The 576,716-nt window shown below is 43.1% G+C and overlaps 9 protein-coding genes, 1 long non-coding RNA gene and 37 other non-coding genes across 53 annotated transcripts; 7 read left to right on the top strand and 40 right to left on the bottom strand.

The window, feature by feature from the left end:
* Positions 1-17: 17 nt before the first annotated feature.
* trnae-uuc (transfer RNA glutamic acid (anticodon UUC)) lies at positions 18-89 on the bottom strand. Its single transcript has one exon. It is a non-coding gene; the product is annotated as a tRNA-Glu (tRNA).
* Positions 90-300: 211 nt separating this feature from the next.
* Positions 301-373, bottom strand: trnar-acg (transfer RNA arginine (anticodon ACG)). The gene has a single exon. It is a non-coding gene; the product is annotated as a tRNA-Arg (tRNA).
* A 947-nt stretch (positions 374-1,320) lies between these two features.
* trnae-uuc (transfer RNA glutamic acid (anticodon UUC)) lies at positions 1,321-1,392 on the bottom strand. Its single transcript has one exon. It is a non-coding gene; the product is annotated as a tRNA-Glu (tRNA).
* A 588-nt stretch (positions 1,393-1,980) lies between these two features.
* Positions 1,981-2,052, bottom strand: trnae-uuc (transfer RNA glutamic acid (anticodon UUC)). The gene has a single exon. It is a non-coding gene; the product is annotated as a tRNA-Glu (tRNA).
* A 210-nt stretch (positions 2,053-2,262) lies between these two features.
* On the bottom strand, positions 2,263-2,335 carry trnar-acg (transfer RNA arginine (anticodon ACG)). Its single transcript has one exon. It is a non-coding gene; the product is annotated as a tRNA-Arg (tRNA).
* Positions 2,336-2,909: 574 nt separating this feature from the next.
* On the bottom strand, positions 2,910-2,982 carry trnar-acg (transfer RNA arginine (anticodon ACG)). The gene has a single exon. It is a non-coding gene; the product is annotated as a tRNA-Arg (tRNA).
* A 303-nt stretch (positions 2,983-3,285) lies between these two features.
* On the bottom strand, positions 3,286-3,359 carry trnae-uuc (transfer RNA glutamic acid (anticodon UUC)). Its single transcript has one exon. It is a non-coding gene; the product is annotated as a tRNA-Glu (tRNA).
* A 210-nt stretch (positions 3,360-3,569) lies between these two features.
* Positions 3,570-3,642, bottom strand: trnar-acg (transfer RNA arginine (anticodon ACG)). The gene has a single exon. It is a non-coding gene; the product is annotated as a tRNA-Arg (tRNA).
* A 297-nt stretch (positions 3,643-3,939) lies between these two features.
* Positions 3,940-4,011, bottom strand: trnae-uuc (transfer RNA glutamic acid (anticodon UUC)). The gene has a single exon. It is a non-coding gene; the product is annotated as a tRNA-Glu (tRNA).
* A 211-nt stretch (positions 4,012-4,222) lies between these two features.
* trnar-acg (transfer RNA arginine (anticodon ACG)) lies at positions 4,223-4,295 on the bottom strand. The gene has a single exon. It is a non-coding gene; the product is annotated as a tRNA-Arg (tRNA).
* A 300-nt stretch (positions 4,296-4,595) lies between these two features.
* Positions 4,596-4,667, bottom strand: trnae-uuc (transfer RNA glutamic acid (anticodon UUC)). Its single transcript has one exon. It is a non-coding gene; the product is annotated as a tRNA-Glu (tRNA).
* Positions 4,668-5,253: 586 nt separating this feature from the next.
* On the bottom strand, positions 5,254-5,325 carry trnae-uuc (transfer RNA glutamic acid (anticodon UUC)). The gene has a single exon. It is a non-coding gene; the product is annotated as a tRNA-Glu (tRNA).
* A 210-nt stretch (positions 5,326-5,535) lies between these two features.
* On the bottom strand, positions 5,536-5,608 carry trnar-acg (transfer RNA arginine (anticodon ACG)). Its single transcript has one exon. It is a non-coding gene; the product is annotated as a tRNA-Arg (tRNA).
* Positions 5,609-5,905: 297 nt separating this feature from the next.
* Positions 5,906-5,977, bottom strand: trnae-uuc (transfer RNA glutamic acid (anticodon UUC)). The gene has a single exon. It is a non-coding gene; the product is annotated as a tRNA-Glu (tRNA).
* Positions 5,978-6,188: 211 nt separating this feature from the next.
* On the bottom strand, positions 6,189-6,261 carry trnar-acg (transfer RNA arginine (anticodon ACG)). The gene has a single exon. It is a non-coding gene; the product is annotated as a tRNA-Arg (tRNA).
* A 575-nt stretch (positions 6,262-6,836) lies between these two features.
* On the bottom strand, positions 6,837-6,909 carry trnar-acg (transfer RNA arginine (anticodon ACG)). Its single transcript has one exon. It is a non-coding gene; the product is annotated as a tRNA-Arg (tRNA).
* A 303-nt stretch (positions 6,910-7,212) lies between these two features.
* Positions 7,213-7,284, bottom strand: trnae-uuc (transfer RNA glutamic acid (anticodon UUC)). Its single transcript has one exon. It is a non-coding gene; the product is annotated as a tRNA-Glu (tRNA).
* A 210-nt stretch (positions 7,285-7,494) lies between these two features.
* Positions 7,495-7,567, bottom strand: trnar-acg (transfer RNA arginine (anticodon ACG)). Its single transcript has one exon. It is a non-coding gene; the product is annotated as a tRNA-Arg (tRNA).
* A 303-nt stretch (positions 7,568-7,870) lies between these two features.
* On the bottom strand, positions 7,871-7,942 carry trnae-uuc (transfer RNA glutamic acid (anticodon UUC)). Its single transcript has one exon. It is a non-coding gene; the product is annotated as a tRNA-Glu (tRNA).
* Positions 7,943-8,152: 210 nt separating this feature from the next.
* On the bottom strand, positions 8,153-8,225 carry trnar-acg (transfer RNA arginine (anticodon ACG)). The gene has a single exon. It is a non-coding gene; the product is annotated as a tRNA-Arg (tRNA).
* Positions 8,226-8,522: 297 nt separating this feature from the next.
* Positions 8,523-8,594, bottom strand: trnae-uuc (transfer RNA glutamic acid (anticodon UUC)). The gene has a single exon. It is a non-coding gene; the product is annotated as a tRNA-Glu (tRNA).
* A 211-nt stretch (positions 8,595-8,805) lies between these two features.
* On the bottom strand, positions 8,806-8,878 carry trnar-acg (transfer RNA arginine (anticodon ACG)). The gene has a single exon. It is a non-coding gene; the product is annotated as a tRNA-Arg (tRNA).
* Positions 8,879-9,175: 297 nt separating this feature from the next.
* On the bottom strand, positions 9,176-9,247 carry trnae-uuc (transfer RNA glutamic acid (anticodon UUC)). The gene has a single exon. It is a non-coding gene; the product is annotated as a tRNA-Glu (tRNA).
* A 211-nt stretch (positions 9,248-9,458) lies between these two features.
* On the bottom strand, positions 9,459-9,531 carry trnar-acg (transfer RNA arginine (anticodon ACG)). The gene has a single exon. It is a non-coding gene; the product is annotated as a tRNA-Arg (tRNA).
* A 297-nt stretch (positions 9,532-9,828) lies between these two features.
* On the bottom strand, positions 9,829-9,900 carry trnae-uuc (transfer RNA glutamic acid (anticodon UUC)). The gene has a single exon. It is a non-coding gene; the product is annotated as a tRNA-Glu (tRNA).
* Positions 9,901-10,110: 210 nt separating this feature from the next.
* On the bottom strand, positions 10,111-10,183 carry trnar-acg (transfer RNA arginine (anticodon ACG)). Its single transcript has one exon. It is a non-coding gene; the product is annotated as a tRNA-Arg (tRNA).
* A 292-nt stretch (positions 10,184-10,475) lies between these two features.
* On the bottom strand, positions 10,476-10,547 carry trnae-uuc (transfer RNA glutamic acid (anticodon UUC)). The gene has a single exon. It is a non-coding gene; the product is annotated as a tRNA-Glu (tRNA).
* Positions 10,548-11,402: 855 nt separating this feature from the next.
* Positions 11,403-11,475, bottom strand: trnar-acg (transfer RNA arginine (anticodon ACG)). Its single transcript has one exon. It is a non-coding gene; the product is annotated as a tRNA-Arg (tRNA).
* A 303-nt stretch (positions 11,476-11,778) lies between these two features.
* Positions 11,779-11,850, bottom strand: trnae-uuc (transfer RNA glutamic acid (anticodon UUC)). The gene has a single exon. It is a non-coding gene; the product is annotated as a tRNA-Glu (tRNA).
* A 211-nt stretch (positions 11,851-12,061) lies between these two features.
* Positions 12,062-12,134, bottom strand: trnar-acg (transfer RNA arginine (anticodon ACG)). Its single transcript has one exon. It is a non-coding gene; the product is annotated as a tRNA-Arg (tRNA).
* Positions 12,135-12,710: 576 nt separating this feature from the next.
* trnar-acg (transfer RNA arginine (anticodon ACG)) lies at positions 12,711-12,783 on the bottom strand. The gene has a single exon. It is a non-coding gene; the product is annotated as a tRNA-Arg (tRNA).
* A 948-nt stretch (positions 12,784-13,731) lies between these two features.
* Positions 13,732-13,803, bottom strand: trnae-uuc (transfer RNA glutamic acid (anticodon UUC)). The gene has a single exon. It is a non-coding gene; the product is annotated as a tRNA-Glu (tRNA).
* Positions 13,804-14,005: 202 nt separating this feature from the next.
* Positions 14,006-14,078, bottom strand: trnar-acg (transfer RNA arginine (anticodon ACG)). The gene has a single exon. It is a non-coding gene; the product is annotated as a tRNA-Arg (tRNA).
* Positions 14,079-14,375: 297 nt separating this feature from the next.
* Positions 14,376-14,447, bottom strand: trnae-uuc (transfer RNA glutamic acid (anticodon UUC)). Its single transcript has one exon. It is a non-coding gene; the product is annotated as a tRNA-Glu (tRNA).
* Positions 14,448-15,316: 869 nt separating this feature from the next.
* On the bottom strand, positions 15,317-15,389 carry trnac-aca (transfer RNA cysteine (anticodon ACA)). Its single transcript has one exon. It is a non-coding gene; the product is annotated as a tRNA-Cys (tRNA).
* Positions 15,390-15,692: 303 nt separating this feature from the next.
* Positions 15,693-15,764, bottom strand: trnae-uuc (transfer RNA glutamic acid (anticodon UUC)). The gene has a single exon. It is a non-coding gene; the product is annotated as a tRNA-Glu (tRNA).
* Positions 15,765-16,349: 585 nt separating this feature from the next.
* Positions 16,350-16,421, bottom strand: trnae-uuc (transfer RNA glutamic acid (anticodon UUC)). The gene has a single exon. It is a non-coding gene; the product is annotated as a tRNA-Glu (tRNA).
* A 19,388-nt stretch (positions 16,422-35,809) lies between these two features.
* On the top strand, positions 35,810-48,690 carry LOC115143512 (zinc finger protein 836-like). Its single transcript, XM_029684011.2, has 2 exons — positions 35,810-36,046; positions 46,599-48,690. The coding sequence occupies exons 1-2, from the start codon at positions 35,854-35,856 to the stop codon at positions 47,774-47,776; spliced, it is 1,371 nt and encodes a 456-aa protein (XP_029539871.2). The 5' UTR covers positions 35,810-35,853; the 3' UTR covers positions 47,777-48,690.
* A 2,833-nt stretch (positions 48,691-51,523) lies between these two features.
* LOC115143508 (zinc finger protein 37-like) lies at positions 51,524-62,549 on the top strand. The gene is made up of 4 exons (XM_065000731.1): positions 51,524-51,571; positions 58,646-58,792; positions 58,876-59,029; positions 59,389-62,549. Exons 1-4 carry the CDS (start codon positions 51,524-51,526, stop codon positions 61,344-61,346), a joined length of 2,307 nt encoding a protein of 768 aa, XP_064856803.1. The 3' UTR covers positions 61,347-62,549.
* A 1,302-nt stretch (positions 62,550-63,851) lies between these two features.
* LOC115143519 (zinc finger protein 454-like) lies at positions 63,852-65,534 on the top strand. The gene is made up of 2 exons (XM_029684021.2): positions 63,852-64,143; positions 64,574-65,534. The coding sequence occupies exons 1-2, from the start codon at positions 63,951-63,953 to the stop codon at positions 65,383-65,385; spliced, it is 1,005 nt and encodes a 334-aa protein (XP_029539881.1). The 5' UTR covers positions 63,852-63,950; the 3' UTR covers positions 65,386-65,534.
* Positions 65,535-65,552: 18 nt separating this feature from the next.
* Positions 65,553-74,839, bottom strand: LOC115143530 (uncharacterized). Its single transcript, XR_003865647.2, has 4 exons — positions 74,656-74,839; positions 68,334-68,432; positions 67,360-67,470; positions 65,553-67,050 (listed from the first exon to the last, which is right to left on the bottom strand). It is a non-coding gene; the product is annotated as an uncharacterized LOC115143530 (long non-coding RNA).
* LOC115143520 (protein ILRUN-like) lies at positions 73,695-82,915 on the top strand. The gene is made up of 5 exons (XM_029684022.2): positions 73,695-74,002; positions 74,690-74,844; positions 74,998-75,195; positions 77,355-77,662; positions 81,083-82,915. The coding sequence occupies exons 1-5, from the start codon at positions 73,845-73,847 to the stop codon at positions 81,116-81,118; spliced, it is 855 nt and encodes a 284-aa protein (XP_029539882.2). The 5' UTR covers positions 73,695-73,844; the 3' UTR covers positions 81,119-82,915.
* A 17,357-nt stretch (positions 82,916-100,272) lies between these two features.
* On the top strand, positions 100,273-122,444 carry LOC115143518 (SAM pointed domain-containing Ets transcription factor-like). Of its 2 annotated transcripts, none has more exons than XM_029684019.2 (6): positions 100,273-100,691; positions 111,647-112,112; positions 115,535-115,732; positions 117,218-117,265; positions 117,466-117,600; positions 117,798-122,444. In XM_029684019.2, exons 2-6 carry the CDS (start codon positions 111,659-111,661, stop codon positions 117,974-117,976), a joined length of 1,014 nt encoding a protein of 337 aa, XP_029539879.2. In that variant the 5' UTR covers positions 100,273-100,691; positions 111,647-111,658; the 3' UTR covers positions 117,977-122,444. The 2 variants fall into 2 exon arrangements, with proteins under 2 accessions (XP_029539879.2, XP_029539880.2); XM_029684020.2 differs by lacking the exon at positions 100,273-100,691 and adding an exon at positions 110,517-111,097.
* Positions 122,445-149,276: 26,832 nt separating this feature from the next.
* LOC115143504 (protein kinase C and casein kinase substrate in neurons protein 1-like) lies at positions 149,277-203,899 on the bottom strand. Of its 5 annotated transcripts, XM_029683996.2 has the most exons (12): positions 203,783-203,899; positions 200,455-200,528; positions 164,691-164,820; positions 163,101-163,257; positions 159,379-159,614; positions 159,054-159,209; positions 156,166-156,341; positions 155,944-156,064; positions 155,598-155,782; positions 153,895-154,124; positions 153,467-153,526; positions 152,839-152,926 (listed from the first exon to the last, which is right to left on the bottom strand). In XM_029683996.2, the coding sequence occupies exons 3-11, from the start codon at positions 164,748-164,750 to the stop codon at positions 153,513-153,515; spliced, it is 1,335 nt and encodes a 444-aa protein (XP_029539856.1). In that variant the 5' UTR covers positions 164,751-164,820; positions 200,455-200,528; positions 203,783-203,899; the 3' UTR covers positions 152,839-152,926; positions 153,467-153,512. The 5 variants fall into 5 exon arrangements, with proteins under 5 accessions (XP_029539852.1, XP_064858089.1, XP_029539853.1 ...); XM_029683992.2 differs by lacking the exons at positions 152,839-152,926; positions 153,467-153,526 and adding an exon at positions 149,277-149,862; XM_029683995.2 differs by lacking the exon at positions 153,467-153,526 and having other exon boundaries at positions 149,770-152,926.
* Positions 203,900-205,072: 1,173 nt separating this feature from the next.
* On the top strand, positions 205,073-208,519 carry LOC115143503 (small ribosomal subunit protein eS10-like). The gene is made up of 6 exons (XM_029683991.2): positions 205,073-205,177; positions 205,914-206,063; positions 206,460-206,634; positions 207,108-207,194; positions 207,765-207,820; positions 208,433-208,519. The coding sequence occupies exons 2-6, from the start codon at positions 205,914-205,916 to the stop codon at positions 208,478-208,480; spliced, it is 516 nt and encodes a 171-aa protein (XP_029539851.1). The 5' UTR covers positions 205,073-205,177; the 3' UTR covers positions 208,481-208,519.
* Positions 208,520-208,749: 230 nt separating this feature from the next.
* LOC115143502 (diphosphoinositol polyphosphate phosphohydrolase 1-like) lies at positions 208,750-226,698 on the bottom strand. Of its 2 annotated transcripts, none has more exons than XM_029683988.2 (5): positions 226,283-226,698; positions 224,853-224,963; positions 213,205-213,249; positions 213,016-213,100; positions 208,750-212,895 (listed from the first exon to the last, which is right to left on the bottom strand). In XM_029683988.2, the coding sequence occupies exons 1-5, from the start codon at positions 226,406-226,408 to the stop codon at positions 212,699-212,701; spliced, it is 564 nt and encodes a 187-aa protein (XP_029539848.1). In that variant the 5' UTR covers positions 226,409-226,698; the 3' UTR covers positions 208,750-212,698. The 2 variants fall into 2 exon arrangements, with proteins under 2 accessions (XP_029539848.1, XP_029539849.1); XM_029683989.2 differs by having other exon boundaries at positions 226,310-226,688.
* Positions 226,699-240,514: 13,816 nt separating this feature from the next.
* LOC115143500 (metabotropic glutamate receptor 4-like) lies at positions 240,515-545,518 on the top strand. Its single transcript, XM_029683987.2, has 11 exons — positions 240,515-241,071; positions 310,582-311,625; positions 427,404-427,620; positions 464,557-464,692; positions 465,434-465,588; positions 466,793-466,933; positions 475,353-475,553; positions 499,787-499,923; positions 500,838-501,773; positions 539,516-539,762; positions 542,660-545,518. The coding sequence occupies exons 2-11, from the start codon at positions 311,080-311,082 to the stop codon at positions 542,707-542,709; spliced, it is 2,766 nt and encodes a 921-aa protein (XP_029539847.1). The 5' UTR covers positions 240,515-241,071; positions 310,582-311,079; the 3' UTR covers positions 542,710-545,518.
* The last annotated feature ends 31,198 nt before the right edge of the window (positions 545,519-576,716 follow it).

The raw sequence follows: 576,716 nt of genomic DNA, 5'->3' as shown, positions 1-576,716 counted from the left end.
TAACGACAAGATATTCTTTCCCATACCGGGAGTTGAACCCGGGCCAGCTGGATGAAAACCAGGAATCCTAACCGCTAGACCATATGGGAAGACACATACTTAAAATACACATCACAGACAAATCTTTAAATGTTGACATTATGCCTGTTGGATTTAAAAGCTACATCTTTTTTTCTCAGAGATGTTGGGGAATGTCCAGATGAAATCCGTCTAAAATGTGTTTGAAGTGAGAACAGCCAGAAGCACTGAAAGGTATACAGTATCATTCCCAGCTTGATTTCAGTCAATTAAATAAAGTATTGAGCCAGCCAGGAGTCGAACCTAGAATCTTCTGATCCGTAGTCAGACACGTTATCCATTGCGCCACTGGCCCACGTCTAAGCTGAAGTCAGGTCACAGCTAGACCAGTGTACACAGTCATAGCGTCTGTCAACAACAAGGTTCCTTGGTTTTCTGTTTCAGATGCATATCTTAATTTGATCCTCCTGTTGTTGCATGAATTTTACTGCAGAGCAAGAAATGCAGCCATGAAGTGTATTCAACGTTTAAAAAGCCTTGTATAATTTGAATCTACATAACATGTCACATTTCCTGTGGGAATATTGTTGTGTTGTGTGAAACTGCTGCATCTGTTGTTACACAAGTGCGTACCTAACGACAAGATATTCTTTCCCATACCGGGAGTTGAACCTGGGTGAAAACCAGGAATCCTAACCGCTAGATCATATGGGAAGACACATACTTAAAATACACATCACAGACAAATCTTTAAATGTTGACATTATGCCTGTTGGATTTAAAAGCTACATCTTTTTTCTCAGAGATGTTGGGGAATGTCCAGATGAAATCGGTCTAAAATGTGTTTGAAGTGAGAACAGCCAGAACACAATGAAAGGTATACAGTATCATTCCCAGCTTGATTTCAGTCAATTAAATAATAGTTTTGAGCCAGCCAGGAGTCAACCTAGAATCTTCTGACCTGTTAGTCAGACACGTTATCCATTGCGCCACTGGCCCCACAGCTAAGCTGAAGTCAGGTCACAGCTAGACCAGTATACACAGTCATAGTGTCTGTCAGCAACAAGGTTCCTTGGTTTTCTGTTTCAGATGCATATCTTAATTTGATCCTCCTGTTGTTGCATGAATTTTACTGCAGAGCAAGAAATGCAGCCATGAAGTGTATTCAACGTTTAAAAAGCCTTGTATAATTTGAATCTACATAACATGTCACATTTCCTGTTGCTGAGGGAATATTGTTGTGTTGTGTGAAACTGCTGCATCTGTTGTTACACAAGTGCGTACCTAACGACAAGATATTCTTTCCCATACCGGGAGTTGAACCCGGGCCACCTGGGTGAAAACCAGGAATCCTAACCGCTAGACCATATGGGAAGACACATACTTAAAATACACATCACAGACAAATCTTTAAATGTTGACATTATGCCTGTTGGATTTAAAAGCTACATCTTTTTTCTCAGAGATGTTGGGGAATGTCCAGATGAAATCCGTCTAAAATGTGTTTGAAGTTGAGAACAGCCAGAAGCACTGAAAGGTATACAGTATCATTCCCAGCTTGATTTCAGTCAATTAAATAATGTATTGAGCCAGCCAGGAGTCGAACCTAGAATCTTCTGATCCGTAGTCAGACACGTTATCCATTGCAACCACTGGCCTCACGTCTAAGCTGAAGTCAGGTCACAGCTAGACCAGTGTACACAGTCATAGCGTCTGTCAACAACAAGGTTCCTTGGTTTTCTGTTTCAGATGCATATCTTAATTTGATCCTCCTGTTGTTGCATGAATTTTACTGCAGAGCAAGAAATGCAGCCATGAAGTGTATTCAACGTTTAAAAAGCTTTGTATAATTTGAATCTACATAACATGTCACATTTCCTGTTGCTGAGGGAATATTGTTGTGTTGTGTAAAACTTCTGCATCTGTTGTTACACAAGTGCGTACCTAACGACAAGATATTCTTTCCCATACCGGGAGTTGAACCCGGGCCACCTGGGTGAAAACCAGGAATCCTAACCGCTAGACCATATGGGAAGACACATACTTAAAATACACATCACAGACAAATCTTTAAATGTTGACATTATGCCTGTTGGATTTAAAAGCTACATCTTTTTTCTCAGAGATGTTGGGGAATGTCCAGATGAAATCCGTCTAAAATGTGTTTGAAGTGAGAACAGCCAGAAGCACTGAAAGGTATACAGTATCATTCCCAGCTTGATTTCAGTCAATTAAATAATGTATTGAGCCAGCCAGGAGTCGAACCTAGAATCTTCTGATCCGTAGTCAGACACGTTATCCATTGCGCCACTGGCCCCACGTCTAAGCTGAAGTCAGGTCACAGCTAGACCAGTGTACACAGTCATAGCGTCTGTCAACAACAAGGTTCCTTGGTTTTCTGTTTCAGATGCATATCTTAATTTGATCCTCCTGTTGTTGCATGAATTTTACTGCAGAGCAAGAAATGCAGCCATGAAGTGTATTCAACGTTTAAAAAGCCTTGTATAATGTGAATCTACATCACATGTCACATTTCCTGTTGCATAGGGAATATTGTTGTGTGAAAGCGCTGCATGTGTTGTTACACAAGTGCGTACCTAACGACAAGATATTCTTTCACATACCGGGAGTTTGCCACCTGGGTGAAAACCAGGAATCCTAACCGCTAGACCATATGGGAAGACACATACTTAAAATACACATCACAGACAAATCTTTAAATGTTGACATTATGCCTGTTGGATTTAAAAGCTACATCTTTTTTTCTCAGAGATGTTGGGGAATGTCCAGATGAAATCCGTCTAAAATGTGTTTGAAGTGAGAACAGCCAGAAGCACTGAAAGGTATACAGTATCATTCCCAGCTTGATTTCAGTCAATTAAATAATGTATTGAGCCAGCCAGGAGTCGAACCTAGAATCTTCTGATCCGTAGTCAGACACGTTATCCATTGCGCCACTGGCCCCACGTCTAAGCTGAAGTCAGGTCACAGCTAGACCAGTGTACACAGTCATAGCGTCTGTCAAGAACAAGGTTCCTTGGTTTTCTGTTTCAGATGCATATCTTAATTTGATCCTCCTGTTGTTGCATGAATTTTACTGCAGAGCAAGAAATGCAGCCATGAAGTGTATTCAACGTTTAAAAAGCTTTGTATAATTTGAATCTACATAACATGTCACATTTCCTGTTGCTGAGGGAATATTGTTGTGTTGTGTAAAACTGCTGCATCATCTGTTACACAAGTGCGTACCTAACGACAAGATATTCTTTCCCATACCGGGAGTTGAACCCATGGGCCACCTGGGTGAAAACCAGGAATCCTAACCGCTAGACCATATGGGAAGACACATACTTAAAATACACATCACAGACAAATCTTTAAATGTTGACATTATGCCTGTTGGATTTAAAAGCTACATCTTTTTTCTCAGAGATGTTGGGGAATGTCCAGATGAAATCCGTCTAAAATGTGTTTGAAGTGAGAACAGCCAGAAGCACTGAAAGGTATACAGTATCATTCCCAGCTTGATTTCAGTCAATTAAATAATGTATTGAGCCAGCCAGGAGTCGAACCTAGAATCTTCTGATCCGTAGTCAGACACGTTATCCATTGCGCCACTGGCCCCACATCTAAGCTGAAGTCAGGTCACAGCTAGACCAGTGTACACAGTCATAGCGTCTGTCAAAACAAGGTTCCTTGGTTTTCTGTTTCAGATGCATATCTTAATTTGATCCTCCTGTTGTTGCATGAATTTTACTGCAGAGCAAGAAATGCAGCCATGAAGTGTATTCAACGTTAAAAAGCTTTGTATAATTTGAATCTACATAACATGTCACATTTCCTGTTGCTGAGGGAATATTGTTGTGTTGTGTAAAACTCTGCATCTGTTACACAAGTGCGTACCTAACGACAAGATATTCTTTCCCATACCGGGAGTTGAACGCGGGCCACCTGGGTGAAAACCAGGAATCCTAACCGCTAGACCATATGGGAAGACACATACTTAAAATACACATCACAGACAAATTTTTAAATGTTGACATTATGCCTGTTGGATTTAAAAGCTACATCTTTTTTTCTCAGAGATGTTGGGGAATGTCCAGATGAAATCCGTCTAAAATGTGTTTGAAGTGAGAACAGCCAGAAGCACTGAAAGGTATACAGTATCATTCCCAGCTTGATTTCAGTCAATTAAATAATGTATTGAGCCAGCCAGGAGTCGAACCTAGAATCTTCTGATCCGTAGTCAGACACGTTATCCATTGCGCCACTGGCCCCACGTCTAAGCTGAAGTCAGGTCACAGCTAGACCAGTGTACACAGTCATAGCGTCTGTCAACAACAAGGTTCCTTGGTTTTCTGTTTCAGATGCATATCTTAATTTGATCCTCCTGTTGTTGCATGAATTTTACTGCAGAGCAAGAAATGCAGCCATGAAGTGTATTCAACGTTTAAAAAGCTTTGTATAATTTGAATCTACATAACATGTCACATTTCCTGTTGCTGAGGGAATATTGTTGTGTTGTGTAAAACTGCTGCATCTGTTACACAAGTGCGTACCTAACGACAAGATATTCTTTCCCATACCGGGAGTTGAACCCATGCCACCTGGGTGAAAACCAGGAATCCTAACCGCTAGACCATATGGGAAGACACATACTTAAAATACACATCACAGACAAATTTTAAATGTTGACATTATGCCTGTTGGATTTAAAAGATACATCTTTTTTCTCAGAGATGTTGGGGAATGTCCAGATGAAATCGGTCTAAAATGTGTTTGAAGTGAGAACAGCCAGAAGCACTGAAAGGTATACAGTATCATTCCCAGCTTGATTTCAGTCAATTAAATAATGTATTGAGCCAGCCAGGAGTCGAACCTAGAATCTTCTGCTCCGTAGTCAGACACGTTATCCATTGCGCCACTGGCCCCACGTCTAAGCTGAAGTCAGGTCACAGCTAGACCAGTGTACACAGTCATAGCGTCTGTCAACAACAAGGTTCCTTGGTTTTCTGTTTCAGATGCATATCTTAATTTGATCCTCCTGTTGTTGCATGAATTTTACTGCAGAGCAAGAAATGCAGCCATGAAGTGTATTCAACGTTTAAAAAGCCTTTGTATAATTTGAATCTACATAACATGTCACATTTCCTGTTGCTGAGGGAATATTGTTGTGTTGTGTGAAACTGCTGCATCTGTTGTTACACAAGTGCGTACCTAACGACAAGATATTCTTTCCCATACCGGGAGTTGAACCCGGGCCACCTGGGTGAAAACCAGGAATCCTAACCGCTAGACCATATGGGAAGACACATACTTAAAATACACATCACAGACAAATCTTTAAATGTTGACATTATGCCTGTTGGATTTAAAAGCTACATCTTTTTTCTCAGAGATGTTGGGGAATGTCCAGATGAAATCCGTCTAAAATGTGTTTGAAGTGAGAACAGCCAGAAGCACTGAAAGGTATACAGTATCATTCCCAGCTTGATTTCAGTCAATTAAATAATGTATTGAGCCAGCCAGGAGTCGAACCTAGAATCTTCTGATCCGTAGTCAGACACGTTATCCATTGCGCCACTGGCCCCACATCTAAGCTGAAGTCAGGTCACAGCTAGACCAGTGTACACAGTCATAGCGTCTGTCAAGAACAAGGTTCCTTGGTTTTCTGTTTCAGATGCATATCTTAATTTGATCCTCCTGTTGTTGCATGAATTTTACTGCAGAGCAAGAAATGCAGCCATGAAGTGTATTCAACGTTTAAAAAGCTTTGTATAATTTGAATCTACATAACATGTCACATTTCCTGTTGCTGAGGGAATATTGTTGTGTTGTGTAAAACTTCTGCTGTTACACAAGTGCGTACCTAACGACAAGATATTCTTTCCCATACCGGGAGTTGAACCCATGCCACCTGGGTGAAAACCAGGAATCCTAACCGCTAGACCATATGGGAAGACACATACTTAAAATACACATCACAGACAAATTTTTAAATGTTGACATTATGCCTGTTGGATTTAAAAGCTACATCTTTTTTTCTCAGAGATGTTGGGGAATGTCCAGATGAAATCGGTCTAAAATGTGTTTGAAGTGAGAACAGCCAGAAGCACTGAAAGGTATACAGTATCATTCCCAGCTTGATTTCAGTCAATTAAATAATGTATTGAGCCAGCCAGGAGTCGAACCTAGAATCTTCTGATCCGTAGTCAGACACGTTATCCATTGCGCCACTGGCCCCACGTCTAAGCTGAAGTCAGGTCACAGCTAGACCAGTGTACACAGTCATAGCGTCTGTCAACAACAAGGTTCCTTGGTTTTCTGTTTCAGATGCATATCTTAATTTGATCCTCCTGTTGTTGCATGAATTTTACTGCAGAGCAAGAAATGCAGCCATGAAGTGTATTCAACGTTTAAAAAGCCTTGTATAATTTGATCTACATAACATGTCACATTTCCTGTTGCTGAGGGAATATTGTTGTGTTGTGTGAAACTGCTGCATCTGTTGTTACACAAGTGCGTACCTAACGACAAGATATTCTTTCCCATACCGGGAGTTGAACCCGGGCGAAAACCAGGAATCCTAACCGCTAGACCATATGGGAAGACACATACTTAAAATACACATCACAGACAAATCTTTAAATGTTGACATTATGCCTGTTGGATTTAAAAGCTACATCTTTTTTCTCAGAGATGTTGGGGAATGTCCAGATGAAATCCGTCTAAAATGTGTTTGAAGTGAGAACAGCCAGAAGCACTGAAAGGTATACAGTATCATTCCCAGCTTGATTTCAGTCAATTAAATAATGTATTGAGCCAGCCAGGAGTCGAACCTAGAATCTTCTGATCCGTAGTCAGACACGTTATCCATTGCGCCACTGGCCCCACATCTAAGCTGAAGTCAGGTCACAGCTAGACCGGTGTACACAGTCATAGCGTCTGTCAAGAACAAGGTTCCTTGGTTTTCTGTTTCAGATGCATATCTTAATTTGATCCTCCTGTTGTTGCATGAATTTTACTGCAGAGCAAGAAATGCAGCCATGAAGTGTATTCAACGTTTAAAAAGCTTTGTATAATTTGAATCTACATAACATGTCACATTTCCTGTTGCTGAGGGAATATTGTTGTGTTGTGTAAAACTGCTGCATCTGTTGTTACACAAGTGCGTACCTAACGACAAGATATTCTTTCCCATACCGGGAGTTGAACCCGGGCCACCTGGGTGAAAACCAGGAATCCTAACCGCTAGACCATATGGGAAGACACATACTTAAAATACACATCACAGACAAATTTTTAAATGTTGACATTATGCCTGTTGGATTTAAAAGCTACATCTTTTTTCTCAGAGATGTTGGGGAATGTCCAGATGAAATCGGTCTAAAATGTGTTTGAAGTGAGAACAGCCAGAAGCACTGAAAGGTATACAGTATCATTCCCAGCTTGATTTCAGTCAATTAAATAATGTATTGAGCCAGCCAGGAGTCGAACCTAGAATCTTCTGATCCGTAGTCAGACACGTTATCCATTGCGCCACTGGCCCCACGTCTAAGCTGAAGTCAGGTCACAGCTAGACCAGTGTACACAGTCATAGCGTCTGTCAACAACAAGGTTCCTTGGTTTTCTGTTTCAGATGCATATCTTAATTTGATCCTCCTGTTGTTGCATGAATTTTACTGCAGAGCAAGAAATGCAGCCATGAAGTGTATTCAACGTTTAAAAAGCTTTGTATAATTTGAATCTACATAACATGTCACATTTCCTGTTGCTGAGGGAATATTGTTGTGTTGTGTGAAACTGCTGCATCTGTTGTTACACAAGTGCGTACCTAACGACAAGATATTCTTTCCCATACCGGGAGTTGAACCCGGGCCACCTGGGTGAAAACCAGGAATCCTAACCGCTAGACCATATGGGAAGACACATACTTAAAATACACATCACAGACAAATCTTTAAATGTTGACATTATGCCTGTTGGATTTAAAAGCTACATCTTTTTTCTCAGAGATGTTGGGGAATGTCCAGATGAAATCCGTCTAAAATGTGTTTGAAGTGAGAACAGCCAGAAGCACTGAAAGGTATACAGTATCATTCCCAGCTTGATTTCAGTCAATTAAATAATGTATTGAGCCAGCCAGGAGTCGAACCTAGAATCTTCTGATCCGTAGTCAGACACGTTATCCATTGCGCCACTGGCCCCACATCTAAGCTGAAGTCAGGTCACAGCTAGACCAGTGTACACAGTCATAGCGTCTGTCAAGAACAAGGTTCCTTGGTTTTCTGTTTCAGATGCATATCTTAATTTGATCCTCCTGTTGTTGCATGAATTTTACTGCAGAGCAAGAAATGCAGCCATGAAGTGTATTCAACGTTTAAAAAGCTTTGTATAATTTGAATCTACATAACATGTCACATTTCCTGTTGCTGAGGGAATATTGTTGTGTTGTGTAAAACTTCTGCTGTTACACAAGTGCGTACCTAACGACAAGATATTCTTTCCCATACCGGGAGTTGAACCCATGCCACCTGGGTGAAAACCAGGAATCCTAACCGCTAGACCATATGGGAAGACACATACTTAAAATACACATCACAGACAAATTTTTAAATGTTGACATTATGCCTGTTGGATTTAAAAGCCACATCTTTTTTTCTCAGAGATGTTGGGGAATGTCCAGATGAAATCGGTCTAAAATGTGTTTGAAGTGAGAACAGCCAGAAGCACTGAAAGGTATACAGTATCATTCCCAGCTTGATTTCAGTCAATTAAATAATGTATTGAGCCAGCCAGGAGTCGAACCTAGAATCTTCTGATCCGTAGTCAGACACGTTATCCATTGCGCCACTGGCCCCACATCTAAGCTGAAGTCAGGTCACAGCTAGACCGGTGTACACAGTCATAGCGTCTGTCAAGAACAAGGTTCCTTGGTTTTCTGTTTCAGATGCATATCTTAATTTGATCCTCCTGTTGTTGCATGAATTTTACTGCAGAGCAAGAAATGCAGCCATGAAGTGTATTCAACGTTTAAAAAGCTTTGTATAATTTGGATCTACATAACATGTCACATTTCCTGTTGCTGAGGGAATATTGTTGTGTTGTGTAAAACTTCTGCTGTTACACAAGTGCGTACCTAACGACAAGATATTCTTTCCCATACCGGGAGTTGAACCCATGCCACCTGGGTGAAAACCAGGAATCCTAACCGCTAGACCATATGGGAAGACACATACTTAAAATACACATCACAGACAAATTTTTAAATGTTGACATTATGCCTGTTGGATTTAAAAGCCACATCTTTTTTTCTCAGAGATGTTGGGGAATGTCCAGATGAAATCGGTCTAAAATGTGTTTGAAGTGAGAACAGCCAGAAGCACTGAAAGGTATACAGTATCATTCCCAGCTTGATTTCAGTCAATTAAATAATGTATTGAGCCAGCCAGGAGTCGAACCTAGAATCTTCTGATCCGTAGTCAGACACGTTATCCATTGCGCCACTGGCCCCACATCTAAGCTGAAGTCAGGTCACAGCTAGACCGGTGTACACAGTCATAGCGTCTGTCAAGAACAAGGTTCCTTGGTTTTCTGTTTCAGATGCATATCTTAATTTGATCCTCCTGTTGTTGCATGAATTTTACTGCAGAGCAAGAAATGCAGCCATGAAGTGTATTCAACGTTTAAAAAGCTTTGTATAATTTGAATCTACATAACATGTCACATTTCCTGTTGCTGAGGGAATATTGTTGTGTTGTGTAAAACTTCTGTTGTTACACAAGTGCGTACCTAACGACAAGATATTCTTTCCCATACCGGGAGTTGAACCCATGCCACCTGGGTGAAAACCAGGAATCCTAACCGCTAGACCATATGGGAAGACACATACTTAAAATACACATCACAGACAAATTTTTAAATGTTGACATTATGCCTGTTGGATTTAAAAGATACATCTTTTTTCTCAGAGATGTTGGGGAATGTCCAGATGAAATCGGTCTAAAATGTGTTTGAAGTGAGAACAGCCAGAAGCACTGAAAGGTATACAGTATCATTCCCAGCTTGATTTCAGTCAATTAAATAATGTATTGAGCCAGCCAGGAGTCGAACCTAGAATCTTCTGATCCGTAGTCAGACACGTTATCCATTGCGCCACTGGCCCCACATCTAAGCTGAAGTCAGGTCACAGCTAGACCGGTGTACACAGTCATAGCGTCTGTCAAGAACAAGGTTCCTTGGTTTTCTGTTTCAGATGCATATCTTAATTTGATCCTCCTGTTGTTGCATGAATTTTACTGCAGAGCAAGAAATGCAGCCATGAAGTGTATTCAACGTTTAAAAAGCTTTGTATAATTTGAATCTACATAACATGTCACATTTCCTGTTGCTGAGGGAATATTGTTGTGTAAAACTTCTGCTGTTACACAAGTGCGTACCTAACGACAAGATATTCTTTCCCATACCGGGAGTTGAACCCATGCCACCTGGGTGAAAACCAGGAATCCTAACCGCTAGACCATATGGGAAGACACATACTTAAAATACACATCACAGACAAATTTTTAAATGTTGACATTATGCCTGTTGGATTTAAAAGCTACATCTTTTTTTCTCAGAGATGTTGGGGAATGTCCAGATGAAATCGGTCTAAAATGTGTTTGAAGTGAGAACAGCCAGAAGCACTGAAAGGTATACAGTATCATTCCCAGCTTGATTTCAGTCAATTAAATAATGTATTGAGCCAGCCAGGAGTCGAACCTAGAATCTTCTGCTCCGTAGTCAGACACGTTATCCATTGCGCCACTGGCCCCACGTCTAAGCTGAAGTCAGGTCACAGCTAGACCAGTGTACACAGTCATAGCGTCTGTCAACAACAAGGTTCCTTGGTTTTCTGTTTCAGATGCATATCTTAATTTGATCCTCCTGTTGTTGCATGAATTTTACTGCAGAGCAAGAAATGCAGCCATGAAGTGTATTCAACGTTTAAAAAGCCTTGTATAATTTGAATCTACATAACATGTCACATTTCCTGTGGGAATATTGTTGTGTTGTGTGAAACTGCTGCATCTGTTGTTACACAAGTGCGTACCTAACGACAAGATATTCTTTCCCATACCGGGAGTTGAACCCGGGCGAAAACCAGGAATCCTAACCGCTAGACCATATGGGAAGACACATACTTAAAATACACATCACAGACAAATCTTTAAATGTTGACATTATGCCTGTTGGATTTACAAAGCTACATCTTTTTTTCTCAGAGATGTTGGGGAATGTCCAGATGAAATCCGTCTAAAATTGTTTGAAGTGAGAACAGCCAGAAGCACTGAAAGGTATACAGTATCATTCCCAGCTTGATTTCAGTCAATTAAATAATGTATTGAGCCAGCCAGGAGTCGAACCTAGAATCTTCTGATCCGTAGTCAGACACGTTATCCATTGCGCCACTGGCCCCATACCTAAGCTAAAGTCAGGTCACAGCTAGACCAGTGTACACAGTCATAGCGTCTGTCAACAACAAGGTTCCTTGGTTTTCTGTTTCAGATGCATATCTTAATTTGATCCTCCTGTTGTTGCATGAATTTTACTGCAGAGCAAGAAATGCAGCCATGAAGTGTATTCAACGTTTAAAAACCTTGGTATAATTTGAATCTACATAACATGTCACATTTCCTGTTGCTGAGGGAATATTGTTGTGTTGTGTGAAACTGCTGCATCTGTTGTTACACAAGTGCGTACCTAACGACAAGATATTCTTTCCCATACCGGGAGTTGAACCCGGGCCACCTGGGTGAAAACCAGGAATCCTAACCGCTAGACCATATGGGAAGACACATACTTAAAATACACATCACAGACAAATCTTTAAATGTTGACATTATGCCTGTTGGATTTAAAAGCTACATCTTTTTTTCTCAGAGATGTTGGGGAATGTCCAGATGAAATCCGTCTAAAATGTGTTTGAAGTGAGAACAGCCAGAAGCACTGAAAGGTATACAGTATCATTCCCAGCTTGATTTCAGTCAATTAAATAATGTATTGAGCCAGCCAGGAGTCGAACCTAGAATCTTCTGATCCGTAGTCAGACACGTTATCCATTGCGCCACTGGCCCCACATCTAAGCTGAAGTCAGGTCACAGCTAGACCAGTGTACACAGTCATAGCGTCTGTCAAGAACAAGGTTCCTTGGTTTTCTGTTTCAGATGCATATCTTAATTTGATCCTCCTGTTGTTGCATGAATTTTACTGCAGAGCAAGAAATGCAGCCATGAAGTGTATTCAACGTTTAAAAAGCCTTGTATAATTTGAATCTACATAACATGTCACATTTCCTGTTGCTGAGGGAATATTGTTGTGTTGTGTGAAACTGCTGCATCTGTTGTTACACAAGTGCGTACCTAACGACAAGATATTCTTTCCCATACCGGGAGTTGAACCCGGGCGAAAACCAGGAATCCTAACCGCTAGACCATATGGGAAGACACATACTTAAAATACACATCACAGACAAATCTTTAAATGTTGACATTATGCCTGTTGGATTTAAAAGCTACATCTTTTTTTCTCAGAGATGTTGGGGAATGTCCAGATGAAATCCGTCTAAAATTGTTTGAAGTGAGAACAGCCAGAAGCACTGAAAGGTATACAGTATCATTCCCAGCTTGATTTCAGTCAATTAAATAAAGTATTGAGCCAGCCAGGAGTCGAACCTAGAATCTTCTGATCCGTAGTCAGACATGTTATCCATTGCGCCACTGGCCCCACGTCTAAGCTGAAGTCAGGTCACAGCTAGACCAGTGTACACAGTCATAGCGTCTGTCAAGAACAAGGTTCCTTGGTTTTCTGTTTCAGATGCATATCTTAATTTGATCCTCCTGTTGTTGCATGAATTTTACTGCAGAGCAAGAAATGCAGCCATGAAGTGTATTCAACGTTTAAAAAGCTTTGTATAATTTGAATCTACATAACATGTCACATTTCCTGTTGCTGAGGGAATATTGTTGCGTTGTGAGAAACTGCTGCATCTGTTGTTACACAAGTGCGTTCCTAACGACAAGATATTCATTCCCATACCGGGAGTTGAACCATGGCCAACAGGGTGAAAACCAGGAATCCTAACCGCTAGACCATATGGGAAGAAAAATACTCTAAATACACATCACAGACAAATCTTTAAATGTTGACATTATGCCTGTTGGATTTTATAAGCTACATTTTTTTCTCAGAGATCTTGGGGAATGTCCAGATGAAATCCGTCTAAAATGTGTTTGAAGTGAGAACAGCCTGAAAGGTATACAGTATCATTCCCAGCTTGATTTCAGTCAATTAAATAAAGTATTGAGCAAGCCAGGAGTCGAACCTAGAATCTTCTGATCCGTAGTCAGACACGTTATCCATTGCGGCACTGGCCCTACGTCTAAGCTGAAGTCAGGTCACAGCTAGACCAGTGTACACAGTCATAGCGTCTGTCAACAACAAGGTTCCTTGGTTTTCTGTTTTGAGATGCATATCTTAATTTGATCCTCCTGTTCTTGCATGAATTTTACTGCAGAGCAAGAAATGTAGCCATGAAGTGTATTCAACGTTTAAAAAGCCTTGTATAATTTGAATCTAAATAACATGTCACATTTCCTGAGGGAATATAGTTGTGTTGTGTGAAACTGCTGCATCTGTTGTTACACAAGTACGTTCCTAACGACAAGATATTCATTCCCATACCGGGAGTTGAACCCTGGCCACCTGGGTGAAAACCAGGAATCCTAACCGCTAGACCATATGGGAAGACACATATTCAAAATACACATCACAGACAAATCTTTAAATGTTGACATTATGCCTGTTGGATTTAAAAGCTACATTTTTTTTCTCAGAGATCTTGGGGAATGTCCAGATAAAATCCGTCTAAAATGTGTTTGAAGTGAGAACAGCCTGAAAGGTATACAGTATGATTCCCAGCTTGATTTCAGTCAATTAAATAAATTATTGAGCCAGCCAGGAGTCGAACCTAGAATCTTCTGATCCGTAGTCAGACACGTTATCCATTGCGCCACTGGCCCCACGTCTAAGCTGAAGTCAGGTCACAGCTAGACCAGTGTACACAGTCATAGCGTCTGTCAAAAACAAGGTTCCTTGGTTTTCTGTTTCAGATGCATATCTTAATTTGATCCTCCTGTTGTTGCATGAATTTTACTGCAGAGCAAGAAATGCAGCCATGAAGTGTATTCAACGTTTAAAAAGCCTTGTATAATTTGAATCTACATAACATGTCACATTTCCTGTTGCTGAGGGAATATTGTTGTGTTGTGTAAAACTTCTGCTGTTACACAAGTGCGTACCTAACGACAAGATATTCTTTCCCATACCGGGAGTTGAACCCGGGCCACCTGGGTGAAAACCAGGAATCCTAACCGCTAGACCATATGGGAAGACACATACTTAAAATACACATCACAGACACATTTTTAAATGTTGACATTATGCCTGTTGGATTTAAAAGCTACATCTTTTTTTCTCAGAGATGTTGGGGAATGTCCAGATGAAATCGGTCTAAAATGTGTTTGAAGTGAGAACAGCCAGAAGCACTGAAAGGTATACAGTATCATTCCCAGCTTGATTTCAGTCAATTAAATAAAGTATTGAGACAGCCAGGAGTCGAAACTAGAATTTTCTGATCCGTAGTCAGACACGTTATCCATTGCGCCACTGGCCCCACGTCTAAGCTGAAGTCAGGTCACAGCTAGACCAGTGTACACAGTCATAGCGTCTGTCAACAACAAGGTTCCTTGGTTTTCTGTTTCAGATGCATATCTTAATTTGATCCTCCTGTTGTTGCATGAATTTTACTGCAGAGCAAGAAATGCAGCCATGAAGTGTATTCAACGTTTAAAAAGCTTTGTATAATTTGAATCTACATAACATGTCACATTTCCTGTTGCTGAGGGAATATTGTTGTGTTGTGTGAAACTGCTGCATCTGTTGTTACACAAGTGCGTACCTAACGACAAGATATTCTTTCCCATACAGGGAGTTGAACCCGGGCCACCTGGGTGAAAACCAGGAAACCTAACCGCTAGACCATATGGGAAGATACATGCTAAAAATACACATCACAGACAAATCTTTAAATGTTGACATTATGCCTGTTGGATTTAAAAGCTACATCTTTTTTTCTCAGAGATGTTGGGGAATGTCCAGATGAAATCCGTCTAAAATTGTTTGAAGTGAGAACAGCCAGAAGCACTGAAAGGTATACAGTATCATTCCCAGCTTGATTTCAGTCAATTAAATAAAGTATTGAGCCAGCCAGGAGTCGAACCTAGAATTTTCTGATCTGTAGTCAGACACGTTATCCATTGCGCCACTGGCCCCACGTCTAAGCTGAAGTCAGGTCACAGCTAGACCAGTGTACACAGTCATAGCGTCTGTCAACAACAAGGTTCCTTGGTTTTCTGTTTCAGATGCATATCTTAATTTGATCCTCCTGTTGTTGCATGAATATTACTGCAGAGCAAGAAATGCAGCCATGAAGTGTATTCAACGTTTAAAAAGCATTGTATAATTTGAATCTACATAACATGTCACATTTCCTGTTGCTGAGGGAATATTGTTGTGTTGTGTGAAACTGCTGCATCTGTTGTTACACAAGTGCGTACCTAACGACAAGATATTCTTTCCCATACCGGGAGTTGAACACGGGCCACCTGGGTGAAACCCAGGAATCCTAACCGCTAGACCATATGGGAAGACACATACTTAAAATACACATCACAGACACATCTTTAAATGTTGACATTATGCCTGTTGGATTTAAAAGCTACATCTTTTTTCTCAGAGATGTTGGGGAATGTCAAGGTGAAATCCGTCTAAAATGTGTTTGAAGTGAGAACAGCCAGAAGCACTGAAAGGGATACAGTATCATTCCCAGCTTGATTTCAGTCAATTAAAAATGTATTGAGCCAGCCAGGAGTTGAACATAGAATCTACTGATCTGTAGTCAGACATGTTATCCATTGCACCACTGGCCCCACGTCTAAGCTGAAGTCAGGTCACAGCTAGACCAGTGTACACAGTCATAGCGTCTGTCAACAACAAGGTTCCTTGGTTTTCTGTTTCAGATGCATATCTTAATTTGATCCTCCTGTTGTTGCATGAATTTTACTGCAGAGCAAGAAATGCAGCCATGAAGTGTATTCAACGTTTAAAAAGCTTTGTATAATTTGAATCTACATAACATGTCACATTTCCTGTTGCTGAGGGAATATTGTTGTGTTGTGTGAAACTGCTGCATCTGTTGTTACACAAGTGCGTACCCAACGACAAGATACTTTTTCCCATACCGGGAGTTGAACCCGGGCCACCTGGGTGAAAACCAGGAATCCTAACCGCTAGACCATATGGGAAGACACATACTTAAAATACACATCACAGACAAATCTTTAAATGTTGACCTTATGCCTGTTGGATTTAATAGCTACATCTTTTTTCTCAGAGATGTTGGGGAATGTCCAGATGAAATCCGTCTAAAATTGTTTGAAGTGAGAACAGCCAGAAGCACTGAAAGGTATACAGTATCATTCCCTGCTTGATTTCAGTCAATTAAATAAAGTATCGAGCCAGCCAGGAGTTGAACCGGAGAATCTTCTGATCCGTAGTCAGACACGTTATCCATTGCGCCACTGGCCCAACGTCTAAGCTGAAGTCAGGTCACAGCTAGACCAGTGACGTCAAGAAAAAGGTTCCTTGGTTTTCTGTTTCAGATGCATATCTTAATTTGATCCTCCTGTTGTTGCATGAATTTTACTGCAGAGCAAGAAATGCAGCCATGAAGTGTATTCAAAGTTTAAAAACGCTTGTATAATTTGAATCTACATAACATGTCACATTTCCTGTTGCTGATGGAATATTGTTGTGTTGTGTGAAACTGCTGCCAGTTAAAATATGTTGTTACACAAGTGCATGCCAAATTACAAGATGTTCTTTCCCATACCACGTGTTGAAGTCAGGCTTCCTGGGGGAAAACCTGTAATTCTAACCGCTACACCATATGGGAAGACACTCTCAATCAAAAAATTTTACTGACAAATCTATTAAGGACAATAAAAATCTGGTTGAAATTATGCCTGTAGTTTTTAAAAGCTCAATCTTTTTCTCAGAGAGGTTGGGGAAAAGTCCCATATAAAATCTTTGACGCATGCTCTCTCCGACAAGGTGGTGACCTCATGAATCTCTGAGAACCAGAGAGTAACAGTTTGGAAATGTTGTATTAGACTTATGGCTCAGCTGTTTAGGGAGCTTGTATATGAAAAACTCATTTCCAGGGTAGGTATGCCTGAGTATTAGTAAGAGCTGTGGACACTACAAGACACAAGAAACCTTAAGATAAACCACAGAAGACTGTAAAGAAGGAAGAAAGAAAACGTGGATTTGTTAAGTGATACTGATAAGCCCGTGACGACCTTAACCTCGGAAGCAAGACAACGCCTAAAACATAGATAAAGGTGTGAGTATAAATCAGCAATACATCAGGTGCCTAAAAAGTGTTTTCTAAATGTGTATAGAACACAACTGTACTGCAAGATCCAGGGTTGATGTCTAATGAACAATTATGGGGGTATATGTTTGATTACCCATCCTGTAGAGTGAAACTCTATACATTTTTTAAAATTTTACCTTTATTTAACTAGGCAAGTTAAGAACAAATAGGAGTTTGTTCTAGGAGTTAGGAGTGGACTACAGGATTGAAGACTGGCACATGTTTCGCAAGGTGGTGTGTCCTGAACTGAGAGTTAGCTCAAAGGGTTAAAAGGTTTCCTTTTCTGGATTGTGTTAGAATCCTAGCAGCGTCTGCACTCATAACTGTTGTCACAATGACATACCTGTTACTTGGGAAACGTCCTCCTAAATAGAGTGGAAAGTGTTCCTTTTTTGGACAAGAAATATACAGGCAGAGGGTTCAAGAAAATTCACTGCTCCTGGTGAGGCTTCTCATAACCTCGGCATATCGCTGTATATGTACCGTGTGCTAACCGATTGCGCCACAGGCTCCATAGAAAACAGAATGCTGATCACCAATGATTGCACAAAGATGGTTGTACGATATTTGGTCCAACGCCAGCTTGTGATTGAGCATCCTGGTTAGCTTGGTCAGTGGAGCATGAGACTTCTAATCTCAGAGGTGTGGGTTCGAGGGCAATTTTGGGCAAACTTTTTATTCGGCGAAGCATCACCTCACTTTGCAAACTGCCATCCACTTCCTCTAAAGAGTAGGCTTGCCAACCTGCATTGCAGATGTGTCAGGCTCAGCTGGTGCAACATGAGCGCCTGGTATTGAATCCTAGCAGTGCCTGCACTCATAACTGTTATCACAATGACCTACCTATTACTCAAGATCTACTGTTTAGTCGTGTGGTCAGGTGCCACAAAAAGGGACTTTGGAAAATTACTATAGCCCTTATGCACATTCCATGACCGAACATTCGAAGCACACTTCCTACCGTTGTGGTAATTTCCGGTGGCGCAAACTATATAACAAAAGTCTAGTTGTTATCGACAATATAACATTACTACCACTATGTCACAGTTTTTTACTAGGTGCCTTCAGGACTTGCCTCAAATTAATATTAATTATGTACATCGAATTGCTAAATCAGCCTCCGAGACTCTAGCTAGCAAGAACGAAAAGTGGTTCAAGATGTATATAGGAAGCTACATAGACAACTATGAAGGTGAGTCAGTGACAGATATAGCTAGCTACAATCATATTAGCTAGCTAGCTAATTTAACCAGTAACTGTAGTTAGCTAGTTACTTCGTAAAATGATGTAACGTTGACAGAATCTACCTGAGAATGTATGTATTTTCATTAGCTTGCTTAAAAATTATGCTTGCTAGCTTTATTTGCTCGCTGTTATTAATGTCTTCCATTGTACACAGTAACTTTCGCGAAGCGGATCCTGTGTTCTGCCTTTCAACCAGGACAACGGAATGGATCCCAGCCGGTGACCCAAAAAAACGACTCCGTAAAAGAGGGAAACGAGGCGGTCTTCTGGTCAGACTCCGGAGACGGGCACATCGTGCACCACTCCCTAGCATTCTTCTCGCCAATGTCCAGTCTCTTGACAACAAGGTTGATGAAATCCGAGCAAGGGTAGCATTCCAGAGGGACATCAGAGACTGTAACGTTCTTTGCTTCACGGAAACATGGCTCACTGGAGAGACGCTATCGGAGGCGGTGCAGCCAGCGGGTTTCTCCACGCATCGCGCCGACAGAAACAAACATCTTTCTGGTAAGAAGAGGGGCGGGGGCGTATGCCTTATGGCTAACGAGACGTGGTGTGATCACAGAAACATACAGGAACTCAAATCCTTCTGTTCACCTGATTTAGAATTCCTCACAATCAAATGTCGACCACATTATCTACCAAGAGAATTCTCTTCGATTATAATCACAGCCGTATATATTCCCCCCCAAACAGACACATTGATGGCTCTGAACAAACTTTATTTGACTCTTTGCAAACTGGAATCCATACATCCTGAGGCTGCATTCATTGAAGCTGGGGATTTTAACAAGGCTAATCTGAAAACAAGACTCCCTAAATTGTATCAGCATATCGATTGCGCAACCAGGGCCGGAAAAACCTTGGATCATTGTTATTCTAACTTCCACGACGCATATAAGGCCCTGCCCCGCCCTCCTTTTGGAAAATCTGACCACGACTCCATTTTGCTGATCCCTGCCTACAGACAGAAACTAAAACAAGAAGCTCCCACGCTGAGGTCTGTCCAACGCTGGTCCGACCAAGCTGATTCCACACTCCAAGACTGCTTCCATCACGTGGACTGGGATATGTTTCGTATTGCGTCAGATAACAACATTGACGAATACGCTGATTTGGTGTGCGAGTTCATTAGAACCTGCGTTGAAGATGTCGTTCCCATAGCAACGATTAAAACATTCCCTAACCAGAAACCGTGGATTGATGGCAGCATTCGTGTGAAACTGAAAGCGCGAACCACTGCTTTTAACCTCTTGCTTCTACTCGGGACGCTTGCGTCCCAACTAGAGCTCTGGAAATGCAAATGCGCTACGCTAAATGCTAATAGTATTAGTTAAAACTCAAAAGTTCATTAAAATACACATGCAGGGTATCGAATTAAAGCTACACTCGTTGTGAATCCAGGCAACAAGTCAGATTTTTAAAATGCTTTTCGGCGAAAGCATGAGAAGCTATTATCTGATAGCATGTAACACCCCAAAAGACCCGCAGGGGACGTAAACAAAATAATTAGCATTTCGGCGTTACACAAACCGCACAATAAAATAGAAAACATTCATTACCTTTCACCATCTTCTTTGTTGGCACTCCTAGATGTCCCATAAACACTATTTGGGTCTTTATTTCGATTAAATCGGTCCATATAAAGCCTAGATATCGTTATATGTAGACTGTGTGATAAACGAAAAAAACATTGTTTCAAAACGTAACGTCATTTTTTAAAATTCAAAAAGTCGACGATAAACTTTCACAAAACACTTCGAAATAAGTTTGTAATGCAACTTTTGGTATTAGTAAACGTTAATAAGCGATAAAATTCATCAGGAGGCGATGTAAAGATCATTAGCTGTCCGTCTGGAAAAATGTCCGGCTAGAAACTCCACGAAAATATCCGGTCCTAGACCTGAGGAGATACGGTGCCCTGCATGTGTTTGACCAAGAAAAAACTCGAAGGGAAATGACAAGACTCTAGACACCGTGTGGAAGCTGTAGGTACTGCAACCTCAGTCAATTAATTGTGGTTCACCTTTATCAATGGGTTCAAGTAGCGCATGGATATATTTTCCCATTTTCAGTGATCAGTTTTTCCTGTGCTTTTCGATGTAAATGCCGTTCTGGTAAAGCCACAGCAGTGATTTAACCAGTTTTATAAACATCTGAGTGTTTTCTATCCACACAGACTAAGCAAATGCATATACTATATTCCTGGCATGAGTAGCAGGGCACTGAAATGTTGCGCGATTTTTAACAGAATGTTCAAAAAAGTAGAGGGTCGACTTAAGAGGTTAATCAGGGCAAGGTGACTGGTAACATGACCGAATACAAACAGTGCAGCTATTCCCTCCGCAAGGCTATCAAACAAGCTAAGCGTCAGTATAGAGACAAAGTAGAATCTCAATTCAACGGCTCAGACACAAGAGGTATGTGGCAGGGTCTACAGTCAATCACGGACTACAAGAAGAAAACCAGCCCAGTCACGGACCAGGATGTCTTGCTCCCAGGCAGACTAAATAACTTTTTTGCCCGCTTTGAGGACAATACAGTGCCACTGACACGGCCTGCAACGAAAACATGCGGACTCTCCTTCACTGCAGCCGAGGTGAGTAAAACATTTAAACGTGTTAACCCTCGCAAGGCTGCAGGCCCAGACGGCATCCCCAGCCGCGCCCTCAGACAATGCGCAGACCAGCTGGCCGGTGTGTTTACGGACATATTCAATCAATCCCTAAACCAGTCTGCTGTTCCCACATGCTTCAAGAGGGCCACCATTGTTCCTGTTCCCAAGAAAGCTAAGGTAACTGAGCTAAACGACTACCGCCCCATAGCACTCACTTCCGTCATCATGAAGTGCTTTGAGAGACTAGTCAAGAACCATATCACCTCCACCCTACCTGACACCCTAGACCCACTCTAATTTGCTTACCGCCCAAATAGGTCCACAGACGATGCAATCTCAACCACACTGCACACTGCCCTAACCCATCTGGACAAGAGGAATACCTATGTGAGAATGCTGTTCATCGACTACAGCTCGGCATTCAACACCATAGTACCCTCCAAGCTCGTCATCAAGCTTGAGACCCTGGGTCTCGACCCCGCCCTGTGCAACTGGGTACTGGACTTCCTGACGGGCCACCCCCAGGTGGTGAGGGTAGGCAACAACATCTCCACCCCGCTGATCCTCAACACTGGGGCCCCACAAGGGTGCGTTCTGAGCCCTCTCCTGTACTCCCTGTTCACCCACGACTGCGTGGCCACGCACGCCTCCAACTCAATCATCAAGTTTGCGGACGACACAACAGTGGTAGGCTTGATTACCAACAACGACGAGACGGCCTACAGGGAGGAGGTGAGGGCCCTCGGAGTGTGGTGTCAGGAAAATAACCTCACACTCAACGTCAACAAAACTAAGGAGATGATTGTGGACTTCAGGAAACAGCAGAGGGAACAACCCCCTATCCACATCGATGGAACAGTAGTGGAGAGGGTAGTAAGTTTTATGTTCCTCGGCATACACATCACAGACAAACTGAATTGGTCCACTCACACAGACAGCATTGTGAAGAAGGCACAGCAGCGCCTCTTCAACCTCAGGAGGCTGAAGAAATTCGGCTTGTCACCAAAAGCACTCACAAACTTCTACAGATGCACAATCGAGAGCATCCTGGCGGGCTGTATCACCGCCTGGTACGGCAACTGCTCCGCCCACAACCGTAAGGCTCTCCAGAGGGTAGTGAGGTCTGCACAACGCATCACCGGGGGCAAACTACCTGCCCTCCAGGACACCTACACCACCCAATGTTACAGGAAGGCCATAAAGATCATCAAGGACAACAACCACTCGAGCCACTGCCTGTTCACCCCGTTATCATCCAGAAGGCGAGGTCAGTACAGGTGCATCAAAGCTGGGACCGAGAGACTGAAAAACAGCTTCTATCTCAAGGCCATCAGACTGTTAAACAGCCACCACTAACATTGAGTGGCTGCTGCCAACACACTGACTCAACTCCAGCCACTTTAATAATGGGAATTGGTGGGAAATGATGTAAAATATATCACTAGCCACTTTGAACAATGCTACCTAATATAATGTTTACATACCCTACATTATTCATCTCTTATGTATACGTATATACTGTACTCTATATCATCTACTGCATCCTTATGTAATACATGTATCACTAGCCACTTTAACTATGCCACTTTGTTTACATACTCATCTCATATGTATATACTGTACTCGATACCATCTACTGTATCTTGCCTATGCTGCTCTGTACCGTCACTCATTCATATATCTTTATGTACATATTCTTTATCCCCTTACACTGTGTATAAGACAGTAGTTTTGGAATTGTTAGTTAGATTACTTGTTGGTTATTACTGCATTGTCGGAACTAGAAGCACAAGCATTTCGCTACACTCACATTAACATCTGCTAACCATGTGTATGTGACAAATAAAATTTGATTTGATAACTAACAAAGATATATTGACAGGGGAGATCACTGTGAGGGCTGCCTGTCACAGGTCCATGAGGAAGAGGGAAAGGTTATAGATAGCTACTAGCAAACCTTAGAACATCTCCTGTGAGATACTGTCACCATGGTGTGTTGGAGACAGTGTCAACGTTTAATCTTAACAATAGATAGATATTAATGATGGGTCCCAATCCCAATTTAGAATTGCCCACTTAACAGGTCATTTGGTAAAGATCTGTTGATGCAGTGTTTGGTAGTTTTGTTACTGAAACACAATGTATTCCTGTATAGTTAAATGAGCTCCTATGTTTATTGTTATTTATGGGCCGCATCATTCTTGTTTCTCACTCCAGTCTTTCATAACACTTATCTTCACTTCACAGATGGTGTTAAAGCTCTCCGTACCAGTGACGGTGGTCCAAAGCCACTGCTCCTGTGTTGCAGGAAGTGCTATGTGCATTCATCTGGTGTCCCTTCTTTACCAGACAACGCACTACTCTCAACTAAACATTCCTGCTGCACCACCAGTTCACAGCTGCACAGACACAGAACAGTGTTGGCACAAGCCATGAACACTTGTGAGTCTATCAATATCCGTAAAAAATGCACCTGAAAAGTATTCTGCCTATGTAATAGTAAATCCTTGTTAATTAGGGTGTGAAGCCAGGTCCGGTTGATGGGATAGAGTTCTGTAAACCTACTAACTCGTGTGCTGATGGAATAAGGTAAATTGGAGGTTCCTAGAATGGAACAATTTTAGAAAACATTTTCTTGTGATTTTTTGTTTCCAGATGATAAGCCTAAACAGTGGCGTCTTTACGAAGTAATGAAAAATGTATAGGACAAAGACTGGGGGGAAATATATAATAATCTATAAATCTGTATATTTTAATCCATTTTATTTTAACTTTCAGGTTTGTGCTGTTTCTGGACAAGTTACATGAGTCTTTGTCATAATAATCTCTCCAACCTGATTTTAAGGTTTTAAAATGGGTTGGCGCCCTCCCTTGGGTTGTGCCTTGGCGGAGATCTTTGTGGGCTATACTCAGCCTTGTCTCGGGATGGTAAGTTGGTGGTTGAAGATATCCCTCTAGTGGTGTGGGGGCTGTGCTTTGGCAAAGTGGGTGGGGTTATATCCTTCCTGTTTGGCCCTGTCCGGGGCTATCATCAGCCTCCAGTATTTATGCTGCAGTAGTTTATGTGTCGGGGGGCTAGGGTCAGTTTAGTATACCTGGAGTACTTCTCCTCTAATTCTCTCTTTCTCTCTTTCTTTCTCTCTCTCTCTGAGGACCTGAGCCCTAGGACCATGTCTCAGGACTACCTGGCATGATGACTCCTTGCTGTCCCCAGTCCACCTGGCCGTGCTGCTGCTCCAGTTTCAACTGTTCTGCCTGCGGCTACGGAACCCTGACCTGTTCACCGGACGTGCTACCTGTCCCAGACCTGCTGTTTTCAAGTCTCTAGAGACACCAGGAGCGGTAGAGATACTCTTAATGATCGGCTATGAAAAGCCAACTGACATTTACTCCTGAGGTGCTGACTTGCTGCACCCTTGGCAACTACTGTGATTATTATTATTTGACCATGCTGGTCATTTATGAACTCTTGGTCATGTTCTGTTATAATCTCCACCCGGCACAGCCAGAAGAGGACTGGCCACCCCTCATAGCCTGGTTCCTCTCTAGGTTTCTTGTTAGGTTTTGGCCTTTCTAGGGAGTTTTTCCTATCCACCGTGCTTCTACACCTGCATTGCTTGCTGTTTGCGGTTTTGGGCTGGGTTTCTGTACAGCACTTTGAGATATCAGCTGATGTAAGAAGGGCTATATAAATACATTTGATTTGATTTGAAAATGTTTTACAGAAGTTCTCTCTACAAAGCACTCAATGGATACATGCCTGGTATGCAGACCAAGAGATAAAGAGGGGGCTAGCGGATGTACAGGAGTACTGCACACTGAAGAATGTTAACTTCTTTCCGTGTGGCTTCGTAGTGCAGCCAGATTCCCCGTGGTTAGGATCCTCTCCAGATGGCATCACATTTGATCCCAGTGTGCGACCTCACTTTGGACTCTCAGAGGTCAAGTACCCAAATGTACCAAGTTATGTTGACTGCCCTCACCTGAAGATACAGAATGGAGAGCTGAAGTCTTTACCTAAAGATACAGAATGGATAGCTGAAGTCCTTACCTGAAGATACAGAAAGGAGAGCTGATGTCCTTTTCTGAGGATACAGAATGGAGAGCTGATGTCCTTATCTGAGGATACAGAATGGAGAGCTGATGTCCTTACCTGAAGATACAGAATGGAGAGCTGAAGTCCTTACCTGAAGATACAGAATGGAGAGCTGAAGTCCTTACCTGAAGATACAGAATGGAGAGCTGAAGTCTTTACCTGAAGATACAGAATGGAGAGCTGAAGTCCTTACCTGAAGATACAGAATGGAGATGTTGAAGAGATCTCATGCTTACTACTGGCAGGTACAAGGTCAAATCCTTCTCACAGGTATGGGAGAAATTATGTACATATATGGAAGATCATAAATAATGTAACACAAAAGAAAGATACACTTATAGAGTACATTTACCATTCTGGTAAAAGGCATTGTCTATTGTATAGGACAGGAAGCCAGAGTAAGGCCATGAGAGTATGGGACAGCTGGAACACATAGTCTGCTGATCCAAGATAAAGAATGCATTAAGCTAAATGCAGGGACAAAGCAAGCCTAGAAAATAGAGGAATGTATAGTATTTTTAGTATAGCTGAGCACGCTAAAAACAGAGGAGACACATAGTCTGCTGACCTTAGATAACACACATACAGAAGAACGCATTGAGCTGAGTGCAGGGGCAAAGCAAGGGTCTTGTCATCATTATAATCTGAAGGAAAGCAGATATGGGCGTTATTGGGCTGAACAAGCAGGACGCACGGATTGGGATGTAACTTCATTTGCATGTAGGATGAACTCATATGTTGTGTGTGTGTATAAAATCAGAGCGAGTGCTCTGAAAAAGTGTGTGTTCCGCGGACCACTCCGGCTTGCGATACTGTTGTATTAAAAGTCTATTTGATTTTCACAAAGTTCTTGATTGCGTCATATTTGAACCGATTTTCCACCACACAGGTTGTAGCTGGTGTGACTTTATCATCTGTGCACAGGAGCACATCCTAGTTGAAAGGATATATCAAGATCTACAGGTTTCAAAAACTATAAGAGAGAAGGTTGACCACTTATTTTTACCATTACTTGCAGAAGTGTTTATCTCGCACCTGAATGGATCCCCTGCATGGGTGTCAAGTTTAGTGGTGTCGTGAAAAATAAGTATTGATGTTCTTGTGAAGAAAACTACAGTGGAATAGATTTGTTTAAAACAAATATTTCAGCAAATGTTCAACAGTTCAGTTAATCAATTACACATCTCTAACATTGTATTCAATCTTGCATTCTGGATATTCTGTGTTTACTTGATATCTTTCCCTCCCCCAACTCCTTGCCTAATTACAGCCAATACAAGCTCCACACACATTATTGATACATGTCATATATAAACAAATTCTTATTTTTCTGCTAGTAAATAAACACATGTACATTTACACTGGCTTGGCCCATGCACTGACCAAAGGTCCGTTTTGATTGTTGACCAACAAGCATGCCACCACAAATAATTGGTTGATGCTGCCTGAGATTGTTAGGGGGATGACTGTGTCAAACAGCTTGTGTTCCTTTACTCAGCGGATCATTCTTTCAACAAGCACTCTCAGCCTGGCAATGGATTGGGTCTCCCTAACCTCATGCACTGGCATCTGTGTGCGTCTTGACAGAAAGGCTGGCCGGTAGACCTTGCACGGAACAATGTCATCTACGAGAAAGCCCTCATCCACCACAATGGCCATGTCAGTTGAGTAAGGAAATAATTCCAGACTGCTTGAAGATCTCACAGATCCAGCATACAATGATGACACGAGACGATTGGTGGATGCTGAACCGATGGGCCAAACCCTTCGGCTTCAGACCCAGCGACAGATGAGTCAAAAACAAGAAGAAATTGTTGATTGATGGCCGTGTCTGAACATAAAGAAAACCGTTTTAGTACAATATATTGTCCATAACACAAAAAGTAAATAATGTTTAACAATTACAGTAAGATCAAATAATATTCTATAAGTACTGTATTTAATGAAGTTGTCCCTTACTGGTTTTCTTCGAGTAACACTTGTTTCAGATGGATTGGTGCTTGTGACTCTTATAAACCTGGTCTCTGCTGCCCGCTCAATCAAGTGCCAGAAGGACATCAGGTGGGTGTAGCTTGCAAAACCTAAAGACAGACCCAGACTATATGAATACCAAAAAAGCTCATTACTATTATTGCCCATCTTCTCTAAGCATCAAGTAGCACTAGACATGATTTAGCTGCTATTGTAGCTGTTGTCACGACGTACTGCCACCAACCACCTTTTTCTGAGCTCTACATCGACCGGGAAACTACGGAAGCTCACAATACCATTACCTTTTGAAGAAGCTGAACACAGAGGCACTGAACAATGTTCATTAGCACCTCCTTCGCAGTCCACTCAGGCGGGACGCCCGCTGAAGGTCCATTATGCTAACCAGCTAGGCCTGCTAGCTACCTAGAGCTACTTGGAACCCTACTAATTCCACGACTGGTCTATCGACGTCACCGCACGAAGAGGCAAAAACAGACCTACCCCCATCGTGACGTCCCCGAAAGGCTAACTTTCTAGCCCCTGCTATCTGCCTGCTTGCTAACCCGGTCTGCTAACTGCTAACTTGCCGGGCCCAGTCTGCTAACTGCTTGCTTGCTAACCCGGTCTGCTAACTGCTAGCCCCTGGTAACTGCTTGCTAACCCGGCCTGCTAACTGCTAGCTTGCCCCGGTCTACTAACTGCTAGCTGCCGGCCCCGGCCTGCTAACTGCTAGCTTACCTGCCCGGTCTGTAACTGCTAGCCCATGCTAACTGCTTGCTTGCTTGCTTGCTAACCCAGCCTGCTAACTGCTAGCTTGCCCCGGTCTACTAGCTGCTAGCTTGTTAGCATCAGCCTGCTAACTGTCTGAATCGCTGTGTCCCCAGCCAGCCCAACCACTCACTGGACCCATATGTTCACTTGGCTACGCATGCCTCTCTAATATCAATATGCCTTGCCCATTACTGTCCTGGTTAGTGATTACTGTCTTATTTCACTGTAGAGCCTCTAGCCCTGCTCAATATGCCTTAGTCAACCATGTTGTTCCACCTCCTACATATGCGATGACATCACCTGGTTTAAACATCTCTAGAGTCTATATCTCTCTCTTCATTACTCAATGCCTAGGTTTACCTCCAATGTACTCACATCCTACCTTACCTTTGTCTGTACACTATGCCTTGAATCTATGCTATCGTGCCCAGAAACCTGCTCCTTTTACTCTCTGTTCTGAAAGTGCTAGACGGCCAGTTCATATAGTCTTTAGCCTTAACCTTATCCTACTTCTCCTCTGTTCCTCTGGTGATGTGGAGGTTAATCCAGGTCCTGCAGTGCCAAGCTCCACTCCCACCCCCCCAGGTGCTCTCATTTGTTGACTTCTGTTAACGTAAAAGCCTTGGTTTCATGCATGATAACATTAGAAGCCTACTCCCTAAGTTTGTTTTACTCACTGCTTTAGCACACTCTGCCAACCCAGATGTCTTAGCCGTGTCTGAATCCTGGCTTAGGAAAACCACCAAAAACCCTGAAATCTCCATTGCTAACTATAACGTTATCCGCCAAGATAGAACTGCCAAAGGGGGCGGTGTTGCAATCTACTGCAAAGATAGTAATACAGAACTCTGCAAGCTATCTAAGTCTGTACCCAAACAATTTGAGCTTCTAGTTCTAAAAATTCACCTTTCCAGAAACAAGTCTCTCACTGTTGCCGCTTGCTATAGACCTCCCTCTGCCCCTAGCTGTGCCCTCGATACCATATGTGTATTGATTGCCCCCCATCTATCTTCTGAGCTCGTGCTACAAGGTGACCTAAACTGGGACATGCTTAACACCCCGGCCATCCTACAAACTAAGCTTGATGCCCTCAATCTCACACAAATGATCAATGAACCTACCAGGTACAACCCCAAATCAGTAAACACGGGCACCCTCATAGATGTCATCCTAACTAATTCGCCCTCTAAATACACCTCTGCTGTTTTCAATCAAGATCTCGGCGATCACTGCCATCATTGCCTGCATCCGTAATGGGTCTGCGACCAAACGACCACCCCTCAACACTGTCAAACGCTCCCTGAAACACTTCTGCGAGCAGGCCTTTCTAATCGACCTGGCCGGGGTATCCTGGAATGACATTGACCTCATACCGTCAGTAGAGGATGCCTGGCTATTCTTTAAAAATGCCTTCATCACCATCTTAAATAAGCATGCCCCTCTCAAAAAATGTAGTACTAGGAATAGATATCGTGCTTGGTTCACTCCAGACCTGTCTGCCCTTGACCAGCACAAAAACATCCTGTGACATTCTGCATTAGCATCAAATAGCCCCCTTGATATGCAACTTTTCAGGGAAGTTAGGAACAAATATACACAGGCAGTTAGAAAAGCTAAGGCAAGCTTTTTCAAACAGAAATGTGCATCCTGTAGTACTAACTCAAAAAAGTTCTGGGACAGTTCTGTAAATTCCATGGAGAATAAGAGCACCTCCTCCAAGCTGCCCACTGCTCTGAGGCTAGGAAACACTGTCACCACTGATAAATCCACTATAATTGAGAATTTCAATAAGCATTTCTCTACAGCTGGCCATGCTTTCCACATGGCTACCCCTACCCCGGTCAACTGCCCGGCACCCTCCACAGCAACCCGCCAAAGCCCCCACCATTTCTCCTTTACCCAAATCCAGATAGCTGATGTTCTGAAAGAGCTGCAAAATCTGGACCCCTACAAATCAGCTGGGCTAGACAATCTGGACCCTCTCTTTCTAAAATGATCTGCCGAAAGTGTTGCAACCCCTATTACTAGCCTGTTCAATCTCTCTTTCGTTTCGTCTGAGATTCCCAAAGATTGGAAAGCTGCCGCGGTCATCCCCCTCTTCAAAGGGGGTGACACTCTAGACCCAAACTGCTACAGACCTATATCTATCCTACCCTGTCTTTCTAAGGTCTTCGAAAGCCAAGTTAACGAACAGATTACTGACCATTTTGTATCCCACCATATCTTCTCCACTATGCAATCTGGTTTCAGAGCTGGTCATGGGTGCACCTCAGCCACGCTCAAGGTTCTAAACGACATCATAACCGCCATCAATAAGAGACATTACTGTGCAGCCGTATTCATTGACCTGGCCAAGGCTTTCGACTCTGTCAATCACAACATTCTTATTGGCAGACTCGACAGCCTTGGTTTCTCAAATGATTGCCTCGCCTGGTTTACCAACTTCTTCTCTGATAGAGTTCAGTGTGTCAAATCGGAGGGCCTGTTGTCCGGACCTCTGACAGTCTCTATGGGTGTGCCACAGGGTTCAATTCTCGGGCCGACGGGGCTTTACCTAGCAGAGACTAGAAGTAATATTAATGATATGCATATCTCTCATGGCTCAAAGTGGAGGCGAGATTGACTTCATCACTACTTGTTTTTGTAAGAAGTGTTGATATGCTGAATTCACCAAAGTGTCTGTTTAAACTATAAGCACACAGATCGGACACCCATGCATACCACACAAGACATGCCACCAGGTCTATTCACAATCCCCAAGTCCAGAACAGACTATGAGAGGCGCACAGTACTACATAGAGCCATAACTACATGGAACTCTATTCCACATCAGGTAACTGATGCACGCAGTAGAATCAGGTAAAAAAAACATATACAAATACACCTTATGGAACAGCAGATACTGTGACGAGACACACACAAAGGTACAGACACAAACACCAGCAAATGCACTCTACACACACGTACATTGTAATATTGTTGTATGGTGGTATACATTTTGTATTGTAGATATGTAGTGGTGTAATAATGTTATATGATGAACTGTTTTATATTTTGTTTTATGTGTGATGGAAGTGCCTTTCAACAATTAGAGTATATTTGTCATTCGCACGTCTTCCTCCAATTCTGTTACTTCAATTACTTCCTTGATTTACAATCAAAACAACATAGCTAACATTACGTTTTCGATGTGAACTTTATGTTACATGTATAGAATAAGCCATTTCTATTATTTCAGATAAACAAGATTTAACTTCTGTGGTGTTTAGGCTTAACACATTTACCCTTCTACAAGTTCAAATCCTGACAAGGGTGAGCGGTTTGACAAAAGGATACTGGTTTTCATATTAAAAAAGTTATGGATGATAGATTTATAGGGTGAGAGGAACAAGGATTATCACAATAAGATAACTTTATTTGTCAATTGTATACAAGGTACAAATGAAATATGACTTCTGCTTTTAACCCAACCGCTCCTAAAGACACACATACAGGTTTTTGGAGAGGTGCAGAGGACTGTCACACTGAGCAGCTGTTGTTGTGGGGGGTTAAGTGCCTTGTTCAAGGGCACAACAGCAGGTAATCTAGGATTTGACACCAGCAACCCTTTGGTTGCCAGCTCACTTCCCACAAGATTTTTCATGTCAGAGAAAACTCTCCAGTTGCTGGCTCAACTCTGTAACCGCTAGGCTACCTGCCAGGTGAGCAATTGGACAAAAAGAGGCGGGTTTTCATATTAAAAAGTTATGCATACTGATGACAGATTTACGAGGTGAGAGGAATGAGGATTGTCGGAAGAAGCCTGATGCTTTTCTACTCTCCGGTTGTCAATGTAAGGAAAATACAGGATAAAAAAAACAACGATTCAACGATTCGGGGTTGTACAAATGTTGCTGTCTGTGACTCGATATTTGCAACATAGTTTCAATATTGAAATTCGATCTCCAGTGTCCTATTTAGAAAATGAACATGTCAGGACGAGACTGACATCTTTTCCCAGCCAGTCGAAATCATGAATCATCGACACTTGTCTTGGCTGTTCAAATTACTAAGAACTTAAAATGGTCTACACACACAGTCGTGAAGAAGGCATGACAGTGCCTTTTCCCCCTCAGGAGGTTGGAAAAGTTTGGCTTGGGCCCTCCTGCATCACTGCTTGGTATGCAATAGCACTGCCTTCAATCGCATGGCTCCACAAAGGGTTAGGCGGACAGCACGGTACAATACTGGGGCTGAGCTCCCTGCCATCCAGGACCTCTATATTAGGCGGAGTGAAAAGAAGGGCCGGAAAATCATTAAAGACCCCAACCACCCAAGCCATGAACTATTTTCTTTGCTGACGCATGGCAAGAGGTATCGGTGCATCAAGTTTACACTTTGTTGTCCATTTTGACAGTAGAATAAATGTTCCTGATTCATATTTTTTTTTTTGGGGGGGGGGGGTAGTTTAAAGTTTCGACCAGGGAAGCTCAACTGTAAAGATACATTCAAGTGTCCACATAACAGCGCAACACAACTCCTAACATGACAGATAATAAGCTACATAGCCCCTAGACCAGGGATGGGCAACTCGAGTCCTCTGAGGCTGAAGTGGTGTCACACTTTTTCCCCCATCCCTAGCAGACCCATCTGATTAAACTAATTGCATTCTAAGATCATGATTATATTGCCTTCAGAAATGATTTACACCCCTTGACCTATTCCACATTTTGTTGTGTTACCGCCTGAACTCAAAATTCATTAAATATATATATTTTCTCACCCATCTACAAACAATACCCCATATTGTAAAAAATAAGTGAAAACATGTTTTTAGAAAATGTAGCAAAGTTATTGAGAATGAAATACATAAATATCTAATTTACATAAGTATTCACACCCCTGTGTTACAATCACCTTTGGCAGAAATAACAGCTGTGTGTCACGCCCTGACCTTAGAGAGCCGTTTTATTTCTCTATTTGGTTAGGTCAGGGTGTGATGTGGGGTGGGCATTCTATTTTTGTTTTCTAGGGTAGTCTCTGTCAGGCAGCTACCTGGTGGATAACGATACACCGCAGGGGAGCGTGATTAGTCCTCTGTTGTTCTCAATCATGATCAATGATGTTTACTCTCAGGCATGGACGGATATTGGAAGGTTGTTATTTGCAGATGATGGGGCCTTATGGAAGAGGGGAAGAAAAGTGCCATAATTAGGAAGGTACAGGAAGCAATTTGAGGTAAAGCACTAGGCAAACCTCTCTGGGATGTCCCGCTGGAGGGCGCGTAACTCAAACATCATTAAAATCATTACAATTATGGATATTAAACATTTTGGCACATACAAATCAAATCAAATTCGATTTGAATGTATTACAATTATGGATAAATTACAATTATGGATATCCCACAAAGTCAGTTTAGTTGGCGCCATCAACTTGAGTAATCCAATCGTTCAACATGCAGACAAAGGAATCCAAAAAGCTACCACTAAACTTTGTTAAAACAAGTCAAATTACATTTCTATTTCATCCTCAGGTATGCTAGAATGTAATTAAACTATAATATTTAATACGGAAAGAAGTATGTTCAATAGAAAAGTACAATTATCAGACGTGCGTCCTCTTCATCTCACGCGCACAGACTAATTTCCAGCTATGACTCCCAGTGCCAAAACTCATCCTCGTTTGGGAAGAAACAAGCCTGAAACCTTGAACAAAGACTGTTGACATCTAGAGGAAGCCATAGGAATTGCAATCTGGGAGCCGGATTTAACATTGACCCTATACGTTCTAAGGTAAGAGCATGGGATCTCAACAACAACAAAAAATACAGTTGGGTTTTCTTTGGATTTTCTCCTAGCATATCAGTTGTGTTATAGTCTCATGCATTTCTACAAACTTCAAACAAAAAGTGTTTTCTATCCAATGCTACCAATTATATGCATATCCTGGCTTCTGGGCCTGAGTAACAGGCAGTTTACTTTGGGCAAGTCAGTCAGACAGGAAGTGGGGAAAATAGGAGCCTGAAGTGTGGGGATTCAGGTTCTCTATAGAGAACTCAGACAGTGTTCTTTCTTTACCAGGAGGAAGATGGGAGATGAGGTATGCTTGAGGTTATATGGGAGAAACTTGGAGAGGGTAGGGGGCTTCAGGTTCCTTGGGATATACTTTGACACTAGACTGACCTGAGCAGAACACATTGAGAGTGTGGTGGTAATGTGTAAGAAGGTGCTAAATGTGATGCGCTGTCTGATGGGGAAGGAGTGGGGGTGCTGGGCATTCGTCATTGATGACCATGTATGTTGCATTTTTCTGATCTGTAATAGACTATGGCAGTATAGGGTATGGCTCAGCAGATCAGACTTCATTAGAAAGGCTACAGGGGCAAGAACTCAGAATATGTAGTGGGGTGTTTCGGGCCTCCCCAGTGGCTGCACTATAGGTGGAGATGGGGGATATGCCATTGCAGATTAGGAGACAGCAGCTGACAAAAAAATATTGGGTCAACCTACAGGAACATAGGGTGTCTCATCCTGCGAAAGGGATTTTACAGGCATGCTGGGAACATGAGGAAAGACAGAAGCTTTGGGTGGGTGGGTAATACCCAGGCGAAGGAGATGGCACTGTATGGAAGGAAGTTTAGTCCAATGGTAGCTATTCCTGTAAATCCACCACGGCTACTCCCGCCTCCAGTAGTTGATCTAGAAGTGTTGGAGAGACTAGCTGGCCATACTGTTGGCCTTGCAGTGGGTGTAGTAAGTCGTTAGTAGTAGCTATTTGCTCTGATTCATGTGCAGTGTTGATGAGTCTCCAGTCCTTTAGCTCACGTAGCAGACAAGACCTGCTTTATGAGGTGTTACAAACCCATGGCAGGATTAGACAGATGGGTATACAGATTTACTTGGGTCCCAGCCAATGTGGGGGAGGAGGAGAACAAAACAGTTGATGTACTGGTTAAACAAGCACTTAGTAGTGGGGATGTTGATGTTGTAGTTTCAATGAGCAAGGCAGAGGCAAAAAGCCTGATATGGACAGTGATGGCAGGAGCATTGGAATAGAGATACTAAGGGCAGACATTTATTTCAAGTACAAAGGAAAGTCAGGGAGGGGAGGATGGCAGGACGGGACCTAAGAGAGGAGGCTATGTTTTACAAGATTAAGGGTGGGACACAGCCGGTTGAATAAGAACTTAAATGTGAAAGGAACGCATCCAACAGGAAAGTGTGATTATTGCCAGGAAACAGAGACCATGGAGCATGTATTGCCACAGTGGGCAGTATCAGAGAGAAAGAGGTTGGTCTAGCATGAAGGGGATATAGGAAATTTTAAAGAGTATATTGAGGAGAATATCATTAGATGTGAAGTGCAACGGGCTGGTAGGTAAGATTTCGTTTCTCCCCGTCTCTGGCCCACACAGTACAGTAGGTGGCGGTAATGCACCATAACTTTGGATGCCAACCGCCGATAAACCTCACCGAAGAAGAATGGAGCCTTTCCGACTTTTATGTGAGGAGGCTTTTATTTAGAAAATGTGCGAAATTCCGTGACCCGGAAGTATTTTTTTTGTTGCTAACGAGACACTTATCTGAGGTCGTCTGCTGGTCTTTCACGCTACTGAAAATGTCCAAACTACAGGTGTTGAATGCGTTTCTTACTCAGAAATTAACAGCGGTGGCTGTGGAGATATTTGGGGCAGTGGAGAAAATGATAACAGTGTACGAGGAAGAAATGTCCCGCTCAAATGAGGAGAGCAAACGACTACAAAGACTACTGGATTCGGTTTACAAACCAGAGATAAGATTACATGAAACAGGTTTGTAGCTAACAGGCTGATTGACTGGGGAGGGTCAAGTATTTTTTTTAAAAATCTAGTCCAGGCGAGGCGTCAAGTCATTTGCAATAATGAAGTGTCGATATTTATAAGTGTTTTAGAATTATTTGCTTTATTAGCCTATACACCGAGTGTACAAAACATTAAGGGTAGTCTTTAATGTATTTCCGTGACATAGACTGACCAGGTGAAAGCTCTGATAACTTATTGATGTCATTTGTTAAATCCACTTCAGTCAGTGTAGATGAAGGGGATGAGACCGGTTAAATAAGGATGTTTAAACCTTGAGGCAATTGGTGAATGGTCAAGACAAAATATTTAAGTGAAAAAAGAAATGCAACAATGAACGAGTATGGTAGTAACTGCCAGGCGTACTGGTTTGTGTCAAGAACTGTAACGCTGCTGGGTTTTTCACGCTCGACAGTTTCCAGTGTATCAAGAATGGTCCACCACCCAAAGGACATCCAGCCAACTAGCTAGCATCCCTGTGGAACTTTTTTGACACCTTGTAGAGTCCATGCTCCGACGAATTGAGACTGTTATGATGGCTAAAGGGGAGGTGAAACCCAATATTAGGAAGGTGCCCTTAATGTTTTGTACATCGATGCTGCCCCTCGTGATTCTCTGCTGGAGCGCCAACTCAAGTGCGCCTCCAAGCTATTTAGCGTGGTTTCAATCAAATGATCTATAGGCTACAAAGTGCATGCACGGATAAGCGCAGAGTTATGGCGTCATGTAAATAAAACTAGGCTGCATGGCTAGTCCAACCCTGAGCCCCAGCCTGCTCAGCTAATCAAAAACGTGTTTGTGTGCTGCTTAACCATTGACTGTGTTGCTGCTTAACCATTGACTGTGCTGCGTAGGTGGCATATAAGGAGGCGGGCGAGTCAAAGGTTTCTAATGTAAATATATATTTTATTTTCTTGCTCGTGGACTAGACTATAGCCTATATTCTGTTCAGTTTGAGAAGGAGAGCGTGAAGATGAGGAGGAACAGAGGTCAACTTTGATAGCTTGCTACTACTATAATATATTTAATTAAAAACAATGTTTCTTACCCATGATGTATTTAGTTATTGACTTCACAATAGGCCAGATGCTAGTAATTTAAAGCAGCAGCTGCGGAAATAGACAGCTCCTGGTGCTGAAAGTAGGCATAATTCATTTCAACAGTCTTCATTTGAATTAGACTGAACAAGAGGGCTTTGTTGGAGCCTATTTATTCCAATTTAAGAAATGAGGTAGGCCTACCTTTTTGACAGATGAAATTGGGCTACAGGCTGCTATATCCATTGATTTGTCAGTCAATTTTTCCACCCACCATGCACACTTTAAATAGCCTACCTCCATGTCAGTGAAGGGCTGTTAAAGCCAAGACTCTAATTGAGGGGTATGAGAGGGTATGCCACAGGCCTACCTTTTTATTAAAGAAAATGTCCCCAAAATCACAGGCCTACCCTTTGTTAGCTTAACATTTTGAATAAAATAAAATGGATCCGATTATATAAAGTAATCTATAACAGCGCTTTGATGCGCAATGCTTTTATGCTAGAACCAAGCTGTAAAATACCCTGGAAAGACGTGACTCCGATGCATATGGGGATATCATTGTTTTGTTTCTTTGACATTCAAAGGCTGATTTTGCTTGACAAGTAAAGTAATTCTGTCATTATCAATTCATTAAGATGTTTACTTTCTGTACAATAGATGTTTAAACCCAGACAGCTTTTAGGGAAGACCTTCTCTCATTGGGTTGAGCCATGGAAGAAGTGTAGCAGGCAGTTAATCTTAAATTTGTCTGCATCAGTAGGCCTACTCTGTCTGGGGTGGAAGGGTAGGCCTACCATGCACAGATTCCTATTATTTGCAAACAGGGATAGTTTCGTTGCAAACAAGACACACTGATTTGGTATTGGAGAAGTATGATAAGTTAAACACAGGCCTATGTCTCTGTCCATTCTTAGCCTCTAATTTTGGTAATTTTTATAGTATTAAAATAAGATTCAGCTAAAGTGAAATTATTTAATGCTCTGTTCTGTCCAAGAAGGGAAGGTAAACAGTAGACATGTTCTCTCCTATCCACTTTTTAAAATTTGGGGTAAAGGGTAGGGTACATTTTTTCAAGTGTTCAGGCCATGAAGGTTTTAGGTAAAATATTTAAATAAAAAAAATAAAAAAATGCAACAGTTAAAGATTTTACTGAGTTCCAGTTCATATTAGGAGTTCTGTCAATTAAAATAAATGTATGCCCTAATCTACGCATTTCACATGAGTAGGAATACAGATGTGCATCTGTTGGTCACAGATACTTATTTTTTTTAAGGTAGGGGAGTGGATCAGAAAACCAGTCAATATCTGGTGTGACCACCATTTGCCTCATTCAGCGTGGCATCTCCTTTGCGTAGAGTTGATCAGGCTGTAGATTTTTTATTTTTTTATTTTACCTTTATTTAACCAGGCAAGTCAGTTAAGAACACATTCTTATTTTCAATGACGGCCTGGGAACAGTGGGTTAACTGCCTGTTCAGGGGCAGAACGACAGATTTGTACCTTGTCAGCTCGGGGGTTTGAACTCGCAACCTTCCGGTTACTAGTCCAATGCTCTAACCACTAGGCTACGCTGCCACCCCGATTGTGGCCTATAGAATGGTATCCCACTCCACTTTGATTGCTCAGCAAAATGGCGCCGGAAGAAATGGCAGCAGTTTTACGGGCGCCCAACCAATTGTGCTATTGTGTTTTTTTCGCGTTATTTGTAACTTATTTTGTACATAATGTTTCTGCAACCATATCTTACGGCAAAAAAAAGAGTTTCTGGATATCAGGACAGCGATCACTCACCTCGGATTAGACAAAGATGTTTTCTTCAACAAGCAGGAAGCACAGGACATTATCCAAACACCCGACAGGGCCAACATCCCCACTATTTGCAAGAGGAGGAGATGCAGGTATAGAGGACACAGAGCAGGATGCCTCATGAGGACCCACAGGAGCCGAGTGGGAAAGCTGCCATTACCATCAATATTACCCGCCAACGTGCAATCACTGGACAATAAATTAGACGAGGTACGATCACAAATATCCTACCAACGGGACATCAAAAACTGTAATATCCTATGTTTTACGGGATCGTGGCTGAATGACAACCTGGATATTCAGCTAGCGGGATATACGCTGCACCGGCAAGATAGAACACGAGGGGGGGTGGTCTGTGCATATTTGTAAACAACAGCTGGTGCACTAAGTCTAAGGAAGTCTCTAGATTTTGCTCGCCTGAAGTAGAGTATATTGTGATAAATTGCAGGCCACACTACTTGCCTAGAGTTTTCAGCTATACTTTGTGGCTGTTTATTTACTACCACAGACAGATGCTGGCACTAAGACCGCACTCAGTCAGCTGTATAAGGAAATAAGCAAACGGGGAACCACTCAACCAGTGGCGGCGCTCCTAGTTGCCAGAGACCTTAATGCAGGGAAACTTAAATAATTTCTACCAAATTTCTATCAACATGTTAAATGTGCAAACCAGAGGGGGAAAAAATTCTAGATCACCTGTACTACACACACAAAGACGCATACAACGCTCTCCCTCGCCCTCCATTTGGTAAATCCGACCACTACTTTATCCTCCTGATTCCTGCTTACAAGCAAAAATTAAAGCAGGAAGCACCAGTGACTCAGTATATAAAAAAGTAGTCAGATGAAGCAGATGCTAAACTACAGGACTGTTTTGCTATCACAGACTGGAACATGTTCTGGGATTCTTCTGATGGCATTGGAGTACACCACATCAGTCACTGGCTTTATCAATAAGTGCATCGAGGACGTTGTCTCCACTGTGACTGTACGTACATACCCCAACCAGAAGCCATGGATTACAGGCAACATTCACACTAAACTAAAGGGTAGAGCTGCCTCTTTCAAGGTGCGGGACTCATAACCTGGAAGCTTACAAGAAATCCTGCTATGCCCTGTGACGAACCATCAAACAGGCAAAGCGTCAATGCAGGTGTAAGATTGAATCATACTACACCGGCTTTGAAGCTCATCTTATGTGGCAGGGCTTGCAAACTATTAGACTACAAAGGGAAGCACAGTCGCAAGCTGCCCAGTGACACGAGCCTACCAGATGAGCTAAATCATTTATATTCTTTCTTAGAGGAAAGCTGCACTGAGGCATGCATGAGCGCATCAGCTGTTCCGGACGACTGTGATCACGCTCTCCGTAGCCGACGTGAGTAAGACCTTTAGACAGGTCAACATACAAATGGCTGCGGGACCCGGCTGATTACCAGGACGTGTGCTCCGTGCATGTGCTGACCAACTGGCAGGTGTCTTCACTGACATTTTCAATATGTCCTTGATTGAGTAATACCAACATGTTTCAAGCAGACCACCATAGTCCCTGTGTCCAAGAACACAAAGGCAACCTCCCTAAATTACTACAGACCCGTAGCACTCACGTCTGTAGCCATGAAGTGCTTTGAAAGGCTGGTAATGGCTCACATCAACACCATTATCCTAGAAACCTTAGACCCACTCCAATTTGCATACCGCCCAAACAGATCGACAGATGATGCAATCTCTATTGCACTCCACACTGCCCTTTCCTACCTGGACAAAAGGAACACTTATGTGAGAATGCAATTCATTGACTACAGATTAGTGTTCAACACCATATTACCCTCAAAGCTCATCACTAAGCCAAGGATCCTGGGACTAAACACCTCCCTCTGCAACTGGATCCTGGACTTCCTGATGGGCTCCCCCCAAGTGGTGAGGGTAGGTAACAACAACTGCGCAAAACTGAAAGCACGAAACACTGCTTTTAACCAGGGCAAGGTGACGGGAAACATGACCGAATACAAACAGTGTAGCTATTGCCTCCACGGCAATCAAACAAGCTAATCGTCAGTATAGAGACAAAGTAGAGTCGCAATTCAATGGCTCAGACACGAGGTATGTGGCAGGGTCTACAATCAATCACGGATTACAAAAAGAGAACCAGCCCTGTCGCAGACCAGGATGTCTTGCTCCCAGACAGATGAAACCACTTCTTTGCTTGCTTTGAGGACAATACAGTGCCACTGACACGGCCCGCTACCAAAACGAGCCGACTCTCCTTCACTGCAGCCGACGTGAGTAAAACATTTAAACGTGTTAACCCTCGCAGGCCCAGACGGCATCCCCAGCCGTGTCCTCAGAGCATGCACAGACCAGCTGGCTGGTGTGTTTACGGACATATTCAATCAATTCTTATCCCAGTCTGCTGTTCCCACATGCTTCAAGAGGGCCACCATTGTTCCTGTTCCTAATAAAGCTAAGGTAACTGAGCTAAACTACTACCGCCCCGTAGCACTCACTTCTGTCACCATGAAGTGCTTTGAGAGACTAGTCAAGGACCATATCACCTCCACCCTACCTGACACCCTAGACCCACTCCAATTTGCTTACCGCCCCAATACGTCCACAGACGACGCAACCACACTGAACATTGCCCTAACCCATCTAGACAAGAGGAATACCTATGTGAGAATGCTGTTCGACTACAGCTCATCATTTAACACCATAGTACCCTCCAAACTCGTCTTCAAGCTCGAGACCCTGGGACTCGACCCCGCCCTGTGCAACTGGGTACTGGACTTCCTGACTGGCCGCCCCCAGGTGGTGAGGGTAGGTAACATCTCCACCCCGCTGATCCTCAACACTGGGGCCCCACAAGGGTGCGTTCTCAGCCCTCTCCTGTACTCCCTGTTCACCCACGACTGCGTGGCCATGCACGCCTCCAACTCAATCATCAAGTTTGCAGACGACACTACAGTGGTAGGCTTGATTATCAACAACGACAAGACTGTCTACAGGGAGGAGGTGAGGGCCCTCGGATTGTGGTGTCAGGAAAATAACCCCCCTATCCACATCGACGAGACAGTAGTGGAGAGGGTAGTAAGTTTTAAGTTCCGCGGCGTACACATCACGGACAAACTGAATTGGTAAACAATGCCACTTAATATAATGTTTACATACCCTACATTACTCATCTCATATGTATATACTGTACTCAATACCATCTACTGCATCTTGCCTATGCCGTTCTGTACCATCACTCATTCATATATCTTTATGTACATGTTCTTCATCCCTTTACACTTGTGTGTGTGTATAAGGTAGTTGTTGTGAAATTGTTAAGTTAGATTACTCTTACTCGTTGGTTATTACTGCATTGTCAGAACTAGAAGCACAAGCATTTCGCTACAATCGCATTAACATCTGCTAACCATGTGTATGTGACAAATAAAATTTGATTTGACAAGAACATTCCTCCCGGCCAAACCCTCCCCTAACCCGGACAGTGCTGGGCCAATTGTGCGCCGCCCCGTAGGCCTCCCGGTTGCGGCAGATCCTGGACTCACATCAGGATCTCTAGTGGTACAGCTAGCATTGCGATGCAGTGCCTTAGACCACTGTGTCACTTGGGAGGTGACAGCAACCAAATTGAGTTGGTTGGGATGAGTCAGACCGCAGAGTGAAGAAAAAGCAGCCAACAAGTGCTCAGCATATGTGGGAACTCCTTCAATACTGTTGGAAAAGCATTCCAAGTGAAGCTGGTTGAGAGAATGCCAATTGTGTGCAAAGCTGTCAAGGCAAAGGGTGGCTATTTGAAGAATCTCATATAAAATATTTTGGTTTGTGTAACACTTATTTTGGTTACTCCATGATTCCATATGTGTAATTGCATAGTTTAGATGTCTTCACTATTATTCTACAATGTAGAATAATAATTTAAATCTACAATGTAGAAATAGTAAAAATAAACTCTTGAATGAGTAGGTGTTCTAAAACTTTTGACTGATAGTGTTCACGTTTAAAAATTTCAACCAATCGCTTGGTCGAAAGAACAGATTACTTTCGGTAAACCAATATTTTTGGGGGGGCGGGGTCAACCCTAATTCAGAGTTTGAGAAGCTCCCCACAGAACTGTCAACCACTCTTAACTTGGCGATACATTTTTTATTTTATTTTTTTAACGGGAACCAAGATAGTATCTTCTAAAATGTCTGTGTCCAATTGCGTTTGAATTTAGAAAATGCTCCATTATTAAAATAAATATTGTTTTGCTCCATTAGGAGCGATGTGTATATATACGCCGCAATCTTGTATATTTCAAATGTTTTACTCATTGATCGAGACAGTTGAGTGTCATCATGACGTGGTACTTTGGGGTGGACCTAGCTCTCAAACTCTAGGAGGCATTCTGCCTTCTCTCTGCAGTTCTCAGAGACATTTGCTTCTCCCACGACTGCCTCGTGAACTTAAAGCCCAACGATGTTTTAACGCTTCGAAACGTCAATCATCGCTTTTGAAACACATGGCCCTTTCATCAGCGAGAAAGAATCCTTCAAATAAGAAAGGTTGACTTACTGTAGCAGTTAAAGATCCATACAGCTATGGGGGCCTGCACTTCCCGAGTTACGCTTACACATAGTTGTTCAGCGCATGCTAGATAGCTCATTTACACCGGTGGTTCGCCTCTTGTCTTCTGTCTGTTTTCCGTAAACGAGCTCTGTAACATGGAGATATGGCCATGTGGGAAGACTAACACTATCAAGGTGTATCAATTTAACCCTTTTGTTTTTTTTCAATGATTTCTCGCTGATATGATAGATAAAATCCTTCTACTTCCAATACCTTACGCAAGTGACGTGTGTTTAAAGTTCAGATTGAGCGTTGTGGAGCATAACAAAACTCCCCCCTATAGAAGACACCTTCTTCCAATGACTCTAGTGTCATGTATTGGAAATTATTCATGATCAAGGGCTAGGGTGGCCAACCTGTCTCAATCCATGAGAAGATTTTAAATAGACCAGATTTAGACCAATGACTCAACATATGACTTTATAACTGCAATGGCACTGTAGCACTTTGTATGGTTTACAAAGTACAAATTGATTTTTGAGAATGATATGCTCATGATGGTGTATTAATGTCTGTTTTTATGGGGTGAAGCCAAAGACAAATTTCCACATTGCGTCGAAAATAACGTTTTTCTAAAGCAGAAATTATTAATTGAAGGTGGACTAGGCTTTTTGTGACATTTTGGACTTACCCAGGCCTCCTTTAAGACTCTTTCATTTGTAGGTGATACAGAGTAAACATACGTGTCATATGTAACTTTACCGCTTGCTCTGTATAATATGAGTAGTATTTACATTTCTAACGATTTGCTTAAATTTATGAGTACTGACAAATATAAACATGAATATTGAAAATGTTTTATATGGCAAAAGTTTCAATATATTGTTGAACATAAAAGAATAGATAATACGACTCATATTACAGAGCAAGCATTACATTACATTACATTTAAGTCATTTAGCAGACGCTCTTATCCAGAGCGACTTACAAATTGGTGCGTTCACCTTAAGACATCCAGTGGAACAGCCACTTTACAATAGTGCATCTAAATCTTTTAAGGGGGGAGAAGGATTACTTTATCCTATCCTAGGTATTCCTGAAAGAGGTGGGGTTTCAGGTGTCTCCGGAAGGTGGTGATTGACTCCGCTGTCCTGGCGTCGTGAGGGAGTTTGTTCCACCATTGGGGGGCCAGAGCAGCGAACAGTTTTGACTGGGCTGCGCGGGAACTGTACTTCCTCAGTGGTAGGGAGGCGAGCAGGCCAGAGGTGGATGAACGCAGTGCCCTTGTTTGGGTATAGGGCCTGATCAGAGCCTGGAGGTACTGAGGTGCCGTTCCCCTCACAGCTCCGTAGGCAAGCACCATGGTCTTGTAGCGGATGCGAGCTTCAACTGGAAGCCAGTGGAGAGAGCGGAGGAGCGGGGTGACGTGAGAGAACTTGGGAAGGTTGAACACCAGACGGGCTGCGGCGTTCTGGATGAGTTGTAGGGGTTTAATGGCACAGGCAGGGAGCCCAGCCAACAGCGAGTTGCAGTAATCCAGACGGGAGATGACAAGTGCCTGGATTAGGACCTGCGCTGCTTCCTGTGTGAGGCAGGGTCGTACTCTGCGGATGTTGTAGAGCATGAACCTACAAGAACGGGCCACCGCCTTGATGTTAGTTGAGAACGACAGGGTGTTGTCCAGGATCACGCCAAGGTTCTTAGCGCTCTGGGAGGAGGACACAATGGAGTTGTCAACCGTGATGGCGAGATCATGGAATGGGCAGTCCTTCCCCGGGAGGAAGAGCAGCTCCGTCTTGCCGAGGTTCAGCTTGAGGTGGTGATCCGTCATCCACACTGATATGTCTGCCAGACATGCAGAGATGCGTTTCGCCACCTGGTCATCAGAAGGGGGAAAGGAGAAGATTAATTGTGTGTCGTCTGCATAGCAATGATAGGAGAGACCATGTGAGGTTATGACAGAGCCAAGTGACTTGGTGTATAGCGAGAATAGGAGAGGGCCTAGAACAGAGCCCTGGGGGACGCCAGTGGTGAGAGCGTGGTGAGGAGACAGATTCTCGCCACGCCACCTGGTAGGAGCGACCTGTCAGGTAGGACGCAATCCAAGCGTGGGCCGCGCCGGAGATGCCCAACTCGGAGAGGGTGGAGAGGAGGATCTGATGGTTCACAGTATCGAAGGCAGCCGATAGGTCTAGAAGGATGAGAGCAGAGGAGAGAGAGTTAGCTTTAGCAGTGCGGAGGGCCTCCGTGATACAGAGAAGAGCAGTCTCAGTTGAATGACTAGTCTTGAAACCTGACTGATTTGGATCAAGAAGGTCATTCTGAGAGAGATAGCGGGAGAGCTGGCCAAGGACGGCACGTTCAAGAGTTTTGGAGAGAAAAGAAAGAAGGGATACTGGTCTGTAGTTGTTGACATCGGAGGGATCGAGTGTAGGTTTTTTCAGAAGGGGTGCAACTCTCGCTCTCTTGAAGACAGAAGGGACGTAGCCAGCGGTCAGGGATGAGTTGATGAGCGAGGTGAGGTAAGGGAGAAGGTCTCCGGAAATGGTCTGGAGAAGAGAGGAGGGAATAGGGTCAAGCGGGCAGGTTGTTGGGCGGCCGGCCGTCACAAGACGCGAGATTTCATCTGGAGAGAGAGGGGAGAAAGAGGTCAGAGCACAGGGTAGGGCAGTGTGAGCAGAACCAGCGGTGTCGTTTGACTTAGCAAACGAGGATCGGATGTCGTCGACCTTCTTTTCAAAATGGTTGACGAAGTCATCTGCAGAGAGGGAGGAGGGGGAGGAGGATTCAGGAGGAGCAAGCAAGCGATAAAGCTTCAAATGATACTTTTGCTTTGTAGCACCTACAGATGAACCATGTCATAAGAGGCCTGGGTAGGGACAAATTGTCACAATATTCCAACTTCAAATCATTATTTCTTAATTATGCTTTAAGATATTTCAAGAATCCTTCTTCCTTCTATGGATTACATTTTGTGAAAATCTCCAAAATCATGGTTTTGTTCTAGTTTCGTGAGGAATCACCCGTAAGTCTTAGTATCAGACTATAAGATTAACAGTATCAAAGTATTGCACATTTTATGTTGGCCTATTTCCCTTATGTTACCTTCTCCATCACTCCAGAACCCCAGCAGCTCACTGTCCCAGTCCCTGAGGAGGTTCCCTCTGAGCAGCAGCACTGTGAGCAGGAGTGCAGCCCAGGTCTGGAGCAGGAGGACTCAGACCCTACACAGATTAAAGAGGAACAGGAGGACCCAGATCACACACAGATTAAAGAGGAACAGGAGGAGATCAGAACCAGACAGGAGGAAGAGCAGCTTCAGGGGCTGGAGTCTGATATCAAAGAGTTCATATTCACTCCTTCCTGTGTGAAAAATGACTGTGATCAGGACCCCCCTCAGCCCTCACATATTTCCCAAACCCTAACAATGCAGACCAGAGAGAGGGACTTAGTATGCATCAGCACAACTACAGAGATGGAAACTGAACCTGATGGCGAGGTTTACAGAGGAACAGAATCAAACAGTTACTCTCCACCCGTCCCTGTAGTAAATGGAGCTCAATGTGAAGTCAGTGAAAATGTTAACGGGGGGGTGCCAGTGTTAAAGCTACTACCAGTGTTAAAGCTACTCAAATCAAAGAGAATGTGGACAAATGAGAGACAAAATTCCAGTACCTCTGCAGAGGGCTGGAAAACCGATGCGATGACCAATCAGAAATCATCCAGTCATGGCAATGCTGCTCCTTGTTGCAAAGTGTGTGGGAAGTCTTTTAAATTTCTGGTGGCTTTAATTAATCATGCGCAAACAGTACATGCAAATGATGCAAAACATATGTGTGGTGTGTGTGGAAAAAACATGAACTCTTCTCAATGTATGATAGAACACCAACAATCTCACATTGCAGAAAAACCTTTTTGTCATATTTGTGGCAAATGTTTCCATTGTAATGCTAAACTGAGAACGCATATGCGTGTCCACACAGGAGAGAGACCATATTGGTGCCAAAAATGTGGCAAAGGCTTCAGGCAGCAGCAAAACCTGAAAGAGCATATGAGGACTCATACAGCGGAGAAACCGTATCGGTGCGAAGAATGTGGCAAATGCTTCAAACACTCGAGCAGCCTGACCGTGCATATGAGGAACCACACGGGGGAGAGACCATATAAGTGCCATTTTTGTGAGAAATCCTTTGTCTCAGCAAGTAAACGAAGTCTCCACCAACGGATTACATTGGAAAGAACTGGAAACTGTTTCAGTGCAGCCAGTGCAGCAGAAGCTTTAGTCATGTGGGGACCCTGAGAAAGCACATGAAGAACATGTACAAACAGTGCCCCCAATTCCAAACCAACACCGCACCCCAAGCGACTCACGTTGCGTTCCTTCCAATGTCACATGTTGCTGAACTTAGAGGGTCACTTTCAGAATGGAGATTGTAATTAGCCCCTAACCCCTCAAGAATTTTCACTGATTCATCTTTGGGAGAACAATAATCTCCTGCAGTGATCATTCAGTGACAGAAGACATGTAATGTACACAGAACCATGTAGTGTGATACATTTAAATCTTATCCAGAGTGACTTACATTTATTGTGTTCATCTTAAGGCAAGGTTTCCCAAAGTAGGTCCTAGGCCTCCCCGAGTGCACACTTGTTTTTTTGCTTAGCACTACACAACTGATTTCAAATCATCAAAGTTTTATGAGGTGTTGGTTATTTGAATCAGCTATGTAGTGCTAGGGGGAAGAAAATAAAAAAATGTTCACCCAGGAGAAACCCTTTGAGAAACCCTGTCTTAAGGGAACTAGGTGAGACAAGACTATATATCACAGTCGTATAGTAAAAGAAAAATATATATGTTTAAATAAATAAATGCATATAGTGACCACTGAATTGCTGTTACTGTAGGATAGACAGTCCTACACCCTTCCACATTCTGTGATAATTTATTTTTGAATTCATTGTTTGTCCATATATTCTCAGCTTGGTAGACAAAAAACAATCTGTGCTGTCATGTAGGATGTTTAGGATGTTCATGTAACGGTGTTGTTATTGAGGCATAGTTTTACTTTGTCTGTAATATCTCTGCTGTGAGAAAATTGAAAATAAGTTTAAAAAAATAAGTGCTCTCCTTTGTCTTTTGCCGCCATGCAGCTTAGCAAATGTTAAAATAAAATAGATATTGAATTGAAATAATAAAAAATATATATGTTTTGGCTTTAGTGTGTATGCTTAGGCTACTTAAGGCATTTAAATCTAGTACACGATTAACTGAATTGAGAACAGAGACTGAATGCAATATGACATTTTATTAAATAGTTTGGGAAATGGCCTTCTCTTGAGGGAAGATCCTCGGATCCAGGTGATGTGATTACAATTAAGAGAATTTGGGTAAGTTTGACACATAAATACATTGCAAGAGTTACTCCCATTGGTTGAGAGAGAGGTTGTAATTGTAAGAGTAAGCAGATATGTTAAACAGCGAGTGTGAGAAATGTACATTTTTGTGCCATGCTCATACTGTAGGCTATAAGGTAAGTAGGTGTATGACATTTCCCACGGCTAACAGAAAAGAGATATGATGATAACATGTGTAACCGCTAACATCCATTCCCACTAAGCACATAGAATAGGAAACTGAATTATGTATTGCATAATGTATTAAGTTAGTGAGTATTCAGAACAGCTGAATGATTGAAATTTTGCAAATTACATTGAGTATGAGGATCAGGATGTGTTATAAAGTCCTCAATATCCGAATTCAACCTCTGGGCTATTTCACATCATGATAAACAACTTAATCTGCAGTCTAATGGAAGTGAGACAGCCATATTTGAGCACTGACAAAATCCCAAACAGAAGCTTTTACAGCCCACTTTACCCCAAGACACACCCCTAAACTTAAAACCTAAACAACCCACTTGGCCAAGATGGTCAAACCCCATTAAAATGTGGTGTTAAATCTTGGTCTTTTTGCCAACCCTAACTCTTTTCCTAACCTTAACCTAATTATCATAGCCTGTTACAAAAAGTCCATTCTGACAGACTATACCCCTTCAAGACATAACCAGACAGCATTGTCCTTCAGTGTTGTAAATAGTCCCTAACCACGTTGCCATCCAGTTATGAGTAAAGTCATACTGTATTTAAAAAATGACAGCTGTGATGGAAACCGGAAGTTTCGGTACGATTTAATAAATGCCGACAGATAATTTGTTTGTTTTACATGGTGATAGATTTTTGTGTCGGTAAAATTATTAATGGCGCTGCGAATGCTTTTATGTGCAAATATTGATATAATAACCATATCGAAATAAACTTGAAGTCACGCGATGACATGTTGTGTGGTCCTCCCATTACGACTCGTCTGGAAAGGTGCACATGCGTGTGGGATACCACATTCACCATATGAATGATGTAATGAATATTTTTCCACCTTTTTTAATGGGGTGATTGGTGGCTAATTGGGTGATTATGCAGTTTATTGACAAGGCTACAGATTAAATCAGTTATGATGAATATCACAGGGTGGTGAAAGTGCAAGGTGATTAGTTTGATGTTCCTTTCCAATAAATATTGAGGGTATTTTCCAGGTGGCATGATGATCAATGCTTGACAAATAATCCCACTTCTAACACCAATGTAATTGTAATATTTGTGTTGTGGAGAAATGACCAGGCAGGAGACGGGAGTACAGTTAGTTTTCGTTTAGTCAAAAACCCCTCGTGCCCCACAGTTCCCGGCACCCCAGTGCGCATGTGCATTTCCTATTAGGTGTAGTAACGTAACACTGCCGTAATGCATTACTGCTTAGTAACAGCACAGTAACTAATATAAACAGATGTAGATCCCAGATACTACACTCCTCCCCCATAGTGTTTAACTCCCAGAGAACAAGGTAAATATGTTAGGTAACTACTAATGCAATATCTGAACAATGCATTCTTAAACATTTTTCAACTACTGGGTTGAAGAAGACTTTTCAGAGCCCAGCACAAATCCAGGGGATTATTCTGCCCCGAAGATGGAGTTTGTGTCCTAATAACTAACCCAGGTAATGTCCTTTTTCTTTCCTTTTATCTATGACATATTAAAGTGTTTGTTTTACTGTCAGTTACCTCCTTAACCAGCTCAACTCACAGGTCAAGCCTTTGAGGTGCCCTTCGCTGTCGAATAGGATATCTCCGCTCCTCCTGGGCTTCCTGTGGTGGGCCAGGTTCGGGTGGAAGGTCAGGCTCTGTTTCTCCCGTACGTCCACAGTCAGGAGAATAGTCCTGGGGGTCGTTATTGTTCTTGTTCTCTCGGCATGTCTCTGCTGGGGCGTGGGACCGTAGCAGATGATCCACATGAACGTTGACCTGGCGATGACCAATTTGGACTTGGTAAGTCAAAGGTCCTCTGCGTTGCAAGATCACACCTGAGTTCCACGGGCGCTTGGGGTGTCTGAAATCACGTACCATCACCCTCTCTTCCTCTTTGAATTCTCTGACAGTCTTTGAGTGTCTGTCATGAGCTTTCTTCTGCTGTAGCTGGTGCTTTGCCACAGTGCTTGACAAGTCTGGTTTCAACAATGTCAGGCGGGTATGTGGTTGGCGTTTCAGAAACAGTTCAGCTGGTGTACATTCCGTTACTGTGTGTGGGGTGTTACGGTAAGTAAACAGGAACCGGGGAAGCCTTTGGTGGGTGGGCACAGACTGAACCTCGAGTCTAGTCCAGGCCTTCTTAAAGGTTTGCACGGCTCTCTCCGCTGCTCCGTTTGATGCCCGATGGTAAGGTGGTGACAGGATGTGCCTTACCCCATTGTTCTTGAGAAACATTTCAAAATCGTTTGACGTGAACGGAGGGCCATTGTCCGATACGAGCTCCTTGACTAGTCGAAAGGATGCAAACAGGTGTCTGAGAAGATTGATGCTCTTCTCAGCTGTGGTCAGTTGAGTAGGGAACACTTCCATCCACTTGGAATGGACATCGACGACAACAAGGAAATGTTGCTTGTCAATTTCGGCGTAATCCACATGGATGCGTTCCCAAGGTGTAGCAGCCCAGGACCATGGATGAAGAGGTGCAGCAGCAGGCTTGTTGCGAACAGCTTCACAAGGTGAGCAGTGGCCTACATGCTGTTGAATGTCCTGATCCAGTCCAGGCCACCACAGATAACTGCGAGCGAGTGCTTTCATTCGAGTGATCCCTGGATGTCCCTCATGCAGGTCAGATAGCAGTCTCCTCTGGAATTTGTGAGGTACCACCACCCTTGATCCCCACAGAACACACCCTTGATCAGTGGACAACTGGTCTTTCTTGTCGATGAATGGACGAAGGTTATCGTCATTTACGAAGGTTGGCCAACCGCCTAATGTTAAGTCCAAGACTTTGGAAAGCACTGGGTCTTTCCTTGTTTCCTCTGCCATGTCTGAAGCAGATATGGGCAGTTCGTCAATGAGTGAGATCTGGAAGACTGCTCTATCATCTTCACTGTCGGAGTCACTATTGCACGGTAGTCTCGATAGTGCATCGGCATTTGCATGATCACTGGATCGTCTTATTCAATCTCGTAGTCGTAGGCTAACAATATCAGAGCCCAACGTTGCATTCGAAGTGCAGCAAGGGTTGGTATAGCTGATTTTGGTCCAAGGGTGGCCAACAGAGGCTTGTGATCTGTCAGCAGTTGGAACTTCCTTCCGTAGAGGTATTTGTGAAACTTCTTCACTCCGAATATTATGCTCAGGGCTTCCTTCTCAATTTGAGCATAATTTTTCTCACTTGGTGACAGAGTCCGTGATGCAAATGCAATAGGGTGTTCTTCACCTGACGGTAGAACATGTGAGATGACGGCTCCTACTCCGTATGGAGATGCATCACACACGAGTCTCAGCTTCATCTCTGTGTTATAGTGGGCAAGCCACTTGCTCTTTAGCAGACGCTGTTTGCAAGTCTTGAATGCTTCTTCGCATTGTGGGGACCAATTCCACTTTGTATCGGCCTGCAGCAGTTGGTGAAGCGGATGCAACAATGTGGACAAGTTTGCCACAAACTTTCCGTAATAGTTCAGGAGCCCCAAAAATGACCTCAGCTCTGAGATATTTGTGGGTGCTGGTGCGTTTACGATTGCTTCCACCTTGCTGTTGGTTGGGTGCAGGCCTTGTGCATAAATCTTGTATCCGAGATACTCCACTGAGTCCTGGAGGAACTCACACTTGCTGCGTTTCATTCTCACTCCGTATTTCTCCAGTCTTGACATCACTTTGTCCAGCACTACAAGGTGCTCTCCAATGGTTGGTGCTGACACGAGGATGTCGTCCATGAAGCACACAACATGGTATATACCGTCCAAGATCTGATCCATTGTTTGTTGGAATATCGCTGGAGCTGTCGAGATTCCATAGGCCAAGCGATTGAATCTGAATAGCCCCTTGTGTGTATTGATGGTCAGATACTGTTCTGACTCCGGATCCAGCTTCAGTTGCTGATAAGCGAATGCCAGGTCCAGCTTACTGAAAACCTTCCCACCAGCTAGAGTGGCAAACAGATCTTCAGCGTTTGGTAGTGGATATTCCTCTGGTAGTATGCAGCGATTTACTGTGACCTTGTAGTCTCCGCACATTCTGACGGTCTTGTCTTTCTTTGGGACTACAACAATCGGAGCGGCCCAGTCGCTCCTCGCTACTTTCGTTATTATGTTATTCTTCTGTAGGCGGTCCAGTTCCTTCTCTACTGCTTCCTTAAGAGCATAGGGAACTGGACGTGGTTTGTGAAAGATAGGCTTGGTTCCTTCTTGCACTCTGACTTTTGCTGTGAAGTCTTGTATTTCACCGTAGCCATCTTTGAAAAGTTCTTTGTGCTTCTCCAGCATGTTAGTGAGTGTAGCCTGACTCACTGGTTTGTCATTTCTCAGACTGAAGATTTCTCCCCAGTTCAACTTGATCTTTTGTAGCCAGTTTCTGCCTAGGAAGGCAGATTTTTCTCCTTTAACAATGACAAGCGGTAGCGTCCACTCCTTCCCCTCATACCGGACTGGTACCTGGATCTGCCCTAACACAGGAATAGTGTCACCAGTGTATGATGAAAGGCGGATGGACGCGGGCTGAAGAGGGCACTCTCAGTTTTTCTTTGTAGAGTCTCTCTGGAACCAGAGATACAGACGCTCCGGTGTCCAGCTGCATTTTTACTGGTTTTCCCGCTAACTCCATGTTGAGATAGATTCCATCTTTTAGTTGTTGAGCCGTGTACACTGTGAACAGTTCCAATAATGTTTCAGTTGTACCTTCCTCGTCTTGTGCTGCGTCTGACACTTGGTGCGCTCTTGCCGTGCGTTTCGAGGCTTTACACACTCTCTGTAAATGTCCAACCTTTCCACAATTGTGGCACTTTTCCTTTTGGAATCGACATTCACTGTGCTGATGATTATCTCCCCCACATATGTAGCAACTTGGCTTAGACCTTTGAGATGTGGGCTGCTTTGTTCTTGTGTAACCTTGAGGACGGGACTGAAAAAAGTGTGACTTTTGTGAGCTTTTTTCACCACGTGCATCACTGACCTTGTGAACACCTTTCTGACGTTCTGCATGTCCCGATAGCTCAATAGTATCCCTGTGGGCAAGCTCGAGTCCAAGTGCTATATCACAGGCTTTCTTAAAGGTCAGGTCCTTCTCTGACAGGAGCCTTCTGTGATATGCTTCACCTGTGAGACCACATACAAACTTGTCTCGGAGAGCATCATCAAGAAATCGTGCAAACTCACATGTACTTGCCAGCCTTTTCAAAGCAAGGATGTAGTCAGCCACGGTTTCCCCTTGACTCTGGTGACGTTGGTAAAATCTGAAACGTTCTGCAATGAGAATTGGCTTAGGCTTGAAATACCTTGAAAGAGTTTCAGTCAGTTCTGCATAGTTCAACTCCACTGAGACCTTTCAGCAATCCATACTCAGTTGGACCCACAACACTGAGAAATACGTCTGCTTTCTTTCCATCTTTGATTTCATTTGCAGCCAGCCAACGCTCAAAACGCTCCAAATAGGAATCAAAATCCTCTTTTGTAGCCTCAAACTCTGGTACTCGACCAATGGTTGCCATTTTCACAGTTAATTGTTCAGTTTCCTTATATTCCTTAATTTTCTGAATATTCATCTACTTCTTCACTTCAGAAGTTTCTGCAATTACTTCATTCACAGCACTCATTTGTATTAATGTACACACCGTGTTACGTCCCTTCTTTCTTTTTTTTTTTCCTTGACAATATTTCTCCACTGAGATCGCCTAATTTCAATGGGTTCAATGACAGTTTCTTTTATTTAACCACCAGAGGGCAGTGTCGCTATTCTGGACTCCAATAGTCTTGCTACTTGGCAGCTCCTGAATACTGTACTAGCAGTACTAGCAGTGCTAGCAGTGCTTAGCCTACTCTACTGGCGAAAGAAAATAAAAAATAACTGACGAATTACGTTAAAAAAAATTGAGTTTCATTACTCACGCAACATTCTTCCCTTCAAGCAATGTCCGTTTATGTAGTTTAATCACCTCGTCGCCACTGTAATATTTGTGTTGTGGAGAAATGACCAGGCAGGAGACGGGAGTACAGTTAGTTTTCGTTTAGTCAAAAACCCCTCGTGCCCCACAGTTCCCGGCATTCCAGTGCACATGTGCATTTCCTATTAGGTGTAGTAACGTAACACTGCCGCAATGCATTACTGCTTAGTAACAGCACAGTAACTAATATAAACAGATGTAGATCCCAGATACTACAGTAATGAAACAGGGAGCAGGTCTCGAACCCTCGACCTTCTAGCCCGAGGTCCGGCGCGCTATCGACTTTGCCGCAAAAGCATGCTCGTGCCGCAGAGTCGATTTCCGGTCGTTACATTATTCTCGGTTTTATCCATCATAATCTCCTGTAAATTTCACATCATATGTATTGAATTCAAAATCAAATAATTTGTGAACATGAAAAATAAGTTTGAGAATGTCAACTTATTTTCGAGGACGGGTGAAATAATGGATGTTGAAATCAAAAACCAAACAATTTTAAAGCAAAATGTATAGAATTGTTAACAAAAATAAGACATCAAAGCAAAACTCCAAAACTTGTAAGAAAATCATTTTAAAGCGAGGGCAAAACTGACAAATTATGAAAAATATATATTTGAAAACGTATGCAAAAAACGTTTTCAGTTAAACTATCTCAGCAACCAATCTTATTGAATACATTTTGTCTAGGCTCTTGCCTGCATGTCTGTTTCTTTGCTTTCACTGCCAGTCTTTTCGATTGCGAGTTTTGGCGTATTTCTTTTCTGCGAAAGGCTGGTTTAGAGGGAAGCGTAGACAATGAGTCCGCTAGTTTTGTAGTGACGATTCGTCTTAACCCAATCAATGAACATGATAGGCATGCTTAAAAAAATATAAAAAATCATAATACAAAAATCTACTTACATTGCTACATCAAACATGTCTAACAAACCAAACACAGGTATTAACAATACTCAAACATACAAAAAAATATCAATAAAATAATACAAAAAAAGTCTGTGCAAATATATTCACTCTGAAAAGATCTTATAATGATTCATGAAGATGTTATTCTTGTTGTTATTCACTAGGGTTAATGTTTTAATAAGATAATTCAATCAGAAAGATGTGTAATTTTGGAATTTTTGTTTGTGTATAAAGTATTTGGCAAAAAGAATAAATAAAAAAACGAACAATCATTTCAGTGGTTTTGTTATCATCGCAATAGTAACATATGACATGTCAAAAATATAGGCAGTGTTCATAATAGTAAAAAAGTACTTTGCAAGGTTTTCCCAAAATTCTGACACAAATTTACATTCAAAGAACAAGTGAGACAGATCTCACCTTTTTCACAGAAAAGGCAGATATCATCAATAGCCATACATTTGGAAATCATAGAATTACATGGATATATCTTATGCAAAATGTTGAAGTGCACTTCCTTAACTTTGTTTGGTATACAGTATTTGTAAGGTCTTAACCATGCATTTTTCCAGACAATGTCAGGAATAAGCATGTTCCAGAAAAACTTTCCTCTCAGTGTAAGTTGGTTTTGTGAATGAAGAATTTGTCTTATATATTTATCACAACAAGATCTCTCAAGTAAGCCCACGCCTTCCAATCCAGAGTTCTGGATAAACACCGTAATCATTCCCAAAATTAAGATGAGTTTTCATAAGTGTAGTTAGACCACTGGGAATGGCTTTGATCACAGAAATAAACTCTCTGAAAGGTATCGGAAACTCTTTCAATGTTATAAATTGTTCATATGTGAGAATATTACCCTTGTTGTCGAAAATATCATGAACAAAGTCAATATTCCTCTCATGCCAGCTGGGGTAGAACAATGACTTATTCCTTATAGTTATGTCTGAATTATTCCACAAAATAGCTTTATGAGGGGAAAACTTGTGCAGGAAACATATTTTCCAGGCCATTAAAGCTTGTTGGTGAAACCTAGCCAATTTAGCAGGTAATCTTTCAGGAATATAATTTCATTTCAGTAAAAATTGAAAACCTCCCAATTTATTAAACACATTATTTGGAATGAAATACCATATTGAATCAGTATCGATCATTTTATTTTAAGTGTTATTTATGTCAACAAAATCCAACACTTCTAGCCTGCCTTCAACACTTGCCAAAGAAAAGGAAGTAAATAGAGTTGTTATTCTGTTAACCGCCGCTAGTTCTGCCGAGCGTAGTTTTCCGTCGGAGTAATCCTCTCAAGGTTCACTGTTTGTTTTATTGTTCACATTAATACTTATCTTATTTGTGTTCTTTCTTTTTTAATGCAGGAGTTCGTTTTCAATTCACTCAATATCATTAGTCTGAATGCTAGGGGTTTGAGAAAGCTTTATTTTTATGCTGTAAACGCAGTAATGCAGATTTTGTCCTTCAGGAACCTCATTCGGGTGAAAGTGATTTGATATTTTGGAAAGCACAATGGGGAGATATGGGCTATTTCAGTCATGGATCAAATCATTCTGCTGGTATTTTGACACTTATTCACAAGTTTAAAGGTGACATTCTAGAATCCACATCTTCACAAGACGGCAGATGGGTCATAGTAACTGTTAAACTTGACAATGCTATTTTCATCATCTGTAATGTATATGGACATAACTCACATGCTCCTAATAGACCCTTTTTACCCAATTTACCAGGAAAGTACAGGATTTAAGCAACAAACACTCAATAGGCTTTTCTAATTATTTCAGGGCATTTTAATGAAACACCTGATACATCTGCTGATCGTTTTCTGCCTAGAACAAGTCAAAACCCTCAAAATAGTAACATCATTACATTATGCAAGGATCTCTTTGTTGAGGATGCCTGGCGTTATTTCAATACAGATGCTAAGGGTTGGACAACCCAAACTATGTCACGTAAATCTAGAATAGATTTATTCCTAATTTAACCTTTTTTGTTGCTTTTTTCTTTTGCCTACTTAAGTAGACGATCTGACGTCACTACTACGCGCCAATTCTTTCCCCCATGTGTCCGAATGTTCTGAACATGCGGACATGGAGGAAGATTTGGCGCATAGTGGTGACGTCAGATCGTCCACTTAACTAGGTAAAAGAAAAAAACCATGTCCATCATGTTCAAATATATTTTTTAATTAATTTGTCACAGTTTTGCTCTCGCTTTAAATTTTGTTGATTACAAGTTTTGCTTTTGATGTCTTATTTTTGTTTACAATTCTATACATTTTGCTTTCAATTGTTTTGGTTTTTGATTTCAATATCCATTAAAATACCCGTACTCGAAAATATGTTTACATTTTTCATGTCCACGATTTATTTTATTTTGAATTCAATACATATACTCTATCTGTTGGCTACATCGCAAGTTCTAAAACCAGAGTAGGCACATGTGATGGAAACACATGACCTTTAGATTTGTACTTGGTACATGAAAAGTTAAGCGAGAGAGAGTTCACAAAAAAAGCATCAATGTCATCACGCACGGATTTTTTTCCGCACTAAATCCGTTTGGTGGAAACACCACTTGTGGGAAAACCTGTCGCTAGTTGGATGGAAACCTAGATACAGTGTCGTGACATTTTGTTACTTCGAATGAGGGCCCGTGTCTATAAATGTTTTGTTTTCTGTGAAAAAATGACCAACATTCATCTGCTCTTGCGATTAAAGCCCTCTGTTGGTAGGGTTTCGGTACAGCAAGATCGTCACTCTTTGTATACCACGTGACTAAATGCAGAGTAGGTCGTCCACAGAGTTTCAATCTTTGGTTCGTCACTCTGGCCGCCCTTGTGGTTTCACTTCCGCCATCTTTGTTTGAGCAGGTCTACGGAGTGAGCAGAAAAGCATAAACGTATTCACTTTAATTTCCCTCAAAATGTCCAAACTACAGTTGTTGAATGTGTTTCTCTCACAGCGCTTGACGGAGGCAACTGTTGAGATATTTGGAGCAGTGGAAAAAACAATAACCGAGTTCCAGGAAGAAATTGCCAGTTCAAAGGAGGAGATCGAACGTCTACAGAGGCTTCTGGATTTGGCTTTGAAACCCGACTTAAAGTTACATAAATCAGGTTAGTAGTGGCCACTGCTAACTAGACTATAAAAAATAGGAGGTTGATGTGCACATCCTAAACTAGATTAACGTTGCTGGGCTAAACAATTATATAGATAAATAATTGAAAGTCCCGCACCCGGTAGTAGCTCCCCAATGTTTTTGGGTGCGGTAACGCACTGGGGAGCGACTAGCTAGCTAGCTATATTACGTGTACGGCCTTTTCATTTCTTTATCACTAACGTTACTAGATCAATGGCATGGCTAGAGTTGTTGCAAATACAATTGTTGCAGCCAACAACTGTAAACAAATGTAATGAAATACATAAACATTTATTTCTGCCACAAACTGAATGTTCATATAATTTATCCCCCCAGATGCCAAGCAGCTTACTCTCCCTGTCCCAGAGGAGGTTCCCCCTGAGAAGCGGCACTGTGAGCATGAGTGGAGCCCCAGTCTAGCCCAGGAGGAGCCAGAGCCCACACACATTGAAGGGGAAGAGGAGGTCAGGACCAGTCAGGAGGAGCAGCAGTATCAAGGACTAGAGCCCGACATAGAGTTCATATTTACTCCTCCCTGTGTGGAAAGTGACTATGATCAGGACCCACCCCAGCCTTCACCGACCACCAACACAACTGAAGATATGGACGCCGAACCGGAGGGAGAGAGAAATGGGGCATCATTAACAACCAGTGACTTCCAGTCCCTCTCTGTTGAAGATCCAGAATCCCCTGCAGCTCAGAACAACACCAGTGGAAGTGTTGATGTAGTGGCGAGTGGAGGACTACTGTCAGCATTGGGGTTAATACGGACAACCAGTATGCAAGCAAGTGTTGGAGGCCGTAGAACCAAAAAATTACCCCACAAGAAAGTACAAAGCTCCCATTCCAGTACAGTAAGCAGGAAAACTACCAAGTTACCCCTTAAGATAGTGCAAAGCCCAGATACCAGTGATGGAGGCAAGAAGACAACCAAGTTGCCCCTGAAGACAGTGCAAAGCCCAGATACCAGTGTAGTAGGCAGGAAGACGACCAAGTTACCCCTCAAGACAGTGCAAAGCCCTGATACCAGTGCAGTAGGCAGGAAGACTACCAAGTTACCCCTAAAGACAGTGCAAAGCCCTGATACCAGTGCAGTAGGCAGGAAGACTACCAAGTTACCCCTCAAGACAGTGCAAAGCCCTGATACCAGTGCAGTAGGCAGGAAGACTACCAAGTTACCCCTCAAGACAGTGCAAAGCCCCAATACCAGTGATGGAGGCAGGAAGACTACCAAGTCACCCCTCAAGACAGTGCAAAGCCCCAATACCAGTGCAGTAGGCAGGAGAACTTCAAAGTCACCACGTATAAGAGGAGAGGAGACTGGAGGACTACGGTCAGCACTGGGGTTAGTTCGGACATTGAGAGCACGGGTCAAGAAAGAACAAAGCTCTCCTGCCAGTGCTGAAGCGAGGAAAACTAAAAAGTTAACCCACAAGAAAAGACAAAGTTATCTTACCAGTGGTGGAGTCAGGAAAATCTCCAAGTTACCCAAGGTAACATCAGCCAATAAAAACCATACGGCTCCTCATTGTTGCAAGATGTGTGGGAAGTCTTTTGTTTTCATGACTTATCTTGTTAGTCATGTGCAAAAAATTCATTTAAAGGATAAATACCATCTTTGTGGGGTTTGTGGGAAAGATTTTAGGTCCACAGATAGTATGGTGAAGCATCTGCAAACCCACATGGGAGTGAAGCATTTCTGCCACGCCTGTGCTAAAGTCTTCACTTGTAGTTCCAATCTGAAAGTGCATATGAGGATCCATACAGGGGAGAAGCCATTTCAGTGCAAACACTGTGGGAAAGGCTTCACTGTGAGAAAATCCCTGGAAGACCATGAGAAGACTCACACAGGGGAGAGGCCATTTAAGTGCACTTCATGTGGAAAATGTTTCTCATCGACGACTCATCTAAGTCGCCACCAGGAAATTCACACAGGAGAGAAACCCTATCAGTGCAACGATTGCGGGAAAAGCTTCAGTCGAAAGGAAAAACTGGCAGAACATATGAGGACCCATACAGGGGAGAAACCATATCCCTGCCCTGAATGTGGCAAATGCTTTGGTCTGAAGGGAAATCTGACCACCCATATGATAAGACACACAGGGGAGAAACCATGCAGGTGCGAAGAATGTGGCAAATGTTTCTCTTTGAATGCAGACCTGAAAATTCATATGAGGACACACACGGGGGAGAAAAGATATAAGTGCAATGTTTGTGACAAATCCTTCACTCAGAAGGCGTACTTGGCTAGCCACATTATGAAACACACGGCAGAGAAACAACCGGTTCAGTGACTGTGGTAAATTATTCAATCAAATGGGAGTCGTGAGAGAATGAGAAGAGCACTTAGAGTAAAAACTCCTCTGTTCATTGTGAATTTATTTTTGTCGTTTTCTGGTGTGAGAAATTGACAATACACCACCACAGTTCAAAAAGTTGAAAGAGACCTGTGTGGGGAAAATGTGAGGTTAGAACCTAGTTTGAGAGCACATTGTACTCTATATACCATTAGGAACCTTAGAGGACGACTGGGTAGAATAAACTTAGGGTATGCATGAATAAACATGCAGATCATTGTTGACAAGTTTGTAGTTTGAGTGGATTTTAAGGCAGAAGCAACAGTCCCAGCTAATTTATCAAATGTCACAACAATTTAGTCATTATCTTCTATTAGCAAAACTTATTTTGTTTGATTAAAGGGTTAGTTCAACCAAATTACATTGGTTTCCTTACCCTGTAAGTAGTCTATGGACAAGGTATAATGGCAATCCATGTTTTGGTTTAGTTTCCTTGGCACTGTTTTCACATGCTAACGTTTTAGCATTTGTGGCACAAATCCCATTAGTCATGGGACCGATTTATTTGTGACTGAGGATCACAATCCATTTCAGATACTTTCGGATGATTTGGACATGATGCGTGAAAAATGCTAATATCGGTAGCATGACTTGAATGGGATTTGCGCCACAAACACTAAAACGTTAGCATGTGGAAAAGGTCATACGTTGTCCATAGACTGCTTACAGGGTAAGGAAACCAATTTGGGTGAACTATCCCTTTAAGGCTAATGCGTTTGATATTAATGCTTCTATATCACAGGAGGTTGATGGCACCTTAATTGGGGAAGACGGGCTTATGGTAATGGCTGTAGCAGAATCGGTGGAATGGTATCAAATATAGGGTTTCCACGTGCTTGACGCCATTCCAGTCGCTCCGTTCCAGCCATTATTTTGAGCTGTCCTCCCCTCAGTGCTGATCTATGTAATACTATATCATCGGTATCGGCTTGATTTCATCTTATGAAAGTATTTGTTGCAGCAATAACAAAGAATTGTGTACATGTTTTGTCATTTATTGTAATGGACTTCCTTAGCTTGACACCCACATTAAAAGTGTAGCTTTTTGTTTGACTTAACATCATCATTTTGTGTGAAACCTATGAGTATTTGTCCATTACGTTTACCATGAATTAAAAATGTAAATTTTTGTTCTTGAAATAGCCTACTCCTTGAGTTTGCAACCTTTGCGCACACACAACATCCATAGATATCATCGATCAGAATCACCTTTATTCCCCAAATACATTTGCATTTTAAAGGAATTTGACTTGGTGAAATAGTGCTGCCACAGTAAACAGACGTTGATGAACAGACAGCATAATAGAAGCAGAGTTTACACAAATCCACATGTGATATGCACTCCAATTGAACAACTACAGGCTACATTAAACACTAATTTTACAAAACATTAGGAACACCTTAATAATGTTGCACCCCCTTTTTCCCTAAGAACAGCCTCAATTTGTTGGAGCATGGACTCTACGAGGTGTCGAAAGCATTCCACAAGGATGCTGGCCCATGTTGACTCCAATGCTTCTCACAGTTGTGTCAAGTTGGATGACTGTCCTTTGGGTGGTGGGCCATTCTTGATACATACCAGAAACGGTTGAGTTTGAAAAAACCCAGCAGCGTTGCAGTTCTTGACACACCCTGTGCAAAAGCACCGAAAGGGGTTGCGTTAAATGCGGAAGGCATATTTCAGTTGTTCAACTGACTTGACATCCCCCTTTCCTCAATAGTTTGTCTTGCCCATTCACCCTCTGAATGGCCCACACACAATCCATGTCTCAAGGCTTAAAAATCCTTTAACCGGTCTCCCATCATTTATAGTGATTGAGGTAGATTTAACGGGTGACATCAATAAGGGATCATAGTTTTCACCTGGTCAGTCTGTCATGGAAAGAGGATGTGTTCCTAATGTTTTGTACACTCAGTGTACACTATGTATGTAAAGATGTATGAATAAAAAAAAAACTTACAGGATGATGTGCGGTGGGGATGTTTCTGAAAAAGAGTGGTGCATATGATGCGCAATGTGCATTTCTAGGATGATAGTACAGGGTGCGTTGGCAAATCATTTCAAATAGGAAATGTGTGTTTAATAAGATATTCTCCGTGCTCCGGCGGGTTTGCACAGCAAACCATCTGATAATTACTGTCACTGCAGAGGCTATAGTGGAGACATACATTTTTTGACTTCAGTATTATGAGAGACCATGGAGGAGACATACCACTTCAATCATCTAGGTTTGTTTCTTATTAACTTCATTTTATGCATAATGAACTTGGCTATTATGATATCCTGTGGCTCACATAGCCTACTGTTGGAGTTTAATGTGTCAAATGTTCTGGTCAAAAAGATGAAATAATGATTCACTCTAAATCAGTCATACTGCACAGCAGGTGGCGGTAATGTAGCGAGCTGGTCTTCACAGCCAATAACTTCCCAGGGCAAGAGCTATAGAGGCTGCGCATGTGTATCCGTTTATTTGCATTTGAGAGAAGAAATGCAATAAATATTGTTGATTCTGTGGATTAAGAGCATTAATCTATCTGAAAATGTCCAAACTGCAGCTGTTGAATACGTTTCTCACCGAGCGATTAACTGCAGCGGCTGTTGAGATATTTGGGGCAGTGGAAAAAACGATAACGGAGTACCAGGAAGAAATCTCCCGTTCAAAGGAGGAGATCGATCGTCTACGAAGGCAACTGCACATCGTTACCCAACCGAAGATAAAGTTACATAAAGCAGGTTTGTGGCCACCTACCTACCATGACAGATAGGCCTAGTTATTAATTATGCTACACAATTCAATAAATTACACATTGATTGCGTTCCAGATAGACTGTATTGGTGTCGCGCTGTGCACGATTATCTGATATCACCTTGCGGGAAGGAAGCACATGCTAGTGTAATATCTCAGGAAGCAAATATACTACTACTACTTTTCTGAGACGCACAGATCGACTGCAATAATGTTACCATGGCATGCGAATACTGTTGACTGATTAAATAATCTGTGCAAGCCTCTATAGAGTTTTTACAACACCCATTCATTTATAATCAAAGTGAATATTTTAACATATTAGTGCCTAATACTTGGACAGATTACATCTCGTCTTGTCACCACTATGAATATGGAGATCTAGACAACTCTTTCATCCTCTGTCCTTTCTGCCAGATACCCAGCAGCTCATTCTCACTGTCCCTGAGGAGGTTCCCCTTGAGCAGCAGCACTGTGAGCTGGAGTGGACCCCTGGTCTGGGGCAGGAGGACTCAGACCCCACACAGATTAAAGAAGAACAGGAAGAACTCAGGACCAATCAGGAGGAAGAGCAGCTTCAGGGGCTGGAGTCTGATACCAACATTCTAACATGTTCTCCTCCCTTTGTGAAAAGTGACTGTGATCAGGATGACCCACATAAGTCCTCCCAACTTTACCACATACAAACTGTAGAGAACAGAGAGAGGGACTCACTGCCTACCAGCACAATTGAAGAGATCAAAATAGAACCCGATGAAGAGGATTACAGAGTATCAGAACCAACCAGTGACTCTCAAACCCTCTCTGTAGTAACCCCTTACAGCTCTGTGAGCACATTAAATATGAATCAGCTAATTGGCAATGCAGAATCAGACAAACCATTTCAGTGCAATGTGTGTGGCAAATTCCTCAAGAGGGAAAAAAGTCTTATCGTGCACATGATGGGTCATGCAGGAGAGAAACCATTTACATGTCCTTTATGTAACAAAGGCTTTGTTGCGGTAGGCACTTTAAAGACACACCTGAAACTTCACACAGGGGAAAGGCCACACCGGTGCCATGTTTGCGGAAGATGCTTTAAACTGAAAGGAGCCCTGACGGAGCACATGAGGATACACACTGGGGAGAAACCATTTAGCTGTCATGATTGTGGCAAGTGCTTCAGTCGTACAAATGCCCTTACGAATCACATGCTGCACATTCACAAGAAGAAAAGAACGTACAAGTGACCTGCGGAGAAAGAGTCTGTCTGAAAAGTAGCCTTCTATCTATATGGCACACTTAAGTAATGCCCTTTTAATTTAATAAAGTATGGGTTAATATTTGAAGGAATAAATGCGTTGACCATTTACTAAACAACAAGTGTTCTCATTTTATGAAGCTATAGATAGTTAGGAGCCTCTGTCATCCATCTATTATTCAAACAAAATGATTGAAGACCAACATAAATGTTCAAGTCTACTAATGTTATTTATTGAAAAAAATACAAGTCTGTGGGTCTAAAAAAAAGCCCATTTTACATTGGAATAACAAAACCCAAGGGATAAGAGGTGTTTGCATGTGCCAACCTTGAATAGATGTCACTAATCCACTGCAAGAGGATGTTTTTCCTCGCTGCGGAGGTAGGAATGTCATACAGCCTTCTGTGACGCGCAGAAGTAACATGCTTACTAGGGAGAACTAACAGCAAAGAAATTGAGTTTCATTCTAGGTCGACCCATGGAATTTCTTGAAGTACCTTTAGACCAGTGCCTTTGTAATTTGGAACACGGCCATAGGAAATGTGTAAGGGTGCATGTATCAGTTTTACATTTAAGATACTGAGGAGAGGAGAAAGGGTTAGAAGTATGTCTGCGATTTGGAGATATATGCAATGTGTGTAATATTCATAATTGGATTGCTCTAATGCGATTACAGATAGACATTGTTTTTGCATATCTCCAAATGTCCTCCCACATCTCCTCAACAATAGTAACAGACAGTTCATTCTCCCACACTCGCTTGACCCCCTGTGTGTCTACAGTAGAAAAGGACCTTAAAGTGTCATAAAATAAACTTACAGACATGTTGCGTTGTGAAGAAAACAAGCATTCTGTCAATGACATACATCAGGGTTGTCAACCAAGTTGGTTGAAAACGTGTCTGACTTGTAGAAAGCGGGAAAAGTCCTGCTTTGGGAGCCGATATTTCTCAACCATCTGCTCAAATGACATATGCCCTTATTAATCCAAAGGTTAAAGCCAACATCCACCAATTTTGGTACAAAATCTGTGCTTATATATATATATATTTTTTTTTTTTTTTTTTTTTGTTAAAGAGAGTACTTAAAAAAAAAAATATGGGATTATGGCTCCCTCTAATGTTCCACTTACATAAACACAGTCTGTTATCTGTCATTGCACCAATTAATATAGTCCAAGTGAGATGCAGTGCCTTAGGCCGCTGCACCACTCGGGAGCCCTACAGGGGTAGTGGTTTTGGTCGAGTTCTTAGTAGTTCTGCCGGGCATGTTGTCAGAAACTTTTGACACATCCATCAAGACTCATTGTAGAGTAACTTGTTTTGCAAATTGTACTACCTTTTCTAGCTAAGAAATTAATATAAAGAGAAAAATTAACTAATGCCACGGGAGCTCGCTGAAACACAGTGTTCACTCGAACCAAAAGGGTTTAGAGTCGAGACAATAGGTGGCCATTTCAAAAACCCAAACAATGCATTTTGGGCAGCAGTGACCTCCAAAGAGCATGTATTGCAGTGCAGAACCACTTGATTTTGGGTCTCATCTGTCTGGCTGGATCATACCCGGTCTGATTAGCATCATTGGCCGATGGGGGCACATCTAATGTGGGCCAGGCTTCATCTGCATGTGGCCCATTGGTGTTCGCATACCTGGCCTACAGGACAGCAAACATCACAGATATCTTAACTGGTTTCACTTGTTATTCACATTAGATCCTAATCATGGTCGAGTATACATGTCCCTTATGAATCCATTCTATCAAATCTTGGTGAAAAATACATCTCAAAGTTATGACCTTGACCATGCATGAACTACTGTATTTTGTTCAATGAAGATATTGGTGATCAGCAGTAGATACATTTTGTAAATGCAGGTGAGAACTTGTATATCTTTAATCCAATGCCTATCAAAAATATATTTACATCAACAATATATAATTTAAGTGTTGGGGCAACAATCTCACCTCCAGGCATCATTCCATGTGGTGAGGGGCCCCTCATTTGCATCATAGGAGGACCATGACCATTCATATGGGGCCCGGGCACTGGTAGCATGCCTGGGTGTGGAGGGCCACCTGGGGTTCACAAATCAAAGGTTTATTGCTGCGTTCATAACCAAGTGGGAAGGGGGTAATTACCAGTTGTGAAGTCATAAAAAACTGTTGAATGCTTTCACAGTGAAATGGTTGAGAAACACAAATTGGCTAATGGCAAACAAGCTTTGTCAACCATAAACTAAAACAACAGCTATCATGCTTGTAAACAAATTATAGTGTTCAAAAACAATATCAATAGATTTCCTTTTATAAATAATGTTTTGTTGTGGCATTTAACTGCTGAAATTGTTATCAAGGGTAATTTATTTAGTAGTGATCAGAGTTCAGCATGTAAGAGAAGTCAGAGCTCAGGGATCCCACTAGTAATTATGAGCTGGAGGGGCGTTTCCCAGTCTCATGCTCATTTTTACAATAGTAGGAGATGTTATGAACGCTGCAAAAGCTCAGTCCCCAGTATAGGGCCGACATTATGGGCAGGCCTTAGGGGGCCTGGCCCTCCGTACCTCCTTGCCCATCCAAATAAAACATTTAAATATTGATCATTTCTTTGACCGAGACGCAAGCCGAAATAATGACGCATCAATCCTAGATTTAAGCATCTGAACGAGAAAAACAGTGCCCCTCTGTCTCAGTATGTGTAGCCCATTAATCTGATGCTGTCTGGCCAAAAAGAGTAAGGCATGTCATACACTTTTTTTGCCAGACAGCATCAGATACATGGGCCACACATAGTAAGACAGAGGGATGCTGTTTCGCCCGCTTGAATGCTTTCTCCAGTGAAATTGTTTCAGCCACTTACAAATTCAAGGAAAGTTGGCGGGTGCACAGTGCACTGTTCGGATGCTGGAATTATTTTGGATGAACATGCAAAGTTAACCTACTTTTTGAAGATATTTTTTTGACAAGCCGATAAAAACATGATGAACTAGGGAACCAGTGAACGGACTCGGCGGGATCTTCCCCCGATTGGAAGGCATCCGCTGAGGAGGAAAACACAAGGCAACATGTTAACTTATTGTAGCGACCCAACACCTAAACAAACAACACCTAGGGCTAAGGTGTTGGGTTGACAGTGGCTGGAACCTGATTTAAGTCCCGGTCGGGGCTACCCCTCAATTCACTACATTGGTGTGAAACGTGGGATGGTGCCAGTGAGGCCATCGGAGAGGCGTTTGTTAAAGTGAAGGTCTTGGCTTAAAGGAGCGTGAGGACTCAAAGGAAGGGGGTAGTGTCGCGAGCTTAAAAGAGGTTGGGATCTCTTCGTGTAAAAGAGGTTGGGATCTCTGCCCTTGATGATTAGTGTGTAAGGGCTAAGGTGTTGGGCTGACAGTTGCTGGACTGGAGTTCAAATCCTGGTCAGGGCTACCCCTGAATTCTCTACATTATTCACACTATATGATTATTGTGGGGCTTGTGAATGTTTTGTATCTGCACAAGCTGTTGCTTATAAACAAAACTGCATGGAATCTGCTGAATGTTTAGCTATCCCCCTTCATATGTGCTTACTTGTTTTCAGGGTTGGGGAGTAACAGATTACATATAATCTGTTACATGTAAGGGATTACAAAAAAAGGGTAATTGTAATTCATTAAATTACCAGCAAAAATATTGTAATCAGATTACAGATACTTTTGAAAAACTAGATGATTATTTAGAGGATTACTATTAAATTCAGAAAGTATGTTTGCGAAAAACAATCTTTGACACTTCTCTGTTTTCTGACATTCAAATGAGCATTGACAAATGACACAAATTTAAGTTTGTTCCACCTGAGCAAGTCTGACCACAAGTCAAAGACCACTATGATGACACACCAAATGTGTTTGATGAATCGCGGGAAAAGAGCAGAGCTGTGTTTGAATACTCATACTAACCGCACTAACCACACTATTTGTGACGTGAATTGAGTATATAGTATGCTTATTGGTCATAGTATGGATATAGTTGGTATGCCAAAAGTTCCGGGGTGTCGTACTAAATTCGCCAAAATATGAAGTATACACGCAGAGGACACTATTGTGCCACTGGCCTGAGACGATTGAAATTCAATATGTAACCTGGATGTAGCCTAGTAGGGTCACACAAACTAGCTAGCTAACTTAGCTGATTCATTGTTGCCAATGCGAGGATGTCAGGCTAGCAAGTATTTTAGCTAGGTAGCCTAAGAAAACTAAAACTAAAAGCGTACAGAGCCATAGACCGTTTTGCCAACATGAAGGAGAGTAGGATGGCATTGGTGTTCAACTAGTCTACATCTAGGGTGAGTCCAAAAAATGCACAAACATATACACACATACACACAGACAGAAATCAGTACCATGGACAGCCACATGATATTCAGCAACATTGATTGGAATAAATTGTTTTTGGTTTCTTTACATTTGTTTTCAATGTATTAAACTAAGCATATATAGCCTTGTGATTTGATGATGTTTAAATGTTTAAGTAGAACAGGTGCTGGAATAGTCCTCCTGTTGTCTTTGTGCTGACTTGCAGTAACTCTGTGGTTCTAAATCATTAGTTGTTTAGTAAACTGTCAAACATTAACTTGCTTGACCATGCTGCAAGTCATATACTGTTTGTTACATGCAATATTTGCTTTGTGGACAGATGTTGCTCTCCGGTTTTGTGATGAAACAAACATACACTATGTGTAGTTGAATTATTCCGCCACTGTGTGACTGTTGTCTTTTTGTTGTCACGGCTTTATTAACCTTTATTTATTGTCATTGAAAATAGTTTGTAGTAGTTGATTGTTGAGTTAGATTACATACTGTATCTACCTCAATCATTATTTTAAATAATATTGGTGAGTTCACAGCAATGGCTAGCTAAAATCCCCCTATATGCAGCCACGTCTCATAGTCACGTCATGAAATTTGTAAATGAAAGAGGAATATAATAATACGAATTGAATGCAGTTTCCCCATCTCCCCATTTAGTTTCTGTCACTGCACAGAAATGCCTTACCCAGATGGTGTGACAAAGGCATTTCCTAACAGACCTAACTTTCTTTGGTGTTACTTTTAAGGTTGGAGCCAACATGCTATACCTCCAGCAGGCAGAAAGGCAAGAACCATTCACCTGTCAGGTCAGGGTCAAGCTACACTATTCACAGCCATGTGTAATGTTCAATGTAATTACATTGCTGGATTGTTTTGAAACTTCATGTATTTGTATTGTTTTAAAAATGTAAAAATAAAAGGAAATGTATGGTTTAAACATGTCTTTAATATGTATTTGGTTTAGCTGTTAATGATAATTCCCTAATTGTTAATACATTTGTGTTTTCATCATTAGGCCTTTATGTACGTGTTAGGAACTACCAAAGGTGTTTGACTTTATAGTGAGTACAGCATCATATGATATGTGACTCGTTTCAGGAAACTAGGCGTATGTCGAAGCGTCACTTCTTCACAGGAGAGCCATTTGAAATTAAACTTTTTTTTAAATCAAAATGTGTTTTTGGCAGAAATGCCTTCTGGAATATGTGAATTGTCATGTGCCTTAATAACAAAATTGTATGCCATCTGTAAATACGAATACAATTGTTAAATTACGAGCCTAGTTGGTTTAGTCACAGAAAAAGTGAGCAACCTTCCCGCGAGTCATGATTGGCTGAGATAATGAGTGGGCTGGACATGTCGAGAGATGAGTTCAGATTGGTCTGCCATGTAGCATGCTTCTGTCTATTTGAGCTGGTCAGTATGTGTAGGTAATCCTGTCTGATGCGGCTTTAAAAAAATGAATTGCGTAGTAGAATGGCAGAAGTGTTGCTCTCCACTTTCTGGAGGACCGAGTTTTGAAATCAGTGGAAATAGAGTATGATAGCTAAGGAGATGGAGAAAACACCTGTCTCCGGATTACGTCTTCAAACTAAGAGCAACCATGACATCCGTAACAGAGAGGGAGAAGCGTTCATCCACGTATATGGGTAAGATGTTCTAGCTAGCTACATTTTCAGATATTAGACGTTTCTAATTTTGTCAGAAAGTCATTTTCATTTCAAGTTAAAGTGTACTGTTAGCTAGCTAGCTAATGTTAGCTGGCTGACTCACTAATTAACGTTACATGTATGATCTGTGTAGTAATATTATTCGTATCTCAGAGCCATTTGCTTTGTTAGTTATAGGCTAATGTTATCTAGCTAACATTGAACCTGGTTGGTTCTCTTCATGCAGAGTAATAACGTTGTGAGTTGGGATTATGGTTAATTGTTTAGCTAGCTAGCTACACGTCTTAACAAAAGACTCCACAATGCAAGTATCCATTTCAATAGAATGTTCATGATGTCATTGCGACAGCTGTTGATAGACGAAGTTGGTAAATTCTCTCTGGCTATCTACCTAGATTTCAGAGCAATCTTGCCCGAGCACAGTGTGCCCGTGCACAGAATCATTTACGAGCGCTCAACACCCGTTGAATATGGCCGGTGTCAGTTAACGTTGGCAAAAAAATAATAAATTGTTGCCAGCAGCACAGTTGCAGTCACCAATGCTCTGGATAACATAAAAACAGCCTAACCAGATCTGTTAGGGCGAATAAAATGGTCAGAGTGAGCTGTTCTCTCATTTGTGTCTGGAGGTAGCTAGCATGTTAGCTTGAGTGCTTGGCTGCTGTTGTTAGGACAGAACGCTTGGATCAATCCTTAAAGAGATGGGTGGGGCTAAAGCTTAAGAGTGTGTGAACGATGCTGAATGTGTGTAGACAAAGATGAGCTCTCCAGTAGGTACCAAAACATTCAAAGGCCATTTTCTCAAAAGTGAGGTTACCAGTTTATCAACTTTCAAAGCAGAATTACTTTCTCATTGTTCCTCAACTGTAGTGTATGATATACTATTTTATAGCTTTAAGTCTCTATTTTTATCCAATGTAAAAAACACAATTTCAAATGTTGCTACTTAAAATGTAATCGATCCGGTCAGTCACATACAAGGCATTTATGTCTGTGTTATGAATGACCAAAGGTGTCTGACTTCATACTTAATACAGCGTCATATGATACAAGGCATTTATGTCTGTGTTATGAATGACCAAAGGTGTCTGACTTCATAGTTAATACAGCGTCATATGATACAAGGCATTTATGTCTGTGTTATGAATGACCAAAGGTGTCTGACTTCATAGTTAATACAGCGTCATATGATACAAGGCATTTATGTCTGTGTTATGAATGACCAAAGGTGTCTGACTTCATAGTTAATACAGCGTCATATGATACAAGGCATTTATGTCTGTGTTATGAATGACCAAAGGTGTCTGACTTCATAGTTAATACAGCGTCATATGATACAAGGCATTTATGTCTGTGTTATGAATGACCAAAGGTGTCTGACTTCATAGTTAATACAGCGTCATATGATACAAGGCATTTATGTCTGTGTTATGAATGACCAAAGGGGAATAACTTTAAATGAAATACAGAGTCATGCGATATGGACTAAGTATTACAGGATACTACATAAAGTGTGAATAAATAGGTTATTAACGTTCTGCGGATTTATGAAGGTTCTCTCATGACCTACAGGTTACTGTAGGGTGTGAGGTATTTAAATAGGTTGATGGACCTGCAAAGTTTATGTGTGTGTGTGTCAAAACCTGAAAATGAACGGCTGGCGAGTCATGTGTAAGGTACGTATCACCCGTAAGGTAAGTAGCTTGCATAGCTTTTTTTGTATCTGTGGGATACAAAAAAGCAGGTTAACCAAGTTACTGAAATCCAAATATATAGCTGTGCCATGGACCAGAGCTAACAATACTGAACAATATATATAAACGCAACATGTAAAGTGTTTCATGAGCTGAAATAAAAGATCCCAGAGGAGGAGTATTTATGTCTGAAATAAATCAATTTTGTGGTGAAAAACTGACTGGGTTTGGCTCCCAAGTGGCTGGGGCTAAGCCCTCCCATGGCTGTGCCACTGCCCAGTCATGTGAAATCCATAAATTATGGCCTAATGAATTTATTTAAATTGACTGATTTCATTCTATGAACTGTAACTCAGTCAAATCTTTGAAATTGTTGCATGTTGCGTTTATATTTTGTTTAGTATAGTAACTACAAAAAGATGGATGAATAGCATTAATTGAATGACCTAATCTGTTTTATCATTAACGAAAGAAAAGCCAATGAAAATAATAATTCGAATAGCAACAGATGACGTAAACAAAAGTCCACACATAGAGATCCTATTAAATTAATTATTTTAATTTCTAATTCTAGTCCATACACCGTGACGAAAGGTGACGTTCGATTGCACCGACGTCCAACGTTGTCCCTCCCGCAGCCATGCGTATTACGCTTGTTGTTGTTGAACTGGTTGTTATGACTGGACAAGGCCTCGGACTAAATTAGGAGAGAACCCCTCGTCGCTGCAACGGGAGACCTGCCAATGGAGGGCATGGACATAGACCTGGACCCGGAGTTCGTTCAGAAATTCAACTGCATGGGCACCACTGACAAGGACGTCCTCATCTCAGAGTTCCAAAGACTGCTGGGGTTCCAGGTCAACCCGGCAGGATGCGCTTTCTTCCTTGACATGAGCAACTGGTGAGTTCGGGGATGTGGGGCCTAGCTTGTATAGTAGCTAGCTAGGTACATTTTGAGTAGTCGCCGAGGCTCTCTTTTTCTCTTGCATGTATAGTTTATTGTGTCGATATTTTGCACGGACTGCCATTGCTGCTAGGACATAGCTATGTGAAACTGTAGCTAACGCCAGATAGTTAGTCACTGCTCATCTGTTACAAATTAAGTCTAGCTACCTTTTTCTAAAAACAAAAGGACGTATTGCAACATAAATATTCACCATAACTAACCTGACCAGATTTGTTAATTGTGTAACGTTAGCTAGCTAACATTAGTTGTAAGCGTTTGAACTAGTTGTGGTCTAGATATACCGCTAATGTTAAAGCTTGCGCCAAGAGGCTCTAGGCGTACATTTTATATCACCTAACAAGTGTTTGTGATATGATGACGTAATTTAATCGGTAGTGAGCTAATCTAGGCTAGTGATCAAGACTTTATCAGTGAACATAATAAAACAATCCTGATAAATGACCTCGACTCATTCTTGCAAGGGAAAATCATTATCAGCAAGATATACTTTTACATTTTTCCCTTCTTTTAAATGTTCTTGTTGTGAAGTAGTTTCAGGAACTGGATCAGGTTTGAATACTTGCTAATTAAACATGGCATTGACTCACCCACTCTTCTAAATGCCTTTTGCCATTAAAATAGGAATCTACAGGCAGCCATCGGTGCCTATTATGATGTTGAGGGTCCCAGCATCAACACACCATCCATGTCCTTTGTGGAGGATGTGACGATTGGTGAGGGAGAGTCTGTTCCCCCCGACACACCATTCACAAAGACCTGGAGGATACAGAACACAGGTGGGGTTACCTTTCAGACATCTACATCATATTGCCATACCTATGATTCATCAATGTAATGTCACACAAGAAGAAAAAGCTTCACTGCAATGTAAGACCCGGAAACCACTGGCCTGTAAACGTGTGAAATTTCTTTGTCTGTCTCTTTCACAGGTGCAGATTCCTGGCCACCTGGGGTATGTCTGAAGTACATTGGAGGGGACCAGTTTGGCCACGTCAACATTGTGATGGTGCGCTGTCTGGAACCCCAGGAGATCGCAGACGTCAGTGTGCAGATGCGTAGCCCCGCAGCGCCCGGCATGTACCAGGGCCAATGGAGGATGTGCACACCCACAGGGCTGTTTTATGGAGGTAGGTCCAAACGTTGCAGACACACTGTTTTGTGGACAACATGTTTTATAAGTGTGTAATTATCCACACATGTTAACCTTTGCATGTTTGTGGCAGGTTAGCGTTTATCGACATGGATCTTGTTCTGGAGGCAGCTCTGCTGAGTGGTCAGTAGCTGGCACTGCCACAAGGTCATACAATCTGATTTTATCCCTAACCTTAACCACACTGCTAAACATAATGCCTAACCTTTTAATTAAGACCAAAAAGCTAAGGTTTGTTTTCATGAATTTTTACAATATAGCCAATTTTGACTTTGCTGCTGGCCCATCTAGCAGAAACCGCTCAGTTCTGCCTAAAGGGCAAGACTCATGACATTAAATGTCAACCTGCATGTTTGTGTGCTGACTACAGGTCTTCACGGTTTCAACAGACCTGAAATTCTGAGATCCGACACGGGACCGTAGCGGGTCTGGGTCCTAAATTCGGACTTTTGTCTCAGATATTGGTCAGGTCTGATATAATTGCCACGTGTCTCGGGTATGTGCAATTAAAATGCATTTGGACCCAATTGGACCTGTCCTAATTTTGTGTGATGAGAACTGCGAGCTTGTTATCTGTGTCAGCTAATTGCAACTCAATAATACGTACAGCTTTTGTCCAGCTGAAACTGGTTCCGGCTGCTTCCCTCACATGCTGAGAGAGAGTGTGAGTGTGAGTGAGTGAGTGAGTGAGTGAGTGAGTGAGAGAGAGAGAGAGAGAGAGAGAGAGAGAGAGAGAGAGAGCGAGAGAGAGAGAAAATAAATAAATAAATAACAGCCTAGGCTACAGTTGATTGCTAAGATTAAGTCCTTCTTCATTGACGTAAAAGGAAAGAGTAGAGTGAAAAGAAGCCGACAAGGGGAATGTCCCCGGGGACAAGTTTTAATATTGTAGTGGACAAAGATAAGAAAGCTGGCGTGGCCAAATGGACTGTGTGCATCTCGCTATTTAGGTTTGATGCATTTTGTATTTATCAATTGTTTAGTCATTATTGTTATTGTAGGCCTATTTAATCAGTTCTTTAAATAACCTATGCAAAAAGTGTTTTGTTTCATTTTGTTGATACATTTTTGTTGGCTAAATTAAATTCTAACCGTCTTCAATTTTGTCCTCCCTATTTAGTACAAGGTTTAAAGTAGGCCTGTTGTAAAATAAATAGCATCAGCGTGTTGATGTCATTCGCTGGATTGTCCTACGGTAGGCAATCGACTTTTGTTGGTCATTAATTTCATCCGTCTATATAATAACCTGTTCGTATTTCCCCTATAAACAATGACTTGACTTACTTTTGATATTACCCTAATAAAGTTAAGCAACTTTTGTGAAGGTTTGGTGGCGTATGGCTATTATTAGGCTTACTGCAGGCATATGAAGGCAGTGCGCTCCGGCACTCCAACTGACTTCGACAGTTGAATTTGAGGTGAGGAAGAAGGTTTTAGGCCAACCAGACTTACTCCTTTAATCTAACAATATAATTCTTAAATGTCTCCTTTTTAATATAAAAATGTAATTAATATCATACAATATAATTTAGGCCTATATGCATGCAATGCCCTGATGCATTTATCGCTCAAATCTCCAAAAGCTGAACTGTGACATAGACAAATATTTTTTTTATGAAAGTAAAAACTAATAAAGCAATGAATAGATTCTAATGTTTTGAATATGCTGCACATCGAAACACAACAAAATATTTTTTTAAGGATGTGCCTGTGGATCATTTGGCCAATATTGGAGGTTTCTTTCTCTCTCTTTCTACTCTCGGATCTGAACCAGCACGGGTCTGTTTTCCACTGTCCTTTTCGGAACGGGTCTGACTGTCCTCTGGTCTATTCGGAACGTGTCTCAGTGAGGAAAAATAATAATATCTATATATATATATTGGGTCGGGTGGGAAAGCCACGGATCCATTTCGGACCCATGAAACGTTTTTAGTGTGAAGTACTTTTTCAAAACATTGAGTAGTCAATCAATGTCTTGAAATTGGTCAACTTGACCAAAATGTAAAGTAAACTTTTTTCTAATTGACTACTGAGCATTTTGGATGTTTAACTCCTATCACTACCACCAGTGCTGTCTCCTGGACAGAACAAGTCACCCTTAATGCCTGGTGTGTGTCACTCTCTCTGTCCACACAGACGTCATCTGGGTGATCCTCAGCGTGGAGGTGGGTGGCCTTTTGGGCGTGACACAGCAGCTTTCCTGCTTCGAGACGGAGTTCAACACCCAGCCGCACCGCAATGTAGAGGGAGACTTCAACCCTTTTGCCTCGCCACAGAAGAGCAAACACGACGCCGGAGACGACAACAACTTCAAAGAGCCTGGAGGAGCCTGGGAGGGCAGGCAGGACGCCATCCAGCAAGATGAAAACGGACTGTCTCACAATGCTGTAAATAGAGCATCGAATGGGCTACAAAACAATCTGTCAGTAGTGACTTACAGTCAGGTATGTATGAATGAATGAATGAACCAAGGTTAGCTTGCCTCGAAACAAGCTGATGTCCACTCCTCACTGTTTTTTGCTTAACATTGAGGGAGCACAAGTTCAATTTCTGTGCCACATTTGGATGTGTGTAAAAAGTGCTCTATTCATGGCTGGTTTTGAAACGTCCAATTCAAAATAAAAAAAATTGTTGTCACAAAAGAGTACAGTGTTCAGTTCACAACCATATACTGGTGCAATAGCCCTCAGGTTTTCCAGATGATGCCACTACTGTACCTTTACAGTATGTGTGGAAAAATCACAATAGATCTCGGCTCTGAATTGTGGCACAGATAAATTGTTTTCCATCAGTATTGTTAATCAGTAATCTATGAAAAGCATTGTTGTGATTTCGACACGTTATACATTTTTCCAGTGTTTACTGCACCCTCACCTGGCTCAAAAGTAAGCCTATCTGTCACCTTAGTGACCAGACACAACAGACAGACCTTCTAAAAATTCCACCATTCTTCTATGCAAAACAATAGTAGTAGAGGAAAATGTAACATGTCAACCATCGTGCTCCATCGTACCACATTATGCAGTTGAACAGATGTAGAAAACACACGTGAGCTCTTTGGTATTCTATGCATCTGTGCAGTTCCTCTAAGGCAGGCGTTCCCAAACTTTTTCACTCAGGCCCCACCCTTCCAGCATTGGGGAATATCCCTGTGAGGTCTGGAGGGCTGCTCTTAAAATTGGTTATATTTCCCCCACCATAAAAATGACTCTCCAACGCTTTTGGAATTTTTTGTGCTCCCTGACTGTTAACGAGCTGGACAGAGTGAAGAGACTGTAAATGTAGCGCCGTTATCATTTCTACTCAGTTTCATCTATATATTTTTTTGTGCTTTTACCCATTTTTCTTCCCAATTGGTAGTTAGTCTTGTCCCATCACTGCATCTCCCCTACGGACTCGGGAGAGGCAAAGGTCAAGAGTCCTCCGAAACAGGACCCTGCCAAGCCACACTGCTTCTTGACACTCTACTTGCTTAACCCGGAAGCCAGCCTCACCAATTTGTCAGAGGAAATACCGTCCAGCTGGTGACTGAAGTCAGTTGCAGGCTAGAGCGCGGTGGGACAAGGAAATCCCGGCCGACCAAACCCTCCCCTAACCCAGACGACGCTGGGCCAATTTTACGCCGCCCGGTCACGGGCTGCTGACACAGCCTGGGTTCGAACCTGGGTCTGTAGTGAAACCTCAAGTGCCTCAGTGCTGCGCCACTCGGGAGGCCTAGTTTTAGTAATTTCAGTGTTGATTGAGATTGTGTGTGTGTCCCCCCGGCCAACAGGGCCGTATGTTTGACACCCCTGCTCTAAAGGTCAACTCTACGGGTTTCCCAGACCCATATTAAGCCTAATCCTGGACTAAAAAGCATTCTCAACTGATATTCGCCATTGAAAGCACCTTGTAGTCCTAATCTGTTTCTGGGAAACTGGTCCTACGTGTCAGTTGGTGGTTTTCACTGAGCAATAACATCCACCGTCTGCCCAGTTTATTCCCCTTTTATTAATTTACCTGTTTATGCGATAATAACCCTTTGTCAGTTCACAACCATATACTGGTGCAATTAGCCATCAGAGCTGTGTGTGCCTGCTCTAAATCACCTCCTACTTCTGTCAGAGCAATCCATTTTATTCCAGCATTGTTAACTTACTGCCACTCTTGGCTGGGTAAACTAGTCTGTTCAGAAACACTTGCTTCTGTTGCTCATTCACAGATTTTATTGAGCCAGTAATAGACTGAGGTACTTCCTTACATACGGCTGAGCTTATCTTTCTGAAAAATACAGCTGTGCTGTATGTAGGGGCCTGCCCTGTTCAGAATGGCCCAGCATCGTCCGGGTTAGGGGAGGGTTTGGCCGGCTGGATTGTCCTTGTCCCATCTCGCTCTAGCGACTCCTTGTGGCTGGCCGGGTGCATGCAAGCTGACCTCGGTCGCCAGCTGTACAGTGTTTCCTCCGACAAATTGGTGCGACTGGCTTCAGGGTTAAGCGGGCAGTGTGTCAAGAAGAAGTGTGGCTTGGCGGGGTCGTGTTTCGGGGGGCGCATGGCTCTCGACCTTCGCCTCTGCCGAGTCCGTACAGGTGTTGCAGCGATGGGACAAGACTGTAACTACAAGTTGGATATCACGAAATTGGGGAGAAAAGGGATGATCAATGGAAACAGGATGTACCTGAGCTCAATTTCAAGTCTCATAGCAAAGGGTCTGAATACTTATGTAAATAAGTATTTTTTATAAATGGGGGGAAAGTGAAGGACTCTGAATACTTTGCGAATGCACTGTATATAGTCTAGTGAGTGTGCGTAGGGTCAGTGAAGATATTTTGGGCACCCTTAATGGACTATTTAGCTGTCTTATGGCTTGGGGGTAGAAGCGTGCTCGGAGCCTGTTGGCCATGTCTCCGATATTGCTTGCCGGACGGTAGCAGAGTGAACAGCCTTGCTTGGGTGGGCGGAGTCTTTTGGCATTTTTTCGGGCCTTCCTCTGACACTGCCTGATATAGAGGTCCTGGATGGCAGGGAGCTCGGCCCCCAGTGAAGTACTGTGCTGTCCGCACCACCCTCAAGCGCTTTGCGGTCAAGGGTCGTGCATTTACCATATCAAGCTGTGATGCAGCCAGTCAAGGTGCTCTCGATGGTGCAGCTGTCAAACTTTTGGAGGATCCGAGGGCCCATACCAAATATTTTCTGCATCTTTAGGGGGAATAGGCGCTACCGTGCCCTCTTCACAACTGTGCAGGTGTGTGTGGACCATGTTAGGTCCTTAGTGATGTGGACACCAAGGAACTTGAAGCTCCTGACCTGCTCCACAACAGCCCTGTGGATGGGGATGTGCTTTCCCGTCTTTTAACTATAGTCCACAAAGCTCCTTGGTCTTACTGGCGTTGAGGGAGAGGTTGTTGTCCTGGCACCACACTGAGTCGCTGACTCCTCTCCATCAGTCCCAGGGTCCCTAGCTTGGTGATGAGCCTGGAGGGGACTATGGTGTTAAACGCTGACCTGAAGTCTGAGTTATTTCCCCTCTTATACAGGTGGGAGAGGGCAATGTGAAGTACAATTGAGATAACGTCATCTGTGGATCTGTTGAAGCAGTATGCGAATTGGAGTGGATCTATGGTGTCTGAGATGATGGTGTTGATGTCTGTCATGACCAGCCTTTCAAAGTACTTCATTCACAGATGTGAATGCTACAGGGCGATCACTGAACTTCTATCATGCAAATAAAAAAATAAAAAAAATATATATATTTGCCACATGCTTCGTAAACAACAAGTATAGACTAACAGTGAAATACTTCCCAACAATGCTGAGAGAAAAATAACAGAAAGATTATAACTCGTAGAATACATTGTGTTGACTGTGTTCTGTCTCTCCTCTCAGGGTGTTCATGGACCCTATCCGTTAGGCCAGAGTTAGACAGATGGAGACCCAGGCCAGGTGGTGCTGAACAGACCTGGGCATGCTGATGCTGACCTGCGGCAGGGGCACTGGAGAGGGGAGGGACACATATTTCATACAGACTCTAGACAACTCTCTCCCTTGAGCCCTACCCCTTTCCACCAAAACACAAGCTACAGTGAGAACAAGGAGGCACCTATCCCAGTGAACACCCTACCAGCATCATCAGCACCCTCCCAAGATCAGCATGAGTGAATGCTACATAAAGAGTGCTATAAATCTACTACATACATGTTTTGTTATTATTTGTAGCTGTCAACACACCTCATTAGTGTAGGGTAAGGCACTGCTGTAGAGGCACTGCTGGTTGAGCTTAGCAAAAGGATGGATGTGTGTGAGCTTGAGCAAATGAAATGTGTGAGAAAAAGCCATCAAAAACTATTTTGCCTGTTGAGCTATTATTGTAGGATTTGAATCCTTGTCTGTGTTTTCTGAATTGTGCATGTGTGCACGTGTATAGTTTCCTTTTGGATTTGACTGAACACAGTGGTGGATACAACTTTGGTAAAGAAGTTGTGGTGACCTATGTATGTAGGCCAGGTAGGTTATGTAGGTGATGTATCTAAATAGATTAAACAAAATAATACTAATAAAAAAATTATAATTCTCCACAGGTGTTTTCAGAAAATTAGGATACAGGCCTGTGAATGAGTTGCCCCGTAAACAAGCCTTTGCTGTACTGTACTTACGACACATATGGATCATTCAGTGATAACACTTGTTCTTTAGAGCCAGCAGATGGTGCTATTAACTAAACAACCAAACCAAATGGTCTCTGAAACATCACGACAGACCTTGACAAATAGACTTCCCTTTCCCATCATAGGGAGAGGTATTTCAATTCTGGGTTTGTGACTGCTCAAGCCATTGATAATATCAGCACCGTTTGTTTTGTTTCTGCAGTTTGCACGATGTCACTTCAGATGTTTACAAGTGGTGATTTGATTTAGTTTCTGTATGCTGTCTGGATCTAGATATTATTGTCTGTTGTAATAGTATATATTCTCCGTGTTTTAGTTTTCCTCCACACTTAACAACGTTGAGTCCCGTTTTGATTGTCAAATTAAGTAGAGTGGGTACATACGCTCAAAAGGACAGGTTCAACCCTGGAATTCATTCATTCCTCTGTGTCAAAGTGGAATGCTCTATTACGACATGTAGTCATATTAATTATTGTTTACAATTACATGGTATCAACCAAGTTAACATCATGTTATGCAATTTGTTTCCCATTTGGAATGTTATTTTAATGTATTTTATTTACCTTCACGTTCTTCAAGCAATCAAGATTTCTCTCCTTCAATGTTTCACAATTTCCACAAGGTTATGAGTAAATGAAAAACAAGGAAATTGATGACAATTGTTATTCATAGACTAAAGATCTTGTAGATGCTCATTCATACAAGAGTCTTATCTTATGGTTTCTTCTGATGAAAAGTCCCTGTTTTCTTGTGGCTGTTGTGCTTTCACACCAGCCTTTCATATTTATGTATTTGTCAAGGGCATTATGTTAGTCCTCTGTGTTCACTGTTCTGCATTTTACTCTGAAACCAGAGAGTGTTTAATTCTTAGCTTTATTCCGTTTTTTTATTTTGGTGGGAGGGTGCAGTTTTAAGCAAGATGGCATGGAGTGTGGCGCGTTTGCATAGTCTTATGATAGAACATTCATGAGAAGAGAAAATGTCAAATTAAAAGCCTTTTTCCTATATGTATAAATGAACATTTGTACAATTAAATTAACACTGAAACAGAAAATGTGGCACCAGGTTTATTTTTTGACTCAGTTTTGACTTTATGTAACACACTGTTTGAAACATTGGTTAGCAGGTGACGGTAATGATTCCTTGGAATCGGCCCCGTTTGGCAGGGAGACAACAGCACAGTTATATGTTCTCTTTTGCCAGGATTTTTTATATATTTTTTTTACTAGTTAAGAACAAATTCTTATTTTCAATGATGGCCTAGGAACAGGGGCAGAACGACAGATTTTTTTACTTTGTCAGCTCAGGGATATTGATCTTGCAACCTTTCGGTTACTAGTCCAACACTCTAACCACTAGGATGAGGCTGCAGTTCCCAAATGACAGAACAATTAGATATTGGGTCCCAGAGAAAAACATTACTGTGGCAATACAAACAACTGCAAGTCTATTGGTGAGAAGTAAGCAGTAGTGGTGAAAGAGGGGTTGCTTCCCACATTTATGGTGTGGCCGTTGGTTTATGGGACAGGTATGATGTTTACTCACAGTGGGCTCTTCTATCCAGGGTTCAGTGTAGGCCATCTCACTTCTTCATCTTACTGTACACTGACTTAAGTGGTGTTATCACAATGACTAAAGTTCGAATGGAAAAACTCCCACAGCATCCCCCAAATGAACACGTTTACCTTTCGTGAACCTTCACTTGCCCTTTTGTACTACTCGCACTGACTTTGCTGATAGCTGCACCTTAAATCACATTGTATGTCATGAAGAGCGGAAAATAAACGGTATACAGTGCATACACATGTAAAATAAACTATATACAGTGCATACACATGTAAAATAAACTATATACAGTGCATACACATGTAAAATAAACTATATACAGTGCATACACATGTAAAATAAACTATATACAGTGCATACACATGTAAAATAAACGATATACAGTGCATACACATGTAAAATAAACTATATACAGTGCATACACATGTAAAATAAACGATATACAGTGCATACACATGTCAAATAAACGATATACAGTGCATACACATGTAAAATAAACTCTATACAGTGCATACACATGTAAAATAAACTATATACAGTGCATACACATGTAAAATAAACGATATACAGTGCATACACGTAAAATAAACGATATACAGCGCATACACATGTAAAATAAACTATATACAGGGCATACACATGTAAAATAAACTATATACAGTGCATACACATGTAAAATAAACTATATACAGTGCATACACATGTAAAATAAACTATATACAGTTGGACAATGGTAGAAAAATTGACATTCATTAAACAACCCATAACTTTTGTTGCAGATTGAAAATCAAATCAAATCAAAATCAAATTATATTTGTCACATACACATGGTTAGCAGATGTTAATGCGAGTAATATGAACATATTAATGTTAAATGTAAATGTATAGTGCCTGAAAAGGAGAAACAACTTATTTATTATGAAACAACACCACTTAATGTTGGAGAATAGAATACATTGGATTGTTTAGGGACTAAAGTCTGTAACCTGAAAGGACCAGCCTTGAGTGTGTAGGGGGGAGGGGCTACTGGAAAGGGGAGAAATCAATGTCCTCATTGAGATAGGTGGTGCGTTTGAGCGTATGGATTCAGTATGTCAGTGCTGTAAAGTACTTAAGTAAAAATACTTACAACTTAAGTAGTTTTTTGGGAGTATCTGTAATTTACTATTTAAATTTTGGACAATGTTTACCACACTGCATTCCAAAAGAAAAGTATGTACTTTTTACTCCATACATTATTCCTGACACCCATAAGTACTTGTTGCATTTTTAATGCTCATCAAGTAAAAGTCACCCAGTAAATTACACCCAGTCTGAAAGTATTTGGTTATAAATATATCAATATATCAAAAGTAAATGTTATCATTTTAAATTCCTTATATTAAGTAAAACAGGTGGCACCATTTTATTTTATTTTTACAGAGAGCCAGGGGCACACCTCTAACATTCATACATTGTTTAGAAACTAAGCATGTGTGTTTAGTGAGTACAAAACAATTGTGTCATGCAAAGAGTCACTGAGTTTGAAGGTAGGCCTTGAAATACATCCACAGGTACACCTCCAATTGACTGTTTAGCATTGGGATAATTACCTGTGCGTGTGGCATAGCTGTGTTTTTCTTTATGCTCAATAGCAAGTTCCCAAAATAGTTCTTACAAAAGTTATTGAGACAGTTAATGTTGTTATGGTGATAGGTAACGTCTTCTTTGGAATTCTGATGCACACGGATTCACCCACCTAAAAGGCTAGTTTTGACCAAGACAGATTGAGGTTGAAAAAAATTAAAGAAGAAGAAACTATATTACTAAACTGCATGTGTAACAGCTAGTTTAATAAACTAAACTGTAAAACTACAGTGGCAAGAAAAAGTATGTGAACCCTTTGGAAATTGGTCATAACATTTGATCTGAATCTTTGATTCATCTAGGTCACAACAATAGACAAACACAGTCTGCTTAAACCAATAACACAAACAATTATACGTTTTCATGTCTTTATTGAACACACTGTGTAAATATTCACAGTGCAGGGGTGGAAAAATTATGTGAACCCTTGGATTTAATAACTGGTTGACCCTCCTTTGGCAGTAATAACCTCGACCAAACATTTTCTGTAGTTGGGGATCAGACCTGCACTGCGGTCAGGAGGAATTTTGGATCACTCCTCTTTACAAAACTGTTTCGGTTCAGCAATATTTTTAGGATGCTTGGTGTGAACTGCTCTCTTGAGGTAATGCCACAGCATCTCAATCGGGTTGATGTCAGGACTCTGACTGGGCCACTCCAGAAGGCATATTTTCTTCTGTTGAAGCCATTCTGTTATTAATTTACTTCTGTGTTTTGGGTTGTTATCCTGTTGCATCACCCAACTTCTTTTGAGCTTCAGTTGTCGGACAGATAGCCTAACATTCTCCTGCAAAATGTCTTGATAAACTTGGGAATTCATTTTTACATCGATGATAGCAAAGCAGCACCAAGCCATGATGCTTCCTCCACCATACTTTACAGTTGGGATAAGGTTTTGATGGTGTGCTGTGCCTTTTTTTTTCTCCACACATAGTGTTGTGTGTTCCTTCCAAACAACTCAACTGTAGTTTCATCTGTCCACAGAATATTTTGCCAGTAGCACTGTGGAACATCCAGGTGCACTTTAGTAAACTTTTTTTGGACAGAAGTGGCTTCTCCCGTGTTCTCCTCCCATGAACACCATTCTTGTTTAGTGTTTTACGTATCGTAGACTTGTCAATAAAGATGTTAGAATGTTCCAGAGATTTATGTAAATCTTTAGCTGACACTCTAGGATTCTTCTTAACCGCATTGAGCATTCTGCACTATGCTGTGCTCTTACAATCATCTTTGCAGGACAGCCACTCCTTCTTTGTTTATTAACTAGGCAAGTCAGTACATAACAAATTCTTATTTACAATGACAGCCTAGGAACAATGGGTTAACTGCCTTGTTCAGGGGCAGAACAACAGATTTTTTTACTTGTGAGCTCAGGGATTCAATCTAGCAACATTTCAGTTACTGGTCCAACGCTTTAACTGCTAGGCTACCTGCCACCCCTCTCCTAGGGAGAGTAGCAACAGTGCTGAACTTTCTCCATTTATAGACAATTTGTCTTACCATGGACTGATGAACGTCAAGGCTTTTAGAGATACTTTTGTAGCTGACTCCTGACTCCAATTAGCTTTTGGAGAAGTCCTTAGCCTAGGGGTTCACATGCTTTTTCCAACCTACACTGTGAATGTTTAAAATATCAAATGTTTTAGAACACCTACTCATTCAAGGGTTTTTCTTTATTTTTACTATTTTCTACCTTGTACATAGATAACACATATGGAATCTTGTAGTAACCAAAAAAGTGTTAAACAAATGAAAATATATTTTATATTTGAGATTCTTCAAATAGCAAACCTTTGCCTTGATGACAGCTTTGCACACTCTTGGCATTCTCTAAACCAGCTTCACCTGGAATGCTTTTCCAACAGTCTTGAAGGAGTTCCCCCATATGCTGAGCACTTATTGGCTGATTTTCCTTCACTCTGTGGTCCGACTCATCCCAAACCATCTCAATTTGTTTGAGGCCGGGGGATTGTGGAAGCCAAGTCATCTGATGCATTACTCCATCACTCTCCATCTTGGTAAAATAGCCCTTACACAGCCTGGAGGTGTGTTGGGTCATTGTCCTGTTGAAAAACAAATGATAGTCCCACTAAGCCCAAACCAGATATGATAGTGTATCACTGCAGAATGCTTCGGTAGCCATGCTGGTTAAGTGTGCTTTGAATTCTAAATAAATCACAGACAGTGTCACCAGCAAAGCACCCCCACACCATAACACCTCCTCCTCCATGCTTTACAGTGGGAAATACACATGCAGAGATCATATATGAACACTTTCTGAGGGCACTTAACATAACACAAACCTTACTGTATACAAAAACATTGGAATGGTCTCTGACTATATGATGGACAGGTACCGTGATGGTTTTTGAATAAAATAATATGTGTGTATGGTGATTATTTGAGTGGGACTGTGCAGACATGGTGTCAACAGAACAAACGAGGACAAATATTGGCTTTGACTCTCTGCAGTACATTGGCAACTTGAATAAGGAAGACATGGCAAACCGCTGCTTATCATATCTGGGATCTGCAAGTGCATTTAAATCAACCCAATTGTTATATATGAAGGAAAACACATTGCCTGGTTATGACGGAATGGACAAATGGCCACCATGGCTGCCAGAGGGCGTTTTTACGATGGCTCCATCTCTTTATTTCACGACAATATTTTTTTAAATGAGGTGAAAGTTTGGATCCATCTCTGAAAATGTTCATTGCCCCAAACTTTATAAATGTTTTATTCTTTTATGAAAAAGTTAACATTATTTTCACCTATCTTGCTTGATTTTCTTGACTTAAAGGACCGATTCACCCATTTTGAATATTATATTGTTTTCATGCATCTCTGAGCGATGTTCTACCAATTCCCAGGGGTAATTTAATGTTTTATGTGTATCTGAGCTGTAGTCCGGCACAGTGTTTGCATCATAATACCCATAAAACCTAGCGGTACATTTTAAATGTACATTTTAGTCAATTAGCAGATGCTCTTATTCAGAGTGACTTACACGAGCCATTGGGGTTAAGTGCCTTACTCAAGTGCACATCAGATTCTTCACATAGTTGGCCTGGGGATTCAAACTAGTGACCTTTCGGTTACTGGACCGATGCTCTAAATCCCAGTAATGGTTCCAATAGTTTTTTCATCATTAACTATTGTGTCTGGGATTTTAGAACTACTTCATGTAAGGTCTGTATTTTGTGTAGGCTTACCCTGGCATTACGTTTTGATAACTGCGTAATTCTCTCTTGGACAAGGTGAGTTTTATCAATTTACTCCCCCAAAATGTAAATGCTAATTAGCAACAGAGAAGACCTCGGCAAGACTACAAATTCGGTCAGGGAGCTCCTGCACGTAATTTCTGGCCGACACTTTCAGCTACCTTTCACCAGCTTGATCAGAGACCTTCTGTGCCCAATCCAGGAACTTCTTATGTCCCCTTTCTCAGTCTTAGCTAGCTACTTACCACACTTTACCTAGCTAGTTAGCAGAGCAGTAGATCAAAAATAGTGACATTTATAATTGTTTGTACTGCATGTTGACTTGTGTCCATTTTAGATCTTATGGCATTTTCTTATGGCATTTTTCAAGTATGAGCACTAAAAGGGGAGAAGACCACTAGAAGTCTGGCCATGTGGAGAAGTGCAGCTATAGTGAGGGGCAATTTACCGGTTTGGTCAGGGACAGCATGAAGGATGAAGTTTATCCTGTCTACGTGAATGTAGCTATTAAATTAAGTTTGAAAATCTTAGCAATACAACATGTTCTATACTGCCACCAACATTCTACAAGAAAAGAGCCATTTAATCATTAACCAGATTACCCCGATCACGTTTTAAGGTATGACCCAGGTGCAGACAGTGTTGAAGGAACGAAAGTGTATTCATTAAACAGGGGCAGGCAAACAACGGGTCAAGGCAGGCAGGGGTCGGTAATCCAGAGAGGGTGTAAGGCACCGGAACAGCAGGCGGACTCAGGTCAGGCAGGGGTCGGTAATCCAGAGAGGGTGTAAGGCAGCGGAACAGCAGGCGGACTCAGGTCAGGCAGGGGTCGGTAATCCAGAGAGGGTGTAAGGCACCGGAACAGCAGGCGGACTCAGGTCAGGCAGGGGTCGGTAATCCAGAGAGGGTGTAAGGCACCGGAACAGCAGGCGGACTCAGGTCAGGCAGGGGTCGGTAATCCAGAGAGGGTGTAAGGCAGCGGAACAGCAGGCGGACTCAGGTCAGGCAGGGGTCGGTAATCCAGAGAGGGTGTAAAGCACCGGAACAGCAGGCGGACTCAGGTCAGGCAGGGGTCGGTAATCCAGAGAGGGTGTAAGGCACCGGAACAGCAGGCGGACTCAGGTCAGGCAGGGGTCGGTAATCCAGAGAGGGTGTAAGGCACCGGAACAGCAGGCGGACTCAGGTCAGGCAGGGGTCGGTAATCCAGAGAGGGTGTAAGGCAGCGGAACAGCAGGCGGACTCAGGTCAGGCAGAGGTCGGTAATCTAGTGTAGAGGCAAAAGTACAGGACGGCAGGCAGGCTCAGGGCAGGTAGGAAAGGTCCAAACCAGGAAACTAGAAAACAGGGACTATGGCAAGGACAGGATCAAGGGAAACCACTGGTAGGTTTGAACGAACAAAACAAATTCGCACAGGCAGAAAACACAGGTATAAGTACCCATGGGATAATGGGAAGATGGTCGACACCTGGAGGGGGGTGGAGACAAGCACAAGGACAGGTGAAACAGATCAGGGAGTGACATCCCCGGATACCAGACTTCAATGAGTGATAACTCAGTTCAAGAATGTTGATGAGAATAAATTAAAAAATATATTGACATTCAGAACTTACTTTGTTTTGACATCTAGCCTGTATTGTAGTTTCATGACCAGAGACAAATCTTCAAAGGCACAGTATTTATTTTTTCAGAGTGTTACATGCATTCACAGTTTTGATTTATAGGATTCTTCCCACTATATGATTGATATGTAAAGTGACAAAATCTCCAATTATCAATTACAGGTTTATGGAAAAACTGCACTTTGTCCTCATGTGAAAATCACAGTTTATTAAATATTCTACAGTTGTAATATCATCAATCAAATATAAATATATTTATATAGCACATTTCTTACAACGAATGCATTTCAAGGTGTTCACAGTCATGCATTGAAAGACATGGGCAATTGTCAAAGACCCCAGCCACCCCAGTCATAGACTGCTCTCTCTACTACCTCACGGCAAGCGATACCGGAGTCCCAGGTCTAGGACCAAAAGGCTTCTCAACAGCTTTTACCCCCAAGCCACAAGACTCCTGAACAGGTAATCAAATGGCTACCTGGACTATTTGCATTGTGGCTCCCCCAACCCCTCTTTTTACGCTGCTGCTACTCTCTGTTTATCATATATGCATAGTCACTTTAACTATACGTTCATGTACATATGTACATACTACCTCAATTAGCCCGACTAATCGGTGTCCTCACATTGGCTACCCAGACTATCTTTATTGTGTCCCACCACCCCTCTTTTACACTCCTGCTACTCTCTGTTTATCATATTTCCATAGTCACTTCAACCATACCTACATGTACATACTACCTCAATTAGCCCGACTAACCGGTGCCTGTATATAGCCTCACTACTGTTATAGCCTCACTACTATAAATAGCCTCGCTACTGTCACTTTTCACCGTCTTTTTACTGTTGTTTCTTATTTCTTTCTTATCTATTGTTCACCTAATACCTATTTTTTACTTAAAAATTGCACCGTTGGTTAGGGCCTGTAAGTAAGCATTTCACTGTAAACTTTGATTTGATTTAACCTCCTTCCTCTTGGCAGATCACTATAGGTGACCAGGGGATTCTCTCTACCACATGTGAATGCCTCCGTGGAGCTAGCCATGCATGCAGCCATGCAGCCTATTTTGGCGGATCATAATATCGTCCGTACTGATGTGGAATGCGAGTGGAGGAAGCCAGCCGTGGCCCAACCAGTTGCAGTCAGTGGGGGATCTGTACCTGGCCGAAGACTTGAACCCTCTGTCCCAAGAGCCCACAGAGGACGATCTTCAGTGGCTAAGGTACCGTCTCCGGGGCAGGTTCAGTGGAATGGCATAGCTCCTTGAACCTGAGCCAGAACAACCGCTACCCTCCCTGTCATTCCAGTCTGTACCAGATATTGTTAAAAAAAATAGGGGCACCTGGGGCATGCAGGCATCCTGGCTGGCATGGGGCTGTCGGTGGTGGAGCAGGGGGCTATATGGCAGGCAACAGTTGAACAGCACACCAACCCTGACTGGCACACCATGGGGAGAGGGAGGTTGACAGCCAGCAATTTTGGAGCAATGAATAGGAACAATAGGACAGTTACTCTGTCGCTGCGAATAGTCGCTGGATGGGGTGTTGTCTGTAAAGTGGGGGACAGATGATGAAGAAGATGGCATCAAGGCATTCACATGGCTACAGGGATGGATGTGCAGGAGTCAGGGCTTTTGGTCACAAGGTTCTGGTTAACAATCCACTCAACAACAGTGCAGAGTTAAGAGCCCAACAAACAAGGGTTGGGTCTTAGCCTTTATAGGAAAATACAACCTCTGTATACGTGGCAGTTTAGCAGGTGTGTGAGATCATGGTGGGAACATTGCACACAAACAATTGATAATGCCAGTTTTGTCATTGTTTCTCATCATTCACCATTATTCCTTTAATTTTCTTGTCTGCCCTTCTCTGCTTCTCTTTCCCACTTCCTAAAATCATCCCAGTCTATTCTACTTGCCTTTCTTGGTTTATCTCTCAAAGTCCTGTAACCTCTTTGTACATTCTGCTAACAAAACTTCGCTTAATGTGCCTTTCAAGAGAAAGTCTGGTACCTGTTCAGGAATGTCCCTACCCCACTTATCCACCATTACCTTACCAGTCCAGTCAGCAGATTGGGCATACAGGGTTCTCCCCTTCTGCTCTTGGCTCCCATTGCAAAACACCATCTATACACACACACACACACACACACACACACACACACACACACACACACACACACACACACACACACACACACACACACACAGATAAACAAAAACAAAACAAACAGTATTTAGTTAGGGACGTCTTCCTTTCTTAAAATGAATTATGGGTTAATGCAAAAATAAATTGATAATGTGTTAATTCAAAAGGGGGCATTGCTTTTCCATCAACATATGTTTTAATTTCATTATGTAGTTTAGAATTCTGTACCCATACAGTATTTCCACCTATACAAAATGTTGTATGTGTTTTATGTATGTAATCAATTATTTCCCAAGTATATCCAATTCTCCTATGGCTCCGTTGGTCAAATGGCCTTCTAAAATAATGTGTTAACCTGCAGGAATATTTCCTTACTTCTATCTCAGGACCCTGACCTGGAATCACATAGCTCATGCATTTACATTTACATTTTACATTTGACGATCGCAAACCATGGAAACCATGGCAAGTCAATTGATATTAATTGAGTACTTTGCCAAATAACGCACATTTACCCGGGAATACGTCTGTTATAAAACAGAGTTCTCTCCACACACAGCAGAGACCTCCTTGTCAAAAAGACAAGGTCTTCTTCACACACACACACACACAGTGAATTCTTCTCTACACACAGTCTTCTGTCACTAAGACAAGATCTTTATTTTAATGTGCGCTTTTGTCCCTAAAGAAAGTCAGTCTCACCCTTAATTGTATTTTTCGGAATAGCGTATCCGTTAACTGAAACTCCCTGGAGGGTCCGAGGTGGGTCCCTTCTGCTCCACTTAGGCGGAGTGTGCGCTCCCCGAGCCATGTCTAATGCAGCCCCTGCACACAGTCAACCTTGGTGTCCTTGGGAACAATCAGCAAACGGAGTTAGCCATCCCATCCTCATCGCCAAGAATTGTCATGGAGGGCCTCCCCAAGTGATGCAGCGGTCTAAGGCACTGCATCGCAGTGCTAGCTGTGCCACTAGAGATTCTGAATTCCAGTCCAGCCAGCCGGCCGCGACCGGGAGACCCATGGGGCCCTGCACAATTGGCCCAGCGTCGTCCGGGTTAGGGGAGGCTTTGGCCTGCAGGGATGTCCTTGTCCCATCGTGCACAGCGACTCCTGTGGCGGGCGCAGTGCACACTGACACGTTCGCCAGCTGTACGGTATTTCCTCCGACACATTGGTGCAGCTGGCTTCCGGGTTAAGTGGGAAATGTGTCAAAAAGCAGTATTGCTTGGTTGGGATGTGTTTCGGAGGACGCACGGCTCTCAACCGTTGCCTCTCCCGAGTCCATACGGGAGTTGCAGTGATGAGACAAGATTGTAACTACTAATTGGATACCATGAAAATGGGCAAAAACATTAATTTTTTTTACAAAAAAAATAATTGTGGAAATTCTAATCAAAGGGAAGAGAAACTGCAGATTCTTCAGAATAAGATTTGCAAATTTGGAGTTAATAACCTTTTAAGGATCCAACTTTCACCTAAAATTACACACCCAAATCTAACTGCCTGTAGCTCAAGACCTGAAGCAAGGATATGCATATTCTTGATACCATTTGAAAGGAAACACAGAAGTTTGTGGAAATGTTAAATTAATGTAGGAGAATATAACACATTAGATCTGGTAAAAGATAATACATAGAAAAACGTGTTTTTTAATATATTTTTTGTACCATCATCTATGAAATGCAAGAGAAATGCCATTATGTATTATGCCAGCACAGGCGCAATTTAGATTTTGGCCACTAGAAGGCAGCAGTATATTTGCTAAATTTTAGACTGGTCCAATGAATCATTTAATTTCTGTTAAAACTTTCATATCAAGACTGCCCAAATGTGCCTAATTGGTTTATTAATACATTTTCAGGTTCTCCTTAACACAATATTCTTTCACTGTAATAGCTCATGTAAATTGGACAGTGCAGTTAGATTGACAATAATTTAAGCTTTCTGCCAATATAAGATATGTCTATGTCCTGGGAAATGTTCTCGATACTTACAACCTCATGCTAATCACATTAACCTACGTTTGCTCAACCGTCCCGCGGGGGACCCACCGATTCTGGCCAGGCAGCCGGTAGAAAGAGCATTGCGAGTTTAGTAGTCGACTTGAACTGCAACAGGTTTCCATAACGATTTGACGTTGCTACCAACCTTATTATAATTAAACATTTGTTCACATAAAAACACAAGATAAAAACTGCTGATGCACAACCACATTTCTAAATTGCACCTATTTTACTATTCTAACTTGCAACAGTAAGTTGAGACCCCAAATGAGTTCCTAAATTATGTATTTATAGATTGTTTATTTGATCTGAGGGCCTTCAAAAGGAAGTCCGCCAGTTGCCTTTTGGTAATTTCATTTTGCTTCCTCTCTGTACAGAAACCTGAAAACAAGATTTCATAAGAACATATTTTGTTGGAGTGTTTTGCACCATTATGCCTAGTTGACAACCACATAAATTAAATATTGATTACCTTGATTATTTGGTAGGGTTTTATGTTTGTGATTATACCCTGATGAAGACAGCTTAGCTGTCGAAACGTTGGTATTCAATTTTTGCATCTGAGCTCCAAGAGTGTGCGGCTTTCTTTTATTTTCAAGTTTCTACTCCGCTAGCCAGCACCTCGTCTTAATAGGTGTGCGTTTCTTTTTCTTCTAGAGGGTTTTATCCCTAGCATAGATTGTTGAAATGTAATTAACCCCAACAATGTATTTACCATGAAGATTCCCCAAATTACGTTTTCATTATTGTCAACACAGTTTAATTTGCAAATGTGTCCCATCACATTTAGTCAAAGTAATTTGAGGACATAATCCCCATTCATTGCTACTCTATCTACTGATCTGTATATTAATTTGATCAGGCAGTTAAAGATTGTCACTGCCTACGAACGTAAAATAAGTCAAGAACCCAGAACAGTCAATCAACCCATAACTGAACATATCATTCATGCCAGAAACACCTGCTCCAACCCTGAAAGTCACTGAGGAAGGTTGCAGTGGGGTTAATAACACCAAGGTACACAATTGACAGTTGCCTGGCCCAAACGCCTGCTCAAGATCACGTCTATTACAATAGCTGCAATTGTTTAGATTTGAACTGTGACATGATTATTTAACTCTCTCAAATCCTATCTCAACCATGTGAATGTTATTCTAAAGCAATGTTTTCTAAAGGTTAAAAGAGCGAAGTATTTCTTCCCACATCTCAAGTAACTGCCATGCAAATTTCTTCAGACAGATGGGATGTTGGCAAAGGCAAAAACAAACAGAAGAGAGTGAGAAGAAGGAGCTCTGTGCCGTTGAGCTCAACTGAGATTATTCATTTTTACACCATTTGACTCATTGTGGTAATGCTGAATGAATGCGGATATAATTATTTTCCAATTAAAAGTGTCGCTCCATTGCAAGATATGTCTTCAATTTTGCAGACAAGTTCAGTCTGGATATATAGTATTACAATACCAGCCTTTCACACAATATGAAATGCTTCATAATGCAGTAGGCTACAAAAAAACGTTCCCAACACACACACACACACACACACACACACACACACACACACACACACACACACACACACACACACACACACACACACACACACACACACACACACACACACACACACACACACACACACACACACTCTCTCAATCTTGGATCCATTATAACAGTCCGTCTGTCATGGTTCATGTGATTATTGCAGGTGTAAAAGAGCAGGGCTAGTGTGGGTGTGTCTGTTTAACAGTACAAACACACACCAGGCTGTCTCTCTAAAGGCCCCATGCTAGCAGCACTCCCTCTCCCTATCTCACAATTACTCTATTCACACACTGCATGTGTAATGATATCTAACTTACGCTCTTGGTAATGGAAAAATAAAATAGAAGAATGGCACTCTTAGGGATTAAAAGACACAGTTGATTAGAGGTAATTCATTAGATGTGTTCTATTGAGCCACTGATCACCTGTGTTGGTGTACAGAAAGAGAATGGATACAAGCTTCAAACTCCTGTCTCACAAGTACTTTCACACATGAAACCTAATAATGTTATTTTATCCTATTGTCATTTATACTCAACTCCTCAATAGCTAAGAGAGCAGCATCGAGGTCCGGTCATCCTGATAGCAATTAAATAATGTTTTACAGTGCAAGTACAAAGTAATTAATGGGGGAAATAAATAAACTACTGTCATTTAGGGGGAGCATGCATCTTTCATTGCTAAAAAGCGAGCACTTCTACATTACGTTCTTTAGATTCTAATTGACGGGACATTAGGGCCACATGCTTTTTTCTTATCAGGTCGTAAAGCTTCTTGGAGTAGGAGTGCGGATCTAGGAGCAATGTGTGTGTCCTTGTAATCTTGATCCTTATGATCTAAAAGACGAAACTGATCCTAGATCAGCAACAGCCCTAATCAGCACTCCTACTCTGAGAAGCTTTATGAATATGGCTCCAGGTCCCATGAAAGGAAAAAAATCATATTTGGTACCGTTACACACTAGTGTGTAATGTGCCCTCTGTAGTGTCTGTTCACCCACAACTGCATGGCCAAGCACGATTCCCAACACCATCATTCAGTTTGCCAACAAAGCAACAGTGGTAGGTCTTATCACCGACAACGATGAGACATCACCGACAACGATGAGACATCACCGATAACGATGAGACATCTCCGACAACGATGAGACAGCCATTAGAAAGGATTAGAAAGCAAATTACGGACTCCTCTTTAAATCTGCGTATTCCTCCAAAGCTCAGGTGTCCTGAGTCTGCACAACTCTGCCAGGACCTAGGATTAAGGGAGACACTCAAGTGTTTTAGTACTATAACTCTTGACACAATGATGAAAATAATCATGGCCTCTAAACCTTCAAGCTGCATACTGGACCCTATTCCATCTAAACTATTGAAAGAGCTGCTTCCTGTGCTTGGCCCTCCTATGTTGAACATAATAAACGGCTCTCTATCCACCGGATGTGTACCAAACTCACTAAAAGTGGCAGTAATAAAGCATCTCTTGAAAAAGCCAAACCTTGACCGAGAAAATATTTTTTAAATATCAGCCTATATCGAATCTCCCATTCCTCTCAATTTTATTTGAAAAAGCTGTTGCGCCTTCCTGAAGACAAACAATGTATACGAAATGCTTCAATCTGGTTTTAGACCCCATCATAGCACTGAGACTGCACTTGTGAAGGTGGTAAGGACCTTTTAATGGCGTCAGACAGAGGCTCTGCATCTGTCCTCATGCTCCTAGACCTTAGTGCTTCTTTTGATACCATCAATCACCACATTATTTTGGAGAGATTGGAAACCCAAATTGGTCTACACGGACAAGTTCTGGCCTGGTTTAGATCTTATTTGTCGGAAAGTTATCAGTTTGTCTCTGTGGATGGTTTGTCCTGACAAATCAACTGTAAATTTTGGTGTTCCTCAAAGTTCCGTTTTAGGACCACTATTGGTTTCACTATATACAGTGGGGAGAACAAGTATTTGATACACTGCCGATTTTGCAGGTTTTCCTACTTACAAAGCATGTAGAGGTCTGTATTTTTTATCATAGGTACACTTGAACTGTGAGAGACGGAATCTAAAACAAAAATCCAAGTAATTAATTTGCATTTTATTGCATCAAATACTTGTTCTCCCCACTGTATTTTACCTCTTGGTGATGTCATTCGGAAACATAATGTTAACTTTCACTGCTATGCGGATGACACACAGCTGTACATGTCGATGAAACATGGTGAAGCCCCAAAATTGCCCTCGCTGGAAGCCTGTGTTTCAGACATAAGGAAGTGGATGGCTGCAAATGTTCTACTTTTAAACTCAGACAAAACAGAGATGCTTGTTCTAGGTCCCAAGAAACATAGAGATCTTCTGTTGAATCTGACAACTAATCTTGATGGTTGTACAGTCATCTCAAATAAAACTGTGAAGGACCTCGGCGTTACTCTGGACCCTGATCTCTCTTTTGACAAACGTATCAGGACTGTTTCAAGGACAGCTTTCTTCCATCTACGTAACATTGCAAAAATCAGAAACTTTCTGTCCAAAAATGATGCAGAAAAATTAATGCATGCTTTTGTTACTTCTAGGTTAGACTACTGCTATGCTCTACTCTCCGGCTACCCGGGTAAAACACAAAATACACTTCAGTTAGTGCTAAACACGGCAGCTAGAATCTTGACTAGAACTAAAAAATGTGATCATATTCCTCCAGTGCTTGCCTCTCTACACTGGTTTCCTGTTAAAGAATTACATGGGCTTGCTCCTACCTATCTTTCCGATTTGGTCCTGCCGTACATACCTACACGTACGCTACGGTCACAAGATGCAGGCCTCCTAACTGTCCCTAGAATGCTGGAGGCAGGGCTTTCTCCTATAGAGCTCCATTTTTATGGAATGGTCTGCCTAACCATGTGAGAGACGCAGATTTGGTCTCAACCTATAAGTCTTTATTGAAGACACATCTCTTCAGTATGATCGAATGTAGTCTGGCCCAGGAGTGTGAAGGTGAATGGAAAGGCACTGGAGCAATGAACCGCCCTTGCTGTCTCTGCCTGGCCGGTTCCCATCTCTCTCCACTGGGATTCTCTGTCTCTAACCCTATTACAGGGGCTGAGTCACTGGCTTACTGGTGCTCTTCCATGCCATCCATAGGGTACGTCACTTGAGTGGGTTGAGTCACTGACGTGATTTTCCTGTCTGGGTTGGCGCCCCCCCTTGGGTTGTGCCGTGGCGGCGATCTTTGTGGGCTAAACTCGGCCTTGTCTCAGGATGGTAAGTTGGTGGTTGAAAATATCCCTCTAGTGGTGTGGGGGCTGTGCCCTCCTACCCCTCCTGTCTCAGCATCCAGTATTTATGCTGCAGTAGTTTATGTGTCAGGGGGCTGGGGTCAGTTTGTTATATTTGTAAGTCGCTCTGGATAAGAGCGTCTGCTAAATGACTTAAATGTAATGTAAATGTATATCTGGAGGATTTCTCCTGTCTTATCCGGTGTCCTGTGTGAATTTAAGTATGCTCTCTCTAATTCTTTCTTTCTCTCTCTCAGAGGACCTGAGCCCTAGGACCATGCCTCAGGACTACCTGGCATAATGACTCCTTGCTGTCCCCAGTCTACCTGGCCGTGCTGCTGCTCCAGTTTCAACTGTTCTGCCTGCGGCTATGGAACCCTGACCTGTTCACCGGACGTGCTACCTGTCCCAGACCTGCTGTTTTCAACTCTCTAGAGACAGCAGGAGCGGTAGAGATACTCTGAATGATCTGACATTTACTCCTGAGGTGCTGACCTGTTGCACCCTCGACAACCACTGTGATTATTATTATTTGACCATGCTGGTCATCTATGAACATTTAAACATCTTGGCCATGTTCTGTTATAATCTCCACCCGGCACAGCCAGAAGAGGACTGGCCACCCCTCATAGCCTGGTTCCTCTCTTGGTTTCTTCCTAGGTTCTGGCCTTTCTAGGGAGTTTTTACTAGCCACCGTGCTTCTACACCTGCTTTGCTTGCTGTTTGTGGTTTTAGGCTGGGTTTCTCTACAGCACTTTGCGATATTAGCTGATGTAAGTAGGGCTTTATAAATACATTTGATTTTATAAAACTACTAAACGGTACCACTCTCCCCTGTATATAGCCTTGTTATTGTTATTTTACTGTGGTACTTTTTTTAGCAAATATGTTCTTACTTTAAAAATAATTCTGCATTGTTGGTTTAATGGCTTGTTGGTAAGGTCTACAGCTGTAGTATTCAGCACATGTGACAAATAAAATGTTTTTTGATTTAACAGTTGTTAAGGTGCTGCCTAACTACATTCAAGTAAAGAAAACAACTAGATTTTTTAAATGTCAAAATAACTGTCTTTTCAAGTACAATTTACAAAGCAACCTACTGTCTATTTCCCAATGATTTTTCAGTTTATCTTTGCAGAATCTACCAGATTAAATGAGAAGTTGTCATGGACACTCAGACCCCCATTTACTTTGAACTAAGATCAGACGCTGTTGTACTAACAGAGTTCTGAAGGGGCTTAGGCATTATTTTGGGAGGAGTGGGCTGGGGTGGCAACAAGGCCCTCTGACAAGGGTCAGCTCACACACACACACACACACACACACACACACACACACACACACTGTGTGCATAGGTAACAAGGCTGCCCTAGTATAAATATGACCTGCAGCCAATGGAACTGAAATTCCTTCACACGCTCTTGCTCTCCCTCTGTCACACCCACAGTAGGTATAGTGTCACCAATAGCGTAAGTTAGCCTTGGTGTGCTTTTAGGCTGCACCTTTCAAGTCTTTTCAGTGATCTAGCAGAGTCTAGGAGACAGCCTCAGCCCTCAGGTCCCAATGCAGACGATTCTTCATCAGTCTTCTGGGTGACATAGAGGCCTGCCTGCCTGCCCTACCTGGTACCTGCTTGCCTTCCTGCCTGGTGCCTCTCCTGGCCCATCAGAAAACACCAGACACCTGCAGGCTAACAGAAGAGGAGGCTGGGCTAACTGGACCAGACATCATCATCACCACTAGTCTACATTACATCTGTTGCTGTCCTGTCCTGTCTACACTCAGCAATAGTCTCATCCTTGCCAGAGACCACCCAGAGACCAGCACACCTTGGCCCAGGTAAGGAGTTGGACAGGAAGTCGGCATTCACTTTCTGTGGGGTCTGTGTGTAAGAAAAAGAAAGAAACAGAACTGGCTCCAGGGTGTGTTCTTATGGCTGATTTATCAGGTGCTGTTCACTCTGTGTTGGTCTTATTGTATGTTTTCAGAAAGAAAATGACTTTGCAGTTGCCATGCCTTCAGAAAGTATTCACACTCCTTTACTTTTTTCCACATTTGTTGTGTTACAGCCTGAATTTAAAATGGATAAGAAAATACTTTTATTTTGTCACTGGTGTAAATACAATACCCCCATAATGTCAAAGTGGATTCATGTAAAAAAAAAAAGTTTAAAAAAATGAAAAGCTGTAATGTCTTGAGTCAACAAGACTTCAACCCATTTGTTATGGCAAGCCTAAATAAGTTCAGTAGTAAACATTTTCTGAACAAGTCACATAATAAGATACATGGACTCACTCTGTGTGAAATACTAGTGTTTAACATGATTTTGAATGACTACCTCATCTCTGTACCCCACACATACGATTGTCTGTAAGTGAAATCAAACACAGATTCAACCACAAAAACCAGGGAGGTTTTTGAATTTCCTGCACCTATTGGTTATTGGGTCAAATAAAATAAAGCAGACATTAAATATCCCTTTGAGCATGGTGAAGTTATTAATTGCACTTTTGATGGTGTATCAATACACCCAGTCACTACAAAGATACAGGCATACTTCACATTTTCTTTGTCACATGTGCCGTATACAACAGGTATACCTTACCGTGAAATACTTATAAGCCCTTAACCAACAATGGAGTTTTAAGAAAACTAAATGTAAAAAAAAATATTTACTAAATAAACTAAAGTAATAAATAAAAGAGCAACAGGAAAATAATAACGAGGCTATGTACAAGGAGTACCGGTACCGAGTCAATGTGCGGGTGTACAGGTTAGTCGAGGTAATATGTACATGTAGGTAAAGGTAAATCAGGTAAAGGTAATCAGTAGCAGCGTAAAAAAAAATGCAAATAGTCCGGGTAGCCATTTGATTAGCTGTTCAGCAGCCTCATGGCTTGGGGGTAGAAGCTGTTAAGAAGCCTTTTGGACCTAGAGTTGGAGCTCCGGTACTGCTTGCCATGCAGTAGCAGAGAGAACAGTCTATGACTAGGGTGCCTGGAGTCTTTGGCAATTTTTAGGGCCTTCCTCTGACACCGCCTGGTAAAGAGGTCCTGGATGGCAGGAAGCTTTGCCCTAGTGATGTACGCATTACCCTCTGTAGTGCCTTGGGGTCGGTGGCTGAACAGTTGCCATACCAGGCTGTGATGCAACCAGTCAGGATGCTCTCAATGGTGCAGCTGTAAAACATTTTGAGGATCTGAGGACCCAGGCCAAATCTTTTCAGTCTCCTGAGGGGGAATAGGCGTTGTTGTGCCCTCTTCACAACTTTATTGGTGTGTTTTTGCACCATGATAGTTTGTTGGTGATGTGGACACCAAGGAACTTGAAACTCTCAACCTGCTCCACTCTAGCCCCGTCGATGAGAATGGGGCCATGCTCGGCCCTCCTTTTCCTGTAGTACACGATCATCTCCTTTATCTTGATCACGTTGAGGGAGAGGTTGTTGTCCTGGCACCACACTTCAAGGTGACTGTCCTATAGGCTGTCCCGCTGTTGTTGGTGAACAGGCCTACAACCGTTGTGTCGTAGGCAAACATAATGATGGTGTTGGAGTCGTGCTTGACCACGCAGTCTTGGGTGAACGGGGAGTACAGGAGGGGACTAAGCACGCACGCCAAAGGGGCCCCCGAGTTGAGGATTAGTGTAGCAGATGTGTTGTTGTCTACCCTTACCACTTGGGGACGGCCCCTCAGGAAGTCCAGGATCCAGTTGTAGAGGGAGGTGTATAGTCCCAGGGTCCTTAGCTTAGTGATGAGCTTTGAGGGCACTATGGTGTTGAATGCTGAGCTGTAGTCAATGAACAGCATTCTCACATAGGTGTTTATTTTGCCCAGGTGGGAAAGTGCAGTGTTGCGTGCAATAGAGATTGCGTGATCTGTGGATCTGTTGGGGCGGTATGCAAATTGGAGTGGGTCTAGGGTTTCTGGGATGATGGTGTTGTTGTGAGCCATGACCAGACTGTGATAGGACAAAACTGAGGATGGATTAACAACATTTTAGTTACTCCACAATACTAACCTAACTGACAGAGTGAAAAGAAGGAAGCCTGTACAGAAAAAAAACTATTCTGTAATACTGCAAAAAATGTTGCGAAGCAATTAACATTTTATCCTGAATACAAAGTGTTATGTTTGGGCCAAATCCAATGCAACACATTACTGAGTACCACTCCATATTTTCAAGCATTTTCGAGGAATTCTTGGTTCTGGCTGCTTTCCAACAGACACTGGGAGATGAATTCCCCTTTCAGCAGGACAATAACCTAAAACACAAGGCCAAAAACACTGGAGTTGCTTACCAAGATGACATTGAATGTCCCTGAGTGGCCAGGTTTGACTTAAATCTACTTTAAAATCTATGGCAAGACCTGAAAATGGTTGTCTAGCAATGGTCAACAACCAATTTGACAGAGCTTTAAGAATTTTGAGAAGAATAATGGGCAAATTTCACCCTTTGAAAGCTCTTATACACTTACCCAGAAAAACTCACAGCTGTAATCACTGCCAAAGGTGCTCCTAAAACTTTTTTTAAAAATCCTCTTAAATCATGTTTTCACTTTGTTATTAGGGGGTATTGTGTGTAGAATTTATTTTGAAGTCAGGCTGTAGCACAAGAAAATGTGGAATAAGTCAAGGGGTATGAACACTTTATGAAGGCACTGTGTCTTATGGGGTAAAGGTCTATGGGGTTATGTTTTATGAAGAGAGATCAAGCATCAGGGAAGCTACTCCAAAAATATAGTTTGCCATGCTACCAATTACTTCACACTGGAAGAAGTTAAGCTACACTAAAACTACCCTTAACAAAAATATAGTTGACTAAAGTAACTTTGAAAAAGAAAACTGACCAAAAATATAAACTCAACATGTAAAGTGTCGGTCCCATGTTTCATGAGCTGAAATAGAAGATCCCAGAAATGTTGTGAACAAATGTGTTCATATCGCTGATGTCAACGTTGTGAACAGAGTGCACCATGGTGGCGGGGAGTTATGGTATGGGCAGGCATAAGCTAGGGACAACAAACACAATTGCATTTTATCGATGTCCATTTGAATGAACAGAGATTCCGTGACGAGATCCTGAGGCCCATTGTCGTGCCATTCATCCGCCGCCATCACCTCATGTTTCAGCATGATAATGCACGGCCACATGTCGCAAGGATCTTTACACAATTCCTGGAAGCTGAAAATAGCCCAGTTCTTCCATGGCCTGCAGACTCACCAGACATGTCACCCACTGAGCACGTTTGGGATCCTTTGGATTGACGTGTACGACAGTTTGTTTCAGTTTCCGCCAATATCCAGCATCTTTGCACAGCCATTGAAGAGGAGTGGGACAACATTCCACAGGCCACAATCAACAGCCTGATCAACTCTATGAGAAGGAGATGTGTCGCTCTGCATGAGGCAAATGGTGGTCACACCAGATACTAACTGGTTTTCAATTCCATGTCCCTACTTAAAAAATAAAATTGCTATCTGTGACCAACAGATGCTTATCTGGGGCCTAATGAATTTATTTCAGTTGACTGATTTCTTTATATGAACTGTAACTCAGTAAAATCTTTGAAATTATTGAAATTATTGCATGTTGCAGTGTAGGTCACTACATCCAAAATACTTAATAAATACTTATTATATGTCAATCTGAATTGCAAGAATACTACAGAATCTGTGCTATTGCATCCATCTGTGTATTTTGGATGTTTGTCAATCAATATAGTAATCACCATTCAATCACAAATGTGGCCACAAACCAATTTTTCTGTCATAATATACAAAGTATCTTTCCAATAAGAGATACTGGAGGATCCCAACAGTAATAAAAATGAGGCCAGAAAAGTACAGGCACCTGATGGTTTTAGGTTGTACAGAAAAGTACAGGCACCTGATGGTTTTAGGTTGTACAGAAAAGTACAGGCACCTGATGGTTTTAGGTTGTACAGAAAAGTACAGGCACCTGATGGTTTTAGGTTGTACAGAAAAGTACAGGCACCTGATGGTTTTAGGTTGTACAGAAAAGTACAGGCACCTGATGGTTTTAGGTTGTACAGAAAAGTACAGGCACCTGATGGTTTTAGGTTGTACAGAAAAGTACAGGCACCTGATGGTTTTAGGTTGTACAGAAAAGTATAGGCACCTGATGGTTTTAGGTTGTACAGAAAAGTACAGGCACCTGATGGTTTTAGGTTGTACAGAAAAGTACAGGCACCTGATGGTTTTAGGTTGTACAGAAAAGTATAGGCACCTGATGGTTTTAGGTTGTACAGAAAAGTACAGGCACCTGATGGTTTTAGGTTGTACAGAAAAGTAGCTGGTTTTGTTTGGCTGCTACCCAACCCATAACACCATAGCACATGAATATGTCTCCAAATAAATAACAAAGTGCATTTCGCCCACATCATTTCAGAGATAGAAAAGATAAAGGGGTGCGGGTGCTCAAGAGCTCTCCACACTCAAAACATCAAATTCAGATTAATCAATCAGCAATGAAATATTTAGAAAATATAAAAAAGGTAACTGTAGACACCCCTCTCTGAAGATCCTGGCCTGGTGCCATTGCAGGGGGAAATGGTCCTGTCACAAGAATAGCAAAATAGCGTGACAGAAAGAAACCATTCACTCTAGTTCATACAAATCCCTTCTAAGCAAGGAAATAAAAACCAACATCCCTCATTCAAATCCAGTCATGTAGATTCAACCACTATTGTTCATTGATTGATTTATACCAGAGGGCATTGTTACCCTGGAAAGGGTAAGGGGATACTGGGCTTCCATAACATGTAGGGGTACGTAGGGATATGTCACAATGAATATATTACAGATACTTTACATGGTGATGAAATGCTTCTTGATTCTTGCTTACCTTTCTGGGGTCATTCCAGGTGTCCATAAAGACAGAGGGGAATAACTCAAGAGACTTCATTGGAAAGTAGTCAATATGAAATATGTCCAGAAGTGTGTCCCAGGGACATGCTTTCTCATGCTTCACATGCAAATATACAGTATATGTGAATGCTCCTGGGTGATACAGTCGTCATGGTTGATTCATATTAATTCGACAGTTAGTCAAGACGTTATGAAGCAGATCTTTTTTCAGCTTTTGCTGTTTTCTGCAATTACAGTATGTTTCTGTGTTATTGGTCATCCCCAAAATATTTATGTCCACAAAAAAATGTCTAGACTAATTATTATTATTTTTATTTTTTATTATTTTTCACCCTTATTTAACCAGGTCAGCTAGTTGAGAACAAGTTCTTATTTACAACTGCGACCTGGCCAAGATAAAGAAAATCAGTTTGACACATACATCAACACAGAGTTACACATGGAAAAAACAAACATACAGTCAATAATACAGTAGAGTCTATATAAAGTATATATACAGTGTGTGCAGGTAATCAAATGGCTACCCGGACTATTTGCATTGTGTGCCCCCCCCAACCCCTCTTTTCAGGCTGCTACTCTCTGTTTATCATATATGCCTTGTCACTTTAACTATACATTCATGTACATACTACTGCAATTGGGCCGACCAACCAGTGCTTCCGCACATTGGCTAACCGGGCTATCTGCATTGTGTACCACCCACCACCAGCCAACCCCTCTTTTACGCGACCACTACTCTCTGTTCATCAAATATTCATAGTCACATTAACCATATCTACATGTACATACTACCTCAGTCAGCCTGACTAACCGGTGTCTGTATGTAACCTCGCTACTTTTATAGCCTCGCTACTGAATATAGCCTGTCTTTTTACTGTTGTTTTGTTTCTTTACCTACCTATTGTTCACCTAATATTTTTTTTTGTACTATTGGCTAGAGCCTGTAAGTAAGCATTTCACTGTAAGGTCTACACCTGTTGTATTCGGTGGACGTGGCAAATAAACTTTGATTTGATTTGATTTGCAAATGAGGTAGGATAAGGGAGGTAAAGGCAATAAATAGGCCATGGTGGCGAAATAATTACAATATAGCAATTAAACACTGGAATGGTTGATGTGCAGAAGATGAATGTGCAAGTAGAGATACTGTGGTGCAAAGGAGCAAAATAAATAAATACAGTATGGGGATGAGGTAGTTGGATGGGCAATTTACAGATGAGCTATGTACAGGTGCAGTGTGAGCTGATCTGTGAGCTGCTCTGACAGCTGGTGCTTAAGGCTAGTGAGGGAGATATGAGTCTCCAGCTTCAGTGATTTTTGCAGTTCATTCCAGTCATTGGCAGCAGAGAACTGGAAGGAAAGGCGGCCAAAGGAAGATTTGGCTTTGGGGGTGACCTGCTGGAGCATGTGCTATGGGTGGGTGCTGCTATGGTGACCAGTGAGCTGAGATAAGGCGGGGCTTTACCTAGCAGAGACTTGTAGATGACCTGGAGCCAGTGGGTTTGGCGGTGAGTATGAAGCGAGGGCCAGCCAATGAGAGGGTACAGGTCGCAGTGGTGGGTAGTATATGGGGCTTTGGTGACAAAACGGATGGCACTGTGATAGACTGCATCCAATTTGTTGAGTACAGTGTTGGAGGCTATTTTGTAAATTACATCGCCAAAGTCAAGGATCGGTAGGATTGTCAGTTTTACGAGGGTATGTTTGGCAGCATGAGTGAAGAATGCTTTGTTTGCGAAATAGGAAGCCAATTCTAGATTTAATTTTGGATTGGAGATGCTTAATGTGTGTCTGGAAGGATAGTTTACAGTCTAACCAGACCCCTAGGTATTTGTAGTTGTCCACATATTCTAAGTCAGAATCATTCAGAGTAGTGATGCTGGACTGGCGGGCAGGTGCGGGCAGCGATCGGTTGAATAGCATGCATTTTTACTTGCATGTAAGAGCAGTTGGAGGCCACAGAAGGAGAGTTGTATGGCATTGAAGCCCGTCTGGAGGTTAGTTAACACAATGTGCAAAGAAGGGCCAGAGGTATACAGATATTTTACTCATTCCAAGACTTCCCCATTTGAAGTTTAATAGTGTGAGGTATATGCCCTCAGATGGGAAGAGAGCTAGGGGACAGAACATGTTTGTGTCATTATTATAAAGATTTCAATTGTTACTGAATGACTGATCTTAATAATGACACATTGATCTATTATGAACTCTCACCAGGAATATTTAAAATGAGTCACATTCATTGTACTTTTCTCTGCACATATATATATATTTTTAATGTGTTTTCAATATCTCTTCATTATTGACACAAGCTTCTTGGGTCTTTACTTTTTGAACAGACCTCATATAAAACACCTGGTTATCAGTGTGTTAAAGATTTCCTCTGACCTCAATTGGAGTTCCTGGTTAAATAAGGGTTAAATAAAGCATTATGACATGGTGTAAGGAGAGTCAAATGGCTGTATTAGGTTATATTTCTCTCAGCAAAGACTATTTCCTGGGAACAGCAGACTTTGCTGGGTATATGTAGCTTCCCAGCATTCTCTTGTTGCGGTAGAAGCCTGCCGTAGAGCGCAATCATTATCTTTTCTTTTCTTTCGTCTCGGAACTGTTCTTTCATTCGTCGGTTCCAAGTTTCCCGTGAGAAACAATGACAACGAATCCCTGTGGCTCCAGATTTCTCTTTAAACCGTACACATTTACACACACAGCAAACATGCCTGACTATATATACTTCTTTAACCCCAAAATCAAACAGGGGAGCCCTTTGGAGGAGCACAGGGAGAGGAGTTTAACAAGGGAAATGTGGTGACTGTTGTATTTCCCTATATCTAGTACTTATGCCAACTTTTGTCTCAAAGAGTCATTTTAAACCAGATACAACAGTCTTGTAAAAGACCAAGCAGTCAGGGTATTTGACTCCTGTTCCTGAGAAAGTCACTAGTCACTAGCATCCTAATATTGAAATGGAAAAACCTTTGGATATACCGTACTTAATGTTAAACACATTATTTATATTAAAGAAAGTTTTGCCTTCATGAGCTTCTCATAGGGATAGGACCCAAAACAATAAGTGTTACTTAACCTGACCACCCATCCTACATACTACATGTCTCCATAGAGGACCTGTCATAGTAAAGCTGGTTAGGAACCACAGAGACTCTAGCTGAACATCAAGCTGAGATGCAGAGTAAACCAAGAAAGAAAAGAAAGAGGAATGAATTTAGTTACCAGGGAGGATGGCTGCCTTCACGGCTATAGTCCCTCCGACTGTGTGTCTAAGGCCTGCCCTGGATGGTTACCAGGGATGATGGCTGCCTTCAAGGATATAGTCCCTCTGACTGTGTGTCTAAGGCCTGCCCTGAATGGTTACCAGGGATGATGGCTGCCTTCACGGATATAGTCCCTCTGACTGTGTGTCTAAGGCCTGCCCTGAATGGTTACCAGGGATGATGGCTGCCTTCACTGATATAGTCCCTCTGACTGTGTGTCTAAGGCCTGCCCTGAATGGTTACCAGGGATGATGGCTGCCTTCACGGATATAGTCCCTCTGACTGTGTGTCTAAGGCCTTCCCTGGATGGTTACCAGGGATGATGGCTGCCTTCACATCTATAGTCCCTCTGACTGTGTGTCTGACCTGTCCAGCAAATGGTGCAGATCCTAATTCTCCTGAAATGAATATCACCGTCTTGACCAAACTCATTTAGAGATCAGGCAGGCCCTTAATCCCTCCCCTGGGGAGCATGTTTGCGCCTCTTTCTCCCGTCCCCTCTCCTTTTGGAAAAAGCTAACATGGCTACATTTGCCAGGCTAATGGGCTTAGCACAAGCTGTTACAGAGGAGAGTGGACACACAGCAGGCTAGCAGGGACACTGCCTGGTGCTTTTTTTAATCTGACCCCTGATGAAGGGAAAACTCAGTGGGTTATCCCTAGACCCCTAGCGGGACATTGGGAGATAAAAGGAGGAATGGGGGAGGGGGTAGACTGGGGGTTGGAGACACAGAGAATAGAGAAATAGAGAGAGAAAGAGGAGAGAGTTGAACTATTTTGGGGAGGATAACTTCATTTCCTTTAGGGTGGGTTACAGCTCTGGGACTGATACAGAGTTGTTGTAGGTCTGTCAAGTGTGTTCCTGCAAGGATTATTGGGTAATGCTAAACAAGCCTTTTTCCCACCCCAGGGAATATTCTATGACAAGTTTCTTCATTTCTTTGATAAAACAACAATATAACAAGTGGAAAAATGGATCAACTTAAATCTATTGTCCTTATTGATGGCTTCGGTGGCTGTTGCTGGGTGTGGCACGGTAGTGTTATAACTGTTTTATTAATACCTTGGCTCACAGTCTCTTTGGACAAACAAAGCATGTCACTCTTTGAGCATGTGCTATGTGAGAGCAGGCATCTTTTAACATAGCACAACTACTGATAACCCTGTCTGTATGACACCTATGCTCCTTCCCTTCTACAACCTGTGGCAGCAGGTAGCCAGGTACACTTAACCATAGTGAGGTCATCCTGTGATTACACTGGCATCCTCTTGATGTTGACTTAGGATGGACATTTAAAGCCAGTAGAAATGCACCTGTGAAGAAAATGTTCTCAAGGTTTTTCCTGTTCAGGTCACGTGTTGAGAAATACCTCTGGGACATTTTACACGAGGCAGGGAAAACTACTGAAACCAACATGTAGGTAAACAGAGTGAATTGACACAAGGGTGCTCTGGAGTCACACCCGGCACCGCAGTCCATCTGGAGGACTCACACCCACAATCCCCTGAAGGACTCACACCTACAATCCCCTGGAGGACTCACACCTACAATCCCCTGGAGGACTCACACCTACAATCCCCTGGAGGACTCACACCTACAATCCCCTGGAGGACTCACACCTACAATCCCCTGGAGGACTCACACCTACAATCCCCTGGAGGACTCACACCTACAATCCCCTGGAGGACTCACACCTACAATCCCCTGGAGGACTCACACCTACAATCCCCTGGAGGACACACACCCACAATCCCCTGGAGGACTCACACCCACAATCCCCTGGAGGACTCACACCCACAATCCCCTGGAGGACTCACACCCACAATCCCCTGGAGGACTCACACCCACAATCCCCTGGAGGACTCACGCCCACAATCCCCTGGAGGACTCACACCCACAATCCCCTGGAGGACTCACACCCACAATCCCCTGGAGGGCTAACACCCACAATCCCCTGGAGGGCTAACACCCACAATCCCCTGGAGGACTCACAGCCACAGTCCCTCTGATGGACTTTCTTACAGTTTTGTAACTGTTGCATGTTTAGCAGCCGGAGCTTTGGGCACGGATAGTTTCTCGAAGGTACTGTGATTTTGAGTTACTGCAGGAGTAACACCTACTGCATAAAATGATATGTTCATAATACCTTGTTTTGGAATTTCAATCATTTAAATAATTCCAAAATTTTATTAAAATTTGGCTATCAGGAAGCTCGTTTAGGTCACTGGCAAAATCTTCTTTACATAGTTTTCAGTGAAAGAGACTTTTACGTTTTCCTGTCCGACATTGAACTGATTTGAATATGAAATAAGAGAGCTAGTGCGTGCTATTGCTCATTCCCACTTAAATAAAGAAACACTTGTTTACTTTGGGTCAACAAGTAGGCTATGTGAAAGTGTGGAGAATTATCCGCATAGCACTCAGCTGAAATGGTGTTACAGGATCAAACACCATTTGATGACAAACCGTTGTTATTCATTATTTCGTCATCTAAACTTTATGAATGTGGCCAATGCACTGTATCTTCACACCTACAGTATATAAAGATATCAAATATAAAATACTGATGTACTACTTTGACCTTTGACCTGTAAATATTCATGACTATTGTAAACTATATTTCCATTCCAGGAGGCAGCAGCCATGTCGAGTCCGGGGGAGAGTCTATCATCAGAGGGCAGCAGCTCATTGTTACCGCCCTGCCTAGGTCTGCCCGAGAGAAACATGGGACACAGGGCCGGGGCTGCCTGGGAGATGGAGGACACCAAGCCCTGCATGGAGGCTCTGGAGCATTGTGGGTTTCCAGGCCTCTACCTGTCCTGCTTCGACATGCTCTTTACGGAGGACTCCGCCTGGCTGGTGAAGGTGTCCGAGGCCTCCCCGGGTCTGGCCTGCGCCATGCCTGTCCCTGTACCCAGGACGGCGCAAGGAGAGGAGCCAGAGCAGTGCCCCGTCATCGACAGCCAGGCCCTGGGGCTCTCCCCGGGGCTAGAGGGCCCGGAGGAGGAGCGATCCCTGGAGCAGGTCCAGAGCATGGTGGTCGGAGAGGTTCTGAAGGACATCGAGACGGCCTGCAAGCTGCTCAACATCACCCCAGGTAGGTACTGGTACTGTAGTAAGCTGGCACTCTCATTCTAGAAATATTATTATTAGAGTTTATGGATATTTCTGTTTGAAGCTATGTTCTGTGGTGGATACTCATTCCATGTCCAATGTACAATTAAATTATGGTTGTTACTAGAGGTCGACCGATTAATCGGAATGGCTGATTAATTAGGGCCGATTTCAAGTTTTCATAACAATCAGATATCGGTCATTTTGGATGCCGATTTTACCATTTTTTTTATTTATGTATTATTATTATTTATTTTTTACACCTTTATTTAATCTTTATTTAACTCGGCAAGTCAGTTAAGAACACATTCTTATTTTCAATGACGGCCTAGGAACGGTGGGTTAACTGCCTTGTTCAGGGGCAGAACGACAGATGTTTACCTTGTCAGCTCAGGGATTCAATCTTGCAACCTTACGGTTAACTAGTCCAACGCTCCAACCACCTGCCTCACGAGGAGCCCGTCTGTTACGGGAATGCAGTAAGAAGCCAAGGTAAGTTGCTAGCTAACATTAAACATAATCAATCATAATCACTAGTTATAACTACACATGGGTGATGATATTACTAGTTTGTCTAGAGTGTCCTGCGTTGCATTCGTGAAAAAGGACTGTCGTTGCTCCAAAGTGTACCTAACCATAAACAACAATGCCTTTCTTAAAATTAATACACAGAAGTATATATTTTTAAACCTGCATATTTAGCTAAAATAAATCCAGGTTAGCAGGCAATATAACCAGGTGAAATTGTGTGACTTCTCTTGCGTTCATTGCATGCAGAGTCAGGATATATGCAACAGTTTGGGCCGCCTGGCTCATTGCGAACTAATTTGCTAGAATTTTACGTAATTATGACATAACATTGAAGGTTGTGCAATGTAACAGGAATATTTAGACTGATGGATGCCACCCATTAGATAAAATACGGAACGGTTCCGTATTTCACTGAAAGAATAAACGTCTTGTTTTCGAGATGATAGTTTCCGGGTTTGACCATATTAATGACCTAAGGCTCGTATTTCTGTGTGTTATTATATTATAATTAAGTCTATGATTTGATAGAGCAGTCTGACTGAGAGATGGTAGGCACCAGCAGGCTCGTAAGCATTCATTCAAACAGCACTTTGGTGCATTTTGCTAGCAGCTCTGCTGTTTATGACTTCAAGCCTATCAACTCCCAAGATTAGGCTGGTGTAACAATGTGATGTGAAATGGCTAGCTAGTTAGCGGGGTGCGCGCTAATAGCGTTTCAAATGTCACTTGCTCTGAGACTTGGAGTAGTTGTTCCCCTTGCTCTGCATGGGTAAAGCTGCTTCGAGGGTGGCTGTTGTCTTTGTGTTCCTGGTTCGAGCCCAGGTAGGAGCGAGGAGAGGTACGGAAGCTATACTGTTACACTGGCAATACTAAAGTGCCTATAAGAACATCCAAAGGTATATGAGATACAAATGGTATAGAGAGACATAGTCCTATAATCCCTTAATAACTACAACCTAAAACTTCTTACCTGGGAATATTGAAGACTCATGTTAAAAGGAACCACCAGCTTTCATATGTTCTAAGCAAGGAACTTAAATGTTAGCTTTCTTACATGGCACATATTGCACTTTTACTTTCTTCTCCAACACTTTGTTTTTGCATTATTTAAACAAAATTGAACATGTTTCATTATTTATTTGAGGCTAAATTGATTTTATTGATGTATTATATTAAGTTCAAATAAGTGTTCATTCAGTATTGTTGTAATTCTCATTATTACAAATACATTTAAAAAATCGTTTTTTTTTTGGTCCTCCAATAATCGGTATCGGTATCGGCTTTGAAAAATCATAATCGGTCGACCTCTAGTTGCTACATCAGCATTCTGTGCATTTCATATTTGATGTGGGCTACAAACCATAGTCCATGCACTTTCTCCTAATTGTTATTCTATGGCTGCCATCGCTGCATGATCCTTTCTCCTTTTCAAGAGCATTAAAAGAAGGTTGACTGACTGAAAGCTCAGCCATAATTAAAGAAATCAAATGACAAATTGAATCAAATTTTATTTGTCACATGCTCCAAATACAACAGGTGAAATGCTTACTTACTACAAGCCCTTAACGAACAATGCAGTTCAAGAAATAGAGTTAAGAAAATATTTACTAAATAAACTAAATAAAAGTAAAAAAATGTATTAAATGAAAAGTTACACAAGAAAATAACAATAACGATGCATAAGAGACCGTAGCAGCAACATTATGTACAAAATAAGTTACAAACAATGCGACAAAACTAACAAAATAGCATATAATGTGCATCTGACTTGAAGTGTGCAGACTTTTTCCGGTTTCTCCAGTTTTGCCTTTTGCCTCCAGCACCTTCACTAATCAGCTGTGGGTGTACGGTAGATTCTTCTTATTATCTAATAGCATTAAGAACACCATGGCCGATCATTCTAGCGTATTCATGCATTACTGTCCAGGTATTGACAGAGGTATTGATGTATTGATTCAGAGCAGACAAGTCTCCCTGAGACAAAAGATACTCCTGCTGCTATATGATAATGGCTGGATGACAGCTCGATGAAGAATGATATCTCTCTGACGCAAGTCATGTTTGTCTGCTCCAGGATCTGTATAATCCCAACCTTTGCATGCATTTAACACATACCCAACAGGACTTTATGGGAATGACGTTGTTGCTCGCATGCCAGCCGTGTACACAGTACTTGGGTGAGGTCTGTTCAACTGGCAAAGCAAACAGCAGGTTGAAGGAATACAGTACTGTATGTGTACTGTAAGATGACTTCAGTCAGTCACACCCTGACATTTCAGAGCCCCTCATCCTGCTGCTGCTGCTGTTGTATCGAAATTGTGGTGTCGTGGTGTGTTTCAACTGATGAAAACGATTGTAGAATAAACAACAGAACAGTACCGTACCTTATGCAAACCACCATTCTCCCAAGCTCATGCCTGTGATTAGAGTTTACCCAGAGTGAACCTCACAGAGAAAATACTAGTCAAATAAACAGCTTGAGATGAAGACAGTGATAGGCCTCTGACTGACAGCATTTGTGTTTGTATATGTCTGCATACATACATATGCATAGATACATATAGGGAGGGATCTATTCAGGGTAGTTAAAGAGGGTTACCAAAACAACAATGAACACAGTAGAGATGCTAGATGTGTGTGTGGTCCCTATACCACAGTGTCACTTGATCTTTGATCTCACACACACACACACACACCTTTTTTTTTAACCCTGAAAAGATCCTTCCCTATTGAAGGTCAACAGACATGCAGTTGACAGTTATCGTAAATGTTACTGCTAGTTAATAGTACTGCTAGCTAATAGTTTCTATAGATGTATAGGGGACTAACCCCCCCAAAAGTGATATTTGTATTGTTTTTATCTGTTATCCCCAGACCCCATGGAGTGGAGCTCGGGGAACGTTCAGAAGTGGTTGCTGTGGACAGAGCATCTGTACAGACTGCCTCAGGCTGGAAAGACCTTCCAGGAGCAGACTGGGAAAGACCTGTGTGCCATGAGTGAAGAGGACTTCAGGCAGAGGGTCCCTCAGTGTGGAGACACTCTGCACGCCCACCTGGACATCTGGAAGTCAGGTGTGTTATAATAACTGTATGACTGGTGTGTGTATGATATAATACACGCAACATGTAAAGTGTTGGTCCCATATTTCATGAGGGAAAGCTTACCTGCGTACTCGTCGTCCTCACCAGGGTGACTGCAGTTCATGGAGCAACCGAATTGAATGGGAAAATGCTCACCTTCGATGGCCGCTTGCACGCTGGAGAAGTGTGTACCAGGCAGATTGCAGACATTGTGTATGGCGTTGTGTGGGCGAGCAGTTTGCTGTCAACATTGCAAATAGAGTGCCCCATGGTGGTGGTGGGGTTATGGTATGGCATATGGCTGCCCATTATATTAATGCTAATTTGAATGCACAGAGATACTGATCCTGAGGCCATTTTCATCCACCCCCATCACCTCATGTTTCAACATGATAATGCACAGCCCCATATCGCAAGGATCTGTACGCAATTCCTGGAAGCTAAAAATGTTCCAGTTCTTCCACGGCCTGCAGACTCACCAGACATGTCACACATTTAGCACGTTTGGATGCTCTGAATCGACGTGTACGACAGCGTGTTCTAATTTACGCCAATATCCAGCCACTTCGCACAGCCATTGAAGAGGACTGGGACAACATTCCACAGGCCACAATCAACAGCCTTATCAACTCTATGCGAAGGAAATGTGTAGTACTGTATAACGCAAATGGTGTGGTGTTCTGATCCACACCCCTATTTTTTAAAGGGTATCTGTGACCAACAGATGCACATCTGTATTCCCAGTCCATAGAATAGGGCCTAATGAATTAATTTTGATTTACCTATTTCCTTACACGAACTGGAACTCAGTAAAATCTTTGACATTGTTCCATGTTGCGTTTATATTTTTTCTCAGTGTAGCTGTATGACTGTCATAGACATTCAGCTGTGTTATAATACTGTGGCTGGATGACTAGCACAGACAGTCAGCTGTGTTATAATACTGTGGCTGGATGACTAGCACAGACAGTCAGCTGTGTTATAATACTGTGGCTGTATGACTAGCACAGACAGTCAGCTGTGTTATAATACTGTGGCTGGATGACTAGCACAGACAGTCAGCTGTGTTATAATACTGTGGCTGGATGACTAGCACAGACAGTCAGCTGTGTTATAATACTGTGGCTGGATGACTAGCACAGACAGTCAGCTGTGTTATAATACTGTGGCTGGATGACTAGCACAGACAGTCAGCTGTGTTATAATACTGTGGCTGGATGACTAGCACAGACAGTCAGCTGTGTTATAATACTGTGGCTGTATGACTGGCGTAGACAGTCAGCTGTGTTATAATACTGTAGCTGTATGGCTGGCGTAGATAGTCAGCTGTGTTATAATACTGTAGCTGTATGTCTAGCATAGACAGTCTGCACATACTGTGCTACTGTTTTCTATAGTGAAGCTTGTATTATTCTGTTCAAACAATACAACAATTAATCTCTCTCTTTTTGTATCCCCTTCTTTCTCTCCCCACAGCTGCCTGGATGAAAGAGAGGTGTTCAGTTGGAGACAGCAAAATCACAGGTAGGTTTAGCCTAGTAGCTTTGTTAGGACAGAAAGTGACATGAATCTCGTTTCTCCAGGACCAGAGTGTTGTTGGCCCTTGGGAAGGAGTAGTGACAGTTGTGTTCATAGCTCCTAGGTAGAAGAGCAGAGGGTCATGTATAGTGCAGTCTTGTTGGCAAATATGTGTGTGTGTGCTCATCCCTCCCCCCTCTGTGCAGGCGGAGAAGAGCTGTGGTTGGAGGCAGACTCGTCGTGCTCAGGCCAGCCCATCCACCTGTGGCAGTTCCTCAGAGAGCTGCTCCTCAAGCCCCACAACTACGGACGCTGCATCCGCTGGCTCAACAAGGAGAAAGGTGAGCCAGGCAGGCTGTGTGACCGCCAAGAACTGGGATGGGATAAGTTCAGAAGTATTTTCAACTCTGCAATAATCCATCCTCTTCTCTCTTCTAATGTGTATTATAATTTTCTAATTTCATCAAAAAGATGGAAAATGACAATTGAATGGAGTGACAATGTATTCCATATCTAATCCCACTCTGCTGTCTGCCAGGTATTTTCAAAATCGAGGACTCTGCTCATGTGGCAAGACTCTGGGGACGGAGGAAGAACCGACCAGCGATGAACTATGACAAGCTGAGCCGCTCCATACGGCAGTATTACAAGAAGGGCATCATCCGCAAGCCTGATGTCTCCCAGAGACTGGTCTACCAGTTTGTCCACCCAGTATAAGGGGAAGGAGGAGGACAAAGGCCTACAAAGAAAGGGCCACACGATCACACCTTGGTCTTGAACATTACACAACTAAGCTGAAAAGGGGTAAAACACATGCACTGGCCAATCCCTGTCAGTACACATACCCTTTGCCAGTACGGAAGTGTCAGCTGCCAAAGCTGGCAAATGAAGATTTTATTTTTTTAACGCAGAGAATGTTAAGTGATCTTTCTGGACTGCCCCCCCCCCCGACATTTGAACTGCCTTTTTAATCTGCATGATCTGCCTGTCCTTGTTTTCCTATTGTGTAATTTAACCAATGATCCGTATCTTAAAACTACACTGTAGAATGAATAACAGTTTGTTGTTTGTTAATTGATCAGATCTGGTCCCCGTCCTTCGTCTGGGAATGTATTTAGAAGTTTTGCTTCAGTAGCATTCAGTTCTGGCTGTTATCCAGAGGAACAAACAGCTCCCTCTTTTTTTACTCATCACATGGCACACTTCGGAATTCTCCCGAAAGGCATTTACAATAGAAAATTAGAGCAGTTCACTGAACCTGAATGGGAGTGCATCAACAACTCCTTGGCAGCAAACTCATACAGCCACCACAGTCATCCGACCCTCTCCTATATGCATGCTCCATTAACTTACAGTGGCAAGACAAAGTATGTGAACCCTTTGGAATTACCTGGATTTCTGAATAAATTGGTCATAAAAGTAGACAAACACAGTCTGCTTAAACTAATAACACACAAACAATTATACGTTTTCATGTCTTTATTGAACACAACATGTACACATTCACAGCGTAGGGTGTAATAAGGATGTGAACCCTTGCATTTAATAACTGGTTGACCCTCCTTTGGCAGCAATAAACTCAACCAAACATTTTCTGTAGTTGCAGATCAGACCTGAGCAACGGTCAGGAGATATTGTGGACCACTCCTCTTTACAAAACTGTTTCAGTTCAACAATATTCTTAAGATGTCTGTTGTGAACCGTTTTCGAGGTCATGCCACAGCATTTTAAATCGGGATGAGGTCAGGACTCTGACTGGGCCACTCCAGAAGACGTATTTTCTTCTGTTGAAGCCATTCTGTTGTTGATTTACTTCTGTGTTTTGGGTCGTTGTCCTGTTGCATCACCCAACTTCTGTTGAGCTTCAATTGTCGGACAGATAGCCTTACATTCCCCTGCAAAATGTCTTGATAAACTTGGGAATTCATTTTTCCATCGATGATAGCAAGCTGTCCAGGCCCTGAGCCCCAAACCATGATGCTCCCTCCACCATACTTTTCAGTTGGGATGAGACTTTGATGTTGGTGTGCTGTGCCTTTTTTTCTCCACACATAGTGTTGTGTGTTCCTTCCTTCCAAACAACTCAACTTTAGTTTAATCTGTCCACAGAATATTTTGCCAGTAGCGCTGTGGAACATCCAGGTGCTCTTTTGCAAACTTCAGACGTGCAGCACTGTTTTTTTTGGACAGAAGTGACTTATTCCATGGTGTCTTCCCATGAACACCATTATTGCTTCGTGTTTAACGTATGGTAAACTCGTCAACAGAGATGTTAGCATGTTCCAGAGATTTCTGTAAGTCTTTAGCTGACACTCTAGGATTCTTCTTAACCTCATTGAGCATTCTGCACTGTGCTCTTGCAGTCATCTTTGCAGGACGGCCACTGCTAGGGAGAGTAGCAACAGTGCTGAACTTTCTACATTTATAGACAATTTGTCTTACTGTGGACGGATGAACATCAAGGCTTTTAGAGATACTTGTGTAACCCTTTCCAGCTTAATGCAAATCAACAATTCTTAATCTTAGGTCTTCTGAGATCTCTTTTGTTCGAGGAATGGTTCACATCAGGCAATGCTTGTGAGTGTTTTTTTATAGGGCAAGGCAGCTCTAACCAACATCTCCAATCTTGTCTCATTGATTGGACTCCAATTAGCTTTTGGAAAAGTCATTAGCCTAGGGGTTCACATACTTATTCCAACCTACACTGGGAATGTTTTAATGATGTATTCAATATAGACAAGAAAAATACAATAATGTGTGTGTTATTAGTTTAAGCACACTGTGTTTGTCTATTGTTGTTGTGACTAAGATGAAGATCAGATCAAAAAATCCTACAATGTGATTTTCTGGATTTTTTTCTCCTTTTGTCTGTCATAGTTGAAGTGTACCTATGATGAAAATTACAGGCCTCTCTCATCTTTTTAAGTGGGAGAACTTGCACAATTGGTGGCTGACTAAATACTTTTTTGCCCCACTGTATATACATACATTCACATATATAAACTCAGCAAAAATAGAAATGTCCTCTCACTGTCAACTGCGTTTATTTATGTGTAAATAATTGTATGAACAAGATTCAACAACTGAGACATAAACTGAACAAGTTCCACAGACATGTGACTAACAGAAATGGATTAATGTGTCCCTGAACAAAGGGGGGTCAAAATCAAAAGTAACAGTCAGTATCTGGTGTGGCCACCAGCTGCATTAAGTACTGCAGTGCATCTCCTCATGGACTGGACCCGATTTGCCCGTTCTTGCTCTGAGATGTTACCCCACTCTTCCACCAAGGCACCTGCAAGTTCCTGGACATTTCTGGAGGGAATGGCCGTAGTCCTCACCCTCTGATCCAACCAGATGTGTTCAATAGGATTGAGATCCTGGCTCTTCGCTGGCCATGGCAGAACACTGGCATTCCTGTCTTGCAGGAAATCACGCACAGAACGAGCAGTATGGCTGGTGGCATTGTCATGCTGGAGGGTCATGTCAGGATGAGCCTGCAAGAATGGTACCACATTAGGGAGGATGATGTCTTCCCTGTAACACACAGCGTTGAGATTGCCTGCAATGACAACAAGCTCAGTCCAATGATGCTGTGACACACCGCCCCAGACCCTCCACCTCCAAATCGATCCCGCTCCAGAGTTCAGGCCTCGGTGTAACGCTCATTCCTTTGACGATAAACGTGAATCTGACCATCACCCCTGGTGAGACAAAACCGCGACTTGTCAGTGAATAGCACTTTTTGCCAGTCCTGTCTGGTCCAGTCCTGTCTGGGTTTGTGCCTGTAGGCAACGTTGTTGCCGGTGATGTCTAGTGAGGACCTGCCTTACAACAGGCCTACAAGCCATCAGTCCAGCGTCTCTCAGCCTATTGCGGACTTTCTGAGCACTGATAGAGGGATTGTGCGTTCCTGGTGTAACTCAGGCAGTTGTTGTTGCTATCCTGTACCTGTCGCTCAGGTGTGATATTCAGATGTACCTATCCTGTGCAGGTGTTGTTACACATGGTCTGCCACTGCGAGGATGATCAGCTGTCCATCCTGTCTTATGCAGCTCACAGTACGGACATTTAAATGTATTGCCCTGGCCACATCTGCAGTCCTCATGCCTCCTTGCTGCATGCCTAAGATACGTTCACACAGATGAATAGGGACCCTGGGCATCTTTCTTTTGGTGTTTTTCAGAGTCCGTAGAAAGGCCTCTTTAGTGTCCTAAGTTTTCATAACGGTGGCCTTAATTGCATACCGTCTGTAACCTGTTAGTGTCTTAAAAACCGCTCCACAGGTGCATTTTCATTCATTATTGATGGTCATTGAACAAGCATGGGAAGCAGTGTTTTAACCCTTTACAATGAAAATCTGTGAAGTTATTTGGATTTTTACAAATTATCTTTGAAAGACAGGGTCCTGAAAAAGGGACGTTTCTTTTTTTGCTGAGTTTATATACATACACACATACTTTTTTTAGAATATACCTTTATTATTCCCCGCTAACCATACCACCCCTCCCCCAATTGGAGTAAACTAATAAACAATAATATTTAGGCTTCTACCTTCAGTTTATACATATTATACACATTTTACAGGCACAATCTATTTTACAATAGTTATATTTTGTTTGTTTTTAGTCCTTCCTCTTCTGATTTCTATTTGTAACTGTACTATTTCACAACATTTCTGAACCTACAGTATATACATTTTACAGGCCCAGTATATTTTACATTGGTTATCTTGTTGTTATTAGTCCCACCCTTCAGCTCCATTCAACACCTCCCATCTATTTCTTAACACCATCCATTTTGGATTTCTCTTTGCCATATATTTTTTAACTGTGCTGTGATACTTCACAAAAGTACTGAACATTTCTATTGTCATAGCTTGTCAATTAAAGATAAAAAATGTTGCTCAAATAATTATTATATTATTGATTGATTGACTATGACTTTTCAAATCGCCCAGTGTTGCTATCTGCTGCGTTTGTTCTAGGTAAACGTTGCAATTCTTCAGCCATTCCTGTACCTGTGACCCAAAACGAGCTACATATGGACAGTACCAAAATAAGTTATCTAATGACTCTGCCTCCTCACAGCAAAATCTGCAGAGATGGGAAGATTGTGTCCCCCCCCCCATATATATATATATATATAACATTTTATTGGTTGCAAGAATTTAAAATAAAAAAAATTGAAGTTTTGAATCCGCCGTTGTTTTACTTGACAGTTCATAAACCATGTGCCATGGAATAGGTACATCGAAAATCTCTTCACAACTATTTTGCAATTTATATGGCACAGCTGTCAATTTAAATGAAATTGGTATATGTTTTTATTGATCACAATTTTCTTTAACCATTTATGGTCTTTATTAATGCAGCACCAAAATTCAAAAGGCACTTGTACATCTAAACAATCTTTTTGAAGGTGCATTTTAACAGTTGAACAAGATGAAGGAAAAAGGAAACCGCACGCTGCTCTGGATAGTATCACTGCTCTGGATAGTATCACTGCTCTGGATAGTATCACTGATCTGGATAGTATCACTGCTCTGGATAGTATCACTGCTCTGGATAGTATCACTGCTCTGGATAGTATCACTGCTCTGGATAGTATCACTGCTCTGGATAGTATCACTGATCTGGATAGTATTGTAGCGGTATTTATTAGAGAGGGGTAAAGAAAGATTTTGTTCGGGCGCCAGGCAGGTATTAACCATGCCGAAAGGAAAAGAGTAGAATAGAGAGAGTACCACTACCAGACCCACACACATTAGCAGAAGAGACTGCCTAGAGTGTAGCCTGTTTACCAGATAGCCAGTGGAGATAAAAGGGAATACACACCATATAAAACCCACATCACAGCACAGGGGTAACCCAAACAAGAATACCTCATACAATAATACTAATAATGGCAGAGCAATTCAACAGCAACTTCATACAAGAACGAACCCAGTCATCAACATAGGATTTGCAATAATCTGTATTATTTTCTAGTGGATGAGTGCAGAGGGTATGAATGTGGGGGGTGTTCATCGACACAACAAAGGCCTTAAAAATGTCCACAGTCTTCTCGGCCACATGTCATTAGTACACCCCACCTCAATACAGTTCACATAATATACAACTTGCAAGCAACCTACTAAAATGTCCATCCAAATACTTCTGGCAGGGAAATAATAGTCCAGCTCTAATGAACTTCAATGGGAAGTGCATTTAAAAAATAGAGAGTCTGTTTCAGGGTAAAGCACTGGAATGAGAGGGAAGAGAAAGAGAGAGAAAAATATAAATCTTAGCTGTGGTCTTCAGGCCTGCCGGTGTCTGACTGTCCGATGGTTTGTTGGTTTGTTTGTTAAAGCTTCGCAACAATGTTGCTACTAATCCATGCGATTCATAACGGGCGCGGTCCCAAACAAAAACAACCACAATCTAAAGCGATCACACCGATGATTGAGTTAAATACTTTATAAACTACAAACGCTGAAAACAAACAAAACTTCTGCAGCACAGCACACACAATCAAACTGTCGCGCCACCCAAGAGCTCCTCCCCAAAGAGCTGAACAAGCTCTCTTTATTTCCTCCTTCCTTACTGCTTATGCGCTCTTAAAGTGGCAGCGCGCGGTGAAGGCTCCGAGCAGATTTCACCACAGTATCACTAATCTTTAATAAGCTTACGTATCTGCCTCACAGCCTTCGTCAGAGCTTTTGGGATTAAAAAAAATGTGCACCCTTATGTAGACTTAGCCCCACCCACATCCGTTCCACTCATCGAAAGGGGTTGAGGCGAAGGAAAAACAAATAAGTGCTACCAAATATAACAATATACATTTCAAAAATATTGCCAATATTACAGAATGTTATGAAGAGTGATCAGATGAATTGCAAAAAATATGTCCACTGCATTTCAGCCCTGCCACAAAAGGACCAGCTGACATCATGTCAGTGATTCTCTCGTTAATACAGGTATGAGTGTTGACGAGGACAAGGCTGGAGATCACTCTGTCATGCTGATTGAGTTTGAATAACAGACTGGAAGCTTCAAAAGGAGGGTGTGACTTTTAATCATTGTTCTTCCTCTTGTCAGCCATGGTTACCTGCAAGGAAACACGTGCCATCATCATTGCTTTGCACAAAAAGGGCTTCACAGGCAAGGATATGCTGCCAGTAAGATTGCACCTAAATCAACCATCTATCGGATCATCGAGAACTTCAAGGAGAGCGGTTCAATTGTTGTGAAGAAGGCTTCAGGGTGCCCAAGAAAGTCCAGCATGCGCCAGGAGAGTCTCTTAAAGTTGATTCAGCTGCGGGATCGGGGCACCACCAGTACAGAGCTTGCTCAGGAATGGCAGCAGGCAGGTGTGAGTGCATCTGAAGACTTTTGGAGGATAGCCTGGTGTCAAGAAGGGCAGCATAGAAGCCACTTATCTCCAGGAAAACCATCAGGGACAGACTGATATTCTGCAAAAGGTACAGGGATTGGACTGCTGAGGACTGGGGTAAAGTCATTTTCTCTGATGAATCCCCTTTCCGATTGTTTGGAGGATCCGGAAAAAAGCTTGTCCGGAGAAGACAAGGTGAGCGCTACCATCAGTCCTGTGTCATGCCAACAGTAAAGCATCCTGAGACCATTCATGTGTGGGGTTGCTTCTCCGCCAAGGGAGTGGGCTCACTCACAATTTTGCCTAAGAACACAGCCATGGTACCAACACATCCTCCGAGAGCAACTGATAACTAAATGGCACAGGGAACAAAACATTAATATTTTGGGTCCATGGCCAGGAAACTCCCCAGACCTTAATGCGTTTTTCTGGATTTTGTTGTTGTTATTCTGTCTCTCACTGTTCAAATAAACCTACCATTAAAATTATAGACTGATCATTTCTTTGTCAGTGGGCAAACGTACAAAATCAGCAGGGGATCAAATACTTTCCCCCCTCACTGTATATGATTATATATATTTACCCCCAAAATATATGTGGGATTGGAAATGATGCCTACAATTACATTGATTGAAGCAACATTCTATCTGCAATATTAACGCTGACCCACTCCTTAAATAAAACAATATTTAAAAAAATGTTTTTTAAAGACACAGCGGTTAGAACCAAAAATCTTCAATTTGGACTCCAGACCAAAGGACAAATTTCCACCAGTCGAATGTCCATTGCTCGTGTTTCTTGGCCCAAGCAAGTCTCTTCTTATTATTGGTGTCCTTTAGTTGTGGTTTCTTTGCAGAAATTCTACCATGAAGGCCTGATTCACACAGTCTCCTCTGAACAGTTGATGTTGAGATGTGTCTGTTACTTGAACTCTGTGAAGCATTTATTTGGGCTGCAATTGCTGGTAACTCTAATGAACTTCACCTCTGTGGCGAGGTGACTCTGGGTCGTCTTTTCCTGTGGCGGTCCTCATGAGAGCCAGTTTCATCATAGCGCTTGATGGTTTTTGCGACTGCGCTTGAAGAAACCTTCAAGTTCTTGAAATCTTCCAGATTGACTGATCTTAATGTCTTAAAGTGATGATGGACTGTAATTTTTCTTTGCTTATTTGAGCTGTTCTTGCCATAATATGGACTTGATCTTCTTCTATTTGCTGTATACCACCTCTACCTTGCCACAACACAACTGATTGGCTCAAACACATTTAGAAGGAAAGAAGTTTCACAAATTAACAAGGCACACCTGTTAATTTAAATGCATTCCAGGTGAAAACCTCATGAAGCTGGTTAAGAGAATGCCAGGTGTATGCAACACTGTCATCAAGGCAAAGGGTGGTTATTTGAAGAATCTCAAATATAAAATATATTTTGATTTGTTTAACACTTTTTTGGTTACTACATGATTCCATTTGTGTTATTTTATAGTTTTGATGTCTTCACTATTGTTCTACAATGTAGAAAATAGTTAAATAAATAAAAACCCTTGAATGAGCAGGTGTTCTATAACTTTTGACCAGAAGTGTAAGTATTCCAATCCTTTACTCAGCCGGAGCAGGGACACAGGGTGGTAGGATATGTTAAAATTGAACCAAGTGAATAACAGAGCCCAATGAGTCTGCCTTGGGTTGAGGTGTTTGGCGGTGCAAAGATATTCTAGATTCTTATGGTCAGTCCACACTAAGAATGGGTGGTCTGCCCCTTCAAGCCAGTGCCTCCATTCCTCCAGGGACATCTTGACCACGAGAAGTTCCCGATTACCAACGTCATAGTTCCTCTCAGCGGGATTAAGGCAATGGGACAGGAAAGTGCAAGGAAGCAAATTTTGTTCCTGGGCAGAACGGGACAGAATGGACCCCACTTCAACGTCCGAAGGGGTTGACCTCCACCACCAACTGACGGGGCGGCCCGGATGAATTAGGATGTGGGCAGTGGTGAAACGATGCTTAAGATCCAAAAGCACCTGGGGACCACGTGAACAGAACCTTGGGAGAGGTGAGTGCAGAGAGAGGGGAACCCAGGGTGCTGTAGCCCCGAATGAAGCGGCGGTATAAATGTGCAAATACCAGGAAACGTTGCAGCTGCACTCTCAATGTGGGTTGGGGCCAATCCACCACCACTCTCACCTTGTCAGGATCCATCAGAACGTTCCCTGCAGCAATGACGTATCCCAAAAAGGAGATAGTGGAGCGATGGAATTAATATTTTTCCACTTTAACAAACAGATGGTTCTCCAGGAGATGCTGGAGGACTTGTCGGGCATGAAGGACATCCTCTTGAGCCAAACGGGAAAAGACAAGGATGTTGACCTGGGCCTGGAACACTGCAGGAGTGTTGGTCAGTCCGAACGACAAAACCAGGTACTCGTAGTGTCCGCTAGCCGTGTTGAAAGCTTTCTTCCACTCGTCTTCTTCCCGTATCCGACCTAGGTGGTAGGCGTTCCGAAGGTCCAACTTCGAAAAGATGATCGCCCCCTGGAGAGGCTTGGATGCCGAGCAGAGGAGCTGTCACGTCTGCTCCTGCTCCTCCCCTCCAGCGTACGATGTCACCAGAGTACTAACCACTGGTCCTGGGATTCAAACATTACACACACCTGGCACTCATCATTAAACGCACCTGTGAATCATTATGATTCATTATGATTCACACCTGGACTCCATTACCTTCATCATTTCCTCTTCTGGGGCCAAGCTTCCTGCCATCCAGGACTACCAGGCGGTGTCAGAGTAAGGCCCTAAAAATTGTCATAGACTCCAGCCACCCTAGTCGTAGACTGTTCTCTTTGCTACCGCACCGCAAGCGGTACTGGAGCGCCAAGTTTAGGTCCACGAGGCTTTTAAACTATTTCTACCCCAAGCCATAAGACTCCTGAACATCTAATCAAATGGCTACCCAGGCTATTTGCATTACCCCCCCTCACTCCCTCTTTTACGCTGCTTCTACTCTCTGTTCATTATATATGCATAGTCACTTTAATAACTCTACCTACAGAGATGGCCGCCTCGCTTCGCGTTCCTAGGAAACTATGCAGTTTTTTGTTTTTTTACTTGTTATTTCTTACATTAGTACCCCAGGTCATCTTAGGGTTCATTACATACAGTCGAGAAGAACTACTGAATATAAGATCAGCGTCAACTCACCATCAGTACGACCAGGAATATGTTTTCCGCAACGCGGATCCTGTGTTCTGCCTTACAAACAGGACAACGGAATGGATCGCATGCAGCGACCCAAGAAAACGACTCCGAAAAAGAGGGAAACGAGGCGGTCTTCTGGTCAGACTCCGAAAAAGGGCACATCGCGCACCACTCCCCAGCATTCTTCTTTCCAATGTCCAGTCTCTTGACAACAAGGTTGACGAAATCCGAGCAAGGGTGGCATTCCAGAGGGACATCAGAGACTGCAACGTTCTCTGCTTCACGGAAACATGGCTCACTGGAGAGACGCTATCCGATGCGGTGCAGCCAACGGGTTTCTCCACGCATCGCGCCGACAGAAACAAACATATTTCTGGTAAGAAGAGTGGCGGGGGCGTATGCCTCATGACTAACGAGACATGGTGTGATTAAGGAAACATACAGGAACTCAAATCCTTCTGTTCACCTGATTTAGAATTCCTCACAATCAAATGTAGACCGCATTATCTTCCAAGAGAATTCTCTTCGATTATAATCACAGCCGTATATATCCCCCCCAAGCAGACACATCGATGGCTCTGAACGAACTTTATTTAACTCTTTGCAAACTGGAAACCATTTATCCGGAGGCTGCATTCATTGTAGCTGGGGATTTTAACAAAGCTAATCTGAAAACAAGACTCCCTAAATTTTATCAGCATATCGATTGCGCAACCAGGGGTGGTAAAACCTTGGATCATTGTTACTCTAACTTCCGCAACGCATATAAGGCCCTGCCCCGCCCCCCTTTCGGAAAAGCTGACCACGACTCCATTTTGCTGATCCCTGCCTACAGGCAGAAACTAAAACAAGAGGCTCCCACGCTGAGGTCTGTCCAACGCTGGTCAGACCAAGCTGACTCCACACTCCAAGACTGCTTCCATCACGTGGACTGGGACATGTTTCGTATTGCGTCAGATAAAAATATTGACGAATACGCTGATTCGGTGTGCGAGTTCATTAGAACGTGCGTCGAAGATGTCGTTCCCATAGCAACGATAAAAACATTCCCTAACCAGAAACCGTGGATTGATGGCAGCATTCGCGTGAAACTGAAAGCGCGAACCACTGCTTTTAATCAGGGCAAGGTGACCGGAAACATGACAGAATATAAACAATGCAGCTATTCCCTCCGCAAGGCTATTAAACAAGCTAAGCGTCAGTAGAGAGACAAAGTGGAATCTCAATTCAATGGCTCAGACACAAGAGGCATGTGGCAGGGTCTACAGTCAATCACGGACTACAAGAAAAAAACCAGCCCAGTCACGGACCAGGATGTCTTGCTCCCAGGCAGACTAAATAACTTTTTTGCCCGCTTTGAGGACAATACAGTGCCACTGACACGGCCTGCAACGAAAACATGCGGTCTCTCCTTCACTGCAGCCGAGGTGAGTAAGACATTTAAACGTGTTAACCCTCGCAAGGCTGCAGGCCCAGACGGCATCCCCAGCCGCGCCCTCAGAGCATGCGCAGACCAGCTGGCCGGTGTGTTTACGGACATATTCAATCAATCCCGATACCAGTCTGCTGTTCCCACATGCTTCAAGAGGGCCACCATTGTTCCTGTTCCCAAGAAAGCTAAGGTAACTGAGCTAAACGACTACCGCCCCGTAGCACTCACTTCCCTCATCATGAAGTGCTTTGAGAGACTAGTCAAGGACCATATCACCTCCACCCTACCTGACACCCTAGACCCACTCCAATTTGCTTACCGCCCAAATAGGTCCACAGACGATGCAATCTCAACCACACTGCACACTGCCCTAACCCACCTGGACAAGAGGAATACCTATGTGAGAATGCTGTTCATCGACTACAGCTCGGCATTCAACACCATAGTACCCTCCAAGCTCGTCATCAAGCTCGAGACCCTGGGTCTCGACCCCGCCCTGTGCAACTGGGTACTGGACTTCCTGACGGGCCGCCCCCAGGTGGTGAGGGTAGGCAACAACATCTCCTCCCCGCTGATCCTCAACACGGGGCCCCACAAGGGTGCGTTCTGAGCCCTCTCCTGTACTCCCTGTTCACCCACGACTGCGTGGCCACGCACGCCTCCAACTCAATCATCAAGTTTGCGGACGACACAACAGTGGTAGGCTTGATTACCAACAACGACGAGACGGCCTACAGGGAGGAGGTGAGGGCCCTCGGAGTGTGGTGTCAGGAAAATAACCTCACACTCAACGTCAACAAAACTAAGGAGATGATTGTGGACTTCAGGAAACAGCAGAGGGAACACCCCCTATCCACATCGATGGAACAGTAGTGGAGAGGGTAGCAAGTTTTAAGTTCCTCGGCATACACATCACAGACAAACTGAATTTGTCCACTCACACTGACAGCGTCGTGAAGAAGGCGCAGCAGCGCCTCTTCAACCTCAGGAGGCTGAAGAAATTCGGCTTGTCACCAAAAGCACTCACAAACTTCTACAGATGCACAATCGAGAGCATCCTGGCGGGCTGTATCACCGCCTGGTACGGCAACTGCTCCGCCCTCAACCGTAAGGCTCTCCAGAGGGTAGTGAGGTCTGCACAACGCATCACCGGGGGCAAACTACCTGCCCTCCAGGACACCTACACCACCCGATGTTACAGGAAGGCCATAAAGATCATCAAGGACATCAACCACCCGAACCACTGCCTGTTCACCCCGCTATCATCCAGAAGGCGAGGTCAGTACAGGTGCATCAAAGCTGGGACCGAGAGACTGAAAAACAGCTTCTATCTCAAGGCCATCAGACTGTTAAACAGCCACCACTAACATTGAGTGGCTGCTGCCAACACACTGTCATTGACACTGACCCAACTCCAGCCACTTTAATAATGGGAATTGATGGGAAATGATGTAAATATATCACTAGCCACTTTAAACAATGCTACCTTATATAATGTTACTTACCCTACATTATTCATCTCATATGCATACGTATATACTGTACTCTACATCATCGACTGCATCCTTATGTAATACATGTATCACTAGCCACTTTAACTATGCCACTTTGTTTACTTTGTCTACATACTCATCTCATATGTATATACTGTACTCGATACCATCTACTGTATGCTGCTCTGTACCATCACTCATTCATATATCCTTATGTACATATTCTTTATCCCCTTACACTGTGTATAAGACAGTAGTTTTGGAATTGTTAGTTAGATTACTTGTTGGTTATCACTGCATTGTCGGAACTAGAAGCACAAGCATTTCGCTACACTCGCATTAACATCTGCTAACCATGTGTATGTGACAAATAAAATTTGATTTGATTTGATTTGACCTACATGTATATATTACCTCAATTACCTTAACTAACTGGTACCCCTGCACATTTACTCTTTATTTCACTGCTGCTCTTTAATTATTTGTTACTTTTATTTATTTTATTTTTAAAATGGCATTGTTGGTTAAAAGGACTTGTAAGTAAGCATTTCACTATACCTGTTGTATTCTCCCCACGCAGACACACTGTTGGCTTTTGTTGTGGCAACTTGGGGCTTCTATGCATTCATTTGTTTTGGCACCTCTCAACAGCCCTCAATATCACCATCTATGCACGCATCCACTTACACAACTGACTACTGAATACACACACCATTGTTATTTGGATATAGTTTATTTTGTTTTTATAAATATATTTTTGCTCTGTCTTTATCTCCTCGTCTCGCTCTTTTTTACGAGCCGGTTCGTAACAATTGGGGGCTCGTCCGGGATGTAAGGTTGGTTCCTAGACATTTTGGCGTATAGTATTTTGTTGCATTATGATAGGTTGATGCTAATTGGGATGTGCTTTGGTTGGTATTCACTGCATAATCTTATAAGTGTTCGGTATAGTGCCTTAGAGACTTATCAGTGATTTTTGTTCTCCGGTGATGTCATCAAGGCTGGAAAGGTATGCCAGTAGGCCTAATACTAGTGTTGTTAAGCTAGCTGGTATGATTATTTTGTTTGTGAGAAAATGTGGAGTTAGTGTTTTGATCAACTCTGTAGGTGCTTTGTTTGCATCTTTTGTTACAGCTTTTTTGAGTTGCGCTGTTTGGTAGCAACAGGGTTGGTGGCCTTTGTTTATTTTTGTTTGGTAGTCCCAGGGTTGGTGGCCTTTGTTTATGTTTGTTTGGTAGGCCCAGGGTTGGTGGCCTTTGTTTATGTTTGTTTGGTAGGCCCAGGGTTGGTGGCCTTTGTTTATGTTTGTTTGGTAGGCCCAGGGTTGGTTGACTTTGTTTATGTTTGTTTGGTAGGCCCAGGGTTGGTTGTCTTTGTTTATGTTTGTTTGGTAGTCCCAGGGTTGGTGGCCTTTGTTTATGTTTGTTTGGTAGGCCCAGGGTTGGTGGCCTTGTTTTATGTGCTGTTTGGAAGGGCCAGGGTTGGTGGCCTTTGTTTATGTTAGTTTGGTAGGCCCAGGGTTTTTTGTTTTTCTTTGTTTGTTTGGTAGGCCCAGAGTTTGTTGTCTTTGTTTGTTTGTTTGGTAGGCCCATGGTTGGTTGTCTTTGTTTATGTTTGTTTGGTAGGCCCAGGGTTGGTTGTCTTTGTTTATGGTTGTTTGGTGAACTTGCCACTGCGGTGGATTGTGTGCTGCGTTGGAGAGAGGAACATTGGTTCGTTTTCAGCCCCCTGCCCAGGCTGGAAACTCCTGCTCTACTTTCTGTTGGGACATTGGTCCGAGGAGGTGAGTACAATCTGCTGTGTAACACAGTGGGAAATGTGGGTAGGGTAGTGCCATTTGCTACCTGGAGCTATAGCCTTTCTTTTCCCCTGTTAGGCTTAGCGACATGTTCCCTTTGGAATATGTTGGGCATGGTTATTTTGTTTGTTATTTTTGTGTGCTGTCCGTGGGGGGAGCAGTTGTCTCGGGGGCACATCCGTGGCTCGGAGGGAATCCGCCAGCGTGCTGGGGGGGTTTTCCGTGCCAGCTGGCTACAGCTCATAATTACCCACTGTGAATTCACACAAAGACTAGTGTTGAGCTATGGTAGGATTTGGGAAAGCTTTTTATATATCTAATCTCTCTCCTGTGGTGCCCAGTGTGATTGGCGTTTCTCTTGTTGTGATCCGGTCTGGTGTGCTCAGCAGAGGTGAAGAGATTTTTTCTTAGCAGTTACTTGTGACTATGACGTCTAATGTAGATGAGTTCATTCGCGTTCCATCAGAGGAACTGTTAGAATGATGTACTAAAAACAGATGTTGAAGATCGCTGAACAATACCAGTTTGAAATTAGTGTTAACCTGTTAGGGAAGTTGCGAATTTTCGCAGCTTTTTGTTAAAAATCGCGCAACATTTTAGCGCCCTGCTATTCATGCCAGGAATATAGTATATGCATATGATTAGTATGTGTGGATAGAAAACACTCAGACGTTTCTAAAACTGGTTAAATCATGGCTGTGACTATAACAGAACGTGCGTTTCATCGAAAAGTGCAGGAAAATCTGATCACTGAAAATGGAAATAAATATCCATGCGCGACTTCAAGGAATTGTTCAAAGTGAACCAGATTAAATGAGGCCGAGGTTGCAGTGCCTACAGCTTCCACACGATGTCTAGAGTCTTGTCATTTGATTCGGCTTTGATTCTTGGTCAAACCGACACAAGGGAACCGATTCCCTCTGGTCTCCGACCGGATGTTTTGGTTGAGATTTCTCCTGACAATATTTTCCGACGGAGACCTATAGAATTTACATCGCCTCCTGATGAATTTGATCACTTATTAACGTGTACTAATACCTAAAGTTGCATTACAAAAGTATTTCGAAGTGTTTTGTGAAAGTTTATCGTCGACTTTTTTAATTTAAAAAAATGACGTTACGTTAGAAAAAGCAATTTTTTTCCGTTGTTCACACAGTATTCTTAGATCGATATCTAGGCTATATATGGACCGATTTAATCTAAAAAAGACCCTAAATGATGTTTATGGGACATCTAGGAGTGCCAAGAAAGAAGCTCGTCAAAGGTAATGAATGTTTTATATTTTATTTCTGCGTTTTGGTTTGCGCCGGGTACCGCAAAATCTGTCGTGTTAGGTGACGTTGCAGTATTTTGAGGGTGCATGCTATCAGTGTCATGTATTGTCATGTTATGTCTTGTTCCTGTTCTTTCTCTTCACTTCGTTTCCCCCTGCTGGTCGTATTAGGTTACCTTCTCTCCCTTTCCTTCCCCCAGCTGTTCCTCATCTCCTCTAACTACCTCGTTTACTCTCTCCCACCTGTTCCCTTTTTTCCCTCTGATTAGGTCTCTATTTCTCTCTCTGTTTCTGCTTCTGTCTTTGTCAGATTCTCGTTTGCTTCACCCTTGTCCCGTCCTGTCGTAATCTGCCTCTTCATCAGATGCTACGTGTGATCAGGTACCTCTGTCCTCTACAACCCGCGCCTACCCGGAGAGACCAGCAGTCTGTTGCCGCTAACCCTGCTATTCTCCTCTGCTGCTAGAAGGGGACTCTCCTGTAAAGATCAGAGGACTTTATGATTTATTTGTCGCCCTCTCTGCGGGTTGTCTATTTTGTCAACCGATACATCTGACGAGGATTTATGTCTTCCCTGTGTTTGGACATTAAAAGACTCTGTTTCTGTTAAACCGCTTTTGGGTCCTCACTCACCTGCATAACAGAAGAATCTGACCAAGAATGGACCCAGCGACTTCGGATCCTCTCCACTCAGCCGTCGAGATCCAGGGAGCGATGCTAGGCAGACACGAGCAGGAATTGTCTGCTGCTCGACATGCCGTTGAGACCTTGGCCGCCCAAGTCTCCGACCTCTCGAAACATATTCACCATCTCCGCCTCGATCCACCGGCTACTTCCAGGGCTTCCGAGTCTCCGGAGCCCAGAATTAATAACCCGCCGTGTTACTCTGGGGAGCCCACTGAATGCCGCTCGTTCCTCACCCAGTGTGATATTGTGTTTTCTCTCCAGCCCAACACGTACTCCAGGGGCACAGCTCGTATCGCCTACGTCATATCTCTCCTTACTGGACGGGCTCGTGAGTGGGGCACGGCAATCTGGGAGGCGAGGGCTGAGTGTACTAACCAGTATCAGAACTTTAAGGAGGAGATGATACGGGTTTTTGATCGTTCTGTTTTTGGGGAAGAAGCTTCCAGGGCCCTGTCTTCCCTATGTCAAGGTAATCGATCCATAACTGATTACTCTATAGAGTTTCGCACTCTTGCCGCCTCCAGTGACTGGAACGAGCCGGCTTTGCTCGCTCGTTTTCTGGAGGGTCTCCGCGCGGAGGTAAAGGATGAGATTCTCTCCCGGGAGGTTCCTTCCAGCGTGGATTCCTTGATTGAACTCGCTATTCGCATAGAACGACGGGGTGATCTTCGTCACCGAGCTCGTGGAAGGGAGCTCGCGTTATCCGTTGCCCCCCTCTCCGCATCACTACCATCTTCCTCCACTGGCTCAGGTGCTGAGCCTATGCAGCTGGGGGGTATTCGCATCTCGACTAAGGAGAGGGAACGGAGAATCACCAACCGCCTCTGTCTCTATTGCGGTTCCGCTGGTCATTTTGTCATTTCATGTCCAATAAAAAGCCAGAGCTCATCAGTAAGCGGAGGGCTACTGGTGAGCGCTACTACTCAGGTCTCTCCTTCAAGATCCTGTACTACCTTGTCGGTCCATCTACGCTGGACCGGTTCGGCAGCTTCCTGCAGTGCCTTGATAGACTCTGGGGCGGAGGGCTGTTTTATGGACGAAGCCTGGGCTCGGGAAAATGACATTCCTCTCAGACAGTTAGGGGAGCCCACGGCCTTGTTCGCCTTGGATGGTAGTCCTCTCCCCAGGATTCAGCGTGAAACGCTACCTTTAACCCTCACTGTCTCTGGTAATCATAGCGAAACCATTTCTTTTTAAATTTTTCGTTCACCTTTTACACCTGTTGTTTTGGGCCATCCCTGGCTAGTGTGTCATAATCCTTCTATTAATTGGTCTAGTAATTCTATCCTCTCCTGGAACGTCTCTTGTCATGTGAAGTGTTTAATGTCTGCTATCCCTCCTGTTTCCTCTGTCTCTTCTTCACAAGAGGAGCCTGGTGATTTGACAGGGGTGCCGGAGGAATATCACGATCTGCGCACGGTGTTCAGTCGGTCCAGGGCCACCTCCCTTCCTCCGCACCGGTCGTATGATTGTAGTATTGATCTCCTTCCGGGAACCACTCCCCCCCGGGGTAGACTATACTCTCTGTCGGCTCCCGAACGTAAGGCTCTCGAAGATTATTTGTCTGTAGCTCTCGACGCCGGTACCGTAGTCCCTTCCTCCTCTCCCGCCGGAGCGGGGTTTTTTTTTGTTAAGAAAAAGGACGGGACCCTGCGCCCCTGCGTGGATTATCGAGGGCTGAATGACATAACGGTTAAGAATCGTTATCCGCTTCCCCTTATGTCTTCAGCCTTCGAGATCCTGCAGGGAGCCAGGTTTTTCACTAAGTTGGACCTTCGTAACGCTTACCATCTCGTGTGCATCAGGGAGGGGGACGAGTGGAAAACGGCGTTTAACACTCCGTTAGGGCACTTTGAATACCGGGTTCTGCCGTTCGGCCTCGCTAACGCTCCAGCTGTCTTTCAGGCATTAGTGAATGATGTCCTGAGAGACATGCTGAACATCTTTGTTTTCGTTTACCTTGACGATATCCTGATTTTTTTCACCGTCACTCCAGATTCATGTTCAGCACGTTCGACGTGTCCTCCAGCGCCTTTTAGAGAATTGTCTTTATGTGAAGGCTGAGAAGTGCTCTTTTCATGCCTCCTCCGTCACATTTCTCGGTTCTGTTATTTCCGCTGAAGGCATTAAGATGGATCCCGCTAAGGTCCAAGCTGTCAGCGATTGGCCCGTCCCTAAGTCACGTGTCGAGCTGCAGCGCTTTCTCGGCTTCGCGAATTTCTATCGTCGTTTCATCCGTAATTTCGGTCAGGTGGCAGCTCCTCTCACAGCCCTTACTTCTGTCAAGACGTGCTTTAAGTGGTCCGTTTCTGCCCAGGGAGCTTTTGATCTCCTCAAGAAGCGTTTTACATCCGCACCTATCCTTGTTACACCTGACGTCTCTAGACAGTTCATTGTCGAGGTTGACGCGTCAGAGGTGGGCGTGGGAGCCATTCTTTCCCAGCGCTCCCATTCTGACGACAAGGTCCACCCTTGCACGTATTTTTCTCATCGCCTGTCGCCGTCGGAACGTAACTATGATGTGGGAAACCGCGAACTGCTCGCCATCCGCTTAGCCCTAGGCGAATGGCGACAGTGGTTGGAGGGGGCGACCGTTCCTTTTGTCGTTTGGACTGACCATAGGAACCTTGAGTACATCCGTTCTGCCAAACGACTTAATGCGCGTCAGGCTCGTTGGGCGCTGTTTTTCGCTCGTTTCGAGTTCGTTATTTCTTATCGTCCGGGCTCTAAGAACACCAAGCCTGATGCTTTATCCCGTCTCTTCAGTTCTTCAGTAGCCTCCACCGACCCCGAGGGGATTCTCCCTGAGGGGCGTGTTGTCGGGTTGACTGTCTGGGGAATTGAGAGGCAGGTAAAGCAAGCACTCACTCACACTCCGTCGCGCGCGCTTGTCCTAGGAACCTTCTTTTCGTTCCCGTTCCTACTCGTCTGGCCGTTCTTCAGTGGGCTCACTCTGCCAAGTTAGCCGGCCACCCCGGCGTTCGGGGTACGCTTGCTTCTATTCGCCAGCGTTTTTGGTGGCCCACTCAGGAGCGTGACACGCGTCGTTTCGTGGCTGCTTGTTCGGACTGCGCGCAGACTAAGTCCGGTAACTCCCCTCCTGCCGGCCGTCTCAGACCGCTTTCCATTCCCTCTTGACCGTGGTCTCACATCGCCTTAGACTTTATTACCGGACTGCCTTCGTCAGCGGGGAAGACTGTTATTCTAACGGTTGTCGATAGGTTCTCTAAGGCGGCTCATTTTATTCCCCTCGCTAAGCTTCCTTCTGCTAAAGAGACGGCACAAATCATCATTGAGAATGTTTTCAGAATTCATGGCCTTCCGTCAGACGCCGTTTCGGACAGGGGTCCGCAATTCACGTCTCAATTTTGGAGGGAGTTTTGCCGTTTGATTGGGGCTTCCGTCAGTCTCTCTTCCGGTTTTCACCCCCAGTCTAACGGTCAAGCAGAACGGGCCAATCAGACTATTGGTCGCATCTTACGCAGTCTTTCTTTTCGTAACCCTGCGTCTTGGGCAGAACAGCTCCCCTGGGCAGAATACGCTCACAACTCGCTTCCTTCGTCTGCGACCGGGCTATCTCCTTTTCAGAGTAGCCTCGGGTACCAGCCTCCTCTGTTCTCGTCCCAGCTCGCCGAGTCCAGCGTCCCCTCCGCTCAGGCTTTTGTCCAACGTTGTGAGCGCACCTGGAAGAGGGTCAGGTCTGCACTTTGCCGTTATAGGGCGCAGACTGTGAGAGCCGCTAATAAGCGTAGGACTAAGAGTCCTAGATATTGTCGCGGTCAGAGAGTATGGCTCTCCACTCAAAACCTTCCCCTTAAGACAGCTTCTCGCAAGTTGACCCCGCGGTTCATTGGTCCGTTCCGTATTTCTCAGGTCATTAATCCTGTCGCAGTGCGACTTCTTCTTCCGCGACATCTTCATCGCGTCCACCCGGTCTTCCATGTCTCCTGTGTTAAGCCCTTTCTTCGCGCCCCGTTCGTCTCTCCCCCCATCCTTGTCGAGGGCGCACCTATCTACAGGGTCCGTAAGATTTTGGACATGCGTCCTCGGGGCCGTGGTCATCAGTACCTAGTGGATTGGGAGGGGTACGGTCCTGAGGAAAGGAGTTGGGTTCCATCTCGGGACGTGCTGGACCGTTCGCTGATCGATGATTTCCTCCGTTGCCGCCAGGTTTCCTCCTCGAGTGCGCCAGGAGGTACTCGGTGAGTGGGGGGGTACTGTCATGTATTGTCATGTTATGTCTTGTTCCTGTTCTTTCTTTTCACTTCGTTTCCCCCTGCTGGTCGTATTAGGTTACCTTCTCTCCCTTTCCTTCCCCCAGCTGTTCCTCATCTCCTCTAACTACCTCGTTTACTCTCTCCCACCTGTTCCCTTTTTTCCCTCTGATTAGGTCTCTATTTCTCTCTCTGTTTCTGCTTCTGTCTTTGTCAGATTCTCGTTTGCTTCACCCTTGTCCCGTCCTGTCGTAATCTGCCTCTTCATCAGATGCTACGTGTGATCAGGTACCTCTGTCCTCTACAACCCGCGCCTACCCGGAGAGACCAGCAGTCTGTTGCCGCTAACCCTGCTATTCTCCTCTGCTGCTAGAAGGGGACTCTCCTGTAAAGATCAGAGGACTTTATGATTTATTTGTCGCCCTCTCTGCGGGTTGTCTATTTTGTCAACCGATACATCTGACGAGGATTTATGTCTTCCCTGTGTTTGGACATTAAAAGACTCTGTTTCTGTTAAACCGCTTTTGGGTCCTCACTCACCTGCATAACAATCAGATAATAGCTTCTCATGCTTTCGCCGAAAAGCATTTTACAAATCTGACTTGGTGGATAGATTCACAACGAGTGTAGCTTTAATTCAGTACATTGTATGTCCATTTTAATGAAAGTTTGAGTTTTATCAACCTCTATAGGTGGCGCTCTTGAACATTTCCGCTGATTGATGTTCCCACCACGGGACCACGGCCCTAACAAGTTTAAGAATGATGGAGGCTGCTGTGTTCTTGGGGACCTTCAATGCTTCCGATTTCTTTTGCACCTGAGCTCAATTTTGAGTCTCATAGCAAAGGGTCTGAATAGTTACGTAAGTAAGGTATTTCTGTTTTTATTTTTTATTAATGAGCTAATTTCAACAACAAAAAATGTGCCTTGTCATTATGGGGTATTGTGTGTAGATTGATGTGGATTTTTATTTATTTAATACATTTCGAATATGGCTGTAAGTAACAAAACGTGGAAAAAGTCAAGGAGTCTGAATACTTTCCCTAATGTAGTGTAAACACTCTAAATAGGTCAGGAGCCAGACAGGGGGCGATGAAGGAACGGAAATGAATTATTTAGGCTATATTATTTCAAGGGTATAGCCTGCATTTTGAAGTATTTGCAAGTGCGACACGATAGGCTGGTATTAAATCATTGTACTCCATAAATTGTGCATATAGGCTGTAACTTACTTAGAATTAAATACAAAGTAAATGAAAATAAGTGCATTTGAATGAATTTATAGAAACAGTTTGGCCAGTCTGTGGCTCATGCGATGGTGCCTGGAGAGCAGGTCAGCAGCGGAGATTGTTCCCTAAATAAACACTTGCAGAGCCACTGGGGATGCTAAACACCTTTTTGGACACTCTTGCCAAGCTGGGTAAAGATGCAGAGTTAAACAATATTCATCTATAGGTAAGCCTAAAGGTTTTTAGGCAAAATAACCAAATCAAAATGGAAAGCTCCTTGAATGTGGGAATAAGCCAGGCCTTTTGGGCCAAAATCAATCATGGCCTGTTGTATAGATAATATATCGAAAATGAATGAAACATTTAAGGTAAAATACTTTTTTGTTTATAAATACTTTGCTACAAAGAAACACTTAGTTATCTACCCCCCTCGTTCCTTTCTTTTAGCATGTGCACGGGGTACGTACACCATCGCCATCTGTTCAGATTCCACAATGATACTTTAGCTGTGGATGTTTCATGTAACAAAGTTAAAAACCAGTTATGCATTAGGGGGCGCTATTGACATTTTTGGATGAAAAACGTTCCCGTTTTAAACAAGATATTTTGTCACGAAAAGATGCTCGACTATGCATATAATTGACAGCTTTGGAAAGAAAACAATGACGTTTCCAAAACTGCAAAGATATTGTCTGTGAGTGCCACAGAACTGATGTTACAGGCGAAACCCAGATAAAAATCCAACCAGGAAGTGCCGCATTTTTTGAAACCGCCTCATGCCAATGACTGGCTGTGAATGAGCTACAAATGAGCTTACGTTTTCCACGTATTCCCCAAGGTGTCTACAGCATTGTGACGTCTTTTTACGCATTTCCATTGAAGAATAGTTGTAAGGGACCATATATAGCAAGTGGTCACATGGTGTCTCCCGCAGAAAATCTTGCGTAAAATACTGAGGTAGCCATTTTTACAATCGCTTGTTTTGAGAAACCAATTGCCTCGACGGATATATTATCGAATATATATGTTAAAAACACCTTGAGGATGGATCCTAAACAACATTTGCCGTGTTTCTGTCGATATTATGGAGTTAATTTAGAAAAAAGTTTGGCATTGTAGTGGTAGCATTTTCCGGGCGATTTCTCAGCCAAGCATGATGAACAAACGGCTACAAAAATAATCTTTTTGGAAAAAAGGAACATTTGCTATCTAACTGGGAGTCTCCTGAGTGAAAGCATCCAAAGTTCTTCACAGGTAAATTATTTAATTTGGTTGCTTTTCTTATTTTCGTGAAAATGTTGCCTGCTGCCAGCAGAGCCTAGCTTGGCATTTTGCCATGATAAACTTACACAAATGCTTGACTAGCGTTGGCTGTAACGCATATTTTGAAAATCTGAGATGACAGTGTTGTTAACAAAAGGCTAAGCTTGTGTTTGAATATATTTATTTCATTTCATTTGCGATTTTCATGAATAGGAAAAGTTTCTAGGGGTATTTATGTCCGCTGCGTTATGCTAATTCGTTTGAGGCTATGATTACGATCCCGGAACCGGGATTGCTCATCGCAAGTTAACTTCTTGCGTCGAGCCAACCCGGATCCGGGATCATGACTACAGCCTCAAGTCCATTACCATAACGCAACGTTAACTATTCATGAAAATCGCAAATGAAATGAAATCAATATGCTAGCTCTCATGCTTATCCTTTTGTTAACAACACTGTCATCTCAGATTTTCAAAAATATGCTTCTCTACCATAGCAAAACTAGCATTTAGCATTTAGTGTTAGCATTTAGCATTAGCATTTAGCGTTAGCATCACCAGGCAACATTTTCACAAAAACCAGCAAAAACATTCAATAAATAATTTACCTTTGAAGAACTTCGGATGTTTTCAATGAGGAGACTCTCAGTTAGATAGCAAATGTTCAGTTTTCCTGAAAGATTATTTGTGCAGGAGAAATCGGTCCGTTTTCTGCGTCATGTTTGGCTACCAAAAAAAAACGAAAATTAAGTTTTTTTTCCATAATAACTCCATAATATCGACTGAAACATGGCAAACGTTGTTTAGAATCAATCCTCAAGGTATTTTTCTACATATCTCTTCAATGTGGTATCGTTCCTGGAAGTGTGCTTCTCTGTCTGTATCCCATGGCAAAATGAGTTTTACTGACAATTGCGCACCAATTTAGACAAAGGCCACCGGACGGCCCCCTGGCAAATGTAGTCTCTTATGGCCAATCTTCCAATGATATGCCTACAAATACGCCACAATGCTGCAGACATCTTGGATGAACGGCAGAGCGCATAAGCTCGTTCACAGCATATTCACAGCCATATAAGGAGACGTTAGTAAAACACAGCGTCAAAAATCCTGTTCATTTCCTGTTTGAAGTTTCATCTTGGTTTCGCCTGTAAGATCAGTTCTGGGGTACTCACAGATAATATCTTTGCAGTTTTGAAAACGTCAGAGTGTTTTCTTTCCAACGCTGGCAATTATATGCATAGTCGAGCATCTTTTCGTGACAAAATATTGCACTTAAAACGGGCACGTTTTTTATCCAATGACATAGCGCCCCCATAGGTTGAAGAGGTTAAGGAAGTGCACTTCAAAATTTTACATAAGATATATCCATGTAATTCTATGATTTCCAAATTTGTGGCTATTGATGATATCAGCGTTTTCTGTGAAAAAGAAGGTGAGAATCTGTCTCACTTGTTCTTTGAATGTACATTTGTGTCAGAATTTTTGGAAAACCTTGCAAAATACTTATTTACCATTATGAACACTGCCTATATTTTTGACATGACATATGTTACTATTGCAATGATAACAAAACCACTGAAATGGTTGTTAATTTTTTAAATTCTTGTTGCCAAATACTTTATACACAAACAAAAATTCCAAAATTCTATAACAAAATTACACATTTTTCTGATTGAATTTAATTATCTTATTAAAACATTAACCCTAGTAAATAACTACAAGAATAACATCTTCATGAATCATTATAATAATATATTTTCAGAGTGAATATAATTGCAATTAAATTGTTTATTTTTTGTGTTATTTTATTGATATTTTTTGTATGTTTGAGTATTGTTAAAATACCTGTGCTTGGTTTGTTAGACATGTTTGATGTAGCAATGTAAGTTGATTTTTGTATTATGAATGATTATTAAAAAAAAATTTAAAAAATAAAAACACAACAGTGGCCACTACATCACCGCACTCCCTCTCTTGCTCTTGGTCCTCATCTTTGTAAGTCACCTTGATTTGGCACCTGTGCGTTTTATCCGTAAAAACATTTTTTTTAAAAACATTTAGCCAATTCCATGACAGTAGCTAAAGCAAGGGACTATTAGCAGCACACTAGTAGACTACAAATGCATGCTGGAGCGGCATGCCCTGAGCTCGTGGAGTGAGTGCTACTGGAGCAAAATTGTAGCTGGTGAGAAGGCTGACGCTCCAGCCTTTGGGAATCTTGCTCCAAGTTCCAATCAAATTGGACAAGCTCCGGTTCCAGGTCCGCACGACTCACATACTCAGGTAGGAGCTGAAGTTTACTGATGACCTCTAGTGGCGAGTTGGGGAACACTTAATTTTTATTTTATTTTAAAAAATATATATATATTTCACCTTTATTTAACCAGGTAGGCTAGTTGAGAACAAGTTCTCATTTGCAACTGCGACCTGGCCAAGATAAAGCATAGCAGTGTGAACAGACAACACAGAGTTACACATGGAGTAAACAATTAACAAGTCAATAACACAGTAGAAAAAAAGGGGGAGTCTATATACAATGTGTGCAAAAGGCATGAGGTAGGCGAATAATTACAATTTTGCAGATTAACACTGGAGTGATAAATGATCAGATGGTCATGTACAGGTAGAGATATTGGTGTGCAAAAGAGCAGAAAAGTAAATAAATAAAAACAGTATGGGGATGAGGTAGGTGAAAATGGGTGGGCTATTTACCAATAGACTATGTACAGCTGCAGCGATCGGTTAGCTGCTCAGATAGCTGATGTTTGAAGTTGGTGAGGGAGATAAAAGTCTCCAACTTCAGCTATTTTTGCAATTCGTTCCAGTCACAGGCAGCAGAGTACTGGAACGAAAGGCGGCCAAATTAGGTGTTGGCTTTAGGGATGATCAATGAGATACACCTGCTGGAGCGCGTGCTACGGATGGGTGTTGCCATCGTGACCAGTGAACTGAGATAAGGCGGAGCTTTACCTAGCATGGACTTGTAGATGACCTGGAGCCAGTGGGTCTGGCGACGAATATGTAGCGAGGGCCAGCCGACTAGAGCATACAAGTCGCAGTGGTGGGTGGTATAAGGTGCTTTAGTGACAAAACAGATGGCACTGTGATAGACTGCATCCAGTTTGCTGAGTAGAGTGTTGGAAGCCATTTTGTAGATGACATCACCGAAGTCGAGGATCGGTAGGATAGTCAGTTTTACAAGGGTAAGCTTGGCGGCGTGAGTGAAGGAGGCTTTGTTGTGGAATAGAAAGCCGACTCTTGATTTGATTTTCGATTGGAGATGTTTGATATGAGTCTGGAAGGAGAGTTTGCAGTCTAGCCAGACACCTAGGTACTTATAGATGTCCACATATTCAAGGTCGGAACCATCCAGGGTGGTGATGCTAGTCGGGCATGCGGGTGCAGGCAGCGATCGGTTGAAAAGCATGCATTTGGTTTTACTAGCGTTTAAGAGCAGTTGGAGGCCACGGAAGGAGTGTTGTATGACATTGAAGCTCGTTTGGAGGTTAGATAGCACAGTGTCCAATGACGGGCCGAAAGTATATAGAATGGTGTCGTCTGCGTAGAGGTGGATCAGGGAATCGCCCGCAGCAAGAGCAACATCATTGATATATACAGAGAAAAGAGTTGGCCCGAGAATTGAACCCTGTGGCACCCCCATAGAGACTGCCAGAGGACCGGACAGCATGCCCTCCGATTTGACACACTGAACTCTGTCTGCAAAGTAATTGGTGAACCAGGCAAGGCAGTCATCCGAAAAACCGAGGCTACTGAGTCTGCCGATAAGAATATGGTGATTGACAGAGTCGAAGGCCTTGGCAAGGTCGATGAAGACGGCTGCACAGTACTGTCTTTTATCGATGGCGGTTATGACATCGTTTAGCACCTTGAGTGTGGCTGAGGTGCACCCGTGACCGGCTCGGAATCCAGATTGCACAGCGGAGAAGGTACGGTGGGATTCGAGATGGTCAGTGACCTGTTTGTTGACTTGGCTTTCGAAGACCTTAGATAGGCAGGGCAGGATGGATATAGGTCTGTAACAGTTTGGGTTCAGGGTGTCTCCCCCTTTGAAGAGGGGGATGACTGCGGCAGCTTTCCAATCCTTGGGGATCTCGGACGATATGAAAGAGAGGTTGAACAGGCTGGTAATAGGGGTTGCGACAATGGCGGCGGATAGTTTCAGAAAGAGAGGGTCCAGATTGTCAAGCCCAGCTGATTTGTACGGGTCCAGGTTTTGGAGCTCTTTCAGAACATCTGCTATCTGGATTTGGGTAAAGGAGAACCTGGAAAGGCTTGGGTGAGGAGCTGCGGGGGGGGCGGAGCTGTTGGCCGAGGTTGGAGTAGCCATGCGGAAGGCATGGCCAGCCGTTGAGAAATGCTTATTGAAGTTTTCGATAATCATGGATTTATCGGTGGTGACCGTGTTACCTAGCCTCAGTGCAGTGGGCAGCTGGGAGGAGGTGCTCTTGTTCTCCATGGACATCACAGTGTCCCAGAACTTTTTGGAGTTGGAGCTACAGGATGCAAACTTCTGCCTGAAGAAGCTGGCCTTAGCTTTCCTGACTGACTGCGTGTATTGGTTCCTGACTTCCCTGAACAGTTGCATATCACGGGGACTATTCGATGCTATTGCAGTCCGCCACAGGATGTTTTTGTGCTGGTCGAGGGCAGTCAGGTCTGGAGTGAACCAAGGGCTGTATCTGTTCTTAGTTCTGCATTTTTTTGAACGGAGCATGCTTATCTAAAATGGAGAGGAAGTTACTTTTAAAGAATGACCAGGCATCCTCAACTGACGGGATGAGGTCAATGTCCTTCCAGGATACCCGGGCCAGGTCGATTAGGAAGGCCTGCTCACAGAAGTGTTTTAGGGAGCGTTTGACAGTGATGAGGGGTGGTCGTTTGACTGCGGCTCCGTAGCGGATACAGGCAATGAGGCAGTGATCGCTGAGATCCTGGTTGAAGACAGCGGATGTGTATTTGGAGGGCCAGTTGGTCAGGATGACGTCTATGAGGGTGTCCTTGTTTACAGAGTTAGGGTTGTACCTGGTGGGTTCCTTGATGATTTGTGTGAGATTGAGGGCATCTAGCTTAGATTGTAGGACTGCTGGGGTGTTAGCATATCCCAGTTTAGGTCACCTAACAGAACCAACTCTGAAGCTAGATGGGGGGCGATCAATTCACAAATGGTGTCCAGGGCACAGCTGGGAGCTGAGGGGGGTCGGTAGCAGGCGGCCACAGTGAGAGACTTATTTCTGGAGAGAGTCATTTTCAAAAACTGTTTGGGTATGGACCTGGAAAGTATGACATTACTTTGCAGGCTATCTCTGCAGTAGACTGCAACTCCTCCCCCTTTGGCAGTTCTATCTTGACGGAAGATGTTATAGTTAGGTATGGAAATCTCTGAATTTTTGGTGGCCTTCCTGAGCCAGGATTCAGACACAGCAAGGACATCAGGGTTAGCAGAGTGTGCTAAAGCAGTGAGTAAAACAAACTTAGGGAGGAGGCTTCTGATGTTGACATGCATGAAACCAAGGCTTTTTCGATCACAGAAGTCAACAAATGAGGGTGCCTGGGGACATGTAGGGCCTGGGTTTACCTCCACATCACCCGCGGAACAGAGAAGGAGTAGTATGAGGGTGCGGCTAAAGGCTATCAAAACTGGTCGCCTAGAGTGTTGGGGACAGAGAATAAGAGGAGCAGGTTTCTGGGCATGGTAGAATATATTCAGGGCATAATGTGCAGACAGGGGTATGGTGGGGTGCGGGTACAGCGGAGGTAAGCCCAGGCCCTGGGTGATGATGAAATAGGTTGTATCTCTGGACATGCTGGTTGTAATGGGTGAGGTCACCGCATGTGTGGGAGGTGGGACAAAGGAGTTATCAGGGGTATGAAGAGTGGACCTAGGGGCTCCATTGTGAACGAAAACAATGATAACTAACCTGAACAACAGTATACAAGGCATATTGACATTTGAGAGAGACATACAGCGAGGCATACAGTAATCACAGGTGTTGAATTGGGAAAGCTAGCTAAAACAGTAGGTGAGACAACAACAGCTAATCAGCTAGCACGACAACAGCAGGTAAAATGGCGTTGACTAGGCAACGGGGCCAACAGATAAAACAAACAAGCAGAATGGAGTACCGTGATTAATGGACAGTCCAGCGTGCATCAGCTATGTGGCCAAGAGATCAGTGTCCAGGGGGCAGCGGTGGATGGGGGAGGGAAGCTGGACTGGCGAGTGTTATCCAGGTTTTTAAAAAACTAACAATGACTAAATAGCTTGTAGCTAGTTAGCTTCTGGAGGTTCTTGAGTGTGTTCTAAAAAATTAAAAATAATAGCGATTCCGTATCACATTGGGTGAGGCAGGTTTTCCGGAAGGTATAAACAAATTAAAAATCAAAAAGAGATAGAAAGTAAATATGGGTGTTTGGGACGCGGCGATTCAGACGGTTATCAGGCCTGTGCTAGCAAGCTAACAGTTCGTAGATAGCTAGATAGCTAGTTGTGAAGATCCAGCTGAAAAATGTTCCGTTTGCGGTGGGAATCTGGGGATGAATCTGGGGATGAAAAATAAATAGGTCCGTTATGCTCTGGTTAGAGTCGCGTTGTTCGAACTGGCAAGAGCTTTCCGGGCTGAAGGTTAGCTGATGACCGGTTAGCTGAAGACCGCTAGCATGGCTGGTGGTTAGCTGGCTAGCTTCAGTTGAGGGGTTCCGGTTCCGAAGTAAATATAAATACTTTAGGAAAAATAGCTACATTGGGTGAGGCGGGTTGCAGGAGAGTATTTGGAAGCTTAGATTTAGCAAAAAGTTTTTAAAGAGATATGCGAAGAAAAATATGTAAAAAACGAAAAAGAAACGATATATACAGGGGACACGACACGACAGGACGACTTACTGCTACGCCATCTTGGAACATTTACTTACAGCCTGCAGGTATAGCAATGATTAGACTTGTCATAAGACGTTATAAAGGCTCATATATGCTAATGATAAGCTGTAGAGTGCTATATCTCCAGGCTTTATGTAAAGTGATTTAACGTCGGTTCCATATTAAATGGGGTCCTCCACATAGTCTAGAGCCCTCAAATTCAACTCTGGACCTTGAAGCCAGTTGCACTGCATTTTTTTCATTGCCCCCCTAGGGACTGATTTAGACCTGGGATACCAGGTGTGTGCATTTAATTATCAGGTAGAACAGAAAACCAGCAGGCTCCGGACCTAGTGGGGTAGGCGTTGAATACCCAGGGTCTGGAATATACATAAATGGACACTACACTCTTAGAAAATAAATTGCTATCTAGAACAAAAAAACGGTTCTTCGACTGTCCCATAGGATAACCCTTTGAAGAAACTTTTGGTTCCAGGTAGAATATTTTGGGTTTCCATGTAGAATCCTTTCCAAAACAGTTCTAACCGGAACCCAAAAGGGTTCTACATGGAACCAAAAAGGGTTCACCTATGGGGACAACCGCATAACCCTTTTTTCTAAGAGTGTACGTTTACATGTCCACAGAGTGCATATTTTTGGAGCATCATACCAGGGTGCAGATTTACTTTTTTGTTTTTACGTTATCCTCTTGGATCCAGCACCGGGGAAACGATGTATACCACCCCTCTATCCACAGAATGCATGTACCTATCATCATCACAATAGTCATATCAATGTTTTTTATATGGATGTATACCACCCCTCTATCCACAGAATGCATGTACCTATCATCATCACAATAGTCATATCAATGTTTTTTATATGGATGTATACCACCCCTCTATCCACAGAATGCATGTACCTATCATCATCACAATAGTCATATCAATCATATCAATTTTTTATATGGATGTATACCACCCCTCTATCCACAGAATGCATGTACCTATCATCATCACAATAGTCATATCAATGTTTTTTATATGGATGTATACCACCCCTCTATCCACAGAATGCATGTACCTATCATCATCACAATAGTCATATCAATGTTTTTTATATGGATGTATACCACCCCTCTATCCACAGAATGCATGTACCTATCATCATCACAATAGTCATATCAATGTTTTGATGAAGAATTTTATTTTGTTGTATGCAGATGAACAGGCACTACAGTTTGTAGAGTAAATAGCTATTATTCTAAACAGACAGACTTCTAGACCACTAGGGATTTCCCACATGTCCGACCACTGGTTCCCCTACATACAGTACGCAAAACGAGGTAAAATGCAAGGTAAATGCATCGTTAAATATGCATGCTCTCTTTCTCTCCCTGTTAGTGTGTGTTGTGAGTATGAGTGGTGGCTCAAGTAAAGCATTTACGGAGTTAGCTAGGCTTGTGTTTCAGAGCTTGCGCTGCCACAACACTCATTTTGAGAGCTGATGGTTAAAGTGTTTTATCCCACAATCGGATGTGTACAGTCCCAAAATGTCCCCCCACAGCCATATATCCCAGATCTCCAGAATAAACTTCTTGCAGCAGAAAATTCAGTTTCCTCATCAATATTTCAGTGGAGGCTCCGCTTTCTGCCTTTTTCTTCAGTGCACTTTGTACTGTAGCTTTTTGTCCCCATGTCAGTAAGAGTACACACCTCTTGTGTTGAGAGAGCAATCAGGGTATTATAGCCTTCACTACCTCCCAGGGTTGCTAAGGAAACGAACACAACAGCTGTGTCATATAACAGTCACACATATTACAAGTATAATCTCTGCTGGATTCACTAGCTCAAAATACAAGGATTGAGATTTAACAGGATTTTGTGCTGCATAGATTCAAATTCTCCCAATTATTTGGAGATGTTAAAAAACATTGAATATACTGATTTGTCTAAATTTTGCCAGTTAAGAGACCAAAATCATTGGCATCAGTTTTCATAAGATTATGTTTAGGATTCAACAGACAGGATAAAAACATAAACAAAGTTAGGTCAATTTGTACAGTAAGCTCACAGTAGAATTCAATGCTTATTTATGGTAATCGAGCATGCAATGACTGTTAGATCAGAGATAGCAAGGTGGAGACTGAGCCGGGACACAGTAAAGGTGACAGGACATAGAAGTTGTATAATAAACTGAAGCCATGGCAACAAAAACAGTTATGGTTACAGTGTTGAGCGAGAGGAGACAGGATCTAGTATCTCCCATGGGGAAGTGGGGCTCTCGTTGGGTTGTTACTGTAAATGTGATCATCCATACAGCAAATTCCCAGAATTAGCTCATATTCCCACATTTCTTTGGCTCCTTTAATTTGGTCAGGGACAGTCCATTTCTGATGACAAGCCTATTTCTGCCCTTGAACAGGCAGTTAACCCACTGTTCCTAGGCCGTCATTGAAAATAAGAATTAGTTCTTAATTGACTTTCCTAGTTAAATAAAGGTAAAATAAAAAATAAAATAAAATTTAAATTCACGTTTCACCATTGATGGAGTAGGGTGGTGTTGGATCAATTTTGTATTTGTGCTGAACCTTTGTGGAGGCCCACGTAGGCTAATTAATGTTTGAACCCTGACCCTTCGAAAAAGCCACTGCTGTAAACATGTAACCAGAAAAAAGGAAGGGGGTGTTGTTCACATGCTCTCACACCTAAACCCAACACATGGTCAGAGGTACTAGAAGTGATGAGTCCAGAAAGCAGTGGGGTCAAGAAATTACAGGCACATGAGGGACATGGTCAGAGGTACTACAACTCAATGCTGCCTTGGGGAAGGTATGTAATTCTATACCAGTGTTTCTCAGGATCCATGGTCCGATGGGAACCGGTCCCTGGGACATTGCTGAGTGGTCCATCAGGTGGTTATCTGACTGACACTGTCACGACTCCTACCGAAGGTGGCTCCTGTTCCTGTTCGGGCAGAGCTCGGCGGTCGTCGTCACCCTTTTCCCTTTTCTGTTGGTTTTGTCTTATTGGTTTCACCTGTTTCTTGTTTAGGTTTTTAGTTGGGCTATTTAAGCCGGTAAGGCCCGCCTGCTCTTTGTGCGGACTTATTTTTCCACTGTGTTTATGTGTGGTAGTGTGTTTCGTTTTGGGTTTTTCTCCAGACTAGTTAGGTCCTGTTTTTTGGCCAATCGTGGATGTGCGCCCGGTATTTGGCGCGTACGACTTTCACTGCCCCCTGCGCCTGACTCTACACCCACTACGCCTGAGTGCGTCACAGACACTGATTTCATCTGATCTTGAGAGCAGGTTTTCAACATAAACAGGCATCCAAGCTTACCAGTCCCTGGGACAACGGTGTGTAGAGAAACACTGTTGTATACCGTTACACTGAACAAGGCTCAACAGTGTAGTACTGCTCTGCTCCGCTCGACAGTGTAGTACTGCTCTGCTCCGCTCGACAGTGTAGTACTGCTCTGCTCCGCTCGACAGTGTAGTACTGCTCTGCTCCGCTCGACAGTGTAGTACTGCTCTGCTCTGCTCCGCTCGACAGTGTAGTACTGCTCTGCTCTGCTCCGCTCGACAGTGTAGTACTGCTCTGCTCTGCTCCGCTCGACAGTGTAGTACTGCTCTGCTCTGCTCCGCTCGACAGTGTAGTACTGCTCTGCTCCGCTCCGCTCGACAGTGTAGTACTGCTCTGCTCCGCTCCGCTCGACAGTGTAGTACTGCTCTGCTCCGCTCGACAGTGTAGTACTGCTCTGCTCCGCAGTGTAGTACTGCTCTGCTCGACAGTGTAGTACTGCTCTGCTCCGCTCGGCAGTGTAGTACTGCTCTGCTCCGCTCCGCTCGACAGTGTAGTACTGCTCTGCTCCGCTCGACAGTGTAGTACTGCTCTGCTCCGCTCGACAGTGTAGTACTGCTCTGCTCCGCTCGACAGTGTAGTACTTGCTCTGCTCCGCTCAACAGTGATTTGTCAAGGATCAGCTAAATGTCATTATTGTGATCCAGTAGGACATGCTGCTGCTGTTGCTCAGGGGGAAAACACCAAACACTGCATAACACTCAACACAGGAGCAATTCACATAGAAAAGATAGAAAAAGAGTGAGAATCTGTTGTACTGTACAGCATATTTAAAACCTTACATGGAATGACAGATGCAAAAAAAAAAAACAGGACTGTACAGTTTCGCATAGCATCCAGGTTGCAAAAAGAATCTGCTAATATTTACAATGCACAGTGCATAGCTTATTCTGGCTATGCAGGCACCATTGACTATACCATATCACTAGGGTTACGAGGGAACATACTTCCATACTGCCAGGTAAATTTCATCACAACCACAGCACAACATTGGAATAGAACACGGCAGAATGTTTTTCCTGCTCGTAGGAGTTGTGGTGTTGTTGGTACACACATACTGCCATGGTTTGACTGTGGTAACAATCCCAGTGTTGTAGCTGATATGTGTTGGTTATGTTGGTGCTGTGTTTGTCTGATGTGGGTCCTAGAGGAGTGTTTAAATAAAGACTGCTCAGTCAGTGTGTTGGTTGGTTGGTCAGGCAGAGAGGGGGAACAGGGAAGCGTTGCTTTGAAGTCTCTGGCAATGTGCAGTATGATTGGACGGTTCAGTCTGGGTGACCCAAGCAACTAGATGGGCTCTACGTAATTAGCAGGATATAAGCCCAACAAAATGGGCTCTACGTAATCAGCAGGATATAAACCCAACTAGATGGGCTCTACATAATTAGCAGGATATAAACCCAACTTGCCACTGTCCAACAGGCCTTTACACCAGCCCTGCTCATCCTCGTCTTCTAGTTTAGTTAGCTCGTCTCCTGTGAGAAAGGACGGAGCGAGAGATGGAGAGGGAGAGATGGAGCAAGAGAGAGAGGGAGAGCAAGATGGAGAAAGGGAGAGCGAGGTGGAGAGAGAGAGCGAGGGAGAGTTGGAGAGCGAGGGAGAGAGCGAGAGAGTGAGAGAGAGCGAGAGCGAGAGATGGAGAGAGGGAGAGCGAGAGATGGAGAGAGGGAGAGCGAGAGATGGAGAGAGGGAGAGCGAGAGATGGAGAGAGGGAGAGCGAGAGATGGAGAGAGGGAGAGTTGGAGAGAGCGAGGGAGAGAGAGGGAGAGATAGAGAGGAAGGGAAGGAGAGAGGGAGACGGAGAGAGATGGAGAGAGAGCGAGAGAGAGGAAGGGAAGGAGAGAGGGAGACATCAGATTGACATACAATTTTGATTGATTTTTGATTATCAACAAACATGAATTCCATTTGAATTCAATTTGAAATCAACCAAACCTTGAAACTCTGTTGTAGATTTTTTGGTTGAAATCTAGGTTATATTTGAGGTGTGTGTGTTAACTTCTTGCAAACTGTACCTCAAACTGATGCCAGTTCATATGCATGCCAGGGCCGTGGATGTTGCTATTGTTTGTTTTCTTTTTGGGATGAAAAAGGTAATGAGACAAAAAAACTGATTTTTATGTTTGGAAACCTTTTATCCTACTGCGGGTTAGTTAGATGATTGGTTTTAAATCATATATATCAAAACAAATATAATTGAAAAGTCCAGTGCACAATTTAGTGTCTTTCTTGTGGTACCCAATAAACAGATTTGGTTTCTAAAAGGTTCACAAGTAGTAGTAGTAGTTGTAGTCGTAGTAGCAGCAGTAGTAGCAGCAGTATTAGTAACGTTATTGTCCCAAATGGGAAATAGATTTTTTGACATAACATTTTCAAAAGATACATGACAAACAGAATCACAACCAAATAGAGTTAGTTAGTTAGTTCTTGTTGGGATGCTCACCTGCTTTAAAGGTGAGTTCATCCTGTTCCTGCCCGTCATAGTCGTACAGCGCCCTCACCCGTACGCCCTTCGCTGACTCATCCTCAAAGGGGTTGGCTCCACCCCCATTGGTGTCTGAGCCTGAGTTTGGCGCGGCCTGCTCATCGTCTGACCACTCTGCCGACTGGTCCTGGGAGGAGTAGGCCTGGTCCTGGGAAGAGTAGGCCTGGTTCTTATCAGAGCTGCTCACACTGTGGAGGAGGAGACGTTTCAACATCCTAGACCATCATCATCATTGTTCGGTTGCAGAAAAGTTTCAACACAAGCTTCCTCCAGTAACTAGGATCACTATTCATCAACATGGTCATCATGTGACCAGCACAGAGGAGAAAGGGCTGAGTGAATTGGAGACCCAAACTGGATGTTTCACTTTTATGAGCTGATCTCTTTATTCATGTCAACCCAGCACGAGAAAACATGCCCCGCCCCCACTTCTCTGTTCTGCTATAATCACATAATAATACTAAAACAACTGGGTGACATCATCTTCTGGCCACTAAACAGCCCTTGTGGAGATATTCCCAAACACAACTGTGACATTTCACAACAGGTTATTGGAAAGGGAAAGGGGATAGCTGGTTAGTTGAACAACTGAATGCACTCAACCGAAATATTGGTCATTTAACCCCATCAGAGAGGTGCGGGGGGCTGCCCTAATCCACATCCTATTGATACTGTAGTTTGCAATAACATCGCATGCTTTGTATTTACGAACGGATAATTAACTTTATATCAACATTAATCATTGCTGCCACCTCCTGGACATTAGATTAGATACATGTTCTAGCCCCCAATACAAGAGGAAATAGTCTTGAGCAAACAACTGATATCATCTGTATGAAAACAGATATAACATCTCATACGCATAATTCATATATTGCCTATTGCACCTATGGGCTGTTCTGGCTCGGACAAGGCATATTTACAATTGAACCCCTTACACATCGGACAAGGCTTACTTACTTACTATTGCACAATGCCTATTACACCCCTGACATCGTAAAATTAGATACATTCTGCTGTTAGTATTGATAAAACATGAAAATGGTCTCTGTGATGACACTCACAGTGACTCTACATGTTAGAAAGGCATGTTTGTTCTACTACAGAAGGTGGAGAGACCAACCTGCCCCTGTCTGAGAGACCAACCTGCCCCGGTCTGAGAGACCAACCTGCCCCGGTCTGAGAGACCAACCTGCCCCGGTCTGAGAGACCAACCTGCCCCGGTCTGAGAGACCAACCTGCCCCGGTCTGAGAGACCAACCTGCCCCGGTCTGAGAGACCAACCTGCCCCTGTCAGAGAGACCAACCTGTCAGAGAGACCCCTGGTCTGAGAGACCAACCTGCCCCCGTCTGAGAGACCAACCTGCCCCGTCTGAGAGACCAACCTGCCCCCGTCTGAGAGACCAACCTGCCCCCCGTCTGAGAGACCAACCTGCCCCCGTCTGAGAGACCAACCTGCCCCCGTCTGAGAGACCAACCTGCCCCGTCTGAGAGACCAACCTGCCCCCGTCTGAGAGACCAACCTGCCCCCGTCTGAGAGACCAACCTGCCCCCGTCTGAGAGACCAACCTGCCCCCGTCTGAGAGACCAACCTGCCCCCGTCTGAGAGACCAACCTGCCCCCGTCTGAGAGACCAACCTGCCCCTGTCTGAGAGACCAACCTGCCCCTGTCTCCAGCCGGTGCTGCCACATGGTTCGGTGCTGCCACATGGTTCGGTGCTGCCACATGGTTCGGTGCTGCCACATGGTTGGGTGCTGCTGTCACGCTAGTCAGCATTATACCGTCTGCCCCTTTCTTCGACTTCTCTCGTTTGCTGATCATGTGAGTGAGCTCTGGATTGTACTCCTGGAAGGAAGGAAGGTGGGGAGCAAGCCAGTTACAAGTCAATTCCTAGTTTTTCCCCTTCAGTCAATGGAGGAAGTGAATTGAAATGAATTCCATGAGTTGAAAACGATCAATTAAAACACACGCATTGTTAGGCTAACTGGGAAGAAGTGGTTGTGTACCTCAAACTGGGGCCAGTTCATATGCATACCAGGGCCGTGGTTGTTGCTGAACCACTTCAGGTCATCTTGTGCACTGGCAGAGGTGATGTTGTGTTCCAGGTCTCTGTACACTGTGGCGTAACTGAAGACCGATAGAGAGAAGTTACAGCTCTATTCTGACACATTCATCTTGACTCAGTGTATCATAATGGTGGTGCCCAGGTGCTGTGAGTATGGACCTACCTTTGGTTCTCGGTGAGGTTGAGGTGTCGTTTGATGTCCAGCAGCACCTCCCTGAGGAAGCTCAGTCTCTTCTCCTCAAACTGCTGACACGTGTCAAACACTGTCTCCATGTTCTCCATGTACTGGGGCGTACACTTCCTCAGCTCATCCAGAGTCTTCTCATACTTCTCCTTAGCCTGCATGGTGAAGATCAGACAGAGAGTATGTTAATAACATGTAAGGGATAAACAACCACACAGGCTGTACAGTTGAGAGCTGAGGGTCCGTTGACCCCCACAAAGCGGGTTATGTGTTTTAATGTTTCAGAGCCCTTTCAGAATGTGTTTTAATGTTTCAGAGCCCTTTCAGAATGTTTATTTTAATGTTTCAGAGCCTTTTCAGAATGTGTTTTAGTGTTTCAGAGCCCTTTCAGAATGTGTTTTAATGTTTCAGAGCCCTTTCAGAATGTTTATTTTAATGTCAACATTTTACACCTTAAAACCTTTTGCGACTCTAGAGGCAGTATTTTCATTTTTGGGAAAAAAACGTTCCCGTTTTAAACGGGATATTTTGTCAGGACAAGATGCTAGAGTATGCATATAATTGACAGCTTAGGATAGAAAACACTAATGTTTCCAAAACTGTAAAGATATTGTCTGTGAGTATAACAGAACTGATGTTGCAGGCGAAAGCCTGAGAAAAATCCAATCCGGAAGTGCCCCATATTTTGAAAGCGCTGCGTTCCAATGAGTCCCTATTGAGCTGTGAATGTGCTATCAACCAGCTTACACTTTCTACGTATTCCCCAAGGTGTCTACCGCATTGTGACGTAGTTTTACGCATTTATGTTGAAGAATAGCCGTAGGCGGCTACATTGCGTAAGTGGTCACCTGATGGCTCCCAGGGTGACTCTCGCGTAAAATACAGAGGTAGCCATTACTCCAATCGGTCCTACTGAAAAACTAATTGTTCCGACGGATATATTATCGAATATATATTTAAAAAACACCTTGAGGATTGATTATAAACAACATTTGCCATGTTTCTGTCGATATTATGAAGCTAATTTGGAATATTTTTCTCTGTTTTCGTGACTGCAATTTCCGGGCGATTTCTCAGCCAAATGTGAAGAACAAACGGAGCTATTTCGCCTACAAAAATAATATTTTTGGGAAAAAGGAACATTGGCTAGCTAACTGGGAGTCTCGTCAGTGAAAACATCCGAAGCTCATCAAAGGTAAACGATTTAATTTGATTGATTTTCTGATTTCCGTGACCAAGTTACCTGCTGCTAGCTGGACAAAATGCTATGCTAGGCTATCGATAAACTTACACAAATGCTTGTCTAGCTTTGGCTGTAAAGCATATTTTGAAAATCTGAGATGACAAGGTGATTAACAAAAGGCTAAGCTGTGTCTCAATATATTTCATTTGTGATTTTCATGAATAGGAATATTTTCTAGGGATATTTAGGTTAACAGTGACTTTTATTTTTCTTCCTTCTTACATGTTTTAGCTTCTGCATAGCAAGGTCTTTACGAGCTTGAGGTTACTGAGAAGTGGTGATGATTGATGTTGACCAAGGATGAATGATAATTAGTTATCCTCTCAGTAGTTGTAAGACAGTATTATATAACTTGTGCAATGGTTTGAATGGGTCAAGGGGAAGCAAGGCTGTGATATCATTCCAGTGGGCTCAGCAGAGTAAAGTCCACTTTACCAGTGGTTCCCAAACTGTGGGGCGTTCCCCCTGCGTCGGCATGGAGGGGCGCCCCCCCCCCCCCACACACACTTATGTCAGTCATCAGTCATTGCATACCTTCGAGAGCTATTTACAACTTGTCAGAAATGTCCAGCTCAATTAGCCCATGTCAGCTAACGTTTTTTAGCTAGGTTTTTTTGCCCATCGATTTTGTTGTAACGTTTGAGTCACTCAAATATCACATGAATACACATGAGACATGGCCAAATGTTTCGTTTTGCAGGAAATAAGCCAACAAGAGGGCTGTGAACAGTTTGTGCCATGAATAGTGCTTGTGCCCATAGAAATAGGTGTGGCGTGCTCGCACAGGTGGCGGAGAGGGATGTTCCCCAATGCTGGAAGGGGGGCCTGAGTGTAAGAGTTTGGGAATCCCTTCACTATACTAGTGAATAGATAATCACTGGGCCAAGATCTTTAACTGGTCAGGACACATGGTCAAAAAAACTCCTGGAACTAGTAATGGCAATAGGATGAGAGGCCTCCCTATCATGAAGAGACGGAGGAAGAGGAGGGTGAGCAGTGGAGGGTCTGGGCGGTAGGGGCCTGGGGAGTAGGGGCCTGGACAGTAGGGACCTGGGGAGTACGGGCCTGGGGAGTAGGGGCCTGGGCAGTAGGGGCCTGGGCAGTAGGGGTCTGGGGAGTAGGGGTCTGGGGAGTAGGGGTCAGGGGAGTAGGGGTCAGGGGAGTAGGGGTCAGGGGAGTAGGGGTCAGGGGAGTAGGGGTCTGGGGAGTAGGGGTCTGGGCAGTAGGGGTCTGGGGAGTAGGGGCCTGGGGAGTAGGGGCCTGGGGAGTAGGGGCCTGGGGAGTAGGGGCCTGGGCAGTAGGGGCCTGGGCAGTAGGGGCCTGGGCAGTAGGGGCCTGGGCAGTAGGGGCCTGGGCAGTAGGGGCCTGGGCAGTAGGGGCCTGGGCAGTAGGGGCCTGGGCAGTAGGGGCCTGGGCGTAGGGGCCTGGGCGTAGGGGCCTGGGCAGTAGGGGCCTGGGCAGTAGGGGCCTGGGCAGTAGGGGCCTGGGCAGTAGGGGCCTGGGCAGTAGGGGCCTGGGCAGTAGGGGCCTGGACAGTAGGGGCCTGGACAGTAGGGGCCTGGACAGTAGGGGCCTGGACAGTAGGGGCCTGGACAGTAGGGGCCTGGGGGTCTGGGGAGCTCACCTTCTGAGAGTCCTGCTTGCACTTGTCCACCTTGTCCAGGAGCTTCTTCTGCTGGTCGGCTGTGACTGAGGTGTCTGCCTTGCTGTTGGCCTCTCTGCTGGACGCCACCTTCTCCTCCTTACACGCCAGGTGGTACGTCTTCTTGGCAGTCTCAAGCTGAGGAGAGAAGATATGGTATATTTTTGAAGGATATTTACACTTTTGGAGGTATCATTTCAATGCAAACTACTTCAAGGTTACAGCAGAGCGTGGTGCATGTTCTGATTTGGTCCAGATCTCTACAGCAATGCTCAAGTGTACAGTTGTTCAGGTGGTTGCCCCTCACCTCCTTGAGCTTCTTGGCCCATGGTTTCTGGGCCTTCTTGAACCCCTCCTCTGCCTCTTTGGTTTCCTTGAAGCCTCCCATCATCTGTTTGTGGTAGGAGTCCTTCTGCCAGTTCTTCACCTTCTCAAAGTCATTGTTGAGCAGTCCGTTCTTCACATCCTGGTGCAGCTCACTCACCTTCTCAGCCTCGGTCATCATTGCCACCCAGGCCCTCTCCACACTGCCGTACTGGGGCCCTGAGGGAGAGGGATAAGAGGTAGGGTTAGAAGAAGGAGAAGAGGGGCATGGTTAGAGGGAGAAGGAGAAGAGGGTCAGGGTTAGAGGGAGAAGGAGAAGAGGGTCAGGGTTAGAGGGAGAAGGAGAAGAGGTAGGGTTAGAGGGAGAAGGAGAAGAGAGGGTTAGAGGGAGAAGGAGAAAGGTAGGGTTAGAGGGAGGTAGGGTTAGAGGGAGAAGGAGAAGAGGGCCAGGGTTAGAGGGAGAAGGAGAAGAGGGCCAGGGTTCGAGGGAGAAGGAGAAGAGGTAGGGTTCGAGGGAGAAGGAGAAGAGGTAGGGTTCGAGGGAGAAGGAGAAGAGGGTCAGGGTTAGAGGGAGAAGGAGAAGAGTGCCATGGTTAGAGGGAGAAGGAGAAGAGTGCCATGGTTAGAGGGAGAAGGAGAAGAGTGCCATGGTTAGAGGGAGAAGGAGAAGAGGGCCATGGTTAGAGGGAGAAGGAGAAGAGGGCCATGGTTAGAGGGAGAAGGAGAAGAGGGCCAGGGTTAGAGGGAGAAGGAGAAGAGGGCCAGGGTTAGAGAGGGAGAAGGAGAAGAGGGCCAGGGTTAGAGGGAGAAGGAGAAGAGGGTCAGGGTTAGAGAGGAGAAGGAGAAGAGGGTCAGGGTTAGAGGGAGAAGGAGAAGAGGGTCAGGGTTAGAGGGAGAAGGAGAAGAGGGTCAGGGTTAGAGGGAGAAGGGTTAGAGGGAGAAGGAGAAGAGGTCAGGGTTAGAGGGAGAAGGAGAAGAGGTAGGGTTAGAGGGAGAAGGAGAAGAGGGCCAGGGTTAGAGGGAGAAGGAGAGGGAGAGAGGGCCAGGGTTAGAGGGAGAAGGAGAAGAGGGCCAGGGTTAGAGGGAGAAGGGGAGAAGAGGTAGGGTTCGAGGGAGAAGGAGAAGAGGTAGGGTTCGAGGGAGAAGGAGAAGAGGGTCAGGGTTAGAGGGAGAAGGAGAAGAGGGTCAGGGTTAGAGGGAGAAGGAGAAGAGGGCCAGGGTTAGAGGGAGAAGGAGAAGAGGGTCATGGTTAGAGGGAGAAGGAGAAGAGGGCCAGGGTTAGAGGGAGAAGGAGAAGAGGGTCAGGGTTAGAGGGAGAAGGAGAAGAGGGCCAGGGTTAGAGGGAGAAGGAGAAGAGGGCCAGGGTTAGAGGGAGAAGGAGAAGAGGGCCAGGGTTAGAGGGAGAAGGAGAAGAGGGTCAGGGTTAGAGGGAGAAGGAGAAGAGGGCCAGGGTTAGAGGGAGAAGGAGAAGAGGGCCAGGGTTAGGGAGGGGAGGAGAGAGGGAGAAGAGGGGCAGGGTTAGAGGGAGAGGGAGAAGAGGTAGGGTTAGAGGGAGAGGGAGAAGAGGGCCAGGGTTAGAGGGAGAGGGAGAAGAGGGTCAGGGTTAGAGGGAGAAGGAGAAGAGGGCCAGGGTTAGAGGGAGAGGGAGAAGAGGGCCAGGGTTAGAGGGAGAAGGAGAAGAGGGCCAGGGTTAGAGGGAGAAGGAGAAGAGGGCCAGGGTTAGAGGGAGAAGGAGAAGAGGTAGGGTTAGAGGGAGAAGGAGAAGAGGGTCAGGGTTAGAGGGAGAAGGAGAAGAGGGCATGGTTAGAGGGAGAAGGAGAAGGGGGTCAGGGTTAGAGGGAGAAGGAGAAGAGGGTCAGGGTTAGAGGGAGAAGGAGAAGAGGGTCAGGGTTAGAGGGAGGGAAGGAGAGAGAGGTAGGGTTAGAGGGAGAGGAGAAGAGGTAGGGTTAGAGGGAGAAGGAGAAGAGGGTCAGGGTTAGAGGGAGAAGGAGAAGAGGGCCAGGGTTAGAGGGAGAGGGAGAAGAGGTAGGGTTCGAGGGAGAAGGAGAAGAGGGTCAGGGTTAGAGGGAGAAGGAGAAGAGGGTCAGGTTTAGAGGGAGAAGGAGAAGAGGGTCAGGTTTAGAGGGAGAAGGAGAAGAGGGTCAGGGTTAGAAGGAGAAGGAGAAGAGGGCCAGGGTTAGAGGGAGAGGGAGAAGAGGGTCAGGGTTAGAGGGAGAAGGAGAAGAGGGCCAGGGTTAGAGGGAGAGGGAGAAGAGGTAGGGTTAGAGGGAGAGGGAGAAGAGGGCCAGGGTTAGAGGGAGAAGGAGAAGAGGGCCAGGGTTAGAGGGAGAAGGAGAAGAGGTAGGGTTAGAGGGAGAAGGAGAAGAGGTAGGGTTAGAGGGGAGAAGGAGAAGAGGGTCAGGGTTAGAGGGAGAAGGAGAAGAGGGGCATGGTTAGAGGGAGAAGGAGAAGGGGGTCAGGGTTAGAGGGAGAAGGAGAAGAGGGTCAGGGTTAGAGGGAGAAGGAGAAGAGGGTCAGGGTTAGAGGGAGAGGGAGAAGAGGTAGGGTTAGAGGGAGAGGGAGAAGAGCGCCAGGGTTAGAGGGAGAAGGAGAAGAGGGCCAGGGTTAGAGGGAGAAGGAGAAGAGGTAGGGTTAGAGGGAGAAGGAGAAGAGGTAGGGTTAGAGGGAGAAGGAGAAGAGGGTCAGGGTTAGAGGGAGAAGGAGAAGAGGGGCATGGTTAGAGGGAGAAGGAGAAGGGGGTCAGGGTTAGAGGGAGAAGGAGAAGAGGGTCAGGGTTAGAGGGAGAAGGAGAAGAGGGTCAGGGTTAGAGGGAGAAGGAGAAGAGGTAGGGTTAGAGGGAGAGGGAGAAGAGGTAGGGTTAGAGGGAGAAGGAGAAGAGGGTCAGGGTTAGAGGGAGAAGGAGAAGAGGGCCAGGGTTCGAGGGAGAAGGAGAAGAGGGTCAGGGTTAGAGGGAGAAGGAGAAGAGGGTCAGGTTTAGAGGGAGAAGGAGAAGAGGGTCAGGTTTAGAGGGAGAAGGAGAAGAGGGCCAGGGTTAGAAGGAGAAGGAGAAGAGGGCCAGGGTTAGAGGGAGAAGGAGAAGAGGGCCAGGGTTAGAGGGAGAAGGAGAAGAGGGTCAGGGTTAGAGGGAGAAGGAGAAGAGGTAGGGTTAGAGGGAGAAGGAGAAGAGGGCCAGGGTTAGAGGGAGAAGGAGAAGAGGGTCAGGGTTAGAGGGAGAAGGAGAAGAGGGTCAGGGTTAGAGGGAGAAGGAGAAGAGGTAGGGTTAGAGGGAGAGGGAGAAGAGGTAGGGTTAGAGGGAGAAGGAGAAGAGGGTCAGGGTTAGAGGGAGAAGGAGAAGAGGGTCAGGGTTAGAGGGAGAAGGAGAAGAGGGTCAGGGTTAGAGGGAGAAGGAGAAGAGGGGCATGGTTAGAGGGAGAAGGAGAAGAGGGTCAGGGTTAGAGGGAGAAGGAGAAGAGGGTCAGGGTTAGAGGGAGAAGGAGAAGAGGTAGGGTTAGAGGGAGAGGGAGAAGAGGGAGGTCCATTTGTATTTTGAGAAACAGATGGTATTACTCTGACTCAATGAATATCCTGCACATTGCATTCACTGTACTCCCATGACAAAACTAGAAGGAGTTTATAATTTTTTTAAAGCATGCTCCTACAGATGGCAATATAACTATTCCAATCCACTGTGAGCTGCTGGGTGTGTCTCCCCTTCTCCCCTCGTACCTTTATCCACCAGCTGTCTCCATCTCTTAGACCAGTCGGTCAGCTGCTGGCTGTAGGCCTTCTCGATTTTGGCTCGCTCTTGTATACAGTTCATCAGGTCATTGCAGAGCCGGTGGCCATCATCAATCCGCTTCACAGCACGCTTATAGTTTCCCACCTTTCATAGGTACCAGAATGAGAGGCATTTCAATTACATTCAAAACATTCCACCTTAAGAATGTGGCGTTCCACGAACAGTGGTGTCAGTGTCTCCCTACTGAGTGATCATTGTCATGCCACCTTAAGAACGGTATTGTCAGTGTCTCCCTACTGAGTGATCATTGTCATGCCACCTTAAGAACGGTGTTGTCAGTGTCTCCCTACTGAGTGATCATTGTCGTGCCACCTTAAGAACGGTATTGTCAGTGTCTCCCTACTGAGTGATCATTGTCGTGCCACCTTAAGAACGGAGTTGTCAGTGTCTCCCTACTGAGTGATCATTGTCGTGCCACCTTAAGAACGGTATTGTCAGTGTCTCCCTACTGAGTGATCATTGTCGTGCCACCTTAAGAACGGTATTGTCAGTGTCTCCCTACTGAGTGATCATTGTCATGCCACCTTAAGAACGGTATTGTCAGTGTCTCCCTACTGAGTGATCATTGTCGTGCCACCTTAAGAACGGTGTTGTCAGTGTCTCCCTACTGAGTGATCATTGTCGTGACCCCTTAAGAACGGTGTTGTCAGTGTCTACCTACTGAGTGATCATTGTCATGCCACCTTAAGAACGATGTTGTCAGTGTCTCCCTACTGAGTGATCATTGTCATGCCACCTTAAGAACGGTATTGTCAGTGTCTCCCTACTGAGTGATCATTGTCGTGCCACCTTAAGAACGGTGTTGTCCGTGTCTCCCTACTGAGTGATCATTGTCGTGCCACCTTAAGAACGGTGTTGTCCGTGTCTCCCTACTGAGTGATCATTGTCGTGCCACCTTAAGAACGGTATTGTCAGTGTCTCCCTACTGAGTGATCATTGTCGTGCCACCTTAAGAACGGTGTTGTCAGTGTCTCCCTGAGTGATACAGTGAGGAGCAATAAAATAAATGAAAACAAGAGACAGACAGAAAAGGACACAGCTAGACATGGACACTGACACAAAGGACACAGCTAGACATGGACACTGACACAAAGGACACAGCTAGACATGGACACTGACACAAAGGACACAGCTAGACATGGACACTGACACAAAGGACACAGCTAGACATGGACACTGACACAAAGGACACAGCTAGACATGGACACTGACACAAAGGACACAGCTGACAAGGGGAAAGGACAACGAGGAACACAGCTACTCTATATCTAACAGAAAGCCTTCCTAAAGGGTTTAGGCCATTTTTAAAGGAGCCCAGAGTCTGAGGTTCCTTCATCAGTAGCCCTAGTCAGCGGCCTGTCACGCTGCCAGCTCTGCTGCATAGCCAAAAGAGGGTGACGCAGTGCCAGCAAAGTGTGGACACCTGGAGTTTCTGGTTCAAATCCCAGTTCCACTGAAAGGGATGCATGTTTGACTACATATTAATATATCTCCAAACAGGTGTGGTCTGTTCTCACCTCCCAGAAGCTGTCTGTGCCATCCTCCTGGCTGGCCGACTCATCATAGGTGCCCGACATGATCCTAGATTTGGCAGAGAGGACGTGAGGAGGTTTTAGGAGTCTGCAAAGGAGTCTTGGTCTTCAGGCACTGAGTGAAGGAGAAAGAGGATAATTAATAATAGCAATACAATGTGGTCAGCTGCATTCATCCAAACTACAAAAAATACAGCGAAAGGCCATTTCAGAGATTTGCTGTGGGAATTGAAAACAAACTATTAAAGTTGTCCTTCTTTATACGTGTAAACATTAGATCCCTTTAATTCATAATGCCATCAAATAACATTCAGCCCAAACAGATGTGAGACAACTGATGATTGAAGAGCAACAGAAGCTACAGCCCTCCCTCTGTTCTGTTCCTGGTACAACAGTCCTCCCTCTGTTCCGGTGCAACAGTCCTCCCTCTGTTCTGTTTCCGGTACAACAGTCCTCCCTCTGTTCTGTTTCCGGTACAACAGTCCTCCCTCTGTTCTGTTTCCGGTACAACAGTCCTCCCTCTGTTCTGTTCCCGGTACAACAGTCCTCCCTCTGTTCTGTTCCCGGTACAACAGTCCTCCCTCTGTTCTGTTCCCGGTACAACAGTCCTCCCTCTGTTCTGTTCCCGGTACAACAGTCCTCCCTCTGTTCTGTTCCCGGTACAACAGTCCTCCCTCTGTTCTGTTCCCGGTACAACAGTCCTCCCTCTGTTCTGTTCCCGGTACAGCAGTCCTCCCTCTGTTCTGTTCCCGGTACAGCAACCCTCCCTCTGTTCTGTTCCCGGTACAGCAACCCTCCCTCTGTTCTGTTCCCGGTACAGCAACCCTCCCTCTGTTCTGGTACTGGTACAGCAACCCTCCCTCTGTTCTGGTACTGGTACAGCAACCCTCCCTCTGTTCTGGTACTGGTACAGCAACCCTCCCTCTGTTCTGGTACTGGTACAGCAACCCTCCCTCTGTTCTGGTACTGGTACAGCAACCCTCCCTCTGTTCTGGTACTGGTACAGCAACCCTCCCTCTGTTCTGGTACTGGTACAGCAACCCTCCTCTGTTCTGGTACTGGTACAGCAACCCTCCCTCTGTTCTGGTACTGGTACAGCAACCCTCCCTCTGTTCTCGTACTGGTACAGCAACCCTCCCTCTGTTCTCGTACTGGTACAGCAACCCTCCCTCTGTTCTCGTACTGGTACAGCAACCCTCCCTCTGTTCTCGTACTGGTACAGCAACCCTCCCTCTGTTCTCGTACTGGTACAGCAACCCTCCCTCTGTTCTCGTACTGGTACAGCAACCCTCCCTCTGTTCTCGTACTGGTACAGCAACCCTCCCTCTGTTCTCGTACTGGTACAGCAACCCTCCCTCTGTTCTGGTACAGCAACCCTCCCTCTGTTCTGGTACAGCAACCCTCCCTCTGTTCTGGTACAGCAACCCTCCCTCTGTTCTGGTACAGCAACCCTCCCTCTGTTCTGGTACAGCAACTCTCCCTCTGTTCTGGTACTGGTACAGCAACCCTCCCTCTGTTCTGGTACTGGTACCCCATTTCTTGATTTATTATCTTTCTATATTTGTTCAGTTTCTCTCTGCATTGTTGGAAAGGGACCGTAAGCAAGGATTTCACTGTTTACACAGCATGTGACCAATATGTCATTAAAAAACACCTCAGACTCCACAAGGAATGATTTGTCTCAGAACAAAATAACAGTCTATCCATGCTCAAACGTTAAGTGTTTCTAATATTAAACCAGCGCTGAGTAGAAAGGGTAACATGCTAGTATGGAGAATGGTTTCCACTAACGGTGTTGTGGCTAGAGAGACCACCGGCTTGTTGGTTGAGTCCTTAATCAAGGCAAATATCATATTCTGCCTATGGCAGTAGAGCCTACAACTTCCAGATTGTACTCCAAGAGAGCGACCGGATGTCTCCTTCACATCCGATACAGCAACCCCTCATCAGCCATGCAATCACCTTGATGGCAGTCTGCTACCAACAATAACAATGTATTTTAATTTGTTAAAATGTAACCTTTTATTTAACTAGGCAAGTCAGTTAAGAACAAATACTTATTGACAATGACAGCCTACCCCGGCCAAATCCGAACGATGCTGGGCCAATTGTGCACCGCCCAATGGGACTCCCAATCACAGCCGGATGTGATACAGCCTGGATTTGAACCAAGGACTGCAGTGACACCTCTTGCACTGAGATGCAGTGCCTTAGACCGCTGCGCCCCTTGCGAGCCCAATAACAATAACACATCTTCACCAAACCAAGACCTGTATGTCTCATTTACAGCAACGACCTGTAACTATTCCCCAGGTCGTCGCTGTAAATGAGAATGTGTTCTCAGTCAACTTACATGGTAAAATAAGGGCAAAATTAAAATCCACATATTTTAAGCCACTCCCGAGGACGAGGGCCCTGTGACGCTGCCTCGGAGAGACAATAGAGGGCTCTGCTTTAGAGTGGGGGTGGGGGCACTGCATGGGTATTTGGGTCACCTCAGCCGTCCTAAATTAATGGCTGGGAAAATACTTTCGACAATTGGGAGAAGGAGAGAGGGAAAACGAGAGAGAGAAAGAGAGCGATACAGACTTCAAAATGCAGTTTCTCCCCAGACAAAACGTGAGCCGAACGGCTTTGGTTGAAACACAAAAAAAGTCTTCGGCTGCATGGGGAATGTGTGAGAGCTGGCTGTGCACCACAGTTGGTTAATCCATCAAGAGGAGGCTTTTGTTCTAGTGTAGGACAGTCCTGTCTGGGAACAAGGCTAGATGGTAGTGTATACACACACAAACACCACCTCACGCCTCCTCACCCGTTACTATCTTTCTGGCAGACAGCATATTTCTACATTCTTCCTGTCCTAAACCATTGTAATATGTACAGAAATCAATACTTGAAATTGATCACAATTCTAATGTATTAAGGCCTACTAGTCTTTTACACAAAAGAACACATCGAGTCAGCCCAGTTAAACTCTAACACACCTAAGGTGATGAAAGCAGTAACAAACCATTCTTGCCGTCTCATCAAAATCACCATGGAAAGGAACATGAAGTACCTTTTTCTCCTGAAGAAGATCACAACACACATTTCATTAGGGCTCTCCATCTCCACACACATAACCAAATATACACACACACACACCAGCACATCAACCAACTGCAATAACCAGGCAGTGAGAAACCACTCTAGGCTATAGCCAAGACAAAGGACCGCAAATGAATGCACCCAAAAAGAGGGGCGCAGGCAGACTACCTCCGTCCGTTCCGTCCTAACAACAAAAGCCTTACCCCCAGTCCTCCATTAGCAGTGAGACACGACGGCTAGCTACAGATACAGCTCCAGCTCTGAGGCACGTGGGCTCCACTCCTCTCTCTCCTCACACTCTTCTCTCCTTCCGCCCCTTTGTTTTTGTTCAGCTCAGAGCCCCGTTTTCTCAGACAGCTGAGCTCTCGCATAATCACATCATACACCGTCAACAAACATAGACACGGTCTTATCCAAGAGCACAGACACTTCTGTCCAAGCAACGTGTTGAGTGAAAGCGTGTGTGTGTGTGTGTGTGTGTGTGTGTGTTTCTCAATGACTGAGTGATAATCCTCTAGTGTTTTGCTTGAATGGTTCAGTCAAGGAGGAAGAGAAAAGAGACTCTCAGAGGGAGACGGTGGAGGAGGAACGAGGGATGAGGAGAAGGGTGGGGGGAGGAGGAACGAGGGATGAGAAGAAGGGTGGGGGGAGGAGGAACGAGGGGATGAGAAGAAGGGTGGGGGAGGAGGAACGAGGGATGAGAAGGGTGGGGGGGGGAGGAGGAACGAGGGATGAGAAGGGTGGGGGGAGGAGGAACGAGGGATGAGAAGGGTGGGGGAAGAGGAACGAGGGATGAGAAGGGTGGGGGAAGAGGAACGAGGGATGAGAAGGGGTGGGGGAGGAGGAACGAGGGATGAGAAGAGTGGAGGGAAGAGGAACGAGGGATGAGAAGGGTGAGGGGAAGAGGAACGAGGGATGAGAAGGGTGGGGGAGGAGGAACGAGGGATGAGAAGGGTGGAGGGAAGAGGAACGAGGGATGAGAAGGGTGGGGGGACGAGGGATGAGGAGAAGGGTGGGGGGACGAGGGATGAGGAGAAGGGTGGGGGGACGAGGGGTGAGGAGAAGGGTGGGGGAGGAGGAACGAGGGATGAGAAGGGTGGGGGGACGAGGGATGAGGAGGGGGTGGGGGGGACGAGGGATGAGGAGAAGGGGGTGGGGGTGATGAGGGGGTGTACTAACCATGGCATCATGAGGGCACAGGATTGCATTGATTGATAGGACTAGAGACGGTGAGGGTTAAAGGAGAGACAGGGAACATGGAGGTGGGGAAATATAGTGTGAAGAGCCTCTGATGTGTAGCTAGGGAAGAGAGTGAGACACGGTGAGGAGGAAACAGAGAACAGACAGAAATGGAGAATACAGGAGTAGAAGGTAGAGGTGATTGAAGATGGAGGGAGAGAGTAAATTGTACAGGTGTGACCTTCACGACAGATGCCTGCCTACATTGAGACCCAGTCACTGGCCACTTTAATAAATGGATCACTAGTCACTTTAAACAATGGCTCTTATTACACATCTTACATTACTCACATCATATGTATATACTGTATTTTATACCATCTACTGCACCTTGCCTATGCCGCTTGGCCGTCACTCATCCATATACTTATATGTACATATTCTCATTCACCCCTTTTAGATTTGTGTGTATTAGGTAGTTGTTGGGGAATTGTTAGATTACTTGCACTGTCGGAACTAGAAGCACAAGCATTACGCTACACTCGCATTAACATCTGCTAACTATGTGTATGTGACTAATAACATTTTATTTGATTTGATGTAATAGAGGGAAATGGCATGTATTATTATTATCATTATTATTATACAAGAGGTTGACTCCACTTCAAGAGAAAAATAGAGTGTATTATCAATCTCATCTAATATTCAAAGGCGGATTTGCGAGTTGCCATGCAGACAGAAAGCCAATAATAAAACCCTGATTTGAATATTCATGAAGCCAAGAGAGCAACTCGGTGCTATGATGAGACAGCCATACGTGAGGGTGATCAGCAGCCAGGAAACTCTGGCAGCACATTGCAGAACAAAGGGTAACATGACGATGCTTTTACAACAGCTGATAGACCTGTGTAATATCATGCCATTCCTGTGAATGTAACCAGTAGTGCTTTCCTGTGTAGCCCGAGTTGCTAGAGAGGAGGGGATGAGATGGGATGTGATTAAACGTCACTGGGTAGGGCGCTAGACAGAGTGATGCTGAGCAGGGCAGGACAGGGGAGGGCAGTGGTAAAATAAGGGGGCCACAGCTACAGCTCCCAGCTAGCCACAGTAAAATTCCACTGCAGTAAAGGACAGGTCCTCTATATCTCAGAACCCATGGCAGCACCACAGCTATTCATCATAAACACTCAATGTGCTGCCTACACATCTCTCTGACTGCAGGCACTAGAGTACAGGTCGAGGAAATATTCAGGAAACAACCGAACTGCAAACTGATAACAATAACTTTATCTTAGGGCTTTTAAAGTCCAAATGTAGTCCTATTCTCTTAAAGAAAGCTATTTTCAAAACAACTGAATGAATTCCTGTTATGTCCAGTTCAAAGGAGTATTTCACTGTACTGCTGACATTTACATAAAACACTCCCTCAATCTATGTGCTTAATTTCCCTTGAAGGTAACTGTGTAAGTCCCAATTCCACTGGGCCATACCAACTAAGTCCCAATTCCACTGGGCCATACCAACTAAGTCCCAATTCCACTGGGCCATACCAACTAAGTCCCAATTCCACTGGGCCATACCAACTACACAGCATTTATTGGAAATGGAAACCTACGAAAATATAGGCCTATTTGAAATTTGAAATCCTCCAGGTAACTTAAGCCAACTGTTAACCTACAGAGTACGAAACATGAATGCAAACATGCTTTCTGCGGTCAGGCTACTAAGGTACCTTGACAAATGATGACATGATGTCTGTGGTTGTACAGTAAATCGAACATGTCCTGGTTTGATTAGATATGAATCATTTGTCATTGTTACCCTGAGACTGCCTTGTGTCTGAATGGTGGCGTAAGCTACAAGAGTATGTCAAAGCAGGCAGGCTCAACACTGATTCATATTCGTTAGGCCAGTGGTTTGTGCATTGTATTCCACTTTAAAACAGGTGTAGACTGACCAACCGTCCTTCTGAAGCACTACTGTGAATGGCCGTAAGATGTCATCTGTTGAAATGGCTGTCGTCCATTCTTGACACATTGGACTAGTTCATATACTGTAGCTTTATAACAACGTATAACGTAACATTAATAGTGATACACTCCAAGGTCATGAAGAAATGGAAAGCCATCATACTATCGAATGTTTCTCCCCTGGCTAAGAAATGAGAGAGAGAAGTACCCTCATTCATTCACTTATTCATTCGTGTCACTCTGTAAACCAAACAGAAAGACAGACAGAAAACACCACTGTGCTAGCTGTGTCAATACCTGATGTCTTCATCTACACCCGGAGCAGTATTCAGTACTCCAATACAAAGCATGTGTGTGAAAGGCTTCTAAAACAGTGTCCAGCGAAGCGGCACTGCCAGGGAAGACATGAAATATCGTTACACCGACAGCAACAAGAGGTTTTCAGTCTGACAGAGGTGGTAAGGAAGCTATTTCAAATAGGCCTACCTATAACGCACCCAATGGGAGTGGAGACCTAGTAGATCTCCGAAAATACCCTCACCCAAAGATAACAGACACACACATACACGCATGAACACGCACGCACCCACACACACTTTCCTCACTGTCTCGGTGTTCCTCCAGTACCCAACTGTTGCTGCCCCTGATACGCCAAAAATCCCACTACACTAGGATCTAGGATCTGACGTTGGTCATATGCAGCACTCGTTTTATTCAGGAGAGACGCTGCATCCTGATGATCTCATCATATTCCTGCTCTACATACAGACAGTAGACATCAATTATTCAGTCGTACTGTGGAAACAGATAGGAGCAATGACCAACTCTACACACCTAGAGGCCTCCGCCAGGGTCCCACAGCTCCAACTCATCCCATATCATTTACCATACAGTACAGACACACTGCCAGTCTCAATCAGGAGTGCTGTCATCTTATCAACTATCACTACCTTAGCATTGTATGCTAATCTAATTTATAAAACTTAAGATACACAATGAATTGCAGTATTTGGTTTGATTAGAATAGATTTTACATTTACATTTACATTTACATTTAAGTCATTTAGCAGACGCTCTTATCCAGAGCGACTTACAAATTGGTGCTTTCACCTTATGACATCCAGTGGAACAGCCACTTTACAATAGTGCCTTTTCAAATAATTTCTGGGGTTCTGATATTCTAAGCCAGCAAATATGCTCGCAGATCGCCTGATACATGATAATAGGTTATACGCACAGACCAATAGAAATGGTATAGTCCGTCACTGTGAGTCAACCAATAGAATGGTATAGTCTGTCACTGTGAGCCAGCTGAGTACATGAGTTAGTAAAAAAAAAAATGTAAAAGGGTTCCAAAACTGTGAACACTTTTTGGTTTCAATCCAGGTATAACCTTTCACACAAATAACCCTTTTAGGTTCTAGATACCAAGTTGTTTTTCTGAGTGTAGTCTTTAGTTCCATTGTTCCACTCACCTTTCTATGCAACGTCTTCCAGTCAGAAGGCTGTAGAGACTTTAGGGACTGTAGAGACATCCAAGAAGACAACAAAACTCCTGTTGCATTTTCCACCTACTCTATAAACCCTGATCAATGTCCAACCACTTCATCTATAGCCTCATCTTACATGGGACTCCTCCTTGTGACACACAGCCTCTCCCTCTCTCTGTACTTTAATACCAAGCCCAGGCAGAAACAGATCAGACACTAACAAACCAGACAACACCTTCCTACAACAAAACACAGCCATTAAAATGCCCTGGCTCACTCGGGTCTCTCCCAACAATGACAGGATACCCTAACCCGTCCCTCCCTGGGAAACTCCCTGGGAAACTATGCTGATGCTCTGCCCAGCCCACTTCACTCCCCAGCTGAAGGGAGCTGCAGTGGCCTACCTCTCTGGCCACACCAGCAATGTCCAATTGATAAAAAAGTAAAATTGATAAGAGCAAAGCATGAGTCACTCTAAAGGTGACCTCACAGTTGACTAACAGCGAAGGAGACAGCAAACAGAGCTGCTCCCTACAGATTCCTCCTTGGGACGAGAGTGCTTGGCCAAGTCCCCAAAACAAAAGATTGTCACTGGAAGCAATACAGGGAAAATGTATAATGAGACAGAGAGAGGGGGAGATAGAGAGAGGGGAGAGAGAGAGAGAGAGAGAGAGGGAGAGAGAGAGAGAGAGAGGGAGAAGAGAGAGTGACAGAGTGAGAGAGAGTGAGAGAGAGAAAGAGAGCAGCCCCCGGTGTCATGAAAGATCAGAGGGGCTCAATGAGACAATAATAACATGAGAGAAAAGCCTAGAGCATAACAAAGTGCAGTAAACCCAAACACACTTCCCTATTGTGGTGACATCAAATTTACATCAATTATGACATCTATTTGCTTACCAAAACGTGTGTATCCAGGGTATCTGAAAACACCCTCTACCACCCACACATTCAGGAGGTTTTGTACAGCTGAATTTAAATAAATGTAACCTTTTCTGGAGAAAAAAAAATATATACTTTTAGTCAGATGGATTGGTCACTCAACTTGTCATCCAAGGGCCTAATGACCTGTTTGCAATGATCTTCTTTTTTCACCTTTTATTTAACTAGGCAGCTCAGATAAGAACAAATTATTTTTTACAATGATGGCCTAGGAACAGCAAGTTAACTGCCTTGTTCAGGGGCAGAACGACAGCTCAGGGATTCGATCTAGAAACCTTTTGGTTACTGGCCCAACGCTCTTTTTTTATTACATTTCTTATTTCATCTTTATTTAACCAGGTCGGCTAGTTGAGAACAAGTTCTCATTTACAACTGCGACCTGGCCAAGATAAAGCAAAGCAGTATCACACAGACAACAGAGAGGTACACATGGAGTAAACAATAAACAAGCCAATAACACAATAAACAAGTCAATGACACAGTAGGAAAAAAATAAAGTCTATATACAGTGTGTGCAAAAGGCATGAGGAGGTAGGCAATAAATAGGCCATAGGAGCGAGTAGTTACAATTTAGCAGATTAACACCGGAATGATAAATGAGCAGATGATGATGTGCAAGTAGAGATACTGGTGTGCAAAAGAGCAGAAAAGTAAATAAAATAAAAACAGTATGGGGATGAGATAGATAGATTGGGTGGGCTATTTACAGATGGACAGCTGCTGCGATCGGTTAGTTGCTCAGAAAGCTGATGTTTAAAGTTGGTTAGGGAAATAAAAGTCTCCAACTTCCGCGATTTTTGCAATTCGTTCCAGCCACTGGCAGCAGAGAACTGGAAGGAAAGGCGGACAAATGAGGTGTTGGCTTTGGGGATGATCAGTGAGATATACCTGCTGGAACGTGTGCTACGAGTGGGTGTTGTTATCGTGACAGGTGAGCTGAGATAAGGCAGAGCTTTACCTAGCATAGACTTATAGATGTTCTGGAGCCAGTGGGTCTAGCGACGAATGTGTAGCAAGGGCCAGCCGACGAGAGCATACAGGTCGCAGTGGTGGGTGGTATAAGGTGATTTGGTAACAAAACGGATGGCACTGTGATAGACTGAATCCAGTTTGCTGAGTAGAGTATTGGAAGCTATTTTGTAGATGACATCGCCGAAGTCGAGGATCGGTAGGATAGTCAGTTTTACAAGGGTAAGTTTGGCGGCGTGAGTGAAGGAGGCTTTGTTGCGAAATAGAAAGCCGATTCTAGATTTAATTTTGGATTGGAGATGTTTAATATGAGTCTGGCAGGAGAGTTTAGTCTACCCAGGCATTTATAGTTGTCCACATATTCTAGGTCGGAACCGTCCAAGGTGGTGATGCTAGTCGGGCGGGCGGGTGCGGGCAGCGAACGGTTGAAAAGCATGCATTTGGTTTTTACTAGCGTTTAAGAGCAGTTGGAGGCCACGGAAGGAGTGTTGTATGGCATTGAAGCACATTTGGAGGTTAGTTAGCACATTGTCCAAGGAAGGGCCAGAAGTATACAGAATGGTGTCGTCTGCGTAGAGGTGGATCGGGGAATCGCCTGCAGCAAGAGCGACATCATTGATATTTTTTTATTTATTTTACCTTTATTTTACTAGGCAAGTCAGTTAAGAACAAATTCTTATTTTCAATGACGGCCTAGGAACAGTGGGTTAACTGCCTGTTCAGGGGCAGAACCTTGTCAGCTCGGGGATTTGAACTTGCAACCTTCCGGTTACTAGTCCAACACTCTAACCACTAGGCTACCCTGCCGCCCCAGAGAAAAGAGTCAGCTCGAGAACTGAACCCTGTGCTACCCCCATAGAGACTACCAGAGGTCCGGACAACATACCCTCCGATTTGACACGCTGAACTCTGTCTGCAAAGTAGTTGGTGAACCAGGCGAGGCAGTCATTAGAAAAACCAAGGCTATTGAGTCTGCCGATAAGAATATGGTCAGTGACAGAGTCGAAAGCCTTGGCCAGGTCGATGAAGACAGCTGCACACTACTATCTTGTATCGATGGCGGATATGATATCGTTTAGTACCTTGAGCGTGGCTGAGGTGCACCCGTAACCGGCTCGGAAACCAGATTGTACAGAGGAGAAGGTACGGTGGGATTCAAAATGGTCAGTGATCTGTTTATTAACTTGGCTTTCGAAGACTCTAGATAGGCAGGGCAGGATGTATATATAGGTCTGTAACAGTTTGGGTCTAGGGTGTCACCCCTTTGAAGAGGGGGATGACCGCGGCAGCTTTCCAATCTTTAGGGATCTCGGACGATACGAAAGAGGTTGAACACGCTGGTAATAGGGGTTGCAACTATGGCAGCGGATAGTTTTAGAAAGAGAGGTTCCAGATTGTCTCGCCCAGCTGATTTGTACGGGTCCAGGTTTTGCAGCTCTTTCAGAACATCTGCTATCTGGATTTGGAAGAAGGAGAAGCTGGGGAGGCTTGGGCGAGTAGCTGTGGGGGGGGGGGTAGCTGTTGGCCCGAGGTTGGAGTAGCCGGGAGGAAGGCCATGCTTATTGAAATGTTCGATTATCATGGATTTATCAGTGGTGCCCGTTTTACCTAGCCTCAGTGCAGTGGGCAGCTGGGAGGAGGTGCTCTTGTCCTCCATGGACTTTACAGTGTCCCAAAACCTTTTGGAGTTAGAGCTACAGGATGCAAATTTCTGCTTGAAAAAGCTAGCCTTTGCTTTCCTGACTGACTGCGTGTATTGGTTCCTGACTTCCCTGAACAGTTGCATATCGCGGGGACTGTTCGATGCTATTGCAGTCCACCACATTATGTTTTTGTGCTGGTCAAGGGCAGTCAGGTCTGGAGTGAACCAAGGGCTGTACCTGTTCTTAATTCTGCATTTTTTTGAACGGGGCATGCTTATCAAAGATGGTGAGGAAATTACTTTTAAAGAATGACCAGTCATCCTCGACTGACGGGATGAGGTCAATATCCTTCCATGATACTGTTAAAAGATTTTATAAAGGTTTAAGATATGATTAAATAATTCTACCCAGAACCATTAGGGATTATGGGTTATGTAGCATGGACAAGGAGTAATTAAAAATAATAAACACAGGTCCAACTAGGTTGGACCTGGGAAGAGAGGAATGTATGTGTGTGCCGAAAGGAAACAAAGAGGAGCCTTAACCTATGTTTGAACCGACCTGGCTATAACTCTGGGGAGATAAGATAGGACAGGGAGAGCCCCTCCAGGTTTCCCTTATCTGGGGGGGACTGGAACTGTCAGCAGGGTAGTGATCATCTGTGGTGAGAATTGTAGAGAAGTAGATAGCTCTCCTAATGTTAGTGTGTGTGTATGTGCGTATGTTAATTAAGAGAATGTTATAAAAGGAACGTCTTTGTATATGCACAGGTGTCACGTTCTGACCATCGTTCGTATGTGTTTTCCTTGTTTTAGTGTTGGTCAGGACGTGAGCATTCTATGTTTTGTGTCTGGTTTGTCTATTTCTATGTTTGGCCTGATATGGTTCTCAATCAGAGGCAGGTGTTAGTCATTGTCTCTGATTGGGAACCATATTTAGGTAGCCTGTTTTGTGTTGGGTTTTGTGGGTGATTGTTCCTGTCTCTGTGTTTGCACCAGATAGGACTGTTTAGGTTTTCACTTTTCTTGTTTTGTATAGTCTGTTCATGTATAGTCGTCTTTATTAAAAACATGAATAACCACCACGCTGCATTTTGGTCCGCCTCTCTTTCACCAGAAGAAAACCGTTACAGAATCACCCACCAACCAAGGACCAAGCGGCGTGGTAAACAGAGGCAGCAGCAACAGCAGCAGCAGGAGAAGCGACAGGTGCAGCAGGAGCAACAGCAGCAGCAGCAAAGGCAGCAGCAGGAGAATTGGGGGAGTGTGAAGAAAGAGAGCAGTTGATTTGGAGTAGTATACAAGGCATTCGCCCTGAGGTGCGTGTCCCCAGCCCGGTACCACCAGTGCCGGCACCCCACACCAGGCTGTCTCTCCGTCCCATCAACACAGGTGTTCCCGCCTGTCCGGCGCTACCAGAGTTTCCGTCCCTCACTCCAGAGGCGCCAGCGCCCCTCAGTCCAGAGGCGCCAGCGCCACTCAGTCCAGAGGCGCCAGCGCCACTCAGTCCAGAGCTGACAGAGCCTTCCTCCTCTCCAGAGTTGCCGGAGTCTCCAGTCTGTCCAGCGCCGCCTGAGCTGTCCGTCTGTCCAACGCTGTCGGAGCCTACCTCCTCTCCAGAGTTGCCGGAGTCTCCAGTCTGTCCAGCGCCGCCTGAGCTGTCCGTCTGCCCAGCGCCATCTGAGCTGTCTGTCTGTCCAGCGCTGTCAGAGCCTACCTCCTCTCCAGAGTTGCCGGAGTCTCCAGTCTGTCCAGCGCCGCCTGAGCTCCCGCCACTCAGTCCAGAGGCGCCAGCGCCACTCAGTCCAGAGGCGCCAGAGCGTCTCTGTCCAGCGCTGACAGAGCCTTCCTCCTCTCCAGAGTTGCCGGAGTCTCCAGTCTGTCCAGCGCCGCCTGAGCTGTCCGTCTGTCCAACGCTGTCGGAGCCTACCTCCTCTCCAGAGTTGCCGGAGTCTCCAGTCTGTCCAGCGCCGCCTGAGCTGTCCGCCTGTCCGGCGCTGCCAGAGCTCCTCAGTCCAGTGCTGCCAGAGCCTTCCTCTCCAGCGTTGCCGGAGCTTCCAGTCTGCCCAGCGCCATCAGAGTCGCCAGTCTGCCCAGCGCCATCTGAGCTACCCGTCTGCCCAGCGCTGCTTGAGCTACCAGTCTGCCCAGCGCCATCAGTCGCCAGTCTGCCCAGCGCCGCCAGTGCCGTCAGTCTGCCCAGCGCCGCCTGAGCTACCCGTCTGCCCAGCGCCATCAGAGTCGCCAGTCTGCCCAGCGCCGCCTGAGCTACCCGTCTGCCCAGCGCCAACAGAGTCGCCAGTCTGCCCAGCACCGCCTGAGCCACCCGTCTGCCCAGCGCCGCCAGGAGCCGCTAGGAGACGCCAGTCAGCCAGGAGCCGCCAGTGCTGCCAGTCAGGAGCCGCCAGTGCCGCCAGTCACCCAGGATCAGCCAGAGCCGCCAGTCTGCCAGGATCAGTTAGATCCGCCAGTCAGCCAGGATCTGCCAGAACTGCCAGTCAGCCAGGATCTGCCAGAACTGCCAGGATCTGCTAGAACTGCCAGTCAGCCAGGATCTGCCAGAGCAGTCAGCCAGGATCCGCCAGTATGCCGGGATCCGCCATTCAGCCAGGATCCGCCAGTCAACCAGGATCTTCCAGATCCGCCAGTCAGCCAGGACCCGCCAGTCAGCCAGGATCCGCCAGGATCCGCCAGTCAGCCAGGATCTGCCAGCGCCGCCAGTGCCGTCAGTCTGCCCAGCGCCGCCTGAGCTACCCGTCTGCCCAGCGCCATCAGAGTCGCCAGTCTGCCCAGCGCCGCCTGAGCCACCCGTCTGCCCAGCGCCGCCAGGAGCCGCTAGGAGACGCCAGTCAGCCAGGAGCCGCCAGTGCTGCCAGTCAGGAGCCGCCAGTGCCGCCAGTCACCCAGGATCTGCCAGAACTGCCAGTCAGCCAGGATCTGCCAGAACTGCCAGGATCTGCTAGAACTGCCAGTCAGCCAGGATCTGCCAGAGCAGTCAGCCAGGATCCGCCAGTATGCCGGGATCCGCCAGTCAACCAGGATCTTCCAGATCCGCCAGTCAGCCAGGACCCGCCAGTCAGCCAGGATCCGCCAGGATCCCCCAGTCAGCCAGGATCTGCCAGAGCCGCCAGTCAGCCAGGATCTGCCGGAACCGCCAGTCAGCCAGGATCAGTTAAATCCGCCATTCAGCCAGGATCCGCCATTCAGCCAGGATCTGCCAGAAATGCCAGTCAGCCAGGATCTGCCAGAACTGCCAGTCAGCCAGGATCTGCCAGAGCAGTCAGCCAGGATCCGCCAGTCTGCCGGGAGCCGCCATTCAGCCAGGATCCGCCAGTCTGCCAGGATCTTCCAGATCCGCCAGTCAGCCAGGACCCGCCAGTCAGCCAGGATCCGCCATTCAGCCAGGATCCGCCAGTCAGCCAGGATCTGCCGGAGCCGCCAGTCAGCCAGGATCTGCCGGAACCGCCAGTCAGCCAGGATCTGCCGGAACCTCCAGTCAGCCAGGATCTGCCGGAACCGCCAGTCAGCCAGGATCTGCCACAACCGCCAGCCAGCCGGGATCTGCTAGATCCATCAACCTGCCTGGGCTTCCCCTCAGTCCTGAGCTTCATTTTTTTCACGTTTCTTGTTTTGTAGATTGTTGTATTTTCATCTTTATTAAAGATGTACAAAAATAACCACGCTGCATTTTGGTCCGCCTCTCTTTCACCAGAAGAAAACCGTTACAACAGGAAAGCTCTCGCAAATAAACTTGGATTTGACCAATTGTGAGCTGGGAACTCTGTCTGTTTCATTTAAAACCAGAACATTACAAACTCTGGTTTGCAGACCTATAAGAATAAGTGAAATTTATGAACATTGATTACAAAATTCTACATCAGACACCCGGGCCAGGGCGATTAGAAAGGCCTGCTCGCAGAAGTGTTTTAGGGAGCGTTTGACAGTGATGAGGGGTGGTCGTTTGATCGCGGACCCATAGCGGATACAGGCAATGAAGCAGTGATCGCTGAGATCCTGATTGAAAACAGCAGAGGTGTATTTGGAAGGCAAGTTGGTCAGGATAATGTCTATGAGGGTGCCCATGTTTACAGATTTAGGGCTTGGTGGGTTCCTTGATGATTTGTGTAAGATTGAGGGCATCTAGCTTAGATTGTAGGGCTGCCGGGGTGTTAAGCATATCCCAGTTTAGGTCACCTAACAGAACGAACTCTGATGCTAGATGGGGGGCGATCAATTCACAAATGGTGTCCAGGGCACAGCTGGGAGCTGAGGGGGGTCGGTAGCAGGCGGCAACAGCGAGAGACTTATTTCTGGAGAGATTAGAAGTTCGAACTGTTTGGGTATAGACCTGGAAAGTATGACAGAACTTTGCAGGCTAACTCCCCCTTTGGCAGTTCTATCTTGATGGAAAATATTGTAGTTGGGTATGGAAATCTCAGAATTTTTGGTGGCCTTCCTAATCCAGGATTTAGACACAGCAAGGTCATCAGGGTTGGCGGAGTGAGTGAGTAAAACAAATTTAGGGAGGAGACTTCTGATGTTGACATGCATGAAACCAAGGCTTTTTTGATCACAGAAGTCAACAAATGAGGGTGCCTGGGGACATGCAGGGCCTGGGTTTACCTCCACACACATCACCCGAGGAACAGAGGAGGAGTAGGATGAGTGTACGGCTAAAGGCTATCAAAACTGGTCGCCTAGAGTGTTGGGGACAAAAAATAAAAGGAGAAGATTTCTGGGCATGGTAGAATAGATTCAGGGCATAATGTGCAGACAGGGGTATGGTGGGGTGCGGGTACAGCAGGGGTAAGCCCAGGCACTGAGTGATGATAAGAGAGGTTGTATCTCTGGACATGCTGGTTATAAAGGGTGAGGTCACCGCATGTGTGGGAGGTGGGACAAAGGAGGTATCAGAGGTATGATGAGTGGAACTAGGGGCTCCATTGTAAACTAAAACAATGATAACTAACCTAAACAGCAGTATACAAGGCATATTGGCATTTGAGAAAGACATACAGCGAGGCATACAGTAATCACAGGTGTTGAGAAGACTATAGAGTTTAGGTGCATCCTTGTCATTTCCGGTCACAACTTGCAGACTTGTTCACGTGCTGCTGTGCGTTTAGTTGCCAACCTTACTTTGCTACCTGACAACTTTACTGTTTTTACTTTTGAATTACGTTTATATTTTTAGTTTTTCCCTCACTCAACTTTTTCACTCCGGACGTTTTATCTGGACATGGTTCGCCAGGACTTCCAACAGCCGAAGCGAAGTAGTAACATTAACGTGATGCCTTCTAATTGCAGTCGCTGTAGTCATAATATACAGGAGAACGTTTGCCTTTCGGCGAGGATAGCTGTGCTGCAAGCTTCAGACGCAATCGTTAGGCAAGTGTAATTTCAGTGTAGGAAAGGATGAAACAGCGTCTGTGCCACCAGTAAGTACAGATAGTAACGTTAGTATGAATCCCCTCGTACGGTCCCCGCAGCCGGACAACTTTCTCATGGCTTCTGGAGGGAAATGCTGTAGGAATGCTCAACCGGTGACGATCATTCAGCTGACAGAAACTTTCAACCGGTTCTCCCCATTAAGCAGCGAGTTGGAGTCAGAGGCCGAGCCTTCTCTGGTCTCTACTCCTCCCGTTACGGGGTCTGAGACGCCGAAGGCTCCCACCATTAGCTCTGACAAATTGAAAACCCTAGTCATTGGCGACTCCATTACTCGCAGTATTGGACTTAAAACAAATCATCCAGCGATCATACACTGTTTACCAGGGGGCAGGGCTACCGACGTTAAGGCTAATCTGAAGATGGTGCTGGCTAAAGCAAAAACTGGCGAGTGTAGACAGTATAGAGATATTGTTATCCACGTCGGCACCAACGATGTTAGGATGAAACAGTCAGAGATCACCAAGCGCAACATAGCTTCAGGGTGTAAATCGGCTAGAAAGATGTGTCGGCATCGAGCAATTGTCTCTGGCCACGGGCTCTACAGCAGAGTCTCACAACTCAATCGCTGGTTGAAAACTGTTTTCTGCCCCTTGGTCAACAGACCAAGCCTGGCCTGTTGAGGAGTGACGGACTCCCTCCTAGCTGGAGGGGTGCTCTCATCTTATCTACGAACATAGACAGGGCTCTATCACCCCTAGCTCCACAATGAAATAGGGTGCAGGCCAGGCAGAAGGCTGTTAGCCAGCCTGCCAGCTTAGTGGAGTCTGCCACTAGCACAGTCAAGTGTAATCAGCTCAGCTATCCCCATTGAGACCGTGTCTGTGCCTCGACCTAGGTTGGGCAAAACTAAACATGGCGGTGTTCGCTTTAGCAATCTCACTAGAATAAAGACCGCAAAGGCGGAAGTGTTGCTAACATTTACGATAGCAAATGTCAATTTAAGACGTTGTCGTCTTTTGAGCTTCTAGTCATGATATCTATGCAGCCTACCCAATCACTTTTTTATAGCTACTGTTTACAGGCCTCCTGGGCCACCCACTGAGTTCCCTGAATTCCTATCGGACCTTCTAGTCATAGCAGATAATATTCACATTTTTGGTGACTTTAATATTCACATGGAAAAGTCCACAGACCCACTCCAAAAGGCTTTCGGAGCCATCATCGACTCAGTGGGTTTTGTCCAACATGTCTCTGGACTTACTCACTGCCACAGTCATACTCTGGATCTAGTTTTGTCCTGTGATATAAATGTTGTGGATATTAATGTTTTTCCTCATAACCCTGGACTATCGGACCACCATTTTATTACGTTTGCAAATGCAACAAATAATCTGCTCAGACCCCAACCAAGGAGCATCAAAAGCCGTGCTATAAATTCTCAGACAACCCAAAGATTCCTTGATGCCCTTCGACTTCCTCTGCCTACCCAAGGACGTCAGAGGACAAAAATCAGTTAACCACCTAACTGAGGAACTCAATTTCACCTTGCGCAATACCCTAGATGCAGTTGCACCTCTAAAAACTAAAAACATTTGTCATAAGAAACTAGCTCCCTGGTATACAGAAAATACCCGACCTCTGAAGCAAGTTTCCAGAAAATTGGAACGGAAATGGCGCCACACCAAACTGGAAGTCTTCCGACTTCCTTGGAAAGACAGTACCGTGCAGTATCGAAGAGCCCTCACTGCTGCTCGATCATCCTATTTTTCAAACTTAATTGAGGAAAAAAAGAACAATCCGAAATGTATTTTTGATAATGTCGCAAAGCTAACTAAAAAGCAGCATTCCCCAAAAGAGCTTTCACTTCAGCAGTAATAAATTACTGAACGTCTTTGAAAAGATCATGATCATTAGAAAGCAAATTACGGACTCCTCTTTAAATCTGCGTATTCCTCCAAAGCTCAGTTGTCCTGAGTCTGCACAACTCTGCCAGGACCTAGGATCAAGAGAGACGCTCAAGTGTTTTAGTACTAGATCTCTTGACACAATGATGAAAATAATCATGGCCTCTAAAACTTCAAGCTGCATACTGGACCCTATTCCAACAAAACTACTGAAAGAGATGCTTCCTGTGCTTGGCCCTCCTATGTTGAACATAATAAACGGCTGTGTATCCACTGGGTGTGTACCAAACTCACTAAAAGTGGCAGTAATAAAGCCTTTATTGAAAAAGCCAAACTTTGACCCAGAAAATATAAAAAAACTATCGGCCTATATCAAATCTTCCATTCCTCTCTAAATTCTTTAGAAAAAGCTGTTGATCAGCAACTCACTGCCTTTCTGAAGACAAACAATGTATACGAAATGCGTCAGTCTGGTTTTAGACCCCATCATAGCACTGATACTGCACTTGTGAAGGTGGTAAATGACCTTTTAATGGCGTCAGACCGAGGCTCTGCATCTGTCCTCGTGCTCCTAGACCTTAGTGCTGCTTTTGATACCATCCATCACCACATTCTTTTGGAGAGATTGAAATCTCAAATTGGTCTACACGGACAAGTTCTGGCCTGGTTTAGATCTTATCTGCCGGAAAGATATTCGTTTGTCTCTGAATGGTTTGTCCTCTGACAAATCAACTGTAAATTTCGGTGTTCCTCAAGGTTCCGTTTTAGGACCACTATTGTTTTCACTATATATTTTACCTCTTGGGGATGTCATTCGGAAACATAATGTTAACTTTCACTGCTAGGCAGGGTAGCCTAGTGGTTAGAGCGTTGGGACTAGTAGCCGGAAGGTTGCAAGTTCAAATCCCCGAGCTGACAAGGTACAAATCTGTCGTTCTGCCCCTAAACAGGCAGGTAACCCACTGTTCCTAGGCCGTCATTGAAAATAAGAATTTGTTCTTAACTGACTTGCCTGGTTAAATAAAGGTAAAATAAAAAAACATTCTACTTTTAAACTGGGACAAAACAGAGATGCTTGTTCTAGGTCCCAAGAAACAAAGAGATCTTCTGTTGAATCTGACAACTAATCTTGATGGTTGTACAGTCATCTCAAATAAAACTGAAGGACCTCGGCGTTACTCTGGACCCTGATCTCTCTTTTGACAAACTTATCAAAACTGTTTCAAGGACAGCTTTTCTCCATCTACGTAACATTAACAAAATCAAAACGTCCTTTCCAAAAATGATACAATTTCTTTTATCCATGCTTTTGTTACTTCTAGGTTAGACTACTGCAATGATCTACTTTCCGGCTACCCGGATAAAGCACTAAATAAACTTCTGTTTGTCCTATATACGCCTGCTAGAACCCCAAAATGTGATCATATTACTCCAGTGCTAGCCTCCCTACACTGGCTTTCTGTTAAGGCAAGGGCTGATTTCAAGGTTTTACTGCTAACCTACAAAGCATTACATGGTATTACGAATACCTTTTGGCCCGAAAGTCTAGGGGGGGATGGTAATGAGACCCGTAACATAACTCATGCAAATTCTAATAGTGACAAAGTAAAAGTGAGAACGAAATAACTACGACAACTAAAATCTACCGTCAAACTCAAGGTTTATTTGTAAACACACGGTAATGGGGGGGAAGCAGGAAAAGGGGCTGAGCTGGACCCAAGGAAAGAAATAATAAGTATTTTTTTAAAAACTAAGCTAGACAAGCCTACTTTAACAACAGCTAACTAACTAACCAAAAATACAGTGGGTGGTCCGCCCAGTTCTAACTAGTGTATTTAACAAAGTCTACCTACGGGTAGTGTATGCCCATGGGCGACTTGTCTTGGTTTCCCCTTTTCCCACCAGCAAGCAAACACAAACACCATAACCAAAAACAATACTCACAGGTGATGACAAAGTGCTATGGAGGTGCTCAAACAAAAGAGAGGTTAATACACAACGAGACAGTCACACACAGAGACCTACAGACATGGCATTTACAGAGAGATTGAGCTCTAGAGCAAACAACTGATGGGGTTTTTAAACCAAGGGAAAGGAACTGTGATTGGGTAGGAAACAGGAGGAGGTGTGTCTTCTGATTGATGATTGGATTGGTGACTGATTGGGGAGTGATTTTCACCTGTGAGGGGAGAAGGAGAGAAAAGAACACAGGATACACACACACACAGACACAGGCTACCTGTATCCGTAACACTCCCACCCTTAAAAGAGCAACCCTAGGGGGGATTGCGACCACAGTATTAATGAATACTCACAACAACAACAAAGCAACAACCTTGCAAAACATACAACAATCATTTTCACACACGAGACAAAGCATCCGCAAACACATTATCAGAACCCTTTTTGTGGCGGATCTCCAAATTATAATTCTGTACAAATCAGCGCCCAACGCATAAGGCGCTGGTTCTGGTTGTACATTCGGTGGAGAAAAACTAAGGGGTTATGGTCAGTATATACAATCACTGGTAGGGCACTGGAACCAATATATACTTCAAAGTATTGCAGAGCCAACAACAAAGCAAGATATATATATATATATACACAAAAAAAGACGAAAAATACAAAAGTACACGAGAGGACGAACAAAACACGTCTGCACTGCATCTTGGATGGCGTAGCACTAGGCTACCTGCCGCTCCACTGCAGTGGAGGAGCAGCTAGCTAATCAGGTTAGAGAAAAACTAAACAACATTGTTCACATTATCAGCAAATCATAAAGTGGGTGGTTTCATCCCAGAATGCTGATTGGCTGACAGCCGTGGTATATCAGCCCATATACCATGGGTATGACAAAACATGTATTTTACTGCTGTAATTACGTTGGTAACCAGTTTATAATAGCAATAAGCACCTCAGGGGTTTGCTGTATATGGCCAATATACCACGGTTAAGAGCTGTTTACCAAGGGCTTTGTGTCGTGCCTAAGAACAGCCCTTAGCCATGGTATATTGGCCATTTACCACACCCCCTCTGGCCTTATTGCTTAAGTATAGAAGTCCTCTAAAGAACCTTGATTTTGCTAACAGTCTAAATGGTGTCATTTCGCCTATGTTGTACAAGTCTGTGAATATTTCTGACAGTATGTATTGATCTCTATTGTTACTTTTAGAATAACATAACAACAGTAATGTGCCTGGTCACTCGGAGCAATCTGTGTCCACCCTTGAGACAGACTCGAGACGGACAGTGCTAGAGGCTACAGGCAACTAGAATAGCTATGCACCCTGTTTACTAACCACCACCACCACCACCACCACCACCACCACCGCCACACACACACACACACACACGCACACGCACACGCACACACGCAGACTGAACTTTGGCACATCCTCCTAAAGACAGGTAAGGCCATCAATAATTAGCCAGCTGCCAGTGAGGGCACTCCCTTCCTGTCCGGCTGACACATTTGTAGGAAGTCTCAAGGAGAACAGTTGTCATGGAGAGGAAAAGGACAGGAGAGAAAATGGTTAGGAGAAAAAGACGGAGGCAAGAGGGAGAAAGGGGAAGGAGAGAAAGAGTGAGGCAGGAAAGTAAGGAAGGTCAGAGAGAGAGGAGGGAAGGAGATATGGGGCCACGAGATAAAAAGAGGTAGGGCAGAGGGAGGCAAGAGAGAAGGGGCCAGAAGAGAGAGGGAGGCAGGGGAGAGAAAAAGGACAGGAGAGAAAGGGGGCCAGGAGAGAGATGAAGACAAGAGAGAGGGAGCCAGGAGAGAGAGGGAGACAGGGGAGAGAGGGGGCCAAGAGAGAGAGGGGGCCAGGACAGAGGGAGGCAGGGGGAGAGGGGGCCAGGACAGAGGGAGGCAGGGGAGAGAGGGGGCCAGGAGAGAGAGGGGGCCAGGACAGAGGGAGGCAGGGGAGAGAGGGGGCCAGGACAGAGGGAGGCAGGGGAGAGAGGGGGCCAGGACAGAGGGAGGCAGAGGAGAGAGGGGGCCAGGAGAGAGAGGGGGCAGGAGAGAAAGGGGGCCAGGCAGGAGATGAAGACAAGAGAGAGGGGGCCAGGAGAGAAAGGGAGGCAGGGGAGAGAGAGGGCCAGAGAGAGAGGGAGACAGGGGAGAGAGGGGGCCAGGAGAGAAAGGGGGCCAGGACAGAGAGGGAGGCAGGGGAGAGAGGGGCCAGGAGAGAAAGGGGGCCAGGAGAGAGATGAAGACAAGACAGAGGGGGCCAGGAGGGAGAGGGGGCTAAGAGAGAGAGGGAGGCATGGGAGAGAGGGGGCCAGGAGAGAGGGGGCTAAGAGGAGAGGGAGGCAGGGGAGAGAGGGGGCCAGGAGAGACAGGAAGGCGGGGGAGAGGAGGCAAGAGAGAGATAAAGACAAGAGATAGGGGCCAGGAGAGAGAGGGAGGCATGGGAGAGAGGGGGCAGGGGAGAGATGGGGCCAGTAGAGACAGGGGCTAGTAGAGAGAGGGGGCCAGGGGAGAGGGGGGACAGGGAGAGAGGGGGCCAGGAGAGAGGGGAGGCAGGGGGAGAGAGGGGGCCAGGAGAGAGGGGGCCAGGAGAGAGAGGGAGGCATGGGAGAGAGGGGGCAGGGGAGAGATGGGGCCAGTAGAGAGAGGGGGCCAGAGGAGAGGGGGGGACAGGGGAGAGAGGGGGCCAGGAGAGAGGGGGGCTAAGAGGGAGAGGGAGGCAGGGGAGAGAGGGGGCCAGGAGAGACAGGAAGGCGGGGAGAGGGAGGCAAGAGAGAGATAAAGACAAGAGATAGGGGGCCAGGAGAGAGAGGGAGGCATGGGAGAGAGGGGGCAGGGGAGAGATGGGGCCAGTAGAGACAGGGGGCTAGTAGAGAGAGGGGGCCAGGGGAGAGGGGGGACAGGGGAGAGAGGGGGCCAGGAGAGAGGGGGAGGCAGGGGAGAGAGGGGGCCAGGAGAGAGGGGGCCAGAGAGAGAGGGAGGCATGGGAGAGATGGGGCCAGTAGAGAGAGGGGGCCAGGGAAGAGGGGGACAGGGGAGAGAGGGGGCCAGGAGAGAGGGGGCCAGGAGAGAGAGGAGGCATGGGAGAGAGGGGGCAGGGGAGAGATGGGGCCAGTAGAGAGAGGGGGCCAGGGGAGAGGGGGGACAGGGGAGAGAGGGGGCCAGGAGAGAGGGGGGCTAAGAGGGAGAGGGAGGCAGGGGGAGAGGGGGCCAGGAGAGACAGGAAGGCGGGGAGAGGGAGGCAAGAGAGAGATAAAGACAAGAGATAGGGGGCCAGGAGAGAGAGGGAGGCATGGGAGAGAGGGGGCAGGGGAGAGATGGGGACAGTAGAGACAGGGGCTAGTAGAGAGAGGGGGCCAGGGGAGAGGGGGACAGGGGAGAGAGGGGGCCAGGAGAGAGGGGAGGCAGGGGAGAGAGGGGGCCAGGAGAGAGGGGCCAGGAGAGAGAGGGAGGCATGGGAGAGAGGGGGCAGGGGAGAGATGGGGCCAGTAGAGAGAGGGGGCCAGGGGAGAGGGGGGACAGGGGAGAGAGGGGGCCAGGAGAGAGGGGGAGGCAGGGGGAGAGGGGGCCAGGAGAGAGGGGGGAGGCAGGGGAGAGAGGGGGCCAGGAGGGGGGGGCAGGGGAGAGAGGTGGCCAGGGAGAGAGGGGGCAGGAGAGAGGGAGGCAAGAGAGATATTAAGACGGGATAGGGGCCAGGGTAGAGAGGGGCCAGGAGATAGAGGGGGCAGGAGAGAGGGGGCCAGGAGAGAGAGGGGGCAGGAGAGAGAGGTGGCAGGAGAGAGGGGAGGGAGATAAGGGGCAGGAAGGAAGGAAATAGGTAAAAAAAACATTATTTAGGTCAGAATCCTGGTGTGTGTGTGTAGAGACTGAGGAGCCTGAGGCTTTTAGTGTCTTTCTTTTGTCTTTATTCTCTATACATGCCTCCCCATCAGCTCGCATGTATCCGTGGCCAAATTCCTGACCATGGTGAGGTGCCTGGAGTAAAATATTTCTCTGTTTATGGCTTCTGTTTGACCCCCTGTTGACCCCCTGCAGGAACTGTACCCATAGTGGATATAATAACGCCATGGTGGATATAATAACGCCTTGGTGGATATAATAATGCCATGGTGGACATCATAACGCCATGGTGGATATAATAACTCCATGGTGGATATAATAACGCCATAGTGGATATAATAATGCCTTGGTGGATATAATAACGCCATGGTGGAAATAATAATGCCGTTGTGGATATAATAATGCCATGGTGGACATAATAATGCCATGGTAGATATAATAACGCCATAGTGGACATAATAATGCCATGGTGGAAATAATAACGCCATAGTGGATATAAAAATGCAATGGTGGACAAAATAATGCCTTGGTGGATATAATAACGCCATGGTGGATATAATAATGCCATTGTGGATATAATAACGCCATTGTGGATATAATAAAGCCATGGTGGATATAATAACTCCATGGTGGACATCATAACGCCATGGTGGGCATAATAACGCCATGGTGGGCATAATAACGCCATAGTGGATATAATAACGCCATGGTAGATATAATAACGCCATAGTGGATATAATAACGCCATGGTGGATATAATAATGCCATGGTGGGCATAATAACGCCATAGTGGATATAATAACGCCATGGTAGATATAATAATGCCATGGTGGACATGATAACGCCATAGTGGATATAATAACGCCATGGTAGATATAATAACGCCATAATTTGTAAGTCGCTCTGGATAAGAGCGTCTGCTAAATGACTTAAATGTAAATGTATAATAACGCCATGGTGGATATAATAATGCCATGGCGGGCATAATAACGCCATAGTGGATATAATAACTCCATGGTAGATATAATAACGCCATGGTGGATATAATAACGCCATGGTGGATATAATAACGCCATGGTGGATATAATAACTCCATGGTGGCCATAATAACTCCATGGTGGACATCATAACTCCATGGTGGATATAATAACTTCAGGGTGGACATCATAACTCCATGGTAGATATAATAACGCCATGGTGGATATAATAATGCCATGATGGACATAATAATGCCTTGGTGGATATAATAACGCCATGGTGGAAATAATAACGCCATTGTGGATATAATAATGCCATGGTGGACATAATAATGCCATGGTAGATATAATAACGCCATAGTGGACATAATAATGCCATGGTGGAAATAATAACGCCTTAGTGGATATAAAAATGCAATGGTGGACAAAATAATGCCTTGGTGGATATAATAACGCCATTGTGGATATAATAACGCCATTGTGGATATAATAAAGCCATGGTGGATATAATAACTCCATGGTGGACATCATAACGCCATGGTGGGCATAATAACGCCATGGTGGGCATAATAACGCCTTGGTGGACATAATAACGCCATGGTAGATATAATAACGCCATAGTCGATATAATAACGCCATGGTGGATATAATAACGCCATAGTGGATATAATAACGCCATGGTGGATATAATAATGCCATGGTGGACATGATAATGCCATGGTAGATATAATAACGCCATAGTGGACATAACAATGCCATGGTGGATATAATAACGCCATAGTGGATATAATAACGCCATGGTGGATATAATAACTCCATGGTGGCCATAATAACTCCATGGTGGACATCATAACTCCATGGTGGATATAATAACTTCAGGGTGGACATCATAACTCCATGGTAGATATAATAACGCCATGGTGGATATAATAACGCCATGGTGGATATAATAACGCCATGGTGGATATAATAATGCAATGGTGGACATAATAATGCCTTGGTGGATATAATAACGCCATGGTGGAAATAATAATGCCATGGTAGATATAATAACGCCATAGTGGATATATGTCCATTATGGCGTTATTATATCTACCATGGCATTATCATGTCCACCATGGCATTATTAATAATGCCTTGGTGGATATAATAATGCCATGGTGGACATAATAATGCCATGGTGGAAATAATAATGACATAGTGGATATAATAACGCCATAGTGGATATAATAACGCCATGGTGGATGTAAAAATGCAATGGTGGACAAAATAATGCCTTGGTGGATATAATAATGCCTTGGTGGATATAATAACGCCATTGTGGATATAATAACGCCATGGTGGACATAATAATGCCATGGTAGATATAATAACGCCATAGTGGACATAATAATGCCATGGTGGAAATAATAACGCCATAGTGGATATAAAAATGCAATGGTGGACAAAATAATGCCTTGGTGGATATAATAACGCCATTGTGGATATAATAACGCCATTGTGGATATAATAAAGCCATGGTGGATATAATAACTCCATGGTGGACATCATAACGCCATGGTGGGCATAATAACGCCATGGTGGGCATAATAACGCCTTGGTGGACATAATAACGCCATGGTGGATATAATAATGCCATGGTGGGCATAATAACGCCATAGTGGATATAATAACGCCATGGTGGATATAATAATGCCATGGTGGACATGATAATGCCATGGTAGATATAATAACGCCATAGTGGACATAACAATGCCATGGTGGATATAATAACGCCATAGTGGATATAATAACGCCATGGTGGATATAATAACTCCATGGTGGCCATAATAACTCCATGGTGGACATCATAACTCCATGGTGGATATAATAACTTCAGGGTGGACCTCATAACTCCATGGTAGATATAATAACGCCATGGTGGATATAATAACGCCATGGTGGATATAATAATGCATGGTGGATATAATAATGCCATAGTGGATATAATAACGCCATGGTGGATATAATAATGCCATGGTGGACATAATAATGCCTTGGTGGATATAATAACGCCATTGTGGACATCATAACGCCATGGTGGGCATAATAACGCCATGGTGGGCATAATAACGCCTTGGTGGACATAATAACGCCATGGTAGATATAATAACCCCATAGTGGATATAATAATGCCATGGTCGATATAATAACACCATAGTGGATATAATAATGCCATGGTAGATATAATAACACCATGGTGGATATAATAATGCCATGGTCGATATAATAAAGCCATAGTGGACATAACAATGCCTTGGTGGATATAATAACGCCATTGTCACGCCCTGGTCTAAGTATTTTGTGTTTTCTTCATGTATTGGGTCAGGCCAGGGTGTGGCATAGAGTTTTTGTATTGTGGTGTGTTTTGTCTTGGGATTTTGGAATGTGTGTATAGTGGGATTGTAGCTTAGTGGGGTGTTCTAGGAGAGTCTATGGCTGTCTGAAGTGGTTCTCAATCAGAGGCAGGTGTTTACCGTTGTCTCTGATTGGGAACCATATTTAGGCAGCCATATTCTTTGGTTGTATTGTGGGTGATTGTCCTGTGTGTCTTGATGTCCTGGTTAGAGGTTAGTAGACACTTGTATAGGCTGTTTTCGGTTTTCGTTTTGTAGTGTTAGTGTTTTGTTGTGTGTTACGTTTGTTTATTAAAGATGAATCACAATAGACACGCTGCAGTTTGGTCCGACTCTCCTTCACCATTAGAAAGCCGTAACAGAATCACCCACCACAGGACCAAGCAGCGTGTCAACAGGCAGGAGCCACAGGAGAAGCGACAGGTGCAGCAGGAGCAACAGCAGCAGCAGCAAAGGCAGCAGCAGGAGAAGCAACAGAGGCAGCAGCAGCAGTGGGAGAGGCTGCACTCTTTGGATAAATGGACTTGGGAGGAGATCCTTGACGGAAAAGGACCCTGGGCAGAGCCATGGATGGAATTGGAGCTGTCGGCGAAGCTGAGTCTGAGAGTGTGGAGGATGTAGTGGACAGAGTAGAAAGAAAGCTGTTGGCGTGGCATAGTATGCACGGCATACCAGTGCCAGCACCACGCATCAGGCCTACAGTGCGTCCCGCCTGTCCAGCGCTGCCGGAGCATCCCGCCTGTCCGGCGCCGCTGCCGGAGCGTCCCGCCTGTCCGGCGCCGCTGCCGGAGCGTCCCGCCTGTCCGGCGCCGCTGCCGGAGCGTCCCGCCTGTCCGGCGCCGCTGCCGGAGCGTCCCGCCTGTCCGGCGCCGCTGCCGGAGCTTCCCGCCTGTCCGGCGCTGTCAGAGCTACCGCCCCTCATGCCAGAGCAGCAGCTACAGTGGGAGAGATTGCACTACCTGGAGAAATGGACATGGGAGGAGGTACTGGACGGTAAAGGACCCTGGGATCAGCCTGGAGATTATTGTCGCCCCAAAGCCGAGCTGGAGGCAGCAAAAGCAGAGAGGCGGCATTATGAGGAGCTAGCACGGCAGAGCGGATGGAAGCCTGAGAGTCAGCCCCAAAAATTTCTTGGGGGAGGCTCACAGGGAGTATGGCTACGCTAGGTAGGAGACCTACGCTAACTTCCTGTGGTTACCGGGGGGCTAGAGAGACCGGGCAGGCACCTTGTTATGCAGTGGTGCGCACGGTGTCCCCAGTGCGGGTGCATAGCCCGGTGCGGTATATTCCAGCTCCTCGTATCGGCCGGGCTAGAGTGGGCATCGAGCCAGGTAAGGTTGGGCAGGCTCGGTGCTCAAGAGCTCCAGTGCGCCTGCACGGTCCGGTCTATCCAGTACCACCTCCACACCCCAGCCCTCCGGTAGCAGCTCCCCGCACCAGGCTTCCTGTGCGTGTCCTCGGTTCATTACCACCAGTGCCAGCACCACGCATCAGGCCTACAGTGTGTCCCGCCTGTCCAGCGCTGCCGGAGCTTCTCGCCTGTCCGGCGCCGCTGCCGGAGCCTCCCGCCTGTCCGGCGTCGCTGCCGGAGCGTCCCGCCTGTCCGGCGCCGCTGCCGGAGCGTCCCGCCTGTCCGGCGCCGCTGTCGGAGCGTCCCGCCTGTCCGGCGCCGCTGCCGGAGCCTCCCGCCTGTCCGGCGCAGCTGCCGGAGCCTCCCGCCTGTCCGGCGCCGTTGCCGGAGCCTCCCGCCTGTCCGGCGCTGTCAGAGCTACCGCCCCTCATGCCAGAGGCGCCAGAGCCCCTCATTCCAGAGGCACCAGTACTCCTCTGTTCAGCGCAGCCAGAGCTGTCAGCCTGCATGAAGCATCCAGAGCTGTTAGTCTGCCCAGCGCCGTCTGAGCTACCCGTCTGCCCAGCGCCGTCTGAGCTACCCGTCTGCCCAGCGCCGTCTGAGCTACCCGTCTGCCCAGCGCCGTCTGAGCCACCCGTCTGCCCAGCGCCGCCAGTGCCGCCAGTCTGCCCAGCGCCGCCTGAGCTACCAGTCTGCCCAGCGCCGCCAGTCTGCCCAGCGCCGCCAGTGCCGCCAGTCTGCCCAGCGCCGCCTGAGCTACCAGTCTGCCTAGCACCGCCAGTCTGCCCAGCATCGCCAGTCTGCCCAGCGCCGCCAGTGCTCCCAGTCTGCCCAGCGCCGCCAGTCTGCCCAGCGCCGCCAGTCTGCCCAGCGTCGTCTGAGCCACCCGTCTGCCCAGCGCCGCCAGTGCCGCCAGTCTGCCCAGCGCCGCCTGAGCTACCAGTCTGCCCAGCGCCGCCAGTCTGCCCAGCGCCACCAGTGCCGCCAGTCTGCCAGGATCAGTTAGATCCGCCATTCAGCCAGGATCCGCCAGTGTGCCAGGATCCGCCAGTCTGCCAGGATCCGCCAGTCTGCCAGGATCCGCCAGAAGTGCCAGTCAGCCAGGATCTGCCAGATCCGCTAGTCAGCCAGGATCCGCCAGTCAGCCAGGATCTGCCAGATCCGCTAGTCAGCCAGGATCCGCCAGTCGGCCAGGATCTGCCAGAACCGCTAGTCAGCCAGGATCCGCCAGTCAGCCAGGATCTGCCAGATCCGCTTGTCAGCCAGTCAGCCAGTCTTGTCCGCTTGTCAGCCAGTCTTGATGTCCTGGTTAGAGGTTAGTAGACACTTGTATAGGCTGTTTTCGGTTTTCGTTTTGTAGTGTTAGTGTTTTGTTGTGTGTTACGTTTGTTTATTAAAGATGAATCACAATAGACACGCTGCAGTTTGGTCCGACTCTCCTTCACCATTAGAAAGCCGTTACAGCCATGGTGGATATAGTAACGCCATGGTGGATATAATAACTCCATGGTGGCCATAATAACTCCATGGTGGACATCATAACTCCATGGTGGATATAATAACTCCAGGGTGGACATCATAACTCCATGGTAGATATAATAACACCATGGTGGATATAATAACGCCATGGTGGATATAATAACGCCATGGTGGATGTAATAACGCCATGGTGGATATAATAACGCCATGGTAGATATAATAACGCCATGGTGGATATAATAACGCCATGGTGGATATAATAACGCCATGGTGGATATAATAACGCCATGGTGGATATAATAACGCCATGGTGGATATAATAACGCCATGGTGGATATAATAACTCCATGGTGGCCATAATAACTCCATGGTGGACATCATAACTCCATGGTGGATATAATAACTTCAGGGTGGACATCATAACTCCATGGTAGATATAATAACGCCATGGTGGATATAATAACGCCATGGTGGATATAATAACGCATGGTGGATATAATAATGCCAGAGTGGATATAATAACGCCATGGTGGATATAATAACTCCATGGTGGACATAATAACACCATGGTGGACATCATAACGCCATGGTGGGCATAATAACGCCTTGGTGGACATAATAACGCCATAGTGGATATAATAACGCCATAGTGGATATAATAATGCCATGGTGGACATAATAATGCCTTGGTGGATATAATAACGCCATGGTGGAAATAATAATGCCATGGTAGATATAATAACGCCATAGTGGATATAATAATGCCATGGTGGACATAATAATGCCTTGGTGGATATAATAATGCCATGGTGGACATAATAATGCCATGGTGGAAATAATAATGCCATAGTGGATATAATAACGCCATAGTGGATATAATAACGCCATGGTGGATATAAAAATGCAATGGTGGACAAAATATTGCCTTGGTGGATATAATAATGCCTTGGTGGATATAATAACGCCATTGTGGATATAATAACGCCATGGTGGATATAATAACTCCATGGTGGATATAATAATGCCATGGTGGACATAATAATGCCTTGGTGGATATAATAACGCCATGGTGGAAATAATAACGCCATTGTGGATATAATAATGCCATGGTGGACATAATAACTCCATGGTGGACATCATAACGCCATGGTGGGCATAATAACGCCATGGTGGGCATAATAACGTCTTGGTGGACATAATAACGCCATGGTAGATATAATAACGCCATAGTCGATATAATAACGCCATGGTGGATATAATAACGCCATGGTGGATATAATAATGCCATGGTGGGCATAATAACGCCATCGTGGATATAATAACGCCATGGTGGATATAATAATGCCATGGTGGACATGATAATGCCATGGTAGATATAATAACGCCATAGTGGACATAACAATGCCATGGTGGATATAATAACGCCATAGTGGATATAATAACGCCATGGTGGATATAATAACTCCATGGTGGCCATAATAACTCCATGGTGGACATCATAACTCCATGGTGGATATAATAACTTCAGGGTGGACATCATAACTCCATGGTAGATATAATAACGCCATGGTGGATATAATAACGCCATGGTGGATATAATAATGCATGGTGGACATAATAATGCCTTGGTGGATATAATAATGCCATTGTGGACATCATAACGCCATGGTGGGCATAATAACGCCATGGTGGGCATAATAACGCCTTGGTGGACATAATAACGCCATGGTAGATATAATAACCCCATAGTGGATATAATAATGCCATGGTCGATATAATAACACCATAGTGGATATAATAATGCCATGGTAGATATAATAACACCATGGTGGACATAATAATGCCATGGTCGATATAATAAAGCCATAGTGGACATAACAATGCCTTGGTGGATATAATAACGCCATGGTGGATATAGTAACGCCATGGTGGATATAATAACTCCATGGTGGCCATAATAACTCCATGGTGGACATCATAACTCCATGGTGGATATAATAACTCCAGGGTGGACATCATAACTCCATGGTAGATATAATAACACCATGGTGGATATAATAACGCCATAGTGGATATAATAATGCCATGGTGGATATAATAATGCCACGGTGGACATAATAATGCCATGGTAGATATAATAACGCCATAGTGGACATAATAATGCCATGGTGGATATAATAACGCCATAGTGGATATAATAACGCCATGGTGGATATAATAACGCCATGGTGGAAATAATACCACCTTGGTGGATATAATAACGCCATGGTGGATATAATAATGCCATGGTGGAAATAATAACGCCATGGTGGAAATAATACCGCCTTGGTGGATATAATAATGCCTTGGTGGATATAATAATGCCATGGTGGATATAATAATGCCTTGGTGGATATAATAATGCCTTGGTGGATATAATAATGCCATGGTGGATATAATAACGCCATGGTGGAAAGAACAACCATGGTGGACATCATAACTCCACTGTGGATATAGTAATGCCATGGTGGATATAATAATTCCACGGTGGACATAATAATGGCATTGTGGACATAATAACAACATGGTGGACATAATAATGTCATGGTGGACATAATAGCGCCATGGTGGACATAATAACGCCATGGTGGAAAGAACAACAATGGTGGAAAGAACAACCAGGGTGGACATCATAACTCCATGGTGGATATAATACCGCCATGGTGGATATAATAATGCCACGGTGGACATAATAACTCCATGGTGGACATAATAACTCCATGGTGGATATAATAACACCATGGTGGATATAGTACCACCATGGTGGATATAATAACACCATGGTGGATATAATAACGCCATGGTGGATATAGTAACACCATGGTGGATATAATGATGCCATGGTGGATATAATAATGCCATGGTGGATTTAATAACGCCATGGTGGATATAATAACACCATGGTGGATATAGTACCACCATGGTGGATATAATAACACCATGGTGGATATAATAACGCCATGGTGGATATAGTAACACCATGGTGGATATAATAACACCATGGTGGATATAATAACATCATGGTGGATATAATAACACCATGGTGGATATAATAACACCATGGTGGATATAATAACATCATGGTGGATATAATAATGCAATTTTTTGTTCTAAACAGTCCTAACAGTCTTAATTGACCACAAGAACACTTAATTTATTTATATAAAATGAGGCATAGGCTACTGACAACATTTGACTGCACTAATAACATTGTTCTCCAAAATAGCTAACATCTAAATGCCAAGCGTTTAGCTATATACACCTTGGTGAAACCAATTATACAGCCTCTGCAAGGTTAGGCTACACATCCAATCAATAGCCTAGAGTAACCACAGAGGATTCCCGTCCTCCTAAAAGTCTCCATTCCAGTTAGCTTTTGATCAATAATGCTTCCCTGGCCCAGTAGTTTATAACCGGGGCAGGACATTCACTCAAGCCCAGGGCTCAGCCACCGGAGAGCCACAATAACACTCAGGAACGCTAAAGAGAGCTCTGCAGAGAGGCACCAATCGTTTCTGAACTTACAATGCCAAGAAGGCGAAATGAGACACTCAAATACACACTGCAGCTGCTCACTGCTGTGATTAGCTACACAACAGAGAGGTTCTCTGATGGTGTTTTCATGAATGAGCTCTCGTGTCCTCGTAGTGAGAGGAAAAACTATTCAAGGATGCAGGTAAGCAAAGACCATCTACAATATCCGAGATGCTAGAGTCAAAGCATAATTAAGACAGAGATTAGAGCACATTAACACTGAGAATGGACCTTGTGAAATTGTCTAACCCTCACAGTGACACTAGAGCAGGGATCATCAACTAGATTCAGTCACGGCTGATTTTTGTCTGAGCGGATGGTCAGATGGTGGCCGAAACATATTAATAATAATTTGTACATTACAAATTGACCACAAATAAGCCCAAAAAGCATTAAACATTGTGTCATACCTTGATTACATTGAGACGATTACACATGTCCGTGTTTGTATTCATGGGAATAATTGACAACAGATTTCCTAAATTAAACTCATTTTTAGCTGATTTCCTGGTGATTTTTTTAATTTTTAAATTTATAAAATAAAATAAAAAAGTTATACTAAAAACTTTGGGGGCCAAAAAATATCACTGGTGGGCTGGTTTTGGACCGCGGGCCACCTGTTGCCAACCCCTGGACTATAGGGTATGTCTGCCAGCTAGACGTGCTAACATGGGGTCAGAGGATTAAATGGTGCCTTGGAACAATCAAACAAGTTCTGCACCCAACGCTTTGACAACATAAAGCCATTTCCTCCCTCCACCGGCCCTTGCTGCCCTCTCCCATAGCTTTACAGCTCTCCATTGAGTGGACACTGTAAATCTGGACTATAGATGAACAGTTAAAACCTGCAGTCAACACCCACATGGGTTTTCATTACGTCTGAATCCCAAAAGGCACCCTATATCCATAGGGCTCATGTCAAAAGTAGTGCACTATATAGGGAATAGCGTTCCATTTGGGACACAGCCTAGGTCACAGACAGTACAGGTGGATGGATAGACAGAGCCAAGTCCTTCTCCTAGCAAGCTATTCTGTATAGGAGCAGTGGTTACATGTATGAGATGCATGTGTGTTCACTGTCGGAAAGGTGATGACTCATGACTGAGACTCATAATGGAAGAATTGATTGCCTTAATCCATCAAGCAAAATTAAGAACAAAACAGAGGATTTCCAAATGTGTTTCCAACCAACCAAGCCATTTAAAGCTGAAGTTGGGACACGTACAGTATGCATTTCTGCCAAGTCATACGCTGTAGAGGAATTCACCATCTGCTCGTCTCTCATAGGCTCTCCAGGCAAACTGCTCAATTACCGCCCAGCATGGTGGTTGGGCTGGGTGCCTGGGCCTGCCTGGTCTGGGCCTGTGGAGAGCCCCTTCCCTGCCACCCTCGCCACCTCTCAACCAGATACTAATGATATGATACGCTCCTCCCCTTCCTTTGCCCCTATCCAATTGTGTTAGATCAGTGAATGACATTTTAAAGGTACAAAGTCTGCATCTATATATAGGGAGCACACTCAACAAGTAGAAAACAGGGAGTTTCTGCTTGTATGTTGAAATGTGAGCCTAATCAGAAATCAGTGAAAACCCTTACCTTCTCAACTGGGCCAATCAGGTTTCCATATATCCCCATGCAGGTTTGGATTGTGTTCCTTAAAATCCCCACCCCTAAAGAAGCACACAAGAAAGAGACAGTTATTACATCAGGAGTAGGATTGTGGATGTCATAATAAAACAAAATGACAGACTGCTGCTACTACTACTACTACTACCTTACTATTCCAAATAACGCATCTTCAGGCTACACAAGCTGGGAATGGGTAAAACCAGTGATTTGGCTAAATGAAATGCAGTGTCATTTAGTGTAGGATTAAGATTGTGGAAAGCAGATGTGACAAGGAGGCTTGTATGTACAAATGACTGAGGCAAACAGTGAATGGATGTATCCATGGGGAATAGCCTACAGTCCTACAGTGGCAGATTCACATTCATTTGCAGAAGAAAAACTACTTATGATCTGGGCTAATTAATTACATTAGAAATGGTGCCACATCTGTCATTCCTCCTTCAGCGGAGTCAGCTGAATTGGGGTGTATAAATCAGACGTGTGTCCTGGGCCCCATTCATATTCATCACATTAATTAATCCAATTACACACTAACACAGACAGGGGCACACACACACACGCACAGACACATGTGTGACGCGAACACATAGACGCATGCACACGCACAGACACACATGCAAACACACTGAAGCATGCATGCATGTAGGCAAGTACACACACACATACACACAGTACTCTGTATGACCCTCTGCTCTTCTAGTTTCATCTTCAGAGTAAAAGCCTTAGGTGGACCCATTGCGGCAGGCATCATAACAGACTTTGATAAAAACATAGATAAATGTGTTGGTTTATTCATCTCAAACAGCAGATGGCTTTCATGCAGCTCATTTATGCTCAGAACGCAAACACAGAGCATGGCGAGAGAATGAGGGGTGGCAGGTTAGCCTAGTGGTTAGAGCGTTGGACTAGTAACCGGAAGGTTGAAAGAGCTGACAAGGTACAAATCTGTTGTTCTGCCACTGAACAGGCAGTTAACCCACTGTTCCTGGGCCGTCATTGAAAATAAGAATTTGTTCTTAACTGACTTGCCTAGTTAAATAGAGGTTAAAATAAAACTTATAATGAGTTTTTCTGCTGGCCAAACAACTACTCTCAGTGCTGAAGACACATTTCTTGATCTGGAGGTAACGAGTGAGAGCATGGAGTATCGCCAAGGCCAACCTATGTGGAGATCCAAATAAATGTTCCAGGTGTGGGTTCGGCTGAAACAAAATGGACCTGCACATTGCTAGGCCTATACTCCCTAGTGCTTTTCTTTAATGAACGATTTCGGCTTGAAATGGAGCTTCGCCAGGACAGACAACGTGCTCTGAGGTTCAGTCGGGCCAGTGTCATTCAGCATGGTGATAGTGGCGGTGAGCTGAGAGTTCAGGACCCTGGACAGTGCCCTGTTGAACAGCTCTCTCTCTCTCTCTCTCTCTCTCTCTCTCTCTCTCTCTGCAGAAGGTCAGACAACTTCACTGAAAAACTCCACATAATTATTTCTTTGGGCCAAGTCCCCCAAATTAAATGCGTCCATGACCACAAACACTCAGCTGTCTGAGAGGCTGCATCAAACATATACAATATATTTAATGTTATTATGCGGTAGTAGCTACCCTTTAGCTTTTGTAACCAGATACCATGTCTCACTGTACTGGTTACAGCATCCTCTCAGCTGACCCTCCATCACAGAACCTGAGCAGACCTGACTCACATTAGGACATTCTGCGTTCACACATGCAGCCCAATTCGGATATTTTGCACAATTATTGGTAAAATAGCTGATCTGATTGGTCAAAAGACCATTTGGTGGAAAAAGATCAGAACTGGGCTGCCTGTGTAAATACAGTCTAGAACCATCAGGAGTCAGGACCTGAAGAAAGGTCTTCATCTGAACCACTGCTAGGGCCCACTAGCTTAGTTGGTTCAACCAATTCTGCTCCTATTGGTGATTATCCCATATCTCTCAAGCTTACTCAAGGAAAGACATGCTCCTCTAATAGATTGTGTTTAAAAGCCTGGATGGTGGATGGCATTGATATGAATATTGTACTAGATGTATAGATCATTTATCTGAGAGGTTGTTTAGGGTATGTTGGGGGAAAATGCCCGCTTAAGGAACATTTCTATTTTCTGAGAACAAAAAAGTTTGGTAAAAATATTAAATATCTGCATACTGGCTATCCTTAGGCAAACACATTTTGAAGAGAAATAAGTGGGCAGAATTAATAGTTTTTTTGTTATTTAATAAAAATCGAAAATTTAGATAGGGGGTGTTTTGCCCCACCATCGGGACAAAATTATCCCTGAAGTTTAGTGTGTTAAAATCTATATATGTTTCATTTTTTCCCTTTTTTTTGTAATTGACTCTTAAAAGCTCAAGTCTAGGTATGTTACTGCAATTAAATAAATCAAATATCAAAGCCCAATGATGTAAGGTCCCTATTAATTTTCACGCTTCCTATCGAAATCATCCTAAAGTATCTCAAAATTGATTTCAATGAAGTTTACTTATAGATGATTTGTTCACTGAAGTTAGTTATAGATACTGTAGATGATTTGGACATGATTTGAAAATGCTAATATGGGTACTATTGACTTGTATTGGATTGTCCTGGGGGCATTTTGCCCCAAACATACTAACTTTAAATATTATTATTTTATAAAAACTGATGGCAATCACTCTAGCCAAATGGATTATTTTTCTTTAGGCTCCCTTACTGGTATATATATAAACAAGTTATAGATCTAACTATATTTGATTAAATATAGGCTTAAATATTTTTCTAAATGACAAAATATTCGAGCAATGTACCTGAACATTGTTTTGTTGGAGTGACTTAAACAGTTGAGATGAGACTGCTTACATTTTTAGTTGCGCAAGAGAAGTGGTAGCCAGGGAAAGGGTCGATTGTTTTTGTTGTTGCACGAAATAAAGTGGTTTCTGTGAGAATTACAGGCAGGGGATGTTCAACCCCAAACCATCCTATTATCCTCATTCAAAATGAATGAAAACAAATTAATCATATACATAGTTATTATGCGAAGCATGCTATAGGTGCGGTATAATGGCGTTATTTGACAGTCAAAAGGATTTAACAGCTATATGTTGGACAATTTTGGTTACTAAAGAATAAAAATTTAAAAAACTGCAGGTTGGAAAAGTATCGCTGCCGCGGGTAGCAACAGTATGAAATGGGTTGCGTAGCCTACCAGTCAAACGATACTGTTCTTAGCCTATTCTTCTTGCTCTTTCTAGTTTCTACTCAACCAAACAACAAATTGCGAATGCGCATATAAATGCATGACATACCAGAGAACGTAATGCGATGTGTCCGACTCCCCTGTTGGCCTAAATATACAAATGTTTCCGTTATAATAGCTAGAATGGTCGATAGACCCTGCTCAGTCAACTGACAGCAAAGGCTTGCCTTGTGTGTTGCACTTGAAGTGCGAGGGGCAAAGAGGCGACAGATGGGGGATGGTCCCAGGGCCGGCTCTAGCCTTTTGGGGCCCTAAGCAAGATTTGGTTTGCGCCCCCCCTCCCCTGAATTCTACACATTTTTCCATGATTTATGCCATGTTAATTATATCTGAGTGAGATTGACTAACAAAATCAATGGGGGCCAGGGTTGGTTTTCGGACACGATTACTACAAGTTTAGAAAGCTGGCTAGCCTAATTTACCAATCTGAAAAATTGTTAGCTGACATGGCTAATTGAGTGACCGTCATTGACTGACATAACAGAAAAATAGCTGATACACAATGAAGTTTCGAACGTATACCTTCTTGACACCCCAAACGTTTTTATAAATACCCTAGCGGACTGGGGCCCTAAGCGACTGCTTATGCCTGGAGCCGGCTCTGGATGTTCTCCCCCCTATCTGAGATATCTATTGCAGCCCTCATCCTCCACGTACAACACCCGTTCTGCCAGTCACATTCTGTTAAAGGTCCCCAAAGCACACACATCCCTTGGTCTCTCCTCTTTTCAGTTCGCTGCAGCTAGCGACTGGAACGAGCTGCAACAACAAACACTCAAACTGGACAGTTTTATCTCAATCTCTTCATTCAAAGACTCAACTATGGACACTCTTACTGACAGTTGTCTCTACCTTCATGCCCTTTGTGCTGTTGTCTGTGCCCAATAACGTGTTTACTCTGTTTTGTGCTGCTACCATGTTGAACTGCTGCCATGTTGTGTTGCCACCATGCTGTGTTGTCATGTGTTGCTGCCTTGCTATGTTGTTGTCTTATGTCTTTATGTAGTGTTGTGGTGTCTTTTGCCTTTGTGAGGCCCTTTGCCTTTGGGTAGGCTGTCATTGTAAATAAGAATTTGTTCTTAACTTGCCTAGTTAAATAAAGATTAAATCAAGAAAAAAATGAAAAAACCTTGCGAGGATGATTGGAACAGGTTCAGATTGAAGTGGTGTAAACTCAGACAGTGTGCTGCAGAGATGTGTTCATAAATTAGACTATGTTATTAACAAAGGCGCATGGCTATTTTACCCATATGGTAATAATAGTATATAGCAAAAATTAGAATGATAATAATTTAACAATACTGGTAATTCAATTTATTTTACTACAGTTTTCCCGCCAGCTCAGTAGATGGCGTTAAAGCTGCTAGGTCCAACGCCTGCGCATAAACGTTATTGAACAAGTTCTGTCTTTCTTTCCGGCTCCGGTCCCCTAGCAAGTTGTAAGGTAAGTAAATTCCGGAAAAAAATATCGTAATAAATCTCCAACATCTTACATTGTAGGAAGCTGTTACGCTCAGTTTACATAGATGTGTATCTCGTTGTTATAAACATCCACACATTTCCCAAAAAATAATTGTATTACTCGAGAGGTAGGCTGATATACACAAGCTAGTCGAGGTAACTACCCGGGCATGACTGCATTTTGGTCGACGCTAGATAGCTTTTAAAAATATTTTTTAAAACTAGGCAAGTCAGTTAAGAACAAATCCTTATCTACAATGACTGCTTATCGGGTTAACTGCCTCGTTCAGGACGACAGATGTTTACATTTTCGGCTCGGGGATTCGATCCACCAACCTTTCGGTTACTCGCCCACAGCTCGACCATTAGGCTAACTTTTCTGACGCCCCCAAGCTAGCTACCACTTTGCCGGATGCAACAGATACACGTTTAAGTGTGGCGTTATCATTAGACTCTGTATTATCCTTGTTTAAAATATATATATGAATTAATTAAAGGTCTCTGTTACCCACCGCATCTGGAAAATGAGCCCATACCATAGTTGCCCGGCGAAGCTGGTTAGCTACCGACTGGGGGAGATGACATAGGGCTCCCAATCTTGGTCAAACCGTGACCACCTTGTAGGCGAATGTAAGCCAGCCAGTAATTGTGGGTCGATGGACATCCCTGTTATATTGCTTGCACGCGAACGCTTGTCTCATTGTCGTTTGTGTGAACAGATGCTGATGCCCAAGAAGAACCGTATTGCGATCTATGAGCTCCTCTTCAAAGAGGGCGTCATGGTGGCAAAGAAAGATGTGCATCTGCCTAAGCACCCCGAGCTTGCTGACAAGAACGTGCCCAATCTTCATGTGATGAAAGCAATGCTGGTGAGAGAAACTATTGCTTCTACTTTGAGTTATCATCGGTTTATCATTTGAGACTGGGGTGCAGTTCTTGTGTCAAGTAGCATGATGTCCACATGTATAAACTGTGTGTCTGGTTGCACTATTAGGCAACATTCCAAGTGTGTTTGGTAACCAGTTAAGGACTGCGTTGTATCTGAAGTCAGATTTGTTGATGTGAAGACCTGAAGGGGAATTTTGTGAGTGGACTACAAGGGTGACAGTGAAGAGATATTATATGATGCATATCTGATGTGGATTTGCAGACTTGTACTCAGTTGGTCTACATAAAGACGTTTCCTAGCATGCCTTGTCTGAGATTTTTGTGACTTTATTGTATCTCTGGCTAGAAAATGCATGTTTTGCATGTTTGTCTTTCAGTCCTTGAAGTCACTTGGGTATGTTAAGGAGCAATTTGCCTGGCGCCATTTTTACTGGTACCTCACCAATGAAGGTATCCAGTACCTGAGAGACTTCCTGCACCTTCCACCTGAGATTGTTCCTGCCACTCTGCGCCGCCAGATGCGTCCTGAAACCGCAAGGCCCAGGCCCAAGGGTACGTCCACTTGTATGCCTACCATTTTCACACTGCTGAGCTATGTACTGTACTACACGTCCCTTGTAGTTGCTGGAACTGTGCTGAAAAGAAAGTTTCCAGGCCAGCACAGTAATGTGAATCTGGTGTTACTATTCCTAGTAAGGCCCCTACTTCAATAACCTGGGCTGGAGTGTTCCAATCCTGGGGTTTGCAGTGTAGTGTGCTGGCTTTAGTACCAGCTCAGTACTAACAACTGATTCAACTAATCGCAGTGTTTTTAAATTTGGGCCGATTTAGTTAAATCATGTGGGTTCGAGCTGGGCTTGAACAGGTCTGCATACACTGGTCCTCAAGGACTGGACAGTGAGGACTATTGAATTTAGTGCTTTAAAGCCCTAGGTGCTGATTGGACCTCGGCGTGATGATCCTTCCTGTGTTTTTTGAGTGTCTTTAACCTTCCACTCAGCTGAGCGTTGTCGTTTCTTTTCCAGGTATGGAGGGAGAGCGGGGAGAGAGGCCAGCCCGCTTCAACCGTGATGGGGGTGACCGAGACAATTACAGGAGATCTGCTGCACCACGTATGTATAGTGTTACAGGATCCTGCTCATCCAAAAGTTAGCTTTCAGCCAACTGGCCATCTCATCTGCTGACTAGTGTGCTTTGTAGCTTAAAATACACTGATGGTAACCCTGCCTTGGTTTCCAGTAGTTGATCACATTTGTGATCAGTAATGACTTGTCTCAGCCTTTGTGTAACTAGTGTGAAGGTTGATGTTGAATGGGTGAAAATGTTTGGCTTACAACCTATCAGAAATGACATGGTCATTCACATTTACTGATCATGAAAAGCATGCATTTACTTGCTGCGTAACTCTGATGATAGAGCTAACTGCACAATTGTTTTGCATGGAATAATCAGAAATGTTTAGTCCTGACTATCTTCAATAGGTGATATTCAAATCAAAAAGTTAACATTTATTTAACAATCCCTTAAACCGCATGTAGTTGTCAATAGTTTTAGTGGATATGAGGTATCCTTGCCCCCCAGCAGCCAAATCGAACTTGTGACGTTTTATTGAAAATGACCCATAACTTAAAACATTATTGGAGAAAGAATGTTTGGCCTACAAGCGGTTTCTTTCTTTACAGCTGGTGGAGACAAGAAAGCAGAGGCAGGTGCTGGTTCAGCTACAGAGTTCCAATTCGTAAGTACTGTATTGCCTTATGGTATTGTAGTCCGAAGCAAGGGCGTATTCATTACGCCGATTCTGTTCCAAAACGTTTCCTAAATGGAAGCAAACAAAACAGGGCCTACCTGATTTTGTCTAGTAGAAACTCTTGTTTTAACTGTTTGGACTAATGATTACACCCCAGGTGTTCTCATCTGTTCATATGGAGCCACTCAGTATGCTGGTTACACTGACAAGTCTAAATATCAAATTATCAAAAAAAAAACGATTAAGTTTATTGGATAGCCGACCGTTGAAAGGTTTTATACATCTGTTACTAGAATAGGAAATGTTCTTGTTTTGTTGGCATTTAAATTGAGACTCGGCTATGACATTACCATGAGCAATTGTAATTGATCAGCTGGTTTGAAAAACTGCATACATTTACATTTAAGTCATTTAGCAGACGCTCTTATCCAGAGCGACTTGCATACCTTGTGTAGCCAGAAGCAGTGGTCTAACACATTGAGTAAAGTTATTCGGGTAGACAAATTCAGGACATTAATTGGAAACATAACAGTATGATTTGTTTTCCTTACCAACTGTTGTCCTTTGATGTGGAAGCTTACCCTTCTCTCTTGCTTTCAGAGGGGTGGATTTGGACGTGGCAGAGGACAGCAGCCTCCTCAGGAGTAAATTTCTATCCATTTCTTTACAATAAACACACAAAATGCATCTCTGTCCTTTTTCTTTGTCAGTGCTTTAGATACTGGCATTCTGGATTCATGTAGTATTTTTCCACAATATACATTTACACGGTTTGTGAGGAATGAGGACCCTTAATTCACACACTACAGTAATTATACTAGCTAAGGTTATTCAAAGTGCAGTCTTTCAGTCAGCTGTTAATCAACAAGTATTAAAAGCAGAATAAGCAGCTAGACATGAAGGTTCATGACACCAAATTGAATCCAGATCTGAAATACTGGTGTTTTTATTTGTTGGCACATCTTTATATTACAATCTTCAGTCCACTGATTTATTCCACAGTCCCAAATGATGAGAAATCAAATTCCAGAGAAGTACACCTTTACTACAAATATGTAGGGAAACTAAAAGGCTGAGGTCATGTTGAGGGAAATGGAAACATATTAGGCAGTCCAAATAGCTTTTTACACTGAATCACATCGGATTACAATTTTTGCCTAATCAATTTGTACATAGCTGGAGTATCACCTGTACGGTCCAATTGAAAAAGGATCGCTGTTAACCACTATCCCAATGAAATGCTACGTCATGAACACTGCAGAATTCTCAACTGAACATTGAGGCAAAACATTTTCACGTGGGTTGTTGCAAAGTACTGCCTGGCCACTAGCTGGTGTTAATCGTTTCCCAGTGGCCATGTGATTTCCAATATCTCTTGTGTTGAAGGACCATGGCCTATTGGGGCAGAGGTTGCTTTTGAGCCTTTTAGAAATGCATCCTTCCTACTTTCATTCATCCAGGCTTCCACTATGCTTTTCATGCTTTGACAACAGTGCCGTGTAAAAGTCATCCCTTAGGAAGAGAAATGCATGTATAAATCCCTGTCCACTTCGACTTTCATTGCCCATTGCATTAAAATAAGTTAATTGTGATATGGAAAGGGAAAAACACACTTGACTAAAGTGTATCGGAGAGCCTCTAGCTATAAGACGTCCTGCTTTAACTAGTATGCATGTACAACACCTCGTCAGGAACACATTAAAATTGACAACGGTTAAAGAATAAGTAGTCATTCATTGGCTGTTACACGAATATCCATTCTTTTTTTACAGCGCTTGCCTGCCCTCGTACTGATTTTTAGTAGAACCCCTTTCAGTCACACATTTTACAGCTCTAAGCTAAATGGTGGACTTTGGCCTAAATGTATTCTGCTCTGTGGGTTTGACAGGTGATATTGGAAAGGATCCGGTCTTCACTAGACAGTTCCAAGACTTTGCCCCCTCCACACATTTCGATGCAGCTCGTTTAAAAACCAATACATCTGGGTTCAAAGTCCCAGGCCTTTGTGAGAGGGATTCTTGTAGCATTCCTATTGATATGTCATCCACTCAATTTAGTTACACCCTGAAAGATATTTCATATCCATTGCCAATTTGAGAACAGGCCTACATTGAGTCTGGGATTGGGGAGAACATAACGCTCCGTTTGGAGAGCGAATGATGAGCTACTGAAACAATTATGGGGCAAAAGAGATGCCGAGGGAGATGTAGTGGCATGTAAGTATAAGCGTTGGTTGTCAGAGACTAGGATAATGTCGTAACAGCGCAGTGCTGTATGGTAGACTAGTGGTTTGGAACAGTGCTCAGCGGAGAATCTACATTTCGGCCTAAATTAGATTAAGAGTTACCCGGCAATAGCCGACACCTGCATAGGTGCAACTGCGTTGGAGCCGTTAAATCAGTGTGCAGCTGCTCTTGATCAGCCACAATGCCACACCCGTCAAACTTGCGTTAGAAGCTTAGAACAAGAGCCTACACTATTTAGAAATAATGCTCAAGTTGAAAATCAGAAAACAAAATAAGTATTTCTATCAGCCTAATCGAGGTGTAAATTATCTCTCACATTCCAGTGTTCCAACTTGTAAACAAGGCTACATGGGGTTTCTCTTAATGTGACTCTGTGCAGCCAATGGCAGTGTCCGCTTTAGGTAAAATGCCAGGAGCTGCCAGTGGATTTGACAGCTCTAAATGCAGTTCCACACCACCAAAAGAACCGCTATGAAGATGTCGGCTAAAGCGGATGTGATTGAGTCCTTTGTATGTTAACCGTTCAACTGTGATTAACTTCACTTTATTACCTCGGCCTCAGTTGCACATGGTCTTCATAGAACATCTGAGGCGGCATCTCAGCTGCTTATATCATTTGAGTTATTTTCAACCCCAGCCCTTGTGTATCAAAGCAACACATCAACAAATCCAACATCACCGCCTGTTTGGGGATCGAGTCAACTCTACAGCCATGTTTTGAGCAACATATAGCACTCACAACTGCATCAGAGAAACTGTTTTTGTCATTTGTACACTCACCTTTGTTCTATACAGAAATAAACAATTTACAATACAACAGCTTACATGCCATCTACAGCGCCTCCAGTTTCACAGTATTAAGCCAGCTGCTCCATGCCACATCCAAGGCAAGTATCGCAGGTTGGCTAGAGAGACTTTTGCCAGACGTTTAAGAGAGAGCAAAAAAACTATCCAAAAGCATTTTTACATGTTAAAAACAAGGTATCCAACTGTACAAGGCTTGTTTGTTCTGCATCTTGCCAAGACAGCATTTTAGATTCCATGACTTTGAATGCCAAGCAGGTAGGTATCATGTGTTTGTTCGGGGACGCAGATTCTATACTAAAAAATACCTTACTGAAAAGTCATCTAAAATACCCATCTAGCTGTCTGGTGTGATAAATAAATGCTATGAACAATGTAAACATCTGCTATAAACTGAGGTGAGTCGGGAGAATCTGAAAATGTGATTAAGAGTTGTGTGTTGGGTGAAGGTAAGTCAGTCCATGGATGGCACTGCAGTCAGTAGTCCTTTCACCCTCTGGAAAATAAATGGAGGAGGCCTGCAGTCGTTCACATCATGCAATTCCAAATGATAAAAACGGATACATTTCGGTCGGTAGGGGATCTGCCAACTGTTTCAGTGTCTAGTGAACCACTATCAACAGACTAGGGGAACATTAAAATATATATAGACACTGGAGAAATACATTCTCTATAGGATACTTTGTTCTACATCTTTAGTTGAGTAGACCTTTCTATAGTATATATTTTTTGCCCAAAATGTAATATTGAAATGGCTGGCTAGCTTCCAGACTAAGGGAAAATGTACACTTGACAATCAGGTCATAAATCCATGTGGAAAAGGGCCTAGTCTTTCTGATGAAACCTGCAAAATATTAACACCAATAACCACAATCGAGCTAAATGAAGATAATTCAAAGACCTCAGTTACCACAGAAGACTACCCTGCTGCACAATCAGTGTCAGGTCACCCCAATGTGTAAGACAAAACATACCAGTGCTCATGCAAAACAAGTAACTACCCACAATCTGTCCATTCAGATACAGAGAACATTTTCTATTGAGCCCGACCGATATATCTGTTCACCGATATTGTCGGCAGATATTGGCCTTTTACCACTATCGGAAGTTCCACCGATATTCAATAAATAAGATGAAAAATGGGAATATCATGCTGATCTGAACACTTCCCGCCATTCTCATGATGGGTCATTATCACAATGTATGAAAACATTTGAGGCATAGTTATTGGACAACTGCTCTCTTGGGATGGTAATTTATGAGAATTCAGTGTGGTGAAAAAACGAGACTCACTTCCCGGCTGTAAAACTGTATATCGGCACATCTTACCCCCCCCCCCCCCCCCAAAAGAAATCTGAATCGGACCCAAAAAAAACAACGGTCGGGCTCGAATTTCCTATACTTAAGAGGGAAAACACTCTTCGCCACATTCATTCGCAGAAAATAACCAAAAGACATAAAATACCATTGAAAGCCTTGAGCTTAAGCACTAAGTATACACTTTTACATCACAACAGTAAAAAGTAGTTCTTGCATTCAATAAACACCACGCTAAGGGCGCGTTAAGGTAGAATGTGGGAGTGAGGGATGCTTCATGCAATGTTCAATACAATAATAACAACAAAAAAGGGTCAAAAATTACATTTACAAAGTGTTTCAGAATCTTCAGCCAACACCTGTCAAGTCTGCGCCACAACTCTGGCACAAAAGAGTTGGCAAGGCAACCCATGTTGGTATTTGAGATAAAAAAATAATAGAAGTAAGAGAGAGAGTGGTGGTGAGAGCTCCTGGGGATTGTGTCAGCGTTGTGTTTTAGTTATCTGATACCCGACACAGAGCTCTGGTTGATGTTGTAGGTGGGCGAGAGTTCTCCCCCTATCGTGGCCACCAGGGGCGTCCCGTTGCTGGTCAGGCAACCTTCCTTGAGAGGCTCGAAGTAGGTGGCCTGCACAGGCTTGTGACACTGCAACACTTGTATGGCATCGTCTATTTTAAACCAATCCCTTTTTCTCCCTGTTAAAGGAACATGAACAGACACCATTTAAGTTAAGCACAAGGTAAGACAAACATGAGACAACTATAACCAGAATTCAAACAATCTAGTATAATCAGATTTAAATCAAAGCCACTCACCAATGTTGACAGAGTCCTCCCAATCTTGCAGGACCTCCGTTACGATAAGAATGTAGACGTAGGTTCTGTGCTTCCTCTCTCGGTTCTGTAAGATATACATTAACTATCTTTTAAAAATTCAGAACAAAGTCAATATTTCTCTCCACTCCCAAATCACCTTAAGCATGCCTAGGAAGGTCATAAACTCACCTCAAAAATTCCAACTAGGCGACCTAAAGTCCCCTTCACACCTGCCTGTTGAACAAAACAAAAACAAAAAACAAGGAAGCGAATCAACACACATCTAAGGAACTAATGCATAATTATTTCAATCGTAAGGGCCTGTGTCACTGCAGTAATGAGCGATTAATTAGTTGTGTGAAAGATGATTTTTGAAAGGCATCTTCAGGACATATTGTAGCACAGGCTACACACAATTATCCTAATACATACATCAAAAACAGCACACACCAGTACCTCAACGCACCAAAGTTCTCACATTTACATTTTTAAACCAGGTAGGCCAGTTGAGAACAAATTCTAATTTACAACTGCGACCTGGCCAAGATAAAGCAAAGCAGTGCAACACAAAGAACACATAGTAACACATGGAATAAACAAACGTACAGTCAATAACAACAAAGCGTATATACACAATGTGTGCAAATTAAGTAAGATTAGGAAGGTAGTGGCGAAATAATAACAATTCAGCAATTAAACACTGGAGTGATAGATGAGCAGAAAATGAACATGCAAGTAGAGATACTGGGGTGCAAAGGAGCAAAATAAATTAACAACAATATGGGGATGAGGTATGGGGATGAAGTAGTTGGGTGGGCTATTTACAGATGGGCTATGTACAGGTGCAAGCTGCTCTGACGGCTGATGCTTAAAGTTAGTGAGGGAGATATGACACAGTGTTTTGAAGGCGTTTTGTACACGACTCCCGGAGACTGAGGGGTACTGGGCCAGGTTTATATACTACTAGAGGATGCCAGCAGTATGCATCTTCTTCGGATTCCAGTTTCAGCCTATTAATAAAACCTGGGCCCCATAGGCAGTATACCCCAGTATTAATCCCACACTCTTCTTGCCTTCAACCAGATAAAATGGGGAAGAACACCACTGGGCTGACTGGAGAATAGGCAGGGTTTGGATAGCCTAGGCCTAATTATTAAGATTAGACTTCAGTTCCTCTCAACCACCTCCTCTAATCAAAAATGGCCACCCTCCGCATCATAATGAGAACGTGAGTGAAGAACATGAGCATTAGAGCTGCATTCCAGTCTATTTGGACTCTGCTGGGTCAGGTCAGTTGAGGACGAGTGGATGTGGACACTGTAGTTTGACTATCTAGGGCTGGGAATTGCCAGGGACCTCCCGACACGATATTATTACGATACTTTGGTGATCATACGATATGTATTGAGATTCTAAATGTATTATGATTCGATATTGTGATGTTATTGCGATTCGACGCTCTAAACATATTGCTCACCATAGGTCTGCTGCAGAGAGACAAAAGAGCCATGAGAAAAGTTTTGATCAGTCATGGAAATAAGTGCGGAAAACAAATATACTTTAAAAAAATTTAAATGTAACCTTTATTTAACTAGTCAGTTAAGAACAAATTCTTATTTACACCGGCCAAACCCGGGCGACGCTGGGCCAATTGTGCGCCGCCCAATCACGGCCTTTTGTGATACAGCCTGGATTCGAACCAGGGTGTCTGTAGTGACGCCTCTAGCACTGAGATGCAGTGCCTTAGACTGCTGCGCCACTCGGGAGCCCAATATATTATATTGTTTTTCCATCTTAAAAAAAAAGAAAGAAAAGGGAGTCAATTTGTTTGACATTATCGTCAAATTATATCCGATATGTAACTGCATCGACCCCCCCCCCCCCCCCCATCACTACTACTCCGATATGTAACTGCATCGCCCCCAAAATCACTACTTTGATCCATAACCCTTGACCTGTTCTTATGTCTTTCAGTCCTGGCCGGACTCCACACCAACCAGCATAAGAAGCTGGGTGGTTTGTCAAATAGCCATCAGAATTAGAGAGGGTTATGACCTATTACAACGGAGTGCACTAAGAGGTTTAAACCAGCAGCACTGGCGATGGGTTGACTCAGTTTGATCATACAAACTGAGTACTTTTGGAAGGAACTTGCCTATAGATTGGGAGGTATAACGTATACAGGGGGTATTTGTAAAAAAGCCACGGGATGTCATCAATACCGTTAACTCTTTCTTTTAAATTTTTAATCCATTTCAATGTTCATAGCTACTTTAAGTAAATACCCACAGTCAACTTGCTCAATACGTTAGGGGATGAAGAACATTGCGTTCCTCATTTCAGCGGTCACATTATCATGAAGCTTTTAATAGTCACGTGTCACATGGTGTTTGTTTACAGGCACACTACGACCAGAGACCGGAGCCTTGAGTCACTCACTGTTGGGCAGCATGCGCCAAGCAATCTAATTATAGTATGGAATTCACAACTAAATGTTTGCCAGCTAGATATCTTATAACTATTAAATGAACTGTCTAAATGCTCTGCAGTTGTGCCTTTGGTTTGCCAATTTAGTAGCTAACGTAAATTCGCTATCTAGCTTCTTTCAAAAATCAAGCATTCATTTGGTAACAACAGAGAATCCCGTCCTGGATCAAGAGCCTTGCTGGCTAATATTATATTTGTACGTGCAGGAAACTGTGAATGGCATTTTTTAGTTAGTTGTTTAGGTCAGAATCTCTAGAAAAAAATATTTATAATATAAATTGTTCGCATTTTACATGTACTTGTTAGCATTGATAACCTTCGGATTACAGAGCATCAGGTTTGAAAACAGCACCCCTTATCTTCAGTGTCGGTATTACGGAATATCCCGGTATGGCATAAAGTCGGTATGAAGGTATGACAAAACATATTGCTCACCACATGTCTGCTGCAGAGCGACAAGAGAGAGCCATGAGAAAATGAGTTTTGATCAGCCATGGGAATAAAAGTTGGGAAAACAAATTGGCTCCGTATTTAAAAAGAAGATCGAGAACAAGCTATGACATATACTGGAGTTCTGGTGCAGGCACAGCAAATTAGCACAAAAACAATATCTTGATATGGAAATCTGTATTTTTTTTTATTCACTAGTGTTTATGGGCAGTGGTTGCTATGACTGTGGGATTGACTGAGACAGGTGCTGTTGGCGACAGTAGGGCTGTGGATTTGATTCTAGCATGGTCTCCACATGCTATGATAACTATAAAAGCGTAGCCTATTTGACTTGAGCCCGTTTTAATCTGTTTTTAATTGTATAATTAGCCTAGCCATAGTAATTATTGTGTTATCAAATTTTATTAGGTCACATGCGCCGAATACAACAGTGAAATCGTTACTTACACGAGCCCCTAACCAACAATGCAGTTGAAAATAAATATGGATAAGAATAAGAGATGGATTGATCTACAGCAGTAGTTCAAACTTTTTATAGTCCCGTACCCCTTCAAACACCAGCTGCGTACCCCCTCTAGCACCAGGGTCAGCGCACTCTCAAATGTTGTTTTTTGCAATCATTGTAAGCCTGTCACACACACTATACATTTAAACATAAGAATGAGTGCGAGCTTGTCACAACCTGGCTCTTGGGAAGTGACACAGAGCTCTTATAGGAAAAGGGCACAAATAATAAAATTATCAATCATTTTGCTCTTTAATTAGACATCTTACATATAAAACCTTATTTGTTCATCAAAAATTGTGAATAACTCACCACAGGTTAATGAGAATAGTGTGCTTGAAAGGATACACATAACTGTATTGGAGAGTCTCAGTCTTTAATCCAGTACAGTTAATACAGTTCCCGCTCAGCCCAGTCAAAACTGTTCGCTGCTCTGGCCCCCAATGGTGGAACGAACTCCCTCACGACGCCAGGACAGCGGAGTCAATCACCACCTTCCGGAGACACCTGAAACCCCACCTCTTTAAGGAATACCTAGGATAGGATAAAGTAATCCTTCTCACCCCCCCCCCCCCTTAAAAGAATTAGATGCACTATTGTAAAGTGGCTGCTCCACTGGATGTCATAAGGTGAATGCACCAATTTGTAAGTCGCTCTGGATAAGAGCGTCTGCTAAATGACTTAAATGTAATGTAAATGTAATCCCTTTCCACACAGTCTGTGCCTGTATTTAGTTTTCATGCTAGTGAGGACCGAGAATCCACTCTCACATAGGTAAGTGGTAGGGCTGGGCGATATGGCCACAATCTCATATCCCGATATAGGTCATTTCATATCCCAATAACGATACAGATCAATATAGTGCATTCTGTAAATTCAATGAATAAATAGTTTATATAAAATGACCACATGTAAAGGCCTATTTTTTGTATTACATTTTGAATTATACTCAACAAATAGAAGGTACTTACGGTACTCATATTTGATTATTTCCCACTTTTTTCTCCACAATTTCGTGGTATCCAATTGCTAGTAGTTACAGTCTTGTCTCATCGCTGCAACTCCCGTACAGACCAGGGAGAGGCGAAGGTCGAGAGCCATGCGTCCTCCGAAACACAAGCTGCACTGCTTCTTGACACAATGCACATCTAACCTGGAAGCCAGCCGCACCAATGTGTCGGAGGAAACACCGCACACCTGATCAGCGTCCACTGCGCCTGGCCCGCCACAGGAGTTGCTAGTGCACACTGAGACAAGGATATCCCTGCCGGCTAAACCCTCCCTAAACCGAATGACCCGGGGCCAATTGTGCGCCGCCCCATGGGCCTCCCGGTCGCGGCCGGCTGTGACAGAGCCTGGGCTCGAACCCAGAATCTCAGCTAGCACTGCATCACAGACCACTAGACCACTATTATTTCCCCTTTTATTTAGAACCTTTGTGCAAATTTTCAAATAAGCATGTAACAAAATATTAAATATTAATGTATAAAATCTAAAGGGGTAAATAGAAAACACTTCAACTATAGAAGCAAACAAAATAAATATTAATATTTTTGGGGGCATGCCAGTTTTGCATGTTATTTTGGCATTAATACGTGTCAACATTTCAATTTGCATTTGGTACCTTGGGTTGAGTGTTAGCACCAACTCACGAAACCCCCATTTCTCGACCGTGTAAAACGGAGGCCATTTCTTTGCAGATGTAATTTGTAACGGCAGCAGTTATCTCCTTCCATCTTCGCGATTCTTTGCCATATGGGGTCCCGAGGGCAAACGCCTCTTGCAACGTCAGTCTGGGGTTTGTTTTGAGCACTCGACTGTACTTTATGGGTCTCATTCGTAGACTCTCTCCGTACTCTTTCGCATGATTCTTGCATAGGTGGTAAAAGAGGTTAGTGGTGTTTGAGCCTGTTGTCGGGACCAGCCTGCGGCATATTGTGCAGAAGACGGTTTTCTGGTCCATGTCAGACTTTTCATACCCAAACATGCGACCGAAGTAGCCCCTTTTAGGTACGAGCTCCGTGTCTCCCCGCCACGTTCACTCTCCTCCATGTTTGTTTGTGTTGAAAATTTCCTTCCACATGGCACCTGTGGAAGAAGGCAAAGTGTCGTCCAAATGACAAAAAATATCGCCGTAAAGAGTGATTTGAAAAACGAAATAAACAATAGCACATAATATGAAACGATAGAAAAACTTCTATCGTCACACGATACATATCACCCAGCCCTAGTACATGGTTGCAAAGGGCATCAGTGTCTTAACAGGCAGGATAATCTGAGCGCAGCCCGATCCAGAAATATGTCAGGGGCTTCTGATTGAATAAAATGTTCACAGAACCACTTGTTGCAATTTCAATGAGGCTCTCTTGTTCAGATATAGGTAAGTGGACTGGAGGCAGGGCATGACAGGGATAACGAATCCAGTTGTGTCATCAGTTTCGGGAAAGTACCTGCGTAATTGCGCACCCAACTCACTCAGACGCTATATCACATTTGACATTGTCCATAAGCTTGAGTCCTTGTTAATGCAGACAGAGAAGAGCTCCAAATTCTTAAATCATATCCTTAATTTTGTCCCGCACATTGAATATAGTTGCGAAGAGTCCCTGTAATCCTAGATTCAGATCATTCAGGAAAGAAACATCATCACCCAGATAGGCCATTTGTGTGAGAAACTCATCATCATGCAAGAGGTCAGACAAGTGAAAATTATGGGCAGTAAAGAAAACTTTAAGCTCGTCTCTCAATTTAAAAAATAACGTGTCAATACTTTGCCCCTTGATAACCAGCGCCCTTCTGTATGTTGTAAAAGCGTTGCATGGTCACTGCCCATATCATTGAATAGTGCAGAAAATACATGTGAGTTCAGGGGCCTTAAAGTTAACCATTTTCACTGTAGTGTCCAAAACGTAATTCAAGCTGTCAGGCATTCCCTTGGAAGCAAGATGCTCTCGGGGGATGCTGCAGTGTACCCAAGTGGCGTCGGGAGCAACTGCTTGCACACGTATTACCACTCCACTAGGTCTCCCTGTCATGGCTTTTGCACCATCAGTACAGATACCAACACATCTTGACCACCAAAGTCCATTTGATGTCACAAAGCTGTCCAGTACTTCATAAATATCCTCTCCTGTTGTCCTGGTTTCCAGTGGTTTGCAGAAGAGGATGTCTTTCTTAATTGAACCCCCCCAAATGTAACAGACATATACCAGGAGCTGTGCCAGGCCCGCCTCGCCTGTTGACTCATCCAGCTGTAACGCATAGAATTCACTAGCTTGTATGCGAAGCAGTAATTGTTTCAAAACATCTCCTGCCATGTCACTGATGCGTCGTGAAACAGTGCTGTTTGATGATGGCATTGTCTATTGTTCTTTTGGCCATTTCCCCCAGCCATATCCGTGGCAGCAGGAAGAATTACTCGGTAGCTCACCATATAAGATGCTTCTAGCCCATTTTTATTAATGGCACCTATTGCTTTTATACATGTTTTACTACTCTAAAGTAGTCTTAATACTCGCTCAAAAAACCCCTGTGGCTTATTTTTCAAATTGGCATATTTTGTTTCTAAATGTCTGCTCAAGAGTCAAGGTTTCATCAAGTTGTCAGACAGTACTTTTGCACATATGACACACTGCGGCTGAGGAAAGGCACTACTCCCAATACAAGTGAACCCCAAATCAATGTAGTTCTCATAATATTTGCGCCTCTTCGATGGTCCAACGTTCCCGTCTGTTGTTCGGTGCTTTCCCGGGTAAGGGGGCAGTAGCTCTTCGGCTGCATCAGAATCACAACTGTCAGTGTCCATGTTAGCTGGGCTAACAACAATTGTAGAATTACTGATGTTAGCATTGGATGTGTTCGTGGAAGCAGAACAACTTGTGTCATCGACAGGTGCAGTACTGCTGGTAGTAGCAGTACTACCAGTAGAGCTGGTATGTGTCTATGGACGCGGGCCTTGCTATTTTTGAACCATTTATCAATTTTCGAGCAAACGGAATGACCAGCATCTACATAAGGACCGTTAGTGGAATTCCTGCGAGAGAGTAACGGTTAATGTGATTGGATGTTAATTATTTGACAAGGCTACTTGTATTTGACATTGTGTTGTTATTTTTGCTCTACACCAGATGGTTTAACCTGTTAGTCCTATAGGGGCAGTATTTCATTTTTGGATAAAAAGACGTGCCCGTTTTAAGCGCAATATTTTGTCACGAAAAGATGCTCGAATATGCTTGGAATTGATAGCTTTGAAAAGAAGACAGTCTTACGTTTCCAGAAATGCAAAGATTTTCACTGTGAGTCCCTTAGAACAAATGTTTCGGGCAAAACCAAGATGTATGACCGACCAGGAAATGCACAGGATTTCTGAGGCTACGTTTTCCATGATCGCCTTATATGGCTGTGAATGCGACAGGAATCAACGGACTCTTTCTCTTGTTTCCCCAAGGTCTCTGCAGCATTGTGACGTATTTGTAGGCATATCATTGGAAGATTGACCATAAGAGACTACATTTACCAGGTGTCCCGCTAGGTGGCTGCGTGGCAATTGGTGCGCAAAAGTCAGGTCCCGGTATTTTTCCATTCAAATCTCAGAACAAACCAGGCTACAAGGACGGTGCTTTCAACGGAGAGAAATATGACAAACCACCTTCAGGATTGATTCAAACAACGTTTTCCATGTTTCAGTCAATATTATGGAGTTAATTCGGAAAAAAGTTCGACATGTAGGTGACTGAATTTTCGGTTAGTTTCGGTAGCCATATGCATAGTAACAAAAGGGAACGATGTGTCCTACACAAGAATCTTTCAGGAAAAACTGGACATCTGCTATGTAACTGAGAGTCTCCTCATTGAAACATCTGAAGTTCTTCAAAGGTAAATTATTTTATTTGATTCCTTGGCTGGTTTTTGTGAATATGTTGTGTGCTAAATGCTAATGCTAACGCTAAGCTAGCTATCACCACTCTTACACAAATTAGTGATTTTCTCTGGTTCTAAAGCATATTTTGAAAATCTGAGACGACAGGATTGAGAACAGGCATATTTATTTCGTTTCATTTGCGATTTTTAAAAATCGCTAATGATGCATTATGCTAATGAGCTTGAGGCTGTAGTAACGATACCGCATGCGGGATGGGGCGGACTAAGAGGTTAATTGTATTTTTGGGAAGTGAAACGAGGCTACTCAGGTGAGAAAAAAACCTTGCCCAAATCTATAGCTCCGTTGGAAAATATAAACGGACTGTTTGAATTTTAAAACTTTATTTAATTTTTTATTTCACAGTTGGGCTAGTTGAGAACAAGTTCTCATTTACAACTGCAACCTGGCCAAGATAAAGCAAAGCAGTGTGACACAACAACACAGAGTTACACATGGAATAAACATAGTCAATAATACAATAGAAAAAGTCTATATACAGTGTGTGCAAATGAGGTAGGATAAGGGAGGTAAGGCCATAAATAGGCAATAGTGGCAAAATAATTCCAATATAGCAATCAAACACTGGAGTGAAAGATTTGCAGAAGATACTAGGGTGCAAAGGAGCAAAATAAATAACAGTATTGGGATGAGGTAGTTGGATGGGCTATGCACAGGTGCAGTGATCTGTGAGCTGCTCTGACAGCTGGTGCTTAAAGCTAGTGAGGGAGATATGAGTCTCCAGCTTCAGTGATTTTTGCAGTTTGTTCCAGTCATTGGCAGCAGAGAACTGGAAGGAATGGCGGCCGAAGGAGGAATTGGCTTTGGGGGTGACCAGGAAAATATACCTGCTGGAGCGCGTGCTACAGGTGGGGTGGGTGCTGCTATAGATAAGGCGGGGCTTTACCTAGCAAAGACTTATCAATGACCTGGAGCCAGTGGATTTGGCTCCATTCCACTATTGGTTAGAGCCTGAAAGTAAGCATTTCACTGTTGTATTCGGCGTACGTGACAAATAAAATTGTATTTGAATATGAAACGAGGGCCAGCCAACGAGAGCATACAGGTCGCAGTGGTGGGTAGTATATGGGGCTTTGGTGACAAAACAGATGGCACTATGATAGCCTCCAACACTCTGCTCAGCAAATTGGATGCAGGCTATTTTGTAAATGACATCGCCGAGGTCAAGGATCAGTAGGATAGTCAGTTTTATGAGGGTATGTTTGGCAGCATGAGTGAAGGATGCTTTGTTGCGAAATAGGAAGCCAATTCTATAATTAATTTTGGATTGGAGATGCTTAATGTGAGTCTGGAAGGATATTTTATTTTTTACGTACCCCAGTTTGGGAATACCTGCTCTACGGCAACTGAATTAGAAAGGACGGCTGCATCTTTGTAGTGACTGGGTGTATTGATAGACCAATTATAGAATTGGCTTCCTATTTCGTCTATCTATTAAAAAAACAACTTTAGTTTAATGAGTAAATATTTTATTAACTCCATTTCTTGAACCGCATTGTTGGTTAAGGTCTTGTAAGTAAGCATTTCACTGCATGTATTCGGCGCATGTGACAAATAAAATTAGATTGGAGTACAGCGCTCAGTCTGCTCTTTATTCTCTATCTAATGACCCAATAAAGACTGTCTATCAGGTGGTGAAATCAAACACCCTGTCCCAGTCTGGCTGTTGGACAACTTTCTGAGATGCTACATCAAGTAGCCTAGGCCTAGCGCTGGAAAAATTTTGCAGCACATTAGCCTACATTTACTGATAGATTCATTAATTAACCTACATGGCTATAGAACAACAAATTCATATTTTTCCCACTTCATCAGGTGGTGAATAATATAGTCAGCCTGCACAAATATGTGGAAAATTATTTGAAGAGTCAAAAATAAAATTGTATCATTCTGGATACTATTTTGCCAGGTTGCACATGAAAATAACAATAATGCATTCCCTGTATATTTTACATGAAATAGCTTACTTTTTTAAATCATAGGCTACCATCTCAGTAATCTTACTTGGCACTGGTATTTTTGTCTAGAGCCCTGCTGCTAATGTAAAGTAAATGTCCATTAAAACGTTTCATTTATTGTTATTGAGCAAAATAGTTACATTTATAGCAATATGACTTTGTCCATATCGCCCAGCTCTAGCACCTCCCCAAAAATAATTTTGCATAATTTCTCGCTTATTTCTCGTTATCTAAAAATGTTTTATCGCAATATGGATTTTTCTTCATATCGCCACTAAAACATCATGAAATAGGATACCTCCCTATAGAATGAATCTGCTGATTATTTTCTAAAAACCTAATTCTTAGTTGGAGAGGCCCTTCTTGGCAACAGAGAAACCCTCTTCATCCCCGGTGAAGAAAAGTCCCTGGGCTCAAATGTAAATATTCAATCGTCATGGTTCAATTACAGTGACTAGGCATCAACATTGAAATACAGAATAGGCTACATTCTGCATTACATGTCAACACACGCAAATGTTAGCACATACCCATAGACTTCCAGCCATTGTGCTAACACTAGTTAGCATCGGCTCACACAACTACCTCCTAACTTCCTTCATACTAGACAGACAAAAAAAAGGTCACCTGACTCTTGAGAGGGGGGGGGGGGGGGTAGATTAAGGGACTCCCAGAAGTATCCCTTTAAAGAGATTCTTTGGTACCTTTGTATACATTTTAGCCAGTAGTTCTGAAAGTAGCGCTAGGAGCCAAAAGTGGTCCCCAAAAGTTGCACACTACGTCACATATGTGCAGATAAGTGCACCATGTTATTGCTCTCCCTCTCTGCTGTGTGAGCATCTTGCTAGCTGTCACTCAAATGGCGAGGAGCTGAAGCTTATTGGTAAGAACTTGAATTGCTTGGGGGTACGTCCATGGGGGGGAAAATGGCACTGAACAGCTTCCAGTAAACAGGTGCTTTCAAAACTAGGAATTTCGTGATTATGCATATATGAACTACACATTGACACATTTAGCCCAAAGCGGGAGGTAAAATAAAATAAATACTAGTCGCCAAACTCCCTTTGGCACCAACATTCCTGTCTGCCTAGCTACTGCGGATGTAGCCTTTATTTTCCCAGCACACATAAACAGAGTATGATCAAGACCAACTGCACCGCCCAAAGTGGATGTGTTTTAACCAACATGGATTAACATGTGTTGAAACTCAAAACGTAGAGCGATCTTTCAACAAGCTATATCAAGGTAAAAAGCCTACTCACATTGGCAAATCTCAACAACTTGTTGCCATTTATAATCAAGGGGTGCGGTTTGCATGAAAAAAAAAAACATTGATTTTGTCTACCCCAAAAGCCACACCTAAAACAAAGAGAGCAACATCTCTAATATCCATAACAATTATGGAAGACACCTACAGGTTCCCCCAAATGTGGGGATACAGGGCGGGAATACAGTTTGAATGATTACAGTCAATGAAATGAGAGGGAAAGAAGCTAACCTCTTCACAGACTTCTCGTGCTGCAGCTACATTGGGCTCCTCTTCTGGCTCCATCCCTCCACCAGGGACGATCCACTTGTCTGGATGCCGACTACTACTCACCAACAGTACCTGCAGCAAGAGGATACAGCATTGAGCACCATTGATCAAATCCAGAGCTTCAGGTTTCAATGTAAAGACAGTAGAGCGTGTTGTTGAGACAACTTCTCTAATGTTAATGTGTTGATGAAAACGTCAGTCATATTCAAATTACACCTGACATGCACGTGTCAAAAGTCATTCCAGAGGGCCAAGTGTAAGTTTTTGCTCCTCCCTTGTACTTGATGATGCATTAAGGGCACAAATTACTAAGGAACTCCCCTCACCTGGTTGTTTAGGTCTTAATTGAATTAGGAAAAAAACTGCAGACACTAGGCCCTCCATGGAATGAGCTTGACACCCCTGGCCTAATGCGTATAGTTATTATGCATGCATAATTTAGGCATAGCTCCCTCGCATAAACAAGCAAGACACATTACTACCAATGGCGTGTGTAGAGCTATATAATCATTGATTACCACAGACAGTGATGACAGATGGTTTGGTGACACTGACTTGTCTTTAGCCAGGTTGGCACCCATAATATGGGCCATATGAGTGATGCAATGTGTTATTAGCTGACCTCCAGGTAAAACAACTAGTAGACTTATTTAAGTGATTTGTTAGCTAGATTGAAGGAATAACTGGGTAGGTAGCTAGTTTGATCACAAGCACGGTTAGGTCGTGGTAGTTCCAGTCAAGTTACCTGTTGCTAGTCCCATCCAAGCAAAGGAAGGCCCATAGCTAGCTATTTAGCTAACGGTAGTTATTCATCTAGCAAATGTTGCTAAATAACTAGTAGTTGGCGCTAGCTAAATTCATTTTAATGACGAATCGACATTCGTTTTGAGCCATTGACAATGTTACTAAACATTGTTTGTCATAGTGTTTAATGTGATCATTATAACCAAAAATATACTAGCTAACGTTAGCTAGCATTAACAATATGTTATCTAGATATCAAGAAGATAGTGCTGACTAGCGCACTGGTTATCATGTTACTCTAGCAGCTAACGTTAACAACAATGTGGCAAGCAACTAGCTAGTAATATTTGTACTGTTTGGTTAGCCGCAACGAGTTAACTAGCTAGCTAGATATAATAAAATAGCCCACTCGTTGTAGTTACCAACTACCAAGTTAGCTGGCTAGTTAGTTAGCTCAACATTTGGCTAGCTATCAAAACGTTATCTAGCTAGATATCCGTGGGTGGTCGACCTGTACGCTGATTCAACAAAACAAACCAACACAACAAAACCAGTAGCTAACAGTTAGCGAAGTTGCCTTCCTAATTAGCAAATGACAAACACTAGCTAGCTTATAGCTATTTTGGTTTTCCTGAACTGCGGCCCACCCTATAGCCCTGCATCCTCGTCCTCACCTCCTCTTCACTTTCACTCCTAAAGCACAGACAGGCGGCCCGCTTCTTGTAGCCATCCCCATCATATGTCCGGGTTTGATTTGACTTTAACTTCATCATTTCGGGCTACCAATGGACCAAAACTGTAATTCAAACACTGGGAAAGCCGCTGTCTTCGATGCAACGTCCTCCTATGGGTAACCCCGGCGTTTTATTAAAATAAATAACTTATTCGCTTCATTTTCACAAGCATAGGCGCTTCTCCAGCACGGTCGCCATTATGAAGATAACTGCGTAATCAACGTAACATGGCACATTTGAACGAAATTGGCTTTAGGATATTACGTATCTTATTTTGAGGAATACGGCATCGAATTACGAAAAAACGAAACTAAGTAGAGAATTTACGAAAATTACGTTGGTTTCGCGGAGGACGCAATTGCGGGACGCAATTCAGGGCGTTCCTGCATGTGCGTCCGAGCAGAACCCACCCGAATGCTCGGACGCCTCCATGCGGTCGGGTAGGCTGTTTGAAGCGTTTATCCGACAGAATTGTTTAAATAATAATAATTATTATTATGTCCCCCCACTTCTAAAACCTAAGTTGCATACTCACTTTCACAGTCACCACATACACTGCTGCTACTGTCTATGATCTATCCCGTTGCTTAGTCACTCTACCACTACCTATATGTACATAGCTACCTCAATTACCTTATACCAGTGGTGGAAAAAGTACCCAAATGTCATACTTGAGAAAAAGATACCTTACTAGAAAATCACTCAAGTAAAAGTGAAAATCATCCAGTAAAATACTACTTGAGTAAAAGTCTTTGGTTTAGAAATATAGTTAAGTATATTTGAGCAATCACATTAAAAGTAAAACTATAAATCACTTCAAATTATTAAGCAAACCAGACGACGTAATTCATTAACAATTTTTTATAACAAATAGCCAGGGCCGTACTCCAACACTCAGACATAATTTACAAACAAAGCATTTGTGTTTAGTGAGTCCGTCAGATCAGAGGTAGTCGACACGTCAGGGATGTAATTAGTACTTTTGGGTGTCAGAGAAAATGTATGGAGTAAAAAGCACATTATTTTCTTTAGGAATGTAGTGAAGTAAAACTAAAAGTAGTCCAAAATAATTTAGAGTAAAGTAAAGTACAGATACCTCCAAAAATTACTTAAGTAGTACTTTCAAGTATTTTTTACTTAAGTGCTATACACCATTGGTCATGGGTGAACAAGGAGTACAGGAGCGGTTAAGCGCGCACCACTGAGTGGCCCTCCTGTTGAGGGTCAACGTGGCGGATGTGTTGTTGCCTACCATCACCACCAGGGGCCAGGCCTGTCAGGAAGTCCAGGATCCAGTTGCAGAGAGAACCTTACGACCAAAAAGAGCTTCTTGATATCAGGGCAGGGATTATTCACCCCGTACTGGAGGAATTATTTTTCTTCAATGAGTCCGACGGGACATATTTACTTCAGATGCCCTACAGGGCCCTCATCCCCATCATTTGCAGGAGGAAAAGACGGTGATATCGTGGACGACGGTCCTGGTGCCTTGTAAGGATCTGTCGCCGAGAGGGTAATCTACCTTTACCATTGGTCCTATTAGCCAATGTACAATCAATCGGTTATAAAAAATAGACAAACTACGAGCATGTATATCATACCAACAGGACATAAAAAACTGTAATATCTTATGTTTCACCGAGTCGTGGCTGAACAACGACATGATTAACATACAGCTTGCGGGTTTGAAGCTTTTTCAGCAGGATAGAACAGCGGCCTCTGCTAAGACAAGGGGTGACGGCCTATGTATATTTGTAAATAACAGCTGGTTCACGAAATCTAAGGAAGTCTCAAGGTTTTGCTCGCCTGAGGTAGAGTATCTCATGATAAGCACACTATTTAATATATATATATTTTTTATAGCTGTCTATATACCACCGCAGAATGATGCTGGCACTAAGACCGCACTCAATGAGCTCTATACGGCATAGTATATGGCCATAAGCAAACAGGAAAACACTAATTAAGAGGTGGAGCTCCTAGTGGGCGGGGACTTTAATGCAGTGAAACTCATCTCTACCAGCATGTTAAATGTGCAACCATTCAATCCGTTTTATTTACTTCACACAAAGAGACGCGTACAACCCCTGTTTACGCTACTGATACTCTCTGTTCATCATATATGCAGAGTCACTTTAACCATATCTACATGTACATACTCCCTCAATCAGCCTGACTAACCAGTGTCTGTATGTAGCCTCGCTACTTTTATAGGCTCGCTACTGTGTATAGCCCCGCTACTGTTTTTCACTGTCTTTTACTGTTTGTTTTTTTATTTCTTTGCTTACCTATTGTTCACCTAATACCTTTTTTGCACTATTACTTCTATGCTCGCTTCGAGGAAATTAACGCTACAACATGCATGAGAGCACCAGCAGTTCTGGACGACTGTGTGATCACGCTCTCCGTAGCCAATGTGAGTAAGACCTTTAAACAGGTCAACATTCACAAGGCCGCAGGGCCGGACGGATTACCAGGACTTGTACTCCGTGCATGCTCTGACCAACTGGCAAGTGTCTTCACTGACATGTCCTTGACTGAGTCTGTAATAACAACATGTTTCAAGCAGACCACCATAGTCCCTGTGCCCAAGAACACTAAGGTAACCTGCCTAAATGACTACCTGTAGCACTCATGTCTGTAGCCATGAAGTACTTTGAAAGGCTGGTAATGGCTCACATCAACACCATTATCCCAGTAAACCTAGACCCACTTCAATTTGCATACTGCCCCAACAGATCCACAGATGATGCAATCTCTATTGCACTCAACACTGCCCTTTCCCACCTGGACAAAAGGAACACCTATGTGAGAATGCTATTCATTGACTACAGCTCAGCATTCAACGCCATAGTGGCCTCAAAACTCATCACTAAGCTAAGGACCCTGGGACTAAACACCTCCCTCTGCAACTGGATCCTAGACTTCCTGACGAGCCGCCCCCAGGTGGTAAGGGTAGGTAACAACACATCCTCCACACTGAAGCTTAACATGGGGGCCCCTCAGGGGTGCGTGCTCTGTCCCCACCTGTACTCCCTGTTCACTCATGACTGCATGGCCAGGCATGACTCCAACACCATCATCAAGTTTGCCGATGATACAACAGCCTGATCACCGATAATGATGAGAGAGCCTGCAGGGAGGAGGTCAGAGACCTGGCCATGTGGTGCCAGGACAACAACCTCCCCTTCAACATGATCAAGACAAAGGAGATGATTGTGGACTGCAGGAAAAGGAGGACCGAGCATGCCCCCATTCTCATCGACAGGGCTGTAGTGGAACAGGTTGAGAGTTCAAGTTCCTTCTTGTCCACATCACCAACAAACTAACATGGTCCAAACACACTAAGACAGTTGTGAAGATAGCACAACAAAGCCTATTCCCTCTCAGGAGACTGAAAAGATTTGGCATGGGTCCTCAGATCCTCAAAAGGTTCTACAGCTGCACCACCGAGAGCATTGGTTGCGTCATTGCCTGGTATGGCAACTGCTCAGCCTCCGACTGCAAGGCACTATAGAGGGTAATGAGAGCGGCCCAGCACATCACTGGGGCATCCAGGACCTATATACCAGGTGGTGTCAGAGGAAGGCCCTAAAAATTGTCAATGACTTCAGCCACCCTAGTCATAGATTGTTCTCTCTGCTACCGCACGGCAAGCTGTACCGGAGCGCCAAGTCTAGGTCCAAAAGGCTTCTTAACAGCTTCTACCCCCAAGCCATAAGACTCCTGAACAGCTAATCAAAGGGCTACCCAGACCCCTCTTTTACGCTGCTGCTACTCTCTGTTTAAAATCTATGCATATTCACTTTAACTCTACCTACATGTACATATTACCTCAATTATCTCAACACGGTGAACGTGTTGGGCAGATAGGAGACGACGAAATACGATAATTACGCAATTATCTTTGATACAACGACGACTATGTAGCTAGCTAAGAAGAAATTGCTAAGATTAGACAAATCAGACAGTTGTACTATAATGAAATGTAATGAAAAAGTTATACAACCTGCAGACCGAAGCGCGGATGCGACCGGCTCGCTCCAACCCGGAAGTTGTATGTAGTGTAGAGTAGTGTAGGGTAATGTTATGTAGTGTAGTGTAGGGTAATGTTATGTAGTGTAGTTTAGGGCAATGTTATGTAGTGTAGAGCAGTGTAGTGTAGTGTAGGGTAATGTTATGTAGTGTAGTGTAGGGTAATGTTATGTAGTGTAGTTTAGGGCAATGTTATGTAGTGTAGAGTAGTGTAGTGTAGGGTAATGTAATGTAGGGTAGTTTAGGGCAATGTTATGTAGTGTAGAGTAGTGTAGTGTAAGGTAATGTTATGTAGTGTAGTTTAGGGCAATGTTATGTAGTGTAGAGTAGTGTAGTGTAGGGTAATGTAGTGTAGGGTAGTTTAGGGCAATGTTATGTAGTGTAGAGTAGTGTTTGGTAATGTTATGTAGTGTAGAGTAGTGTAGGGGAATGTTATGTAGTGTAGAGTAGTGTAGTGTAGGGTAATGTTATGTAGTGTAGAGTAATGTAGTGTATGGTAATGTTATGTAGTGTAGAGTAGTGTAGTGTAGGGTAATGTAGTGTAGGGTAATGTTATGCAGTGTAGTGTAGGGTAATATTATGTAGTGTAGAGTAGTGTAGTGTATGGTAATGTTATGTAGTGTAGAGGAGTGTAGTGTAGTGTAGGGTAATGTTATGTTATGTAGTGTAGCTTATATGTAGTGCAATGTACTGTACTGTTATCTTGTGGATAGGCATTTACACAGGGCACAGGCACTCTTATCCAAACTGATTCATAAAAAATATTAAGAAAGCAGTGAAGTATAGCAGAGGAGGATGTTCTCCCAACTCACACAGAGTAACTTTGCCTGAGGCTTGAATACGAATGGTAGCTCAGTGGGCTAATGTGGTCTTGAGCTGTGCAGAGGACCTAAGTTCACTATTCGGTTGGTTATGTTGTCACTTGCCAGGTAATACTATGTAATTTTTTACTGTTTGTTGAAGCATAAACAACTGGACCTTTGCGTTATTGATGGAGGATCGGGGTTGGGTGCCACTACAGTCACTTCGGTTATGCATAAACTGACAACGGGGTCCATGGCAGGTCTTGCGTGTAGCCAGGCTCAGAGGTAAATATCTAACAGCAATTAATAAATAGGCCTGTAAAAGCTCCTCTGAAAAGCAGTAGAGAAAATGCAATCAAACATTCGGAAATAAAATGCAGTGTGAATGAACCCTTCCCTACACAGACCAGTGTCCAAGGACATGGTTGGTTATGTATTCTTTTCAGAGGCATTTGAGCATCTAGACTTTATAGGCTGTATGCTTTGTTTCATATTTAAAAATATCTTTCATGCATAGATTTATGACTTCATAATCTGTCTCGATCATCTATTGTTTTTGACATGTGCAACAAACCAAGTAAATAAATAAACTGTGAGTGTTACATATACATCATCAAGATATGTATATCATAACCATTGTACACAGGGAGCGATATGGGTCAGCTGATTTACACAACAATAGAAGACTGTACCATCATTGAACTCGACAGCACAGCAACATTTGAAATAAATATATCATTTTTCTGTGATGGCCACCAATGGTTTTGTGTGTTGGTGTTAAATGATTAAGCAGATCTTTGTGGATAATATGAAACTGAATAGCCACTGCTCTAACCTGTCTGCAGTTGCTAAGGCAACCCGCTCTCATTCTTTAGGTGCCTCTGGAGAGCAACTCATCATGGACACCACTGTAGGTCTGATTCCCTCCAGCAGAGGGTGCTCAACTCACACATTACCTATGCCATGAAAATCGATTTAGGGCTCTATTCAATCTTGACTGACGATTTAAACTGAATTCTTCTGCTGCTCAATTGTTCGCTACATGCTTCAATCTGAGACTGCCATCATTGAAGTTGTTTGTGGTCACGTTAAAATGAGGGGTGTTGTAGAAAACAAAGTCATCAGCGATTGGATCATCTCTAACCAATCAGAGTATCAAAGCCAATGACACATTTTCAAAATGCTGCTAGAATGGATTTCTAGAATGGATTTCCATTCTAGAAATCGTCTGGGACGTAGTCGGATCCAGACTCATTGTGGAGAAGAAACTAACGTGGGAGTGGAGTAGCATTTGGCCGGAGCAAGGAGTTTGGGTAGCCAGGCAATAATCTTCCGGGAAGTTCAGCTTTACAACATGATTGAAATTTAAAGGCAACATTCACGGTGCATATGTCGGCTCAATCGGCAAGTACCTCAACATCTCTATCGCAGAATCTGTAGCCTGTCAGCTTTACAGACTGAATAGAGCTCTTAGTATTGCAGTCATTCGAATGCTGTGACACATTCTGTATAGAAAATATTAAACTAGATTAACTAAAAAGGTCAAGATGAACAAAATCAGCAGGGTGTAAAATGAGTCAATTTAACATGAGATGATTTGGTTATCCCTCCACACAGAATCATGGTGTACCTAACCTAACCCTGTGGCTATTGGGCAGAACACTTTTTAATCAGACATTCCGAAGCCGTTGGTAACTCTACCTAATAAAATGTGCTTCTCTCTCCCTATTTAATAAGGAAACAAATGAAAGACTGCTGTAACACTTCAGGCTTCTATGCACTGTGTTTGGCTTTGCTTGTTAATTAAGGCGACCAATTGACTAGACTGTAATTTGCCGTGCTTTGATGTACAAAGCCCTCTCTCTGTGTCAGTGTCCTTTGCTAAATGAAGATACTTTAAAGTCATAGAGTAATTGCCTCAAATCGTTACCTGCTGTGGACCACAATACAGTCATTTTCTGCATGCACTTTCTATAGCCTGTCCCTAATGATAGACATGGAAAAGCTACTCTATTCACATGAAACAATACCCTCTGAGCAGCATTCTACTTTCAGATCAGGGAGGACAGGTAAATAACACATTTCCTCTTACACTTTTTTCTACTGAGAAGAAAGAGACCAGCAGAGGCTGCTGTTACCTCAGTAATGTAAAGGGGAAAGGACATTCCAGTCCATGAGAACCACAGGATGTGTGACATGCAGTGTTGATTGATGTGGAAATCATGTAACAATAAGGGCTGAATAATCTTTCATCTTGTTTAGTGCTATTTCTCAATGTGGTATACTGTACTACTAGGTACTATCAGAATGGTGATTGAGGGCATATCACTCCTTACAACAATGCTGATATAAAAACACAAACTGTGTTCCAACTGCAACAACTGTATGACATGATGCTGGGCCGACGCGGGACATTGCCAGGTTCGGAGGTACAAACAGCAGCTAGACATCTCTTCAGTCCGAAGAACTAACTCGTGTGGAGCATTGAAGTGTTGAAGGAAATCACCTCACCTCCATAACCTTGACAGGGAGATTCGTGTTGAAGGAAATCACCTCACCTCCATAACCTTGACAGGGAGATTCTGTCTCCTCAGTTCATACAGCCTCCAAAGTTACTCCTCCAAGTGATTAATACAAGAAAAATCTGTAAATAATAGGAGAACTGAACTTTTCGTGCCAGCACAGCCTCCATAAGAATTCTGCATTTTAAGCCAAGTTTTCTGACCTCGTATATTCTGTCCAATGCGCTGCATGGTGTAATTTTTCTGATTGGGTTCAACATCCTGAGGGCAGTGTGTGTACATGAGAAAGAGTGTGAGTGTGTGAAAAGCAAGCTGCTAAAATCAGTTGCGTTATAGTCACACCACAAGGAGAAACCACAAGGTTTCAGCCATTCACATTGTCATTAAACACACTGAACTGCTCTGAACAAAGTTCAGTTCTGTACTAAGTAGTGACCAATGTGTGACAAAAGTAACGTGTTACGTAATCATTACTTTTATGATTACTATTTCTAATTGGGTAATATTATTACATTTACTTTGTCAAACAACTCATGCGATACTTTCAGAATCATATCACTACCGGGCGCGTATGTCATGATCTGATCTCGACTTGTTTCCTCATTTAGTTCTCGAGCGAGCAGAGAAAGGCTGTTTGGAGAAATGTCATGTCAGCTGCTGTCCATAGAAATGTTTAGAGAGTGAAACTCTGATCTTTTCCATTGAACGCTTCTGTGATAGTAAAACCCATAGAGGGCTTTCCCATCTAGTGCTAAGTGTGCCCTCTATACATCTCTATGGGTCCGTGTAGTCTATATCTAGAACTGGCAGTTCTAGAGAAAGGTTTTGAATGAAAAGATAGGAAATCTGTACAGGTTTCCCCATATGATAGTCTATAACTGCTGCGCTATCACAGAAAAGCAGGTCCACAGATGAAAGGAGTAACGATTGATCAAACCTGTGTTTGTAAGCAGTCTATCTATGGTAGAGTGCGTGTGGCTCGCCTTGCTCCCTCCAACAGTCAACCAAATGGTTTGATTTAGAGATTTCGTTCATGAAAGTAATGCGAAGTAATATAACGCGTTACTTTTCACACAAAGAAATACTGTAAAGTAACTTTTGTTAAATGTAAAATATATTACTTTCCCAAGTAACTAATCCCAACATTGGTAGTGACAGGTTTGAATTAATTCTATAATATATCCATGAAATGAGAGCTGTCTGGGGCAGGCGATTATGCCTCAGTGGTTTGCCTTTTCACTGGGATTTCTCACTGGGGACTGGAATTAGCATGGCTTAAATTTCCTCAGCCCCTCGGCTAATTGAAACGTGTAATCTCCCGAGTCGGCACACCACAGAGGAACGGGGAGGACCGCTCTGAAGCTCTGTCTCAACATGATCTCCTCAAAGCAGACACACTAAACAAGAGTAAGAAGGCTCCAGCTCCCCCAGCAACCTTTAACTACCTTAAGCTCTTTCACTTAAAGCGTTGACTTTAAGCAAAACAGTAACGGGTGAGATTTGTAGTTTTAAATGCACTCTCAAAACAATCTTACTCCCTCTCATCCAAGGACATTAGACATAAACCAAGAATTTGTTTCAGGGGATGAGATAGGGACAGTGTATGTGTGGTGATTAGTAAAAGGCTGTGAAACACAGAACGTTTCTAAAGATAATGTGAGCTGTGTGGTTTGTACTCTGGTCCCCTTCGAACGCACACCATTCTGATGTAGTACACAAGGGTCTGCTTAGTTTGTGAAAGAGAAAACCAGCAGGTACTCAGGCCCCCTGGGACGGGAGTTGCCCGTCACTGGCTGAGGTGCACTGCATGCTTAGTTAGGGTTGAATTTGCTCCAACAGAGTTATGCAGCAACATTAATTGGCTCAGATGCTTTTTTTAACCCCAGAAAGATGCTTCCTGATATAGAGCATCGTCCCGCCTACTCTTTCACGGTTCAGATGGAGGTTGGATGGTTGAGGTGGAATCTGCTCAGCACTCCACAGGTGTGACCTGCAAAGTCTGCCTGCCCCCTGAAACAGGAGCATAATGTAGCTCCCTGACCAGAGGGCATCGAGGGAACATCACACAGCAGCTGTGCTCACAGGCAGGCTCAATTTGAGAAACTGCTTGCTTCAGGTATCTTGAAGGTATCTCCTCATTTGAACTAAGAGTCTGCAGGGACCTCAGGAATAGTGAAATTGAACATTCCTGTCACATAATTGTGTAAAAGTGTGACAAAGAAAGAGTTTAAAAATGTGGCACTGCAATTAAGCTATTAGATGTGCCTTGCTCCCTCCAACAGTCAAACAAATAGTGAGATTTAGAGATTTAGTTCATGAAAATAATGCAAAGTAATATAACACATTACTTTTCATTGTAAAGAGTCTTTATGGTCCCTGGAGGAGAGAAGTCATTCTTGGCAGGTGTGCACTGCCCTTCTGCCAGCTCTGTGATGGATTATAAAACCAAGCAAATGCGAGGGAGGCAGGGTAATGCCTTCTAGTCAGGGCCTTCATACAAGCCCTGAGTTGCAGGTTGGCATTTATTGTCATGAATATTGTCCTGGAGGCAGCTCTGTAGAGTGGTCACTAGGTGGCACAGCCACAGTCATAAAATCTGATATTAAACCTAACCTTAACGCTAACCTTAACCATACTGCTAACCCTAATGCTTAACCCTAACCATAAATTAAGACCAAAAAGCACATTTTAGTTTTCATAAATTTTTACAATATAACACTGGCCCATCTAGCGGAAATCACTTCAAGTTCTGCCTCCAGTGCAAGATTAATTTTTATTTAACTAGGAAAGTCAGTTAAGAACAAATTCTTATTTTATAATGAAGGCCTATCCCTGGCAAACCCTCCCCGGACCCGGACGATGCTGGGCCAATTGTGCGCTGCCCTATGGGACTCCCGATCACAGCCGGTTGTGATACAGCCTGGATCAAACCAGGGTCTGTCATAATGCCTCTAGCACTGAGATGCAGTGCCTTAGACCGCTGCGCCACACCGGTGCCTATCATGACAATAAACATCAACCTGCCCCTGAGGTGAGCACACCAAACAACTCCACAAACAATCAGATACAATGAAGTAGTACAGGGAAATAATATGTACTGTAGGGGTCAATGGGTTATTTATTTATTTATTTAGATTTAACTGTTAAATTGAGCCATTTTGTTCACGTTCAGCATCACTCCATCAAGGGAAATATGGTATCTACATATATTTCAACAAAGATATCTACATATATTTCAGGATGTTGTGTATCCCTGGAAATAAACTGAATTAATTTGAAAACATAGCTTGTCCATTTGGGGTAAATTGAGCCGCCTACACATTTCTGTAGCTTACCGCTTTGGCTCAATTTACCCCACTCTCCCCTACCTGTTGTAACAGCTGTTGGAAGGAGAGGACCAAGGTGCTCATACTTCTATTTGAACTGAACACTGAAATAACGAACGGAAAAGACACAATTCTGTCTGGTGCAGACACAAAAAGAGAAAACAACTACCCACAAAACACAGGTGGGAAAAGGCTACCTCAGTATGGTTCTCAATCAGAGACAATGATAGACAGCTGCCTCTGATTGAGAACCACACCCGGCGTTGCCAGAACTGTTTCGGTTCCGTTCGTTCTCTTTGTTATTTTTTGTTATGTCAGTGTTCAGTTCAAATAGAAAACATAGAACACAAAACAGAGAATGCCCACCCCAACTCCCGCCCTGACGAAACCAAAATAGAGACATAAAAAGGATTTAAGGTCAGGGCGTGACAGTACCCCCACAACGGTGCGGACTGCGGCCTCAAAACCTAAACCTACAGGGGAGGGTCTGGGTGGGCATCTATCCGCAGTGGCGGCTCTGGTGCGGGACGTGGATCCCGCTCCACCTTAGGCTTGGCCCACTTAGGTGGCGCCTCTGGAGCGGGACGTGGATCCCGCTCCACCTTAGGCTTGGCCCACTTAGGTGGCGCCTCTGGAGCGGGGACCCTCGCCGCCGACCCCAGACAGGAGAGCGACTCTGGCAGCTCCGAACAGGAAGGCGACCCTGGCAGCGCCGGACAGGAAGGCGACCCTGGCAGCGCCGAACAGGAAGGCGACTCTGGCAGAGCCGAACAGGAAGGCGACCCTGGCAGTGCCGAACAGGAAGGCGACTCTGGCAGCGCCGGACAGGAGGGCGACCCTGGCAGCGCCGAACAGGAAGGCGACTCTGGCAGCGACCCTGGCAGCGCCGAACAGGAGGGCGAGGCAGCGACCCTGAGGGCGACCCTGGCAGCGCCCAGGAACAGGAGCGCCGGACAGGAGGGTGACCCTGGCAGCGCCGAACAGGAGGGTGACCCTGGCAGCGCCGGACAGGAGGGCGATTCTGGCAGTGCCGGACAGGAGGGCGATTCTGGCAGCGCCGAACAGGAGGGCAACTCTGGCAGCGCCGGACAGGAGGGCGACCCTGGCAGCGCCGGACAGGAGGGCGATTCTGGCAGTGCCGGACAGGAGGGCGATTCTGGCAGCGCCGAACAGGAGGGCAACTCTGGCAGCGCCGGACAGGAGGGCGACCCTGGCAGCGCCTGGCAGTGCCGGACAGGAGGCGATTCTGGCAGCGCCGGACAGGAGGGCGACCGGCAGCGCCTGGCAGCGCCGGACAGGAGGGCGACTCTGGCAGCGCCGGACAGGAGGGCGACCTGGCAGCGCCGGACAGGAGGCGACTCTGGAGCGCCGGACAGGGAGCGACTCTGGCAGCGCCGGACAGGAGGGCGATTCTGGCAGCGCCGAACAGGAGGGCGACTCTGGCAGCGCCGGACAGGAGGGCGACCCTGGCAGCGCCGGACAGGAGGGCGACCCTGGCAGCGCCGGACAGGAGGGCGACCCTGGCAGCGCCGGACAGGAGGGCGACCCTGGCAGCGCCGGACAGGAGGGCGACCCTGGCAGCGCCGGACAGGAGGCGACTCTGGCAGCGCCCGGACAGGAGGGCGACCCTGGCAGCGCCCGGACAGGAGGGCGACTCTGGCGCGCCGGCGCGATTCTGGCAGCGCCGAACAGGGCGACTCTGGCAGCGCCGGACAGGAGGGCGACCCTGGCAGCGCCGAACAGGAGGGCGACTCTGGCAGCGCCGGACAGGAGGGCGACCCTGGCAGCGCTGGACAGGAGGGCGACTCTGGCAGCGCTGGACAGGAAGGCGACTCTGGCAGCTCCGGACAGGAGGGCGACTCTGGCAGCGCCGGACAGGAGGGCGACTCTGGCAGCGCCGGACAGGACGCAGGCACAGGACTCACCAGGCTGGGGAAACACACTGGAAGCCTGGTCCGTGGAGGAGGCACAGGATAGACCAGGCTGTGAGGGAGCACTGGAGATCTGGTGCGTAACCTTAGCACCACTCTTCCAGGCTGAATGCCCACTCTAGCCCGGCACGTGCGGGGAGCTGGAACAGGCCGCACTGGGTTCTCCTAGCGAACTGGGGAAACCATGCTTAGAGCCGGCGCAGGATATCCTGGCCCAAGGAGACGTACTGGAGGTCTGGAGAGCAGGCCTGGCACCACCCCTTCTGGCTGGATGCCAGCTTCTACCTGGCAAATGCGGGACGCTGGCACCGAGCACACCGGCCTGTGAATGCTCGGCCGAGACACAATGCACATCACCCCATAGCACGGGTCACATGCTCGCCCCGGTAAGCGCAAGGAGTGGGCTCAGGTCTCCAACCTGACTCCAACCTGACTCCACCACACTCCCCGTGTGCCCCCCCAAAACATTTTTGGGGCTGCCTCTTGGGCTTCCTTGCCAGCCGTGTTCCCTCATATCACTGTTTCCTTTCTTCTGCTGCCTCAGCTCTCCTGCCTGCCTCCACCTGTTCCCATGGGAGGCAATCCCTTCCAGCCAGGATTTCCTCCCATGTGTAGGATCCCTTTCCGTCCAGAATGTCCATACCTCAGTATGGTTCTCAATCAGAGACAATGATAGACAGCTGCCTCTGATTGATAACCACACCCGCCAAACACACAGAAATAGAAAACATAGAACACAAACCATAGAATGCCCACCCCAACTCATGCCCTGACCAAACCAAAATAGAGACATAAAAAGGATCTCTAAGGTCAGGGCGTGACACCTGTGCAGTTAATTTTGGACAAACTAAAAACGGTTTGTCCTAAAGGAAGCTAATGCATCATGAACCATAACTTTTTGCCACCCAGAAAATACAGCACACAATACACCAAGCATCGCATTGGCAATGCAGCGTCTGTTAGAGAAAGCTTGCCTGTTTGAGTCAGCTGAGCTGCGTCACATTTGAAAACATAGAAATACCGCCTTTTGTTCCCGCACTAGAAAAACGACCAAAAGCGTTGTTGTTAGATAGATACAGTTTTAATATTTGGTTGCCCTGTCAAATCTCGACAGCATCGACTACTGGATGTACATAGTATTTGCATGTCAAAAACATAACGATTAGGTCTAATGAACTATTTCGGTTTTCAAAAATGATAATCTAACATCTTTATTGAGGCAGGCGAACCAATTGCGCCTCACCTGTTTATTGCAAATCTTCGTGAGCGTGAAGATGCGCTATGTCTGCTACACACTTTTGAGCAGACTAATCATAACATATCCTTATACATATTCAATGTTTACAGGATTAGGGTATAACTCCAAAACAAGTAATGTAGCAGGTGGTCGAATCGACATAGCCTAAATCAAAAAGAATACCAGCACGATTTAATAAGTGCATGGCGCACTCTTTCTTGGCATGTGGTGTAACTGCCTTCTGGTAATTGTGAAATATTTGCGCTTTCTATCCGGTTCTCAGCAGAGGCATTGATACCAATCCCTTTACCAAAATGAAATGTGCATTTTGCTGCGTTGCATTATGATCAAATGAATTCAGTGGGCGCTGAGTGCACTCCATCGATTGGACATTGCTGTCTCCATTTCGCGGGCATGCGAGGTTTGCTTTTCAGTCATCTTCATTATCAGGAAATGTCAATATATGTTGTTTAAACACATTAAGTGACTGTAGTATAAAGGCTACTTTACGTCACCGGTCAATTCGACTTATCTGTAATCAGCAGCAGGCAACGAAAGTTAGGCGAGTCAAGACTTTCAGAAGCACTTTCCACTGGACACTCCAAACACTGGAAACTCCAGCGGCTTTGGGATCGAGACAGCCTACTCAAACGCATGGATTTCTTTGGGATATTTCAAACGATGGATGGAACTCTTTGGAAGTAAGGTCGAGGACATTCTTCAAGTAATCTACACAATATTACAAACAGGAACGACATTTTTCTTGATTCTTACATTGACACGTTTGTGCATTGGATATGGGTCAGTTCACACCGAGAAGATTCTGCCAGAGCAGACCCGGTAAAGGGGTAAGTAGCCGTAAAATGGGTCAACTTTGAAATTCAAATATAAAGCAGAAGATAGACAAAGGCATTCAAATTATTCACATTTCCGTTCGCTCAAGCTCTATATGTGGTTGTATAAAATTAACTGAAAGTAATTATTTAGACAAACGGAAGTGTTGTAGCCTAGGAGTTTGTGTAGCCTAACGAATTTGACTATAATGACATAATTGCAAAATATTGGTAAATACTTGCAGAGAAACGTCGAGATCTCATTATGTGGTGTATGTGTATCCTGAGAAGTGCAACACCAGGAATACTGAGGCACGCATTGATTGTTTTATGCATAAAGGTGCAGCGTGTGTGTGCAGGTCTGTGTCCGCACCCGTAGTCCACACGGAAATTATGCGGACTGCAGAGCAACGAGAGATGTTTTTGTCAGGAAGCGAACAAACGAAGTTACGTTGCTTCACGTATGCTTTTGTGGGGAAAACAATGTTACAATTGATCGAATATATCTCACGACTGATATCTACACTTATTTTGAGCCACTATGGAAGTGCATGAGCAACTGACTCTCTGCTATTCAGACGAGTTAGAAATATCACAGAATGTGAGGTGCCTTCTAAAGAGCACGATACCCCACCATATGCATCACTGCAATAAGTTCGACACGCCGGAGAAAACTCCCGCGGGGAAAGCAAACGGTGTGTTAGAATTCTTTTCCCCTCCAGATGCTCTACAGCTGTGCAGCATCCTCTTGGCAATCTCTAGAAAACGATCTGGAGACACACGTGTCAAATGGAATGGAAAACTATTAACTGACACAACTGTCAATTGAGAAGAATTGTGATGGATATAGGTAGTCATAAAATGAACACCATGGATAGTCTGAAGGACTATTCGGCTGCACCATGCAACAGCTTTTAGAAGTTTTGACATTTCTCATTGGAAATGTTAACACATTGGGTTTGCACATTCATTTTCTTAGCAACCTCACCCTATGATAATTCCAATGTTCAGTGGAAGTCAGCCTTTTATGACCAAGTATTCTTCAAGGTCCAATGCAACCGTTTTTATCTCAATATCTAAAATTGATGTAGCTAGGCGGTCTGAAACCGCTCCGATGCAAAACATGCTGACATTTCAGGTGGTATTTTCAAACAACCCTTACACTAAAAATACATGATCATCATTTTCACAATTTCACAGTATATATACATATATATATATATTTCCACACTATGAAGTTGGAATAATCCTGTGAAATTGTGAATATATATACATACATACATATATACAGTGCATTTGGAAAGTTTTCAGACCCCTTGACTTCTTCCACATTTTGTGAAGTTACAGCCTATTCTGAAATGTATTAAATAAAAACATTCCCTCTGCAATCTACACACAATAGCCCATAATGACAAAGCGAAAACAGTTTACATTTTTTTTTATTTTTTTTACAAATGTATGAAAAACAACAACACAGAAATACCTTATTTACATAAGTATTCAGACCTTTTGCTATAAGACTCGAAATTGAGCTCAGGTGCCACCTGTTTCCATTGATCATCCTTGAGATGTTTCTACAACTTGTTTGTAATCCACCTGTGGTAAATTCAATTGATTGGACATGATTTGGAACGGCACACACCTGTCTATATAAGAACCCACAGTTGACAGTTCATGCCAGAGCAAAATCCAAGTCATGAGGTTAAAGGAATTGTGTCGAGGCACAGATCTGGGGAATGCAACCAAAACATTTCTGCAGCATTTAAGGTCCCCAAGAATAGAGTGGCCTCCATCATTCTTAAATGGAAGAAGTTTGGAACCACCAAGAATCTTCCTAGAGCTGGCCACCCGGCCAAACTGAGCAATCGGGGGAGAAGGGCCATGATCAGGGAGGTGACCAAGACCCGATGGTCACTCTGACAGAGCTCTAGAGTTCCTCTGTGGAGATGGGAGAGTCTTCCAGAAGGACAACCATCTCTGCAGCACTCCACCAATCAGGGCTATATGGCAAAGTGGCCAGACGGAAGCCACTCCTCAGTAAAAGGCACTTGACAGCCTGGTTTGGGATGAATTGGAATGCAGAGTGAAGGAAAAGCAACCAGTGCTCAGCATATGTGGGAACTGGAACTGGAACTGCTGGAAGAGCATTCCTCATGAAGCTGGTTGAGAGAATGCCAAGAGTGTGCAAAGTTGTCATCAAGGCAAAAAGGTGGCTACTTTGAAGAATCTCAAATACAACATATATTCTGATTTGTTTAACAATTTTTTGGTTACTACATGATTCCATATGTGTTATTTCGTAGTTTTGATGTCTTCATTAGTATTCTACTATGTAGAACATTGTAAAAATAAAGAAAAACACTTGAATTAGCAGGTGTGTCCAAACCTTGGACTGGTATTGTATATATATATATATATATAACACAAAGAAATCACGTTTTTGACAGCACAGCCCCTTTAACATGATCATTTTAAATAAGATGGTGACAGGCATACACTTGAAACGGCCAGGTCTTATGGAAGATAAGAACATTGGTTTCTGCAGAGGTTGCACTGGAATATGACCTCTGGGGAAGTGAACACTGCCTTGAAAGTCAGATTACAGTAATGACATCATGATATTAATAATGCCGTTTCCATTTGCAGGATATCTATACCTCAGGCCTCACTATGTCTGTTTAGGGTATAAGATAAGCTCTGTTCAATCTTTGTCTCAGCTTGCCTTGTCTCAGCTTGCCTTCAAATCGGACCGCTGACATGATTGCTTCCAAATGTGCACTTTTCTGCAGATAATTTGTTTATTGTTTTTGACGAACGTACAGCTAAAAGGGAAAAGTACTCTAAATATCACTGGGTTGACTAAGCACAACATTTTTTATTTAGATTCAATTTTGCCCGGTCTTTGAGGTTCCCCTGGATAGATTTGATGTCTTCCGTTATTGGGTTATTCCTTCTGGCATGTTCTTAATGAACACAGCCACTGGTAGCCTAGCTACATGATGCTAGACAGATAGAGAACACATGTGATGTGAGCAGATCCCAGGGGGATACAGGTTGTGTGTCGTAGGCTACTGTATCAATGCAACACGCTGCATGGAAAAAGAGGTGCAGGGCTCAAACAACCTTAGATTTACTTTACCCTGCGTCGCTCTGCTGCTCCCCTCCCCCTCTCTCTTTCTCTCTCTGTCTTTCTCTTTATCTCTCTTTGTACCTCTGTCTCTCTCTGTCTCTCTGTCTCTGTCTGTCTCTCTCGCTCTCGGTTGGTTTAACATGTGCACACTCAGCAAGAGCCCTCTGGGTAGCCCACTGTTCTTAAGTTTCTTTAATATGCCATGGGGCAGAATGTAAGCAGCTATGGAGTAGATAGCATTACTCTATTCTATACCAAGTTAATAATGTATGGCTACATGCATAACATATTATGCTGGTTCTTAATAGATGGTGTTATTGCTGTTTGACATTCCAATCTAGTTCGGAGTGGTCATGTGTCTAGGACATCCATTTATTTAAAGTGAATAAAATCACAGTAATCAACATTTAATATCGAAATACCAAGTAGAAAAAACGGTAGCGTATTTTCAACAGAGTGGAGAGAGTGGTTCATTGTTGCTTAAAATGGATTTTATATAGAAGATAAAGAAAAATTGGAGGATGGATTTCCAAAAAACAGCCCCAATGACTTCCCCCGGAGCGATGTTGTTCCATCTGTAAAGAGTTTGGCTGGGAAGGAAGGGGACTTCCATTGGGCTGTGCAGCCTATCACGAGCCCGAGTTCCAGCTTCAGTCTCCTCCCGGCAGATACCATCTGCTCATTGGAGGCCCTGTCCAAGCAGCTCTGTGTTGGTATAATGGAGAGAGAGAGAAAGAGAGAGATGGGGGAGGGGGAGGAAGGGGGGTTGGTGGGAGAAAGAGAGGTGGAGAGAGAGAGAGAGGTAGCTAGAGAGAGATGCAACACTGCACTAGACTGACTCATACTGGCAAGATTTGTCTGTATGGCTCCCTTGTAAGTTCCGTGACCATGGCATTAATTCATAAGGGTTCTGTGTCAGAAGTTGAGTTTTCTGTAGGCATCGACGCCTAAAAAAACACTGACCATTCCATATTGCTACCCAGGTAAGGTTTGTGGAATGCAACAAGCCCAATGCAGTCTTGATCTCTGTCTACACAATCTGTGATGCAGAGTAAACTGCTCATTCACTATGAACTAGGCAGAATGTCCTGACTCCTGAGAGGATTCATTCATTCATATTACTAACAGTGGATAAAGAAAAGTAACCAATCTGTCTATTCAATAGACACAGTCAAGATCGGACATTTATAGAGGAAAGAGGAAGTTCATCAGTTCTGGAGCTTTATGGTTACAGTTTTTCAATTGGAGATGAAAGACGTAAGAATTGTATTTATTCAACTGTGCTTAAACGTACCTAGATATAGCAGAACAGCCATTATCAAATGTTTGGATTGCATATCTTTAAGCAGTTGCCTAATATGTGGGTGTCATCATAAAGTGTCACCAGAAATTGATTCAAAAGGGCTTAAATTCATCATGTGTGTCTTCAGAGAAGGTCTGTACAACAGTAGACCATGTACATTAAGCAAGGCCACGATTGAAGTTATGTGAATATCTATCTCAAACACAGCCGACCACACTCGCATGTGCATGCACACACGCTCGCTCTCTCACATTGTGACAAAGAGCAAATCTCTCTCTCTCTCTCTCAAACTAAATATATGCAGAATAGAAAGGTCCTCAAGAATGTTAAGAGTATATCCTGAGTCATTGTACCCAAAGCATTCTCCTAGGGCTGACGGGTGAGAAATCGACTGTGAAATGAGTGCACTTAACATCCCCTAACTGGCTGGATTATACACATCACAGAAGGTTACGCCATCACCCTGCCTCTGCCTCTCAACACTTCCCCAAATCCCATTCACCTTTAATAATGTCAAATAAACATTCAGAGCACATTTCCACAGACAACCCATTCAGAGTGCATTTCCACAGACAACCCATTCAGAGCGCATTTCCACAGACAACCCACCCACAGCGCATTTCCACAGACAACCCATTTAGAGTGCATTTCCACAGACAACCCATTCAGAGTCCATTTCCACAGACAACCCATTCAGAGTGCATTTCCACAGACAACCCATTCAGAGTGCATTTCCACAGACAACCCATCCAGAGTGCATTTCTACAGACAACCCATTCAGAGCGCATTTCCACAGACAACCCATTCAGAGTCCATTTCCACAGACAACCCATTCAGAGCGCATTTCCACAGACAACCCATTCAGAGTGCATTTCCACAGACAACCCATTCAGAGTGCATTTCCACAGACAACCCATTCAGAGCGCATTTCCACAGACAACCCACCCACAGCGCATTTCCACAGACAACCCATTTAGAGTGCATTTCCACAGACAACCCATTCAGAGTGCATTTCCACAGACAACCCATTCAGAGTGCATTTCCACAGACAACCCATTCAGAGTGCATTTCCACACACAACCCATTCAGAGTGCATTTCTACAGACAACCCATTCAGAGCGCATTTCCACAGACAACCCATTCAGAGCGCATTTCCACAGACAACCCATTCATAGTGCATTTCCACAGACAACCCATTCAGAGTGCATTTCCACAGACAACCCATTCAGAGTGCATTTCTACAGACAACCCATCCAGAGTGCATTTCCACAGACAACCCATCCAGAGTGCATTTCCACAGACAACCCCGCACAAACGTGGAGAGGAGTTGTTTCTGTTGAATTAACTACAACCATAACATCAGGTTACAACACATTAACACTGACAATGGTTGAATTTAGAGAGCAGCAAGATGAACAAAAAAAACTTCCCTGATAGCAACACGTGTGTCATATCAATCTCAAAGGAAAAGATGTCCTGAAATGGAGTCTATTTCACTGCTCTAATGCAGGAACAATCATTATGTTTACATGCCAAAGAACATGAGCTAAAATGAGAGCTGTGGCTGAGCCACTGATCATAGCATTTTCAACAGTGCAGTTCAAGAAGTGTTAAGAAAATATTTACCAAATAAACAAAAATTTAATTTAAAAAACTCTAAAAAAGTTATTGTGTTATAAAAAGATATCTTTTTATTTTTTACTATTTTTTATTTTCTTAACTCTTCTTGAACTGCACTGTTGGTTTAGGGCTTGTAAGTAAGCATTTCATGGTAAAGTCTACACTTGTTGTATTCGGCGCACGTGACAAATAAAGTTTGATTTAATTTGATTTGATATAAGCCCTGTTCTGAATATCCACTTTTAGTCACACTATCCTCTCTCTGGCAATTCACTGTAACACACTTTCTGTGACATGGATTTTGATTGGATCGTTTGCCATGCATAAACGTCATTTGGTTGAAAATGCCTGTGCCGTTGCTTGTTAGCCATCTGATACCTTGTCATCATTCGATCCTTGCAGTATTTTAATTGCATGCAATAATGCAATAAAATAACCCACGTGGGAGTCATTTTCATAGGCACTAAGAATAACAACTCAACCTGATATTTTCTAAAACATTTTTTTAAATTTCTGCTCTCTAAAGAGTGATGAAAGAAATGCTAACTGGTGTTAAAGGGGCAATCTGCAGTTCAACGATAACAAAGAGGTACTACCCTGCCACTTTTTGAGTAAACAGCTGAGGGACGGGGCCGGAGAAATGTAACCACTCTCAAATGAATATCCAGAGCTACAAATGCCAGGAATGAACATTCTTGATATGAAGGTGATCGTTCTAACCATGTTTTAAAGCTAAATAGTGTTCGTTTACTACTACACTGTTTATAAACAATGGAGTAAAACAAGCTTATATTTTGGGTTCTGATGGGGTATGACAGTTGAAGTCAGCCCATGAGGCATTTATAAGTTATATTCTTCAAGAATCAGTGGTTATATATCATTAATTAAAAGTCCAAAAATAGATGTAGTAATCGCATGTTAAGAGTAAAGGTTCTCTATTAGCAACAGTGTCAGTCACCCAGAATAACTTACCATTGTGACAGAGTGCAAATCTCGCTGTCTCTCTCTCTCTCTCTCTCTGTGTCTGTGTGTCTCTCTCTCCCCCCCCCCCCTCTCTCTCTCTCTCTCTCTCTCTCTCTCTCTCTCTCTCTCTGTGTCTGTGTGTCTCTCTCTCTCTCCCCCCCTCTCTCTCTCTGTCTCTTTGTCTCTGTCTCTCTCTCTCTCTGTCTCTCTCTCTGTATCTGTCGCTTTCGCTTCAATTTAAAGGTGCAAGTTAGCAGGTAACTATAATTATTACCTCAGACGTCATGATTAGTTATGTATGGACCATTACCTGGGGAGGGGAAGGAAGCGCACACATCACTCATCCATCCAAACCTTCCAAAATGGTCTCCTCCGCTCTGAAATAGATTTACCTTCTGTGATAATATGGGTCTGAGGCTGGAGCTGGATCCGGGGCTGGGGATCGGCAGGCTACATGATGGTGTTGATGTTGGGGTTGGAGACATAAGAGGACAGGCATTATTTTTTATGATGCCTTCTGATGATTCATTGAACTATATGAGCAGCAAGACTGATTAGATTGTATTCCTTCTTCACCTTACCGTGGATGACAGGATGACACCTTCGGAATGAGGCCATATTCAGATTGGATCTGGACTGGACAACATACACGTACACACGTACACACACACTAGTACACACACGTACACACCCACACACACACACACACACACACACACGTACACCAGCTACGCTGACGTTTGCTCCAAAGTTAGACAGACAAACACACACTCTGCAGCAAATACACATGGTCATGCTCATGGTGCTGCTTTGCTGTGATTCATTCAGTCACAGTATTGCACAACATTGCACAGCCATTGGTCTACTTCACAGTGATCTAAAGTGATCTACAGACACAGTGCTTATACTGTACTAGGACTGTATGACGGAACCACACAGCCTTTGCCATCTGTCTGTTCAATAGACACAATCAAGATCAGACTTTTTATAGAGGAAAGAGGAAGTCCATCAGCTCTGGAGCTTTATGGTTACAGTTTTTCAATTGGAGACGTAAGAATTGTATTTATTCAACTGTGCTTAAACGTACCTAGATATAGCAGAACAACCATGATCAAATGTTTAAATACATTTGCAGAATGTCTGCTAATTTTCTTGCCTTTGGACCTGGATTGCATATCTGAGACACACTTTTGCAAAAGTGTAAATACAATTGCCATCAATGAATACTAAAGTGTTTTGTTCACAGAATATCAACACATTGTTTTCATTAGAAGAGAACACGTTTCTGGAAATCAGTAAATACTACTGCACAAAATTGTAAATAGCTTCATCAGTAGCACATCAGGTAGAATATAGGGAAAGATCAAGCAAGGCATGTCTAATTTAACAACAACACTTCCCCAAGTCCCATTCACCTTTAATAATGTCAAATAAAAATTCAGAGCGCATTTCCACAGACAACCCATTCAGAGTGCATTTCCACAGACAACCCATTCAGAGTGCATTTCCACAGACAACCCATTCAGAGTGCATTTCCACAGACAACCCATTCAGAGTGCATTTCCACAGACAACCCATCCAGAGTGCATTTCCACAGACAACCCATTCAGAGTGCATTTCCACAGACAACCCATTCAGTGACAGACAACCCATTCAGAGTGCATTTCCACAGACAACCCATCAGAGTGCATTTCCACAGACAACCCATTCAGAGTGCATTTCCACAGACAACCCATTCAGAGTGCATTTCCACAGACAACCCATTGCATTATTATTTATCAGGTCCTTCTTTTCATAAATCATTACTCTGTTAAATCATTGCTCACAGAAATGGTTTAAAAAATAATAATTTGAGGATTAGAGCGGAGGCTGCTGAGTGGAGGATGGCACATAATAATGGCTGAAACTAGAGCGAATGGAATTGCATCAAACGCATGGAAACCATGTGTTTGATGTATTTGATACCCTTCCATCTTTTCCTTTTCAGCCATTACCACTAGCCCGGCTTCACAAATTAAGATGCCACCAACCTCCTCTGGAGGATTCATATGAAATACAGTACTTTTCAGGAACAGCATGTGTTGTATCCTTTAAGCTGTTGCCTAATATGTGGGTGTCGTCATAAGGTGTTGCCAGAAATGGATTCAAAGCGCTTAAATTGATCATGTGTGTCTTCAGAGAAGGTCTGTACAACAGTCGACCATGCGCATTAAAGCAAGGCCATGATTGAAGTTATGTGAATATCTGTCTCAAACACAGCCACCCACACTGGCATGTGTATGCACACTCTCTCTTTCTCTCTCTCTCTCTCTCTCTCTCTCTCGTTCTGTCCCCCTCTCTTTCTCTCGTTCTGTCCCCCTCTCTCTCTCTCTCGTTCTGCCCCCCCCCCTCTCTCTCTCTCTCTCTCTCTCTCTCTCTCTCTCTCTCTCACACTCACACACACACACACACACACACTTGATGGGGTGGATGCGACCACGAGAGAGAGTGTGTGATGTTTTAAAATCTCGGATCCCTGTACCCCACCATGGGTGTTCTCTGTCTGTCTTCCCCCGAGGGATGCTCTTGTTGTTTTGCGGAGGTAGGTTCAGCTCTAGGATAAATGAAAAGCTCCATGTTAGTCATAAAAAGAGCATTTTCACAATCTATTTAACATCATGCATACCGATGGCTCACATTAGGCACTGTTGACTTATGCTTGCCTACAGCAATGTTTTCTGATGTGTTCAGTTGTACTGCTGTGATCTCCTCTGGTCGTCTCTACCCTCCCCCCAACCCCCAACCCCCCCACAGCCCTACAGACTTCCCATGGAGTGTCAGGCGTTTCTCTCATTCTCACTCTAAAGCCATTCTCCATCTTTTGCAGAGAGATGAGAGCACGGAACACAAAGGGAGGTCAGAAAAGAGTGGCGGGAGAAATAATACCAATAAGAAAGGAGCTCTTTCATCGCTGGGTTTCAAATTGATTCTGGGATTTTTATTAAATAGATTTCCAATTGCGCTTGTAATTTGGTCCTATTAGCTAATTGAATTAATTGAGCAATCACAGTGTACATTCTTTCTTGCTTCCCTTTGACTTACTGTGAGAACTGTCTGTATAACAAAGCATTGGACTGTACTGAAGCCAGGACATCTTTCAGTGGACAGTCAGGCTTAGCCTCTACATAGCATTACGCGATGGGAGATAGAACTGACAGGGAAGTGGAGAGAGTGTTCCAGGAGTACGGGATGTTATTACAGAGGTTGCTGCATGGTAGCTGAATTATGATTCAGTACAAGCGGTTGTAATTACACAGAGACTATGGCGAGGCCAGACCCGGGGTCGCAGCGTGTCTAGAGCATCGTGTCAGGCTATCGCATCACAGCACAGGCTCCATGATGATGAATTCCATCCATGGCATTCTAGGAAATCAGAACTCTGAAGAATTGTTGCCCTGACAACGATTCCGCCCGTGAGCAGTTGCCGCCAGGTTGGTCCCTCTCAGAGCTTTTAAAAGGCTGTTAAATGTGCATTGTGAGACATTGCCCTCACCCCCTAGCCCCCAAACAAACCCCACCCCTCCTCTTTGCTGTCCCCGCATACCCACAAAGCCCTCGACGCAATCTCAGTTTTCTCAGGATGTCAGCTAGCATTACCTTAACCCCCTTACGCCTGCGATCAGGGCCCAGCCATGCAGGCAGGCGAATAGGGCCAAAGCAGAGGCACTCATTCACAGCGGTGCGTAGATAGGGGGAGAGAGGGCAGTCATCTCTGCCACGTTGACCTTTGAGGGCCTTTCGAGGACTGGAGGAACAAAACTGAGCAGGCTATGAGTGGTCGATGGATGGGTGATGGCGGTGAGTAATGGTGAAGGTAATGCCCTGATTTGTGTCATCAGTAAACATGGCATGATGACTCATGGCCACGGAGCAGAACCTTATGCAGGATCCAGGGAAGAACACCTGGAATATCCATTGGTGCTACTGTCTGTGGCTCTCTTGTCTGCACGCTTGTCTATCCAAGCCTGTCCTATTCAGGTCTGGAACAACTCTCATTTAAAAAGGCAGGTCTGCAAATTCCAGGTGGCAGATGAGCAGATGTCCCCTGATGGGGACTAAGGGCCTCAACCTGTCCCACTGACACCATTACTGTCAGGGTGTTGATGTAGACCTTTCATTAAAAGCCTTCAGCTGAAGGTATGTGTGATGAGACAGTACTCAGGCCCTAATGCCAGAGGACAGGACAGGGGAAAGCACTGAGATAGAAGACAGACAGGGTAGGAGAAAAGCAGAGCCCCAGGGGACAGTCTGTCTCAAATGCCTTAATCTAACAAAGCAGGCGTAAAAAGACATCTGAGCAGAGTCCCCATATCTGTTTTCAGGGGAAACGGAAAGTAGGTTGAAAATACTGTATCCCTGAAAAACAGAAATCTCTGCAATCTTCCGACCCCATGTAGAGTGCATAGGCTTAAAGGGTAGCCCTGGGGTCAATTTCTGGACTAGTGTAACGAATAGCGAATAGGGAATAGTGTAACGAATAGGGAATTCTATATGTGATCAGGATTTTCAAAACTGCAACCGTGTATGTCAGCCAGTTCTATGCTATTACAAGAAGGCGGAACTTCTTGGGGAGGTTTCTGGTGTTACACCAAGGATGCTACAATATCTCTAATTTGACTTGGATGAATTGAAGTGTGAATCCTGCTATCCATTTCAAATAAAAATCTGATTATGTTTTCCAGTACAAATGTTGTGGCAGTTACTGCCATTTCACTTAATACACATGACAGGCTCTCAATACTCACTCACACATTCTGGTAAAAAAAAAACACAATCCCTCTTCATAGCATTTTGTATCTATTCAAAACAAATGTCACAGGACTGACTCAGTTTTCTGTAAAAAAACGAACAAGTGCTGATTTGTGTACATTTTTGCCAACCTAATGTCTCACAGATGACAACGAGAGAGAGCGATGCCATAGTACTTTGAGTCAGATGCCACTGAAAAAGCAAGAAATTAACAAATAATTAAGGCAATTAAAGAATTGATTGGCACACTGCAACAACCATTTGGACGCACTTTGAGGTGTTGCCATGTACATCTAATCATGAATAATTGCAAACAGAAAGCTAATGAGCATATCCAGCATAGTGTCAGATGTAATACATTCATCATGAGCAGCTCACTTAATGTTCATTTTCTTCTATTTGTTCACCTGTTCTTCTTCAATTCCATGAAACTCATAACCTTTCACCATTTGTGTCCACATACAGCTGGTGGTGCAGGAACATTTAATAGACATGCGAGACACCCCTTCTATCAGATGACCTTCTTTGTGTATATTCATCTTCAGCAGCAGCCCTCTCCATCCTTGCCACTGCACAAGACTAGCAACAAGTAACATTTGGACCAAATAGGTTTAATCTTGCAATTGAGATTCCTTATTGGGCCTGATTCATTAGTAACACATACACAGATTCTCCTGAATACGAGGAAGGAAAGGGTCTCCGTGGTTATCTTTTAATTAGACGCTGGTGGGAGACGGTGACGTTGGTAACAAGATAAGACGAGATGGATGAAAGTGGAGGTTAATAAGGAGGTCAACTCTCTGAGTCAGATTAAGTGAAGTGAGCAGACTCTGTCCACAAACAACCCCCTATCCCCTCTAACTCCTAGTCCCACCCGGTAGTCTCTAGATTTTGCTCATCTGAAGCAGAGTATCTAATGATAATCTGTAGACCACACGATTTGCCAAGAGAGTTTTCATCGTGGCTATTTATTTACTACCACAGATGGATGCTGGCACAAAGACTGCCCTCAGTCAGCTGTATAAGGAAATAAGAAAACAGGAAACCGCTCACCCAGAGGTGGCGCTCCTACGGGCCTGGGATTTTAATGCAACTTAAAACATTTTTTTAATCAGTTTTACCTCATTTCTATCAACATGTTAAATGCACAACCAGAGGGGGAAAAAATCGAAATCACCTGTACTCCACACACAGAGACGCATACAAAGCTCTCCCTCGCTCTCCATTTGATAAATCTGACCATAATTGCATCCTCCTGATTCCTTCTTACAAGCAACAATTAAAGCAGGAAGGCACCAGTGACTCGGTCTATAAAAAGTGGTCAGATGAAGAAGATGGTAAACTACAGGACTGTTATTCTAGCACAGACTGGAACATGAACTGGTATTATTCTGAAGGCATTGAGGAGTACACCACATCAGTCAATAAGTGCATTGAGGACATCATCCCCACAGTAAGTGTACGTACATACCCCAACCAGAAGCCATACAGGCAACATTCGCATTGAGCTAACGGGTAGAGCTGCTGCTTTCAAGGTGCGGGACTCTAACCCTGAAGATTATAAGAAATCCTGTTATGCCCTCCGTCAAACCATCAAACAGGTAAAGCGCCAATACAGGGCTAAGATTGAATCATACTACACCGGCTCCGACGCTCGTAGGGAAGTGACAGGGCTTGCAAACTATTACAGACTACAAAAGGGAAGCACAGCCGAGAGCTGCCCAATGACACGAGCCTACCAGACGAGCTAAATCACTTCTATGCTCACTTCGAGGCAAGCAAAACTGAGGCATGCATGAGAGCATCAGCTGTTCCGGATGATTGTGTGATCACGCTCTCCGTAGCTGACGTGAGTAAAGCCTTTACACAGGTCAACATTCACAAGGCTGCGGGGCCAGACGGATTACCAGGACGTGTGCTACGGGCATGGGCTGACCAACTACCAGGTGTCTTCACTGACATTTTCAACATGTCCCTGATTGAGTCTGTAATACCAACATGCTTCAAGCAGACCACCATAGTCCCTGTGCCCAAGAACACAAAGGCAACCTGCCTAAATGACTACAGACCCGTAGCATTCACGTCCGTAGCCATGAAGTGCTTTGAAAGGCGGGTAATGGCTCACATCAACACCATTATCCCAGAACTTCTAAACCCACTCCAATTTGCATACCGCCCAAACAGATCCACAGATGACTCAATCTCTATTGCACTTCACACTGCCCTTTCCCATCTGGACAAAAGGAACACCTACGTGAGAATGCTATTCATTAGCTACAGCTTAGTGTTCAACACCATAGTTCCCTCAAAGCTCATCACTAAGCTAAGGATCCTGGGACTAAACACCTCCCTCTGCAACTGGATCCTTTACTTCCTGACGGGCCACTCCCAGGTGGCAAGGGTAGGTAGCAACACATTCGCCATGATGATCCTCAACACAGGAGCCCCTCAGGGGAGTGAGCTCAGTCCCCTCCTGTACTCCCTGTTCACCCACGACTGCGTGGCCTGACTAGACTCCAACACCATTATTAAGTTTGCAGACGACACAACAGTGGTATGTATACCTGATCACCGACAGCAATGAGACAGCCTATAGGGAGGAGGTCAGAGACCTGGCCGGGTGGTACCAGAATAACAACTTATTCCTTTAACATAATCAAGACAAAGGATATGATTGTGGACTACAGGAAAAGGAGGACCGAGCACATTCTCATCGACGGGGCTGTAGTGGAGCAGGTTGAGAGTTTCAAGTTCCTTGGTGTCCACATCACCAACAAACTAGAATGGTTCAAATACACCAAGACAGTCGTGAAGAGGGCACAACAAAGCCAATTCCCCCTCAGGAAGGTAAAAAGATTTGGCATGGGTCCTGCAACATCGACAGCATGTTGGTTGCATCACTGCCTGGTATGACAACTGCTCTGCCTCCGACCGCAAGGCACTACAGAGGGTAATGCGTAAGGCCCAGTACATCACTGGGGCCAAGCTGCCTGCCATCCAGGACCTCTACACCAGGCGGTGTCAGAGGAAGGCCCTAAAAATGGTCAAAGACCCCAGTCACCCCAGTCATAGAATGATCTCTCTACGACCGCATGACAAGTGGTACCGGAGTGCCTAGTCTAGGACCGAAAGGCTTCTCAACAGCTTTTACCCGCAATCCATAAGACTCCTGAACAAGTAATCAAATGGCTACACAGACTATTTGCATTGCCCCGCCCCCCATCCCCTCTTTTACGCTGCTGCCACTCTCTGTTTATCATATATGCATAGTCACTTTAACTATACAATCATGTTGTCGTGTCTTTGGCTATGCCGGAATAAGGGATATGGAATGCTATTCAATAAAATAATTTCTATGTAATTCATATTAACTGATTAAGCTAATTAGGTGAATGTAAATAACTAGAAAGTCGGGGCACCACGAAATAATGTTTATAGAGCTGTTATCTTCCGAATAAACTCTTAAAGACCTGAAAATATTACATCTGTAGCAGTCAATATTTAATCGTCACCTTATTTTGTCTCATCTGAAAGTTCTCATCTTCACGAACCTTGCCTATCAAGTTAAATCAGCAATATAAAATTTGGTTTAATTATTTATTTACTAAATACCTAAATAATCACACAGAATTACATCTACACAGAATGTATCATTCATTGATTACAAATGATGTCATAAAGGAAAACGTCCCTAGCGGACGGAACAGATATGACAGCTGGTTACACAAAGAAAGGGGGTTGGGTTTGAGTGAAAGAGCTGGAAGACTGAGGAGCAAAAAGGTCTTGGTGTCTATCTAGCCGTAGGCAGCTATGCTATCGTAAATGCAGTATCTTATGCATTAAAAATTTCCGCCCATTTGGAAATACTCTGAGCTGCGCTTTGACCTGTTGTAACTTTAATGTGTTACAGAGTTAATGTTTAAGTTAATTCATGGAGCTGTATCTAAAGATATTTCTTTACAGTTATTTACATATGTAATTGTATTGGTTAGTATTGAATTACTCTTTTGTCTGCAAGTTCCAGAATGCCTTGCGACAGGAATGAGAGAGATAACGTGCCAGTTATGTGCAGGTGCAAAGTGATTAAGCTGATTTTCCGCTAGCATCTTACCTGCATTGCTCTGTAGAATCTATAGTTGTTAAATGTAACGTGAACAAGTATTATTACTAAAAGAAGCTTTCATATCAAACCCGACGTCCCGAGTCATTACTTTGAAGACAGTAAATCTAAAATGATCGGTTGGTCGTAGATAGGAGGCCTGGTTGTCCTTTGAAGAATGTCTGGTGGAAGAATGGATTTGAGTTTCCCTGCATTAAAGTCCCCGGACACTGGGAGTGCCGCTTCTTGATGAGTGTTTTCCTGTTTGCTTATGGATATATACAGCTCATTGAGTGTGGTCTTAGTGCCAGCATCGGTTTGTGGTGATATATAGACAGCTGCGAAAAATACAGATGAAAACTCTCTTGGTAAATAGTGTGGTCTACAGCTTATCATGAGATGCTCTACCTCAGGCGAGCAATACTTCGAGACTTCCTTAGATTTGGGGACCAGCTGTTGTTTACGAATATACATAGACTGCCACCCCTTGTCTTACCAGAGACCGCTGTTCTATCTACCGAAAAAGCTTAAAACCTGCCAGTTGTATGTTATTCATGTCCTTGTTCAGCCACGACTCGATGAAACATAAGATATTACAGTTTTTATTATCCTGTTGGCAGGATATACGTGATCGTAGTTTGTCTATTTTATTATCGATTGATTGTACGTTGGCTAATAGGACCGATGGTAATGGTAGATTACCCTCTCGGCATCGGATCCTTACAAGGCACCTGGACCTTCATCCCCATTATCCCCATCTATTTCTCCTGTGAAATGTTTTTCTGAAGTAAATCATTCCCGACAGACTCGTTGAAGAATATATATTCCTCCAGTATGGTGTGAGTAATTGCTGCCCTATCTAGAAGCTATTTTCGGTCCCATAAGTCACGGTGGCAGAAACATCATGTACAAAATAAGTTACAAATAACGCGGAAAAACATACACAATAGCACAATTGGTTACGGGTTCGTAAAACTGCAGCTATCTCCTTCGGCGCCATTCTCTCTCTCGAGTTTGTCCTGAAACAAAGCGTAGTAGATACAGCTCCTACATCGCTGGAACTGTTCATTTACTTCTCCATTGGGAGACTAATCTGGGACTAAATTCATTAGCAGTTTATCTAGGTTAGCGGCTCTTTTCAGTTAGTTAATCGGGATTCCGGGGCAAGAAATATTGGTCCTAGCTGTTAAAATCGAACCACGTCACGGAATCCATGCAAAAAACAATTTTGTTATATTTTAGATAAAATACCAAACTTGAGTGTTTCCAGTATATAGTGTTCAGCTGCACACTCTGATGACGTCAGGACGTGGGTGACTGGCAGACCCGACTGTCAAGGTTCCTGCTGTCTTAGCACTATACGCAAGTGACATGCGTCTAAGGTAGGAGTATGATACAGACAGCGTCCGCGATCATTTAGGTATTTTGTACCCAACAAGTCCGTGTACATGAGGAGCTACTCTGGAGGTCCTAAGTGTCCATGCAGTCGTGGAAGAAGCCACTGGACCTGTCTCTTACAGGACTCGGAAGCCTGTGGATCAGCTGCTGGGCCGCGAAGCAGCAGCCCCCTTTGATGACACCTCCCTCCCTGGCCTGGATGCCCTAAACACCACACCTTTAGGTGGAAGCAGAGTGCAAACTCCAGCCAAACCCTGATAGTCAGCCCCCAACTTCCAGCTGAACCTCCTCTGGCCGCAACCGGGTTGCCACCTTCACAGGCACAGAGGCTACCGCCAGAGACTATGCTGGTACCTCTCTCACCACACCCTGTTAGGGTGCGCCGTCCTCCCCAACGTTATGGGGAACCCACTATGGGACTTGGGGTATTGAGTATAGTGGTGGTGGGTACATTAAGGTACATTAAGGACCGTGCACAGACACTCCAGATTGTTAGACTTCAGTGCTGCCTTTGACATTATTGATCATAGTCTGCTTCTGGCAAAATCTATGTGTTATGGCTTTCCATCCCCTGCTTTATTGTGGATAAAACAATTTTTTTTTACCTTTATTTAACTAGGCAAATCTGTTAAGAACAAATTCTTATTTTCAATGACGGCCTAGGAACAGTGGGTTAACTGCCTGTTCAGGGGAAGAACAACAGATATGTACCTTGTCAGCTCAGGGATTTGAACTTGCAACCTTTCGGCTGCTAGTCCAACACTCTAACCACTAGGCTAACCTGCCACCCCATGGTATCTGTCTAACAGAACACATAGGGTGTTCTTTAATAATGGAAGCCTCTCCAGCATACTCCAGGTAGAATCAGGAATTCCCCAAGGCAGCTGTCTAGGCCCATTACTTTTTGCAATCTTTACTAATGAATTGCCCCTGGCTTTGAGGAAAGCCAGAGTGTCTATGTTTGTGGATGACTCAACACTACACATGTCAGCTACTACAGCGACTGAAATTACTGCAACACTTAACAAAGAGGGTAGGTGGCAAGGAATAAGTTAGTCCTAAATATTTCTAAAACTAAAAGCATTGTATTTCGGGCCAATCATTCACTAAACCCTAAACCTCAAATACATTTTGTAATAAATAATGTGGAAATTGAGCAAGTTGAGGTGACTAAACTGCTTTGAGTTACCCTGGATTGTAAACTGTCATGGTCAAAACATATTGATACAACAGTAGCTAAGATGGGGAGAAGTATATCCATGATAAGGCATTGCTCTACCTTCTTGACAGCACGGTCAACAAGGCAGGTCTTACAGGCCCTAGTTTTGTCACACCTGGACTATTGTTCAGTCTTGTGGTCAGGTGCCACAAAAAAAGGACTTAGGAAAATTGTAATTGTATCAGAACAGGGCAGCACGGCTGGCCCTTGGATGTACACAGAGAGACAATATTTATAATATGCATGTCAATCTCTCCTGGCTCAAAGTGGAGGAGAGATTGACTTCATCACTGCTTGTCTTTATGAGAGGTATTGACATGTTGAATGCACCCAGCTGTCTGTTTGAACTAGTGGCGAACAGCTCAAACACCCATGCATACCCCACAAGACATGCCACAAGAGATCTCTTCATAGTCCCCAAGTCCAGAACAGACTATGTATGGTGCGCAGTACTAAATAGAGCCATGACTACATGGAACTCTTTTCCACAAGTAACTCATGCAAGCAATAGAATTAAATTTAAAAAACACCTCATGGAACAGCGGTGACTGTGAAGCATCAGAAACATAGGCACATACTCATGCATACACACACACGATAGCATACACACTATACACATGTACACATGGATTTTGCACTGTATATATGTGTTAGTGGTGGTGTAGGGGTCTGAGGGCACACAGTCTGTGAATGTATTGTAATGTTTTTTAAATGGTATTAACTGCCTTAGTTTTGCTGGACCCTAGGAAGAGTAGATGTCATGCCTGCTCCCGCTCTCCCTCTCTTGAGAGCACCAGACTGCCTTTATTATGCACACCTGTGCTTCATCATGCACTGCAGCGCATCATTGGACTCACCTGGACTCCTTCAATTTGTTGATTGCCCCTCCTATATCTGTCTGTTTCTTTGATTAGATCCCTGTGTCAGCATTAATGTCGTCGTGTGTTCCTGTCCAGACGCTGTCCTGTCCTGTTTCATGTCCGTAATTGATTCAATGTTCTCCCTGTCCCTGTCTCCAGTTTCGATCAACACAGTAGCTGCTGCCTTGGCACCCGCTAATAGGATCCATAATAAATACAATAATAATAAATACAAATACACTTGCTGACATGGCGTTCATGTGCATTGCCTGCACCATGGAGTAAATAGCCTAAACTTACCTTTCGGCCACCTCGTAATTGGATTGTACTTTCACTATTTCACGGACATACGAATTACTGTACATACACAATGTAATCATGTGTGTCAAATATATACGTTGAAAACACTACGGCTATTTCATGACATTCCAGGGACATCCTAATGACACATTATTGTTTGCAGGGCATCGTGAATATTTTTATCCACTTGTGAAATATTATGTGATCACATGAAAATCCATATGAAACCTCATGTGAAATATCATCATGCGAAGTGTTCCAAAAACACATGGTTTCACATTATTTCACATGTGAAAGGTTATGTGATCACTTGTGAAAATCCACGTAATGTTTTGATTTTTTTTTAAATTACATGTGATCCCAAACTTTACATGTGAAATAATGTGCCTTTTGTGGGGCCTAAGTGACATTTTGTTGGCCCCCTTTTGACAGCGGAGAGAAAAAAGTGAATGTACTTTTCCTGCAATTTTGCACATTTTGCCATGAAGCATAAAGAAAATGCTGCCATTTTAAAGCAAGTTTGCTGCAATTCTACACATTTTACCATGGGGAGGAGAGAAGATTTTGTAGTTTTAGAATGCATTTCATGCAATTCTACTCATTTTGCCATGGGGCGGAGAGAAAAATGTGCAGTATTTCAGTCAATTTCCTGAAATTCGGTACATTTTGTCATAGGATGCAGAGAAATGTTTGCAGTTTTTAATAAAATATCTAAGTGAGAGTGACATATGAACTCAATGTGGGCCTTCTGTCGGTAATTCAATCATGATTACTACAGGTTTAGATAGCTGGCTAAACTAACTTACGAATAAAAAAAAAATATAGGAACTGACAAGGGCTAGTTGAGTGACTGTCAGTGATTGACATAACAATAAAAAAAACTGCTGATGCATAACCACATTTCTAAATTGCACTTTATGTATTCTACTATTTTAAATCTCTACAGTAAGTTGAGATTCTGTCTGAGTTACAATTGATATACATACAGTGTAAGTCGAAAGTTTACATACACCTTAGCCAAATACATTTAAACAAAGTTTTCCACAATTCCTGACATTTAATCCTAGTAAAAATTCTCTGTTTTAGGTCAGCTAGGATCACCACTTTATTTTAAGAATGTGAAATGACAGAATAATAGTAGAGAGAATGATTTATTTCAGCTTTTATTCCATTCATCACATTCCCAGTGGGTCAGAAGTTTACATACAGTACACACAATTAGTATTTGGTAGCATTGCCTTTAAATGGTTTAACTTGGGTCAAATGTTTCAGGTAGCCTTCCACAATAAGTTGGTTGAATTTTGGCCCATTCCCCCTGACAGAGCTGGTGTAACTGAGTCAGGTTTGGAGGCATCCATGCTCGCACATGCTTTTTCAGTTCTGCCCACAAATGTTCAATAGGATTGAGGTCAGGTGTTTGTGATGGCCACTCTAATACCTTGACTTTGTTTCCCTTAAGCCATTATGCCACAACTTTGGAAGTATGCTTGTCCATTTGGAAGACCCATTTGCGACCAGCTTTAACTTCCTGACTGATGTCTTGAGATGTTGCTTCAATATATCCACATAATTTTCCTAATTTTCCATAATTTTCATGATGCCATCCATTTTGTGAAGTGCACCAGTCCCTCCTGCAGCAAAGCACCCCCACAACATGATGCTGCCACCCCCTACTTCACGGTTGGGATGGTGAACTTCGGCTTGCAAGCCTCCCCCTTTTTCCTCCAAACATGGCGATGGTCATTATGGCCAAACAGCTCTAGTTTTGTTTCATCAGACCAGAGGACATTTCTCCAAAAAGTACAATCTTTGTCCCCATGTGCAGTTGCAAGCCGTAGTCAGGCTTTTTCTATGGCGGTTTTGGAGCAGTGGCTTCTTCCTTGCTGTGCAGCCTTTCAGGTTATGTCGATATAGGACTCATTTTACTGTGGATATAGATACTTTTGTACCTGTTTCCTACAGCATCTTCACAAGGTTCTTTGCTGATGTTTTGGGATTGATTTGCACTTTTCGCACCAAAGAACGTTCATTTCTAGGAGACAGAACGCATCTCCTTCCTGAGCAGTATGACGGCTGTGTTGTCCCATGGTGTTTATACTTGCGTACTATTGTTTGTACAGATGAACGTGATACCTTCAGGTGTTTGTAAATTGATGTCAAGCAAATAGGCACTGAGTTTGAAGGTAGGCCTTGAAATACATCCACAGGTACACCTCCAGGTGACTCAAATGATGTCAATTAGCCTGTCATATGCTTCTAAAGCCATGACATCATTTTCTGGAATGTTCCAAGCTGTTTAAAGGCACAGTCAACTTAGTGTATGTAGACTTTATGACCCACTGGAATTGTGATACAGTGAATTATAAGTGAAATAATCTCTGTAAACAATTGTTGGAAAAATTAGTTGTGTCATGTACAAAATTTGTGGAGTGTTTGAAAAACGAGTTTTAATAACTACAACCTAAGTGTATGTAAACGTCTGACTCCAACTGTATATATACAGTGGAAAGACAAAGTATGTGAACCCTTTGGAATTACCTGGATTTCTGAATAAATTGGTCATAAAATTTGATCTGATCTTCATCTGAGTCACAACAATTGGCAAACACAGTCTGCTTAAACTAATAACACACAAACAATTATACGTTTTCATGTCTTTATTGAACACAACATGTACACATTCACAGCGTAGGGTGTAATAAGGATGTGAACCCTTGCATTTAATAACTGGTTGACCCTCCTTTGGCAGCAATAAACTCAACCAAACATTTTCTGTAGTTGCAGATCAGACCTGAGCAACGGTCAGGAGATATTGTGTACCACTCCTCTTTACAAAACTGTTTCAGTTCAACAATATTCTTAAGATGTCTGTTGTGAACCGTTTTCGAGGTCATGCCACAGCATTTTAAATCGGGATGAGGTCAGGACTCTGACTGGGCCACTCCAGAAGACGTATTTTCTTCTGTTGAAGCCATTCAGTTGTTGATTTACTTCTGTGTTTTGGGTCGTTGTCCTGTTGCATCACCCAACTTCTGTTGAGCTTCAATTGGCGGACAGATAGCCTTACATTCCCCTGCAAAATGTCTTTAAACTTGGGAATTCAATTTCCGTCGATGATAGTAAGCTGTCCAGGCCCTGAGCCCCAAACCATGATGCTCCCTCCACCATACTTTTCAGTTGGGATGAGACTTTGATGTTGGTGTGCTGTGCCTTTTTTTCTCCATCGATAGTGTTGTGTGTTCCTTCCAAACAACTCAACTTTAATTTAATTTGTCCACAAAATATGTTGCCAGAAGCGCTGTGGAACATCCTGGTGCTCTTTTGCGAACTTCAGACGTGCAGCAATGTTTTTTTTGGACAGAAGGGGCTTCTTCCGTGGTGTCTTCCCATGAACACCATTCTTGTTTAGTGTTTAACATATCGTAGACTTGACAACAGAGATGTTAGCATGTTCCAGAGATTTCTCTAACTCTTTAGCTGACACTCTAGGATTCTTCTTAACCTCATTGAGCATTCTGCACTGTGCTCTTGTAGTCATCTTTGCAGGACGGACACTGCTAGGGAGAGTAGCAACAGTGCTGAACTTTCTACATTTATAGACAATTTGTCTTACTGTGGACGGATGAACATTAAGGCTTTTAGAGATAATTTCGTAACCCTTTTCATCTTAATGCAAATCAACAATTCTTAATCTTAGGTCATCTGAGATCTCTTTTGTTCGAGGCATGGCTCACATCAGGCAATGCTTCTTGTGAATAGCAAACTCAAATTTTGTGAGTGTTTTTTACAGGGCTAGGCAGCTCTAACCAACATCTCCAATCTTGTCTCATTGATTGGACTCCAGCTTAGCTGACTCCTGACTCCAATTAGTCATTAGCCTAGGGGTTCACATACTTTTTTCAACCTACACTGGGCATTTTTAAATTATGTATTCAATATAGACAAGAAAAATACAATAATTTGTGTGTTATTAGTTTAAGCACACTGTGTTCATCTATTGTTGTGACTAAGATGAAGATAAGATAATATTTTACTAATTTATGCAGAAATCCAGGTAATTCCAAAGGGTTCACAAACTTTTTCTTGCCACTGTATGCTGAACAATAATATAAACGCAACATGCAACAATTTCAAATATTTACAGTTCATATAAGGAACTCAGTCAATTAAAACACACTCATTAGGCCTTGGTCTATGGATTTCATATGACTGGGAATCCAGATGTTGTTCACAGATACCATAAGAAATAGGTAGAGGCGTGGATAAAAAAAACAGTCCGTATCTGGTGTGACTACCATTTGCCTCATGCGGTGCGACACATCTCCTTATGCATAGAGGTGACCAGGCTGATTGTGGCCTGTGGAATGTTGTCCCACTCCTCTTCAATGGCAGCGCGAAGTTGCTGGATATTGGCGGGAACTGGAACACGCTGTCGTACACGTCAACCCAGAGCATCCCAAACTTGCACAATGGGTGACATGTCTGGTGAGTATGCAGGCCATGGACGAACTGGGCCATTTTCATTTTCCAAGAATTGTGTATAGATCCTTGTGACATGGGGCCATGCATTATCATGCTGAAACATGAGGTGATGGATGCAGATGTATGGCATGACAATTGGCCTCAGGATCTCGTCATGGTATCTCTGCATTCAAATTGCCATTCATAAAATGTAATTGTGTTCATTGTCCGTAGCTTATGCCTACTGGGACATAACCCCACTGCCACCATGGGGCACTCTGTTCACAACGTTGACATCAGCACACCCACACTATGCCATACACGGTGTCTGCCATCTCCCCGGTACAGTTGAAACCGGGATCCATCTGTAAAAAGCACACTACTTCAGCGTGCCAGTGGCCATCGATGGTGAGCATTTGCCCACTGAAGTCGGTAACTATGCTGAATTGCAGTCAGGTCAAGACTCTGAGTTGTCTGTGCCCATTAATGTTTGTACCATGCTTTGTGCTGCTAGCATGTTGTGCTGCTGCTAGGTTGTGTTGCTATAATGTTGTTGTCATGTTGTGTTGCTACCATGCTGTGTAGGCATGTGTTGCTGCCTTGCTATGTTGTTGTCTTATGTCTTTCTTTGTGTAGTGTTGTGTTGTCTGTCTTGTCGTGATGTGTGTTTTGTCCTATATTTGTATGATATATATATATATATATATTCATCCCATCCCCCGTCAAAAGGCATTTGTCTTTTAGTAGGCCTTCATTGTAAATAATAATTTGTTCTGTTTAACTGACTTGCCTAGTTAAATAAAGGTAAAAAATGTATAAAATAGAAGACGGTTTCTGACAGTTTGTGCAGAAACTCTTCAGTTGTGCAAACCAATAGTTCCATCAGCTATCTGGGTGACTGGCGTCAGACGATTCCGCAGGTGAAGGAGCCGGATGTGGAGGTTCTGGGCTGGCGTGGTTACACGTAATCTGCGGTTGTGAGGCTAGTTGGACGTACTGCCAAATTCTCTGAAATGAATTTGTGCACAAAATGGTAAAAAAAAACGATCTGGGATCTTTTATTTTAGCTCATGAAACATGGGACCAAATAAAATCAAAGTTTATTTGTCACGTGCGCCCAATACAACAGGTTAGCGTGTGCCAAATACAATACAACCTTACAGTGAAATGCTTACTTACAGGCTCTAACCAATGGTGCGAAAAAAGGTGTGTGTGTGTGTGTAAAGATATAAAACAACAGTAAAAAACATTTGAAAAAAGAGTAGCAAGGCTATATACAGACACCTGTTAGTCAGGCTTATTGAGGTAGTATGTACATGTAGGTATCGTTAAAGTGACTATGCATATATGATGAACAGAGAGTAGCAGAAGCGTAAAAAGAGGGGTTGGCGGGTGGTGGGACACAATGCAGATAGCCCGGTTAGCCAATGTGCGGGAGCACTGGTTGGTAGGGACATTTAGGTAGTATGTACATGAATGTATAGTTAAAGTGACTATGCATATGAGATAAACAGAGAGTAGCAGCAGCGTAAAAGACGGGTTGGGAGGGGGCACACAACACAAACAGTCCGGGTAACCATGTCAGGAGTCTTATGGCTTGGGGTTAAAAACTGTTGAGAAGCCTTTTTGTCCTAGACTTGGCACTCCGGTACCGCTTGCCATGCGGTCGTAGAGAGATCCTTATTTTAAATACTTATTTTTCACCGTAATTTGCAAATAAATTCATAAAAAATCCAACAATGTGATTTTCTGGATATTTTTTTCTCATTTTGTCTGTCATAGTTGAAGTGTGCCTATGATGAAAATTACAGGCCTCTCTCGTCTTTTTAAGTGGGAGAACTTGCACAAATGGTGGCTGACTAAATACTTTTTTGCCCCACTGTATATAGCCCTTTGTACATAAGTGCTGTACAGAAACCCAGCCTAAAACCCCAAACAGCAAGCAATGCAGGTGAAGAAGCACCGTGGCTAGGAAAAACTCCCTAGAAAGGCCAAAACCTAGGAAAAAACCTAGAGAGAAACCAGGCTATGAGGAGGTGGCCAGTCCTCTTCTGGCTGTGCCAGGTGGAGATTATAACAGAACATGGCCAAGATGTTCAAATGTTCATAAATGACCAGCATGGTCAAATAATAATAATAATTGTCAATAACAGTAGTTGTCAAGGGTGCAGCAAGTCAGCACCTCAGGAGTAAATGTCAGTTGGCTTTTCATAGCCGATCATCTCGTTCGCTCTCGTTGGCTGGCCCTCGCTTCATACTCGTCGCCAAACCCACTGGCTCCATGTCATCTACAAGACCCTGCTAGGTAAAGTCCCCCCTTATCTCAGCTCGCTGGTCACCATAGCATCTCCCACCTGTAGCACACGCTCCAGCAGGTATATCTCTCTAGTCACCCCCAAAACCAATTCTTTCTTTGGCCGCCTCTCCTTCCAGTTCTCTGCTGCCAATGACTGGAACGAACTACAAAAATCTCTGAAACTGGAAACACTTATCACCCTCACTAGCTTTAAGCACCAACTGTCAGAGCAGCTCACAGATTACTGCACCTATACATAGCCCACCTATAATTTAGCCCAAACAACTACCTCTTTCCCTACTGTAATTAATTAATAAATGTATTTATTTTGCTCCTTTGCACCCCATTATTTTTATTTCTACTTGCACATTCTTCCACTGCAAATCTACCATTCCAGTGTTATACTTGCTATATTGTATTTACTTTGCCACCATGGCCTTTTTTTGCCTTTACCTCCCTTATCTCACCTCATTTGCTCACATCGTATATAGACTTGTTTATACTGTATTATTGACTGTATGTTTGTTTTACTCCATGTGTAACTCTGTGTTGTTGTATGTGTCGAACTGCTTTGCTTTATCTTGGCCAGGTCACAATTGTAAATGAGAACTTGTTCTCAACTTGCCTACCTGGTTAAATAAAGGTGAAATAAATACAATAAAATAAATAATAAATAATAAATAAAATTAATAAATAAAATTAAGAGTATCTCTACCACTCCTGCTGTCTCTAGAGAGTTGAAAACAACAGGTAGCACATCCAGTGAACAGGTCAGGATTCGATAGCCACAGGCAGAACAGTATAAACTGGAGCAGCAGCATGGCCAGGTGGACTGGGGACAGCAAGGAGTCATTTACATTTACATTTAAGTCATTTAGCAGACGCTCTTATCCAGAGCGACTTACAAATTGGTGCATTCACCTTATGACATCCAGTGGAGCAGCCACTTTACAATAGTGCATCTAAATCTTTTAGGGGGGGGGGTGAGAAGGATTACTTTATCCTATCCTAGGTATTCCTTAAAGAGGTGGGGTTTCAGGTGTCTCCGGAAGGTGGTGATTGACTCCGCTGTCCTGGCGTCGTGAGGGAGTTTGTTCCACCATTGGGGGGCCAGAGCAGCGAACAGTTTTGACTGGGCTGAGCGGGAACTGTACTTCCTCAGTGGTAGGGAGGCGAGCAGGCCAGAGGTGGATGAACGCAGTGCCCTTGTTTGGGTGTAGGGCCTGATCAGAGCCTGGAGGTACTGAGGTGCCGTTCCCCTCACAGCTCCGTAGGCAAGCACCATGGTCTTGTGCCTATGAGTCATCATGCCAGGTAGTCCTGAGGCATGGTCCTAAGGCTCAGGTCCTCCGAGAGAGAGAAAGAAAAAGAGAGAGAATTAGAGAGAGCATACTTAAATTCACACAGGACACCGGATAAGACAGGAGAAGTACTCCAGATTTAACAAACTGACCCTAGCCCCCCGACATATAAACTACTGCAGCATAAATATTGGAGGCTGAGACAGGAGGGGTCAGGAGACACTGTGGCCCCATCCAATGATACCCCCGGACAGGGCCAAACAGGAAGGATATAACCCCACCCACTTTTCCAAAGCACAGCCCAAACACCGCTAGTGGGATATCTTCAACCACCAACTTACCATCCTGAGACAAGGCCGAGTATAGCCCACAAAGATCTCCGCCACGGCACAACCCAAGTGGGGGCACCAACCCAGACAGGAAGATAACGTCAGGGACGCACCCCTCATAGGGACGGCATGAAAGAGCACCAGTAAGCCAGTGACTCAGCCCCTGTAATTGGGTTAGAGGCAGAGAATCCCAGTGGACAGAGGGGAACCGGCCATGTAAGAATGCTGTTCCTCGATTACAGCTCAGCATTTAACACCATAGTACCCTCCAAACTCGTCATTAAGCTCGAGACCCTGGGTCTCGACCCCGCCCTGTGCAACTGGGTACTGAACTTCCTGAAGGGTCACCCCCAGGTGGTGAGGGTAGGTAACAACATCTCCACCCCGCTGATCCTCAACACTGGGTCCCCACAAGGGTGCATTCTCAGTCCTCTCCTGTACTCCCTGTTCACCCACGACTGTGTGGCCATGCACGCCTCCAACTCAATCATCAAGTTTGCAGACGACACTACAGTGGTAGGCTTGATTACCAACAACGATGAGACGGCCTACAGGGAGGAGGTGAGCGCCCACGGAGTGTGGTGTCAGGAAAATAACCTCACACTCAATGTAAACAAAACAAAAGAGATGATCGTGGACTTCAGGAAACAGTAAAGGGAACACCCCCCTATCTACATCGACGGGACAGCAGTGGAGAGGGTGGAAAGTTTTAAGTTCCTCGGCGTACACATCACAGACAAACTGAAATGTTCCACCCACACAGACAGCGTGGTGAAGAAGGCGCAGCAGCGCCTCTTCAACCTCGGGAGGCTGAAGAAATTTGGCTTGTCACCAAAAGCACTCACAAACTTCTACAGATGCACAATCGAGAGCATCCTGGCGGGCTGTATCACCGCCTGGTACGGCAACTGCTCCGCCCTCAACCGCAAGGCTCTCAAGAGGGTAGTGAGGTCTGTACAACGCATCACCGGGTGCAAACTACCTGCCCTCCCGGACACCTACACCACCCGATGACACAGGAAGTCCAAAAAGATTATCAAGGACAACAACCAGCCGAGCCACTGCCTGTTTACCACGCTATCATCCAGAAGGCAAGGTCAGTACAGGTGCATCAAAGCAGGGACCGAGAGACTGAAAAACAGCTTCTATCTCAAGGCCATCAGACTGTTAAACAGCCATCACTAACATTGAGTGGCTGCTGCCAACATACTGACTCAACTCTAGCCACTTTAATAATGGAAAAATGTATGTAATCCGATTTATCACTAGCCACTTTATATAATGTTTTCATACCCTACATTACTCATCTCATATGTATATACTGTACTCTATACCGTCTACTGCATCTTGCCATCTTGATGTAATGTATCACTAGCCACTTTAAACAATGCCACTTCATATAATGTTTTCATACCCTACATTAATTATCTCATATGTATTGTCACACCCTGACCATAGTTTGCTTTGTATGTTTCTATGTTTTGTTTGGTCAGGGTGTGATCTGAGTGGGCATTCTATGTTGTGTGTCTAGTTTGTCTGTTTCTGTGTTTGGCCTGATATGGTTCTCAATCAGAGGCAGGTGTTAGTCATTGTCTCTGATTGGGAACCATATTTAGGTAGCCTGTTTGGTGTTGGGTTTTGTGGGTGATTGTTCCTGTCTTTGTGTTTGTTACACCTGATAGGGCTGTTTTCGGTTTTTCCACATTTCTTGTTTTTGTATATTGTTCTATTTTCATCTTTATTAAAGATGTATCTAAATAACCACGCTGCGTTTTGGTCCGCCTCTCCTTCAACGGAAGAACCCCGTTACATCTATATACTGTACTCTATACCATCTACTGCATCTTGCCTATGCCGTTCGGACATCACTCATTCATATATTTTTATATACATATTCGTATTCATTCCTTTACACTTGTGTGTATAAGGTAGTTGTTGTGAAATTGTTAGGTTATATTACTTGTTGGATATTACTGCATGGTCGGAACTAGAAGCAAAAGCATTTCACTACACTCGCATTAACATCTTCTAACCATGTGTATGTGACAAATAAATTTGATTTGATTTATCACTCCAGTGTTAATGCTAAATTGTAATTATTCTGCCTCTATGGCCTATTTATTGCCTTACCTCCCTACTCTTCTACATTTGCACACACTGTACATATATTTTTTCTATACTGTTATTGACTGTACATTTGTTTATGTGTAAGTCTGTGTTGTTGTTTTTGTCGCACTGCTTCACTTTATCTTGGCCAGGTCGCAATTGTAAATGAGAACTTGTTCTCAACTGGCCTAACTGGTTAAATAAAGGTGAAATAATAAAACCTAAGTATATATATACACTGCTCAAAAAAATAAAGGGAACACTTAAACAACACAATGTAACTCCAAGTCAATCACACTTCTGTGAAATCAAACTGTCTACTTAGGAAGCAACACTGATTGACAATACATTTCACATGCTGTTGTGCAAATGGAATAGACAACAGGTGGAAATTATAGGCAATTAGCAAGACACCCCCAATAAAGGAGTGGTTCTGCAGATCCTGCAGACTTCTCAGATCCTATGCTTCCTGGCTGATGTTTTGGTCACTTTTGAATGCTGGCGGTGCTTTCACTCTAGTGGTAGCATGAGACGGAGTCTACAACCCACACAAGTGGCTCAGGTAGTGCAGCTCATCCAGGATGGCACATCAATGCGAGCTGTGGAAAGAAGGTTTGCTGTGTCTGTCAGCGTAGTGAGCATGGAGGCGCTACCAGGAGACAGGCCAGTACATCAGGAGACGTGGAGGAGGCCGTAGGAGGGCAACAACCCAGCAGCAGGACCGCTACCTCCGCCTTTGTGCAAGGAGGAGCAGGAGGAGCACTGCCAGAGCTCTCCAAAATGACCTCCAGCAGGCCACAAATGTGCATGTGTCTGCTCAAACTGTCAGAAACAGACTCCATGAGGGTGGTATGAGGGCCCGACATCCACAGGTGGGGGTTGTGCTTTACAACCCAACACCGTACAGGACGTTTGGCATTTGCCAGAGAACACCAAGAATGGCAAATTCGCCACTGGCGCCCTGTGCTCTTCACAGATGAAAGCAGGTTCACACTGAGCACATGTGACAAACGTGACAGTCTGGAGACACCGTGGAGAACGTTCTGCTGCCTGCAACATCCTCCAGCATGACCGGTTTGGCGGTGGGTCAGTCATGGTGTGGGGTGGCATTTCTTTGGGGGGCCGCACAGCCCTCCATGTGCTGGCCAGAGGTAGCCTGACTGCCATTAGGTACCGAGATGAGATCCTCATACCCCTTGTGAGACCATATGCTGGTGCGGTTGGCCCTGGGTTCCTCCTAATGCAAGACAGTGCTAGACCTCATGTGGCTGGAGTGTGTCAGCAGTTCCTGCAAGAGGAAGGCATTGATGCTATGGACTGGCCTGCCCGTTCCCCAGACCTGAATCCAATTGAGCACATCTGGGACATCATGTCTCGCTCCATCCACCAACGCCACGTTGCACCACAGACTGTCCAGGAGTTGGCGGATGCTTTAGTCCAGGTCTGGGAGAAGATCCCTCAAGAGACCATCCGCCACCTCATCAGGAGCATGCCCAGGCGTTGTAGGGAGGTCATACAGGCACGTGGAGGTCACACACACTGCTGAGCCTAAATTTGACTTGTTTTAAGGACATTACATCAAAGTAAGCCTGTAGTGTGATTTTCCACTTTAATTTTGAGTGTGACTCCAAATCCAGACCTCCATGGGTTGATAAATTTGATTTCCATTGATAATTTTTGTGTGATTTTGTTGTCAGCACATTCAACTATGTAAAGAAAAAAATATTTAATAAGAATATTTCATTCATTCAGATCTAGGATGTGTTATTTTAGTGTTCCCTTTATTTTTTTGAGCAGTGTATATATACTTATCAATTGTATCAATTGTAAAAGTGAAAGTATAATAATTTCAAATTCTTTATATAAAGCAAACCAGGTTGCATCATTTTCTTGTTTTCTTTTTATTTACAGAGAGCCAGGGGCACACTCTAACACTCAGACATCATTACAAATGAAGCATGTGTATTTAGTGAGTCTGCCAGATCAGAGGCAGTAGGGATGACCAGGAATGTTCTCCTGACAATTGCTTGAATTTGACAATTTTCCTGTCCTGCTAAGCATTCAAAATGTCACTTAACATACACTCACACCTTAACAGTCTGGACAGAACCTGTCACATAACGTACACTCACACCTTAACAGTTTGGGCAGCCCCCATCACATAACGTACACACCCACCTTAACAGTCTGGGCAGCCCCCATCACATAATGTACACACCCACCTTAACAGTCTGGGCTGCCCCCATCACATAATGTACACACCCACCTTAACAGTCTGGGCAGCCCCCATCACATAATGTACACACCCACCTTAACAGTCTGGGAAGCCCCCATCACATAATGTACACACCCACCTTAACAGTCTGGGCTGCCCCCATCACATAATGTACACACCCACCTTAACAGTCTGGGCAGCCCCCATCACATAATGTACACACCCACCTTAACAGTCTGGGCAGCCCCCATCACATAATGTACACTCCCACCTTAACAGTCTGGGCAGCCCCCATCACATAACATACACACCCACCTTAACAGTCTGGGCAGCCCCCATCACATAACGTACACACCCACCTTAACAGTCTGGGCCCCCATCACATAATGTACACCCACCTTAACAGCCCCCATCACATAACGTACACACCCACCTTAACAGTCTGGGCAGCCCCATCCATCACATAACGCCCCCATCACACACCCACCTTAACAGTCTGGGCAGCCCCCATCACATAACATACACACCCACCTTAACAGTCTGGGCAGCCCCCATCACATAATGTACACACCCACCTTAACAGTCTGGGCTGCCCCCATCACATAATGTACACACCCACCTTAACAGTCTGGGCAGCCCCCATCACATAATGTACACACCCACCTTAACAGTCTGGGCAGCCCCCATCACATAATGTACACACCCACCTTAACAGTCTGGGCAGCCCCCATCACATAATGTACACACCCACCTTAACAGTCTGGGTACACACCCACCTTAACAGTCTGGGCCCCCATCACACACCCACCTTAAATGCAGCCCCCATCACACACCCACCTTAACAGTCTGGGCATAATGTACACACCCCCCATCACATAATGTACACACCCACCTTAACAGTCTGGGCTGCCCCCCCATAATGTCACACCTTAACATGTCACACACCCACCTTAACAGTCTGGGCTGCCCCCATCACATAATGTACACACCCACCTTAACCAGCCCCCTTAAACACCCACCTTAACAGTCTGGGCAGCCCCCATCACATAATGTACACACCCACCTTAACAGTCTGGGCAGCCCCCCATCACATAATGTACACACCCACCTTAACAGTCTGGGCTGCCCCCATCACATAATGTACACACCCACCTTAACAGTCTGGGCAGCCCCCATCACATAACGTACACACCCACCTTAACAGTCTGGGCTTAACAGTCTGGGCCCCCATCACACCTTAACACGTACACACCCACCTTAACAGTCTGGGCAGCCCCCATAATGTACACACCCACCTTAACAGTCTGGGCAGCCCCCATCACATAATGTACCACCCCTTAACAGTCTGGGCAGCCCCCCATCACATAACATACACACCCACCTTAACAGTCTGGGCAGCCCCATCCATCACATAAACGCCCCCATCACACACCCACCTTAACAGTCTGGGCTGCCCCCATCACATAATGTACACACCCACCTTAACAGTCTGGGCAGCCCCCATCACATAATGTACACTCCCACCTTAACAGTCTGGGCCGCCCCTATCACATAACGTACACGGGCAGCCCCCATCACATAACGTACACACCCACCTTAACAGTCTGGGCAGCCCCCATCACATAACATACACACCCACCTTAACAGTCTGGGCAGCCCCCATCACATAACGTACACACCCACCTTAACAGTCTGGGCAGCCCCCATCACATAACGTACACACCCACCTTAACAGTCTGGGCACACACCGTACACACCCACCTTAACAGTCTGGGCAGCCCCCATCACATAATGTACACACCCACCTTAACAGTCTGGGCAGCCCCCATCACATAACATAACATACACTCCCACCTTAACCTTCAAATAAACCGGGTATACAAAACATTAAGGACACCTGCTCTTTCCATGTCATAGACTGACCAGGTGAGTACTTTTAGGTGTCAGCTAAAACATATGAAGGTGGCTTGAAATGTTCAATCCAATTTGCTTTTTGGCTGTTCAGACTGCAGGAAAAAGAACAGATTCAAATCGGCTATGCAATAAAATAAGGATTTGAGTCACTTCAAACTGCCAATGTGATCAAGGCTTTAGAGTATTTGAGACTACAGAGTATTTGAGCTCAGTTCATCAACAGGTGGCTTATCAAAAGGATTCTGCAGCTATTGTTAGCCTTGTTTTGGCCAATCTCATCTCAGGATACACCCTCAAAATGGCATCAAATTATAATTTTGTTGTCCGTTCTTTCTGATCGTTTACATAAGCCTTCTAGGGCGGACCAGGGCTTTTGGAACCGCTAGGTTGCTACGCAGTAGCCGACCAGCAGAGCTCATGACTTCACACTCCAGACCGGACACTGGGGACCTGGAAGCAGTGCTCAGTATTGACCAAGAAGCTGCCTCCTTCCGTCACATACCACAGAGCGAAGGCTTCTTTGATCCTTCTTAAGTCTTAAAAAGTTTATAATGGTGTAGTCATTATACGAGCTCCAACATGGCTATAACATGTCTGTAATATGGCCGAAATATGGCCGTAATATGGCCGTAATTGTCACGTTCTGACCTTTATTTCCTTTGTTTTGTCTTTATTTAGTATGGTCAGGGTGTGAGTTGGGGTAGGCAGTCTATGTTTGTTTTTCTATGTTTGGTTTCTGTTTCGGCCTAGTATGGTTCTCAATCAGAGGCAGGTGTCGTTAGTTGTCTCTGATTGAGAATCATACTTAGGTAGCCTGGGTTTCACTGTTGGTTTGTGGGTGTTTGTTTCCGTGTCAGTGTTTGTTACCACACAGTACTGTTTCGGTTTTCGTTGAAACACGTTATTTTGTTTTGTTCTATTGTTCCGTTGTTTTTCGTATTAAACATAATGGACACTTACCACGCTGCATCTTGGTCCGATCCTTACTCCTCTTCAGACGAAGAGGAGATCAGTCGTTACAGTAATACATGTATGGCTGTAATATGGCCGTAGGCCTTCTAAAGGCATTTGTGGTTTACGTGATGAAGTGTGACAAAGCTCCTTCTTGACCCATTATGTTGAGTATGTCAGGGATCATTAGCACCCACTACCACCCAGAGTCAACAGGCAAGAGGAGATGGCTCACCCCATGCCATCCTCTCTCTGGACTGGCTGAGAGAGCAGCCTTAACTGCCAATTGCTCGTGGGGTTCCGGACATTTTGTAAATGGATATGGCATATGGAATCTTCGGAGTCAAAGTCAGATTTTAAATCCAGTTCTATCTGTGCCCTCAGATATGTATGTGATGCATAGCCTAATAGTAGAGAGGTCTATGAAGAGTATGGCAAAAGCATGTGTATTTTTAGAATGCAGACTAGTTTTGTTATTTGTAATAGGAAAGACTACACAAGAAAAAATTGACCCAAAAAAGAGGAGTCAGTGATAAAGGAGGATGGAATAGTCATGACGTATGGACCAGGCATTGGGTAGTTAGCAAGCTTCCATATTACCCTTTCTGCTATCTACCCCTCTCTCCATACCTTTATTCCATCCCTCTCTCCATACCTTTATTCCATCCCTCTCTCCATACCTTTATTCCATCCCTCCATGCCTTTATTCCACCACTCTCCACATGCCTTTATTCCACCCCTCTCTACATACCTTTATTCCATCCCTCTCTCCATACCTTTATTCCATCCCTCTCTCCATGCCTTTATTCCACCCCTCTCTACATACCTTTATTCCATCCCTCTCTCCATCCCTTTATTCCATCCCTCTCTCCATACCTTTATTCCATCCCTCTCTCCATACCTTTATTCCACCCCTCTCTCCATGCCTTTATTCCACCCCTCTCTACATACCTTTATTCCATCCCTCTCTCCATACCTTTATTCCACCCCTCTCTCCATACCTTTATTCCACCCCTCTCTCCATGCCTTTATTCCACCCCTCTCTCCATGCCTTTATTCCATCCCTCTCTCCATACCTTTATTCCATCCCTCTCTCCATGCCTTTATTCCATCCCTCTCTCCATACCTTTATTCCATCCCTCTCTCCATGCCTTTATTCCATCCCTCTCTCTATGCCTTTATTCCACCCCTCTCTCTTAATGTAGTGTGATCCATCCATCCTACAGCACTATCTGGGTTACATTTCTACCCATTTCTCTTCTACCAGACACAGTTAAATGAATCTATGCCTCCATTGCAGGGGAAAGCATTCTATGAGTAAATGGAACATTTAGAGAGGGCTCTCTTTTTCAGCCATTTCCTTTCAATGCCCCATCAATCTCCACTTTTTAGTGCATACTTATCCTACAAACAACCACATTACTCTGTCTGCGGCCCTGAATACTTGTTTCAAATTCTTCCGTCGTTTTCATTGGCTGAGGCTTTCCTTGCATGCATTTGAAAAAAAACAAAACAAGATATTACATATACAAAACATAACTGGAACTCCTCTCTGGTGTGGCAGTCAGAACATTGGTATTTTCAGAGAAAATTGCGTCAGTGTTTCTGAAGAGTTTCCCAGGAAGGGGAAACCAAACGTCCACCAAGAGTAGGCTGATGCATAACATAATGTCTTCCTGATGTTTAACACATTTTCCAGGCTCTACATAAATCATAACTGTCACTGGATCCACTCCTCAGCTCACTGTGTCTCTGTGTGTGATTAAGTGCTACAGGGATGTACTGGGAATGGACAGAAGCTCTACTGAAAAGGCTGTCATCCAAGCACTGTTTGCTACTTGGCTCTGGGTAGAAGTTGCCCTCAGGCACAGATCTATGATCAGCTTACCCTCACCAAAGCATGACCTTAACCAGTAAAAGGAAAATGCTAAAACTGACCTTACATCAGTGTCTAAGGCAGGGTTTCCCAAACTGGGTCTACTCTGTTTAGGACCACCAACATGCCAGGACACCTAATGGGCATTTTAAGAAAGCTGATTTACATAGAATTTGTGGTTGTTTGGGTTATACTGTATATCAAATCAAATCAAATCAAATTTATTTATATAGCCCTTCGTACATCAGCTGATATCTCAAAGTGCTGTACAGAAACCCAGCCTAAAACCCCAAACAGCAAACAATGCAGGTGTAAAAGCACGGTGGCTAGGAAAAACTCCCTAGAAAGGCCAAAACCTAGGAAGAAACCTAGAGAGGAACCAGGCTATGTGGGGTGGCCAGTCCTCTTCTGGCTGTGCCGGGTAGAGATTATAACAGAACGTGGCCAAGATGTTCAAATGTTCATAAATGACCAGCATGGTTGAATAATAGTAAGGCAGAACAGTTGAAACTGGAGCAGCAGCATGGCCAGGTGGACTGGGGACAGCAAGGAGTCATCATGTCAGGTAGTCCTGGGACATGGTCCTAGGGCCCAGGCCAGTTGAAACTGGAGCAGCAGCATGGCCAGGTGGACTGGGGACAGCAAGGAGTCATCATGTCAGGTAGTCCTGGGGCATGGTCCTAGGGCTCAGGTCCTCCGAGAGAGAGAAAGAAAGAGAGAAGGAGAGAATTAGAGAACGCACACTTAGATTCACACAGGACACCGAATAGGACAGGAGAAGTACTCCAGATATAACAAACTGACCCTAGCCCCCCGACACATAAACTAATGCAGCATAAATACTGGAGGCTGAGACAGGAGGGGTCAGGAGACACTGTGGCCCCATCCGAGGACACCCCCGGACAGGGCCAAACAGGAAGGATATAACCCCACCCACTTTGCCAAAGCACAGCCCCCACACCACTAGAGGGATATCTTCAACCACCAACTTACCATCCTGAGACAAGGCCGAGTATAGCCCACAAAGATCTCCGCCACGGCACAACCCAAGGGGGGGGGGCGCCAACCCAGACAGGCCGACCACAACAGTGAATCAACCCACCCAGGTGACGCACCCCCCCCCAGGGACGGCATGAGAGTGCCCCAGTAAGCCAGTGACTCAGCCCCCGTAACAGGGTAGAGGCAGAGAATCCCAGTGGAAAGAGGGGAATCGGCCAGGCAGAGACAGCAAGGGCGGTATCAATCATGATGAAATAACTACGTAGAACAATGCTGAATCTAGACAGTGAATTTCGCTTCACTGTCATTGGCCAACCATAACAATGGTCGGGAAACTACTGTGAGACAACAATAAACCCCGATGTTGAGGATGTGTTAAAGGATGTGTCGTCGTGCAGTTGCCAAGCAGTAACCTTGTTCACCAAACATCCATTATATGCTGTTGTCAAGACTATCACATTGTACACCATACACCCATAAGCAACCTCTGAACCACACCCCACATTTCCATCTGCTCACCAAGCCTATACCAGCCTTACATGCTCTAAAATCGATCATATCCAGAATGAAAAAATCATAGTAGCATGTTTAAATCTCTCCAACGCCTTCGTGTGTACCCATGCTCTCTCTCTCCATCTGTTCACTTCTTCCTTCAGGACGTTCTCATACCTTCCTATTGATCGGCTGTTGGAGCATCAACATTCTGGAGTGTGTCAATTAGACAGCTCCTCCTGCCGTCTGTCTGTTTGTGTATGGAGGAGCTACAGCACATCCTAAATAGCCTCTCACTGAATGCTTGCTTTCCCCATGCACTCCTCAGCTGCAGTGCATTAGAGAAGGAAGAGGGAAATCATAGGACAAAAGTATAGATTTGCTTCAAGTGACTCCCTGTTGCCATTTATGCATTTTCCGTACCGCATGCCAAGCCGTTTGGACTGGGCTGGTGAAACATCTTCCAATTGAAGTGTAAGTAATGAAGGTTACTTAATAAAATCTTCGTTAGTGTTTTTTACATAAATGGGTTGGTCTGGAGTACATGTTCTGTTTGTGAGAAATATCCTTCAAAGGTACTTTGTGGGTACTTTGAAGTGTAGTGCTTTTTCTAAAACAGACAGATTGAGAAAAGTGGTGAGGAGGAACAGCTTTTTCCTTTCCATGGTCTGAGCCCAAGTCTATGAGGGCTATGGGATTGGATATTGCGTTATGGATAAGCTATGAGAAATTAAGTCCAAGAGCAAAGGTCCGTCCAAGAAACAAAATCCCAATACTCTATTAGGTACAGAACACACAAAGGAGAACATAATGCAACTGTGGATTTGCATGTCAAGGTCTCAAGTGCAAATATCAAACATTGGACATTTTGCCCATGTTAGCCAAATAAGATCAGTATGCCTAGATAAGGGTGATCATCAGCATAGGAAGATTAGCTGTAGCCAACAGCTATTGGGGAATGTGCAAACAGCCCAGTACATTACTGGGGCCGAGCTCCTTGCCTTCGAGGACCAGAATATCACGGGACATGAAAATAAGGCCTGGAAAATTGTCCAAAACTACCTAAGCCATAGGCTATAAAACGTACTCAACAAGCTGTATAAGGCCATAAGCAAACAAGAAAATGCTCATCCAGAAGCGGCGCTCCTAGTGGCCCGGGGGCTTTAATGCAGGCAAACTTAAATCCATTTTTACCAAATTTCTACCAGCATGTCACATGTGCAACCAGAGGAAAAATAACTCTAGACTATCTTTACTCCACACACAGAGAAGCATACAAAACTCTCCCTCACCCTCCATTTGGCAAATCTGACCATAATTCTATCCTCATTCCTACTTACAAGCTAAAACTAAAGCAGGAAGTACCAGTGACTCGCTAAATACGGAAGTGGTCAGATGACGCGGATCCTACATTACAAGACTGTTTTGCTAGCACAGACTGCAATATGTTCCGGGATTCATCTAATGGCATTGAGGAGTATACCAGCTCAGTCACTGGCATCATCAATAAGGGCATTGACGACGTAGTCCCCACAGTGACCGTATGTACATATCCCAACTAGAAGCCATGGATCACAGGCAACATCCGCACTGAGCTAAAGGCTGGAGCTGCTACTTTCAAGGAGTGGGACACTAATCCGGACGCTTATAAGACATCCTGCTATGCCCTCAGACAAACCATAAAACAGGCAAAGTATCAATACAGGACTAAGTTTGAATCCTACTAGACCGGCTCTGATGCTTGTCGGATGTGGCAGGGCTTGCAAACTGTTATGGACTACAAAGGGAAACCCAGCCACGAGCTGCCCAGTGACGCGAGCCTACCAGATGAGCTAAATAGCTTTTATGCTCGCTTCAAGTCAAGCAACACTGAAGCTTGCATGAGAGCACCAGCTGTTGCAGACGACTGTGTAATCCTACTTTCCGTAGTCAATGTGAGCAAGGCCGCGGGGCCAGGCGGATTACCAGGAGTGTACTCAAAGCATGCGCGGACAAATCAGCAAGTGTCTTCACTGACATTTTTAAAACCTTTTACATTTTTGCCTAAAATGACATACCCATATCTAATTGCCTGTAGGTCAGGACCTGAAGCAAGGATATGCATTTGCTTGAAACCATTTAAAAGGAATCATTTTGATGTTTGTGAAAATGTGAAATTAATGTAGCAGAATATAACACATTATATCTGGTAAAAGATAATACAAACAAAAATACAAACAGCGTTTTCTTTTTAATTTTTTTTTCATCATCCTTGAAATGCAAGAGAAAGGCAATAATATAATATTGCAGTTTATACGCAATTTAGATTTGTCAGCAGTGTGTGTGCAATTCCCAGATTGATCCAGAAGCATTGCAATACTGGACAAAATGTTGTATGAAGTCTGCCCAAATGTGTCGAATTGGTCAGTTGATACATTTTCAAGTACATAACTATAGAGAACATACAACATTATATGGTAATACTACATTAAAGTTTACACGCTCCCAGAAATGTCATACATGATGTATCATTAGCTTATACACTCACTTTCACACATCTAGATGGCCGGACGGGGTGGGTGTGGAGCCAGAGACAGCAGGGGTCCAAACTGTAGAACCCAGTTCCTTCATTTTAATATTAAAATGGATTTTATCAAACAAAACTGTTACATTTTATCTCTAGGACCTTCAGGATGACAAATCAGAGCAAGATGACTGAATGTAAGTACATTAATTACCATGATAAACGTTTTTTGTTGTTTTGCACTCCCCTCAAACAATAGCATGGTATTTTTTCACTGTAATAGCTACTGTAAATTGGACAGTAAAGTTAGATAAATAACAATTTAAGCTTTTTGCCCATATAAGATGTCTATGCCCTGGAACGTTTGCTGTTACTTACAACATCATGCTAATCATACGATCCCGTAGAGGTCCTATCCCTGAACCGAGTCTGTAATACCTACATGTTTCAAGCAGGCCACCATAGTCCCTGTGCTCAAGAAAGCAAAGCTAACCTACCTAAATGATTACCGCCCTGTAACACTCACGTCGGTAGACATGAAGTGCATTGAAAGGCTGGTCATGGCTCACATCAACACCATCATCCCGGAAACCCTAGACCCACTCCAATTTGCATACCGTCCCAACAGATCCACAGATGATGCAATATCAGTTGCACTCCACACTGCCCTTTCCCACCTGGACAAAAGGAACACCCATGTGAGAATATTGTTCACTAACTACAGGTTCAACACCATAGTGCCCACAAAACTCATCACTAAGCTAAGGACCCTGGAACTTAACACCTCCCTCTGCAATTGGATCTTGTTCTTCCTGACGGGCTGCCCCCAGGTGGTAAGGGTAGGCAACAACACATCTGCCACGCTGATCTTCAACACTGGGGCCCCTCAGAGGTGTGTGCTTAGTCCTCTCCTGTACTCCCTGTTCACCTATCGACTGTGTGGCCAAGCATGACTTCAACACCATCATTACATTTGCTGACGACACAACAGTGATAGGCCTGATCACTGACAACGGTGAGACAGCCTATAGGGGGAGGTCAGAGACCTGGCAGTGTGGTGCCAGGCACCCAACCTCTCCCTCAACATGAGCAAGACATAGGACCTGATCGTGGACTACAGGAAAAGGAGGGCCAAACATGCCTCCATTCACATCGACGGGGCTGTAGTGGAGCGGGTCAAAAGTTCCATATTCCTTGGTGTCCACATCACCAATAAACTATCATGTTCCGGAACCGGAGTCTAGGACCAAAGGGCTCCTTAACAGCTTCTACCCCCAAGCCATAAGACTGCTGAACAATTCATCAAATGGCCACCCGCACTATTTATATTAACCCCCCTCTGTTTTACACTGCTGCTACTCACTGTTTGTTCTCTATGCATAGTCATTTTACCTCTATCTACACATACAAATGACCACGACTAATCTGTACCCCATACATTGACTTAGTACTGGCACCCCCTTGTATATACCCTTTTTATTTTATTTTATTTTATTTTTACTTTAGTTTATTTAGTAATTATTATTTTTGAACTTAATTTTTGAACTGAATTGTTGATTAAGAGCTTGTAAGTAAGCATTTCACGGTAAGATTGCTTTCGGCACATATTTTCTTTGCTGCTGCATGGCAAGAGGTACCGGTGCATCAAGTCTGACACCAACAGGATCTTGAACAGCTTCTATCCCCAAGCAATACGACTGACAAACAAAATAGGACCGAGTTTACCATGTATCTTTATTGACCTTTTATTTCAGTATTTGTACTCTCTATGCAAACTCGTACACATGGTCACTCCAACAACACACACACAAACACTCACTCCGTCATTTGCTCGCTCACACATAATATGCACATACATTTATACTGACTCTGCACATCCACACACCCACTCACATACAAGCTGCTGCTACTCTGTTTATCCTATATCCTGTTGCCTAGTCACCTTACCCCTATACATATCTACCTCCCATCACTCTAGTATCCCTTCACATTGTAAATATAGTATTGGAACTGACCCTGTATATAGTATGCTTACTTACTTACTTATTGTGTTCTTCATATTTCATGATTTTTTTCTTCTAGTATTACATTGTTATTGATTATTACATTGTTGGGCTTTGAGTTGCAAGAAAGGCATTTAACTGTACTTGTGCATGTGCCATTAAAACGTTTCATCTTGCAACAGTATCCAACAGGCCATTCTTGTCTGCCCAGCCAGGTATGAGGTGTTGAACGCTCAATCAATGTTGTTAGTTACGAGGCCGTGTGCAAAAGCACACGTGTAACTCTTGCCTAAAGGTTATTTTGTGCCCTTTTCAAATGGATCCATTCTCTATTACAAACATTGCCTCTGAACCTGAGGAAAGGTTATTCTTCTCACATGAATCCCACATCATTCCCACACCTATCTGACATTTTGTGGCTACGATGCATTTATGTTGTTTTACTCTTAATATTTAGCAGAGCATATTTGGGTCTTTCTATAAACTAGGGTACCAATGAGCATTTATTGTAGTGGACAACTCTTTGAAGCTGTTGCAAAGTCATTAATACATTTGTGACTACATTAAGATATAAAGAGATAACGTAGATACATTCAATATAATTCATGAGTTGAATCAAAACCTATGTTTAAACCCTTTCTCATGCTTGGAGTCTTTACAGTTTTGGCAAAAACCGTGTGACATAAAAAAACGACCTTTCTTACCTTACATTTATGATACTGTTGTTTGTTGTTATATCATATACTAAGCAGTTAACAATTGAATTACACATTGACCTTGATTCTGTGACATTCCTGAATATTGCTGTCTGACTTTTTTTTGTATGGAGATCTCAGAAGTGTACTCTAACCATGTAACATTTTAAATCTCCCTATGTTACGGTGTGAAAACAGTTTTCATGGGCACACATATCCAAAATAATGTATGTGATTGCAAAATCCAATGCTTCAAACAGAAAGAGTAACTTTAATATGATTAACAATAATAAAACATGATACTGTCATTAACAGTGTTCTTATAATTATGCATAATAGTTGTTTGATGCAAGTTTTATGTTTAGCTCTTTAGTTACGTGGGGACATTATCACGCAACATCAGCTTATACGGGAAAGGATTTTCTGAATCACAGTCAAGTGATAAAGAGCTTGTGTGATACTGCACGCGATTTAAGAACAGCCAAAGTGCGAGTATTAATGTTGATCTGGAGGACTGACAGAACATTTTGGTATCTATGTTGTTAAGATAATTAGCCTACTTTGTGGACAACAATAAATCAATATTCCTGAGGTAAGATTTTGGTCAGTGTACATTTTGATCGTTTGTTTTCCTGAGTTTAAATGGAGCAATCGGGAACGTGAAAACAGTCAGCTTATTTTTATTTTTTGAAAGATATCGAAATATAAAATCAAAAAACGACTTGATATTTCGATGTTCAATTGTGGGTGGGATTAAATGTGGAATGCCTGGTCAATTATTATAATGGCGCCGGAGGGGATGGCTGCCGTTTTATGGGCTCACAACCAACTTAGCTATTTATTCTTTCTTCACATTGTTTGTTTTATACATTTTGTACATGATGTTGCTGCTACCGTCTCTTATGACTGAAAAGAGCTTCTGGATATCAGAACAGCGATTACTCACCTCGAACTGGACAAAGATTTTTCTTTAATGAGTCCGAAACCAGGCCCAAATCCCCATCATTCGCGTGATGAAAATATGGAAATACAGGGGGCGGATATCGGGGTGCCTTGTGAGAATTCTTTGGCGAGTGGGTAACCCGCCTCTGCCATCCTTTCTATTGGCCAAAGTGCAATCACTGGAGAATAAACTGGATGATCTCCGTTTGAGTGTATCCTACCAAATGGACATTAAAAACTGTAATATCTTATGTTTCACTGAGTCGCTGACAACATGGATAATATACAGTTGGCTGGGTTTTCCATGCGTCGACAGGACAGAACAGTTACATCTGGTAAGACGAGGGGTAGGGGTGTGTGCCTATTTATGAGTAACAACTGGTGCACGATGAGGGCCAAACACGCCCCCATTCACATCGATGGGCTGTAGTGGAGCGGATTGAGAGTTTCAAGGTCCTTGGTGTCCACATCACGAACAAACTATCATGGTCCAAACACACAAAGACAGTCATGAAGAGGGCACAACAACACCTTTTCCCCCTCAGGAGACTGAAAAGATTTGTCATGGTCCCCAGATCCTCAAAAATGTATATAGCTGCACCATCGAGATTATCCTGAAGGTTTGCATCACCGCCTGGTATGGCAACTGCTCGGCATCTGACCCACAAGGCACTACAGAAAGTAGTGTATTTTTTTTCACTTTTTTTCACCTTTATTTAACCAGGTAGGCTAGTTGAGAACAAGTTCTCATTTGCAACTGCGACCTGGCCAAGATAAAGCATAGCAGCGTGAACAGACAACACAGAGTTACACAAGGAGTAAACAATTAACAAGTCAATAACACAGTATAAAAAAGGGGGGTCTATATACATTGTGTGCAAAAGGCATGAGGAGGTAGGCGAATAATTACAATTTTGCAGATTAACACTGGAGTGATAAATGATCAGATGGTCATGTACAGGTAGAGATATTGGTGTGCAAAAGAGCAGAAAAGTAAATAAATAAAAACAGTATGGGGATGAGGTAGGTGAAAATGGGTGGGCTATTTACCAATAGACTATGTACAGCTGCAGCGATCGGTTAGCTGCTCAGATAGCAGATGTTTGAAGTTGGCGAGGGAGATAAAAGTCTCCAACTTCAGCGAAAGGCGGCCAAATGAGGTGTTGGCTTTAGGGATGATCAGTGAGATACACCTGCTGGAGCGCGTGCTACGGATGGGTGTTGCCATCGTGACCAGTGAACTGAGATAAGGCGGAGCTTTACCTAGCATGGACTTGTAGATGACCTGGAGCCAGTGGGTCTGGCGACGAATATGTAGCGAGGGCCAGCCGACTAGAGCATACAAGTCGCAGTGGTGGGTGGTATAAGGTGCTTTAGTGACAAAACGGATGGCACTGTGATAAACTGCATCCAGTTTGCTGAGTAGAGTGTTGGAAGCAATTTTGTAGATGACATCGCCAAAGTCGAGGATCGGTAGGATAGTCAGTTTTACTAGGGTAAGTTTGGCGGCGTGAGTGAAGGAGGCTTTGTTGCGGAATAGAAAGCCGACTCTTGTATATATCCCAGTACATCACCGGGGCCATGCTTCCTGTCATCCAGGACTTATATGCTAGGTGGTGTCAGAGGAAGGCACCAAAAATTGTCAAAGACTCCAGACACCCAAGTCATAGACTTGAGTGTATAGAAATGGGATTAAACATCCAACCAATGCCTCACGTGTCATGCTGTAGGTCCACCACACACCCAAAAAGTTGGGGGTCCTGTCCAGAAACAACCCCTAGCCCCTACCCCAAGACACTTGTGGAGATCTGAGAGAATTGGACAGGTGTAACCGAAATTCCACCAATATCAGAGGGTAAGGTGGAGCTCTCACAATGTCACCACCCATCATTCCCTCTCAGATCTCCACAAGTGTCTAGACTCTGGGCAGTAGGGGCTAGGGATTGTTTCTAGACAGGCCATGGGTATTATGGTAGCTTAGTCAGTCAGTCAGTCTGGCACTGTCAAAAACATTTTAATAGCTGTCAAATTCTTGCTTCCTCTGTCCTTGTGAGATTCTCAAACCTAGATTAGTTGCATTCTCATTCCTCTTCTCCTTCTCAAAGCCCATTGGATGAGAAGGTCAGAGGTCCCTCCCCTCTCACCCTCGTATCCAATGGGTTTTGAAAAGGAGGCGAGGAGATAGGATGTGAGTGCTTCCCCCATTCCTCTTCCCTCTCAAAGCACATTGGAGGAGGGGAAGGAAGGTTCCTATAGTCGGGATCCAATGCAATGTCAAGGAGAGGAAAGGAGTAGAGGAAGCAAGAATGTGATGTTTAGTTTTCACACACACACACACACACACACACACACACACACACACACACACACACACACACACACACACACACACACACACACACACACACACACACACACTGCTTGAAGAGTTATAATGAAATCATTATTTGTTATTATTATCATCAAAGATTTTGTTGACAGAACCCATTGTATTATATTATTGAATTCAATTATTATATCAACTTAAAAAATATAGAAATGCTGTTGTTTGTCTTTTTCATTCTTCTGGGAAGGTTTAGCATGGCTATAAATGATAAAGAAGTTGACTAAAGCAGTCTTGGCCACAGGCATGACGAAGAAACATGCAATGTCCATGTTTCATGTGACATTTAGAATGACATGTAAATGTTTTGTTGTTGCTAAGGGTCATGGTCTCATGGTGCCAATCTAAACTCTTATTCCCGTAACTACATATTTGAAGCTGCAAGAAAATCATATTTGAATACAGTCCATTTGGAAACTATTCAGACCCCTTAACCTTTTCTACATTTTGTTAGGTTACAGCCGTATTCTAAAATGTTCCTTCATCAATCTATACACAATACCCCACAATGACAAAGCAACAACTGATTTGTAGAAATGTTTGCTCATTTATATTGAAAACCCCCCAGGAAATATTACATTTACATAAGTATTCAAACCCTTTACTCAGTACTTTGTTGAAGCACATTTGGCAGCGATTACAGCCTTGAGTATTCTTGGTTATGATGCTACAAGCCTGACACACCTGTATTTGGGGAGTTTCTCCCATTCTTCTCTGCAGATCCTCTCAAGCTCTGTCAAGTTGGATGCAGCCACCACAATGCTTCACTGTAGGGATGGTGCCAGGTTTCCTCCAGATGTGATGCTTGCCATTCAGGCCAAATAGTTAAATATTGGTTTCATCAGACCAGATAATCTTGTTTCTCATAGTCTGAGAGTCTTTAGGTGCCTTTTGGCAAACTCCAAGTGGACTGTGATGTGCCTTTTATTGAGGAGTGGCTTCCGACTGGCCACTCTACCATAAAACCCTGATTGGTGGAGTGCTGCAGAGATGGTTGTCCTTCTGAAAGGTTATTCTATCGCCACAGAGGAACTCCTGAGCTCTGTCAGAGTGGTCATCGAGTTCTTGGTCACCTCCCTGACCAAGGCCCTTCTCCCGCGATTGCTCAGTTTGGCCGGGCTGCCAGCTCTCGGAAGAGACTTGGTGTTTCCAAACTTCTTCCATTTAAGAATGATGGAGGCCACTGTGTTCTTGGGGACCTTCAATGCTGCAGAAATATTTTGGTACCCTTCCCCAGATCTGTTCCTCGACACAGTCTTGGAGCTCTATGGAAAATTCCTTTTAACTAATTGGCTTGGTTTTTGCTCTGACATGCGCTGTCAACTGTGGGACCTTATATAGACAGATGTGTGCCTTTCTAAATCATGTACAATCAATTGAATTTACCACAGGTGGACTCCAATCAAGTTGTAGAAAGATCTCAAGGATGATCAATCTAAACAGGATGCACCTGAGCTCAATTTTGAGTCTCATAACAAACCTGTTTTCACTGTCTCATTATGGAGTATTATGTGTAGATTGATGAGGAAATTGTTTTATTTAATACATTTTAGAATAAGCCTGTAACGTAACAAAATGTAGAAGAAGTCAAGGGGTCTGTATACTTTCTGAAGGCACTGTATATCAAATCATTTTGAAATGTTGACCCTGTGTCACACATTGGCCCCTTTAATTATAGAAAGACCCATTTACTGCTCTAATCTTGGTCTCAGTGGCTTGCAAAAGTTTTCATCCCCCTTGGCATTTTTCCTATTTTGTTGCCTTACAACCTGGAATCAACTGTTTTTGGGGGGGAGGTTTGTATCATTTGATTTACACAACATGCCAACCACTTTGAAGATGCAAAATATTTTTTACTGTGAAACAAACAAGAAATAAGACAAAAAAACAGAAAACTTGAGAGTGCAAAACTATTCATCCCCCCCAAAGTCAATACTTTGTATAGACACCTTTCGCAGCAATTACAGCAGCAAGTCTCTTGGGGTATGTCTCTATAAGCCATCCATCATTCCTTAAATTTGGACCAGTTTCACAGTCCCTGCCGATGAAAAACATCCCCACAGCATGATGCTGCCACCACCACGGGGATGGTGTTCTTGGGGTGATGAGAGGTGTTGGATTTGCGCCAGACATAGCGTTTTCCTTGATGGACAAAAAGATAAATTTTAGTCTAATCTGACCAGAGTACCTTCTTCCATATGTTTGGGGAGTCTCCCATATGCCTTTTGGCGAACACCAAATGTGTGTGCTTTTTTTTATTTTTTAGAGCTAAGGCTTTTTTCTGGACACTTTTCCGTAAAGCCCAGCTCTGTGGCGTGCGAGGCTTAAAGTGGTCCTATGGACATTTACTTTGCAGCTCCTTCAGGGTTATCTTTGGTCTCTTGCCTCTCTGATTTATGCTCTCCTTGCCAGGTCCATGAGTTTTTGTGGGTGGCCGCTCTTGGCAGGTTTGTTGTGGTGCCGAATTCTTTCCATGTTTTACCAATGGATTTAAATGGTGCGTTGTGGGATGTTCAAAGTTTCAGATATTTTTTTTATAACCCAACCCTGATCTATACTTCTGCACAAATCTGTCCCTGACCTGTTTGGAGAGCACCTTGGTCTTCATGCCTTTCAGAACAGGTGCATATATACTGAGATCATGTGACACCTAGATTGCACACAGGTGGACTTTATTTAAGTAATTATGTGACTTCTGAAGGTAATTGGTTGCATCAGATCTTATTTAGGGGCTTCATAGCAAAAGGGGTGAATACATGTGTGCACCACTTTTCCTTTATTCTTTTCATTTCACTTCACAAATTGAGACCATTTTGTGTTTTTTCATTACATGAAATCCAAATAAAAATCTATTTAAATTACAGGCTGTAATGCAACAATATTGGAAAAACGCCAAGGGGGATGAATACTTTTGCAAGAAACTAGATGCCAATTTCTAAAATTCTAATTTAAGTATAATCCCACTGTCCTGTGGTTATCCCAATGCCTGACTGATGATTTAAATCAGAATTTTCCTGGTCTCTGGAGACCGTGTGGCGGTGGGTTGTAAAGATATTCATAGGATTCAGAGATACAGAGATTCAAAACCAGGCCAATTAAATAGACATGACAGTCAAAAAACAAGACTGTGAGCTTAAAACACTCTCATCACAATCAAAGTGGGATTATTACTCAATATCCATCTTAAACTGGGAGACAACAAAGGGGCATTGTGATGTCGACCATATTGTTTGATGCACTCTCATGTTGTGATCTTGTTAATTGAGTAAACATAATAATACTTCTCTCACATCTTCATTCAAGAAAATATAAAAGAAGAATGCCAAGCAACTAATGATGAACAAACTGGTCAGGTTCCAGGAACACAAACATATTTACTCTATTATTGGGAGACACGCTTCTTTACTGACTCAACTCGATTATATATCTGGAAATAATATTTGTACCCCTTTAGAGACCTGCCCTTTAATTTGTAAGCCAAAAGAAACCTGCCCTTTAAAGTTAGAATCTGTTGCAGTGAAAATGCCACATCTGTTTTGGGATATTACAACAACAAAGATGCTACTTCAAACAATGACCACTGTTTTATTCCCTCTGACATAACTATTTTAGTCCCTATGACATCACTGTTTTATTCCCTCTGACATCACTGTTTTATTCCCTCTGACATAATTTCATCCACGATAGTAGAACAGCAGAGTATGTATTATTACAACATTAATTTTCCTCAGAACCTTTTCTCTCTCATTGTTTTCCAAATACTATAGAATCTGTCTATGGTGAAAACTGTTTGAATTTTGAGAATTAGATTCCTTATAGAATCATTATTTAGTTTCAGTTAGGTATGCTGTGCTGGGGATGTGTGGAGGGTGTTGGGGGTAGTGCTTCCTGGGCTCTCCCTCCCTCCCCTCCCCTCCCCTCTCTGTGTCATTGCCCTTTCTGCTGCATTTAAAGTGAATCTGCAGTGAATGAACTCTGATAAATGACTTCTCACTCACTAGGAGATAGTTGGGTGTATTCAAAGGACCTTGTCTCTTTCAATATGCTCACAATGAATCTCGGAACTTTGTGCAGCTTTCCATCGTCTGACTAACCCACTCCTCTGGGCCAACTAGCGCCTTCACCTCTATTGTGTGGATGTGTGCTCGGAGATTGTTCCTTCAGACTCCTTTACTGATCCTACTGCCGAGACTGAACAGTGTCAGGAACATTCAGGACATCAGCAATTAGGTGGGAGAGAGAGAGATAGTGAGAGAGAGGGAGAGTGAGAGAGAGAGAGATGGAGAGAGGGAGAGAGAGAGGGAGAGAGAGAGAGGGAGAGAGAGAGAGAGACACAGAGAGAGAGAGAGAGAGAGAGAGAGAGAGAGAGAGACACACAGAGAGAGAGACAGACAGAGACAGAGAGAGAGAGAGAGAGAGAGAGGGAGATTGGTCAAAAGGTGGTGAAATATAAAAAACACAATCCTGTCAGACCTGATGTCAATATGCAGATATGTTGCATCATTTAGTTCACGTCTCTCTCGATACAGGAACTATACATCTGAAACAACACAGTGTTGCATTGTTCAGCAGAGCGTACAATATATGTTAATTATCTATACAGTAATTATACTATACCATTGTAATCATAAACCAGGATTGGAAAGGGACCGGGACACGGTAGATCTCAGATATGGCATTAACAGAGTAGATAATAAACTCCATAATAACAATATATATATTTATATAATCAAATGTGTCTAATACACCCATTAGACAGGGAACCAGACAAACTGCTAAATATCCACCATACAGTATATTGCAACAATGGAAGGATTTCAGCGAGACTGGCGAGGCCTTTGACAGTCTATTACTCAGTTGGGCATAACACATTTGATAGCTACACAACACACCCATTGGGCACACAATGGTTGAATTCAACGTTGTTCAATATTGAAATTAGGGTAAAACTTAAACTTAAATACAATTACTTAACCTGACTAACAGGTTGTTACATCAATCTAATTACATCAATCAGAACTATGTTTACGTGGAAATTGAGTGGAAAATTCCACATAGAAACGTTGTCTTTTTTTAATTATCCTATATTCAATTGTTTTGAATTTGACATTTTATTAGACATACACCACCGTTCAAAAGTTTGGGGTCACTTAAAATTGTCCTTGTTTTTGAAAGAAAAGCACAAAAAAAAGTCCATTAAAATAACATCAAATTGATCAGAAATACAGTGGAGACATTGTTAATGTTGTAAATAACTATTGTAGCTGGAAACGTCTGATTTTTTTAAATGGAATATCTACAAAGGTGTACAGCAACCATCACTCCTGTGTTCCAATGGTACGTTGGGTTAGCTAATCCCAGTTTATCATTTAAAAGGGCTAAGTGATCCTTAGAAAATCCTTTTGCAATTATGTTAGCACAGCTGAAAACTGTTGTTCTGGTTGAAGAAGCAATAAAACTGGCCTTTAGACCATTTGAGTATCTGGAGCATCAGCATTTGTGGGTTCGATTATTGGCTCAAAATGTCTAGAAACAAATAACTTTCTTCTGAAACTTGTCAGTCTATAGAAATGAAGGCTATTCCATGCGAGAAATTACCAAGAAATTGAAGATCTCGTACAACGCTGTGTACTATTCCCGTCACAGAACAGCGCAAACTGTCTCTAACCAGAATAGAAAGAGGAGTGAGAGGCTCTGGTGCACAACTGAGCAAGAGGACAAGTACATTAGAGTGTCTGAGAAACAGACGCCTCACAAGTCCTCAACTGGCAGCTTAATTAAATAGTACCCGCAAAACACCAGTCTCAACGTCAACAGTGAAGAGGCGACTCCGGGATGCTGGCCTTCTAGGCAGAGTTCCTCTATCCAGTGTTCTTATGCACATTTTAATCTTTCCTTTTTATTGGCCAGTCTGAGATAACTATTTGTCTTTGCAACTCTTCCTTGAAGGCCAGCATCCCGGAATCGCCTCTTCACTGTTGACGTTGAGACTGGTGTTTTGCGGGTACTATTTAATTAAGCTGCCAGTTGAGGCATCTGTTTCTCAAACTAGACACTCTAATGTACTTGTCCTCTTGCTCAGTTGTGCACCAGGGCCTCCCACTCGTCTTTCTATTCTGGTCAGAGCATGTTTGCGCTGTTCTGTGAAGGGAGTAGTACACAGCGTTGTACGAGATCTTCAGTTTCTTCTTGGCAATTTCTCGCATGGAATAGTCTTCATTACTCAGAACAAGAATAGACCGACAAGTTTCAGAGGAACATTATTTGTTTCTAGCAATTTTGAGCCTGTAATTGAACCCACAAATGCTGATGCTCCAGATACTCAAATAGTCTAAAGGCCAGTTTTATTGCTTCTTTAATCAGAAAAAAAAGTTTTCAGCTGTGCTAACATAATTGCAAAAGGGTTTTCTAATGATCATTTAGCCTTTTTAAATTATAAACATAGATTAGCTAACACAACATGCCATTGGAACACAGGAGTGATGGTTGCTGATAATGGGCCTCTTTACGCCTATGTAGATATTCCATAGAAACAATCAGCCGTTTCCAGCTGCATTAGTCATTTACAACATTAAAAATGTCTACACTGTATTTATGGTCAATTTGGTGTTATTTTAATGGACAAAAACTGTGCTTTTCTTTCAGAACAAGGACATTTTTAAGTGACCCCCAACTTTTGAACGGTGGTGTATGTTATTTGACGTTGTTTCGATGTTGATAGTCAAATTATGTTTGAATCAGCATCATTGTTTCAACTTCATGCCATCAACCTAAATAAAGACGTATTTTGAAATAAAATTGCAAGCCACAGTCCAAAGATGACTGCCTCTGTGTACAATGCTTAGCTTTGGAAAATCAGCTGTGTGCGATTCAGCTGAGCTATCAACACATTTAGACACTGATCAGCTTCCATGCTCATTTGCATAGACTACCTAAATAACTTGAATAGTTGAAAGTAACTCCTCTGACTGTTTTACACAAGCTGTATGTGAAAGTAAATTTGGAGCGAAGTTGGGATTATGTAGGCTACATTGATATCTGATTTGCCAAATGGACATCATTTCAATGTGAAGCTATGTATACTATCATTCATCCATGGTTGATTGGATCTTTGGAAGTTAAGAAGTAGTTACCATTTTCCATTTAAAATATGATGCCAAATTCATGATATTAATAATACACTTTGTGAAATAGGTAACGTAGAGATGAGGTCTTAAGGGCAGATATTCAGAAGGATGCAGAAGGTTCTGTTGGAAAGGTGTCCATATTTATTCACAGCGTGATAGCCGGCAATGACTGGTAGACAATAGACTTACTTCTCATACAAAACAACGAACCGCACTAAGCCTAAAACAGGCTTTCCATGTAGCTTCCAAAGCTCTTGCAGGTTGGCTCAAGCAGCCTCCCCACTTGAATTCTAAAACAGAACTCCATTGCGCTCCAAAAGGAGACCAAACATACGAGGTACACTTCCTGGAACATACCAATATGTATGGCGACATAATGCCAAAATGTGGCTCACACAAATGTATCTGGCTTACTCATAAACAGACGTGACCACTTCCATGTACACTTTAAATTAGGCACACGTTAAACAACAATCATGAATTGTTACCTGAATGGAACCAGCAAATGGCAGCAACCTACACTCTAAAAAGAAAAGGTTCCTGGAGTATATTTTAGGGCTTCTTCAAATTGAAACTGTGGGGGAACCCTTATAAGTTATTTGAAGAACCCTTTCTTCAAAGAACCCCTTTGAATGGATCCTTGAAGAACCTTTTGAAGAACCTTTTGGGTTAATTATTATTAATAATAATAATATGCATTACAGTAACAATAACAACAACAACACTTTATTTTAGTTGTCAGTGTTTATTATGATTTTAGTGGCAAAGCAGAATAAAAAAACATATATGAGGTAAACTCCCAGCAGAGTCCCAAGTCCAATGGGTATATCCTCTGGCGTGTGTTGATGTTGTATTGATGTGTTGATGTTCTCCGTATCCATAGCCAGAATGATTTTGCAGTGCATGGTGAACGAACAGGTTTCCTGTTATATTCATCAGAGGTGTAGGGAGGGTGAAGTCTGTGAATCCTAAAAATAGTAGTTATAGAGATGATTAAAAAACATACACACAACAGTATACATACCTTGGTTTACGTGGTAAATGTGAATGAAATAAATTGTATTTTGAACATACCTTGTCCATAACGTAGAGGCCTATGCGATATTCATTGAAGAGGTAAGGGAGGACAATGGTAAATCTGATCTGCATTACATACTGTACCAATACCAACTGACATACATTTGTATGCCTCATCTGTATACCTGCAGACAGACAAAAGTGAGCAGTTCAGTCATCTGCACCCATTACAGCTTTCCTTTAACATATTCTTATAGACTACAGTACATATTCTTACCTCTTTGTTTATTGATATCTACTGAATTGTGTCCATTTTCTGTTTTAGAAAGATTTGCACAAATATGAAAAGATAGGCAGTGTCATCACAAAACAATTTCAATTTAGATCATACAAGGGCCATTCCTTACCTTAAATTGAGGAGATCTTTAACATGTTCAGTTAAGTGCCTTACCTGCTGTCCTTTCAAATTCAAATCCAACTGTTTCAGTTGGGCAATTAGGTTCCTGCAAGAACCCCCACCAACTAAGGAGGTTCCTCGATGAACCCCACCTCCTATGGGGTTCTCGGAAGAACCTTTTTGGGGCAATTTTCAGTGCCAAGAACGCTTGGTTATAACAAATGACTTTGATGATCTTAGAAGAACCCTTGTTGATACCTTCATTTTTGGAGTGCAGTAACATATAGCGGTACACAACCCAAATGACACAGACAAGACAGGACACACGGAGCTTTGACACAACGTGGGAAGTATGGACAAATGAAAGCATTAACAGAATGAAACACACAGAGTCTTTAACTTGTGTTACAATGATTCTGTGCACCGAACCAACATTTCACTCTTGTAGGCTAGAGACAGGAAAATAACCGCATTTATGTCTGGGACCGATTATACCAAAATACCTTTCCATACAAACATTTTCCTAACAACATTTTCCTACCGAACTGGGCATGAACTATAAACAGTAGCTTACTGCTAACAAAGGAGCTAAAAAATAATACAGTTACTATATGTCCAGTATAATGCTCCTAGAAAGAAATGGCAAAATGCATAAGAGACAGAATATTTTAATGTAGGGCCTAATAGCAGATTAGACAGTGTGCACCGTTTGTGACGAGTGGGCATAAATACACATCATCACACAATTTTACCTTTGGATGTTTTCTTGTATATGAAGGATGGTTGGTTGATTTCAAATTTATCTAAACGTTATTAATATGTTGGATTCACGTTTTCCATCTCACCCAAAAATCTTTGTTGAAAAGTAGGACTAAATCAAACTTTATTTGAAGTGCATTTAAAGTTGGATTTGATTTAGTGATATTCTTTAAATGTGATTTTTTATGATGGACACGTGAATCCAACATACACTATAAATACAAATGTATGTGGACACCCCTTAAAATTGGTGGATTCGGCTTTTTCAGCCACACCATTGCTGACCGGTGTATAAATTCGAGCACACAGCCATGCAATCGCCATAGAAAAACACTGGCAGGAGAATGACCTTACTTTAAGAGCTCAGTGACTTTCAACGTGGCACCGTCATAGGATGCCACCTTTCCAACAAGTCAGTTCGTCAAATTTCTGTCATGCTAGAGCTGCCCCGGTCCACTGTAAGTGCTGTTATTGTGAATTGGAAACATCTAGAAGCAACAACGACTCAGCAGCGAAGTGGTAGCCCACACAAACTCACAGAATGGGACTGCAGAAGCGCATACTGCTTAAAAATCGCCTGTCTTCGGTTGCAACACTCACTACCGAGTTCCAAACTGCCTCTGGAAGCAATGTCAGCAGAAGAACTGTTCATCGGGTTTGGGTTTCCATGGCCTAACAGCCGCACAAAAGCCTAAGATCACCAGGCGCAATGCCAAGCGTCGGCTGGAGTGACGTAAAGCTCGCCGCCATTGGACTCTGGAGCAGTTAAAATGCATTCTCTGGAGTGATGAATCACGCTTCACCATCTGGCAGTCTGACGGACTAATCTGGGTTTGGAAGATACCAGGAGAACGATACCTGCCCCAATACATAGTGCCAACTGTAAAGTTTGGTGGATGAAGAATAATGGTCTGGGGCTGTTATTTATGGTTCAGGCTAGGCCCCTTAGTTCCAGTGAAGGGAAATCTTAACACTACAGCATACAATGACATTCCAAATGATTATGTGCTTCCAACTTTGTGGCAACATTTTGGGGAAGGCCCTTTCCTGTTTTAGCATGACAATGCCCGTGTACAAAGTGGTGTCCATACAGAAATGGTTTGAAATGGTCGCTGTGGATGAACTTGATTTGCCTGCAAAGATCCCTGACCTCAATCCCATCGAACACCTTTGGAATAAATTGGAACACCGACATGCGAGCCAGGCCTACATGGCACCACATCAGTTCCTGACCTCACTAATGCGCTTATGGCTGAATGGAAGTGAGTCGCCGCAGCAGTATACCAATATCTAGTGGAAAGCCTTCCCATAAAAGTGGAGGCTGTTATAGCAGCAAGGGGGGACCAACTCCATTTTAATGCCCAAGATTTTGGAATGAAATATTCGACGAGTGGGTATCCCGTCATGTGGTGTGTATATATAGTGTCTTCAGAAAGTATTCACGCCCCTTGACTTTTTCCACAGTTTGTTGTGTTACAGCCTGAAATTAAAATGGATTCAATTGAGATATTGTGTCACTGGCCTACACACAATGCTATCAACAAGGCAGGTCCTATAGGCCCTAGTTTTGTCGTACCTGGACTACTGTCTAGTTGTGTGTCTGGTGCCACAAAGATAAATATTCACAGGATAATGCCCCATGCCACAAGGCTAGGATTGTCCAGGAATTATTCCATGAACATGACAGTGAATTCACCTTACTGCAATGGCCTGGTGCCCAGTCACCAGATTTCAGTCCAATTGAGCATCTGTGGGACGAGATGGAACGAGCTATTTGGAGTAGAGATCCACTACCAGCCAACTTGACACAACTGTGAAAAGCATTGAAGTCAACATTGTCCAGCATCCCTGTGGAACGGTTTCGACACCTTGTAGAGTCCATGCCCCAACAAATTGAGGCTGCTCTGAGGGCAAAAGGGGGTGCAACTCAATATTAGGAAAGTGAAAAATATTTGTTCCATTTCTATGTGCAATGTTCAATGTATGCATAGTTCTGATGATTATGTTGAAATTAGATAGATGTAAAAACTGTTAGTCAGGTAAAGTCAATGTATATAAGTTTAAGTTTTACCCGAATTTCAATGTTTACAATGCTAGTTGAAATGAGATTAAAATAGTACCGTACGATGATTTTTTTCAAATACAATGTATTTTCCACATTGATTCCAAGTCACAATACATAGACAAATTATATGAACCAACATTGATTCCACCAGTGTGTGCCCAGTGTCCACATTGTTTCACAAGCAGTTCTCCATAACTATCAGGAATCCAGGTAAGACCCAAGTGCAGACGGTGTGATGTAACAATGTTTACTGTAACAACAGCGGCAGGCAAACGGCAGGTCAAGGCAGGCAGGGGTCGATAATCCAGAGTGGGAGCAAAGGTACAGGACGGCAGGCAAACGGCAGGTCAAGGCAGGCAGGGGTCGACAATCCAGAGTGGGAGCAAAGGTACAGGACGGCAGGCAAACGGCAGGTCAAGGCAGGCAGGGGTCGACAATCCAGAGTGGGAGCAAAGGTACAGGACGGCAGGCAAACGGCAGGTCAAGGCAGGCAGGGGTCGACAATCCAGAGTGGGAGCAAAGGTACAGGACGGCAGGCAAACGGCAGGTCAAGGCAGGCAGGGGTCGACAATCCAGAGTGGGAGCAAAGGTACAGGACGGCAGGCAAACGGCAGGTCAAGGCAGGCAGGGGTCGACAATCCAGAGTGGGAGCAAAGGTACAGGACGGCAGGCAAGCTCAGGGTCAGGGACAGACAGAGTGGTCAGGCGGGCGGGTACAGAGTCAGGACAAGCAAGGGTCAAAAACCAGGAGGATGAGACAAACAAGATGAACTGGCAACAGACAAACAGAAAATACAGGTATAAATACACATGGGATAATGGGGAAGATGGGTGATACCTGGAGGGGGCTGGAGACAAGCACAAGAACAGGTGAAACAGATCAGGGCATCATAGTACCCCCATCTAGGGACACCACCTGGGCGGATACCTGGTTGACTGGGGTGCTGGCGGTGAAAGTCAACGATGAGGTCCAAGATTAGTGGAAACCCAGCACCTCTCCACCGGGCCGTAACCCTCCCAGTCATCAAGGTACTGAAAACCTTTGCCCAGTGTTCGAACCCTCAGGAGGCATCTCACCGTGTATGCTGGCTGGCAATCGATGACACGGGGGGAGGGATGGGCCTAGAAACAGAAGACAAGGGGCAATCAGACATAGTTTTGAATCTAGACATAGAAAAGACAAAATCTAGACAAAATCTACGGAGGGTACGGGGAAAAAGAGGACGAACAGCAGAGGGGCTAACGATCTTGGAGCGGGGGGAAATGTCTCGGCTTCCGGGACTATAGCGGCCTGCCAGCGCCTCAGGCTTGACCTTCTTGGATACCAGTCGGTGCTGCGGAAGCGAAGTGGCCCGGACCTTACTGAACCCCTCCCGGAGGTCCTGGTACTCCGCGGAGCGGTCCGCGGCAATTTCCAAGCCCCCAGAAAGACGTCCCGGGGCAGGCAGAGCTGACTTCAGGCAATGAGTGAGGCAGGAGAGGCTCCAGCCCACAATGGCACCAGTAGTTCAGTCAATGGAGGGATTGTGTCACTGGAGCCAAGATAATTCCAATACCACAGGAACCTGAGGCGAGTCAACCAGCCGGTATCCAGACTGAGGCAGATGGTGGATTGTTGCTCCCACACCGACATGGCCCGGGCGAGTGCCCTCCCGGACATAAGCGTAATAATGTACACTAACTTTGAGTGGTCCGAGGGGAAAAAAAGAGGGAGCACTGGGAGAGAAAGGCCCGGCATGTTCTGGAATCTCCGTCGTTGCACTCAAGGGGGAGTTAAGCGGGGTGCCCTGGGACCCGGGGTGACGGCGCTGCTTACCAGCCGGGTTACAGAAGGGTTGGGAGTTTACCGTCGTGGTAGGCCGCCTAGTAGGCAACCAACGGATTTGCTCCCGCAATGCGTCCAAGGTTTGGTTGTGATGTTCGGCCACGGCCTGGAACCCTTCCATCAGACTGCAAAGCATCTCCTCGTGTCTACTAATGGTGGCTCCTTGGGAGGAGATGGCGTTGCGGAGCTGGTCCAAGTCTGCTGGGTCAGTCATGACCAGTTCGTACAATCATGAATCCAGGTAAGACCCAAGTGCAGACGGTGTGAAGTAACAATGTTTATTGTTACAACAAGGGCAGGCAAACGACAGGTCAAGGCAGGCAGGGGTCGACAATCTAGAGTGGGAGGCAAAGTACAGGGACAGGGGGAGTTCAGTGATCCAGAAGTGGAGCAAAGTTACAGTATGGCAGGCAGGCTCAGGGTTAGGTGAAACAGATCAGGGCGTGACAATAACGACGAATAGAGGTTAGCCTATATACCTGAACTTTAAACAGAGACAATTAATTGAATTTCTAAGTAGACCAGACCCCACTGCTATTGTATTGGTGTCTATGGGAGACCCCCCCCCCCTATTTAGTAGACTAGAACTGACCATTTTTTTCAATGAACTACAGTATCTTCATTTATGCACCATATTTGGTTTAAACTCCCAAAACAGGCTAAACCACTAACAACTAAGAACAGCAATGGTGAGTGGGTAAAATCATGGAGGATGCCAAGCTGGGAAAAAAGCCATATTACAACCTATGTTGTGATAATTGCATTGTTTGCTCCATAACCCATTAGTTCATACACCATTGTGATATACAATAAGGCAGAGACAACAAAAAGACAAGTCACACAGTGGCGGAATGAATTCAACCACACGTTTGTTTCATCACAAAATCGGAGAGCCACATCGGGCCAGTGAAGTCCCCAAAGAAAATATTTCATGTAACAAGTTAAAACAAGTTACATGACCTATGATCAAGCAAGTTAATGTTTCTGACAGTTTACTAAACAACAACTGATTTAGAACCACAGAGAGTTACCGCAAGTCAGCACAAAGACAACAGGAGCACTGCCTCCACTATTCCAGCACCATTTCTACTTAAACATCATCAAATCAACTAGGCTATATTCTTAGTCTAATACAGTGAAAACAATTTAGTCCAATCAACATAGCTATATCATGTGGCTGTCCATGGCACTGATTTATCTGTGTGTCTGTGTGTGTGCGCAAGTAGAAAGAACTTGTTGACTCACCCTACTTGTAGACTAGATGCCATTCCCCTCTCTTTCATGTTGGCAAAAGGGTCTATGCCTCTGTCATACAATAGTACACACTTTCAGTTTTTGTTGTCCTAGACTAATCTACCTGGCAAAATTATTCGTAGCCTAACTTCCTCGCAGAGGCAACAATGAACCAGCTAAATTAGCTAGCTAGTTAACACGAGCCTACAAAAATTTTAGGCAACATATTGAACTTCAATTATGTAAGGCCGGTGGCACAATATATGAATGTATGGTTAGATCAGATCAGAGCAGAGCAGATTAATTCAGCCACTTGCGAATTGAAGGAAAATGTTTAAAACAGAGTCGAAAGAGAAATTGTTGTATAATTGTTTTTCTTTCATTCACATTTTTGGGGAAGCCTGACTTCTCCTTGGCATCCGTGAACACACACCACTGCCTAAGAAACAGGTTCATGCAAAGAATGTGCATAACAAAAGCAAATAGACAAACATTTAGACAACATCAATAATGATTAATGCATTCCCTGACTACAGCAGCATACCACCCTGCATCCCACTGATGACTTGCCTTGACTTGAAGCTAAGCAGGGCCTAGGCTACATGAGGTGTGAGACTATAATTTGAAAAAGTTACTAAAATAGACACGCATTGCTTTTTTAAACTTGAATGAGAGGTGGTATTGTAAGGGTTTTCCTGTGGTGAAGGAGAAGCGAACCAAAATGCAGCGTGGTGGTTATTCATGTTCTTTAATAAAGGAACTAGACATGAAATAACTAACAAAACAATAAATGTGGAAAACCAAAAACAGTCCTATCTGGTGCAAACACAGAGACAGGAACAATCACCCACCAACACACAGTGAAACCCAGGCTACCTAAGTATGATTCTCAATCAGAGACAACTAATGACACCTGCCTCTGATTGAGAACCATACTAGGCCGAAACATAGAAATACCCAAAACCTAGAAAAACAAACATAGACTGCCCACCCAACTCACGCCCTGACCATACTAAATAAATACAAAAGAAAGGAAATAAAGGTCAGAACGTGACAGGTATGGAAAACACAGATGGGAGAATGGAATTAAAATTATATATTCAGTCCAAGAGCACAATGTCCTCTGCCAGCAAAAGGCATGTTTTTTTATGGGGCATTACCGCGACAGAAAGGGGATGCTGCCGGGAAAATCGAGGCATTATCAAGTGCTTGTCGAATTGTGAATGAGAGACTGATGAAGTGTGTACACAGGCTGGACATCATTCAAGTGCTAATATATAATTAAAAAGTGATGGGCTAATATTGTCACCCATCAGAGTATTCTTCACTTAATCTTGTCTTTACATGTGCTAAATAATATATGTCCGAAATTTCTTTTGATTTAGCATTGACGATTATCATGCACTTGTCTCGAAACGGGGGCAGGGGAAAAAATAAATGTAATGTATTCACTTAAATAGAGAATGGAGGACAATTTTCCCGTGGTTCATTTTCATGCCAGGCAGTTTGGCTAAACTCCTGTTATAAAGAGAAGCAATGTGCTTAATATTTGGAAAGTTGATAAATAAATATCGTAGGCCTAGGTTATAGAAAGCTGATGGGATCCTCCTCTTTTTAATAGAGGCCATCACTCTGTTTTTTCATACAATTTAATAGCCTATAGAAATGTTGCGCAACATGAGCTGATGAAGTGTGTCCTAATGCTTTGCACTTTGCACTCTAATGTCCTCTCATGAAGTGTTTGATTAGATTTTCGATCAGATTTGTATTGATGTCAGAGCGATTAGAGGGACATTAGAGTGCAAAGTGCTAGGCAGTTAGCAAGTTTGGTAGGCTACAAATGACCATCAGCGGCATCAGAGCTTCAAGAAGCCTAATTAACGTGACTAAATGGTCACGTGGAATTTGACTGCGATCATGACTATGCGATAATACGGTCATGGTAACAGCCCTAGGCGGAAGGAGGCACAATCAGGTGGGACCATTTGAGCCAATGAGAGGGCAGATATTCGTGTGAACACAGGAACAACTCCGATAGAAAGTAATTTTTTTGTTTCCAAAATGGTACGTGCGCCTGTATCTAGCTTAGCTGTAGAAGAACGCAAGTCTGTATTAAAAAAAAACATTTTTACATCACTCTGACGTTTAATGACGTGCCACAACCCATTCATACATAAAGCAGCACACTGTTGTAAACCATAGCAATGTACAGTTCAATGTACAGCATGTCACAGCATGTCACACCATACATAACAGCATCCACTTATATTAGTTCATTCGCAAACAACCTAGCCATTATGAAACTTCTATTTGATCAAATAAGCCTCACGTAGCAAATTAGCAGTTCAATTATTTTGTTGACCAAATTTGTGACTCTCATTGAGCTACATACGAAAATTCCTCACTTGATGCTCTTATTTTCGTGCATATTTTTGGAGCAAAGTAAACCGTCTCGCTTCGCCTCTTCCTCTCTGCACCAAAATAGGTTGGTTTACAACAAATTGAAACAATGTTTCAATAGGAAGTTGTGTGTGTAATCCTTGTTGCAATGTAGGCCTAACTATATCTGTGCACTAATAAGCACTACAAAGTTGCCAGTTTGTTGTAGAGTTCCATTTGTAGGGTAGTGGCAAGGTGCCAAAATTTGAGATACAGCTACCCGAGGTAGAACAAAACACATCCCTAATGTCTAAAAATAGTTTACTGCAGAAGTGGTTACAGTATATGTATAGATATTATAGATAGATGTCTTCCAAAATCCAATATGGCTGCCATAGTGCCATTTAATGGAGGTTAAAGCACGTGTAAATATGAATTTTGGAGATGAGAGGCATTTTTTCAGAATTGTGCAGAATGGCAGATTTTTACCTTGTCAGCTCAGGGATTCAATCTTGCAACCTTTCAGTTAAAAGTCCAACACTCTAACCACTAGGATACCTGCCACCAAGTCAACATGTATGGCAACTCCAGGGTAGACAGCCAGGATGGTGGTCATGGTTTTCTGGAAAAGGTCATGTGCCCGCTCAACCATAACTGTAGAAGAGTGCCCTGTAAATTCTATTGTGCATCACGAATGTAGGGAGCCAGCGGAAGGTCATTGGACTAGCAATTATACCACAATGGGGACAAGATGTAAAGTTAGGGTTAGTATGAGGGTGTCAAGAGTCCAGGGTTGGATTCTCTTTCCTTTTATTGGAGCGTCCAAGTTGAATCATTGATCCTCAAAGAGGTGTGGAATACTTGGTGTTGCCATGCCAAGCAGTCTGCTGCCTTTTCTGTATTCGAGACAAAAGTGTTTGTGTAACTATAGCAGGAATATTGGATTTCCAACAAACAAAGTTTGAATTGTACAGAAATAGTCTTGAGTGCAGGTCATAAGGACAGTACACAAATCTGAAAGATGTCTCTCATTTAAAACATGTGTATATACAGGTGATTGTATCACAATTTAATGGTATTGTGGCAGCCATATTCAATTTTGTATGCCATATAGAATTAGTGGTCAAATCTGGGAGTGGCCCGAAAAGTAACTGTAAGAGTAGGAGCTGAACAAATATAATCTTTCACTGAAATAGACAACTGTAATTTATGTCTGAGCCCAGTTGTTTTTCTCAGAGCCCATTAGATTAAAATAATTACATCACCAAAAGAACATGTGTAACTGTATGTATTTTTGTCAGACTGGACCAAACAGCACTGAATGAGAGTTAATCTGATATTTTCGTCTATTGTATCTCTGTGTTTACAGCACAGGAGGCTGACGACGGGAAGAACGGCTCAAAAAGAATGTCCGGAACGGAGAAAATATAATGGCATCAAACACCTGGAAACCATGTGTTTGAAGTATTTGTTTCCGTTCCACTAATGACGCTCCAGTCATTGCCAAGAGCCCCTTCTCCCCAATTAAGGTGCCACCAGCCTCCTGTGGTTTACAGGTCTATATTTCCAAGATACATTAAGATATCCTTAATCTGTTTGTTTGTGTATGTAGGGCAAACAACATACCACTTGTATTCCAAATTGCAGCAATATTAGTGCTTGCAATATTGGGTTAATGAGATTATAGAGCCCATCCCCCTTCCGGCCAGGCATTATTCTGCATGATTTGAGTTTAGAGGGTGTGTCACAATATTGATCAATTTAACCACTTGTCATAACTTTACTTTCATTAATCTGATGACTATTATTTGTTTAATCCATTAACTATGTTTAATTGTTACCCGATTAAATGAATCATGTAACAATTAACTCATTAGGATTTGGGACACCACGGAAGACGTTGTTTAACCTCTCTAGGATATGTGGGACATCCCACCTGGCCAACATCCAGTGAGATTGCAGAGCGCCAAATTCAAATACAGAAATACCCATTATAAAAAATCAGAAAAGATACAACTATTTTACAAATGTTAAATATTAACCTCTTGTGAATCCAACCTGGGTGTCAGATTTAAAAAATGCTTTACGGCGAAAGCATACCTTACAATTATTTGAGAACATAGCCCAGCAGACAAATCATTACAAACAGTAGCCAGCCAAGTAGAAGAGTTACACAAGTCAGTAATAGAGATAAAATGAATCACTTAAATTTGATGATCTTCATATGATTGCACTCAGAAGATATTCATTTATTCAATAAATGTTCCTTTTGTTCGATAAAGTCTCTCTTTATATCCAAAAACCTCTGTTTTGTTTGCGCGTTTTCTTCATTAATCCACAGGCTCAAACGCAGTCACAGCAGGCAGAAAAAAAAATCTAAATTGTATCCGTAAAGTTCATAGAAACATGTCAAACAATGTTTATATTCAATCCTCAGGTTGTTTTTAGCCTAAATAATCGATAATATTTAAACCGGACAATAACGTCGTCAATTTAAAAGGTAAACAAGAAAGGCACTCTCTCGGTCGCGCGCATGAAAAAGCTCTGGGACACGGCAGGGTCCACGCATTCAGACTGCTCTTACTCATTCATTTTTCAGAATACAAGCCTGAAACAATTACTAACGACTGTTGACATCTAGTGGAAGGCATAGGAACTGCAATTTGAGTCCTAAGTTAATGGATACTGTTACTTCCTGAATGGATTTTTCTCAGGTTTTCGCCTGCCAAATCAGTTCTGTTATACTCACAGACATTATTTTAACAGTTTTGGAAACTTTAGAGTGTTTTCTATTCAAATCCACTAATTATATGCCTATCCTATCTTCCGGGCCTGAGTAGAAGGCAGTTTAATTTGGGAACGCTTTTCATCCAAAATTCCAAATGCTGCCCCCTACCCTAGCGAAGTTAAAGAGTTACCATTTCCCAAATTAAACTCTATAATGTCTTTACCTATAACATCCATAAAACAGTCAACATATGAATTGTAACCTCTTATCATATCATCATTCTGAACAATCGTAACCTTCTTGGATCTGCAAAAATTCCAGCCTTGCTCATGATTCAGTACTACATTAATTGTTTTAATCATTTATTTACTAGCTAACTAAATAATAACACAAAATAAACATACGCCCTTTACATCAGACAAGGGTCCGTAGTGGACTGACACAATATGACGGCTTATAACACAGAGATGGAGAGGGGGAAAAAGAGAGAGATAGATGGACACTTATTGTGGATATATTCTATAACTATTCACCCATTAATTAATATTCTTTGCACACAAATCGCTGCCCATTTGGAGTAAGAAATCATGAATGTATTTACGTGTGAAATGCCTTCGTTCATCGTTTATCTCTGTTGGAACCAAGCCTTCTTGGTTCCGACAAAGAGTTTTGGTTGGCCTTCTCTCAGACTTGAGTGTAAGGCTCTGATTGTGCACAAGAGGTTACAATGTTCTTCTTCTTATTTGTCCATGGCTTCAATGACTTGTCATGTAGTCTAGAGCAAGTGGACAAGCTCTCTGAGCTCACTTGAGGCTTGGCTACTTAATGTGCAAAGGATGTCAAAAACGATCATCTCATTAGAAATTGAAAATCACATTCCAATCTTAACATACATACGTTCATAAATGTTCATATTATATACTCAACATATTGGATGGAAACTTGACAGTTTCCTTAAAGTGTATATACTTTCCCAGTTACGGTATTTCAATTTCATGCATACAGTTGTTAATGACATCACAAAATGAAAAGCAATATTATATTTGTTTTCCACATTCTTTATGTTAGAATTATTGTTCCATTATCCACTTTTTGGACATTAGAGTTTAGAGCAGGCAAAACTCTCTGGAGACAAAGCGACATTCCTTTAACCAATACTGGCGTGTAAAGAGAGAATGTCTCCCTCTCTTGTAATTTAAGACAGGGTGTAAACGGTCGATCATCCAGCAGCTCCCCCTCTGTGGGAGACAGAGAGGCCTGGTTACCATCCCCCCCGGTCTGATCTGACCCATTCTGATCCTCACAGGACAGTCATGACACACTTTTGCAGTATAATATTTATTCACAACCATACATTTCATAAATGGGAGACATAAGAGATGTGAAAAACCATGGTTGTGTTTTGTTCTACCTCAGGTAGGGGGATCTCAAAAACTAAAGCCCTTTTTCAGGAATGGCCACTAGCCTATTATATTTGCTACACTGAAGAAGGCATGGGATTAGTGACTTCGATTTGGGGATGGTGCAGCAGATCGGTGGGCTACACCTTTGGTGATATAGTTTCTTATGCAACAGTATATTGTGTCCAATTCCCTCAATATTATACTTTTTTAATGGGCGCCCATCACAGATAGATATTGCCTTGGACTATCAAAAATGTTTGATTTTGCGTGGCAGATTTTGCGTGGCAGATTTCCCAATGACACACTGCTTCTACATTGTGCTTGACTAGGATTTGTGTGAACGTACTCACGTCAAGTTAAACCAAATCATTAAAATTATATGAAAATGACAAGTGGCATAGAGATGGAATTGAATGCAATTTGGGCTATCTTCCCACAAGTGAATGTGGGCGTGTACAGCTAAAGAACCAAGTCACGCTATATGGGTTTAAACTTTGAAGAGCTAGTTCTTCTGGGGACATTTCTCCTCTTACCTACTCCTGTATCAAAGCAGCTCTGCTCCTGTAGTAATATTGCAATTACCATTTCACAGTCTCTTCAGAGAAACCATCCCAATGGTTTGATGCCGTACAAGGTGCAGACTCCGATATGACAGCTTTGTGGGAAAGAAAGGAGTGGGAAACGTGCTGATGGAAGAATAGGAAAGGAGGACTCCAATAGGAGAAAGTGTGATGATTCATCCAATATCTTCCTCCTTTCTGATCTGTCATGCGACAGAAGGGATAAGAGGTGTCAAGAGGAATGTGGAATTTCTATAAAAGACACAACATATTGGTCTGATGTTGCCTTAGCGTCATCTTAACATGTTGGTCTGACGTTGCCTTAATGTCATCTTTGGATCGGGAACGGTCGGGAAGAGGTTAAGAACTAATCAACAGAAGCAACATAATTGTATGGAGGAAATATCTGATTTAAGTACTGACAGTAAGAACCGAAAGAGATATAGTACATGTAATCAAGACATGAGAATAGATGTCATACAAAAAAGGTTGCAACATAACAATGCTAGGCACATTAGTACAGTAGGCTAGTTTTCCTATTGAGTATGTTGAAAAGAGGCGTGTGGGAGCTAACTTTCATGCCTTTCGACCTTGGGAGTCCATGGCAACCCTTTTTAAAATCAAGATAGAGAGGTGGGTGGGTAGGTAGGGAGGGAGGAGGGAGAGAGAGAGAGAGAGAAAGAGAGAGAGAGCATGTGAGAGTGAAAGACAGCATGTGAGAGAAAAAATGTGTCTCATCATTCCACACAGGATTCCAGCAAAAGGAGTTTTGACAGAAAAAGAAAGCAGTGAAAAGCTCAAACCAACACAAATCCCTTCTCTCATCTCTAGCCCCTCTCATTCTGTGTGGTGTTTCTCATCGCTCCTCCTCTGCTTTATCTTGCAGGAATTCACTCAGCAACCCGGAGAATTGAGCCGAGTGGCCTGAAGGCTCTGACACGAATCAACCAACCCCCCCACCCCCAAGGGAAGGGGAGAGATTAAAAACTCCTGATCGACGTGGAGGGAGAGAGTAAGAGAAGGAGGGAGAGAGAGAGGGGAAAAAAAGAGCTTATCATACACCTTTGCTCTTCTTAATGCCCCCTGTGAGGGATCGCCATAGGCAGGGTGGTGAGTAACAGCGGGCAGAGGAGTAGCTGCCCACCACACTAGTCAGACCATGGAGTGAGGAGAATAGAAGGAAAGAAAAAGATAAGAAAAGAAGAGGATATATCCTTTGAAGAACCAAACTTAGAGCAAAGCAACGAGACACATCACCTGTTCTGTGCCCACCTCTTCGAAAAGTATTATTAAGGTTAACCCCCATGACATAAAGTAGTGTTCTCTGTGTTCCTGATTCCGCTGGGTTCTAGAGTGTGTCAGAATTCGTGTCTGGGCTGTGGTCATGGTGTCTCAGCTCCAGGGGTGTGCTTTGCATCGGACAGACAGGATCTGTCACAGAGGCAGCCTGATCAGGCTCTTACTTCTACTCTACTGCTCTCTCATGACCACCCAGGCTGCCAAACCCAAAGGCCCAGGTGGCACACACCTCAACTCCATCCGCATCGACGGAGACATCTCCCTGGGAGGCCTGTTCCCTGTGCACGCCAGGGGCAACGAAGGCAAGGCCTGTGGGGAGCTGAAGAAGGAGAAGGGGATCCATCGTCTGGAGGCCATGCTGTTTGCCCTGGACCGTATCAACAACGACCATTCCCTGCTGCCCAACATCACGCTGGGAGCACGCATTCTAGACACGTGTTCCCGGGACACCCACGCCTTGGAGCAGTCACTTACCTTCGTCCAGGCCCTCATCGAGAAGGACGGGACGGACGTCAAGTGTCTTGGCGGGGGAGCACCCATCATCACCAAGCCTGAGAGGGTAGTGGGAGTCATTGGAGCCTCGTCCAGCTCTGTGTCCATCATGGTGGCCAACATACTGCGGCTCTTCAAGGTAAGGACCACCCCTTGGGGGTCTTCACTACATGGTTGTGTGGTTGTGGTGGAGTGTTTACAGTGTGAGTGTCTCTTGGTGGGTCAAACTCAACCAATTTTTATAGATGCAGGCCTGCGAAGCCACTACACAACACAACAATAAACAATGCATTTAATGTACTTTAACTGTGACAAACGATGCCCACAAACTGTTAGAGCCTACATACAGCTGTCCCAACAGCAGAGCTTTCCTTTAAGCACCATGGAGTGAATCCTTATCACCGCTACACCTGGCTATCAGCTGAGCCACGTCTGGCAGCAAAACATTTTACTCACTCTCATTTACTGCCATTTTAAAAACCATAGCTGATGTCTGACTTCTTTAAATAAAATGTGTTTCTACTGGTTCCTTGTGGATTGTTGTAACTCGATAACAACCACATTCTCCTTCAATAATAATACATGCCGACATGAGTTTTGACTTTAGAACCACACACAAACATTATTACATTGATGTTCAGTAAATTCATAATGTTTGTTTTCATGTATTTAACACTTAGCTCTAAGTATAAGCAAGTGCAAGAAAATGAGTAGCGATGAAGTAGGCCTATTCGTTCAGCACTTTCAAAATGGACAGCAACAGAAATTCTGATAGATGTTAGTAAAGATAAAATCAGCAAGATGTTGAGGCCTTAACTTTACTCTTCATAAAGTCACCACACACACAGAGAGAGAGAGAGAGAGAGAGAGAGAGAGACCACACGCACACAGTGAGAGAGACCACACACACACACACACAGAGAGAGAGCGAGAGAGAGAGAGAGAGAAACGTTTTATAGACAATGTACCGGTGCAGAGACAGTGCATTGAGCAAACTAAACCACCATCGAAATGGAATTACATTTGGCCCATTACTGAACTTCTGTTTAAAATTAAATGTTTGAATTGGATTGTCATTGGCAAACATGGTTACAGACCCAACAAAATAGCATCCCCTTCCTTGTGGAGAAAAGCGCACGAGCTAATTATAATACACAAAGTAAACAATACAATGAAATGCATAATTGAATTGCCTAAAGTGTGACCCACCAGCTGGATATGGTCCCATGTAGCAACATTTGAAATGGTGTTTTTTTAAGATGGGATAAAAGTAGAAAACAGTATATCAAACACTGCAGTTGAGGAACAATGGGAAAGTCATTCTGTTTTGAAAGTTGATAAACTTGTAACCCCAATTTTGAGAAAATAGCTATTGAATATGTTGGTAAACCTACTGGAGAGCCCCTCTTTGTCTACCCAATTCAACATCGTTCACACCCTCTTAAGCCTTAGCCCCATCCATCTCTTTAAGGATTCACATGTGAGGCCATGTGCTAAACAGAATGAGTAGTGTAGTAAACAACCAAAGATTTCAAGACTAAAAGTGGTAAAAGTAGTCTACTACATTAAGGGAAAAAATCCAGGTAAAAATACCCTTTATCTCGTCCTTGGCCTATATCCTAATCTGACTTTGGTGTAGGTCATGTTGTTCTTCACATTACTGTCTCTGATAAAGATGTAAACAGTACAGTGAAATGGTTACTGGCATAGTAACAATATCAAAAACAGAAAGTGTCCAGATAAAAATATTTCATAAATAATTAATAATTTTTAGATGACTCTTACCCAGACATACTTGTCTAAATTGATGGGTCATGTTAAATAAATGCTATAGCCCCCCCCTCAGCACAACTAGCTAAGTGGATGGGTCACTATTGTCTAGACATGTACACATGTTCATGAAAAACAATAGATGGCCATAAACACCCATGACTAACTTGACTAACTTGATGGGTCATGTAATCATCTGGAAAACTGGAGTCTTTTGTTTAGACATGTAGCTACAGTAGCTAGCGAAACAATGAACTGGCATAATCGCAACTCACACTACTACCCATACAAACATTGTCATAGCTGTAGTATGAATCTGCAGGTAGCTTAAGCAGAAAGTATCACCTGCTAAATTCAGGGCGTCAATGTTGTTGAGAAAAGTAGCAAAACGTTTGTAGTTCTTGATGGCAAATGTTATTTCTTTCAAAAATGCAGCTAAAGAAAAGACAATCTACACATACTGAGCAGCTCACATTATAGACAGAAGATTCCTACACGGCAGACCAATCCAAACTCATGTCCAGCCCATTCCATTATCTCAGCCAATCATGGCTAGTGGGAAGGTTCCTCCCTTTTTCGTGGCTAAACCAACTAGGCTTGTAATTTAACAATTGTATTCGTATTTACAGATGTAATACAGGTTTGTTATTATGGCACATGAAAGTTCACATATTCCTGAAGGCATGTCTGGCAAAAAAAAGTTTTTTTATTAAAAAAAATGTAAATATGTTCTAATGCCTCTCCTGTGAAGTAGTGACGTGCGACATACACCTAGCTTCCTGAAACGGGTCACAAATTATGAATAAGATACTACTGTGATAGTCCTACACTGGATATATGAAACATTAACCTCTTCAGTCGACCCTCTACTTTTTTGAACATTCTGTTAAAAATCGCGCAACATTTCAGCGCCCTGCTACTCATGCCAAGAATATAGTATATGCATTTGCTTAGTCTGTGTGGATAGAAAACACTCAGACGTTTAAAAAACTGGTTAAATCACTGCTGTGGCTTTACCAGAACGGCATTTACATCGAAAAGCACAGGAAAAACTGATCACTGAAAATGGGAAAATATATCCATGCGCTACTTGATCCCATTGATGAAGGTGAACCACAATTAATTGACTGAGGTTGCAGTACCTACAGCTTCCACACGGTGTCTAGAGTCTTGTCATTTCCCTTCGAGTTTTTTCTTGGTCAAACACATGCAGGACACCGTATCTAATCCGGTCTAGGACCGGATATTTTCGTTGAGTTTCTAGCCGGACATTTTTCCAGACGGACAGCTAATGATCTTTACATCGCCTCCTGATTAATTTTATCGCTTATTAACGTTTACTAATACCTAAAGTTGCATTACAAACGTATTTGAAGTGTTTTGTGAAAGTTTATCGTCGACTTTTGAATTTTAAAAAATGACGTTACGTTTTGAAACGATGTTTTTTTCGTTTATCACACAGTCTACATATAACGATATCTAGGCTTTATATGGACCGATTTAATCGAAATAAAGACCCAAATAGTGTTTATGGGACATCTAAGAGTGCCAACAAAGAAGATGGTGAAAGGTAATGAATGTTTTCTATTTTATTGTGCGGTTTGTGTAACGCCGAAATGCTAATTATTTTGTTTACGTCCCCTGTGGGTCTTTTGGGGTGTTGCATGCTGTCAGATAATAGCTTCTCATGCTTTCGCCGAAAAGCATTTTAAAAATCTGACTTGTTGCCTGGATTCACAATGAGTGTAGCTTTAATTCGATACCCTGCATGTGTATTTTAATGAACTTTTGAGTTTTAACTAATACTATTAGCATTTAGCGTAGCGCATTTGCATTTCCAGAGCTCTAGTTGGGACGCAAGCGTCCCGAGTAGAAGCAACAGGTTAAGAACACATGCTCTTTCCATGATATGACCAGGTGAATCGAGGTGAAGTCTATGATCCCTTATTGATGTCACTTGTTAAATCCACTTCGATCAGTGTAAATGAGACAGGTTAAAGAAGGATTTTAAGCCTTGAGACAAATGAGACATGGATTGTGTATGTGTGCCATTCAGAGGGTGAATGGGAAAGAAAAAATATTTAAGTGCCTTTGAACGGTGTATGGATGTAGATGCCAGGCGCACCAGTTTGTGTCAAGAACTGTAACGCTGTTGGGTTTTTCACGCTCAACAGTTTCCCGTGTGTATCAAGAATGGTCCACCACCCAAAGGACATCCAACCAAATTGATACAACTGTGGGAAGCATTGGCGTCAACATGGGCCAGCATCCCTGTGGAATGCTTTCGACACCTTGTAGAGTCCATGCTCCGACGAATTGAGGCTGTTCTGAGGGCAGAAGGGGATGCAACTCAATATTAGGAAGGTGTTCCTAATGATTGTATACTCAGTGAATATAAGCAATGTGAAAATGAAGATGTACAAACTAACTACAGCTTAAGGCAACGATGAACAGATAAGACACAAGACATGAGCGAGCTGAGACGGACGTAGCCTATATGCCTCATTCAGCACTATTTAAATGGACAGCGCCAGAAATTAGAACATGGGCTGTTCTTATAGTATTCTCCTTATCCACCAAGTCAGAACTGTGTAGTAAATAACGTGGAGACATAAGCAGACAATGAAAGCTCTTACAATATTAGATGATGACATTTCTCTAAAACAGGCTATAGGCTGCACCACCAAGTCAGAACAGTAGACTAACTTCTGAGGGGGAGAGGGTCCAAATTTGTAGGCTACTTAGCTTCTTACATAACATACATATAGTGTTACTTTCTTAGCTACAGTATTAACATCTCCCTGGCATATTACACCACTTATGCATCATACAAGACATATTTTTGGACTCACCATTGTTGTACTGTGCTCACTTGAACAGAATGGTGGCGTGGGGGTCCTTGTGGGCAAACTTCTCAATTATTTTGTCATTCTATGGATGACGTCATGCTGGATTGACAGCATGGCCAATGCATTCAACCTTTTCTGGCCCATGGTGCTGCATTTGAATTGGATCGCGATGATGATGTACCCTTAATAAGGTGTTGGTCGTCAGAATGGCTTTGTAGCCCGTAATCTCTTTCACGCATTGGATTCAAAAATACACCTGAAAATGCCTAGGCAGGAGTAGGCCGACTCGTCATGGCCCTGCAGTGCTGTCTCACAATTGCCACACTATTTAATGCATGCTATAATTCTGGAATTCATTCTCACATACCTATTCTCCTTTATTTGTTGATTGTGAAGGCCATGGCTCGTCTATGTGTGGTGTGTAGCTAAGCCACAATGTTTGATTTCCCCAGTATTCCCAGTTTACCTGCATTGTCTACCTGTGATGCAAAATTCTCATGTTTTGTGACCCTTTCAGACAGATGTTTTAAATCCTTAAACCCAGACTTGGAAAACACACCTTCTCCATTGAGTAGCAGGGAGGGGTCGCAAAATACTGAAATGCAATGCTTGTAGTTTGCCACTGCTCCATTCCAAACTACTCATTGTTGAATTTGCAATTTCTGACTAGTTTATGTCCTATGGCTGATGAGTGCAGAGATGTTTTATCTCTTATTTCTCTTCATATGACACGGATTTAAAAGGATTTGCTAGTAGATTGTTGATGTGATTCATGATGATGACTGCTTATCTAGCTAGCTAGTGTCATGACGTGGCCCTTTCTGGGTATAGATCGTGGCTTCCCTCGCGCTCTCACTATCTCAAACACCCAGGTTCTGTTATCTCAGGTTGTAAATTCCTGATGGAGACTCTCTCTCTCTAGAGAGAGTTTCACAGTAGAACAAAGGAACTTCTACTACATCACAGAATTTGAGAATTTAACAATATGTATTGGAGAATGTGTAAACGGTCAGTGGAGAAACCAGCTACGACCCGATCCCTTTTGTTTCATGTTTGTGACCTCATGAAAGACAATACAGCCACATTACCATAACTCTGTTTATACAGGTGCCTTATAAGGTTTGTATCTAATTATTGTATAAAATGAATGAGTAAAGATGAAACTGTTTGTGAAATGATGTGATGTTTAACCTTTAATGTGAGAGAATTGTATTCCCTTTAAAGTTTAACTAAATCATTGGCCCCGTGAGCACAGACATGATCAGGCATCATAGAACCGCCTTTTCTTTTGTTACGAATAAAACCCCATCCTGAGGAAATCCTCTTCAGACCATGCATACCTCGTTGTAAGCTGAGGTGGCACAGGATTGAGTAAAACCACAGTGTGAGCTGTGATTGCGAGTAGTTTAGACTAAGGAAACCCACAGTGTGAGCTGTGATTGTGAGTAGTTTAGACTAAGCAAATCCACAGTGTGAGTTATGATTGTGAATAGTTATTGAATTCCTAACCATACCACGTGAAGCATTGGCTACACTGCTGGAAATCTTTAAACTCTGAGACTATCGATCCCGACAGAATAAGAGCAAATCTTGGATACTAATTACTAGTCTGCAGCTAGAAATGACGGAAACCTGGGATTAGAATACCGACATCCGCCGAAACATCTATTCTATGAGAACATTTCTGAAGTAACGAAATACTTTGATCTTCAGGAAAACAGAAAGAGAGAGAGAGAGACTCGGATGAACTCTCCAGCAGACAGAACGGATTCCAACAGAAAAGATCACGACACCTGGGCGTAAATATTTATTGATTGCAATTATTCCCGAATGAGTGAGCGTTCATGTGCAAAGGATTAGCATTTCAATTAATATAATTATCAATTGTGTGTAGTGATCCCTTTTGTCTCTCCCTCTCTTTCTCAGTCCACACCCAACTTCCCTTTGTCCACCAAGCCGTCATATCGGCTTAGCCCACTAGGGAATCTTCCCTATCATTTGTTAGTAACATATATACTGTTTGTTTGTTTGTTTATGCATTTCTGTGATTATTTAGTTAGTTCGTAAATAAATGATTAAGCCTATTGTTGTATTGATGAGTCATAGTAAAGGCTATGTTTGTGTAGACAATCAACAATTTATGACGTTTGGAATGAGACTGACATGAGGTAAAGAATAATTAATTAACAGAAGACTAATTGATCAGATATTAAAATATCTGAAGAGTTATATTCGGAAAATTATAACTTTGTAATCTGAAGATTTTCCATGGTGCCCCGACTTCCTAGTTAATAACATTTACATAATTAGTTTAATCACATAATAATAATTAGAGAATTTATTTGATAAAATAACAGTCTTCACTTTTAATGATGCCAAAGATACAACACTGGTTTGCTAGCTAAGATGTTGAAAGTATGTTGTTGACATGATCAGTCCAATCAAAGCAGTACCCAAGGGGGCTTGAACTACCTAGCTCTCCCATAGATTCTGCGGTGAAGTAGTGTACCCATGAGTGACAGAACCCTGAGCCAATCATGGCCCCTCCACCACAGAAAGCACTGAGTTAGGCTGAAACACCTGCATTTTGGAGCTGCTTACTCAAGAATGAGTTTGGATGCTGCTTTATTAACTCAATGATTTTCTTCATTGTTTGCTAAATTGATATGTGACATGAATTAATGCCAGAATTACATGCAAAACATGCCTTTTTTTAATAGGTGGAGCTCAAAACAGATTGGTTTTCGCACCACCTGCCCTGAAAGACGGGTCGCCACTGATTGACGTGCTTGCAGTGTTGTAGGGAAAGTCTGATATATATACTGTGGTGTTTGCAGTGTCGGATGTGTTAGGGCTAGTGAGTAGCCAGCTAATCTTTATATTTCAAGTCTAGCCAATTTGGATCTATTTGCTTGCTAACAAGATAGAACAGTTGAACTGTTATGAATACTCCCTTGAATAGTGGTGGGACACAATGCAAATAGTCCATGTAGCCATTTGATTATCTATTCAGGAGTCTTATGGCTTGAGGGCAAAAGCTGCTGAGAAGCCTTTTGGTCCTAGACTTGGCGCTCCGGTACCACTTGCCATGCGATAGCAGAGAGAACAGTCTATGACTGGGGTGGAAAGGGTCTTTGACAATTTCAGAATGAGAACGATTCCTTATATACATACATTTGAATGCTCATTGCACATTTATAAAACATAGACTAGATAGCCACACACTGTTATGTGCTAACTAAAATGCTGCTAGCGGTACGTAGTGTTGTCACAACACCAAGTTTAGTATCACGATCTGCGATACCAAGAAAAGAAAAAAGACGTGTTAGCCAAAGTTACAGAATGGCACTTGATCCAGACATATCTTTTGAGTTCAATATAATTACATTTGAGATGTATTAATGTATGCAATAGTAAACCAGTTATAAAGTCACAATTTTATTTTCTATATTTTTTTAAACAATCTAACTACATAACATAATAACAACCACTTGAATGGTACATCTAGATTTAGCCTATTTAAAATACAGGTGAATGCTGTCACGCCTTAGTCTTAGTATTTTGTGTTTTCTTTCATTATTTGTTCAGGCCAGGGTGTGACATGGGTTTATTGTATTGTCGTATTGGGTTTTTTGTAGGCATTGGGATTGTGGTTGATTAGGGGTGTGTCTAGTATAGGCTTGGCTGCCTGAGGCGGTTCTCAATCAGAGTCAGGTGATTCTTGTTTTCTCTGATGGGGAACCGTATTTAGGTAGCCTGGGTTTCACTGTGTATTTCGTGGGTGATTGTTCCTGTCTCTGTGTAGTTTCACCAGATAGGCTGTAATTAGGTTCCGTTTGTTGTTTTGTATTTGTATAGTTATTTCATGTATCGCGATTCATTCATTAAAGACATGAGTAACCACCACGCTGCATTTCGGTCCGACTCTCTTTCAACAAACGAAGAACGCCGTTACAAATGCATAGTCTATAGAATTGTGTGCATGCACTGAGTTATTGAGCTTGTTTTGGCTGATTTCACGGGGCTACAGATGAAAAACAATCTGTTTCCCTTCCATTTGCGACATATTTTATTGTACTGATCTACAACATTTGCATAGAAGAAGCAATCTCTTCTTATTTAAAAGTGCACGCTGTCTCTAAGACCCATGATGTCATTCACACACACACTCAGTTCGAGGCTCGAGCAAAGATAATCTTGACTGGGGAAGATGTGAGGTGGGGGAGATAAAGTGAAATAATAATGTTTTTGGTGAAATCAGCAATATTTTGCATTATAGTTAGCATATTATCACAAACAAGGTAGTGGGTACTAGGGTAGTGAATTGATGTTAGCTTCAGCTGTAAGGTAGCAAGGAAACGTAGCCTACAGAGCTGGAAGCTACCGTTATCTTCTTGCATTGTAAAGTGTTCTAGCCTGTAATGGACATTGTTTTGAGAACTCTAATTAACAGTTTCAACAGTGATGCAGCCCAGCCTCCCAGTGAGTGCAGTGATTCCTCAGGACAGGCTGAAACCAGTATGAGAAGGGAGCTAAACATATCAAAATATGTTTTATATTTGCCACCCTTTGCCTTGATGACAGCTTTGCACACTCTGTCCTGAGGAACCATTGCACTCACTGGGAGTCTGCGCTGCATCTTGTTAGCTCCCTTCTCATACTGGTTCTAGCCTGTCCTGAGGAACCACTGCACTCACTGGGAGGCTTGGCTGCATCTTGTTAGCTCCCTTCTCATACTGGTTCTAGCCTGTCCAGAGGAACCACTGCACTCACTGGGAGTTTGGGCTGCATCTTGTTAGCTCCCTTCTCATACTGGTTCTAGCCTGTCCTGAGGAACCACTGCACTCACTGGGAGGCTAGGCTGCATCTTGTTAACAATTTTGTGGTTACTGCATGATATTATATGTGTTATTTCATCGTTTCGATGTCTTCACTAGGGATAGGCATCCTGTTAACGAGACAGTTGTAAATCATGCAGAGCATTGTGTCACGATCGCAGATTTTAGAGAAACAACAAATGTTGGTACATATAAGTGTCTTATATTGGCTGAAAGCTTAAATTATCGTTAATATAACTGCACTGTCCAATTTAGAGTAGCTATTACTGCGATAAAATGCCATGCTATTGTTTGAGGAGAGCTCTTAACATCAAAACACTTGTTTTCAAAGCGATAGGTTTGATAAATTCATCTCTGAAGGTGAAATGTTGTTGGGGGTGCGTACTGGCGGCAGAGAAGTCAGGTGCAGGAGAGCAAAAACTGATTTACAATGGCGCAGTTTAATAAACAAAACCACTGTAAACAGAACAAATAAATCCATGGGTAAAACAAAACCCATCATCACCAGCATAACGTGCACAAGCACTACAATAAACAATCCCAGACAAGGACATGGGGGGAAACAGAGGGTTAAATACACAACATGTAATGATGGAATTGAAACCAGGTGTGTGGGAAGACAAGTCATGGCTAGAAGACCGGTGACGTCGACAGCCGAACGCCGCCCGAACAAGGAGAGGGACCGACTTCGGAGGAAGTTGTGACAAATGTGTGCTTACATTCTGAAATCTCGCTCTGATTTGTCATCCAAAGGATCCCAGAGATAACATGAAGTGTCGTTTTGTTAGATAAAATAGTTTTTCATTTCATTAAAAGGTCCATATAGCATGCACAATCAATTTTTTATTTCCACTCGTTCAATTTGCAAATCTAACCCTAAACGTTGTTTCAACCAGGCAAATCACATTCGTATTTATTCCTCAGAGATCCTAGAACGTAACCAGACTTCACTTTATCATTAGGGGTGTAGTATATCCGATTGGACACCAAATTTGGTCAGAGAGCAATGCCTTCAAGGCACGCCGATGACGCGGGCAGTCTTCACTTGATCAACTGTAACTTTGTCAAATAAGCACCAATCGGTGTCAAACAAAGCTAGCTAGATAGCCAATGAGCTGGGCTTTATGAGAAACCCTGTATCTGTCGCAAAATGTAGCTGCTAACCTTGTGTGACAGCAAGCCTTTTCATTTTGAACAAAACTATAAGAATATGGGGAGTTATGAAGTTATGAAAACTGTGTGTTTTGCAAATGTTAAACTTATAATATGGCTGCTAATACTGGAAAAGCTAAATCAAAGTCCAAGTATACAGATTTGACAATATTCTTGCAGAAAAATGTAATGTGAATGTAAATGTCTCCTTCACGATTTGCCCAAATGTACCTGGGTGACTTCACACTAAATGTCATGTAGTAATGTCATGTAGTTTGCTCCTACTTCAAGTTATCCGTCTGAAACTTTCACATATACTGCTTTCACAGATACTTGTGGACACCATCGGAATTACAACCAGAGTGATGGATAGATGTAGGACCTTTCTGTTTCATTACAAAGATGGTGGTAGAAAACCCCCAAAAAACAGTTGATTTTTTTATTTGTATTTTCTTCTACCAGATATATTGTGTTATATTTTCCTACATTAATTTCACATCTCCACAAACTTCAAAATGTTTCATTTCAAATGGTACCAAGAATATGCATATTCTTGCTTCAGGGCCTGAGCTACATGCAGTTAGATTTGGATGTCATTTTAGGCGAAAATTGCAAAGAAGGGGCTACCCCTAAGAAGTGTAAATATCTGACTCCACACCATGGGAGTTCCCATAATCTTACAATAATCCCATTGGCCATCTCAATCTAACCATCCTTTGTCTCGGTTGCTAAGCAATTGCAGCTAGTGCCTCTCACCCATAGAGTTGTATAGAGGGTACATAGTAAAAACTACAAGATGGGTTCTCTAGTACATCGCTATGCTCTCAATATCCTGAATAATAGGATGCAACAGCAGTTCATGTCATTGTCTCCTAATAGAACAATAACAGTTTGTCTTTCGACCCGAATTCATTACTTTGATTGCCCCCCCCATGATAGAAAAAAGTCATTTTCATCCAGATGCTTTACTCAGTCATAGAGCATACCGCATCCCATGGTTTCACTGATTTATAAGCCCAGACATCTTAATTGCTTTCTCTGATCTGTTAATGCTACTTCTGCTGTTGTTCAGGTTTGATTGCTGGAGTTGGCTCCAACCTGTCAAACTACTGCCATTTCATTGAGTCATTCATTCCTTCTGATAAGAAATGCTTTGCCTTTACTCTCCTGGAAGTCATGCATTCAGACTGCGTTTTAAGACTAATTGGATATTTTGCATATCTATTACTAAACATCTCACTATTTGTGATAATTGGATTATATATTTTAGCCTGATAAAATTCATTAAAAAATATTCTGGTAAAGACAAGACAGGCACTTCCAGCGATTTATTATCTTTATCACAGATCCTTCCCTATGCTGGAGTTACATGCATCATCATGAATACTGGTGGCTCAGTTATGAATGGGTGTTTACACAAGCAAAGCTCTGCCTGTGTAACGCCATTCATCTGGCAGAGGGCTGTGATCAAAGAGCTCAAGTGGACGGGGAAGGGAGGGTGAGGGACATGGCTTTGACAGCCCTTATGTTCTGCCATAAATACCTTGAATGCTCCAAGCTGACTTCAACATCACAGGGCTATACAGTACCTACCAGGAGGAGTGTATCCTCTATCCTCCTCAGCCTGGCTGTAAGCATAGCCCTGAGTGAGCCCAGCATGGTGGCGGGCTCTTACAATAATACATATCTCCGACAGCACTCTCTGATCCCTTTCGCTCAGGAAGCCTGTTGGAAGTCCTGCGTCATTAGCACAGCATACTCTTATCATTACTGCATATAGCAGGTTTCCCTACCTATTTAATGTGGCTCTCTCTGATCTCTTCTTCATCTACCCCTTTACTCCCCTCCTATTTCTACATGACCCCCATCAAACTCCCCTCATAATAACAGTTATGTGATGCAGGTAGACAGTTCGATCCGGATGTGTAGAGTACCTGAAGTTGGCCACATGTTGAGTCAACACTGTTCTAATTTCAAGGGATCAAATCAAATCAAATGTATTTATAAAGCCCTTCTTACATCTGCTGATATATCAAAGTGCTGTACAGAAACCCAGCCTAAAACCCCAAACAGCAAGCAATGCAGGTGTAGAAGCACGGTGGCTAGAAAGGCCAAAACCTAGGAAGAAACCTAGAGAGGAACCAGGCTATGAGGGGTGGCCAGTCGTCTTCTGGCTGTGCCGGGTGGAGATTATAACAGATCATGGCCAAGATGTTCAAATGTTCATAAATGACCAGCATGGTCAAATAATAGTAATCACAGTGAACAGGTCAGGGTTCCATAGCCACAGGCAGAACAGTTGAAACTGGAGCAGCACGGCCAGGTGGACTGGGGACAACAAGGAGTCATCATGCCAGCTGTTTGTTTAGAAATTCTAGGGACAATTAGGAGGCCTGCGTCTTGTGACCGTAGCATACGTGTAGGTATGTACGGCAGGACCAAATCGGAAGGATAGGTAGGAGCAAGCCCCTGTAATGCTTTGTAGGTTAGCAGTAAAATCTTGAAATCAGCCGTTGCCTTAACAGGAAGCCAGTGTAGGGAGGCTAGCACTAGAGTAATATGATCAAATTGTTTGGTTCTAGTCAGGATTCTAGCAGCCATATTTAGCACTAACTGAAGTTTATGTAGTGCTTTATCCGTGTAGCCGGAAAGTAGAGAATTGCGGTAGTCTAACCTAGAAGTAACAAAAGCATGGATGAATTTTTCTGCATCATTTTTGGACAGAAAATGTATATTTTTTGCAATGATACGTAAATGGAAAAAGCTGTCCTTGAAACAGTCTTGATATGTTCGTCAAAAGAGAGATCAGGGTTCAGAGTAACGCCGAGGTCCTTCACAGTTTTGTTTGAGACGACTGTACAACCATCAAGAGTAATTGTCAGATTCAACAGAAGATCTCTTTGTTTCTTGGGACCTAGAACAAGTATCTCTGTTTTGTCCGCGTTTAAAATTAGAACGTTTGCAGCCATCCACTTCCTTATGTCTGAAAAACATGCTTCTAGCGAGGGCAATTTTGGAGCTTCACCATGTTTCATTGAAATATACAGCTGTGTGTCGTCCGCATAACAGTGAAAGTTAACATTATGTTTTCGAATGACATCCCCAAGAGGTAAAATATATAGTGAAAACAATAGTGGTCCTAAAACGGAACCTTTAGGAACACCGAAATTTACATTTGATTTGTCAAAGGACAAACCATTCACAGAGACAAACTGATATCTTTCCGACAGATAAGATCTAAACCAGGCCAGAACTTGTCCGTGTAGACCAATTTGGGTTTCCAATCTCTCCAAAAGAATGTGGTGATCGATGGTATCAAATGCAGGACTAAGGTCTAGGAGCACGAGGACAGATGGAGAGCCTTGGTCTGACGCCATTAAAATGTATGTAAGATGAATGGGAGACTCGATATAGGCTGATAGTTTTTTATATTTTCTGGGTCAAGGTTTGGCTTTTTCAAGAGAGGCTTTATTACTGCCACTTTTAGTGAGTATGGTGCACATCCGGTGGATAGAGAGCCATTTATTATGTTCAACATAGGAGGGCCAAGCATAGGAAGTAGCTCTTTCAGTAGTTTAGTTGGAATAGGGTCCAGGATGCAGCTTGAAGGATTAGAGGCCATGATTATTTTCATCATTGTGTCAAGAGATATAGTACTAAAAGTGTCTCCCTTGATCCTAGGTCCTGGCAGAGTTGTGCAAACTCAGGACAACTGAGCTTTGGAGGAATACGCAGATTTAAAGAGGAGTCCGTAATTTGCTTTCTAATGATCATGATCTTTTCCTCAAAGAAGTTCATGAATTTATTACTGCTGAAGTGAAAGCAATCCTCTCTTGGGGAATGTTGCTTTTTAGTTAGCTTTGCGACAGTATCAAAAATAAATGTTGGATTGTTCTTTTTTTCCTCAATTAAGTTGGAAAAATAGGATGATCAAGCAGCAGTGAGGGCTCTTCGATACTGCACGGTACTGTCTTTCCAAGCTAGTCGGAAGACTTCCAGTTTGGTGTGGCGCCATTTCTGTACCATTTTTCTGGAAGTTTGCTTCAGAGCTCGGGTAATTACTGTATACCAGGGAGCTAGTTTCTTATGACAAATGTTTTTCGTTTTTAGTGGTTCAACTGCATCTAGGGTATTGCGCAAGGTTAAATTGAGGTCCTCAGTTAGGTGGTTAACTGATTTGTGTCCTCTGACGTCCTTGGGTAGGCAGAGAGAGTCTGAAAGGGCATCAAGGAATTTTTGGGTTGTCAGAATTTATAGCACAACTTTTTATGCTCCTTGGTTGGGGTCTGAGCAGATTATTTGTTGCGATTGCAAACGTAATAAAATGGTGGTCCGATAGTCCAGGATTATGAGGAAAAACATTAAGATCCACAACATTTATTCCATGGGACAAAACTAGGTCCAGAGTATGACTGCGGCAGTGAGTAGGTCCAGAGACATTTTGGACAAAACCCACTGAGTCGATTCATTTCTTAAATGATGGACTGTCATTTCTTCTTGCTTATTTGAACTGTTCTTGCCATAATATGGACTTTTACCAAATAGGGCTATCTTCTGTATACCACTCCTACCTTGTCACAACACAACCGATTGCCTGAAACTCATTAAGAAGGAAAGAGCTTCCGCAAATTAACTTTGAACAAGGCACATCTGTTAATTGAAATGCATTCCAGGTCCACCTTGTGAAGCTGGTTGAGAGAATGCCAAGACTGCAACCCAGTCATCAAGGTAAAGTGGTGGCTACTTTGAGGAATCTGAAATGTAAAATATATTTTGATTGTTTAACACTTTTTGGGTTTCTACATGATTCCATATGTGCTATTACATAGGTTGGATGTCTTCACTATTATTCCACAATGTAGAAAATAGTACAAGAAAATAAATACCCTTGAATGAGTAGGTGTGTCCAAACTTTTGACTGGTACTATAAGTACATTAATAAATGGCTAATGGCATTACACTTATAACATGTCTACAAAGGGCTATAAACACAGAATCACTATAAACATAAACTTAAACATTCACCTCTTGGAGAAGATAAACTAATTACTTGGATTGACAAGGGGTCAAGATTTATGGAACTCTCTATGTCCAGACTGGTTTGAGAATCTACCGGGTGCCAACGGGTCGTAAATTACTCTGGCATGTGCAAGCTCCAAGAGCCGTCTGGGATGACTCTAGAAGCTGGCCGAGCAATAAAACACTTAAATAAAGGCCACTATGGAACACACTGCTGTAGCGTGTGCATGCAAAATACTATGTTTACCAATAAAACACCTTAATAAAGGCCACTATGGAACATGTTGCTGTAGCGTTTTCATGCAAAATACTATGTTTACCAATAAAACACCTTAATAAAGGCCACTATTGTAACGGCGTTCTTCGTTTGTGGAAGAAAGAGAGTCGGACCGAAATGCAGCGTGTAGGTTACTCATGACTTTAATGAAAGAATACGTAACGATACATGAAAATACTGAGAGTACAAAACAACAAACGGAACGTGAAACTAATTACAGCCTATCTTTTTTTTATTTTTTATAAAAATAATTTATTATCTTCAATACCATTCATTCTTTACAACTCATAATTTACATACATACACAAATAATGGTATTTTAAATAAACTAATTAAACTAAAACATAAACCACAAACAAAACCTCAGGGGAGCATCTTCCCTCCCCGTTACCCTACAAAATACCTCTCCCTATCTCCCCGTCCCTAATCTATCCTCTTACAAATCTAAATGACACCCAGCCCTAAACCCCCCTTCCACCTCTCCCGAGCAGCATGCTGCCCCCACTTCCTCTCCTCCCTCTTCATCCTCCCCTCAAATCTCCTTCCACCCTCCTCACTATCCCTTCCACCCCCAATCTTTCCCTGTCTTCACCATGTTCTGCCTTGCTTCCCACAGCCCCCGTTTAAAGAGACTCATGAGAAGCCAGAGCAGAAACCTGTCCCTATCCGTCCCTCTCGCTCTCCCTACACCCCTCTCTAACCTGGCCCACGTCAATACAAAATCCCCCTTTACCAAACCTAACAACACCCGTGCCCTAGCCCATACTACTCCGGCAAAGGCACAGTCCCAAAAGACATGGCGCACAGTCTCCTCCCTGCCACAAGAGGATCTTAGACAGGTGGGGGATTGCACCAAATTATACCGGTACAAGATGGAACGTACCGGCAAACACTTATGAAGGCTCAACCAATTCAGGTCCTTGAGCCTGTTATCCAGACCCCGCGCCTGCACTCCCTCCCAGACCACTTCCGAGATGCCCACTACAGGCGCCGGACTCCTGCCCTTCTGACCTCCTCGTACAGGTGCCTGTGATCTAAACCTACTCGGGCAACTTCAACCTCAGGGTGCGCACGCAGCCACTTGGCCGCATGACCAAAGTGCCACGGCAGCTGTTCCGCCCGAGGACCCGTGTTAGACCACACCATTATGCTTCTCGCCTGATACGAGAAAAACACCCGCAGGAGGTAACCGGACGGGTGTATCACTGGCTGAGCAAGCTCCGTTAACAAGAAGGAAACAAAAATTGAGTCCAGCTTGAGGGGGAAATGTGGTACCCCCTACCTCCCTCCCCGATGGGACAGATCATGCGTGCCCTGGCGACCCACTCGCACCTGCCACTCCACATAAACTGAAACACAAGCCTCACTAGAGGCCTCCTCAGACAAGCCGGCAATGGGTAGATGTATGCCAAATACAAAAGAGACGGCAACACATCCACCTTTAGGACCAGGACTTTGCCCATAAAAGACAAATACCTAGCTTTCCACATTGCTAGCTTCCTCTGTACCACTGCGATACGCATGTTCCAGTTTAGCGTCGCTGAGCCGGAGGTCTCAAAATGGACCCCGAGAATCCTCAGGGCCCCCTCACAGAGAGATAACCCCCCAGGCACATCCGTTCTACCGCGCCATCTTCCGAAAAACTTGACTGAAGACTTTGCATGGTTCAGAACTGCTCCCGACGCCGAGTGAAATCCCCAAAGATGGCAAGGGACCTTGTCAGGCACGAGTCCTTGCACAACAGCAAGGAAGTGTCGTCGGCGTACTGCGTCATCTTAACACGCAGCCCACCACTTCCAGGGATCAGCAAACCTTCCACCCCTGTGTCTGCCCTAATGGCAGCCCCAGAGGCTCCATGTACAGAACGAAGAGGAGAGCCGAGAGTGGGCACCCTGCCTGACCCCAGACGAGAGGTCAAAAACATCACCCAAGTGACTATTTACACTAACTCGGCACCCCGCTCCGACAAATAATGTAGAATCCATCCTATAAACTTCTCCCCAAATCCTAATCGACCTAACACTCTGAATATAAAGGATCTATTCACGCGATCGAAGGCTTTCGCCTGATCTAGCGCTGCTACCATTAAAGGCAGACCTCTATCTTCAACCCAAGCGATGGAGTCCCTGATTAACTGTAGGTTCCATCGAATAGAGCGGCCCTCTACCCCGCACGTCTGATCCTCATGAACGACGTAGGGAAGGGCTGTGCGCAACCGGTCTGCTAAAACCTTTGCAAGTAGCTTGTAATCTACACACAGCATGGTCAACGGCCGCCAGTTGCCAAGGTCTGTTACTTCCCCCTTCTTATATAAAAGTGACAGCACACCAACAGCCATTGATCCCCCCGGACCCCCCGTCTCAAGGATGGCCTTCAAGACTTCGAGGACCACTGGTCCAAGTATACCCCAAAACTTGAGATAAAACTCAGCCGGCAGCCCATCTATCCCAGGCACCTTCCCTTTTCCCATCCTCCTAAGAGCGCTCTCAACCTCTTCTAGTGAGATCTGGGCCTCCATCACTTCTCTAATGTCCTCCGGCAACCGCCTGGACAAGTGTTCTAAAACACATTTCCCTGCTCTACATCTATTTCCCCTTCCTTAAATAAACCTTGGAAATGATCAGTTGTCACCCTGACCATATCCTCTGGTTCTCTAACTATACTACCATTTTCTTCCCTAACACCATGCATTACCTTCCTACTCTGTCTTGCCCTAACCAACTTAAAGAACATAGCAGAACAAGTCTCATTATGTTCTAGAAAGCCACTATGCGCTCGCTCAAGGAAAGCTCGAGCCTTCCGCTCCTGCAACTCCCTGAGCTGCGCCTTTAGGGTTGCGGATCTCTCCCAGTCAAGCGACCCGCCGAGGTTGCCTGCCTCGTATTCGAGTTCAATTAACCTCTGGATACGATCCACCTCCCTCCTCTCCTCCCTTTTTTCCTCTTGCAATACCCTATTATAAAAGCCCTAATCCTCACCTTAACTAATTCCCACCACTCTAACACCCCTCGCACATGGACCGGAGGCCCTCAAGCCTCAAAAGAAACCATAAAACCCGTCAACAAAAGCCTGCTCCTCCAGCACATCCCGATCTAGCTTCCAGTACCCTCTACCAAAGAGGCAGACTGGCGACCCACCTGCAGGAGCACCCCGTCGTGATCCGAAAAGAAAACAGGCAACAGCCGCCCAGACAACTTACCCAAAGACCTGGGTACAAAAATATAGTCGAGCCTCCGCTCAACCCCCTGGAGTTACACCATGTAGGACCGTCCATTTTCGGAGTAGTGTGCAGACCACCATCTACCAGACCATGGCAAGCCATTAGCCTGGCAATGGCGCCCGCACTGCTATCCCCCTCTTCCTAAATCTGTATTAAAATCCCCCCTATCACTAATTTCCTATTTGTGACACACAGGGCGTCAGACAGTCCACCATCTCCCTTCTGTCTGCCACCACCTGTGGCCCATACACCACCACTAATCTAAATTTACAATCCCTTATCGTGACATCCACCCCTATAACCCTCCCCTGCATTACCACGAAAGAATCCTCCACTTTTACCTCCCTGTGCCCACACAAAATCCCTACCCCCGATGAGTGCACCCCCCAACACCCCAAACCGACTCCCCTTGTCCCACTCCCTCTTAAACCTAATAACATCCCCTCCATCCCTCAGGTGAACCTCCTGTAAAAAACAAAAATCAAACCCCACACCCTCCAAATAACTAAAAACCGCCCTCCTCTTAACAAAATCCCTTAAACCCTTACATTTAAACTAACAAAAGTAAAATTAGACTCCATGAAAAATAAATACATGTAATACACTCAAATTCTAAACCCAGACAGAAAAAAACATAAAACAGGAGACTCACCCGATGCTCCCCTGCTCCATATCTACCGGTGAGAACACCATCCGTAATCCTAGACATTCCCCCTCTTCCTCCATCACACCCTCCCAGGATGCAGGAATAGTGTTTGGCTCGAGTGCCCTGCACCCTGGGTCTACCCCCACAATCCTCCCCTCCCCAGTGTTGCAGCTGGTTTGGAAAAAAATTGGGAGGCTGAGTCCCCAAACAAAAAACTCCCCACCTCCTCTTGTACCCAGTCCTGAGTCTTGTTATGTGTGTCCCCACCCAACAGAAGTTGAGGGCCTGGGGAAACCAGCAGCAACCCAGAGGTTTCTCCCGCCCCATCACTCTCTTGGCCATCCCTTCCCCCTCACTGTCGGCCAATCGCCCCCTCCTCTTCATACTCTTCTTTGGTGATGGCGGCAGTGAAGAGATACCACCCTCCCCCTGCCAGCTCCTCCACCATACCCCTCATCTCTTCCACCATGGCACTTTCCCCCAGTCCACTTTCTCTTCCACCGTCTCCTTCTCCACCACTCCTCCCTCGCTTTCTTCTCTCTCATGCTCCTCCACTCGGTTGCCTTCTTCCGCCGCTTTTTCTGGTTCTCCTACTCCCGTGCCTTCCGTTTCCTTCTCTCTTCCATCCGCCGCTTCTGGCTCCTCCTCCTTCCTTGTGGCCTTCCCTCTGGACCTGATCTCTGGTCATGAGGCGTGCTTCCTTCCCCTCCTCTTCTTCCCCCATCCCCCGCTCCTGCTCCCCCCCCAGCAGCAGACGCATATGACCTCTGACGGGCCGGGCACCCCCTCCACAGGTGTGCTGACGAGCCACACCCATGGCACGTCTTAGGCTTGTCACAATCCCTCGCCTCGTGATCCTCAGATGCACAAAATCTGCATTTTCTTGCACTGCATGAGGCGAATATGTGACCATAGGCCATACAGCGTCTGCAAAATGGGGGCTGACGTGCATAATACAACGTCCCCCTGTCAGCCCCTAGGGAGAACATAGCAGGAGGATGGAGGTAGCCACCATGTCCCCTTGGGTCCTCTCTGAGGAGGGCCTGGAAGCCTCTCCTCCCATTCCAAAACCCAAGGGAGTCTTTGAGGTGCCTTGCTGAGGAGACGTTATCCATGTATCTCCCCAGAAAAGCCCTCACCTCTTCGTCCTTAACGTAAGGGTTGTAAATGTTTACAGTTACAACCCTAAAGTTATTCTTCGCCAGGCTTGTTATTTCGTAGTGGCACATCGGCCTCTCACCTCCCACTGCTCTTGCCCTTCTCAGGATATCATCGTGTTTTTCCTCTGTATATAGTGCAACGTCGTATGCTCCCTCCAACGAGTTGCCTTGGAAACAAAACACGTCCTTCACCGTCAGCTTTAGAATCCCCATCAATATTATCCTTCCAAAGGATTCCCGTCCTAAAGGCTCAAACTCCTTTTCCTTCCAAGCAAACCGAATCGTGTTGGCCAGCCCAATCCCAGGGACCGACCGTGTTGATGTATTTAGCACCATCTCCGCAAGGAGAATGGCGCTCGTTCTCTTCTCTTCCAAAACAATTGAAAAGAAAAAACCAAGTGACTGAGCCTATCTGGTGAACTACACAGAGACAGGAACAAACACCCACGAAATACAACGCGAACTCAGGCTACCTAAATACGGTTCCCAATCCGAGACAACGAGAAGCACCTGACTCTTAATTGAGAACCGCCTCAGGCAGCCCAGCCTAACAACACCCCTACTCAACCGCAATCCCAACTATACAAACCCCAATACGAAAACAACATATAAACCCATGTCACACCCTGGCCTACCCAAACATATAACAAAAACACAAAATACCATGACCAAGGCGTGACAACTATGGAACATGTTGCTGTAGCGTTTTCATGCAAAATACTATGTTTACCAATAAAACAACTTAATAAAGGCCACTATGGAACATGTTGCTGTAGTGTTTTCATGCAAAATACTATGTTTACCAATAAAACACCTTAATAAAGGCCACTATGGAAGACGTTGCTGTAGCGTGTGCATGCAAAATACTATGTTTACCAATAAAACACCTTAATAAAGGCCACTATGGAACATGTTGCTGTAGCGTTTTCATGCAAAATACTATGTTTACCAATAAAACACTTTAATAAAGGCCACTATGGAACATGTTGCTGTAGCGTTTTCATGCAAAATACTATGTTTACCAATAAAACACCTTAATAAAGGCCACTATGGAACATGTTGCTGTAGCGTTTTCATGCAAAATACTATGTTTACCAATAAAACACCTTAATAAAGGCCACTATGGAACATGTTGCTGTAGCGTTTTCATGCAAAATACTATGTTTACCAATAAAACAATTAAACCACTTCTGTGAAAGTACTGGTGCAACCAATGCATTAATAATACTTATGGCAGTACAGAATAATACTACATACAATAAATAATACACAAAGCAGTATTGACAACTCTAACATTAAATAATAGTTACAGCCATACAGTAGAATATTTGTCTGAAAGTTATCAAAGGAACTTTAAGTAATTAGTGGTAATGACCTATTATTACACAGCATGTAGACCCACCAATAAACCCCCCTGCAACTTACATTTCTATTCATGCAAAACATTCACACATTGGTGTTACTGTCGACAATAAAAAATCCACAAAAGTGTGTCTTCTCCCTTCGGACAATGATAACACTGGACCGGTGCAGTGTCCAGATGCGTATTTCCAAGCGCTCTGATTGGTTGGGAAGGGCAGGGCTATGATGGGTGAGGGTGATTGACGGGATTGTGAGGGGAAGTTAGGTAGAGGAAAGAGGAGCAGGACAAACTTTTTTACACACTTACTGTACGGTACCATGTTTGGTACTGACTAGGCCAGTCCAGACGGAAAAAAAACACACACACCCTAAAAATCCCACCCGATTCCCTCCCCACACACCCCCAAACACTATTAGGCCCATTTGCACGTAAGCCTCTCCCAGTAGCAGCTTCTCCCAGTAGCAGCCACACACGTACAGTTAGCAGGTTTTAAAGGGAACTGTTTCCTCAGCATATCTCCTACATACAGATGTGGTCCAGAGCAGCATGATGAATATTTTACTCTGTGGTTACGTAATGGCAGCACAGGGCCCTGAGCTGCAGAACATCTCTGTGTAGCTTTTCCCTCAGAACAACGGAGCTACTGTGACAGGCAGCTGAGGAAAGGATAATTAATGTTAAGAGACTAGCCATGCTGTGTGATTTCATTATTAATTTGCATAGCAGATGCCCTCACCTATAAATTTCACAACCAGGCAGTCGTTTACTGTTTATCACAGTACACAGCAGCAAAGGCTCATGGGGGATTAGCTATAGTACCAACCGAATATGCCTCGGTCAACAAAGCCCAGATAGGCTAATTAGAGAATCCTCATCATATTTGTTATGATCTCTGGCATGTTGTTATACACAAACCGTAAAATGTCTCAACACGCTTGATGTAATATTGACACCTGCACTGTGGAGTGCCATCACCGTGCATAATGTTCATAGCTAGTTCTCCTTTCTTCAAGTTTTTCCCAAACAGATAGTAAAAGTTATATTTCCTAGCGTGCAATCAGGAGTCATTTTATGCATGAGGTGATAAGAGAGCCTACTATTTACATTCTGCCGTTATTATGAATAATGCAAAGCTGTTACGGATAATAAAGAGTTCAAAGAAGATTAGCACTCAGGAATAAACTTCAGGATTCTTCAACTCATGCTGCTAGTTAGTTTACTCACTTTCTTTGACTCGTTTACATTTTAAATGAACGCAAGCACCTGAGTTACTGGCTCTCGTTGAATGCATTTACAGAAATGATTAGAAACCTCTTCATAAGATTTGTTGACCCATTGTGTGTTGACTGGAGAGATGTGTCGTGACATGAGTACAGATCTATCAGGGTTAGAGGGAAGGTGTTTGTGATGGTCCGCTTCAGTCTACTCCCTGACGGTCCCTGCCTCCCATTTAAAGGTCAATCAATAGAGAGTCGGAGGAAAAAGGGAACAGGGACACAAGTGAAGGCTGCTGTCGAATAGGTGCTTGACTGCCCTAAAGGGGACAGCCCAACTGCTCACCTCTCAAGTCTCTGTTCTAATCTAGCCTAGGTGTGTAGAGAGAGTTGGGGCAGATTTTGGCGTGCCTCCACCCCCCAATGTTATCGCCATCTCATGGGGTTACATGTGTTTGAAACATTAGAACTTCCTCTGCCTCACTGCACGCACACACATGCAGACACACACACATACAGACACACACACACATGCAGACGCACACACATGCAGACACACACACATGCAGACACACACACATGCAGACACACACACATGCAGACACACACACATGCAGACATACACACATGCAGACGCACACACATGCAGACACACACACATGCAGACACACACACATGCAGACACACACACATGCAGACGCCCACACATGCAGACACACACACATGCACATACACACTGTCCTGTCAGAAGTCACGTTCCTCAGTTTGTATACTTTCTCTGCTGTGGGGAAAGGCAAGAGTTGAAAGACAACAGGTTGTTCGGTTAAATTACATTTCCTCTCTTGTAAATAAACTGCCAAACTTCAAACCCCCTCCTTCCCTCTATCTTTAGCTGTCACGACAGAAACGTGACACTGCTACACTCACTTACTTTCCTTTCCTCCTGGCATGTCTTGATCTACAAAAATCCATTTCCACTGCGTTATCTGTGAAATTACAATTCAAGTAGGGACTAAATAAACACTGAAGTAAACATTCTGCTAAACACGATGGCAAAGTTCCTCTGTGGCCAGAAGCTATAGGAGATGTATTATTACTTTTTTAAACAGGAGGTACTTTATTAATGGACTTCCTGCACATCCTTAACAGCAGCGCTCCAGGCACCATGTCATTTTCTTGTTTGCTTTTCTGTTTTCACACTTTATATGGAGAATGATATTACTGCTCTGAGCTGAGCCAGTAGGACGTGTTCAATTGGAATGAAACAGTTACTGCAGTAGTCTCTCTCTGTAAGTTTTGTCAAATCACAAAGTTACCTTTCAGTAGGTCACTCGGTACAACAAACTATGGGGCACCAACATTCACCTGAAGAAAAGCAAAAACACATCCAAGGGGCCATTGAATGTAGAGCCCACCAACAGAAGCCCCGCTTTCCTGGCTATAATTCCGTGGCTCATATTAATTTTCTAAATTCTTCGGACTTCAGGTAGTCTAAAGGAGAACGTATCACGCAATTGACAAACCTTTTCAAGCACACAAAGACTACTGGATTCGGCACTGACTTAGGTGTCCGTTAGAGGGGAGAGAGTACTCGTCCCCCTAGATGTTGTTGGCTTTGGGTCTTAGTATCGTTTTTTGTGTTCGCTAAAAGGGAACAACTTTCTGCTCTGCTTGCATAGTGTCACGCCCTAACCTTAGTATTCTTTGTTTTCATTATTATTTTGGTTAGGTCAGGATGTGGCGAGGGTGATATATGTGTTTTTTGCCTGTCTAGGTTTTTTTTTATGTTTATGGGGTTGTTTCTAGTCTAGGTGTTTTTATGTCTATGGTTGCCAAGATTGGTTCTGAATCAGAGGCAGCTGTTTATCGTTGTCTCTGATTGGGGACCATATTTAGGTAGCCATATTCCTTGGGTATTTTGTGGGTTATTGTCTATGTATAGTTGCCTGTGTCAGCACTAGTGGTTATTAGCTTCACGGTTGTTTAAGTGTTCTTCCTTTAATAAAGAGGAATGTATTCGTATCATGCTGCGCCTTGGTCTCCTCGTTACAATGAACGTGACACATAGCTATTGCTTCCTTGTTTGGGTAGGATTTTGTCTGCTAAAAGCCTACCACTTCTGCTTGTGTAGCAAGCAGTGGTGGAAAAAGCACCTAATTGTCATACTTGAGTAAAACTAAAGATAACTTAAAAGAAAATGACTCAAGTAAAAGTGAGTCACTCAGTAAAATACTACTTGAGTAAAAGTCTCAAAGGTTTTGGTTTTAAATACACTTTAGTATAAAATATACTTCAGTATCAAAAGTAGAAATAATTTCAAATTCCTTACATTAAGCAACCTAGACGGCACTATTTGCTTTTTTCATTTACGGACACCAGGGGCACACTTCAACAGTCAGTCATAATTTACAAACGAAGGATTTGTGTTTAGTGAGTCTGCCAGATCAGAGGCAGTAGGGATGACCAAGAATGTTCTCTTGAGAGGTGCATGAATTAGACAATTTTCCTGTCCTGCTAAGCATTCAAAATGTAACGAATACTTTTGGGTGTCAGGAAAAATGTATGGAGTTAAAAGTACATTCTTTTCTTAAGGAATGTAGTGGAGTAAAAGTTGTCAAAAAATATAAATATAAAAATTAAAGTACAATACCCCAAAAAACGACTTAAGTTGTACATTCAAGTATTTTTACTTCAGTACTTTACACTACTGGCAGCCAGTGCAGCCTTGCTTGAGTAAGATGGCCAGTGGTAAGAGTATGTTCAAAAAGGCTAATCAGACGGATTTGAACCTCTGACCGTGCCCTAGGGTACCCTCTGAGTTCCTGTATTTGTGTTCTACCTACTAATTGCACACACTTGATGACCTAGGTCTAAATCAGTCTCTGATTAGAGGGGAACAATACAAAAAGGAAGGCACTGTTCCCATGGGCCGGGTAAACAGTTCCCATGGGCCGGGTAGACTGTTCCCATAGGCCGGGTAGACTGTTCCCATGGGCCGGGTAAACAGTTCCCATGGGCCGGGTAAACAGTTCCCATGGGCCGGGTAGACCGTTCCCATGGGCCGGGTAGACCGTTCCCATGGGCCGGGTAAACAGTTCCCATGGGCCGGGTAAACAGTTCCCATGGGCCGGGTAAACAGTTCCCATGGGCCGGGTAAACAGTTCCCATGGGCCGGGTAAACTGTTCCCATGGGCCGGGTAAACAGTTCCCATGGGCCGGGTAGACCGTTCCCATGGGCCGGGTAAACAGTTCCCATGGGCCGGGTAGACCGTTCCCATGGGTTGGGAAACCCTGGTTCCTGGAGATCCATGGAGAGAGTTCCATCTCGTCAGGATCTGTTGTCCCAGGAATATGTGTTTTTCTCTTTTTCCAAGTTCTTTGGTGGACATTTTGATGTTCTTGCAAACGCTTTTTGAGCAAGGCATTTTTTTCTTCTAACCTGAATATTTTTGTGGCAGCCATTTCAGCGTGTCATGTAAAGATTGATGGCTCTACTCAGAGGTCTCATCCTCTGGTGGTGCTGTATCTGAAAGGTGTGCGTCAGCTCAGATCAGTGTGTAAGCACACAAATGAACTGTGAATATTTGTTTAATATAAATAAATAAATAAAACATATTTTAAACCTCGGTCCCGAGATGCAAAAACTTCCAAATGCAATGTCCCAAGAAGGAAGTTACCCTACCTAAATAATGCAAAAGTTACATTTTAAGCTTATTCATGGGGAGAGAGAATGCAGGAGACAGTCAACTAATAAAGCAGGCAGCGGACCATTTTGTGGTGCTGAAACGTAAAGCTGCAACCACAGCACAATCAATAGAAGGTGAACAGTGCCTGCTGCTGAAAATATAGATAACTTGTTATGCAAGTGTTGCACAGCGACAGATGGAGAAAACCTTCACCAGTCGGGTAATTCATTTCATCAATGATCTTCATTTTAATTTCACTTTACAAATAATAAGAGAGCTTAATTGGAGTCTATTTCCTCAGAGCCTAGGCCTATATAAAATAACTTAACTGGCTGAGGTAGGCTATAAGGCTTACAGTTTCTTTATTGGCTGTATTCCTCTGAGCATGCCACCCGAAAGGCACAGGAGGACTCTGCACTCCTGAACGCATCCCTGATATGGCTCGATGTCTGGAATCAGCTCAGTTTGAATTGCGGCCTCATCCAGCAATATAATCTTTTTCTTAGCAAGGGAGGAGCATTCTCCACCTGGGTGGACTGTGAGAGGCGCACGTACAAACACAATGATATCCTTGTGCATGCTGTAGTCTTCAAATCCTGTGGATAAGATGTCCCTCGGCTGCTTGATGAAATCTTCCATGCTTCGGCCTAGTCCCTCTGCCTATTGTTTCTTCAGTGTGCTGAAGTGCAGTAGCCTTCCAGATGACAATTCCAAATTGAACAACTCAAGCTTCCTAGTAAAGGCCTTAAGTTTTTCCACCATGTCTACAACTGTTTTCCTTCCCTGTAACTGCAGATTTAGCACGTTTAAGTGACAGAATATGTCAGCCAAAAAAGCTGTGTGTGTAGCTTGCAGTTAGCTCTTCAATGTTTCTGCGTCGGGCCTCTGGGACGGGAAGGCCACTATGAAAGTTCCATGCTCAGATTCATAATGAAGTCTGAGATTGAATTCTTTGCAAACAGCGACATTTTCATTGCAAATAAGACACACTGGCTTGGTATTGGGAAAAGATGGTAAGATGAATGCATATCTCTCTGTACATTCTTCCTTGAAACTTCAATTTTCATTATCCAACTTTCTTTTGCTATCAAGCAAATTGTTCTGAAGGAATGTTGACGTTAAAGTAGTGTAGCCTACAGTAGGCTACGTAGACCTGTTTTTACCCACCAATCAACACAGAGAAATAGACAAAAATAATAATTGAATAGAGACATGGTGATTTTATGAGTATAATCAGATCGAAATGATTATGTCATTGTCACAAATTATTATGAACTAATCAGATGTGTTAAAAATATTGTTCAATTTGTGGTGTTGGCCAATTAATTGTGCTAATATTCTATACTAATTATGTTATGGCCCTAGGAAAAAATGTGTCCCAAGGACAAACCGAGTTGATGAACCCTGCCCTGTGGGTATGAGCCTTGGTGTCTGGCAGCACGTAGATTGTGCATTTATTCAGGTTACCGCAGTTTCCCTGTGGGTTTGAGTCTTGGGCTGCCATGGGTTTTACTTGAGGCTGCATAGAATGCACATTATCAAGTCACAGCAGGTGCCTTGTTGTTTTGGATTTGCGGTTCCTTGTGTGAGTTCTGACATTCCAGACTCCTTGGGTCTTTGTGGGAACCTTTTTTGAACCCGTAGGCTCTATGGACTTGGGCTGCTGAGGTCGATGTTAGGCAACGTTTTGTCCGTGGTTTGTTCGGTCTCCACAATCACCCGACCTCAACCCAATTGAGATGGTTGTGGTGAGTGAAGGAAAAGCAGCCAACAAGTGCTCAGCATATGTGGGAATTTTTTCAAGAATGTTGGAAAAGCATTCCTAATAAAGCTGGCTGAGAGAATGCCTAGAGTGTGCAAAGCGGTCATCAAGGCAAGGGGTGGCTACCTTGAAGAATATACAATGTAATATTCTTTTTGATTTGTTTAAAACTTTTTTGGTTACTACATGATTCCATATGTGACTCACCACCTGGATTTGGTCTTATGTAGTAACATTTGAAATTGTGTTGTTTACATTGGAGAAAAGTTGAGACTCAGTTGAGGAACAATGGGAAAGTAATTCTGCTTTGAAAGCTGATAAACTTGTAAACTCCCTTTTGAGAAAATGGCCTTTGACTATTTTGGTAACTAGTGAAGAGCTCTTCCTTGTCTACACCCATTCACACCCTCTTAAGCTTTAGCCCCACCGATCTCGTTTCATTCTTGGAGCATTCCGAGCACACACTTGACACTCTGGCCGATGATTTGTTTACCTATGGATAACATGAAAACAGCCTAACCAGCTCTGCTGCAACAATTTCATTATGCTTTTCTGCAGATGTTTACTGACACCATATTCAACGGGTGTTGTACACTTTAGCTTAAGACATGTAGCTAGCTAGCTAGGTAAACAATGAACCTAGCTAGGTAAACAACTGTTAAGATCACACAAGTCACGTAACGTTAGCTAACGAGCCAACCAGCTAACGTTAGCTAGTTAAATAACAATGAACACAGTGCCAAATCATGTTGTTGCTACCCTGCATGAATATGCTGTGGGCTAACCAACCAGGTTCAATGTTAGCTAGCTAACATTAGGCTCTAATTCGAAAAGAAAAATGGCTCTGGGATACGAATAACAATGTCAGCTAAGGAGCCAGCCAGCTAACGTTAGCTATCTTGCTAACAGTACACTTTAGCTTGAAATGAAACCACTTTCTGTCAAAATCTGACAGAAGTCTGAAAATGTAGCTTGCTAACACTAGACTGTCTTACCTGTATACATCATTATGCATGATGGACGCGTCTCCCTGTCACAAATGCCATGCCATGGTTGCCCTTAGTTTGAAGATGTAATCCGGAGACAAGTATTTTCTCCATATCTTTAGCTATCATACTCTAATTCCACTGATTTCAAAACTTGATCCTCCAGAAAGTGGAGAGCAACACTTACGCAGCTCCACTACACAATACATTTTTTTTAAACAGCGTTTGACAGTATCACCAACACAGACTGACCAGATCAAATAGACAGAAGCCTTCTATATGGTAGACCAATCCGAACTCCTCTCTCGGCATTTCCAGCCCACTCATTATCTCATCCAATCATGGCTAGTGGGAATATTCCTGGCTTTTTCTGTGGCTTAACCAACAAGGCTCGTAATTTAACAATGTTATTCGTATTTACAGATGACATACACGTTTGTTATTAAGGCACATAAAAGTTCACATGTTCGAGAAGGTATTTCTGACAAAAAAATCTGTTTGATAAAACATGTTTTTACGTTCAAACGGCTCTCCTGTGAAGTCGTGACTTGCGACATATGCATAGTTTCCTGAATCGGGTCACATACAGTGGGGAGAACCAGTATTTGATACACTGCCGATTTGGCAGGTTTTCCTACTTACAAAGCATGTAGAGGTCTGTTATTTTTTATCATAGGTACACTTCAACTGTGAGAGACGGAATCTAAAACAAAAATCCAGAAAATCACATTGTATGATTTTTAAGTAATTAATTTGCATTTTATTGCATGACATAAGTATTTGATCACCTACCAACCAGTAAGAATTCCGGCTCTCACAGACCTGTTAGTTTTTCTTGACCTGTACTAACTGCACCTCTTTGAACTCGTTACCTGTATAAAAGACACCTGTCCACACACTCAATCAAACAGACTCCAACCTCTCCACAATGGCCAAGACCAGAGAGCTGTGTAAGGACATCAGGGATAAAATTGTAGACCTGCACAAGGCTGGGATGGGCTACAGGACAATAGGCAAGAAGCATGGAGGTGGAAACATCATTCTTTGGGGATGCTTTTCTGCAAAGGGGACAGGACAACTGCACCGTATTGAGGGGAGGATGGATGGGGCCATGTATCGCGAGATCTTGGCCAACAACCTCCTTCCCTCAGTAAGAGCATTGAAGATGAGTCGTGGCTGGGTCTTCAGCATGACAACGACCCGAAACACACAGCCAGGGCAACTAAGGAGTGGCTCCATAAGAAGCATCTCAAGGTCCTGGAGTGGCCTAGCCAGTCTCCAGACCTGAACCCAATAGAAAATCGTTGGTGTGAGCTGGAAGTCGAAATTGCCCAGCGACAGCCCCGAAACCTGAAGGATCGGGAGAAGGTCTGTATGGAGGAGTGGGCCAAAATCCCTGCTGCAGTGTGTGCAAACCTGGTCAAGAACTATAGCAAACATATAATCTCTGTAATTGCAAACAAAGGTTTCTGTACCAAATATTAAGTTCTGCTTTTCTGATGTATCAAATACTGACTGTATGTCATGCAATAAAATGCAAATTAATTACTTATAAAGCATTCAATGTGATTTCCTGGATTTTTGTTTTAGATTCCGTCTCTCACAGTTGAAGTGTACCAATGATAAAAAATGACAGACCTCTCTACATGCTTTGTAAGTAGGAAAACCTGCAAAATCGGCAGTGTATCAAATACTTGTTCTCTCCACTGTATGTGTTATTTCATAGTTTTGATATCTTCACTATTATTCTACAATGTTAAAAATAGTAAACATAAAGAAAAACCCTTGAATGAGTAGGTGTCTCCAAACTTGACTGGTACTGTATGTAAAAATGTGTGTAATTTACATTTTGAAGGTATCTCTGGCATGAGTATTCTTTAGTACGCTATGCTTTTATTTGTTTTCCCTTCATTTGATTGAATTGTCACCTTAGTCTCTTGTCATTATTTCTGGTTCCATTATTTAGCTAGCAGAGCCATGCTGTGGCCTTGTCTCCCATGATATTTCTTCACCTTCTCCCGCCACTGTATCACCAGTCCCTAGGGTGGCTGGGTCCAATGGTTAGGTATGACGCACACAAGACGTCAGACCAAATTCAATCATAGGTGCTGTTAGACTTACACTTTGGGCTTATTTTAAGCCTTTTACTTTATGCTTTGTCCCTACCTACCATATCAACCATGCCTCGAAATCACTTTTGATTAGCTGAATCAGGGTTCTTAGTGCTGGGCTGGAATAAAACATGTGAACCCGATATCAATGGGTCGCCAGGACCAAGGTAGAAACCACCCTCTCTAAGAAGTCCTTCATATACTCACCAACTTTAAACATCTGCTATCTGAGCAGCTAACTGATCGCTGCAGCTGTACATAGTCCATCGGTAAATAGCCCACCCAATTTACCTACCTCATCTCCATACTGTTTTTATTTATTTACTTTTCTGCTCTTTTGCACACCAGTATCTCTACCTGCACATGACCATCTGATCATTTATCACTCCAGTGTTAATCTGCTAAATTGTAATTGTTCGCCTACCTCCTCATGCCTTTTGCACACAATGTATATAGACTCTTTTTTTCTTTTTTTCTACTGTGTTATTGACCTGTTTATTGTTTTCTCCATGTGTAACTCTTTGTTGCTGTCTGTTCACACTGCTATGATTTATCTTGGCCAGGTTGCAGTTGTAAATGAGAACTTGTTCTCAACTAGCCTACCTGGTTAAATAAAGGTGAAATAAAATTGTAAAAAATAAATGTAACCCCATCAACACACTGTGTCTTTATGTAACCCTATCAACACACTGCGTCTTTATGTAACCCTATCAACACACTGTGTCTTTATGTAACCCTATCAACACACTGCGTCTTTATGTAACCCTATCAACACACTACGTCTTTATGTAACCCCATCAACACACTGCGTCTTTATGTAAACGTATCAACACACTGCGTCTTTATGTAACCCCATAAACACACTGCGTCTTTATGTAACCCTATCAACACACTGCGTCTTTATGTAACCCTATCAACACACTGCGTCTTTATGTAAACGTATCAACACACTGCGTCTGATTGTAACCCTATCAACACACTACGTCTTTATGTAACCCTATCAACACACTGCGTCTTTATGTAAACGTATCAACACACTGCGTCTTTATGTAACCCCATAAACACACTGCGTCTTTATGTAACCCTATCAACACACTGCGTCTGATTGTAACCCTATCAACACACTGCGTCTGATTGTAACCCCATCAACACACTGCGTCTGATTGTAACCCTATCAACACACTGCGTGTTTATGTAACCCTATCAACACACTGAGTCTTTACGTAACCCCATCAACACACTGCGTATTTATGTAACCCTATCAACACACTGAGTCTTTACGTAACCCCATCAACACACTGCGTATTTATGTAACCCTATCAACACACTGAGTCTTTACGTAACCCCATCAACACACTGCGTGTTTATGTAACCCTATCAACACACTGCGTATTTATGTAACCCTATCAACACACTGCGTCTGATTGTAACCCCATCAACACACTGCGTCTGATTGTAACCCCATCAACACACTGCGTCTGATTGTAACCCTATCAACACACTGCGTCTGATTGTAACCCTATCAACACACTGCGTCTGATTGTAACCCCATCAACACACTGCGTCTGATTGTAACCCTATCAACACACTGCGTCTGATTGTAACCCTATCAACACACTACGTCTTTATGTAACCCCATCAACACACTGCGTCTTTATGTAACCCTATCAACACACTACGTCTTTATGTAACCCCATCAACACACTGCGTCTTTATGTAAACGTATCAACACACTGCGTCTGATTGTAACCCTATCAACACACTGCGTCTGATTGTAACCCTATCAACACACTGCGTCTGATTGTAACCCCATCAACACACTGCGTCTGATTGTAACCCTATCAACACACTGCGTGTTTATGTAACCCTATCAACACACTGAGTCTTTACGTAACCCCATCAACACACTGCGTATTTATGTAACCCTATCAACACACTGAGTCTTTACGTAACCCCATCAACACACTGCGTATTTATGTAACCCTATCAACACACTGAGTCTTTACGTAACCCCATCAACACACTGCGTGTTTATGTAACCCTATCAACACACTGCGTATTTATGTAACCCTATCAACACACTGCGTCTGATTGTAACCCCATCAACACACTGCGTCTGATTGTAACCCCATCAACACACTGCGTCTGATTGTAACCCTATCAACACACTGCGTCTGATTGTAACCCTATCAACACACTGCGTCTGATTGTAACCCCATCAACACACTGCGTCTGATTGTAACCCTATCAACACACTGCGTCTGATTGTAACCCTATCAACACACTACGTCTTTATGTAACCCCATCAACACACTGCGTCTTTATGTAACCCTATCAACACACTACGTCTTTATGTAACCCCATCAACACACTGCGTCTTTATGTAAACGTATCAACACACTGCGTCTTTATGTAACCCCATAAACACACTGCGTCTTTATGTAACCCCATCAACACACTGCGTCTGATTGTAACCCCATCAACACACTGCGTCTGATTGTAACCCCATCAACACACTGCGTCTGATTGTAACCCCATCAACACACTGCGTGTTTATGTAACCCTATCGACACACTGCGTCTGATTGTAACCCCATCAACACACTGCGTGTTTATGTAACCCTATCAACACACTGCGTCTGATTGTAACCCCATCAACACACTGCGTCTGATTGTAACCCTATCAACACACTGCGTGTTTATGTAACCCTATCAACACACTGAGTCTTTACGTAACCCCATCAACACACTGCGTATTTATGTAACCCTATCAACACACTGAGTCTTTACGTAACCCCATCAACACACTGCGTGTTTATGTAACCCTATCAACACACTACATCTTTATGCAACCCTATCTACACACTGCGTCTTTATGTAAACGTATCAACACACTGCGTCTGATTGTAACCCTATCAACACACTACGTCTTTATGTAACCCTATCAACACACTGCGTCTTTATGTAACCCTATCAACACACTGCGTCTGATTGTAACCCTATCAACACACTACGTCTTTATGTAACCCTATCAACACACTGCGTGTTTATGTAACCCTATCAACACACTGAGTCTTTACGTAACCCCATCAACACACTGCGTATTTATGTAACCCTATCAACACACTGAGTCTTTACGTAACCCCATCAACACACTGCGTATTTATGTAACCCTATCAACACACTGAGTCTTTACGTAACCCCATCAACACACTGCGTGTTTATGTAACCCTATCAACACACTGCGTATTTATGTAACCCTATCAACACACTGCGTCTGATTGTAACCCCATCAACACACTGCGTCTGATTGTAACCCCATCAACACACTGCGTCTGATTGTAACCCTATCAACACACTGCGTCTGATTGTAACCCCATCAACACACTGCGTCTGATTGTAACATCCCATCAACACACTGCGTCTGATTGTAACCCCATCAACACACTGCGTCTGATTGTAACACTATCAACACACTGCGTCTGATTGTAACCCTATCAACACACTGCGTCTGATTGTAACCCATCAACACACTGCGTCTGATTGTAACCCTATCAACACACTCGTCTTTATTGTAACCCTATCAACACACTACGTCTGATTGTAACCCTATCAACACACTACGTCTTTATGTAACCCCATCAACACACTGCGTCTTTATGTAACCCTATCAACACACTACGTCTTTATGTAACCCCATCAACACACTGCGTCTTTATGTAACCCCATCAACACACTGCGTCTTTTGTAACCCCATCAACACACTGCGTCTTTATGTAACCCCATCAACACACTGCGTCTGATTGTAACCCCATCAACACACTGCGTCTGATTGTAACCCCATCAACACACTGCGTCTGATTGTAACCCCATCAACACACTGCGTCTGATTGTAACCCCATCAACACACTGCGTCTGATTGTAACCCCATCAACACACTGCGTGTTTATGTAACCCTATCAACACACTGCGTCTGATTGTAACCCCATCAACACACTGCGTGTTTATGTAACCCTATCAACACACTGCGTCTGATTGTAACCCCATCAACACACTGCGTCTGATTGTAACCCTATCAACACACTGCGTGTTTATGTAACCCTATCAACACACTGCGTCTTTACGTAACCCCATCAACACACTGCGTATTTATTGTAACCCTATCAACACACTGAGTCTTTACGTAACCCCATCAACACACTGCGTGTTTATGTAACCCTATCAACACACTGCGTATTTATGTAACCCTATCAACACACTGTGTCTGATTGTAACCCCATCAACACACTGCGTCTGATTGTAACCCCATCAACACACTGCGTCTGATTGTAACCCCATCAACACACTGCGTCTGATTGTAACCCCATCAACACACTGCGTCTGATTGTAACCCCATCAACACACTGCGTCTGATTGTAACCCTATCAACACACTGCGTGTTGATTGTAACCCCATCAACACACTGCGTCTTTATGTAACCCTATCAACACACTGCGTCTTTATGTAACCCTATCAACACACTGAGTCTGATTGTAACCCCATCAACACACTGCATCTGATTGTAACCCCATCAACACACTGAGTCTTTACGTAACCCCATCAACACACATTTACATTTAAGTCTTTAGCAGACGCTCTTATCCAGAGCGACTTACATTGTGATCTTATTAGCCACCTGATCCAGAAAAAAATTATAAATTGTCCCACAGCTGAATCTAGTTGATGATCCCTATCAAAAGTGACACTACTTCAGAGCAGAGAATCCTATGGGATCTGGTCAACAGTAGTGCACTATATAGGGAATTAGGGTGCTGTTTGTTTACATAGTGAGTTGAGATGGCGTTTCCAATCATAAACACCCAGTCAGATTGTCCACCCATTGACACAATATACATTATAATCATCACGCCTGTCCACACAGAGATCTGGGGGTGTATTCAGGGTGGACTAGGTAGGTGTGTGTGTGTGTGTGTTCAGGGTTGACTCTGGATGTTCCTCCAGTTCCTGGGCCTTGTCTTTAGGTCAGGTCTGCTGTCTGTCTGCAGGGTGGACAGTGAACGTTGCAGCTGTTAACTCTTCCCACACACTCCCACTGACCGTCTTCCTAACCCTCTTCACCAGTAGTTCCACAACAGACAACACACTGCGTATTTATGTAACCCTATCAACACACTGAGTCTTTACGTAACCCCATCAACACACTGCGTATTTATGTAACCCTATCAACACACTGAGTCTTTACGTAACCCCATCAACACACTGCGTGTTTATGTAACCCTATCAACACACTGCGTATTTTGTAACCCCATCAACACACTGAGTCTGTAGGTAACCCTATCAACACACTGAGTCTGTAGGTAACCCTATCAACACACTGCGTCTGATTGTAACCCTATCAACACACTGTGTCTGATGGAAACACTATCAACAGACTGCAGAAAGATACACTGACATATGAGGTTGTTTCACATAAACAGTTACACCTCAGGAAATGCTTCCTATTCTCCCATAGACCAGTGAGTGACATTGTGGGATGAGGACCTGTGTCTGCAGTGATGTAACACCTCATTTAGGAGATGACAACTGAATCAAGATGAACAGCTCTGCTCAACAGTATTGTCTGTGTAACCCTACCCAATGCATTAATTCCAGGGTGATAGCCCAAACAGGCCCGTAAAGCTGTTTACACCCTCTCTCTTGTTAATATTTGTTTTTACACAATAACACTGACTGAAGGCAGAGCAATGAAACACAATGTTCCTTATTCTTCTGAGGTAAATCTTTTTTTTTTTTTTTCACCATACTTGTGGAATAATCTCCAAAGCTCTCTAAATTTGGAAGAGTTAGTGCCTGTAGGGCAATTCAGATGGCTGATGACTTTTTTTTGCTGAACAATGTGTTTGTTTTCTATTATTGTGTTTTGCATTTTGTGTGTTGGTGTGTGTATTGATGTGCATTCATTAATGTGTATTCATTGATGAATACTGATCTAAACACAATATGTAAAGTGTGGGTCTCATGTTTCATGAGCTGAAATAAAAGATCCCAGAAATGTTCCATACCCACAAAAAGCTTATTTCTCTCAAATGTGCTCAAATGTGTTTATGTCCGTGTTAGTGACCATTTTTCCTATGCCAAGATAATCCATCCACCCAGCATATCAATAAACTGAATTAACAGCATGATCCTTACATAGGTGCACCTAGTGTTGGGGGCAGGAAAACCACTTTAAAATGTGCAGTTTTTCTGACAACACAATGCCAAAGATGTCTCAAGGTGAGGGAGCATGCAATTGGCATGCTGACTCCATGAATCTCCACCAGAGCTGTTGCCAGAGAATTGAATGTTAATTTCTAACCCCAAGCTGCCTCCAACGTTGTTTCAGAGAATTTAACCCCGTCAACAACTGGCCTCAAAACTGTAGACCATGTGTATCACACACTGGCCTGTGCTGTCCAAAGCCCATCACCCCATGGCTGCGTCCCTGCCCAGTCATGTGAAATCCATAGATTAGGGCCTAATGATTTTTTCAATTGACTGATTTCACTTATATGAACTGTAGCTCAGTAAAATCAGTAAAATTGAAATTATGGCATGTTGCATTTATATTTCTGTTCAGTATACTGTATATTCGTTGTATTCGTTGCTGTATTAACCAGTGTATGATGATGTGTATATTGGTGTGTAAAGTGTGTTTTTATGTGTCTATATTTATGTGTATGGATATTGCATGGCTGTTTGCTCAATTTTATACATCTGTCAACAACGGGTGTGGCTGAAATAGTTGAACCCAGTATTTTGAAGGGGTGTCCACATACCTTTGTATTTATAGTGTAAATTCTGACAGCAGCCATAATCCTAAATGATCACAGTCACTGGGAAAGATGTTTGCCTTTGTTTCTATGAAAATGCTTTCCAGACATTACCAAAGAAGATTTTGTTGAATTATTGGTAAATTATTACAACTAAAGAGTGTATTCTGTCAATTGCACTATGGACAACTGGCAAATTTATGTTTTTAAGAAAGTACGCTTCTGCCATGAGAAAATATAGATATTTATAATGTACAAAGTGATGATCCTTCCACCCTTTCTGTGATTATCATTATTTTCCAAGGACTCTCTATTCAAACCATGTGCTTCATTTGCTCCTATTCAGCTATCAATATTCATGTCTATTTCTCTATTGAATAGCATTCTTCTCCACAACTCAGCCAGTGCCTACAACACTTGTAACGGTCCACGTCATTGATGACGCAAATCACAAGACGTTTACCAACTTTTGTGAGTCTGCATCCCAAAGTCATTCTACCATCTGTTGTGCTGGATGGCATCTCAGAAGACAAAAAATAATTAACAGTGACATAAATGTACGTGTGTGTTTGCATGTGTGTGCATAGTTGCATTCATGCATATGTGAGTGTGTGCCTTACAGGTAATCATGGTACAATCTATCAAAACGTAAAACCTTATTCATCCCTTCTTCATATGTCTCAACATACTATGAACAAAAATCTATGTTTAACCACTGTGGTTTGGGCATCCAACATATCAAGACAACAACAACACTGATCTTGACAAACACTGGCCACTTTAGTTCAGGTTCACTCTCCACCGTCAGTAACTGAATTGCTGTGTATTTTTAATAAATGATAAAAAAACACTCAAAAAAACCTATTTTCACTTTTTCACCAGTGTGTGTACATTGATGAGGGAAAAAAACAATGTAATCAATTTTAGAATAAAGCTGTAACATAAAAACATGTGGAAAAGTCAAGGGGTCTGGATACTTTCAAGAATGCGCTTTATATTGATTGCTGATGGACATGGTTATCTATGGTGGGTATGCTCAGTATTTCTTATTATCCCTACAACAGCAGTACAGGTGATTACACCCTAGCTCAAATCAAATTGTATTAATCACATGCTTTGCAAACAGGTGTAGACTAACAGTGAAATGCTTACTTAAGGGCCCTTCCCAACAATGCAGAGAGAAAGAAAATAGAGAAATTATAGAAAAGTTAAACATGTAATAATAAAAGTAATAATAAATACACAATGAATAACGATAGCTTGGCTATATACACAGGGTACCAGAACCGACTTCGATGTGCAGGGGTACAAGGTTTGAGGTAGATATGTACATATTAGGAATAAAGTGACAGATAAACAGTAGCAGCAACATATGTGATGAGACAAAAAGTTGGGTCAATGCAGATAGTTAAATAGTTAAAAACTTCTTGACGCACCAATATTTAGAGCAGGGGTGTCAAAGTCAAATGGACGGAGGGCCAAATAAAAATCAGCTACAAGACGAGGGCCGGACTGTCCAAATGTTCATTGAAAAATTTTTAAATGACGCATATGTCTAGTGAACCTAATTGAACCTACTGAAAACCTAACAAATATATTACAATATGATCAGATAAATAAAGCAATATTTTCTTATGGCTCTGTCAGTAATCTTTAATTTTCAACAGACACAAAAGACAAATTTCCTTTATATAAATATCCCCATAACATGAACATTAAATGAAAGAAATGTATTCAAGGCACCATCAGTAGACTATATTTTCTATTTTAGCAAAAGTGGGCTAAATTTACTTCAAAGAAAAAAAACAATAATAGCAATTTTCTATCATCCACTCAACTGAAATATTTTTAAAATATAATTGGATTGAAATACAAAAAAATAAAGTGCAAAAATCTATTAATCAAAAACAACACTTTGTTTAAGGAGAAGTAACATGCAGTGAAAACAAATATTAAATTTTAATTTTTTTTAAACTTGAACTGAGTAAAAACTCTAAATATGTGATTGCACAGTAATGTTCACTTGTTTGAGGTTGAGGGTGATACTTGGTGGTGTCCCATATTTTTCCACAAGTTCATCAATGTTCGGGGTAAGGCTCTGAGCTGAAGAAATCCTCAGAATTGAGTGGAGTGTTCAGCAGTAATCGATTCTGTGTGATGTTTTTTCAGGTTCATCAAAGAAAACAGTTGTTCACACAGGTATGTGCATGCCAAACATAGACAACGTTTGAGCAGCCTGATGCGCAGCTGGGGCATTGTGCCGGGAAAACGGCGAACCGCAGTATTTTGCCGCATATTTTGCCCTCAGTGCATCATTGCATTGGAGGTCAATCAACTCCATTTGAGGTTTGGTGGTGAGCTTTCCACGTCAACAGCAAATGGGTTACCGAGCAGTTCCAAACTGATTTTTTGTGCTTCAAAGTCAGCAAATCGGCGTTGAAAGTCAGCGGCAAGCATACCTATTTTATCAGCCAACTGTGTGCTCGGGAACGCACTGGTAGAGAGCTTCTCTTTCATGGTCTGGCAGCTGGGAAAGTGGCAAATTTTGTTTTCCGCATCTGCTTCTCCCACAGAGTCAGTTTGGTTTTAAATGCCTTCACTGTACTGTACATATCAGAGATGACACGATCCCGACCCTGCAGCTGCAAGTTTATTTTCAGATGACTCGTAATGTCACACAGAAAAGCCATTTCACACAGAAACATTTCGTCTCGGAGTTGTGTTGTGTCTTTCCCTTTGCTGTCCAAGAACAGACAATTCTCCTCACGAAGGAAACATCTTTGAAGCACCTTTCCCTGGCTTAGCCATCGCACCTCATGTGATAAGGCAAATCACCATGCTCCGTTTCTAACTCCGTCAGAAATGCCTTGAACTGGCGGTGATTCAAACCTTTGCTCTGATAAAGTTAACTGGTGCGCGTGATGATGCTCATTACATGCTCCATTTTCAGGCTTTACCAAAAAATAACAACGTTCCTGTGTGTATGATACAATGATAAGCTGTCAGCTAGTTGCATTCATGCATATTTGAGTGTGTGCCACCAGTAATCCTGTGTCCACAATCTAGGTCTCCGCGGTTGTCAAACCCACTTTTTCCCAAGGCTTCCATCTCATTTACACATCTTGACACCTCTTCAAAAATCATGTTTAACCCCGTGGTTTGTGCCATGCCAACATATCAAGACAAAACTCCTCTGTCACGCTTAGGTTGGAGTCCACTCCGCGGATGAAAAACAACTGGGCAATTTAGAAATGTCGGTGCTCTCATCCACAGCCAAGGAATATGCAATAAAATCTTTTCCCTTTTTCACAAGCTGCTCTTTTAGATTGATGGACAACTGGTCTACTCTCTCGGCAATGGTGTTTCTGCTCAGACTCACATTTAAAAAGAGTTGCCTTTTTTGGGCAAAAAAACAAACTTTAATCATGCAGTTTTTGATGAAATCCCCTCCGTAAATGGGGGCTGATTTAGCGATCTCTGAAAAATAAAACTGCCTTGAAGCAGCCTTTGTGATTTGGCTGTTTTTAAAAGCCTGTGGAAATTTGAGGGTCTGGATACTTTCCTCTGCTTTATTTGATAGCCTTTGTTCCATGTCCATATTCTTGTTTTTGTCCGCGTGTTTCGTTATCCCTACAACAGCAGTCTCAGATTATACTCTTTCAGTCAAATCAAATTTATTAATCACAGCTTTGCAAACAGGTTTCCAGACTAACAGTGAAATATACTCCGAAGGGCACCTTGTTTGAAACAATGGTTCTCAGTATCCACCTTCCGAAATTTTGCCATTAAACATGGGTAATAATGAAAGTAATAATAAATACACAATGAATGACGACTGCTGTGGCAATAAATATTGAAATGAAGCAGCCTACTGCTCGATGTGCAGGGGTACAAGGTCATTGTGGGAAATGTACATATAACTAGGAATAAAGTGAAAGATAAACAGGGCAGCAACATATGTGATGAGACAAAAAGTTGGGTCAATAAATCAAGATCATTAAGGGGTTAAAAACCTTCTTGACGGGCGGACGGGCCTTGACTCCCTTTAGAGGGATCATTTTCATCAACACCTGTTGAATAGCAGCGCGCCAAATTCAAATTAAATTACTGAAAATATTTAATTTTCATGATTTCAATACAGCTTTTCGGCGAAAGCATAACAAGTGTTTATGTAAGAACATCTTTCTCAGTAGACAAAATATTACAAACACTAGCAGCCAAGTAGATTGGTCACGAAAGTCGTAAAAGCAATAGATCAAATCGCTTACCTTTGATGATCTTCGGATGTTTGCACTCAGGAGACTCCCAGTTACACAATAAATGTTCCTTTTGTTCCATAAAGATGATTTTATATCCAAAATACCTCCATTTGTTTGGCGTGTTATGTTCAGAAATCCACAGGCTCGAGCAGTCACAACATCGCAGACGAAAATTCCAAATAGTATTCCTAAATGTCCACAGAAACATGTAAAAAAAAAAAAACATGTTTTTATAATCAATCCTCAGGTTGTTTTTAAAATATATAATCGATAATATATCAACCCGGGACTGTCGCTTTTTCAATAGGAGAGGGAGGGACAATGGCTGCTCCACTCTGTTGCGCAAGCAAAACTCTGCGAACACCCAGCTATCCACTGACGCGATGTTATCTTTCTCGCTCATTTTTAAAAATAAAAGCCTGAAACTACGTCTAAAGACTGTTGAAAAGCCATAGGAAAAGGAATCTGGTTGATATCCCTTTAAATGGAGGCAAGGCATCCAATGGAACAGAGAGCTTTCAGGAAAAACAGCACTTTGTGGTTTGATTTTCCTCAGGTTTTCGCCTGCAATATCAGTTATGTTATACTCACAGACAATATTTTGACAGTTTTGGAAACTTTAGAGTGTTTTCTATCCTAATCTGACAATTATATGCATATTCTAGTTTCTGCACCTGAGAAATAGGCAGTTTCAAATGGGTACGTTTTTTAGCGAAAAACAAAAATCCTGCCCCCTACACTCAAGAAGTTAACCAAATAGCTACCTGTACTAACTATTTAGCAGTCTTATGGCTTGGGGTTAGTAACTGTTCAGGGTCCTGTTGGTTCCATACTTGATGCATTGGCACCACTTGCTGTGCAGTAGCAGAGAGTGGTCTATGGCTTGGGAGACTGGAGTTTTTTTAGGGCCTTCCTCTGACATCGCCTGGTATAGAGGTCCTGGATGGTAGGGAGCTCGGCCCCAGTGATGTACTGGGCTGTACGCACTACCCTCTGTAACACCTTGCGTTCAGATGCCAAGCAGTTGCCATACTAAGCAGTGATGCAGCTCTCAATGGTGCAGCTGTAGAACCTTTTGAGGATCTGAGGGCCCATGCCAAGTATTTTCAGCCTCCTGAGTGGGAAGAGGCGTTGTTGTGCCCTCTTCATGACTGTGTTGGTGTGTGATGACCATGATCGATCCTTAGTGATGGGGTCACCAGGGAACTTGAAGCTCTCGACCTGCTCCACCACAGCCCCGTCGATGTGAATGGGATGTGTTCGGCCCTGTATCATGTAGTCCACGATCAGCTCCTTTGTCTTGCTGACATTGAGAGAAAGGTTGTTGTTCTGGCTCCACACCGCCAAGTCTCTGACCTCCTCCAGTTAGACTTTCTCATCCTCGTCAGTGATCAGGCCTACCACCGTCGTGTCGTCGGCAAACTTATTGATGGTGTTGGAATCGTACTTGGCCATGCAGTCAAATCAAATCAAATGTATTTATATAGCCCTTCTTACATCAGCTGATATCTCAAAGTGCTGTACAGAAACCCAGCCTAAAACCTCAAATGGCAAGCAATGCAGGTGTAGAAGCACGGTGGCTAGGAAAAACTCCCTAGAAAGGCCAAAACCTAGGAAGAAACATAGAGAGGAACCAGGCTATGAGGGGTGGCCAGTCCTCTTCTGGCTGTGCCGAGGGGAGATTATAACAGAACATGGCCAAGATGTTCAAATGTTCATAAATGACCAGCATGGTCAAATAATAATAATCACAGTAGTTGTCGAGGGTGCAGCAAGTCAGCACCTCAGGAGTAAATGCCAGTTGGCTTTTCATAGAGATACTCTTAATGATCGGCTAATTCTCCTGCTGTCTCTAGAGAGTAGAAAACAGCAGGTCTGGGACAGGTAGCACGTCCGGTGAACAGGTCAGGGTTCCATAGCCGCAGGCAGAACAGTTGAAACTGGAGCAGCAGCACGGCCAGGTGGACTGGGGACACCAAGGAGTCATCATGCCAGGTAGTCCTGAGGCATGGTCCTAGGGCTCAGGTCCTCCGAGAGAGAGAACGAAAGAGAGAATTAGAGAGAGCATACTTAAATTCACACAGGACACCGGATAAGACAGGAGAAGTACTCCAGATATAACAGACTGACCCTAGTCTGACCCTAGCCAGTCGTAGGTGAGCAGGAAGTACAGGAGTGGAATAAGCATGCACCCATGAGAGGCCCCTGTGTTGAGGGTCAGTGTGGCGGTTGTGTTGTTGCATACTCTCACCACCTGGGGGCGGCCCGTCAGGACGTTTAGGATCCAGTTGCAGAGGGAGGTGTTCAGTCCCAGAGTGAACTTGGAGGGCACTATAGCTGCTATAGTTACTGTTATGGGCTGTAGACTAGTCTGTAGAGGAGAGGCAGCAGTCTGGCTCATATGTAATCATCTGTCTGAAAGGAGTCTGAACTCTTGTTAGCCGGCGTAGTGGAGGAACCCAGATCGATTGTCCAGACAGATGCAGTAATGTAAAATTGACAAGGGTGAAGTGAGGTTGACTAGTGAAACTAGTCCCATTGTAACTGTGCTACCATTCTAAAGGTCAGGACTCTTTTTGTTAGGGCTCCTGAGTAGCGCAGCGGTCTAAGGCACTGCATCTCAGTGCTAGCGGTGTCACTATAGTCCCTGGTTTGATTCCAGGCTGTATCACAACCGGCCCTGATTGCGATTCCCATACGGTGGTGCACAATTGGCCCAGCATTGTCCGGGTTAGGGTTTGCCCGGGGAAGGCTGTCATTATAAATAAAAATGTGTTCTTAAACTGACTTGCCTTGTTAAATAAAAAAAAATCCCATATGATGAGAGATGAGCATGGGTGAAGGAATAATCATTGACCAGGTGTGTTATACAGCTACAGACAGTATGTTGTATTGTCACATACACTGGATAGGTGCAATGAAATGTGTTGTTTTACTGGGTTAGCCATAGTAGTATAGCGCCCCCAGATGGGGCAGTGTGTGTCTATGGGGCAGTGTGTGTGTGTGTGCGTGCATATCTGTGTATGTGTGTGTGTATGGGGCAGTGTGTGTCTATGGGGCAATGTGTGTCTATGGGGCAGTGTGTGTGTGTGTGCGTGCATATGTGTGTATGTGTGTGTGTATGGGGCAGTGTGTGTCTATGGGGCAATGTGTGTCTATGGGGCAGTGTGTGTGTGTGTGCGTGCATATGTGTGTATGTGTGTGTGTATGGGGCAGTGTGTGTCTATGGGACAGTGTGTATGTGTGTGTTTATGTGTGTGTGTGTGTGTGTGTGTGTGTGTGTGTGTGTGTGTTGTGTGTGTGTGTGTATGTATGTGTGTGTATGTATGTGTGTGTATGTGTATGTATGTGTGTATGTGTGTGTCTATGGGGCAGTGTATGTGTGTGTGTGTATGTGTGTGTGTGTGTGTGTGTGTGTGTGTGTGTGTGTGTGTGTGTGTGTGTGTGTGTGTATGTGTGTGTATGTGTATCTGTGTGTGTGTATGCGCATCGGTGGAGTCTGGTGGGAGGAAATATAGGAGGACAGGCTCGTCGTAATGGCTGGAATGGAATACATTTAACGGAGACAAACATGTGGTTTATATATGTTTGATGTGTTTGATACCGTTCCATTTATTTATTTCATCCAGCCATTACAATGAGTCTGTCCTCCATTGGCTCCTCCCACAAGCCTCCACTTGTGTGCATATCTGTGTGTGTGTGTCTGTACCAGTGTGTTTGTGGGTGGGGTAAAATGCCACCGGTTCTACCGGGACACTTTGCAGCAGCAGAGTGTTTGTCATCCTCAGCAAGGCGCTGTGTGTGTAATTCTGTGTGTAGTTTTCCCTGGGCTGGAGCCTGGGCACTGAGGCATGTGAGGACCATTACACACATGCATGCCTGGCACTCTGTGTCTGGATGATGAAGAGATCTCAGATGATGCCTCTCCTCTCATCCCCACAGCCCCTGGCCAAAATTCTATTTGTAGTCGATACAGGCCAAATCCCTGCCCTGCGATGCTATGTCGACTTGATATGCACTCTTTGTCATCAGTATAGTCATAGTTATTATTTACGCTGTATGTGCTCAACAAATACTGCCTGAGTTTTCAGGTGTAATATTTCAATGTTTGCTTATTTAAAAAAAAAGTACAGGCAAAGTACCTGTATCTCTTTGTATGAGATACTACTCAGATTAATTTGTATAATAGACAAATTATTAGATGGGACTACTGATTTTGATAGATTGGAAAATGAGGGATATTTACTGCTAGTGCTGAGCGATTAAACAACTAGTTCAATTACTTGAATTCCATGTATATATATTTTTTGAGTCCAAAGCGCCTTTTCACTAGAGAGAAATCAAATAATTAATGAGTTAATTAAGTGAATAACTATATGGGACGCTGGGCTGTAGGGAGTAGTAGTTTGCATTAAGCAAATAGTTAACCTAGTTCAGCGCAAAAACGTGGTAATTAACTACAATGACCATAATCCATTGCACCTGTTCTTTTCCGTCTCGAACAGAGATGTATACACTATTACACCTGCTAAATGTGGTTATAGATACACACAGACCGCATGCTCCGCTGCATGAGAGAGGAATGTACACAACACAGTAATGAAAGAGTGGGATAGAGACAGTTTGTGAAAGTATGCCTTATCTACTTTGAAAAATCAGTACAATGATTGTCAGTCAGCTCTGCACCATACTTAGGCAGGCTAGCCTAGCTAAATAGGCAGGCTAGCCTAGCTAAATAGGCCGGCTAGCCTAGCTAAATAGGCCGGCTAGCCTAGCTTAATAGGCCGGCTAACCTAGCTAAATAGGCCGGCTAGCCTAGCTAAATAGGCCGGCTAGCCTAGCTAAATAGGCCGGCTAGCCTAGCTAAATAGGCCGGCTAACCTAGCTAAATAGGATGACTAAAGACATTACAGTGTGGGGAGAACAGAGACAACGTTAGATGGTTGTCAGGCTGGCTGCCTGAGCAGAGAAGAGATGATTACTTTAAGGAATTAAAAATAATAACGTCATCAAATAAAACGTAAGTAATGTAAATAATACACAACTGAAATATTTTATTATTTCAAAGTCTTTTCCTATTTTACTATGTGGACCTGACAGAGACAATGGAATATTTTCAATGTTTTGACAATTGAATGTTCACTATTTTTGGCTTCGGAATTTCCATTAAAAAGCTCTAATCATTGTTGTCATTATTTCATAATGCATTCAATGTTTACGAATACAATCAAAATCAAAAACCATGATAATTTTTTAATAATCATACCTAAACAAGACCAACCTCAAAAAGCACTAATCGCTCAGCAATATTTATTGCTAATATTTGCAAGAAACCTCATTGGCCCCAGGGCTCAAAGCCCCAAATTGGTCCATAGACTTTGATTGGGAGACTTTGAAGTTTGGTCTACACCCTCAGATAGGTCTGAGGGGCTTCCAAAATGCTTCAACTTTGCAGATAATATGATAATCGTTGCCCTAGATGTCCTTTTTGGTCCACCAATGTTCATCTGAGGTCACATGTTCCTCTCTTACCCCTAATAATTAAGATCAGCAGTTAGGCAGGGTTAGATGATGGATAGGGAACTAGTTTTACTGCACGCTGTGTTGTGTCTTCAGCCTAACCCAACGATGTAAACAAAACACGATAATCAGAGCTTGATACTGTTGTGAAATTCTTCAGCCTTGCCACACCTGGAAGTCTTCATAAATCACAACCTTTTCTTACTAATGTTGTTCCGGTGTATACAAGCCGATAAAGTTGTAGAAACGTGAACTAAATGTTGACTAACAGATTGGATGTGGTAAAGGACACGTTTAAGCTGCCTACATCGTGAACTAGTCTCCAAATAGCCGTAGGGGTTAGGAGGGGACATGGATCCCGCCATGTTTATCATCTCCTTGCAGATACATGCCCCACTAAATCACATCTGAGTGTGATGTGCTGAGGAGGAGGATTTTCTTTAGTCCCTTCTTAGACTGGCAACTTTTCCCCATCGGTGTCAATGATCCGGTGTGGGAATGCTATCTATCCCTAGCAGCCCTCAAAGCCTGTATATGCCCGTAAAGCACTCAAGTAAGTTTTACCAAATTAACTCTCTCTCCCTGATTGCTGACGGTACAGATCTTTAAGTCACAATTCTCTATGATGAATGATCTATGACCTCTTATTATGTACAGTATCTGGCCATTGGTGATGTTAGGTGATTGGAAGTAAGTGATTATGACTTTCTTTGGTATGATGATAATTAGAAAGTCAGGGAAGAATTGTAATAATTGTGTTTTTGACACGTCTCTATCTGGTAAAGATAATTTTTTGGAATATTTAGCTGAGGGGAGAACAAGATCAGGTTAATTATCCATTTAAACGTTGATGTATTTGATCATGTAAGAGAACTGTAGCAAGGGGTTGGATTTCATGTAGGCTATAGAGCAGGTAAAATATACTTTATTCTTGAAATATCTCCATGATTATCTTTGTCTTCTGCTATCTTTGTTCTGTTTCAGTCGGTGACTTTGCATCATCAGTCCTCGTCGAAAATAGGTTTCCTAAGAACATATCTTTCATTCTGTCTCTCTGTTTCCTGCTATTTTCTCATCCTATTGTGGATTCCCTGCAGTGTCTGAATGAGTTCTCACCTACCTGTTTCCCTGTCCCCTTTCTGCTCTACTGACTGTGTCCCTTTCAATCCGTGTCTCTCTGGGGGACAGCAGGCTGGAGGTCTCTCTGGGGGACAGCAGGCTGGAGGAGACCACTACATTATATAGATAGCCTGTGGTGAACTACTGCTTCTCTGTGGAATAACAAGTCGCTCACATTGATTTTAAAATAACCATAACTTATAAAGGTGGGGCATTTGCTAATAAATTATTTGTGTAGTGTTCATGTAGGTCTTATAATGGGCGTATGAAGGCTTCATAGGTTATATTTGGTTTTAGGTGTGACCAACAAATCTACTTTCTTAGTGACTAAAACTAGGGAAGAATGATCTAGGCTAGGGAAGCAGATGATGAACTTTGCAGAATATTTATTTATTTAAAGTTTATTTTAGGCCTCTAAATTTAGATTTTCAATAAGGAATGTATGGCATTGGGGTGGGGTTGGTGTGTGGATGTCTGGAGTTATTTTAAGTAATATAGCCTACTTTTAATGGTGTCCCCTCATCTGTCATGCCCATTCACCTCATATAGCCTCAGGGGGAAATGCAATATTGTTCCCTCTAACACACTGTATTGTATCACAGACAGGAAAACAGAACTGTGATGGTGGCTTTAGAGATTAGTCTTTTCAAAGGGGCTCCAGTGAATGTTCATGAGAAATGCATGAGAACTACACAGGAGGCCAATTGATGCTTCTTTAAGCTGAGCCTGGTGGAAGGGGGGGGGGCAGTGACAAACAAATCATGTGATACAGATGTGGTCAAATATACTGGCTCCCTTGCATGGTTCACAATTTCTTCTAAAATAGGTTGAAATTATTTTTTATTTTTTTGTGTTCACACATTTATTTGTTTGATTTACAACTAGACAGGGCCAAGAAATAAATTATCTAAATTATTAAAAATATATATTCATTTGTTGATTAGGTAATGATTCTCGTTTACTGTGTAAATTATCTCATGTGTTAAGTTGCAGGTGCCTACAGGGTAAAAATAGCCATTCAACCAGCTTTAAGAAAACGTAACATTCTGTTTACTCCATTGTAAAGCGCAAGGGTGCCGATATACAGTGGGGAGAACAAGTATTTGATACACTGCCGATTTGGCAGGTTTTCCAACTTACAAAGCATGTAGAGGTCTGTAATTTGTATCATAGGTACACTTCAACTGTGAGAGACGGAATCTAAAACAAAAATCCAGAAAATCACATTGTATGATTTTTAAGTAATTCATTTGCATTTTATTGCATGACATAAGTATTTGATCACCTACCAACCAGTAAGAATTCCGTCTCTCACAGACCTGTTAGTTTTCCCTCCTGTTCTCCACTCATTACCTGTATTAACTGCACCTGTTTGAACTCGTTACCTGTATAAAAGACACCTGTCCACACACTCAATCAAACAGACTCCAACCTCTCCACAATGGCCAAGACCAGAGAGCTGTGTAAGGACATCAGGGATAAAATTGTAGACCTGCACAAGGCTGGGATGGGCTACAGGACAATGGGCAAGCAGCTTGGTGAGAAGGCAACAACTGTTGGCGCAATTATTATTAAATTGAAGAAATTCAAGATGACGGTCAATCACCCTCGGTCTGGGGCTCCATGCAAGATCTCACCTCATGGGGCATCAATGATCATGAGGAAAGTGAGGGATCAGCCCAGAACTACACAGCAAGACCTGGTCAATGACCTGAAGAGAGCTGGGACCACAGTCTCAAAGAAAACAATTAGTAACACACTATGCCGTCATGGATTAAAATCCTGCAGCACACGCAAGGTCCCCCTGCTCAAGCCAGCGCATGTTCAGGCCCATCTGACGTTTGCCAAATGAATTACTTAAAAATCATACAATGTGATTTTCTGGATGTTTGTTTTAGATTCCGTCTCTCACAATTGAAGTGTACCTATGCTAAAAATTACAGACCTCTACATGCTTTGTAAGTAGGAAAACCTGCAAAATCGGCAGTGTATCAAATACTTGTTCACCACACTGTATTTGACCATGTCTGTATGCCTGTGCTACCGTGAGGGAGGAAGCAGCATCTGCATGCACTGCACATTGCTGCATTTGGATGGAGTTGGAAATTCCCTATAGTTCCGCTGGACATTCAAAATGGTCCTATGGCCGTGGATTGAGTTTCCAGAGCCACGTTTCCCCCTCTCTCGCTCTAGTGTGGAAGACCCATTGTCCCATTGACCCCACTATAGAATTATGTGAGCAACAATCAGAATGCTCATTGTTGATGTTATTGCGTGTCAAACCATAGTGCCAAGTATGCTATATCTCGAATCCCACCGTACCTTCTCCGCTGTGCAATCTGGTTTCCGAGCCGGTCACGGGTGCACCTCAGCCACGCTCAAGGTACTAAACAATATCATAACCGCCATCGATAAAAGACAGTACTGTGCAGCCGTCTTCATCGACCTTGCCAAGGCTTTCGACTCTGTCAATCACCATATTCTTATCGGCAGACTCAGTAGCCTCGGTTTTTCGGATGACTGCCTTGCCTGGTTCACCAACTACTTTGCAGACAGAGTTCAGTGTGTCAAATCGGAGGGCATGCTGTCCAGTCCTCTGGCAGTCTCTATGGGGTGCCACAGGGTTCAATCCTCGGGCCGACTCTTTTCTCTGTATATATCAATGATGTTGCTCTTGCTGCGGGCGTTTCCCTGATCCACCTCTACGCAGATGACACCATTCTATATACATCCGGCCCGTCCTATCTAACCTCCAAACGAGCTTCAATGCCATACAACACTCCTTCCGTGGCCTCCAACTGCTCTTAATTATGGAAGCGCTTCCTATATAGGAATTGTAATTTCTGAAATTTCAAGTGCACCACGCATAGTTTATGATAAAAATTTAAATGTCATCAAAATTGACATCCAATATACCAAATTAAAGCTACACTCGTTGTGAATCTATTCACCAAGTCAGATTTGTCAAATGCTTTTCGGGAAAGCATGAGACGCTATTATCTGTACCATGCAACCTCACAGAAATGCAGCATTACAAAAAACGACAGATAGCGCTAACGAAAAGGCTGAAATAAAATATAAAACATTCCTTACCTTTTGAGCTTCATTCTTGCACTCCTAGATGTCCTATAAACATCATTTAGGGTCCGATTAAATCGGTCCATATATAGCCTAGATATCGAGCTAGGAATACCTTGGGAATGGAGGAAAAAATTAGCATTTTTTTAACGTAACGTCATTTTTAAAATGCCAAAGTCGACGATAAACTTTCACAAAACACTTCGAAATACGTTTGTAATGCTACTTTAGGTATTATTACACGTTAATAAGTGATAAAATACCTCATTAGACCGTGTGGAATCGTTAGCTGGTCCGTTGAGAAATACATGGCTGAAAATGGTCGTTCGAAAATCTGGGCGGTGGCAGTAGGAAAGTAGTTCTCTTGTTTGGGTTAGACCAAGAATCAATTGCGAAACTAATGACGTAACTGTAGACAGCATGGGAAGCTGTAGCCAATGAGAACGCGGCTCTATTTAATTCTGTTCTCTGTAAACAATTGCCTGCAGGCGCGGACGAATATATTTTTACACTTTCAGTGAACAGATTTTCATGACCTATTCGACCGAAACGCACGTTCTGTAAATGGCACAGGCGTGATTTAAACACTTTTGGAAAGGTCTGACTGTTTCCTTTGCACACAAACTAACCAAATGAACGTACCATATTCCTGGCATGAATAGCAGGGCGCTGCTTGCTCCTTAACAAGTTAAACGCTAGTAAAACCAAATGCATGCTTTTCAACCGTTCGCTGCTGCACCCGCACGCCTGACCAGCATCACCACCCTGGATGGTTCCGACCTTGAATATGTGGACATCTATAAGTACCTAGGTACTCTCCTTCCAGACTCATATCAAACATCTCCAATCGAAAATCAAATCTAGAGTCGGCTTTCTATTCCGCAACGAAGCCTCCTTCACTCACGCCGCCAAACTTACCCTAGTAAAACTGACTATCCTACCGATCCTCGACTTCCTCGACTTCGGCGATGTCATCTACAAAATTGCTTCCAACACTCTACTCAGCAAACTGGATGCAGTTTATCACAGTGCCATCTGTTTTGTCACTAAAGCACATTATACCACCCACCACTGCGACCTGTAAATCAAATCAAATCAAATCAAATCAAATCAAATTTTATTTGTCACATACACATGGTTAGCAGATGTTAATGCGAGTGTAGCGAAATGCTTGTGCTTCTAGTTCCGACAATGCAGTGATAACCAACAAGTAATCTAACTAACAATTCCAAAACTACTGTCTTATACACAGTGTAAGGGGATAAGGAATATGTACATAAGGATATATGAATGAGTGATGGTACAGAGCAGCATACAGTAGATGGTATCGAGTACAGTATATAAATATGAGATGAGTATGTAGACAAAGTAAACAAAGTGGCATAGTTAAAGTGGCTAGTGACATAAGAATGCAGTGATGATCTGTACAGTATATACATATGCATAAATGAATAATGTAGGGTAAGTAACATTATATAAGGTAGCATTGTTTAAAGTGGCTAGTGATATATTTACATCATTTCCCATCAATTCCCATTATTAAAGTGGCTGGAGTTGGGTCAATGACAGTGTGTTGGCAGCAGCCACTCAATGTTAGTGGTGGCTGTTTAACAGTCTGATGGCCTTGAGATAGAAGCTGTTTTTCAGTCTCTCGGTCCCAGCTTTGATGCACCTGTACTGACCTCGCCTTCTGGATGATAGCGGGGTGAACAGGCAGTGGTTCGGGTGGTTGATGTCCTTGATGATCTTTATGGCCTTCCTGTAACATCGGGTGGTATAGGTGTCCTGGAGGGCAGGTAGTTTGCCCCCGGTGATGCGTTGTGCAGACCTCACTACCCTCTGGAGAGCCTTACGGTTGAGGGCGGAGCAGTTGCCGTACCAGGCGGTGATACAGCCCGCCAGGATGCTCTCGATTGTGCATCTGTAGAAGTTTGTGAGTGCTTTTGGTGACAAGCCGAATTTCTTCAGCCTCCTGAGGTTGAAGGCGCTGCTGCGCCTTCTTGACGCTGTCAGTGTGAGTGGACCAATTCAGTTTGTCTGTGATGTGTATGCCGAGGAACTTAAAACTTGCTACCCTCTCCACTACTGATCCATCGATGTGGATAGGGGGGTGTTCCCTCTGCTGTTTCCTGAAGTCCACAATCATCTCCTTAGTTTTGTTGACGTTGAGTGTGAGGTTATTTTCCTGACACCACACTCCGAGGGCCCTCACCTCCTCCCTGTAGGCCGTCTCGTCGTTGTTGGTAATCAAGCCTACCACTGTTGTGTCGTCCGCAAACTTGATGATTGAGTTGGAGCGTGCATGGCCCACGCAGTCGTGGGTGAACAGGGAGTACAGGAGAGGGCTCAGAACGCACCCTTGTGGGGCCCCCGTGTTGAGGATCAGCGGGGGAGGAGAGGTTGTTGCCTACCCTCACCACCTGGGGGCGGCCCGTCAGGAAGTCCAGAACCCAGTTGCACAGGGCGGGGTCGAGACCCAGGGTCTCATTGATGAGCTTGGAGGGTACTATGGTGTTGAATGCCGAGCTGTAGTCGATGAACAGCATTCTCACATAGGTATTCCTCTTGTCCAGGTGGGTTAGGGCAGTGTGCAGTGTGGTTGAGATTGCATCGTCTGTGGACCTATTTGGGCGGTAAGCAAATTGGAGTGGGTCTAGGGTGTCAGGTAGGGTGGAGGTGATATGGTCCTTGACTAGTCTCTCAAAGCACTTCATGATGACGGAAGTGAGAGTGCTACGGGGCGGTAGTCGTTTAGCTCAGTTACCTTAGCTTTCTTGGGAACAGGAACAATGGTGGCCCTCTTGAAGCATGTGGGAACAGCAGACTGGTATAGGGATTGATTGAATATGTCCGTAAACACACCGGCCAGCTGGTCTGCGCATGCTCTGAGGCGCGGCTGGGATGCCGTCTGGGCCTGCAGCCTTGCGAGGGTTAACACGTTTAAATGTCTTACTCACCTCGGCTGCAGTGAAGGAGAGACCGCATGTTTTCGTTGCAGGCCGTGTCAGTGGCAATGTATTGTCCTCAAAGCGGGCAAAAAGTTATTTAGTCTGCCTGGGAGCAAGACATCCTGGTCCGTGACTGGGCTGGGTTTCTTCTTGTAGTCCGTGATTGACTGTAGACCCTGCCACATGCCTCTTGTGTCTGAGCCATTGAATTGAGATTCCACTTTGTCTCTGTACTGACGCTTAGCTTGAATAGCTGCATTGTTTATATTCGGACATATTACCAGACACCTTGCCCTGATTAAAAGCAGTGGTTCGCGCTTTCAGTTTCACGCGAATGCTGCCATCAATCCACGGTTTCTGGTTTGGGAATGTTTTTATCGTTGCTATGGGACGACATCTTCGACGCACGTTCTAATGAACTCGCACACCGAATCAGCGTATTCGTCAATATTTCCATACGAAACATGTCCCAGTCCACGTGATGGAAGCAGTCTTGGAGTGTGGAGTCAGCTTGGTCTGACCAGCGTTGGACAGACCTCAGCGTGGGAGCCTCTTGTTTTAGTTTCTGCCTGTAGGCAGGGATCAGCAAAATGGAGTCGTGGTCAGCTTTTCCGAAAGGGGGCGGGGCAGGGCCTTATATGCGTCGCGGAAGTTAGAGTAACAATGATCCAAGGTTTTACCACCCCTGGTTGCGCAATCGATATGCTGGTAAAATTTAGGGAGTCTTGTTTTCAGATTAGCTTTGTTAAAATCCCCAGCTACAATGAATGCAGCCTCCGGATAAATGGTTTCCAGTTTGCAAAGAGTTAAATAAAGTTTGTTCAGAGCCATCGATGTGTCTGCTTGGGGGGGGATATATACGGCTGTGATTATAATCGAGGAGAATTCTCTTGGAAGATAATGCGGTCTACATTTGATTGTGAGGAATTCTAAATCAGGTGAACAGAAGGATTTGAGTTCCTGTATGTTTCCTTCATCACACCATGTCTCGTTAGTCATGAGGCATACGCCCCCGCCACTCTTCTTACCAGAAAGATGTTTGTTTCTGTCGGCGCGATGCGTGGAGAAACCCGTTGGCTGCACTGCGTCGGATAGCGTCTTCCCAGTACGCCATGTTTCTGTGAAGCAGAGAACGTTGCAGTCTCTGATGTCCCTCTGGAATGCTACTCTTGCTCGGATTTCGTCAACCTTGTTGTCAAGAGACTGGACATTGGCAAGAAGAATGCTGGGGAGTGGTGCGCGATGTGCCCTTTTTCGGAGTCTGACCAGAACACCGCCTCGTTTCCCTCTTTTTCGGAGTCGTTTCCTTGGGTCGCTGCATGCGATCCATTCCGTTGTCCTGTTTGTAAGGCAGAACACCGGATCCGCGTCGCGGAAAACATATTCTTGGTCGTACTGATGGTGAGTTGGCGCTGATCTTATATTCAGTAGTTCTTCTCGACTGTATGTAATGAAACCTAAGATGACCTGGGGTACTAATGTAAGAAATAACACGTAAAAAAACAAAAAACTGCATAGTCTCCTAGGAACGCGAAGCGAGGCGGCCATCTCAGTCGGCGCCGGAAGTACGCAGCTCTAGTCGGCTGGCCCTCGCTACATATTCGTCGCCAGACCCACTGGCTCCAGGTCATCTACAAGTCCATGCTAGGTAAAGCTCCGCCTTATCTCAGTTCACTGGTCACGATGGCAACACCCATCCGTAGCACACGCTCCAGCAGGTGTATCTCACTGATCATCCCTAAAGCCAACACCTGATTTGGCCGCCTTTCGTTCCAGTTCTCTGCTGCCTGTGACTGGAACGAATTGTCATGTTATGTCTTGTCCCTGTGCTTTCCCTTCTCTTCGTTTCCCCCTGCTGGTCGTATTGGTTACTCTCTCTCTCTCTATCGTTCCGTTCCTGCTCCCAGCTGTTCCTCATTCTCCTAACGACCTCGTTTACTCTCTCACACCTGTCCCCTCTTTTGCCCTCTGATTAAGTCTCTATTTCTCTCTCTGTTTCTGCTTCTGTCCTTGTCGGATTCTTGTTTGCTTTGCCCTTGTCCCGTCCTGTCGTAATCTGCCTCTTCATCAGATGCTGCGTGTGAGCAGGTGTCTCTGTCCTCTACGGCCCGCGCCTACCCAGAGGGACCTGCAGTCGGTTGCCGCTAGCCCTGCAATTCTCCTCTACTACTAGAAGGAGGACTCTCCTGCAAAGATAGAGGATTTATGTTTTCCCTGTTTGGACATCTCCTGTAAAGATTGAGGATTTATGTTTTCCCTGTTTGGACATTAAAAGACTCTGTTCCTGTTGAATCGCTGTTGGGTCCTCACTCATCTGCATAACACGAATTGCAAAAATCGCTGAAGTTGGAGACTTTTTTATCTCCCTCACCAACTTCAAACATCTGCTATCTGAGCAGCTAACCGATCACTGCAGCTGTACATAGTCTATCGGTAAATAGCCCACCCATTTTTACCTACCTCATCCCCATACTGTTTTTATTTATTTACTTTTCTGCTCTTTTGCACACCAATATCTCTACCTGTACATGACCACCTGATCATTTATCACTCCAGTGTTAATCTGCAAAATTTTAATTATTCGCCTACCTCCTCATGCCTTTTGCACACAATGTATATAGACTCCCCTTTTTTTTCTACTGTGTTATTGACTTGTTAATTGTTTACTCCATGTGTAACTCTGTGTTTTCTGTTCACACTGCTATGCTTTATCTTGGCCAGGTCGCAGTTGCAAATGAGAACTTGTTCTCAACTAGCTTACCTGGTTAAATAAAGGTGAAATAAAAAATAAAAATAAAATAAAATAAAAAGTAGAGATGGTATGTTCTCCCACGTCTTTAAACATCGAAATCCACTTTTGAACAGATCCAATATTACAAGTATAATTATTCTCTAATCAAGGGTTTCTGTTCTGTCAAAGTCATTTTTTCTATGCATGACTTATTTTCAGTCCTTGATGTAACATGGGAAAAATATGCTATATAGAGGAGGCTAGAGTCTCTCCATCTTTCAGGTGTTTTTTCTCAGTAACACACTGTGCAAGAATGAGCAAATGATCCACGGTTACATTTAGTGTACCAGTATATACAGTATGTATCTGGTGTGACAAACTGGTGAGCTGGGGCTAGTTTGATAAGTCAATCATCCAAAGTAGTACTTTCATTCATCTCATTCAACCTCCGTTATTAACCTATAATTAACTTGGTCACTTGCACCGCTAAGCCTGAACTTTATAGCTTGACTCCTGACCTTGACTCTTCAAGACCAGCGTCCGTAATGAAACTTGACCATATACGTTGGTCGAGTGATAAATTGATTCCTGTGACATTTTTTGTTGTTCCTGTTGTTAGTATGTGTGTTCTCGCTTCGACAACACTGCATTGAGGACTGATAAGGATAAGGCAGAGTGGTTGGGGAACTGACTGCACCGCGTAAGTCATCCGTTTCTATCGAACACTGATAGTCATGGTCTGTTTCAAACAGCCAAGCCCTGCCGAGCTGATAGCTCCTCTAATGCATGTTTGGCCTCAGAATGATACAGGCAGTAAAAGGGGAACAAGATGTACTGTAGAACTACAGATATTTTCTCAGTCTGGTGTTGTCCATGAAAGAAGGTAAGCATTTCTGTTAAGAAATGTTGATGTTTGTGACTTGACCAGGAAAAAAACATTTGGGATATTCACATTATCTATCCACTACCACATGTCAGCTATCATTCCCTCCAATACCATCTTGACTTCAACCCAGGCCTCGATGCTATAGTATGATACGGCAGATACATAGGGTCTCTGTGTGAAACCCTGGTAGAGACTAATACTTAGGGTGCAGAAATGTATTCTTCCTCTACAGTTCTCAGTTTTATCCTTTGTAATTCAAATCAAATAAATTACTATTGGATCCCATTTGGGCTGGGCAAGCCACCCTTTTCCATTTAGCTCATGCCCAAAGCAGCCAGGATAATGGAATTTGAGCTGTCCCGCTTGTGACTCATCCCTTTGCCATGAAAGCATTAGAAGGTCACAGATGTGGATTTCCATAAGGCCATCCACCCTGCTGCTATTCACAATGCGGCTACCCAACCTGCTATTCACCATATCTTATGTAGAATCTCAGAAAGGCACATGACTGCTAGAGCCATCTCGCAAATTCAATATACACTGAGTGTACAAAACATTATGAACACCTTTCCATGACAACCTGACTAGGTGAGTCCAGGTGAAAGCTATGATCCCATATTGATGTCAATCAGTGTAGATGAAGGGGAGAAGACAGGTTAAAGAACGATTATTAAGCCTTGAGACAATTGAGACACGGATTGTGTATGTGTGCCATTCAAAAGATTTAAGTGTCTTTGAACGGGGTAAGGTAGTAAGTGCCAGGCAAACCAGTTTGTGTCAAGAACTGCAACGCTACTGGGTTTTTCACGCTCAAATGTTTCCTGTGTGTATCAAGAATGGTCCACCACCCAAAGGACATCCAACCAACTTAACACAACTGTGGGAAGCATTGGAGTCAACATGGACCAGCATCCCTGTGTAGCGCTTTCGACACCTTGTAGAGTCCATGCCTCGATTAATTGAGGATGTTCTGAGGGAAAAAAGGGGTGCAACGCAATATTAGGAAGAAAACTTATGTGGCAGAAGTGGAAGCGCTATAAAACTTGTGGGAGAGGTGGAAGCGCTATAAAATGTATGTGGGAGAGGTGGAAGTGATATAAAATGTATGTGGGAGAGGTGGAAGTGATATAAAATGTATGTGGGAGAGGTGGAAGCGATATAAAATGTATGTGGGAGAGGTGGAAGCGATATAAAATGTATGTGGGAGAGGTGGAAGCGATATAAAATGTATGTGGGAGAGGTGGAAGCGATATAAAATGTATGTGGGAGAGGTGGAAGCGATATAAAATGTATGTGGGAGAGGTGGAAGCGATATAAAATGTATGTGGGAGAGGTGGAAGCGATATAAAATGTATGTGGGAGAGGTGGAAGCGATATAAAATGTATGTGGGAGAGGTGGAAGCGATATAAAATGTATGTGGGAGAGGTGGAAGCGATATAAAATGTATGTGGGAGAGGTGGAAGCGATATAAAATGTATGTGGGAGAGGTGGAAGCGATATAAAATGTATGTGGGAGAGGTGGAAGCGATATAAAATGTATGTGGGAGAGGTGGAAGTGATATAAAATGTATGTGGGAGAGGTGGAAGTGATATAAAATGTATGTGGGAGAGGTGGAAGCGATATAAAATGTATGTGGGAGAGGTGGCGATATAAAATGTATGTGGGAGAGGTGGAAGCGATATAAAATGTATGTGGGAGAGGTGGAAGTGATATAAAATGTATGTGGGAGAGGTGGAAGTGATATAAAATGTATGTGGGAGAGGTGGAAGCGATATAAAATGTATGTGGGAGAGGTGGAAGCGATATAAAATGTATGTGGGAGAGGTGGAAGCGATATAAAATGTATGTGGGAGAGGTGGAAGTGATATAAAATGTATGTGGGAGAGGTGGAAGCGATATAAAATGTATGTGGGAGAGGAGCGATATAAAATGTATGTGGGAGAGGTGGAAGCGATATAAAATGTATGTGGGAGAGGTGGAAGCGATATAAAATGTATGTGGGAGAGGTGGAAGCGATATAAAATGTATGTGGGAGAGGTGGAAGCGATATAAAATGTATGTGGGAGAGGTGGAAGTGATATAAAATGTATGTGGGAGAGGTGGAAGTGATATAAAATGTATGTGGGAGAGGTGGAAGTGATATAAAATGTATGTGGGAGAGGTGGAAGCGATATAAAATGTATGTGGGAGAGGTGGAAGCGATATAAAATGTATGTGGGAGAGGTGGAAGTGATATAAAATGTATGTGGGAGAGCGATATAAAATGTATGTGGGAGAGGTGGAAGTGATATAAAATGTATGTGGGAGAGGTGGAAGCGATATAAAATGTATGTGGGAGAGGTGGAAGCGATATAAAATGTATGTGGGAGAGGTGGAAGTGATATAAAATGTATGTGGGAGAGGTGGAAGCGATATAAAATGTATGTGGGAGAGGTGGAAGCGATATAAAATGTATGTGGGAGAGGTGGAAGCGATATAAAATGTATGTGGGAGAGGTGGAAGTGATATAAAATGTATGTGGGAGAGGTGGAAGCGATATAAAATGTATGTGGGAGAGGTGGAAGCGATATAAAATGTATGTGGGAGAGGTGGAAGCGATATAAAATGTATGTGGGAGAGGTGGAAGCGATATAAAATGTATGTGGGAGAGGTGGAAGCGATATAAAATGTATGTGGGAGAGGTGGAAGCATTACAGATAGTGTACAATCTCGGGAGGTCCTAGCCTGGTTTTTGAAGTGCTGTTAGATTGGACTGCAAGGCAAAACAAGATGTTGATATATCCAGACTTGTGTTGTTCCTTAAAGAAAGACCAGGCCACTGATAAGAGCGGTCTAATTGAAACGGCAACCTGAGAAGGCAATCGATGACTTACACTGGTGCAGAGAGCCCTGTATTCCTCAAGAGGTGCCTATTGATTAGATTTCATACAATCTGATAACTCTGATTGATCTTCTCCATTTTTAAAGGTTCAGGCTTGGATCAACGGCTCTGCCCCCCAACCATAGCTGTGGAAGCTGGAGAGGAGTTCACAGCCACTGACGTTCTCCTTCCATCAGCACACATAGTCATGTAAAGTATTAGATAACGTGACGGAAACACATGTTGAAAAAATACAGTGAGACATCATATGGTTTTCTCATTTAGTCAAAAAATATATGAGAAAACATTTGCGCAAAGGCACAATCTAAGTTTTCTGTAAGTTTACGCCAGTGGTTGTGAGTGGTTCTTCTTCTTTGGTTTTCCTGGTGGATACCTTCACAAAGACCCTCCTCTCTCACTGTCCTCCAGAAAGTGTCAGGGTGATTTTAATTGATATCGCCTTTAAATGTATCAAAATTACCCAGAAGGACCCTATGACAGGGAGCTGGTGGTACCATTATTTTGAGCCGACCTCTCACCAGCCTCCAGCGGAGCCTATGCTATAGTGGTAATATGATCCTCCCTACTCTGCAGTTTTGTTGTGAAGGAATGAGAATGTAGAGTGGAGAAAGAGCAGTGTATGAACAGGGCTAAGTGCCTCCCTATTATCCTCTCAGCACAATCTCAGGAGATTCTCTCACACTAGTCTAGTGTGGGTGTAGCTAGGAACCAAAAACTGGGATGCTACACAGGAATTAAATAAGATACGTTGCATAGAAACTACCATCTGCTATGGCCGATTTAGGGTAGACTACAGTGGTGGTAATTACATTATTCCCTTCCAGTTTCAATTTAGCTGACAATACAATTATATTGTCAAGTAAAAAAACAACAAGTGAAATACAAGTAGCCTAAAATACCAATTAAAATCTGAAAGACTTGAAAATTTGACTAGATCTGGATAATTTGATAGTAGCTCCTGATACATAATATTCAAAGAGTCATATAATCATGTCTTCAGAGTTATTGGTTTGAATCAATTACAGTATATGTGAATGGACAAAGCCATCAATCACATGACACCATTAATTGCTATGTAAAATGTGAATTGAAGCCTAAGGAAGTTGGTTGAGACAGCGTCTCATGGGCTGTGTTTACACCGGCAGCCCAATTCAGATTTCTTTTCCACTAAGGGATGCATTGAAATGTTCTATTTCAGTCAAGGGGAAGGTTTAGTCGTTTTTTAAATATAGTCCAAGGGGAAGGTTTAGTAGTTTTTTAAATATAGTCCAAGGGGAAGGTTTAGTAGTTTTTTAAATCTAGTCCAAGGGGAAGGTTTAGTAGTTTTTTAAATATAGTCCAAGGGGAAGGTTTAGTCGTTTTTTAAATCTAGTCCAATGGGAAGGGTTAGTAGTTTTTTAAATATAGTCCAAGGGGAAGGTTTAGTAGTTTTTTAAATCTAGTCCAAGGGGAAGGTTTAGTAGTTTTTTAAATCTAGTCCATGGGAGGGTCATGTAATTTGTCATTGAAATTTCAATATTTCTCAGTGTTTTAGAATACGTTGCTTATTAGGCTATATATTGATGTGTGCCCAAATAAAACTAAGATGCATTACACAGTGCAATGGATTTTCCAACCCTGTGCCCAGCTGCTCTGCTCTTGCTGATCAAAAACAGTTTTGTGTGCTGCTTAACCAAATGCTATACTGTGAAGGGCTGTGGCAGTTCAGGAGGAGAGTCAAAGGTTTCTTCTGAAAATTATTTTCGATTAGTCCTATTCCAAAAAATGCACTATGATCTGTTCAGTTTGAGAAGGAGAGCGCAAAGATGAGAAGGAGGATTGGAGGTCAACTTTGATAGCTTGCTACTACTATAATAGATTTAATGAAATGTTTCTTGCCCATGATGTATTTATCAGAGTTATTGACTTCACAATAAGCCAGATTCGAGTAACTTACATTTTGGTGCTGAAACTTAAAGCAGCAGCTGCGGAAATGGACAGCTAATGGTGATGAAAGAATGCAAATTCATGTAAACAAACTTCATTTTAATTAGACATTGCTAACAACAAGAGGGCTTTGGGTTGGTGCCTATTTTTTCCTATTTAAGAAATGAGGTCGGCCTACCAGTTTGAATGACCAAATTTGGCTATAGGCTGCTATGTCCATAGATTTGTCAATTCCTTCACTCACCATGCACTTTTTAAATAGGCTGTTAAGTTAAAACCAATACTCAAATTTAGGGGGAATGAGAGGGTATACTATAGGCCTACCTTTATTAAAGAAAATGGCAAAAAAATCACAGCCTACCCCTTGTTAGCTTAACATTTTGAAGAAAATGAAAGGGATCCGATTACATAAAGTGATCTATAACAGCGTTTTGGTGCACAATGCTTCATGCTAGAAACAAGCTGTAAAATTCCTGGGAAATGTGTGACTCCGATGGATATGGGGTATCATTGTTTAGTTTCTTTGACATTCAGAGGCTGACTTTGATTGGGAAGTAATCTAATTCTGTCACTATCAACTGATTAAACTATTCACTTTATGTACAAAAAAATATGTTTAAACCCAGACACCTTTTATGGAAACACTTGTGACCTTCTCTCATTGGGTTAATCTCACCCATCTACACAAAATTGTTTCAACACAATTGGTGGAATGAATACACCCCTTATCACGCATAAACACAGTTCACTTTTATAGTATCCATTTTGTATTCATCTATGCGCTTTACTCCTCTCACCTCTTCCCTTCGCTTGTGGACTTCAATGCACAACACATCAGCTGTATATGACCAACCGAAAAAAACATTCCCATGCCATACCGCTTCACACAGCCTACATCGTTGTCAGCATGGCTAATAGAACTAACACTTAAGTAAACCCGCTACAATCATGCAGTACCGTTACAGTGTACAGTCAGTAAGCAGTTACAACGGCGTGCCCAGTGGCAATAAATTAGTAATACCAAAAGCATACCTTGACGTGGAATAGTTCCAGTGTTGTGTTGGAAAGTCATAGCCAGCTAGCTAACATAGCATCCCTCTGTTTGAGCAGGGTAAACCTGCTAGCTGCATTTGCTAGCTATGTTAGTGAAACTGAAAGAGAAAAAATTTATCTCTCTATTTCTCTCTTGATTCTCCTTCACTTTGGAAGAAAATAATTTGTTCAAAACTGTTAAACTATTGTCTTTCTGTTTTTGAGTCAACTACTCACCACATTTTATACACTGCAGTGCTAGCTAGTAGCTGTAGCTTATGCTTTCAGTACTAGATTAATTATCTGATCCTTTGATTGGGTGGACAACATGTCTGTTCATGCTGAAAGAGCTCTGATAGGCCGAAGGACGTCCTCCGGAAGTTGCCATAATTACTGTGTAAGTGTATGGAAGGGGGTGAAAACCAATAGTCTCCTAGGTTTTGTATTGAAATCAATGTACCCAGAGGAGGATGGAAGCTAGCTGTCCTCCGGCTACACCATGGTGCTACCCCACAGAGTGCTGTTGAGGATACTGTAGATCTTCTTAGAAAAATTGTGTGTTTTAATCAATTATTTGGTGACGTGATTATATTTAGTATTGTTTCATGTAAAAATGATAACTTTTTAAATGTTTTACAATTAAAACATTTCTGAAATTCACTGAGAAGGATGGTCCTCCCTTTCCTCCTCTCAAGAGCCTCTACTGGTTAAATACTTTTATTTTATTTATTTATTTCACCTTTATTTAACCAGGTAAGCAAGTTGAGAACAAGTTCTCATTTACAATTGCGACCTGGCCAAGATAAAGCAAAGCAGTTCGACACATACAACGACACAGAGTTACACATGGAGTAAAACAAACATACAGTAAAAAAAAAAAAAAAAAAAAAACAAGTCTATATACAATGTGAGCAAATTAGGTGAGAAGGGAGGTAAAGGCAAAAAAGGCCATGGTGGCAAAGTAAATACAATATAGCAAGTAAAACACTGGAATTGTAGTTTTGCAATGGAAGAATGTGCAAAGTAGAAATAAAAATAATGGGGTGCAAAGGAGCAAAATAAATAAATAAATTAAATACAGTTGGGAAAGAGGTAGTTGTTTGGGCTAAATTATAGGTGGGCTATGTACAGGTGCAGTAATCTGTAAGATGCTCTGACAGTTGGTGCTTAAAGCTAGTGAGGGAGATAAGTGTTTCCAATTTAAGAGATTTTTGTAGTTCGTTCCAGTCATTGGCAGCAGAGAACTGGAAGGAGAGGCGGCCAAAGAAAGAATTGGTTTTGGGGGTGACTAGAGAGATATACCTGCTGGAGCGTGTGCTACAGGTGGGAGATGCTATGGTGACCAGCGAGCTGAGATAAGGGGGGACTTTACCTAGCAGGGTCTTGTAGATGACATGGAGCCAGTGGGTTTGGCGACGAGTATGAAGCGAGGGCCAGCCAACGAGAGCGTACAGGTCGCAATGGTGGGTAGTATATGGGGCTTTGGTGACAAAACGGATAGCACTGTGATAGACTGCATCCAATTTGTTGAGTAGGGTATTGGAGGCTATTTTTTAAATGACATCGCCAAAGTCGAGGATTGGTAGGATGGTCAATTTTACAAGGGTATGTTTGGCAGCATGAGTGAAGGATGCTTTGTTGCGAAATCGGAAGCCAATTCTAGATTTAACTTTGGATTGGAGATGTTTGATATGGGTCTGGAAGGAGAGTTTACAGTCTAACCAGACACCTAAGTATTTGTAGTTGTCCACGTATTCTAAGTCAGAGCCGTTCAGAGTAGTGATGTTGGACAGGCGGGTAGGTGCAGGTAGCGATCGGTTGAAGAGCATGCATTTAGTTTTACTTGTATTTAAGAGCAATTGGAGGCCACGGAAGGAGAGTTGTATGGCATTGAAGCTTGCCTGGAGGGTTGTTAACACAGTGTCCAAAGAAGGGCCGGAAGTATACAGAATGGTGTCGTCTGCGTAGAGGTGGATCAGAGACTCACCAGCAGCAAGAGCGACCTCATTGATGTATACAGAGAAGAGAGTCAGTCCAAGAATTGAACCCTGTGGCACCCCCATAGAGACTGCCAGAGGTCCGGACAGCAGACCCTCCGATTTGACACACTGAACTCTATCAGAGAAGTAGTTGGTGAACCAGGCGAGGAAATCATTTGAGAAACCAAGGCTGTCGAGTCTGCCGATGAGGATGTGGTGGTTGACAGAGTCGAAAGCCTTGGCCAGATCAATGAATACGGCTGCACAGTAATGTTTCTTATCGATGGCGGTTAAGATATCGTTTAGGACCTTGAGCGTGGCTGAGGTGCACCCATGACCAGCTCTGAAACCAGATTGCATAGCAGAGAAGGTATGGTGAGATTCGAAATGGTCGGTAATCTGTTTGTTGACTTGGCTTTCGAAGACCTTAGAAAGGCATGGTAGGATAGATGGATAAGAGCGTCTGCTAAATGACTTAAATGTAAATGTAATAGATATAGGTCTGTAGCAGTTTGGGTCAAGAGTGTCCCCCCCTTTGAAGAGGGGGATGACCGCAGCTGCTTTCCAATCTTTGGGAATCTCAGATGACACGAAAGAGAGGTTGAACAGGCTAGTAATAGGGGTGGCAACAATTTTGGCAGATAATTTTAGAAAGAAAGGGTCCAGATTGTCTAGCCCGGCTGATTTGTAGGGGTCCAGATTTTTCAGCTCTTTCAGAACTTCAGCTGAATGGATTTGGGAGAAGGAGAAATGGGGAAGGCTTGGGCGAGTTGCTGTTGGGGGTGCAGTGCTGTTGACCGGGGTAGGAGTTGCCAGGTGGAAAGCCTGGCCAGCCGTAGAAAAATGCTTATTGAAATTCTCAATTATGGTGGATTTATCAGTGGTGACAGTGTTTCCTATCTTCAGTGCAGTGGGCAGCTGGGAGGAGGTGTTCTTATTCTCCATGGACTTTACAGTGTCCCAAAACTTTTTAGAGTTAGTGTTGCAGGAAGCAAACTTATTGACTGAAGATTTTTCAGCCTTTCATTTTAAATTATTTTGTAAAATTATCCCAAAAAATAATTCCAGTTTGACATTATGGGGTATAATGTGTGGGCCAGTGACAAAAAAAATCTAAATTGAATCCATTTTAAATTCAGGTCCAAACACAACAAAATGTGGAAAAAGTCAAGGGGTGTGAATACTTTCTGATGGCACTGTAGACGCTCTGGAGGGAAAGTTGAATGAGAGTCACTAGTCTTCCTGCAAGGTATGGAGATCCCACTTGTCAAAAATCATTATGAACGGATTGACATCAATATTTATTTATTCAACCATGAAAGCCCCTTGGAGGTTAGAAACTTATTTTGCCAGCATGACCTGGCAATAACCCCCAGGCCTTGGAGAAGAGGTGTGTGAATGTAGCAGATTATTAGGAGCTAGGTATGCAATGTAATAGGCCTGGCCCCCAACCACAAGGACTCATCAGGGTCAGATGTACTAACCATTATTTGAATGTTCATTTTGATAACTGTAATCTTCTCGGTGGAAAATCTCAATATGGTGCTGATGGGTGAAAAGCAGGGTGGGCATAAACCCATTTGGTACATTGTTATCCTGCAGGAATTTTAATCAGTCTACCCACAAAGACATTATTAATTACCATATTTCTAGCTGAAGCTGCCTTCTCTGGTCGTTTGTAGCAGAGTAATTTCTTGCCCCAACCCTGATGATCTGTGGAGCAATATGATCACTAATGAGCTTATGGAAATCCAAAGTTCGAGGCAAGAATAGCTTTCAATACTTAATGAACGTACCCAGAGCGGAGTTATTTGAAATGTAATGTGCGGATACATACTCGCTTTGCTTGATTTCAGTACATTATTCTTTGTAACGGCTAAGATAACTGCCAATGGTGAGGCCATTCTCTCTCTGTCTCTCTGTCTCACTCTGTCCCCCTCTGTCTCTCTCTGTCTCTCTCTGTCCCTCTCTCTCTCGGTCTCTCTCTCTCGGTCTCTCTCTCTCTCTCTCTCTCTCTCTCTCTCTCTCTCTCTCTGTCACTCTCTCTCTGTCGCTCTCTCTTTGTCTTTTTCTCTCTCTCTCTCTCTCTCTCTCTCTCTCTCTCTTTGTCTCTCTCTGTCGCTCTCTCTCTGTCTCTCTATAGCTAAGTAATACTTACATTGTGTTCATAGGATGTCACATGAATGCTTTCCCAAGCTGGAATATTAGGATTTATTTATTCTCTGGGAAATATATTAACTCACCATTTCCATGGTTTCCCAATGCATTCTACAGTTGCTTCTCAGCACCTTAGCAACTATTTTGTTATCATAGTTAGTTGACTAGAATAGCCCTTGTGATTTCTGGACATGACTGATTCCACTGCTACATGTCAGATTCAATATTCATTCCAGCGTCTTGATTATGAATAGATTACACTTTAACTCACTTTCAACTGTCTGTCATAACTGATTATCCCCAGTGTATCTCTGTGAGTGGATCTGGTGGTTTTCAGGAACAGAGCTGCCCCACAGCAGTTGGTGACACAGTGTTTAAACCTGTCAGTCAACCTGCTTAAGCAAGGTACTCAACCACTCAAGGCAAGTTGTGAACTGTTATTCCCCCTATTTGACAAGATGCCCCCTTTCCACTGAAGTGTCAGGGAGGAAATGTTCATGGAGCCTCTAGTCTCAAGCGCTATCCAGGGTTTTAGGAATCTGGCTGGTATTGGGATATTTTCCAAACCATCCTTCAACCACCCACGGTCCATTTTCAGCCATGACCTGGCAGAACCAATGCTTGAATGAGTATTAGTCTTGCCTGAGCCCCAAATACTTGTGTTAGCCACCACAGCTTAGAGGAAATGAGCTAAGATTACCTCTGTTCACTACCTGGTTGATTACCTTCCTGTGCCTAGAGCCCATCTGGTTTTTCCATGGAAATCAGAGGGACTTTAGTTTGCTGTATTTAGTGTCTGCCTAGTTTCATACGTATGTGTTTGTATGATATACCATAACCAAAACCAATTGCCCTCTGGGGCAAATAAAGTTAAAACTTGAAACTTCATAACATGTCCTCAGTCATTTGACTGACATCCTGTAAGAACAACGATAATACTCCCACAAAAACATGTGAAATCTCACATCCATGTCACACTAACTAACTGTCCTGACACTAGGATATATTTTTAGGAGCGAGCCAGCCCATCATATGCCTATACAAATATAGCCTGACAAATGTCTATACATGCATGTAAGAGACCTATGAATTACATTGTGAATCCTAACAGACTTGTGCTTGTGATGGAAAGCCTTCATTAGGGAGGGAGATTCCTTGAAAAGGGAAAGGAACATTTCATGGAGGAAACTCACTGCTAAAAGAACCTTCATTTCCAATGACTTGTGTGACCAAACACATTTCTCCAGCTGTTGTCGTGCTCGGGCTCATTCATCAGGGCTGGGAAGACTATTTAACAATAACATGTCTGCTGCTACTGGAATAGGGGAAGACCGTCAGTTGGTTTCACCTTATCTACCTTAAACATGCCTCGTCTGAATTCATGGCTCTTCCTATACTCTTTAATTGCAGTTTAAGATGGCTTTTCTTCTTTCTCCCTCTCTCTCTAGTCTCTAGCAAATTTAAATTTAGACATGAATTACTGAAAATGCACGGTCAAGAGTTTTAACCAAAATCACACCAGGAGGGTATGCGGCACTACATTTCACCATCAGTACGTAATCTTGTGACAGTAAAATCTAATAGTACATTTAATTAACTTCAATAGCCTACCTTGAATAAAAAATGTAGAAAATAAAATAGTTAATTTCACATCAGTTATCTATGATAAGATTTAGATGATTCATACAGCATGTTTTTTTGACTGAAAAAATGCATTACACAGTATCAGATTTGATTCTAACTTTGTTCAGGATATTGATTAATCCCAAAATATGTTATGACATTACATGAACGCACACCATTCACATACCTGTGTTTACTTGTTTGCTGGAGGAGGCCCAAAGATACCACATTTCCCAAGGCAGGGGGAGGGTAAAAAAAGGTAATTCAGACCATTTTCTGAGCTTGGCACAATCTTGCCTTGTACATCCACAAATAGTTTAGAAAATATAGATGACTAAACCCTACTTGGGGAATTGGTCTGAAAGAGACAGATTGAAAGTGCATGTCACAGAGGCTGAAGCAATCAAAGGATGTGTATTTCAACTCAAAGGGGGTCATGTCAAATCGCACATAAACAGCATGATAAATCCAAGCCTCCCAAATCCCTCCCTGACTGCTTCCAAGGTGCTTTAGTGTTGCTGGTGTTGTTGCTTTAGTGTTGGTGGTGTTGTCATGTTGGTGTGTTGGTGTTGGTGGTGTTGTTGTATTGGTGGTTTAGTGTTGCTGGTAATGTTGTTGTGATGTTGGTTTAGTGTTGCTGGTGTTGGTGCTTTAGTGTTGGTGGTGTTGTGTTGCTGGTTTAGTGTTGCTGGTAATGTTGTTGTGATGTTGGTTTAGTGTTGCTGGTGTTGTTGTGTTGGTGTTTAGTGTTGGTGCTTTAGTGTTGGTGGTGTTGTTGTATTGGTGGTTTAGTGTTGCTGGTGATGTTTTTGTGTTGGTGCTTTAGTGTTGCTGGTGTTGGTGCTTTAGTGTTGGTGGTGTTGTTGTCTTGCTGGTTTAGTGTTGCTGGTAATGTTGTTGTGATGTTGGTTTAGTGTTGCTGGTGTTGTTGTGTTGGTGTTTAGTGTTGGTGCTTTAGTGTTGGTGGTGATGCGTTGGTGCTTTAGTATTGGTGGAGTTGTTGTGTTGGTGATTTTGGGTTTGGGGGGGTGGGTAGATCAACTTTAATATTGCACATAGATTGTGGGTTCTATCAATGTAATTGTCTGTGTTGTGATGTTGTATTAGTTAATGTGACGACTGTTGTTCATCGAATGATTAAAGTTTCTAATTGCGTTATTAACTGAATCAAGCAATTATTAACTCATTAACTTCTTCGATATAGGGGGCGCTCTTTTAATTTTTGGATAAAAAAACGTTCCCGTTTTAAACAAGATATTTTGTCACGAAAAGATGCTCGACTATGCATATAATTGACAGCTTTGGAAAAAAAACACTCTGACGTTTCCAAAACTGCAAAGATATTATCTGTGAGTGCCACAGAACTGATGCTACAGGCGAAACCAAGATGAAATTTCAAACAGGAAATGCCCCAGATTTTGAAGGCGCTGTGTTCCAATGTCTCCTTATATGGCTGTGAATGCGCCAGGAATGAGTTTACACTTTCTGTCGTTTCCCCAAGGTGTCTGCAGCATTGTGACGTATTTGTAGGCATATCATTGGAAGATTGACCATAAGAGACTACATTTACCAGGTGCTCGCTTGGTGTCCTTTGTCGAAATTATTGCGTAATCTCCAGTTGCGTGTATTTTTCCATTTGCTTCAGAGGAGAAACCCAACTGCCACGAATGATTTATCATCGAATAGATATGTGAAAAACACCTTGAGGATTGATTCTAAACAACGTTTGCCATGTTTCTGTCGATATTATGGAGTTAATTTGGAAAAAAGTTTGGCGTTGTAATCCTTCCTAAATGACTACCGACCTGTAGCACTCACATCTGTAACCATGAAGTGCTTTGAAAGGATGATCATTGCTCACATCAACACGATTATCGCAGAAACTCTACACCCACTCCAATTTGCATACATCTATGTGAAAATGCTATTCATTGGCTACAGTTCAGCGTTCAACACCATAGTGCCTTCAAAGCTCATCAATAAGCTAAGGACCCTGGACCTAACACCTCCCTTTGCAACTGGATCCTGGACTTCCTGACAGGCCACCTCCAGGTGATAAGGGTAGGTAACAACACATCCGCCACACTGATCCTCAACTCAGGGGCCCCTCAGGGGTGCGTGCTCATTCCACTCCTGTACTCCCTGTTCAATCATGACTGCACAGCTAGGCATGACTCCAACACCATCATTAAATATGCCGATGACACAACAGTGGTAGGCCTGATCACCAACAACGACGAGTTAGCCTATAAGGAGGTCAGAGACCTGGTCGTGTGGAGCCAGGACAACAACCTCTCCCTCAACATGATCAAGAGAAAGGAGATGATTGTGGACTGCAGGAAAAAGAGGACAGAGCACGTCCCCATTCTCATTGACCGGGCTGCAGTGGAACAGTTTGAGGGGTTCAAGTTCTTTCATGTCCACATCACCAACAAACGAACATGTTCCAAGCACACCAAGACAGTCGTGAAAAGGGCACGACAAAACCTATTCCCCCTCAGGAGACTGAAAAGGTTTGCTATGGGTCCTCAGACCTAGCCCTGTTTCCGCTGCTCTTAATTACTTGTTACTTTTATTTCTTATTCTTATCCGTATTTTTTGAAACTGCATTGTTGGTTAGGGGCTCGTAAGTAAGCATTTCACTGTAAGATCTACACCTGTTGTATTCGGTGTAAGTGACCAATAACATTTTGATTTATACTACACGCAATATATTTTTTAAGTTACTCCAGTTATTTTTGTTTTTCCTCTAACTTATTCTGTGCGTCTATGGTACAAATGTTGATATCTACCTGTAATGTTTGTTCCTATTTTTTCGTTGTTAATATGAGCTCTTTTGACCTACATTGTTTTTGTTTCAAAGATGACTATTGAATTGCATGGCCTCTAAAGCCACATTTGAAAGTGTCCCACACAATAAGGGGATCTACTGTAGCTGTGTTACGAAGAAAAAAGTCAGTTATAAATTATTCTGTCTCAGATAAAAACAAGTTGTCAAATGTCCAATATCCTCGCCCATGTGGAAATTCTGTAAGAGTAATGTGTATTCCAACTATTTGGTGCCCTATCAACAGTTTTTAAAAAATTTTATTCAAAAACTTTTGGTGCCGGTGAGAATGTCAAAGGAAAGTAGTCAAGAAGAATAGCTTGGTTGAGCCTCCGCCTTGTAAATTTCGCTAGGTCAGGTGATATATCAACTAGTTCCAATATATCCATGATATTTGTGATGTGCATGAGGGTGATAGTTTGTAGTGTGATTTCCATTTTAGTCCATTAAGGTATTTAAAGCCATATTATAATCTCCAACCATAATAATAGAGTATATTTAGACTAGTTGAGTATCTGGAAGGCCAGCATCCCGGAGTCACCTCTTTACTGTTGACATTGAGATGTTTTGCGGGTCCTATTGAATGAAGCTGCCAGTTGAGGTGTCTGTTTCTCAAACTAGACACTCAAACTAGACTCTAGACACTTTCTCAAACTAGACTCTAGACACAAACTAGACACTCCTCTTTATATTCTGGTTAGAGCAAGTTTGCACCGTTCCGTGAAGGGAGTAGTACACAGCGTTGTACGAGATCTTCAATTTCTTGGCAATTTCTCACATGGAACAAGAATAGACTGACGAGTTTCAAAAGAAAGTTCTTTGTTTCCGGTACCACTTGCCATGCGGTAGTAGAGAGAACAGTCTATGACTGGGTTGGCTGGGGTCTTTGACCCTTTGAATGTTTAGGGCCTTCCTCTGAAACCGCCTGGTGTAGAGGTCCTGGATGGCAGGCAGCTTAGCGCCAGTGATGTACTGGGCCGTACACACTATCCTCTGTAATGCCTTGAGGTCAGATGCCGAGCAATTGCCATACCAGGCAGTGATGCAACCAGTGATGCTCTCGATGTTGCAGCTATAGAACCTTTTGAGGATCTCAGGACCCATGCCAAATCTTTTTAGTTTCCTGAGGGGGAATAGGCTTTGTCGTGCCCTCTTCACGACTGTCTTGGTGTGTTTGGACCATTCTAGTTTGTTGTTGATGTGGACACCAAGGAACTTGAAGCTCTCAACCTGCTCCACTACAGCCCCCTCGATTAGAATGGGGTTGTGCTCGGTCCTCCTTTTCCTGTAGTCCACAATTATCTCCTTGGTCTTAGTTTGTTGACATTGAGTTGGTACTTTATTGTTGGTGGTGTTGTTGTGGTGTTGGTGCCTTAGTTTTGGTGGTGTTGTTGTGGTGTTTGTGCTTTAGTTTTGGTGGTGTTGTTGTGGTGTTTGTGCTTTAGTTTTGGTGGTGTTGTTGTGGTGTTTGTGCTTTAGTTTTGGTGGTGTTGTTGTGGTGTTTGTGCTTTAGTTTTGGTGGTGTTGGTGCTTTAGTGTTTTTTAGTATTGTTCCTGTGGTGTGTCTTGTGTTGTTTTCTTTGCCCTCAGAGAATGAAAGATTTAGGTTATTTCTGCTTGGGCAGTGGTGCCTGATGTGTCATAAGAGAGTCAATATGCGTTGTTGCCTTGGTGGCACCCCAATCTAATTACCTGTCAAAGCCGCTAGAGCCTGATACAGCCTGGTGCTCTAATGCATTTAGGTGACAAAAATCAAATAAACAGAAAATATTGACCCTAGCCTCCGGCCAACAAACTGTGGGACCAACAGTATTTAGGATAACAAATTCTGACTCTGTTTACATTTGGGGATCATAAAAAGGATATGTCAAAAAATCTTAATAGAAAATGTTTTAATGTTCTGAGTGGCAACAATATCACAGAGTGGTTTTTGTTTACTTCATAGAATCCAGGAAGAAGACACAGACTGGTTGGGCTGAACTGAGAAGTTCTCATATACAACTGAAGCAATGTTTCACACATTTCTACCAGACAGTTGGTGAAATTGAGCCACTCTCAAATTACTATACAGACAGAGCTATGGATGCAAGGACTGACCATTCATGATATCAAAATTATAGTGTTAACCATGTTTTGAGGCTATATAATGTTTGTTTACATTGATTTGGTATACAAACGGTGTAAAACAAGCTTATTTTGACCTCTGATGGCTTAAGACAGTGGAATTAAGCTCATGAGGAATTGACATGTTATATTCTTCAAGAATAAATGGGTATATATAATGAATTTAATAAAAGTAAAAAAATGTATGCAGCAGCTAAGGATTCCAGCTGTTATATTATTAAACTGTTATTCATATATACTGTACAAGCCACTGCATGGACATAATTCAGTGTGGTGAGACATTTTCTCCTCCCACACCATTTCTCCAAAACACATATGAAGCTATTTATTCTACCCTGTTAAGTACATCAGGTTCTCTGACATCACAAACAGGTAGGGGAGGTATATCATTAGGTGACCAATGCTAATCACCACAATTAAGAAAGAGGTATTTTTCTCAGACGATACATCACCCCCTTTTACCTAGAGCACTGCTTTCAACCACAGGCACATTTGAATAATTAATGGTCCTGGGGATCATTAATAATTTAGTCCTTTATTCATTAAACAACAGAAGGAGAGCAACAGGGGTAGTGTCATTGAAGACGCCTCTTTCCAGATTGTTCCAGTTTGTTACAAGGAAAAATAGGGAAACAAGGTGTTTTTTGTGAATGGTTGTACACAGAGAGCTAACATCAACAATATGCATGTCGGTCTCTCTCGACAAAAAGTAGAGGAGAGATTGACTGCATCAAGTCTTGTTTTGTGAGAGATATTAATGCGTTGAAAATTCCAAATTGCCTGCATAATCAACTTACATATAGCTCTGATAGACATACTTACCCTTAACGGACATGCCACCAGGGGTCTCTTCACAGTCTCTAGGTCCAGAACAAATTCAAGAAAATGTGCAGTATTATATAGAGCTATGATTTTATGGAACTCCCTTCCATCTCATATAGCATAAGTAAACATCATATTTGGTTTCAAAAACAGATAAAGCTCCCTCTTGTGACCTTATTTTTGTGTGTATGTACTGACATGTATGTGTAACTGATAGATGCACGTGCTCACACACATTATTATTTAGTAGTATTTTTTTGGTGTGTGTGTGTGTATTACAGTTTCCTTATAGGGAAACTTCACCGCCAGACACTATTTGTGGTGTCCCTACCAGTGTTGTGTTCGAGACAACCTAATGCGAGATCGATTCAAGACCAAGACCGGAGAAAATCGAGTCCGAGTCAAGACCATGATTGCAATTTGATCAAATCCCCACCATAATAAGACATCCAGTATTTCTGTGTTCATAATTCAGAACAGTATATAGGTTCTTTACACATTCAAAATAGTGAAAGAATGCATGCTGAGGGAAAATAGAGCAAATCTACAAAATATTACTAACCCAAACACAGCGGGGAACAACGGGCCTTCTACGCCTTCAAGGGCTAAGGATTTATAAATAATTATTATAATATAGAATTGCATTATTATTTTCAAAGATATTCTGATTTGTCTCTTTAGTTTGTGTTGGACAATAAAGGGTTATTATATTTATTAAGCTTTATTTAGCTCGGCAAGTCAATTAAGAACAAATTCTTGTTTTACAATGACAGCCTGCCCCGGCCAGAATCTAACCACTCTGTGCCAATTGTGCACCACCCTACCGGAGTCCCAGTTACAGCCAGATGTGATACAGCCCACGATGGAACCAGGGTCTGTAGTGGCACCAATAGCACTGAGATGCAGTGCCTTAGACTGCAGCGCCACTCAGGAGGCCACAGTTAGCACAGACAAGAAAAAAATATCCATTTGGGATTTTTATTTGCTGGTCTCTGGGGAGATAAATCTAGCTAGCTAAGTCAGCCATTGACTAGGCCATCAAAAGCTAGATAAAGGCATCTGCTATTCAACTGTATTAGGACAACATTTTGGAGTGACAGCAGAATCAACCAATCACATTTTCACTTAATGGGCGGGACTGTTTTTTACAAAAACGCATGGAAACCTCTGCCTTCTTACTGGCCAACAGGTCTCTTGTAGCTCAGTTGGAAGAGCATTGTGCTTGCATATGCAAGGATTGTGAGTTTGATTCTCACTGGGGACTGGTATAAAAATGTATGCCTTAACTCCTGTAAGGTGCTTTGGATAAGAGCATCTGCTAAATGACAAAAAATGTTTAAAAAAACATGTCACTGTGAAGTAGTTTTCCCATGGTCTAGCTGCTAGCTTTTGTTGTTGGCTAGTTTGCAGAGGCTGCAGCGGGTGATATCAAAGAGGATGTTGTTGATAAATCCCTTTTCAAAAACAAACTTTCAATAAGAAGTTACAGTACGTTTCAAATGATCATCATCTGGTGAGTGGAACTGTGTTTTTTATGGCAGTATACTTGCTGTTGTTAGCCATCTCTTTGAAAATAATAACTAAAGTGGTACTGACGGCATTTTAGCAAACATGAAATCTGTTCATATACACCCCCAGGAAGAATTAGAGGTTGTTATTTTTATTTGATAAAAAAAAAAAAAAAAACTTTTTTTACAAGCGACCACTTCGATATGGTCAGTTTCACGTTTTAAGAAATTCTTAGAATGTTTGGGAATTGCGTATACTAAGGAATTTGTGAAAATTCTATAGCAATGTAGAATAGGAAAACAGCCGTGCGTTTGGACAATTAATAGACACTGCAGTAAATAAAACCAAATAAAAAAACACCTGTCTTGTCCAGGACCGGAGTCTACACAGACCGTTACGCAATAGCCAATCCGAGCTGAAGTAGGCCTTTATACAAACAAGCCATTTGCCACACTGACCTGCCATCACTCACTTTGTACTGGACTGTGTGTTTACAGGCAGTTGCAGCAGCCTGACTTTAGATCTTAAGAAGCATTCGCCAAAAGCCACAAAATGCACCTGAATTGATTTCTGCAAATATGTAAACATCACCGGAGCCCTCTTACATTTAGGAACCATGAAAAGGTAGGCTCTCTCTCCCTCATTCATGCACATCAACAACAACAAACATGAATGTAATATTTGTGTTGTGGAGAAATGACCAGGCAGGAGACGGGAGTACAGTTAGTTTTCGTTTAGTCAAAACCCCTCGTGCTCTACAGTTCCCGGCACCCCAGTGCGCATGTGCATTTCCTATTAGGTGTAGTAACGTAACACTGCCGTAATGCATTACTGCTTAGTAACAGCACAGTAACTAATATAAACAGATGTAGATCCCAGATACTATACTTCTCCCCAATAGTGTTTAACTCCCAGAGAACAAGGTAAATATGTTAGGTAACTACTAATGCAATATCTGAACAATGCATTCTTAAACATTTTTCAACTACTGGGATGAAGCAGACTTTTCAGAGCCCAGCATAAATCCAGGGGATTATTCTGCCCCGAAGATGGAGTTTGTGTCCTAATAACTAACCCAGGTAATGTCCTTTTTCTTTCCTTTTATCTAGGACATATTAATGTGTTTGTTTTACTGTCTGTTACCTCCTTAACCAGCTCAACTCACAGGTCAAGCTTTTGAGGTGCCCTTTGCTGTCGAATAGGATATCTCCGCTCCTCCTGGGCTTCCTGTGGTGGGCCAGGTTCGGGTGGGAGGTCAGGCTCTATCTCTCCCGTATGTCCACAGTCAGGAGAATAGTCCTGGGGGTCATTATTGTTCTTGTTCTCTCGGCATGTCTCTGCTGGGGCGTTGGACCGTAGCAGATGATCCACATGAACGTTGACCTGGCGATGACCAATTTGGACTTGGTAAGTCAAAGGTCCTCTGCGTTGCAAGATCACACCTGAGTTCCACAGGCGCTTGGGGTGTCTGAAATCACGTACCATCACCCTCGCTTCCTCTTTGAATTCTCTGACAGTCTTTGAGTGTCTGTCATGAGCTTTCTTCTGCTGTAGCTGGTGCTTTGCCACAGTGCTTGACAAGTCTGGTTTCAACAATGTCAGGCGGGTACGTGGTTGGCGTTTCAGAAATAGTTCAGCTGGTGTACATTCCGTTACTGTGTGTGGTGTGTTACGGTAAGTAAACAGGAACCGGGGAAGCCTTTGGTGGGTGGGCACAGACTGAACCTCGAGTCTAGTCCAGGCCTTCTTAAAGGTTTGCACGGCTCTCTCCACTGCTCCGTTTGATGCCCGATGGTAAGGTGGTGACAGGATGTGACTTACTTCGTTGTTCTTGAGAAACATTTCAAAATCGTTTGACGTGAACGGAGGGCCATTGTCCGATACGAGCTCCTTGACTAGTCCAAAGGATGCAAACAGGTGTTTGAGAAGATTGATGGTCTTCTCAGCTGTGGTCAGTTGAGTAGGGAACACTTCCATCCACTTGGAATGGACATCGACGACAACAAGGAAATGTTGCTTTTCAATTTCGGCGTAATCCACATGGATGCGTTCCCACGGTGTAGCAGCCCAGGACCATGGATGAAGAGGTGCAGCAGCAGGCTTGTTGCGAACAGCTTCACAAGGTGAGCAGTGGCCTACATGCTGTTGAATGTCCTGATCCAGTCCAGGCCACCACAGATAACTGCGAGCGAGTGCTTTCATTCGAGTGATCCCTGGATGTCCCTCATGCAGGTCAGATAGCAGTCTCCTCTGGAATTTGTGAGGTACCACCACCCTTGATCCCCACAGAACACACCCTTGATCAGTGGACAACTGGTCTTTCTTGTCGATGAATGGACGAAGGTTGGCCAACCGCCTAATGTTAAGTCCAAGACTTTGGAAAGCACTGGGTCTTTCCTTGTTTCCTCTGCTATGTCTGAAGCAGATATGGGCAGTTCATCAATGAGTGAGATCTGGAAGACTGCTCTATCATCTTCACTGTCAGAGTCACTATTGCACGGTAGTCTCGATAGTGCATCGGCATTTGCGTGATCACTGGATCGTCTGTACTCAATCTCCTAGTCGTAGGCTAACAATATCAGAGCCCAACGTTGCATTCGAAGTGCAGTAAGGGTTGGTATAGCTGATTTTGGTTCAAGGATGGCCAACAGAGGCTTGTGATCAGCAGTTGGAACTTCCTTCCATAGAGGTATTTGTGAAACTTCTTCACTCCGAATATTATTCTCAGGGCTTCCTTCTCAATTTGAGCATAATTTTTCTCACTTGGTGACAGAGTCCGTGATGCAAATGCAATAGGGTGTTCTTCACCTGACGGCTCCTACTCCGTATGGAGATGCATCACACGCGAGTCTCAACTTCATCTCTGTGTTGTAGTGGGCAAGTCACTTGCTCTTTAGCAACGCTGTTTGCAAGTCTCAAATGCTTCTTCGCATTGTGGGGACCAATTCCACTTTGTATCGGCCTGCAGCAGTTGGTGAAGCGGATGCAACAATGTGGACAAGTTTGCCACAAACTTTCCGTAATAGTTCAGGAGCCCCAAAAATGACCTCATCTCTGAGATATTTGTGGGTGCTGGTGCGTTTACGATTGCTTCCACCTTGCTGTTGGTTGGGTGCAGGCCTTGTGCATCAATCTTGTATCCGAGATAATCCACTGAGTCCTGGAGGAACTCACACTTGCTGCGTTTCATTCTCACTCCATATTTCTCCAGTCTTGACATCACTTTGTCCAGCACTACAAGTTGCTCTCCAATGGTTGGTGCTGACACGAGGATGTCGTCCATGAAGCACACAACATGGTCTATACCGTCCAAGATCTGATCCATCGTGTGTTGGAATATCGCTGGAGCTGTCGAGATTCCATAGGCCACGCGATTGAATCTGAATAGCCCCTTGTGTGTATTGATGGTCAGATACTGTTCTGACTCCGGATCCAGCTTCAGTTGCTGATAAGCGAATGCCAGGTCCAGCCTACTGAAAACCTTCCCACAAGCTAGAGTGGCAAACAGATCTTGAGTGTTTGATAGTGGATATTCCTCTGGTAGTATGAAGCGATTTACTGTGACCTTGTAGTCACCACACACTCTGACGGTCTTGTCTTTCTTTGGAACTACAACAATCGGAGCGGCCCAGTCGCTCCTCGCTACTTTCGTGATTATGTTATTCTTCTGTAGGCGGTCCAGTTCCTTCTCTACTGCTTCCTTAAGAGCATAGGGAACCGGACAGGGTTTGTGAAAGATAGGCTTGGTTCCTTCTTGCACTCTGACTTTTGCTGTGAAGTCTTGTATTTCACCGTAGCCATCTTTGAAAAGTTCTTTGTGCGTCTCCAGCATGTTAGTGAGTGTAGCCTGACTCACTGCTTTGTCATTTCTCAGACTGAAGATTTCTCCCCAGTTCAACTTGATCTTTTGTAGCCAGTTTCTGCCTAGCAAGGTTGATTTTTCTCCTTTAACAATGACAAGCGGTAGCGTCCACTCCTTCCCCTCATACCGGACTGGTACCTGGATCTGCCCTAACACAGGAATAGTGTCACCAGTGTATGAAGAAAGGCGGATGGACGCGGGCTGAAGAGGGCACTCTTTCAGTTTTTCTTTGTAGAGTCTCTCTGGAACCAGAGATACAGACGCTCCGCTGTCTGTTCCATACTCAATTTTAGGTCAACGGTTACTTTGTGTGTTAAACGCAATTATTTTTGTTTGCAATGGGAAGTAATAGTTGTACATTTCTATTGGGAAATGCTTAATGGTTGTGTTTTTGTATTCTTAAGATTGGGTCCTACTGGCTTATTTTGTCCGAGTTTATGGACTGCTTTATCCTTTAACATCATGCTGTGTGTGACTGCTGTCTTTCCATTGGCCCTATGCAGCGGTGTAGTGGTGCTTGGAGAAATTGGTATATTCAAATTTTGCCGACAAGTTCACAAACGTCCCGCCCAGCAAAGGAAAGCCACCCTGTTTGAAAAATCCTATGTTTTCCGATTAGTTTTACCATAGATTTATCAGATTTCACTCTCAAAAATCACTTTTTTAATTACAAAAATTACAAAAATGTACTGCTATAATAAGTCCACATCAATGCTTAAACCACATCAATCTGATTGGATGGGACCTGTCAGGGCCTAGCTCCCCAGTAGGTGGGCCTCTGTCCACCCAGGCCAATCCATGTCTACGACCCTGATGCAAACAGTGCATGATGACAATTCTTGCCTTAGTTAGCATTTATGTCACGCCCTGGCCTTAGTATTTTGTATTTTCTTTATTATTTTGGTCAGGCCAGGGTGTGACATGGGTGAATTATGTGTTGGTTTTGTCTAGTTTTTTTTGTAGGTTATGGGATTGTGGTTAGTGGAGTTGTCTAGAAAAGTCTATGGTTGCCTGGAGTGGTTCTCAATCAGAGGCAGGTGTTTGTCTCTGTGTTTGTTGCACAAAGTAGGACTGTTTTGGGGTCCACTCACACACACACACACACACACACACACACACACACACACACACACACACACACACACACACACACACACACACACACACACACACACACACACACATATGTTTCTTGATTTGTAAGTTGTTTGTATTTTTCATCTTTAATTAAAGATGTATAAAGATAACCACGCTCGCATTTTGGTCCTCCTCCCCTTCACCAGAAGGAAACCGTAACAATTTACTGGTAAATATAAGTTGAAACTTATTTTCTTCCCTACCAGCTACCAATGTCATTCTTCTGTGAGCTGCTCCATGCCAAAAATCTTGCTGCCTGGGCATGTGAATATATTTCACGTGATTTGCAATTGTGTAGGCTACTTTGTATATGATATCTGTATTGTACTACATAATTGGTAAGTCGTATACTGCCACTACACTACATCAGTAGGGATTAAGAAGTGAGTATATGTAATGCCCACTGAAAAAAAGTGTCTACATAACTTATACCTGCATATAGCGTCCACTAGAGCACTGGCACTTTGTGTTTTACAAAAAGTGCACTCTTCTACATTAGTGCGCTGGTATTACGGTTGCTGTTCTTTCAGAATCATGAACCTGTCACACACTGAAGGCCTATAGGTTCACCACTGAACAAACATGTCTATAATAGATTTAAAGGCTGTTAAGATATTAATGTTTCAAGAAAGGAGTGTATATATTTGGCCTAGCTAAGTAGTTTTATGCGCTGACTGAATGGAAACTGATCATTTTGAGTTTTTTACTGTGCACCAGCTGGTCGTCTCCGGAAGAAATTAGAAGTCCTCACTGTCCTATCTGATCTTGAGACACTCAATATGTGGTCTCAAGACCTACAACCCTGGCCAGGCAGACTGGTTTGAGTCAAGAACTGCAACGCTGCTGGAAATATTTCACTCTCAACAGTATCCCACATCCAGCACCATTTTCTTGTTTTGTATTTATTTACGGATAGCCAGGGGCACACTCCAACACTCAGACATAATTTCCAAAAGATGCATATGTGTTATATGTAGTGAGTCTGTCAGAACAGAGGCAATCGGGATGACCAGGGGTGTTCTCTTGATAAGTGTGTGAATAGGACCATTTTCTTGTCCTGCTAAGCATTCAAAATGTAACGAGTACTTTTGAGTGTCAGGTAAAATGTATGGAGTAAAAAGTACATGATTTATTTAGGAATGTAGTGAAGTAAAAGTAGTCAAAAATATAAACATTAAAGTACATATACCCCAAACTACTTAAGTAGTACTTTAAAGTATTTTTACATAACTACTTTACACCACTGATACTGCCATATTCATTTGAGATGGAATACACTGTAAGAGGAGTTGAGACAGTGAGAACAAGAATTGCAAGAAGTGATGGGGAGCCACAGTCAGACCCCAACTGGTAGTGCCTATTAGGGTGCTGTCCAGCCATGCCGGCAGAAGAGGAATATTTGTGATGATAAAATTATATCATGGACAGTTCTTACCTAGAGAGGGTCACTGCAGACCCCATGGATCATGTTTCTGTGACCATCGTTCTTCAGAACCTCCATGATCAACTGTTGGCGGAAACCTAGACCAGGAAGGCAAATTACAAACGAGTAAGTTGTTTTGCTGTTGGTATCTAGCTAGCAATATAAGCTGTCTTATCACACAAGGCAGTGTTGTTCAGTACAGTATAATTTTGTGATCAATTCGCCCTTAACAAGGCTTACTAGTATCACTACAAGCTAAGCTATCCAAGTTGAGCTAGCTAACTTTGTTTTCTATACCCAAAATGTACTGTTGCCTAATGTTATAGCTAGCTAGCATAGCTAGCCTCAGTGCATCTTGTATATTTTTTGTATGATGATTACTAGAGCTGTGGTGGTCACAGATTTTCATCAGCCAGTGTTTGTCAAGCAAATAACTGTCGGTCTCACAGTAATTGACCATTAATTAACATAAACACATTTAACATCTCCTGGCTTCCACACATAGCCTACATGCCACTGATGCAGACCTTTGGAACATCTACATTTAATACATCTAATGTAATATAGCCTACACCTTCACAATAAATCCATTATTTATTTTAGACAGGTCTAAAGAAGCATTATATGAAGAAAATGTTGGAAGAACTGTCCATATTTACTCTTAGTCAGCCAACAAGATGACTAGGCCTAACGAACAGCAAAAGCACTATCCTATGTCAATCTACTATCCCCCATAGTACAAAAGTTGACCTATTCTGTGCAATAAATAAATATTCCAAACATAGTCTGGGACAGTTGTGGGATGCAATTTATCCCAAATGAATACAACCACTAGCATCAAAAAATGTATTTTTACGCAACGTGGCTGACACAACAGATCAGAACATTTACTGTAGCTTCAAGAGTTGATAAACTATTTGGTTATTTCTTCACATTATAAGTACAGCAATGAGCACATGGCAATATGCAATAAGCACAAATGTTCCATTACTGAGAGAACACCGATTATGAATGTAATGGTTTAATTTTGAATATTTTTATGGTGAAAATGATCTTCCCCAAACTTCAAACTCATGCACTGCTTATATGTGCCAGTTAGGCTCTAAACCCCTTGTAAAGCGGATCAATGTGCTAAATTTTAAGAAGTTATTTGGCCACTTTAGTTGTGATACAAACCTTATCAAAACATATAGGCCTATGGGTTAGGCAACATGAGGTGTGCAACTATGTTTCTTAAGCTGGGCATCATTCACAAGTGGTAGGCTAATATTGTCACCCATCAGGCTATTCTTGTAACGAATCTTGTCTTCGTCTGAGGAAGAGTAAGAAGGATCGGACCAATATCTAGCGTGGTAAGTGTCCGTCATAATTTATTGACTGAACGCACAAAACAAAATAACAAAGTGAAATAGAAGAAACGAAACCGTTCTGTAAGGTGACATACACTAAACAGAAAACAACCACCCACAAACAATAGTGGGAAAACAGGCTACCAAAGTATGGTTCTCAATCAGAGGCAACGATTGACATCTGCCTCTGATTAGGAACCATACCAGGCAAAACACATAGAAATACCCAACATAGAACAAAAACATTGAATGCCCACCCCAACTCACGCCCTGACCAACCTAAAATAGAAACATACAAAAGGAACTACAAAAGGATAGGTCAGGTCGTGACAATTCATGATTTAATTTTGTCTTTACATACAGTATAATGCTAGGTAAAGTTTTGCCTTATCTCTGCTCACTGGTCACCATAGCAGCACCCACTCGTAGCACGCGTTCCAGCAGGTATATCTCACTTGTCACCCCCAAAGCCAATTTCACCTTTGGCCGCCTCTCCTTCCAGTTCTCTGCTGCCATTGACTGGAAAGAACTACAAAAATATCTGAAACTGGAAACACTTACCTCCCTCACTAGCTTTAAGCACCAGCTGTCAGAGCAGCTCACAGATCACTGCACATAGCCCAGATATAAATAGCCCAAACAACTACCCCTTCCCCTACTGTATGCATTTATCTATTTTGCTCCTTTGCACCCCAGTATTTCTACTTTGCACACTCATCTACGGTCAAATCTACCATTCCAGTGTTGTAATTGCTATATTGTATTTACTTTGCCACCATTGCCTATTTATTGCCTTTACCTACCTTATCTCACCTCATTTGCTCACGTTGAATATTTACTACTGTATTATTGACTGTATGTTTGTTTTACTCGATGTGTAACTCTGTTGTTATGTGTCGAACTGCTTTGCTTTATCTTGGCCAGGTCGCAGTTGTAAATGAGAACTTGTTCTCAATTTGCCTACCTGGTTGAATAAAAGTGAAATTCTTAAAAAAAAAGATATATAAAAAAATACCAATATATTTGTGAAATTTGTTTTGCTTTAGAATGGACCATTATCGTACACCTGTCTTGAAACAGGGGCAGTGGGAAATACATGCCATCTATGGACTTAAATAGTGAATGGAGGACTTTTCATAGTAGGCCTAGCCTATAGAAAGCTGATGGGATCCTCTTTTTATTAGAGGCCATCACTCTGTTTTCTCATGCAATTGCATAGCCTATAGAAATGTTGCGCAACATGAGATCATGGGCTCTCATGAAGTGTTAGAAAAGATTTTGAACACATTTGCGTTGATGTCATAGTGATAAGAGGGACAATAGAGTGCTGAATACCAGGCAGTTAGCAAATTTGGTAGGCTACTAATGACCATCTACAGCATCAGAGCTTGGAAAAGCCTAATTAACATGACTAGACGGTTTGACTGCTTCATGACTCGTGACCGCTAGTGTGGCGGTCATACAGTCAGCAACAACAGCCCTAACGATGACGAAAGTAAAGGAATTACTTTTGCTTTATGAGTCATATTACTCTTTTACTAACTATACCTGTGTGTTGTAGCTAGCTAGCTAATGTGTGTATGTGAGATGTGTAATATTCTGAATTGTGCTGCTGCAGTAGGAATACAGGCAGTACACAATGATTTCCAATGATCGTCTAATAGAGTTTTTGTCATTCTCTTACAGACAATACCGCTTGGTGGAAAACAGGATATTTTGGGCATTTGTTCTAGATGGGGAGAAGCTAGGCACAGGACACAGGATCACCTTGACTGTGTATGTTGTTGGGGCCAATCAAGCAATTTATCTCTCACACAATGGACTGTATGCTGGATACAAGTATGTTGATGACTCAAGAGGAGATGTGAAAGGTCCATAACAGCATTCTCCCCTTGTATCAAAGTGACTCCGAACACTTCACTACACCCATATGCAAGTATTCCCTTTGTAGAACTGTAGTATTTATTATAAGCGTTATTAGTATATTTTTCTTCTACTGTATGTTATGTATGTCATACATTGCCATAACTGTTCCTGTGTACTGCTGTGTAAACTCACCTCGGTCTCATGAGCAAATAAACTTTGCTTGAATACAATATGTCTACTAATTTGCTACATTGACAGACTAATCGACTGTTTTGTTGAAACATATTTACTTGCCAACAAATTAAAGTTGAAAGGATTCACCAACTCCCTGAATCATTTGTTTTCGCATTAAGATTGTAGCTAGTTACATACACATACATGCCATAACTATCACAATGAACTGATCCAGAATTGAAGTCAACTCGTTATTGGCTGGAATCAATTAGTCACTTGTCAGTACACTCATAAAACATATGATTTAAATAATTTGATCGAACTCCATTATATAGTGCTTTCAGAAAGTGTTCAGACCCCTTGACTTATTCCACATGTTGTTGTGTTACAGCCTGAATTCAAAAGGGCTTGAATAAATCTTTTTTTCTCACCTATCTATACACATACCGCATAATGACGACGTTAAAACATGTTAGTAGAAATTTGGGCAGCAACAACAGCCCTAACAGTATTGAAAATGAAATTCAGAAATATCTAATTTACATACAGTAAGTATTCACACCCCTGAGTTAATGTGTAGAAGCACCTTTGGCAGTGATTACAGCTGTGTATTTCTGGGTAAGCCTCTAAGAGCTTTCCACACCTGAATTGTGGAACATTTACCTATTATCCTTTTTAAATATTCTTCAAGCTCTGTCAAATTGGTTGTTGATCATTGCTAGACAACCATTTCCAGGTCTTGCCATAGATTTCCAAGTAGATTTAAGTCAAAATTGTAACTCGGCCACTCAGGAACATTCACTATCTTCTTGGTAAGCAACTACAGTGTAGATTTGTCCTGCTGAAAGGTTAATTCATCTCCATCTTCCAGTGTCTGGTGGAAAGCAGACTGAACCAGGTTATTGTCCTGCTGAAAGGTTAATTCATCTCCATCTTCCAGTGTCTGGTGGAAAGCGGACTGAACCAGGTTTTCTTCAAGAATTGCTTAGCTCCATTCCGTTTATTTTATTTATCTTAAACTCCCCTTAATGACTACAAGCACACCCATACCATGATGCAACGACTACTATGCTTGAAAATATGGAGAGTGGTACTCAGTAATGTCTTGTATTGGATTTCCCCAAACATACTACTTTCTATTCAGGACAGAAAGTGAATTGCTATGCCACATTCTTTTGCAGTATTACTGTAGTGCCTTGTTTCAAACAGGATGCATGTTTTGGAATAGTTTAGTTTGTTCAGGCTTCCTTCTTTTCACTCTGTCAATTAGGCTAGTATTGTGGCGTAACTCATTTATAAATATATATATATATATTTATCCCCGTCCCGCAGGAGGCCTTTTGCCTTTTGGTAGGCCATCATTGTAAATAAGAATTTGTTCTTAACAGACCTGCCTAGTTAAATACAGGTTAAGTAAATAAAATAACCCGGAAATGTATTTGGCCAATTTCTAATGGTGAAATGTAGAAACGCTTGTATTTGTGCATAGTGGGGAAATTCTCTATTTTTATGACACATATTATATGTTAATAACATATAGATGGACATATAGTCAAAGAGCAGCGCTGACATTTCCCTTTAATAATTTACATTCATATAGAAATTAATGATGAGCCATCAGCACGTTTGTAGCGCAGATTAACTGATCAAATCAAATCAAATGTATTTATATATCCCTTCTTACATCAGCTGATATATTAAAGGACTGTACAGAAACCCAGCCTAAAACCCCAAACAGCAAGCAATGCAGGTGTAGAAGCACAGTGGCTAGGAAATACTCCCTAGAAAGGCCAAAACCTAGGAAGAAACCTAGAGAGGAACCAGGCTATGAAGGGTGGCCAGTCCTCTTCTGGCTGTGCCGGGTGGAGATTATAACAGAACATTGCCAAGATGTTCAAATGTTAATAAATGACCAGCATGGTCAAATAATAATGAATTTACTAACGCTCAACACCCGTTGAATATGGCCGGTGTCAGTAAACATCGGCAAAAAAGCCGGCAAAAAAGCGTAATTAAATTATTGCCAGCAGCACAGTTACAGTCACCAACGCTCTGGATAACATGAAAACAGCCTAACCAGCACTGCTATGGCAAGTAAAATGGTCAGAGTGAGGTGTTCTCTCATTTATGTCTGGAAGTAGATAGCAAGCTAGCTAACCGTAGCCAGTTAGCTTGGGTGCTTTAACTGCCGTTGTGAGGTCAGAACCCTCAGATCAACCCTATTCCTCAGCTAGAGCGTCCAGTGTGCGCTCTAAACGCTCCAAGCCAAACGCTCTGAATTTACAAATGGACAATATGACAACACTCTGAATTTAGGAATGGCCCAGAGCGCAATCTGAGCACTCTCTGGCACTTTATGAATGCACCCTTCATATTGGAGTGTTCATTAGTGAGGCTGTCATATAAGGAATTAAGATGCCATTAGTTCCCAATTTGGCAGCAGCTTAAACCAAATAACTGTCACATAACATTAAAATACCAGAGCTTATGAATTAATGATCCATCAATAAAGTAACATTATCACAGGTAAATGTTAATGATCAAATGACCTTTTATTATAGAAGATGCTCAATATTTAAGTTGGAATAAGTCTTATTTTGATGTCTCCTGATCTTTCCAAACAATATTATTATCCAGCATAGGGCCAAACCATTGCCTATTTCCATGCAGATAATTGGAAGTCACTTGAAGTTTTACATTCATAACACCTCATAACCAAGTCAGAGGCCACAAAATGCACAAGGGCCCCTACTCTAGTCGTGGGTAATGAAGTTATACATTCAAAGAGACAACCTTAAAAAATACACCAAAGCCTTTGTTATGGACAGCCAATTAGTATGTTTAGCATGCCTTCCTGGGCCTAGCCCTCTCCATGGGGATGCCGTTAACAAAGAGGAATCTGCTGTCATCAGCAATCTGAGTTATGGTAAAAACTGAGGCCAGTGTTAGGTTCAATTACAAACTACACGCATTCATACTATATAAACAGCTATGGCCTTTAAAACTTAGAGGGGAGGAGGGTGTAACTTATACCTACTGTCTTTACACCCAATTACAACTTCAGACCTACATGATTGATTGATTATGTGGCAGGTAGCCTAGGGGTTTGGGCCGGGAACTGAAAGGTCGCTAGATCAAATCCCAGAGCTGACAAGGTAAAAATCTGTTGTTCTGCCTCTGAACAAGGCAATTAACCCACTGTTTCTAGGCTGTCATTGTAAATAAGAATTTGTTCTTAACTGACTTGCCTAGTTAAATAAAGATTATAAAAATTATGGCTTGAATATGTTCAAATATAGTCTTCCCCATTCTTTGAATGATGTGAATATCCAATTGGACCCACCCCATCTGCCTACAGAAATGTACTGAGTGAAACAATGCAACAGGGAGTGTCTCATCTCATTCATTCCAGATGACGACATCAAGCGATCACGTCAACTAGACTGGTGTCAGACTGAGTTTGCAAAACAGCAAGTGTGAGACAAACCAATCAATACCTGGAACAGTTTCCATTAGGGGAAACAAGCGGGATAACACAGCCACTACAGGAAGAGTATAATGTGACGAATAGCTAAGATTATTAATGCCTGTATCCCACAGCAAGGCACAGTTAATGGACACATCTGAGTTCTCCCTACCAGACATTATATTGGCCTCCAACATGGCATGCCCTGTGACAGACTAGTGTCCTGTCCAGAGGGTGTGCTTGTACATCAAGCTGCTTCATGATACAGAAAAGAGATGCCGTTATGGTCCATTCTGGCTCGGACAAGGATTACAAACATGATAGATTCTGCTGGCCTCAAACGGTAGACCCTGCTGACCTGATGAGCCATCAACTCATGTTTCTCTCATTTTAATAGTCACATTTAAGACCATTTGTTTTTCCTGACCAGGATCTCTAAGACCCTATCCTTCAACATAACAGATCTCTGGAGAGAAGTCATTACACAGATTCAGTCCAGTTCACAAAGATTGAGACAGTTTTACAATTTACATTTTTTAAAATTTTACTGCAGCCAAAACCGAGGAGAGAGACTGGACTAGTTGTTGAAAATATATGCATGATTGTGATTGGGCCATATGATGATGTCAATCTGTTTTGGGCGATGAGGGGATGGGCATTATTGAAACAGCCATTTCCTCACTGCAATGGAGAGCCAAAACTGTAAAGGTCAAATTTCAGAGATGGAAATATTATGAAAGGTCTAAGGCACGGTTTGAGACTGTATTATCAGCCTCTTGGGACAGGGGTTTTAAATTGGCCAGACAATGGCACAATGAATAATCGAAATTGTTGACACTCGATCTCAAAATATTTATTCTATCTCTAATTTCACGTTAATACTTGTATACTATACTGGAGCTATGGCAACTGCAACGCGCGTCTGATGAAGAAGGAGTGGACCAAAGCGCAGCGTGGTACGTGTTCATGATAATTTATTTAAACTGAACACTGAGACAAAATAACGAAATGGAACAAATCGAAACAGTTCTGTCTGGTGCAGACACGAAACAGAAAACAACTACCCACAAAACACAGGTGGGAAACAGCTGCCTAAGTATGGTTCTCAATCAGAGACAATGATAGACAGCTGCCTCTGAGAACCACACCCGGCCAAACACAAAGAAATAGAAAACATAGAAATAAAGAAACTAGAATGCCCACCCTAGTCACACCCTCGCCTAAACCAAAATAGAGAATAAAACTCTCTCTGTGGCCAGGGCGTGACAGCAACAACGTTTCAAAACCTCAATCTTCTATATTCTGTTCTAAATTTGATGTTGATACTTTTATAGTGGCAATACATCAGTGCTGTGACATCTGAATGATGCGTCAAAGTGACAAGAGTTTTGTTTGTGAGCTTCTAATTAAAAAAAGGTGTCATTTAAATCCATCATATTAGCTACATCACATGATGTGAAGTGTGGAGACAGCTCTTTGTCTCTGTCACAGATCCACTTGGTTAGTGTTTGCGCCTTCTCGGAGTGGTGGCAATCTGTTTTGTTCTCTCATTATGCAGCCTTTGTTTTTCTATTCTTCAGACTCAGCCATTTGCTGCTCCACTTAGCTTGACAGTAACAAAGGGAAACTTCCATCCCGTCTTAGTGTTAACACCAGCTGATAACAATTGAAGAGAAGCATTGGAAACAGAACTGGGCCAGTTCACTAAAATGAGTTTACCCACAGCACTCATTGTGCTATCTGGCTGCAAATTAAGATAACCACCACTTACTAGATAGAAAACTAATTGTTTCAGATCTTAAAGGTGACAGAAAATGTTATAATTGTACTCAAATGGAATGAAATGCTCACAGTGCATTGGATCTATACTTCACCATTTTCTGGACACAGCTAAATGGTATCGGCTACCACAATGCAATGCATCTGCTAAATTAGTTATTCTAATCTTTCTCTAGTCTATGATAAAAATAACAATAACAAAATAAAAACACCATTGTTAGTGGATGTTTTTTCTTTCTAAAAGTGGTTTTAATGTAACTACTGTATGTTGTTGCCTCACAGTACTATATGTACTAAGTAGGCTAGAGAGTGTAACCTCTACATATTTAAATACAGCCAAAACGCTATGCATTCTAAATTAAATCCACACGAAACTGGAGCACAGAACTGCAGACTTTACATTGCTCTGCTAGAATACTAAAAACATTTTTTTTCTGGTGAAACAATTACGAATGCAGGCTTTGCTTGGCAACAGCCAGCAGGGTATCAGTTGTGAAAGGGTTTACAGTTTTGGAGGAAGGTAATACAGACAGAGTAGAAACAAGAACAGAGACCTGGACCCACGAGGAGAAGTAAAACCAAAGACCTTGATTTTCTCTTATTACAGTTAATCTGCCTGAAAGAGGCATTCTACTTCCTGTTTTGTTATATTTATCAAAATCCCCATAATTATTATGAATTTAGTGGGGAAAAGCAACCTGATTCAAATATTCAAAACAGTGATGATACACTGGAAGAGGGTAACCAATCATCGTCCATCTATTATGACATATGTTAATTATCATCCATATTCTTCGAATTGATTTAAATATTCAGAAAAAATGTTTTAATAAGATTCTTTCATGTCACTGCATAACTGAAATTCAACTGCCACTATCTTTTTCTCTCCAGTAGAGGCCAGGGTTAGAGGGCCACCAGCACACAGATTCAGATTTGTGTACAGAATAACATATGCCATTTAGTAGACACTTCTATTCAAAGCGACTTAGTCATGCATGCATACATTTCACATAGTCGATGCAGCTGTATTCCTCGATCTAGACAATGCTTTCAACACTGTCAACCACCACATTCTTATCGGCAGACTCAACAGCCTTGGTTTCTCAAATGACTGCCTCGCCTTGTTCACCAACTACTTCTCAGACAGAGTTCAGTATGTCAAATCGGAGGGCCTGTTGTCCGGACCTCTGGCAGTCTCTATGGGGGTGCCACAGGGCAACAAAGCATCCTTCACTCATGCTGCCAAACATACCCTCATAAAACTGACTATCCTACCGATCCTTGACTTTGGCGATGTCACTTACAAAATAGCCTGCATCCAATTAGCTGAGTAGAGTGTTGGAGGCTATCACAGTGCCATCCATTTTGTCGCCAAAGCCCCATATACAACCCACCACTGCGACCTGTATGCTCTCGTTGGCTGGCCCTCGCTTCATATTCATTGCCAAATCCACTGGCTCCAGGCCATCGATAAGTCTTTGCTAGGTAAAGCCCTGCCTTATCTCAGCTCACTGGTCACCATAGCAGCACCCACCCATAGCACGCGCTCCAGCAGGTATATTTCACTGGTCACCCCCAAAGCTAATTCCTCCTTCGCCCGCCTTTCCTTCCAGTTCTCTCCCGCCAATGACTGGAACGAACTGCAAAAATCACTGAAGCTGGAGACTCATATCTCCCTCACTAGCTTTAAGCACCAGCTGTCAGAGCAGCTCACAGATCATTGCACCTGTACATAGCCCATCCAACTACCTCATCCCCATACTGTTATTTATTTTATAAATTTTTCTCCATTGCACCCCAGTATCTCTACTTGCACACTCATCTTCTGCACATCTATCATTCCAGTGTTTAATAGCTATATTTGTAATTATTTTGCCACTATTGCCTATTTATTACCTTACCTCCCTTATCCTACCTCATTTGCACACATTGTATATAGACTTTTTCTATTGTATTCTTTTTCTATTGACTTTTTCTATTATTTTCTATTTTTCTTTTTCTATTCTACTGTATGTTTGTTTATTCCATGTGTAACTCTGTGTTGTCGTCTGTGTTGCACTGCTTTGCTTTATCTTGACCAGGTCACAGTTGTAAATGAGAACTTGTTCTCTACTAGCCTACCTGGTTAAATAAAGGTGAAATAAAAAAATAAACGATATGGGTGGTCCCGGGATTGAAACTCACAGCCCTGGCGAAGCAAGCATAATTCTGTACCAACTGAGCTACAGAGGACAAGAAGGATACAACAAGTCTCAACTTGCTGACCTGACCCATTTAATGCACAAGTGTTTGTCAGTTGAAGCAGCGCCAGTACTCAGTAGACTACATGTTGCTGCAATTTGACAGTGGATGCAAAATTAAGTTAAGTCATAAAGTACTTTGTGGCTAGATTGAGAAATGATGACAATCATAAACTTGCTGTCGAGATGATGTCATCTGTTGTCAAACCTGGATATCAAAAAAGTATTCTGTCTACTCTCTCTGGCATGGTTCGCCTTGAGCTCGACACGTTGCATATTGAAAGGACGGTCCAATAATGATTTGGGGTATTGAGGTCGTATTACTTGTCATCCCTGGTCCACATCATAATGTGGCTGGGCCACACAACGATAAAGTTTCTACTGTGAATAAGCACTAGCACAATTACACATTATACAAATCGGTCAGAGTCTAAGTTTACATTACTAATGTATATTTATACATTTATGCAAACATATGCATGATTTTGGTCTCATTTACAAAAATACATATACTGTATTATTGTCATTGATTGACCCTCACCTCCACTGGGGGCAAGATGAAAGTTGATGGGTAAATGTGAAAGCATCAGAATGTCAGTGTGTTGTAATGATGCTGCTATAAGTGCAAAGTCATGTCTACTTAAGGTCCGGATGACTCTTGTTCAGATCTCATTTAATCTAAGGACATTTACAGATGTTATCATTAAATGTCTTGATGGCATAGGGCATTATTTGAATTGTAAATGAGAAATTTGAGAATGGGCCGTCAGGTTGATATCCAGATTGAGGAGAAGTTCCAGGTGGAACAGAGAGGTGCATCATGTGGATCTACATTCATCAGCCCTCTCCCCAAAGACAGGCAATAGTCTGTAATACATATTATTAAAGGGAGAATCACTTGTGAGACAATGAATTCTGATGAAGTGTCAAGATTGACTTGTAGTCAGAGTGTAATTCAATGAAAACAAAGCACATTGAGAGACCTTGCAAGGTAATTCATCTTTGTATCAGCTAATAAACAGTAGTGTTAAACAACAGTCATGTTATTCTGTTTATTATTGGCAGTGATTCATAAAGTCACTAATTGACAAAGTGAGCATATCTCTGTTTGGCTGTATTGTTTCACCCCAGCTGATCAAATCAAATCACATTTTATTTGTCACATGCTTTGTAAACAACAGGTGTAGACCAGAGGAGGCTGGTGGGAGGAGCTATAGGAGGACGGGCTCATTGTAATGACTGGAATGGAATCAATGGAACGGAGTCAAACAGTTTCATCTGTTTGATACGGTTCAACACTGTAGAGTAACAGTGAAATGCTTACTTACGGGTCCTTTTCTAAGAATGCAGAGTGAAAGATAAAACCATTTTTACACAAGGAATACATTCACACAGTGAACAACGAATAACAATAACGAGTCAAAATAACATGGCTATATACAGGGAGTACCAATACCGAGTCGATGTGTACAAGGTAATTGAGGTAAAGTGACTAGGATAGACAAGACAGTAGCAGCAGCGTGTGTGTGTGTTTGGCGTCAGTATGCATGTGTGTTTGTGTGTGTTGGGGTGTAGGTATGTATGATTGTGTGGGTAGAGTCCAGTCTGTGTGCATAGCATCAGTGCAAGAGAGTTAGTTCAAAAAAGGATCAATCAATCAAATGCATTTATAAAGACCTTCTTACATCAGCTGATGTCACAAAGTGCTGTACAGAAACCCAGCCTAAAACCCCAAACAGCAAGCAATGCAAGTGTAGAAGCACGGTGGCTAGGAAAAACTCCCTAGAAAGGCTGGAACCTAATAAGAAACCAGGAGAGGATTCAGGCTATGAGGGGTGGCCAGTCCTCTTTTGGCTGTGCCGGATGGAGATTGTAGCAGAACATGGCCAAGATGTTCAAATGTTCATAAATGACCAGCAGGGTCAAATAATAATAATCACAGTGGTTGTTGAAGGTGCAACCTCAGGAGTAATTGTCAATTGGTTTTTCATAGCCGATCATTCAGAGTATCTCTACCACTCTTGCTGTCTCTAAAGAGTTGAAAACAGCAGGTCTGGGACAAGGTAGCACGTCCGGTGAACAGGTCAGGGTTCCATAGCCACAGGTAGAACAGTTGAAACTGGAGCTGCACCACGACCAGGTGGACTGGGGACAGCAAGGAGTTATCAGGCCAGGTAGTTCTGAGGCATGGTCCTATCGCTCAGGTCCTCTGAGAGAAAGAAAGAAAGAAAGAAAGAAAGAAAGAAAGAAAGAAAGAAAGAAAGAAAGAAAGAAAGAAAGAAAGAAAGAGGGAGAGAGAATTAGAGAGCATAATTATATTCACACAGGATACTGTGTCGTGTCTTTACTATCATTAAATGAAGACTTTTAGTTTTTATCAAAGATTCTCTGTAATTAGGAAGTCGGGGCACCAAGGAAACTATTCAGATTACAAAGTTATAATATTCCTAATATAACTTTTCAGATATTTTCATATCTGATCAATTGTCTTCTGATTTAATTATTTATTTATTTTACCTCACGTTAGTCTCATTCCAAACGTCGTAAATTGTTGGCTTTCTGCACGAACCCAGTCTTCACTATGAGTCATCCATACATTAATTGTCTTAAATACGACTTCTTTGTCATGCAAGTTAAAAATCAACAAAAAATTATGACCACATGATGTCCTGTTTGTAGATCATCGTTGCAATCCCCTCTGGTGGTTGAACTTGGTAGGCTTCTCTGAGAGCGGAGCAGTCCACCACAAGAATGGGCAGTTGATGTCCGGTTGGTGATTGCCGTTGTGGTCCCCTCTAGTGGTTTACCTTGGTAGGTTCCCTGGAAGCTGCAAAGTACCCCATGAAGGGCCAGAAGATGTCCTGGTTGGTGATCGCCGTTGCGGTTCCCACCTCTGGTGGTTTACCTTGGTAGGCTCTCTGACAGCGGGGCATGCTGCCACAAGGATGGGCTGTTGGTGTCCGGATTTGAGGTCGCCGTTCCGGATCTGTCGTCTGGTCCTCGTCCAGACTGGAAGATCTGGGCAGTAACTTAGGCAGATGTTAACAACGCACACACACTCATGAAATATATATAATTACATTCATTTCCAATGAGCGGCTTTGTGGCACTAAGTGATGGTTGTACGTGGAATTTGTTTATTGCTCTATCACTTCCTAAGTGTCAAAGGAACTGAACCGAAAATAAATGAAAGCATAAACAAAAGATATACAAAATATGGTTCCCACACAAAAATCATCTAATTGGACTGTATTCTACATACGTCCAATGTTCTGGCAAAATGACTATCATGGCATTGTCTCTAATGCCATATCTAGGGTTTTCCTACTTGGTGTGTTGCTTAGGCACTATCCTAAGTTGATAACTATATAAATCTAGAGCTGTAAGTACTAGTTTTGGTCAGTCTACAGGGATGACCTATGGACTTCTGGGAAAAAAAACTGGTGAGTGCTGTAGAGTCAAAGGCCTAGAAGTAAATGTTCAACTTTACTAAGGCTGGTATTTTGCTTGGATCCTTAAGTGATCCTAGCATAAATACTAATTGGAGGTTCCATTGTGCATGTGCGTTTATGCTTACACAAGCGCGCATGTCAACGGAAGAAAACCAAGTATCCTGGCAGATTACAACTTGTTCAGAATGAGTCTGATAATGAGTCTGGTATTTTTCAGGTAATGCCTGGAGGCCAGTCAGAATTGGTGTCGAGGGAGTCTGTAGTAGTTTTTACTACAAGTCACTGTCTTCCACTATTGTAGTGGTGTTAGGTATGAAGTCTATTTCATAGCTATGTTATCGACGGAGGAGCTAACCTCACGACCAAAGTACTCTTTAAGTAATGGACCAGTCGTACGTGGTGTGATCATGGTTAATTATTCTAATAATATTCCTCCTGAATGGAGGATTCTATTTATTAGTGACATGCGTGTTAACCATTGGAAGAGTGCACTGAAGATTCCCATGCGCGTGTTGCACTCTGAGTGACTCCTATGTCGCTATTGTCAAGGGTAATTTGATTGGTTAGGTCTCTAACCTTCTTACTCATTGTAGCTGGACTGACTGTCACTGGTATTGGTACGGGTGCTCAAAGGGACCAGTTATCCTACCGATTTATTCTGAAATATTATACTACCGGAACACATGATTGGAGCATTTTACTAGTTGTATTGTAGTTGAACCTACACATGACAAGGAATGATTATTGTTTGCATTTGTTTTGGAGGTGGACAAGTCCACTGGACTTCCTTTATGACCAGTGTGGTACACCTCAGTACTCTCTTAGATGTGTTCTAAAATAATCCCTGTCTGGGGGCCTGTCTGCTCCTCGCTGTTCTCATAGGGGAGTTTTCAACTAGATTTGATTTATGCTCTGGCGGCCTCGTACAGTGTTGTCCGTAGTCTCGACCCCCTCACCGGCCTCGATGAGGCTCATCATGGGTCTGGGCTACTATTCCCCCACTTTGTGTCTCAGGATCCCCCCACCAGCGGGTGGTGTTGGTGTACGAGGATCAAACGAAAAGGTCGGTCCCTATGTACGAGTTGTCAGTGGCCGCATTGTTATGAGAATGGCTGTAACCTTTCAACCAAATCACCTGGTGTTTGTGCTTCAACACCCTCAGTGGCTGTCGAGGCATGTCAGTCACCACCGCGTCCACGTGTGGCAACCTCTTCAGTACCTGCAAACTGAGATGAGGATATCGGTCTGTGATATCGCAAGGGTTTCAGCAGTGGGAGTCATCGGGTTAGTTGCTGGAATGATGCCATCTGTGTCATTGTAAGGGGTGACAGTCCCCAACAAAGTGGAAGGTGTATCATCGGAAGCAGAATATACTCTGCGCATCAATGTTTTTCTTGCTGAGACGGCCGCAGTGCTTGCGGAAGTATCCGAAGGGCAAGAGGAATTCATCTCAACTACTGTATTGCACAACTGCAAGGAGGAGGGAAGTTGCTTATTCACAGCTGGCTCGAAACAGACAGCTGGCTCGAAATCATGAAAAGAATGGTCAATCAGGTTGGCTGATGGAATGTGTCGAGATATCGTAATATCTCCTTGAATCGGATTCTGCCCCAAGAGGTTTCTAAACGTACAGACACCCCTCGTGAATGACTGCGTTGCAGCTAGCGTTAGGGGAGGACAGTGTGGTCAGTGGAGGAGGCACGGTGGCCTGTGACCATACCTGGTTGGTTTTCCAATCCATCAATGGGAGTAACCGATCCATCAAGTCTGCTCCAAGTAGCAGGGGTACAGTTTCGAGGCTGGTAACATACACAGGGTGAATGAGCGATACGTCCTTGAAGTGTAGTTTCAGCATGACTCTCAATGTAAGAGGCGAGGTAGTCTGAGTGACCACTCGAAGTGTAGTGTCGCATCGTTCCACTTTCAACCAACGTTTAGTTGGCCTCAGAGCCCTTTTGAGATCATCTAACAATGTTTGAGTGATGAGTGATATTGTTGCACCCGAATCAATTAGCGCATGACAAGTTAAGCAGTCCTCCAGGACTGTTTCCAGGTATGGCCGTTTAGATTCGTGGTTAGTGGACATATTCTCCACAAAGTGGAGTGGTCATTCGCAACGACGTGATGTGCCATTTCTGTTCAAGGTGGAAGCAGATTGACATTTCAGATTTTGAGTGGGCTTGGCTTTAACAAAGTGTTTGACCTTTTTCTTCTCCACCTTTGTATCAGAGTCTATAGACAAAGCCCGTGGGCTTGTTTCTTGATCAAGCGGGCCCTGGATAGGGTCTTGAATGAGAGCGGGAAAAATTTGAACTTTAACGTCCTTGCTATGGGTGTTAATTCCTGCGGACCTGGTGTCCGGTAATTCCTTGTCTAGTCCTTGTGACTTATCTTGTACCCTTTTCTCAAATTGTTCTCACTTTATTTTTTCCTTTAGTGGAACTTCTGGAGAACATTGGTCTATGTTTTGATCGTCCATCAATCCTTTGTTACCTTTGTGGGTTGGGTGCAGGAACGTAGCGAACAGGTCGATTGTAGTGGTAGTCATGTTGATGGTGACGCACTTTACAGTTATTTCGACTGCAGAGGTTATTGGAATCATGGTTTCGTGGTAGAAACTGTTGTTGTGCGTCATCTCTCAACGCTCCAATACCTCATAATGCACCCTCTAACTGGAGTGAGTGCTCCTGGTCAAACTTCAAAACCGAGTGGTCAGGGATCTTAGCGTTGTAAACTTTTGATGCCTCAAAAGCTGAGCTTGCAAGCTCTCTGAGTTGTAAGATAGGCAAGCCAACGTGGGCGGCAGGGCCCAAGTAGGTAATGAAGGTAGGATACATGTTCAACAGGAACAATTATTGAAAAGGTAACAGGTATTCCATGCCTGTTTCAGTGAGTAGGCCAAAGTAAGCTGAATGGAGCCTATGCTAGTAAGCTTGTGGGTGTTCGCTCCAAACTTGTTTGACGTGTTAGCCAGTGAGCTATCGTGTTTGCGAGTCGCAGAACCACTGAGTTCTAATTTCAAAGTTGGGCAAGTTTAGTGTAGTCATTTAGCACGTGTTGCTGTTGTAGACGAATGAACCTTGTCACGTGTCTTTTCAACGTTCGCTTCAACAGGTTAACCCTGTCAGAACCCGTAGCAATTGGATAGCCATCCAACGCATCCTCTATGTCAGCTAGGAACGCCTCAGTATCATTTTGCTGACCTGGAATGGGTTCAAAGGTGGGGAAATTCTTGATGAGTTTGTCAAGGTATTCCGCGCCAAGCGGGCGGAGAGGGTTTGCTTCATCCTGTGGAGAGATTGGGGCCGAAAGGCCAAGAGGAGATGCCAAGCCTTGTTGTTGTTGGCCAAGATGCGCTATATTACTCAGTGCCGAATGACCAAGAGGAGAAGACTGAGGGACACATTAGGGAGGCAAGGTCTGAAACGTATTGTCTTTACTCCTGTGAGTACAGGGCTCCGGTTGCTTGGATTGGTAGTCACACCGTAGGGCATGACCATTCTGGACTTCCTCCAGATGGAACCTAAGGGTGGTATTCTGCTGCATTGCAGAGTCCACTTGAGCGCTTAGAGTACTGATTTTGGACACATGAGTGTCACACTTGCTCCTTTCGGTCTCAAACTTATCTGTCATGGTTTGCAGATAGAGGTCTTGAGTACGGAGCGAGAGATTCAGTGATGAGATTTCTTCCTCTTGCTTAGAAATCAATATTTCCATCTTCATCACCTGAGTTCTCTCATCATTCATTTGGTCAGCGACTTCAATGAGTTCTGCTGATTTGTCATCCAACTTTGTCATTGTGTTCATTAACTGATCGTCTTTGTTCTGCAGCGTTTTGAGTAGAACTGTGTTACTTTGAGTAACGTTCAACAAAACTGCATGCATGTTATCAAGTAGAGCGCTCCTGTTTGTAGATAACTCTTCAGAATTATCTAGTTTGGCGTGGACATCATCGTACTTAGTTTTGGCTAAATCGAGTTGTTCCTATAGCATTTGATGTTGTTCCTGTAGAAGACAATTTTGTTGAAGAGCTTGTGCTTGTTCATCATCATACGTTTTTGCAATTACATTTAATTGTTCAGGTTTCAAGCGCTGTTCCATAGTTAGCAGAATTTTTCCCTTTTCTGCATTTGTCATTGGTTTCCCGGATCTCTCCACCTGTCCCTTTATGTCTACCATTACCTGCTCGTGATTCAGCTGTGAATTACGGTATTGGATAGATGCCAATCTCGGGTGGCAAGACATCAGGGCTAGACTGGAGAGAACCTTTACGAGGCCTGCGCCTGATGTTTGATTTTGGAAAGCGTTGTTGTCTGCTGTTTTTTCGCTCATGGCATAATTAGGGTTGGTATCGCTGCTGAGGTCAGAGATCAATCCATTTATGGGTTGAGGTTCACTAATTAGCGGGCGAGTGGGGACTACTCCCTTTGATAGCTTGCACATTATTAGAACATTCGAAAGGAAAATTGTTTTTCCTAATTTTCCAAAGTTTGCTTTTGGAATATATTGGGAACTGCAAAGACGATTTTAATCTATTTATAGACATTGATGAACCATCAGTACTGGACAGTACTGTGGAAGTTGGACGTGAATGAATTTGCAAAAGCAAATTGAATTAATCAATGATAATGATTAATCATACCTGGATAGGCTATCTGAGAATTAAACTTTGAAATAACCTGTGAAGTTGGTTCATCCAGGTTACTGTTGCAAACTTTAAGGTGTCTCATTTAATTGGAAGAACCTAGAAAGGTATGTTCGACAATTTAAATAAATTAATTGAATGAGACGATGATACCCAAACAATTGAGATTGCTGGAAAATCTTAAAGTGATCCACTTTTGGATTTCCACCACTTCTTTTAAGAGATGTACTTGCAATTCTTCACCACCAGTGATGCAGAATGCTGAAATTAAACGGAAGTACAAAGGGCAGGACTTCCGTCGCGCAAGGCGGAGGAATTTAAACGGAACACAGGAAGTGAAACATGTTCCCCCTTTGTTAGCTTAGCATCCCGTGCAAGCTACGTTGTTCAGAAATATCACTTCTAAGCACAAAATAGGGTCCTCTCACCATGGAAAGGGTGGGTTTACTAGTGACATCTCACAATAACCCATTCGGCATAGTGTTATGTTGACCGGAGCGACAGGGTACATAAATACAGATATGCCTGTGGTTTGCCCACACTGGTTTAGTGCGGTAGGCGGACAAAATACTTTGGCTCGGTCACCGAACAAATATCTTCTAATTTCTAACCTTACTGGCTCTCTGCCCTTGCTCTAGAAGTTAATATTGACCGACAGAGATAGTACCGTTTGGCCTAACTGGCTAAATCTGCAATGTTTCACTCATTGCTCTGACGCTAACGACCGAAGGCGCTCTGTAGCCTCTTCAAATGGGAATACACACACAACCAATTTGTATAGAAAGCAGTCTGATTGTACAATTCGGTTTGCACAATTGATATATAGAATTCCACAGCAAAGTCCAATTCTATTTTAGATTCCTCGCACGGGTGCGTCATATGTGTTGTGTCTTTACTATCATTAAATGAAGACTTTTCGTTTTTATCAAATATACTCTGTAATTAGCAGTTCGTGATCAAGTAATTAATCATGTAAGTGTAATTAATTTGGAAGTCGGGGCACCAAGGAAAATATTCAGATTACAAAGTTATAATTTTCCTAATATAACTTTTCAGATATTTTCATATTTTCATATTTTCAATAGTCTTCTGATTAATTCATTATTTATTTTATCTCACATTAGCCTCATTTCAAACGTCGTAAATGGTTGGTTATCTGCACGATAACCACGATAACGACTCATCCATACATCAATTGTCTTTTTTAACATTTTTATTTAATAAAATTTTACCCCTTTTTCTCCCCAATTTCGTGGTATCCAATTGTTTTTAGTACCTACTATCTTGTCTCATCGCTACAACTCCTGTACGGGCTCGGGAGAGACGAAGGTTGAAAGTCATGCGTCCTCCGATACACAAGCCAACCGAGCCGCACTGCTTCTTAACACAGCACGCATCCAACCTGGAAGCCAACCGCACCAATGTGTCGGAGGAAACACCGTGCACCTGCCAACCTTGGTTAGCTCGCACTGTGCCGGCCCGCCACAGGAGTCGTTGGTGCACGATGAGACAAGGATATCCCTACCGGCCAAGCCCTCCCTATCGCGGACGATGCCAGGCCAATTGTGCGTCACCCCAAAGACCTCCCGGTCGCGGTCGGTTACGACAGAGCCTGGGCGTGAACCCAGGGTCTCTGGTGGCATTTCTGTGAATTACTTAGTTAGTAAATAAATTATTTAAGACAATTTATGTGGCCTCCTGGGTGGCGCAGTGGTTAACCACTGAAATGTTTCCTCCTCCGACACATTTCTGTGAATAAGCAATTCACAGAAATGCATAAACAAAACGTAGATAGTTACAAGGAAATGATAATGGAGTTTCTCTAGTGGGATAAACCGGCATCGCGGCTTGGTGTACAAAAGGGAAGTGGGGGTCGACTGAAATAAGACAGCACACAGTTGATAATTATAACAATTGAAATGCTAATCCTTTGCACATGAACGCTCACTCATTTGGGAACAATTGCAATCAATATATATACAGTATTTCGGTCTCTGTTGAAAAGTTTGTTTCTGTTGGAGAGTGTCCGTCCTCTCTCTCTCTGTCGTGGTTAGAATGGATAGTTCAGAGTGACATTCATTCATTGTCGTTATAGAATCGATGTTTCAGCGGTTGTCGGTCTTCCCGTTCAATGATACCGAATAGCTGCAGACTAGTAATTAATATCAAAGACTTATTCTTAATCTGTCGGTATCGATAGTCTAAGAGTTTAACCACGTGGGATGGTTAAAAAGATTCAGCAGTCTGGTCTCAACCTTGGCCCTCTCGTTATCAAGGTAAGCTGGTCTGCAACCTTTGTCCTCTCGTAATTGAGAGAAACATGGTTTGTTGAGAAATTCTCAAAGTGGGGATTTTTATTCGGGAGTTGCAGAAAAGGGCCTGTCCCAGGATACCCGACCCTAACTGGGCTCATGGGCGGTCCTCTGATTTAGTTAAAGTCAAAAGGGAATTGGAGTTTCCTTCATTAACTTCTTGGTGACAGGAGGCAGTATTTTAACGTCCGGATGAAATGCATGCCCAAATTCAACTGCCTGCTACTCATCCCCAGAAGATAATATATGCATATTATTAGTAGATTTGGATAGGAAACACCCCAAAGTTTCTTAAACTGTTTGAATCATGTCTGTCAGTGTAACAGAACTTATTTAGCAGATGAAACCCCGAGGGCACTCTCTTTTCAATATGTTTTCATTGGGAATCCAGATTTTTAAGGGATCTTCTTGCAGTTTCTACCGCTTCCACTGGATGTCACCAGTCTTTAGAATTTGGTTGAGGTTTTTCCTTTGTGTAATCAAGAAGTCGCCCTGTTCAGAATGAGGGTCACTTGTAGTGTACTGTTAGATAGAGGAGCGTGACCAGAAAGTTAGCTACAGTTTGTTTTCCTCCTGTATTGAACACAGATCATCCCGTCTTCAATTTTATCGATTATTTACGTAAAAAAATACCTAAAGTTGTATTACAAAAGTAGTTTGAAATGTTTTGGCAAAGTTTACAGGTAACTTTTGAGATATGCACAAGTTGGAACCGGTGATTTTCTGGATCAAATGCGCCAAATAAATTTACATTTTGGATATATATCGACGGAATTAATCGAACAAAAGGACCATTTGTGATGTTTATGGGACATATTGGAGTGCCAACTAAAGAAGCTGGTCAAAGGGAAGGCATGAATTATATTTTTATTTCTGCGTTTTGTGTCGCGCCTGCAGGGTTGAAATATGCTTTTCTCTCTTTGTATACGGAGGTGCTATTCTCAGATAATAGCATCGCTTGCTTTCGCCGAAAAGCCTTTTTGAAATCTGACATGTTGGCTGGATTCACAACAAGTGTAGCTTTAATTTGGTATCTTACATGTGTGATTTTATGAAAGTTTTATTTTTATAGTAATTTATTTGAATTTGGCGCTCTGCATTTTTCCCTGGCTTTTGGCCATATCCCAGAGAGGTTAACTTCTTTGGGGTAGGGGGCAGTATTAGGTAGCTTGGATGAAAAATGTGCCCAAATTAAGCTGCCTGCTACTCAGCCGTAAAAGCTAGAATATGCATATAATTAGTTAATTTGGACAGAAAACACTCTGAAGTTTCTAAAACTGTTTGAATGATGTCTGTAAGTATAACAGAACTCATATAGCAGGCAAAACCCTGAGAAGACAATTCAACCAGGAAGTGGGAAATCTGAGGTTTGTAGTTTTTTAAACTCAGCCTCCATTGAAGATACAGGGTGATATGTTTCATTTCCCAAGGCTTCCACTAGATGTCACCAGTATTTAGAACCTGTTTTGAGGATTCTACTCTAAAGGAGGGGCTCATAAGGGCTCTTTGAGTGAGTGGTCTGGCAGAGTGCCACAGCCTCGGTCTGGCGCGCTCACGTGAAAGGTAGCTACGTTCCACTTCATTTGTACAGACAACAGAATTGTCCGGTTGGAACATTAACGACGTTTTATGTTAAAAACATCCTAAAGATTTATTCCATACTTAGTTTGGCATGTTTCTACGGGCTGTAACGGAACTTTTTGAACTTTTCGTCCGACGTTCGGTGCGACCTGAACGCCCTTTTGGATTTGTTTACCAAACGCCCTAACAAAAGAAGATATTTGGACTTAACTGACAGACATTATCGAACAAATCAAACATTTATGGTGGAACTGGGATTCCTGGGAGTGCATTCTGATGAAGATCATCAAAGGTAAGTGAATATTTAACCTTTAATGACTCCCCATCCCGCGTGAGGGAGTGTAATCATCGACTGACACTAATTAGCATAACGCAACGGACATAAATATTCCTAGAAAATATTCCTATTCATGAAAATCATAAGTGAAATATATTGAGACACAGCTTAGCCTTTTGTTAATCACCCTGTCATCTCAGATTTTCAAGATATGCTTTACAGCCAAAGCTAGACAAGCATTTGTGTAAGTTTATCGATAGCCTAGCATAGCAGTTTGTCCAGCTAGCACCAGGTAACTTGGTCACGGAAATCAGAAAAGCAATCAAATTAAATCGTTTACCTTTGATGAGCTTCGGATGTTTTCACTCACGAGACTCCCAGTTACATAGCAAATGTTCCTTTTTTCCCAAAATATTATTTTTGTAGGCGAAATAGCTCCGTTTGTTCTTCACGTTTGGCTGAGAAATCGCCCGGAAATTGCAGTCACGTTAACGCCGACAAATATTCCAAATTAGCTCCATAATATCGACAGAAACATGGCAAACGTTGTTTATAATCAATCCTCATGTGTTTTTCAAATATCTATTCGATAATATAGCCAGTAGGACCGATTGGAATAATGGCTACCTCTGTATTTTATGCGAGAATCACTCTGGGAGCCATTAGGTGACCAGTTGCGCAATGTAGCCGCTTATGGGTATTCATCAACATAAATGCGTAATGGGGAATACGGAGAAAAAAGTAATCTGGTTGCTAGCCCATTCACTGCTCAATAGGGACGAAGTGGAACTAAGCGCTTTCAAAACATGAGGCACTTCCGGATTGGATTTTTCTCAGGCTTTCGCCTGCAATATCAGTTCTGTTATACTAACAGACAATATTTTTACAGTTTTGGAAAGTTTAGAATGTTTTCTATCCTAAACTGTCAATTATATGCATATTCTAGCATCTTGTCCTGACAAAATATCCCATTTATTACGGGAACGTTATTTTTTCAAAAATGAAAATACTGCCCCCTAGTCACAAAAGGTTAACATGCTATTTCTGAGTAATGTTGACTACAATATGGCGGGTATCTTTTTGGCTGCTTTGTTGTCTAAAGGCTGTACTCAGATTATTTCATGGTTTGCTTTCTCCGTAAAGTATTTTTTTTTAAATTTGACACAGCGGTTGCATTAAGGAGACGTTTATCAATGTTTATTATGAGTATTTCTGTAAATTGATTTGGCTCTCTGCAATATCACAGCATGTTTTAGAACTACTGAATGTAATGCGCCAATGTAAAGTCAGATTTTTTAATCTAAATATGAACTTTATCAAACAAAACATACATGTATTGTGTAACATGATGTCCTATGAGTGTCATCTGATGAAGATCATCAAAGGTTAGTGTTGAATTTTATCTCTATTTCTGCTTTTTGTGACTCCTCTCTTTGGCTGGAAAAAATGGCTGTGTTTTTCTATGGCTTGGTGGTGACCTAACATAATCGTTTGTGGTGCTTTCGGTTTAAATCCTTTTTGAAATCAGACACTGTGGCTGGATTAACAAGAATTTTATTTTAGGTTAAACAGTCCAAAATCACATTACACAATTTTACATACAGTATCATCCTCACCCATTCATATTATACAACAATTAGATGTAAACCTCATATCTGAGGCTATTATATAAACAGCGTTATGGTAATATGGTTGTATTGTCTCCCATGAGTTTCACCAAATTGTACCAAACGGACCAGTTCGGACCAGATTCTTTATCGATCTTTTATACCTTCTCCAGAACATAAATCTTGTTCGGACCTCAAGTTCTGTGAGGTGGAAGAAATTCCTTTGTTCTGTATGAAAATTAACTTTGTCTCTATTCTGTGGCCATGAGGAGATCATCTCCTCCAGGAGTTTACGACCTCTCTCTGACCACAGCAGCCTGTGTGTAGGACACAGAGAGAGGGGGATGGGGCTTGTTGTACCCGAAGAGGGCAATATCATGACACCGGATAAGACAGGAGAAATACTCCAGATATTCAGACTGACCCTATCCCCTGACACATAAACTATTGTAATACATGGGTGATTAGCTATTTAGCAATCTTGTTTAGCAGTCTTGCTTGGGGGAAGAAGCTGTTCAGGGTCCTGTTGGTTCCAGACTTGGTGCAGTGGTACCGCTTGCGAAGAGGTAGCAGAGAGAACAGTCTATGACTTGGGTGGCTGGAGTCTTTGACAATCCATTGTGCCTTCCTCTAACATTGCCTGGGCAGTTAACCCACTGTTCCTAGGCCGTCATTGAAAATAAGAATTTGTTCTTAACTGACTTGCCTAGTTAAATAAAGGTAAAATAAAAAAAATAGAGGTCCTGGATGGTAGGGAGCTTGGCCCCAGTGATGTACTAGGCCGTACTCACCACCCCCTGTAGTGCCTTGCGGTCCGGTGCCTCGCAGTTGCCATACCAAGCAGTGATGCAGCCAGTCAAGATGTTCTCAATGGTACAGCTGTAGAACTTTTTGAGGATCTGAGGGCCCATGACACATTTTTTTCCTCCACATGAACAGTTGATGAAGTACAACAGGAGGCATAAGGAAAGATAACACCCAGCCAAACACATACAGCATTTTATGAATACAATTTATTAAAATAACTTAATTCACACTGGTTATTGATGCATGGCTTTTAATTTGCAAGTCTCCTTTAGTATCCAATGAATTGCCATGTTTTCAGTAACAGATTAATAGGGTGGAAGTTCTTACAGAGACCTGCTATTTCTGGAAGCGTTCTTTAGTAACCATACAATCACAGCAATTATAAAGCTTGGCAGACAATACGTATCCGCTGTGCATATGTTTTCTTTGACACTTTGTGTGTGAAGTGAAGTTACAGTGCTTAGCCAGGTTGATAAAAAAACTGCACAAAAACCACCTTCTGGTTTAGTCACTCAATGTCTTTCAGCTTTAGCTGTGATCTTTCCCGCAACTTAATTTACATTCCAAAGAGTGCTTGATAAAATGCAAGCCTGAGAATTTCAAGTTCTTGACTTGCTAATTGTGCTTAAACAGTTGTTAACTCCAAACCGCAAGATTCCAATTATAATATGCATAATAGCAACATAACAGACATGCAGTGGGCATTCAGATGGCTACACTTGAACAGGAATAGCACCCAAAGGAATATCTGGTTAACAATGGTAATCCACAATGGTCACCGTTTAAAATCTGTTTCCAGTTTCATACTAGCTACCATTACATTTGTATGCCATGATTAAACATTTATCCAACTAAATCCATCGGATACAGCTTTAGGAGAAATATTGATTTATTGATGCCATAGTCTTAACACTGCCACACCCCATTAACTCTCTAAGGTCAAAGTTCAAAGATCCTTTAAACTCAATACCTACTTGGCCTATATACTAACACATCTTGTCTTATTTGGGTCCGAATTAGAACACTTAATGTTTTGAGCATCTCAAATTAGATATACCTGTGAGAATGATGTAATTTGATACTCTCTATTATTGATAGTATCACATCACATTCCCTGTGAGGCATTCTCAATTTCATTAACATGAAGGCACTTAGTGGACTAAAACCCGCTGTGCCTTCATTTTGTAGGTGTACTCCATAGACAATTATACTGCATTTGGATTTCTTAGAGAGAGATTTCTTAGAATATAAATCACTCTTAGCTAATTTAGCTGGTATAATTAGTGACCATCAGCTTTCTTTCTTTAATATACTGTATTTTGGTAAGACAAAGTATCAAACAGTAGGGCTATACTGCCGATCAGGACATTGGTTCCTCCTATCTGTGGAGGAAAATCTGTTTCATTTCCTTCTTTAACTAGAAAAACATTACATGCAGTCACCCCCTTAATGCGAGGTTACACTCACCAACAAATCATTAAGAGCATTTAAAAGGCATCACTGTCCTTGGGGCTGGAACACTACTCTGTACACTACATATACTGTGAAATTGAGCTGAGAATACTTCCATGTATCAAGACTGAATCTGTTCATACAATTATGTACTATATAAAGGAAAACTTCAAAAATTTAGTGTGAAACATTCACCTTTCCTATTATTGTGAATTCGAAATGAGCCTTTATTGTTGCTAACTACTATAGTAGCATTGAAGTGTTTAAACTATCAACTCTATTTCCTGAGTCTACCCACATTAAGCACAAGAATGCAGGCTACTCATGTCCCTTATTATGGACTTCATGGCAAGGCAACTACTACATCAGGGAAATAGAACTCTCTGAGGGTCAAAGCATCTTGTGGGTCATGCTGGAGCCCTTCAGGGACTCTGGCCTCTAACCTGTCTCTTTGAATACTTTTCAAACCCAGCTACGGCTTGAGTGGACTGAAACAGGCCTGGTTATGGTATAGGACAGCAAACACCATGGACCTACTGCACTGTAGCTACTATACCATAGGCTACCAAACAGGCAAATAAAGAGATAGGAAAATATAAGTGTTTTCTTTACTGCGTTATGCTGTAGCTTTTTACCCAAACATATGACATCTTCTTTAACTGAGCAGAGATTTTAAGGGTTATCGAAATGCTCAAATGTATTTGTGCATTTTCATGTAGCGCTGTGTCATGACGTGACCCTCTTTGAGTATAATGAGTGCCTTCCCCTGCTCTCCCTCTTACACCCAGGTTCTGTTATCTCAGGTCGTAAATTCCTACAGGAGACTCTCTCCTCATGGCCAGGCAGTATAGTCAGAGAGAGTTTCACAGTAGAACAAAGGAACTTCTTCTACATCACAGAATTTGAGAACTGAACAATATCCATGTTTTGGTGAGTGTGTAAAACGGTCGGTGGAGAATCCAGCTACAACCGGGCCATTTTGTTTTATGATTGTGACCTCAGGAAGGACAATACAGCCACATAACCATAACTCTGTTTATACAGGAGCCTCAGTTCTGAAGCTTGCATCTTATTATTGTATAAAATGAATGAGTAAAGATGAAACTATTAGTGAAATTATGTAATGTGATTTGAAACTGTTAATGTGAGAGAATTGTATTTATGTTTAAAGTTTCACTAAGTCATTGGCCTGCCCCCATGGGCACAGACATCGATCTGGCGTCATGGGACAGCTTTTCCACAGTTCCGAATAAAACCCCCACCTGGAGAAATCATCTTCAGACCATGCCTACCTCGGTCAGCAGAGGGAGCTAAGGTTTGGGTAGAGACCAGAAAAACCTCAGGACAAGCTAAGGTTGTAATGGTTGCTGAATTCTTAACTATACCATATTGTTAAACTCTGAGACTATCGATACCGACAGAATAAGAGCAAATCTTCGACACTAATTACTAGTCTGCAGCTAGGAATTATGTACCATTGAATGCGAAGACCGACAACTGCCAAAACATCTATTCTATAAGAACATTTCTGAATGGAACTCTGAAGTATCCTTTCTAATGACAGAGACTTCAGCGATGCAAAGAGAAGTTCAGATGACCTTTCCAACAGAAAGACGGACGATTCCAACAGAGATCATAACGACACACTGAGCATAAATATATATATTGATTGCAATTATTCCCGAATGAGTGAGCATTCATGCGCAAAGGATTAGCATTTCAATTATTATAATTATCAACTGTGTAGTGTCTTTTGTCTTTCGCGCCATTCTCAGTCCCTTTGTCTACCAAATCGTCATACCGGTTTAGCCCACTAGGGCACATCCCCTATCATTTCCTTGTAACCATATCTACTTTGTTTGTTTGTTATGCATTTATGTGATTATTTAGTTAGTTAATAAATAAATGATTAAGACAATTGATGTATGGATGACTGGGTTTGTGCAGATAACCAATGATTTACGACGTTCGGAATGAGACTAACGTGAGGTAAAGAATGATTCATTAATTAGAAGACTAATTGATCAGATATGAAAATATCTGAAAAGTTATATTAGGAAAAGTATTACTTTGTAATCTGAAGATTTTTCTTGGTGCCCCGACTTCCTAGTTAATTACATTTACATTATTAGTTTAATCACATAATAATAATTACAGAGAATTGATTTGAAAAAATAAGTCTTCACTTTAATGATGCCAAAGACACAACAGCATCATCGAGCAGGCTACACTGCTCCCTAACAACTGAAGCATGGCCATTGCTGTAAATGACAATGTGTGTAACGGTCTTCTTCCTCCTCTGACGAGGAGTAGTAGGAAGGATCGGAGGACCAATGCGCAGCGTGGTAAGTGATCATGATACTTATAGAATAGAACACAGAAAAATACAAAATAACAACATGAAATAACAAAAACCGAAACAGTTCCGGCGTGGAACACACAGACACAGAAAATAATCAACCACAAATCATGGGTGAAAACAGGCTGCCTAAGTATGGTTCTCAATCAGGGACAACGCTTGACAGCTGCCTCTGATTGAGAACCATACCAGGCCAAACACAGAAATACCAACTCATAGAAAAACAAACACAGACAACCCACCCAACTCACGCCCTGACCATACTAAAACAAAGACATAACAAAAGAACTAAGGTCAGAACGTGACAATGTGTTCTCAGTCAACTTACCTGGTAAAATAAGGGTTCATTAAATATAGATAAATAAAATAAAACGTAGGCTACATACTGTCTCTTAGCCTCAGCTCAATGTAAATGAACAACAGTAAAAGCTACTGACCAAATCGAATCAAATTGTATTCGTCACATGCTTCGTAAACAACAGGTGTAGACAAACAGTGAAATGTTTACTTAATGGCCCTTCCCAACAATGCAGAGAGAAATAAAATAGAGAAATTATAGAAAAGTAAAAAACGTAATAATAACCAGGACCATGGCTACTGGTAAATTACAGCGAAGTGTTGTCTGAGAAAAAAATATATATATATTTGGTGGGTGTTATATTTGTCCTATTTCAAATGGCGAGACTGCAAATGGAGAGTCGTTTTAGGATTTAAATGGATGAACTGGTGTCATACTAAATTGTTTCATTGCTTTTAAAAATAGTGGTAGGGAAATTTGTGTAAAAACATCATGATTGAAATGAAAAGTCCACTTTAAAATGTCGGACTTGTTTTGTCATAACTAAAAATGTATAAACCCCTACAACAACATCTGTAATTACAATGAATTATTTTCCTGCTTTGAGAAACTGGTTAAAATGAAAAGCCTACATCTGTATGTAAACTTGTCTGAGCCACAATGACCCATCTCCTGGTCCTCTAGCGTGAGGACAAGTACACCCCTTTTTTTTTAGAGTCTTTGGTATGAATAAACCAGGGATCGAATCCCCAAACTTCCATTCTCAGAGACAACACATTAACAACAAGGCCACTGAACTATCAAAGGTAACTGTCTTCTAAGGTTTTACACTGAATATTGGTAAAACATGACAAGGGTCTGGAGAGGATGTGGTGCCAATGGATAGGGAGCCACAATCCTGAGTCTGTGTCAGTCCACTGCCAGCCCAGATATTTGTTTTGGTATGGATCTGTGGTGGGTGCTAACTTGGCAGCAGGATGGCATTGGGTCAGATGTAATATTGAGTGTTTCCAGAGAGTGTTTGTGCCTCTGAGCTTGCTGCCCAATGATAATGAACCACCTAGCTGTGGTGGAGAAAGAAAGCTTTTGCATTAAAATCATGGTTCCCCACTAAAACAGAACAGTTAGTCATATCACCCACTACCCCACTAAAACAGAACAGTTAGTCATATCACCCACTACCCCACTAAAACAGAACAGTTAGTCATATCACCCACTACCCCACTAAAACAGAACAGTTAGTCATATCACCCACTACATCACAGCCAGGAAAATACTTCTTCAAGTTGTACATTTTGGTCAGTTAGTAGACACTCCTTTCCACAGCAATGAGTGCATACATTTTCTTACTAGTCCCCTGTGGGAATCGAACCCGCAACGCTGGCATTGCACGCACCATGCTCTACCAACTGATCCATCACCATTCCTGTCCCTCTGAGACTGACTGTTTGCTGTTCTCCTCTCATCCACCCACCCTCCCTGTCTCCTCCAAATTCTTCTCCTCTTCTCCATGTTAACTCATCCTTTCTTCTCTCTCTCCTTAGATCCCCCAGGTGAGTTATGCCTCCACGGCCCCGGAGCTGAGCGACAACACACGTTATGACTTCTTCTCGCGCGTGGTGCCCCCAGACACCTACCAGGCTCAGGCCATGGTGGACATCGTCAAGGCCATGCGCTGGAACTACGTCTCCACCGTGGCGTCAGAGGGCAACTACGGAGAGAGCGGGGTGGATGCCTTCATACAGAAGTCTCGAGAGGATGGTTAGTGGGTTCTCTGTGCTTTTGTTCTGTTCATTCATCATTCCTCTTGCCATATGAACTGAGAATGATGCAATAGAAGAAGGCCCCTAGTGGTAGAGCTGAACTATTTTCCTTGGGTTTGTCTTCTGAAAGTAGGAGTCCATATGCTGTACACATCTCACCCAAAACAACAATCTGCACGAATACATGGTTATTTATTAACTTTATTTAACTAGGCAAGTCTTATTGACAGTGACAGCCTCCAAGGACACAGTGGGTTAACAACAGATTTTTTCCTTGTCAGCTCAGGGATTCGAACCAGCAACCTTTTGATTACCGTTCTCACAAACCGTTGGAGGTGGGTGAAATACTAAATTGACATATGGAAAATATAACTTCAATCCAAACTTGAGATATGCATCATGGCTTACTTTTACATTTCAATTTCCTTTTGCATTTCAATTCCCCATGGTTGGTTGGAAATATAAGTATTTAATTTGATTCAATTCTTGATGTGTGATATGGTACGTATATATTTGGCTACCGGGGGATTTGCTGGATATCAAGTACACAATTAAATTGTCCAGAGAGATAAATCTGTTGCATAGTATGAATGTGGTCTCACAATATATAAATAAATACTGTAAGTTTGTAATAACCCATGGTCCACTTATAGGGTGTTTTGAATGCATCATGACTAAAATAAGCTCAGAAGTTGGTGTGTGTGTATTAATTAGCAGATTAAGGCTATTCAGAATATAGAGAACCCCTTCCTTGTACTCCGACATTCTGAAAGTGAGCACCTACCTGGTGCACTTCTCTTTTTCTTTTTAGAGGAGCTTAGGTGTCAAGTGCCCTTTCACCTTGATCCGATACAACTGCCTGATTTATTCTCTTCTTTTTATCTGCAAAAGCGTGTTGAGGTTAAGTTTTGACGTAAACCACATCAGCCTCAAAAGCACTAAGAGTGTTGAAATCAAGTTTTGAAATCAACCACATCAGCCTCAAAAACACTAAGAGAGTGTTGAGGTTAAGTGTTGAAGTCAACCGCATCAGCCTCAAAAGCACTAAGAGTGTTGAAATCAAGTTTTGAAATCAACCACATCAGCCTAAAAAACACTAAGAGAGTGTTGAGGTTAAGTGTTGAAGTCAACCGCATCTGCCTCAAAAGCACTAAGAGTGTTGAAATCAAGTTTTGAAATCAACCACATCAGCCTCAAAAGCACTAAGACAGTGTTGAGGTTAAGTGTTGAAGTCAATCACATCAGCCTCAAAAGCACTAAGACAGTGTTGAGGTTAAGTGTTGAAGTCAATCACATCAGCCTCAAAAGCACTAACACCGTACCCAAACCATCTGCGAGCATGTGCTATCGTGATTTTGTTCCCCCACGCCAAACCTGATCACGACATGCAGGGTAAAATATCAAAACAAACTCTAAACCAATTATATTAATTGGGGACAGGTCGAAAAGCATTAAACATTTATGGCAATTTAGCTAGCTTGCTTGCTGTTGCTAGCTAATTTGTCCTTGGATATAAATGGTGAGTTGTTATTTTACCTGAAATGCACAAGTTCCTCTACTCCTACAATTAATCCACACATAAAACGGTCAACTGAATCGTTTCTAGTCATCTCTCCTCCTTCCAGGCTTTTTCTTCTTTGGACTTTATATGGTGATTGGCATCTCATAGTTGCCATGATAACTGACCAAACCAGTTCATCTTTCAATCACCCACGTGGGTATAACCAATGAGGAGATGGCACATGGGTATCTACTTCTATATAAACCAATGAGGAGATGGGAGAGGCAGGACTTGCACCGCGATCAGCGTCACCAATAGAACTGACTTCTATTTTAGCCCTTGGCAACACAGATGCTCGTTGACGAGCGCGAGCGGTGTGGGTGCAATAATTGAATAACATGTATGTTTAAATGTATTTATTTTGGTGTGGCCAGCATGTGAGAGTGTTGAGGTTAAATGTTGTAGTCAATCACATCAGCCTCAAAAGCACTAAGAGAGTGTTGAGGTTAAGTGTTGAAGTCAATCACACCAACCTCACTCTATGATGAGTCAGAAATAGGCGACAGTATGAATTAAATAGTGCCTACACCTACTTTACATTTTGCCATTGTTCTTGCCTTACAGTTGTCAAGGAAGGGGTGTGCTTATTGACAAACTTTGCAATGCATTACACAATCTGCCAATAGTCTCTTACCAACTCGATCGTCAAACTCCACTTATCAAAACCAGAAAAACATAAAAGCTAGGCCTTTTCCTAGACATGTGGGTGTATTTCTGCATTCAAGTAGGCGGTAACAATCAACTCTGACAGCATTGCACATAGCCACCTGTTTACAAAAGCTAACCGTAAGTTGAATATTAAATTAGCGTTTTGTCACTTGTGCACAACAACACTTGTCGAGGTAAAACATTTTATATTCAACTTTCAACTACCAGAGTACAAGCTCTGCAAGTTCTACAAGCTTTATTGTTTCCCTACAGTCCATTAACACAGAAAACAGAGATCATCTGGATATCTCTGTGGGACAGTGTAGTAGAGAAACACAGTCCCCTCAAGAATTAGAAACAGAAGGAGTCAGAATCAATAAACTAGGTTTCATTCGAGGAGTGCGAACAAGGGAGCAGGCAATAAGGTAAATTGGAGTGTCCTAACACTGGCATTTCACTACATCCAAACCAGGTGTTTAACCTCTTCAGTCGACCCTCTACTTTTTTGAACATTCTGTTAAAAATCGCGCAACATTTCAGCGCCCTGCTACTCATGCCAGGAATATAGTATATGCATTTGCTTAGTCTGTGTGGATAGAAAACACTCAGACGTTTAAAAAACTGGTTAAATCACTGCTGTGGCTTTACCAGAACGGCATTTACATCGAAAAGCACAGGAAAAACTGATCACTGAAAATGCGGAAAATATATCCATGCGCTACTTGAACCCATTGATAAACGTGAACCACAATTAATTGACTGAGGTTGCAGTACCTACAGCTTCCACAGGGTGTCTAGAGTCTTGTCATTTCCCTTCGAGTTTTTTCTTGGTCAAACACATACAGGACACCGTATCTAATCCGGTCTAGGACCGGATATTTTCGTTGAGTTTCTAGCCGGACATTTTTCCAGACGGACAGCTAATAATCTTTACATCGCCTCCTGATGAATTTTATCGCTTATTAACGTTTACTAATACCTAAAGTTGCATTACAAACGTATTTCGTAGTGTTTTGTGAAAGTTTATCATCGACTTTTTGAATTTAAAAAAATGACGTTACGTTTTGAAACAATGTTTTTTTCGTTTATCACACAGTCTACATATAACGATATCTAGGCTTTATATGGACCGATTTAATCGAAATAAAGACCCAAATAGTGTTTATGGGACATCTAGGAGTGCCAACAAAGAAGATGGTGAAAGGTAATGAATGTTTTCTATTTTATTGTGCGGTTTGTGTAACGCCGAAATGCTAATTATTTTGTTTACGTCCCCTGTGGGTCTTTTGGGGTGTTGCATGCTATCAGATAATAGCTTCTCATGCTTTCGCCGAAAAGCATTTTAAAAATCTGACTTGTTGCCTGGATTCACAACGAGTGTAGCTTTAATTCGATACCCTGCATGTGTATTTTAATGAACTTTTGAGTTTTAACTAATACTATTAGCATTTAGCGTAGCGCATTTGCATTTCCAGAGCTCTAGTTGGGACGCAAGCGTCCCGGGTAGAAGCAACAGGTTAACCAACTGCAGATACAGTATGTGATTGAGTATAAGGTAGCCTACATTATGCTAATGAATTACAGGTATATTATGCTATTATATTATCATTATAATACATTGCATATACAAAGTGCTTTTTTAGAACCCAAAGAAGACACTTTACGTAATGCATCAATAAGGCAGTCTGATGGGTTTTCACATACTGTAGGTTTAGCATATTGCCAATGTTTTTTTATAGCGACAGTACCTTTCACTATGGCTAGCTGTTACACCTGTGCAATGTTGTTCTCTGTGCGAAGAATTGCCCTGAAATTATAGGATTGTGTCATGACTATTGAGCAGAAAAGGTTGATTAAGTTTTGTGTTGGAATCCCTTGGCCATTTATCTCAGTCAATCAAGCCTAAAATGTTGTTCATACAAGCTGGCTTGGTTGACAGAACCCAGTTTATAGGTGTAGACATTGTTCTGCTCAACATCTACAGAAACAAATAGGGATGTCTTCATCTATAGTAACACAGATGACACATTAAAAGCTAGACACAAAACCATTTTTATCACTACAATAAAAACAATAAAAAGAAGCGCGAGTGAAAAGTGACTGCCATGAGTCAACTTAAGAGCCCTATCTCTCCCTCTCTCTCCTCATTACTCCGCTCCTCCAGTCTCTCTCTCCCTCTCTCTCCTCATTACTCCGCTCCTCCAGTCTCTCTCTCGCACTCCCTCCTCACTACTCCTCGCCTCCAGTCTCTCTCTCGCACTCTCGCACTCCCTCCTCACTACTCCTCTCCTCCAGTCTCTCTCTCCTTACTAGTCCTCTCCTCCAGTCTCTCCCTCTCCCTCTCCCTCTCTCTCTCTCTCTCTCTCTCTCTCTCTCTCTCTCTCTCTCTCTCTCTCTCTCTCTCTCTCTCTCTCTCTCCTCACAAATCCTCTCCTAAAGTCTTTCTCCTCACAAATCCTCTCCTAAAGTCTCTCTCTCTCTCTCTCTCTCTCTCTCTCTCTCTCTCTCTCTCTCCTCACAAATCCTCTCCTCTCTCTCTCTCTCTCTCTCTCTCTCTCTCTCTCTCTCTCTCTCTCTCTCTCTCTCTCTCTCTCTGGCCCCACCACTTCTCACCTCCAGTCTCTCTCTCGGGCTCCCTCTTCTCCTCCAGTCTCCCTCTCTCCCCCTCCGCACCAATCCGTCAGTCTCTCCCAGTCCCTCCAAGGAGTTTCACTGTACTTGGTTGACTAAGCAGAACGGAAATTAAATGTAGGAGACCTTGGGGTGGCCTAGTCATGTCCCTGACTGTCCCTGTCCCTGGCTTGCACTTGGCTGGGCAGGCAGCGGTGAACTGAGACAGACTTGGCCTTAGGTACCCATCCTCAATTTACCCTACTATCACACTCAACCCCTTGACTAAACTTTAAATCACCCAACCCACCCCACCAATCAGGTACAGTCTGGATGTGGGTGTCATTTTGACTGTGGTAAAATTCACTGAGATGTTGCGAAATGACTGCCGACTACATGTAGTGGAATGTATATGAAAACCTATTTTTAAGACGTCCACGACAAGGCTGAAATAATCCATGGAGATTGAAATGGACACAGTATTTGTGATTCCTGCGATGCAACTGAGAGATTAAGTATTCCGAACTTGTTTTGGATTAAGTGTCATCCCTTTTTTTTTGAAGTGATCTTTGCAATTTTGTGCACTGCAAGGGCTGTTAACCAGATTATTATGTCCCCTTATGTGTAGTAGCCATCACATGCTGTTGGGAAAACATTGTATGAGGACAGGCGCAATGATTAGAGTTGTCCCTCGAGTTGGGGGCTGGGATATGGATGAGAATCTTTAGCTTTAGTAACTAATCCCCATGTAGATTGGGCTTTTGGCAGACCTTTCTAATCATATACATTACAGGATCATTATCTCATAGAAACTATAGATGATACATTTGAGATACCTCTCACTCTGAACAAAGTCTGTTTCTTTTCAACTAAGTATGAACCTTTATAAAGGTCAGTCATAGGTTCTTCTAATACACTTCCCATATGGACCTGAGCTGGATCATGTGCCAAGAGAGTGAGCAGAACACTGTGTGCGTGTGTGTGTGTGTGTGTGCACCCACATATTCCGGGGGTCATTGAGGGGTGCTGTTAAGAGGCTTTTATTATATAATAAATGTACAGAATGCAGACATGTTGTGACACAGGCAGGGCATGGCAGTGGTAGTAAACTGTAGGCTATTAGGGCCAAACCTGTTGAGAGCCATCTTTGACCGCAGACTAGACACTCGCTTTGGCGCAGAGTTGTTGACTACTGTGGAACCATGCCTTAAGAGATGTCATCTATCAAGTTAATGAAACACAATGTCAATAAAGACCCTAACGAGATTCCAGCAAGCCATTAGGTTGTCTGACATCAACATGAGAAACTCTCCTGACTGTCTGTGTGTGTATATGTATTTATTATGGATCCCCATTAGCTGCTGCCAAAGCAATAGCTACTCTTCCTAGGGTCCAGCAAAATTAAGGCAGTTTTAAAACATTACAATACATTCACAACACACTGTGTGCCCTCGGGCCTCTGTTCCACCACTACGGGCCTCAGGGAACACAGCCTAGTGGTTAGAGCATTGGACTAGTAACCGAAAGGTTGCAAGTTCAAATCCCCGAGCTGACAAGGTACAAGTCTGTCATTCTGCCCCTGAACAGGCAGCTCAGGGATTCGAACTTGCAACCTTTCGGTTACTAGTCCAACGCTCTAACCACTAGGCTACCCTGCTGCCCCTGTGTGCCCTCGAGGCCCGATGTGGTAGTGGTGGAGCAGGGGCCCGAGGGCACACTATGTAGTTCTGTGTGCCTCCCATAGTCTGTTCTGGACTTGTGGACTGTGAAGAGACCTCTTGTGGTATGCATGGGTGTCCGAGCTGCGTGCCAGTAGTTTAGACAGACAGCTCGCTGCATTCAACATGTCAGTACCTCTCATAAAGTAGTGATGAAGTCAATCTCTCCTCCACTTTCAGCCAGAAGAGAATGACATGCATATTATTAATATTAGTTCTCTGTGTACATCCAAGGGCCAGCCATGATACCCTGTTCTGAGCCAATTGCAATTTTCCTAAGTCATTTTTTGTGGCACCTGACCACACGACTGAACAGTAGTCAACAAAACTAGGGCTTGTAGGACCTGCCTCGTTGATAGTGTTGTTAACGCAGAGCATTGCTTTATTATAGACAGACTTCTCCCCATCTTAGCTACTACTGCATCAATATGCTTTGACCATGACAGTTTACAATTGAATGTTACTCCAAGCAGTTTAGTCATTTCAACTTGCTCAATTTTGTAACGTTCTTAGTCCTCGTCTGAGGAGTATGAAGGATCGGAGGACCAATACGCAGCGTGGTACGTGTTCATGATGAATTTATTAAACACAGAACACTAAAACAAAAATAACAAATAGAAAGACACAAAACAAAACCGTCCTGTTTGGTGACATACACAAAGACAGAAAACAATCACCTACGAAACACAGGTTGGAAAAGGCTACCTAAGTATGATTCTCAATCAGAGACAACACCAAAACACCTGCCTCTGATTGAGAACCATACCAGGCCAAACGCAAAACACAACATAGGAAAACGAACATAGACAACCCACCCCAACTCACGCCCTGACTAACCTAAAACAGAGACATAACAAAAGAACTAAGGTTAGAACGTGACATAACCCCCCCCAAAGGTGCGGACTCCGGCTGCAAAACCTGAACCTATAGGGAAGGGTCTGGGTGGGTGTCTGGACCCCACTCCACCATAGTCTTTCTCCGCCTCTTAACCCGCCTCCTTGGCGCCTTTCGAGCGGCGACCCTCACCGCCGACCTCGGACTGGGGAATCTAGCAACGGGTCCCGAATGGACGGGAGATTCCGGCAGCACCGGACAGGCGGGAGACTCTGGCAGCTCCTGACTGACCGGCGGCTCTGGCAGTACCTGACTGACCGGCGGCTCTGGCAGCTCCTGACTGACCTGTGGCTCTGGCAGCTCCTGACTGACCGGCAGCTCTGGCAGCTCCTGACTGACTGGCGGTTCTGGCAGTACCTGACTGACCGGCGGCTCTGGCAGCTCCTGACTGACCTGTGGCTCTGGCAGCTCCTGACTGACCGGCAGCTCTGGCAGCTCCTGACTGACCGGCGGCTCTGGCAGCTCAGGAAAGACGGGCGACTCTGACAGCTCAGGACAGACGGGCGGGCGGCTCTGGCAGCTCAGGACAGACGGGAGACTCTGGCAGCTCAGGACAGACGGGAGACTCTGGCAGCTCAGGACAGACGGGAGACTCTGGCAGCTCAGGACAGACGGGAGACTCTGGCAGCTCAGGACAGACGGGAGACTCTGGCAGCTCAAGACAGACGGGAGACTGGCAGCTCAGGACAGACGGGAGACTCTGGCAGCTCAGGACAGACGGGAGACTCTGGCAGCTCAGGATAGATGGGAGACTCTGGCAGCCCTGGACAGGCGGGAGACTCTGGCAGCCCTGGACAGGCGGGAGACTCTGGCAGCTCAGGACAGGCGGGAGACTCTGGCAGCGCTGGACAGGCGGGAGACTCTGGCAGCGCTGGACAGGCGGGAGACTCTGGCAGCGCTGGACAGGCGGGAGACTCTGGCAGCGCTGGACAGGCGGGAGACTCTGGCAGCGCTGGACAGGCGGGAGACTCTGGCAGCGCTGGACAGGCGGGAGACTCTGGCAGCGCTGGACAGGCGGGAGACTCTGGTAGCGCTGGACAGGCGGGAGACTCTGGCAGCGCTGGACAGGTGGGGGCACCTGTAGGGAAGAGACGGAGAGACAGCCTGGTGCGGGGGGCTGCCACTGGAGGCCTGGTGCGTGGAGGAGGCACCGGATAGACTGGACCGTGGAGGCGCACTGGAGGTCTCGAGCACCGAGCCTGCACAACCCTACCTGGCTGGATACTCCCCGTGGCCAGGCCAGTGCGGCGATGTGGAATAGACCACACTGGGCTATGCTGGCGAACCGGGGACACCATGTGTAGGGCTGGTGCCATGTACCCCGGGCTCGAGGAGACGCACTGGAGACCAGATGCGCTGAGCAGGCTTCATGGCACCTGGCTCGATGCCCACTCTAGCCCGGCCGATATGAGGCGCTGTGATGTAACGTACTGGGCTATGCCTGCACACCGGGGACAACTTGCGCCTCACGGTATAACACGGTGTCTGCCCGGTCCACCTTTCTCCACGGTAAGCACGGGGAGTTGGTTCAGGTCTCCTACCTGACTTAGCCACACTCCCCGTGTGCCCCCCACAAGACATTTTTGGGGCTGCCTCTCGTCCCAGCCGCGCTGCCGTGCTGCCTCCTCATACCACCGCCGATCAGCTTTCGCTGCCTCCAGCTCTGCTTTGGGGTGGCGATATTCCCCAGCCTGTGCCCAGGGTCCCTTGCCGTCCAGAATCTCCTGCCATGTCCATGAGTCCCGAGATTTCTGCTGCTGCCCGATACCACGCTGCTTGTTCCTTTGGCGGTGGGTGCTTCTGAAACGTTCGTCGTCCTCGTCTGAGGAGTATGAAGGATCGGAGGACCAATGCGCAGCGTGGTATGTGTTCATGATGAATTTATAAACACAAAACACTAATACAAAAATAACCAAGAGAATGACACGAAACGCAACCGTCCTGTCTGGTGACATACACAAAGACAGAAAACAATCACCCACGAAACACAGGTGGGAAAAGGCTACCTAAGTATGATTCTCAATCAGAGACAACTAACGACACCTGCCTCTGATTGAGAACCATACCAGGCCAAACGCAAAACACAACATAGAAAAACAAACATAGACAACCCACCCCAACTCACACCCTGACCAACCTAAAACAAATACATAACAAAATAACTAAGGTCAGAACATGACAATTTTCCACATTATTTATTACAAGATTTAGTTGAGGTTTAGGGTTTAGTGAGTGTTTTGTTCCAAAAACAATGCTTTTAGTTTTAGAAATATTTAGGGCTATCTTAATCCTTGCCACCCACTCTGAAACTAACTACAGCTCTTTGTTGAGTGTTGCAGTCATTTGAGTCGCTGTAGTAGTTGACGTGTATAGCGTTGAGTCATCCGCATACAGTAGAATCTCTGGCTTTACTCAAAGTCAGTGGCATGTCGTTAGTAAAATTCAAAAAAGCAGAATCAAACGTGCAGAATCAAACGTTGTGCCCAGGGTTCTTTCAGAACATTTCCAGAATGTATATAGAAACATTAATAAGCAACTGAAACTTTGATAGAGGTCAATATGGGGATTTTTATTTAAACTGTAGGGATTGTATTCACATCAAATTAACCCAGAACTGCCCATTGAATGTCAATCGGTAAACATTGAATATGATTTTTTTTAAATAATTTAAACTGTTCACCTCATAACTCCCTAGAAGACAAATCACCCAACGATGCAGTCTGTAATCTAATCCACCATGAATCCATACAACAGATAGGAACATCAGAGTCTGCAACTAACCATGGAGCCATTCTGTAACCTAATCCACCATAAATCCATTCAACAAATAGCTGCAGACGCTGATGTTTCTAACTATCAAGGCAGTCTGTAACTTAATCCACTATAAATTCATACAACAGATAGCAGCAGATGTTCCATATGACCTTTTACTTGCAACCATTCACCCTAGTTAAATAAAGGTTAAATAAAAAATAAAAACCCGATGCTATGGTCATTTATGTCTTCATTTACGGTCAGACATTAAACAATTGTCTGTCTAACCCTCCAGATGTGTCCTGTTGTATTTCATATAGACAATTACATGCCTGTTCTTAAATTGTGCCAGACGGACGGAACAGCCACCCTGACCGCGTCTCTCAGGCATCTCTATTGCACAGTGAATGACCAGGCATCTCTATGGCACAGGCATCTCTATGGCACAGTGAATGAACTTGCTTCTCAGGCAACTCTATGACACAGGGAATGACCATGCCTCTCAGGCATCTCTATGGCACAGTGAATGACCGTGCCTCTCCGGCATTTCTATGAATGTGAATGACTGTGTCTAGAGATATTATGACATGCCGGTAGAGGCACAGTAGAAGACCAAGTAGCTGGATTGTTTTGGGGTCAATTCAATTTAATTTCCAGTAAATTGAGAAAGCAGACTCAATTCAATTCAATTCATGCTTTTCAATTAGAAGAATTTGGAGTTTGGTTTCCGTTCTGAGTTGATTGGAATTTAAAATAAATTTACCACAACCTTGAAATTTAAATTTACCACTGTAGAAAGTCAAATGTTCGGACACACCTACTCATTCCAGTTTTTTTATATATATATTTTTTTACTATTTTCTAAATTGTAGAATAATAGTCAAGACACCAAAACTATGAAATAACACATGGAATCATGTAGTAACAAAAAAAGTTAAAACAAATCAAAATATATTTGAGATTGTTCAAAGTAGCCAACCTTTGCCTTGATGACAGCTTTGCAAACTCTTGGTATTCTCTCAACCAGCTTCATGAGGTTGTCACCTGGAATGCATTTAACAGTTAATTTAACAATTAACAGGTGTGCCTGGTTAAAAGTTAGTTTGTGGAATTGATATCCTTCTTAATGCATTTGAGCCAATCAGTTGTGTTGTGACAATGTAGGGTGGTATACAGAAGAGAGCCCTAATTTGTAAAATGACAAAGTCCATATTATGGCAGGAAAAGCTCAAATAAGCTAAGAGAAATGACAGTCCATCATGACATGAAGGTAAGTCAATCCGGAAAATTTTCAAGTTTTTTCAAGTGCATTCGCAAAAAACATTCAAGACCCAGAGATACCTCTGCTGTAGAGGATAACTTCATTAGAGGTAACTGCACCTCAGATTTTATCCCAAATAAATGCATCACAGAGTTCAAGTAACAGACACATCTGTGTAAATCAGGCCTTCGTGGTCAAATTGCTGCAAAGAAACCACTACTAAAGGACACCAAAAATAAGAAGATACTTGTTTGGGCCAAGAAACACAAGCAATGGACATTTGACCTGTGGAAATCTGTAGTGGTCTGATGAATCCAAATATGAGATTTTGAGTTCCAACGGCCATTTCTTTGTGTGACGAAGGGGAACGGATCTGAGCATGTGTGGTTCCCATCGTGAAGCAAGGAGGAGGAGTTGTGATGGTGTGCTGTGCTGTGCTGTGCTGTGCTGTGCTGTGCTGTGCTGTGCTGTGCTGTGCTGTGCTGTGCTGGTGACACTGTCTCTAAGATGTATTTAGAATTCAAGGCACACTTAACTGGCATGGCTACAACAGCATTCTGCAGCGATACGCCATCCCATCTGGTTTACTATCATTTGTTTTTTTAACATGACAATGAACCAACACATCTCCAGGCTTTGTAAGGGCTATTCGACCAAGGAGGAGAGTGATGGATTGCTGCATCAGATGACCTGACCTCCGCAATCACTCGACCGCAACCCAATTGAGATGGTTTGGGATGAGTTGGACCGCAAAGTGAAGGAAAAGCAGCCAACATATTCTCAGCATATGTGGGAACTACTGGTTGAGAGAATGCCAAGAGTGTGCAAAGTTGTCAAAGCAAGGTGTGACTACTTTGGAGAATGTCAAATATAAAACATATTTTTGTTTGTTTAACAATTTTTAAGTTAATACATGATTCCATGTGTCATTTCATAGTTTTGACTATTATTATTCAATATAGAAAATTGTAAAAATTGTAAAAATTAAGCAATACAGTTTGTTCTACATGGGGAAAGCCCCAGAGAAAGTTTGGGTGACGAAAGAATGGTACATTTATCCTGAAGTACTGTGAGGAGGCTGCACAAATATGCCACAAAAGAGGTTGTGAATTACTATAGATAAGGTTAACGTCAGTGTCAGCTAATATATGACTATAATTTTTGGGAAAAGAGATGAAAATAGGCTGTGGCTGGTTGGTAGTCTGGCTGGCTGTGGGAGAGATCAACATTAAGCGGGCACCCAATCACTCGGCTGCTCCGTCGTGTGCCGAGGAATCCAGTTTTGATTCGATTTGTGGTTACCAAATTGCATTTACCAACAGGAGAGGCAATCAATTTGGAGGGGAAGAGCAGAAAATGAAACATATCAAAGGGTCGAAAATGTATGAGATAATTGGACAATCCATACATGGAATGGTGATATGACTCTGGCCACTGGGACAATGAGAATGGAAACAAGAATTGGAGTAGAGCGTGTGTGTGCGTCCGTGTGTATTTGTACAGTATGGATGCATGCGCATGTCTTTGTGGGAGGGTGGTTTGTAGGCGGAAGTGACTAAATGTTTTCCATTGCAATAATAACTCATTAAGAAAGGGAAAGGTTTTTGTGAAACAGAATCAGAAGATTATGGAAATTGATCAACTCATGCAGCTAATCTGGATTACAATTATACGGTTCCAACTGCTTCTCATTAGAACAAATTTAGAGCACTTTTGTAAACGGGATCAGATTTAGAGCATACACTAATCGACTTCGAAAGTCTTCATATCGTTAATCAAGCAGGACAATTCAGATATTTTTTGTATTATTATTCAACTTTTTTTACATGATGTAACTGAAATACTTAAAGGATATCTGTATCTTTTGTGTCATTTAGTAAATTATGTAATATTCTATAATACCAACAAAATATTCGGTAATATTCCTTAATTCTACAGAAATACTACTCTACATTTGATCTGAGAATATACTATTAGCTAAATAGTATATTTAGTATACCCACCTGACTGTTTATGGCACATAGCCTTTAGCTTCACGGTTTGTTTTGTAGTGTTTATTGTTTTGTTCGTGTCTTTTCTAAATAAAAAGAATGCGTATGCTCACCACGCTGCACCTTGGTCTCCTCCTTACAACAGCCGTGACAGTGAAGTTATTGAAATTCTTACGGTGGTCTTGACTGGTGGAAAATGTAATTACTATACAGCCTGAACACTGCCAGCCTGAACACTGCCAAAACACTTCTCCAAAAATTAGACTGGTTTGAGTCATTCCAATAACTTAGTTTGTTTCAGTTGGGTTGTTTAAATGGTAATTCAACATTAACAACATGTTCTCAGTGCTGAGAAGGTGAAGAGGGCATACACACATCCTCTGTTGCTTTCCATATAGGAGGGGATGGGGCCGATACAGCCTGCCACAGAATAGCCATGAATTACCTTGGAACACACATCCTCTGTTGCTTTCCATATAGGAGGGGATGGGGCTGATACAGCCTGCCACAGAATAGCCATGAAAGACCTTGGAACACACATCCTCTGTTGCTTTCCATATAGGAGGGGATGGGGCTGATACAGCCTGCCACAGAATAGCCATGAAAGACCTTGGAACACACATCCTCTGTTGCTTTCCATATAGGAGGGGATGGGGCCGATACAGCCTGCCACAGAATAGCCATGAAAGACCTTGGAACACACATCCTCTGTTGCTTTCCATATAGGAGGGGATGGGGCTGATACAGCCTGCCACAGAATAGCCATGAAAGACCTTGGAACACACATCCTCTGTTGCTTTCCATATAGGAGGGGATGGGGCTGATACAGCCTGCCACAGAATAGCCATGAAAGACCTTGGAACACACATCCTCTGTTGCTTTCCATATAGGAGGGGATGGGGCCGATACAGCCTGCCACAGAATAGCCATGAATTACCTTGGAACACACATCCTCTGTTGCTTTCCATATAGGAGGGGATGGGGCTGATACAGCCTGCCACAGAATAGCCATGAAAGACCTTGGAACACACATCCTCTGTTGCTTTCCATATAGGAGGGGATGGGGCTGATACAGCCTGCCACAGAATAGCCATGAATTACCTTGGAACACACATCCTCTGTTGCTTTCCATATAGGAGGGGATGGGGCTGATACAGCCTGCCACAGAATAGCCATGAATTACCTTGGAACACAGATCATTTGTCTACAGTACACAACAAGGTCTGGGATCAATTCCATTCCAATTCCGTTCTGTCAATACAGGAAGGGAATTCAAATTCTATTCATGCTTTGAAAAACCCTTTTTGAAGATAAATGGCATTTTTTTCCCATTCATGAATTGAATGTCAATGCATCTCCTGAATGGAATAAATTGAAATGGGATTGACCCTAACCCTGCTGCATAATCCCTACAGGGTGAAGATAAATTCTGCATCTACTTCCACGCACACACACACACTGTGTGACAAAACCTCTACTATATTGTGAGTGGGCTTTGAAGGTCTGAGACGGGTGCAACAAGTGGCCTCAATGGATTATGAAAAATACATCACAAAAATGTCTATAATAGAAAAATAAGTACTACTGCCGTACCCATAACCATACATTCCCAATCTCCTCTTTATCAGGTATGGCTGGATGAAAGCCCCTGTTAAGTGGAGGAAAAACAAGTCAAACAATCTATCAGGACCTCATTGTGCAGCAAAACACAAATGGAATTAATGTGAACACCTGAAGCCCATTATGGTTGAGCACCTGAAACCCATTATGGTTGAACACCTGAAACCCATTATGGTTGAACACCTGAAACCCATTATGGTTGAACACCTGAAACCCATTATGGTTGAACACCTGAAACCCATTATGGTTGAACACCTGAAATCCATTATGGTTGAACACCTGAAGCCCATTATGGTTGAACACCTGAAACCCATTATGGTTGAACACCTGAAACCCATTATGGTTGAACACCTGAAACCCACTATGGTTGAACACCTGAAGCACATTATGGTTGAACACCTGAAACCTATTATGGTTGAACACCTGAAACCCATTATGGTTGAACACCTGAAGCCCATTATGGTTGAACACCTGAAGCCCATTATGGTTGAGCACATTAATCAGTGTCTCCAGTAGCCTATCTGGAGAGAAGTGAATCAACATGAGCAGTATTGTCACAAGCAGATGGCTCACACCTTCACTAAGAGACCCTGATGTGAGTCCTTGGCCCCTCGCAACAATGGGAACCCGACCGCTTGGCAAATTTACATAATAATTATTCTGCAGTGTTCACCACTGTCAGACATTTCCAACTATTTTCAAAATCCCCAGGCTTCATGTAATGGGCACAAATGTAATTTTGTTTCTGCATGAGGACCTTGAAGGGTCAATTTGGAAATAGCATGGAAGAGGGACAGGGGGACACAGTGCGGGAGGGGTGGCAGCGGGGAGACTGGTGGAGACGGGGGAGCCAGCAGGGGAGGGGGGCAGTGGGGAGACTGGTGGAGACGGGGGAGCCAGCAGGGGAGGGGGGCAGTGGGGAGACTGGTGGAGACGGGGAGCCAGCAGGGGAGGGGGCAGTGGGGAGACTGGTGGAGACGGGGGAGCCAGCAGGGGAGGGGGCAGTGGGGGAGACAGCGGGGAGCCAGGGAGGGGGCAGCGGGGAGACTGGTGGAGACGGGGGAGCCAGCAAAGAGATGAGAGGGAGACGTGGTAGACAGGCTGCTGTCACATGTGACACATAGGATAGATTGTAGCCTGGTGCCACAAAACAACTTGGTGGATGAGCAATCTTCCAACACAGCTATCTGAAATCACTCAAACCTTAATTACGGAAACTGGATTCTGAAGAAAAAAAACAGTCACATTTAATGCTGCTTCATGAATAAGATTTCCATAAGGTAATAGGTTGCACACTGAGATACAAATAGTTTTGCGATTGGCCTATTAGTGCTGATGAAGTCGGGCTGATGTTTGAACTCGGGGCTCAACAGTGAGGATTGATTTGAAAAAAACAGCTTTAGTTTAGAGCTGTCTTTAAGGATTCCCACTTTCACCTTCATTGGTAGAACCCTGCACTCAAATTCTAAACAATTGTGAAAATGATGAACCTGCAAGAAAACAGTAATTATTTTTACATATGCAGTATTCTATTTACTGTTGATGGATTAGAGGTTGATGGATTTCAGCATCACAACAAAAGCAGTCATGGTAGATTGTTGACTTTTTCCTCAAAACAGGAACAAACAAGATGCTTAATTCAACAATGTGTTGATGGAATACTTTCCTGTTTCTTTCCCAGCAATCATCATCATCCTTCTGTTAGCCTAGCTGTGAGGAGCTGCAGCCAACTTGGCACCCAGGCATTTCTGATTGTTCCCCTTTGGATTTAGGCATCACAGTCTCCTTTTTTATGTGGGACTGTTTCCGCTACAACAGATTCATATAAACAGTGGACCTCTCGCTGCTTTATGAGAATGTGTTGCTGTCTATCAGCCTCCTAGACAAGCAGCAGCAGTCTGTTGCAGCATTATAAAATGTCATATTTTCTGCTAGTACAGACAGAGATACAGGCGTAGCTGTTTTAGTGGCAAGAGGGGAAACTTAACATGAATTTCTTTGTTGCTGTTTAAAAGTTGAGTGCATTTCTCCTGTTCTCTTTGCCAATATCGATATTCAGTCGACGAAGTAGCAAGTGGCTAGAGAGGTATGCAACTTTCTCTGCAAAATTAATCTGAACGCCTGGCTTGGCTGGAGTTCAAGTATTTAAGTGTTATTGGAGACATTATGCTGGAGCCTTTAAGTTATGGAGGCTCTGCAAGAGTGTTTCCAATTTAATTTTGAATGAAGCGCGCGGCAAGAGTGATTGAGTCTGGCAGGAATCACAGGGTACAATTTTGACATAATGTCACTTTGACTCAGGGCGTGTAATTCCCCTTACCAGTGACAATGTGCTGAACAGAACCTTCTAAAAAAGGACAGGGAGAGGAGTTGCTAAATGAGAGAGTTGAAAGTTGCAGAGACAGAAAAAGTTCTAACTTTCGGAGTCATCTAACATTGTGAGACTTGGCACTTTGGAATTGATTTTGGCAGGACGTTACCATAACAAAGAGGGGAAGCTAGGAGGATTGATTAGAGAAATGATCAGTGTACTGTCCCATAAGGAAATATTGGGTAGATAAGGGTAGATAATCTTGCTAGTGAAAAGAACCAAAGGTAAATTTGCAGGAAGGTCTGTATTCGTCAATGAGTGGTCAAACAAGATCCTACTGTAGGATGGATACCTCAAAGAATACCGTCAATCTTCAAGACCTTACAGTTTGCTCTTGTACTGTCAAAAATATTTGAAAAACACCGGAGATCATTTTAAAGATTGTGTTTACTGAGGCAAAGTGTTAGAGTGAGGGCTAGTTGAACGGAGGGCACGCAACTGAAATCAATATAGCAGCTATCATCATTTGCTGGGTTTATTAATGGCTTGGCACCAAGCTTGCAAAGAGAAAAACACCCACTTGCATTTAGGCATTGCTCCAGCTCCTGCGGCCCTCAATCCCATATCAATCATCTAGGTGAACATTTTTCTCAGATTTTCTCAGCAATGATCTGGCGGCTTAAATTCCCCCCCCCCCCCCCCCTCCAAAGAAAAAAAACAATCAACAAATGGATGGCATCAATTATGTGATAAGGCTGCCAGGATACACACATTATCTAGCATGGGTCATAGTGTAAAATCTGGCAGCGTTTTGCACAACTCCCTCTCTCCAGGTCCAATATAATTATTTATTTATTTAGAGCAGGGGTCTTCAACCTTTTCTTGCCCAGGGACCTCCTCCCAGACAAACTGGAGACCCCCATCATACGTTAGCAAATTTTCACATCTTATCTTATCAGGTGAATGATAATGGCAGGGAGAAGTAATCATTATTTTAAAGTGAATAGATTTGGTGTATGTTTTTTTTGGTGAATGGTGTAATTGGCTCCAGTGAGTGTAATTGGCTCCAGTGAGTGTAATTGGCTCCAGTGAGTGTAATTGGCTCCAGTGAGTGTAATTGACTCCAGTGAGTGTAATTGACTCCAGTGAGAGTGATTGGCTCAAATGAGTGTAATTGGCTCCAGTGAGTGTAATTGGCTCCAGTGAGTGTAATTGGCTCAAATTAGTGTAATTGGCTCCAGTGAGTGTAATTGACTCCAGTGAGTGTAATTGGCTCAAATGAGTGTAATTGGCTCCAGTGAGTGTAATTGGCTCCATTGAGTGTAATTGGCTCAAATGAGTGTAATTGGCTCCAGTGAGTGTAATTGGCTCCAGTGAGTGTAATAGGCTCAAATGAGTGTAATTGGCTCCAGTGAGTGTAATCTGCTCATATGAGTGTAATTGGCTCATATGAGTATAATTGGCTCCAGTGAGTGTAATTGGCTCAAATTAGTGTAATTGGCTCCACTGAGTGTAATTGGCTCCAGTGAGTGTAATTGGCTCCAGTGAGTGTAATTGGCTCCAGTGAGTGTAATTGGCTCAAATGAGTGTAATTGGCTCCAGTGAGTGTAATTGGCTGCAGTGAGTGTAATTGGCTCCAGTGAGTGTAACTGGCTCAATGTTAGTAGTTGAGAAATAAAGTTATTAGAAATATGTTCTCCTATTTTCTACAGTAGGTATGTCATTTAAAATTTGTTCTGTGGCTGCTAGCAATATTTTATACACTGAGCATGCCAAACATTAGGAAAATACTGCTATTGAATGACACCCCCTTTGCCCTCCTCAATTCGTCAGGGCATGGACTCTACAACTGGTTGAAAACATTACACAGGGATGTTGGCCCATGTTGACTCCAATGCTTGCCACAGTTATGTCAAGTTGGCTGGATGTCCCTTTGGGTGGTGGTCCATTCTTGATACACACGGGAAACTGTTGAGCTTGAAAAACCCGGTAGCGTTGCAGTTTTTGATACAAACCGTGCACCTGATGCCTACTACCATACCCCGTTCAAAGTGTACAAAACCTTAAGCACATCTTCTCTTTCCATGAGATAGACTGATCAGATGAAAGCTATGATCCCTTATTGATATCACTTGTTAAATCCACTTCAGTCAGTGTAGATGAGGTTAAAGGATTGTTAAGCCTTGAAACAGTTGAGACATGATTTCTGTATGTGTGCCATTTAAAGGGTGAAAGATTTAACTGCCTTTGAACAGGGTATGGTATGTGCCTTTCAACGGGGCATGCTACTCAGTATTAGGAAGGTGTCCTTAATGTTTTTTTACACTCAGTGTATATATACACAATACCCCTAATTTCGAGGTATTCAGAGATGTCCGACTGCATTGTGCTCGACTCTGTTGTGTAACAGGTCTACACTCAATAATACTGGTTGATAACTCTGATAGACCAGAGTTATCAAGAATGCAAGTTGGAGAATAGAAAGGGAAAAAAACAGCATGAGCGACCAACCATAGACTCTGATTCGGTGTGCATCACAGGTGGTTGGTGGCACCTTAATTGGGGAGGACGGGCTTGTGGTAATGGCTGGAGTGAAATCAGTGGAATTGTATCAAATACATCAAACATGGTTTCCATGTGTTTGATGCCATTCCATTCGCTCCGTTCCAGACAATATTATTAGCCGTCCTCCCCTCAGCAGCCTTCACTGCTGTCAATACAGAGTGATGACATGAACTCCATTATATCAGGAGGACAAAAAGAAGCTAAAAAGCTGCAGAAATAATAGAATGATAAGAGAATTATCATGTTTCACTGTCTGCGGAATAAAAAGGCAAGGCTAATGAATTTGGCTTGTTGAAGAAGGAGCTCCGCTCAGTTTATCTCCTCCCCGTTTGCTTTTCAGTGCTTTTCACTATCCCATTAGAGTTGAAGGACCTGGGCTTGGCCCTGTGATACCATAACTGTTTCAGGGATTATCCCCACTTTAGCATGGCTCCTCCACCTCCTCCACTCATGACCAACAGTCATGTAGGAGGTGCACTCCTGATTGACACGGCCTGTTCTACATGGTCTGGAGCTTAATCCCAGATTACTATGTTTGGGTCAGCTGTGTCGAGGAGCGAGGAGTCAAGACATGACTAGCATCACAAAGAGCTCTGACTGATCCCTCCCCTCTATCTTCTTTCTCTCTCCTTCACTTTCAGAGCACTACAGAGAGGCCTTGGTCTGAAACTACCTAACAAGACGTTCAGTTTTGAGAGATGTTTGGTGCAATTTGTGTCTTTGATATTCTGTTGGTTTCTCTGCATTGCAATTCATTAAATTCACTTTTTAAGAGGATAAGCCTGACACAGTACCCACAGACCAAGCCCTACACATAAAGTAGCATAGCTCATTACTCTATGCCATAGAGCCTGCTGCACAGACTCTAAAAAGTAATTTAGCCCAAGCCAATACGAATGATGCACTCATTTGTTATCCATGTTTTGGTTGGCCTGGAGTGCCCTGTCAAGTTCTCTTTTATTGTGGAACTGGGAGCTGAACAATGTGTGCACTCTTCTCTGAATTCTCTTCTGGGACCCGATTTAGACAACACTTTTGATAAAGCTGGCACAGAACAGTGCCATCTTCCAAGATGTTCCGTCACACATTATGGAAAATCTTACAGGAATACCTTACATATCCTATTTATTGCCTTTTTAATGCACCCAAATTATGAAAATATAATAATATCCCTTTGAGAGTAGTCTCCGGGTATGCAGCTATTGCTATCCTTGCTCTAGGTAGTAATATGACTTGTTAACAACAGTAATCCACAAACCCTATCTGTACGGAAGAGTTGCAGCAGCGCTGCATGTAATCAAATCAAACTACATTACAGAAACAATTTCTGAAATTGCATTTTCATTTCAAAAGGTGCATCAACTAATGCATGATTTATTAGTAGTTTGTTAGATAAAATGATGTATCTAAATGTCTAAATCAATACTAATGGGCTTCTTCATGGACTATTTGAACTGCAACTGACAATTGGCAATCTGCAACTCATTAGGCAAATGATACTGCCTACTGCAAACACAAGTTAGACAAATAGGCCTTGGAGTCAGCTATGTTTAATGGCTGTTGGCAGCAACAACAGTGTCTGAGTCAGACAGGCTTATCTTTGCAATATAGAATATTTAACAACATAGCCTACTTGTGAAGAAGAAGAAAAAAATGATTGGAGAAATGTCAATGTTTTTCTTATTAACACCTCACAACTATCACGCTATTGAGAATGGATATAGAAACTGTTGCTTCCAGGACACCAGTAGCAGTGCATGGGTAAAATTCAATGGGGAAGACAGAAAATAAAGTTGTATTACAACCTGTGTTGTGATAATTGTATTGTTTGCTCTATAACCTGTTAGTTCATATGCCTTGCCACAGTGATACAGTGGAAGTCGGAAGTTTACATACACATTGGCCAAATACATTTAAACTCAGTTTTTACAATTCCTGACATTTAATCCTAGTAAAAATTACATCTCTTAGGTCAGTTAGGATCACCACTTTATTTTGAGAATGTGAAATGTCAGCTTTTATTTCTTTCGTCACATTCCCAGTGGGTCAGAAGTTTACATACACTCAATTAGTATTTGGTAGCATTGCCTTTAAATTGTTTAACATGGGTCAAACGTTTCGGGTAGCCTTCCACGAGCTTCCCACAATAAGTTGGGTGAATTTTGGCCCATTCCTCCGGACAGAGCTGGTGTAACTGAGTCAGGTTTCTAAGCATCCTTGCTCGCGCACACATTTTCAGTTCTGCCCACAAATTTTCTATGGGATTGAGGTCAGTATTTTGTGATGGCCACTCTAATACCTTGACTTTGTTGTGCTTAAGCCATTTTGCCACAACTTTGGAAGTATGCTTGGGGTCAATGTCCATTTGGAAGACCCATTTGCGACCAAGCTTTAACTTCCTGACTGATGTCTTGAGATGTTTCTTCAATATATCCACGTAATTTTCCTTCCCCATGATTCCATCTATTTTGTGAAGTGCACCAGTCCCTCCTGCAGCAAATCACCCCCACAACATGATGCTGCCACCCCCGTGCTTCACAGTTGGGATGGTGTTCTTCGGCTTGCAAGCTTCCCCCTTTTTCCTCCAAACATAACTATCGTCATTATGGCCAAAAGTTATATTTTCGTTTCAGCAGACCAGAGGACCTTTCTCCAAAAAGTACAATCTTTGTCCTCATGTGCAGTTGCACAAAGTCCTTTGCTGTTGTTCTGGGATTGGTTTGCACTTTTCACACCAAAGTTTGTTCATCTCTCGGAGACAGAATGAGTCTCCTTCCTGAGCGGTATGACGCCTGTGTGATCCCACGGTGTTTATACTTGCATACTATTATTTGTACAGATGAATGTGGTACCTTCAGACATTTGGCAATTGCTCCCAAGGATGCACCACACTTGTGGAGGTCTACAATTTTTTTTCTGAGGTCTTGGCTGATTTCTTTTGATTTTCCCATGATGTCAAGCAAAGAGGCACTGAATTTGAAGGTAGGCCTTGAAATACATCCACAGGTACACCTCCAATTGACTACAATGATGTCAATTAGCCTATCAGAATTTTCTAAAGCCATGACGTAATTTTCTGGAATTTTCCAAGCTGTTTAAAGGCACAGTCAACTTAGTGTATGTAAACTTCTGACCCACTGGAACTGTGATATAATTAGGGAATTGTAAGTAAAATAATCTGTCTGTAAACAATTGTTGGAAAAATTACTTGTGTCACAAAGTAGATGTCTTAACCGACTTGCCAAAACTATAGTTTGTTATTAACAAGAAATTTGTGGAGTGGTTGAAAAATGAGCTTTAATTATTCCAACCTCAGTGTATGTAATCTTCCGACGTCAACTGTAGCTACAGAGTCAACTTCCATTCTTTCAGGCCAAGGGCACAATGTATAAATGTATATTTGGATCAGAATTGCCATTAAAATCCGTACTGAGAATTAAGTAAAACCACAAGTTCAAATCCCTCTCTCCATCCTTTGCTGATTTTAGCTAGCTAGCTACCACCGGAGAACAACAAAACAAGGCGATGAAACAATTCTAGTTGTTTCTGTCAATGACATTTTGCTCTCATTGTGATGTGATTGAATTGAAGCCAAATCCAAACTGGCTTCCCTTTATTTTGGTTCACCTGGACCATTAACAGTTGAGCTTCCTTAGTTTAGCTCTTTTTGACCAGACAGCATCAGATAGACGGCCAACAGAGGGGCACTGTTTCGCTCGCTCGGATGCTTTCTCCGGTGAGATACTTTCAGCCTCTTGTGAATTGAAGGAACATTATGACGGCAGATACAAAAGATACCTTATGATATGTTTTGTATTTTTGTGCTGCCTTCCCTTGGCATCAATGAATACATGCCACTGCAGAACACTACACTAAAGTCATAATTGGGTTCCTCCTACATGGCATCATCAACATCAGTCAACTATGATTAGCATTAGGAAGATAAATAATGAAACTGTACTTTCTCATTCCAGTACACTTGCAACAACTATAAGGTAGTTTTTGAAATACACATATTTGTGTGAAATGCACACAGATGGCTCCAAGTCGTTTATCCACCACTTCCAGGACTCTAAAATGAAATAGACAGTAAGAGGACACAGCCAGAGTAATCTTTTCTTCAAGCCACATACCAGTAAGTGCATCATAAAAAAAATCTATGCTGGCAGAAGTGTATTCCAGTGGGGAAAAAAATCAGAATTTAGACGAACACAGCCATAATGAAAATATTGCTGCATTAGATTCCATAATGAAAAAAATGATATTGTCCCTTTGAATTCTTTTCATCTTTTGCTTCTTTGATGCAAAATTGGTTTGGTGCAGCACAGCACTTAAGAACATCATAGGGTAGGTGGAATGTTCTTTTTTTTAATCCTTAATCTTAGGGCCATGCACAGAACTCAACACTTTTTTTTTACACACTTCAGATGATACAGTATATTAGGCATTTTAGGGAAGTTGAGGAAACATATTTTATATTCTGAAAAGAGATTAAGTAAATCAGAAAAATATCTTCAACTTCTCCAGATGGAGTGTTCCATCTAAATGGCTTTTTATCACTACCACCCAAAGTGTTTAAAACAGATCCACAAAGAGGATATTTATGTAAATGACTTCACACATCAGTCATCAGATTCCACTATTCTTCAGTTACAGCTTGTTTTGCAGTGTTTTTATGCAAATATATTCTCCCGTTCTGTATTCATTGTGTACAGCAGAACGTTTGATTAGCATTTTTACTACCCTGTGTAATGAATGGGCAGCATATATGCCTGTTTATTGTGGGCCTATTTTGCCCGTATCTCTGCATGTGTGATTTCAGAGCTCTGTTATCTTCCGCGCCTGGCATCTTAAGGGCTTGGATTTTTCTCCTCTGAAGCCACTCTGCTCCCAGGCAGTGGTGGAAAAAGAACCCAATTGTCATACTTGAGTAAAAGTAGTACTTTAAAGTATTTTTACTTAAGTACATTACACCACTGCTCCCAGGCAACAAGTCTCACTAATGATGGGTGATGATGCTTGTGGTGTGTTAACTATAGAGGGAAAAAAGGCTGAGATAAAGTCTTAGAAAGTCTGCATTCATAGCTGGGAGTTCAACATTCTCTTGTGTTGAGGATATTTGTTCCAACTGCCTTTTCCTTCCCACTGACTTAAAGCTTTCTCATTAGACCATAAACAGTCAGAATAATTGTGAATTGTAAAGCAAAACATGAGGAAGGGGTTGGTTTGACCAAGACTGTCTGAATAATGAGTAATGGCTTTCCCTTAATGCATCAAACTAGTTGTCTGCTATCGACCTTATTCCAAACCGGAATAATAATGAGTAACACTTCGTAGAGTTTATTTTCTAGATATGTCTAAAGAGAAGACAGCAAATAGAGAACATACAGCTGAATTCATTTTAAGAAACTAAATCATTCCTTTGAAATGTTATAATACAATATCGCATGGAAACTAAAAGCACACACAGTCCAAAAGTAAAAGGTTGTTTTATTTTGGTTCTGACCCAGAAAATGAATGTGATTGTGATTTGCCGCACAACGTTCCATTGGCCCAGCGAGGCCCACTACTTCCTGACTACAGACAGACACCTTGTCATTCCGGATGACCCAGTCTCCACTGTGACATACGAAGGCAGTGGAGCGATGTGCCAGGGCTCTAGGATCCTGCTGTCAGGCAGTCTCCTCCATATGGCACCCCAGTCCATTTCCTCCGCTTTTTAATTAACGCCTGTAGATGGTAAAGGCGGTCCCTTTTTCTGGAAGGACAGGTCAAACCTGTGCAAAACGCTCTCCCAGGGAGGAGCATCTACAAGCTGTTCAGATTTAATTGGCAGGGGTTGTTCTATTCTCTCGCATAATACAGTTTATAAATGACTCAAACCCCAAAAGCTCTCAATCTACAGAACAAACGAGCATAACCTACCTGCCAGTCCTCGAGACAAAGAAAACACCTAGAATTTATCTCAACAAGCAAACATGGTGTTGTGGTGCATGGTTTCCATACGTTTCTTGAACCAAATCAGAGAGCTATTGGCTCAGCTTGCTTCAGATGTAAGGTAGTCAAAGGGAGGTGTGCTTGATACACTGTCCGCTACATGGGAGTTGTGTTTTGTTCTAAACATTATAGATGTATAGTTTTATAGTTTAAAAGCCTGAGCTGGGACTTAATCTGCATGTCTGTAAATGGTAAAAATGTAGCAGATGTTCTATATATTACTAAAACCACAACAAATTTTAAGGAATACAAAAAAAAATCTGAATAATTCCCATCACTCCAATTCTAAAGGCTTGCTGTTCACATAGATTGCATATTACTGCAAAGCGGACCGACAGTCTGCCCAAGGCAGCTGTAGACGTTTGAGTGAGGTCAGGAGGAAGTCAACTGTTCTGATTGAAACCTCTGCCCTCGACGCAGCTTGGTCCCTTTAGGCATTACATTTTCTCAGTCTGTCAGGTGTGGGCCACTGCCCCAGGGTTGCGTGCTGAGTCCAAAAACTCTGGTCAGTTTAGCTTAAGATTCAGAATGACCTTCCAGGTGCAGTTGTCTATGTGAGCCCTGCACTGAGCTGTTTGATCTATAGTACACTACCACAGCGTTTAAAGTAACAACATAGGCTTAAACAAGGCCACAATAATATGCTTTGAATCACTGATTTCAGCATCAATATAGCAGTGCATGTGGTTCAATTGGCAATTTGTGGTTCACCTATTCCAATGCACACCCCAAGTGTTTATAAACCACAACACCATGACATGTGTCATGACATGTGTCATGTGTAAGCATTCAACCAGTCTGCATCAGATGCAAGACAAAAAACTCTTGCGGTGTTGCCAATACATTATTCAACAACTTCACATCGATATGAAAAACACTAGTCAACCTCCCTCCCCCCTGCTTGTGCCAATTTGTCTGTATGGGAGAGATTTGCACAGTCCCACTGGAGTTGTTCACTTCATAAAAGTGAAGGGGCATTGTGACACGGTTTTGTGGCAGAAAACTTATGCTGCTATTTTGGGTGGAAATTTAACACTGGGTAAAAGAGCAGGGAACAGATTTGTTCATTTGTTCTGATCTGTTATTCTATCCACTCAGGTGAGCTAACAAGATGTTGAGATAAGTGCTTCACCCCGCACAAGGCCCTGCATCCCGGCCTAACCACTTATTCGTAATTCAAATGATTTTGTATCATATTATGCTAATTACTATTTGTAAAATAACAGGGCAAGAGGATCTGCTGTTTTGTGAAAATAATAATAGTTAATTAGGTCATTTTTGTTGGGCTAATTGTTTACATGAAACAAACAGACAGGTATCTAGCTAATCATTTTAAGTGAAATTAAGCAAATTAATGTATCACTTTATCAAAAGAATATTGTCAAGTAAAATACAGGGAAAACTCAGCTGGGAGGAGAGCTAGTTGAGTGTGTGGTATTAAACTCAACACACTGTCGGTCCTTGGCTATGCCGGATTAAGTGATATGACATGCTATTCTATAAAATAATTTCTCCGTAATTAATATTACCTGATTGAGCTAATCATGTAAATGTAATTAACTAGAGTCGGGCACCACAAAATAATATTTATAGTGCTGTTATCTTCCGAATAAACTCTTAAAGACCTAGTAATATTTTACATCAATAGCAGTCAATATTAATCGTGATCTTAATTCAGTCTCATCTGAAAGTTGTAAATTCTTGGTTATCTGCACAAACCCTGGCTAACAAGTTGAACCAGCAATACAAAATTGGGTTTAATTATTTATTTACTAAATACCTAACTAATCACACAGAATTACACATACACATAATTAAATCATAACTTGATTACAAATGACGTAATAAAGGAAAACGTCCCTAGCGGGCAGAACAGATATGACAGCTGGTTACACAAAAGAAAAGGGGCTGGGTTTGAGTGAAAGAGCGGGAAGACTGAGGAACAAAGGGCAAAGCTGTGCTATCGTAAATACAGTATCTTATGCATTCTAAATTACCGCCCATTTGGAAAAGGAAAATGCAATAAATATTGACTCTGAGCTGCGCTTCGGTAGGTTGGTGGTAGATGGAAGGCCGTGTTGCCCAACCGAGTCCTTCGTCCTTTGAAGAATGTCTCTGCTGGTAAATTGAATACGTTGTGGTAACGTCGTTGTGTGGTAGATGGGATACTCTGTCTGTTCCTTCCTAACCCTCGTTTGCAATGGCTGTTGCTAACTCAACGGCTAGGAGGTATCACTTCAGTAGTGAATAAGAGTTCAAAGTACATACCATTCGCAACCAAAGCTCACGCTGATGTTGGTTTCGTTCTGTAGTTATTATCTGAACCATTCTGACTTCGGACCGTCGTCCTCACGTCCTCAGAACAGGAGGTTATATTGTTGTCAAGGGCTTTTATAGGAAGGGAGAGGAGGGCGTTTTTGAAAAAGTTTTATAGCCCATATCCCTTCACAGGGGCGGGCCACTGATTGAGCAGAGCCCTATCTTATGAAAACCCAAATCTCACATTTTAAAAGCTAAAATCACATTTCATCCCATCACGAATTATTTCATATTCAAACATTGAACAACAATTCCATGTGAATCCGATAACTCTGATGTGTAGACTTTCCACTGTAGAGTTTATGTCATCTTATCATTGATGAGAATTTCTCAGATGACAACCGAACTGACATCATATTCATTAAGTACCACCGCATATGTTCAATTGTTCGGATTACCAGAATATAGTTCATTTCCCCCCCACCTACTGATGTTCCCAGAATTTCTATGTTAACCAAGGGTTTTGCAAATGTAACATCAGTAGGGTAGAGAGAGGAAAAAGGGGGGAAGAGGTATTTATGACTGTCTTAAACCAGGCCAACGTCATGACAACACACACTGTTTCCAATGAATACTTGTGGAGTGAGTGAAACACTGCCTGAGGGGAAAGGGAAAGGGGATATCTAGTCAGTTGCACAACTGAATGCATTCAACCGAAATGTGTCATCTGCATTTAACCCCATCAGAGAAGTGCGGGGGGCTGCCCTAATTGACATCATCGGCTCCCGGGGAGCAATTGTTGTTGGCGTTAACTGCCTTGCTCAGGGGACACCATTTACATTTACATTTAAGTCATTTAGCAGACGCTCTTATCCAGAGCGACTTACAAATTGGTGCTTTCACCTTATGACATCCAGTGGAACAGCCACTTTACAATAGTGCATCTAGGTCTTTTAAGGGGGGAGGGGGGTGAGAAGGATTACTTTATCCTATCCTAGGTATTCCTTAAAGAGGTGGGGTTTCAGGTGTCTCCGGAAGGTGGTGATTGACTCCGCTGTCCTGGCGTCGTGAGGGAGTTTGTTCCACCATTGGGGGGCCAGAGCAGCGAACAGTTTTGACTGGGCTGAGCGGGAACTGTACTTCCTCAGTGGTAGGGAGGCGAGCAGGCCAGAGGTGGATGAACGCAGTGCCCTTGTTTGGGTGTAGGGCCTGATCAGAGCCTGGAGGTACTGAGGTGCCGTTCCCCTCACAGCTCCGTAGGCAAGCACCATGGTCTTGTAGCGGATGCGAGCTTCAACTGGAAGCCAGTGGAGAGAGCGGAGGAGCGGGGTGACGTGAGAGAACTTGGGAAGGTTGAACACCAGACGGGCTGCGGCGTTCTGGATGAGTTGTAGGGGTTTAATGGCACAGGCAGGGAGCCCAGCCAACAGCGAGTTGCAGTAATCCAGACGGGAGATGACAAGTGCCTGGATTAGGACCTGCGCCGCTTCCTGTGTGAGGCAGGGTCGTACACCAAGGCACAAAGGCATGATGCAAGGTCAGATTCTAAAGGGGCTCAAGAATAAGTTTTATGTAGTCTTATGTCTTGGGTGTAGAAGCGCTAGCAGAGAGAACAGTCTGACTTGGGTGGATGGAGTCTGACAATTTTTAGGGCCTTCCTCTGACATGGCCTGGTGTAGAGATCCTGGATGGCAAGGAGCTCGGCCCCATTGATGTACTGGGCCGTACTCATTACCCTCTGTAGCGCCTTGTGGTCAGATGCCAAGCAGTTGCCATTCCAAGCAGTGATACAGCCAGTCAAGATGCTATCAATGGTGCAGCTGTATAACTTTTTTTGAGGATCTGAGGGCAAGTGGACAATGCTATGATTGGCCAAACTGAAACGACACTGGCCATAACAAAATACTTGATTAAATGTACCAGCCCACCCACCCAAAAGATGGGAATCTAGAATGTTTAATCCCCCAATGGCTAGACAGGCTAAATGCCCACAAAGACATGAATGATGGCCAAACAGTAGCGGAAATAATTACAATTAGGAAATTCAGTGGAGCAGTACAACAACGAATTGGGTTTCTGGGCAACAATGATTGTGTTTTTAAATTTAATGAACATGAATTCAGCATGGGAAAGACATAGCTTTGTGTCAGTTTGAACCCTTAAGCCACATTGCACTTCAACACAACCATAGGACTATACGTGTACACATTTACAAAAATAAATTGAAGTCTGAGACAGTTTTGTTGGGGTACAGTGCTATGAAAAAGTATTTGCACCCTTTCTAATTTGCTCTACTGTTTCAGGGATCACTCCAATACACATACATTAAGCTGTATATACTGCAGTGTAAAAGTACTGCCCCCTTTCTGACTTTCTCTACTTTCGCATATTTTTTATAATGAATGGTGTCAGATCTTCAACCAAAATCTAATATTAGATAAAGGGAACCTTAGTGGACAAATAACAGCAATTACAAACTTATTTCATTTATTTTATATAGAAAATTATGCCAGGCCTTATGCATGACTGATCAACGACTACAGGCAGCATTTGGTTGCTGTCATTTGGTTACACTCAATCAGTTATTGAGTGTTTTTTATTTATTTTAATTTTGTTATTTCACCTTTATTTTACCAGGTAGGCCAGTTTAGAAGAAGTTGTCATTTACAACTACGACCTGGCCAAGATAAAGCAAAGCAGTACGACAAAAACAGCAACACAGAGTTACACATAAACAAACCAGTCAATAACACAAGAGAAAAATCTATGTATAGTGTGTGCAAATGCAGAAGAGTAATGGAGGCTAAATAATTATAATTTAGCATTAAGCATTAAGTGTAAAGGGACAATTACTTTTTCACACAGGGGAATTGGGTGTTGCATAGCTATGTTAATTAAATTAAATAAGTATCAATTTGTTTTGTTATTTGCAAACTCAGGCTTCAGAAAGTATTACCCCTTGACTTATTCTACATTTGGTTGTGTTACAGACTGCATTTAAAATGGATGAAAGAGTGTCTCACCCATCTACAAACAATACCCCTAAATGACAAGGTGAAAACAAGTTTATAGAATATTTTTCACATTTATTTTTTCAAATTCTTTGGAAATGCAATTCAGAAATATCTAATTGACATAAGTATTCATACCCCTAAGTCAATACATGTTAGAATAACCCTTGGCAGCAATTACACCTGGCAGTCTTTCGGGGTAAGCCTCTAAGAGCTTTGCACTCCTGGATTGTACAATATTTGCACATAATATTTTTTTAATAATGGTTGTTGATCATTGCTAGACAGCCATTTTCAAGTCTTGCCATAGATTTTCAAGCCAATTTAAGTCTAAACTGTAACTAGGCCAGTAAGGAACATTTCATGTAATCTTGGTAAGCAACTCAATTGTATATTTGGCCTTGTGTTTTAGGTTGTTGTTCTGCTGAAAGGTACATTTGTCTCCCAGTGTCTGTTGGAAAGCAAACTGAAGCAGGTTTTCCTCTAGGATTTTGCCTGTGCGTAGCTCGATTCTGTTTGTTGTTATCAACAAAAAACGACGTACTCCTTGCTGATGACAGGCATACCCATAACATGATGCAGCCCCAAACATAATGCTTTGTATTCAGGACATAAAGCTGATTTCTTCGCCAATTTTTTTGCAGATTTACTTTTGTGCCTTATCGCAAACATGATGCATGCTTTGGAATATGTTTATTCTTTACAGGCTTCCTTCTCTTCACTCTGTCATTAAGGTTAGTGTTATGGAGTAACTACAGTGTTGTTGATCCATGCTCAGTTTCCTATGACAGCTATTAAACCATTGCTTGGACCTTAAAACTCTTTTATTTTATACTCATCACCATTATCAGATGTTGGGGTCCTGTCTTCCAGCCCCTTTGTTTATAGAGTTCTTGCCCGCTATAATCATTCAACTCTAACTGTTTTATTAAAGTACCGATTTGCCTCAAAGTGAAATCCCTGATTGGTTGCCTTCCTCTCTATCAACGGAGTTCAAATCAAAATCAAAGTTTATTTTTCACGTGCGCCGAATATAACAGGTGTAGACCTTACAGTGAAATGCTTACTTACAGGCTCTAACCAATAGTGCAAAAAAGGTATTAGTAGAACAATAGGTAAGTAAAGAAATAAAAACAACAGTAAAAAGAGAGTGAAAAAACAGTAGCAAGGCTATATACAGTAGCGAGGCTATAAAAGTAGCGAGGCTACATACAGACACCGGTTAGTCAGGCTGATTGAGGTAGTATTTACATATAGATATGGTTAAAGTGACTATGCATATATGATGAACAGAGAGTAGGAGTAGCATAAAAGAGGGGTTGGCGGGTGGCGGGTGGCGGGACACAATGCAGATAGCCCGGTTATCCAATGTGCGGGAGCGCTGGTTGGCCGGGCCAATTTAGGTAGTATGTACATGAATGTATAGTTAAAGTTACTAGGCATATATGATAAACAGAGAGCAGCAGTCTAAAAGAGGGGTTGGGGGGGGGCGCACAATGCAAATAGTCCGGGTCGCCATTTTATTACCTGTTCAGGAGTCTTATGGCTTGGGGGTTAAAACTGTTGAGAAGCCTTTCTGTCCTAGACTTGGCACTCCGTTAACGCTTGCCATGTGGTAGTAGAGAGAACAGTCTATGACTGGGGTGGCTGGGGTCTTTGACAATGTTTAGGGCCTTCCTCTGACACCGCCTGGTGTAGAGGTCCTGGATGGCAGGCAGCTTAGTTAATATCCTTGTAGTAACTGGGTGTATTGATACACCATCCAAAGTGTAATTAATAACTTCACCATGCTCAAAGGATATTAAATGTCAAATTTGTAATGTTTACCCATCTACTAATAGGTGCCCTTCCTTGTGAGGCACTGGAATAACTCCCTGGTCTTTGTGGTTGAATCAGTGTTTGAAATTCACTGCTCAACTGAGGAACCTTACAGATAATTGTATGTACTGTGTGGGGTACAGAGATGAGGTAGTTATTCCAAAATCATGTTAAACACTATTATTGCACACAGAGTCCATGAAACGTATTTATGTGACTTGTTAAACACATTTGTAATCCTGAACATATTTAGGCTTGCCATAACCAATGGGTTGAATACTTACTGACTCAAGACATTTCAGTTTTTCATTTTGAATTAATTTGTAAAAACACAATTCCACTTCATGGGGACATTATGGGGTATTGTGTGTAGGCCACAAAATGTAAAGTTCATCCATTTTAAATTTAGGCTGTTACACAAACATGTGAATTCTTTCTGAAGGCCCTCATTTAAGCCCATTTCTTTTCACTGTTCACTTCAGCTGCTGACATCAAACATTTTGAGAATAAGAAACAGTAGTTTCACTGTATGCAATTAGAACTGTAGATCATTATGTGCTGGAAAAAAGGGTGACATTATACACAAAGCAATTCTGGAGTCCTGAAAATGGAATGAAAACATAAGCAGTTGCTCACAGCAGTGCATTTCAGTGGGAATGGGAATGATTCTGTGTAATGGAATGTCTTAACAGTAGGTTGCTCGGTGCACAAACTATTTTGACATGAATGATATTCTATTTTCAATTCAATTCTAATTCCCCTTTTCTTGGTGAGGAAATTCCCCTGTGATTAATAGATCTCACCATCTTTTAGTCCTAAATAACGTAAATGAGTTACTTATGGTTCGTTCAGCCATTCCTATGGGGAAAGTATAGGGTTTTGGGATAAACACCAGAAAAAGGTCTGAGATTAACACAGGTTTAGGAGATCTTTTACGTTTCATAATAATGTCAGTCAGTTAGCGTAACTGTTACGTTCCCCAGCAAGAAATCCAAATAATGTCGCTCAAACAGAAGGGGGAACAAAGAGTCACTGACAACAATCAAACAAAACAGGTGGGATTATAGGAGGGGTTCTGAAAAGACACTCATCCACTGAAAGTTGACTATTAACAACAACTGGATCCAGCACAGGTGTAACACATACTGACTAATGTTGTGGAAATTCAGTACTGAGAGAGACTTGGTCATTTCTTCAAACAATCATCTTTATTTCATATCAATTAATTATTGAAATAATGAAACTGTCAACCTCACACTCAAAGTTGTGTTGTAGAGAGCTTCCCTAACAATGAACAACAGACATCTTGTATAGGACACTAAGAATGCTTAGATTCACCCCTCTCAGGCAGATCAAAGAGCATCATAAGCAACTTTTGGTTCATCCTGTCTCATCTGCACCTGGCGTTATCTTAACCTCTCTGGGATATGTGGGACGGTAGCGTCCCACCTCGCCAACAGCCAGTGAAAGTGCAGGGCGCCAAATTCAAAACAACAAAAATCTCATAATTACAATTCCTCAAGCATACAAGTATTGTACATCATTTTAAAGATAAAATTCTCGTTAATCCAGCGAAAGCACCACAATCGATTATGTTAGGTCACCACCAACTCACAGAAAAACACAGCCATTTTTCCAGCAAAAGAGAGTCACAAAGAGCACAAATAGAGATAAAATGAATCACTAACCTTTGATGATCTTCATCAGATGACACTCATAGGACTTCATGTTACACAATACATGTATGTTTTGTTCGATAAAGTGCATATTTATATAAACAAATCTAATTTTACGTTGGCGCGTTATGTTCAGTAGTTCTAAAACATGCGGTGATTGTGCAGACAGCCACATCTATTTACAGAAATACTCATTATAAATGTTGATGAAAATACAAGTGTTATACATGGAATTAGAGATATACTTGTCCTTAATGCAACCGCTGTGTCAGATTTCAAAAACAAACCGTGCAATAATATGAGTAGAGCGTTCAGACAACAAAGCAGCCAAAAAGATATCCTCTATATTGGGTAGTCAACATAATGAGCATTATAAATATTCACTTACATTTGATGATCTTCATCAGAATGCTCTCCCAGGACTCACAGTTCCACAATAAATATTTGTTTTGTTCGATAATGTCCATCATTTATGCCCAAATAGCTTCTTTTGTTAGGGCGTTTGGTAGCTAGTAGCGGTGCGTGAGTAAAATCACTGGGGAAGCCAAGCCAGTAAAAAAGTCATATTACAACCTACGTTGTGATAATTGCATTGTTTGTTCTATAACCCATTTGTTCTTATGCCACCATGATATACAATAAGGCTATGACAACAAACAGACAACAGTCTCATGGTGGCGGAATAAATTCAACTATGCATATGTTTGTTTCATCACAAAACCGGAGAACAACATCTGTCCGGTGAGGTTCACAAAGCAAATATTGCATGTAACAAACAGTTATATCACCTACAGCATGGTCAGTTAATGTTTTCGACAGTTTACTAAACAACTACTGATTTAGAACCACAGAGAGTTACCCCAAGTCAGCAAAACAGGAGCACTGCCTCCGCTACACCATTTCAACGTATACATTTAAACATAATCAAATCAACAAGGCTATATATGCTTGGTTTAATACACAGTACAAAAAAATGTAAGATGCCCAAAACTATTTAGTCCAATCAATGATGCTAAATATCTTGTGGTTGTCCATGATACTGATTCCTGTCTGTCTCTGTGTGTATGCGTGCATGCGCACACACTTGTAGAATAGTTGAACACCAATGCCGTCCCATTCTCTTTCATGTTGGCAAAACGGTCTATACGCTTTTAGTTTTAGTTTTCTTAGGCTACCTAGCTAAAATACTTGCTAGCCTGACATCCTCGCATGGGAAACAATGAACCAGCTAAGTTAGCTAGCTAGCGTGAGCCTACTAGGCTACATCCAGGCTACATATCGAACCTCTATCACCTAAGGCCAGTGGCGCAACATATGAATTTATGGTTAGATCAGAATCGACGTCAGAATCCTTGGCCTGTACAGAGAATTAAGTCAAAACCGCAAGTTCTAATACCCATCTCCAGCCATGGTTTAGGAAAGGGTCGATATCTAGACACATTTTTCTGACAATGGTGAAGTTTTGCTTAGGAGATGATTTGGTTGTTGTGAAGCCAAATCCAAGCTGGCCTCCCTTGGGGGGTGTTTTGGCATCCATGAAAACACGCCGCCGATTCTAACCCTATTGTCCTACCGCTATCTAATTACCATAACATTTACTACTTGCAAATATTGTTTTAATATGTTACGTCTGTCATTGCTTTCATCATCACCTTGTGTGTATTTCTGCTTTGGTATAGTGGGTCTCTAATTTCCATATTTCATTTGAAGCTGTTCTCCTCCCCGTGGTTTAAGTGTGTTGATTAAAGATGTCCTTGGTAAGGGTATCTTCAAAATGAACATGGATCAAGTGAAGTCCTATGTGTCAGATTTCCTCTCCGACCCCCACTGGGCAGTAACTGAGCGTCAGATGCAAATGTTTTCACAGCAGGTGGATTTAGTGAAGCCGAAGGATTCATACAGTCACAAACCTCAGAGAGAACAATGTTGTTGAGAGTTCTGCACTTACTGGTGATCTACACTCTTAGAAAAAAAAACTTTTTGGCTCTCCCCATAGGATAAACATATTTGGTTCCAGGTAGAACCCTCTTTGGAAATGGTCCTAAATAGAACCCAAAAGGGTTCTTCAAAGGGTTCTTCTATGGGGACAGCCGAAGAACCCTTTTAGGTTCTAGATAGCACCTTCTTTTCTAAGAGTGTACTGATAGGTCAAGTTGAGCTTCTGTGAAAAGTGAAAACCTTCCAATCCAGCACTTAACCTGCCACTCAACTGCTTTGTGTTTTCTTTCTCTCTGTTGTAGGAGGTGTGTGCATCTCTCAGTCGGTCAAGATTCCCCGGGAGCCGAAACAGGGAGAGTTTGATAAGGTCATTCGCAGACTAAGAGAAAACCCAAATGCAAGGGTGGTCATTATTTTCGCCAATGAGGATGATATCAGGTAAGGGTATTATCATCGTAGCATTGACAAGTTGAATATGAAATATACTAAAATCATACAAATGTTCATTATAAGAAATACGCAGCATGAAATATTATCAAAGGGAGAAGAGTCAATCGGCAGAAATAAAAAGCTTGACATTTAAATGATGCATTGTGCCTTGGTCGAGCGCTGTCATAATTCCCCCTTTTAGATTCTCCGTCGGTAACTCATGTTAATATGCTTCCACCCATTATCTTAGTGACAACAGGATAAACTTGGACATTATCTTAATCGTTTAGCCTTTCGTTGTCCTTACGTCAGTCAATGTTACCAGCCACTGTGCAATAAGCTTTGGATGACTAATGTTGTCATAAACCTGCTTTTATTTAACTCAGGTGAAAAACAAAAAACCTGGAGAAAGTATTTGCTATAGTTCTATTGTTAACATTTTCTGGTAAAAAAAATTGATTTCTCTGGGCACACAACACACCAGACCATACATACACATCACATTCTGTATTAATCAGACCAGCCAGACAAATACAATGGGATCCAAATTAGTTTTCACCTTCACTATGGATAGGACAGATGTAAGAATGAGTGAATTCAAGTTGAATCATGAACGCAGTGTACTATATAAGTCATTGTTGTTTGTGTAGTTCTTAACGCAGTACAGCCATAACAGTTGGTTCATAGAAAGTGTTACCATAATATCACATGTATTACTGGTAACTAAATGTGTTTATCCCCTTGTACCAGGCGGCTACTCCAAGCAGCCAAGAAGGCCAACCAGACTGGCCATTTCATCTGGGTGGGCTCAGACAGCTGGGGCTCAAAGATCTCTCCAGTGTTACACCAGGAGGAGATGGCAGAGGGAGCAGTCACCATCCTGCCCAAACGCCAGTCCATCAGAGGTGAGGGGGAACAGAGACATCTTTAAGGTTGCTGGGGATAACTTTTAGATTGGCAGATTGATTTGGTTGATTGACTGAATGATTGCTTGCTTGATTAATTAATTAATTGTTGGGGGGGGGATGTAAGGTGAACAAAGAAAGTGTAAGGGTTTTCCTGTGGTGAAGGAGAAGCGGACCAAAATGCAGCGTGATGGTTATTCATGTTCTTTAATAAAGGAACTAGACATGAAATAACTAACAAAACAATAAATGTACGAAAACCTAAACAGTCCTATCTGGTGCAAACACAGAGACAGGAACAATCACCCACAAACACACAGTGAAACCCAGGCTACCTAAGTATGATTCTCAATCAGAGACAACTAATGACACCTGCCTCTGATTGAGAACCATACTAGGCCGAAACATAGAAATACCCAAAACCTAGAAAAACAAACATAGACTGCCCACCGAACTCACGCCCTGACCATACTAAATAAATACAAAACAAAGGAAATAAAGGTCAGAACGTGACAGAAAGCTTTTAGGTTGCTGCTATGAACTTTTAGATTGGCTTTGATTGATTTGATTGATTGATTGGTAGATCTTGTGTAGCTTTCCCTAAATGTACAAGGATAAAGGGACTGAGATAAATTAAATTGTTGTAGATTACAGAATAATGGATTTAGCATTATGTTTATTTTACAGACGAGACGTTGACATGGATCAGTAGTGCGTTATTGTGCCAGCAGCTGGCAGCGTACATAGGCATCCCAATTCTGATCTTTTCTTCACTAATTTTGTTTTTTGACCAATCAGATCTTTTGCTAATAATTGGGAAAAATGTCAAAATTGGGTTTCTTGTGTAAATACCGCCATAGAGATATCTCTGTTAACAAGTCTCACCAGATCTTGTTCATTTTAACACAGGACACTTCCAAGCCCGATAAACTGTTGTAAAATATAAAGCATTTACTGTCCTGTGCTAGCATCAGTCCCCTTGTCCAGACCTCTGTCATGATCTACTCAGTCTGCCAGCCAAGCCACAACTCTGGTCTATAACACAATCAGCCATTATCAATACACTCATTGTTAAAGAAATAGAAAGAAATGTTACCCCAATGCTCCATTACATTCCACCACATGTCAATAACTGTATTGGCAAGGACACTGTTGCCAGAGTGAGTGCACTGATGATGACAATGATGTGATCGATCTCTTCCAGGGTTTGATCGTTACTTCATCAGCCGCACACTGGAGAACAACAGGAGGAATATCTGGTTTGCTGAGTTCTGGGAGAACAACTTCGCCTGCAAGTTGAGCCGACACGCTTTGAAGAAAGGGTCCGGGCTGAAGAAATGTACAAGTAAGACAATTCTCCTTTCCTTTTCTTTTCTACCTTTATTTAACTAGGCAAGTCAGTTAAGAACAAATTCTTATTTACAATTACGGTTTACAGGGGAACAGTGAGTTAACTGCCTTGTTCAGGGGCAGAATGACAGATTTTTACCTTGTCAGCTCAAGGATTCAAACCATTCAGGGATTCAAACTTTCGGTTACAGGCCCACATTGCATCTCTACTGATCTCAACTATCTTTAGAAAATGGTTAAGTTTCACAGGTAGAAACAGCTGTTTTCCTGACCATGTGACTGAACCAGGAAAACCCTCTGTCCTTATCATAGAATGATGTGGCCCTTGGCTTATGATACATGATGACATTTTGTACACCATCGAAAGCTATAGGTACAACATGAGCTAGATTAAAAATTATGATGATGAGGTATTATTTGGGCCTTGTGTTTTGGCTGAGTAGACCGTTTGCCTGTCCTCCCACCTGGAGATGGCAACATAACAGGGTAGTAGCAGGTCTGTGTGGTTAAACATCTCTACTTCCAGGATTAATGCCATATGCTATCCAGATGTGTCCTGGTGTGTTCTGTCTTAGTGTCCTGGAGATTGTTTGATCGTCACAAATTCACCCCAGGCGTTCAATCTTGACATGGAGCTCAATACCTTCTCTCTAGGTGTTCTAAGAATCCAGCTGTATGTGACATAAGGCTAGTGGTATGATAATGGTCTGAAATGCAATTAACAGCAAAATGCTAATATAGTCTCATTATTCCCTAAGGGTTTAAAATCAAATGATTCCTATTGTGATTTCTGTTGTCATATGTTCATATATAATGAGTCTTAAGAGGCCTGGGTAAGGCCAAAATGTCGTAAATATGCCAACTTTGATGAATTATTACTCAAGTATGCTTTTAGATAGACATGTCAAATATATGTAAACATCCTTCCTCCAAAGGACGATTCTATGGATTACATTTTGTGAAAATCCCCTCAAATCATGTTTTTTTTTGTCTTGGGTTTGGACATGCAGTTACTGACATAAATACAGTGTATGACGGAACACAACATACTGTATCATATAATAGGCATTCACATACATTCAATTCACATGTAGCAAATGTACATCCTTAAAATTCATGAAGCGAGCATAATTCATAGTCATGTTCTAATTGGCTTTCAGTAGAAGCCAACAAACGGAATACATTGTAAATGTGTGTTTGTTTAATCACACTGCTACATGGAACAGCAATCAAATTCTCGCAATATACTACAAAACTGTCAAAGGCTGCACGAACAGAAGAATTTCCTTCCCTTTTGTTTTCTATTAGGTACTGTTTGGGTTTTAAGTCGTTAGGCTAGCACTGCTGTTTCTGGGAGTGTAGCAAGGCATCCAACTGGAAACTAACTACAAGTGGATTAGAGGCCATCTCTCCTCACCCAGGCCAGTAATTCAAAAATCAGCAACGGTGTGAGGTCAGTAAGCAGACATGTCTTATGTATCTATTGGGAAAAATATGGCAAAATAAGATTTCAACAGATCAATATCATCAGTCTAAACAGAAGACTAATGCCAGTCACATCCTCTCAGTGCCACTATCTACTCCTTTGCTTTTTCATGGATGAACTGGCTCCGTGTGAAGAAAAGATCTGGGAGAAGAAAAACCCCTTTCAGAAAGCCAAGGATATAGCTACAGATCTTTATCTTAATTTGATCACTATTGTCACAGATACTTTTCCTCTGCAGCAATACATGCAAATAGTAGTCCATTCAAGGTTTAAAAAGGCTTCTAAAGTTTGTAATTTCCACTATGACAAGTCAGCAATAAGCTGAACGATCTGAGTAGGGATTGGAGAGATATAAATTGCAAACTGAAGGACAGGCTTTGTGTCAGTCTCAGTCACATTGTCTTTTAATGTTGAACTAAGCTTGCTTGATGACTTCATTCACTAGAAGGACCTGGAGGAGGAAGGGTTGGGGAACTGGGACATCAACCTTGACTCATCAGCTCATTGACTCATCAACTCATCCATGCATGGGCGTTACACACTGAGATAGATTGGTCTTGAGGCGTAGATGGAGTAAAGAGGTCAATCGGACTGACCAAAACAATGGAATTGCCATGGAAACGTGTGAGGGAAAGGGCCAATGGGGAAAGATCCCTATTCTCCTCATTGCCCCCCAACAAAATTAGCCTGCATTTAGGCTATTGTTTATATGTGTATTTCACACTATGATGAGGTAAAAATCAGCATATAAAATTAGTATGGTTGTCAACCCCAACATATGTTAATGTCATCATCACCAATCAACTGCCCTACAGTTAAAAAATACTTTGACTACCACCAACAATTTATGTATACAAACAGGAGTTTGTATATACTTTAACTTCCTCTAAACCTGAAAAGGGACAACTTCTAAATGTTATGCAGCAAAAAAAATAACATTGTGGGCCTGTTACAATACATAAATCATGATGGATTTGACAAATATCCACTTTGTTTGATCAGATTTGTTGAATGTGCACCAGACTGGTCAATGGAACAGTCTGCATTCCATTTACACATTTACCGCATACATTCTGGCATAGCTGCTCTGGAATAGTGATACAAACTCAACAGGCATGTTATTGTGAGTGGGTAAATCATGTGTGCCAGAATGTTATTCTTTGACACTTCTTGACATCTGCATTGCTCCCTGTGGCTGAAGCCTTGGTCTCATATGGATGTCATGACAAGACAGTTGGAAGCCTGCCCTGTCTTTTTCATCTAAAAAGTTACAATGTGCTTGGAAAGTGGAGACATCAAGAATGTCAAAAAGTAAACATTGCTATAGACACCCAGCAGTTTTGGAGACATTGTCCCGTTTGCTAGCAAAGAGATTTGCACTAGCTAATTAACAGTAAATAGGTCAATTGTTTCACCTCACGTTTAGCAAGAGGGTTAGCTAGCTACCTAAAATTGCTTACAGTTAGTTAGGAATCGATTCTACACATTTTGCTAGCTACAGTAGCACTAACCTATCTCTAAAAATGATAATGTGTCTTTAGTTGTTTATATTTTCCCATTGTGAGGCACGTTCATGCCTAATCAGGGTGGCAGGTAGCCTAGTGTTTTGAGCGTTGGGCCAGTAACTGAAAAGTTGCTGGATCGAATCCCTGAGCTGACAAGGTAAAAATCTATTGTTCTGCCCCTGAACAAGGCAGTTAACCCACTGATCCCTGGTAAGCTGTCATTGTAAATAAGAATTTGTTCTTAACTGACTTGCCTAGTTAAATAAAGAAAATATCCACTTTCTATGAGTATTGTACAGGACTAATGAATACATATGGAAAAATAGACACATCCAACTAGTTCAGGTGCCTGAGAGAACCAAATTAATGATCATTTTGCTCATTGCTTGGGGTGAACAAAATGCTAAAATAGCTAAATGTGCGGAGAAAAATCCAGATAAGATGAAGATCTGATGAAGAGCTTTGCCATGTGAAAAGGCTGTGAAGGATTTATGTGAGTGACAGTCTGAGTTAAATACCTTGCCTGCACAGCTCTGTTTGCCAGAAATATGATGGGGTGTTGTTTTTCTAAGGCTGTGTGGAAGTTTGTTGACGTAGCAGAAAGTCATAAACTTCTTTGGCTTTGCAATCCCCTCTCAACGTGCAACGTTTCAGGAATTCTCCAGGTGCCTCTGGTGGTGCTGGCGAAGGCTTTGCACCTGTCTTCAAGGTGCTAAGCAGACCACATGGGGTATGAGTGAAGAATAATCAATGTCCTGGGAGGGCTCTGTGTGCTCACAGTGATCAAAGAGAGAGCGAGCGTGACTGGTAGACTAGTCTTTTATCTGTGAATGAGTGAAATACACAGCTGATATTGATTAATGTGGAGAGGAGCAGGAAGGTAGAACGGGTCCCAGCTCCCTTTCCTGGGGTTTGATGCCTCTGTCTAATTACTACAGGGGAGAACAGCATGTAGCATAGCAACACACAGCAAGCAGCATAGCAACACAGACACAATGGCTGTCCTTTGCCATAACCATGTGATATTACCACAATAAGTTATGGTTTTAATTCACCAAACTTACGTCATATGAGATCCAAAATGCTCTCACGTGTCTCTAATGAACAGTTTGTAAAATGTTTACAACATCCTGTTTTTTTATCCATGTGTTCCAGCTTGCAGGTTTTGAGTTGGCAACTTCAGGACAGATGATTTTGAGATGGCAGAGTCAGGACAGACGAATTGGGAATGTTCATCAACTTAAACATCCTACATTTCCCAAGGCACACATAGGGGGAGATGTTCTCATGTGAAAAAAATGGATGAAGATTGACTATGGATGAAGTTCATGTTTTTATCGACGATGAAGGGAGATGTGGCCTGGTGCCAAACCCGAGCATGCAGAGGTTAACAGGGTCAGAGCCGACCCAGAATCACTAACTCCTCTCTGTGGCACCCTGGTAGAGGGACACGACCTTGCTGTGCTGCTGCTCCTAGTCTGAAAGGATTTCTCTGAAGGCAGCGAGCCAGCCTTGGGAGTGCGTGGGCGTGCTCCGACTCTGCAATGAGATGAGAGGCTTTGCTAGGAAAGAGAGGCAATACCAAGTGTGTGTGTGTGGGCCACCATACCTCAGCCTGAGAGAGATATACTATATCACTCCCTCTCTCGCTCCTGGGCTGACCCACAGCCCAACCGCATCAGCCAATCTGTGGCAATATTTAGAGAACTTGGGGCTAAAAGGTTCTATCTGGATATTTGTCAAAAATGTACTTATTGACATAGCATTGTTCTGTTCAATGTTCTCTACCTATATTATACACCATTTCATGTTAAGGTCAAAATAATACACGATAGAAATGGCTAAAACAATTCAAACCAATGAGGGTTCAGAACTTCAAAGCCAATTATCTCAGAATCATCTATTTATTTACTTTTACCATTTTTCTCCCCAATTTCGTGGTATCCAATTGGTAGTTACAATCTTGTCTCATTGCTGCAACTCCTGTACGGACTCGGGAGAGGCGAAGGTTGAGAGCCATAAGTCCTGCGAAACACAACTCAACCAAGCCGCACTGCTTCTTGACACAATGCCCACATAACCCAGAAGCCAGCCGCAACAGTTTTTGCAGATAGAACCTTATAGTCCTAAGCTTTCGATGTGTCTGTCCAATTTTGGTGCATGTGGCGCTCAATTACCACAGTTTACCACAATTATCACAGCCGTAACCTGGTTCTTTATTTATTTCATAGATGCATAAGCTTTAGTTTTTTGCTGTGGCAAACTGATATATGGTAGATGAAAGATGACTGAAAGAGAGCTATCGATTTGGTGCTAGCAAGCTTTTAAGTTGAAGTGGTTCTGCTAAGATCAGAAAATTGTCTGGCACCAATATCAGGACAGCGTTGCAAGAGGAATGAAGTAGAGTGATGCAACACGGTTTCTGCAGAGAAAATCAAGAATCAATTCTTTCCATGAAACAAATTACCAGAGAGAGCTGCAACTATAGCAAAAAATAGCTAAAATTTCAAATAAATATGTTTCAATACCGACATACTTGACATAGCACATTCCTTATCTATACTGTATATCATACAGTGTACATATCAGGATATTACTATGCATAGTACCTATTATATTACTAGGCATAGTACCTATTCTATTACTAGGCATAGTACCTATTCTATTACTAGGCATAGTACCTATTCTATTACTCTGCATAGTACCTATTCTATTACTCTGCATAGTACCTATTCTATTACTAGGCATAGTACCTATTCTACTACTAGGCATAGTACCTATTATATTACTAGCCATTGTACCTATTTTATTACTAGGCATAGCACCTGTTATATTACTAGGCATAGTACCTATTCTATTACTAGGCATAGTACCTATTCTATTACTAGGCATAGTACCTCTTCTATTACTAGGAATAGTACCTCTTCTATTACTTGTTATTTTTATCTGAGTCTGTATTATTGATTATTGTACTACAATAGTTAAGGTAGTTATTAGCACACAAGCATTTTGCTGCACCTTTTATACCTGCTGTAAACTGTGGGCGTGGCCAATACAATTAGATTTGATTATATGTGAAATTAATAAAGAAAATGTTTTACAGTATTCTCCTGCTGGAATGCTTTAAGTCCATAGCTATTAGGTTTGCAATGGGTGAAAATACAATATATTTCCATGTACATGAGGTTTGATCATAATGCATCAAAACTCAAAACTACATTATTGTCCAAACAGACCCCCTTATACTGAGACTAATTTCCCTAGTAGATTTATGCTTACACACAAGAGCGTCAATCTTGTTCTGTAGCAAAAACAATTCTCCCCCAAACAACCCAACACAACATGGTATTGTAGAAACACAGAAACAAGCAATGGTTGCTTCCTAGGCAACCTACATATAATTACATCTGATTAATTGTTGCTTATGTAACTTTATTACCTATACATCACTTATGAGATGTAATTCTATGTAATATACTGTATATGACATTTTTATGCATCACATAAATATTATACTGTATATGTCACTGGACATTTTTCAAACAGGAAGTGAAGAACAACAATAATCCATGTATTCCTAGAGAGAAGAAAAATAGTGATTCCTCTGAGGAGAAGACCTTACACTCCACATATTGGAATTTATTGGCTCCTCTGCAGTGGTCTAGCTAAACATTTACCTTCCAGCTAATTTTGAGAAGTATCAGGAAGGAGGGGCCAGTCAGTCAGTGCATCAAGGCCAAGACGCTAGCCTAACGGAAGGGTAATGTATTTTTCTCTATGACTCCTGGCCCTTTGCCACGCCTTCCATTACAAGGTCCTACTGTTCTTAAGTGCTTCAAACAGAACTGGCTTAGCCGCGTACTCAACTTTGCTGACTTACTTTACACTAAGTTCCTAGCATTTCAGATTGACAAAGAACTAGCAGTATAACTGTGGACCCTGCCATAGTGAAAGCATACAGTCTCAGTACATAGAATCCAGTTGGTGGTAATTAAATAGGCACAGGTTGTCCCAAAAAGCGCCCTAATTCCTATCTAGTAGACTTTATAGGTAATCAGGTGCCATTTGGGACACAGACATTGGTATAAAGTATTTTCCAAACATTACCTCCTGTCTTTGTCTGCCTGTATGTCTCTTCAGCCTCTTCTCAGAGCAAAACATATTATGTTTTTACTCAAATCCATGCCACTCCATTTAGTATGATATGTTACTTTATATTAGGTTACATTACATTGACTAGAAGTAACATAGTAAATGTAAATCGGGGACTTTCAAATTAGTATCATATGTTACGTTTGGTATGGACAGTAGGATACTTAAGGCAACATGTAATGCAAATGTCTAGCGACCCAAAGGTTGCGTGTTCGAATCTCATCACGGACAACTTAGGCATTTTAGCTAATTAGCAAATTTGCCACTACTTACTACTTTTTATCTACTTTGCAACTACTTGCAAGGTAGTTGCAAGTAGTGGCTACAACTACTAGGGTTGCTTAGCTGACCCTTCCCCTATCCATAACCCTTTAACCTAACTCCTAACATTAATCCCTAACCTAACATAGCATATCCTACTAAAGCAGTTGCACGTAATATATCATACTAAATGGTTCAAATGCGATAAAGACCGAGGAAACGTCCTTCCATTTTTCTTATTGTATGCCCGCTATCACATTGGTAGCCAATGTAATGTAACTTAACATAAAGTAACATGTCATACTAAATGGAGTGGCATGGAATTTTGAGACCAGGTTGGTCTCTTGCTGTCTCTTTCTGTACCTTCTCATCAGCCATCTTCACACCGGAGTAACCATAGGTCATACAGCTCACAAAACCAATGACAGTGTTTAAGTAGATACGTGTAAGGCCTTTTTTTCCCCCCAACAAAGGACCCACTTTGCCCTTTAAAGTGGACTCATTTTGATAAGCCACCACAGCAGATGGAATACCAATCAGTAATCATGTAGTACCAGATTGACGAGCATTTCAAATACACATTTAGAAGATCCAATTCAATCTGGGTCTAATGATTGCTTTGCAGCATTCATGGTAGTGTGTGCTTGACAAAGCTAACAATGGAGAAATTGAGTACCAGCAAAAATAAGTTAATTTGCAAGTCAAAGAACCATCACTGTATGGAAGCTACTCATGTGGTCACCACCTGAGTGTAATAATCACCTACTGTTGGGATCAACACAATAGGAACTCAATTTTAACATAACATGTTATTCGTCATAATATTCAAGACGTGTAGGCCTACCTGTTATTGTATTTCTGTATTATTTCCTATACTATCACATGTAACATTGCTCATATGCTTGGGATCACCTTTCTATTAATCTTAAGGTGATACTAGGGTTGGTGACCAGTGGTATAACGTATTGCATTTCTCAGATACCTAACTTGGTTGTCGCTCTGCTCTACAGATCAGGAGCGGATAGGGAAGGACTCCAACTATGAGCAAGAGGGGAAGGTGCAGTTTGTTATCGATGCAGTCTATTCCATGGCCCACGCGCTGCACAACATGCACAGGGAACTCTGTCTGGGGAAGGTGGGCCTTTGTTCCAGGATGGATCCCATCAATGGCACTCTACTGCTCAAACACATCCGCATGCTCAACTTCGCAGGTCAGCCACCTACTTTGTACACACACACACACACACACACACACACACACACACACACACACACACACACACACACACACACACACACACACACACACACACACACACACACACACACACACACACACACACACACACACACACAGGGTACCCAGCACCCAAGCACACACCACCTCACCATTTCTATCAGATTTGTGATGTTTTTCTATGATTATTTAATAAAATGGGATTAATTACACGATGTGAAATATTTACACACGATTGAAGACATCTCTAAACTGAGAGGAGAGGAGAGGAGAGGAGAGGAGAGGAGAGGAGAGGAGAGGAGAGGAGAGGAGAGGAGAGGAGAGGAGAGGAGAGGAGAGGAGAGGAGAGGAGAGGAGAGGAGAGGAGAGGAGACTAAAAACCATTCAGAGTAACACATTGTCAAGAGAGGGCCTCTTGAAGAAATAGAGGAAATATCTTTTGGGGTTTTACAGAGATTCATTTCAAATGGATTAAACGGAAAGAGAACAATGCTGCTTGCTGGAAAATCTAGAAAACTCCTTGAAGGGGGGCAGTCCATTGAAATACATACTCCTGGGAATATTTTTGGGATCAATGTTTGGCAAAACATCCAAGAAAACACTATTATTGATTACATTTATTACAAAAGATGCAATGGTGTATGTGAGAAACATGTATCTCCTAAGGAGGAGATGTGAAACCAACAACTGCATGTGTTTTTCCTGGCTTATTTGAAGACACCAAGGAAAACTACACCAACTACACTAACAACAAGATCAGTTGTAGCAGGTAGCCCGATCTGTTTGTAGACACTGTGCGACACAAGTGGGCTGCTTCTGGGTTACACTCAACTTCCTCCGGTTGCATCATCAGCAGCACACATCAGTATGTTTAACATGGACAAGCAACCCACTGGGGCTATGGGAATAGCAGACTGGAGGGTCATTTATCAAAGATAATATTTATCTCCTCACCAGATACATAAATTACTCACCAAAATACCTCCAAAGGATACTTTTTTTTTTTAATCGCTTGCAAACAAAAATCATATGACAGATCGGTGAGAGCATTTTAAAATGCTTTTTTTGTTTCACTTGTAATGAATGATTCCAGAGGCCACAGCCAGTGCTGTTGGTTGTTGTTGTTGGGTTCAAGGTCTCCGCTGAGATTTAATTACAATCCAGTCTCAGTTTTAACCGCAGAGGGTCTAATGTGTCAATCCTCTTATACACTATGGTTAAAGCACCCAGGATAATGTGCAAACGTCAAAAAAGGTCAAACGTCAACAGCCTCCCAAAAGCAAAGCATTGGGAGTGTAATTAGTCACAGTGAGGTGGCCGTATCTGTGGCAGGCTGACAATCATCACCAATCTTATTTAGGAATATTGGCCTCTGTGGACTATCGCTACATCTCTACTCTCACAGTAGCAGAGAGAACCCCTCTTTGTTCAAGTGTGAGGATGCTTATCCTTCTGCCATTTCAGAAACGATGTACTAAGTAGGTTCTTTGATGTCTTGCTCTGCTTCTTCTTCTAGAAACCACAAGCAGTATGACAGAGGTTAAGACCTGGCATAGACATTTGTAATAGTTAGTAGAAAGTATTTTTCAATTATACAAAATTCAATAGTGTTGATGTCAGCCACTCAGTTCTAAGACAGAGGGCATATTTCTATAAATCATTAACCTTCGTGCTTTACCCTTCCCAATGTATCCTCTGATACTTTTTTTTGTCTATTCTAAAACATCCACTTCTCAAATGTTTAATTTTGGCTCGCTCAGTAGCCGTCAATGCCTCAACATACAAAGCAAAGGTATCAAACATTTTTCAACCTCACTCTAGCCCCTGGTCCCAACCTCTCCCAGCACATTCTTCTATCTTGTGCCCACTTCTTCCTTTGATGCTCCAAAGACTGGCATGAAACTTCAATGAGCTGCGATTGAATGAAGCTTCCCATCAGTGTTCTGAGTCTGCTGCTATCACGTCTGAGAAACAGTGTTTTCTTTTTGTCTTTTAACTCTACTGCAGACAGAATGCAGTGGGCCTTTCGACTGTCAGTCTCCACAGACACTGCAGTTGTGACTATGGAACAAAGGCAAAGCACTGTGGGTTTTTCCCTCTCAGCGTGCTTCTTTTCCCCTCTTCTCAGGGAAGTGCCAATTCTTCATTGTTGTGTGTCTCAGACACTGCCAATTGAAATTGTAAAAAAAAATCTGCATGCCATCAGATGTTCTCTTTTTTTTTACATGAACTTGAAGAACAAGGCTTCACGTCAGTTAAGGCGCATAAAAAAGAAAGCTTTACACACAGCATCGAAGTCAGCCAATGTGTCACGAACCTTGCCGAAGAATGTGCCTCTTCCTGTTCGGGCGGTGCTCGGCGGTCGTCGTCGCCGGCCTATTAGCTACCATCGATTCCCTTTCCGTTTGTTTTGGGTTATTGGGTAATTGGGTACACCTGTTTTGTATTAGGGTTTGTTTGTAGGGTATTTAACCTGTTGCTTCTACTCGGGACGCTTGCGTCCCAACTAGAGCTCTGGAAATGCAAATGCGCTACGCTAAATGCTAATAGTATTAGTTAAAACTCAAAAGTTCATTAAAATACACATGCAGGGTATCGAATTAAAGCTACACTCGTTGTGAATCCAGGCAACAAGTCAGATTTTTAAAATGCTTTTCGGCGAAAGCATGAGAAGCTATTATCTGATAGCATGCAACACCCCAAAAGACCCACAGGGGACGTAAACAAAATAATTAGCATTTCGGCGTTACACAAACCGCACAATAAAATAGAAAACATTCATTACCTTTCACCATCTTCTTTGTTGGCACTCCTAGATGTCCCATAAACACTATTTGGGTCTTTATTTCGATTAAATCGGTCCATATAAAGCCTAGATATCGTTATATGTAGACTGTGTGATAAACAAAAAAAACATTGTTTCAAAACGTAACGTCATTTTTTAAAATTCAAAAAGTCGACGATAAACTTTCACAAAACACTTCGAAATACGTTTGTAATGCAACTTTAGGTATTAGTAAACGTTAATAAGCGATAAAATTCATCAGGAGGCGATGTAAAGATCATTAGCTGTCCGTCTGGAAAAATGTCCGGCTAGAAACTCAACGAAAATATCCGGTCCTAGACCGGATTAGATACGGTGTCCTGCATGTGTTTGACCAAGAAAAAACTCGAAGGGAAATGACAAGACTCTAGACACCGTGTGGAAGCTGTAGGTACTGCAACCTCAGTCAATTAATTGTGGTTCACCTTTATCAATGGGATCAAGTAGCGCATGGATATATTTTCCCATTTTCAGTGATCAGTTTTTCCTGTGCTTTTCGATGTAAATGCCGTTCTGGTAAAGGCACAGCAGTGATTTAACCAGTTTTTTAAACGTCTGAGTGTTTTCTATCCACACAGACTAAGCAAATGCATATACTATATTCCTGGCATGAGTAGCAGGGCGCTGAAATGTTGCGCGATTTTTAACAGAATGTTCAAAAAAGTAGAGGGTCGACTGAAGAGGTTAAGGGCACTAGGCCCGCTGGGTATTTGTGCGGGCTTGTTTGTGTTACTCTGTGTTTGATGGTGTGAGTTATTCGTGTATTTATTCTCCAGACTATTTTGTCCTGTTGTTTGGACTGGCAACTTATATACGCCCTGTGTGTTGGCGTGACTGTTTTGTTGCGCTGGGGAATAATTTTGAAAGAAAGACTGAACCCTGCTCTCTGCGCCTGATTCCACCCACCACTCCTAGTTGATCGTAACAGAAGCCCGCACCTTCAGAAATGGAATCAGCAGGAGCAGCGACCACCCCTCTCCCCACTATGGAGGAGTGCGTCCATCACCACACAGCGGTCCTCCATCGGATTGGTACCGCGATGGACCAGATGATGGAGAGGATGGAACGATGGGAGAGGAGTGGTCTACCGACGTCTACCCCAGCTCCCCCACTGCCGACACCACCTACTCCACCTACGTCGTCCTCTGTGTCCGGCGCACTGCGTCTCTCCCCCCCGAGGGAGTACGATGGAGCGGCGGCTGGGTGCCAGGGATTTTTGCTCCAGCTAGAGCTCTACCTGGCTACCGTGCGTCCGGCTCCCTCGGGTGAGGAGAGTGTGAGCCTCCTCGTCTCCTGTTTAACGGGCAGGACGCTGGACTGGGCTAACGCGGTCTGGAACAGTCCAGACTCAGCTCGGGACAACTACCTGGAGTTCACCCGCCGTTTCTGAGCTGTGTTCGATCATCCACCAGAGGGTAAAGCGGCGGGTGAGCGACTGTTCCACCTCAGACAGGAGACGAGGAGCGCACAGGACTTCGCGTTGGAGTTTAGGACCCTAGCTGCTGGTGCTGGGTGGAATGACAGGGCCCTGATGGACCATTACCGGTGTAGTCTCCGGGAGGACGTCCGCTGGGAGCTAGCTTGCAGGGACACAACTCTCTCCCTGGATGAACTAATAGACATGTCTATTCGATTGGACAACCTGTTAGCTGCCCGCGGGCGTTCAGAAGGGGTCCTGTTAATTCCACCTTCCAGCTCTCCCACTCCCACTCCGATGGAGTTGGGAGGAGCTGCATCTAGGGGGATCAGAGGGGGCTCCTCCTGCTCCTATTGTGGACGGAGAGGACACACTTCGGACCGGTGTTGGAGGAGTCCCTCTGGGAGTCGAGAGGGTCGGCGGAACACTCCTCGGCCACCCCAGGTGAGTAAGCACCGAACTCACCCAGAGCTCCCTGTTGGTCACATGTTTTTGTTAATTTTTTTCCCTGCGTTTTTCCCCTCTCTTCAGCATAAGGCGCTAGTCGATTCAGGCGCAGCTGGGAGTTTTATGGATCGTGGACTCGCCCGTAAATTGGGTATTCCGTTAGTGCAGATAGACCCAACTGTCCCCGTGCACTCCTTAGATAGCCGACCGTTAGGGTCAGGGCTGGTCAGAGAGGCCACGATTCCGCTGGACATGGTAACGCAGGGGAATCATAGGGAGAGGATCAGTTTCTACCTTATTGATTCACCTGGGTTTCCGGTGGTGTTGGGGGTTCCCTGGCTGGCTATTCACAATCCCCTTATTTCCTGGAAACAGGGGGCTCTTAAGGGGTGGTCAGACGAGTGTTCAGAGAGGTGTATAGGAGTTTCCATCGGTGCCACGACGGTGGAGAGACCAGGTTTCCACCGTGCGCATTCCCCCAGAATATGCGGATTTGGCTATCGCTTTTAGTAAGAAGAGGGCGACCAAATTACCACCCCATCGACGGTGGGATTGCGTGATAAACCTCCAGGAGAACGCTGCACTTCCCCGGAGTCATGTGTACCCGCTGTCACAGGAGGAGACGCTGGCTATGGAAACATATGTCACGGAAGCTCTGAGACAGGGGTACATTCGGCCCTCCATGTCACCCGTCTCCTCGAGTTTCTTTTTTGTGAGGAAAAAGGAGGGAGGTCTGCGTCCGTGCATTGATTATCGAGGTCTCAATTCGATCACAGTGGGTTTTAGTTATCCGCTACCTCTCATCGCTACGGCGGTGGAATCATTCCACGGAGCGCGTTTCTTCACAAAACTGGACCTCAGGAGCGCGTATAATCTGGTGCGTATTCGGGGAGGAGACGAGTGGAAAACAGCGTTTAGTACCACATCAGGCCACTATGAGTACCTCGTCATGCTGTATGGGTTGAAGAATGCTCCAGCCGTCTTCCAATCCTTTGTAGATGAGATTCCCAGGGACTTGCACGGGCAGGGTGTGGTAGTCTATATTGATGACATCTTGATTTATTCTACCACATGCGCCGCGCATGTTTCCCTGGTGCGCAGGGTTCTTGGGCGACTGCTGGAGCATGACCTATACGTCAAGGCTGAGAAATGTGTGTTCTCCAAACCAGCCGTTTCCTTCCTGGGTTATCGCATTTCCAGCTCGGGGATGATGATGGAGTGTGACCGCGTTAACGCCGTGCGTAATTGGCCGACTCCGACCACGGTAAAGGAGGTGCAGCGGGTTTTAGGGTTTGCCAATTACTACCGGAGGTTTATACGGGGTTTTGGCCAAGTAGCGGCGCCCATTACCTCACTGCTGAAGGGGGGGGGGGCGGTGCGTTTGCGGTGGTCAGCAGAGGCTGATGGAGCCTTCAACCAGTTGAAGGCACTGTTCACTGGGGCTCCCGTGTTGGCGCATCCGGACCCTTCGTTAGCATTCATAGTGGAGGTGGATGCGTTCGAGGCTGGGGTTGGAGCCGTGCTGTCTCAGCGCTCGGGCACGCCACCGAAGCTCCGTCCCTGCGCTTTCTTTTCTAAGAAGCTGGGTCCGGCGGCGCGGAACTATGATGTGGGGGACCGGGAGTTACTAGCTATGGTAAAAGCCCTGAAGGTGTGGAGACACTGGCTAGAGGGGGCTAAACACCCTTTTCTCATCTGGACTGACCACCGTAATCTGGAGTATATTCGAGCAGCGAGGAGACTGAATCCACGTCAGGCTAAGTGGGTCATGTTCTTTACACGTTTTAGATTTACGATCTCTTACAGACCAGGTTCCCTCAACACTAAGGCCGACGCGCTGTCCCGTCTCTATGACACCGAGGACCGGTCCATTGAACCCACTCCCCTCCTTCCAGCCTCTCGGCTGGTGGCCCCAGTGGTATGGGAGGTGGACGCGGACATCAAGCGGGCGTTGAGGGTTGAACCTGCGCCTACACAGTGTCCGACTGGTAGAAGTTACGTACCGCTTGGTGTCCGTGATAAGTTGATTCGGTGGGCCCACACACTACCGTCTGCGGGTCATCCGGGGATTGATAGGACAGTGCGGGGTCTTAGGGGGAATACTGGTGGCCCACCTTAGCTAGGGATGTGAGGCTCTATGTCTCTTCCTGTTCGGTATGCGCCCAGAGTAAGGCTCCTAGGCACCTTCCTAGAGGGAAGTTACAGCCCCTCCCGGTTCCACAACGGCCATGGTCCCATCTCTCGGTAGATTTCCTTACTGATCTTCCCCCATCTCAGGGGAACACTACCGTTCTGGTCGTTGTGGATCGGTTCTCTAAGTCCTGCCGTCTCCTCCCATTGCCTGGTCTCCCTACGGCCCTACAGACTGCAGAGTCTCTATTTACCCACGTCTTCCGGCACTATGGGGTTCCAGAGGATATCGTCTCCGATCGGGGTCCCCAGTTCACGTCTCGGGTTTGGAAGGCGTTTATGGAGCGTCTGGGGATCTCGGTCAGCCTTACCTCTGGTTATCACCCCGAAAGTAATGGGCAGGTGGAGAGAGTAAACCAGGAAGTGGGCAGGTTTCTGAGGTCGTATTGGCTAGGACCGGCGAGGAGAATGGGCGAGGTACGTCCCGTGGGCAGAGTTAGCCCAGAACTCTCTTCGGCATTCGTCCACGAATATGTCGCCATTCGAATGCGTACTGGGCTACCAGCCAGTCCTGGCTCCGTGGCATCAGAGTCAGACTGAGGCTCCTGCGGTGGAGGAGTGGGTACAGCGCTCTAGAGAGACCTGGCGGGCAGTCCAGGATTCTCTCAGGCAGGCCAGTGAACGGCAGAAGAGAGACGCTGACCGCCACCGCAGCGAGGCCCCGGTGTTCGCACCAGGGGACAGGGTCTGGCTTTCGACCCGAAACCTGCCCCTCCGCCTGCCCTGCCGGAAGCTGCGGCCGCAGTGTGTGGGGCCATTTAAAGTCCTGAGGAGGATAAACGAGGTGTGTTATAGATTGCAACTTCCCTCTTATTATCGTATTAACCCCTCGTTTCATGTGTCTCTCCTCAGGCCGGCGGTAGCTGGTCCCCTACAAGACAGTGAGGTACCGGAGGTCCCTCCACCCCCTCTGGACATCGAGGGGTCCCCGGCGTACACAGTACGAGCTATTCTGGACTCGAGACGCCGGGTGAGGGGCCTGCAGTACCTCGTGGACTGGGAGGGGTACGGTCCGGAGGAGAGGTGCTGGGTACCGGGGAGGGACATTTTAGATCCTTCCCTCTTGAGGGATTTCCATCGCCTCCACCCGGATCGCCCTGCGCCTCGTCCTCCGGGTCGTCCTCAAGGCCGGGGTCGGCGCGCTACGGGAGCCGCGCGTCAGGGGGGGGGGGGGGGTACTGTCACGAACCTTGCCGAAGATGGTGCCTCTTCCTGTTCGGGCGGTGCTCGGCGGTCGTCGTCGCCGGCCTATTAGCTACCATCGATTCCCTTTCCGTTTGTTTTGGGTTATTGGGTAATTGGGTACACCTGTTTTGTATTAGGGTTTGTTTGTAGGGTATTTAAGGGCACTAGGCACTTGGCTTGTTTGTGTTACTCTGTGTTTGATGGTGTGAGTTATTCGTGTATTTATTCTCCGGACTATTTTGTCCTGTTGTTTGGACTGGCAACTTATATACGCCCTGTGTGTTGGCGCGACTGTTTTGTTGCGCTGGGGAATAAATTTGAAAGAAAGACTGAACCCTGCTCTCTGCTCCTGATTCCACCCACCACTCCTAGTTGATCGTAACACAATGACTGTACACTAAACATACAGTACATACCTATATTGCTGGCTTATAATTACAAATGGGGAAACAGGAATGTAAATATTAGTTTAAAAAAATGTAATCTGAACTAGTTCCTACCTCATATTGTTTCTAAATTACATGGCAAGGTACATTAAATACTGTATCATGAGTACATCAACATTTTTATTCTAATAGGTGAACTCTGAGGACATTAACTGGTGTCCACTTCTTTCATGAGTATGGTCTATGGGTATGATAGCCAGCTTGAGAGTACTAGAGAAGATAGCAAAGGTTAATTTAGTGAAAAGTAGTAGAGAGAGAGAAAGAGGACCTCAACATGACAGCAGGACATATTGCCCAAGCCGTGAGAAGAGCAACAGGCCCAACCCCCACTATTACATCCGCCCAAGCCCCATCCTGTGACCTAAGAGGTATGTATCAGATGCTCAATATGCTCTGCTCACACCTACTGTGATGGTCCCGGTCTAAACCACACAAAAACAACATTAGACACTATGGAACAGAAAGCTTTTACTATCTGATCCTGGAATATACAAGATCTGAGGTCATCTGCCTTTGGCCTAAAGAGCATAAACCCAGACCTAATCAAAGAATATTGGAAATACAGGCATTGCCATCCTACAAGAAACATGGTATAAAGGAGACGGACCCACTGGTTGCCCTCTAGGTTACAGATAGCTGGTAGTCCCATCCACCAAACTACCAGGTGTGAAACAGGGAAGAGACTCAGGGGATGTGCTAATTTGGTATAGAGCAGGGCTAACCCACTCTATTAAATTCATCAAAACAGGAACATTTTATATCTGTCTAGAAATGAATAGGGAAATGATCTCAACAGAGGAAAATATCCTTGTGTGCTACCTATATCTCCCCAATAGAATCCCCATACTTTAACTTTAACAGCTTCTCCATCCTAGAGGGGGAGATCAACAATTTCCGGGCTCAAGGACATGTACCAGTCTGTGGAGACCTAAATGCCAGAACTGGACAAGAACTGGACAATAACTGGAACCCTCAGCACACAGGGGTGACAGCATTCCCTCCCCCATATGCCCCCCTAGACACAACTACGACAACAAAAACGGGTCACAGCTCCTGCAGCTCTGTCTGGCGCTGGGTATGTACATAGTCAATGGTAGGCTTTGAGTGGACACCTATGGTAGGTAACCTATAGCTCATCTCCTGGCAGTTGTACTGTAGACTACTTTATCACTGACCTCAACCCCGAGTCTCTCAGAGTGTTCACAGTCAGTCCACTGACACCCCTATCAGATCACAACAAATCACACTCTTCTTGAACAGAGCTGTGCTCAATCATGAGTGATCAAAGCTAAAGGAATGGAATAATATTAAGAAATGCTATAGATGGAAGGAAAAGGGTGTGGAAATCTGCCAAAAAACAATTAGGCAAAAACAAATTCAATCCCTTCTAGACAATTTCCTGGGCAAAAGGTTTTACTGTGATTTTGAAAGTGTAAACTCGGCAGTAGTAAACATAAACCTGACCTCTCAGCTTCCCTAGCAAATCTAAAACGTTCAAGCAGACAAGCTAAGAAAATTAACAACAATGGCAAATGGTTTGATGAAGAATGCAAAAACCTAATAATTTCTTTTGAAACCTATCCAACCAAAAACCTTAAAACAATACAGAAATACACTAGGGAAAAAGAAGTCAGAAATCTGTCAAGAATCCTTATAATCTAACCACTTCTGGGAAACTCTAAACAAACAACAACACAAAGAGTTATCTACTCAAAATGAAGATGTATGGATACACCACTTCTCCAATATTTTTGGCTCTATAACAAAGAACAAACAGCAAAAACATATACATGATCAAATACAAATCTTAGAATCAACTATTAAAGACTACCAGACCCCACTGGATTCTTCAATTCCATTGAATGAACTACAGGACAAAATACAGACCCTCCAACCCACAAAGGCCTGTAGGGTTGATGGTATCCTAAATGAAATGATAAAATATTCAGACCACAAATTCCAATTGGCTATATTTAAACTCTTTACCATCTGACATATTCCCCAATCCACAAAAGTGGAGACAAATTTGACCCCAATAACTGCCGTTCAACAGCAACCTTAGGAAAATCCTCTGCATTATCATTAACAGCAGGCTCGTACAATTCCTCAGCAAATGTACTGAGCAAATGTCAAATTGGCTTTTTACCAAATTACTGTACGACAGACCACATATTCACCCTGCACACCCTAATTGACAAACAAGCAACCCAAAACAAAGGCAAAGTCTCATGCTTTGTTGATTTAAAAAAAAGCTTTTGACTCAATATGCCATGAGGGTCTGCTATACAAATTGATGGAAAATGGTGTTGGAGGAGAAACATACAACATTTTTAAATCCTTGTACACAAACAGCAAGTGTGCGGTTAAAATCGGTAAAACCACACTTCTTTCCACAGGGCCATTGGGAGATAGGGATGCAGCTTAAGGGATGATAGGGATGCAGCCTCTTCAACATATAAACTCAGCAAAAAAAGTAACATCCTCTCTGTCAACTGCGTTTATTTTCAGCAAACTTAACATGTGTAAATATTTGTATAAACATAACAAGATTCAACATCTGTGGCCACCAGCTGCATTAAGTACTGCAGTGCATCTCCCCCTAATGGACTGCACCAGATTTGCCCGTTTTTTTCTGTGAGATGTTACCCCACTCTTCCACCAAGGCACCTGCAAGTACATTTCTGGGGGGAATGACCCTAGCGCTCACCCTCCAATGCAACAAGTCCCAGACGTGCTCAATGGGATTGAGATCCTGACTCTTCGCTGGTCATGGCAGAACCCTGGCATTCCTGTCTTGCAGGAAATCATGCACAGAACGAGCAGTATGGCTGGTGGCATTGTCATGCTGGAGGGTCATGTCAGGATGAGCCTGCAGGAAGGGTACCACATGAGGAAGGAGGATGTCTTCCCTGTAATGCATAGCGTTGAGATTGCCTGCAATGACAACAAGCTCAGTCCGATGACCCAGACCATGAAGAGCACTTTTTGCCAGTCCTGTCTGGTCCAACGACGGTGGGTTTGCCCTCAGTCCAGCCTCTCTCAGCCTATTGCGGACAGTCTGAGCACTGAGGGAGGGATTGTGCATTCCTGGTGTAACTCTGGCAGTTGTTGTTGCCATCCTGTACTTGTCCCACAGGTGTGATGTTAGGATGTACCAATCCTGTTCAGGTGTTGTTACACGTGGTCTGCCACTGCGAGGACGATCAGCTGTCTGTCCTGTCTCCCTGTAGCGCTGTCTTTGGCGTCTCACAGTACGGACATTGCAATTTATTGACCTGGCCACATTTGCAGCCCTCATGGCTCCTTGCAGCATGCCTAAGGCATGTTCATGCAGATGAGCAGGGACCCTGAGCATCTTCCTTTTGGTGTTTTTCAGAGTCAGTAGAAAGGCCTCTTCATTGTCCTAAGTTTTCATAACTGTGACCTTAATTGCCTACCGTCTGTAAGCTGTTAGTGTCTTAACGACCTTTCCACAGGTGCATGTTCATTAATTATCTATGGTTCATTGAACAAGCATGGGAAACAGTGTTTAAAACCTTCACAATGAAGATCTGTGAAGTTATTTGGATTTTTACAAATTCTCTTTGAAAGACAGGGCCTTGAAAAAGGGACGTTTCTTTTTTTCCTGAGTTTATATCAACGAATTGACGAGGGGACACAGTCTGCAACACCCGGCCTCACCCTACTAGAATCTGAAGTCAAATGTCTACTGTTTGCTGATGATCTGGTGCTTCCTTCCACAACTAAGGAGAGTCTACAGCGCACCTAGATCTTCTGCACAGATTACGTCAGTCATGGGCTCTGACAGTAAATCTCAGTAAGACAAAATAATGGTGTTCCAAAAAAGGTCTAGTTGCCAGAACCATGAATACAAATTCCATCTAGACACCATTGCCGTAGAGCACACAAAAAAACAATACATACCTCGGCCTAAACATCAGCGCCACAGGTAACGTCAACAAAGCTGTGAACGATCTGAGAGACAAGGCAAGAAGGGCCTTCTCTGCCATACAAAGGAACATCAAATATGACATACCAATTAGGTATTAGATCTGTCTAAAAATACTTGAATAGTTATTAGAACCCATTCCCCTTTATGGTTGTGAGGGCGGGGTCTGCTCACCAACCAAGAATTCACTAAATGGGCCAAACACCAAATTGAGACTCTGCATTCATAATTATGCAAAAATATCCTCTGTGTACGTCGTAAAACACCAAATAATGCATACAGAGCAGAATTAGGCCGATACCCGCTAATGATCAAAATCCAGAAAAGAGCTGTTAAATTCTACAACCACCTAAAAGGAAGTGATTCTCAAATCTTCCATAACAAAGTCATCACCTACAGAGAAATTAACCTGGAGAAGAACCCCCTAAGCAAGCTGATCCTTGGGCTCTGTTCACAAAAACAGATAGACACTACAGAGCCTCAGGACAGCAACACAATTAGACCCAACCAAACCTTAAGAAAACAAAAAGATAATTACTTGACACATTGGAAAGAATTTACAAGAAAACAGAGCAGAATACCTGGCCAAAGTGACTGACCCAAAATTAAGGAAATCTTTGACTATGTACAGACTCAGTGAGCATAGCCTTGCTATTGAGAAAGGCCGCTGAATGCAGACCTGGATCTCAAGAGAAAACGGGCTATGTGCACTGCCCACAAAATGAGGTGGAAGATGAGCTGCATTTCCTAACCACCTGGCAAATATATTACCATATTAGAGAGAAATATTTCTCTCAGAATACACAGACCCACAAAGATTTGAAAACAAATCCAATTTTGATAAAATCCCATATCTATTGGGTGAAATACCACAGTGTGCAATCACAGCAGCAATATTGTGACCTGTTGCCACAAGAAAAGGGCAACCAGTGAACACTATTGTAAATACAACCTTTAATTATGTTTATTTATTTTCCCTTTTGTACTTTAACTATTTGCACATCATTAGAACACTGTATATAGAAATAATATGACATTTGAAATGTCTTAATTCTTTTCAAACTTTTGAGTGTAATGTTTACTGTACATTTCATTAATGTTTATTATCTATTTCACTTTCTTTGGAAAAGTAAACATATGTTTCCAATGCCAATAAAGCCCCTTAAATTGAAATTGTATTGAATTGAGAGAGTAAATCTGCAATGTAAACAACCGGACGAGAAGTCTCATACCACATCATATCCTCTCCGGTCTCTGCCAGGGGGGAAGTGTTGGCCTTGTCTGTCATGGCCGACAAGATGGAGCATCACCATTATACTGTATCTGTTCTGTTGGGCCCTTGGAGGCCCTCGCTGCATCTCTGTGTGGTCTTCTCTCTTTCCTTTATTATGACTATTCCCAGGGAAATCCTTTAGTGATCCTCACAACACCATGTCCATTTTCTTCCTCTCTTTATTTCCCATTTCACACATTTCTGATAATCCATTAACTCGAAAAAGCATTCAGTGGAGCGAACAGGCCTGAGTTTCAGTCATCTCAAGAGTAGTGTTTCAGTAGAACAAATAGGCCTGACTTTCAGTCATCTCAAGAGTAGTGTTTCAGTGGAGCGAATAAGCCTGAGTTACAATGTACTGCATGATCGCTCCATCACTGTAATGTAGTCTTGTGTGTGTGTGTGTGTGTCTGTGTGTGTGTGTGTGCGCGTGTGTGTGTGTGTGTGTGTGTGTACGGGCATGTTTGTGTGCATGTGGGCGTATGTGTGTGTGCATATGTGCCAACGGAGTCCACTAAGGGCCCTCATTAGGCCCCTGACACAGATAGGCCCCATTTAGACATGCAATGTGTGCCACATGACAAGCCTAATCGCTCACCCTCAACACAGGCCTTGACCAGGCAGCCTCAGCATGCTGTTACTTACAACTAGTTGAAATGGACAGCTGGACAAAGAACACACCTGGAGAACTGAGGTGGAATAGCGCCAATAGTCTGTAAATACATGGCTGCACCAATGATGCCTCTTTATCTACTGAAATGTATTTTCTATCTAGATATTGAAAATGGAATGGAATATAGAATGGAATATACTTAAGCATTGAGGCCCGACGAGGTGTTGTATATGGCCAATATATCACGGCAAAGGGCTATTTTTAAGCATGACAAAACATAGATTGCCTGGACCCAGCCCTTAGCCATGGTATATTGGCCATATACAACAAACATCTGAGGTGCCTTATTGCTATTATAAACTGGTTACGAATGTAATTAGAGAAATACAAATAAATGTTTGGTCATACCTGTGGTATATGGTCTGATATACTACAGCTGTCAGCCAATCAGCATCCAGTTTAAAAAAATCAAATCAAATGTATTTGTCACATACACACGGTTAGCAGATGTTAATGTGAGTGTAGTGAAATGCTTGTGCTTCTAGTTCCGACAATGCAGTAATAACCAACGAGTAATCTAACCTAACAATTCCAAAACTACTACCTTATACACACAAGTGTAAAGGGAAAAAGAATATGTACATAAAGATATATGAATGAGTGATGGTACAGAACGGCATAGGCAAGATGCAGTAGATGGTATCGAGTACAGTATATACATATGAGAAGTAATGTAGGGTATGTAAAGAAAAGTGGCATAGTTTAAAGTGGCTAGTGATACATGTATTACATAAAGATGTAGTAGATGATATTAGGGGGAGGTAAATACATATACATATGAGATGAGTAATGTAGGGTATGTAAACATTATATGAAGTAGCATTGTTTAATTAAAGTGGCTAGTGATATATTTTACATCAATTTCCATCAATTCCCATTATTAAAGTGGCTGGAGTTGAGTCTGTGTTGACAGCAGCCACTCAATGTTAGTGGTGGCTGTTTAACAGTCTGATGGCCTTGAGATAGAAGCTGTTTTTCAGTCCTCGGTCCCAGCTTTGATGCACCTGTACTGACCTCGCCTTCTGGATGATAGCGGGGTGAACAGGCAGTGGCTCGGGTGGTTGTTGTCCTTGATCTTTATGGCCTTCCTGTGACATCGGGTGGTGTAGGTGTCCTGGAGGGCAGATAGTTTGCCCCCGGTGATGCGTTGTGCAGACCTCACTACCCTCTGGAGAGCCTTACGGTTGTGGTGGGAGCAGTTGCCGTACCAGGTAGTGATACAGCCCGACAGGATGCTCTCGATTGTGCATCTGTAGAATTTTGTGAGTGCTTTTGGTGACAAGCCAAATTTCTTCAGCCTCCTGTTGTTGAAGAGGCGGTGCTGCGCCTTCTTCACGACGCTGTCTGTGTGGGTGGACCAATTCAGTTTGTCCGTGATGTGTACGCCGAGGAACTTAAAACTTACTACCCTCTCCACTACTGTCCCATCGATGTGGATAGGGGGGTGCTCCCTCTGCTGTCATCTCCTCATCTCCTTTGTTTTTTTGACATTGAGTGTGAGGTTATTTTCCTGACACCTCACTCCGAGGAACCTCACCTCCTCCCTGTAGGCCGTCTCGTCGTTGTTGGCATTCAAGCCTACCACTGTAGTGTCGTCATCAAACTTGATGATTGAGTTGGAGGCATGCATGGCCACGCAGTCGTGGGTGAACAGGGAGTACAGGAGAGGGCTCAGAACGCACCCTTGTGGGGCCCCAGTGTAGAGGATCAGCGGGGTGGAGATGTTGTTACCTACCCTCACCACCTGGGGGAGGCCCGTCAGGAAGTTCAGTACCCAGTTGCGCAGGGAGGGGGTCGAGACCCAGGGTCTCGAACTTGATGACAAGTTTGGAAGGTACTATGGTGTTAAATGCTGAGATGTAGTCGATGAACAGCATTCTCACATAGGTATTCTTCTTGTCCAGATGGGTTAGGGCAGTGTGCAGTGTGGCTGAGATTGCATCGTCTGTGGACCTATTTGTGCGGTAAGCAAATTGGAGTGGGTCTAGTGTGTCAAGTAGGGTGGAGGTGATATGGTCCTTGACTAGTCTCTCAAAGCACTTCATGATGACGGAAGTGAGTACTACGGGGCGGTAGTCATTTAGCTCAGTTACCTTAGGTTTCTTGGGAACAGGGACAATGGTGGCCCTCTTGAAGCATGTGGGAACAGCAGACTGGGATAATGATTGGTTGAATATGTCCGTAAACACACCAGCCAGCTGGTCCGCGCATGCTCTGAGGGCACGGCTGGGGATGCCGTCTGGGCCTGCAGCCTTGCGACGGTTAACACGTTTAAATGTTTTACTCACTTCGGCTGCAGTGAAGGAGAGTCCGCAGGTTTTGTTTGCAGGCCGTGTCAGTGGCACTGTATTGTCCTCAAAGCGGGCAAAACAGTTATTTAGTCTGCCTGGGAGCAAGACATTCTGGTCCGAGATGGGTTTGGTTTTCTTTTTGTAATCCGTGATTGACTGTAGACCCTGCCACATACCTCTTGTGTCTGAGCCGTTGAATTGTGACTCTACTTTCTCTCTATTTCACCTTTATTTAACCAGGTAGGCTAGTTGAGAACAAGTTCTCATTTGCAACTACGACCTGGCCGTTGTCTATACTATACTATATATATATCTATACTGACGCTTAGCTTGTTTGATTGCCTTGCGGAGGGAATAGCTACACTATTTGTATTCGGTCTGTATTCAGTCATGTTTCCGGTCACCTTTCCCTGGTTAAAAGCAGTGGTTCACACTTTCAGTTTCACTCAAATGCTGCCATCAATCCACGGTTTCTGGTTTGGGAATGTATTAATCGTTGCTATGGGAATGACATCATCCATACACTTTCTAATGTACTCGCTCACCGAAATAATGTTTTTTGTTGTTGTTGTCAATCATAATGACCTTTATCAAATGTCAATGGGTCTTAAAAATGAAGCTCACCATCCTTGTTCAGATAACTTGTGTCACCGCATGATTCCTGTGGATCTGTCTAGTTTCTTCATAATCCATACAGTCTATCCCTCTGTGGATGTAGCTGGCTCTTGGACTGCAATGTTAAACTGTGCCCTACTTGGTTAGAGAATTCGTAATGGGTTTGAAAATGTGGCAAATAGAGAGTGATTGTTGAGGATACTTGTTATGCTAGGATGATGAGTTGTGATTGCTGAGGATAATTGTTATGCTAGGATGATGAGTTGTGATTGTTGAGGATAATTGTTATGCTAGGATGATGACTAGTGATTGTTGAGGATAATTGTTACGCTAGGATGATGAGTTGTGATTGTTGAGGATAATTGTTATGTTAGGATGATGAGTAGCGATTGTTGAGGATAATTGTTATGCTAGGATGATGACTAGTGATTGTTGAGGATAATTGTTATGCTAGGATGAGTATGAATGTGTATCAGCCTTCTCTTTCCTCAATCACATGCCAACAGAATAGTGTCATTTAACACTGAACATACTAGAGTACATGGCAGTGCTGGTGTGAAACATTTAGAAAACAGAGACCTAGACAGAACATTTTTTTTCCTTCGGTCCACGAATCCTCTGTTGAAATAATCTTAACCTTTTCCTAAATTGCAGGTGGCAGGTAGCCTAGCGGTTAGAGCTTTGGGCCAGTAACCTAAAGTTCTCTAGTTCGAAAACCCGAGCTATCAAGGTGAAAAAATGTGTAGGTTTGCCCTCGAGCAAGGCATTTAACCCTAATTTGCTCCAGCAGTGCCATACTACTATGGCTGACCCTGTAAAACAACATATTTGACCTATCCGGTGTACATGACAATACAGCATTTATTTTTTTGCGCCGTTGTGAACATTAAAATCACACAAGATTCATATACTGTACCTCTATCAAGTTTAATCAGCTTATCGTGTCTATCTGAGCTCTCCAGAGAGAGACTCAACTTTCGTATTCAGTCCAATCACATACTATTCATGTTTCTTGATTGTAAAAAATAATGAGAGGTTGAATCACGAGAGACAAATCAACCATAAAATAGCAGGAAAAATGCCCTGCTCATTCATTGCTGAACTTCTCTTCAGATAATATCACACTTGGAGGGTGAGTGAGTCTGTAGGCTAAGTGCATGGAAGTGTGAGTGTGAGTGTGGCAACTGTTAGACGGCTCAGCTCGGCTCCTGAATAGGAAATGACTCCGAGGACAATGGACTGCATAAAGAGAAACTAAACAATGCGCCGAGAGTGCATTCAATTTCATTTTCAGGACTGAAAAATGGCTGCAATTTTGAAGATTGCTCTCAGGACCTTGTTTCTGTAGTCGAAAATATGCTTCAGGAAACTTCTGAATAAAAGTTATGAAAATATTTAGCTAATTTCAAGTCTTCAGGGTTTTGCTGTGGTACTGCAAGAGGATATATAGATTTTTGCTTATGGTATCATACAATGCCCTCAGTTTAGGCTCTGGAATGGTATACTCTAAAGTGGTTCACTATCACTATGTCAGTCTGCTGTGAGGATACACCTTTCGGATACTCAGTTTCCATTAGTACTCCGAGGTTTCCTTACTACATAACTTAACCAGGAAAAACTTTACTCCCTAGCCATAATGTCAAACCAAAAGCCTTTTAAATGTAGCTCTGGAGAACAATGGTACTAAAAAGTAACATACAATGCACAAACATTTGTCTGAGCCTTAAGTCTGGACTGTAATGTTTCTGACATGCATCTGCAGACCTGTACTGTAGCCTGTACTGTAGCCTGTTCTGTGGCCTGTACTGTGGCCTGTACTGTGGCCTGTACTGTGGTCTGTACTGTAGCCTGTACTGTGGCCTGTACTGTGGCCTGTACTGTGGTCTGTACTGTAGCCTGTACTGTGGCCTGTACTGTAGCCTGTTCTGTGGCCTGTACTGTAGCCTGTACTGTAGCTTGTACTGTAGCCTGTACTGTGGCCTGTACTGTAGCCTGTACTGTTGCCTGTACTGTAGCCTGTACTGTGGCCTGTACTGTAGCCTGTACTGTGGCCTGTACTGTGGCCTTTACTGTAGCCTGTACTGTAGCCTGTACTGTGGCCTTTTCCTTTAGCCTGTACTGTGGCCTGTACTGTAGCCTGTACTGTGGCCTGTACTGTGGCCTGTACTGTAGCCTGTACTGTAGCCTGTACTGTAGTCTGTACTGTAGCCTGTACTATAGCCTGTACTATAGCCTGTACTATAGCCTGTACTATAGCCTGTACTATAGCCTGTCCCTAAATCTGTGTGATCTTCAACCAGCTTCTCTTACTATCGTTGTCATGCCATGTATGACAAGACAGTATTGCAACGGCATGCCTGCATGACAACGATAGTCTGAGAAGTTGGCTAAAACTCATACATATATGAGGACATGCATGCCAGAAGGCATGCCATGAACATACAGTCCATCTAGAGAACAGCCTGGTTAAGAGATGCCAATAATCTCTGGGCCAACCTCAGATTGGAGCAGCAAGCATGACCAAAAGACCGTAAACTGTTAAATGTAATTAGATCTGCAGTGGCAGGCTGTGGTGCCACATTAGTGTCTGAAAGCACCAATGTGGCAGTCAGGATCCATTTTCCTTTCACAGTGACAGCATGGTGCCAGTGCCATGTGATGGGCTACGGCCTCAAAGCCTTAACACGCCCTAATACACAGCTCCAACTGAGCCAGTGGGAAAGCTATGTCTTTTTGTAAAAAAAAGAAATTGTAATGGAAAAATACTATGATTATAATCCCAGATAGAAATGATACAAATGATTACACTCATGGAGAGTGTTTTTTAAACATATCTCCTTCATAAATAACATCTGCTGTAATCCCTCTCATCTGCTTCTTTTGCTGTGAGATGTGGGGCTGCATTGTCGCTGAGGCACGGCTGAGCTCACAGTAAATCCTTAATCCAGAGGGGCTGGCTCATCGAGATGTGGATTAGGCTGCTGCGTACGTCTTCCGCCTGACGCTAAACAAAGACAAGGAAAAAGCATACTCTTCAGCAGAAATCCGAACCGCCGAGATCATCCAGGCTTTCCCCCTTGTTTGTAAGATGGGACACCCATTGTGCTTGGGGAGACTTGTTGATAAGCCAGGCATGAAAAGAGAAATGCCAGCGCCTTACGCCTTCCATCAGTGGATGGCGGTGTACTGCTGCATGTTCAAACTTGAGTTTTGAAGTGGAAGTCGATAGGGACGTACTCTTTGCATCCTCAGCAGAGAGCAGTGATGCTATACTTAATATATTCAAAGGGGCTTCTTTGGGAAGTAAATGTTGTTGTGTAGTTTAAATAATTTATAATGTCACAAAGGAGAATCTCAGGAAAATATGTCGTTGTGTATTGTTTGTTGTGTAGTGGGGACTGTTTTGTTGATGGTGAGAATCTGCAGACATTTGGCTTCTAAGTCATGTGACATACCATTACTATAGCTCGAATGGCAAAACATAGTGGGGAAAAACATTAACAAAGAATTTCAGTGTGCGATAACACTACACAGTAACACATTGTAGTTTGACATTATTCTCACAAAAGCTGTTTCCCAAAATCCCCCCACCCACAGTTCTCACTTAGAGAATGGAAGAAAACATTTTAATAGATGACTGAAGAGATGATTTGACTAGGCAGAAACCCCTAGACAGAACAGACCAGAGAGAGAATATACAATCAGCATATGCCACTTATTCTCTCCTCACCCCACAAGTTACATTTCAAACTTTCTTGAATAGAGAAGTTGAATTTTCATATTTATTTTGGTTACCTGCCTACATTTGCATATTCTGCTTTGACTTTTTTGTATATCTTTTTTTATATATATATATGCATACAGTAGGGGTGTTTGAAAAAAGTGTTAAACAAATCAAAATATATTTGAGATTCTTCAAAGTAGCCACCCTTTGCTGTGATGACAGCTTTGCACACTCTTGGCATTCTCTCAACCAGCTTCATGAGGTAGTCACATGGAATCCATTTAAATTAATAGGTGTGCCTTGTTAAAAGTTAAATTGTGGAATTTCTTTCCTTCTTAATGAGGCTGAGCAAAAGGGTTGTGTTGTGAGAAGGTTGGTTTGTGAGAAGGTAGAAGTTCATATTATGGTAAGAGCAGCTCAAAAAGGCAAAGAGAAATGACAGTCCATCATTGCTTTAAAACAGGAAGATCAGTCATTCCAGAAAAGTTTAAAAAATGGTGAAAGTTTCTTCAAGTGCAGTTGCAAAAACCATCAAGCACTATGATACTAAGTTCATTAGAGTTACCAGCCTCAAAAATTGCAGCCCAAATAAATGCTTCATAGAGTTCAAGTAAGAGACACATCTCAAAGTCAACTGTTCAGAGGAGACTGCGTGAATCAGGCCTTGATGGTTGAATTTCTGCAAAGAAACCACTACTACTACAGGACACCAATAATAAGAAGAGACTTGCTTGTGCCAAGAAACACAAGCAATGGGCATTAGACCAGTGGGAATCTGTCCTTTGGTCTCATGTGTCCAAATTTGCGCATTTTGGTTCCAACCGCCGTGTCTTTGTGAGACACAAACTAGGTGAACGGATGATCTCTGCATGTGTGGTTCCCACCGTGAAGCATGGAGGAGGAGGTGTGTTGGTGTGGGTTGCTTTGCTGGTGACACTGTCTGTGATTTGTTTAGAATTCAAAGCACACTTAATCAGCATGGCTACCACAGAATTCTGTAGTGATACACCATCCCATCTGGTTTGCACTTAGTGGGAGAATCATTTGTTTTCCAACAGGACAATGACCCACCACCAGGCTGATTAAGGGCTATTTGACCAAGAAGGAGAGTGATGGTGTGCTGCATCAGACGACTTGGTATCCACAATCAGTTGAGAGGGTTTGGGATGAGTTGAACCACAGAGTGAAGGAAAAGGAGCCAACAAGTGCCCAGCATATGTGGGAACTCCTTCAAGACAGTTGGAAAAGCATTCCAGGTGAAGCTGGTTGATAGAATGCCATGAGTGTGCAAAGCTGTCATCAAGACAAAGTGTGGCTACTTTGAAGAATCTCAAATATATATATATATTTTTATTTGTTTAACAGATTTTTGGTTACTATATGATTCCATATTTGTTATTTCATAGTTGTGATGTCTTCAATATTATTCTACAATGTAGAAAATAGTAAAAATAAAGAAAAACCCTTGAATGAGTGTGTCCAAACTTTTGACTGGTACTTGTGTGTGTATGCATATATATACACTGCTCCAAAAAATAAAGGGAACACTAAAATAACACATCCTAGATCTGAATGAATGAAATATTCTTATTAAATACTTCTTTCTTTACATAGTTGAATGTGCTGACAACAAAATCACACTAAAATTATCAATGGAAATCAAATTTATCAACCCATGGAGGTCTGGATTTTGGAGTCACACTCTAAATTAAAGTGGAAGACCACACTACAGGCTGATCCAGCTTTGATGTAATGTCCTTAAAACAAGTCAAAATGAGGCTCAGTAGTGTCTGTGGCCTCCACATGCCTGTATGACCTCCCTACAATGCCTGGGCATGCTCCTGATGAGGTGGCGGATGGTCTCCTGAGGGATCTCCTCCCAGACCTGGACTAAAGCATCCGCCAACTCCTGGACAGTCTGTTGGTGGATGGAGCGAGACATGATGTCCCAGATGTGCTCAATTGGATTCAGGTCTGGGGAATGGGCGGGCCAGTCCATAGCATCAATGCCTTCCTCTTGCAGGAACTGCTGACACACTCCAGCCACATGAGGTCTAGCATTGTCTTGCATTAGGAGGAACCCAGGGCCAACCGCACCAGCATATGGTCTCCCAAGAGGTCTGAGGATCTCATCTCCGTACCTAATGGCAGTCAGACTACCTCTGGCAAGCACATGGAGGGCTGTGCGAATCCCCAAAGAAATGCCACCCCACACCATGACTGACCCACCGCCAAACCGGTCATGCTGGAGAATGTTGCAGGCAGCAGAACGTTCTCCACGGCATCTCCAGACCCTGTCACCTCTGTCACATGTGCTCAGTGTGAACCTGCTTTCATCTGTGAAGAGCACAGGGCGCCAGTGGCAAATTTGCCAATCTTGGTGTTCTCTGGCAAATGCCAAACGTCCTGCACGGTGTTGGGCTGTAAGCACAACCCCCACCTGTGGACGTCGGGCCCTCATACCAGCCTCATGGAGTCTGTTTCTGACCGTTTGAGCAGACACATGCACATTTGTGGCCTGCTGGAGGTCATTTTGCAGGGCTCTGGCAGTGCTCCTCATTCTCCTCCTTGCACAAAGGCGGAGGTAGCGGTCCTGCTGATGGGTTGTTGCCCTCCTACGGCCTCCCCCACGTCTCATGATGCACTGGCCTGTCTCCTGGTAGCGCCTCCATGCTCTGGACACTACACTGACGGACACAGCAAACCTTCTTGCCACAGCTCGCATTGATGTGCCATCCTGGATGAGCTGCACTACCTGAGCCACTTGTGTGGGTTGTAGACTCCGTCTCATGCTACCACTAGAATGAAAGCTTCGCCAGCATTCAAAAGTGACCAAAACATCAGCCAGGAAGCATAGGAACTGAGAAGTGGTCTGTGGTCACCACCTGCAGAACCACTCCTTTATTGGGGGTGTCTTGCTAATTGCCTATAATTTCCACCTGTTGTCTATTCCATTTGCACAACGGCATGTGAAATTTATTGTCAATCAGTGTTGCTTCCTAAGTGGACAGTTTGATTTCACAGAAGTGTGATTGACTTGGAGTTACATTGTGTTGTTGAAGTGTTCCCTTTATTTTTGTTGAGCAGTGTATATATATATTGTAATATATATACATATATATATATTACAATTCAAACTAATGCTTTCACTCTCTCTCTCCTCTGTCCTTCAGGAATAGCTGGCAACCCAGTGCTCTTCAATGAGAATGGAGACGCCCCTGGTCGCTATGAGATTTATCAGTACCAGATCAGAAACAGAACAGCTGAGTACAAAATCATCGGCCACTGGACCGAACAGCTCTATCTGAACGTAAGCATTTATTTTTTATATATTTAATATGCAGATACAGTACTTTAGTTATATTATCAGACGTATGCTCTCCAAATGACCTTTACCTGTTTCACCATTTGGTGTCAGTGGTTCTGCTCCCAAAGAAACTTTGATGGAATATAGTTATCTGTTGGTTCTACTTTAGTGCTTCCTTTGCTCAGTAATTCCTCCTTAACCATTAGCTACGGCTTTGTGCACATGTCTTCAATGGTGCAAACATCCAGAGGGTGCTTTAATGATTAACAACAAGTGACTGGGATGAAAAGAAAACAATAAGAGCTTAAAAACAGATACCATCCACTGTCTTGGTGAAACAATATGGTGGAGTTGTGGACACAGGAGCTTACAAATCTATAACAATGAATTACATGAAGCCGGCCCTGCAAATAATGTTTGAATGGAATATGAAGAGATGGCCTTGGGCAAAGAAAGATTGAAAGAAAAAATAAATTTGTTTCCATGGAGTCGACCTGGGTCTGTACCTCAACGCTGTGTGAATGGTGGAAGACAGTGAATGTTATTGTAAATGTGGTGTAAATGCTAGTCCTGTGGTGTGCGCCAATTCTCTTTCCAAAGGAGCTTTTAGTTTAATAGGATTCTTATAGCTGTTAATTAAATACACATTTGGGGATGCGTTTTCCGCCTATGAATTTAACAACCACCATTGATGGCAAAAAAAAGTTAATAACATAACACTAAATATATCCTTTCAATAAGACAAATAGTGATTATGTGTAATAGACTTTTTAATGGAGAGGAGAAAGAAGCCCGAAAACTAACTGTATGCCAGTGGTAATTGCTATTAAGCAAGAAGAGACTGTTTATGGGTTACAGTGTTAGTTATTTGTGAAGTGTTTGACTGTACCCCTCATCTCCTCTCCACCCCCCCTCAGATCCGAGCAATGCACTGGCCAGGTGGAGGTCGTCAGATCCCTTACTCCATCTGCAGCCACCCCTGCCAGGCTGGAGAGCGCAAGAAGATAGTGAAGGGCATCCCTTGCTGCTGGCACTGCGAGCGCTGCAACGGCTACCAGTACCAGTCAGACACCTACAGCTGCAAGATGTGTCGCTTTGACCTGCGTCCCAACGAGAACCACACTGCCTGCCGTCCCATCCCCATTGTCAAGCTGGAGTGGAGCTCCCCATGGGCCATCATCCCTGTCCTCATCTCCGTAGCGGGCATCATGGCCACTCTGTTCGTGGTGGTCACCTTCATCCGCTACAACGACACACCCATCGTCAAGGCGTCAGGCCGCGAGCTCAGCTACGTTCTGCTGACTGGTATCTTCATGTGCTATGCCACCACCTTCCTCATGATTTCTGCCCCTGATGTTGGCATCTGCTCCCTCAGACGGATCTTCCTGGGTCTGGGGATGAGTATCAGCTACGCAGCCCTGCTCACCAAGACTAACCGCATCTACCGCATCTTCGAGCAGGGATCCATGTCGGTGAGCGCCCCCAGGTTCATCTCCCCAGCCTCCCAGCTGGTCATCACCTTAAGCCTGACGTTGGTGCAGCTACTGGGGGTGTGTATCTGGTTTGGGGTAGACCCATCTCAGGCCATCATCGACTACGAGGACCAGCGCACGGCCAATCCGGACATGGCCCGTGGTGTGCTCAAATGTGACATCTCTGACCTTTCACTGATCTGCCTGCTGGGTTACAGCATGCTGCTCATGGTCACCTGCACGGTGTACGCCATCAAGACCCGGGGGGTGCCGGAGACCTTCAATGAGGCCAAGCCCATCGGCTTCACCATGTACACCACCTGTATAGTCTGGCTGGCCTTCATTCCCATCTTCTTTGGCACCTCCCAGTCCACAGAGAAGGTAAGATCTGGCTGGCCTTTATCCCCATATTCTTTGGCACCTTCCAATCCACAGAGAAGGTAAGCTCAGAGTTGTCTTCTTTCTTTGTCTGTTCGTTTTCTGTTGTTGTTGATATGCAAAAGGACAGCATTAGCAGAAATATGATTCTACAGACCGTGTCTCTCTCTTTCTCTCTCTTTCTCAGTTGAAACATATTTATTTTTTATAATGCTTTGTTTATAGAGAGGCAATTGTACCTTTGTTCATCATGGAAGGATTGTGCTGGTCAGTCAGTGTCCTGCATATGGACATGGCTGGATGAAAATAGCATTATGCTATGGTATGCATGAGTGTTTTCTGGCAGAGCTTAAAGGGTGGTGAATTTTTGCTGTTATACTCTGTGTCAGAACACCAATTTTCATTTTGTAGTCATAAAGATTTAATCACCCCTGCAGTCTTGGTTTGATGAAGACTAAAATTACATGCAAAATAGTGTATAATTCTATGACTTATATCTGAGATTCTATTCAATTGGGGAGGCCATTCATTGTTGGAATATCAAAACTTCTCATCTGAAGACAAAAGTAAGAAAGGCCTATTCTACAAGCAGAGCATTTGATGAGAATTCCCCTGAGCTCTGCAAGCCCTTTGCCTACAGTAGATTGTTAAAGGACTTGTGATTCTGTGACATGTGTATGTGAGGGATGTGTGCCACAGCTGACCTTATGAGCTGTTTTCACAACCACAGCGTTCCCACTTGTCATCATGTCAAATTAATGAGCCTGGCCTGGTGAACTGCAAATCCACTGGAAACACTGGGATTCATACCTTGTGTCAAATAGAATTGTAGTACTAATATTTAGCCATTTAGAGTTGATAAACCTGACTATCTAGCCCATTTATACCTGGTTCTAACAGCCGTCCTCTAACAACCGGTAAAAAAAGAATCAGAAGGAATAAGGTTTTGAAGTCTCGAGGTATAAGGATGTATAAGAAAGCTCAGGAAATATTTAAGTTTTTTGGACACATATTGAATCACTTATTTGTGGGGCGGCAGGGTAGCCTAGTGGTTAGAGCATTGGACAGGTACCGAAAGGTTGCAAGTTCAAATCCCCGAGCTGACAAAGTACAAAATCTGTCGTTCTGCCCCTGAACAGGCAGTTAACCCACTGTTCCTAGGCCGTCATTGAAAATAAGAATTTGTTCTTAACTGACTTGCCTAGTAAAATAAAGGTTAAATAAAAAAAAAATTTAAAAAAATTGTGTCACAAAATGACCTCTATCAGTTACCTTCTGAAGAGTCTTGTGACACTTGTGTCGGTCATAGAGCAAAACACCATCATGTTCGTGAGAGTCTGCCCTTTCCATTGTGGGGTCATATTAGCTTGAAGTGTAAACGGTTCAGAAGCTACAGACAGAAATGGGCACATCAGCAATACGAATTCAGACTAGTCCAAACTGCACAGATGTTTTTTTGAGAAGACCGATTGTCGGATGTCTCATGGTCTGACAAACGCTGCTGTAGCTCCGCCACCTTCCACCGCAGATGCGGAAGGACGACAGGTGGATGTGGTGGATTGAGACGCAACCCATGCAAAAAACTGATATCTCTAGTTTAAACTGATGGATTTTGATGGGGATTTTTAAAATTATATTACTTAAATTGACGCAGGGATGTGTTCATGGGGCTAGGGGTCAGAATTTTAACTTTTGAATAAATTGCATGCCCAATTTCATATATATGTTTCTTAAAATAGATCATTAAATATTATTTTTAAAGAATATATGTCATATAATGTGCATACATGGAGGTACCAGAGAATCTAGTGACAATGCGGACACGGATAAAAAAGCACATTTTAATAGCATGGAAATGTTAGCACATTCACAATGTGGTCAAGATCAGGACAAAGGATGCACATTTCCACCCTAATTGGAGTAAACTAATGGACAACAACACTTAGGCTTCTACTTCTAGCGTATACATATATATATATATATATATATATATATATATTTTTTTTTTTACGGACACACTATATTTCACATTATTTATATTTTGTTTGTTTTTAGTCCCTTCCTTCAGCAACCCTCAACCCCTCCCATGTATCTCTGAACACCATCCAGATATTGTATATATATTTTTTAAATGGGCAGTGATGTTTCACAAGAGTTCAGATAATAAATTAATGTATGACTTTTCAGATCACCCAGCAGTGATATTTAAAGAGTAAACTCCAGGTACTGTAAATGTTGCAATTCTTCAGCTATTCTTGAAACTGCAACCAAAAACAAGCTACACATGGAGAGCACCAAAAGAAGACATCAACATTTTGAAATAACACATATGGAATCATGTAGTAACCAAAAAGAGTGTTAAACAAATCAAAACATATGTTAAATTTGAGACTCTTCAAAGTAGCCACCATTTGCCTTGATGAGAGCTTTGCACACTCTTGGCATTCTCTCAGCCAGCTTCATGAGTTAGTCACCTGGAATGCGTTTCAATTAACAGGTGTGCCTTGTTAAAAGTTAATTTGTGGAATTTCTTTCCTTCGTCATGCATTTGAGCCAAGGTAGGGGTCGTATACAGAAGATAGCCCTGTTTGGTAAAAGACCAAGTCCATATTATGACAAGAACAGCTCAAATAAGCAAAGTGAAATGACAGTCCATCATTACTTTAAGACATGAAGGTCAGTCAATGCGGAAAATTTCAAGAATTTTAAAAGTTTCTTCAAGTGCAGTTGCAAATACCATCAAGCACTATAATGAAACTGGCTCTCATGAGGACCGCCACAGGAAAGGAAGACCCAGCGGTACCTCTGTTGCAGAGGATAAGTTCATTAGAGTTCCCAGCCTCAGAAATTGCAGCCTAAATAAATGCTTCACAGAGTTCAAGTAAGAGACACATCTCAACATCAACTGTTCAAAGGAGACTACATGTATCAGGCCTTCATGGTCGAATTGCTGCAAAAAAAACACTACTACAGGACACCAATAAGAAGAAAGTTGCTTGGGCCAAGAAACACGAGCAATGGACATTAGACTGGTGGAAATCTGTCCTTTGAGTCTAAATTTGAGTCCAAATTTGAGATTTTTGGTTCCAACCATGGTGTCTGTGTGAGACACAGGGGTAGGTGAGCAGAATATGTCTGATTATGTGGTCCCTACATGAAGCATGGAGGAGGAGGTGTGATAGTGTGAGGGTGCTTTGCTGGTGACACAGTTGGTGATTTGTTTAGATTTCAAGGCACACTTACCCAGCATGGCCACCACAGTATTCTGCAGCGTTACACCATCCCATCTGGTTTTGCTCTTAGTGGATACTGAGTATGTTCACATCACCGTCAGACTATTTTATTAGTAAACTACACAGTAACGTACAAGTGGTATTTTTTGTGCTCCAATAAATAATATAGTATACTTATCATAAATTGGTTGTAATCCAGAGATGTTAGAAAAATGATCTAGATCCTCTGAGGCTATGGAGGGATCCAAATTGTGGATTTAAAGGAACATGAATCATCAGCGTAAAGTGACACTGGATTACTAGTCCCTTAATAGTATTGTTGGGTCAGATTTTAATAGCTAACCTTTTTGATGGCCATAATAAATAGATATGTCGACAGTGCCAACCTTGTTTTACTCCTCTTGACAGTTTAATAATTTCTGAGAAGTAGCTATTATTTACTATTTTACACCTAGGGCTACTATTCATAACTTAACCAATTGTATAAATGATTCTCCAAAATTGAAATATTTGAGGCATTTATATATAAATTCCAGTCGTACCTTATCAAATGTATTTTCAAAATGAGCTATGAATACCAGGCCTGGTTTCCCTGATGCTTCATAGTGTTATATTGTTTCTTATATTATCCATGTCAAAAAAAATATGTCTGATTAGGATGAATATATCTGACAAGAGCTTTTTAATTCTGTGTGCTATACATTTTGTTGGAATTTTTGCCTCACAAGACTGAACTCTTTGGGGCCCCCCATTTTTATATGGCCTTGATCTTTATATTTACCACCTGGGTTCTGCTTCAGTAATAGTGAATTCAGACCTTGTTGAGTAATCTACTATTTTTATAGGAGTGGTTAAAACATGCTGAAAGCAGTCCTCTGAGTACATCAAAACAGTTTTGATTGATCTCAACTGCTAAGGCTTTAATTGCATCAAGAAGTTTCTCCTCTGCAATTGGCCTTCACATGAGTATTTCTATACAGATGTTAATTTTACATTATTGATAGAAAAACAATCCTTACAATTAACTTTGGTTAGTGGAGATGGAGAAAACTGAAATGAAAACATGCTTAAAATACTTTGCTTCCTCTTTCAAAATATTGTTTGATGAATCATGGGTGACTCTGTCATTTATAACATGTTTTGTAAATCATTTTTGGTAGCATTTCTATGTTGAAGATGAAAAAATAATTTTGGGAATGTTTCCACATATTTCATCCAGTCTCTTTTATTTAAAAAAAATAATATATTCCAGTTGATATTTCTTGAATAAGTTATTTTTTGTTTTTCCTCTAACTTATTCTGTTCGTCTGTGGTATAGTTTTTCTTGATATCTACCTGTACTGTTAGTTCCTCTATTTCCTTTGTTAATATGAACTATTTTAACCAACATGTTTTTTGTTTTAAATATGAGTATTGCATTGCAAGGCCTCTAAAGGCACATTTGTAAGCGTCCAATACAATAAGGTGATCTGCTGTACTTGTGATGGAAAAAGTCAGTTAAAAATGATTCAGTCCTGGTTTAAAAACAAGTTGTCATCAAATTGGATTTGATAACATTTCCAATATCCTCGCCCACGTGGAAATTCTGTAAGAGTAACGTATATGCCAATTATTTGATGGTCCCACCGCATTCTAACTTTTGGTGCCAGCAAGAATGCTATAAAAAAAGTAGTCAAGACGACTAGCTTCATTGAGCCTCCGCCATGTACGGTGTGCAAAGCTGTCATCAAGGCAAAGGATGGCTACTTTGAAGAATCTAAAATCTAAAATAAAATGTTTTAACACTTTTTTGGTTACTACATGATTCCATGTGCTATTTCATAGTTTTGATGTCTTCACTATTATTCTACAATATAGAAAATAGGACAAATAAAGTAAAACCCTTGAATGAGTAGGTGTGTCCAAACGTTTGACTGGTAGTGTATATCTAACTAAGTCAAGACATTTAAGCCTCCATATATCCACTAGTTGTCACACCCTGATCTGTTTCACCTGTCCTTGGGATTGTCTCCACCCCCCTCCAGGTGTCGCCCATCTTCCCCATTATCCCTTGTGTATTTACACCTGTGTTCTCTGTTTGTCCGTTGCCAGTTCGTCTTGTTCGTCAATGCTTTCTTTTCCCAGTCTCTCTTTTTCTCACCCTCCTGGTTTTGACCCTTGCCTGTCCTGACTCTGAGCCCTCCTGCCTGACCATTCTGCCTGCCACTGACCCTGAGCCTGCCTGCCGACCTGTACCTTTGTCCCACCATTAGAATGTTTGACCTCTGCCTACCCTGACCCTGAGCCTGCCTGCCATCCGTACGGTTGCCCCACCTCTGGTTCACTGACCCCTGCCTGTCTTGACCTTTCTATTGCCTGCCCCTGTTGGAAAATGAAACCATTGTCAATTTGACGTACCTGCATCTGGGAGTTACCTTGATTCCTGATACTAGACCTGGCATCCTTTCACTCCCTCCTCTCTACATTTTCCTCTTCTGTCTCTGCTGCTAAAGCCACTTTCTACCACTCTAAATTCCAAGCATCTGCCTCTAACCCTAGGAAGCTCTTTGCCACCTTCTCCTCCCTCCTGAATCCTCATCCCCCTCCCCCCTCCTCCCTCTCTGCAGATGACTTCGTCAACCATTTTGAAAAGAAGGTCGACGACATCCGATCCTCGTTTGCTAAGTCAAACGACACCGCTGGTTCTGCTCACACTGCCCTACCCTGTGCTCTGACCTCTTTCTCCCCTCTCTCTCCAGATGAAATCTCGCGTCTTGTGACGGCCGGCCGCCCAACAACCTGCCCGCTTGACCCTATCCCCTCCTCTCTTCTCCAGACCATTTCCGGAGACCTTCTCCCTTACCTCACCTCGCTCATCAACTCATCCCTGACCGCTGGCTACGTCCCTTCCGTCTTCAAGAGAGCGAGAGTTGCACCCCTTCTGAAAAAACCTACACTCGATCCCTCCGATGTCAACAACTACAGACCAGTATCCCTTCTTTCTTTTCTCTCCAAAACTCTTGAACGTGCCGTCCTTGGCCAGCTCTCCCGCTATCTCTCTCAGAATGACCTTCTTGATCCAAATCAGTCAGGTTTCAAGACTAGTCATTCAACTGAGACTGCTCTTCTCTGTATCACGGAGGCGCTCCGCACTGCTAAAGCTAACTCTCTCTCCTCTGCTCTCATCCTTCTAGACCTATCGGCTGCCTTCGATACTGTGAACCATCAGATCCTCCTCTCCACCCTCTCCGAGTTGGGCATCTCCGGCGCGGCCCACGCTTGGATTGCGTCCTACCTGACAGGTCGCTCCTACCAGGTGGCGTGGCGAGAATCTGTCTCCTCACCACATGCTCTCACCACTGGTGTCCCCCAGGTCTCTGTTCTAGGCCCTCTCCTATTCTCGCTATACACCAAGTCACTTGGCTCTGTCATAACCTCACATGGTCTCTCCTATCATTGCTATGCAGACGACACATAATTCATCTTCTCCTTTCCCCCTTCTGATGACCAGGTGGCGAATCGCATCTCTGCATGTCTGGCAGACATATCAGTGTGGATGACGGATCACCACCTCAAGCTGAACCTCGGCAAGACGGAGCTGCTCTTCCTCCCGGGGAAGGACTGCCCGTTCCATGATCTCACCATCACGGTTGACAACTCCATTGTGTCCTCCTCCCAGAGCGCGAAGAAGCTTGGCGTGATCCTGGACAACACCCTGTCGTTCTCAAATAACATCAAGGCGGTGGCCCGTTCCTGTAGGTTCATGCTCTACAACATCCGCAGAGTACGACCCTGCCTCACACAGGAAGCGGCGCAGGTCCTAATCCAGGCACTTGTCATCTCCCGTCTGGATTACTGCAACTCGCTGTTGGCTGGGCTCCCTGCCTGTGCCATTAAACCCCTACAACTCATCCAGAACGCCGCAGCCCGTCTGGTGTTCAACCTTCCCAAGTTCTCTCACGTCACCCCGCTCCTCCGCTCTCTCCACTGGCTTCCAGTTGAAGCTCGCATCCGCTACAAGACCATGGTGCTTGCCTACGGAGCTGTGAGGGGAACGGCACCTCAGTACCTCCAGGCTCTGATCAGGCCCTACACCCAAACAAGGGCACTGCGTTCATCCACCTCTGGCCTGCTCGCCTCCCTACCACTGAGGAAGTACAGTTCCCGCTCAGCCCAGTCAAAACTGTTCGCTGCTCTGGCCCCCCAATGGTGGAACAAACTCCCTCACGACGCCAGGACAGCGGAGTCAATCACCACCTTCCGGAGACACCTGAAACCCCACCTCTTTAAGGAATACCTAGGATAGGATAAAGTAATCCTTCTCACCCCCCTTAAAAGATTTAGATGCACTATTGTAAAGTGGCTGTTCCACTGGATGTCATAAGGTGAATGCACCAATTTGTAAGTCGCTCTGGATAAGAGCGTCTGCTAAATGACTTAAATGTAAATGTAATGATATCCATGATATCAGTGATTTCCTTAAGTGCACAAGGGTGATAGTTTGTAGTGTGTTGTCCTTTATGATCCATTAAGGTATTTAAAACTGTATTGTAATCTCCCACCATAATAATAGAGTATTGTATTGGTTGTAGGCTTGATAAAGTATTAAATGTTTTTTCAAATAAGTGTGGATCATCATTATTTTGACCGTATAGATTAATGAGCCAAATCTGTTAATAGTCCAGTAACACAGTAACATATTTAAAAGAATCCATCTTACTTATGGATCTGTTGGGACAATTTGCACATTTGGATCAAAATGATTGTTTGTTAATATCATCACCCCTTGGCAGACCCACCTGGATCCTAGGGCCTTTGAGAGATTGAGACCCATCGTTTAAAAAGAGCCCACAGCGCCACCTATAGAACAGAAGCAGATTAACAGCCAAAAGCATTTCCAACACCCACACCTTGATTTTATTGTATACTGTTATTTTAAAAAGTATGCATATATTAAAAAATATTGCATATCTTAATTTATTTCCACAATTAACAAATAGTATGCGTAATAGTGTAAGCATTTCAAACGAAGGACCTATAAACCGGATTGTCATTAGAAAACAAAACATTTTTGGCAAGCAATTATTGGTTGGGAAACAATTATTGTGATTCATCCTATGCTGTTCCTATCATCATTACCTCTTAGCAACAGATGTGGGATACATACACACACTCTCCCCACCCTTCCCACCAAAACAACAACAAGTTCAGATGTTAAACAGTTGTTCCATCCCCGAGCTCAACTCAAGAGAAGACTTGATGTGCAAATGCTTACTGTATACAGTTGTAGCTGTTTGAGAAGGCATGCAAACTGAGCAAGAATGAGGCGTATAATTTAATAACTTTGTAAAATGTATGAAATCACATACAAGGCATAAAGCTTAAGTTACAAGGCATTCACAAGCATTACAAGGTATTATTCTAGGCATGATCAGAGAAGGAGGGAGAGAAGTCAAAGCCTGAAAGGCCATGCCCTAGGAGTCCCTGAGGTGGAGAGAGAAAGAGAGAGAGTATGTCACCAGCTCAGGTCAGGAACAAGGAAAGAGAGAGAACAATGAATCTAAGACACCTTTATAACATCAGAGTTGTTTACATTCAAAATCGGAATTGTTGAACCTTTAATCAGACATCAGACCTACAGGATGTGAAGACAACTGAACCTCTGCTACCCAGAGGTGTGACAAGAGGTGTTTGGTGAGACTAAGACAGAGAAGGATAAATTCCTGAGAAGACAATAAAACGTTTTACATAGTGTTGAATAGTCACTTTGGGTGATGGGCCACCGTACATTAATGGTTTTCTTTCAAATACTTTTGAGCAATCGGTGGAGCCTGCCTGGATTGGAGTGTTAGATGGGTGGGGTTTGCACTCGTTGGGACTATTGTATGGTTTCTGTTGTGCCAGGTAAGCTGAAACACTATTCAAAATGTAAAAAACACTTTTTGAATCCCAGGTCTGCTGAGATGTACAGGTCAAATGGGACACTGGGAGAAATGGACGGAGGTTGAGATTTTAGCACATAACTGTGGCTACAGTACAGTGCAGTGTAGGGCTCCACAGCCTTGAGATAAAAAAAATGGTTGAAATGAGTAGGTGGAAGTAGACAGCTATTAGGCAGTCAAACAAAGAACAGGGCCTTCAAAGCTGTCATGGAGAGCACTGGTTATCTACTCAGGGGTGAGAGGCCAGTGAATGGCTCTCACTGGCAGGGAGGATACTATCAGTGAGGTTGGAGTAAAACAACAGAAAGAGTGGGACTAAAGAGCTACTATAATGTCATCATCATCGTAGTCTTTCCCACTGGATGACCAAATTATAATAATATATTCTGCTCTGTTAGCTTCTCTACACAGCTTGTACATGACTAATAGCTTGAACATGATTAATAGCTTGAACATGATTAATAGCTTGTACATGACTAATAGCTAGTACATGACTAATAGTTTGTACATGACTAATAGCTTGTACATGACTAATAGCTTGAACATGATTAATAGCGTGTACATGACTAATAGCTTGTACATGACTAATAGCTTGAACATGATTAATAGTTTGTACATGACTAATAGCTAGTACATGACTAATAGCTTGAACATGATTAATAGCGTGTACATGACTAATAGCTAGTACATGACTAATAGCTTGTACATGATTAATAGCGTGTACATGACTAATAGCTTGTACATGACTAATAGCTTGAACATGATTAATAGTTTGTACATGACTAATAGCTAGTACATGACTAATAGCTTGAACATGATTAATAGCGTGTACATGACTAATAGCTAGTACATGATTAATAGCTTGTACATGACTAATAGCTTGAACCTGATTAATAGCGTGTACATGACTAATAGCTAGTACATGACTAATAGCTTGTACATGATTAATAGCTTGTACATGATTAATAGCTTGAACATGATTAATAGCGTGTACATGACTAATAGCTAGTACATGACTAATAGCTTGTACATGATTAATAGTTTGTACATGACTAATAGCTTGAACATGATTAATAGCGTGTACATGACTAATAGCTAGTACATGACTAATAGCTTGTACATGATTAATAGCTTGTACATGACTAATAGTTTGTACATGACTAATAGCTTGTACATTATTAATAGCTTGTACATGATTAATAGCTTGTACATGATTAATAGCGTGTACATGATTAATAGTTTGTACATGACTAATAGCTTGTACATTATTAATAGCTTGTACATGATTAATAGTTTGTACATGACTAATAGCTTGAACATGATTAATAGCGTGTACATGACTAATAGCTAGTACATGACTAATAGCTTGTACATGATTAATAGTTTGTACATGACTAATAGCTTGTACACGACTAATAGCTTGTACATGATTAATAGCTAGTACATGACTAATAGCTTGAACATGATTAATAGCGTGTACATGATTAATAGTTTGTACATGACTAATAGCTTGTACACGACTAATAGATTGTACATGATTAATAGCTAGTACATGACTAATAGCTTGAACATGATTAATAGCGTGTACATGATTAATAGTTTGTACATGACTAATAGCTTGTACACGACTAATAGCTTGTACATGATTAATAGCTAGTACATGACTAATAGCTTGAACATGATTAATAGCTTGTACATGATTAATAGCTTGTACATGACTAATAGCTTGAACATGATTAATAGCGTGTACATGACTAATAGCTAGTACATGACTAATAGCTTGTACATGATTAATAGTTTGTACATGACTAATAGCTTGAACATGATTAATAGCGTGTACATGACTAATAGCTAGTACATGACTAATAGCTTGTACATGATTAATAACTTGTACATGATTAATAGCTTGTACATGATTCATAGCTTGTACACGACTAATAGCTTGTACATGATTAATAGCTTGTACATGATTCATAGCTTGTACATGACTAATAGCTTGTACATGACTAATAGCTTGTACATGACTAATTGTTTGTACATGATTAATAGCTTGTACATGACTAATAGCTAGTACGTGATTAATAGCTGGTACATAACTAATAGCTTGTACATGATTAATAGCTTGTACATGATTAATAGCGTGTACATGACTAATAACTAGTACATGACTAATAGCTTGTACATGACTAATAGCGTGTACATGACTAATAGCTTGTACATGATTAATAGCGTGTACATGACTAATAGCTTGTACATGATTAATAACGTGTACATGACTAATAGCTAGTACATGACTAATAGCGTGTACATGACTAATAGCGTGTACATGACTAATAGCTTGTACATGATTAATAGTTTGTACATGACTAATAGCTTGTACACGACTAATAGCTTGTACATGATTAATAGCGTGCACATGACTAATAGCTAGTACATTACTAATAGCGTGTACATGACTAATAGCGTGTACATGACTAATAGCTTCTACATGATTAATAGTTTGTACATGACTAATAGCTTGTACACGACTAATAGCTTGTACATGATTAATAGCTTGTACATGATTAATAGCTTGTACATGACTAATAGTTTGTACATGATTAATAGCTTGTACATGACTAATAGCTTGTACACGACTAATAGCTTGCACATGATTAATAGCTTGTACATGACTAATAGTTTGTACATGATTAATAGCTTGTACTTGACTAATAGCTTGTACACGACTAATATCTTGTACATGATTAATAGTTGTACATGACTAATAGCTTGTATATGATTAATAGCTTGTACATGATTCATAGCTTGTACATGACTAATAGTTTGTACATGATTAATAGCTTGTACATGATTAATAGCTTGTACATGATTCATAGCTTGTACATGATTAATAGCTTGTACATGACTAATAGCTTGTACATGACTAATAGCTTGTACATGACTAATTGTTTGTACATGATTCATAGCTTGTACATGACTAATAGTTTGTACATGATTAATAGCTTGTACATGATTAATAGCTTGTACATGATTAATAGCTTGTGCATGATTAATAGTTTGTACATGACTAATAGCTTGTACATGATTAATAGCTTGTACATGATTAATAGCTTGTACATGATTAATAGCTTGTACATGATTCATAGCTTGTACATGATTAATAGCTTGTGCATGATTAATAGTTTGTACATGACTAATAGCTTGTACGTGATTAATAGCTTGTACATAACTAATAGCTTGTACATGACTAATAGTTTGTACATGATTAATAGCTTGTACATGATGAATAGCTTGTACATGATTAATAGCGTGTACATGATTCATAGCTTGTACATGATTAATAGCTTGTACATGATTAATAGCTTGTCCCTGATTAATAGCTTGTCCATGATTAATAGCTTGTACATGATTAATAGCTTATACATGACAAATAGTTTGTACATGACTAATAGTTTATACATGACTAATAGCTTATACATGACAAATAGTTTGTACATGATTAATAGTTTGTACATGACTAATAGTTTGTACATGATTAATAGCTTGTACATGACTAATAGTTTGTACATGACTAATAGTTTGTTCATGATTAATTGCTTGTACATGACTAATAGTTTGTACATGATTAATTGCTTGTACATGACAAATAGTTTGTACATGACTAATAGTTTGTACATGATTAATAGTTTGTACATGACTAATAGTTTTTACATGATTAATAGCTTGTACATGACTAATAGTTTGTACATGACTAATAGTTTGTACATGATTAATAGCTTGTACATGACTAATAGTTTGTACATGATTAATTGCTTGTACATGACTTGTACATGATTAATAGCTTGTCCATGATTAATAGCTTGTACATGACAAATAGTTTGTACATGATTAATTGCTTGTACATGACTTGTACATGATTAATAGCTTGTCCCTGATTAATAGCGTGTACATGACTTGTACATGATTGAATATCACTTTTTCACTACGTGCGACATTCTTCTATTCTTCTGCAGTGCTTTACTGTGCATTTCATTATGAGCATCGCCAGTTAGATGCATTAAGTCATAGTGTGAGAATGTCCATAGAGATACTTGTGTTAACGGGATGAAGCCTTTACTGAGATCGATTAATTGTGTGTAACTCCTGTTATCAGTATGATCTGCTGTTAACACACTGCAGACTCATCTATAGAACAGACTGTTGTTAACACAATGCACCATGTCTAATGACCGAAAATAGCTTTTAGAAATCAGAACAGCTATTACTCACCTTGATCTGGACGAAGAATTTCTCTATGTCCAGTTCAATAGGCAGGTAGCCTAGTGGCGGCAGGTAGCCTAGTGGTTTGAGCATTGGACTAGTAAACAAAAGGTTGCAAGATTGAATCCCCGAGCTGATAAGGTAAAAATCTGTCATTCTGCCCCTGAACAAGGCAGTTAACCCACTGTTCCTAGGCCGTCATTGAAAATAAGAAATTGTTCTTAAATTAATAGTCAAATAAATGTTAAAAAAAGAGGGATTTAAGAGAGGGATTTACTCCAGACACCCAAACAGGCCCTCAGCCCCGTCATTCGCAGGGGAAAGATACGGTAAAGGTATCTCGGAAGGAGGTCAGGGTGACTTGTGAGGATCCACTGATGAGTGGCTATTCTGCCTTTGCCAATTGGTACTATTGGCCAACGTACAATCGCTGGATAATGAATTGGACGAACTAAAAGCATGTATATCCTACCAACGGGACATAAAAACTGTAATATCTTATGTTTCACCGAGTCGTAACTGAACAACGACATTAATAACATACAGCTGGCGGGTTATACACTGTATAGGCAGGATAGAACAAGGGGTGGCGGTCTATGTATATTTGTAAAAAAACAGCCGGTGCACGATATCTAAGGAAGCCTCAAGGTTTTGCTCGCCTGAGGTAGAGTATCTCATGATAAGTCATAGACCACACTAATTACCTAGGGTGTTTTCATCTATATTTTTCGTAGCTGTCTCATACCACCACACACCGATGCTGGCACTAAGACCTCAGTCAAGGAGCTGTATACCGCCATAAGCAAACTGGAAAACGCTCATCCAGAGGTGGCGCTCCTAGTGGCTGGGGACTTTATTGCAGGGAAACTTAAACCCGTTTTACCTCATTTCTACCAGCATGTTAAATGTGCAACCAGAGGGAAAAAACTCTAGACCACCTTTTCTTTACACACAGAGATGCGTACTAAACTCTCCCTCGCCCTCCATTTGGCAAATCTGACCATAAATCCATCCTCCTGATTCCTGCTTGCAAGCTCAAATTTAAGCAGGAAGCACTATTGACTCGGTCAATAAAAAAGTGGTCAGATGAAGCAGATGCTAAGCTACAGGACTGTTTTGCTAGCACAGACCGGGATTATTCCGATGGCACTGAGGAGTACACCACATACATACCTCAACCAGAAGCCAAGGATTACAGGCAACATCCGCACTGAGCTAAAGGGTAGAGCTGCCGCTTCAAGGAGCGGGACTTTAACCCGGAAGCTTATAAGATATCCCGATATAACTGCCAACGAACCATCAAACAGACAGAGTCAATACAGGAGTAAGATCAAATCTTACTGCACCGGCTCTGACGCTCGTCGAATGTGGCAGGGCTGACAAACTATTACAGACAACAAAGGGAAGCACAGCCGAGAGCTGCCCAGTGACACGAGCCTACCAGACGTCCTAAATTACTTCCATGCTCACTTCGAGGCAAGTAACACTGAAACACGCATGAGAGCATCAGCTGTTGCGGACAACTGTGTGATCACGCTCTTCATAGCCAATGTGAGTAAGACGTTTAAACAGGTCAACATTCACAAGGCCACAGGGCCAAACGGATCATCACGACGTGTACTCTGAGCATGTGCTGACCTACTGGCAAGTGACTTAACTGACATTTTCAATCTCTCCCTGTCTGAGTCTGTATTACCAACATGTTTCAAGCAGACCATCATAGTCCCTGTGCCCAAGAACACTAAGGTAACCTGCCAAAATGACTACCGACCCATAGCATTCACGGACTGTATCCATGAAGTGCTTTGAAAGGCCTGTCACATCAACACCATTATCCCAGAAACCCTAGAACCTCCTCCCAGCTGCCCACTGCTCTGAGGCTAGGAAAGACTGTCACCACCGATAAATCCTCTATAATTGAGAATTTCAATAAGCATTTCTCTATGACTGGCCATGCTTTCCACTTGGCTACCCCTCCTGCCCGGCACCCTCCACAGCACCCCGCCAAAGCCCGCACCATTTCTCCTTTACCCAAATCCAGATAGCTGATGTTCTGAAAGAGCGGCAAAATCTGGACCCCTACAAATCAGCCGGGCTAGACAATCTGGACCCCCTCTTTCTAAAATTATCTGATGAAATTGTTGCAACCCCTATTACTAGCCTGTTCAACCTCTCTTTCGTATCGTCTGAGATTCCCAAAGATTTGAAAGCTGCCACGGTCATCCCCCTCTTCAAAAGGGGTGACACTCTAGACCAGGGGTGTCAAACTCAAATACCCAGTGGGCCAAAATGTAAAACCTGAACAAAGTCACAGGCCAACATTGAACAAATTTAACCTTTTAATATGGACCCAAACAAGTTTTGCTTTAACATTGAATATGGAACAAGCATCGCTTATTACCATACAATATATAATTTAATAGTGGAGACATGCAAAATCGAATTTCAAATGAAAAAACACATCAATGGCATTCATTTATTAAATAAATCAAATTTAAATAAATATTGTATGCCTCTTTTCTATTTGCAGCCTTCTGATTTAAATACCAAAATAAACTTTTTCCACTGGCTAATAATTTTACAAATAAAATTATAATAAATCAATCAACCATTCAAGCCCATGCCTTGTAGCAAGAAAAAGTGCATAAAGAAAACGTTAATTATTGCACACTGGTCTAATCTGATGTGCCCAAGCCAGATACCTGGCATCTCTTCTTGGATGCTAGTTCATCAATGTCTGGGCTCAAGCTCTGAGCTGAAGAAATCCTCAGTATCGAGCGAAGATGTTCATCAGTCAGACATCTCCTGTGAGTTGTTTTGGTCATCTTCATCGAGGAGAAAAGTTGCTCGCATAGATAAGTGCTGCCGAACATGGAGAGCATCTGAGCAGCTTGGGTGCGGAGCTGAGGCATTGTGTCAGGGATGAACCGTGGAAACTGTGCGGCGCCCACAGCATCATACTTTGACTTCAGCTTGTCGTTGCACTGGAGTTCAATCAGCTCCATTTGGATGTTGGTTGGTGCATTTTCCACATCAACTGCGAAGGGATTACTAAGCAGTTCAAACTTGCATTTCTGGGCATCGAAGTCGGCAAATCGCCGGCTAAACTCAGTGGCGAGAACACTGAGTCCATGGGAACACGGCGGTAGAGATCTGCGCTTTTATGGATTGGCAGCAGGGAAAATGGCAAGGGTTTCCTTGCAGCATCTGATTCTCCCACAGGCACAGTTTAGTTTTGAAGGCCCTCACTGCAGCGTACATGTCTGTGATGATGCGCCCCCGCCCCTGAAGCTGCAGGTTCAGCGCATCGAGATGGCTCGAGATGTCACAGAGAAAGGCCAGCTCACACAGGAACTTTTGCTCCCGGAGCTCTGCTGTATCCTTCCCTTTGGTTTCCAGGAATTGACATATTTCCTCACGCAGCTCGAAACATCTGTTCAGTACTTTTCCTCTGCTTAGCCATCTCACCTCTGTGTGATACGGCACGTCTGCGTATTCCGAACCACACTCCTCCAGAAAAGATTTAAACTGGCGGTGATTTAGACCTTTGGCTCTTATAAAGTTAACTACCTGTGTTACTGTGGTCATAACATGTTCCATCTTTAGGGCTTTGGCACACAGTGCTTCCTGATGTATGATGCAGTGGTAAACAGTTAGCTCACCTGCACAGTTCTCTTCCCGCATCTTCTCCCGAACCATGCCCACCAGTCCACTCTTTTTACCGCACATCGCTGGCGCACCATCTGTCGTTAATCCAACGAGTTTATCCCACGGCAGCTTTATTTCAGTTACACATTTGGAAACCTCCTCAAAGATTTCCTTTCCTGTGGTTGTGCCATGCATTGATTTGAATCCTAATAGCTCCTCCGTAACACACAGATTTGAGTCCACTCCACGGATGAAGACTGACAGCTGAGCAGTATCAGATGCGTCGCAGCTCTCATCCACAGCGAGGGAGAACGCAACAAAATCTTTTCCCTTTTCCATCAGCTGGTAATACAGATTGGTGGCAAGATCACATGTGCGATCAGCTACTGTGTTCCTGCTCAGGCTCACGTTTGAAAATGCTTGTTTTTTCTCTGGGCATACGAGGTCACAAACCTTCATCATGCACTTTTTCATGAACTCTCCCTCATTAAAGGGCCGGGCTGATTTTGCGATCTCTGCTGCCACTATATAACTAGCCTTTACAGCAGCCTCGCTTTGTGATGTGGCTTTTTTAACCTCTTACCTCTACCTGGGACGCTTGCGTCCCAACTAGAGCTCTGGAAATGCAAATGCGCTACGCTAAATGCTAATAGTATTAGTTAAAACTCAAAAGTTCATTAAAATACACATGCAGGGTATCAAATTAAAGCTACACTCGTTGTGAATCCAGGCAACAAGTCAGATTTTTAAAATGCTTTTCGGCGACAGCATGAGAAGCTATTATCTGATAGCATGCACCAATACACTACAACAGAAAAGCACAGCAGGGGACGTAAACAAAATAATTAGCATTTCGGCGTTACACAAACCGCACAATAAAATAGAAAACAGTCATTACCTTTCACCATCTTCTTTGTTGGCACTCCTAGATGTCCCATAAACACTATTGGGTCTTTATTTCGATTAAATCGGGCCATATAAAGCCAAGATATCGTTATATGTAGACTGTGTGATAAACGAAAAAAACAGCGATTTCACAACGTAACGTCATTTTTTAAAATTCAAAAAGTAGACGATAAACTTTCACAAAACACTTGAAATACGTTTGTAATGCTACTTTAGGTATTAGTAAACGTTAATAAGCGATAAAAATCATCCGTAGGCGATGTACATATCATTAGCTGTCGTCTTGGAAAAAATTTCAGGAGAGAGCTCTTCCGGAATGATCTGGGCGGAGACCGGAGGTACGTCGTGCCCCTCTTTCGGTTCAACCAAGAATCAAAGAGGATTAAATTCACAAGATACTCGACAACATGGGGATGCTGTGGGAGTTGAATGCTCGGTCTTATCTAATTCGGCTCACTGTTAACAATTGCGGTAGTGGCGCAAGGATATTTATTTCCATTTTCTGTGATCAGGTTTTCCTGCGCTTTCCGATGTAACGCACGTTATGTAATAGCCACAGTCGTGATTTAACCAGTTTTAAAAACGTCCGAGGGTTTCCTATACACACATTCTAACCATATGAACGTACTATATTCCTGGCATGAGTAGCAGGGCGCTGAAATGTTGCGCGATTTTTAACAAAATGTTCAAAAAAGTAGAGGGTCGACTGAAGAGGTTAAACATATTCTGTTGTGAAACCAAACTTCTTTTCATCTCCTCTACTTTCTGGCTCCTTTGAGTCATGTCCAGGTCCTTGTATTTGTCATGGTGTTTCGTTTCATAGTGTCGTCTAATGTTGTACTCCTTACTTACAGCCACGTTGACTCCACAAACAAGACAAACAGGTTTGTCTTTTACATATGTAAACAGATATTCTGCCTCCCACTTGTCCAGAAAGCTCCTGTTTTCTGCCTTTCTTTTCGACATTTTTGGGAAGGGTTAGCTCGCTGACAGTTGTAGCGTCTATGTTGCTATGACTACTGTCACAGAGGAGAGAGCGTTTCTGGGTCCTGTCCTGATTGGCGCGCGAAAACAGCAGAGCATTATGGGATTCGTAGTATTAGTGGTGAATGCGCTGTATAATACCGGCGGGCCAGCTCTAGTGGTAATTTGGTATTGTCTCGCGGGCCAAATATAATTACCCCGCGGGCCAAATTTGGCCCACGGGCCAGAGTTTGACACCCATGCTCTAGACCCAAACTGCTACAGACCTATATCTATCCTACCCTGTATTTCTAATTTCTTCGAAAGCCAAGTTAACAAACAGATTACTGACCATTTCGAATCCCGCCATACCTTCTCCGCTATGCAATCTGGTTTCAGAGCTGGTCATGGGTGGACCTCAGCCACGCTCAAGGGTCTAAACGGTTCATAACCGCTATCGATTAGAGACATTACTGTGCAGCCATATTTATTGACCTGGCCAAGGCTTTCTACTCTGTCAACCACAACATTCTTATTGGCAGACTCGACAGCACCTTGGTTTCTCAAATGATTGCCTCGCCTGGTTTACCAACTACTTCTCTGATAGAGTTCAGTTTGTCAAATCGGAGGGCCTGTTGTCCGGACCTCTGACAGTCTCTATGGGTGTGCTACAGGGTTCAATTCTCAGGCCGACTCTCTTTTCTGTATACATCAATGATGTTGCTCTTGCTGCTGGTGATTCTCTGATCCACCTCTACGCAGACGACACCATTCTGTATACTTCTGGCCCCTCCTTGGACACTGTGTTAACTAACCTCCAGACGAGCTTCAATGCCCTACAACTCTCCTTCCGTGGCCTCCAACTGCTCTTAAACGCAAGTAAAACTAAATGCATACTATTCAATCGATGACTGCCCGCACCTGCTCGCACGTCCAGCATCACTACTCTGGACGGCTCTGACTTAGAATACGTGGACAACTACAAATACCTGGGTGTCTGGTTAGACTGTAAACTCTCCTTCCAGACTCACATTAAGCATCTCCAGTCCAAAATTAAATCTAGAATCGGCTTCCTTTATCACAACAAAGCATCCTTCACTCATGCTGCCAAACATACCCTCGTAAAACTGACCATCCTACCGATCCTCGACTTTGGTGATGTCATCTATGAAATAGCCTCCAACACTCTACTCAACAAACTGGATGCAGTCTATCACAGTGCCATCCGTTTTGTCACCAAAGCCCCATACACTACCCACCATTGTGACCTGTTCGCTCTCGTTGGTTGGCCCTTGCTTCATACTCGTCGCCAAACCCACTGGCTACAGGTTATCTACACGTCTCTGCTAGGTAAAGCCTCACCTTATCTCAGCTCACTAGTCACCATAGCAGCACCCACTCGTTGCATGCGCTCCAGCAGGTATATCTCACTGGTCACCCCCAAAGCCAATTCCTCCTTTGGTCGCCTTTCCTTCCAGTTCTCAGCTGCCCATGACTGAAACGAATTGCAAAAATCTCTGAAGCTGGAGACTCACATCTCCCTCACTAGCTTTAAGCACCAGCTGTCTGAACAGCTTACAGATCCCTGCACCTGTACATAGCCCATCTGTAAACAGCCCATCTATCTACCTACCTCATCCCCATACTGGTATTTATTTATTTTGCTCCTTTGCACCCCAGTATCTCTACCTGCACATTCATCTTCTGCTGATCTACCATTCCAGTGTTTAATTGCTATATTGTAATTACTTCGCCACCATGGCCTATTTATTTCCTTAACTTACCTCATTCTTTTCTTTTGTTCTACTGTATTATCGATTGTATGTTTTGTTTATTCCATGTGTAACTCTGTGTTGTTGTATGTGTCGAATTGCTACGCTTTATCTTGGCCAGGTCGCAGTTGCAAATGAGAACTTGTTCTCAACTAACCTACCTGGTTAAATAAAGGTTAAATAAAAAATAAAATAAATAAAAGAGCGACCTGAGGCTGGGGCTGACAGGTAAACAAAATGAGATACCGTGTTATTAAAACAGTCCAGGGGGCATCCACTGTGTAGCTGAGTGATCATAGGGTCAAGAGAGCAGCAATAGGTGAGTCAGGGTGCCGTTCGGTAGTCACTACTACGCTGTCACGCCCTGACTTTAGAGAGCTTTTTTTTCTCTATGGTGGTTAGGTCGAGGTGTGATTAAGGGTGGGTTATCCAGGTAATTATTTTTCTATGTTGGCCTGGTATGATTCCCAATCAGAGGCAGCGGTTTATCGTTGTCTCTGATTGAGGATCATATTTAGGTAGCCATTTCCCCATTGTGCTTTGTGGGATCTTGTCTATGTATAGTTGCCTGCGAGCACTACCTGAGCTTCACGTTTCGTTTAGCATTTTCTTGTTTTCTTTGAGTTTCACTACCTCATAAAGAGGATGAAACCATACAACGCTGCATCTTGGTCCACTCATTATAACGATCGTGGCAAAAGATCCCAGCACAAACGGACCGAGTAGCGTGGCCAGGAGGAGCAGACATCCTGGACGTGGGAGGAGATCCTGGCTGGAAAGGATCGCCTTCCATGGGAGCAGACGGAAGCAGCGAGGGAACAACAACGACGACACCGGGGATCGCAGCTGCGACGGAAGCCCGAGAGGCAGCCTCAAAAAATATATTGGGGGGAGGGCACACGGGGTGGTTGGTGGAGCCAGGTTTTGAACCAGAGCCAACTCCTCGTATTCACCGTGGGGCGCGTGTGACCGGTCAGGCACCATGTTTTACGGTGATACGCACTGTGTCTCCAGTGTGCATTCACAGCCCGGTGCGTTCTGTGCCAACTCCTCGCACTTGTCCTGCTAAAGTGGGTATCTGTCCAAGGATAGGTTGTGCCAGCTCAGCGCGCCTGGTCTCCAGTGCAAACAGAGACAACGATAAACGGCTGCCTCCGGTGACAGTTCCCAGTCCAGAGCTTCCGGTGACACTTCCCAGTCCAGAGCTTCCGGCGACAGTTCCCAGTCCATAGCTTCCGGTGATGTTTCACAGTCCGGAACCTCCAATGACGGACTACAGTCCGGAACCTCCTGAGACGGTCTACAGTCCGGAACCTCCTGAGATGGTCTACAGTCCGGAACCTCCCCTATTGAGTCAGGTTTTGCTGCCGGAGTCTGCACCTTTGGGCGGGGGGTACTGTCGGGGGACACAGCATTCAGAAAAGCTAGTGGGCCGGGGCTAGTAGATGGTTCTTCGGCGACATCGTAACGGAATAGCCAGATGAGACCACATCGGGAGATCACGTCCGCAGTCCAGTCGTGATGGATAGGCGGGGCTCCGTGTCGACAATAAAAGGTCCAGGCCAGTTGGCAAAGGAGGTATTGCAGCCCTAGAATTAGCTGGTATATGGGCCATGCTCGATGCTAGCTCAAGGCTAGCTGGTGCTAGCTTCGGGACAGGGGTATTAGCTAACAGTTGCCAGCTAGCTAGCTGCAATGATCCGGTCTAATGATCCAGAGCGCAGGTGTCCGGTGATATGGTAGAGAGAAGCAGTCCGATATGCTCTGGGTTGATATCGCGCTGTGCAGACTGGCAGGTGTTGTCCGAGCTAAGGCTGGCTGATGACGGGGAAAAAGGTAAAGACTGCTAGCCGTGGCTAACAAAGACTAGTAGCTAGTTAGCTGGCTAGCTCCTGATGGAAGTTCCAGTTATAAGGAACAAAAATTGCAGATCCGTACCAAATTGGGTGAGGCGGGTTGCAGGAAAGTATATTTAGTTCGTAGATAGAAAGTGAGATTAACATATATACATATATATACCAAAAAGACTGGCTATTTACACAGGATAAGACACAGGATAATGTAATGTAAATGGGATAAGACAAAGACAGATACACACATCCTACTGCAACGCCATCTTGGATTTCGATCACTAAGCTAAGAACACTGGAACTCAACACCTCCTTCTGCAACTGGATCCTGGACTTCCTGATGGTTCGTCCCCAGGTGGTATTTAAAAAATATATATTTTTTGCCGTTATTTTACCAAGTAAGTTGGCTGAGAATACGTTCTCATTTACAGCAACGACCTGGGGAATAGTTACAGGGGAGAGGAGGGGGATGAATGATCCAATTGTAAACTGGGGATTATTAGGTGACCGTGATGGTTTGAGGGCCAGATTGGGAATTTAGCCAGGACACCGGGGTTAACACCCCTACTCTTATGATAAGTACCATGGGATCTTTAATGAGCTCAGAGAGTCAGGACACCCGTCTAACGTCCCATCCGAAAGACAGCACCCTACACAGGGCCGTGTCCCCAATCACTGCCCTGGGGCATTGGGATATGTTTTAGACCAGAGGAAAGAGTGCCTCTGTATTTAATAAGAACAAGATAAACTAACACCAACTGCAAAAGCTCCAAATGAATATCTGATTTGATCTGAACACGGTTTATCTCTTGTAATCAGTAGCAAACAGCGATGGATATCAATAACTACTGTCTTCCAGCTGTCTTCTGCCTTGAAAGATAAAAGAGAATAGTGAAATAGAAGAGATACTTGTCAGCTTTTTCCTAAACAAGGTAATCCATTAGCTAGTGTGTCTTTGAATCACTAAACAGGACAGTGGAAGAAAAAACACCTTAAATGTGATGGTAAAGCTTTTATTTTATCCCCCTTTACAATCCCTCAGATCCCCAGCCCTGCTAATTCAATTTGAAGACTTGAAACACGTTATCTTATAGAGGTTTTAGATAGGAGGTGGCTTTTCTTATCACAATTATATTAGACATTCATTCATTAGTATTTCCCTCAAAAAAGTGCAGACGCTTTTGGGGAGAGATAGCGTAACTGTTATTCATTAGGAGGAGGAGAGACATCATTGCCAGGAGGCCAAAGCTCTGCTAGGTGAGAGAGAAAACACAGTGGCATGATGGAACGGAGACATGGTCTCTTATACTGCTGTCTGCTTTCCTTTAAACTGTATTACTGCAGCTAGATAGTATTATAGTATTATACACGTGCTCACACAGGAAACGTTGCCTGTGGTGTAACGACACCTTCACAGAATCTCAAGGAGATGTAATATTCAGTTCTGAATTATTATGTTATTAGACAGCAGTTCTTAAATACGATCTTTTGTGCTATAATATGCAGGATGTGGCATCCACAATCAATAATACTGGGCTGCAGCACATACAAACTGCCTGATTTTCAAATCAATGACAATAATGCCATGACAGATTCTTTGCACTGTTACGTAAACCATGTTCCTTTATAAGAAATTAATGTCAAATTAATGTCAAAACAAAATAACCTGATAATCATCAAGAGTGACAGATGCAACAAAGCCTTGCGGCTGGAGATTATATGTCTTTTAGAGCAAATTAAATGCTGTTGATTGACCACATATGTTCCCACCACCAGTTTACAGCGAGCCTCCCTCATCTGGCACTCCAAACACACTCATTCATTTGTCATCGTGTGTCAGGAGAAATGTAAAAAATGCCATGGGAGTCCTACTCTATCATTCAAATGGAGACAACTGGCCTATCTATAGTGTGTGTTCATGGAACATGATGCGGGATATGGATGTCGATGTGGCACTGCTTCACCTGGAGAGGTGCTGTAAATCAGAGGCTGTCTGTCAGGTAGGGGGAGTCAGAGGCTGTCTCTCAGGTAGGGGGAGTGGGAGGCTGTCTGTCAGGTAGGGGGAGTCAGAGGATGTATGTCAGGGTAGTGGGAGGGTCTGAGGTAGGGGGCTGTCTGTCAGGTAGGGGAGTCAGAGGCTGTCTGTCAGGTAGGGGAGTGGGAGGCTGTCTGTCAGGTAGGGGGAGTCAGAGGCTGTCTGTCAGGTAGGGGAGTCAGAGGCTGTCTGTCAGGTAGGGGTCAGAGGATGTCTGTCAGGTAGGGGGAGTGGGAGGCTGTCTGTCAGGTAGGGGGAGTAGGGGGGGGCTGTCTGTCAGGTAGGGGGAGTGGGAGGCTGTCTGTCAGGTAGGGGAGTCAGAGGCTGTCTGTCAGGTAGGGGAGTGGGAGGCTGTCTGTCAGAGGATGTCTGTCAGGTAGGGGGTGGGAGGCTGTCTGTCAGGTAGGGGGAGTGGGAGGCTGTCTGTCAGGTAGGGGGAGTGGGAGGCTGTCTGTCAGGTAGGGGGAGTCAGAGGCTGTCTGTCAGGTAGGGGGAGGAGGATGTCTGTCAGGTAGGGGAGTGGGAGGCTGTCTGTCAGGTAGGGGGAGTCAGAGGCTGTCTCTCAGGTAGGGAGTGGGAGGCTGTCTGTCAGGTAGGGGAGTCAGAGGCTGTCTGTCAGGTAGGGGGAGTCAGAGGATGTCTGTCAGGTAGGGGGAGTGGGAGGCTGTCTGTCAGGTAGGGGGAGTGGGAGGCTGTCTGTCAGGTAGAGGGAGTGGGAGGCTGTCTGTCAGGTAGGGGGAATCAGAGGCTGTCTGTCAGGTAGGGGAGTCAGAGGATGTCTGTCAGGTAGGGGGAGTGGGAGGCTCTCTGTCAGGTAGGGGGAGTGGGAGGCTCTCTGTCAGGTAGGGGAGTGGGAGGGGTCAGGTAGGGGGAGTGGGAGGCTGTCTGTCAGGTAGGGGTAATCAGAGGCTGTCTGTCAGGTAGGGGGAGTGGGAGGCTGTCTGTCAGGTAGGGGGAATCAGAGGATGTCTGTCAGGTAGGGGAGTCAGAGGATGTCTGTCAGGTAGGGGAGTGGGAGGCTGTCTGTCAGGTAGGGGGAGTGGGAGGCTGTCTGTCAGGTAGGGGGAATCAGAGGATGTCTGTCAGGTAGGGGGAGTCAGAGGATGTCTGTCAGGTAGGGGGAGTGGGAGGCTGTCTGTCAGGTAGGGGGAGTGGGAGGCTGTCTGTCAGGTAGGGGAATCAGAGGCTGTCTGTCAGGTAGGGGAGTGGGAGGCTGTCTGTCAGGTAGGGGGAATCAGAGGCTGTCTGTCAGGTAGGGGGAATCAGAGGATGTCTGTCAGGTAGGGTGAGTGGGAGGCTGTCTGTCAGGTAGGGGGAGTCAGAGGATGTATGTCAGGTAGGGGGAGTCAGAGGCTGTCTGTCAGGTAGGGGGAGTGGGAGGCTGTCTGTCAGGTAGGGGAATCAGAGGCTGTCTGTCAGGTAGGGGGAGTCAGAGGATGTCTGTCAGGTAGGGGAGTGGGAGGCTTTCTGTCAGGTAGGGGGAGTGGGGGGCTGTCTGTCAGGTAGGGGGAGTGGGAGGCTGTCTGTCAGGTAGGGGAGTCAGAGGCTGTCTGTCAGGTAGGGGGGAGTGGGAGGCTGTCTGTCAGGTAGGGGGAGTCAGAGGATGTCTGTCAGGTAGGGGAGTGGGAGGCTGTCTGTCAGGTAGGGGGAGTGGGAGGCTGTCTGTCAGGTAGGGGAGTGGGAGGCTGTCTGTCATTTAGGGGGAGTGGGAGGCTGTCTGTCAGGTAGGTGGAGTGGGAGGCTGTCTGTCAGGTAGGGGAGTGGGAGGCTGTCTGTCTGTCAGGTAGGGGGAGTCAGAGGCTGCCTGTCAGGTAGGGGGAGTGGGAGGCTGTCTGTCAGGGGGTGGGAGGCTGTCTGTCAGGTAGGGGAATCAGAGGCTGTCTGTCAGGTAGGGGGAGTCAGAGGATGTCTGTCAGGTAGGGGAGTGGGAGGCTGTCTGTCAGGTAGGGGGAATCAGAGGCTGTCTGTCAGGTAGGGGAGTCAGAGGATGTCTGTCAGGTAGTGGGAGGCTGTCTGTCAGGTAGGGAGAGTGGGAGGCTGTCTGTCAGGTAGGGGAGTCAGAGGATGTCTGTCAGGTAGGGGAATCAGAGGCTGTCTGTCAGGTAGGGGGAGTCAGAGGCTGTCTGTCAGGTAGGGAGAGTGGGAGGCTGTCTGTCAGGTAGGGAGAGTCAGAGGCTGTCTGTCAGGTAGGGGAATCAGAGGCTGTCTGTCAGGTAGGTGGAGTCAGAGGATGTCTGTCAGGTAGGGGGAGTGGGAGGCTGTCTGTCAGGTAGGGGGAGTGGGAGGCTCTCTGTCAGGTAGGGAGAGTGGGAGGCTGTCTGTCAGGTAGGGAGAGTCAGAGGCTGTCTGTCAGGTAGGGGAATCAGAGGCTGTCTGTCAGGTAGGGGGAGTCAGAGGCTGTCTGTCAGGTAGGGAGAGTGGGAGGCTGTCTGTCAGGTAGGGGAATCAGAGGCTGTCTGTCAGGTTGGGGGAGTCAGAGGATGTCTGTCAGGTAGGGGGAGTGGGAGGCTGTCTGTCAGTTAGGGGGAGTCAGAGGCTGTCTGTCAGGTAGGAGGAGTGGGAGGCTGTCTGTCAGGTAGGGGGAGTGGGAGGCTGTCTGTCAGGTAGGGGGAATCAGAGGATGTCTGTCAGGTAGGGGAGGAGGATGTCTGTCAGGTAGGGGGAGTGGGAGGCTGTCTGTCAGGTAGGGGGAGTGGGAGGCTGTCTGTCAGGTAGGGGAATCAGAGGCTGTCTGTCAGGTAGGGGGAGTGGGAGGCTGTCTGTCAGGTAGGGGGAGTGGGAGGCTGTCTGTCAGGTAGGGGGAGTGGGAGGCTGTCTGTCAGGTAGGGGGAATCAGAGGCTGTCTGTCAGGTAGGGGGAATCAGAGGATGTCTGTCAGGTAGGGTGAGTGGGAGGCTGTCTGTCAGGTAGGGGGAGTCAGAGGATGTATGTCAGGTAGGGGAGTCAGAGGCTGTCTGTCAGGTAGGGGAGTGGGAGGCTGTCTGTCAGGTAGGGGGAATCAGAGGCTGTCTGTCAGGTAGGGGGAGTCAGAGGATGTCTGTCAGGTAGGGGGAGTGGGAGGCTTTCTGTCAGGTAGGGGGAGTGGGGGCTGTCTGTCAGGTAGGGGAGTGGGAGGCTGTCTGTCAGGTAGGGGGAGTCAGAGGCTGTCTGTCAGGTAGGGGAGTGGGAGGCTGTCTGTCAGGTAGGGGGAGTCAGAGGATGTCTGTCAGGTAGGGGGAGTGGGAGGCTGTCTGTCAGGTAGGGGAGTGGGAGGCTGTCTGTCAGGTAGGGGAGTGGGAGGCTGTCTGTCATTTAGGGAGTGGGAGGCTGTCTGTCAGGTAGGTGGAGTGGGAGGCTGTCTGTCAGGTAGGGGAGTGGGAGGCTGTCTGTCTGTCTCAGAGGCTGCCTGTCAGGTAGGGGAGTGGGAGGCTGTCTGTCAGGTAGGGGGAGTGGGAGGCTGTCTGTCAGGTAGGGGGAATCAGAGGCTGTCTGTCAGGTAGGGGGAGTCAGAGGATGTCTGTCAGGTAGGGGGAGTGGGAGGCTGTCTGTCAGGTAGGGGGAATCAGAGGCTGTCTGTCAGGTAGGGGGAGTCAGAGGATGTCTGTCAGGTAGGGGGAGTGGGAGGCTGTCTGTCAGGTAGGGAGAGTGGGAGGCTGTCTGTCAGGTAGGGGGAGTCAGAGGATGTCTGTCAGGTAGGGGAATCAGAGGCTGTCTGTCAGGTAGGGGGAGTCAGAGGCTGTCTGTCAGGTAGGGAGAGTGGGAGGCTGTCTGTCAGGTAGGGAGAGTCAGAGGCTGTCTGTCAGGTAGGGGAATCAGAGGCTGTCTGTCAGGTAGGGGGAGTCAGAGGATGTCTGTCAGGTAGGGGGAGTGGGAGGCTGTCTGTCAGGTAGGGGAGTGGGAGGCTCTCTGTCAGGTAGGGAGAGTGGGAGGCTGTCTGTCAGGTAGGGAGAGTCAGAGGCTGTCTGTCAGGTAGGGGAATCAGAGGCTGTCTGTCAGGTAGGGGAGTCAGAGGCTGTCTGTCAGGTAGGGAGAGTGGGAGGCTGTCTGTCAGGTAGGGGAATCAGAGGCTGTCTGTCAGGTTGGGGGAGTCAGAGGATGTCTGTCAGGTAGGGGAGTGGGAGGCTGTCTGTCAGTTAGGGGGAGTCAGAGGCTGTCTGTCAGGTAGGAGGAGTGGGAGGCTGTCTGTCAGGTAGGGGGGTGGGAGGCTGTCTGTCAGGTAGGGGGAGTCAGAGGATGTCTGTCAGGTAGGGGGAGTGGGAGGCTGTCTGCCCGGTAGGGGGATCAGAGGCTGTCTGTCAGGTAGGGGGAATCAGAGGCTGTCTGTCAGGTAGGGGAGTCAGAGGCTGTCTGTCAGGTAGGGGGAGTGGGAGGCTGTCTGTCAGGTAGGGGGAGTGGGAGGCTGTCTGTCAGGTAGGGGGAATCAGAGTCTGTCTGTCAGGTAGGGGGAGTCAGAGGCTGTCTGTCAGGTAGGGGGAGTGGCAGGCTGTCTGTCAGGTAGGGGGAGTGGGAGGCTGTCTGTCAGGTAGGGGGAGTGGGAGGAGTGGGAGAGGCGCTCTACCATGGAGTCCAAAGAGAAGGTGTCTCTCCTCATAATGGCAGTACCAGTGTGTGGGTAAAATCACTGTGGATGCCAAGCCAGGGAAAAAAATTACATCCCATGTCAAATCAAATTAAATCAAACTTTATTTGTCACATGCGCCAAATACAACAATTGTAGACCTTACTGTGAAATGCTTACTTATGAGCCCTTAACCAACAGTGCAGTTCAAGAAAAGTTAAGAAAATATTAACCAAATTAACTACAGGGGGTACCGGTACGTCAGTGTGTGGGGGTACAGGTTAGTTGAGGTAATTTATACATGTAGGTAGGGGTGAAGTGACTATTCGTAGACAATAAACAGTGAGTAGCAGCAGTGTACAAATCAAATGAAGGTGAGAATATTGAAATAGTAGAGATACAAAATGTGTTGTGATAATTGCGTTGTTTGCTCTATAACCTGTTAGTTCATATGCCTTGACACTTTGATATATAGACAATATGAAGACACAATGGCAGAATAAATTCAACAACACATTTGTTTCATCGCAAAACCAGAGAGAAACATCTGTCCAGTGAAGTCCACAAAGCATATTGCATGTAACAAACATGACCTACAGCATGGACAATCAAGTTAATGCTTTTGACATTTTCTGACTACTTTTAGAAAAACATGTTGCCTCACCCTCAACACTAATGCCATCCTCCTCTATTTCATTTTGACAGAACGGTCTATGACACTGTGATACAGTACACACTTTACATTTTTGTTGACCTGTGCTACCTGGCTAAAATGCTTGCTTGCTAGCCTAACTTCTTTTCATGGGAAACGATAAGCCAGTTAGTTAACATTAGCCTACTGCATCTAGCTACATATTGAACTTCCATCCTCTTAGGCCAGGGGCACAATGTATGAATTTATGGTAATAAATTCATTATAATCATTGGCCATTATGGAGAATTTAGTAAAACAACAAGTCCAAATCCCTATCTCTGTCCATGGCTAATTTAGGAAAGGGACCATTTTAGCTAGCTAGCCTCTCTAGGCTAGGGGGCGGTATTTTCACGTCCAGATGAAAAGTGTGCCCAAAGTAAACTGCCTGCTACTCAGGCCCAGAAGATCTGGATAGAAAACAATCTGAAGTGTCTAAAACTGTTGAATGATGTCTGTGAGTTTAACAGAACTTATTTGGCATTCGAAACCCCAAGGACAAACCATCCAGGATTTTTTGTTGTTGTTGAGGTCACTCTCTTTTCAATGGGTTTTCTATGTGGATCTAGATTTCAAAGGCACTTGCTTGCAGTTCCTATCATTTACATTACATTTAAGTCATTTAGCAGACGCTCTTATCCAGAGCGACTTACAAATTGGACTTCCACTGGATGTCAACAGCCTTTAGAAGTTGGTTGATGTTTTTCCTTTGAGAAATGAAGAAGTAGGGCTGTCCAAAACCAACAGAAGAAGCTCTTCAAAGGTAAGGCATGAATTATATCATTATTTCTGAGTTTTGTGTCGCGCCTGGCAGGATGAAATATGATTGTCTGTGTTTGTTTGATGGGGTGCTGTCCACAGATAATCGCATGGTTTGCTTTCGCCGTAAAGCCTTTTTGAAATCTGACACAGTGGCTGGATTAACAAGAAGTTAAGCTTTATTTTGACATATTGCATGTGTATTTTTAAGAATGTTAAATATTTACCATTCTGTAGTTTGAATTTGGCGCCCTGCACTTTCACTGGATGTTGGTCAGGTGGGATGGTAGAGTCCCATCTAGCCTAGAGAGGCTAGCTAGTAACCGGAGGACAACAACACAACAAGGTGCAACTATTAAAACATTTTTTGTCAATGATGTTTGGATTGATGTGATGTAATTGTTGTGAGGCCAAATCCAAGCTAGCTTCCGTTTTTGGTGCGCCAGGACCATTCATAGTTGACCGCACTTAGTTTAGCTCAACACTGATTGGCTTCCCTTGCATTCAATGCTACAGGTGGCAAGACTATCATACTCTTTTTGACCAGACAGCATCAGATAGATGGGCTACATGTACGGAGACTCCGGTAGGAGATACATTCAGCCTCTTGCGGAGTGAAGAGAAATGATGAAACACAGAGAAACGAAAGATAATTTACTATACAATATGTTTTTACATTTTTTTATTGGTCAATTTTTTTTGTGATACCTGTCTTCCCTTGGCACCCATAAATACACGGATGCACACAATTCCAACACAATCCGCCACTTTAGGAAGAGCTGCCATTATGGTGCTGGTGAGGGGTTCTGTCCATCTCTTTTATGTTATGTATTTTTCATTATTCTGTTGACATTGTTTTTTGTTGTTGTCTCTGGGCTGCTAAGAGAGAAGGTTAGTTCAACAGAATCAGATAACACGCTGTGATGTTATGTGTCCATATACTGTTATGCAGGGTCAGACACAGTTCTCACCACGCCACCTGCAGAAAGAGAGCGATAGACAGAGCAATCAGACAGAGCACTCTGCTTTGGGTTGTTGTTGGTTTTTCATAGATAAACAACATTAGTCATTGAGCAGCTGTCCCAGAGGCCCAATAGAAGATAATGAGGATCAATGGGACAGCGCACAGATGCCTGGATACGTTCTAAGATTTCACAGTGGTTTCATCAGCTACAAGATGCAAGCCCTTTGTCTGTGAAGTTGTTGACCTGTGCATTCCTAGCGGGAGAGTAGGGGATAGGACAAGAAGCTAATCAAGGCCAAAACATTGCAGTCTCTTTGTAAATCACGTTCTCCAGCAACAGCACATTAGTGTCCCCGAGGGCAATAAACTGTTATTGGCTTAATTAGACTATAATCACAGTTAGTTTTGATACAATAAGATATGACTGCACTGTATGTTCCCATGCTACTCTAAGTAACCATGCAAGGCTATGAAATCCCTCGACGACTAAAATATTGAAATTACATTGAAATTAATAATATCCTGTCATTTTGAATGTGCCATACTGTACTATGAATAAAACCATAGAACCAGCATGTTTTCTCATTGAAAGTGTTTTTTTTCTTCATCAGTCTTCAGAACTAGCATGTTATCCAGCCTGCTAATGAAATACAGGTCTGTAGAAGTCATATGTTCTATGTGTGCAGGTCTTCCAATAGCAGTGTTCCAATATGGAAGTTCATAGATTGTTCAAGCACATTCCTCGTCGACGCTCAGTCCCCTTTTTTATGGTTCTCTCTTTCACTCATTAGTGTTACAGTGTGGTGTCTGTCTGAGGCATGCATCGGCTCGGGCCTGCACTGTCGATGACGCAGTTATGGGAGGTGTGTGCACCATTACCATCCTACCTCGGTATGCTGCTCTGAACGTGCTGAGGCAGAGGCAGATTAAGAAGAAGTACAGGCTAATGATCCAGCCAGTCTACTGAGCCAAGTCACAGTCGGAATATTGATTTTATCTGGTTTTGCTCTGATTTACACTCACAGTCCGATGGTGGACAGTTGATTTTAGGCTTATTCAACAAAACTAAAATGCCAAACCATAATCCAAATTTTCAGACTCTACAGTGATCGGATTCTAATATTTAACTCTGCCTTATAAACTGGGTGGTTCGAGCCCTGAATGCTGATTGGTTGACAGCTGTGGTATATCCGACTGTATACCACAGGTATGACAAAACATTCATCTTTACTGCTCTAATTACGTTGGAAACTAGTTTATAAGAGCAATAAGGCACCTCAGAGGTTTATGGTATATGGCCAAAATACCATGGCTAACGGTTGTATACAGGCACTCTGCGTTGCGTCGTGCGAGGAATCAAATCAAATCAGATTTGATTTTATTTGTCACATACGCCAAATATAACATCTGTAGACCTTAATGTGAAATGCTTACTTACAAGCCCTTAAACAACAATACAGTTCAACAAATAGAGATAAGAAAATATTTACTAAAGTAAATAAAAAAGGAACACATTAAAATTACATAACAATAACGAGGCTATATACAGGGGATACCGGTGCCGAGTCAATGTGCCGGGGTACAGGTTAGTCAAGGTGGTTTGGGGTCAAGGGACTATGCATAGATAATTAACAGTGAGTAGCTGTTTTGCTTCATTTGAGGATGGCATGCATGGGATGGACATAGAAGTATTCCTCTCTTCAAAGTCAGCTACAGTTGACTCCATGTCTGATGAATGCAAACTGGGTGTAATTACAATGCAGTTTACTAGAGTAGCAGGAATTAGAGGTATGCATAAATATACAGACCGAACCGACCCGAGGTCAACTAGACGTGTTCCATATAGACCTGGTCGAATCCAGATCTGATCCGAGTCAATTATTTTACTACTTTATTATCCATTACTGATAAAGTGCAAGGGAGAGGAGGGAGGGACGTAATCACGCATAGGTGGATCCGTGAAGATCTCTTGTAGAAATTTCCAGGTGAACAAAATTACACATTTATAACATCAGTGTTACATCACTGTTACAGAGTTATGAACCAGAGTTGTGAACCAGGATTGTGAACTAGGGTTATGAACCCTGGACCTATCACGTTTTAGGGAAGACCCAGATGCAGACAGTGTTGAAGTAACAAAAGTGTATTAGCAGAACAGGGGCAGGCAAAACGACAAGTCAAGGGCAGGCAGAGGTCAGTAATCCAGATCAGAGTCAAAAGGTACAGAACGGCAGGCAGTCTCAGGGTCAGGGCAGGCAGAGGTAAATGATCCGGGGCGGTGTGACAAGGTATAAAATGGCAGACAAGGCTCAGGGTCAGGGCAGGCAGAATGGTCAAAACTGGGAAAACTATAAAACAGGAAGAAAAGAAAAAAACAGGAGCAAGGGGGAAAATGCTGGTAGGCTTGATAGACAAAACGTACTGGCAACAGACAAACAGAGAACATTTACATTTTACATTTAAGTCATTTAGCAGACGCTCTTATCCAGAGCGACTTACAAATTGGTGCGTTCACCTTAAGACATCCAGTGGAACAGCCACTTTACAATAGTGCATCTAACAACACACAAATAAAGAACACTGACAACACTAACATGAAGAACACTGACAACACACAAATAAAGAACACTGACAACACACAAATAAAGAACACTGACAACACACAAATAAAGAACACCAACAACACACACATAAAGAACACTGACAACACACAAATAAAGAACACTGACAACACACAAATAAAGAACACTGACAACACACAAATAAAGAACACTGACAACACACAAATAAAGAACACGGACAACACACAAATAAAGAACACGGACAACACACAAATAAAGAACACTGACAACACACAAATAAAGAACACGGACAACACACAAATAAAGAACACGGACAACACACAAATAAAGAACACTGACAACACACACATGAACACTAACAACACACAAATAAAGAACACGGACAACACACAAATAAAGAACACGGACAACACACAAATAAAGAACACTGACAACACACAAATAAAGAACACGGACAACACACAAATAAAGAACACTGACAACACACAAATAAAGAACACGGACAACACACAAATAAAGAACACGGACAACACACAAATAAAGAACACTGACAACACACAAATAAAGAACACGGACAACACACAAATAAAGAACACTGACAACACACACATGAACACTAACAACACACAAATAAAGAACACTAACAACACACAAATAAAGAACACTGACAACACACAAAATATAAATACACTGGGGATAATTGGGAAGATACACGACACCTGGAGGGGGGTGGAGACAAGCACAGATCAGGGTGTGACAGAGGAAGAGTTATGAACCAGGGTTATAAGCCAGGGTTACGAGCCAAGGTTATGAACCAGGGTTATGACCCAGGGTAATGAACTAGGGTTATGAACCAGGGTTATAAACCAGAGTTTGAACCAGAGTTATGAACCAGTCAAATACAATAAAGTGATCACAGAAGTCAAATGATCATCAGTACTCAGTGACTTCTCACAGTAGTAATCACATTGAATAATTCTAGACTTACAGATGTAAACTACTCAACCAAGCATTGTACTAGCATGGTGTTAATATGGTGCTAAAATACAGTGGCTTCAGAAAGTTTTCATACTTATTCTACATTTTGTTGTGTTACAACCTGAATTCAAAATGGATTAAATATTTGTATTTACTCACGCACCCAATACCACATAATGACAAGGTGAAAACACGTTTTTAGAGATCTTTGCAAATGTATTGATAATGAAATACAGAAATATCAAATTTACATAAGTATTCACACCTCTAGGTCAATACATGTTAGAATCACCCTTGGCAGAGATTACAGCTGTGAGTCTTTCTGGTTAAGTCTCTAAGAGCTTTGCACACCTGGATTGTACAATATTTGCACATTATTCTTATTAAAAATCTTGAAGCACAATCAAATTGGTTGTTGATCATTGCTAGATCTTGCCATAGATTTTCAGAGTGTCTGCTGGAAAGCAAACTGAACTCGGTTTTCCTTCAGGATTTTGCCTGTGCTTAGCCTATTCCATTTATTTTTATCAACAGAAAAAACTCCCTAGTCCTTGCTGATGACAAGCAAACCCATAACATGATGCAGCCACCACCATGCCTGAAAATATGAGTGGTAGTCATGTGTTGTGTTGTATTTGCCCTGTTTTGCAGTTTTATTGTAGTGCCTTATTGCAAACAGGATGCATGTTCTGGAATATTTTTTATTCTGTTCAGGCAACCTTCTTTTCACCCTGTCTTTAGTTCAGTATTGTGGAGTAACTACAACGTTGTTGATCCATCCTCAGTTTTCACCTATCACAGTCTTTAAACTCTGTAACTGTTTTAAAGTCACCATTGGCCTCATGGTGAAATCCATGAGCGGTTTCCTTCCTCTCCGGCAACTGATTTAGAAAGGAAGCATGTATCTTTATAGTGACTGGGAGTATTGATACCATCCACAGTGTCATTAATATCTTAACCATGCTCAAAGGGATAGTCAATGTCTGTGAGAGACTCTACCACCGCTGGCTTCTGCTCATTCAATCCTGCATCCACCATCCCCTATGAGAGAGAGAGAGAATAACAACACAGACCCACTAGCAGAGGGTCACGTATGGGGAAGGTACACTATGTTGATGAAACAACAGCAGGGTTTTCTGGGTTAGATAGCTGGCTAGAGAGAAAGGTCTGATCAAAACAAGCAGATTTTTATTATAATGGTGATCTCTCAGTCAAATCCAATATTTACAGGTTAACACACTATTGGGATGTATGTTTGTTTTGGGTTGGGCCATACAGTATCATGCTGTGGATTCACCTTGGTCTATACCATTTTATATCATCCCAACCTTTAATTACTTTCCCCTGATCAGGTCGGGTGATCAGTATTTGTAACAATGTAGACATTACAATTCCTGCAAGCCTGTCCCTCCCGTTTAATGTTCTCAATAAGCTAGCCTAATTAACACAGCTCTGCTTAGCAAACACTTCAAGTGGAGTGAGTTAGACTGCTGATCAGCAAGGCCCTCCCCCGTGATTCACAATGTTCAGCCATGGATAAATATTTCATGAGGTTGTTTCCTTTGTATAGAGTAGCATGTAGGGAGTCAAAATAGACTGGTGTTTTGAAATTGCCGTGAGTTCCATGTTAAAACTAGCACTGCAAAAAATGCAACAAAAATATCTTGGTCTGATGCACTGTGGTGGTGGGGAGTAGGGTGGGGTCTTATGAAGAAAGTATGTTGATTTAATAAACAGTGTTATGGACTAGCCTTTGTGCTCTGCCCTCCTACCAACAAATTAACTTAAGTAATAATTGACTTGTCTAATGTGCATTGTAACTAATCATAGTGATACGCCACATACATGGTTTATATGTTCTAGTAAATGAGCTTCTTACACAATAACATTGGTGAGGAGCAAGGCTTTGACATGTATTCAATGATATCAGTTTTGTCCTTCACAAACCTTGTCCACCTCTTCATGAATGGCATACGCCAAGGACAGACTGACAGAAGTATTTAAACCTCAGTAGTCAACAAGGCTTGATGTGAACATTAACATCTACAGTAAACCACCAGGGATGAACATTAACATCGACAGTAAACCACCAGGGATGAACATTAACATCTACAGTAAACCACCAGGGATGAACATTAACATCGACAGTAAACCACCAGGGATGAACATTAACATCTACAGTAAACCACCAGGGATGAACATTAACATCTACAGTAAACCACCAGGGATGAACATTAACATCGACAGTAAACCACCAGGGATGAACATTAACATCTACAGTAAACCACCAGGGATGAACATTAACATCTACAGTAAACCACCAGGGATGAACATTAACATCTACAGTAAACCACCAGGGATGAACATTAACATCTACAGTAAACCACCAGGGATGAACATTGACATCTATAGTAAACCGCCAGGGATGAACATGTAGAATAGAGGCCTTCACGGGTCCAAAATGGCAGGGGTATTCGGGTACAGGTGGATCCGTGAAGACCTCTAGGAGTGTGGTAGTAGCTGTCAGTACTTAGTGCTCTTTATTGCCTTTGGGCAGGGAATACAGCCAGCAGATTCCAGATGGCGGTTACATTAACCCTAACCCCATCCTTACCCTAACTCAATCTCCTTGACATTACTTTACAGATGTACATCCAGACCACCACTCTGACCATCTCCGTGAGTCTGAGTGCCTCTGTCTCTCTGGGGATGCTCTACTTGCCCAAGGTCTACGTGATCCTCAGGCGCCCGGAGCAGAACGTGCCCAAACGCACACGCAGCCTTAAGGCCATGGTCACTGCCACCACCATGTCCAACAAGTTCAACCCCAAGGCCAGCCTACGTCCCAATGGAGAGGCCAAGACTGAGCTGTCTGAGAGCCTGGAAACACAAGGTGAGTTAAAAGGTGAAGACTTACAGTATTTATGCTATATACTGTACATGCTAGAATTAGCTGAGTGGATCCTTGTGTTTGTGTTTAATGTTTCTAAGATTAATTTAGTCCTTCAGGTGCTGTAAATCACATAAATAATTTGGTCTAAGAGGTAGAAGGTAGAAAGCACAGTATCCAATTCATTATTTACAAGCCACCTCATGCCGTTGTTATTTTACACTTCAATGGATTTAGGAAATTGGCTGCCATTTCTTTCATTTTAAGTCTGTTTGTGAGTTGGGGGAGATCTTAAAACATTCCCTGATATGCTCAAATTCTCCACTGTGTGTAGGTCACAAAGAAGGGCATCAGTACTATTACATTAGCTACCTTATTATAATGGACCTATTGTGTTTCATTTAACGTATTAGATCCATTTAAATTCTTGTTATACACTGTCTACAACAACCATGTTTTATTTTCTCATTTCAATGCAATGAGTTGATTCTCACAGATAAACACTTGTGCTCAATATGGTGATCAGGAATCTACGTTTCCTTTTTTCACTGTTTGGCTCAGATTTGTGGCACTGTTCAAAGTGTTCAAAGCCATGTGTAATTAATTGAGAGGCAAATTACTTTCCTTTCTGAACCAGCTGAAATTCTCGCTGTCTAAGTCCATCTCACTCTAATTTCAATAGCAATCAAAATGCTTGGTGGTTTCTGGGACGGACTCAGGCTTTATACATCTGTGGTAAATAATGACTTCAACCATTGACTCAGCAGAAATTACTCAGGTGATGGCCAAAAGAGTCACACACCTGACCGGCTTGCCTCCCAGAGAAAAGAAAAGAGAGGTCTGAGTCGGTCTGTCAACAGAGATAGAATACCTATTTGTGGACAAATCTTAATGACGCACGCATATCAATGTGATTCAATGTTCCCTGAGACCTACAGTATTTTGGGGATTATTTAGCCCCTGCAATATTTCTTCCACCAATAACAAAACTACAGTGATGTGGGGATATTGTCCCCAAAAAATACATTGTGGACAATATACTTGTGTTTATATAGAATGCAACATTGTAAATATTTGATAAAAAATGTCTATAAGGATGCTGAGCATGGACATGCGTTACAGAACATCGACATATAGGCCTATATCCTAAAAAACAACAGCTACATTAAGCCACAGAGTAACACAATAAATGAGAAGAGTAAAGACAGAGATTCAATAACCAGCATCCGATCCTTGTCCTGGGCCATCTAGACCCATTCCGTATAGACCTGGTTGGATCCACATCCCATCTAAGTGGGGGGCTCCCGAGTGACGCAGCGGTCTAAGGCAGTGCATCTCAGTGCAAGCAGGCGTCACTACAGACCCTGGTTTGATTCCAGGCTGTATCACAAATGGCCGTGATTGGGCGGCGCACAATTGACCCAGTGTCGCCCATGTTATGGTTTGGCCGGGGTCGGCCGTAAATAAGATTTTTTTCTTAACTGACTTGCCTAGTTAAATTAAGGTTAAAAGAAACAATGCACAGGTATTTAAAAAAGCAAAATTTTTCATTGTCAGGGTCATTGCCAGTGTGGACACAGCATGATGTAATTGAAAAATTCCTGTCTCCCTGACCAGCTGACATTAGTTGCAGGGACGGTAGGATTTAGAGGATCAGCCAAGGGAGGGAAACAACTGGATGGTCAAAGCCTTATTACCCAGTAGACAGACAGGGGATAGGAGGTGGAGGTCTGGGGAGACAACTGGATGGTCAAATCCTTATTACCCAGTAGACAGACAGGGGATAGGAGGTGGAGGTCTGGGGAGACAACTGGATGGTCGAATCCTTATTACCCAGTAGACAGACAGGGGATAGGAGGTGGAGGTCTGGGGAGACAACTGGATGGTCAAAGCCTTATTACCCAGTAGACAGACAGGGGATAGGAGGTGGAGGTCTGGGGAGACAACTGGATGGTTAAAGCCTTATTACCCAGTAGACAGACAGGGGATAGGAGGTGGAGGTCTGGGGAGACAACTGGATGGTCTTATTACCCAAGACAGACAGGGGATAGGAGGTGGAGGTCTGGGGAGACAACTGGATGGTCAAAGCCTTATTACCCAGTAGACAGACAGGGGATAGGAGGTGGAGGTCTGGGGAGACAACTGGATGGTCAAATCCTTATTACCCAGTAGACAGACAGGGGATAGGAGGTGGAGGTCTGGGGAGACAACTGGATGGTCAAAGCCTTATTACCCAGTAGAAAGACAGGAGATAGGAGGTGGAGGTCTGGGGAGACAACTGGATGGTCAAAGCCTTATTACCCAGTAGACAGACAGAGGATAGGAGGTGGAGGTCTGGGGAGACAACTGGATGGTCAAAGCCTTATTACCCAGTAGACAGACAGGGGATAGGAGGTGGAGGTCTGGGGAGACAACTGGATGGTCAAAGCCTTATTACCCAGTAGACAGACAGGAGATAGGAGGTGGAGGTCTGGGGAAACAACTGGATGGTCAAAGCCTTATTACCCAGTAGACAGACAGGGGATAGGAGGTGGAGGTCTGGGGAGACAACTGGATGGTCAAAGCCTTTATTACCCAGTAGACAGACAGGGGATAGGAGGTGGAGGTCTGGGGAGACAACTGGATGGTCAAAGCCTTATTACCCAGTAGACAGACAGGGGATAGGAGGTGGAGGTCTGGGGAAACAACTGGATGGTCAAAGCCTTATTACCCAGTAGACAGACAGGGGATAGGAGGTGGAGGTCTGGGGAAACAACTGGATGGTCGAAGCCTTATTACCCAGTAGACAGACAGAGGATAGGAGGTGAACACTACTTATTTTGCCCAGTGTATACAGTACTGTAGTAACTGTGACGTACCGCTGGCCTTCTCTGTGTTGTTCGCTTCTTCTTCTCTTTCAGCTTTCGCCACAAAGCAGACATACATCAGCTACAGCAACCATGTCATCTAGGAGAGGAAGGCCGTCGTCGTTGTTCTGGATGGTCACCTCATGGCGGGTGAAAATGTTCTTATGCACTGGAATGAAATGGGAAATAGAGGAAGAAAATGGACATGATGTGAGGATCACTAAAGGATTTCCCAGGGAATAGTCATAATAAAGGAAAGAGAGAAGACCACACAGAGATGCAGAGAGGGACCCTCAAGGGCCCAACAGAACAGATACAGTTGCATGGTGATGCTCCATCTTGTCGGCCATGACAGACAAGGCCAACACTTCCCCCTGGCAGAGACCGGAGAGGATATGATGCGGGATGAGGCTTCTCCTCCCTTCTCGATGTTTGCATTGCAGCTTTACTCTCTCTCTCTCTCTATCTCTCTCTCTATTTTCTTATCTTGAGCCGACCGGACTGACATGCAATCCAATTGAAAGAATCTGTTCAGGTGTATGCCATGCAAGGTTGTAGTCTGCCAGTATTCTCAACAGTAAGGGACATTGCTCTCAATGCTTCAGGAAGTTGCAGAGCCACCAGGATGAGAGTAATCAGTCTTTTATTTCAAGGAGGATTTTAAGTTACGTAATTGTTTTGTTGTTGTCTTTTTAAAGGTATTCCAGTTTAAAAAGAAAATACTGGATGAAAGAAACCATTCCAACAATGCAGGATAATTGTACGCCATCATATTTTTGTTGTTTTTGCCTTACCTGTCTTCATTGAGTTGACCCAAAAAATTATAATGATGTTGACAAAAAAATAATATGGTCATCACTGATTTTGTGAGCATGCCAGTTTGAACATCCTGTGTTGTGTTGTAAAAAAAATATTTGGAATGCGTTCAAACTCTGTTGCAGTGTCGTTTCTATTATATGTAAATTCCAAACTGGTGAAGGTCTAGTGAGTGATCTTTGTTTCTTTGTGAAGAAGGACTACAGGAAGGTGAAGCCCTGATCTGTGTTACCAGCTAACCAAAGGCTGCCACTGTCCTCTGCCCACTTTGCCCATACTTTAATACTGTAACTCCAGACTAAAACAAAGAGTCTCTCAGTAAAAATAGAGAGGTGTCATGGTGGACTGAACACAGAGGTGCAGAATGCCTCAAGATAAAAACGTAATATTCAAAATCTGTAAATTTGACTAAATATTAGCTCTTCACTCCACATACTGTTCTCATGGGCAATAACCTTCAATCTGGATAACAACACAAAACAAATGATAAGGCTAGAGAAATGTATCGACCAATATCACCAATACAATCAACACCAAAACATGTTGGAGAGTAAGCATGGAGTACCAATCCCCAAAAGAATATGAGACTCCTTGATGGACACATACGATTTATGCTTTTCACCACTGGGAATGGTAAGTGTAGAAACCGACTTGCTAAAGTCGATAAACGATAAACTGGGCATACTTGAACTAGTCAATAAAGATATAAAGCAATTGAAGGGGAGCTTCGAGATCAGTGACGAAAAAGCTGCGACATTGGAGAAAGAAACAAACAAGCTAAAAGGTACAGTCAATACTATTGAAACGGACGTTAAAGAACTTAAAAAGGAGAACCTGTTTCTGAGACGAGCCTTACTTGAAATACAGACTAGATCTATGAGAGCAAATCTGGTACTTACTGGTATCAAAGAAAAAGAGGTGAAGATCCTGAAAGTGTGATGAAATAATTATGTCTTGAAGAGCTACAGATCCCAGGCGATACTGTTAACAAAATCAAACTCTAACGTGTACACCGTTTAGGACAGAGAGGACAGAGATATAAGCACCCAATCATTGCCAAATTTGCATTCTTCCAAAATAAAATAAATGTTAAAAGCCTAGATGGAAGACTCACTCACTGGCACGAAAATAGGCATGAATGATCAGTTCCCAAAGGAAATTGCAGAACGGCGTAGTTTATCTCGTCGTCGATAAACTGTATATTGATAACCAATTGTTCCGAGTCACCAAGACTACTCCATGGCTATTCTAAATATTACAAAGTTCCCATAAAGGAGTCCAATAACGGAACATCCAATACTATCCATGGTAGGGATTGTAATACATTTATTGGGAAAACTAGTCTCTCAGGCTGCAAGAGGCCCTATAGTGAGATACCATCGATGACCCCCATCCATTTCCAGCAGCTATCCTACCGGTCACACAAAGGTACATCTAAGTTGTACAGATCCAAATCCATTAAATGGGGAGTAAAGTATCCCCAGGGGAGTATGCCACACAGTAGTCATGCACCCAAGATGATATCCATAATGGATAAAACAGTGGTTTTATGTGGTAAAACAGTAGACTAATTAATAAATTAATAATCTCTGAGGACTGTGTCCTGGTTTGCAAAATGCTTCAGCGATATACTAGTATACTATATGACTTCAAGCTACAGAAAGGAATCTACTCAAGACAAAATGCCAAAGGATCCAGTAGTCCTTTCAGCCGCCATCAGTTCTCTGAATAAATACATCAGAAGGGGTTGCTGTAAAACTGAACAGTCCTTTAGTTAATTTTATTTTATATTGTGAGGTCATTTGTGATGTGAACTCAACGCTGCTTTTCCATTAACCTCTGTATTACTCAAATAATAAAATAACGTGAGTGCTGACCAAATGAAATGGCAAGTAAATGTACGTTATTAAATAGATTGATGATGTCCGCTTTTATGTCTTGACAAATCTAAAAAGGGAAAAATGTAAACAAAAAAGAAACAGTGCCTGGCTATCTGACTACGTATTTGTAAAACCTATTGAAAAGTAATGAAGTGTGTGGAGCATGTCCATTTTTTTTTTATACAAAATCACATTTCTAATAAAAGTAAAATGACAAGCTTCTCTTCTTTCTTTCAAAATGGTTCTCTCTTACAGTATTGCATTTTTATGACCTAAAGTGTCAGTAGGTCAGAACGGGGAAACAGTAAATAAATAATTGAGTGTAAAGCGTCAGTAGGTCAGAATGTGGAAACCGTAAAGTAATAATTGAGTGTAATGTGCAACATTTACCCGTTCTGTATGAGAGGAGGCCTTGCTCCACTGGTCTGGCTTGTCAGAAAGAGAGGAAGGGAGAGGGAGAGAGAGGGACAGAAAGAGATGGGGGAAGGAAAGAGCGAGGGAAGAAGAGCCAACAGGACTGACCTGACTGTCTCAGAGAGGGCAGAATAACAATGTGGTATAACAGCTAATTACCATTTTATAAAGAATATATGAACTAAACAGTTTAATAAACTTGTTACCTCCATTATAAGTCATTTTAAGTAAATGTTAATGTAAAGTGTTACCGAAAAAGGAATTGTTGACAATGTTATCTATCACAAAAATTTGAATTAGAGGGACAACAAATCCTGTGAGTTGGTTTATTTCTCATTACTTGTGAGAGACGTTGTTGACCCCTTTATCCTTTGATACAACTGCCACACCTCCTGTGATGATGGATGGTACATGTCTGTGTGTGCAAATGTGAATGTGTGTGTGGGGCGGGGGGGGGGGGGGGGCGCGTGTGTGTGCGTGTGTGTGCGTGTGTGTGTGCGTGCGTGTGCGTGCGTGTGTATGCGTGTGGCTATGACAAAAGAAGAGCAAACTAAAGACAGAAAGAGGATGATGAACACCAATTAATAACAGAGGAATGAAAGAAAGAAAGATCATCAACTTGACAAGAAAGACAATGACTTCCATCGTCAGCTTGGTTGTGTTGACATAATTGCTTTAATAATAGCATCACAGGGGAACAGAATTGGTGGTGGAAAACAAGCAATTATTTCAAATGAATGGTTAGTAAGCCATATTTTTATACTTCAATCCATGGCCCCTGCAGTGGTAATGTCCAGCATTGAGAGTCTATTCATCTCAAGCCTTCAGAATGATTGCCCCTCCATTAGGCAACAGAAGCCAGAAAAATAACAGTACCACAGTCTCATATTGCTAAATTTATGTTATTTGTACACTGGAATATAGCTGAAATTGTGTGCAATAGCATAAGGTGCATCTAAACACCATAACCCTCAAACGATATAGCTTACTTAAGGTGTGAGAGAGCAATGCCTGTGTCTTTTACCTCCTAGTATTCAGATCACAACAAACAGCATTTTCTAATGAACTCAATTAAACACATTGCTCACAACACATGAAAAACCAAATAATCATTGTTCACATATTCAATAGACTGAAAATGATAAGGTTTTAATTAACGTACAAATAGATGACTAACACAATTTTAAAGGCAACATGTTTTTTCAACAAAAACAAGCTGGAATACAAGGTCAGAGAAAAACATTAGTGACTAAACCAACTCAAAACCACAAAATGCAGGACTTCCCTCCTTGCCACAGGGAACAATGTGTAAAAATAGATGAATACATGACAACATTTTACTTGAGCATCTGGATGGTTTTTTGCTTCAATAAGTCTCAATCTGAAAGCCTGCCATTTTGAATAAACTCAAGTGTATTTAGGACAATTTCATCCGCTGTTGCAAAGTAATAGCGAAGAAAATGTGTATTCTGTCAAAATATGACAGTCCGACCATTCTACTGTGAAAAAGCACTGAGGAGTTCAATGCAATCCTCTGAACTGTGTAATTGCAGATTGAGTAATACACCTGCTTTGATTGAAGTTGAGATGTTTAAGCCCATGAATCATACAGTATATGGCACTGATGAGTCTGTAATGGACAGTTAATGAAGACACCAGTAGTAATTGACATCCATATAGTTGATCTAAAGATCTGTTAGTGAAGCCTCCAGAAGACACACCATACCAAACAACAGCTAACAGACCATCTTTTAGATCCACAGATATTAGTTAGATTTCTTCATGTGTGGCAGGATTCCCAACCCTGTCAAAACATCACTCCACAGCAGACGGGACACAGAGAAGAATCACTGAAAATCTTTTTCTGACAGATTATTCCTGCAAGTATGAGGCCTCCATGCGTCATCCATGCATCAGATTTGCATCCATCCATAAGAGAACATTGGGGTGTAATACATTCCATAGATAACTTGAACACGCTGGCCAAGATGTGGGACACTTGAACATTTCCAACAATAGAGTAGGTGGTGAAAATCATTGAAATAGTTGACTGACTTCAACGATGCCATCAAAGGCAATTATGATGATACACTTACCCCAGTATTTGAGTGTTTGTGCCTGATTCATGAGCTTGTGTAGTTGAAGGGCATTTCTTATTTACAATTTTCTTATCAGTTCACTGTCTGCCAGCCCACAATACTGCCACCTCCCATGACAGAATGAGTACAACCAATAGACACAGCTACAGGAAACAAATGTTCATTGCGTTATGCACTAATACACAGTACAGAGACCTGGGCATTGCAGCATTGTTTGTCACCCTCTACTGTGGTGCACTGTACTGTCTGAATAGCCTCAAACAACAGCTCTGTCCTGTCCTTGTCCTGCTTGCTCTCCTCTCCTGTGAAAACCAGGCTTTGCTTTTCAAGAGGAGAGCCACACAGGCTCTTTTAAAAGCTTAACAGCTCTGTCCTGTCCTTGTCCTGCTTGCTCTCCTCTCCTGTGAAAACCAGGCTTTGCTTTTCAAGAGGAGAGCCACACAGGCTCTTTTAAAAGCTTAACAGCTCTGTCCTGTCCTTGTCCTGCTTGCTCTCCTCTCCTGTGAAAACCAGGCTTTGCTTTTCAAGAGGAGAGCCACACAGGCTCTTTTAAAAGCTTAACAGCTCTGTCCTGTCCTTGTCCTGCTTGCTCTCCTCTCCTGTGAAAACCAGGCTTTGCTTTTCAAGAGGAGAGCCACTGTTACGAATTCCCTTTTGGCCCGACAGTCTAGGGGGCATGGTAATGAGACCCGTAACATAACTCATGCAAATTATTATTGTGACAAAGTAAAAGTGTGCACGAAATAACCACGACAACAGAAATCTACCGTCAAACTCTAGGTTTATTTATAAACACACGGTAATGGGGGGAGCAGGAAAAGGGGCTGAGCTGGACCCAAGGAAAGAAACAATAAGTATTCAAAAACACCCCTAAGCTAGACTAGCCTACTTTAACAACAGCTAACTAACTAACCAAAAATACAGTGGGTGGTCCGCCCAGTTCTAACTAGTGTTTTTAACAAAGTTCACCTACGGGTAGTGTATGCCCATGGGCGACTTGTCTTGGTTTCCCCCTTTTCCCACCAGCAACACACAAACACCATAACCAAAAACAATACTCACAGGTGATGACAAAGTGCTATGGAGGTGCTTAAACAAAAGAGAGGTTAAGACACAAAGCGAGAGTGAAACACAGACCTACAGACATGGCATTTACAGACATGGCATTTACAGAGCGATTGAGCTAGAGATTGAGCTAGAGATTGAGCTAGAGATTGCTCCAGAGCAAACAAATGATGGGGTTTTTAAACCATGGGGAAGGAACTGTGATAGGGTAGGAAATAGGAGGAGGTGTGTCTTCTGATTGATGATTGATTGTTGACTGATTGGGGAGTGATGGTTTTCACCTGTGAGGGGAGAAGGAGAGAAAAGAAACACACACAGGATACACACACACAGGATAACTGTATCCGTAACAGCCACACAGGCTCTTTTAAAAGCTTAACAGCATTCTGTTGGGAACTGCGTACCCGGAAATGACGTGGCTTCTTGCTTTACAAAGGGGATTGTCAGAAACCTCAAATAAAATATATTCCATTCAGGATCTTCTTACGTCTACACTTAGTGTACAATTAAAAATATATATTTTTCACCTTTATTTAACCAGGTAGGATAGTTGAGAACAAGTTTACTGCGACCTGGCCAAAATAAAGCAAAGCTGTGTGACACAAACAACAACACAGAGGGGGATGAGGTAGCTGGACGGGGGATGAGGTAGCTGGATGGGCTATTTACAGATGAGCTATGTACAGGTGCAGTGATCTGTGAGCTGCTCTGACAGCTGGTGCTTAAAGATAGTGAGGGAGATATGAGTCTCCAGCTTCAGTGATTTTTGCAGTTCGTTCCAGTCATTGGCAGCAGAGAACTGGAAGGAAAGACGGCCAAAGGAGGAATTGGCTTTGGGGATGACTAGTGAGATATACCTGCTGGAGCGCGTGCTACGGGTGGGTGCTGCAAATCATTCAGAACACCTGCTCTTTCCATGACATAGAAGACGAGGTAAATCCAGGTGAAAGTTATGATCCCTTATTGATGTCACTTGTTAAATCCACTTCAATCAGTGTAGATGAAGGGGAGGAAACAGGTTAATGAAAGATTTTTAAGCCTCAAGACAGTTGAGACATGGATTTTGTATGTGTGTCATACAGAGGGTGAATGGGCAAGGCAAAATATTTCAGTGCCTTTGAATGGGGTATGGTGGTAGGTACCAGGCCCACCGGTTTGAGTGTGTTACAAACTGGGTATTTAACTGCTGCTGGGTTTTTCAGCACTCAACTGTTTCCCGTGTATTAGGAATGGTACATCACCCAAAGGACATCCAGACATCTTGACGCAACTGTGGGAAGTAATGGAGTCAAGATGGGCCAGCAACCCTGTGGAATGCTTTCGACACCTTGTAGAGTCCATTCCCCGACGAATTGAGGCTGTTCTGAGGACAAAAAGGGGATGCAAACTCAATATGAGGAAGGTGATCCTAATCTTTTATACAGTCAGTGTATATTTCCACACACTATATCATAATTCAAATATAAACAACTGCATTTACAGTGTTGCTCCTAGGTTTGAGGGAGGGAGGGAGAAACAGGATACATCTTTTATACTTTATGTTGCTAGGAAACACAAGGTTTGCTTCATGAATACCTCTACCGTGACACAGTGAATGCAGAACTCAAAGCTCTTAATGTCTTAACAGTTCACTGATTGGTTTAAAGCCTTGTGTTGAGGTTAATGTGGTTTGGTTCGTACAGAGAAACATGCCCAGCTATAACCATATGCACACTGTTAAGCGCGGAAAACACATCCCACTCAATCTTTGAGAAATGGCATAATTATCCTGCAGCGATTAGAGGAAACTGATGTAAATATCTGTTAATTACGATGAACTGAATTGCAATTCTGGTTTATTTGAATCTATGTTAATTCATTCAACTCTATTGTACTTGTTTCCCTCCTAGCATTTGTATCCATTATCGACTGAGATGTTGCCATATCTAACTGGTCGTCTCATCTCCAAGGTTGTGGTTACCCATCCGAATGGCTGAACAGAAGATTCCTTAGGTGTCTACTGAACATAGTGTTTAAATGAGCCCAAGGGAGAGAAGGCAGAAATGTGGACAGACTCTGGTAGCATGTTCCCCACAGGGAGGAAAACCAGGAGTAAGGAGGTGGGTGATGGCTTTACCATGAAAGTAGACCAACGTGACTGGGACTGCACCAGTGCTGTATCCATTTACTGCCAAGGCATTTGCTTAATTTCACAGCCCTATTCAATCATACTTACCTGGTTTTCACTTGGAAATGATGTGCTAACTATCGGGACTTGCTGGTATTTCAACTTACTCAATACAGCTGCTGCTAGCTACAATGAAACATGATCCGGTCAGTGGTGTGGGTTTTAATGACATAAAGAAAACAAAAAGGAGACAAAAATAAATGGTAAATTGCAGGGGCGCAACTTTGGTTGTAGGAGTGGGGGGGACAATTTATTTTGTATCCAGTCAGATAAACACACCAAACAGTCTACCTGGCCGCTCGGAGGCGTCCACATGGTAAAGTGCATTGTTGCCTCGTTATCACATTCCAATAATTATCAAATTCCAATAATAAAACTGTGTGGAGGGGTGTGAGACATGTCTCAATCTCCAGTGAAAGTTGTGCCCCTGGTAAATTGACAGTCCATCCAAACCTGACAAAGAAGTAAGTTCTGACCCGCATTGGTTTCCTCTTGATCCTTGGCTACTTTCTCTCTCTCTCTCCCTCATATCCTCGTATCCCAAGTCTGGAACAGACATCTGTCTGAAGGTAGTCCCCTTAACCAGCATGTGATATCTGACTGGCTGCACCTTTCAGCCATAACTTCTCAGCACTGGCCTAGGAGTCAGCCCAGATCATGTGAAACCACTGGTGAAAGCAGAATAAATGGGGTCCCAGAAGGGACAGGGAGGGGACAGTCCTCTAATCTGAGTTTATCATGGCTGTCTAATTAAGGGGAGATAGGTTTAAAAATTACATATGCCAATAATGTGGATCCCTGCTTTGTAACTTTAAGTAGATTAATGAGTCAATGGTGTTGATTTGCTTTGAGTCATGTCATTCTCGGTACAAAATAACCAGGAAGAGCATTGTAATTTAAATAGTGTGTGTCTACAACATATGGAGATGTCTATGGAGAGGTCTATAGAGAGGTCTATATAGAGGTCTATGGAGAAATCTATGGAGAGATATATAGAGAGGCCTACGGAGAGTCTATGGAGAGGTCTATAGAGAGATCTATGGAGAGGTCTATGGAGAGGTCTCGTTAAATATCTGGTAGTTAATCGTGAGACAGATACAGTATGGATTGCATCTTGAATGGCTTGCTTCTAAATGGATTGCATTTAGAACAGTGATTTAAGGACTTAGATACTTCTCCAAGAAATTGGTGCCCTTGTTTCCTGACTAAGAATGTATGCGATACTAAATTCTGTCTTGCGATCGACGAAGTCCCTTGAATCCAATGAGCAGCCTCCTGATGCTTTTTAAAACTCAAACATGGGTTTTGATTAAGATGTACAGTAGGTGTTCTTCTGACTTTAGTGTTTATGATATCATATACAGTATATGCTGCACCCACAATCCATACTAATACAGTACCAATAAGATAACGAAATTCATATGACCTGCTATCGCGTAATGTTCAAAACAATTCCCATTTGGTGTTGAATATACTCTGAGCATGTACAGAAGACTCCAGGTTTTTTCTCCTCCCATCCACAACTCCCATCATGTGGCACCTGCATGTGGAAAATTGAATATCTGTGTTCACTCCTGGCCAGTATCAAGTACCCTTTGTGGAATGGCCCAGTGTTCCATGCTACTCTGCAGCAAAGCACAGCTTCCAAACCCCTATCCTAATAGCCCACAGGTGTTTGGCTAATTTGATGCCTAGAAGCTATTCGGAGCTTCATCCTGCTGATTGTGTGTTTGAAAACATTGTGATCTCTTACAGCTCACAAAGCATTTTCCATTCCTTCCTTGTACATAGATTTTTGGACGTTATTAATAAGTAAACAGAGGGAGGTTAACTGCAGCTAGACTCAAATGAAGAGTACAACGCATACTGTTCATTTCATTCTGAGCATGTGTGACTATGAACTAATGATGTACAATCAGGAAGATACAGGGTATTTGGACTTTCCATTGATATCACAAGTCACACAGAAAACCTTCATTTGACAGGGTCCTGGAAGTCTAGACTACATAAAGTATAAGAAGACTGCATCTTTTATATTTTCAATCTAATGCACTAAAAACAGTGATGATTATATAAGGGATATTACTACACCTGTTAGTTATTCAGTCTCTGCAGTGGTTGCGATGCATCCCCTGATTAGATTCTATAACTGTTGCATGCAGTGGCATCATGGCGTCATATGTTACAGGGACCCCATAGCTGTATTTCATGGGTTTAAAGAACAAAACAAAATAAATAGAAATAAACCTGGCTAAAAGAATACAGTGGTTTGTCTTCAATCATCATGATGCAGTAGTCTGGTATCAACTGATATAGATGCAGTGCAAGTAGATGGCATTTCATTTCATGATAAACACATATTCCATTTGAGAGGAGAGTGCATTTAGAGTGAAAGCATTTGGCTATGCTTCCCACATATTCCATGTATCAAAATCGTAGCATTACCATCAATTTCATGGTTATCTGTCAAAAAAACAAGTCATGTTCAGGAGGAAAGAGCTCTTGTTTGATGTCGAATGTGTTAAAATATCTATTGACAGCTTAAAGTAAAGGGATTTTTTTTTATAGAAGTAACACTAGGAGGTGAATAAGTTTGCTTTAGCTGGAAGTGTCACTGCTCACTCCATGTGACAGCGAGAGGGAGCCTAGAGGGATTACTCAATTAAAATAAAATCACCTAATGTCTTACTTCTCAACCTCCAGGAAGAACTTGGCTTGTCCATGTCAGCTAGCCCTCGACATTGCTGCTGGCACGGGATAGACACTTGACTGAGAAACATGTCTGATGTATATTAGTGAGTTGACAAGTCTTAAATAATTTCTGAAATATCTGGAGAGAGAGCAATCTGTAAACCATGTCATTGTAAGATGTGTTAAAAAACGGTTTTCCCCTTTTTCATTTGATTGCTTTGTTGTGACTTTGTGCTGTGATATACTGAAAGAAGTCCAGCATAGCAGCAACAGGATGAGTGGTTGTTATGATGAGAGGTGATGGATTACACACACATATTTGGTTTTCACTCCATATTGCCTTGTCCAAGGTCGGAAACAGCTCAGGCGGCAGCAAAAACATTAAATGAGTACACAATCCCATTTCAAACAAGCCTTAAATTGAACAATAATTTTTTTCACACTTTGCTTCCAAAACTACAATTTATTTCTTAATCTGGCAATCCGTCATCTTTTCTACAAAGGGTGGGTCTAATCCTGAATGTTGATTGGTTAAAACTGTCAAGGGCCGTGAATAGGCCACCCATGATCCGGACAAGGTAAATACAGACACTGGATCAAACCTTTCAAGTTTGACGGTTTACTGTCCTCGAAATGGGTGATAATGTTATATTTAATTTGCTTTTGAGCAATTGCAATTTAATCAATATTTCGAGAGGATACGGACAGAAGATTTCAATCAGACTTTTTAACATTTTTATACAGTACATGTTCAAAGAAATATCAAAACAATAAGTGAAAATTCAAGCATAATGTATTCAAGACTCTATAGTACATTTGAAGACATTACTGTGAAAGGGCCTTTGCCTTTGTCTTGGATGATATACTTTAAATAACTGTGGCTTGGTAAAAAAACTCACAAGGAAAATGTCACGCCCTGATTTGTTTAACCTGTTCCTGTAATTGCGTCCACCCCTTCCAGGTGTCACTTATTTTCCCAAGTGTATTTATCCCTATTTCCTGTCTTTCTGTGCCAGTTCGTCTTGTATGTTTTGCCAAGTCAACCAGCATGTTTTTCCCATACGCCTTTTGCTAGTCTCCTTTTCCTAGTCCTCCCAGTTTTGACCCTTGCCTGTTTCTGGACTCCGTACACACCTGCCTGACCCTTCTGCCTGTCTTGACCACGAGCCTGTCTGCTACTATGTACCTCCTGATCTGGTTTTGACCTTTTTGCCTGCCTGACCATTCTGCCATGCCGTGACCACAAACCTTTCTGCTACTCTGTACCTTCTGAACTCTGATCTGGTTTTGACCTTTGACCTGTCCACGACCATTCTCTTGCCGACCCCTTTGGATTATTAAAGATTGTAAGACTCCAACCATCTGCCTCCTGTGTCTGCATCTGGATATCACCTTGTGCCTTGATAGAAAAACTCTTAGACAAATCTATCTTTTCGTTTAGGCTTGGAAAAAATATTGAAAGTAGGACTGCTGTCTTATCGGCTCTCAACCGATCATGCTATTTTGTTTGTTATTTCGCTCGTTTTGTACATAATGTTGCTGCTGACCGAAAAGAGCTTCTGGACATCAGAACTGGGATTACTCACCTCAAATTGGACGAGGAGTTCTTCCTCAATGAGTCGGACGCGAGGGATATACTGCACACACCTGACCAGGCCCCTATACCTGTGAGTCGCTGAAGAATGAAACATAGATTTTGAGGCAAAATATCCGGGTGCCTTGCGAGGATCAGGCGATGAGTGGCTAATCTGCCCTTGCCTTCCGTTCTGCTAGCTAATGTTCAATCGCTGGATAATAAATGGGATGAACTAAAAGCAAGTGTATCCTACCAAAGGGACATTAAAAAATGTTTTACAGAGTTGTGGCTGAATGATGACATTACCAACATACAGTTGGCGGGTTATACACTCTATCGGCAAGACAGAACAGCAGCCTCTGGTAAGACACTAGGCGGGGGCCTATGCATTTATGTAAACAACAGTTTGCGCACGATATCTAAGGAAATCTCCAAGTTTTGCTCGCCTGAGTTAGAGTAGCTCATGATAAGCTGTAGACCACACTATTTACCTAGAGAGTTTTCATCTGTATCTTTCGTAGCTGTCTACATACCACCATAGAGCGAAGTTGGCACTAAAACTGCACTCAATGAGCTGTATTCCACCAATAAGCAAACAGAAAAACCCTCACCCAGAGGCGGCGCTCCTGGTGGCCGGTGACTTTAATACTTAAAACAGATTTACCAAATTTCTGTCAGCATGTTAAATGTGCAACCAGAGGGAAAATAATTCTAGACCATCTTTACATCACATACAGAGACGTGTACAAAGCTCTCCCTCGACCTCCAATTGGCAAATCTGACCATAACTCTATCCTCCTGATTCCTGCTTACAAGCAAAAATTAAAGCAGGAAGCAGCAGTGACTTGGTCTATAAAAAAAAGGTCAGATGAAGCAGATGCTAAACTACAGGACAGTTTTGCTAGCACAGACTGGAATATGTTCCGGGATTCTTCCAATGGTATTGAGGAGTACACCACATCAGTCACTGGCTTTATCAATAAGTGTATCAAAGACGTCGTCCCAACAGTGACTGTACGTACATACCCCAACCAGAAGCCATGGATTACAGGCAACATTCACACTGAGCTAAAGGGTAGAGCTGCCGCTTCAAGGAGCGGGACTCTAACCAGGAAGCTTATAAGAAATTCCGCTATGCCCTCCGACGAACCATCAAACAAAGGCAAAGCATCAATACAGAACTAATATCGAAACGTACTACACCGGGTCTGACGCTCGTCGGATGTGGCAGGGCTTGCAAACTATTACAGACTACAAAGGGAAGCACAACCGAGAGCTGCCCAGTGACATGAGCCTACCAGACAAAATAGCTTCTGTGCTCGCTTCGAGGCATGTAACACTGAAACATGCATGAGAGCATCAGCTGGTCCAGATGACAGTGTGATCATGTTCTCTGCAGCCGATGTGAGTAAGATGTTTAAACAGGTCAATATGCACAAGTTCGCTGGGCCAGACGGATTTCCAGGACGGGTACTCCGAGCTTGCGCTGACCAACTGGCAAGTGACTTTGCTGACATTTTCAACCTCTCCCTGTCTGAGTCTATAATACCAATGTGTTTCAAGCAGACCACCACAGTCCCTGTGCCGAATAACACTAAGGTAACCTGCCTAAATGACTACCGACCCATAGCACTCATGAAATGCTTTGAAAGGCTGGTCATGGCTCACATCAACACCACTTTCCCAGAAACCCTAGACCCACTCCAATTTACATACCACACCAGCAGATCCACAGATGATGGAAAGCCCCCTCCTGTACTCCCTGTTCACTCATGACTGTACGGCCAGGCACGACTCCAACACCATTATTAAGTTTGCTGATGATAGAACAGTGGTAGGCCTGATCACCGACAACGAAGAGACAGCCGATAGGGAGGAGGTCAGAGACCTGACCGTGTAGTGCAAGGACAACAACCTCTCCCTCAACGTGATCAAGACAAAGGAGATGATTGTGGACTACAGGAAAAGGAGGACCGAGCACGCCCCCATTCCCATCGACATGCTGTTGTGGAGCAGGTTGAGAGCTTCAAGAACCTTGGTGTCCACATCACCAACAAACTAACATGGTCCAAGCACAAAGAGACAGTCGTGAAGAAAACCTATTCGGCCCGTTGTGCCAGTAAGCGAAAGGATGCTGGATCGAATCCCTGAGCTGACAAGGTAAGGCAGTTAACCCACTGTTCCTCGGTAGTCCGTCATTGTAAATTAGAATTTGTTCTTAACTGACTTGCCTAGTTAAATAAATGTTACATTTAACATAACAACCAGGCAACAGACCACAGATACAACACGGTCAATGCAGGAAACCCTACTATTGTCTACACACCACACAGTAAGACTATTTCTTGGTTAAGGCTGACAATGTAAGCCTTATTTCCAGCAATACAGTTATCTGCAGGATGAGATCCATTGCTCCTCCATCACCGCTTACACTTTTGATGTATGGACTTGACAGGTCAAACATCAAAAGAGCATTCCCCATCACCCTTCTTCCTATTGCCGTTTTATTCATGCTGATCAGAGGGAGCCTGACAGCAGAAGGATCTCAAGAGGCCATTACTATGAGACATATTAGACAGCTCATCTGCCTGCACTGGATGGATGGAATTCTGTGAACCTCCAGCAATGCCTAAGATGGGCACTTTCAGCATGTTAGCCTAAATTATTACCATCATTTCCTTCAGGCAAAGGGTAAGGTTGCAGCATGGCTGGTGCTAAGTGACGGTCATAGAGCCAAAAGCAATGATCGTAACGCCATTATGGAAGACGATGATTAGCTGGGATGCCATATTTCATTTACACCTCGATCACAAGGAAGAAATATGCTCCATGGGCAGAAGACCAGGATGTGACAAGCAGCCAAGACCCACCAAGAGACTGGGACTAGCTACCTCTTAAGCAACAGCGACCATAGTACAGAAGAGACTGGGACTAGCTACCTCTTAAGCAACAGCGACCATAGTACAGAAGAGACTGGGACTAGCTACCTCTTAAGCAACAGCGACCATAGTACAGAAGAGACTGGGACTAGCTACCTCTTAAGCAACAGCGACCATAGTACAGAAGAGACTGGGACTAGCTACCTCTTAAGCAACAGCGACCATAGTACAGAAGAGACTGGGACTAGCTACCTCTTAAGCAACAGCGACCATAGTACAGAAGAGACTGGGACTAGCTACCTCTTAAGCAACAGCGACCATAGTACAGAAGAGACTGGGACTAGCTACCTCTTAAGCAACAGCGACCATAGTACAGAAGAGACTGGGACTAGCTACCTCTTAAGCAACAGCGACCATAGTACAGAAGAGACTGGGACTAGCTACCTCTTAAGCAACAGCGACCATAGTACAGAAGAGACTGGGGACTAGCGACCATAGTACAGAAGAGACTGGGACTAGCTACCTTAAGCAACAGCGACCATAGTACAGAAGAGACTGGGACTAGCTACCTCTTAAGCAACAGCGACCATAGTACAGAAGAGACTGGGACTAGCTACCTCTTAAGCAACAGCGACCATAGTACAGAAGAGACTGGGACTAGCTACCTCTTAAGCAACAGCGACCATAGTACAGAAGAGACTGGGACTAGCTACCTCTTAAGCAACAGCGACCATAGTACAGAAGAGACTGGGACTAGCTACCTCTTAAGCAACAGCGACCATAGTACAGAAGAGACTGGGACTAGCTACCTCTTAAGCAACAGCGACCATAGTACAGAAGAGACTGGGACTAGCTACCTCTTAAGCAACAGCGACCATAGTACAGAAGAGACTGGGACTAGCTACCTCTTAAGCAACAGCGACCATAGTACAGAAGAGACTGGGACTAGCTACCTCTTAAGCAACAGCGACCATAGTACAGAAGAGACTGGGACTAGCTACCTCTTAAGCAACAGCGACCATAGTACAGAAGAGACTGGGACTAGCTACCTCTTAAGCAACAGCGACCATAGTACAGAAGAGACTGGGACTAGCTACCTCTTAAGCAACAGCGACCATAGTACAGAAGAGACTGGGACTAGCTACCTCTTAAGCAACAGCGACCATAGTACAGAAGAGACTGGGACTAGCTACCTCTTAAGCAACAGCGACCATAGTACAGAAGAGACTGGGACTAGCTACCTCTTAAGCAACAGCGACCATAGTACAGAAGAGACTGGGACTAGCTACCTCTTAAGCAACAGCGACCATAGTACAGAAGAGACTGGGACTAGCTACCTCTTAAGCAACAGCGACCATAGTACAGAAGAGACTGGGACTAGCTACCTCTTAAGCAACAGCGACCATAGTACAGAAGAGACTGGGACTAGCTACCTCTTAAGCAACAGCGACCATAGTACAGAAGAGACTGGGACTAGCTACCTCTTAAGCAACAGCGACCATAGTACAGAAGAGACTGGGACTAGCTACCTCTTACAACAGCGACCATAGTACAGAAGAGACTGGGACTAGCTACCTCTTAAGCAACAGCGACCATAGTACAGAAGAGACTGGGACTAGCTACCTCTTAAGCAACAGCGACCATAGTACAGAAGAGACTGGGACTAGCTACCTCTTAAGCAACAGCGACCATAGTACAGAAGAGACTGGGACTAGCTACCTCTTAAGCAACAGCGACCATAGTACAGAAGAGACTGGGACTAGCTACCTCTTAAGCAACAGCGACCATAGTACAGAAGAGACTGGGACTAGCTACCTCTTAAGCAACAGCGACCATAGTACAGAAGAGACTGGGACTAGCTACCTCTTAAGCAACAGCGACCATAGTACAGAAGAGACTGGGACTAGCTACCTCTTAAGCAACAGCGACCATAGTACAGAAGAGACTGGGACTAGCTACCTCTTAAGCAACAGCGACCATAGTACAGAAGAGACTGGGACTAGCTACCTCTTAAGCAACAGCGACCATAGTACAGAAGAGACTGGGACTAGCTACCTCTTAAGCAACAGCGACCATAGTACAGAAGAGACTGGGACTAGCTACCTCTTAAGCAACAGCGACCATAGTACAGAAGAGACTGGGACTAGCTACCTCTTAAGCAACAGCGACCATAGTACAGAAGAGACTGGGACTAGCTACCTCTTAAGCAACAGCGACCATAGTACAGAAGAGACTGGGACTAGCTACCTCTTAAGCAACAGCGACCATAGTACAGAAGAGACTGGGACTAGCTACCTCTTAAGCAACAGCGACCATAGTACAGAAGAGACTGGGACTAGCTACCTCTTAAGCAACAGCGACCATAGTACAGAAGAGACTGGGACTAGCTACCTCTTAAGCAACAGCGACCATAGTACAGAAGAGACTGGGACTAGCTACCTCTTAAGCAACAGCGACCATAGTACAGAAGAGACTGGGACTAGCTACCTCTTAAGCAACAGCGACCATAGTACAGAAGCTGCCCTGCCACTGCAAGGGAAGGTTGTTGAAAAGGGGTCACATATTGTTTTAGGTCTCTTTGGCGAATGGACTAAAAGGTTATGCTCAGGCCCTGCCATAGTGAAGTATGTCTTCCTCTAGTGAATAACACTGAACAAAAATATAAACGCAACATGTAAAGTGTTGGTCGCATGTTTCATGAGCTGAAATAAAAGGTTTACTTCTCAAAATGTTTGTGCACACATTTGTTTACATCCCTGTTAGTGAGCATTTCTCAATTGCCAGCATAATCTATCCACCTGACAGGTGTGACATATCAAGAAGATGATTAAACAGCATGATCATTACGGAGGTGGACTTTTTGCTGGGGACAATAAAAGGCCACTCTAAAATGTGCAATTTTGTCACACAACACAATGCCACAGATGGAAGTGACATGCTGACTGCAGGAATATCCACCGAAACTGTTGCCAGAGAACTGAATGTTAATTTATCTTCCATAAACCGCCTCCAATGTCGTTTCAGATAATTTTGCAGTACCTCCAACCGGCTTCACAACCACAGATCACGTGTAGCCATTCCAGCTCAGGACCACCACATCCAGCTTCTTCACCTGTGGGATCGTCTGAGACCAGCTACCAGGAAAGCTGATGAAACTATGGGTTTACACAACCGAAGAATTTCTGCACAAACTGTGAGAAACAGTCTCAGGGAAGCTCATCTGCACCTTGTTATCCTCACCAGGTTCTTGACCTGACTGAAGTTCAGCATCATAACTGACTTCAGTGGGACTTGTTTACCTGCTGCTGTGCGTTTTGTTGCTAACCTTACTTTGCTACCTGCCAACTTTACGTTTTTAACAGTTACAGTTTATATTTTTAGTTTATCTCTCGCTCAACTTTTTTCATCCAACTTTTACACTCCGTACGCTTTATCTGGACGTGGTTCGTCAGGACCTCCACCAGCCAAAGCTAAGTAGTAACATTAACCTCTCACAGTCCCCGCACCAGGACAATTTTCTCATGGCTTCTGGAAGGAAATGGTGTAGGAATGCTCAACCAGTGTCGCTCATTCAGCCGACAGAAACTTTCAACTGAATCTCCCCATTAAGCAGCGCGTCGGAGTCAGAGGCCGAGCCTTCTCTGGTCTCTACTCCTCCCGTTACAGGGTCTGAGACGCCGAAGCCTACCACCATTAGCTCTGACAAATTGCAAACCCTAGTCATTGGCGACTCCATTACCTGCAGTATTGGACTTAAAACAAATCATCCAGCGATCATACACTGTCAGGGGGCAGGGCTACTGACGTTAAGGCTAATCTGAAGATGGTGCTGGCAAAAGATAAAACTGGCTAGTGTAGAGAGTTTAGGGATATTGTTATCCACGTCGGCACCAACAATGTTAGGATGAAACAGTCAGAGGTCACCAAGTGCAACATAGCTTCAGCATGTAAATCAGCTAGAAAGATGTGTCGGCATCGAGTAATTGTCTCTGGCCCCCTCCCAGTTAGGGGGAGTGATGAGCTCTACAGCAGTCTCACAACTCAATCGCTGGTTGAAAACTGTTTTCTGCCCCTCCCAAAATATAGAATTTGGAGATAATTGGCTCTCTTTCTGGGACTCTCCCACAAACAGGACCAAGCCTGGCCTGTTGAGGAGCGACAGACTCCATCCTAGCTGTAGTGGTGCTCAAATCTTACCAACAATCATAGACAGGGCTCTAACCCCCGTAGGTCCACAATGAGATAGGGTGCAGGCCAGGCAGCCTGCCAGCTTAGTGGAGTCTGCTCCTAGCACAGTCAGTGTAGTCAGCTCAGCTATCCCCATTGAGGACGTGTCTGTGCTTCGACCTAGGTTGGGCAAAACTAAACATGGCAGTGTTCGCCTTAGCAATCTCACTGGAATAAAGAACTCCTCCATTCCTGCCATTATTGAAAGAGATTGTGATTCCTCACATCTGAAAATAGGGCTACTAATATTAGAAACCTCACTTCCAAGGCAGTTATAGTCAATGAATTAATCACTGATCATAATCTTGATGTGATTGGCCTGACTGAAACATGGCTTAAGCCTGATGCATTGACTGTGTTAAATGAGGCCTCATCATCTGGATACTCTAATGACCATATCCCCCGTGCATCCCGCAAAGCCAGAGATTTTGCTAACATTTATGATAGCAAATTTCAATTTACAAAAAAACCTGACGTTTTCATCTTTTGAGCTTCTAGTCATGTAATCTATGCAGCCTTCTCAATCACTTTTTATAGCTACTGTTTACTACAGGCCTCCTGGGCCATATACAGCATTCCTCACTGAGTTCCCTGAATTCCTATCGGACCTCGTAGTCATGGCAGATAATACTCACATTTTTGGTGACTTTAATATTCACAGACCCACTCCAAAAGGCTTTCAGAGCCATCATTGACTCAGCGGATTTTGTCCAACATGTCTCGGGACCTACTCACTGCTACAGTCATACTCTGGACCCAGTTTTGTCCCATGGAATAAATGTTGTGGATCTTAATGTTTTTCCTCATAACCCTGGACTATCAGAACACCATTTTATTACGTTTGCAATTGCAACAAATTCCAATCAAGGATCATCAAAAGTCGTGCTATAAATTATCGGACAACCCAAAGATTCCTTGATGCCCTTCCAGACTCCCTCTGCCTACCCAAGGATGTCATAGTACAAAAATCAGTTAACCACCTAACTGAGGAAATCAATTTAACCTTGCGCAATACCCTAGATGCAGTCGCACCGCTAAAAACAGAAAACAAATTGTCATGAGAAACTAGCTCCCTGGTATAAAGAAAATACCCAAGCTCTGAAGCACGCTTCCAGAAAAATGGAACGGAAATGGCGCTACTGTAATGCCCGGGGTGTAGTGGAGGAAGAAGTCAGGCGCAGGAAACAGAGACTTCAGAGTAGGGATACTTTTTTATTCACCACACCGGTGAAAACGACGCCACTCAAACAAATGCCCCAAAACACAGGGGAACTAAACAGTCCAGAACAACACAACTTACTCGCAAAACCGTGACTTACAGGCGTGCACAAGAGTACACAGAAAACAATCCCGCACACCCAGCAGGCGGGCCGGCTGGATAATAAAGCCCAACCAATTGACCTAACTAAACACAGGTGCAACTAATAAACAGACAAGGGGGAAAAACAGATCAGTGGCAGCTAGTAGGCCAGTGACGAAGACCGCCGAGCGCCACCCGAACAGGAAGGGGAACCACCTTCGGTAGGAGTCGTGACAGTACCGTGCAGTATTGAAGAGCCCTCACTGCTACCCGATCATCCTATTTTTACAACTTCATTGAGGAAAATAAGAACAATCCCAAATGTATTTCTGATACTGTCGCAAAGCCAACTAAAAAGCAGCATTCCCCAAGAGAGGATGACTTTCACTTCAGCAGTAATACATTCATTACTTCTTTGAGGAAAAGATCATGATGATTAGAAAGCAAATTACGGACTCCACTTTAAATCTGCATATTCCTCCAAAGCTCAGTTGTCCTGAGTCTGCACAACTCTGCCAGGACCTAGGATCAAGGGAGACACTCAAGTTTTTTAGTACTGTATATCTTGACACATTGATGAAAATAATCATGGCCTCCAATCCTTCAAGCTGCTTACTGGACCCTATTCCAACTAAACTACTGAAAGAGCTACTTTCTATGCTTGGCCCTCCTATGTTGAACATAATAAACGGCTCTCTATCCACCGGATGTGTACCAAACTCACTAAAAGTGGCAGTAATAAAGCCTCTCTTGAAAAAGCCAAACCTTGACCCAGAAAATATAAAAAACTATCGGCCTATATCGAGTCTCCCATTCCTCTCGAAATATTAGAAAAAGCTGTTGCGCAGCAAATCACTGCCTTCCTGAAGACAAACAATGTATACGAAACACTTCAGTTTGGTTTTAGACCCCATCATAGCACTGAGACTGCACTTGTGAAGGTGGTAAATTACCTTTTAATGGCGTCAGACCGAGGCTCTGCATCTGTCCTCGTGCTCCAAGAACTTAGTGCTGCGTTTGATACCATCAATCACCACGTTCTTTTGGAGAAATTGGAAACCCAAATTGGACTACACAAACAAGTTCTGGCCTGGTTTAGATCTTATATTTCGGAAAGATATCAGTTCGTCTCTGTGGATGGTTTGTCCTCCGACAAATCAACTATAGATTTCGATGTTCCTCAAGGCTGTTTTAGGACCACTTGTTTTCACTATTTATTATACCATTTGGAAACATAATGTTAACTTTCACTGCTATGAGGAAGACACACAGCTGTACATTTTGATGAAACATGGTGAAGCCCCAAAATTGCTCTCCTTGGAAGCCTGTGTTTCAGACATAATGAAGTGGATGGCTGCAAACGTTCTACTTTTGAACTCGGACAAAACAGAAATGCTTGTTCTAGGTCCCAAGAAACAAAGAGATCTTCTGTTGAATCTGACAATTAATCTTGATGGTTGTACAGTTGTCTCAACTAAAACTGTGAAGGACCTTGGCATTACTCTGGACCCTGATCTCTCTTTTGACAAACATATCAAGACTGTTTCAAGGACAGCTTTTTTCCATCTACATAACATTGCAAAAATCAGAAACTTTTTGTCCAAAAATGATGCAGAAAAATGTATCCATGCTTTTGTCACTTCTAGGTTAGATTACTGCAATGCTCTACTTTCCGGCTACCCGAATAAAGCACTAAATAAACTTCAATTAGTGCTAAACAATGCTGCTAGAATCTTGAAGAGAACCCAAAAAGTTGATCATTTTATTCCAGTGCTAGCCTCTCTACACTGGCTTCCTGTTAAGGCAAGGGTTGATTTCAAGGTTTTACTGCTAACCTACAAAGCATTACATGGGCTTGCTCCTACCTATCTTTCCGATTTGGTACTGCCGTAAATACCTACAGGTACGCTATGGTCACAAGACGCAGGCCTCATTACTGTCCCTAGATTTTCTAAGCAAACAGCTAGAGGCAGGGTTTTCTCCTTTAGAGCTCAATTTTTATGGAATGGTCTGTCTACCCATGTGAGAGATACAGACACAGTCTCAACCTTTAAGTCTTTATTGAAGACTCAAATCTTCAGTAGGTCCTATGATTGAGTGTAGTCTGGCCCAGGAGTGTGAAGGTGAACGGAAAGGCACTGGAGCAACAAACTTGCTGTCTCTGCCTGGCCGGCTCCCCTCTTTTCAAAGGGATTCTCTGCCTCTAACTATTACAGGGGCTGAGTCACTGGCTTACTGGTGCTCTTCCATGCCGTCCCTAGGAGGGGTGCGTCACTTGAGTGGGTTGAGTCACTGAGGTGATCTTCCTGTCCGGGTTGGCGACCCCCCTTGGGTTGTGCCATGGCAGAGATCTTTGTGGGATATACTCTGCCTTTTCTCAGGATGGTAAGTTGGTGGCTGAAGATATCCCTCTAGTGGTGTGGGGGCTGTGCTTTGGCAAAGTGGGTGGGGTTATATCCTGCCTGTTTGGCCCTGTCCGAGGGTATCGTCGGACCACAGTGTCTCCCGACCCCTCCTGTCTCATCCGCCAGTATTTATGCTGCAGTAGTTTATGTGTCGGGAGGCTAGGGTCAGTCTGTTATATCTGGAGTATTTATCTTGTCTTCTCCAGTGTCCTGTGTGAATTTAAGTATGCTCTCTCTATTCTCTCTCACTTACTCTCTTATTCTCTCTTTCTCTCTCTCCTCTCTCTCTCTCTCTCTCTCTCTCTCTCTCTCTCTTTCATTCTTTCTTTCTGTCTCTCGGAGGACCTGAGCCCTAAGACCAAGTCACAGCACTACCTGGAATGATGACTCCTTGCTGTCCCCAGTCCACCTGTCTGTGCTGCTGCTAAAGTTTCAACTGTTCTGCCGGCGGCTATGGAACCCTGACCTGTTCACCAGACGTGCTACCTGTCCCAGACCTGCTGTTTTCAACTCTCTAGAGACAGCAGGAGCGGTAGAGATACTCTGAATGATCTGACATTTACTCCTGAGGTGCTGACCTGTTGCACCCTCGACAATCACTGTGATTGTTATTATTTGACCCTGCTGGTCATCTATGAACTTTGAACATCTTGGCCATGTTCTGGTATAATCTCCACCCGGCACAGCCAGAAAATGACTCACCCCTCATAGCCTGGTTCCGCTCTAGGTTTCTTCCTAGGTTCTGGACTTTATAGGGAGATTTTCCTAGCCACCGTGCTTCTACACCTGCATTGCTTGCTGTTTGGGATTTTAGGCTGGGTTTCTGTACAGCACTTTGTGACATCAGCTGATGTAAGAAGGGCTATATAATTATATTTGATTGATTGATTGAAAATGCTCACCTTCGATGGCCACTTGAATGCTGGAGAAGTGTGCTCTTCACGAACGAATCCCGGTTTCAACTGTACCGGGCAGATGATATGCAGGTGTTGTGTGGGCGAGCGGTTTTCTGATGTCAACGTTGTGAACAGAGGCGGTTATGGTATGGGCTGGCATAAGCTACGGACAACGAACAATTGCATTTCATGTTCAATGCACAGCGATACCGTGACCGATCCTGGTGCCCATTGTTCGTGCCATTCATCCGCCGCCGTCACCTCATGTTTCAGCATGATAATGCCTAGCCCCATGACGCAAGGATCTGTACACAGATCCCAGTTCTTCCATGGCCTGCATTCTCACCAGACATGTCACCCATTGAGCCCGTTTGGGATGCTTTGGATTGACTTTTACAACAGCGTGTTCCAGTACCCTCCAATTTCCAGCAACTTTGCACAGCCATTAAAGAGGGACAACATTCCACAGGTCACAATCAACAGCCTGATCAACTATGTGAAGAAGTGTTGCACTGCATGAGGCAAATGGTGGTCACGCCAAACACTGACCTGTGACCAACAGATGCATATCTCTATTCCCAGTCATGTGAAATCCATAGATTAGGGATTGATTTCCTTATATGAACTGTAACATCTTTAACATTTTTGCATTTATATTTTTGTTCAGTGCCAAATCTTGCACTGATATGCAGTGCCTTAGACAGCTGTGCCACTCGGGAGTCCACTTTCCACAGGTGAGTTGGGTTGGGATTTGGGTTCTCTCCACTGGGTTTTAACACCAGCAATTCTCTTTCGGAGTGGATTCCACAAAGAGTTGACTTGTTATTAAAGTGTGCTTTATTAAAAACGTATTTCTACAAGAGGGTCTCGTCCATCATGAGTTCTACGCAGCGTTCCGTTATTATTAGAGTAGAGTTATCATTCCCGTCGTGAGAAACACCACTCAGACAGGAAAAGCTATTGGGCCCAAGACAGAAAGATATATACTAGTCCAGTCATCTCTTGATGAATTACTGCTTCGGCTGAGTTTTTTCGCTGGTACTGTACTTAGGGTTGCCAGTGATATATACCAAATAGCCTCAGGCTGGTTGGGAGGTGCTTTGAGTCAGTCTGTCAAGAGAGCCAGGCTATTTGACAGTCTGTCCCAGGTAGACAGGGAGAGAAGACGGTGGTATAAAAGACAATCCCAGACGGTGTCCTTTGAATTAAATAATGTTTTATGCCATTTTCCTAAATGATTGCAGCCCTCTACACATTAGGTCATGGGACAATATGTGATTTAACAAAATCTCCCTGTGTGTCACATATCCTAAAACCTGTTCGTTGAGCTCATAGCATGATAGATGATCATTGTAGCTCCAGTGTTTTATCAGGGTCAAAGTGACGAAGCAATTAAAAGGTGACACCTTTGACACGGTCCTTCATGTTTCAGCACGTCTGGTGTTTGAGCTTGTTAAAGCAGCATAGTGCAGGGAAAAAGGAAGGAGATTCAGATAAATTGGCGGACTTTACTATTTGTCTGCATACCCCCTTGGATCAAAGCAAGGACCGGTGGCTGTTTTCATTAGTAGGGAACTCAAATCAATACATCAATAATATTTGTATGAGTAGTCAGATGGTCCTTCTGATGTAAATGAAGGATGATGATTTTCCCTTTCATCAGTCCTAATGTACGGTACCCAAGACCCCAAGTCCACCTCTCCAGATGCTTTTACAATATTGCTGATCTATTCCTCAAATTAATAAAAAAGGAGCCAAGTGTACAGCATGGGGCTCTTTCTTTAGATGTTAACATTAGAACATGCAGCTAGTGTTACCATGGGTCTTCAAATTCTATACACCCATCAGAATGTATATTCATGTGTAATAGAGTTTTAAGGCTGAAATCAGTCTTCTGAGCGAAATGGTTCTGTAAAAAAAGGAATGCATTATAAAAGCCTATCCCAGCTCAACATCAGTGTCCCGAGAAAATCCCATTTTCAAATGGGCGTAAAATTATTATTGTGCATTTCTCTATTATTACTTCACAGTAAACATGAATCTCAAGCCAAGATAATGAGATATCTAACCTATATTGAACTGATACAGTACCTCATTTATAGAAGAGTCAAAGAATAACAATGCCACCTAGTGGTGAACCATTTAGCTTCGATAAATTAGGACAGAATGCAAACATGGTTAACTGGAATGTTCTTCTTCCACAAACAGCACATTCTCAAATGCAGCGGCAAAGATTGATGGTTTTCAACCAATTCAAACTAATTCAGCATTTCAAACACTGAATGATTTCATATGACACACAGATACTACTGATGTTGTGGCCTAATTCCAGCTCTCTACAGAAACCTGATCCAAGTGGTTTTCACTGATGCTCAGCACTGCTGATCAGTTTCACTGAGGCTATTTTAAACTGCAAGCAGACACACACGAGTCACACACAAGTGAATGCCTGGTCCACGTCTGGAGACTCACTCTCTCACAGTCTAAGTCTAAATCTTAAAGTATTTCAAATGAAATAGGCCCTGGTTTATCAACAGCAGTAAGATATGGCGAAGGAAACAAAAACCACTGAATAACGTTCCTTGATGACTCTCTGCTTTTATGTAGTTCTCAGTGAAGAGCTTGTCTCTCAACACGAGGGTGATAATCCAGTGATGTCAAAAGGGGTCAATAGAGGCCAGAGGTCAATATCAAAGTCTTCATCCTATTGACCCAGACCGAATAACCTTGGCCTTACTTATACATTGTCGGTCATGACTTCAAGTTCACAAAACTTGTTCAGTTATACCAATATCCAAACTGCCCATTTTTGCCTTGGCCATAGTCAGCCCTTGCCCTGTAGGGCAAACACATTTAATTCAGTATGAAAATATTGAAGATGAATATGAATGTTTGCCAGTCAAACAAACAAATAAAAGAGTGCAGAAATGGACTGATTGAAGGCCGTCGTCATGTACGCAGTGCTTTCAAGATCATTTAAAATGATTAAGCTGTACATACTTTCTGCAGTGGTGGTGAACTATCACTGTAATGTAATCCAAGATGGTGTAGCAGTCGGACGTGTGTTTGTCTCGTCCCGTCTTGTCCCGTGTAAATAGTTGTTTTCCTCGTTTTTTCCGCATATATTTTAATCTCACTTTCCATCTACGAACTGAATATACTTTCCTGCAACTCGCCTCCCCCAGTGTGGTACGGATCTGCTATTTTTATACTCTAGAATCGGAACCCCCATCAGAAGCTAGTCAGCTAACTAGCTACTAGCTACTAGCTAGTAGTCTGTTAGCAACTGCTAGCGATCTTCACCGTTAACTCGGACACTAGCCAGCTTCAGCTCGGTCAATACCTACCAGTCTGCACAGAGCGATATCAACCCTGAGCAAATCGGACAGCTTTTTCTCTACCTTATCACCGGATTCCTGCCACAAGCCCTGGTCCATTGCACCGGATCATCTCAGCTAGCTAGCTGCATTCGAGTGGCTACTGTTGCCTAAAGCCTCTGTCCCGAAGCAAGCACAAGTTAGCCTTGAGCTAGCCTCAATCTAGGCCCATCTCCCGGCAAGCCGAAGATGTCTGCCAGCTATTTCTTGGGATACAATTACTCTTTTTTCAATTAGCCTGGACACTTTATTGCCGACACAGAGCCCCTCCCGATCCAACACAACTGGTCTGCCGTGGCTTTTCCGTTGTGACGTCGCCGGAGGCCCATCTGCTAGCCCAGGCCCGCTAGCTGTCTGAATCGCCGTGTCTCCAGCTCGCATAGCGTAGTAGTGACTACCGAACGGCTCCCTGACTCTATGATCACCTGGCTTTAACCTGGCTTAGCCTCTTATGCCCCCTCAGCCCCCAGCGGTGCCCTCGATACCATATGTGAATTGATTGCCCCCCATCTCTCTTTCAGAGTTCATACTGTTAGGTGACCTAAACTGAGATATGCTTAACACCTTGGCAATCCTACAATCTAAGCTAGATGCCCTCAATCGCACACAAATTATCACGGCATCTATCAGGTACAACCCTAAATCTGTAACCATGGGCACCCTCTTAGAAATCATCCTGACCAACTTGCCCTCTAAATACACCTCTGCTATCTTCAACCAGGATCTTCAACCAGCGATCACTGCCTCATTGCCTACGTCCATAATGGATTTGCGGTCAAACGACCACCCCTCAGCACTGTCAAAAGCTCCCTAAAACACTTCAGCGAGCAGGCCTTTCAAATCGACCTGGCCCAGGTATCCTGGAAGGATATTGATATCACCCTGGCAGTAGAGGAAGCCTGGTTGCTCTTTAAAAGTGCTTTCCTCACCATCTTAAATAAGCATGCCCCATTCAAAAAGCCTAGAACTAAGAACAGATATAGCCATTGGTTCACTCCAAACCTGACTGCCCTTGACCAGCACAAAAACATCCTGTGGCGTTCTGCATTAGCATCGAATAGCCCCCTCGATATGCAACATTTCAGGGACGTCAGGAACCAATATACACAGTCAGTTAGGAAAGCTAGGGCTAGCGTTTTCAAATAGAAATGTGCATCCTGTAGCACTAATTCCAAAAGTTTTGGGACTCTGTAAAGTCCATGGAGAATAAGAGCACCTCCTCCCAGCTGCCCTAGGCTAGGAACCACTGTCACCACCGATAAATCTACGATAATAGATCACTTCAATAAGCATTTTTCTAAGGCTACCCCTACCCCGGCCTACAACTCTGCACCACCTGCATCAACTTGCCCAAGACCCCCCCTGCTTCTCCTTCACCCTAATCCAGCAAACTGATGATCTGAAAGAGCTGCAAATTCTGGACCCGTACAAATCAGCTGGGCTAGACAATCTGGAACCTCTCTTTCTAAAATCTTCAGCCGAAATTGATGCTACCCCTTTTACTAGCCTGTTCAACCTCTCTTTTGTATCGTCTGAAATCTCCAAAGATTGGAAAGCTGCCGCGGTAATCCCTATCTTCAAAGGGGGAGACACTCTAGACCCAAACTGTTATAGACATATGTCTATCCTGCCCTGCCTTTCTGAAATCTTCGAAAGCCAAGTTAACAAACAGATCAGCGACCATTTTGAATCCCACCGTACCTTCTCCACTCTGCAATCTGGTTTCCGAGCTGGTCATGGGTGCACCTCAGCCACGCTCAAGGTCCTAAACGATATCATAACCACCATTGATAAAAGACAGTACTGTACAGCCGTCTTCATCGACCTGGCCAAAGCTTTCGACTCTGTCAATTACCGCATTCTTATCGACAGACTCAACAGCCATGATTTCTCAAATGACTGCCTCGCCTGTTCTCCAACTACTTCTTAGATAGAGTTCAGTATGTCAAATCAGAGGGCCTGTTGTCCAGACCTCTGGCAGTCCCTATGGGGGTGCCACAGGGTTCAATTCTTGGGCCCCTCTTTCTCTGTATATATCAATGATGTCGCTCTTGCTCCTGGTGATTCTCTAATCCACCTCTATGCAGACGACACCATTCTGTTTACATCTGGCCCTTCTTTGGACATTGAGTTAAGGATAGGCAGAATACTGCCCCCTTTGGAGGAATTGCGTGCCCATAGTAAACTGAAAAAATGGCTAATATATGCATATAATAATTATTATTGGATAGAAAACACTCTAAAGCTTCTAAAACCATTTGAATTATGTCTGTAAGTATAGCAGAACTCACAGGGCAGGTAATCTCCCGAACTATTTTTGGGAGCCTCAAACTTGGGGCAACTTTGATGTCATCGCCCCCACCCTTCCCAAACAGCTATGGATCTGGAGACACTTTCTATGTCTTCCACTAGATGTCCTCATTCAGTACAGCGTTTAATTGTGCAAATCCCACGTGTTTTGAGCCTTTGGTGTCATGAGAAAATTCAAGGTTACAAGAGCGCGCTTTTTGGAGACACGTTCCTTTGTTCCAGATCGCCTGCGAAGAAGCACGTTCGTCCGAGAGATTAGATAATAGTTTTGTACGTTTAGAACATCCTAAAGCTTGATTCTGCACTTAATTTGACCAGTTTAGTTGACATATAATATGTAATTTTGAAGTTTTGATGAGCAACTGTTCGTGACCAGAAGAAATTTTTGGTAGTATTTCAGCTGGAACTTGCAGCATATGCTAATACAAAGACACACGAATTGAAACCAAACAATGTTTTGGGTAAGTATGACTTCTTCCACTACATTATGATCGAAGACCATCAAAGGTAAGGGAATATTTATGTTGTAATTTTGTGTTTCTGTTGACTCCAACATAGCGGAGAAATATTGCTTATGTCTGAGCGCCGTCTCAGATTATTGAAAAATGAGCGATTTCTGTAACGTTAAAAAGAAATGTGACAAAGCGATTGCATTAAGAAGCAGTGTATCTTTCTAACTATATGTAGAACATGTATATTTAGTCAAAGTTTATGATGTGTATTGCTGTTATCTGGCGTTATCTGGCGGAGTTATATATAGTTTCTCCGGACATTTTTTAGCATTTTCTGAACATGGCGTCAATGTAAACGGTGATTTATGGATATAAATTGCATATTATTGAAAAAAACATAAATGTACTGTGTAACATGTCCTATTACTGTCATCTGATGAAGATTTTCAAAAGGTTAGTGAATTATTTTTCTTTTAATCCTGCGTTTGTGATTGCATCTTTTGTTCGACAAAATGCCTATATATTGGCTTTGTCTTTGGTGGTGGTTTGACATAAATATGTGCTATGTTTTCGCCGTAAAACATTTTAGAAATCTGACTCGCTGGGTAGAAGAACAAGGTGTTTATCTTTCATTTGAGCTATTGGACTTGTTAATGTGTGGAGGTTAAATATTTCTAAGAATATTTTTGCATTCTGTGCGCCATCTTTTGAGTTGAGCGTGGGGGGGGGTGCCCTTGGGGAACGTGGTAAAGTTAACAAACCTCCAAATGGGCTTCAATGCCATACAACACTCCTTCCATGGCCTCCAACTGCTTTTAAATGTTAGTAAAACTAAATGCATGCTCTTCAACCGATTGCTGCCCGCACCCGCCCGCCGGACTAGCATCACTACTCTGGACGGTTCTGACTTATATGTGGACAACTACAAATACCTAGGTGTCTGGTTAGACTGTAAACTCTCCTTCATAACTCACATTAGGCATCTCCAATCCAAAATTAAATCTAGAATTGGCTTCCTATTTCACAAACAAAGCCTCCTTCACTCATGCCGCCAAACATACCCTCGTAAAACTGACTATTTTACCGATTCTTGACTTTGCCGATGTAATTGACAAAATAGCCTCCAACACTCTACTCAGCAAATCGGATATTTTCTATCACAGTGCCATCTGTTTTGACACCAAAGCCCCATATACTACCCACCACTGCGACCTGTATGCTCTAGTTGGCTGGCCCTCGCTACATATTCGTCGCCAAACCCACTGGCTCCATGTCATCTATAAGTCTTTGCTAGGTAAAGCCTCGCCTTATCTCAGCTCACTGGTCACCATAGCAGCACTCACCCGTAGCACGCGCTCCAGCAGGTATATTTCATCCCTGGTCATCCCCAAAGCCAACATCTCCTTTGGCTGCCTTTCCTTCCAGGTCTCTGCTGCCAATGACAGGAAGGAATTTCAAAAATCACTGAAGCTGGAGACTGATATCTCCCTCTCAAACTTTAAGCATCAGCTGTCAGAGCAGCTCACCGATCACTGTACCTGTACACAGCCAATCTGTAAATAGCACAACCAACTACCTCATCCCCATATTGTTATTTATATTTTGCTCTTTTGCACCCCAGTATCTCTACTTGCACATCATCATCTGCACATATATCAATCCAGTGTTAATGCCAAATTGTAATTATTTATTATTTACTATTTATTGCCTTACCTCCCTAATCTTCTACATTTCCACACACTGTACATAGATTTTTTATTTATGGTGTTATTGACTCTGTTTTTGTTTATTCCATGTGTAACTCTGTGTTGCTGTTTTTGTCACACTGCTTTGCATTATCTTGGCCACATCGCAGTTGTGAATGAGAACTTGTTCTCAACTGGCCTACCTGGTTAAATAAAAAATAAAAATAATTACAAAATCTGTAAGAGGATACATTCAATACTTGCAAAAGGAAATACTTGATGTAACCATCCTTTACCCTGATAAAACACATATGCGATTAGAAGACATAATAGGGACAGGAAAAAGGACCACAACTTCCAAAAATGTTTGAATTGAAGATTATGCAGCATTTGAAAAAGATAATTAAATATTGATTCAGGAAAATCCTTTGATCAATTCGTTGTGTCCCTCCTAGGTAACCGTAGTCATGGAAACAGCCTCAAAAATGTAAATTATATATTAGAGAACAAGATTATTGTATGGCATTCAAATCTCAAAATATGGGTTGCATAAGGGTAACTGCAATTTGACGATTGGGATATTCTTGGATTGGAAAGGGACAAGATGGTAGAATGATATTATGTAGTTTGATGACAATGCAGTAGATTGATGTAAGCTTGTATCGTTGTAATTGCATTTCCCCTCATTCCTTATCATTCAAAAGTATGCCACTCCAAGTGGCATGGAGAATTTTTTTGTTGTGCTATTTACAGTAACTTAACTTTAACTTAGTGACTTTGACTGCAAGTCCATTCGAGAGATCTCAATCCAAACAGAAAATGGAGGAGGGTGGTTGTGCGTGTGAGAAGACACATTGGCGTATCCAATGTCGAAAGGCGCCTCTGTTTACCGTTATGGAGGGGTCGAGTTGTCGAGGGCGTCAAACGCTTCGCTTTCTGTAGAACTTCTGGCGCCGACTGAGATGGCCGCCTCGCTTCGCGTTCCTAGGAAACTATGCAGTTTTTTGTTTTTTTACGTGTTATTTCTTACATTAGTACCCCAGGTCATCTTAGGTTTCATTACATACAGTCGAGAAGAACTACTGAATATAAGATCAGCGCCAACTCACCATCAGTACGACCAAGAATATGTTTTCCGCGACGCGGATCCGGTGTTCTGCCTTACAAACAGGACAACGGAATGGATCGCATGCAGCGACCCAAGGAAACGACTCCGAAAAAGAGGGAAACGAGGCGGTGTTCTTGTCAGACTCCGAAAAAGGGCACATCGCACACCACTCCCCAGCATTCTTCTTGCCAATGTCCAGTCTCTTGACAACAAGGTTGACGAAATCCGAGCAAGAGTAGCATTCCAGAGGGACATCAGAGACTGCAACGTTCTCTGCTTCACAGAAACATGGCTTACTGGGAAGACGCTATCCGACGCGGTGCAGCCAACGGGTTTCTCCACGCATCGCGCCGACAGAAACAAACATCTTTCTGGTAAGAAGAGTGGCGGGGGCGTATGCCTCATGACTAACGAGACATGGTGTGATGAAGGAAACATACAGGAACTCAAATCCTTCTGTTCACCTGATTTAGAATTCCTCACAATCAAATGTAGACCGCATTATCTTCCAAGAGAATTCTCCTCGATTATAATCACAGCCATATATATCCCCCCCAAGCAGACACATCGATGGCTCTGAACAAACTTTATTTAACTCTTTGCAAACTGGAAACCATTTATCCGGAGGCTGCATTCATTGTAGCTGGGGATTTTAACAAAGCTAATCTGAAAACAAGACTCCCTAAATTTTACCAGCATATCGATTGCGCAACCAGGGGTGGTAAAACCTTGGATCATTGTTACTCTAACTTCCGCGACGCATA

This window comes from Oncorhynchus nerka, linkage group LG15 (assembly GCF_034236695.1).
Source record: "Oncorhynchus nerka isolate Pitt River linkage group LG15, Oner_Uvic_2.0, whole genome shotgun sequence".
Taxonomy (NCBI): Eukaryota; Metazoa; Chordata; class Actinopteri; order Salmoniformes; family Salmonidae; genus Oncorhynchus; species Oncorhynchus nerka.
The sequence above is the reverse complement of the archived record's forward strand: the minus strand, read 5'-3'. Positions and strand labels throughout refer to the sequence as shown.

Coding starts and splice junctions, on each gene's coding strand:
- LOC115143512 (XM_029684011.2), top strand. CDS start 35,854: ATGTCCAAACTACAGGTGTTGAATGCGTTTCTTACTCAGAAATTAACA. Junction 36,047..46,598: donor GATAAGATTACATGAAACAG/GTTTGTAGCTAA, acceptor CCATCACTCCAG/AACCCCAGCAGCTCACTGTC.
- LOC115143508 (XM_065000731.1), top strand. CDS start 51,524: ATGGATGAAGAGGTGCAGCAGCAGGCTTGTTGCGAACAGCTTCACAAG. Junction 51,572..58,645: donor GTTGCGAACAGCTTCACAAG/GTGAGCAGTGGC, acceptor CTCTGTTGGTAG/GGTTTCGGTACAGCAAGATC. Junction 59,030..59,388: donor CTTAAAGTTACATAAATCAG/GTTAGTAGTGGC, acceptor TTATCCCCCCAG/ATGCCAAGCAGCTTACTCTC.
- LOC115143519 (XM_029684021.2), top strand. CDS start 63,951: ATGTCCAAACTGCAGCTGTTGAATACGTTTCTCACCGAGCGATTAACT. Junction 64,144..64,573: donor GATAAAGTTACATAAAGCAG/GTTTGTGGCCAC, acceptor CCTTTCTGCCAG/ATACCCAGCAGCTCATTCTC.
- LOC115143520 (XM_029684022.2), top strand. CDS start 73,845: ATGGAGGGCATGGACATAGACCTGGACCCGGAGTTCGTTCAGAAATTC. Junction 74,003..74,689: donor TTCCTTGACATGAGCAACTG/GTGAGTTCGGGG, acceptor CCATTAAAATAG/GAATCTACAGGCAGCCATCG. Junction 74,845..74,997: donor CTGGAGGATACAGAACACAG/GTGGGGTTACCT, acceptor TCTCTTTCACAG/GTGCAGATTCCTGGCCACCT.
- LOC115143518 (XM_029684019.2), top strand. CDS start 111,659: ATGTCGAGTCCGGGGGAGAGTCTATCATCAGAGGGCAGCAGCTCATTG. Junction 112,113..115,534: donor GCTGCTCAACATCACCCCAG/GTAGGTACTGGT, acceptor TGTTATCCCCAG/ACCCCATGGAGTGGAGCTCG. Junction 117,601..117,797: donor CTGGCTCAACAAGGAGAAAG/GTGAGCCAGGCA, acceptor GCTGTCTGCCAG/GTATTTTCAAAATCGAGGAC.
- LOC115143504 (XM_029683992.2), bottom strand. CDS start 164,750: ATGTCGGGCACCTATGATGAGTCGGCCAGCCAGGAGGATGGCACAGAC. Junction 154,125..155,597: donor CCGGCTGGAGACAGGGGCAG/GTTGGTCTCTCA, acceptor CCTCCTCCACAG/TGTGAGCAGCTCTGATAAGA. Junction 149,863..153,894: donor TGAACTCACCTTTAAAGCAG/GTGAGCATCCCA, acceptor TCGTTTCCTTAG/CAACCCTGGGAGGTAGTGAA.
- LOC115143503 (XM_029683991.2), top strand. CDS start 205,914: ATGCTGATGCCCAAGAAGAACCGTATTGCGATCTATGAGCTCCTCTTC. Junction 206,635..207,107: donor CGCAAGGCCCAGGCCCAAGG/GTACGTCCACTT, acceptor TTTCTTTTCCAG/GTATGGAGGGAGAGCGGGGA. Junction 207,821..208,432: donor CAGCTACAGAGTTCCAATTC/GTAAGTACTGTA, acceptor TCTTGCTTTCAG/AGGGGTGGATTTGGACGTGG.
- LOC115143502 (XM_029683988.2), bottom strand. CDS start 226,408: ATGATGAAGTTAAAGTCAAATCAAACCCGGACATATGATGGGGATGGC. Junction 224,964..226,282: donor CGAGGATGCAGGGCTATAGG/GTGGGCCGCAGT, acceptor CTCTTGCTGCAG/GTACTGTTGGTGAGTAGTAG. Junction 213,250..224,852: donor CACGAGAAGTCTGTGAAGAG/GTTAGCTTCTTT, acceptor TTTGTTCAACAG/GCAGGTGTGAAGGGGACTTT.
- LOC115143500 (XM_029683987.2), top strand. CDS start 311,080: ATGGTGTCTCAGCTCCAGGGGTGTGCTTTGCATCGGACAGACAGGATC. Junction 311,626..427,403: donor ACATACTGCGGCTCTTCAAG/GTAAGGACCACC, acceptor CTCTCTCCTTAG/ATCCCCCAGGTGAGTTATGC. Junction 466,934..475,352: donor CGGGCTGAAGAAATGTACAA/GTAAGACAATTC, acceptor TCTGCTCTACAG/ATCAGGAGCGGATAGGGAAG.